This window comes from Wyeomyia smithii, chromosome 3, assembly GCF_029784165.1.
Source record: "Wyeomyia smithii strain HCP4-BCI-WySm-NY-G18 chromosome 3, ASM2978416v1, whole genome shotgun sequence".
In the NCBI taxonomy this organism is placed as follows: Eukaryota; Metazoa; Arthropoda; class Insecta; order Diptera; family Culicidae; genus Wyeomyia; species Wyeomyia smithii.
The window spans coordinates 125800508-126338944 of record NC_073696.1 but is presented as its reverse complement, the minus strand read 5'-3'; the positions used below and the strand labels follow the sequence as shown (position 1 = coordinate 126338944).

Here is a 538437-nt window from a genome sequence, read left to right as displayed (position 1 = left end):
GGCTGACGGCTTCTACTGTAGTACATAAGCGTCGTTACTTTGGTAACATATAAACATCCTGGAAGGGTATAAAAACTGAAATTTTCATCCAGGACTAGTTTAGTTCATTTTCAACCGCTCCAAGATACAGATTAAATAAATCTGTCATTTACAAACCGGTCTTTTTCTTTCTGTTCGAGTATTACCAACAAGAAATATGATTAAAAATTTTAACTATTGAAAACTAAAAAAATCAAAAATCGACGTTCGCCGCACCAAATTTGTACGAGTGAAAATCAATTAAACGTTTTTACTGCTGTGGACTGTGCATTAACTTCATGCTAGTTGTGCTCAGAGTTTCAAAGCCGAGGATCTTCCGGATGTGTCCATTAACATGGCAGTGTAAACTATTTACGAAGCATGCAACAGATGCTCGGAAGCAGAAGCAAATAATGTGCTGGTTTGATGTCTAAAATATTTACAAATTTTATCATCATATACTTACGAAAAATTTGTTCTATGCGATCATCTTCTTGCTGAAGTTGTTGGAAAACTTCCTCCATTTTTTTTCGCAGGAACTTCAATGTTCAAACGAACCGAGAATGTAACTTGACAACCAGAAGGAGAACAACGAATAGAGAACATTTGACAGCTCTATGGTTGGTCCGTTAGTTTTTTACCAATATTCGGTACAGAGTCTCTGATTCCGTAATAAAAGTTTAATTTACAGAACAGTTCAGCAGAAAGTATAGCAGGATTCAGTGAAATTATTTGCTGTAAAGTTATATCAATTTTACAAACTACTCTGTATTTTCTCAAACCTACCGATCGAAATTGTAATAATAATTACCGAACTTTTATTATCGGATTGAGTGTGTAGGATTTGTAAGACATTTAAGTTATATTTAAATTAGAGGTGGGAAAAATGGTTCACTATAGTGAGCGGATCAGAGCGGTTCCGCTCACTGAGATGAACTAGTTCTTTTTAACAGCTCACTCGCTCTTTTCGTTCCTACATAATTTTTGGTTTTTATCACTGTAGCTAATTATCAGACACCGCAAGCGAGAGGCAGGTGAAAGCTTTACACCCGATTTGCCAAGCGCAAGGTCGCACGCAAAATTACAATAGAACTCCCAGATACAAGCTGCCACCAAACGTCTGGCCTGATATGTATGACTTGCATTTCTCATCACCCAGCCACCAGCCAGCCGCAAGAGCATGCAAAAAAAAAAAAACAACTTGCAACAGTCCATACACAGGTACACGGGTTGACTAACGCCGAGTACGCACACGAATGGATGTGGAACGAAAAGAACGAAAGAACTGATTCAATGATCTGGCAATCCGCTCGCAGGCTGATCAAAAGATTCAGTTCTTTGAAAGAGCGAAATCTTTCGCTCTCAGAAGAACTGGTCCTTCCGATGGCTCTTTAGTTCAGCTCGCAGGCAATCCGCTCGCGATCTGAAGATTTCGATCTTTTGCATCATTTGCATCCCTTGCATGACTATTTGGACTTCTGTGATAATCATTCATTGCCCAATTTCTTACTTCGCTCTATCAAATTGACACCTCAGTAGCACAGTGGCAGTTTTTTTTGGGTTCATTGTTTGATTTGTTTTTCATTTGCAACATTAAGTATATATTTTTGAGCAGCTTAGGTTGAATATCAAAACAAAACTAAGTTTTACACGATTGATTGGGTGATACTGAGTATCGATACTTTCTCAATTGTCATTGTATCGATACCAGACCTCACGGTTTCAAGTATACCTTATTAATATATATAGGTATCAAGCACTGACCATTGCTGGAGTGATTTTTTACTAACCAACCAAGGTAGCAGTCATGATAGAGATTTGTTTGTCTATATAATGAAATATTTTTGTCAAGCGTTTCGATATCGCTAGTATCGATACCCATCATCTAAACTGCGAAATCGTGTGCGAGATTCGACTGTGATAATCGTGTATTTCAGGGTAGTCCAATTTGGCGTAAAAGTCGCAATAAAGAACTGATTTTCTGATCAGCTCGGGAACGGGTTGTCTGCATAGATTCAAAAGATCAGTGAACCAGTTCTTTCGCTCTTTTCGTTCCACTTTTCGTTTGCGTCACGGCGTTAGCCAGCCCGTGTGCTGTGTGTGAACTGTGGCAATTAGATTTTATTTTTTATTCCCGCGGCGGGTGGATGGTTATGCATAGGAGAGCAGGCAGCCGGCGGCAGCTATTTTCTGGGAGTTCTATTGCAGTGTCGCACGCCGCTTTGCGCTTGGGGTGTAAAACATTCATATGGCTCTCGCTTGCGGTGTCTGATCAACAAAATCGGCTTCAGCTTTTTGCTTGAAGTAAGGGGTGAGTTACCGCTCTTTAAAAAAGAGTGATAGATCACTCACTCACGTTGAAGAACCAGCTCTTTAGATCAGTTCGTGAGCGGATTGCCCACCTCTAATTTAAATGCTACATACTTTTTGCAATATTATTTATGCGTAGTGCTCAATGACATGAATGTGTTCATTATGTTGTGTCAATCTCAAATTTTTTGAGCCATTTAGGATTTATGTGGTAAGAGTAATGATGTTTATTTGCTTCGGATTTCAACATAATTTACAGCAACAATACAGATTATACATGCAAACATGATACTCATGTTTGTGATGCTTTCAAAGTTATGAATGAAACTAGTATTTCTTACTGCCGTAAGAAATAGATGTTATATGTGATTCTTCTGTAGGTCAACGAATTTTCAATCGCAGTAAAGGAGTAGAAAATATAACAACGTCGTTACGTAGCATGGCAACTTCAGCAAACAATGGGCGTTTTGTTATTTAAATTTCGTCGTGCGCATGCGCGGATCAAAATAAACAAAACTGTTTGTTAAAGTTGCTATGCTACGATGCAACTTTTCTGTGTTTTTCACTCCGTTACTGCGATTAAAAATTTGCTGACCTACAGAAAACGTCAAAATGGGCTGCGTGTACTGTCCGCAATTACCGCTCGTGGAAAGCTGGATTATATCCAGCTTTCCACGCAACATGATTGATTGGGAGCTTTCAAAACAAAACTAAGTTTTACATGATTGATTGGGTGATACTGAGTATCGATACTTTCTCAATTGTCATTGTATCGATACCAGACCTCACGGTTTCAAGTATACCTTATTAATATATATAGGTATCAAGCACTGACCATTGCTGGAGTGATTTTTTACTAACCTACCAAGGTAGCAGTCATGATAGAGATTTGTTTGTCTATATAATGAAATATTTTTGTCAAGCGTTTCGATATCGCTAGTATCGATACCCATCATCTAAACTGCGAAATCGTGTGCGAGATTCGACTGTGATAATCGTGTATTTCAGGGTAGTCCAATTTGGCGTAAAAGTCGCAATAAAGAACTGATTTTCTGATCAGCTCGGGAACGGGTTGTCTGCATAGATTCAAAAGATCAGTGAACCAGTTTTTTCGCTCTTTTCGTTCCACTTTTCGTTTGCGTCACGGCGTTAGCCAGTCCGTGTGCTGTGTGTGAACTGTGGCAATTAGATTTTATTTTTTATTCCCGCGGCGGGTGGATGGTTATGCATAGGAGAGCAGGCAGCCGGCGGCAGCTATTTTCTGGGAGTTCTATTGCAGTGTCGCACGCCGCTTTGCGCTTGGGGTGTAAAACATTCATATGGCTCTCGCTTGCGGTGTCTGATCAACAAAATCGGCTTCAGCTTTTTGCTTGAATTAAGGGGTGAGTTACCGCTCTTTAAAAAAGAGTGATAGATCACTCACTCACGTTGAAGAACCAGCTCTTTAGATCAGTTCGTGAGCGGATTGCCCACCTCTAATTTAAATGCTACATACTTTTTGCAATATTATTTATGCGTAGTGCTCAATGACATGAATGTGTTCATTATGTTGTGTCAATCTCAAATTTTTTGAGCCATTTAGGATTTATGTGGTAAGAGTAATGATGTTTATTTGCTTCGGATTTCAACATAATTTACAGCAACAATACAGATTATACATGCAAACATGATACTCATGTTTGTGATGCTTTCAAAGTTATGAATGAAACTAGTATTTCTTACTGCCGTAAGAAATAGATGTTATATGTGATTCTTCTGTAGGTCAACGAATTTTCAATCGCAGTAAAGGAGTAGAAAATATAACAACGTCGTTACGTAGCATAGCAACTTCAACAAGCAATGGGCGTTTTGTTATTTAAATTTCGTCGTGCGCATGCGCGGATCAAAATAAACAAAACTGTTTGTTAAAGTTGCTATGCTACGATGCAACTTTTCTGTGTTTTTCACTCCGTTACTGCGATTAAAAATTTGCTGACCTACAGAAAACGTCAAAATGGGCTGCGTGTACTGTCCGCAATTACCGCTCGTGGAAAGCTGGATTATATCCAGCTGGATTATAATCCAGCTTTCCACGAGCGGTAATTGCGGACAGTACACGCAGCCCATTTTGACGTTTTCTGTAGGTCAGGGAATTTTCAATCGCAGTAACGGAGCGTAGCAACTTCAACAAACATTGGGCGTTTCGTTATTTTTATTCCGTCGTGCGCATGCGCGAATAATAAACAAAACTGTTTGTTAAAGTTGCTATGCTACGTTGCGAAAATTTTATGTTTTTCACTCCGTTACTGCGATTGAAAATCACCTGGGCGAGATGGGCCGCGAGCGGCCTCAGCCGACCTGACAGGTCATATCAAAGAAAAAAAAAAGAAAATCACCCGACTTACAGAAAACGTCAAAATGGGCTGCGTGCATTGTCCGCCATTACCGCTTGTGGAAAGCTGGATAGACCCGAACAAAAATAACATCAAAAAAACTTTGAAAGTTGCTGTAATTGTACATAGTTATACCACAGATAACAGATATCCAAGCTAGAACAAAAACTCCAGAAATCGTGTGTAAGATTTCAAATTCTTACTCGTTTGGAATGCTAACGACATCTTTCTGCAACTTGCGACTTGAACCACTTTAGTGATGGCAGCGCTGGATTATAATCAAAGCTGCCAGACGTTTCTCACAAATAGTAGAGTCGCTGTTTTTGCAACGATACAACACTGTTTTTGTGAGGTTTGTGTATTTTTTTTTCATAGCAACACTAAAACAAACAAATTTATCGCAAACATAAACTGGGATTGAACAAAATTGTCGATTATGTACAAATTACGACTGCTCAAAATTTCTACATTAAAAAACGGCAACGCTTCTTATTGCAATAATATCGATAAGAGCTGGAAAACTATCGATTTTATCGAATCATTGACCACTAAGTGTTCTTAGCGCCACCATGCTGCGTATTGCGACATGCTAAAAAACCGTTGCATCTTTTTACACATGAAGCAAAATTCGCTTGGATGTCTGTTATCTGTGGTTATACCATAATTTAACTACGTTTTTCATTGTAAATACATCAATTTTACATTAAACAATAAACAGAACAATAAAAAACATTGTTTTTGTCATTTTTCCCATGAAAAAGGGGGGTTGTTACATGTAGCTTAACAGCATTTTTTCAGGCATTTTCCCCATACATTTAGAAGTCACTGACAACGTTTTTCATGGTAAACAAATTGTCGGTGGTAGATGCAACAACGAAAAACGTTGTCAAAACATGGTAATGACAAAAATCGTTTGCAAAGCTTACAGTAAAAATACCATGTTTTTTATGGTTACAATAAAAAACATTGCCCGTTTACTGTTCTCACCGCAAAATACATCGTAAATTTTTTTTCGGGGAGGTTCACAATAACATCAAAATGTATTTTTACTGAGTGTATCAACCGCAGAGCAGTTGAAGAGACATTTGTGTCTTTTGAGAGAGAAGCTGCAAGAATTGGACTTACCATCAACTTATTTCGTTGTTTAACTGCAACAATAATACATGGTGGCTGGTAGAGAGAAACTTCTATACCAACCTCCATGAGGTGCCGACCAGGATACGCGGAGATCGCGTAACCAACCCCCGGTGGAAACTATGAGAGAGCTGCAGAAGATGAATGTGGAGGAATCTGCAATAAAGGAAATGAGAAGGCCGAAAACGGGAGAACGCGAATTCTGAGTAGTAGTTCCTATTGCGGTCACGAGGGAAAATTTTTTCTAAGCCTAAAAGTCACACCTTCTATTCCCGTTCATTTTCGCATCCTCGCCAACTGCATACATTGCCCGCTTTACTAAACTTGATTTTGTGCTGTGAAGTGAAACGCAAGTGTATTCCACTTAGATATGAAATGTTTCATCTATTAGCACAGAAGTAAGTGGAATCCACTTGGCAGTAAATGTTTACTTGGGACGGCATTCCAGCCAAACTTTTTGAAGTCGGGAGCGATCAGCTATATCGTTCTTTACACCGGATCATGCTGAGAGTGTGGTCTGATGAAGAATTAGCCTCGGACTGATTGGAAGGTCTCATATGTCCGATCTACAAGAAAGGCCACCGCCTGGACTGTAGTAATTATCGGGGCATAACCCTTCTCAACACCGTTTACAAAATTCTCTCCCGAATTGTGTTCCATAGACTGAGGCCTTTGTCGGAGACCTTTGTTGGCGATTACCAATGTGGTTTTCGAGGGGGATGTTCCCTACGTTGCCCTCCCCTGATTGTTGACATTGGTGTAGAATTTTGTTTGCAATAACTCTAATAGCACAAAACGGCATCTTTAGCCCATGGAAACATCTGTGTAAAGTATCAGCCAGACCAAAAATAATTTATTGAAATGCCTGCCTTGTTGTGTGGAATTGTACAGGTTTTCAGTTGATCCACCAAGTATGCTTGCCCTGTTGTGTGAAATTGTACAGGTTTTCAGTTGATCCACTAAGGACATTGCAGCGGCAAAAGCACCAAGCAAATCTGCCTGCATCAACTAGCTTGGAGTATTGGAACCAAACTGTGATATTTCCTTACCTTGGTTCTCTTGTAACCTCACTGGAAACACGGTTCGGTGAAGATAGTGCACCTGCCTACGCGTTGCCCTTGCTGCACCCCGCTAACGTAATACGCATGTCGTTGGAAAAATTCAAGCGCAATCCCGAAGGTCTCGTAATTTTTTACGAAGTTGACAATTTTGTTGGCGAGGTGAAGTCTGGTATTAACATTGTAGCAGCATGAGAGCAGACCGTAAGAACTTGGAAGAACTGGATCTTATAGACCTGCTTGCTGAAGCCCGTTCTGTCTTCCCTGCGACTAAGAAAGCAATTGAAATTGCACTTGCTCTACCATGTACAACATGCACGATTGAACGCTAGTTCAGCACATTACGTCGGGTGAAAACCTGGCTAAGGTCAACAATGGTTGAACAGCGGTTTAGTGCTCTCTGCTTGCTAAGCGTTCATCGGCAGATCTGCCGTGGGCTGAGATATTGACGTGCGCACCAGAAGTATAAAACCGCTCAAGCGATTTGTTTTAAATCGTTCCCAAATGAACAGAAGCGCCTCATTACGCAATCTGAGTTGGCATCGCAGCAGCACTCCACAAGCATGGTACACTATTTTATGCATACCTTAACGTCACTACACTGTAAATAAAAATCACGTCGAAGTAGAGTGATTTGCTGTTGAATTCACACTACTTGCCTAACATTTCAGAGTGAATGAAAATCTTTCGAAATATGTCGAAGAACGATGAAATCAACAGCAAATCACTTAATTTTTTGTTGTTATGTTCATCATTGTTGATATGATTATGTTTGAGACACGGGCATGTTCAGTTGGATAACTACATAAAATCATAATAAATTCAGGAGTCTTCTTTTCATTTTAGATTTTTCATTTTTATTTTAGTTTTGATTTTTTATTTAATAACAAGATTATTCTAGGGTTGTCCGACTTTTTCTAGAGAACCGTTCCCCAGAAAATAGAGTGTCGAAGGATTTCTTTTCTAGAATGAACCATTCTCCAGAATACCAAATCTCAGAATATACTAGTTACCAGAATTCTAAACCCCTGAAAGTACTAGTTACCAGATAACCGTTTCCCAGAATGCACTAATGCCCAGAAAACTATTCTCCAGCATCACCGTTACCAGAATATTGTATATTGTATATTGTTAACATTCTAAATTATTTGACATTTTTAATTAACACTTGCGTACCTGACTCCTTCAGAGCCGAAAAAATTAATATTCTTTTACCTGCCACTCCGCAAGATCTAAACCGAATTTGATCGAACCTTTTCCAAAACATCACAAATTTATCATAGTTTTTGGGACAGTAGGGGACATTTGTTCCGGATTTATCGAGGGGAACCGGGGGGTAAGTACCCTTTTAGAGACACAGGCTTAATTAAAAACGGTTGCGAAACCTTGCTTCAACATATCAAGCCTGAGTCAAGTTCTTCAAAATTTTAGAAGTAAAAAATGGTATTTTGAAAAATAGAAATAAATACTAGTATTTAGTGATTGTTACATCAAGGCAACCAGTGAAAAGTTGTCCTTGACATCAGAGTGGAAAATTTGATTATTCTTTGTCTAACCTCGAATACAAATAGATGTTCTGTAGTAAAAACTCTTTAGTTCATTTAAACCTAAGGGGAGACATCTGGCTTCTTACTATTCTTACTCACTTACCTCGATGATCCCTGTTGTATTTTTCGCAAGTGATGCCATTCTCTCGGAAAAAACAATTCCTCCTGCAGCCAATAGTTTTCCCGTCTGAGGGTAACCTTAAAATCAAACGTGTCATTTATTAATGATTCATTCATTGACCCATCTGAATTGTACTCTACGCACAAGCAATATGCTTCAAAAGGTATGTTCCAAACTTAATCCAGAACGGATTCAAAAGTAGAAATAAGCTGACATTACACCTTTTACTTCCGGCATTGAGCAGCGGTATGCTGTTCTTATGCTTCACGCAAAACCGTATTATCTCCTTGCGCACTTTTAGATGTTTTGGTAATCGATATAAGTGATGATCCAAGTCGGATCTTTTACTATACCCGTATTTGTACGCTTTGTACTTTATTTTGAAATGTTCTGTTGAAAATATTTTAGATTATAACAGGTAGGGATACCATCCGTCCTGATTTAGCAGGACATGTCCTGATTTTGAGATCCTATTTGGGCGTCCTGATTTATTTTTCATATTCTAGCATTTGTCCTGATTTTTATAAGACAAGCAATTACCTTCAATCACCGAGTTCATACTGCAAGGCACAAGTCGGTAAGCTTTTAACAGAAACGTGAATGTTGCCTGAGATTAGGAATTGTTGGAGATTGACCAGTATTTTTTTTTTCATTTCTGGTTGCCATAAAAAGAAAAGGACATTTTTCTCCGATAAAATTCTTAAAGTAACATTTTATGAGGTGAAATTGTGAAATTTGAAGTGATGACCGTTTTGCGGGCTAAAGAAAATAAAGGGGCCTAATACAGTCAACGAGGTGAGCAGCGACTCACTCGCCTGACCAATTTAGATATTTTTTTTGTTCACACAACATTTTTTTGACACGGCACAATTCGCGACTACGAATTTGAAAGAGATTTTAAAGGCTGTTCGCACCTAGGCGAACTCTCATATGCATTTGTCAAAATGTGTGTGATAACAAAAGCAAAAATATTTCCCTCCTTCTTTTTCTCATGCAAAAACCAAATAAATATCAGCACCTTCGTAGTCGCGAATACGCCAATTTTTATATAACAGATAGTGAGTCTGCTGGATCTCGGACGAGTAGCTCGTCTGCGAAACTGCTCCACTAAGCTGTCACCAGCCAAGTTCCACTCGCGTTTCCTAATACAACAATTTGCTCGTCAGTGACTCTAGGCGAAGCAAATTGCTTGCCGCGTTTCCTTTAATCGGTCCAAAAATCTGCATTATTTTTGAAATATCTGGGAGAATAGACATTAAACCTGTCTATCTTGATACATGTTCAATAATGTGGATAATTCAGATGAATCTCGGTACTTGACTACACAACGCTCAGTGCGTAAATTATTTCTTAGGTTAAGCTTGAGTAAAGTGAATAGTGTAAAACATCTGACAATTTTTATTTTTTAATTTTAAACAGTTTACATTTGCTGAATTCTTTGGAACCATACAAATTCCTAAAAATTCAAAGTTGCTTGATAAAATTTGATCGTTCGAGATACATGTTAAATAAATTAACAACCGAACAGCATTTTAAAGTGCAAATCACATACCACCAGTTTAAACCAGAATAAAAATAATTTAGATCAAATTTGTGTCGAAAAAATAGATGTCCTGATTTGTACCTCTGACCAGATGGTATCCCTAATAACAGGTGACATCATAGAAAACAAAAATCAAAACAACAAAACATGTTCTTCAGCAACACTGCCAGCAAGCCTGATGATAAATTTTCACGCACTCGTGGTTTTCAATTTCAACCAATCAGTGAGTGGTCCCAAAAGTGGATGCAAATCTATACCCAGTTGTCTCCCCTTAGATTTAAACCATTGGACATATCATTTTGGCGACGAGGATCTCAAGAATCCACGAACATGGCAGAAGATAGAGTTGATCAGCAGTCGCAACCAGGATTCTCTTTCAACTTCGTAGTCGCGAATTGTGTCGTGTCAAAAAAATGTTGTGTGAACAAAAAAAAATATCTAAATTGGTCAGGCGAGTGAGTTGCTGCTCACCTCGTTGACTGTATTAGGCCCCTTAATTTTCTTTAGCCCGCAAAACGGTCATCACTTCAAATTTCACAATTTTACCTCATAAAATGTTACTTTAAGAATTTTATCGGAGAAAAATGTCCTTTTCTTTTTATGGCAACCAGAAATGAAAAAAAAAAAAAAATACTGGTCAATCTCCAACAACTCCTAATCTCAGGCAACATTCACGTTTCTGTTAAAAGCTTACCGACTTGTGCCTTGCAGTATGAACTCGGTGATTGAAGGTAATTGCTTGTCTTATAAAAATCAGGACAAATGCTAGAATATGATAAATAAATTAGGACGCCCAAATAGGATCTCAAAATCAGGACATGTCCTGCTAAATCAGGACGGATGGTATCCCTAGTGATAAACGAGCTTTCGGCTAGCAGGTCTATAAGATGCAGTTCTTCCAAGTTCTTATGGTCTGCTCTCATGCTGCTGCAATATTGATACCAAACTTCCACCTCCAACAAAATTGTCAACTTCGTAAAAAATTACGAAACTTTTGGTTTTGCGCTTGAACTCTTCGAACGACATGCGTATTACGTTAGCGGGATGCAGCAAGGACAACGCGTAGGCAGGTGCACTATCTTCACCGAACCGTGTTTCCAGTGAGGTTAGAAGAGAATCAAGGTAAGGAATTGTCACAGCTCGGTTCCAATACTCCAAGCTAGTTGATGCAGGCGGATTTGCCCGGTACTTTTGCCGCTGCAATGTCCTTGGTGGATCAACTGACAAACCTGTGCAATTCCACGCAACATAGGGCAAGCATTTAAATCAATTATTTTTGATCGGGCTGATACTTTACACAGATGTTTCTATGGGCTAAAGATGTCGTTTTGTGCTATTAGAGTTACCGAAAATAAAATTCTGCACCAATGTCAACAACTAGGGTGGGGGGGGGGTCAATGCCCCCCCTGCTCCCCTCTGGCTACGCCTATGCCTAGTATGACTGCTATACTGAAAGAAACTCTTCCGATATCCCTTGTTGGCTTCTCGAAGGAAAGGATTTATGTTACGATGATTACAAAAGCGCTCCAGTTTCCGGTGCGCACGCCAATGCAAACGTATACTCAATAGGCTCCGGAATTGTAACCGGATTCCCTTTGGCTCGTTTAATATACAGTAAAGTCTTTTTTTACACGTTTTTTTTTTTACAAGGTTTCATTCACACGATTCTTTTTTACGACGATTTTCCAAATAACACGATTTTTTTACGTCGTTTTCCCAAATAACGCGGTTTTTTTTACACGGTTTTTTTTGCACGATTTTTCGTCTTCGCGTAAAATTGTAACAGTAAGTAGCAGTAACGATAACAAACTATAATAGGCTGTTTTTACACAGTTTCATTTTTACACGGTTTTTGTCTTACAAGATTTTTTTTACGACGTTTTTCCAAATAACGCGGTTTTTTTACGACGTTTTTCCAAATAACGCGGTTTTTTTTACACGATTTTTTTTGCACGGTACGTAGAATCGTGTAAAAAAGAACTTTACTGTATACTAGTGGATGTTGCATCAACCCAGGAAAACGAACGAGCCTGTACAGAGGTAATTTCTGCAGGGGGTTGCCCCCCCCCCCATTTGAACTAGATTAACCGAATTAAAATACGAAGGGATATTTTAAATTTTTGATCATGGAGTCACAGAAATCAATTCACTACTGTGTTTTTGTGGTCGACTTGTGATGTTCCTCAAGCCAAAAACGATTACTTAAAAGTTCTCTGACTTTATGACTAGAGCCTGGTGTCGAGCGCTTACTTATTTACTCCATGAAAGAACAAATGTATTAGTTGACAATAAATTTATTCAAATGATAGAATAGTTAACAGAAAACTATTTTTTTCTATGATTAAGCACATATGTTATACATTTCAGTTATACAAAAACTCAGTTTAACAACTCTCGCCAAACATGTGAAAAGGGCCCATGTGCCATATGTAAACAAGCCACAATTTCACGTTTTTTGACGAATACAAGCTTAATCTGCCCATACAAATAAGATTTGTTGATTAAAAAAACTTCTTTTATCAACAAATCTCATTTGTAGGGATAGATTACGCTTGTATTAATCACAAAATGAGAAAATTCGGCTTGTTTTAAATGGCACATGGGCCCTTTTCACATGTTTGGCGAGAACTTTTCTATGTTGAAAAAATAAGAATGCATATTTCTCCGTTTCAGGTGAACAGTTTTCTGGAAAACGGTATATTCTGGGATATAGTTTTCTTGGCATTGGTTCATTCCGGATAATAACTTTCTGGGAATTAGTACTTTCTGGGTAGCAGTCTCTGGTGATTGGTACATTCTGGGATTTCGTTTTCTGGGGAAAAAGCTTCGGCGTTTTATTTTCTGGGGAATAGTTATGAATTAAATTTTTACGTTGTTATGAATTAAATTCTTTTTGTAACTTAATAAATTTAATCCCTATGTTTTCCAGACCACATATTTCGGTGTGCATTTTAATGTGAATGCTTCAGTATGACTGAAATGTATCATTAATACTGAATAGAGCATCTTTCAGTCACCCAGTCAAAATAATGAGGCCAGGGCACAATATAGTGCGCTCAAAAAAACGTAAAAGTTATATGGATAACAAGTACGCTTGGTTATTTGAACGAACTAAATGATTTATATCTGACAAATATGCTGCAACGTTATTCCCGATTCTTCTTTCTTTCAAAAATTAATATAGAATTTTACAAGTCGATCCATCAATATGGATCTTCTGCGTCGCCGTAGTCATATCCGTGCGAACTTAGATGAAACGATGAAATGTTCGTGTTGTTTTTGTTGCTTTATTGATATCCTTTTGAGACTTACATTTCCAAACTTTTGTTTTTAGTATATATAGTTGTGGTATTTTAGTGTTATTTATTTTATTCAGCAAATTATCTCGGGTTTATCTGCTCTTACTTCACTTGTTTATTCTGATTCATTTTTAATTATTTTATTTTAATTTTTAGCTAACATGGTTTTGCAATCATTGTGGATCTATCTTAAATTTTAGTTACCTTTCTCTGTAGTGCAGTGTTTCAGAAATATTATACATTTTCTTTTATCAATTGTCATAAATAGTATTTATGTTTTTTTTTCGTAATAACGAGATTGGCATGAAATTTCTATCGAAATAAAATTGAAAAATATGCGAGCACCATAACCGCCTGCTTGGGCTCTTTCTGATCATTATCGTTTTTTTTGCTTTGATTGATTATAGTAAATTAATCGAATGGGTTTTCTTTCCATGACAGTATTTTTTTCCAAGCATCATACTGTAAAAGTTTCATAACAAACCATCCACAGGAAATTTTTCTCTTCGTTAGCTTGTTTAGTAGGTATGCATATTTTATCTGCTAATTATCATGTTTAAGTGAAAGTACTCTAACTCGGCGAAACGTAACTACTACTGAAGGGTATCAGAATAGCTAAAGCACCGCTAGATAGACAATACATCTCAAATTTTTGCTATGATTTTACATTCCATTAAAGATTTCCTAATGGCGTCCTGTTGTACGTAATAAGAAACGAAACGGTAGAGAGGTTCATTTTATATGTCGCTTTTCAATAATTTTATTGCTACTCCGATCAATATTTAAGAAATACTTTGAAATGAGAACTTTTACGGTTACACAGTTTAGCATGATTTTCAAAAACTTTTCTCATTACAAATGCAGAGATGTGAAAACGTGTCGCTATATCCTTTTCCTTCAATAACTATATACTTGATAATTGTTTATAGAATAGTGCGACTTTAGAACTTCTAGTTGAAAACAGTTGTCTGTAAGCATGATGTAGGTTATATTCACTAGTTTAGCTTTGTCTACACTAGAGCTAATTACTTTGTACCACTAAAAATACATATATTTTAGTGCAAAATAAAAACCTTAAAGAAAAAAACAAAAGAAACTTCTATTCAAGATATTTTATTGATGCAGGATATAAATAAAGGTATTAATGCATAGATTTTATAACAACACACATGTGTGATTTAAAGACATTTTTATTGATTTATGATCGCATGTTTCAAAAACAATTTGCAAAAAAAATATCAACTGAACGTTTAAATGTATGTGAATTGGTTTGTAGAACCAAGAGCACGTGATCATCTTTCTTCAAATGTTATCCATCAACAATTGTTTTCTATTGCACTAATGAACAGGCATTAGCAGCACAAAAATAACACTAGCAATTGTATATTATAATGTACCGTTATTGAATGCTTGCGTTTTGCTCCTGGTTATTTAATTACAAACAAAAGTATAAATTGAAAACACCATTTTCTTGGTAGCCAAAATGCAGATGGGCAAAAAACACGCGAAAAATAATTATGGAAAAACAACTGTCACAATGCATGATCTTTAAGCATTGAAGAAAATAGATAAACTGCTGACGCAACGGGATCATGACAGGTCTCTGCATCGCCTGCTCTTCTCACTCTCTATTATTCTAACTTCTCACCTCTGCCATGGTCACACACAATGACGAACGGGCAACGCATTGGGTTATAAACTGACTTGAGTAAGCAACAATGGAAGAATATGATGAAAGGATGCTTTGATGTCCTGTCCACTCGAGTCCGCTGGTCGCATTTTCGTTTCGTTTTTCGCGTTCCAACCAATGTTTAAATAATGCGGGGTAACAGTGCCGCATAATTGTAATCAAGGACGACAGCCGGCGAAGTCGTATGGAGTAGATGGTTAGAGGCAGCAGTTGTAGCCGTCGGACCACCTCCGCCTGCTGGAGCTTGCGGAACCTGGGGTATCATGCTGCTTGTTGTGGCCGGATGATGAGGAGTTTGCCCCGAAGGTTTAGGGACCTTGTGCTGGAACACGCAGTGCGGTTTGCGACAACCGCCTGGTTGGTCCTCCCAAAAGCACGGAGTTGCCGAACGGGGCTTTTCAATCTTCATGTGACGCATCGTACAAGTGCGATTGTAGCACTTACCTTCTGCCCACAGCTTACAAGTTTCCTCATGGCCGAGTGCCGCTGCTTCGTGGCGGTACTCACAATTGGATCCTTTTTTACATGTTGAATAGTAAAAGAAGTAGCAATCATGCAAATTTCTTGGCAAGTCCATAAATGGCTGCTTCTGTACAGGTGTCTTCCGCGGAAGTCGTCGCCTTCTTGGTCGGAGAGCAATTTTTGCTAGCAATGCGTTTTAGGATGCGTTACTTCAGAGGTTTTCTTTGCCAATAATCGATTTCGGCCAACTAACAAACGCTATTCGTGAAAACTGCTTGCGCGAAAAGTTAAATGTACTTAAATATTCAATTTTTTCGATAAAATTGGATAATAATACAATAACACAAGTTACTTTGCCATCCACTATGTAAAATGGACCCCTGTCAAAGAGAGCATCAGCACTTTCACCTCTATGTATTCCTAGTTGTCAAATTTAATACAGTTATATCCAGAGCTGCCAGGTTTTATTGAAAGCACACCTTCTGGTGGCATACCTGCTCTAAATAGCTGTCAAATACGTACACTCTAAAGCCTGTACTACACTCTTTGACCGAGCGTCAAATATTTGCCACTTTTTGACAGATAAAAATTTGGTCAAATATAATTGTTTGTCACTCTCCAATTTTAACATGGGGCAAACACGGGCAAACAACAACCATGATGTCAAATAAATTTGTCAGAAGATCAAATATTTGACCATTAAACAAAGAGTGTACTACAGGCTTAAGAAAATATTACCAAGCAAACACGTAAAAACAACGTGATAACGAAAACCCACACACTTACCGGGAAAAACCTATACATAAGTAGAAATCACTCAAAATCCCCTTAAAGCGTACAAACTCAAAATCTGAGTAGAGAGGCTGTACCTACTTTTGAGTTATATGATCATATTTATAATTGGATAACGAAATATACCTAAATAGCATATGGAATAAAACAGATACAAAAATGACTAGTTTCAACGCATACTAGGATGTTTCAGTTCATGATTATCAACAAAAACAAGTAGTTTAACGATTAAGTTCCTCAATTTAACCCAAAATTAGTTTGTTTTACAGATCAATGGTAATGCAAAGTTAATAGTTCTCTTCAGGGAATTGTAATTATGGCGCGGTCTTGGCTGGAGGAACGAGGTCTCGATAAGACTCCTTCCTCTTGACAAAATATAAGTCCTACTTATAACAAAACTGACCAGAGGTGAAGCATTGAGCGCCTCTTCAGGGAATTGTGATTGTGACGTGGTGTTGGTAGGAGGAACGAGGTTTCGATAAGACTCCTTTCTCTTGATAAAAAAAGCCTTTCTTATAATAAAACTGATCTCAGGAATATTGATCCTCTACAGGGAATTGTAATTGGCGATATTGGCACGAGGAACGAAGTTTCGATAAGACTCCTTCCTCTTGACATAATAAGTCCCTCTTGGAATTAACCTGGACAGAGAGGAACGTTAGGTGTAGCCTCAGTTCAGGGAATTGTAATTTGGCGATATTGGTAGGATAGAAAGAGGCTCGGTATAGTAGAGCAGTAAGCTTGAACACAAAAGGGTAAATTCTCACACACAAGCACGGATATAAATGAAAAGCGTATCATTCACTTCAGTAGTGATACTGCCAATAAAATGAAGTGCGGATTACAGAAAACACCAGGGTAATATCACTGAAGTATAGTAACCCATGATTATCAGTTACCTGAATACTATTAGTTACCCAAGTTATTTGAAATAAATTTTCATTCCTTTGTCAACCTTCAAACAAGAAGCATCGTTTTAGTTTTACTCTGCAATTGGTTATGGGCCCAGCCTGTAACTGTAAGAAAGAATAAAATGTCCACCAATGCAAGAAACTCTGGAGCTCGACAAGGCGGCGGAAACGGAATCCGAAATGAAGCAGGCAGTATTCGAGTTACGACAGGATCGGTTGCTATGCCGGCCATAGAAAAGTTGAAAGGGCGTGAAAATTACTCCACTTGGGAATTTGCGATGCGGATGATTCTGATCCGTGAAGGTAGTTGGGGTGCAGTCGAACCTGCTGAAGAGAAAGTTGTAGCTGCGGATATCAAGATGCGAGCATTAGCAACGATATGTCTCAGCTTGGAGAGCTACAATTATAGTCTCGTCCAGGACGCGACGGATGCAGCAGAAGCTTGGAAAAAGCTGGCAATTGCATTTCAAGACACTGGATTAACACGAAAAATTGGTTTACTGCGGAAGTTAACCACTATCCGTTTGGTCAATTGTTCGAGTGTTGAAGAATGTGTCAACGAATTAATGAGTACCAGTCATAAGCTTGCTTCAATTGGATTCAAGATAGATGATTTGTGGTTGGTAGCATTACTGTTGATGGGACTTCCAGATCATTATGAGCCAATGGTTATGGGATTGGAGGCTTCAGGAGCTAATCTGACGTCCGATGCGGTGAAATCCAAGATTCTACAAGATGTGAAGCTGGAAAAAGGACCTCTAAGTAGCAGTAACAATGATGCGTTGTACACACGAAGTAAGAGTTTCAACAGATTAAAACCACAAGGCAGAAAGCAGTCGGAAAAGACGTGCTTCAATTGCGGGAAACCAGGTCATTTTGCTGCTAAATGTCTAAGCAAAGGTGCACTTAAAGCAAAAGCGAGTGAGTTTTGCAGCATATTTGCGATCGGTAATGTTCAAGCTGAAGCATGGTATTTTGATTCGGGAGCGACGTGCCATATGGCTAGACCGAACCAAAACTTCATTGATGAAACAACAATGCAGCACGCGGTAGGCACCGCGAACAATGGCAGCATGAAGGCTTTGCCAGAGGAACGGTTGATTTACAGATTTTGGACGGCAACATCAATGTACACAAGGTACTGAAGATTCCTGATTTAGCAACTAATCTCTTGTCAGTGAGTACGATTTGTAAAAGAGGTCATACAATGATTTTTACTGCGGACAAATGTGAGGTATTGAATGCACAAGGAGAGCTGGTTATTTCTGGTAAGGAAGAAAATGGTCTATACCGAGTGAATCAGCCAGAAAGGATCTTCCAAGCATGTGAAATGCAATTATGGCATAGAAGAATGGGTCATCTAAATGAAACAAGTTTAAAGCAGCTTAAGCACGTGTCTGATGGTATGGATTTCCAAAATGAAGAGGGCATGAGCTGCATAGCATGTCTGGAAGGAAAACAAGCTAGAAAACCATTTCCGAAGAGCGACTCCGAAACATCAGAGCTGTTGGAGTTGGTGCATTCTGATCTCTGCGGACCAGTAGAGATTCCTTCTTTGGGTGGCAATAAATATTTTGTCACGTTCGTAGATGACGCTAGTAAAAGAGTGGCAGTTTACTTTCTGAAGGCCAAAAACGAAGTGTTGGCCGCATTTAAATTGTTCCAAGCAAAGGCAGAACGGCAGACAGGTAAAAAATTAAAAATTCTGAGGACAGACAATGGCAGAGAATATGTTTGTGTCGAATTTAGAAAAAGTGCTAGAGAAAGATGGCATTCGCCATCAGAAAACTTGCCCGTACACTCCCCAGCAGAATGGCACGGCGGAGAGAATGAACCGTACACTAGTGGAAAGGCTCGGTGCTTGTTGAATGATGCTTGCATGCGGAAATCGTTCCGGGCTGAGGCGGTATCCACAGCAGCTTACTTGGTAAATCGATCACCTACACGATCCATTAAAGACAAGACGCCTGAAGAAATTTGGAGCGGAAAAAGACCCGATTTACGTCATCTTAAAGTTTTCGGTTCCAGTGTAATGGTTCATGTACCAAAAGTTAAGCGTCGAAAGTTCGATCCAAAGGCTGTAAAAGGTGTGTTCGTAGGCTATTGCGAGGACACCAAAGGATACAGGGTATATTACCCGGAAAGCAACAAGTTCGAAATTAGTCGCGACTTGGTGGTAATCAACGAAAATGAGCGAAAGTATAATCCAGAAAATGTTCAGAATGTCCTACCAGTGGAATTCATGGAACTGTTGACGGAAGAAATCAGAATGCCGACAGAATATCCAAATGACGTGATCAACTCTGATGATGAAGAATCTAGTGATAATACATCTACTGAAAATTTTGAAGATGCCTGTAGCGACCACGCGTTCCCACCGCAACAAACAAGACCAGTTGAAATAAGTCAACAAGGGTTGAGGCGCAGCGGTCGGGAGCGCACGTATCCAGGCAAGTATGATGATTTTGTGAGTTATAGTTCTTTTTCTGGCGATGTAATTTCCTCCCAGATGCCTGCTTCATCAACGATTGGAAATCTTGAGAATAATGTTCCACAGAGCTACGACGAGGCCATATGGCGAGCTGATAGTGAGCAATGGATAAAAGCAATGAAGGAAGAAATGGCATCATTATATGAAAACCAGACATGGATAACAACTGATCTACCTGAGGGCCGCAAAGCCATACAAAACAAGTGGGTTTTTGCAATCAAGCGGAAACCTGATGAAAGTCTGCAGCCGCCTGCTACGATTCTCTTGGTTCAGTTTAGCCTTTACGAATAGACTTGAATTATTGAGAACTGTAGCAGAGGGTCCAAAGCCCCTGTAAAGGAGGATGGTTGCAACAGCTCTTAACCATGGCTGTTGCGTAAAATCCAATGGTTAAAACCCCTAAGCTAAGGTGTTATGCGACCCGTGCCGATGGATGACGTGGTGGGGGGGGTTTAAGAAATACCCAACGGAGCCTGTAGAGTACCAGGGCACTCTTCACAGTAATTAGCCCTTACTGCATCACGCGGGTCACTGATGCAGCGGACTCTTCTTTACTCAGCGACTCGTGGGAATTTTATGAACGACAAAACTTCACAAAATTCGGCCACCGGCAGCCTTTCTTTGCCGGAACCCATGGACTCATCGGAGCGTAGTCCAATAAAAACAAACGCACCGGGCAGAACGGAGGAGATGGAGCATGAGGATGATGTGACAGCGAATCGCTGGACGGAGGACCCTCTGCTTCATCCTTAATCCTACTTTCTTCACAAGGGAATGACGAAAGTCAAATGGACTTAGCTCCCGGTCCACAGACAAGGCCCGATGACGAAGGGAAACCCGAATCATCGGCACCCCTTGTCAAGCGACTTTCAAATGCGCAAAGGCGGCGACTGAGCAAAAATCTTCGCTCCGGTCTCTCGTACGAAGAAGCCAGGAAGCTGGCCCTCCTTCCAACAGAGCAGCCTGCTCAATCGAACCAAGTTGCCGTCAAGCGACAGCGGTCGGACGACTTGGTGTCCCCAAACACCAGTACTAAGTGTCCACAGCCTAAAAAACTGCGGAACGGCACTGGTTTGGGGTCATCGGGTTCGAAGCCGCTCCCGAAGGCCACATATAGGGACATGGTGGGAGCTATAAGCCTTGCGGTTACTTCTGCTACCCACCCCAGCTCCCTACTCACAACGGACCAGCTTCAGGCTGTCCGGACCTCCATCCTCGATCACTTTGCGGACCAGGAAAATCCAACCACCAAGCCCAAGTTTAACGGTTGCCATCTAAAAAATGGCTTCCTGCAACTTGCCTGTGCCGACAACGACACAGTGCAATGGTTGGAAAGGGAGGTACCTTCTCTCGTACCATGGGAGGGAGCACAACTTCGTGTATACCACATGAAGGATCTGCCGAAGGCCAGACGGTATGTCGGTTACTTCGCGGACAGTGTGAACTCTCCGGACGAGAAGATTCTTCGTTCACTCCAGAATCAGAACGACCATCTCTCTACCAAAATGTGGCGAGTCTGTAACCGCAAATTGGTAAAGACCTTGGTCGAACTAGTTCTGGATATTGACGAAGAATCGGCCAAACTCGTTGAGAGTAGAAATAATGAACTGTACAACGGTTTCGGCAAAGCACGCATCCGAAAGGTAAGCAGAAGGCCGAACGTCACAGGCAGGAAAGACTCCGTCGCAATGTCAGGGAAGGTACGTGCGGGTAATTCCTCCGGGAGTACTCTGCCACCACCCAGGCAAAGCGATCCTGCGAATGGGCTAAAGGTTCGCGTGGGAAACTCCTCCGGGAGTGCCCCACAACCACCCAAACGCAACCCTGCGATTGGGAAGGTACGCGCAGGATGCTCCCCCGTGAGTGCCCTGTCACCACCCAAACAACGCAACCCCACGGCTGCTCGGACGGTTCCGCCGAAGACTCGCAAGAGTGTGAAGCATCAACCACCGAAAAGTCGCACCCCCGGAGTCAAAAACCGCCACAGTGTGCGCGACGACCTTCTGTTGCCAATCGACTGCTGCAACCGAAGCCGAACAGTGAGGAAGAGCAACTTCCATCAACCAGCCAAACCGCTGTTGGCAGCCGTGGATCAACGAATCCAAAGTTCTCGGACTTAACGGTAGGTTAATCTACTGTGACACGCAGTCCAAACCAAGGACTGCAATTCTGCTAAATAGAGAACTAAATTTTTTACCTATTACAGAATTTATCCAACGCGACGTCGTTGCCGTCACGGTTGAAGTACCGACAACCAGAGGAAAGCAGGAAATGGTTGTCGCGTCGGCCTACTTCCCGGGCGACCAAGGTGATATACCGCCAACCGAAGTTGCTGCGCTCGTGCGGTACTGCAAGGCCATCAATAAGCCGTTTCTGATCGGCTGCGATGCCAACGCTCACCACACGATCTGGGGCAGCTCGGACACCAACACCAGGGGTGAGTACCTACTTGAATACCTTACTTCTAACGATGTCAATGTATGTAATGTAGGGAATAACCCCACTTTTATCAACGCTATCAGACAGGAGGTCCTTGATCTCACTCTGTGTAGCGCCTCTATTTCTGAAAGGATTAAAAATTGGCATGTCTCCGATGAAACTAGTTTGTCGGACCACAGACACATCGTTTTTAATATAGAGGCTAACCCTCTGAAAAGAGAGCTGTTCAGAAATCCTAAGAATACAGATTGGGAATCCTTTAAGGGGCACCTGATCGATTCACGAACTTTCAGTTACAGCAACATTCGAAATTCAGTTGACCTGAATTCGGCAGCAAATGATCTACAAAACAGAATCATGGATGCTTTCGACGCTAACTGTCCACTAACACAGCGGTCAGTATGCCGTGACGTACCCTGGTGGAATGATCAACTTAGTGACCTTCGTCGGGAAACTAGGCGGTTGTTCAACAGGGCGAAAGTCACGTCTAACTGGGACGACTACAGGGCGTCCCTCACTAAGTACAACGCCGAGCTTCGCAAGGCTAAACGGAAATCCAGAGTTAGTTTCTGTGAAAGGATCCAAACTCTGCCGGAAGCTACGCGGCTCCAAAAGGCGATGTCCAAAGACCATACTAACGGTTTAGGACAGGTGAGGAAAGAGGATGGATGCCTCACTGTCACTACCAAGGAAACGCTGGAGGTTCTTATAAACACCCACTTTCCTGGATCGACAGAGACCGAAGAACTGAATAGTGATGGGTCGCGGCAGGACAATTCGAGACATATGGCGTCTCGGGAGTCCATCCTGCTGGCCCGTCGACTGTTCACGAAAGCTTCAATAGGTTGGCCTCTAAGCTCATTCGACCCTATGAAGTCTCCTGGTCCAGACGGCATACTACCCATCTTTCTACAAAAATCGGCCGCAGTTATCATGTCCGAACTCATCAACCTCTTCAAAGCCAGCTTTATCCTGGGCCATATTCCGGATAACTGGCTGAAGGTGAAGGTAGTGTTTATCCCCAAAGTTGGGAGAAAGGACAAAACCCTACCTAAAACTTTCAGACCCATAAGTCTGACTTCATCGCTTCTCAAGTTGATGGAGAAAATAATGGATAAATATATCCGTGATGAGTTTCTTAAAGACTCCCCGCTGAACAGGAACAAACATGCCTATCAAAGCGGCAAGTCAACAGAAACTGCTCTTCACAGCTTAGTGACGTTGATTGAAAAGTCCCTAAGTTATCAGGAGACGGCGCTATGTGCCTTTCTTGATATTGAAGGGGCCTTCGATAACACGTCCTTTGCATCAATCGATACGGCTCTTTCTAATAAGGGAATCGACCAAACTTCAAGGAACTGGATACACGCAATGCTCTCTAGCAGAGTGATCACAGCAACCTTGGGAGATTCGTCTGTAACAATGTCAGTGGTCAAGGGGTGCCCGCAAGGAGGAGTGCTCTCGCCCTTGTTATGGTCACTAGTTGTCGACGCACTTCTCAACAAGCTTTCACAGCTTGGTTACGAGGTCATTGGATACGCCGATGACATCGTCCTCATCGTCAGAGGTAAAGATGACGCAACTCTGTCGAGCCGAATGCAAACGGCTCTGAATACCACCATGTCATGGTGTTTACAGGAGGGTCTAAACATAAACCCCTTAAAAACAGTCCTAATTCCATTCGGCAGACGAAGGACGATCTCCATCACTTCTCCAATACTGAATGGAGTTAGACTGGGCTTCAGCAATGAAGTCAAATATCTCGGAATTATTTTGGACAAGAAACTGAACTGGTCTGCACAACTGGATCATGCCGCTAAGAAAGCGATCTCAGCGATCTTGGCCTGCAGAACTCTGTTCGGTAAGACCTGGGGAATAAAACCAGACTTGGCACTCTGGTCTTACAAGACCATTGCCCGACCAAGAATCACCTATGCTGCCCTAGTGTGGTGGCCTAAGGTGAACGAAGTGACTGCGCAAGCCAAACTCAAAAAAGTTCAAAGACTTGCATGTCTTTCGGTTACCAGCGCTATGCGAACAACTCCAACTGCAGCCATGGAAGCTATGCTTTGCCTACTACCTCTACATCTTCATGTGAAAAAGGAAGCAGAGCTTGGCGCTCTAAGGTTGCAAAGGAGGAAAACCATACTTGAAGGGGACCAAATCGGCCACCTTCGCATACTTAGGGAGTTCGAACTAACTCCGCTATTAACCACAGTCTCCGACTGGATGGACGTTAGGACGTTACGTCCGTTTCCGCTATCAAAAGCGAACTATCAACTTGGGAAAGGCTAGAAATAGTATTCCAATGGCAACAGGCACAGGGTTGTAGACAAGGCAAACAGTTTATCTATCCGAACCCTGGAACCGCCAGAAAGCTACTTAGTCTAAATCGTAGTGACCTACGGATAATCACGGGACTCCTCACCGGACACTGTCCCGCTTTTTATCATTTAAAGAAAATCGGCGTAGTGTTGAACGACACCTGCCGATTCTGCAAATCTGAACCAGAGCGTTCAGAGCATTTGCTTTGCTCTTGCGAAGCTCTTGCTTCCTCTAGGTACAACTTCTTAGGAAGTTACCTTTTAACTCCATACCAAGCATGGAGCTCCAATCCCAAGCAGGTCATTAGTTTCATCAACTATGTTGTACCTAATTGGGGTACAGGTTTACAACAAAACAGTTCTACTCCATCAATGAGTACGAACAATCCGTAACCTGTGCACAGCAATCGGGGCCCGCCACAAAAGACAATCAGCAAGAATGTCGCAGTGGCATTTCAGTACCCAGTGCTCTTCAGGCATACAGAGAGAAAAAAAATACTCAAAATCGAACTTCGCTTAGGCGAACTCAAAAAAATCAGAAGCGACGTAGTATTTTACTATAATGTAGTCTTTGATTCAACTTAAAATGTCCCGAAATACGCGACTGTAATATTTTCCAAAAGTTTTGATTGTTTTCTAGTCACAAAACTATGTCAATTTAATTGAAGAATATTAAAACTGCATTAGACTGTGCGAGAAATAATCATACAAAATGACAACGCTAGAAATATTCACGTCACTGAACTTACCAGCGAATTGCCGAGTAGTACTGCAGCGACAATACTCATAATTAGATAGCTTCATTTAACCGGGACTAAACAAATTGAAGGTGGCAGCACCGTAACTCCATCAGAGCGAATTATGGTGCGTAAAAAGCTGATAAGGTACACAGAAAAAAAAAATATGCGTATTTTTATCGCAAATCAGCCCTTCTGTGCGGGAAGGTACTTTTAGGTGAAAGTGATTTACCTACTTTTGAGTACCTGTACGGAAGTCATTATTTAGGTAAAATCGAATACCTTGAATCATCAATATCAATATCAAAAACTCTACAAATTTTTACCCAAAATCAAGTATTCGCATTTTATTAGGATATTGCGTTGTTTTCACCAATTTTTATGCGTATTATTTACCAAAACCAGTGAAAACATTCAGGTTTACGTAGATTTACTTTGTTTTTACGTGTTCACTTGGTAATATTTTTTTGTGTGTATATGTAGTGTTACCGATGTTACCTTTCTTGTTCGTTTGGCTCCAGGCCTTAGACGCGCCTATGCTTTTGCACTGGGTTGTATGTGACTTTTTTGTGGCTCCATTTCCATTTTTAACCCACCGTGATTCCAATATTCAGCTTGTTATTTTTCGGTCATATAAAAATGGCGTCTTTTCATAGGCCTGTTTGGCTCAGATTTTGACACACAGAAAAATAAAACACCCAAATATGCGTATTTTTGACGCAAATCAGCCCTTCTGTGCGTGAAGGTACTTTTAGGTGAAAGTGATTTACCTACTTTTGAGTACCTGTACGGAAGTCATGATTTAGGTAAAATCGGATACCTCGAATCAACAATATCAATTTCAAAAACTCCATACAAATTTTTACCCAAAATCAAGTATTCGCATTTTATTGAGCTGTTGCGTTGTTTTCACCAATTTTTATGCGTATTATTTACCTAAACCAGTGAAAACTTTCAGGTTTACGTAGTCAGCCTATACACCAGAGAGACGCCGAGACACTGACCGTTAAGGCAACTGTCAACATCAAAACGGGCGATCTGTATTATTTTGCATTGCCGTTATCCGTTTTGATGTTGACAGTTGCCTTAACGGTGAGTGTCTTGTCATTTCTCTAATATACAGGTTCCCTAGGTTTACGTAAATATACGTTGTTTTTACGTGTTCACTTGGTAATATTTTTTGTGTGTGCAGTTCGTTCGTCTCTCAACATTCTCTCCGCCTCTGACTGTTGCTATAAAATACTGTTGCTTTAGTACCCTATTTGATAATGGAAAATACCAAACGGCAACCCGGCCGCCAAAAAGGAATGACAGTTTGTTTTTGTTTAATTTCAAGATTGCAGCGACGTTTCGTAATTATCAATGGCATTGATGCAAAATTATTATTGATTCGAATGGTTTACTCAGCGTCTAGTTGATAGAAGATTGCATACTGAAGTGAATGTGTTCATGTCTTCAGATAATTCAAGTAGTGCTATGCATTCTGATATAATACCAGCCGCAGCTGGCAATGTTGCGGTAACCGAAACTATCACACAAGATCAAATTCCTGGCGGTAGTCGCACTACGGTAAGTTTTTGTGCCTGATAAACGTTTATTGTAGAACGCAGTTTGAGTGGCAGATAAATTAATCTGCGCGCATTGCTCAGCAAATTTTCAAAGTGTCGTCAGTTATCAGTTTTTTACCTAGAAAATAAAACTAAGATAATAATGCAAGCAAACGCTAGTGCTTTTCTTCGTAAAAATAGTTTCAGCTCGTTGATTTTAAGAAGTTTTCATCGTGCAAATTATCATGCGACAAAACAGAGCTATCCTTTAGATGGGATAAAGATCCTGGACTTAACGCGAATTGTAGCAGGGCCGTATTGTACTATGGTGCTTTCCGATTTGGGAGCAGAAGTATATAAAATTGAACGACCATTCGTTGGCGATGAGTCTCGCAAGTGGGGACCACCATTTATCAAAGACTCGAAAGATTCGGTCTACTTTATGGCCTCGAATCGCAATAAGAAAAGTGTATGTGTAGATTTGAAGAAAGGGCGGAATGTAATATATGATTTTGCAAAAAAGTGTGACGTCCTTATTGAGAATTACATCCCAGGAAAACTTGACCAGATGGGTCTTGGGTACGAAGATCTTCGGCAGATTGCTCCTAAATTAATATATTGCTCTATAACTGGCTATGGGGCGAAAGGTCCTTATAAAAATAGGCCTGGGTATGATGTTATAGCAGCTTCTATTGGAGGTTTACTTCATATTAGCGGGAACGAAGGTGGTGCCCCAGCGAAGGTAGGAGTAGCCATTACTGATATAGCTACCGGTCTTTATGCTCACGGAGCAATTTTGGCAGCGTTACTGCAGCGTCACAAAACTAAAGTTGGTCAAAAAATAGACGTTAATCTTTTATCGACGCAAGTGGCCTGTTTGATAAATGTAGCTAGTAACTATTTAAATGCAGGTAAAGAAGCTAAACGATGGGGTACTGCACATGAAAGCATTGTGCCTTATGAAGCATTTCCTACTAGTTCTGGATATATTACCATCGGATGCGGAAGCAATGCACAGTTTGTAGCCCTCTGCAATCGTCTTGATGTTCCTCACATAGCTGAAGATGATCGTTTTGCTACCAATGAGATGCGTGTCAAACATCGAAAAGAACTTATTGGTATAATCTCTGCCATAATTAAACAACGTTCGTCCGCAGAATGGATGACTATCTTTGAAGGCGTTCCTTTTCCGGTTGGGCCAATTAATAGCATGGCCGAAGTGTTCCAAGACCCACACATACAGTCCATTGGTATAGTTAAGACCTTGCCACATCCAACAGCTGGAGATATACAGGTTGTCGGACCTCCAGTTGTTTATAGTGAAGCATATAATTCAGCTCGTAGTGCTCCTCCTCTACTAGGTGAACATACCGACCACACATTGCGTGAGCTGCTAGAATACAGTACTGAACAGATTGATGATTTAAGGCAGAATGGAATAATTCAATAGTGTTTACAAAATGTCGAAACGAAGTATTTGCTATTATCAAAAAAATGTCAATGTTGTTGAATTCATATTTTATACTACAGAGAAAATCATTATGTACCCATATTTTTACTAAAGCTTGGTTTTAGAAATACAAATAAACTTGCTTTTTTTTTTAATCAGTGGTAAACTATTCTATTTTTTTATCGCGTTAGTCGACTTGTCGAGTATAATCTTAGTGTTTACGGAAGGTTTATTTTTATATTTTCAGCAAGTATTTCCGAAAACTGTGTGAAACGAAGCTGAACCTCATTACCACGGTGTCCGTTTTGTGCGGAACCTCGTACATTGTCCATCTCTTCATTCAATCACATTTTCGATTGCATAGTAAAAGTAATAGGCTTTGAATTTGTTTCTCACTGACTTTTGCACACATACATTTCTCTCTCATCCATTCATTATAGATTTTTCCGACAACCGAAAATGCTAAAATACATAAAAAAAAATATTTTTTAAATACCGTGGTACGCCCTAATTCTGCGCACTTCGTATCAAAATGTTAATGCCGTTTAGTAAAAAAGGAAACACGCAGAAAGTTGACACACAGACAAACAGACGTGCCACTCGATGACGATTTCATCGACCAGAAAAATAACGATAATTTTGAAATTTTGCTTAGTGGGCAATAATGCCGCTAGTTTCACTATAAGCAAGTGTGCACATTTGTTATCTAAGACAAAACCAGTAGGCAATAAGCTCACATGGTGGCACATGAGTGTAACGTTTTGAATAAGAACGAAGATTTTTCAGGATTTTCGTTCGAAGAGGCACGTCTGTGGTCCTAGGTTAAACATGCTAGCGTGTCCTAACCAGCATCTTCTAAATTTTGTATATATATATATATATATATATATATATATATATATATATATATATATATATATATATATATATATATATATATATATATATATATATATATATATATATATATATATATATATATATATATATATATATATATATATATATATATATATATATATATATATATTTATATATATTTCCCCTCAACAGGAACGTCCAGTACTCCGTCTACGACTTCAGAAACCACGATCTTCGCGAAAGGTGCAGTGGACCAACGGAACAGTTGATAATGAACATTTAAATCGGAAAAAGTCGAAATGTTGTTGTATTTACAAAAAACCACTCCAATTTGGTGAAAGCTCATCGGAAAGTGAGGATGAGTGTGAACATTGTTTTGGACATGTGGAGTTGAAGAAAAAGAATAAACAACATCCCGTCGACTCCGGTGAAGATTCCGTGGACTCCTGCGTTAATCGGCAATGTACGATTGAGACAGAAAACGAATTGATAAACGGTAAGCAACTTTTTGTTATGTACTTGGTTTTTATGGCCCTATTGTAGAAGGTGCGTAGACTCGACACGACCATTTATTTCAATTAAGACGAGTTCGTCGGAGCTTCTATAATATGACCTTATGTTACTGTTATATAAATATATCATTATTTTTCTGCGTAGACTCGCCTGTTCCTGTTCAGAACAAAGACGATCCAGGTGAACCAAAAGATAACGAGCTGAATGCTACATAGAAAGTTTGCAGGGATACTGGCTGCTGTTTATACATAACTTATCATATCTCATATGCTATTTGAATGATTTTTATTTCTTGAACCAAGAAATGTGTGTTTTTTTTTTCAAGAGTGATCAATTTCAAATCGAAGTATTGGCTTAGTTTAGTTGGTAATATCTCTGCCAAGTACACTGGTGGACTGAATTTGAATCGCTAACGCCATGGGTAGATATCGAGGTCAGGTCAGTTATGGAGCTAGTGAGAGCCCCTCATAACTCTGATGGTTTAGGGTGTAAAATCGCTTTGCACGAGGAAGAGAAGTCGGTGGCGTCGATCCGTTAGTCATCAGGTCGGGGTTTCTCTAGGTGTGTGGAATTGCACTATATCATCAACTTGAAAATAATTATAAATGTACAACATTGAAAAGTGGTTGCATGTGTCATCTGTGGATTGAAGGTTTAGTAATATCTGGCAAATAAAAATCAGGGACTTCCAATTTGCGAACTAACCTTTCCTTCTTGTTTAAAGTAATCCACCTGATACAACTGATTTAAATGCTTGAGTGATTTACTACTTGTGTTGAACAGTATGGAAGATACTCAGAGCCGGGATTTATGGGATGTCTCGGGCGGCACATTTTGGAGTCCTCCACAAGTTAAAGAAAAAAAAAAACATTCTGTTTCATTGTGTTTTTTCAAGTCTACTAGGGAAAGGTCTTTATCGAAGATGAATCTGATTAAAAATAGGTTGCATACGGCTATGAAGAAAGAACAGCTGTCAAATTTGGCATTTTTATGTTGCGAGTACGGTATTATGGAGGATTTGAGTATTGATATATAATTGATAAGTTTTTAAGCGGGAAACCTTGTAAAGAAATGTTATATATCTTAAGTTTTCAAAGACAATTTTCGGAATATTATTTTTCATTTCTGTATGACGTCGTACACAAATTACGTAACGCAAAAAATCTAGATTTCAGACTCCATCTCCCCCTATGTAACGATAGGTAACGTTCGATATGACCCCCCCTAAAATTACGTAACGCTGAATAGCCTAACCCCCCTCCGAAATTTTCAATTTCGGACAAACATCACAGTTACGTAACTGTCTCTGCTACTCCCTTTCCCCCCTAGGTAACAATAAGTAACGCAGACTCAACCCCCCTCCCCCTTCATGCGTTACGTAATTTATGTACAACGCCTATGCAGCAAGGTGCATGCAAAAACTTTCATCCACAGAAAAACGTCCAAGCTGAGTTCCAAACTTGTGTAAAGTTTTTTGTAGTAGCAATCCGTAACCAGACAGCGCTACCAGTGACACCAGCCTCGTACACCAGCGAAAAAAATGTACTGTAGCGATACGGTCACCAAGCAGCGCTAGTGTACAAGTAATTTATAACGCAATTCTCTTCGAAAATTTACACGGAATTTTCAATCAATGTTGTTCTTACTTGAGAATCTGTCTGTGATTCATCCTTTGTGATATCACCCGAGTATCTCCTGTATTCCCTACTCATACTATTAGCACAGAGAACAGACGAACAAACGGTCTGAAGAAAGTGTGTAAAATTTTGCATGTGTGCCATGAATTATCCTCCGAATAAAACCCCTCGTTATGCTAAATGGTGAAGTGTGATGTCGCTACCGTCGCCAAACAGCCTGTATTTTCATCAGTGTATGTACTTTTCACTCCCGTCGGTATTTACGTTCAAATATATTGGCTATATGCCGTTTGTTCCACGGCGACGGTACTCAGCATAACGAGGGGTGTAATTCAGAGAGTATATTTTTGTGCGCGCTATCTGTTTTACACACTTTTTATCGTTTGCTTGTTAGTCTGTTCTCTGTGGTTAAAAGTCTTGCAGTTATCGAACGGCGACTGTATTGCTACTTCCAACCTTTCAACACATCAACGCGAATGATAACGTCATTATTGGTGTTTGCGTGAGAAAGAGAGAAAAACCATTTTTGACTGGTGCCTTTTTTCATATGGCTGACAGTTCCTTACGACATTTTCTGAAAGTATGAGCGTCGCTGCTTACAAGGCCATTTGGGCCATTTGCGATCAGCTGTGTCGTGAGCGAAAAGCAAAACAGCTTTGACGCTTTGACTCTCAATTCTCTCAATGCTCTTCTTCCAACCGCTGGTGCTTTATTTTTATTTACAATTATTTCTCTAGACATTAGTTCTGTGCGTGTGAGTCAGTCGTGTTTATTGCAGCGCAAAAGTTGTGCAAATTTGAATTTTTTGGCTAATTAAAGGATAATAAAAACTGGCACTCGAGTTTAACGAAAAATTTCCATTCTCAAGTTCTTATTTTTGTATTCGTTCAACATTGCCGACACCGCCGAAATTTTTAACATTTTAACAACAACTTGAGCTCGTGATTATTTACGAAATAAAAAAAAAAGCAGGAAAGGACGGTGCCATTGTATTGAAAAAATGACTTCAAGTGCTAACCCCAGAGAAGCTAGTGAGGAGGTTGAGACTCGAATATCTGCTTCCAGCAGTAGCTGTGCTGAGGAAGAGGAAGACATTGAATACTGCGAGAATTCACCATGGGTCTTCATTCCGGAACCAGTATTTGCAAAAATTTTTTTTTCATTAGAACCGAGAGATATCCTCATTGCCGGACAAACATGTAAACGATGGAACAAGTTATCTCGAGACGACTATATATGGCGAAAATACTTTCGGAGAGAATTTACCGTCGATGTGAACATTGGATTGAAGCCAGGTGAGGTGCTACTTTGTAGTATACTTTCTTTTGTAGTATACTTGTTTCATCGGTGACATAATTACGCTTCGTTTTCATGTGTGCCGTTATTACGTACACTTTCGATTAAACGAATCGCACGTTTTAACTCTCAGCTTTTAACCATAGCCTAAATTCGATAACATGTATGATAGAGGTGTAAAACAGCTGCATTTGTAATGGTGATAATCGCCAATCAAAACATATGTTATGTAATTATTGTTAGTAAATATTGCTATTTGCTAGAATTGGTCTGTTAGTAATGTGACAGTTTTTAAATTTTATATTTTATTTTTAGGTGCACAGTCTTGGAGGTCGGAATACAAGCGACTGACTGACAATGTTCCGATGGTTATGACTGATGTGTTGACAAATCATTCTCATCAGGTGTTGCATGTTAGTTTCTCGCACAACGGAAAAATGTTTGCTACGTGTTCTAAAGATGGATTTGTCATTGTAAGTACACGGCTGCTTGATATCCTTACTGGTCTGTTATTGAAGGGTTGTTTTGTTTATTGTCTATCAAATCGAAGAGAATATACAAGAATACCTAGGTTTTTAGCCTAATAATTTTTTTTCATCGAAGTGAAGTTATGGAAACTGCATGGAATATATACATATTTTGAATTTTATCTCTAAAAACTCATTAATGTCGTCAAACATCCTATGCCAGTACAAAATAATCTTGCTCTATTGACAAGTTGCTTCTACCGTTGCATTTCTTTTGAGTTATTGAAGTGAAGCATCAATCAAATATATTAAGTTGCAGCCGTTCTTTTGCATTATGCGTATCTTATTTTCACAGGTTTGGAACTCTGCATATCCATCAACCATACGCGACTCGTTTGATATGCGTAAATTGAGCTGGAAATATACTCAATTTTCACAGTTTAATCAAAGCGATACATTACTGCTTGTGTCCGGTGTTCATTTCGGTTCGCCTCATAGCACTTCCGGTGAGATTGCTGTGTTCACCGTACAAAGTGAGTACATCTATAGTGTAATCCGTTCACGGGGGTTTACAAGATTGTTCTTTTTTCCGTAGACGGCTTCCGACTGAGGTGTCGCGTTACCAATCGCCCATATGATATTTTTGGAACGTGGTTTAGCGATCAGCACTTACTGTCAGGTGATTTGAATTGGTTAGCACATCTCGTGAGCACATCGATTCTTTGGTTAAACAAGGCTAACCAGGAAGTCGATTCGGAACACACTCCGATTCGTAATCAAATGTACAAATTCTATAACCGAAACGCAAGTTCGATTAGAGCAATTACCATAGCGAACTGCCCGTGGCTAAACGACGAAGCTTCCTGTAATAAAAATGAAGAAACTGGTGTTGATGGACCCAGCACTTCCGGTAGAAACAGTAACGATGGTGAGGAAGACGATAGGCGAATCGGAAATCCCTTATCCCACTATCAGATGAACCAAGATCAGGAAGCTGAAGTAGCTTATCGAGCTGGAAGAGGTTTGTAATATTTTTTATACTTTGTGAAGCGGCCATTGTTTGACATGTTTAAAGCATAAATGCATTGTAGGACATTCTTTTGTATTACGTTTAATTTTAATAGAATTTTCATTTGTTATATTTGTTGTTTTGTAGTATTTATTCCAGATATCGATTTGGATTTTCCGTACATTCCGCTCGAGAATCATGATTATGCTAGCCCCATACATTATTTGGACGAGTATCGTAGAGAGTATGAGGATAGCTATTACGAATCGTCCGATGATTGTTTGGACGATGACGATGACCCCGAGGACGATGATATGTCGGAAGTAGATGATCTGGATAACCTATGTCCAAAATATTTGATCTTTTCAACCGGATCCAAAACTTACACACCGCATCAAATTGGATTTAAACGGATAGGAAGTGTTAATTTTCCTCGTCGCTTGGATCCGGGACCTTCGCTTAAAGAACGCATAGCCCTGCGGGAAAGACAACGAGAGCTGGAGGTAATTATGCGTGAAATGTCTCAAGAAGAAATCCGCCTCCAATATATCTTGCAGAACGAAACACCACCTGTGGAACCGAATTGGGCGAATTATGAATCAGTGGCGGATCGTTTCGATCGTGTCGATAAGTTGATCGATTTGCACGGGCACATCATAGGAATGGGTTTAAGCCCGGATCATCGCTACCTGTACATAAACAGTAGACCGTGGCCGAAAAATTACGTGATACGAAACCCGCTCGAACCTCCACCGATTGCACAGGAGATTGATATTCATGTTATTGATCTGATGACATTGAAAAAGGTTGGCACCATGCTCCGAGCTCACAAAGCGTACACACCAAATACGGAGTGCTTTTTCATTTTTCTGGATGTCTGTGATAACTACGTTGCGAGGTAAGTTGAGTGTTTTTTTGCACGATTAACAGGAAGTTTATAGAACGAAAAGATCAAAGCTGCATAAAAATAGATTATGGGGCTAATAATTCCGTTTGATGCAACGCAAGAAAATAGTCGAATATTGAAATTTCTCTAGTATTCACCTGTGCTGTGTACGGTGAATCCCAATATTTTCAATATAATCTCTCTATGCTAGTTAACAACATTGTGTGTTCCATGTGGATTGGATATGCAGCTGTTTTGTTGGTTTTTGGGCCACTGCCATAGTATGCGCGATTAGCGTCGCGTCTACATTTACCTTTTCGTAGTTGAATGTACAACCCTACTTAAAGCAGTGGTGAATATAGACGCTACGCTATTGCGTTTACTGTGGCACTGACTTAAGTGTCGAACTGCTATTTCTTTTCCTCAAACTATAAGTATTCTAAGGTGGCCGACGTCTTTCTCGAAAACATTATAAACATTAATGATTAAACAAAGGAAAAGCTACGTTTTTTATAGTTCATGGGTACTTTTCTTGTCTGTGGTTGATTACGGAGAATAACGTAATAATCAACTCTACTCAAGCTAAAACTTATCTATTGCAGCATATATATATATATATATATATATATATATATATATATATATATATATATATATATATATATATATATATATATATATATATATATATATATATATATATATATATATATATATATATATATATATATATATATATATATATATATATATATATATATATATATATATATATATATATATATATATATATATATATATATATATATATATATATATATATATATATATATATATATATATATATATATATATATATATATAAATATATATATATATATATATATATATATATATATATATATATATATATATATATATATATATATATATATATATATATATATATATATATATATATATATATATATATATATATATATATATATATATATATATATATATATATATATATATATATATATATATATATATATATATATATATATATATATATATATTCTTGTTCGCTCAGTATTGGAAACAGCTACAACCATTTGGAGCCCCTACATAAACTGTTGGGCCACTAGAATCGAAGCTGTACAGTCGCGATTCTTTAAATTAGCACCAAGGTTGCTCTCCTGGAGTAAGCCAACGAACTTACCACCCTACGAGGATCGATGCCGTCTCCTTAACATGAAAACTCTGCAGTGTCGGCGGAATTCAGCTAGAGCACTGTTTGCTGCCAAGTTGTTGCATGGTGATATTGACTCTCCCAACCTTCTGGAGCAAATCAACCTGAATGTACCGGTAGTATCTTTAAGATCTAGTTACTGTTTAAAGCCCTATTTAAAGTTCCAAGCGAAGTGAAAATCTCATACAAAATGTTCATTTTTTCATTCTCGTGAAAAATGCAACCTGCAAAAATTTCACTTCGCTTAGAACTGTAAACAAAATCGATCCAGCGAAATTGAAAGTTGTGGATCTCATCTTTTTCACTGGGGTTTACTTTTTTCACGCATGCAAACGGTAGTGAAAAAAGCAGCAGCAAGCGAAAACTTGCGTGCATTTATATTCTCTCAGTTGCAGCCAATTTTCATTTCGCTCGGATATATATATATATATATATATATATATATATATATATATATATATATATATATATATATATATATATATATATATATATATATATATATATATATATATATATATATATATATATATATATATATATATATATATATTTTTTTTTTTTTTTTTTTTTTTGTTTCAGGTGAAGGGGAAATTTGCATCCAAACCCCTGAGGTGACCAACCTCAGGGAGTGTGGGGTTGGTTTGAATCAGTGACCGGACCCACTAAAACCCCTTCAGTCTCCAGCCCATAATACTCCCCGGGACCACCGCTAGGTATTGCTTCGGGGAGCGGCTTTTGTGCTCTGTGCACCCTCTTGGTTCTTTAGGTCTTTTTGCTAACTTAGCTAACTAACCTGGAGACTGGCCGTTAGCTAACACTGGCGTGTCGGTGGTCAACCTGTCGCCTGTTTTGCAATTCTAAAACTATTTGAGAGGCGGCTGTACAAACCGCCCTCCAAATGTTTGGGTCTTTACACATCCTCCGAACTAGGTTGTCCGGAGTGGTGTCTGGCCCGCTCACTACCATCATGTCGCTCCGCGCATGCACAAAACGAGGGCACACGAAGAAGACATGCTCAGCAGTCTCTTCCGCATCCGCGCACTCGGGACACATGGGGGACCCCGCATGCCCGAATCTGTGTAGATACTGCCTAAAGCAACCATGGCCTGACAGAATCTGTGTCAGATGGAAGTTCACTTCTCCATGGCGCCTCCCGACCCATCCGGATACATCCGGAATAAGTCGATGCGTCCATCTACCCTTCGCGGAATTGGACCACTCCTGCTGCCATCTGATCATCGAGAATGATCTTCTGGTACCTCGTATGCCCCTTGTGTCACGTTGATCGAAGCATTCTACGTCCTCCTTAATGGCTATGCTGATAGGCAACATGCCGGACAGGACGCAGATTGCGTCGTATGACACAGTTCGATACGCGCTCGCAACCCTCAGGCACATGAGCCTGTAGGTACTTTCCAACTTACTCCGATGTTTACTAGTACCTAGTGCTTTGGACCACACTGGCCCGCCATATCTCAGTATGGACGAAGTCACGCTAGCTAGAAGTTTCCGCTTGCTGCCGTACACTGCTGAGCTATTGGACATCATGCGAGATAATGCTGCAATAGCCATTGAAGCCTTCTTGCAGGCATATTCGACATGGCTCCCGAAGGCGAGCTTGTCATCGATCATCACCCCCAGCAGCTTCAGGGAGCGCTTAGAGGCGATGGTGCAATTCCCGACACTGATCAACGCCTGTTGCTTCGACTTGCGGTTATTGACAACTGAAATCTCCGTCTTATGATGCGCCAGCTCCAGTTTTTTGGAGCGCATCCAGTCCTCGACGACGCTTATAGAGTGCGAAGCCGTCAACTCAACCTCCTCGATCGACTCGCCGTAGACCTCAAGTGTGATGTCGTCCGCAAATCCAACGATCACAACCCCTTGGGGGAGCTTTAGTTTCAGCACTTCATCGTACATGATATTCCACAGTACCGGGCCCAGGATGGAACCTTGTGGAACCCCTGCGGTAATTGGGACACATTTTTGACCCTCGTCTGTGCTGTAAACTAGCACACGATTCTGGAAATAATTTTCCAGAATCCTGTACAAAGACACCGGAATGTCTAGTTTCCGAAGCGAGTGGGCTATGGAATCCCAGCTAACACTATTGAACGCATTTTTCACGTCCAACGTGACGATTGCGCAATAGCGAATGCCCCATCTTTTACGCTGGAGTGCTACCTCTGCTGTTTTGGTGACGGACAGAATAGCATCCACCGTAGACTTGCCTTTTCGGAAGCCGAACTGGTTACTCGACAGACCGTTTGCACATTCGGTGTACCTAACCAGTCTATTGAGAATAACCTTCTCGAGCACCTTACCCGCCGTATCGAGCAGACATATCGGTCTGTATGCCGACGGGTCACCAGGTGGTTTCCCTGTCTTCGGCAATAAGACCAGCTTCTGTCGCTTCCATCTGTCTGGGAATGTACAGTCATCCAGGCACTTCTGCATGACTTCCCGAAATAGTCTGGGGGCCTCTTTGATGGCCTTCTTCACAGCCAGATTCGGAATCCCATCCAATCCCGGTGCCTTGCTCACCTTCAGGGAGTTGGCGATCGCGATGAGTTCCTCATTCGTAACCGTTTCCGCCTCCTCTGCCTCGGCACGGCTAACGCCGTCACTCATATATTGGGTGTTCGGCAGGTTGGCCGACCACCTCTGGTCTGAGTTTGAGATACTGGAACGTCGGTGAAGTGACTCGCCAGCCGGAGGCCAAGGATTTGGCTCGTGGCGTGGAAAGAGTCCCTCTATGATCCGCTCAAGCATCGCTGGTGATTTTTCTGCGGGCGCCATCGCACCCTTAGTCTTGGCCATCACCATCCTATAGGCGTTACCCCACGGGTTAGTGTTGGCACTAGCGCACAGTCTTTCGAAGCACGCACGTTTACTAGCTTTTATTGCTCTCTTAAGCGCCGCTCTTGCGGAACTGAATTCCCCTCGACGATCTTCCCTTTCTTCGTCGGTTCGCGCACGTTGAATCCTTCTTCTCGCTTGAAGACACGCTCTGCGGAGGTCCGCTATCGCGTCGGTCCACCAGTAGACTGGTGGCCTTCCATGCCTAGGCTGGCGGTTCCTAGGCATAGTGGCGTCGCACGCCCGCGAAAGTATGACAACAAGTTGATCAGCGCTCGGGTTACGAATTCTGCTTGCCTCGTGTTCTAGTCTAATTGCTTCCGCAAATACCTCTTCGTTGAAGTGTGATATCCTCCACCCGCGAGGAGCTGGAGTGTTAATTCTACTCGCCACATGCGGTCTCGTTTTACAGTCTACGCTATAACAGACCGCCAGATGGTCGCTATGAGTGTAGCCATCGTCTACCCTCCAGTTCGTGATCAATCCTGGACTACAGAATGTCACATCGATGATCGACTCCGCGCCGTTTCTACTGAAGGTGCTCTTCAAGCCGACGTTGGCCAGATCTATGTTGAGCTTCGCCAAAGCCTCCAACAAGATCCGGCCTCTCTGGTTTGTGCGTCGACTTCCCCACTCAGTTGCCCATGCGTTGAAGTCGCCCGCCACTACCAACGGTGATAGACCGATCAGCTCCCCGGTGGCTCGGTCGATCATCCTTGCGAACTGCTCGGTAGACCAACGAGGCGGAGCATAGCAGCTGCAGTAGTACACTCCGTTCACCTTGGCAACCGCGTATCCTTCGTTTGAAGTTGACACTATCTCTTGAACCGGGAACCTGCTCGTCGTCCATATTGCCGCCATACCGGACCCGTCCGAAATCCAGTTACCGTTTCCGGAAGGAATTCGGTAGGGGTCCGAGATTATGGCGATGTCCGACAACGACTCAGTGACTGCTTGGTATAGCAGTTGCTGAGCCGCGAAGCAGTGGTTCAAATTTAGCTGTGTCACTCTCATGCCCGTGGCTTGCTAGTCGGCTTACCGGCCGTGCACCTCGGGCCTCCCATTATGTGCTTTGCGTCACGCTTCCCGGCGCACGCCAAGCACTTCGGGGGCTCTCCGCAGTCTTTGCTTTTGTGGCCTGCAGCACACCACCGCCTGCATAGGGAGCTCCTGTCAGGCCCTTTGCAGCTAAAGGACTTGTGTCCTTGCTCGAAGCATCGAAAGCAGACCTCCGGCGGCTGGTAGATGCTGAGTGGGCACATTGACCAGCCCACTTTGAGCCTCGCTACCTTTAGCGCCTGGTTTGCGTCTACTGACGAAAGCCTGACAGTGGCGGTCTGGGTTCCTACTGGGCCTTTGCGCAGTCGAACTGCCTCTGGTGCCACAACCAATATATATATATATATATATATATATATATATATATATATATATATATATATATATATATAGCTTTTTCAAACGTGGATTACGAAACAGCGAAAACCTTGCTCTATAAAATTGCGGGAACAGAGCTGCGTCGTGCTAATTTAAGGCGTAACAACTGTGTAAATTAGTAAACTTGTCGCTGAAATAAGAAGTGCGAAAAAATCGACTTTCATTCGTAAATCAGGTAAAACTGATTTATAAATATGGTCGTTGTGCTACCAGACCAAAGCAACCACCATTTCTTTCAAATCGAGTTATTAACACCAGTATAATTAATGATTTATCTTTCATGAAAAAAAAAAACGAAATCATTTGAACAGTTCATAATGATATAACCACAGACTAACAGATTTAACCCTTTGAACAATTTTTCAATAAAATCATCGTTCGGATTGCAGACCGACCATATAATCCACATAAGTCACGCCTAGTTTTCATAAATAACATCTAAAGCATAGTTTACAGTTCCAAGCAAAGTGAAAAATTTGACAAGTGAAAAAGCGTAAATTTTCGCTTGCGAAATCTGTTGTGAAAACCCGGTTGTGGAACACGCAGGTATTTCACCAGCCTGCAGTTTAGAGTTTAAGTGAAGCGAAATTCACGAGTTTACACTCCGAGCGAAGTGAAAATTGGCTGCAACTGACAGAATAGAAACGCACGCAAGTTTTCGCTTGCTGCTGCTTTTTTCACTAGCGTTTGCATGTGTGAGAAAAATACACCCAAGTGAAAAAGATGAGATCCACAACCTTCAATTTCGCTGGATCGAATTTGTTTACAGTTCCAAGCGAAGTGAAATTTTTGCAGGTTAAATTTTTCACGAGCGTGAAAAAATGAACATTTTGTATGAGATTTTCACTTCGCTTGGAACTCTAAATAGGGCTTAATCGCATATTGTGAAAGGTTCACTTCGCTTGGAACTGTAAACAATTCATGTGGATCACTTTTCTTTCTTTTAGGTTTGTGTTTAAGCATAGTTTATAGTTTCAAGCGAAGTGAAAAATTTGACGAGTGAAAAATTCACGAGTTACACTTCGAGCGAAGTGAAAATTGGCCAGAGCTGACCGAATATATACGCGATGAAAAGTCAAGTTTTTCGCTCGATACTGTTTTTTTTTTTTCACAAGCGTTTGCATGCGTGAAAAAAATAAACCCAAGTCAAAAGGATGAGATCCACAACCTTTGATTTCACTGGATCGAATTTGTTTACAGTTCCAAGTGAAGTGAAATTTTTGCAGGTTGCATTTTTCACGCGCGTGAAAAAATGAACATTTTGTATGCGATTTTCTACTTCGCTTGAAACTCTAAACAGGGCTTTACTGTTTACACGAATGCACACATTAAGCATAGTTTACAGTTCCAAGCGAAGTGAAAAATTTGACAAGTGAAAAACTGTACTTTTTCGCTGGCGAAATCTGTCGTGAAAACCCGATTGTGGAACACACAGGTATTTCACCAACCTGCAGTTTACAGGTCATGCGAAATTTACGAGTTTACCCTTCGAGCGAAGTTCAAATTTGCCGAAACTGACAAATAAGCGCGCTGCTACGTCAAGTTTTCGCTAGCTATTTTTTTCACGAGTGTGTGCAAGCGTGAAAAAAGTAAGCCCAAGTGATTTCGCTGGATCGAATTTGTTGGAACTGTACAAGCGAAGTGACATTTTCACAGGTGGCATTTTCCACGTGCGGGAAAAATTGGACATTTTATTATTATTCTTAATATTATTCGTTCATTAATTCATCTGACTGCATTCGTCTACATGAATAAAACTAAAACTATTAACTATTACAAATACACTTAAGCGACCGAGTTGAATAGTTTCAGACGGTTTTTGAAAATTTCACAGGGTTGACAAAAATTAAATACTTGGTACACTTCGTTAAATTCTTTACAAATCGCTAAAACAGGTTCATGTTTCCCGTAGTTAGTTCGTCTAAAGTTAAATCTTAAGCATAGTTTACAGTTCCAAGCGAAGTGAAAAACTTGACAAGTAAAAAAGCGTAAATTTTCGCTTGCGAAATCTGTCGTGAAAACCCGTTTGTGAAATACGCAGGTATTTTTCACCAGCCTGCAGTTTAAAGTTTAAGTGAAGCGAAATTCACAAGTTTACACTCCGAGCGAAATGAAAATTGGCTGCAACTGACAGAATATAAATGCACGCAAGTTTTCGCTTGCTGCTGCTTTTTTCACTACCGTTTGCATGCGTGAAAAAAGTAAACCCCAGTGAAAAAGATGAGATCCACAACTTTCAATTTCGCTGGATCGATTTTGTTTACAGTTCTAAGCGAAGTGAAATTTTTGCAGGTTGCATTTTTCACGAGAATGAAAAAATGAACATTTTGTATGAGATTTTCACTTCGCTTGGAACTTTAAATAGGGCTTTAAACAGTAACTAGATCTTAAAGATACTACCGGTACATTCAGGTTGATTTGCTCCAGAAGGTTGGGAGAGTCAATATCACCATGCAACAACTTGGCAGCAAACAGTGCTCTAGCTGAATTCCGCCGACACTGCAGAGTTTTCATGTTAAGGAGACGGCATCGATCCTCGTAGGGTGGTAAGTTCGTTGGCTTACTCCAGGAGAGCAACCTTGGTGCTAATTTAAAGAATCGCGACTGTATAGCTTCGATTCTAGTGGCCCAACAGTTTATGTAGGGGCTCCAAATGGTTGTAGCTGTTTCCAATACTGAGCGAACAAGAACGTAGAACAGTGATCGCAGGCAGTAGGGGTCACGGAAACTTTTGGCAGCTCTAGTGATGAATCATAAGTTTCTATTTGCTTAGCAATAATATTCGAGTAATGATCTCTGAACGAAAGCTGTGAGTCCGATAAAACTCCAAGGTCTCGCACAACCTCAACTCTGACGACCGGGCGTCCGTTGATTTCGTGATCCCACTCACGTGAAGGATATGACACAGCATTTCTGTACGCTGATGATAAGTTGATTCCACATGCACCATTTCTTGAACATTTTAATCAGTCGCTGTAGTTCAATGCAATCTTCTACTGATTCGACAATGACGAAGATTTTAAAATCATTAGCATACGCTAGCTTACAGCCAGGAGGTAGATATAGGCAGACATCGTTGAAGAAAATCGAGTACAGTAAAGGTCCAAGCTGCTTTCCTGAGGCACTCCGGAGCTGTTTGTGAAGCTGTAAGAGAAAGTCAATCCAAGTTCGATGTTCAGCTTACGGTTGATCAAGTAGGATCTCAACCTAACGAAGTGAGGGGTCACCAAAACATTCAATATTAGTTGGTAATAATTGATGGTCAACACGATCGAAGGCAGCCTTAAGATCTGTGTAGATTGTATCAATTTGATCTCCGTCCTTCATTGCCTTGATGCAAAGTGATGAGAATTCTGCGAGTTTAGTGTCAATTGATCGTCCCTTGAAGGAACCATGTTGAGCAAGTGAAATATATGAACGGACTGCAGCAAATAGAGCATCTCCAATTTAAATTTCTAAAAGCTTAGACCCAGTGCATAATGATGTTATCCCTCGGTAATTGCCAACATTACGCTTGTCCTCTTTTTTGTGAATAGGGAACATAAATGATTCACATCTCCGGGGATTTCGCCTGTGATAGTGACGCGTTGAAAATGATAGTCAGCGGAGTTGCAATAAACTCAGCACTGAGCTTTATTACAATGGATGGTATACCATCGGGCTCAGCTACAATAGACGATTTCAGTTTTCGAACTGCTGTGCGAACCTTTTCTACGGTGAACAAGAAGGTTGTTATGTCAATAACAACCCGAAGTACTGATCCCAACGCCAGGTTGACGGACTGTTCGTTAGCAGGTTCAGCACTAAACACGCCAGAGAAGTATTCTGCAAAAAGATTGCAAATTTCCTCACGAGATTCGGCTACTTTCATGCCAAGAAAAGCAGTTGATGGGAGTCCATTTGTTGTACGTTTTTCATTCATACAGCTCCAAAAGCTTTTGGGGTTGCGCTTCATGCTTCATATCATTTTCTTTCCTTTGTACACATCTATTGTAGAGATAACGATTCAAAGTCCGATAACTGCTGCTTGCGATGTTGAACTCACGCTTCTCGAAAAAACTGCGACAGTTGGTATAACTTCTCAATCTGCTCGTAGGCGTTTCAGTTCGCGAAGTTGACCATTTCACCAAAGTGGTTTCCTTCGAGGACAGAGGCATATACTGGCGGAAAAGTTGAGACAGCTGGCTAGTGTAGGCTTGTAATAGCGCTACCCAGCCTTGCGAAAGTCCCATGAGGTTGGACTTTCGCAGCTATATGATTGTAGTTAATAGTGTGAGAGCAGTTCAAATGGCAAACAAGAGCTGAATGAAACGCATCAGTCTAAGGCAGGGGCTGAATTGCCTCTGACACGACACACTCCTAGGCGATTTCAGTGTTGATAAAAATAAGGTCCAATGTGCGGTCTATATTGTTACTGATATCATTGATCTGTTTCATGTTCAGCAAAGCCATGCCATCGACAAGAGTATAACTTGACACCGAAAATCTTGATTCAGAAGGGTCAGCATCTAAAAAACCGGCAGGACAACCTGCAGGTTGTTTGTTATCTGTTCAGCGAAGCGTTACTTTGCGTGTGTAAAACAAAAAAAAATGAAAAATTGCGTTACGTGGGGAAAATTGCCAAATTCCGCGTTATGTAATAATTTAATGGTTCCTCAGGATGTATTGCAATCAGGCAATCAGGTACAAAAAAGGACGTGGTTATTTTCATACGTTTTTCTTGTTCTATTACTACACAAAGAATTAAGAATGCTTAAAAAATTTCATTATCGCAGTGACAAACCTTTTGTGTGGTTAACAAAAATAATGATCAACTGTGGTGAAAGTGTATGAAATTAAAAATTAAAATAGAGATGAAACATTGACGGTTTTTGCGGTGCATTTTATTTTATTTTATTTATTTTGTCAAGCAAATGTAGACTACAGTTATAATAATACAATGTTTACTTATATTCTAACATTATTTCCAGTAGTTAATCGTTCTTTGATTTGATTTCTGCCCATAGTGATGTCGATATTTTCGCAGTGCTGATTATAGTGACGCATCATGCGATTTATTGGGCCATTTTTTGAGTTGTTAGTTCTGTGAGAGCTTTCCAAAAATATTTCACGATTTCTTAATTGACGACTGGGTGCATAAAAATTTAAGTGCGATAATAATTTAGTCATTGATAAAGTAAGCAAAGCAAAGCCTTGGTGCTACATTCCGTATCGGAACTCGACCTTCTGTTTATTATACACAGACTTCGCAGCCAACTGTTAAGTGTACAGGACAATTGCGGGGCTAGCGCTACGATCCTACTGACACTAACAGTCTCTCCCGAGCCGAGACTCGAACCTACGACGACTGGCTTGTTAGGCCAGCATCGTACCTCGAGGCAATTCCACGATAATTACGAATGTCAGATTTCGCGCCAGATTTGAAAATTGGCACTAAATATAAGATTTTCCAAAGTTCTGGAAAAATTTCATTCTTCAGAGACATATTAAAGAGGTAAAGTAAAGGTGTAGATAGTTCTTCTGCCAAGTTTTTGAGAAAAATTGGAGCTATTCTGTCAGGTCCAGAACCTTTCGTAGCGTCTAAATTTTTAAGTGCGTTCTGAATTTCGAATTCAGATATTTGATTGACAGATAAAGAATTCGAATATTCAGGAAAATACGAGAAACATTCGCGGTCGCGGTCTGTTTCTTCAAATGTGGTGTATATTTCTTGAAAAAAAAAAAGTGGCAAAAAGACTACATATTTCATTACTAGTGTGTCCTACATTACTGTCAAGATGCATTCGCGATGGAAAGTTGTTAATTTTTAGTTTGGTTTTTACGTAATTGAAGAAGTTCTTAGGGCAAGATTTGATTTGATGTTCGATTTTACGGTTATGTTCTTCATGTGCAATTTTAATGGCTGCGTCAAGTTGACAGCAAATTTCTTGGTAATTTTGAAGATTTTCGCTATTGTTGTCTTTTTTGTATGTTTTATGTGCTTTTTGTTTTCTATTTTTTAGGTTCTTAAATTGTGGATTAAACCATACTGGATATTTGTTAGTGCTCTTTTTTAGTGGTACATTTTCTGATATAATTTGATTAATTGTTTCATAAAATTTTGGTACTTCTTCGTTTACATTTCCTTCTTTACAAATTATACTACGCCAATTTATTATGCGTAGTCTACGTTTGACTTGTTCGAAGTCAGTTTTGTGGTATTCCGGTACATCCTCGTACTCGCAGTCGCTAGGGTACGAAGCGTTATTCATTACTATTGAATATTCAATTGCTGTGTGAAATGCTTCATTTTTCCAGATGGGAGTCAATGATGTATTTACACAGAAGTCTTCAGTGCAGTTTGTGAATAATAGGTCTAAATATGCATTTTGTTTGTTTTTTACATGATTGATTTGATATAGACCGAGTTCTGAGGGTTTGCCAAAAAGATACTGCAGTGTTTCGTTTTCGCCTACGACTGGGAGTAAGATAGATTCATTTTCAATGTCTACTGTAAAGTCTGCATTACGTTGGTTGAAGTCGCCATAGACATGCAGTTTTACTTCTGGTTTCATGTTAGACATAATAGATTCTAAAGTTTTGAAAAATAATTCATATGAATGTTTATGAGCATGTTCCGGTGGAAAGTACACGGAACAGAAGATATGTTCTTCACCAGCAATAAATGCTTTGGCCCATACATGTTCAAATTCTTTATATTTGTCGTATATTATTTCTTCAGAAGTAAAGTCTGCATTAATGGCAATGAGGACTCCACCGCTTGATTTTTTTTTGACTGGTAGACAAATTCCGGTCGTGCCGGAATACATTATAATTGTTTCCAAATCTTCTTCGCTTTCGTCCCAGCTTCTTTTAGTTCCTAAAATTATTTTAAAAGATGATGACAATATGTTTTGCTGAATTTCTTTCATTTTGCTTGGGCTTTTCATGCGATTGAAATTCTGACAGTAGATAGGAATTTCAGTCGCATTCTGTTGAGGAAGCTGTTGTAAATTTGAAGAAGTTTTTGGAAAAGTATTAAGATTACAATTAAAATTTTCTTCTTCAGCAGAGGATGTCAGTCTATTTGAAGGTTCAGCATTCTGTTCAGAATGCGAAAAATGTCCAGGTGTGCTTACGTTAATACTTGCCAGATGGGGCGTCCTTACTTGTAAAAATTTTTGGTGCTTTCACGTAATTGCTGTAGACGCTTGGTTCCTTCACTTGTCAGAAAATTCTTATATGACAGCAAGTCGGCTTCGGCTTCGAGTGGTGTGAGTCCATATTCCTGATGAACTTCGATGAAAATGTTCCGTAGATGGTCGGGAGATGTGGGAAGACCTTCCGATGCTAGGAGCATTCTGATGCTGGTTGGCGTTAGCCCTTCTACACATACTGATGACGGTTGGTCGTTCATGAATACCAGGTACAAGCGCACTACTTTCATTATATGCCGTTTGTTGATTGCTGCGTTAAACGCACCATAGGAGGCCGCATTTGATTTAGCTCGAATTGCCTGTCGCGCGGTGATGATGACGATGAAGGTGTACTATTGTTGTTGATGCTACTGTTTTTTTCTGTCTGGTAATTAAAAGTCTTTTCAGTTCGGTACGGGTTAATAGTTTCACCTTATTATTCTCCGTGGTTCTGTGGTTACCGACATCGCGAACCGTCGGCTAGCTCTCCCACACGATTGAGAACCCGACATCTCGATTCCCTTTTCGAGCTGGATCTTTTTGAGCTGAAAATTTTCTCGACTCAGTACTGGGGCACGGTGTATCGTTGTGCTTATCTTACAACATGCAAAATGTGCCAAAAACAATATCGATATCGAATGCTCTCGACTAATCTAGTTGATCGAGACCGCTATTAGCCCTCCAGGTTGTTGTTGGCATTGTATTATTCAAATTTATTTTAGATTTAAAAAATGGGATTTTTGACCGAGCTCAATTGGTTCTCAACAACTGCATCCCATAAAATATATTATAAAAACGGTTTTGGGGATGATTTTGAGAAAAAATATACCAACACACACACACCGTTATGAATTACTTATCTTAAGTGGATGTGGGTTTTGGTTCATTAGAAATTATATAGTTTACTGTACAAAACCAGACGAACTAGTGCATAAAGTAATTTAAATTAAATGATGAGTTTTTCAATGCTTTCTTATCAAATCAATTTGTACTGGCTGCAAATATAATAAAATTTTGAGTCATTCGATAAAAAGTTTTCAGAATTGTGAGGGAAAAATACAGGAATAGAATGAATTTTTTAGTATAACGTAAATTTAGCAAACCCTACCTGACCCTTCCGATTAAATCAGTTTGGGTACTACTAGCTAAGCAAACCGGGATAAAATTGATTGTTGTTTTGCTAATGGTTTTTATTTGTTTTAATTATATGATTATGCATTTTCTATGTTCAACAGTGGTGCGGAAGACATGCACGCTTACCTATGGGATCGTTACTATGGCGTTTGCTTGGCTAAGTATCAACACGGAGATGTTGTCAACAGTGTTGCGTTCAACCCCCGAGATAACGAAATGTTAGTGACCACAAGTGATGATTACGAAATTAAGGTATGTATTTTAGCGGCACATTTTGGAATAAAAACTTAAGATTCAATACTGTTTCGTAGATCTGGAGATCCTTGTCGCAAGCGAAAAAGCTTGGTATTCAACCAGTTGGTAAAGCGGTTGAGTTTAGAAAAGTGAAATCAACTAGAACGACCACTGCCTAGAACGATACGTGTTGTCGGAAGTAAGTCTTCCCAAAAGCGTAATCTCTTGTTAACAGTTATGTTCACTGATGCGAGTCAACACTTTTAACCACTGTTTGTTATTGCAAATCTAGTCGACATAATGTTGAAACAGTAGAAATCGCGTTGTTTTGAAGTCAATTCTAAACGATTTAATATCATGAGTTATGTTTATTAAAGGCAGATTAGTTAGAATAAGACGTTGCCAATCCGCATAATATTTGCATGTCGTTCAATTAAACGTTTTCTTCTGGTAATAAAGCGAAAACAGAATAACAAGGTTGTACATAGTGTTTCGTTCGAATCGAGAGCTTGGAAACAGTTTGAAGTTGTTATTATTCACATAAAGAAAACAAATTTATTGCTTTAACAAATCACAGATTTAGAAGATATATTTGTAAAGACTTTTACTCTATTTTACTGTTTTAAATATAAAATCACATAAAATGTTCTTGTTAAAAGTTGCATCCGATATATCCTACTCCTCTATAGAGAAAATTAAGTGGCATTCATTCTCGTGTTTCAGTGGATCACGAAAAGGCACTCTTGGCCGGAATTTTAGTAACTGCTTTTTTCTCCTCTGCTTCCCGTTCACCGTACAGATCCAAGGTTTTTCCGTGCCACCATACTAGAACGTCGAAAAATACTCCAACTGCCGTTAAACCTGCCATAAGTAATAGAATCATCATAGTAAACAAAATCATTCGAATATTCGTCTGAACGTTTCTCCTTACCTAGTGCCGTAAAATTAATGTAATATCGAAACAGGCGCTGATCGTAAAGCTGACAGTTTCCACGTGTGCCACACTCTTCGGTCCACACGAGACATGTGCTATCTATGATCCTTCCGTAGATAATAGGTCCTGGTATGAGCGCAAACAAGCTGATCATCATCAAAATGAGGCCCTGCGTAAAGGATTTGTCTTCTTTGGCAACGCATCTGCAAAAAAAGAATAAGATCATCCAGAACGCCTCATATGTGGGCTCTGTGTGCCTTCGTTGAGAGCAAAGAACATCCAACATTACCTGTAATTAACCAATAAATTTCCTATGCGCCCGGATGCACCAAAACAGTTGATAATACTGGATATGATGGAAAATAAATAAAATCCAAAAGCACAGCCTTTCAAGCAAGCACCTGGTATGAGCTTAGCGTTAAAAAAACTCTCCTCACGTTGGGTTGTACTGCTACCGCTATCGGTGGTGAAATTCACCAGTTCGCGTCGTTGTCTCGATTGTTCGGGTTCTTCACTTGATGTAGCATTGAAATCACCATCGCCGTTTACGAATCGATCGAAATAGTCCTGTATGCTGTCATCGTAACTGTAAGAATCGTCCTCCGAAGTATCGTTTGTCGATTTAAAATCCTGGTTAGTGATGTTTTCGTGTGGTATCAATGATTTGAAATTGGGAGAATAATCATAATCCGGGTCTTCAGTCGTAGTACTGGCTGCAGTAGAAGTACTGATAGTATTTGTTACATATTGGCCGGTAGAGGACGAAAACTGTTTCATTGTTGGTGGCTCAGTGTATCGAAATGACGCGGTTGAGCTTGTCGACTCATCCCAGGGTGTTGTAATGGACGAGTAATGTTCGTTTTGGCACGTACATTGATCGTAGTATTTTCCCGTAGTATTCCACATGTCACAACCTGCGTGGCACGCCGAGAAGAAAGTAATTCCTGTTTCCTCCTGGCAGATCGGGCTGTAGGGAATTCCGTCGCAATGACAGTGACTGTTGCATGTGGTTGACAAATTTAGTCGACCCTGAACCAGAGGCATAGTGCCATCCGGGCAGGTTAGAAACAGGTAGGAAAATTGACCACACATGTAGCCGACACCGACAATCACGTTCCAGAATAGAAGCACTTTCGGTGACGGTTTTTTCTTTGAGATGACGATACCTGAGATTAAAAATCCTGCAACCATTCCAAAAAGTGTGATCGGTCCTGTGATTACCGTTGCGTTGGCAGTCGATTTATGAAACTGGACCTCAATGTACTTGCTGAGGAATGTAATGTAACCACTAGAGCCAAGGATGTAAAAAACACCGGAGATTATGTTAAACATCAGCAGTTTGTTTTTGAGAAGCCGCATCAATGCTTTAGGAAAATCTGTGCGAAAAATATTATTTTGACTTAAGTTGACCGTCAATCGAATAATTACGTTTCCTAAATCGTACCTTTCAATTGCGGGAATTCTACCAAAGGTGCAATCGCCTCCTCGGGGCTGTTCGTGGTTGAATTGTTATTGTGTGCCTCTTTAGCCCTGCTCAAAGGATTTTTCTCCTTACCGAAAGCTTCCGCATCATTCATTAGTACGACTGGCATGTTTGATTTCGGTCTATGATATATAATAACAATATGTAAATTTATTGTACAAATAAAGTTGATTAATGAACAATTTGAACTTACCGCTTAATTTCCACAGGTTTGTTTTTGGGCAATTCTTTTGGAAACAGTCCTATTAGAGCTGCAAATATTAACATTGCTGCACCCAGAATAATCCATCCGAGCCACCACGCACCCAACCAGCGGGGATCTGAGCTGTCGATGATCGGCGTTTTCGACGGATCAATGTAGATTTTCAATGTAAAATAACCTGCAATGAACAAGTAGTTGGTTAATTAACTAAATACAATGCAGTTCTGTTGCAGATATTACCCAACGCAAATCCCACGACGGGCCCAAACGTTCGTAGTGATGAGGCATATGCCAGCATTAGTGGTGTATTGGTCTTCTTGGTGTTGTCATCCAGGTATGTTTGACCAAGCGAATAGTAGAGAGTATTGCCGATTCCCAGCACAAACTGAGACATAAATATCAGTATCAGTGGAACGACGGAGATAATATCTTGACACTCTTTCGGTGTAAAGGTGCTCAGACAGAGACGATTTGTACTTTTGACTATTGTCGTGAGGTTATGGCTTTTCAAGAGCGCTTCTGCTTCCTGATCACTGATGAACTCCTTGGTGAGCTGGAGTGCGGATTCGCCTGCTCCGTAGATGAAATGAGGCGACGCTAGGATGAAGCAAGAAAGCGCACAGAACACCACACCCCATGCGATCCATCGGGGCCTGTTGCGGTGGCCACCAACGTACGATAGAATTAGCGATAGTAGAATCTGCGATATTTCGTTGCCACTAAGGATGATACCTGGAAGAAATTGATTATCAAAAATAGATTATTATTTGAGTTCGATGCTACAGATTTTTTTGCGAACATTCGCTGAGACTCTTAGGTATACGCCAAAGACAGCGTAATGAAAAAAAATTAGCTTCACTACGATTAAACGTGTCTTGAATTTCAAGCACCGTCTGTGGAGTTGGTTAATAATGAAAATAGGGCGTGTTTTTTTAAAATGAGTTGAATATTTTGAAACAATAGTGTAGTGACTAAAATTGTAAAATTGTTGAAAAGTTTTATCACTACTACGCCTACAGAAACAACGCCTCTCACGACTACAGAATGACCGTGTAATTTATTTTAGAGAATTGTGTGATTGGGTCGTATTTTCTCGAAGTCGAAGCACCCAATACCAGTTTTCGCCAACGATGAACGTTATTGAGCCATGATAACGATGGTATATATGTTTATGTCAATTGTTCGGAAAGAACGCAACCACGAACATCTGATTACAAAGAGATGTCGCGTCATGTCATGCTTTGGCTGCCAAGACAAATTTATTAAAGTCTTGCTTTTCTGATTGTTTAACTGTTATTCGCTTGACAACAACAAAATATACGGTTACGTGTGTGCACAAACTAAAATGTTTGTGAGACGGCATTCATTAAGTACGTACAATATAAATCTGGCGAGGAATGAAGCAGCTAATAGAGTTCGAAATTAAAAAAACTCTACGTGATACTCCGAAAATGTTAAAACATTGAAAAAGATGATGCACATTTAAGATTTAGTAGAGTATATTACAAAAGAGTGAGAAATGAGAATGCGATAGGGGCCATCCACATATCACGTGGACAGATTTTTAACGATGTTGACCCCCCCTCCCCCTCCGTGGACAGCTGGCAATATAAATTCTGAAAAAATTGTATGGACCGTGGACATTAGCCAACCCCCCCAAAGCTGTCCACGTGGTATGTGGATGGCCCCATAGCAATTCGATGAGTCAAAGCTCAAAGTAATCAGCAAGAGCTATAGAGTAACGGGGGTATTTTTGCCAGCTTTAGGAAGTGGTTGCGCAATTTATGAAAACAAACTCAATTTTTCAACATAAATACTCAGGGTAAGGAGGGGCAAGTGGGTCACCTAACCCAAGTCTTCAATATCTCGTAACTGAAGTTAGTTTCGGTCTACTTTTCAGATGATTGTATTGATGTTATGTATATTTTATAAAATTACGCTAAAAAATAACAATAATCAAGTGTTGGTTCACTATAACAGAATTTTTAGAAAAGGTTGTTTTTTTTTGCACAGGCAAGATGAATCATTTGGAGGGGTAAGATGGGTCACCCTCTCAAACAGCACAAAATTATGATTAAATCTCAATGAACTTTTTACCGATAGCAAGAAAAATGCCTTCTCTTCATAGATAACAAAAGTATGGGGTCATCTCGTTCATGTTATACCGCCGAAGGGGTTAAATTTTTCTTGACGATTACTTTCTGCAGCATTTTGGAGAACTTCTCTACTGTCGGCTTATTGAAACAAGGGAAGTTTTTTTTTCGGAGTGACAACACCGTTTGCGTCGAATCTAGCCTTAAAACTAAAACGTTAACAATGAAAAATCAACTGTCGATGCGAACTATATTGCCTCGTCTTTGGTGACCCACGCTGCCCTAATCATTAATTTAGTTCACTATTGTGATATTCATGATTATTTTACATTTATTTATGCTAAAAAGCATATTATTTAGTACATCAGGGGCAAAACTGCTTCTGCAATAAAGGTTTACTTCAAATTATATAGCGTATAACGAGAGAACACGTTTTTTCAAAAGTGTGAATCGCGGAAGAAACTTAACTAAAAAATATTTCATTTATTAAAAAAAGCAATAAGCAAATATGAACTATGAACACGTGATACATAGTTGAAAATACGTAACGCATCCTGCAAAATTAGTGTCATCACAAAAAAAGTTATTTCAAGCTCAAAACCGGCACCATCTTGCCCCGCCTTACCCTACTTTATTGTACCATTGCACAGTGGTCTAAACTCTAAAAATCGTGATCGTTTTAGATTTGACTGTGAAATATTGATTTTATGTACCCAGTGTCTTCAGCAAGTTTATTCCATATAACAAGGCCTTTCTCTCGGCGTTTTCGGTTTTTTGATCAATCCCCCTAGTAGTTAGATATAAAAACTATTTTTTCTAATTTTCAAAATACCAGATTGCTTTCTTCAGCAAAGTTGTAGAAAAATCTATAAAAAAGAAGAATTGCTGAACATTGTAATCTTCTATCTGTACGTCTGATATGACGAAATAGAGTTTTACGAGGAACACTCTTCAAAATTTGTTATTCGTCCATAACTTTTTCTGTAATCGTCAAAACAGTTTAAGATGTTCTAAGATTTTGTTCATTCTGCTAAACCTCGCATTTTTGTAGGATATATTGGTTTGATATTTTTATTTGTTGTGAAGATATTTCTAGTTTTTTGCTGAAAATAGCCATATTTTGAGACCATATTTCTCCGAAGATTGCAGATTATTTGCTTGCATTTATAATCCGGTATTTTCTCCGTAGGACGTAACATATATGTACTGAAGCGTTGTGGAGCCATCCTTCAAGCTGTTGCTCCTGGTAAAAAGTTGAACACAGAAAATTTTTATCGATATTGCATCGACACGGCGCGAAAATTAGTGGAGTTATATCTATGGTACTGTCTACCTGCGCCAGTACAAAAATGCGACGAAGCATTTAAACAAAATCTTGGAACATCTTGAATTGTTTCGACGATTACAGAAAAAGTTATGGAGTCATTTTGAGGGGTGTTTTTCTTTCATTCAGTACTCGGTTGGATACAACTATAAACAGTTGAACTCTTTTGAGTAATGCAGTTCTTTTGACAAAATTTCAAACGCATATAGTCTGGTTTGCTACTACACTGGGGTCGCTTTTTACGCGGTTGGTTGTACCGCATTTAAAAGATTAGATTGTATAAACCTATACTAAACTTATTTGATACCGCGTACAAATGATCTTCCAAATCGAGTAAAATAATCCGCGTTATTGTGAAGATATCTCGTTTAAAAAAACGCAAGAAAACAACCCGCGTAAAAAGCGACCGCAGTGTATCTGCAATCTTCGGAGCAATATGGTCTCAAAATATGGCTATTTTTCAGCAAAAAACTAGAAATATCTCTACAACAAATAAAAATAGCAAACCCATATATTCTACAAAAATGCGAGGTTTAGCAGAATGAACAAAATCTTAGAACATCTTAAACTGTTTCGACGATTACAGAAAAAGTTATGGACGAAAAACTAATTTTGAGGAGTGTTCCTTGTAAAACTCTATTTCGTCATATCAGACGTACAGATAGAAGATTACAATGTTCAGCAATTCTTTTTCTTATAGATTTTCCTACAACTTTGCTGAAGAAAGCAATCTGGTATTTTGAAAATTAGAAAAAATAGTTATTATATCTGACTACTAGGGAGATTGATCAAAATACCAAAAACGCCAAAAGAAAGGCCTTGTTGACGAGTTAAGTTGAGAGCTAAGTGTCTATTTTCACATACATCGTTCACAATGCAATATATTTAAAAATGCCCTAGGAATATCAAAATTTCTACGTAGTACTGAAAACATATGTTGGTCCACCAAATTTTTATTTTGGCCCACCTCCATATTTTGAACCGTTTATGGAAATATTTCGGACTTATTATATTTAAGATCGTCATCGGTATTTTTAGAGCAGAAATAATGGATTCGAGGAGGACATCTTTCGGCTGTAAGTTTTAAATGATTATTTAAACTTTTTCTAACTTGTTAGAGTATAAAAACAACAACGAATTGTTTCAAAAGCATACATATTTGCAAAGATAACTAGAACAAGATACCTAACTTCCATATGCAGGTGGGCTGAAATACCCCCATTATCCTACCACTCGTAAAAAGATTCGAAAAAGATGTGGAAAATAATAAAAAAGTTAATGAATCCAAAAACACTACTGTACTATTGGAGAATTAACCGAAGTTGGACGCGAAGGGCATTGTGGATAAATGACTAGAATGAGTTTTTTGCCTAAAGATTGTACAAATTCATGACAGTATCCCGAAACTGGTCTGCGGATATATATAAGCTGACGAAGAAACAGAAACTGTCTGCGGATCAATCAAGAAAATCGATGAAGAAAAACTGAAAAATGCATATTAAATTTGAATAAATGTGAGGGTTTGAATGATGTTTCAACAAGAGTTATGTGGGATGCTTAGGATTCTATCGGAACAGAATTACAGGACCTTATAAATAACTCGTTAACCAGCGGAGTTTGTTTTTTCCATTGTCGAAGGTTCAAAACTCAAAGAAGCCATCAACTTTTCAGACAGAAAACATTCTTTGCTTTCGGAACATTCGGTTCAGGTTCGGGTCTTAGACAAAATGTGCTTTGCTTGCTTTGTGCGAAGTTTAATTGGCAAATGAACTTGACAAATAGACGTTATACGAATACAATTAATGCTTGTTTTATTTAGAATCCGTTAATATTCTCACTTGTAGACCAGCGCCCCTAGTGCTTGTTTGGAAACTAGGATTAGTCAATCTTGGATCGATCTTAGAAAGATTTTTCTTTTCCCGGTTGCCTATTTTTTTGGATCGATTCTTCATCATTGAAAAGATCGAGTCTTTTTCAATTCGATTTTTTCGATCTCTTGAAAATTTTAATTCTTTCCAGCGTGCAGCAGTTTTTCGGCTGAAAATGCGTTAGTGAGCCAATGAACAATGCGGACTACCATTTCTAATGGCATTCGCTTGTTAAGAGAGATCTACATCACGACCCAAAAGCACTTGTTTTTTGCTGCTACTCATCCAGCTGTATTTGCAAGTAAACTAACATGATTACCTTCCATGTAAAATTTTATCAAACTCAATCATCTGTCTTAGTTATTTTTTACCACCTTCCGAAAAAAGTCCTTTTTTTTACCGCAAACATCAAATGTCAAATTCATCCGCCATTACCGCTCGTGGGAAACCAAATATCTGTTTTTTCCTCACCTGAATATATCTTATTGACCTTGTATCACATTCCACCAACAAAAGAGAAAATATGTGACGTTTTTCATTTACGGGATTTTCTTTGTTCATACTTTCGTTTCGTTTTGTGTAGTTCTGCTGTGGAGTTATTGCTCTTATTGACACTAGGGCTCCGCGAAGCGACAATTAGACGTATTTTGTCAAGAAACCTAAATATGGCGTGTGCAAAACTTGTCGTTTGGAAGTTCTGACGAGTAGAAACACCAGAAACCTTTGGAATAATTTCAACGGACACCGCTCTCAACTGAGGACGGTAAAGGAAAAATCCTGCTGGCGATTCAGAGATAGACCGCAAATGAATAATGTTGTTTCAAAACGTGAGTCTGCTACCGGTCCTAGCCATGAAAACAGATCTGAATATCAAACCATCAAAGAATCGTTCAAACGAATAATGAAATACAAAGGTTATTTCATACAGATTATACGGCTCGATAAGTGACGGTGGCTTACAACGGTTTTTTTTAGAGCATAGACGAAGGTCTGCTGAACTCGATGAAGCGTTTATATTCATGATTGCCAGAGACAATCTTCCTTCGCGAACATGGGTGATTGGGTTCGTCCACTTTTGCAAAGTGACTATTCGTCTGTACCAGCTTCCGTCAAGAAAAAAAAGTTATAGATATGATTGATGCAGACTGTAGAGGCGTTCATAGGACAGGTAGATAATCTCAGGAAAAAAGTGAACTCTTTCATATTTATAGAGTGGATATCGAAGGTGCTTCATTTGTAATTTCTATGTTATCCCGAACATTCTTATTTTATTTTCAACGTAGTGGAAACTTATGCGCCGTGGAGGATGTAATCTGATGGGATACACTTCAGACTACGCGATACAACTCACACGCAACGCAACTAACACGCAATAATAACTGCCGTTTGTTCAGGCCTTTCATCTGAACCAACCGTCGTTCACACTTCTCTAACATACATTTTGCTCATTCGAAAACTTGAACCTTGTATAGTCCGCATAGTATATGTTTGTCTTTTTACGCGCTGCTTACTTTTAAGTTAAAAATTTTAACATCGTCTAAGAAAATGATTTAGCGTTGAACCAAAACTCAATAAACAAACGTTTTTAGTCACGCGAATAGTTTAGAGGCAAAAAAATCATAAACATAATTTTAATTACCGTTGGACAAAACCTCCACAAAACTTTTTCTGGAACGCTTCGGCTGGCGGAATGATACTGGCGTTGCCTAACACAACGGCATTCGTCGAACGAACTTTATCAGTTCTTCGACGGATCAAGAGTTATTTACGACTGAAATCGGGTCAGAATCGATTATGATTTCCTCTATGAAATGATGCAGATATCATTATTCTACGAGGAAATTATCGAAAAATTCGCTCTCGTAATAGACCGTTGGGTTTCTTTGCCATATAGGATAATGTAGAGAAATAAAAGTTTTCAAAACTGTTATTAAAATACTGTTGTTTTAGTATTACAAATGTTGGTTGAAAAGGCATCCCACTCATGTTTCTTAACGGCAGATATCTGGACTGATTCCGGAAACAATAAAAAATATATAGGTATAACGGCACACTATTCAGGCGAAACTGGATTGAAATTGATGGTCCTCACCAGCCACTCACTTGATCAAGCGCATACAAAGTAGTATCTAGCAGGAATGCTACGAGACGTTTCTGTACAAAGTAAAGCACGTTTGATAATCAAACGAAATTTTATAATAAGATGTGGTTCCGTTATGCTGCTACAAAAATTGTTTTGGAGATGCAAGACATGTCATATGTGTCGACCATAGCATGTGTCGCAACTACTGTTGCTATTCAACAATCGTCTCTTCTTGAAAGTCTTCTAACAAAAATACGATCTACCGTATTTCTTACCCTGTAGGAGATTAACTTTGCATGAGAAACTGATCTTATACTGGTGAATAATGCGACGCACTTACTTAAAGAGAGCAGCGAATCGTGTGTATCTGAGGAGCATGCAAAAAACACCGCAGTGGAATATGACACTGGAATATAAAACTGATGTGAGCCTTCTCACACGAAAGGTCATTACGCTCAATAACTACACAACAAAGCTTACTGCAGTGCGTGTACTGTGTGTCTCTTAAACATATATCAAATGAGAAGAGCATCCTGCTAGAAAAGCAAATTGCGTTGTTGGCTATGCATCTCGAAGTTAAAAAAACAACCGCCCAACATATCTAACATTCGCTAGTGACATTTTGATGTGTAAGGTAATTATAGTTCCACATTTAGAATACTGCCAGTCGGTGCTTTTTCTAGCGATCAAATGTCAAGAAAAAAAAAATGAAAGTAATCCCAAATAAAGTTATGCTTGTTCTCAGTGAAGCAAAGGCTCGAATTGCGAACAATATTGTTTCTATTAACATAGCATATTTGATCGCCCGTGTGTTGCCCGCGATTGACCAGAATCAGCTGAAATTGCACGAAGAACCGTCAAAATGGTGCCTAGGAGTAGCAAGCCATTTTCAGTGTACAATTCCTGGTGATCTTTCTTTCGAACAATATTGTTTCTATTTGAAATTCAAAATTGGAATGATGTCACAGTAGGTATTGATAACATCACATTTGGAACAGATATTCATGTTAGCAGAATTCACTATACATCAAAGGATTTCAGCTGTTTAATTTTTTGCTACGATAGATTTAAGACGAATTTATTTAAATCTCCGAAAGTATTATGAATGCCTTAAAATCCGGCCAAAAAATGACTAAAACATTTAATTTTGAATTATCCATAAGTTTCCGAAAACCCGAGTTTCCGAGCTTACGCATTGAAACTTAGACATATGAATTCTGGGCTAGAATTGCAGGCTCAAGTAAAGATCAACATCCAACATCGTGTTGAATTTTTCTTTCGCTTGATGTGTACTCTTAGATTTCACTTAACAAGAATTGTAAAAAGGTTTTCAAGGCTGATTTCGCTGGATAAAAATTTAGGTTTTTCAGCTGCCTCAATTTTCACTACGCTTGAAGTCTAATTATTGTTTTTCTTTCAATTTTTATTATTCTTTTAGGCAGTAAACGTAGGGATGAAGGTAGAAAAATTAATTAACTGAAAAATAATGTCGGAAACTTCGAAAAATATAGTTCAGCAGGTCCATGCATATGATACTGAAATACAAAGGATCGGCGCAAAAAAAACAGACCTCAATACCATCGGTGTCATTACCTGATAAAAGCTTAAGTTCATAGCAAATGTTCAGAAAAAATATTTAGGTTTTGGCAATAGGCACAAAAAAGTATTCGAAAGCACAAATGTGGTTTTATGATTTCAATTAAACCAGAACGATAATAGATTCGACAAAAAATCAATTTTCGCAGTATTATATGGCGCGCCAAGTGCGGCAGATGATAACGATGTTTCTTTGTTGTCCATAATTGCATTGCAATACCAGACAATCGGTCCGTCAATGATATTGGTTCGACCGATAAAGTGTCTCCAATCTTTACTCTAGTATAACGCAAATTTACAGTTCACTCGAGGAATGATAGCAAGAGGGTCAATAGTGTTCTTACCTGTCGTTGATGATGGAATTTTGAAGCGTTTCTCGAGCGTGGTCAATGTGATCACGAAATAAATGTATGCCATAGCCTGGGTTGTTCCTAGCAGTCCGTACACCATAATGAAGGTCCTTGACGTGGCGAACCGCTGTAGCCACGTTGGATGCCAGGACGATAATCCACACAAATAGCTAGACCTCATTTTCGTTTTTATTGAATACACCGCTTTTTCTTATCACCTATATGAGCACACCTATTAGCAATCGATGATTAGCACTTTTTTCTTCGAAAGGCTGAGAAATTTCAATAAATTGTACAGAACGGCAATACCAATAAGTAACTCGCTCGATCAGTTTTATTCTATACAACCCGGTAGCTACTGTTAGAAGTCATTGCGAGGACCAATATTGCAATACACCGAAAATTTGATATCTAAAGCCTCATTTCAGATTGATTTGAAATCACAACTTCCTCATTGGGTCACCTGTCCGTTCACACATCGCACACTCGACTGGTGACTAGAATCGAGGCAAATCAGAAGACTACTGGTGTTGTCGCACTGTTGGAAAGATTATCACCCCGCGTCTACATTATCGCAACGAATGGCACCTGCTTATCTTCGGTTCCCAACGCGAGCCACCCGCTTCATTTGTACTTTTCACCCTCGGTATGTGTGCCTGTCCAACTGTTTATTGACGGAGCGATAGAGTTCGATGCATTGGCGGCCTAGCATGTGTTTTGATCTGCTATAAGTCATACCCGGTTCGGTAATTTTATTCATTAACGCGTTTCGTTGATAACCATCTCTGATACGGATAATTGGGAAACATGTGTATGGTCAGTTATTAACACGTTTCATTATAACATTAACAAAAGTTTAGAAAATAAGCAAATTGTTGGATTGATTGTCAATATTTAATAGAAGAGTTTGTTATTAAACCGGACAAGCCAATGAACTTGGACCACTTGCACCATAAAGGAAAGGTGAAACACAAAAATGTTAAGGTAAACAATAATGTTAAGGTAAACTTTATTAGCATAGAGGCAATAGCAATTTTTTAAAAAATGCCTGTTTTTGCTGAATCAGTTGTTTTTGTGTCAGATCATTGTCTTCTCAGAGCAATAAAATATATCGCGTGGTAGGGTAAAATCGGTTTATAGTTGCCTATTTCCACCGTTATTAGGTGCAATTTCAAAGTCACTATCTGATCGCGATAGATTGGTAGAGAAACAAAATAGCTTAGTCATGCCAAGTTGATATTATATATATTATTGGCCAAAAGATTTTGTTCATCATTCCATGTTTTGTTACTTTTGTTACAAGTACATATACTTGTCTGTGAATGCAGCAGTTCGAAAATGCATAATATATTCAAATAATCATAATGTGTTTTAGTTGAATTTTCGTATAAACTATTTTTCAGTTTTTATCCATAATTTGATTTTATGCCTTTCACAATGTCGCAGAATATTATGATCATTTTTCTACCGTTACTCACCTAAAAGTGCCAGCAATCAGTCTCGAGCTTAAGTTTAAATTAAGAAATTTATTCATAACTATTATAGAACAACTTTTCACCGCGATTGCAAATTTACTTGGATTTACCGTAAACGGGATGACATTGATCACTTTTCTGAATTTGTAAGGAAAAGCAAACGTATCTCTTACATTACTGATCTTGCTCATTATTGAGCGTTTTTTTATGAGTTTCAACGTAACGTTCCTTGTTTTTTTTTCGAATGTTTGTTGGTTCGAATAAATTAAAACAACAAGCTGCGGTTTTCAAAACTTGTTCCCATATTAGTATTTCATATAAATGAATGTCAATACAGGGTAAATCGCTGCTTGGTCATAATCGCCAATTCTCGTCATGTCAAAGAGAAAACATTAAAAAATTATCTTTAGTTTTATTTCCTAATCAAATAATGTGATCGTTCTGATACTTTGTTCGTAAGCAACTCATTGTATTTGGTTGATCCCCGCAAAAATACATCCTCTCTGTCGCTTCTAAACAGCACGGAGTTTTTTTTTCTTTGAGAGGTGACGAAGAAATCTGCTAACAAACACCTAAAAATAGAACTCAGGGTGTGACACCTGCTCAGCCTGTCCCGGACCTACTAAAACCCCTCATATCACCAGCCCTAATTTTCCCGGTACGACAGTTAAGGATTTCATCGAAGGGTGGCTTTTGTGCTTGATGCACCAATCAAAAAAAAAAAAACAGAGAAAAAAGCAACCTGGAGACTGGTATTTAGGTGGCACTGGTGTTTCAGGGGCTATCCACATGCCACGTGGATTTTTAACGATTTTGAACCCCTCCTTCATGGACAACTGTCGAAATAATTTCCAAAAATATTGTATGGACCGTGGACATTGCACTGACCCTCCCCCTCCCCTCAAAATTGTCCACGTCGAATGTGGATGGCCCCTAACACGCCAGTGCCAGCTAATTGCCAGTCTCCAGGTAGTCTTTTTCTTTTTTTTTTTTTGTTAGGAGGTTACCCTCCACATACGTTGCAGCTCCAGGACAATCAGAGAGTGGATGTACAAATCGCGCTCCAGGTGTCCGGGTCGTCGCACATCCTCCAGACTAGGTTGTCCGGAGTAGTATCTGGCCCGCTCACTGCTATCATGTCGCTCCTCGTACATACAAAACGTAGGCATGCGGTAAAGATATGCTCAGTAATCTCTTTCGCATCCACGCATTTGGGACACATGGGGGACCCCGCATACCCGAATCTATGCAGATATTGCCTGAAGCAACTATGGCCTAACAAGATCTGTGTCAGGCGAAAGTTCACTTCGCCATGAGCCCTTCCGACCCTAATGGATACCTCCGGAATAAGTCAGTGCGTCCATCTACGCTTCGTGAAATTGGACCATTCCCGCTGCCATCGGGACATGGTGGATGACCTTCTGGTTCCTCGTATGCCCCTTGTCACGTTGGTCGAAGCATTCTCTGTCCTCCTTAATGGCGATGCTGATAGGCATAATGCCGGACGAGACTCACATTGCGTCGTATGAGACTGTATGGTACGCACTCGCAACCCTCAGGCACATGAGCCTGTAGGTACTTCCCAATTTGCCACGGTAATTGTTAGTGCCTAGAGCTTTGGACCAAACTGGCCTATCATACCTAAGTATGGACCACGCTGGATTGTTTTCGTCTCCTGCTATACACCACTGAGCTATTGGACACCATACGAGAAAATGCTGCAATCAGCGTTGTAAAGCGAGCGAGAAGCAAAACCTTTCTCCTCCTTTCTGCTTGAGAACGAGACATATGCTACGCTTCTCAAGTCTTTTGCACACACGCTTTGGAGAAACTCTTTCTTCTTCATGCATTCCCCTGAGTAGCAGCAAGCACGCACCGACACGAACAAACTCTTCCGTATTGCTACTCAGCTATCGTAGAAAAGTACGCGAGTTCCTGCTAGTGTGTAGGAGTACTCGTCTAAAATTGCTCGACTAGGAGGAGTGCTTGAAAAACTGTGCTCGAAAACCTTACTCGGTTTTGCTGCATGCACCGACAACCGACAGTGGGGCGAAAAGAGTATTGGACTGCTTTGGTAAGATTTTAATAGCAGTCTCATGCAAAACCAGTCGAAGCAAACCGCTGCCGGAGTAGTCCGATACCCTATTATTTTTTGTCCCTCTGCAACCTTCGCGAAGCATCTTGAAACAATTGTCTTCGGCTGGTCGTTCTCGCGAGTAAGGGAGTAGGTACACGGGAGTGTGTGCGTATGATCTCGGGAGCAAATGCGAGCAAGAAAGAAAGCTAAAAAGAACGAGAAATTGCTTGAATGGAGAATTCTCCTGTGTGATAGTGGTAGCAATCCGAGAACCTCACATGAGGTGTTGCATGCGGCTTACGAGCGAGACCAAAAACACTGGCTGCATGGGCTATTGCCAGACCCTCCTACAGGCATAGTTGATGTAGCTCCCAAACGTGAGCATGTCGTCGACCTTAACCCAAGAGCTACAAAGATCGCTTTAAGGTGATGGTGCAGTCTCTAAGCACCGCCTGTCGAATTGATTTACGATTGTTCACAGCCATAACTTCCGTCCAGCTCCAGTTTCCCGAAGCGCATCCAGTCTTTGATCTTATATATACAGTGGGTGGTCGGCAACTCGACCTTTTCGATCGACTCGCCCTACGGCCCTACATGAAACTTGAGTTTCTCGGACATTACACAACAGCGGGCCCAGGATAGACCCTAGTGGAACTTCTACAGTAATTGGGACGCACTTCTGTTGTAAACACGTATTCTGGACGTAATTTTCCAGATTCTTACACAGTGACACTAGTACTTGGATGCTCCTGAGTGCAAGCGCTGTGGAGTCCCAGCCGGCGCTGTTGAACGCGTTACAGTTTACACCCTCCATGTACTTCACCAGTCTGATAAGGATAATCACCTCTGCATAACTGCCCGGAACAACTCGGGGCCCGTTTTCATCACCTGCCTGATTGCCAAGTTAGAGATTCCATCCGGTTCCGGGGCCTTGCTCACCTTTAGGAAGTTAGATCAATTTTTATATCAGCGGTCAGACCGAGCCTTGAAACGGGTTCACACACTAATAGCCTTGAATGTTTCCCTTGGCTTTTCTAAGCTTGAGCTTTAGGGAAAACTTGTCTAAACCAGAACTGAAAACATGTATGAACATCAAACTGCCGCGCAATTCGAGCTTTTAGAACAAGATACCTAAATTACATATTTTTCATACATTTTGAATACGACCGATTTCCGACGGTTAGTGCTGCCATCTGATGCCTTAAATTCTCATAAAATTGTCACTATGAGCAAAACCGATTTACCGTGCATTCCATCATCGATCGTTGAGCTGTTCAAGATTGTATATGAAAAAGGTGTAGCAGTTTGGTCAGCTCGACGCTTAAGGTAACATGCAGTTTAATGATATTGTCATTTTTTGCATTTAATGCTATTGCCATATTTTTTGCACTTCAAAGTACGAATGATAAGTGTGAAATTGACTGTCAGAGTGGGGGTTTGTATTGAGGGGTTATATTTATTTTCACATCCCATTCTACCAAAACTTAAAGTGTGATATGTCGCAAGCCAGGTTTCAGCACCATTGTGCATAAGGTCAGGTTCACCGGGGCACCCGATTTTTGCTTTATTAACCTCGGAAAGAGTGGAAAGCTTGGCTGTAGAGCGTGCTCATAACAATTATCAGGAATTTCTGATGGTATGCTCAATTTTGAATGATGCTCCGAATATTCTTGATTCTTCCGGAAAGTTTCATGTTTGAGAACTAAACATTCGTACACATTATTAACATTTTTCGCATGGCAGCACCGTACATTCATTCACATGGATACTGAAAAAATTGTTTCACCTTTCAGCAGTCATGTCTCATCATATTAACAGTGTATAAATTAGTTCGACTTTTGCTCACGCGCAGCGACAATCATGACCGATGAATTCATTCTGCAAGAGCCAGGTATCTTGTTCTAGTCATCTTTGTAGTTTCTTAACTTCATTTTTCTGTAAATTATAAGTTTATAACACGAACGAATTGTAACAGATATGACACTTTTTGCTAACGGGTGACAGCTAAAAATTAGGAATTTTCTGAGGCTTTCTCTCTCTCTGTGTCTCTCTTTCTCTCTCTATCTACAAATACAAACAATCTTTGAAATCGCATCGCTGCATGATAGAATTGCATTTTTTAAAATACGCAACAGTGAGGTTGATATTATAATTTTGGTGAGTATTCGGAACGCGGACGGCATCTTGAACTTTCCGGTTGGCGAATAAATATTAATCAATTTTCGGAAACTCGGTAGATGCGGAATGCAGCGTGAGTATGAATAACATGAATAATACGTGCCTGCCGACACCAAAATATGATTGAAGACAATTTGTTTTTACCAAAAAGCACTTTATTTGGCGTTTCCAAAGAAAAGCTTACCGCGAAATTACCGCGAGTTCTGAATATTTCCTATTTTGCCACCCGCGAATTTTCAACTTTATTGCCGTGAATTACCACTGCCTACTGGCTTGGTTATCAATCAAAATGTATATGTATATTTCTTCCAAAACATCATACCGGTGAAAAGTGTGTGTTTTGGCCAGATAAAATATTGTCATATTACGTCAAAAAACATAAACGTTCCTGAATAACCACTAGGCTCCAACGCACCTACCTCTGCGTCGTCCAGTCGAAGATTTCATTGAGATTTCAAGCTCCTTGGTGTACGAAAATAACTGTAGAGCAACAAACTGCAAACAGTTGATTGGTAAAATCCAGACCGATGTCATGGCAACTGTTTCCTGAAGCTGCCGCCGATGATGATGACGCTAGTGTTGAAAATATGATCATAAGCTCCGTTCATTGTGCCGCATGTGTTACTGTACAGATTTTTTTCGTGCTTCTAACTATATTGAATTTAGGGCTATCCAGAACGTGTTGAAACATGTTTGAACATGACCATTTGTGTCCTGCATAAAATCCATAGAACGTTCAGAACAAAACAGTCGTTCTTCGCTTTTTGCATTCCTACACACCACTTGCAGCAACAGTTGATCTCGCATGGACGGAGCTTATTCGGCTGTTTCGCAAGCGCTGACAGTCTTTGACGGATAATCGAGCCAGAGAGCCAGAGAAAAACGGCTTCAAGCAAAATGTATGGGGATGACGTTCGTGACAGGGATGTGGTAAAATCAAGAGATGCATTCGGAAAGTCGACGTGAAGTTGAAGACGTACAGTTTCGGCATCATGAAAAAGTTTCATCGGAAAACCGGTTACGGACATTTCACAAATGTTCCTTAAAGTTTTTCGTTGAGAATAAATTTAACTTCATGAGAAATAAATCGATTTTTATTTAAGTAAATCTACCTTTTTTGACAGCAGAAGAAAAAAAATTCAAAATTCTCATTTTCACCCGTTAAAACCGGTTCTGCAAATTCACTTTCGGCCACGTTCGTTAACGTTGAATAATGCAGTTTGGAAAAGGGAATAGATCAATGCATTGCTTATCAGATTAGGAAGTTACAGTAAAAGCTGCTTCAAAGTATGCTCGAAAATTGTACAACATATCATTTCAATTATGCTGTTTTAAAAATTTATTATCGCCAATATAGTGACTGAACGACATAAAAAACCATGAGAAAAGGGTACATTCCCTACTTAGGTGTACTATCATTCGCAACAACAAAAAATCGAAACCAATCGCTGTAGCAGAATACAGAAGCGTTGAACACTCTGAGGGGATTCATGTCGAGCTCGTAAACAAATACCCAGCCGTAAAAATACTCACCTCCATTGACGAGTAATGGAAGATACGCAGTTAACGGCTCGGTATTCGTATACGAGCTCGATGTGAAGACCCCTTCTCTCTCTAGGGTCCTTCACATCGAGCTCGTATACGAATACCCAGCCGTAAACTGTGTATCTTCCATTACTCGTCAATGGAGGTGAGTATTTTTACGACTGGGTATTTGTTTACGAGCTCGACATGAATACCCATTCTCTCTCTCTGAAATCTGGTTTGTGCTAGCAAATCTGTATTGCAGCAAAATCAGTGTTACAGCTGTTTATGTTAAAAAACACTGTACTTTTAGTGTTTTAGCGACTCTGTATGCCTCAGTAGGTGTAAGAGATGCATGGGAATGACGGGTGTGAGAATATTTATCGTATTGTTTAGTTCATCTGACTGCCAATGGACCCGGAATGCTGCTGACGACAACTACACGGAATGCAATACTGTGTTCCCTTTGTTCTATGATAGGGAAGTAAGTAGGATCATCCAGCAGCTATTAATGTTTGATATTATGATAATTTACATGTAAATTTTTGACCAAGGTCACGACATGTCGCGTGTACTTGAAGTATTGCTGTAAAAAGTTTACTATAGGTGAAAGTCGATTATCAGTCTGCTTAATTGTGTGAACTCTTAGATCAATGTGATATTGGACTCTCTGGCGCGATTAGGTTAGGGTCTGATCGAGGACTGACTCATATAGAAAATTTTATTCTTTTATTACGTTAAACGTAATTTTGCGCCATTTTTCTCATTTTTAAATTTGTAAATAAGTTAAGTTAATTTGTAAATAAGTGAAAAAGTTAAGTATACCGTTTTAGCTTGAAATACTCGCCACTGAGCTGGAGGTAACTTTACAGTATCAGATACAGGTGTATTGTTTCGCCGGACAGTAAAAAATCAAACTAATTAAACCTATTCTGAACGAACCGGATTTTAAAGAACATTAAGGTTAGCATTTTAAAAATCTATGCTGGAAGCGATCGTGCAAAAGATCAGTTTTTCAGTTTCCCAATTGAAATAAGCTTTTCCAAAACGCCGAGAGTGAATACAATGTTGATTTCATCGGTTTACTTTTTGTTCGAGAAAAATATTCTTCGTTTTTGTATAAATGAAAAGTAATTTTAAAATGTCAGCATGACCTAACGACAGTTTTTCCAACTTTTCTTTATAATTATTTCTTTAGTGATTTATTTTTTACATATCTTCAACGAATCTCTATTACTTTAACTCTGATCCTCTAATGTACGACTTAGGAGAGAAAGTAAAATAAATTGGAGAAATAAAGCTATTTTCAGTGTATTAAATTTTTATAGTAACTAGGTACTAGGTCAAGGTTTTCTTGGAGTTGAGAATTTTCATGACCAACACTGGAATATTCTAATATTCTACACATCACGTAAAATGTACCCAACAAACCTTGAACTTTATTTTGTTTACAATTTCGCTGAAAAGCAAACGAAACAGTCATTTGACTGAAACGCTTCAGCAGCTTCGTATCTTCTCCAACTATCACAACCACTTTTTTTTTCTCGCTTCACGTGCTTCTGAAAATGTGCCAGGAAGTAATTATACGCATTACTGAATTTCAGAATGGTCAACATGACGACCACTAAAAACTACTATCATGCTGAGTTTCGTACATTTGCTCTCTGTATACAAACGTAAAAGCATTTATTAATGAACTATTTACAAGTAGAGTACAAATAAATCTCTCCTGACTACGGTATCACGTTTTTCACTTCAAATAAATCATTTTATAAATATGTAACTATCCGCTTATTACAACACAGCATTAATTTTTTTTTTAATATTCGTTTTCACGGTTACCGTATACATATATCAAAACCCAGATTTAGAGATTTTCCGAATATCAGCGGCCACTGTTCGTGGGAGGCTAGCGAATACTAAATGGACAAGAGAAGTGATTGCGTTTAACAATAACAGTTTACTAGTGTGGTTCAATTGTGCTCGAAAATAATTAGGATTTTAACCGCATTATTGAAATAATAGATTTAATAATGTCGTTGATCCAACATTAAGGTTATTTAACATCTTGTAAACATTTACCGCAAGAATAAGTTAAAAATTTTGTTCACTGCTTGTAAAGTATGCTTGTGAACCACACTAATACTGTTATAGTACCAGTAAACGCTTCATGACGAGCAGATTGATACAAAAGGTGATGGATGAATGTGCCATTTCATTGAAGAGGATCCTATTCGGGAGTCCGTGTGCAAGTGGTATGTACGTAGATGGTTTAAATTCACGGCACGATCATCCGATTGGTTTTGAACATTCACACATAAACGTCGTTTTTGGTTTGCGGTTTGCGCACCGCGGCGTTGAAGAAAGTTGTCAGCAAACAATACACTCTGACGTATGATTTGATCGTTTGTATAGATGACGAGTGATTTTGATGCAAATTAGTGAAGAATAGTGTCGTTCCGAGCTAACGAATGGCAGCAGTGATTCCATATTTGATTACTGAGATTACTTAGATTACTAGATTACGACGTCACAGGCAAGCCAATTCGCGCAAACGCACTCGATTGCTTTGCTGAATTGTTGAACGACAAAACGCCGAACAAAGCACACAGTTTCAACCTAATGATTTGAGTTGTCACTAGAGCGAGAGGTCATAGCTGTAAATACGGAGGTGTTTTTGGGTTCAGAATTGTACAATTTATAACAGTACCTTCATGTAAAAATTAGATGAATTCTGTCCCGTCAGAAATCATGCAAATTATCAAGAGGCTAGAAATTAGCAAACAGAAATTTTAATTACACTAAAGCCGTAGATATTTCAAGACTAAAATTGAAAACCAGTGTCGGAGCAGTGGAAACAAAAAATGCATAAAAACAAGACTTCCCCGGCAATAATCGAAAAACCTGAAAAAGTGTCAAAGTTAAGAAAAAATTGAAGACAGCATGAAAATGATGGAAAAGTATTTAATAAAATTCCTAACAGCGTCAATAGCCAGAACCTTTGAGGTGAAACCTCATTGAATTCAAAAATTGCCGACTACGAGTCACCACTTCGAATTTTCAAAAGCACAAGATTCGGAAATACTCATTGCGTTCCCTATGAAAATTCTATTTCACGTTTGTTTCACCACAGCAAAAATAAAAAAGCATTTTCACAGGGAACGCATTAACTATTTCTGAGTTTTGTGCTTTGGGGTCATCCACAAATTACGTAAGTGTTTAGGGGGAGAGGGGGGGTATCCAGATTTCTTACGAATTCTTACGAAGGGGGAGAGGGGGATTCAAAAATATCTTACGTAAGATTGAAAAAATGAAAACAAAAACTGAAAAAAAAAGTTTACAAAACTAGAAAAAAAAATAAAATTAGTTGAATTATTTATCCCTGCGATCATAACAGTTGAACCACATACATAAGACATACGTAACACTGGCGTTTTTTTCTGGTACACGTTGCCCCATAGTACTCCGTACCTCGTCCTGTCCAACTGTTCGACAAATAATGAACAAAATAAATTTTCGGCTTTATCGAGCCCCAAAGAAAATCCCATAAGGAACTGTCAAAACGTTATTTACAAAATCGATGCAGCATTTTTCGAGTAGAAACGAGACAAACGCAGGTACACTCCCTTCAAAAACAATTCAAATAGAGATTTTATTCAGAGCGTGGTACCATTCGAGTAGTTCATTTTGTACCAACTATTTTGGAAGATTTCTTCCTGAGTGCTACGTATGTCTTATGTATGTGGTTGAACGTTGGGAAAGCAGTGAATTCGCTGTCGCTGGGTGATTGCGTACTTTACTTCATTTCTACTTAATTTTGAATTTTGTTTACTTTAACATAGTAAGAAGCAAAGCAAAGCCTTGGTGCTACATTCCGTATCGGAGCTCGACCTTCTGTTTATTATACACAGACTTCGAAGCCAACTGTTAAGTGTACAGGACAATTGCGGGGCTAGCGCTACGATCCTACTGACACTAACAGTCTCTCCTGAGTCGAGACTCGAACCTACGACGACTGGCTTGTTAGACCAGCATCGTACCTCGAGACCAGCTGTGAGACATAGTATTAACTGTATTAACTTGTTTTGTTTTATCCTCTACGAATATGCTATGTGTAAAAAAAATGTTTTACCTTCGAAAATATTTTTTTCCCTTAAAAGACAATCTTACGTAAGATTCGTGGGGGGGGGGAGAGGGGTAATGCAAAATCTTACTAAGCCTTATTATGGGGGGAGGGGGGGTCGAAAATTTCGAAAAAAGTCCTTACATTATTAATGGATGACACCTTTCGAAAATTCGAAGTGGTGACTCGAAGCTGGCCATTTTTGGTTTCAATGAAGTTTCACCTTAAAATAATCAAGGCGTAACGTTTAGGTTTTGTAAAAAATCGAAAACAAAAAGAAAATAATTGCAGCATTATCCAATAAGCGTGATGTGTATCCGTATAAAATATGTTCAACCGGTTAAAACAATTAAATGTGTTTGAAACAATAAAAGAATTTAGCACAGTTAGATAGAATCGACAGTTCATCATCATTTTAAACTATTTAAGTTTTGGTACTCAAGTCCCGCATGTGACGCACCGCTCGGATGTATTGCAGCAACTCATCGCACAACTGTATCGCAACGTTGTGCTCAGGTAAGCCTTTCAATATCACAACTTCCCAGGAAACCATGCGTAGCTGTACGAACGGATGGCTGGAGCTAACAATACTTTGGGTGGGTTCCTCCAACCTGCAAACTGATAAAACTTTGGCTTTTTTCGGCTCTATCGACCTCTGCGGAATGGAGCATTCGTTCGTTCACTCAGATAAGATTAGATATTATCACCCTTATCTGTGTTATGGGAGTCTTGCGAACGAAGAACAGGTTTCAGTTCCCGGTGAATTCGCGCAGTGAAAGTATCCGTCTTCCGACGATCCGATCATTTAATATGTGTAACTGTTAGTAAAAGTGTATCATAATTTGCATATTTCTTTATACTGCTTTTGTGAGGTTAATAACTGCTGCGAGATGATAAGACCAGCATCTCTAATACGTGACGACGAGGACCGGTTACCTCAGTTCCAGGCCAATGCTAACCACATTAGGAAGGGCAAGTGTGCAATGATGGTGACACTCATCGAGAAGTGTTGATGGTTAACAATCTGCTCATTCCAGATTCTATCGACTGCGGAATCAGGGCATGCAACTACTGCAACGGAGCGGGCTGTCAAAAATTGGGTACATCGACGGCCTTTCTGATTATCCTATCCCTGGGTGGCTTCGTACAGGGCGGGGTTGAATCATACTTCAGGGTGGCCGCCCACCAAGCTGCAAATGAACACGAGTTCGACCCACTGATCGTGGATTGGCTGTTGGTGTCCAGCGGAATCTCGCAAGGTCTCTTCGCCTTATTGGTGACATACTGGGGGAATCGGTTACATCGTGTCTCGTGGTTGGGCGGAACTTTTATGCTGCAAGCCGCTGGGCTGCTGCTGCTTATCATTCCGACGTTGACTCACAGGTATGTTGGTTTCGTTGTGTACATTATGATACCAGAGCTACGCGCTTATCGCGATTTCTGCGAATGTGTAACGCAATCGCAGGGTCGTTATCGTGCTATCCTCACTTTTCTGGGTTCTTGCTATCAAAGGGTTAACACATTGAGTGTGTTTTGGAAACATTGCTTAAAGTTTATTCATGGGGTTTGGGGTGAATGGTATGAATCGTTTTCATACTTTTATGACATGAGTATATTTGTCATAAAGTTTGAGTTAGCAAAACAATGTAAAATTTTTAGTTAATATTGAATCGTTTCCTGCTGTTTCTTTTATTTTACCAATTTTTAAAAGAGTTACTCCTCCGCAATGAATAGATATGATCCAAATTTTATCCGAAGAGAAAATATTCCACAGACTAAATAGCTTCCCGGTTCCTATTGACAAGAAAAAACAAGAGATTAACAACGCATTTACGCTAGAAGAACTACTTTTTGCGCTAAGCAAAGCAAACGGAATGTCCGCGGGAGATGATGAAGTGGGATACCCACTTATAAAACACCTCCCTCTGAGAGGTAAAACGACTCTGTTACTGTTGTGCAACAAAGAATGGAGGGCTGACACATTTCCTCCGGACTGGAATCATAGTATCGTAATACCAATACCAAAACAGGAAACAGGATGCATCGAGCCGTCCGGCTATCGTCCAATTTCTCTCACATCCTGCCTATGCAAAACCATGGAACGAATGGTCAACCGAAGGCTTGTCAAACATCTTGACCAAATTCAAGCACTAGATCATAGACAGCATGCTTTCAGACCGGGACGCGGAACCAACACTTATTTCGCGGCATTAAATCAAATACTGGGAGACATCAAGGAACGCAATCTACATGCTGATCTTGTAACTTTAGACATAGAGAAAGCATACAACAGGGCCTGCGCTCCGAAGGCCCTACAGTAATTAGTAGAATGGGGTTTAAGCGGCCATGTTGTCCATTTTGTGAAAAATTTTCTAAATAATAGGACCTTTCAAGTCCAGATAGGAAACCAACGCTCTGGAATCAAGAAAGAGGAGACCGATGTTCCACAGGGCTCAGTTCTTGCTGTAACAAAATTTATAATAATAATGAATTCTATTTTTCAGCAACTTCCAAAAGATATACACATCATAGTGTACGCGGACGATATCCTTCTAGTGATATCAGGTAAAAAAATTCCACCACTCAGAAGGAAGGCTCTGGCATCAGAAAATGCAATACGGAAGTGGGCGGCCTCCTGTGGCTTTTCTTTTTCAGCCAAGAAGAGTTCCTTGACACACATTTGCAGCAACAATCACATGACGCATAAATGGCCAGTCAAAATTAATTCTGATAATATCCCCATGAAACAAACAGTCAAAATACTTGGCGTCAACATCGATCGTCATTCAAATTTCAAAAACCACTTTAAAGCTGTCAAAACTGGATGCGCCACCAGACTGCGTCTGCTCAAGACTTTGTACGCAGTGGTGCTGCAATCGAGATAAGGCGACAAGGGTCGCAAAAGCGTTGATTGATTCGAAAATAGTTTACGGTATTGAGTTAACCTGTTCTGCTTCCGACGAATCAATAAAGATTGCTTCCATCCACCCCAGCTCGAGCAGTTCATGCAGAAGGAGGGTCAATGCCCTTTGAATTCTTTGTGGCAAGAACGATAGCATGTAGAACAATTAATATCCTAGAAAAAAACCTCCGCATCAACAAGAGGATTCCATCTCCTCAATGAGGCGTACCGAGTCCTTAGAACCATGACCGGTCAGGTCCTCCCACTGGTGTCCAGGATCCACTGGTATGGAGCTTGCGACTGGACTAAGAAACCCGTTTCGGTTGACAGCACCATAAAAAACACCTTCCGAGCCAGATAAAACAGACCAGAGATACCCTCCGTCGTCAAGGAACACCTTCGGACTAAATATCCAAACCATGTGATTCGTTATACGGATGGATCAAAATTGGGCGACCGGGTAGGAATCGGAATTTGTGATGATGACATATACAACTTCTACCAGATACCAAAAATGTGCTCAGTCTTCTCAGCTGAAGCTGCGGCCCTTTTTATCGCTACAACCTCCAACAACTCTGTACCCGCAGTTGTGGTTACAGACTCGGCTAGCTGTATCAGAGCTCTGCAATCCCCATCTCCAAAACATCCATGGATTCAAGCAGTTAGAAATTATATAACAGACAACGTAACGCTAATGTAGGTGCCCGGACATGCAAATGTAGAAGGAAATGAGACGGCTGATAAACTTGCTGCTCTAGATCGACGAGCGCCACTGTACGCCAGGGATGTTCCAGCACAAGACGCAAAGGCATGGATAAATAATATTACAGTAGAGGCGTGGGCAAGATCCTGGTTCTAAGAAAGAGACTTATTCGCGAGAAAAAAATTAAAAGAGATGTCACAAAATGGAAGGCCCGGCAAAGCTGGATTGAAAGGCGAAATCTGTCCAGACTGAGAACTGGACATAGCTGTTTCGCTTACGCAATGGACTCTGGGGAATTCCGGGTTCAGTATGACGTCTGCAGAGTACATGCATCTGTTGAGCATGTAATATGTTTTTGTCACAAATACCAAATACAACGACAAATGTTCAACATTGATCCCAACATCTCCAGTGCACTACAAAACGACTCTTCTAGCGAGACAGCTCTGCTTCATTTTTTAAAGGATTCTGACCTTTTTAACAAAATATGAGAAAATAAAAGATGCAAATAAGATTGTTATTTTATACACTGTACTTATTCTTCCAGAGTTGAACCAGCCTAATGGCTGAAAACCTGTTTAATAAAGACAATAAAGAAAAAGAATTACTAAGGTTGAGGTTGATACCACAAAAAATCAAAGGTTAGTGTGAAGAAAAATACGCTAACGTCGTTTAAAACTAAATAAATACTTTTTTCTCGTTTTATCTTATTCAGTGAAGAAATGGTAAAACCTATATTGTAGTTTTTGTTATTTTCGATGTGTTAACATCATAATGATCATTACTAGATAATTTATGAGGAAAAAGTAGCTTAGTAGTTTTAATCATTTGAAAGTCGGGAGTCGATTTACGATTGTCATTTTGCGCATATCAAAACATGATTATCTTCTCAGGGTTAATGCTTTTCATCGAACGCGGATATGTAACGACATTAACGAATTATTTGAGTTGAACTCAATGAGAACTAAGAAAAAGGGTACTATACCGTCGTGCGGGGCTTTTTTTGACACTTTTCCCAAGTTATCTAGCTTTGTGTAGTAAATGGAATTCAAAGATTTTCACTTATATTTAACGCGGACATCCCAAGTAACAAAACTGGTTTTGTTAAAATTTTATAGCGCTGTTTGGGCTGTATTAAGCGCAATAAACCAATATTGCTACCAGGGATGTATGCAACATACATGAATTATTTGTGTTGAATTCATCTGTTTAATCAAGAGTGTAAGCGATACTTAAAGACACAATAAAAATTTGTCTTCATATAAACCTCTCCTTTTTGCGGGGAGAGTGCAACCCCCTCTCCGCAAAAGGGGGAGGATCATGTAAAGACAAATTGTTACTGTATCTTTGAGTATCGCTTACACTTAAGGGGATTTCAAATAAGTTAATCTAACGTCGAGAAGAATCTATTTTAGTATTTAGGAATTGGAGCAAAATTGATATGTTGCTGACATTTTACATGGATCACCCACCAACCGGTTCCTAAGACTTTTTTACTAAATATAAGGCATAATTTGACTACCACTTTTAGATATTAGCCCATTACCATTAATGCTCAAAATTATTCGATATTATTCAGCTCATATACTAAAACCATGTCAAAACCGGTTTCGTAGAATCACCGTTTTGAGCTCAGTTTTTGTCCGATTTAGGATCTTTTTTTTCAAAAGATGGGTAAGAAGATGCTGATATGTCTACAAACTCTTAGAATTTTGATATTTGGTCTTAAAACAAAATTGCGTCGAAAAAACATCGAAACTTCCGATTTCTTAAAAGTTCAAAATGGCGCCATTGTTGCTTCTCAAGTTGATATATGTCCAAACTCGAGGAAATTTGGTTTTGCATCAAAATACAAAAAAAAAATACAAGAAACCAAGGCAGAAAAAAAAGTAAATTTTTGTTGCACTGAGTTATTTTGCTTCCACGTTTTCCAGCGTTTAGGAGCGCTTAAGTTAAATTTAGTTAATGATTTTGTCTATTCTGGTTTACCTATGTCATGATATTTATTGAGATTTATTGAAAATCATTTTTTATCTTACTTTTGTCCACTTTTTAACAAATTTGAAATCTGACCGTGATCTTTTGTTCTATTTTGTAGACGCTTTTGGGCCATTTGGCTTTAAATTTGAACTCATGTACTCATATTTTTTGTAAATGTTTTAAAGTGGTTCCAGTTGATTTCGGAATTATTATGGTTTCTTAAGTTAAAGGTTGAAATACATGTGATAATATGTATGAAAATTTTGCAAATTCTAATTGACTTCTATTCGTAATATATATGTAGGGAGCGAACGGCTTTGGCAGCGGCTTTCTTCGGTAGGTTTCTCCATGAGATTATTGCAAAAACCTACCAAAGAAAACCACTGCCGAAGCCGTTCGCTACCCTAAATTTTATTGCTTTGTTATTATTTTCGTTTTTGGTCTCAATTATGTTTTCAAAGTAAATTTCATTTTTTTAACCCGGTTTAAATCATTTTCTCATTTAAAAAGTTTCGAGTTGGTTTGGGGAAAATTTATAATCGATATTTCCTACCTTCAGATGCATTTCGAAAGTTTTCGTTTTTTTTTTACTTTAACGTGTTTTTACTCAAATTTATATTCAGAATTATCTTCTTTTCGACTTTTTGCGGTTTTCAGTATAAACTTTTGTATGCTTTTTGCTACCATTTAGAGACGCTTCTTTGCTTTTACAGAAGCTTCCATCCATATTAAATTATTTTTGAATCCTTTTTGTTTTTGGCCTCTTGTTTGGTAACTATATTACAGTTACAAATCAGGTTTGTCTATTTCTGTATTTTAGAAACTCTTTTCAGCAATTTTGAGAATCGATTTTTGATATCGATTCATGCGTGTCGCAGTCATAGTCGTTTATCTGTTTACCTTTTTCAATTGAACGAGATAGTTTATGCGAATTTGGATTGGAGTCTTTTTTCTAGAATTTATCTAGAACTGTTCATTAATGTGTTGCTCTGAGTATAACGATTTTAAGCAGCTCAAGCATCTAGCTTGGCCATAGCCGGGATATACTATTTCTTAAAAAGTGTCTAGCTCACAAGAAAAACTTCGTTGTGTCGGTCTCTAGTAAGATAATATTCAATGAATAAGTTTATTGCTGGTATAAGATTTGTGTTTGAAATACTTCACAGCCAGTGGAACGCTGTGATATTCGTAATGAGTTAACCTCGCGCGCAATATTGTTCGCTTTGGTCACTTACCACGGTGACACATACCTTTTCTTTCCGTCGCATTCGTGGAGATGCAGAGGTAAACTCAGTCTCCAACAACAACGATTGTTACACCTCCTTCCTTACAACATCCTTTCTCATCCTAACGATCGTAAGGACGTGGCCGGCGCCGTTATGGATTTATATAAAGCGGAAGCTACTGAACTGTTGTACACTGAAGATGGCAAACTAATCTCAAGTTGCCATACATGTGGTTCTTTGTGCAACTTCACTAGCTCGGATTCATCACTCTTTTCAGCAATTTTGATCTAAGGTTTGACATTTTTTGTTTGACTTTAAATTTCGTTTCACTGGAAATCATTTTAGAGTGGATTTCTGAGTCTATTGTGTTGTTTTTCCTCCGCTTAGAAGTGTTTTCAATCATTCGATGCATAATTGAGCCGTTGCGGAACAGAGTGGTCTATGTGCCATCGAGCAAATTGTCCAGGAGAAGCAATTTTCGAAAAATCTTTGAGTAAAATTTTGTTTAACGGATTCTTTCTAACAAAATGTTCTAATATGAGGGTTATGAAGTGGTTTAACATTGGCATACATAAAATTAACAGTTTCTTTGCGAAATCGGTGATTTTATCTCACCAATGTACATAGACCACTCTGACTTCATATATATATTCACTGGAATCCTCGAATCGTCTCGGAACAGAGTGGTCTATGTACACAAACCTGGTAAATGACAATGAAAATGACGGTAACTCGTATAAAATGGCCAGTGTCACATGTTATATGATACATATAGCATGTCACATGTAAGATATCCCGTGTAACATTACATGTAACACAACATGTTACATAATATTTTACATGTTACATTTTTCGTGTTACATTACGTGTAACATGTTACATATTACGTGTGACATGTACAGAACAAGTGACATGTTACTTATCACATGTAACATGCTACATGTTACGTGTTACATGTTAGTATTACCCCGATTTATGTACATAGACCACTCTGTTCCGAAACAAAATGGCCATTCTGTTTCGGACGAAATTTCAACACGATATAAATCAGCTTTAAAGTTCGATTTTTCGAAAATTTTTTAATCTCCCAACTTCAGCTTTTTGAGTAGATGCGGTTCATGCGAAAAACTCTTTTTCGAAAAAAATGGTCTTTAGACCACTCTGTCCCGCAACGACGTTTGCAAGTATTTGGATTTCTTTGCTGATTTGAAGAGAAGTTTTTGAATTTTGGCAACAATCTATTCGAGATCATTATTTCATTGAACAAAAATCCCTTCTGATTCTGGAACCATTTGCGGCAAAATTTAGAATCAATTTCTGCTTTGCCTTTTTCTGTTCTTTTTTTGGCTTTCCGGCCCTTTTGAGCTGAATTTTGATGCGATTTTTTTCAATTATGGCTTTTCTGGTCCAAGCTGAATTTGGCATTGTTTTTGTTATTCTTTTGCAAATATTTTTTTATGTTTAACCTATAAAAAACACAGAAACAAACATTTTTAAATTGTTTTTTTTTTTTTTGTAAGAGAATGTCCACTTGGACAAATAGAGAGGGAAGGGAGTATGGTCAATGTCCACCGGAGGGGAACAAAGGGGTCTAAAAAGACGACTTTCCTGTCCATATGGAATGTGGCGGCTCCTAATTTTCTGAAGAAATTGGCTGCCCGGGACGGGTAGGTATGCAAATACCTGAATCAAAATATTATTTATTCAAAGGGTACTAAGCAAAGCCGCATCAAAAACCCCATTTTACATTTTTACTGCTTCAGTAGGTAATTTCTCAATTGACGTAATTTATGTATGTGTTAATTTGTTGCGAACTGAAAGACAGCGTAAACGTGAAGCACCAAACAGAACGAACTTTCATCAGGAGCAAAAAAATCACACGAGCGTGTGATTGGTAGGTATTGTCGCTGATATTAGAATCAAATACTAATATCGTGCATAACGCATTAACTAACCTCAATTCAATTGAAAACCAAATGTGTAGCAATGTGGCGCCCAAATGTGAGATTCCACATTCACTAAAAATTTCAAACGTTTTGAATAAAAGAGTTAGAGCAAGATTGATTCCATATTCTTATACCATCTTGCTTAAAATACTTAGACAAAAAAATGGAGAATAGTTCTTGTAGTTGCGGTCTGCCCGATAAATCCTAACATTTGCCTCTCGCTATGAACTAAGTGCTGCTTATTAACAGCGGCGATCGTATTATTTAGCACCCCCGGCCTCTCTAATTGAAAAATTTACTCTTTACAGTTCTAATGAAACATCAACGATAGCCGCAATACAGGTGAAAAATATTTGTATATTAGAGCAATCAGCCGCCATCCAGCTCGAAAAACCATGGGCCATCACTACCTTGGTTTTGATGTTCATTGCCCAGGCATTGATCGGAATCGCCAATGTTGCATTCTACTGCTTAGGAATGAGTTATATAGACGATAATATAAGAGAGCATCAAAGCCCAAGTCATATAGGTTAGTAACATTGGTAATGAGCTTATTGTCAATCGATCTGCGGTAAAACTTTCACATTTGCAGCATGTGCGCTGGCGGCTCGTATTTGGGGTCATCAGTTCGGATTAGCGGTAGCGTTAGCCGTGGGAGCAACGACGTTGGGCTGGTGGCTTGGTTGGGTGATAATTGCTCCCATCATTTTCATTCTCGGCTTCCTAATAGCTCTTTTTCCCAAACGGCTTTTGTCCACGCTGGTTAGACAGGCGGCTGATGATATTATCGAGACGGCTACTAACAATAGCCAACAGTCACTAGCCGGCACCAAATGGCTAGCGGATATTGGATTAGCAGCCTCACTGCGACGCGTCTTCACCAACAGCATACTGATCTTCAACGTTTTGTCGCTGGTGTTTATTCAAACCGGAATTATCAATTTCAATGCACACGAGCAGAACTACCTGCAGTCCAGATTTTTCCTACCCACTTCACACGTCAATGGGTTAAATGACGAATGGACTTCGCGTTTGATTACCAATCTGCTGCGAACGCCGGTTGTTGCGCTTGCGATGGTGGTTGCCGGATTGATCATTGCCAAGGTGAATCCCAGTCCGAGGTAAGTTTGATTCGTCTGTTTGTAAAGTTATGTTTGTTACGTACTGGCTTTATGACTTTTACCCGGCAGGTGTGTGAAAGAAGTAGGAGAAGGCTGTTATAACCTCCATTTGAATGAATAATTTCTAATGGAAGAACTCTTGATCAACACATGAAAGAACGTCACTTCGTAATGTAGACAAACTTTTTTAGTAGAAATGGATGGGTGAAATAAGGTTCATTTTGGGTAAATTGACTAAAAAGTGTTGACATTTCTTAAAGAATTCTGATATTTTTGATAGATTATAGCAACGTAGAAGATTTCCGTTGCTTTCCGTAACCAATTGTTGATCTCAACCAAATAGAAGAATTATTGCGGATCGTGGTGAACGCTTCTATAGCAACTTTTGTTCTGTTGCAGTATTGGGCTATGCTTGAAACAAACTTTTTACTTGTTTGATATGTTTTAACTCTTTATACCTAGTAATTTGAAATGTGTATTTGGCCTATATAAGAGCCTGCTTCAGCAGAACCTGCTCATATTAGTTCTAGACAACGACAACAGAACCCTAGTAACAAATTTGGTTTTGTCAAAGTTTTATAGCGTTCAATACAGCCAAAACAGCGCTATAAAACTTTGATAAAACCAGTTTTGTTACTTGGGAAGTACTCCCTTAGTAGCAGCAACAGTGCAGCGGATACCAATGACAGCGGATAGCGGCTGCAGCTGTGGCAAGGCAACGAATAGCATCAATGATGGTGATCGGCCATAAATATTCGATCTTTTTCAGAGTGTGAGTCAACTTAGTCACTCAGGCGATTGTAACAATTATCGTACGATTGCCAGTCCAAGTGAGCCAATTCGGAGATTCGTTGAGATAATTTATTCTCTCTCAGAGACTCTTCACTGATAGAATTGAAGTGTCAAAACAAAAGAGAAGAATCGCGAGGCGATAGTTATCGAAAGAAGGAAATGATTGCGATCGCTTGGAAAATTATCCCCCTTTCTTTCTGAGTCGCAAGTGTTGACAGCAAAATAGATTTTTCATCGTTTAACAAAATGTTGCTTGCTATTGTTATCGTCAACTCAATGTACCTATTCTCGTCGGTTTTATTTGCGTAGAAGGATTTTTCACTTTTCACTGATGTATGTTGGTCGATGTTTTTATTCAAATAAGCAATTTTGTTTAAACAGGCAAAAACCTGCACACATTTTGGAAAAAGATGCACAAATATAAACAGATTCGAAAAAAAGTTTGCAATCTATGCAATAAGTAACAACAAATATTTGCAAACTGAAGAAAACAAAATCGCTTACGGACTCAGAAAATCTTAATTTTACAGATAAATCTGTAAATCTGGTATTCCTGTTTTTACTGCTTTTTAGTTGTTCTGCCGCTTGCAGTTTTTTCCCTCTCTGAGTTTTTGGTTTGCGATGCAATTTTACGATCATCAGGACACTTTCACTCACAAAATGCTTCAAACCTAAGATTTTCCTTTCACGGCTCGATCGGATCGGGAGACGATAATGAATTACCGATTGGAGCCGATGAGAGAATCGAAACAGCGTGTGAACAAACGACGACAAACTCGCATATAGTTAATAGGTTATGATGTTCACGGAGAACTCTTTCGGCAATTTATTTGTCACATAAGGTCTCTTCTCGAGAGACGATACAAAACATCGCGTGTTATGCATGATCAGAATCCAATAGGATTTTCTCATGATAATTATCTGATACGATGTTGACCATCCTTGCTCAGCATCGATAGTAGCAGGGCCAGCTGATGCAGTGGGGAACTTCCTTTAGTGAAATGCTGTCTCTGTGCGACAGCGGGCACTAGTAAATGCATCCAAGGAAAAATTGCCTTATTTTGACAACACACAAACTGCACAAACGTTCAGGAAATCTGGCGTTCAAAATACAGGGGCCGTCTAGTTTTGAGTGTAACAACTTTTCACTGTGTTATCTATCACAAGAAATACCTTATTCGCACTGTCAGTGATAACGCAGAGAAGTGATCGGCATCATATCGCATATTGAATTAAACAGCAAATTGTCCTTTTCAGGATGAAATAAATACCTAATTGAAAAGTTAATATTTTCTCTTGAAATAATTTACACATTCAAATGTTGGAACAGTTATAAACTTGACTTCATCTCCATGTCTCAGAACGTACTGAATTATCTTTTCCTTCAGTCATAAGCACAACACCGAAAAAATTTTTATTATCTGCATAAAAAATAAATTATTGCATTATGGAACCTTGAAAATTGTCAAGCCTAATATGACAAGCAACTATATTATTGAAAATGGCCAATCCTTGTTGAAGAGCAAATTTTGATTGCTCTGATTGGCCGTTATATGATTGCTTTCCCAAGCACGGTCGACAGAATTACAGACCTAGTAATTCGGAATGCACTTTTCGGCCTATATAAGAACCTGTTCAGCCGAAACTGCTCATATTAGTCCTAGATAGCGACTACAATACTTCTTACTTAACAGTACCAGCTGTGGGAGCGGATAGCATCAGCAGCAGCAAAGGTATTAGCAGCGATATTGGGGCTAGCTGGTGCAGCGGCACTTCCTCTAGTAAAAGCTGCTTTTGTGCAGTAGCGATCAGTATCAGTAGTAGCTACATTAGCCGGCACTTCCTCTAATGAAAAAACGCCAAACAAAGGTTTAGAAATGCTGGCTTTCAAAGTTCATGGGCCGTCAAATTTTCAGTGTGCAAACAGCCTTTAACTGTGTTATCATAAAAATGTGTTAATCTCCTCTATCGGGGTAGCAACAAAAAAAGCGATCAACATTATATCCGATATAAAATTAAACGACAACAGTCCTTATAAGAACAACAAACAAATCTAGATTTTTAGCGTTACGTAATTTGTGTACGATGCCTAAAACGCGCCTAAATCAAATGTAGCCTGTAGTCTCAAAATGAAATATGAAACTATCGTAGTCCTACGTCAACTTTGCGGTCGTGTCTTGGACACCACCCTCCAACTTTCTCAATTAGAAACAATAATTTTTTCACTAAAATAACGCTCTCGAAAAAACTGGCAACTTTTGTTCCCGGACTTCGGACCGGACTCCGGACCGCAACCGGAATGAAGCCAATCGGACCGGATCCAAATCGAGCCGGGACGAGCTAGTTCCGATTTTTTACCGGACCGGAACGCGTACCCAACGTTTTCGTTCCGATGTCGAACACTAATAAGGAGATTATACCTCCTGCGTCACAGCGCTAACAGTTGTTTTATTTTTGTTTCGTGATCAGTCATTATGCAACTTCAGATTATTGCCCCCAATTCGGTGTATGTTTCAGCGAATTTCGAACATATTCAAAATGAACGGTACAAAAGTTTGTGTTTTAAAGTTTTAATGAAAACATTGTGATTATAATTTACCCTATTTAAAAAGTCAGTCGTCATTTTAGTAAAAATGATTTAATTTTTTAAAACGTTCTATTGTTCCTATCCATCCACCCGAGCGGATCAAGAAAACGCATCCGAGCGGTACAAAACAAATAAATGTGGTAGTTTTGTGCGAGCATCGATACTGTTAAACCAAGGTACTTCTTTGTTGTGTTTGTTTATGGTTGAAAATGTGGTTTGCAAATTAATTATCTACAGCGCGTCTTCCAACAATGGAACCGAATTTTTATATCTTATTTTATATTGCACATTGTTAAGCCAAGGTACTTTCGCAAAAGTTTTGTGCGCAATCAGACTAGAAAACTTGCGCGAACTAGAAGAACATCATAAGAGATTAGAGCTAGAACTTTTACGTATAAAACTGGCAAATTTGACACTAATATAAAACGCTCCAAAATGCTGGTAAAGTATAAGGAGTAGTGTTCGACATCGGACCGGGTAGGGTCCGGTAAAAGTCCGGTCCGGTCCGGTCCGAAGTCCGATCGGACCGGAACCTTCAAAGTCCGATTATTTTCCGGACCGGACCGGAACGGAGCCATCCGGACTTCGAAACGGACCGGGTAATGCTTTCCGGACCCCGGACATTTTCGGTAAAAAAAAAAAAAATATTCAATTTGGGTCATAGAACGCAGCAAATTGTTCATTCTTTTTGATATTCTGTTTTTATTAAAAGTCAATCAATGTGGCCTTGCTCGCCTTTCTAACCTGTAATATATGCTTTAATTGATCACATGGTTCTTATAATATTAGAAAGACATTGGTTGTTACATTTTTTTTCGCTATTTGAACAACTGATAGACTCGCACAACTTGTTCTGAGTTTGTGCTTAATTGAATGCCATCGGCATACATGCTCAATCAGTTTGAGAATTGTAGAACAAGCCTTTTTTGTTACTATACACCAAATTTTGACGTAGAACTATGTCTCTCAGGAAGCTCGGCTACATAGGGATGTAAAATGAAAATCCAAAACCGGAAAAGTTAAAAATATGTCCAATTCCAAATGCTAATAAATCGGTTAGTTTTCGATGGATTTTCTCCGTTCAATAGATAAACAAATCTTCTATGATTCCTACCAAATGCATAAAATTGTAATTTTATTATTCGAACTATTGTACTATTAAAAATTGTCAAGCCTTGTCAAATCGCAAAATTCGACCTTTGATTGGTCGTTATATGATTGTTTCCCAAGCACGGTCGACAGAATTATAGACCTAGTAATTTGAAATGTGTATTTGGCCTATATAAGAGCCTGCTTCAGCCGATCCTGCTCATATTAGTTCTAGACAACGACAACAGAAGTACTCCCCTAGTAGCAGCAACAGTGCAGCGGATACCAATGACAGCGGATAGCGGCTGCAGCTGTGGCAAGGCAACGAATAGCGCAGCAGTTGCAGCGGGTCTCAGCATCAATGATGGTGATCGGCCATAAATATTCGATCTTTTTCAGCGTGTGAGTCAACTTCGTCACTCAGGCGATTGTAGCAATTATCGTACGATTGCCAGTCCGAGTGAGCCAATTCGGAGATTCGTTGAGATAATTTATTTTCTCTCAGAGACTCTTCACTGATAGAATTGAAGTGTCAAAACAAAAGAGAAGAATCGCGAGACGATAGTTATCGAAAGAAGGAAATGATTGCGATCGCTTGGAAAATTATCCCCCTTTCTTTCTGAGTCGCAAGTGTTGACAGCAAAATAGATTTTTCATCGTTTAACAAAATGTTGCTTGCTATTGTTATCGTCAACTCAATGTACCTATTCTCGTCGGTTTTATTTGCGTAGAAGGATTTTTCACTTTTCACTGATGTATGTTGGTCGATGTCTTTATTTAAATAAGCAATTTTGTTTAAACAAGCAAAAACCTGCACACATTTTGGAAAAAGATGCGCAAATATAAACAGATTCGAAAAAAAGTTTGCAATCTATGCAATAAGTAACAACAAATTTTTGCAAATTGAAGAAAACAAAATCGCTTACGGACTCAGAAAATCTTAATTTACAGATAAATCTGTAAATCTGGTATTCCTGTTTTTACTGCTTTTTAGTTGTTCTGCCGCTTGCAGTTTTTTCCCTCTCTGAGTTTTTGGTTTGCGATGCAATTTTACGATTATCAGGACACTTTCACTCACATGCTTCAAACCTAAGATTTTCCTTCCACGGCTCGATCGGATCGGGAGACGATAATGAATTACCGATTGGAGGCGATGAGAGAATCGAAACAGCGTGTGAACAAACGGCGACAAACTCGCATATAGTTAATAGGTTATGATGTTCACGGAGAACTCTTTCGGCAATTTATTTGTCACATAAGGTCTCTTCTCGAGAGTCGATACAAAACATCGCATGTATGCATGATTAGAATCCAATAGGATTTTCTCATAATAATTATCTGATACGATTTTGACCATCCTTGCTCAGCATCGATAGTAGCAGGGCCAGCTGATTCAGTGGGGAACTTCCTTTAGTGAAATGCTGTCTCTGTGCGACAGCGGGCACTAGTAAATGCATCCAAGGAAAAATTGCCTCATTTTGACAACACACAAACTGCACAAACGTTCTGGAAAGCTGGCGTTTAAAATACAGGGGCCGTCTAGTTTTGAGTGTAACAACTTTTCACTGTGTTATCTAGCACAAGAAATACCTTATTCGCACTGTCAGTGATAACGCAGAGAAGTGATCGGCATCATATCGCATATTGAATTAAACAGCAAATTGTCCTTTTCAGGATGAAATAAATACCTAATTGAAATAATTTACACATTCAAATGTTGGAACAGTTATAAACTTGACTTCATCTCCATGTCTCAGAACGTACTGAATTATCTTTTCCTTCAGTTATAAGCACAACACCGAAAAATTTTTTATTATCTGCATAAAAAATAAATTATTGCATTATGGAACCTTAAAAATTGTCAAGCCTAATATGACAAGCAACTATATTATTGAAAATGGCCAATCCTTGTTGAAGAGCAAATTTTGATTGATCTGATTGGCCGTTATATGATTGCTTTCCCAAGCACGGTCGACAGAATTACAGACCTAGTAATTCGGAATGCACTTTTCGGCCTATATAAGAACCTGTTCAGCCGAAACTGCTCATATTAGTCCTAGATAGCGACTACAATACTTCTTACTTAACAGTACCAGCTGTGGGAGCGGATAGCATCAGCAGCAGCAAAGGTATTAGCAGCGATATTGGGGCTAGCTGGTGCAGCGGCACTTCCTCTAGTAAAAGCTGCTTTTGTGCAGTAGCGATCAGTATCAGTAGTAGCTACATTAGCCGGCACTTCCTCTAATGAAAAAACGCCAAACAAAGGTTTAGAAATGCTGGCTTTCAAAGTTCATGGGCCGTCAAATTTTCAGTGTGCAAACAGCCTTTAACTGTGTTATCATAAAAATGTGTTAATCTCCTCTATCGGGGTAGCAACAAAAAAAAGCGATCAACATTATATCCGATATAAAATTAAACGACAACAGTCCTTATAAGGACAACAAACAAATCTAGATTTTTAGCGCTACGTAATTTGTGTACGATGCCTAAAACGCGCCTAAATCAAATGTAGCCTGTAGTCTCAAAATAAAATATGAAACTATCGTAGTCCTACGTCAACTTTGCGGTCGTGTCTTGGACACCACCCTCCAACTTTTTCAATTAGAAACAATAATTTTTTTTACTAAAATAACGCTCTCGAAAAAACTGGCAACTTTTGTTCCCGGACTTCGGACCGGACTCCGGACCGGAACCGGAATGAAGCCAATCGGACCGGACCCAAATCGAGCCGGAACGAGCTAGTTCCGATTTTTTACCGGACCGGAACGCGGACCCAACGTTTTCGTTCCGATGTCGAACACTAATAAGGAGATTATACCTCCTGCGTCACAGCTAATAAGGAGATTATACCTCCTACGTGCGAGCATCGATACTGTTAAGCCAAGGTACTTCTTTGTTGTGTTTGTTTATGGTTGAAAATGTGGTTTGCCAATTAATTATCTACAGCGCGTCTTCCAACAATGGAACCGAATTTTTATATCTTATTTTATATTGCATACGTGTATCGCAATTGATTATTTGTTGAAAAAAATCTTCACTAACTAAAACTTATTCACTACCACCAAAACCACCTCGAATATACAAAACAACATCGTTATTCACAGCTGCAAATCATGGGCTATATTCGATCTCGGTGTAAAGCAAAACTTTCCAATACTTTACATACGTAGTGTCTAATGATTCGCAATGATGCTGACAGGATACTATGTCAATGCTCGAGCCGTTAATTATAACGCTCATGATAATGAGCGTGATTATAATTTAGAAAGTCAACGCTTCGTCTCACTCTTCAGTAGCAATTATTAGCGGATGCTCAATGTCACACATTACAGTGAAAACTGTAAAAGCTAGTTGAGGTAAACCAGCACAAATCCGAGAAATGACTGCTCAGTGTTTGTTCTAGTCGAGTTATTATTTGTAAACTTTGCCGCTGTTTTTTAGTTTCAACACAAACATTGATCACTTGATCGTTCTCCGTCGCCTTCAATACGATAGGTGTTACATAGAAATTTTCTGCATCAATACGATCCTAGGTATTTATTATGTGGCTAGCGTTATTTTTTTAAAGATTGATCACGGTACACACTTCAAAACCTGTTTTCTCAAACCACAAAAACAGTGTGTTTTCAACTACTAAAACCACTTTAAAACATATACGCTTATTTTGAAGTCTGCGGTTGAAGGCACGAAATGGCGCTTCTCTGAAAAGTTGTTTTACAACACATCATACAATCGCCTGTTTGAGAATCACGTTACTCAGCTATACGCGCTACATTCAGCATGGATCTTACAGGCTAGCTCGGATATGATCTCGCGAGTGCGGTGCAAATCCGCGACCTTATCAAACACAAAACACAAGCTGCGTCAGTCGAGTGAAACGCGATGCGAACCGGACCGAGTCTTACCGGAGACTAAATTGCAATGATCGGTGAGGATAATACCGGCGGCGCGGTGGCTACAGCCGTTGCTGCGGCTTAGTGCTTGTGATAGAAATTTCACCAGTGATAACTTACCAGCGAGACGTTATAACGAACGATTGCATTAGCGGCGGTGACTGCGGCTGCCGCATGAATATTGGTTCTCGGCCGTGTATCGGAACAAGCGTTGTCGTTCAATTGGATCACCGATAAATTACTGCCGTAAATAGGTTTATCGCCTTGCGCCATCAGACAAGATTTTATTATTTAAGTTGCATATTGAAAGGCTTGAAAGGACTGGTCGTTGTCGTGGGCAATCTCAGGCAATTTATCACTTTCTAGAATAAGCTTACGGCGGTTGTGTCACGTGACTCGTCATTCTTCTTCGCCGAGATATTTATTATAATTGTAACGCGAAATTTTGGCGGGACAGGTTGATTCTGTGTTTCTGGTGCGCGTGTTTATTTAAATATATATACAAACTACTTTCAGTACTACTATTAACTTTGGTCTCATGATACATCGTTCATGAGCTATAATTTTTTGAGTAATTGACATTCTCCGCCATATTGGGATGCATTCTGTGAAAATATTTCGATAAGAGAGAGACAGATTTAAACTAAAGTTTACTGCATTGATAGGGTTTGTTAGCCATCGAATTTATTTCACGTTTTTTTTTTCGTAGAATATCTTTAAGGGAGGTCTATAGGTGAGTATAAGGAAAATCTAAAACATTCACCTTTAAATGCTTGTACTATTGTAAATTGTCAAGCCATGTTGAAACACAGTTTGCGACCAATTAGATTGTCCTTTTTCCGAGCCGCAAGTCGCAACACCATACAACGTATAATTTTGTTGCATGGCTGAGAGCTCGATCGGTCCAGTTCAGAAATGAAACCCATGTTTCGCTCATTCGTATTACATACGGAATAAAATCTCTTTGTGTCTTGCGAAACTGGGAATATCATTTTTAACTTGAAAAAGGTGGAATCACATGAATCTAAAATAAACGTTGCGAATATGGCGGGTGAGGTAAGAGTTCCCATTTAAGCATTTTTATATAAGCTTTAACGACTTTGGCAGTATAAGGTCGAGTTTTGTCATGCAGTAGAATCGCTTTTCCGTGCCACAGCATATATTGTGGCTGTTTTCCGTGCAGTAATCGGCTTAATTGCTTCAATGGAAGTCGATACCATTCCCCAGTAATGGTTTTCTACGGTTTTATCAGCTAATAATAAATAACACCGACCTGATCCCGCCAGATATAGAGCATTACCTTTGTAGTGTATATATTATTCCGATCCGACGACGTAAAAGCATGAATGGGTCCCCATGACTTTCTCTGCTTTGGGTTGCTGTACTTTTTTTTTTCTCTGTATGGACTCATTACTGCGACCAGAGACATTTGATCTATTGTGATATTGCCCAGGTGTTTTCAGTATTCCGCACTTCATATTTTTGGCCAGTATTACTATTGAAGTCAATGATACACTTTTTTCATTCATATCCGTGCTTGTGTGTGAGATTTTACCCTTACGTTTTGAGCTTACTGCTCTACAATACCGAGCCTCCTTTGTATTCTACCAATATCGCCAAATTATGATTCCTTGGAGTGAGACTTCACCCAACGTTCCTCTGGTCAGGTTTATTCTAAGAAAGACTTATTATGTCAAGAGGAAAGAGTCTTATCGAAACTTCGTTCCTCCTACTAACACCGCGTCACAATTACAATTCCCTGAAGAGGTACTTAGTGCTGTACCTCTGGTCACTTTTATTATAAGTAGAACTTTTTGTCAAAAGGAAGGAGTCTTATTGAACCTCGTTCCTCCAGCCAAGATCGTGCCAAATCACAATTCCCTGAAGAGAACTATTATACGTTACTCAGACCAGTTTTATTATAAGAGGGACTTATTTTTGTTAGGATGAAAGTCAGCAGGATATTACAAAATTCAGCTTGAAGGAAGGGTATGTAGTGGAGAGCCTGAGAATAAACTCATGTTAAAGTCCTTCGACAACCAAATGGCCTAATTCTACTAAGATTCGAACCCACGACCACCCACTTATCAAAGCGGACTCTGTAACGAAGCTACGAAGCTCCCCTGCTGTACTTAGCCGAAGTATCCCTTGGTGTCCGAAGAAGTCGTCTCCATTCAATTCGGTCAATGGCTGCAGCTCGCCAGCAATGTCGTACGCGGAGGCCCCGCAAGTTGTCTTCCACTTGATCGAGCCACCTCTTATGGTGTACTAAGCCCAGTTTCCTGGAGTTCATACAGTCTTCGATTTTGCGGATGCTCTGTGCGGCCGTCAACTCGACATCCTCGATCGACTCGCCGTAGACCTTCAGCGTTAAGTCGTCTGAAAAGGCGACGATCACAACTTCTAAAGAGAACTAGAGTTTCAACACCCCGTCATACATGACATTTCACAACACCGGTCCCAGAACACAACCTTGCTGAACTCCTGCGCTAATTAAGACGCACTTTTTACCCTCCTCCGTATTGTGAACAAGTACTCGCTTTTGGAAGTAATTTTCCAGAATCTTGTACAGCGTCACCGGTACATGGATGTCCCTGTGCGAGAGCGCTATAGGGTTCCAACTCGCGCTATTGAACGCATTCTTCTCGTCACGAGTATGACGATTGCGCAATAGCGTATGCCCCTTTTCTTGTGCTGGAGTGCTACCTCCGCCGTCTTGGTGACGGATAGGATAGCATCCAGCGTGGGCCTGCCCTCCCAGAAACCGAACTGATTACTTGCCAGACCGTTTACACTCTCCGTGTACTTCGCCAGACTGTTGAGGATAATGCTCTCGAGCAATTTGCTCGCAGTATCCAGCAGGCAGATAGGCCTGTATGCCAATGGGTCCCCTGACGGTATCCCAGCTTTCGGCAGTAAGACTAAACTCTGCCGCCTTCACCTCTCCGGGAAGAGGCAACCATTCAGGCACCTCTTCATGACAGGCATCTCTTCATGAATGCTCGAAACAGCTCGGGGGTCGTTTTTATCGCCAGCCTGATTGCCAGGTTAGGGATTCCATTCGGTCCCGGTGTCTTGCTCATTTTTAAGAAGTTGGCGATCACGATGAGTTCCTCATTCGTAACCCTTACCTCTCCCTCGATCTCGACACGGCTGTCGTCGCTCACGAGTTGGAGCTTCGGCAGGTTGGCCGACCATCTCTGGTCTGTGTCTGAGATACTGGAGCGTTAGACGTGAGACTCAACTGCCGGAGGCCATGAGCTGGTCTCGTGGCGTGGAAAGAGTCCCCCGATAATACGTTCGAGCATCGCTGGTAATCGCTCAGCAGGCACCAGAGCGCCTTTGGTCTTGGCCTTTACGATCCTGTAGGCGTTACCCCACGGGTTCGTATTGGCAGCCTATCGAAGCAGGCCGTCTTGCTTACCTTATTCGCACTGTTCAGCGCCGATCTTGCAGAACCGAATGTTGCGCGGCGTTCAATCCTCTGTTCGCGCACGCTACATCCTCCGCCTTGCATGGAGACACGCACTGCGGAAGTCCGCTATCGCGTCAGTCCACCAGTACACCGGTGGCTTCCCATTCGAGGTTGGCAAATCATCGGCATGGTGGCGTCGCACGCCCGCGATAGCATGGCAACTAGTTGGTAAGCAGTCGGGCGGAGCCAACTGCCTAGCACAAACTCGTCTACCACCTCGGTTGGGTTGTTGTAATGAACCATTTTTAATCGCCTGTCCCAATGCGATGAAAAAAACTCTTCGTTTACTGCCGCTAAAGCAGTTATTTACAGGCGAACAAACGACGCTCAACTAGGGTGGTCGGTATTACCTACTATTCGAAAAACCGGTATTTCGGTATTCATAAAAATAAAAACCGGTAAAACCGGTAAAAAACCGGTATTTTTATTTTTTCGGATTAATACAAACCAGGGGCGACTCGTGGTCTTTGAACCTACGTGTTCAATTACAAAATTCTGAAAATCATAGTTTGGGGAAGTAATGACAATCATGTTCGCGGAATAAACGCACGTCATTCTCTCTGCACTATTTAAAAATAAAACTGAAAAACAATTAAATATATACATAAATTTGGATTTGATGTTTTTCACCTAGCGTCCCAGGTTGCATCTATGGACGTGTCGCTGTATAATTATGTTTTTGCATTTATGAGTACCTATGCTTCACTACGATTCTGATTTCTTTTTAAGATTTGGGCCACTGCGACCATTGTTTTAATCTCTTGTGGAATACGATCCACATACACCACTGGATAAATTTAACAGTGTTTGAAAAACTTCAATGAATGGTTCCAGTGATATGATTACGAAGAACATAAGTTTTAAACTCATATTAACAAAAAAACATGCAGATTTTTATTTCAATTTTCTTTCACATCGCATATCTAGTTTTAAATTATTGAATAACTTCAAAATTCTTAGAGAAACAATATTTGAAACTGTTGAGCAGGGTAAATGAATGAAGAAGAAAATTAAATGACGATCAGACAAGAATTTACATTTTACGAATCCGAAGGAATCGAAGATAGATACTTCTCTATTGTGTTCGATGCTCTTTAGGGAGTTCGTCCAAATTCAGTTGAACCAGTTGAACCTGAGTTTCTCAGCTAGAATTATTGCTAATAAAATCCGCTGCGGTTTGGGTGACGAAGCTTTGACCATGCTGCAGCTATTCAAATTTCACTTTTTCAAAATAAGGAGCAGTAGTTTTTAGGATGAAATTCTTTATTGATTGATTATTTCATCCTATAAACGCTTTGTATCAGGAGCAATTTGTCCATAACTTGGTGTAACCTGTGGCATACGAAGACGCCAAACAAAAAATTAATTTTTAATTCAAATTTATATTTATTTATTATTTTTTCAGTTTTACTTTTCAATAGCACAAAACGAATAACGACTTACGTTTTTTCGTGGACATGATTGAGATTTCTGCCCCAAACTATGATTTTCAGAATTTTTAGTTGAGCTGGTAGGTTTAAAACCCACGAGTTGTCTCTGTATGTATGAGTGTGTAAAGAGATTAGCTGTTCTATTAGAAAATAAAAGTTCTGCTTGACTGATATGAAATTTTTTGACATATTATCAATACACACAAACTCATCGTCTAATTCCAAGCAGAACAAATAAGAAGCAACCTAAAATTGATGAATAGGTAAGAACAAATTAATTTGCAATGTTGCTTCTGTCAAAAACTTCTGACAAAGATAGACCGTCATATGATTTGTAAAGCCTACCTAAGCATTCATTAGCTTTACAATGATTTATGAATATTGTGATTTTTTGAAGTAGAATACTTCTCTCAGGAAGTTCGGCTACGTAGGGATGTGAAATGAAAATCTAAAACTGAAAAAAGTGAAAAATATGTCCAATTTCAAATGCTAATAAATCGGTTAGTTTTCGATGGATTTCCTTCGTTTTTGCAGCAGTCGATTAGAAAATCTTCTAAGATTTCTACCAAATGCATGAAATTGCAATTTTATTATTCGAACTATTGTACTATTGAAAATTCTTAAGCCTTGTCAGAACGAAAAATTCGACCTCCGATTGGTCGTTATACGATTGCTTTCTTAAGCGCGGTCGGCAGAGTTATGGACCTAGTAAATTGGGAATGCATCATTTGGCCTATATAAGAGCTTCTTCAGATAATAAACAAACATTTCATCGGATATTAAATTGATCAACTGAAATTTGAAGAACACAAATGAATATTTGAAGAGTTAATATTTTCTCGTTTTGCGCTATAATCCAAAGTTAATTATCTTCATCTACATGCATACTCTGACTATTATTACGTGTTTGCGTCGCTTAGTATTTGGCTACGGTTATGCAGAACGAAAATAACGGCGCGATGCGATTTGGCAAGAAATGTGTTGAAATGTATAGCTCTACTTCGCCTTAAAAAGAGCTCTACATTTCACCACGGTAAGGCGAATCGCATCGCGCCGTCATTCGCGTTCTGCATAACCGTAGCCTTTGTTCCGTTCCCGTTCAATGATGTCGTATTAAATGTGCATATTACAATTCGGCAGCACCTCAACTTCTCATTTGCACAAAATTTAAAAATATTCAATGAACTTCATTCAAAATATCAAACAAAAAGAAATTACAATACTGCCACTGAACGGTCAATGTTTATATACTAGAAAAAATGACTGACACGCAAGAAGCCGGGTTATCTTTCTTGTAAAAGTATTCTACTTCAACCTTGCGGTCGTGGCTTTGCATACAACCTTCCTGTGATTTTTTTTGAATTTTAAGAAAAATACCTAAAATACCGGTTTTTTCGCCTCTTCAATACCAGTATTTCGGTATTGAAAAATCACAGGAGGGTTGTGTGCAAAGCCACGACCGCAAGGTTGAAGTAGAATACTTTTACTCAGCCCTACTTATGGTTGTACATTAACCTACGGCCGGGCGAATCGGTTCGCGCCACTTTTCGCGTTTAGCCTGACAGAGGCCTCATGCGCACGGCCAACACAATAAAAAGGTGTTTTCACATTGAAAATTAGACACGGCTTCACTGGGGTAAGTGTTGGCAAATGCATCTACCGCTAATACCGCCGCTCGTCGTTTCATGTGGGGAATAATATCAACAATGAAAAATGACGCGTGTCTAAGCACACCCGAACTGTTTTGCCGTGCCGCTTCCATTTACTTTCTTATAACATCGGCCTCAGGGAAGTACCGGCTGCACCTACCGCTGAGGCTGTTACCATACTGCTACTGGTACCCAAAGCTATTAAATCTTCAAATTAAGTGTTTTATTTGTTCTCAGAAGAACAATTGTTCAATTCCATATCGGATATAATGCAATCGCATCGCTGTAATATTACCGACAGTAATATTCTTCTGAACAAAATGATCCAACTTTTCCATTAAAGGAAGTGCCGGCTGATGTACGACAAAAATCTCGCCCGATCGCTCGCGTTGGCGTTCAACCTGGCAGAGGCCTGAGACGTGGTGATCAACCACAGGACAAATGATTTGTTTAATTTGAAGGCCACAAGCGCAACCCGCTGCTATCCTCTGTTACTGCTGAGTGCCGATATCTGCTGTTACTGCTGTCAACGTTGTGGACGGTCCATCCAGTTCACCTTCCGACTAATGAATGTAGCTAGTTTTCCCAGAAACACTCTTTTATAGCCGAAGGGTGCTACGTAATAGGCCACGCCTTTCAGTTCAGGTTAACCATTTCCTTATGTTCTTTAGACGAATTATTCCACAATTCGCATTCGATTTTTGTATCCAGCGAATAAACACCGATGGTGCTCTCACACACGCAACGGTTCTAACCCGTATCTTATTGCGGTTTGTAACATCAAGCGATTTCGTTTGCTCGCTGTTGCGTGTTGCATCATGTTGCAACTTGGCAGCTGGGAGACGACGAAATTCTGTTTATGTTGATTGATTGAATCGACTTCATATTAGCTCTGCATAGTCGAACTAACTGCTTTTGTGAATGCGTTCTAACAGCGCAGTTTATTATTCAATGTCGGTTATGCTGATCGCAGCCTTTGCGCTGCCCCTACAGTGGGGTGTTTACTAAATAAAGTGAAAATTAGACAACTACAACAGAATTGGATTGCATCCCGCACAGAATGTCTGCTTGTGTTGATGCCAGAAAATTATTAACCTTCAATTATTTTTTATTTGCCTTGAAAAAAGCATGTTGCGGTTCGAAATCGGTGGCTAATTACAACCTTTGAGCTGCCCTAACATTGGGGGAATTAAGATACACGGACAACATGCACTGTGGAAGCTATTTCACATTCAGTAAATTAGACGGGTGCGACGAATTTAAATTGCTAGGATGCAACACAGAATGCTTGCTTGCGTTGACAAAAATTATTAACTTTCAATGACTTGTTTATTTGCCTTGAAAAAGGCATTTTGATTTCCGAAATTTGATTTCCTGATGGCAATTTTCATGCTGCCCCAACACGGGGGAATAATGGCTGTCTGGCGACACACGCTGAAAAAAACCGCGCTGCTTCTGAGACGTGGTGACCAACCACAGAGCTAGTGCTGCTGCTAAGGAAGGACGACTGCTGTTGTCGCTGTCTAGCACTATTATGAGTGGCTCCGGCTGAAACAGGCTCTTATATAGGCCAAATAGCATGTTTTCAATTGCAAGGTATATGATCCTGTCGACCGTGCTTGGGAAGCAAGCATATAACGACAAATCAGAGGTCGAATTTTTCGTTTTGACAAGGCTTGACTATTTTCAATAGTACAATAGTGTGAATAATAAAATTACAATTATCTTATTTTGGGAAGAATCTTAGAAGGTTTTCCAATCTATTGCTGCAAGAACGAAGGAAATCCATCGAATACTAACCGATTTATTAGCATTTAAAATTGGACATATTTTTCACTTTTAGATTTTCATTTCACATCCCTATGCAGGGCTGAAAGAGGTCAAACTGGTCAGAAAAAGTGACTTTAGTAACCAAAATTTCGAAAAAAGTGACCAAAAAGTGACTTCAAAGCTCAAAAAAGTGACCAAAAAGTGACTTAAAAACTTGAAAAAAGTGACCAGGCTTTTTCTGATTGTCTTGCATGAATCGTTCAAAAGGGAACAGTTTTTTTTTTTTTCAAAACATAATGTGAGATTTTTCAAGAAATTAAAATAAACATAATTTGCATAACAGAACATTACGCTAAAATATGAAAAATGTTGATAAACCGATAAAGCTAAGAGCGGTGATGACAATTCAACAATTCAGGAGGCCTCTCAGTATAAAAAAGCAGAGATAAAAGACACTATAGAGCATTTCCAATTTAAAACAAAGAGAATCGAATCCAACTTGAAGCATAGAGGAAAAAGCTGTTTTTGCTCTCCCAATTAAAAATTTAAAAAATATCCGCTAGAGCGCATATCATTTTATACTGTTTTCCGATGAGTTACTAATTGTTTTATGAGGAAAAATATTTTTTCCTTACTAATGAACACATTCTAGATTTTCTAATGTTTTCTAAAGACCCTAACCCTCTGAAACATTGAATAGGTAAATTACAAAGCTAACACTTGCATAAACTTGCACATACAACCGACTTTTCAAGATGCTGCCGATCGATTAGGGTGCCAATGGAATGTATAGGAACAAAATGAGCTTCGAATTTCGTTTGGCGGTAGGGCGTAGAAATTTCGTTTTCTCAAATAAAAAATTGCAATGCCAATTTTCGTTCGATCGTACTTCGGCCAGTGGTTTCACTCAAGAAATTGTCGAAACCGATTGCTTTATGCAAAATGTTCTAAAAATGCTTTAACATCGAAATCTGGTACTATCTTAAAAAATGTTTTTAAAAAAATCGATACTGTTTTTTTTTTTCATCGGTCAAAAAATAAACCTTTGATCACTACCCAATCCAATTGAGCTGAAATTTTGCATCCAAAGGTGAGAACACGAAACTTTTAGCCCTACCGCTAAACGAAACTCAAAGGACTATATTTTTTCAGACATTCCATTGGCCCCAACTAAAAAATTCCCAGAAAGTCGATTTTTAAAAAAAGCTCAGACATTTTATAAATTTTATTATTTTAATGCAAGGCATTTAGCATAAAAAAATCTATTTCGACACTCTCATGAAATTTTTTTACTTCGGAAAGTCGGTTTTCGTCTGTAATGTTTGGTTTTGAAATAATTCGACTGTGTACTTAGAAAATTATCGAGCTTGGAAAGTGAATTTATTTTAAATGGAGGATTTGTTTGCAATTAATGAGATATTCATGACAATCAGTGGCAAAACGCTGGGTAACACCCGGGCGGAAAATTTGCAAGTCAACTGCAAGGTTGCAGTAAAATTATCTTGTAGCCAGTAATTGTAATTTATTATGTTTTCAAATGAAATAATAACAGCATTTGAAGCAAAGCAAAGCCTTGGTGCTACATTCCTTATTGGAACTCGACCTTCTGTTTATTTTACATAGACATCGCAGCCAACTGTTTTAGTGTACAGGACAATTGCAGGGCTAGCGCAACGATCCTGCTGAAACTAACATTCTCACCCGAACCGGAACTCGAACCTGCGACGACTGGCTTGTTAGGCCAGCATCGTATCTCAAGACCAGCTGGAAGGGAATAACAGCATTTATTCAGTTTAATACCAATTCATGGTTTTAGCAGATTTTAACACGTTTTGGCTTAGCAACAGCAAATTGTCCATTAACATCATCAAAATCAGTAGAGTATGCACGGTCGTTTTCAATTGACAATTGGTAATTGATAACACTCGTCGACAGAAGCGGAAAAAAAATTTCTAAACTTTAACCGGAAAAATAAAAAGTTATAATTTTTAACCGGTTCACAGAGGAGTAACTCGAGTGAAACCTGGCCAAACTTATTTTCGCTCCTATTTAGCAATATTTTAGGTAATATTTGTGTAGCGAAAATAAATTTGATTTCATTTAATCATTGTTTTTCAGCTCTGTTTGGAGCATGAGGCAGAGACCCAGGTATTTTATTTTTTTCTATTTCCCATTTACGCGTAAGCTCTTAACGTCAAAATTTGTTAAAAATAGCATTTTTCAAACGGGTCGCAAATGTCAAATGTCAAAAATGGATGAGATATTAACAAGAATATGTTCGTGATGATATGAACTTTCATTCCCCCGAAGTTCATATGATAGGATTCCACGGAATTTGATATCTTTTTCAATATTGAAAACGCTTGAAAGTACATAAAAATCACTAATTTCGAGAAGTTCCTAAGAGTAGTTATAATTTTTAGTTCCGGAATTTCTATCAACCGGTTCACTGGAATTGAACATAGAAAATTCATTTACTGCAAAATATTGATCAAATGTCATTTTTTGACGCCTGGCACAAGTTGTTAATGATTCGATTCCCAAAAAAGATGCTTGAAAATTTGTCAATGTTTACAGCACACTCAGCATATGTAAATATAGTTAAAACTGAATCGAATGATTGCATTTCTTTAAGCATTTATTCATGCTGCAGAAAAAATATAGCGGCACCAAAAAGCTTCAAAAACTTTTTTCTTATTTTGGCCAGCTTTGTGTTCTAGGCACTCCTCTTGTCGTTCCTAAGACTTTTGAGGCCCCCAGTAAATGTAGAAGTGCATCAAAACGCCGCAGAGTAATTTCTCCCCGGGTTCGTCGCCTCTACGTTCGTTGCTTACGGGAAAACTGATTCAAATCTCTGAAAAAGTTATCTTTGCTAAGAGCATCAAAATTCAAAGGAATGGTTGAAAAGCTAGAATCTCATCTCCATTTTAAGCAAAACCTTTGTTTACCAGTTTAATTATTCTCCCTGATGGCAGCTATGGAGATGACACTCATGAAAAACATTCTCATTGATTTCACGCAATTGACGTTCTTTTTTCAAAAATTGAGAACGTATTGGGCAAGGCAAATTTTAGTCGAAAAAGGGGAAAATAAAAAATTGTAGAAATTTAAAATTTTATCGTGATGGCTAACTTATTATACATAATGAACCATTATTTAGTTCGATTGAGATATAAAAGTCAATAGCATAAAATTATTTCTTATATCGTCGTAGGACGTTATTTATGTGTGATATTTCATTGAAACGATTCCCTGATTTTCCTCCGAGGTGGTCCTTTTGGTTTAAAATTACAAAAATATGTTTTAAGCAAGTGTAAACAGTCAACATTTTCCGTACAGCTTGAAAATAACATTTGGAATGCGACACGACTTCAATTGAGGCGTATTTGCAGTCATTTTTTTTCGTTTTTTTCGAAGAAATAAATATTATCTACAACTTAGCCAAAACCGTTCTGGCTTTTAAAATATGTTTGATCATCCATTACCATTCACCAATTTTACAAAAGCCCTTTTCAAAAGTTAGTCGTGACTCAAAAAAAAATAATACCACAGAATGATATGTTTAGCCTATAGGACAATTGAAAAAATATTAAAATTTTCCTATGTTGCTAGTAGTTGCTCAACAGCAATATCAATATCACAGAAATACACCTCTTGTATGAGTATCCTTGTATACGAATCGGCACGGTGATCCTAACTGGATGTTTAAAAAGAACAGAGTCAATGATCCTTGCGCACTCTAATGAGATGGATGAAAAATTGAAATCATGCAGCACAAGCTACTATAGAGCTCTAATGTACAAGATTCAGTGGTGATCGATTCAGCAGTTCGAAAATAAATAAAGTTTGCGATCGCTTTCCTTAGCCACGCCTCTGAAATGCAGCAAAGTCAATGTCACAGAAACACGCTTCATACTCGAACAGAGAACAAATTTAGTTGACACGACATGAACTGTACTAAAAAGTCCTTGATTGCATAGTTGAACGCAAGATCAGTTCCCGTCGCTTATTGTTCAAATTTCGTCAAGCTTTATTTTTTTTTAAATAAGGGGGGTTGTTAGTAGTTTGGGTATTTATGATAAATATTAGTAAATAATGAGTATGTGTGTCCAATCACAAATGGTGACTTCTCAACACTGTTAGAAAATTTGTAATTTTGATTGTTAGGATTTGTTTGCTTTCGCAATTAGGACTTATCATTCGTAGGGATTTAAACCTACTTGTCAAAAAAGGGAAGTAAAATTACAGCTAACTTAATTGCTAACTTATTGGCTATAAAGAGAGCTTATCGTAGCAAAAATGTTGTACAGGACTGGACCCAAGACTGAACCTTGAGGCACACCTGCTCTGACAGGAAATCTACCAGATTTTGAATTCTGATAGACAAGTTGCAGAGTTCGATCAGCAAGATATTTTTTTTACGGTAAACTTTTATGATCGGGATAATAACCAATGATCATAACTACTTTTTTGTCGGTAAAAAATCTACAAATGAAGACGGAAGAGTACCTACAGTTGAAGGTGGAAGTACAAGTTGCAAATAGCTGATTCGATTAACTATATAGATTGACTCGTTTTGCCTTTCTCCTAGAAAGGTATAGCAATCACTTGCAAAACCGAAAGTATAAAAGTGCTCCGATGGGCCGAATGGCATATATCACTCGACTCAGCTCGACGAGCTGAGCATTTTCTGTATGTGTGTGTGTGTATGTGTGTGTGTGTGTATGTGCAGATTTTTTTTCTCACTCACTTTTCTCAGAGATGGCTGGACCGATTTTCATGAAATTAATTGCAAATGAAAGGTCTTGTTGTCTCATAAGACTCTATTGAATTTAATTGTAATCGTATTTTAGTTTAGAGGTTATGTATCAAAATGTAAAAATCACGAAACATCATTTTCTCAAAAACTACACAACCGATTTGAACAAAATTAATTTCAAATGAACGGGCTACCTTAAAAACCCTTAACTTTTGAGTTTTATGAAGATTGAACTTGTGGTTCAAAAGTTATGAAAAGAAACGTGTTCTGAAGACTGTTTAATCTCACTCATGTTTCTCAGAGATGGCTGGACCGATTTTCATGAAATCAGTGTCAAATGGAAGGTCTAGTTGCCCCATAAGACCCTATTGATTTGTTTTGCAATCGGACTATTACTTTGCCTGTTATGTTTAAAAATGTGAAATCCAGCTATGAAAAGAAACTTATTCCGAAGACTACTTGGACTCACTCACTTTTCTCAGAGATAGCTGAACCGATTTTCACTAAATTAGTGTCAAATGAGAGGTCTTGCTACCTCATAACACTCTATTGAATTTTACTATAATCGGACTGTAACTTTGTCTGTTATGTGTCGAAACGTGAAAATCACGAAACTTCATTATCTCAGAAACTACACAACCGATTCGATCAATATTTTCAATATTATTATCAGATGAGCAAGCAAAGGGTTAACTGATGAATTATGATTGAACACGTGGTTTCAAAGGTTGGCTGCCCTATACGTTCCCATTTTATTTGATTATAATCGAACTTAAGCAACCGTTATGTATTAAATTGTTAATAATACAACGGAAGACTATTATCTCAAAGACTGCATGACTTATTTGAACATAACTAGTGTCATACCAACGAGTCATCTCTCGAACTTACAAATAACAAACTTCATAACAATTTGATATGTGGCTCAAAAGTCATGGGAAGAAAAGAAATTCAAAGACTATTTAAAACTATACCTGCTTTGATCGATATATGTGGCCTCAACATAATTTAAATGTGGTATCGTACTATTTGAACGTTCCAAATTTATTGATTCCTTGCTATGTGTTAAAAGTTTGCAAATGCACGACGAATCGGCCATAGGATATGATCAAAGTCAAATAACAAATCGTTTGATATGATTAGGTTTATCGAAATGACAATATCCTCGATTTTTGGCTTCTGTACATCGCCCTAATTCTGAATATATTCATATTGGGTGGTATTCGGTCATTTTCAGCAGATTTTCTGGTATCAATCTGACACCGGAAATACACATATTGGGAGGTATTTAGTTATTTTGGTTGTTTTCCAGAAACTAAAAGTGGTCGTCTTTAAATTCAAAATGGTGTCCAGGGTCAATGTTTGGTTTCTATGCATCATCTCGATTACGGAAATATCCATGTTGAGTATTATTTGGTCATTTTCGACTGCTTCCTAAAAGTTGCCATTTAGCAATTCAAAATGGTACCTGAGGTCAATTGTTAGCTCATTGCATCATTCTAGTTCCAGAAATACTCATATTGGATGGTATTTGGTTATTTTAGGCTGTTTTTTACAAACCGGAAGTCGCCATCTTGGATTTCAAAATGGTATTTAAGATAATTTCTAGCCTCTGAGCGTCATTCTGGTTAAAGAAACACCCATATTGGGTGTAATTCGATAATTTTCGGCTGTTTCCCAGGAACCGGAAGTCGCCAACCTAGAATCCAAAATGGGATGTGTGGTCGATTTCAGCTGCTGTGTATCATTCTAGACCCGGAGATACTCATGTCAGACGGAAATCGGGCATTTTTGGCTGTTTTCCAGTAACCAGAAGTTGCCATCCTACAATTCATAGTGGTGTTCTTGCAACATTCTGGCTCCGGAGAAACTCATATTGGGTGGTATTTGGTCACTTTGGGCTGTGTTTCAGAAACCCAAAGTTGTCATTTTGAGCTTTAAAATTGCCTGTGAAATCAATTTCTGTCATCTGGGCGTAATTCTGGTTCCGAAAACATTCATATTGAATGGTATTTGGTCATTTCCGGCTGTTTGCCAGACACCGGAAGTCACCATCTTGAAATTCAAGATTGTGTCTGTGATCAATTTTACAATCCAAAATGTTGCCTGAGGTCGATTATGGAACATATTTGTTACCACTAAAACATTCACCTGACAAATTTGGTTCCATTTAGTTGGTTAGCTCTCGAGATGTGCAGAAATTTGTGTTCCATTTGTATGGCATCCCTCCCTTCCAAAAGAAGGAGGGGTGTCAAAACATTATGGACATATTTTTTACCTCATTTTACCCATCTACATGCCAAATTCGGTTTCATTTGCTTGGTTTGTTTTTGAGTTGTGCAGAAATTTATGTTTCATTTGTATGGGACCCCTCCCTTCCAGAAAAAGGAGGGGTCTCAAACTATCATATCCTTTATCGGCAGCAAAAACCCCTACATACAAATTTTCACGCCGATCGGTTCGGTAATTTTCGAGCCTATATAGATCAGACAGACAGACAGACCGGATTGCATTTTTATATGTATAGATTACAACATCAATATTTGTTAAGATGTATATTCAACATTTATTGGATTGAAGCGTTCATGTAAATCTGTTTTTACAAATAAAAGTTTGAATGAGAAAGGCTGGGTCTGACCGCTAGGTGGATTAATATAGGTTTTTTTTTATTCTAAAATGGATCATGTTTGTTAAAACTAAATCGATGTTTTACACGTTTTCATTTCATAAAAATGCACTGATTATGGTAATCGCACCCTTCTTTAATTTGTTTTAAAGCGAATTATTGTTTGTTTTTTTTTTCATTTCAGGCTAATTATAAATCGTATAATAAATAAATTACGAAACTATTGAATAAAAATATACGACATTGCGATTCATTTGAAAAGCAAAATTATGACAAGACAAAATTCAGTAGTTTAGAAACAACGTGTCATTTTTATTTAGATAAAAAAAAAACACTTAAATTAGTATTATATGAAAAACTTATGTTTCTGATAACGACTTGGATATTTTAAAAATTAGTATTGTACGTGACACATGGAGAAGCCTCAACGGTTTTGATTTCAGAGATATCATAGCATATAGTACGTTTTCACGCGAAACAGATAACTGACAAAACATTAGCATGAAAACCAAATTTTTGTACATTTCTGAAATTCATATTTGTTTATGCGAAATACTCTTAGTGAACACATTCTTGAACAGACTTGTTATTCTTCTCAATATGTGAAAAGAGCGAAGTTAAAATACAGCACGCGCTTCTTTTCGAATATGAGTGCTGCATGTAGCAATTTTTTGTACTACACTTCTTTCTTCTACTTTGTGTTGTGCTTCTGCCACTCGTAGAAAGACACTAAAAACACTGTAGTGAGCTCTGTAGTGTAGCTATAGTGCGTAATGTCGTGTGAGAAATCTAATCTTAGTTTATTATCTCTCAGGAGAGATAATTCAGATTACATCACGATGTTTTTGTAAGCTCCTCAGTTACACACAATTCGCTTCTCTCTTCAGGCAAGTGCGTGCGATTTGCTCACTAGTGTGAGAGCAGTTGTTTTCACAGTGAAAGATATTCTTTTACACGCCAGTGATTCTCCCAGGAGAAACGACAAGCATGTCCTTGAGTGCAGCCGTTCAAAGATTTTCATGAAAACATTTGCTCTACTATATTTGTTTGTTGTCAGAGATCAAATTCTGTTATTCAACTTTTGAAATCCTTCAGGTACAACAAGAAAACCTTGTAGAATGAAGTATGTAAAATGAAAAAAGTGCATCAATTGTTTTCTCAAAACGACTACACTTAGGAACACTGAGATTTTTTGAATTAAATTACATCAAAAATCGTTATTTTCAATCAAAACGTTCAAACATTGAACTTTAAACAATTAATAAGATGTAAAAATTTGTTTTTCACAATATTCCAAAATAGTTTTTGCTTCAGCTTGCGACAACTTTTGAATGCTTGCAAATGTCATCAATTTTACAGGGCTAAATTAACGAAAAAGGCTGTTTTTCGCAAATTCAATTTGAAATTGGTATTTATTATTTAAAAAGAAGTAATTTTTCTCAAAAAAGACAGATTCGCTTGGAATTACTTTAAATCGACAATTGAGAACTAAACATCGCAATATCTGAAGCAGAGCTAGAATTCGACAAATATTTCTGTTAAAATGGTGGCTCAAATAAATATCATTCGTTAGGAAAACTGTAGAGTCAGCCTTGTGTGTCACTATTTAATAGAGATGGTCGTACCCGTCGGGTTCGGGTTGAAAATTTTCGAAAGTGTCGGGTTCGGGTCGGGCTCGGGTTTGAAAATTTTTGAAGGTGTCGGGTACGGGTCGGGTTTGTTGGAAAAAAAATTTTGGGTTCGGGTTTGAAAACCCGAAACCCGGCTATATCAAGTGAGCATTTTTATAAGATAATGATGTCTAATTTCATGCAACTGTAAAAATCACTAACATTTCAATACCATTCGAGGCTCAAAGCTTCAGGGCAACCTCAAATTGATACAAAAAATGGACCCAAAAAAAATAATCTCGGTTTCGGGTCGGGTTCGGGTTTCACAAAAATAAAATTTTCGGGTTCGGGTGTGATGGAACAAAAGTCTCGGTTTCGATCGAAAAAAAATTCTCGGGTTCGAGTCGGGTACGGGTTTAAAAAAAGCCAAACCTGACCATCTCTACTATTTAGTCCTTAATTTGTTTAATCGAAAAATACATCAAATTAAAAATAGTTATAAATAGTAAAATAAATAGTAAAAATTGTTGATTCAAAAATCAAACAGTTTCTAACATGCATATATGAATTCATGATTGATTCTTTCACTAAAATAACGTTTATCGAAATCATTGGCAATATTCGTTCCCAAATTACAGACCGTACTGGACTTGGAGCCGAACCGGAACGAAACCAAACGAACTGCACCCTAAACGGACCGGAACAGAACAATAAACAATATCGTACGCTAGCCTGGAGGGCTAAATGCGGTCTCGATCAACTAGATTATTAGTTGAGAGAATTCGTTATCGATATTGTTTTTGGCACATTTTGCATGTTGTAGGATAAGTACAACGATACACCGTGCTCCAGTACTAAGTCGAGAAAATTTCCAACTTGAAAAGATCCTCGACCTTATCGGGAATCGAACCCGACATCACAACCGTGTGGAAGAGCTAGCCGACCGACATCGCTAACCACAGAACCACGAGGACCAGGCTCGTTCCGTTTTTAAATCAGACCGGACAAGACCAAATTCCAGACCCAACTTTTCGTTCCGATATCGAGTACTTTAATACTATTATCATGAATTTCTCAGGAATTGCATTCAAATCCTTTATGTTAAATTCAATGCACTCTCCCGTTTCGAAAATTTTCTCTTAGTGCCAGAAAGTCGGTTATTCCCAAAAAAAAAATTTTTTTTTTTGAGAGAGAACAGATCTTGACGTATCATGCATATCTAAGATATTTGGCATCAAAAAATTTCATTCAGAAAGCAGGGCTGATGAGGGCTGGTCAAGTTGGTAAAAAAGTGACTTTAGTGACTATTTTTCGGAAAAAAGTAACTTAAAAAAAAAGACCAGCTTAAAAAAAGTGACCAAGTCACTAAAAAGTGACCAACTCGCAGCCCTGCCTATGTAGCCGAACTTCCTGAGAGAAGTATTCTACTTCAAAAAATATCGGTTTTCCCGGTTTTTGTTTTACCGGTAAACCACCCTACGCTCAACCCTTGACTTCAAAACATATTTTGAATCATGCCCAAAATATACAATTACTAGGTAGCTTGGCGGATAACTCTCAATACCGAAGCAAGCTGTTTCTGTTTGCGGTATGGATCCTCATCGAGCAATTCCTCCAATCCAGCTTTCCACGAGCGGTAATGGCGGACAGTGCACGCAGCCCATTTTGACATATTCTGTAGGTCGGCTAATTTTCAATCGCAGTAACGGAGTGAAAAACATAAAATTTTTGCAACGTAGCATAGCAACTTTAATAAACAGTTTTGTTTATTATGATCCGCGCATGCGCACGACGAAATTAAAATAACAAAACGCCCATTGTTTGTTGAAGTTGCTACGCTACGTTACGATGTTGTGAAATTTTCTACTCCGTTACTGCGATTGAAAATTCCCTGACCTACAGAAAACGTCAAAAAGGGCTGCGTGCACTGTCCGCCATTACCGCTCGTGGAAAGCTGGATTGAGCGTTTTGGAAAATTTTTGAGCTTCCTTCACGCGGATATTCGTCAGCATCGAAATTACTGTCTTTAAAGCGAGGGAACTAACCACGGCACGAAGTGTTGTTTGCGTTCTCTCTCTCTCCCTCTCTCTCTCTTATTTTGAAACGACATCATGTTTCTATGTTTGTCATCATTGTTTTTTGTTTTGCGAAGTTGTGAATAGTTCAAAAATGTTCGGAAAATAATTAAAAAGAAATAGATTTGAAAAAATTGATGAGTGTAAATGACTTTTCAGCCACTTTGGTAAAAGTTTCAGTTTTTTAAAGAACACTAAGTGATCTTTTGACACGATCGTTACATTCTCTACAAAAACATTTACCCATCTTCAGCTTTTATGTAGATATTTTGTTTTCAGGTACTTTTCAAGAATAAGCAAATCAGTTTCTAAATACGCCCTTTGAAAATCTATAAAAAGACCAATCAGAAATAGCTCCTCCTCCACATTTTTTTCTCCATACTCTGGTAAACATCAATGTATTTTTTTTTTTTCAATTACATATTATCGTGAGATACGATCATTGAATAGAAATGCTAGAAGGCCAAACAATTTTGCAGATTTAGAGCTAGTCGAGCTCAAGTTAGGCATATTTTGACAGAATTAAAGCTTCATAAGCTGTTATACATCAAAATTATTTGTTGGGAAAAGCTTACACACATTATTGTGTTATTTTTAATCATCAATCAAAGTGTCAAGTAATTCAGAAAATAATAAAATTTCAGATAAAAAAATCATATAATTGTAAAACAACATTCATTTGGAATTGCCTTTTTTTTCAATATTAATATTAATGGTTGAAATGGCTCCTCACCAAACACAAAACAAAAATGTAACAGAAGTTGTTAGTTTGTTATGGCCAAAACTTTCAGGTTGTGTTCTCAAGTCATTGTTAAAAAACAGCTTTTGATAGACACGAAAAATTAATGCGACTTGTTTCAGAACAACGCCATTTCAGGATTTGTTTTTACATCTCACTCAAATTCAATTTTGTTAACAAAAATATATATAATAATACAAAGTTGTATCAAAATATATATCTCCTATTGATAGATTTTTTTTTAGTTATGCTCTTCTGATCGGGTTTACATTATCTAGACGCACTGTAATGGCGTTGATGAAGGAATTTTTATCGGAATAAACAATAGTTTTAGACCATGTTTTTTTGACGTTGACTAACGTCTATATCGAAGTTAGGCCCCTGAATTTGAAAATCTAGTAATTCAACCAGGGAAAACCAGAGAAAAGTGGTCAGGTTTTGAGCGCTTATTTTGCAGTCATCTATAATCAGGTTTTCGAGGTTTTGGCATCAAACGATCAGAAATTCTTTTACGGTTAAATTTATGTAACAAAAACAAACTATTGTTTGAGATACACTATTGAAAAATTGGTAATTAATATGGATTGTCTAAATCATACCGCGCAGCCAATCACTACCTCTCTTCCCAAGCACAGTCGACACTAACGGATACAATCGATCTGACTTTGTTGTTATTGTTGTTGTCACTTTCTGTTTCCGATGTTTATGCTGCTGCTAGCGGAAAAAACCTTGCAAATATGCATCTTTTTGTTGGTGTTAATTTTACGACAGCGGCCAGCGCCCCATCATTCTGATTCCAAAACCGCACCAGTGACATGCGGACGCTAGGTGATAGCAGCTGAAAGGAGGAAATACAAAAGAGTACCGCTCATCTTGTGCCGGTTTCACCCGTAATGCTGGTGGCTTTAGTAGTAAATGGCTACTGCAAAACACTTAAATGGCTGGAATTCTGGACGAACTAACCAGGAAACTATAATCGGCAACTGGCACCTTTTGGTGCCTCGAAATTTTGGTACAGAAGCGGCTAATTGAATTTTCTGTTTTACCAAATGCTGCTGCTAGCGGAAAAAACCTTGCAAAAATGCATGTTTGTGTTGGTGTTAATATTACGACAGCGGCCGGCGCAGCTTTCAAGAAACATTTGTCTCTACCATTCCATCATCTATGAAGCCCCTCCTTCTTTCTAATTATCTGACGAAGCCTTGGTATAAAACGTATCGTTCGAACATTTCACCCCATCAGTTTCATTATCAAACCGTACCGGATACATACGGACGCTCGGTGTTAGCAGCTAAAAAGAGGAAAAACAAAATAGTACCGGTCATCTCGTGCCGGTTTCACCTGTTATGCTGGTGGCTGTTAGTAATAAATAGCTACTGCAAAATACTAAAATGGCTGGAATTCTGGACGGACTACCAGTAAACGAGAATAATCGGCAACTGGTACCTTTTGGTGCCTCGCAGTTTTATAATAGAAGCGGTTAGTTGAATTTTCTGTTTTACAAAATGCTGCTGCTAGCGGAAAAAACCTTGCAAAAATGCATGTTTGTGTTGATGTTAATTTCACGACAGCGCTAGGTGTTAGCAGCTGAAAGGAGGAAAGACAAAATAGTACCGGTCATCTCTTGCCGGTTTCACCCGTTATGCTGGTGGCTGTTAGTGATAAATGGCTACTGCAAAATACTAAAATGGCTGGAATTCTGGACGGACTAACCAGTAAACGAGAATAATCGGCAACTGGTACCTTTTGGTGCCTCGAAATTTTGTTACAGAAGTTTTGTAAAATAAGCGTTGCAATTCCCTCTACTATTTGCTTCAATGGAATATAAGAATACGGTAGTCAACGTCATGCGGTCGTGTCTTGAATACCACCCTCCTACTATTTTTTTTCTCTCGGAGATCTACTATTGGCTCGTAGACGATAATTCATTATTTTCACTTGTTAGTATCTTGTAAAATCTTCTGTATTCACCTTGCATTCTGACATTGTTGTCAGCTTTATTTCTAACCATTTTTTTTTTCATTATATTGACGTTCTATCAGCTCTGATCGCAGAGTTGTTATCTACGCTAGTTGAATTGAATAACGAAAAATCCGACTCTGGAAGTAAGAAACCACATTTCCATATTTTACAAGTGTTAATTAGAAGCACACCGATAAAAGCCAACGGCGTCACGCAGATGCCCGAACAAATACTATTTTAGTTGTGGGTACTAGGTACCTCGTTTTTTGTTGAAATGTTATATCTCAAACGACTGCGATTATAGACTGTATGCTAGTAAATTGCAGAACAAAAATGATCCGCTCTGATTTGCGCTTATGAATGGCGGCTGATTGTCGCACTCAATGCATCTCAATTGACTGATTGACCTTTATCTCTTGCTGTTCAATCCGTACAGGAAGATTGCCAGCTGGAATATCTTTGCGGGATTAGTAGCTGTAGGCCTCTTTGTCGGTAAGTTTAATTGATTCACAATGTTCACAATGCGCAAACGTAATCTTCTGCAATCAAATAAATTTGCAGCATTCATATTTCTGTCGTGCGAGAACGAACGAATTGCGGGCGCCTATCGTGGAAGGCTGACCAAGCCGTTTTGTGCATCCAACTGCGTTTGCGGGGAAAATGTTCCCTTTTCACCCGTCTGCCCACAGGAGAGTGTGTTCACCTACTTTTCTCCGTGCCACGCCGGGTGTCAGAATAGGACCGAAATCAACAGCGTCGTCATGTACACGGATTGCTCCTGTGGAATCGATACGGAGCTACTGTTGCCGGAGGGTGGAATGGCTACGGAAGGGGCCTGTGGAATGGCAGATTGTCAGAAATATTGGATTATTTTTCAGGTGCTAACCGTAGTAGTCGCGATTCTTTTGGGATCGACTTTAATAGGTAAATTGATAATTTCGATTCGAGCGGTTCTACCTCAGGATAAAGCTCTGGGGCTTTCGGTAGAACTGACGTTGGTAGGATTAATCGCATATCTACCGGGAACGGCTGCCTATCAAGCAATTGCTAGTGAGTATAGTTTGATCAAATATCTCAACAAATTTTACAAACATATTTTTGTCGTAGTCAGCGCCTGCCAGTTGTGGGCTTCCGATCAACGAAAATGTTTTATTCACGAGACACCTTTTTTTGGAACCACTCTCAACATTCTAACAGCAGCCTTGATTGCAATCGGTGTCATTTTCGATATACTAGTATTTTATTTTGTTCGAGATCTACTTTTGTACGGCGATGATCCAGAAGATGCATATAGGTTGGTCTATTTCTTGGCAAATTTTTTAATTCAATAAAATAATTCACTTTTCAGACCAATCGAAATGAGACTCATCACACAACAAGCACGCATGAGTTCCCGGCAAACTACCTCACCGGACAATGAAATTCAACCGTTCTCCGTTCATCAGGAGGAGCAAGAACGGCTGCAGCAGCAACGTGACTTAGATCCGTCTGTCCAATCCAACAGTCTACTGCAAGCGTCGACTATTGTTGCTCAAGATGTACCGCTGATTCAGTCGATTCAACGCACCCAGGACGGCTATCCTCTTACAGCGCGGTCGATTTCACCGATTGCGGGGCCATCATCAGCTACGTACGCTCAGGTCATTCGACAATTGCCAACCCGAGAGTCATCAAGTGATTTGGATGAGCGACTGGATTTTCGATCGGCCAGCAGCTTACCACCAGATAGGACGGATGCTACCAATGGTGACGATGACGATGACTCCGACCACGAAGATAATAGGGTAGGCAAAGCGAACGGACCGTTGTCGCCTTTGAGGGATGACACGGGAATGAATCCCGCGTCTTTTGTAGCGGATGCAGGGGCCACGAGGGATTTAGGCTCTGTGCAGTCTAGCTTGGTTAGCAGCCCCGGTGGTATAGGATACACGAGGACGAAGAGTCGAGATGGGCGACCCATGAGTCCCGAAACGGATTTTTGAACTTCGAACAAAACGAAAAAAGCTAATGTAGTATTAATAATGTAAGACGAACGCTGCATTTATTAGCGTTAATCGTAATGTTGATTAGAGGATATGCGTTAAGAGTATTTCATAAAAATGATTTATTCCTTGATTTATAATTCGTCCAATGAATAAAAATAATTGTTAAGTTCCAAAACGCTAGTTTTTACTTATTTACATGCAAATATTCTTCAAGCTTTCAGCCGCAGGAATTTACTGGGGAATAGATAACTGGGAAGCAAACAGAACACTAAATGAAATTCATATTGCCAAATCAATCTGAAAATATCGGAAATATGAAAATATTCAAATGCAACATTAACGAATTGTAACTCTAATACAATAGAATGGCTACGCTCCTACGTTATTGAAAAGAGACCCATTCTTCGAGTCGTGATTTTGCAATATCCTCACGATGAATGTTTCTGGCCGTCCGGTCTTCTGGAATTGAAAACGAATTTTTTGTTATTGGTTGCTATTTACGTTTCGGTCAAATTTAGCAATTAAGTCAGCGCACACATCGCGAACAGTTTTGCTAATTATTAAAAAAGAATAAATCTAAAACTGAAAGCGATTCACTGTACGCAAACGGGACAAACATTTTTCGTGCCGTTTAACTTTTTAATAAAAATTATGTGAAGAAAAATGAATTTTTCAGATTATTCAGTCAGTTCTTGAAAATAAGCAAACCTTTTCAAAATCCTGGCGAATATTTCTAAACTAAATAATGTGATGTGATAACAGTGAGCTATACATTTTTTCTGTTTTCTGTGGACAAAATCCTGTAAAAAACTGTTTGAAAGTCAGCCCATTGCACGGTCCTATTCGCCCGAGGTTAGGCAAATCATTCTTTCATCGTTCTGAACAGATAATATGAACGCCTGAATGAGCATTTTGTCGGAGCTGCTCTGCCAATGTTTTTGTTGTTGTTGTAAAATATATCGCTATTTGTTCTAAATGTTTATATCACCCCACCATCCATTTCTCTGATTCTTCATCCTCATTAATCAAGAAATTTTAAGCTGAAAACGATCAGGGAAAATTAATTACCGCTACAAAAAAAAATCCTTTTCCTTCTTCTTCCACAAATAATACATTTATTATCTCTTATAGTGAATATTATAACGGCTAATGATTATGCATCTACAAAAAAATATGCATGTCTATGGGAGTTGTTTAAAAAAAATTGGAGCCGATTCACAAACGAATTTACAATTCTTTTAGATGAGTTTATCATTGGAAAAACGCAGAGAAAAGGTTTGCTGCAATTAAGATAGCTGCAAAAAATTGAATTCAATTGATTGACTCAACTCGAGTGTGAAAGCGCTGACGGAAAGTGAACATGTTTCCCTTTCAACTGATGGCATAGTGGAAGCGTGTAAAATTCTGATATCAGAGGATTTTGTTTGGAAACAGTTAGAGTAGATTTTGCATCGTAATGATGAAAAATTACCAAAACATCTTCATTCTATAAGTTACATCTTTGGAAGGTTTATGAACTATACAAAGAGAACTTTGCTGAGAAATTAGACGCGAGTAAGGACAAAATTTTAGTTTATACAAAAAAAGTTAATTCCATCAGGTAAAGTTACTTTCTATCTGTCAATTCAAGAGATTTTTTTGCAGAGTTCTCTTAAATTAGCTATTAAGCCGTAAAAATCTTACTTTTTCGGCAACAAATGAGCCGATTCCAACTGATTTTATTCAACTTTAACAAATTTCTCATCTTCATTTTTTATATAATAAAATACACAAGTTGTTCTTTCAAACGATACCAGAAGATATTTTTTTTTCATTTGCCCCATTCAGAGAAATCTACATTTTATAAGGACGCATTTTGGATATTAAAACGTTAATAGCTTTCTTCAGCAGAAAGCTACCTTAAAATTTTAGCTACCAACATAACTTTACTAAGAAATTTGAATTAAAAGACATTGTAACAAAAAACTAATATTTTGAAAGCCACCCTAAGCAAAGTAACTCCAATTCAAGAACTAAAAAAACCTAAATTAATCCACCTAGCGGTCAGACCCAGCCTTTCTCATGCAAACTTATTATTTATGAAAATAGATTTACAAGAACGCTTCAATCCAATAAATGTATATTCACTCTTAAAAAATATTGATGTTGTAATCTATACATATAAAAATGCAATCCGGTCTGTCTGTCTGTCTGATCCATGTTGGCTCGAAAATTACCGAACCGATCGGCGTGAAAATTTGAAATTTTTGGTGCCGATAAAGGTTCCCATGATAGTTTGAGACCCCTCCCTTTTCTGGAAGGGAGGGGTCCCATACAAATGAAACATAAATTTCTGCACAACTCAAGAACAAACCAAGCAAATGAAACCGAATTTGGCATGTAGATGTTTTAAGGGGTAAAAAATATGTCCATAATGTTTTGACACCCCTCCTTCTTTTAGAAGGGAGAGATGCCATACAAATGAAACACAAATTTCTGCACATCTTGAGAGCTAACCAACTAAATGGAACCAAATTTGGCAGGTGAATGTTTTAGTGGCAACATTTTGGATTGTAAGATAGCAACTTCCGGTTTCGTGAAATCAGCCTAAAATGGACGATTCCCATTAAATATAAGTATCTCCGGAACCAGAAAGATGCACAGAAGCTAAAAATTGATCACAGACACAATCTTGAATTTCAAGATGGTGACTTCCGGTGTCTGGCAAACAGCCGGAAATGACCAAATACCATTCAATATGAATGTTTTCGGAACCAGAATTACGCCCAGATGACAGAAATTGATTTCACAGACAATTTCAAAGTTCAAAATGACGACTTTTGGTTTCTGAAAAACAGCCCAAAGTGACCAAATACCACCCAATATGAGTATCTCCGGAGCCAGAATGTTGCAAGAACACCACTATGAATTGTAGGATGGCAACTTCTGGTTTCTGGAAAACAGCCAAAAATGGCCGATTTCCGTCTGACATGAGTATCTCCGGATCTAGAATGATACACAGCAGCTGAAATCGACCACACATCCCATTTTGGATTCTAGGTTGGCGACTTCCGGTACCTGGGAAACAGCCGAAAATGATCGAATAACACCCAATATGGGTGTTTCTTTAACTAAAATGACGCTCAGAGGCTAGAAATTATCTCAAATACCATTTTGAAATCCAAGATGGCGACTTCCGGTTTGTGAAAAACAGCCTTAAATAACCAAATACCATCCAATATGAGTATATCTGGAATTACAATTGACCTCAGGCACCATTTTGAATTGCTAAATGGCAACTTTTAGGAAACAGTCGAAAATGACCGAATAATACTCAATGTGAATATTTCTGTAATCGAGATGATGCATAGAAACCAAACATTGACCCTGGACACCATTTTGAATTTAAAGATGACCACTTTTAGTTTATGGAAAACAACCAAAATAACTAAATACCTCCCAATATGGGTATTTCCGGTGTCAGATTGATGCCAGAAAATCTGCTAAAAATGACCGAATACCACCCAATATGAATATATTCAGACTTAAGGCGATGTACAGAAGCCAGAAGTCGAAGATATTGTCATTTCGATAAACCCAATCATTTCAAACGATTTGTTATTTGACTTTGATCTTATCCTATGGCCGATTCGTCGTGCATTTGCAGACTTTTAACACATCGCAAGGAATCAATTAAATTGGAACGTTCAAATAGTGCGATACCACATTTAAATTATGTTGAGGCCTCATATATCGATCAAAGCAGGTATAGTTTTAAATAGTCTTTGAATTTCTTCGCTTTCCATAACTTTTAGCCACATATCAAATTGTTATGAAGTTTGATATTTGTAAGTTCGAGAGATGACTCGTTCGTCTGACACTAGTTATGTTCAAATAAGTCATGTAATCTTTAAGATTATAGTCTTCCGTTGTATTATTAACAATTTAATACATAACGGTTGCTTAAGTTCGATTATAATTAAATGAAATGGGAACGTATAGGGCAGCCAAACTTTGAAACCACGTGTTCAATCATAACTCATCAGTTACTCCTTAACTAGCTCGTTCATTTCACATCGATATTGTTCAAATCGGTTGTGTAGTTTCTGAGATAATGAAGTTTCGTGATTTTCACATTTCGATACATTACAGACGAAGTTACAGTCCGATTACAGTAAAATTCAATAGGATGTTATGAGGCAGCTATACATTTCATTTGACACTAATTTTGTGGAAATCGGGTCAGCCATCTTTGAGAAAAGTGAGTGAATCCAAGTAGTCTTCGGAATATGTTCCTTTTCATAGCCTGATTTCACATTTTTAAACATAACAGGCAAAGTAATAGTCCGATTGCAAAATAAATCAATAGGGTCTCATGAGGCAACTAGACCTTCCATTTGACACTGATTTTATGAAAATCGGTCCAGCCATCTCTGAGAAAAGTGAGTGAGAATAAAAATCTGCTCATACACACACACACACACACATACACACACACACACACACACACACACACATACATAAAATGCTCAGCTCGTCGAGCTGAGTCGAGTGATACATGCCATTCGGCCCTTTGGAGCACTTTTATACTTTCGGTTTTGCAAGTGATTGCTATACCTTCTGGGAGAAAGGCGAAAAGTAGTCTTCTACAAAGTTGCTTTAAATAATTTGATTTACGAATTTCACCAACATATTATAGCATTTTTCTTCAAACAGAAATTTTAGTTGTTTAATTTCGCTGATTATAGGACCACCCTAAATCGCAAACTCCATTTCCGTCTAAATTGTCGTTCTGTACGCCTAAATTATACGTTCTGCACAATCTGTGCACTGGATGGATCAGCGTCCTGTAGAGCGCAAAGGTCGTGCGGATCTGTAGGCTGCGGAAGCTAAATTGGCTACGCAATCCATAGTAAACTCTCTTTGCTGCTGCAATCCGTCTCTTCACTTCGCGGCTTTAAGAATAACTATGTCAATGCCTAAGAAAAGAGAAATACCGGGAGGCAAGAGCTGCCGAAAAGAGGTTTCACCGCCGTAAGAAACGTGAGCACTAAGATCGCGTCCTCGTGGAGGCGGAGAATTGCTTCACCAGGCACGACATGAGGAGCTTCTATAAAACCAGTGCTGGGCACCGCTAATCGAAAATTTAGCGACGCTAATCGCTAAGCCGCTAACCGGAAAATTTAGCTCGATAATCGCCCAACGCTAAACGCTAAACCCACATTAGCGGAACTTTCGCTAATCGCTAACTTTTTAATATGTAAATAGTCATATCACTATATTTATTGCTCGTGTTTTGTAAGATTTGGACCACTTTGATCTTTTTTGGTTGAACAAACGAAAACAATTACTTTTTAAAGCTAAGTATTTACAATAAGAGGTTCACGAAACGGTATTCATATTAGATTTTGTAAAAACAAGAATAACGAAAGTTATTTAGCTTGCATTGAAAATAGATACTCTTAGGAATGTTTTCATAAAAATTCAATTATTATCTGAATCGAAAAAGTAGAACCAAAGTTGTCATAATTTCAAGCGCATTGCAATTTACCAAAGTTCTTGGTGTGCCGAAAATTTAATCTAGACCTTGTGCTTGTTCTTCAAAATGCTCCTGTGCACAGTGTTTTATTTTGCTGATTTCGTGCGAAAAATTAATAGCGTCTTCTAATTCGATTTTAGTGATATACTTTATTCGGAAAAGTTTCTATGTTTTTTATTGTGCTTCTTTTAAAATGTACGATTTAGTGATTAATTCACCTAGAAGTGACATGGAAAATTTATTTTTTCAGGACAGTGAGATAGACAGCTAGTGTCTTCAGAAAAGTTGTGGCAAATGGTTTCACTAGCAACTTTGTCGAAGGTGTCGGATTTCTATCTCTTATGTTAAAAAAGATATAAAAAGTTTTATATGCAAAGTTCACCCAAATCATAATTTTAAATATAACTTTTTTCCTGGATTTTCTACATATTTTATACCTTCTGCAAAATTATTAACCAAACAGAAATACACCATTTTGCTGAATATTTGATCTAGCTATGTTTCAAAATAAAAAGGTTACTCAACCTTTAACGGGTTTTCAAGGGTTAGTTTAACTTCAAATTACTCAGCCGTACGCAAAAATACGCAGATAACTTTATGATTTTCTGAAGGCATGTCTATTCTACTTCCAAAAGAATATAAAATCATTTGTCAAATAGAGTCTTTTCGATTGTTTCAATGAAAAAAATCTTTTGCATGAAAATTCTGACTTTATCAAATAACTTTTTTATTTCTAAATATAGCGTTGTACAATATTCAGCAAAAATATAAATCCAATGGAATCGCGAAATTTTCTAGAAGGTCATAAAAATATAGAAAATCATGGGAAAGAGTTATAACAAAAAATATGAATTTTTGGTCAAAGTTCAACGCATGACATCATCTAAAGTGAATCAAAAATCGTATTTTTTCAGTTTATTCTTCGTTTTCTTCTCCACTGTCTTTCTAGAATTGAACGAGAAGAGTTTTAGCATCTTCTGAAAACTCTTTCGTGTTAAGTTTTGGCCAACCTCGAGCTTCCGTCACCATTGGATCCGAAGAAACCAGCAACCAGTGCATGAGATCCTCATTCGCACTCTTTCTAGATATTTTTCGGGTGTGGTATTCTCGATATCTGTTAATTAAAAAATAAATCACCGAATGGATTAAGAACTTGAGTGAATGTTTACCGTTTCCACTCTTTATTTTTTGCCTCTTGTGCTTCCTCCGACAGCTGTCCAATAGGGACCAACAAGTGTTCGATAACCGCCGATCCGTGCATAGGTATGCACGCTCGACGGTAGATAGTACCAAGGTCGTGGTTGGCCAAAACTTAATACGAAAGAGTTGTCAGAAGATGCTAAATTTTTTCTCGTTCAATTCGAACAAGACAGTGGAGAAGAAAACGAAGAATAAACTGAAAAAATACGTTGACCTTTGACCAAAAATTCATATTTTTTGTTATAACTCTTTCCCATGATTTTCTATATTTTTATGACCTTCTAGAAAATTACGCGATTTCATTGGATTTATATTTTTGCTGAATATTTTAAAACGCTATATTTAGAAATAAAAAAGTTTTTTGATAAAGTCAGAATTTTCATGCAAAAGATTTTTTTCATTGAAACAATCGAAAAGACTCTATTTGACAAATGATTTTATATTCTTTTGGAAGTAGAATAGACATGCTTTCAGAAAATCATAAAGTTATCTGCGTATTTTTGCGTACGGCTGAGTAATTTGAAGTTGAACTAACCCTTGGAAAACCGTTAAAGGTTGAGTAACTTTTTTATTTTTAACCGTAGCTAGTCAAATATTCAGCAAAAAGGTGTATTTCTGTTTGGTTAATAATTTTGCAGAAGGTATAAAATATGTAGAAAATCCAGAAAAAAAGTTATATTTAAAATTATGATTTGGGTGAACTTTGCATATAAAACTTTTTATATCTTTTTTAACATAAGAGATAGAAATCCGACACCTTCGACAAAGTTGCTAGTGAAACCATTTGCCACAACTTCTCTGAAGACACTAGCTGTCTATCTCACTGTCCTGAAAAAATAAATTTTCCATATCACTTCTAGGTGAATTAATCACTAAATCGTACATTTTAAAAGAAGCACAATAAAAAATATAAAAACTTTTTCCAATAAAGTATATCACTAAAATCAAATTTGAAGACGCTATTAATTTTTCGCACGAAATCAGCAAAATAAACCCTGTGCTGTGGCTTGTACGGAACTCCATTCTAGGGTAAAAAACTGACAAAAGTAACTTTCGCAGTAAAGTATGTTCATCTTTCGAATCAATTTACGTACGCCATCAGCAATTCACAGTTTTTCTAAATATTTCTAAATTTAGCGAATTAGCGATTAGCGTTTTGAAGGCCAAAATTTTAGCGACGCTAAAATTTTCGCTAACCAGCTCAATTTTAGCGTCGCTAATTAGCGAATTAGTGAATTAGCGGAATGGTGCCCACCACTGTATAAAACGATAAACGGAATCAGGAACCGGACCGTGTCAGTACCTGCCATGTGTAACATGGAGGGAAACCTGATAACCGATAAATTGCAGGTGCCCGAGCGTTGGAAGGAACATTTTGGAGTGGTGGTGAACGGTGAAAAAGGTAGGAGAGCGGCTGTGTAGTGCAATTCACCGAATCATCGTAAGGGTATGGCCTGAGCCCTATCTACAAGAAGGGTAATAGACTGGACTGTAGTAATTATCGAAGCATAACCCTTCTCAATTCCGCTTATAAAATTCTCTCCCGTTTCCTGTTCCAGCGACTAAGGCCGGTGCAGAAGGCCTTTGTTGGAGAATACCGATGCGGTTTTCGAGTAGACGATCTACAACAGATCAGATGTTTACCTCGAGACAGATCCTCGACAAGTTTCGAGAGCACAACTTGCAGACACATCATCTGTTTATTGACTTTAACACGGCGTACGATACAGTAAAACGCAACGAGCTGTGGCAAATAATGCTTGAACATGGTTTTCCAACAAAACTAATTAAACTGTTACATACGTTCAACATAGCTTTGGAAAGTGCAATACAAAGGGCAGGTGTGCAGAGGAGCGGCACCATCATCATTGAGTCCCACATGCTTCTAGGCTTCGCGGGCGACATTGATATAATTGGTGTTAACCGTAAAGCAGTTGAGGAGGCCTTACGACTCTCAAAAGAGAAGCTGCGAGAATTGAACTAACCATAAACACTGCCTAACCGAAGTACATGGTAGCTGGCAGAGAGCGTGGTAGTTCTGCGGGTGTTGGTGCTGCGGTGGAGATGGATGGGGATACTTTCGAAGGTGTCGACGAATTTGTTTACCTTGGTACTCTCGTGACATGTGACAACGAGGTGAACCACGAGATGCAGAGACGGATTGCGACAGTGAATAGGGCTTATTATGGATTGCGTAGCCAGCTTAGGTACCGTAACCTACAGATCCGTACGAAATTTGCGCTCTATAGGACTCCGATCCTCCCGGTGGCGCTCTATGGACACGAACGTGAACGTGGAAGGAGGTCGATCGACGAGCGTTTGCGGTCTTCGAGCTTAAAATCTGTGTCCCTTGTTATAGGTAGAGCATATGATTCCTTCCAATCACTCCGTAGGTAGTTTCTCCTCGGACCATATCCTCAGGATAATTCCGACGGAATACCGGCCGTGCTTTTGTGCCGCTGCATTTATATTCTAGCCGTTCCATTTTGCACCATTTAAAAAAAATCTTTGATACAAGAGAAGTTCCCCGAGGTCTGAAAGCATTCCTATATGTTCCCGGTCCTTAAAAGTGGTGATTATCGTAATGTCAAAAATTACCGTGGAATAACCAATTTATCTGCTGCGTCTAAGCTTTTCGAGATCATTGTAGGTTCTGTTGTATTGAATTGGCCACGCCTCTACATTTCTTCGGACAAGCGTGATTTTGTTCCTGGACGATCTGTGACAACGAACCTGTTGGAATTCACGTTGAAATGCATCACCCGTCTTGGTGCTTCATCTCGGTTCGTTGAGTAAATTAAGCTGGGATCTGGTGTATTCTGTGTGTTCACGAACAAGTCTGGTGTACCAGACTCAGGTAGTAACCTGGGACCACTTCTCTTCATTATATTCTTCAACGATGTCGCTGAAGCACTTAGGATTGTTTGCAGACTAGTTTACGCCGATGAGTTGAAAATATATTTAACGTTTCGCAACATCGAGGATTGTCATCGTTCGCAATCACTTTTAAATACATTTGTGACGTGGTGTAAACTAAACTCTCTGATTCTAAGTACTGCAAAATGTGAAGTGATAACATTTCGTCGCACTCAAACGCCAGTAATTTTTAACTATATCGCCGGCGGGGAAGCGCTGCGTAGAGTCGATTACGTGAATGAACACCGCGCTGCAGTAATTTCAAAAACAAGTAGGCAGTTGGGATTCATTGCAAAAATTGTGCGTGACTTTAAGGATCCTCACTGTAATGCACTGTATTGTACATTAGTACGCCCCCTACTTGAAAACGTTAGTGCTATCTGGTCTCCGCACCAGCATTCATGGAACCGACGCCTTGAGCGTTTACAGAGACGATTCACTCGACGGGCCCTGAAAGATTTTCCTTGGCGTGATCCTACCTACCACACACTTTAGAACGCCGCCGTATGTTACAGCAGGCTGTATGTGTTGTCAAGATTTTAAATTCCGAACTGGATTCCCCGAAGCTGCTGTCCATGATGAATTTTCGTGCATCTCAACGCATGCTGAGGATGATGAGGCTCTCTTCTATGCTTGTAAAGCCAATACCATTGTACTGGGACACCGTGGTGCTTATTACGGGAGTCACTTCACGGTGAAACCAGAGTGAAGTGAATGAAGTCCTATTACGGGACTCACGTAAGTGAGAAAAACGTCGCAAGGTGACATCTGCCGTGAAATCTGGGTTATTATGAGTGTCATATGAGTGAAGTGGAAACGGAAAAAGCGACGTTTCGCGTGGAATTATTTCACGACCGTTTTGAACGGTGAAATGATTTCACGAAGATAGGGAAGTTTAAAAATCGATTGATTTGTAATCCAGTGATGATATATATGGGATTTGCTTTCCAGCAACAAGGCTAATCTTTTTTTTTTTCCTTGAAAAAAATCGACTTTCTGGGACTTACAAATTTTTGAGCTGTAACCGGTGGAACGTAAGGGAAAAATTTACCTTCGAATTTCGTTTAGTGGTAGGGCTCAAAAGTTTCCTCTTGTCGAAAAATGTTCTCATACAAATTTTCAGCTCAATCGACTTTCCGGGACTTAAAAATTTTGAGCTGGAAAACTCGCTCATTTCACTTGTTCTATTCTCTATTTCACTTCACTGTAATCTCACTTCACGGAGGTGATTTTTGTCACCTCACTTGAGGTGATTTAGGGGATAGGTCTCAAAAAGTGAAGTGAGCGTGAAAGTGAAATATATTTCACCGTGAAGTGACTCCCGTAATAAGCACCAGTTATATGATAAAAAAGCGATGGTGTTATTTTTTCACTCCCATGTACTTTTCGTGTTCCTTATGGGTCCTTCAACAACTATGTAACTTTTCAGATCGATCGGTGAAACTATATTGTTACGCCCGATTTTTAAAGTTTTCATACGATTTTATATGGGAAAATCTACTTTTTCAAAACTTATTCTCATTCCGTCCCGAACACTAGACGAAACGGACGCATTAAGTGATTGTCTCGCTATAAAGTCGCTACTGTGTGAAGAAGAAAAGAAGCATTGCTTACCCGGTCGTGTTTCAAAGAGTGCGAAGTGCGGTGTAAAGACAAACTGATAATCCGAAGGTCATCCTGCTATTGTGCTATAGCTGTGCCGCTGCGAAGCTGCCCGTTCCAGCACCGAAAGGCTCGGTGATTGTGCTATTGAAGACAACAAAAAAGAGGTACGTGATTCTTTGCCACTGTACTGTTGCGCTAGTTTGAGCGCAATGGATGTGGATCCCTTAGCCCCCGATCCCCCGTCTCCAAACCCACCCGACCCTGTCCCTCCTGTTCACCCCCCCCCCCTCTGTCCCTGCTTTAGTCAATCCTCGTCCCAGGCTCTACCCAGACGGATCAACGGGTCCACTGGTTCTCTACATGAGGCCCAAACCAAGAGGAAAATCACTGAACACGTTACAAATCGCGAAAGATCTGACGTCACGATACAAGGCCGTGACCAAAATCGCAAAAGTCAGACCAAACAAGCTCCGTGTCGTGGTCAATGATCTGGATCAGGCCAACGATATAGCTCGCTCTGAGCTCTTTACACGCGAGTATCGCGTGTATGTACCTGCACGAGACGTGGAGATCGACGGTGTAATAACCGATTCGAGTCTGACTGTTGAGTGTATTCTGGGAAGCGGCGTCGGCTGCTTCAAAAAATCCACTACCGAGGCGAAAGTATTGGATGTTAAGCAATTACGGTCCATGTCGCTCGTCTCCGGTAAAAAAGTATACACTCCGACAGACTCGTTTCGCGTTACGTTTGCCGGATCTGCACTCCCTAGCCACGTTTCTATCAACCAGGTTCGTCTGCCTGTGCGTTTGTATGTGCCCCGTGTTATGAATTGCACCAATTGCAATCAGTTAGGCCATACAGCTGCCTACTGCTGCAATAAGGCACGATGTGGCAAGTGTGGGGAGACTCATGCGGAAGATTCTTGCAGTGTAAACGCTGAAAAGTGTATTCACTGCGGGGAAAATCTGCATGAGCTTTCCGCATGCCCGGTGTACATGCAACGCAGAGATAAAATTAAACGGTCTCTTAAGGAGCGCTCAAAGCGTTCTTACGCTGAGATTCTTAAGAAGACCGTGAACACTTCTACCATAACATCGAACCCCTTTGTTCTGTTGTCTTCAGATGAAACCGACTCTGACGAACCACTAGAGGGAACTTCTTTTGCCTGTCTTGGGGAGACTAGAAAGAGGAAAAATCTTTCCTCTCCTAAGCTTCCCAGGAAAGGACCTAAGGTTTCTCAAGATGGAATGAATAATACGAACAAATCTAAAAGTGCTGCGGAAAAGCCGAAGCAAACACCCCCTGGGCTTGCAAATTTAAAGTCCCAGAAGGAGTTCCCAGCACTTCCTGGAACATCTAAAACCCCAGTTGTTCCATTTGCACACCCAGATAATCAAATAAACTCTGGATTGGTGAATTTTTCTAACATCGTGGACTGGATTTTTGAAAACTTCGAAATACCTGATCCAATTAAAAATTTCCTCACAGTACTTCTCCCAACAGTTAGATCATTTTTGAAGCAGTTGACTGCCCAATGGCCCCTCCTTGCAGCGATTGTATCCTTCGATGCCTAATTCAACTGCGTATATGAAGGATTCTATCTCTGTCTTACAGTGGAATTGTAGAAGTATTTTACCAAAAATTGATTCGTTCAAAGTTTTGATAAATAAAAACAAATGCGATGCATTTTCCCTTTGTGAAACTTGGCTTACTTCAAATATTGATCTTAACTTCCATGATTTTAATATTATTCGCCATGATCGAGACACCCCATATGGAGGAGTACTTCTAGGGATTAAAAAGTGCTATTCTTTCTATCGTATTAACCTCCCCTCGATTCCAGGCATCGAAGTTGTCGCATGTCAAATGACAATACAAGGTAAAGAGCTTTGTATTGCCTCAATATATATTCCTCCCAGAGCACAGGTTGGGCAACGGCTGCTCTTTGATTTAATAGAACTTCTTTCCTCGCCACGTTTGATTTTGGGAGACTTCAACTCTCATGGTGTGGCTTGGGGTTCCCCTTACAATGATAACCGCTCCTCTTTGATCTATAACCTTTGCGATGACTTCGACATGACTATTTTGAACAACGGTGAAATGACACGTATCCCGAAACCTCCAGCGCGCCTAAGCGCTTTGGATCTATCCTTATGTTCGACGTCGCTACGGTTGGTTTGCACATGGAAGGTAATCCTCGATCCTCACGGTAGCGACCATTTGCCTATTCTTATTTCAATTACTAACGGTCCAACTCGCATGCGACCAATTGATATTCCGTATGACCTCACACGGAATGTCGATTGGAAGTTATACGAGGAAATGATTTCAAAAACGGTCGATGCGATTCAACATCATCCACCGCTTGAAGAATACAACCTCCTCGCGGGCTTGATTCTCGACGCCGCGTTGCAAGCCCAAACGAAGAAATACCCTGGCGTAACGATAAAAGAACCGCCTCCCACTCCGTGGTGGGACAAAGAGTGCTCCGATGCCTACACGCAAAGATCCGACGCGTATCTGACCTTCCGGGATACAGACGATGCCGACGACTTTAAACGTTATTCGGAGCTTGATACCAAGTTTAAAAGCTTGACTAAGGCAAAGAAACGCGGATATTGGCGTCGGTTCGTAAACGAGACGTCGAGGGAGACATCAATGAGCACTCTTTGGAACACAGCCCGAAGAATGCGGAATCGCGTAACGGTCAACGAAAGCGAGGAGTCTTCAAGTAGCTGGATATTTGATTTTGCCAGGAAAGTATGTCCGGACTCTGTTCCTGCGCAAAACCTTGTTCGCGATACGTCTCCGGGCCACGACGCGATAGAATCACCTTTTACGATGGCAGAATTTTCAGTTGCCCTCCTGTCCTGTAACAATAACGCGCCTGGGTTAGATAGAATCAAATTCAACTTGTTGAAGAATCTACCCGGCAATGCCAAGAGGCGCTTGTTGAACTTGTTCAATAAGTTTCTGGTGCAAAACATTGTACCGCAGGATTGGAGGCAAGTGAAGGTGATCGCCATCCAAAAACCAGGAAAACCAGCTTCTGAACACAACTCTTATAGGCCGATTGCAATGCTATCCTGTATCCAGAAATTGATGGAAAAAATGATACTCCGTCGCTTAGACCACTGGGTCGAATCAAATGGTCTGCTATCAGATACTCAGTTTGGCTTCCGCCGTGCCAAAGGGACGAATGATTGTCTTGCGTTGCTTTCAACAGATATTCAGCTGGCGTATGCCCGCAAAGAACAAATGGCGTCTGCGTTCTTGGACATTAAGGGGGCTTTTGATTCCGTTTCTATTGACATTCTTTCGGGTAAACTTCACCGACAAGGATTTTCTCCAATTTTAAACAATTTTTTGCACAATTTGTTGTCCGAAAAGCACATGCATTTTACGCATGGTGATTTGGCAACTTTTTGAATTAGCTACATGGGTCTTCCCCAGGGCTCATGTTTAAGCCCCCTTCTTTACAATTTTTATGTAAATGACATCGACGAATGTCTGGCAAATTCATGCACGATAAGACAACTTGCCGACGACAGCGTGGTCTCTGTTACAGGAGCCAAAGCTGCCGATTTGCAAGGACCATTGCAAGATACCTTGGACAATTTGTCTGCTTGGGCTTTACAGCTAGGTATCGAATTCTCTCCGGAGAAGACTGAGATAGTAGTTTTTTCTAGGAAGCATGAACCTGCTCAGCTCCAAGCACAATTAATGGGTAAAACGATCTCTCAGGTTTTGGTGCATAAGTATCTTGGTGTCTGGTTCGACTCTAAGGGCACCTGGGGTTGCCATGTTAGGTATCTGATGAAGAAAAGTCAGCAAAGAGTAAATTTTCTTCGTACAATAACCGGATCATGGTGGGGAGCCCACCCAGGAGACCTTATAAGGCTTTACCAAACAACGATATTGTCTGTAATTGAGTACGGGTGTTTCTGCTTCCGCTCCGCAGCAAACACACATTTGAACAAACTGGAGCGAATACAATATCGTTGTTTGCGTATCGCCTTAGGGTGCATGCAATCGACCCATACGATGAGTTTGGAGGTCTTAGCCAGAGTTCTACCGTTGAAAAACCGCTTCTGGAGCCTGTCTTCTCGTATTCTTATCAAATGTGAGGTCTTGAACCGTCCTGTGATTGAAAATTTTGAAAGGTTAATCGAACTCAATTCTCAAACCCGTTTTATGACATTGTATTTCAATCACATGTCCCAAAATATTAACCCTTCTTTGAATATTCCAAATCGTGTCAACTTATCAAATACTTCTGATTCTACTGTGTTTTTCGATATATCCATGATAGTAGAAACTCGTGGAATCCCGGATCATTTACGCGTGCAGCAGATCCCTAAAAAAATTTCCAATAAATATCGAAACATCAACTGCAACAATATGTTCTACACTGACGGATCACTTCTCGATGGGTCCACTGGCTTCGGTGTCTTCAATAACAATTTAACCGTCTCCCATAAGCTCGATAATCCTGCTTCTGTTTACGTCGCAGAATTAGCTGCTATTCAGTACACCCTAGGGATTATCGAAAAAATGCCCACGGACCATTATTTCATCTTTACGGACAGTCTCAGTTCTATTGAGGCTCTTCGATCGATGAAAGATGTTAAGCACTCTCCGTATTTCCAGGGGAAAATACGGGAACATCTGAGTGCTTTATCCGAAAAATCGTTTCAGATTACCTTAGCGTGGGTCCCTTCTCACTGCTCGATACCGGGCAATGAGAAAGCGGACTCTTTGGCTAAGGTGGGCGCATCAAACGGTGAAATTTATGAAAGACCAATTGCTTTTAATGAATTTTTCGCATTTGTACGTCAGAATACGATCATCAGTTGGCAAAATTCTTGGACCAGAGGGGAACTGGGAAGGTGGTTACATTCCATTATACCCAAGGTATCGACGAATCCGTGGTTCAAGGGGTTGGATGTAGGTCGAGATTTCATTTGCGTGATGTCTCGGCAGCAACTAGACCCCGCACAATACCCTCAGAACCCGAGGATTACAAGCCCCTGTCCCAGCTCATGACATCGTGGCTTAGCAGAACAAATCCATACATGCTGCATATTCATTCGATGATCATCAGACGACCATTCAACTACAAAACACTGATTGAATAATACATGCTAGTTTTAAGATAGACTTAATTTCAGCTCGTAGTCGGCAGCGAGGATAAAAAATTTGCTTATAGATTTTAAGTCATCCGATATAATTGGCGCCGTTAAACATTGAATTGTATTTGTGCCGTGTCAAATAAATGATTTGTGAAGAAAAAAAAAACTTATTCTCTAGAGATGTCCAGTTGGCCCCTTAAAATATATCAATACATGATATTTGTAGGAAATTTTCCTGAAAAAAAAAACTTCTTTGAAGACCGTAAAGCGCTGCGGTGCTTGTAGAAAAAGTTATTCACCCCAAACTGATTGAATGTCTGACGAACGGCTCACCATTGAATTTTTCTAGCAATACTGCGGCACTGTCGCTATTCACATAATAGTCCTATGTAAAAGTTGCGAGTGTGTAAATTTTGCGAAAATGGGTCCATTTTGGCATGTTTTTCAAGAATAGCCATTAAGAAAGTGAGGTTTGATTCCCACAACCTCGATTTTAATGGCTTTTAGAGCATGCCAAAATGGACCCATTTCCGCAAAATCAAGAAAACATAGGACTTTTACATAGGACTGTTATGCGAATAGCGGCAGTGCAGCATGCTGCTATTGCAAATTCAACCATGTGATAAGAAATGATATCACGTAAAATTTATCTTGGAGGCTTCTCCGAAGATACTATGAGCAAAAATCACACTTTCAAGCTCAATTCCACTCGAAATTTTTTCTCATCCTTAAGCAAGTTTGCAATAGCAGCATGCTGTAGCAGTGTTGCTGGAAAAATTCAATGGTGAGCTGTTCATCAGACATTCAATCAGTTTGGGATGAATAACTTTTTCTACAAGCATCGTTTTTCCCAGGAAAATATCCTATAAATATCATGCCAACTGGACATCTCTAGAGAATAAGTTTTGAAAAAGTGGATTTTCCCATGCAAAATCGTATTTAAACTTTAAGATCGGGCGCAATAATATAGTTCCTCCGTTCGATCTGAAAAGTGACACAGTTGTTCTAGGACCCATAAAGAACACGAAAAGTGCAAGGGAGCTAACATTTATTTTTTGTCCCACCCTATTGTACAAGCTTTGGTTATTATGAACCTGCTGCGTTTAGTGTGAGAACCTTCACGAGATCTATTTGTGTTTGGTGAGCCTAGTCATGTTTTTACACATAGAATAGCTAATTGTAGAAACTTTATTTGCTTTTCTTCACTTTCATTAAGACTTCACGTCGGATGATACAAATAAATAAAACAAAATCAAATAACTTTGAAAATTAATCCATACAGCCGCTCGTTCCCGGCTTGGGAAATTTCGGCCGGTAAGCCGTCCTTCCCAGTGGTCCTTTGGTTTCCAGCTGCAAGCTTTCTTCACCTCGTCCAAGGTGACGGATCCCCAGCTTGTCCATCGATTTCTGTCCTGTTTCCCTTAACGATTTTCCTACTTTCCTCACCGTTTAAAACCACTTCGAAGTTTTGTTTTTAACGCCTGGTCTCCTGTGACTAACCGGTAATCAGGTGTCATTACACATGGTAGGAATTGGCATGGCCCAGTTCCAGATTCTGTTGATCGCTCTATAGAAACGTGTCGTTCCTAGTGACGCAATCATGCTCGACTTTTAAATAAAGTAATAATTGCTCTACTCGGTGGAAGGCCAAAACGGATAGGATTCCAATGCGCTCATCCTTGCTGTGGTCATAATTTGTGTGCAAGGTTCAACTGACAGTTGCAAAGCTTCAGAGAGAGGTATGTTTTGTGGATAACTAAGTGATTTGCGCTAGAGAGAAGCTCGTCTCAACTAGACAGTTCAAAGAGAATGAGACTTGTACTAATTTCACAGTAGAATGGTGCAGTCATTAGGAGAAACAAACATGAGTATTCCGAGAACAACATGGGAATCGTTAATGCTAGACTAGGAAGATTTGAAAACTATCACAGTGACATATCTTAGCCATTATTTCAAAAAGTTAGCAATCAGTACTGGAGATTTATCATTTCGGCAAACTGAGCGATGCCTTGCAAAATATCATGAATAAATCATTATAGAACACTGTTGTGTTATGTCAAATAAATTCTTTACAAAATAACGTAGAGTGAATCGAATGTCAATTCATCTGTGAGAAGAAGTCTTACACAAGGTCAAATTGAAGACCTGGGGGATCCGGGGCAGATATTTTTGAAGACATGGGTTCTTTTCTAAGAACATTCATGGGTAAAACAATGCAAGTAGTTGTTTTTGATAGCGTTTGATGTCATACGTTACAGTAATAGAAGATCTTAAAGTTTAAAACTACGTGGAGCATTGTCATCTGCATTTTAATTTGGAAAAATCTCTAACCAAGTCTTCAAAACTAATACGAGGTGTACTCAAACAAGCTTACTTATGTACATGCAATACTAAATAATGAAACAAACAGTGGCGTAACGTCTAAAATTACACTGGTAAACACAAGTTTAGCGCTAGAGCTCAAACTAGAAAAAAAAGAAAGATTATAGCTTTTTAACCATTTCTGTGAATTTTGGTACTCCTAATGAAGATAACTCTTTCAGAGAGTTGAAATAATTTTCCTAGAGTCCCAGTCCGGGCCTTTTCTTACATCTAAAACGAAACCAGATGTTTATGCTATTCAATTGAAACTTACCTGCATTTATATTACACACTTGTGTTGATACACCAGTCTGTATGGTCTCTACAATAAATTTTACTACTGATTGAAGCGGTCGCATGAATCTAAAATTGAATATGGAAACAAATAAAAAGTGAAGGCATTTTGATAAACAAGCTCGCTCACCTTCTCATATCCACTGTAATAGTTGCCCTGATAGATGGGTGAACAACTCGGCGTTCTAGTTTCTTAAATCCTCTTTAGAAACCACAAAGTTGATCCTCATACCTAAGTGTAAAACCTTTTCCAGCATCAGATTGATTGAACACATTGGTCGACAAGTTACAAAAGAAACTGGGAAGATAGAAACTGAATGATGATAGTGATATATTTGGCTATTGCCAAAAAACCTGTCTAGACATCGATGAATATATTAAATAAAATGTCAATCGTTTCAAAGCTATTTTTAAAACTTTTATCATAAACAAAACAACATTTATGACTCACCGTCTCTTGGCTTTAGTAAACTGGTTAAATTTGTTGTGGGCGAAATAAAAATTCATGACTATGATTTTACAAGTCAATAACATTTCAGTTCTACAAGCTGTTAGTCCGCATAACGCAACTCACGGTCAGGGAAAAATGCCTTTTTCTATCAAGCTCGTGCGATATTTGAATATTTGATATACGAACTAATTACTTATTCCATAATGAGAAGTGAAGAATATATAAGATTTAGGGTTTAATTAGAGAACTAATAGCGGGAATCAGCATTTTTAGATGTACTAATACTAGTAGAACAATCTAAGTGTTATTGACTAGGGTAATCTAATTTGAGTTTCCAGGAGATTTCGGCATTGACATAATGGAATATATATTCAATATTTCATAGTGACTATATTATTAACATCTTTTCTGGTTTGTATCTCACTTATAAGATTAATTTCGCTCAGTTTAGCATTTAGTTAGCTTTATCATTATTGATTATTTTCTCACATTGTACAGCTCTATTGATCTAGCGCATTCTTCTCTCAATCATCGCATCAACTAGTTTTCGGTGTTTTTTTCCGAAAACAGCTTATCACTTCGTTTACTGTCGTATTTCTGTTTTATGACGTATTTTTCAGCTAACCAATATACAAAATAATAAATAGTGACTAAATAATTGCGTTTCAGCTAGGAAAAATTGAACAAAGATCCTATAAATGAATTAAACAAGGTTTTTTCCTTAAGTCTATCAACAGTTCCTCTTACCAGCTATGCACATCACGTTCATACCTAGATTAACCCAAGCACTCATAATACACATTCGTTTTTTTTTTCTTATTCGCGGTATTATTACACCGCTCTGTATGCTCAACTCGGCTCAACAGATCAAATTCAAGCAACCTACTTAGCTTCTCTCCCTGATTACGTATCTTCCCATTGCGGGAGACAGACGCGTCCGTAGCAGGATCATCCTGGCACTCAGTTCATGTTTCATCGAGTCGCAAACCTGAACTGGGGCAGTGGTCCTTTCTGACGAGTCTAACGGCCGCGCCTTTATTGGCATCTATTTGAAATATCACTCCGGCGGGCTCATCGTCACACTCAAAAAGGCAAATATTTACAGTTTGTTCTTCGAAATATGTAATCTGATAAAACGCGTTTATTCGGATTATAGCACTTGTTAGGTTGTCTGGTTAAGTTGATACGCAGGCATTCGAAGCCCGCCCGGAGTACTGATCACCTGTGATTTTTTTTTATTCTTGTCTTTTACACACATCTAAAGTCATTCCCGTACCGGCACGTTTAACGGCCTTAGCTATAAAATATGTACAATTAGAATCACATTTCGGGTTTGGTTTTTGCCCTAACTATAAGCAATCATCATTCAGAGCTTGAGCACGCATACACACGCTTGCACGCACGCACGCACGCACACGTGCACTAAAGTGTTAATCAATGAAGCGATGTTGAGTAAAACAATAAAATAAAACGACTATCTGACCGGTTTTGTCACAACGTAAAATAGATGTGAAACTAAACGTTGTTCACTTATTACGGTTTGAACCATTTTTGGGGCACATTATTATTAATAGTTACGCGTTTGTTAGCAATCGAATGTTTTATTATACCAAAAAGTGTAGCATACATACATGCCGTAAGAGAGGAGAAGAGAATGTAGAACGAATTGAGGCAAACATCTATTACTGTTTTGTTAGTTTTGAAAGGGTGTTCCTCGTTTGGGTTGAAAAATGTACGAGTTTATCTCCAATAACTGCCTACAAGTATATTTCATGAAATATACAATTTGGTTCGCACTTGTTAGTATTGTAATTGAAACGAAAATAACTGTTACTGGATCGAGCAGACCAGCCGCCATCCTGACAGCAAATGGGTCTCTATTTGTTCCAGATTTTTCAAAACGAAATTGGAGGAGGAGGAGTACAGAATTATTTGCAATTATTTGTTTTCTCTTAGCTAAGCGTGCATGTCTGTATTTGATATAATTTTGCCCCTTAATCCGAAACAAAAACGTGCGTAAACTGTGTGTTGCGTAATTATTTTCTGTCTGTTTTGGCTTCGTCGCTTAACACTGTGTGTATTGAAAAACAAAAAAATAGTTCTTCTGTTTTGCTCTCTAAAATTTCTAGCTTATTAGGAATTTGTTTGAGATTGGATGAAGCTTTGTACCTCAACGTAGTAAATTCTAGCAACTAACCTCTCAATTTTGATACTGTAAATTTCTGCTCTGGATACGGGCGTTAGCATGCTAGTACAATTGTGAGCGCTATTTAGTCAGGCGCATCGTCTTTATCTTCCGAGTACTTCTGGGCGTCAAGAGCGACTGCAGAGATCGGGATGCTGCTGCTGCCACCACAGGTGCCGTAGTCGTTATTGTTTGGTCTTGCGACATTGTCCAGCCCGTCCATGGCGGCGCCCCATTCCGAAATTCGCTGTGTGTCGCTCCCTGGCCGCAGTAGCAATGAGTAATAGTTATCGTTACCTCTCCTAGTACTATCGAAGTAAGCAGCTAGTGGCGAGTAGTGCAACAACGTGCGGAACATCTAGGAAACAGAACCATTCGAGTTTGAGTTGGCCGATGAAGGAACCTTGGAGGCCGGTGTGGGTGCCGTGCCTGCCGCTGTGGCAACAGTCGCTGCTGCCGTGGTTGAACTGTTGGCACCACCGCCACCACTGCCAACACTGCCTCCACCGGTTGTTGTGAGCTGCGAAAGTGTTTCCTGCGAAGCATTCGCCTTCAGGATATTGTTCTCGTACTCAAGCTGGTTGATGCGGTCCATCAGTTCGGAAATCTTTTCTTTTAGCACTTCGACCTCCTCACGGACAGCGAACATTAGGTGCGACTTGACAAGATCCTGCAAAGAAAAAAATGTGAAAAATGGGAAAATTAACAATTGTTCAACAAATTTGAATAGAGCGGGTTTACTCTAGCATTTCATGTAAGCGAATAAATGAGTGATCGAAAATCTGCAAAGTTGTTTAAACTACGGACGATATACCTGAAATCAGAGCGGATGTTGGCGATGCTATATACGAGTTTACATGAAATCCTTTCATAGACGGATTTTCAAAAATTGGCGCCTCCATCTCAGATGAATAAATGGAGTCACCGGGTTATTTGTACAAATTTTGAAAAAAAAAATTTAATTTCGTTCATGGAAAAACCCGAGTCGCTACTAAAGCGTTCAATAAACGATTGATGATTGATCTCGATAGAAATTAGAACAACAAACCGCACCGAGAAGAAAGGGAACGGACAGATGCGGTGTGCTAAGCTTGGCCCTGCTGCTGTGTTTGTGCGATGGTCCAGAAATAGATGCGAATAGCCGGTGTCTGTGGAAAGTTTTATTTGTAAAATCGGTCGTCAAACAGAGCTGCGCTCGCTTCGCTATCGTTTAAAAGGGCAAAAGATTTCGCAACGCAAACAGATGCAGGGTTGTTACAGACACCTTAATTTTGAATCCGCAAAATCCGCGCCACGGGTTTTTGGATCCGCGCCGTGAAAACTAAATCCGCGCCGAAAAAAAAAACTAATAAAAACTTATGATTCAACATGGTAAAATTAATACCATCTTTAAAATGTCATGCTGATATGTATAACTTGTTTGTATTTAGCTTCAAACGCAGCACAGTTGACTTACTGCGGCCATGTTTAGGAATGATGCTAACCAAAAATGTTGTTTGGAAATTCTTATAAACAGCACTGATTTTTTCTCTCGCAATTTTCTCTCGTTGAAAAGAGTATGATTATGACGAGAGAAATTCTTGTGAGACATAAGTTAGACCTAAAAAGTGAGAATTGATTGACGAGATTTGGAAAGTGATGGATAAACATTTAAACCCGTATATTGTCGGACCATTTCCTTGCGAGAACAGTGAAATTGAAACTATGAAAAATATTTCTCCTTCAAAAATTTTTCCTCCTTTAACTGTTTATCGACTTTAGCGAGTACCTTCATGGAAACCTGCGCCCTTTTTATCTAAAAATCGTTGACAATCTTCCTTCTGCTTTTACTCTTTGTCAACCTGCTCTTGAATGCCAATGGAATGTATGGAAAAAAATTAAACATCGATCGTTTTAAATTATAGCTTAGAAGTTTTGTCTTCTCATGCAAAATTTGTTCTCAAGCTAACATCGATCGGGAAGAAAAGCCTTAAAGTGACCAATAAAAAAATTCACATGGAACTGTTAAAATTATTTTTTTATGGTAAATGTGTTGGAAATTCATAAAACGTTGAGATCTGTCATCTTAAAACTTTTTTTTTTGAAAAGTTTCGATCTTGGGACCAATTGAACGTTTAAGGAATTCTTTAAAATCCTTAAAATAAATTCAACCTACACTCTGAATTAGCAATTTGAAAAAAATATTATTTGAAACAATCGGTGTAAAACGCGACTTTTCCTGGAAATCCGCATGATGAACCACGGAAATTCCGAAATTCGCATTAAAAAAAACGAGGAAAACCAAACCTAAAACTGCATAAAAAGCAATTCTAATACATTTCTAAACGAAAGCTTGACAGTTTTTCAAGAATTCGATAAATTTGAGCTCCTTTTTTAAAACAGTATACAACACATCCTAACGAAATCGTCTTGAAAATTCTAAGGTATATCAAAAAATTGTATTGCCAAAATAGTTTTTCAATGACATCAATTTTAGATCGTTATAATTTGGAAAAAAAAAAGAATAATAATTAAAAAATAAATAATATTCTATTTTAATCCAATGTATATATTTTCCAAATCTAGGAATTAGTTTGCTACAACTCGTTCATTGGCAACATTAGTAGAAGACATGCATGGATGATTTTCCGGTGATTTGAAATTCCCGTCTTTTTCCCGCTTTTCCCGGTAGAGTGGCCACCCTGATTATCAATGTACGTAAAGATTTGTGTGAACAAAGCTTCAAACGACGATTTGATGCAACTGCTAAGTAGGCGTCTCAAGGTACGATGATGGCCTACCAAGCCAGTTGTTGTAGCCTCGAGTCTCGGCACGGGAAAGACTGTTAGTATCAGTAGGATCGTAACGCTAGCCCCGCAATCGTCCTGTACACTTAACCGTCGGCTGCAAAGTCTGTGTATAATAAACAGAAGATCAAGTTCCCAATCGGATTGTAGCACCAAGGCTTTGCTTTGCTTTGCGTTGGTAGCTTTGTTTACTTTTGTACCTAAACAAACAGTTTGAAATTAAGAAAAAATATAACATCAAGAATATTGGATATTTGCATTTTGAACAAATTTGAGATTTCAAATAGAGAAGTTTTTGTTACAAAAACTTTTTTTTCTTAAGAGTGACCATTAGGGTGGGACAAAAAATAAATGTTAGCTCTCATGCACTTTTCGTGTTCCTTATGGGTCCCATAACAACTGTGTAACTTTTTAGATCGATCGGTGAAACGCCCGATTTTTAAAGTTTCCATACGATTGTGTATGGGAAAATCAAATTTTTCAATACTTATTCTCTGGAGATGTCAAGTTGGCTAGTAAAAAAATATCAATACATGATATTAGTAAGAAATTTTTCTGGGAAAAACGGACGGCTCACCATTGAAATTTTCCAGCAACACTGCTACAGCATGCTGCTATTGCAAACTTGCTTAAGTATGAGAAATAATTTCGCGTGGAATTAATTTTCAAAGCGTGATTTTTGCTCATAGTATCTTCGAGAAAGCCTCCAAGATAAATTTAACCCTTTATAAGGCAGTGGCAACTATATTGCCACCAACAAAATTTATTTTTTTTCGCTGCACTTAGAATATTGTTTTCAAATTTGACTTAACCAGAGACTTCTACAAGTGTCTTAGAACACTTCAGTTTTTTTCTAGGACTGCTAGAAGCGTACAATATTGATTTTGGGATCATTTTTATGTCAACAAACCGCGATTCTAGACCGTCTTCAGGAAATTCATTTTTAATTTGGAGAAAATCCAACAAATTGGTAAGTTTTCCACCAGGAACTTTCTATTCAGGACCTTCTGTGTTAGACTATGCAGTTTTGTCGTTAAAATACATGGTGTATTGGACGACAAATTTTAATTTTTTTCCTAAAATTTTTTTCTGGATACCACTTGAAAAACCCGTTACTTTGATCTTTTCCATGCAAAATAAATGAAGTCCTACTGTTACATTCTAATAACTATAATTTTTCATTTTTTATGATTACAAAAAATCAAGTTTACAATGCAGATGTAAAAAAAATGCTTCCATCGTTTTTGGGGTTAACGGGTAGTGGCACCAATTTTTTCAATTGATTCAATAGTTGATTTCTTGTTGTTCCTTCTGTAAGGAATACGTTTTATTGATGTTTTTGTAGATTCCTTGCGTAGTTTTTACGGCCTTATAATGGGTTAAGCGATATCATTTCTCATCACATGGTTGAATTTGGAACAGCAGCATGCTGCAGCAGTATTGCTAGTAAAATTCAATGGTGAGCCCTTCGCCAGATATTCTATCAGTCTGGGGTGAATATCTTATTTCACAAGCAATGTAGCGCCTTGCGGTCTTCAGAAGAGTTTTTTCAAGGAAAATTTCCTATAATTATCATGTATTTATATATTTTTAAGAGCCAACTGGACATCTCTATAAAAAAGTTTTGAAAAAGTGGTTTTTCCCATATAAAATCGTATGGAAGCTTTAAAAATCGGGCGTTTCATCGATCGATCTGAAAAGTTACACAGTTGTTATAGGACCCATAAGGAAAACGAAAAGTGCATGGGAGCGAGAAAAAAACACCATCTCTTTTTTCCCATATAACCGTGTCCCAGTCTAGTGACCATGTGGAAATGTTCAGAAGAGTTTCAATGAATAATCAATGAATTTCAGACGGTTTTCTATACGCCAGCCCTTGACAACTTTTCTCTAATTCTTGTCATTACTGACGTCAATGAGACACATGTGATTTCAGAACTTGTTAACAAGTAATATATACGGTTATGGGTATTTCCGAAATCAGGATGACCTGAAATCGACCCTAAGCGTCGTTTTGAAATCCAAGGTGGCAACTTCCGGTTCATGAAAATCAGCCAAAAATGGCCAAATACCACCCAATATGAGTATTTTCGGAGCCGGGATGACATTCATAGGCCACAGTTGCCATTTGAATCTATTCAGGACCACCACATAACATCCAAAGAGTTATGTTATTAGTGAAGCACCAGTAGAATCTTTTCGGGAAGGACCATTTTGGGGGCCGTAAGGATGTTTTATTGTCGAGCACATAACGGTTACGATAAAATTTTGTTTTTGTAGTATCTCAATTATTTATTTTTCTCAATATTTTTAAATAAAAATTAAGACATTTTTCTCAAAGTCATTCTTTGACAACTTTCTTTCTTCTTATTCAGATATATCAATTTACAAAAAAAACTTCAGTCCTCTTTGAATGTAAGTCTAGATAATTTAAAAAAAATTGTATTAAAAACTAGGATGCCAACCAAAATGGTAATTTTAAGAAACCATATACAAAATTTTCACCTGCCTGAAAAAAAAAACACCTAGTGAAAAATCGGAGGGGTTGGCTGCATGAAATTTCGGTTTTCGAAAAAATTTTGGTGTCAGATAGCTTATAAATGCATGAAACGTCGAGATCTGGTATTATCTGAAAATAATCATGATTTTCATGATTTTTCGGATTTCTCAAGGTCTAACTTCGTTTTGCGCCACCCCATTTTGAATCCAACTGACCTGAAATTTCACACAGGGTGTTTTTCGGGCAGGTAAACATTTTGTATAGGGTTTTTTTTTCCTAAATTTTTTGATTACTTTTTTCAAATAAAAGTGATTGGCACCCTACTACACACCCACCATATTTCATAGAACTCTGAAAGGGTGTTGCCAGCCCATCAGTCGATATCCTGATTTTTAGGTAACTGAACGCAAGGTTGCAAGGCTTTCCGCAAAATCCGCGCCATAGAGTAGTAAAAACGCGTCAAATCCGCAAAAAACGCAAAATCCGCAAAAAACGCGAAATCCGCGCCGACTGTAACAACCCTGCAGATGGTTATACAGCCCGATCGACACATGTTCTTGGCGTTTGTCAGTTTTATGGAAACCGATTCTAACCTTCATCGTGCGTGCTCTGAGCTGACTCCGAAAACAGGTTGAGGGTTTTTGTTTATTTTTTTCGCTTCCAGCCGTTCGATATCTGTCATAAAACACATATGCATTTGACGCACGATGTTTTACGTTTCTCACACTGTAGCTTTAATAAAAAATTGTTTTTCGACAAAATGGAAATGAGCATGGTTTTCCGCTCCATTCAACACAAGGTTTGAAAACTGTCGACAGATCGACGGATGTGAGATGTACCGGAAGTCGAAGACCTGTACAGATATTCTTGATATGTTGTTAGTGTGCAGTGATCGGGAAAGAAGTTTCTAGATGCTACTCGCATGCTGTGCCGCGAATCAGTGCACTTGACAGTCGGATTCAGGGTCGTTCGCTGCAGTGCACAGTTTGAAGTTGGTGCATTGCGAGAAACAGCAGTAGTCAGTGGTTGTCGTAGCGGTATATTTATTGGCTGTTTGTGCATTCGAACGAGAGCAGCAAACCGTCTGGTAAAGCTTGGTAAATAGACAGAATCGAATGCAACAAAATTATGTTACCCTATGTTTTCTACACACCGGTCATTTCGTCACCTGTTAATGAACAGGTTCAGAGCTCTATGTTACCGGAGAAGAGTGGATAATTTTTCACTTTCCTACAACGATTGACACGTAATCGGTTAGCACTGCGTCAATTATGGCTGAATTATACGGGGCCCTTCATCACCTTTTGGGTTTAAAGTCTATATTTTTGTCTCTACAGTAGCTTCCTACTGGCGGCACCCGGCGGAGTACAATACAAACAAATAATTATTCATTTTGTGACGACAACAAAAGAAAGAACGCGCCCGATTCTTTATTATTCCACGCGTCGCCATGACATCGGATCGCCACTAGACCTTTGGAAAAGTAATGCATGCGTGAGTCAGCCAGTAGCGGGATTGGCGAAGAAAAAAAAAACAAAAGGAACGCGCTCATATTGCCGTGTGTACATTTCAACAAAGCAAATGTGAGTAGTTAACTGTCCGCAATTAAAATCGACATTTTTCCAATCGCTTCCTCGCACTCCGCACCTTCTGTTTTCCGATGGGAAAGTGACTATATGTTGTTCTCTGTCCCAGCACGGATAACTGACGATTGTGTTTAATTCTATAGGAAGGGCCGGAGTTTGTTGGTCACCCTAACTCAGTCGCACTTTTTATGACGCATTCTATACTCCTTTCGCGCATTACAACGTTTCTGGTTGGTTTCTAATAGGAAGTGTTAGTATGGAACATACGAGCCGATTTTGCGATCATGTGTGCAAACACTATCGGTTTGCGGTTCGGATGAGGAATCGTAATCTCGCGTGAGTTCATGATGAATTACGCCTCGTGCCGCAGATTCGGACTGACTGATGTCATAAATCATACCGTGGTAACAAAGCCTCCCGCGCGCCGCCCCAGCCGCGCCACATGAAAATTCCTGCATCGTAATGAGATCATTTCACATTATTTTGATACAATCTGCTTCGCTTGTGTGATACATATTTATCTTCTGCATATACATGAAACCGGCGAACAGAGTTTCGATGTTTGCACAATTGGTTCGACGCAATTTTCCTACCACCGCGAAGCGAACCCAAAACCGGCTCGAACCGGACCAGCGATGAACGTTGTTCGTTTTTTTCGCAAGGATGTCGATGTGTGGTGCAAAGCGCGATGGCATTGAGTTGGAGACGAAAATTCGTTATCAGTTTAGCGACCCGAGATTATTTACTGATTGTTTTTTTTCTGTTATTGGGGAGTGGTTTTAAATTCGAATTGCCGAGTCACATATCGCACGTTAGGGATGCAATTGACGCTAAAAATAGATTGCGCTAGGGGACGGTTACCTCAAATAAACTTTGCTGATACTTTGTAGCATTTGATCGTTTATTAGTTTTGAAAGCAACTTCTAATAGTTAAAAACACAGTGTCTGTTAATAAAAGAATTCAAATGTTTCATTCAACTTAAATTTAATCTGGGGACTTGTATTTTCAAGATTTTCCAATTGGATGAATTAATAAAAATCATAAATTGAGCTGATTGGATCTGTGCGGCATGATTGTGATGTTAGTTTTATAATATCATGATTGTCCATACATTGATTTTCGTTCTGGATTTAAAAAGACTGAAGGAGAATGACTTCTATTATTATCAGATATGTTTGAATAGAATTCAAAATCAATATAGGCTGACCATATCCACGTCCCAAACAAAAAGTTTAGAATATGATAGATTTCTTCAATTTAAAAGCAACTGAGGTATCTTTCTCAAACACTGCATAAATTTATTTACTAACTTAAAATATATTTAAATTTTCTAGCTGAACATAAGCTCAATTACATATGAGTTAGTATTTAATTAGTTACGGGTTGCTTAATTTGCATAGCTGTGCACCACTTTCTAACCTTCGCCTTCACCTGTTCTATGACTAATCGGTCGATTATGTGCGTTCAATCTAATGACCAACGTCATATTTACCGTTGCAGGTGTGCGCAAAAAATTACAACGCTGCCGTCATCGATGTGCGGAAAAAGGCGCAGGCAAGAAAAAACGCGGAAAACATGACACCGGTTGATCGTTTTAAGGTCTTGCTCGGACAAAGTCGGCCGGCAACGTCATTAGTTTGCTTGTCTCACCTCCGCTACCCTTCCAGGATCAATTGGTATGCGCTTACGCATGTGAAATTCATAATGACCACGGCTAGAATAACAAATGACTGACCACGTTGTGTCTTTGTGTGCAAACGCGCGCGCGACTGTGGTCCGACTTTAGAGAGCCGCCATTTCGTACCATGTCTGCGCGGTGGTGCGCGCTGAGTCGTACGACAAAAAAAAAATCAAACCATAGAGTGTAGTCATTGTGGCACCCCCTCTCAAATGGTACAATGCAGTTTTGGTTCGTTTTAATTTGATGTATATCATTGAGAAGAGTCTATTTTTAGACTTTCTGCTCATCGATGGCGAGTTCTCTAACCGAACAAGAAAAGATGAGGGTAGAGCCAATTGAATTTATGAATTGACAAGTTTAATATAGTTTTTTAAATATAAATTTGCGTTTGAGTGATTTTTTTCAAGTGACGCAGTCAACTCAAATTTTTCTTTCATGTTACAATTCGCTTGGTTATGAATGTATATGTTTTTTTACTGCAAAAAAAATTAGTTTTTTTCTTTTAGATGTGAAAAGCTTAAATTTTGTAAGTGCGATAAAAAAATCAAAAACCGTTTCGCCAAATTCAAGAGGAACTTTATGCTTATCTAGAGCCGATTTTTTTTAAAGCGGGAGAAAATTTCTGCGAGACGAAAATTCTTTCTATCTTTGATGAATGACCTTCAACTTACTCTAGCATTCTGCACCATAACGTAGCAGGTGTTTGTCTTATCCTGGCCCTTCTGTTTGATTTCGTACAGCAAATTTTCCGGCTGGATGTGCCGCTGTGGATGCTGCTGTTGCTGTAGGGCAATAGTTTCCATCGCGAACGTTATTCTGCTTTCCCTGTGCTTGTAAACTTTTATAACGTAATAAGCACGAACAGATACACCGAATTTTAACCGCCTGGAAACGATGCCTTATCACTCTTTTACCGATTGTATCCGGTTTGCCCCAAAATATTGTTTTTCACTTCACTAGAGCTTTACCACCTTTGTTGAGTCAGCTTTTTTGCTGGACAAGTCAATTGAATACGACAAGATTATAGCGATAACAGCAGTTATTGTTTTTCAACTCTGCTATCTAATCACTCACTTTCAATCAAATTTTCGAACACTTCTCAAGGGCCTTTGAAGCACTGACACGAGCTTTACTCTAGCTTATTCAGTAGGGAAAATTTGAATTTATTTCCACTCACTATCTACTCTAGATACAGTTGCAAACGTTTGTTTTGTACTTTCTGTTATTATCTATCACAATAACATTAAAATTTAATAAGTCTCTTGCTGGCTCAGGTTTGAAAGAACACCCGTGAAGTCGTATTGTAATGGCTACTTGCTATGAACTGTTTGACTCCTGAGCGGCGACTGAGTGTCTGCTCCCAATGGGATAAAGTTTTATTTAAAATGTCGAGAACCGAGAGCGGCTCTCCAATATTACTACTGCTGCAGCGGCTAGCAGTCAGTACGGGTACACATACGAGCGACTACCAGCGATTCGAGATTGAGAACGATTTCTGTCTACAACAGGCGACCATTTGTGCCAAAGCATTCACGTATGACACTCGTGATCGTCTTGGTTATCATGATGTTAGTTTTTTTTCTCTGGTCGCAAATAAAATATACACAGCTAACACAACAGAGATAACGAATGATTGTCGCGTGAGCTTGCGTCTGTCTAGAGCGAGAGAGAGAGAGAGAGAGAGAGAGAGAGAGAGAGAGAGAGAGAGAGAGAGAGAGCGAGGATGAGAGTTAGCTAGTAGCTCTCGCAGTTTAGCCGACGATCAGCTGTGCTGTGCTGCGAGCGGTAAACTGCCGAACCGAGTGTTGATAACGTCACCATTCGACAGTTCCCAGTGGAAACCTAGTAGTAATTCAATTTGTGCAGTGTGCCCGAAAGATTTCCAGTCCACTTTGAACGGTTGCCGCTGGACACGCGTCGATGCAAAAAACATAACGTTTCCTCATGGGGTTGAACAAATAGCCCACAGGTATATCGCCTTATAAGGAGCGAGCGATCATGCGACTCCATTAAAATGGAAGCGCTAGGGACGCGTGGTAATCAACTAGTTTTATAAGTTATTTTTGACGTAGAACTAAGTTCTCAGGAAACTCGGCTCCATAGGGATGGTAAAATGAAAATCTAGAACCGGAAAAAGTGAAAAATATGTCCAATTTCAAATGGAATTAAAATCGGTTGGTTTTCGAAGCATTTCTTTCGTTCTTGCAAAACGATTGGAAATGCTTCTAAGATTCCTCCCAAATGCAAAAAATTGTTATTTTATTATTTGAACAATTGTGGTATTAGAAATTGTCAAGCCTTGTGTGTATTATTAATGACTGGTATTAGTTATACGGAAACGTCGGGCAATTTATACAGGTTGTCGTATAATATCTTCAAAAAGACGGAGAAAGCCAGATTAAGCCTATCCGTATTTTTTTTATTCAATAGTGAACACTTTGAAAATATAAAAAAAAACGGATGACTGTGACTGTGATTCGGAGAAAGCCAGATTAAGCCTATCCGTATTTTTTTTATTCAATAGTGAACACTTTGAAAATATAAAAAAAAAACGGATGACTGTGACCCGGAAATCATAGTAAGCGTCATAGGGGAACATACGACGGCATCTGAACTGAAAGGCATTGAGGGTGATTAAGACAAATCCAGAACTCTCAAATCCGGATGTAGCCAAAAATATTTTGCTAATTCATTCACAAAGAATATCAACCCACCCGATTGCCCCCAATTCCGTCCAATCGAAAAATATTGGGTAATAATTCACAGGAAAATGAAAGAGACTGATAGGTGATGTAGGATGCAGAACAGATGCCGAGAAATGATGGCGATAATTCCTAAGAAAGCTCGCGATTTTATCCGACGATTGCGAAATAATTTCCTTATATTTTTTTTTCTGAAAGTCCTTTATTTTGACTACTTAACATATTTTCTAAGTCATACTAACCTCGAGATGAAATGATTTCATTCCGAATTCTCAATGAGGCGAGCTTTATTCATACTTTTCCCCTTTCAAAACGTAGGGCTTTGAGTAAACTTCCACGATCAAACCGGTCAGCTGAGTTAGTAATCAGTGCCATCATGTTTACGCAATGTAAATTGCGGAAGTGACCTGATAGCAGCACCGGTAAACAGCCTACCCAAACAGCAGAAGTCTATATCAGAACAGAAACCATCCAGGGCTTAAGCTGTGCCGTGGTACAAAGTCCTTAAGTCGTCTCGCTAACACAAATTGCGCTTTTCGCAACGGGCTGGGCCACTGTCTGTGTTTATGCAATTGCGAAACCACAGAACGTTAGTTTATTCACCTTTCCGCGTAACAGAGATCGACCGGAATGTGCCTCAATAACGTCGCCATGCTGTGTTCTGAAATTTTTGAATTGTGTAAATTTGGCCGCTCCAAGCCGCTGTTTACACAGACTTTCGGGCGAGAGTAATAATAACGAAACGAAAAAGAAATGGGTTCTAGAGAATGCGTAAGGCAAGGTCAAAGTTTTTTTCTTTTGACTAGAGTGAAATACTAAAGTAAAATAACGATTCAGTTTCTGTTTCCCATTTTTATAATTCAATAAAATTTTCATGACATAAACAACAAATCTGTACGGTTTGACTACCGATGAATGTAGTGTGTCACGTGGAGCGTATTGTAGCTTATCGCGAGTTGGTAATTGCCGTCTGTCAAAAACGTGGTCAAAGTTAGAGTGTTTGATATAGGTGAAAAAAAAATTAAGCAGAGAAATTCAAAGTTCCATGTGAGGTTGCAACGTGAGGCACTGATTTTTGCGGGCCCGCTCTGCAAACGGTGCCCGGTTCACTAGCGCAACGTAACCCGAGATTGCAGACATTGTTTACCAGCGTTAAATGTTTACCATTTGGAGTGATAATCATTTCATACCGCCCGGTACATGATACGAACGTGGAATGGTGCTGGAATTTTCTGCTTCGTACTCTGGGCCACAAATAAATCATAACGTTTACAGTGCGATTGTAAATATGTCGTGAATTAAGGTTCAGAATCATTGCATATACTTATCTTAATGTTATATCCAAACTCTACAGGAGAGAGAGGTCGATGTAATACGTACCTGTGATAAAAGAAAAAAAGGGAACATTAATAATGTAAATAATAAAAATAATATCTAGTTTTCAATTTTACGCAGATTTACCGGAAATTAAAAAACCAAATAAACGAAACTTCTATCATTCTTACAAACCGTACCAACTCTGTGATGCAGATATTCTTCCTACATTCAGATAGTTTATAGAGTTCATAACAATTGATGTAATCAACAGCATTTGTTCAAAAAGAATTAAACTGAGAAAAATTGAGCGGAAATGGTTTTTGATCTTGAACATTTGAGTTTTGTCGAATGGTTATTTCAAAACGTACAAGAATACGAGGTGGAGCTTGACAACCGCACATTTCGTAGTTGCTCCTCCGTGATGGATCTGAGCTAATGAAGCTGCACACATGGCAACTTAGGATTAGTTTACCATCTTCAATGTACAACAATTCAGTAGCTTCCGCTTTGTATAGATCCATAACGGCGCCGGCCACGTCCTTACGGACGTTAGGGCGAGGAAGGAGGTTGTAAGGAAGAAGTTGTAGCAGTCATTGTTGCCGGAGGCCGAGTTTACCTCTGCATCTCCACGACTACGACAGAAATAAAGGGTTACGTCACCGTGGTAAGTGACGGAATCGAACGATGTTGCGCGCGAAGTAAACTCATTACGAGAGCGGACGATGAGTATCTTGTTTATTATTAACGACTGGTATGAATTGTACGGATAAGATTGATCTGGCTTTCTCAGTCTTTTTGAAGATATTATACGACAATCTGTTTAAATTGCCCGACGTTTCGGCCGTTTTTAGTGGCCTTTTTCATGAGTATCTTTTTTGTCAAACACCGTGCGAGCGGAGCGCGCGTAAACCATCCACTGCTCGAAGCCTGCAGGTGTTTAAGTATTTGTTAATTACCGAGTACTCTAAAAAACAAACGCATTTCGGTAGACACGGGTCGGTAAAAGGTATTCATTGCGCAGTCATTAGATCGATAGTTTTTGCGAAAATTTTTCGGAAATAAAATTATTATTCTGAAAAGAGACTCCAAATGAAGTTTTTTTTATACTTTTTATCGTGTTGGGGATAGTTGTTTTCATTAAAAATTTATTATTCAATTCAACACTCACTGTTCAACACAGATTTTGCCCAAGAGCTCAAACTGGAAAAATATGAATTATTCTTGCTTTTTAATAATTACTGGGAATTTTGATGCCCTCAGCCAATTTAAAAGTGCGTCAAAAGACCGCAAAGTAATTGCTCGCCGGGTTCGTCGCCTCTACGATTGCTTACGGGAAAGCTTTAAGTCTCTGAAAACTTTACAAACTTTCGAGCTGGCTAAGGGCACCAAATTTCACAGGAACAATGGGTAAAAAGCTAGAATCTTTTATTTATTTTCAATTTGACTCTCAAGTCTTCAGACTATTAAATGAAGTTTTCCCATAAACAAACATAGAAATGACGAAACCGGCGAACAATTACGCGGCCTTTTGATACACTTTTGACTAAGGTAGGAGCACCAAAATTCATAGGACCAGTTAAAAAGCTCTAGCCTTTTCAATTTTTTTCAATTTGAGCTTCAGGGCAATTTTTGTCGCTTTCATCGACCAGTGTTGTAATCATCATACAATGACAACGTGTAACGATCATACAAGATTGATGTCGCAGTTAGGAAACCTAAGATGGGTTGCAAGCCATAGCTTGTTTTTCGACTAAGTTTTTCAAGACTTACAAAATTACAAGTAAGCGTTTTTTTAGCGCAGGTAAAGAGAGTAAGATGGATGCTATATGAGATTCGTTCGTCAAAGCCTCGGATCGATTTCCCTTTTTTCAGCTAACGTTTTTATTTGGATACAGTTTAGCAAAGATAAAAATATAAGCGGTGTTCACATATCGTGCAGTGGATAATTAACAAACAGGTTGACGCCGACAAAAAGTCTCGTTGGAACATTTGAAAAAATGAACGAAAACAACACTTTTATAAACTGATAGTAACCAGTCGTACACAGAACATTGCTGTCACGCCCCGTGCAGTTGATTACGGTTTGTTTGTTTCGGACTCTCGCATCGCCTTTCTGTGTGAACGAATGCAAACACTCTTGTACTCTTATCAGTGTTCTGGCCCGAGCTTGTCTTTGTTATTACGTGCAGCTACAAATCCTCCGTTGATAGCTCAAATGGCTTTCAGTGAACAATTATGAACCGGTTGCTTGTCAGATTTTCATACGAACGCGCGACCGCTGATAATGATGACCTCCATCGGGACTGTTGTCACCGGTTCTGACTGAGACAAAAAAACAAGATTATGTAGCTGACAATCGATTGATGGTTCCAAGCGAGCTGTTGGGTGATATATAAAAAAAACCTGAAGAAAACACCGTTGCTGAAGTAGACTATTTCGATTTAGAACCATAAGCGCCTTCTAGCCGAAGTTACTGTAAAGTGACATACTAACCGGTCGTCCCTGACTCGCTGTGGAATGTTACAAACGTTAAACCAACAAGTTACGACAGCAGATCGTTACCGGAGTATGTCTGCGAAGATTCTTATCACCAATTCACTGCTGTTAATGCATTCGTTTCACAATCTCACTGATGTAGGTCGGTTTTAAATATGTCTTGTCATTGTCTGATGAAGTCAATTGGAATCATATTCTAAGTAAACGAAGACATTGAGATTACTATTATTCTGTTAACACCAGCATCACGGAACAGAATAATATTCAATAACAATCAATTTTGGGAGACACTCTAGCGCCACAAAATATTTATTCAGCACAATTAACATTCAAAACAGGTTCCGTAATCGTATCAGTTGCAGTAGGCACGTGATCCGTGAAATCCGGACACTGAAATGGCTAGCGAGAAACGAATCTAGTTTGTCACATACGGTTTTCGATGTTCTTAGCCGTAATGCTCTTACTTGGTTGCCCTGCAGCAAATATTATCTGTAGTGCGTTCTTGTATACAAGTAGATAATATTTTATTGTATTGTTGTTGTGCATAATGAATCCGCCCGTCTAGCTGTAATCGCTGTGGGCTGTAAATCTTTCTTTGTGCATTTTATAGACAGGCTAAAACTGGAATTGATTCGTGTTTCAATTCCTCAAGTTTCTAGCATTCTAATTATTGTTCCTTGAGAAGTCGATTTTTCACTCGAAACGAGCACGGAAATTATACGAAGTGTAATCAATTGGGTCGAGTATGTAGGTTTGTTAAATTAATTCACCGCAATCTCTTAAATAAATAAAATCCTGACAATGGAATCGACTTGCATCGATCAACACCTAACTTACGGTACACAGTATTTGGGCATCACAATTAGTAAACACATCCTTCAAAATAATAGAAAATAAGAGAAAGTAGTTCGTAGGATGATGTTGTGTAGGTCCACGTTAGTGAAAAGAGTTCGAGCCTATAGCAAGCAAGTTGGTGAGTGGTTTAGAAAAAAAAGTTTCGTTTAGCGGGGGGTCAAACAACCGCTCTGTCATGTTGTTTTCCACTCAGTTCTATACTGCCCGCTGACGTCAAGGGCATTCACTTTGGCAATAGCTCCAACAACTTTCTTAACTCTCTCCAAGGCGAAACCCAAGACGATGACACAACTCTAGCCGGGATGGGTTCAATAACACCTGGTTCGCACCGCGCCAAAATGAAAAGCAATTCTTCCAACTGGACAGGTTGTGTTGAAAATGATACAAAAACGGCAAAACTAAGCAACTGCCTATAAGCTGATAAACTATGCTGCTAGACAGAGTGCAACAGAGAAAATGCCGCCTTACATGTTGGCTTAGGTTTCCATAATTGGATTGACCCACATATCGTTTAAGGCAATTTTTTGCGCTTGTGCAAACAATATTCTCTGCGAAAAAAAACATAGGAAAAATAAAAATAAACCCTCGCATTATTTACACTCACTGACAGACTGAACCAGAGAAAGTGAAAATTCAGCGGGTTTACGCGTCAATAGAGGGGCGCATGGAATGCAAGTGAATCGAAAGCAAAAGTTGTCAAGCGAGTCGTGAGGAGTGAACATATGACCATAAAAAGGGTTCGTACAAATGTGGATGGTAAAAATCGCAAAGCAGATGGTTGATGTATGGTTGCCACGAAGAAATTCCAGCAAAACTTCTAGCAGTGGAAAAGAGTAGAAAGTACACTGAGGTCATTAAAAAAAAACATTATAGTTTTTTAATTATTATATTTTTTAAGGTCTTATAAATACAAGGAATTTGACGAAACGTTTCACGTTGGCACAAAAAATACACTGAATAAATACCAATAAGCAATCTAATTGATTGCAAGCAAAACTCTAAACTAAACGAGCGGTGGAACGAATGCTTGTGCATTGCTGATTGATTGATTGACGGTAGATCGATAAACGGAATGCTGAGCTATGAAGCCGTGCTGGCGATTAATTTTTTCAACGTTTTTATACAGGCTCTACTGGCTGCTGCTGGTGCACGTTTGATACGGTAGATGTAAAAAAATATTTGAAACCCAGTTATCTCGCGGGGTATATTTTTGTGGTCATAGACCTCAGTTTAATTCGATTTATTTTCGTCAATTGAGCTTTACAAAATACGTAAAAAACATTATTGGGTGTCTTGGAATAATCTGTTGTAATAATGAGCGCTTGAGCTTGACCGACCGTACATTTTGTAGTTGCTCCTCCGTGATGGATCTGAACTAGTGAAGTTTCACAAAGAACCACGGTAAGATGGTTAATTTTGGGTTATTTTCCATCTTCATTGTACAACAATTCAGTTGCTTTGTACAGCTCGATAACGGCGCCGGCTACGTAGGTTACTTTGTCACCCTAGAAAGTGACAGATTTTTATACTTTTACCTTTCCCTCTGCACGCTTAAATAAAGACTCTACTGCTCTTCTTTACCGAGCCTCGTTGGTTATCCTGCCAAGTATCGGCAATTATGATTGCCTGAAAAGGTATTCATTAGGGTGAGGAATCGTTGTATGGAAAAAAACGAAACTTTATAGCAGAAAGCCAGAACCAAGTTTTTTTTTGTTTTTTTGGAGCCCCAAACAATCCTAAATTTATCGGAAGTCGATTGGTTTTGTCTCCACTTGGCGCATTTCATTTTAAATTTATATAGAGATTTGTATGGAAAAGCCAACGTTTTTGCAATTTCCATTCTAAAGAGCTCAAAGTGGTTCAAACAATAGGTTTCATGACTTCAAATGGTAGGTTTTTTAATGCCTAACAACTTGGCCGAAGACATCAAAGAGCTAGGGTGTCCCAAAAAAATACTGGAGCTGTTCAAAGTTGAGTAGGTCGAAATGTATGTTGCAAATCATTTTTTCTGCCAACACTGCCAGTGTACCGGCGTTAGTCAGACTTCCATCAGAAGTAACCTCTGAAACACGTTGTAGATTCTACCTATGCCTAGAATATTTACCTGAATTTGTTTGTTTGATCCAGCTGAGTGTATAAAATCGTTACGACAGGTTATTTCTGATGGGAATCCTACTGGCGCCGGTACATTGGTAATGTTGGCAGAAAACAAGATTTTCTGCACCTAAATCGACATACTCAACTTTGAACAGCTATAGTTCTTCTTAGGGACATCATAGCTCTTCAGTGTTTTCTGCAAAGTTGTTAGGCATCTAAATTACTATACTTTTACATAATGCAGTGCATTATTAGATCAATATTGAGCTCTCTAGAAAGGTAAATGCAAAAAAGTAGGTTTTCCCATATAAATTTTCATACAAATTTGAAATACAATGCGCCAAGCGGAGACAAAACCAATCGACTTCCGGTAAGTTTAGGGTTGTTTGGGGCCCCATAAGGAACCAAAAAAACTTGGTTCTGGAAAATCGATCACTTTTCCCCACCCTAGTATTCATATAACTTTGCATGACTTTTCTTCTCTAGAACTTAGCGTGATGAAGAGTGCCTGAGAATGAACCCATACGTAAAAATCCCTTTGACACCGAACGGTCTGATTCTGCTAAGATTCGAACTCATGACCAATCAGTAAGCAAAGTGGACTGTGTAATTTGTAGCAATAATGCGAGAAAAACATTTTTTTTGTAGATAGGGTTTAAGACATATTAACCGTACGTGCTGGACGGGGTATCCGGGTACCTTTTTAGGTTTCATAAGTCGAAAGTTTATAGTTCACTGCAATCAAAAGTAGTAAAACTTAGTGGCATCTCATAGCTCATTAAGAGGCAAATTTTGATAACATTAGTTTTATATAGTAACAAGAAGAAGGGGTATCAATGGGGAGAGTTATTTTTTTTTTACCTGACGGGGTACCCGGATTCCCACAAATTGTAATTCTTGTAACTTTGACAATTTGGAATTTCATAAATATTTCAACAGAATCTTACAACTATTGGTTCAAACTTTATAAGATTATGTTACTTCCATAGGCCATTCTTGTGGTTTTGGGTGTTATAGTGATATGCTTTGAAAAGTTGACTTCCGCTTTCTGGAAAATAGCTAAAATTGACCAAAAACAACCTTATATGAGTAGTTTCAGAATCGGGACGACGTTTGGAGACTTGAAAACGACCCCAGAGGCCATAAAAGCAAAGCCTTGGTGCTGAATTTCGATTCGGAACTTGACCTTCTATTCATACATAGACTTCGCAGCCGACTGTTTAGTGTACAGGACAATTGCGGGGCTAGCGCTACGATCCTACTAACAGTCTCTCCCGTGTCGAGACTTGAACCTACGACGACTGGCTTGATAGGCCAGCATCGTACCACGAGACCATTTGGGAGACCCCAGAGCCCATATTGGATTCCAAAATGGCGACTTCCGATGTTTGGAAGAGAACCAATGATGGTCGAATGCTATCAGATGTGGTTATTTCCGGAATCGGGATGATGCCCTGTTGCCGGAAATCAACTCCAGACGTCATCTTGAAATTCGAGTTAGTGACTTCCGGTTTCCGGAATATGTATAGCTAAAATTGAACAAAAACTACCTCATTCGCAATCGGGATGATATCCAAAAACCGTAAAACGGCCCCCGACGCCATTTTGGATTCCCAAATGGCGACTTCCGGTATCTGGAAGGGAGCCAAAATTGACCGAATACCATCGAATACGTGTATATTCGGAATCGGGATGATGCCCAGTGATCGGAGATTAGCTCCAGACGCCATTTTGAAATTTGAGATGAGAGCTTCCAGGTTCCGGAAAATAGCTAAAATTGACCAAAACCACCTCATATGAGTAGTTTTAGAACCGGGACGATGTCCGGAGACCTGAAAACTACCCCAGATGCCATTCTGGATTCCAAAATGGCGACTTCTGGTTTCTGGTGCTGTTACCCAGAGGCCTCAAAACGACACCAGACGGACCCGAAGTCACTACCTTGAATTTCAAAATGGCTGAAAATTGTTCCCGGTCCCGCAAATATCCATCTTAGGTGGTGTTCGGCCATTTTCTTTTTTTTTTTTCAGAAACCGGAAGTCACCACTTTGTTAAAGTCTCTGGACTTTGGATTCCGAAACCGCTCATATGAGGTATACCATAGGTCAATTTAAACTGTTCGTCAAAAACCGGAAGTCGCCATCTTGAATTACAAAATAGCGTCTAGAGTTGGTTCCAGAAATACCCATATTCGATGGTATTTGGCCAATTTTAATTCATTTCCAGAAACCAGAAGATGATGATTGATATTCAAAATGACCAATAAGGTCGTTCGCAGGTCTTTGGACAGCATCACGATTCCGGAAGTATCAAGTGTAATTATACCAATAATGTTTTCAAATGTTCATAAAAATCCTCAGTTTCGGAACATTTCTCCAAAAAACCGGATTTTAAAAATATGAGAAAATACTTTCGGGACCGCACACTGGTTTCAAAGTAGACAAGTTGCTGAATCTTCTAGTACCAAAACTATTAAAATCGGATGAAAATTGTCAAAGTTACAAGAGTTTCAATTTGTGGGTACCCGGGTACTCCAGTCGGATGTTTTTTTTGTCGAGCACATAAGGGGCCATCCACATTCCACGTAGACAGATTTTTAATGATTTTGATACCCCCCTTCCGTGGAAAATTGCCCATATAAATAATTCTAAAAAAATTGTATGGACCGTGGACATTACACGAAGATTTTTTATATGGTTTCGCACGATCCAACTTTTACGTGTTGGTATAATTTGATGTATTTGCTCAAGGGTCTTGTTGTGTAACTCGGGTTCAGCGTTTATTAGAAAACAAAAAAAAGTACTCAGAGTTTGTTAGTATTATCATTAACTGTTAATTGTATCAGAGGTGAAAATGAAATATTATTTATACAACCATTATTGCTGATAACGAATTTCGATGAACATTTATACAAGAAGTTACGGCCAAGAAACTGCAGACCAGAACAAAATGGGTGCTTTGCTTGTTTGGAATGCGCTGATGCGAAATCACTAGAATCACTCGATCTACTGTTGTTATTTTTAGTAGACTGACTTAAATTCAATAAAAAATGCGCAAAATATAAAATCTTCTCTGAGAATAGATACTAACGACGAAGTTATGAAGATCGGAAATGTTTCCATTCTTTGTCTCTGATAAAAAAATTGTTTCAGAATTTTGTGCTGGCAGTCACTATTGAAATTACAAATGCGACTGTGTTTGTGCAATAATTGAAATAATGGTTTGAAGTGAAAAAGCGATTATTGTTTATTTACTGTGCATAGTATGATCACATCTGTGATTCCGTTTTATCCGGTACGAAATTAGTCTACTGGCGTCAATACGAACATAGGTTATAATCATCCATACGTCAAAGAGCAATTTGCAACACTTTCCACACGCCACGCAGCCGCAGAAGGAAGAGGTGCGAGATATAAAACTATGTATGCGCAAACTGCGATTTAAAATTATCCACAGTCATAGGGGCAATTTGGTTATTACTCAACTCGACGCCAAATCTCACTCCAACGTGTTGTCGGATTCGGTATCGAAATGAGCTTAAAATTTGATAATCATTTCCGTCGACCATACTCATTAAATCGCCTTCCTTACCTAGAGTACACGATAATTTCGTTAATCAAAATTGAAACGATTCTCTCTCTCGAGTTTTACTATTATGGGCAATGAAACCGCAACCGATCAAGCGAAAGCGGTGGATAGAAAACCTTCGAATTTTAGGTCACGAAAGAGCAGCTCTAGATTCAACAGGAGAGAAACAAAAGAGCATACATCAATACAAAGTGGCCAAAAATAGAGATTAGAGACGGCATGATCTGAATACTCTGACTGGGTGAACGAACTTTAGCACAACTTTACCATTTACAGCTTGAAGAAACATTCATAAAAATTTAGAATGTTCGATAAGATCGATTTTGAATTCATTAGTGAAGATCTAGTTAGTCGGACTTAAGTATTGCGATGTTATATTCAATTGTTTGTCTGAATCGAATCACGTCCTAAGAACCATTGAAGCATTCAATCAAATCCAGTGACGATTACTATTATAAAAATTGTAATAAAAGTCACCTTTCTGCTCTACAGATGGTGATTGCCGGAGGAGTGGACTGTTTATCGCCAGTCACTGACATTTTCGTTACAGTTGGATGACGTTGTCGGGCGATCAAGTTCTTAAAACAGACACCTGAATGCATCTATCCACTGAAACCACACCGCATTCGTAAATGGGTTTACCGGCATATGCGGGGAAAAAGACACCAATCCCGATATTAAACCTTACTTAACACACTGTTTACTCTCTGTTACTTGAAGCGGATCTACACGAAAACCGGTTACTGTTGAGAAGAACACAGAGCGGGGTAATTCGATGTAGTCAATACAATCTCCCGTTCAGAGATAACAAATCTGATTTTTTTTTTGATACAGTGTCTCGTATCTATTGCATAACATTCTTGGGCTTTCCTTACACTAGCTTACATCAAAGGAAACCTAGTCAAACTGTACATACGATACGTTTTCCCGGCACTCAATTGTCACTAGTGAGTTGAAGTAACTTCACCCGCTATTCTACATTCTCCTCTTTAGTCACGTGATCCGATTAACACAGAATAGGCAGAGAAACGTGTCAACAGCTACTATAAATGAGCTCGTGGCTGTGAACCGTAGCGTAAATAGGAAAGAAAGCCATTCTTACAATAAAAAATCTGGTGGTTTAAAAACTATAAAACCGTTCAAGTCTCTTGCATACAACGGCAACCGAACGCTCGAGTTTACATGCCACATTACGTAACAGCTTAGAAAAGAGACGTGTCAGTTTGTAGCGATTGGCCACTAAGAATAGAACTAAAGCTGGGACTTATTGCATCACAGGTAGACGACGTGACGAGTAACAATTACATCGGGCAACGCAACGGTGGGATTTTCATTCGCCAAGAATTCATCGTTGCTTTGTTCTCGTAAAAATCTGTATACCATCAGGTGATAAAAATAGCGTCCATTAAAGTGGCGTTTATGGAGAACTTACTAAGGGAAACCAGAACACACCGTTCTCAAGTAATTCGCAAATGCATTTCGTTGATTGGTATTCACTGGAACGGTGTTCTCGCCGAACCGAAAACCGGTTAAGTGAATAATTATTCGAATTAAATTTATCAGCTGCAAAAACCTCTACAACCGCAGTACTGAATGAAGTCTTAAATCGGTGTTTTCAGCACAAAGCAACATCATAGAGGATTCAAATTATCTTTCAGTGCCTGAAACCTGACTAATGACATACCACAAGGAAGCAGCAGCGGCGGCGGCGAAAAGTAATTAAAAGAACGCCAATCAAACCGCACAGTTTGCGCGGCTTTGAGAAGCAGAATGGTGCCGCGTGCCTGCAACACCTTTTAATGGTGTGCTATATCGACTGTGGGTACTTTTCAGCAGGTGCGCTGCGCAGCAGCAGCAATCATAACACCCAGTATTGTCCGCCATTATTATGTTGAAACGCAACATTACTGTAACTGTTGGTTTGAAAAGCGTAAGCAAAGCTAGTATCTAGTTTCAACAGTTTTCTCGAACATAATACATCCAAGTTCTAAGGCGGCTGGTCTGCAATAGCCCCGAAGCTTAGTAGTGTGTACTGGAGCACTTTACTTCATCAATGCAGCCGCCCTGCATCGGCTGAAAAGTGGTAGCCGCAGATTTTTCGAGTCGAGAACATGTGAGCGCAAAACCTGAAGCCATGTGTAAACACTCTGAGCTGACGAAATCTGAAAGACGGCTAGATGACTGACAGGTAAGTAGATTGCCGGAGTGGCCCTGCAGCACTCAAGATGACGATGGTGAAATGTAGCATAAGTAAACAGGTGCTCTATATAGCCATATAGAGAAAAGTTTCCTGGTTCAAAGCGTGCCAGGCGTCATTATGTTCTGCTTCTCGACTGGCCCGTACCTGCGATATATTAGGAGAAACAGCAGCTGTTTTGCGTTAAGTATCACAAGGCAGATTTACAGTTTCTGCCTTTGTCGGCGATGAAAAGCTACGATTTCGTTTCAAAATACGGACCAATTAACCATGGTGAAAAAACCAATTCATATATACTGATCCATCTTATTTCGAAAACAAAGCAAACACCCGTGACTTTGTGTTACTCTGTTTGTAAACTAAGAGACCTTTAGGCAATAGTAATCGATTATTGTGGGGCCATAATTGCAAATACGAATGCGAAATTTTCTACTTTTTTAATTACTTCAAAATGGAAATCTACCTACAATTTATTTAAAATACGTGCACCATAAGGGGTCTTACTGAAAGTAAACATCATACTAGCAGTAAAAATAACTTCAGGAAGTCACGAAGAATTTTTTATTAGTTGTACTGTATGCTATGAGAGAGGACATACAAACCAGACTCGTTACATATTCCGTATAATTGAGCAAACCGAAACACAGTGGCGCAAATATCTGTCCATCAGTGGAGAGTAATTTAATGTTCAAGTTGCGCGTTTATTACGCGGTCTTGGTGGTATAAGTGCGCACCCTTTAGTGGCAGTGATTTATATTGCGAAGAAATATGCTTTATATTACCTTTTTTTATAAATCTTATTTTTCTAAAAATCTGAAAAAATGTCAAGTTTAAGTTCTTGAGAACTATAGGGAAAAAACGATTTGAAGCGCACCTCGTCACGGGCTTATAAGCTAAGTTTGAAACTTTGTACGCGATTATCTTGGAGTGGAGTGTTTCGAAATATTAATTTATGTGTGTATGATTGCCGAAATCAAAACAACCGGTTTTCTTCATATTTTTAATGCGCGTTATTAACATCGTCGGACCTTGAAGTTTAACATTGCCGAAAAAAACAATACAATTTTCAGCCTTCAAAAACTCGGGAAAAAACATTTGCAATAGAAACGAAATACACTAAAGTCGCTTTTTACGCGGGGGATACGTGCCGCGTAAAAAAAACGCGTAAAAAACCGCGTAAATTCCGGAATCCGCGTAAAAAAAACCCGCGTAAATTCCGAAATCAGCGTAAAAAAAACCTGCGTAAATTCTGCAATCCGAGTGAAGAGAAACCGAAATCCGCGCAAAAAAATACCGCGTAAATTCCGGAATCCGCGTGGAAAAAAACCGCGTGAATTCCGGAATCCGCGTAAAAAAAACCGCGTAAAAAGCGACCTTAGTGTACTTATAAAAAAGATCGTTCACAGACTAATAACGAATGATATTTAAAAAGTTTCGATGATTTGAGTTGACCATTGACTTCAGTTGAGCCTCCGTCATGAACACCACAAGAAAAATAAGTAAGACCCAGATTCTTCACATTGGAATCTTAGGCGTCTTCGGTAACGAATTCTCATTCAAGAATTCTAGTCCCATTATCGAGGACGCTCCCGATTCCAATGTTGGAAACCCTATAGAATCCCTGCGAATCTTATTTGTTCGTTCGGGCGTTTCCAATTTTGAAAATCCTTCAAAATAAAAGCTTTCGAATACGACGGATTCTCATTTTCTCATTCAAGATTCCCATAGACAGAGCAGTCTTGTGGATTCCTTATCGAGGACGCCCATGATTCCAATGTGAGTAATCCTAGGGAATCTATGTGAAACTAATTTCAACTTTATTCTAACCGGGACGTCAGTCTATATATTCTGTCCTCGTTAGTGTTAAACGTCGAAATTTATAATTCGGATCGCAGGATCAAAGAAGTTCCGTTTGCATTCTACGAAGAGGAAGTAACTTCGGCTTGTTCTGGATCAAATTGTTCAGTCGCAGTGTTCAGTTTATTTTACTGATATTATTTGTTAATTTTTGGTCGTTTTGAATATCATTTCAGGTTCCGCTCAAGTAAAAATATTATGGAGTCTAGCTTTGCTGAAATGGAATCTTTCTCAATGAGAAATGTTTATTTGTTAACCATCAATTACAGGAGTGTTTGGTCAATATTACTTTCTAGACATAGGTTTTGCATACTTTTAGAATTGAATTTACAAGTCACAGGACTAAATCAGAGAGTGGAACACTTTGAGAAAGAGATAACTAAGTTGAAATCTATGTCAGATCCTCCGTTTTCTCAGAAACGTAAATTCGACTTAGCTTTTGCAAAGTGGTACATACTGTTGCTCTGCAGACAAAAATTGTTGGATGTCAGGGACTGCTTTCCACAGATAAAAACTAAAAAATATGCTCAAAATGTCTAACGGGACCACAACTGAGTCAAAACTTAATCTTAGTTTTGTTATATTGTTGCAATCCACTTATGTTAATTTTGCAGAGGTTTGCTTCTATATCACCTATATAAAGTTAATAATCTATAATGTAGTTCTAAAACTCTGTAACACAGTTTTACGATAAAATTTTGAAATCACACCGTGTAGAACCGCAACAACTAAAATTTTTCATAAAACATATATTCTCTTTCCAGTACAAGTTTACAGATGCGTGTATGCGAATACGAAAGATTTTTCGAACAGATTCCGTCACCGAGGATTCTATGTGTGTTCGAATCTTAGTCAACTTCGAATCTTAGGCTTAACCTACATGGAGAATGGACATCCACGTAGAAGGACTTCATGTGTCAAATCCAGATGGGATAGACAACGTCATCGAGTAACAAATAGGTGAGTTCATATAATGGAAAATGATTAAACCCTCTAGTGCCCAAGTTATTTTTCAGACGGACTTCGGCAAAATCACCTTGAGTCTTTATTAACATTGTTGAAGTATTTATTGAAGCTTTTTAGAGGTTTAACTAAAGCGTGCCTAAAGGCGACACTGGGCACTAGAGGGTTAAGATTATAAATCACTGAGGCTGCCTTAGTGAGGCATAAAGGATATTTCATTGCAATCACTTAGTAGTTGAGATTCTTGTTTACATGCTATGAGCAATCATAATATGAAAATATTTCTCACGAAACCAACAAGAAATCCAACCATAAAAATTAATTGAAGAATACAATAAATTAAATAAAAACTTACCATAGCTTGCTCGATCTTGTTGTCAATCGCCACCGCACTTGTCCCCGATGCACTGAAAGAGAGAAAGAAATATATTATTGAATTGTGTTTTGCATGAAGAATAACAAAACAGCTTTTGTGATAAGTTCGCTTAGGGCTACAATATTTTTGTCTATTTCATTCAATGACAATAAATTTACAATGGGCCGGAAAAAGGATGGATTTTGAGTTCATATACGCAAAAGATTTGTACTGTATTTGATTCTCTCATTTGCTAGTGTTTGGCCAAACAAAAAAGTTCAGATATGCAGTTCCAACGGAAAACTACGGATTTAGAATCGTTTTGTCAAAGAACATGCAAATCATTCGTCACACTGCTGATTATTTGCAAAATTTGAACCTCACATTAAGCACAAAAAAACTGAAATCAAAAACACCATCAATAACGTAAACCGATTATCGGTGTGCAGGATTGATTTGCGTCACACAGAGGAGGGCAGCGGTTTTCAGCAAGTCGAAAGACATCTCGACTAAACGACACAAACGGGGTGGGCTCTTCTTATCAGGCACGTTACAGCTTTCGAGTTTATTTAATCTGACTTAATGGCTCTGTTTACCAGTTTTGTTGCACTATCAACAGATAGAAAAAGGTGATCACGGAAAACGGAAAATTAATAAATCCGGTTCGGTGGAGATTAAAAACCACTCAGACAGATATCTAACGATCCTGCGATCCTAGGTCGAGTTAAAGATAAGGTTCATTTTTTTGTCATTAAGTACCCTGAAACCAAGCGAAAGATACGAAACTTTTTGACTTAATTTCTTTCTGGTCGAACAAAATTTAATGTAGACTCTTTACGGTTTTTTGAAGTTTACATGAGCATGTGAAACTGATTTTTTTGTATCTGATATTTGGAGTTTTCTGTGGAAAAATCCTGATTTTCAGGCACTTAATTACCCTCGCCACGATCTTAGAAAACATTTCGTGTTTTCTTATTTATTGCCCTGCAATTTAGCGTCCCGAAGTGCAGAATACACACAACTATTTCGCTTACTATCGTCTCTTTGCAACGCTCACCACAATCACAAACGGCAGCCTGAACCAACCGAGACCAAGGCATGACGGCGCATGTTTTTGCATAGCAGAAACATTCGGGGCTACGAATACTGTTGTGTGGTGTTAATCAACACATTCACCACTCAACTACCACTACAACGTTTGTGTCTATGCTGCAAAACATGGGACACGAATAATACGTGAAAAGAGTTGATTTTGTTGTGACGGGAAACAGCTGACTTTGTATTGTTACACATCTGTGCTCGGAAGGTGAACGGTGAAGATTGGAGAGGAGCGAATAGTAAAACAGCGCAGAAAAGTGGGAGCACTGTGTAGGCTGGGTAGCGTAAATAGAGGTGACGTTAAGTGGCGGGTTCATAGCGGAAGATCGGTGAACGGTTTCTTCCGTCGTCGTCGAATTTTTGATATAGCAGAATATGAATATGTATGCATAATGAGGAGTTTTGTTTTGTTGTAAATCTCCCAGCTGGTATCGTGGTACTATACTGGTTTAATTGTCGTGTATTCGAATCCCGGCTCTAGAGAGAGACTCACTAGGATCGTAGCGTAATTTGCACTTTATAATAATAGTTGGTTAAAAAAACGCAATCAAGTTCTAATGCGCGAAATAGAAAAGGGGCCATCCACATACCACGTGGACAGCTTGGGGGGGGGGGTTGGCTAATGTCCACGGTGTTTTTTAGAATTTATATGGACAGTTGTCCACGAAGGGGGAGGGGGGGGGTTCAAAATCGTTAAAAATCTGTCCACGTGGTATGTGGATGGCCCCAAATAACTTTCTTTTCTACTACAAATTGTTCAAAAATTACATTTCACATTCCTACGTCAAAGAAATAACAGTTACCCCACTACAGAAGCAATCGTGGAAAGGCAGGATTACGGACATAAATTACCGGCCGGCACCAGCAGCCAGACAAAAACCAGTCGAAACGGAAATAATGTAAGCAAAAACACTGTCTGCAGGTCTACGCCCGCATTGAATTTTGTTTTTGTGAAAGTGTAAACATCCAACATTTGCACTGCTTCGAATGACCGAAATTTGTGGAATAAAAAACTTTAGTGCTTTTCTGGTGTAGTAAATGGCTGAGTCGTGCGGTGCGAGGCCAAGAAAAAAAGCACACAATAAGGAGCCCCCTTTTACTCAGTTTTAGCTGACTTGCCTGTTTGTGCAATCACTCCGCACTCATTCGGCCATTCCGAGGTGCTGTTTAAAGTCTTTCTTCGATGGCTGTATATATTTATTCAAGATAATTTAAACACCTCGACTGTTAATCAGTTGTTTCAACAAACCATCGGAGCCCGTTCGTACTTGACTGGAGGGGTTGGCTGGTACGTCGGACAGCTAGGCATGATTGGATGATGATCTCATTTTTGATACATAACATGTTTTTTTTCAGGACGCCGGTCAAGAACGAAATCTGATTAGCTTATCAAAAGGTAATGATATTGTTTTATTTTTGCTTATCTGCAGCCGTCAAATGATGGCAGGCGCGCGATGTGAGTGATGCTGAAGGTTTAGATGGTCTAATAAGTTTTGATGCAATGAAATCATCAAGGCTGAGTTCCATGGAAACATTATTGTTAAAAAAATTACAACTTGATAATTTCGTTCCGTGAATTCGCTAGGTGTAGCTGCAGCTTTTTCTAACAAAAGCATGGAGACGTTTTATCACTTGGCCTTTTTTCAGAGATCAGCTCAAAGAGCTTTTTATGACATATATTAAAAATCAGCTACTTTATTGAGGAACAAAACAAATCCTAAACAACATCTTTGGAAACGATTTGCTGTGTAAAAAAAAGTTTAGTTGATATCCTACAGATTCACTGGGGTCATTTCCAGGGTCTCTAACGCAGAACGCGAAATGGCTCTTTTATGATGCCGAATATTTAAACAATTAAAATAAAATTAAAATTCCTTAGAACCATGCTGATCAACTTGATGCGAAAAAATCTTGAATTTAAGTTATAAGAACACCGTAGTATTCTTTTGTTCAATTTAAAGATTAACAAGATCCTAATATTTATATGGTTTGGCAATTGTTTCGCTTGTATATTTTAAGTGATGTAGTCAAGACGTCTTACAATACCTCTTCAAAAGTATTGACTTTTAAGATCTAAGCTCCAGGATTATTTGGGATACTTGACTATTCCATGGTGAGATGATATATCGCTGAGATTCATGGATTTTGGTGAAGCCTGTAGATCATCAAGATCCTAATTTTGATCCCAGAAATCGAGTAAAATTTGAGTTAGATTTTTACCAATGATAAATATAACTTAACTCATTCATGGCTGAATTATACTAGTCGACAAAAACGAAAAAAAAATTGCCCTAAAAAGATTATAGCTTTTTAATCCTTCCTGTGAATTTGGATACCCCTAATGAATGCAAAAGTGCGTCAAAAGGCCGCAGAGTAATTACTCGCCGGGTTCGTTGCTTCTAAGTTTGTTTACGAGAAAACTCATTTGAGTCTCTGAAAAAGTTATCTTTGTTATGGGCCCCAAGATTTACAGGCATTGTTGAGAATCATTATCTATAATTTCGTCGAAGACACTATACCAATCAAATCAACCATTTAGGTTTTTATTTTTTATTTTGCCATGTTCAGACAACTATCTAGTTGTATAGTTTTTGTAGGAAAAATCAGATCTCCAAAATGTGGGTTGACATATTTAATTTCTAATTATATTTTTGTGTTGAAAAAAAAAGTGGAAGAGGTTGTTTATACGAAACGACCGCAAGGTTAACGTAGAATTACGACAGCTTGTCTCATGTCAATATTTTTTTGGAAATACACTCGATTAGGGTTAATCATTTTAATGGTGTGAAGCGATATACTTTTCCGTATTTGTTTCGTATATTATTTTTGCTTTAAAAATAAACGGAATCCGTTGGAAACTAGCTGAGTTCAGAACTTTTGAAAGTGGGCAATATTCGTGACGCTATCGATGCTTTCGGTTTTACAGTTTGTACCCCTATATATGTTGCCGTAAGACATAATTCTACGTCGAAAACGCACTAATTGATGTGCTTAAGTCGACTCTGTTGAAAGAAACATAAAAAAATCGTATAATCAATTCATAAATGTTTGATATTAGTTGTATTTACCAGACAATTAAACTGTGCAGTAACAGTTAATAATTTCAGCCTTGTTAAATGTTCAAAATAAACAAAGCAGAAAGAATTTTGATTTTCCGAAGGTATCGTCGGAATCCATGGTCAAGTATATGAATATGAAGATTGTTTGTATTTCATGATACTGTAAGAAGACGTAGTTTAACCAGAGAAAGGCCGGAATCCTCAATCGGCAAAGATGCCCCTTCTGTAAATTGTTATGAACCATGAGTATGATCGAGATGCTGTAAGAAGTGACTGGTTTGTAATTATGAAAACTTAGTAAATTGACATTTACGGATTTGTTTCGCATATACCGCTTGTGATGCACAGTGTTAATGAATCGTAATATACATCACACTGCTGCGCAATTGTAGCAGCATCAAATTGCAATCAAAGTTGCAATTTAGTAATAACCATTCATTATGCTCTTCCAAATATATTTAGCAGCCTTGAGAAAGACTGGTTGCTGTAATTGCAAATTTCGTTCAATTATCGCATAAATGCTTCATGGTCCAGATAGCGCGCAATATCCGCTCTGCCATAGATTTTTTGCACGTTGTGGATTGGGATAACTGGAAAAATTATTTCCAGTTATGCCATTCTCTAACGTACGTAAAAAAGAGGATGGGCTACGCTGCTCACAGTTTGTCGATATATAAGCGAAATTTGAGCGCGAAAGCGCATTATTTTATCGTCAACTGTGTACCTGGCAACAAATGTATCATTATTGAGATGGCACCAGAGGCAAGCGACAAAGGAGCCAGGAAATTCGTCGCAGGTCAAACCTCGTAAGGAGAAACATTTTCGGTTGCTTCCCGGTTGGCGGATTACAACAAACGTTCTACTATTGCCGCAAGGTTCAGACCGCCGTACGTTTGCTGCTCCAAGTAAATTGTTACATTCCTCTTGTCAACCAATTGTTGCCTTATGAAGGCAACAATATAACATGTATCGTGTGTTGCACGGCTTGAAGGAAGAAGATGTTTCCGTTCTCGTAACAACCGTCTTCTTTAAGACGTTACATATTTGTTAATCAAGTGTTATGAATTTTCTAAAACGGACTCAGCGCCGTGAGCAGAACTGGCTGAACTTTTCTGTTTGGAATCGGATTTGTTTCGCATATACCGCTTGTGATGCACGGTGTTAATGAATCGTAATATACATCACACTGCCGGGCAATTGCAGCAGCATCAAACTGTAATCAAAGTTGTAATTTAGTAATAACCATTCATTATGCTCTTCCAAATATATTTAGCAGCCTTGAGAAAGACTGGTTGCTGTAGTTGCAAATTTCGTTCAATTATCGCATAAATGCTTCATGGTCCAGATAGCGCGCAATATCCGCTCAGACATAGATTTTTTGCACGTTGTGGATTGGGATAACTGAAAAAATAGATATGACTAAAGTCGCATGGAAGCAGATCGTGCATGTTTTATGCTGCCGACGGTAGACATGAGTATGAAGGTGGAAATTGTGATGTCGATCTATAACCGTTTTGTTGTAAGACGCAATAGCGTAAGTGCTGCATTTCTGTTATCTGCTGCCATCCAGCAGTCCGTGTGGTATCGGCACAATCATGGAATGAATTATACATAAAACACAAAGCGCGCATTCTTAGTCAACTAGATATATTCTGTCGACCTTGTTAGGGAAAGAAGCATTGTGCGACCAATCAGAGGTCGACATTTGCGTTTCGACAAGGCTTGACAATTTTCAATAGTACAACAGTTCGAACAATCAGATTACAACTTTCTCCATTTTAACGGGTGCTTGGTTGGTTTTCCAATCGCTTACTGCAAAAATGACGAAAATCGGTTGGAAACTGACTGAGCTTTAAACGGTTGAAAATGGACAATTTTTGTGACGCTCTCGATGTTTTTGGTTTTTGAAATTGGATCCCTGTAATGAAACTGGCCCCCTGTGTATGTTGCCGTAAGACGTAATTCTACGTCAAAAAACATTATTTTGCCTTCAACGTTTACATTTATTTATATATTATTGTCTATTCATCAACAGACAAGCAGATGTCCCAACGGTGTACCTTAAAGCTATCAATAAAAAATATCTTCAGAGAGTCAATATATATAACAAAACGGTAATACAACAATATTACATTTGAACTAGTCAGATTAAAAAAAAATAAACGATATAACCGACGAAGAAACGTTCGAGATAAATTCCAGTCGAATATAGAACGTCAAGATTGTTCTGAATCGCCGATACTGTGGAGAATGCGAAGATGACAGACTTGATCGCCTTGGAATATTGTTTTATTTCGTTGAAGCCTTAGTGCATCAAGCTCCGCCTCTTTCTTTACATGTAGATGTAGAGGTAGTAAGCAGAGCATGGCCTCCAAGGCTGCCGTTGGTGTAGTGCGCATGGAAGAGTCAGGCCAGTCGCTGAACTTTGTTAAGGCTTACTTGGGCTGTGACACGACTTATCAAAGCAACCTTAGACAGAGTGATGTGTTACGTGTGCGTGTCGGGGAAACTCTCGAATCCCTTCGAAGCGCGCAGAAGGTTGAGACAAAGAGATGGATTATCCTGCACTTTCTCAACATTGCGCTTGAGGCTGTAGTCCGACGAGCGGGCATCGAAACGAGAGGCATGATTTTCAGCAAAGGTAGTCAACTGATTGGCTTCGCAGACAACCTGGACATTATTACAAAAAAAACTGGGACGGCGGGGGCATTCTACGCCAGACTAAAAGTTGAAGCTAGAAGAGTTGAACTAGAAATAAATGCGTCGGAGACCAAGTATATGAAAGGAAGATGCTCGAAAGAAATCAACATTCGTCTCACACGGACGGTGATCATGGACGGCGACGAATTCGAAGTGATAGAGGAGTTCGTATGCTTGGGATCTCTGGTAATCGCCGACAATAACACAAGTAAGGAGGTCCAACGACGTATTTAAGCTGGAAATTGAGCCTACTTTGACGATGTACAAAACCCTAATCATACCCGTAGTTCTCTATGGACTCGGAACCATGACGCTGCTCACGGAGGACATACGCGCACTGGCCGAAGTACAAACCGTGAAGCGGAGAGTGGCGTAAGCGTATGAATCACGAGCTGCAGGCACTACTTGGAGAGATTCCAATTGTGCACCTGACGAAGGTTGGGAGGGGGTCGCGAGGATGCCGGACGACAGTGCGGTAAAATCGTTTCTCTTCAAGGACCCCACCGGGACCAGGAATAGAGGGTCCCAACGGGCTAGATGGCTTGACCATGTTGAAGCGGATCTGCGAGTATCGAGACCTCCAGGAAATTGGCGACGAGTAGCCCAGGACCGAGTATAATGGAGGAAAATTCTTGATACAGCACGAGCCACTACGGCTCTAGGCTGCAGAAGTACGAAAGTTGGGCTGTCACTTCATTTACCTTTGGCCACCACACGAGAGCGGCGTAGGTAATTCTTGGTCGTGCAATAGTTATGTAGGATCAAAAAGCCAATTGTGGTTTCAACGCTCAGGTTTTACTGAATAGTGTGCTGCAGGCCCAAATTGCCGTTGTAGCTTTTTTTGACTACGTAGTCAATTTGAGCCGTCCAATTCAGCTTACTATCCAGAATAATCCCCAGATATTTCACTTCTTTAAAGAAGTTCAGTAAGAACTCATTCAGTGAAGGAGGAGACACGGCGTGTTTCCTCCTTTTGGTAAAGGGGACAATAACTGTTTTAGCAGGATTTATGTTCAGCCCTCCTGAGTGCACCAACTCAGGGTAGTGTCTAGTGTCGTCTGAAGGCGGCTCGACATCGTTGCGTCGCATTTTCCGCAAGTTATGAGGACAATATCATCGGTATAACCAACGACCTTATAGCCAAGCTGGGTTAGCTTTTTTAATAACGCATCGATATCGGTATCTTTTAAACGATACATCTAAATATGTAAAGTCTAGAGACAGAGAAAATTTATCAAGTGATGACTTGAGAGAGTTACCTGAATTTTCAATTGTATACTAAAATCGTTAATTTATATATTTATTTACTACGTCTTCAGACCAAGCTGTACAGACTGACTTATCCCTAACTAGTTTAAATACCTAACACTTATTTTAAAACGATGTCTAGTTACATTGAAATCAAACACATTTATATTATTTAGTAGGGCAAAACATCTTTCCAGTGGGTGATTTTGTCCGAATACAGTCCGGTGCGTAGTAGTCCGGAATAAAGAGCGTTGGCGAGATCGACGCGCTGGCGCATTGAAGTTCACCTGTTGCAGTAGGTCCGGGCAGTCAATATGGTTGCGTACCACGTCGAAGGCAAACATTCGTTGTAAGTATGCCCGTCTTTGATGCAAGGGTTCCAGTTTTATTAAACGGCATCGCTGGTCATACGGCGGTAATCTTTGTGGGTCGTTCCAAGGTAGTCGTCGTAGTGCGAAACGGAGAAAACATCGCTGTATTCTCTCTATGCGAACAATTTGGGTTTCGTGGTAAAGAGCCCAAATTTGAACAGCGTACTCGAGGACACTTCGAACAATAGAACAGTAAAGCGTTTTGAGTGCGTATACATCGCTGAAATCGCGTGTGTGTCGGCGGATGAAACCGAGCAAAGCGAAAGCCTTACTCGTAGTCGCTGCGATGTGCTCGTTAAAACTGAGCTTGCTGTTCATGATCACTCCTAAGTCCTTCATTGAAAAAACTCGTTCGAGACTCGAACCATTCGCTTTATACTCGTAACGCCACTGCGTCCGCATTCTAGCAAAGCTGATTACCTTGCACTTCGTCCCGTTAATCGCCATCCCGTTCAGTTTACACCAGCTTGTTGCGATGTCGATGTCCTGCTGCAGAGCGGCACAATCGATCAAAGAACTGATTACTCGGTATATCTTCAAATCATCGGCGTACATCAGATGATGAGAGTCAAGGCGGTTGGTCAAGTCGTTTACAAATGAAATGAAAATTAAAGGACCAAGGTGGCTACCTTGCGGCACACCAGATGGTGTCGGATACCGGCCTGACTTTACGGATTTATATTTCACGAAAGCGGATCTGTCCCGTAGGTAGAAGCGCAACCACAAGATAAGCCAGTTAGGGAAGCCCAGCTTCTCAAGCTTTTTCAACGTCAGCTCGTGGGGTACCTTATCGAAGGCTTTGGCAAAGTCTACGTAGATACTGTCCACTTGACAGCGTTTGTCCAAACTAGCGTTAAGAAAACTTGCGTATGCCATGAGGTTCGTAGCAGTAAATATGACAAAAAAGTATAAAAAATAACTGTAATCTCTTTAAATTTAAGTTGCCAATTGAGTTGCCTAAAACTCTTCTAAACATTTTAAACGGAAGAAAAGAAACAAATATTCTAATAGGTTAATTTTTCATGTTCATGAAACATTCGCTACGTGAAACAAAGTATGATATAAAACAGTTTTTGAGAATAATTTGCCGACATTCTTGCGGTAGTAAGTCATACAATTTCTGCTGATTTGTATTAAACGTGAGCAACACACAACCAATGTTCATATACTTTATTAGGTTTCGCTTATTGAAAACGATTGAAGCAATAAAAATCACCGCTCTTTGTCACTTTGAGCTGTAGAATGGTACTAGGTATCAGTCCAAAAGTGGAAACAATCTTGAAATGCTGTGTGTCTAATAATAACTCTCTTTTCTCCACACGCGAATGTTTTCAGTTTGTCTGCTATAGAGACATTATAAACAGTGCCTGCTTGTTGGCTGGGAAAGTTTCATCAAAATGAGACCAACTGTTCGACTAATCTTTACACGTGTTGCTCTGTTTAGGTTGCCTTTTTCGTTTCTCGCGTTTTTTGTTCTTGTCAAAATTGTGATGTGCATGAATGTTTATTCAAATGGGAGCGAATTACTTTAAACTTTATTCCTATAATTGGAAAGAAAAAATTTCACAGCAGAAAGAATGTTTACCAAATTCAAACTAATACTAAACAACACTCAAAATACGGCGTTTAAGGTTAGCAAAACTAATTCACAAATTATATGTAAATAATATATATCACGATGGTATGACAAAAACATTTGGAAATGATAACCGAATGTCAGAGTTTAGTTTGCTTCTAACTTGTTGAAAGATTTACTGATGGTATTATTAGGTTTTTCAACTTGTTAAGTTCTTGCCTTTCGGATTTATTGACTGCTTCTTCGATGTACTCTATGAAATTTAAACCCTATTATTTTATTTTTTTAAATGAAGAAAAGGTTCATATAAAATTGTATCATTAGGAAAATCAGCTGACTTTTCCTGCTTGACAACATTTTCCATAGATCTAGAATAATTATAAATAGAACTAGTTTGACGAAAATCAAGTTGGAGCGTTACATATCGCCGGAAGGAATGTAACCTAACTTTTTTAATTGCGAAAAATGCGTAGCGATATTTCGGTGACACTCGCAGAATGATTGGCGCTCCCGCTTGGCGCCAGCTGAAATACTTTCGAAAATGCTTTTCTCTGCGATCATGTTTCGCCGAATAGCTCATTTCTCAAGCAGAGCGCGATATTATGACAGAAGCAGAGGCAGTAGCACTTTTTCGGCCCACTTGGCGACGGCATGAATCTTCCGCATTAATACATTTCTTCCGTCCGTCTATCCAGCCAGTGGCCGTCCATGACACCGTCAGGTGAAAAGGAATCACATCGCCAGCCGCCGAGCATCGCGGTTGTTTGTCATGTGTTTTAGCAACATAGCAACGGCATTAAATGGCGAATGGAATTCATATTTCAGACCAGGTCGCGAAGATTCGGAGTATCATTTTGTTGTTTGCAAGCGTTGCAATGTTGTTCTTAGTGATAACAAAAATCGTAATTTTATTCTCCAAGGATTTATCTCTACAATCGAAATGAACACATCATTGTGTTTTTTATGTGTGCGTTTTTTTCGATTTTTTTTCTGATAAGTCTCGTGCCATAGTCACTTTGGACGTGCCGCAGCCAAACACGCAAACAAACGTTATTATTTTTTCCTTTTTAATTGCTTTTTTGTGCGAGATGATTCGACGGTGTCACCGGTTGGATTAATAGCTTTGTTTTTAGTACTTCACATTCTGAAACACGCAACAAGACAAAACAAAATGGAAGATGTGTACCTCTTGGATATAGTCACAAAGAGAATGTTGACTATCATTATGTACAATACAAAACAGAAATACTGTTGTGATAACAGTTTCATACAGACGTAGTACCAAAAAGTAATTTCCGAAAAGTACGCATTTTACTCTTATCCGAGGCGGTCAGGTCAATATTTCCCATGGCGCGCCGTAAATATATAGCTATATATCTACAACAACATATCGCACACGAAAGGTCGCATGCAGAGCGGGTTCATGCAAGTTGTTAAAGTATTACTATTTTATGGGCACAGAATATGACACACGTGACGTGATAGGGGGCCAACCGGCTGCCACCCTTAACCAGAGTCCCTGTCAATGTGAAACGACAATAAAATATTCAAATCCAAGGTTAGACTTAAGTAACGATCAAGGTGACCAGGCTTCACGGGATTCGCTGCATCATTTATGCCGTGTTACCAACAAAAGTGTTCCTTCAACAAAACTGATGAGTCTGCAGCAACTCGAACTTGGAATGCACTCACTCGAATGTTGATAGTGTCATGTTATAAGGCCGAAACAGTTTCTGTAGTTTTTTGCAGTGTATGTGTGCGTTTGACTGTGGGTGAAAATGACGCTGGCATTTGGTAACTTGGTGGTATTGAATTTGTATAGACTGTTGAGAACCGGTTCCAGAAGCAATTTATTGTGCTGTGGGTGCGAAATGATCAAAGATTAAGTGACAGTAATCGCGGCGGAGTATGGAGGCACGCTATTGCGTTCAACTGTGACTGGATTTACGGTGTGGGTGGAATGAAATTGTAGGTCGACAAGTACATGTTTGCTTCCAGAAACCTCTATGAGTTGATTCAATAGTTTGGTTTGAGCGACACCGGAAGGGTTATAAGCCCTTTGACATTGAATTATCGAACTTCACTAAAATTCGAACCCATGAGCACATTTTGTAATCTTGCGGGTTCCAAAGCAAAAAAAAAACAATAAAAAATTGAAACAGATTTCAAAATTAACACTTTAGGCTTAGCCATGTAATGCTGAAATCCACTAGTCTGATTGAGCGATAAACAAAAATAAAAATACAAAAAAAAAACACATCCTTTCACTCCACGCTCTTTCGGACCCTCAAACCACGGCAGGTTATCATGAATAGAGATAAGCTAGAGTGCGACGTGCTGACCTGAAAAGCCATCGTCCATCGATCGAATCAGCGGGTTTTCCGTTTGATCCACTTTTTTGATCGCTTTGTTGCGACGGTGCACACACCGTCCGTTACATAAAACTAAAACATGTCTGAACAGCGAGGGAGCGAGACTCGGTCAGCGAGCCACGGCAAAATTTCCCGCGCATTGTGCCCGCAGTGCGCTGCATCTATAGCCTAAATGCCTAAACGATCATTACAACTAATTTCATTTGCAAAAATTTTTCAAGCGAAAAATTTGAAGCAACTGCGATCCCGACCGGCTGTACACCGATGCCTGCCTCGCTACAGTACTGAAACATTATGCAACGGATGCAATGTGGGCCTAGGTGTGCAAAAATAAACAAGAGTTGATTAGGCAAAAGTTGGTGAAACATGCGTGTACATTTTTTTCCGAATGGAGGTTATGCTTCAGTGAATTTGTGAGATGTTGAGTCAAGCTAAAGCTGTGACAGCTTCCCAGTGCTTTGAGGCGGTTTCTGCCCCATTTAGCTATTCGATTAGTGAAGCGTGGAATCGATTGGTAGACTACCTGGTTCTAAGTTAATTTCCGCCCCTCAAATCAGATTTTCTAATCTAATTAATAATGCACTCGATTCCGCAATGGTTTGGTGGTATTCAAATTTATTCGCCGCATATCGTACGATCATAGCGGTTATCAATGCGATTGATTCGCGTGCATTGATGCATAGCCAATTATTTGGACTGGATCGCAGTAGAAGCTATAATGAATCTTTGCGATTTCCATTAGATAGGTTCGCTTCATTATCGTGTTTAAGTGGCATTTGGAAAATCTAGCCCGTGCTCATCAATAGGATAGTGCAGACGCAGGCAGAGATGTGAAGCAAAATATGTCGAACGGAACAAGTCTTTATTTTTGTAATATATTGCTGCAAGAAATACAAACAAAAAAAAATTCACTGCGATTCAGATCATTTTAACTGTATTTATCATTGTATGACGTAGGGTTAACAGTGTTATAAGAGAGCTTTTAGTTACAAATTTACATTGTCGATTTTGACTAGTGTATACCTTTTTCCTTAAGAGTGCCCATTGTGGTTTGTTCTGAAGAGTTTTAGGCAACTAAATTGTCTATCTGGAAACTATGTTTTCCTTATTTTTAAAATCATTTTTTTTTCGTTTTGAAAATTATATCTTGTTCAGTGCAGGATCTTAAATTCAATTTTTTCAATATTTTCAAATAAAAGTTCAGATGAATCTTTAAAATTTATCCTTTGGTGACCATTCTCTATCTATCGTCATTATTAAGATATATTGATTCATAAGAAAGAGGTTCAAATACTTCAAACCTTTTTCAAATGTAAGTCTAGACAAATTTTCAAAAAAAAAGTTTGCAAAGTTGCTTGGTTTGGTAAGGTCTACACACCCACAAAGTTTTATTGAGTTCTGCTAGGGTGCGAGCACAAGGAAAATTTGATGACACCCCGTTAAGCATACATACGCGAAGCATACGGACGCAAGGTATAGTACGCTAGGCATAATGGATGGCAGGCATACGGACACTAGGCATAAGGACGCGAGGCCGAATGGACGCAAGGCCGAATAAACACAAGGCGAAGGTGTACAGGACAATTGCGGGGCTAGCGCTACGATCCTACTAACACTAACAGTCTCTCCCGAGCCGAGACTCGAACCTACGACGACTGGCTTGTTAGGCCAGCATCGTACCTCGAGACCAGCTGCGACTTGAACTACATACGTAGAGTAAAAAATATCTGAGTTAAATATACAATTCATTGAATGACGCTTTTTGTCAATCATCAAGGGTGCAACATATTCTTCAATAGATACTGCTGCGGAATGGATGTTGCAAATCCGGAACAGATAGTCACGATAATTGGATCTCATGCGATCATACAATATCGTATTCGGCCTCGCGTCCATTCGGCCTTGCGTCCATTCGACCTCGCGTCCATTCGACCTCACGTCTATTCGACCTCGCGTCTATTCGACCTCGCGTCCGTTATGCCTCATGGCAGTATGCCTCGTATCCATTATGCCTCACATCTATTATGCCTCGCGTCTGTATGCCTAGTATACTATGCCTAACATCCATGTGCCTAGCGTCTATATGCCTCGTGTCCCGTCCCCGGAAAATTTTACCCAACCCATGCAAATTTTAGACGAAATCTCCGTGTCAAAAAAAGACCTGACCATTTTTGATACCCATACCCAGAGCCGAATTTACGATTGTGGGGGCCCGGGGCCCAGTTTTAAGTGGGGGACCAAAAAAAAAACAAAACCGTTTTTTTTATCGTACGAGTTAAAAACATTTTTTTGTTATTAAAAAGTTACCAAAAATTTGTTAGAATTTTTTCTTACGAGTTTTTTTTTTCAGAGGAACTTATTAATTAAATATTCAACGTTCAATTCCTTCAGTATATCGTACTCGCAACTTAACAATGCTAATTTTGTGATCCTTTCATTCTTCATAGTCGTACGCACTGGCGTAGCGTGAGAGGGGGGGGGCGGTCCGCCCCGGGTGCCACCCTTTAGAAGGTTACACCCATGAAGAAAATTTCCATACGTGTCCTCCTTCCAAAAGGTCACATTCGTGAGATTAATTATCAATTAGGTAGAGGTCGAGGTGAAACCCTCGAAAATTATATAAATTTGCTCCTGAGAGTATAATTTCAACCAATTTTTCAAAAATGAGTAGATTTAGTGCAATTGAAAACGAGCGTGGATAACAAGATGATTTCACTGCAGCCTGGCGGACCCAGGGGAACTGGGGTGAGACCCAAATTTACCGCCCCGTGTGTCACTCGACCACGGTACACCACTGGTCGTACGTAACCTATTTTAAATCAGTTTAATCTTCGAAACCTAACTTCGAACCTACTTTTTTGCATTTACCTTTCTAGAGAGCTCAATAATGATCTAATAATGCACTTTATTATGTAAAAGTATAGTATTTTAGATGCCTAACAACTTTGCAGAAGGCACTGAAGAGCTAGGATGTCCCTAAGAAGAGCTATAGCTGTTCAAAGTTGAGTATGTCGATTTAAATGGAGAAAATCTTGTTTTCTGCCAACATCACCAATGTACCGGCGCCAGTCGAATTCCCATCAGAAATAACCTGTCGTAACGAGTTTATACAGTCAGCTAGATCAAACAAACAAATTTAGGTCAATATTCTAGGCGTAGGTAGAATCTACAACGTGTTTCAGAGGTTACTTCTGATGGAAATCTGACTGACGCCGGTACACTGGGCAGTGTTGGCAGGAAAAATGATTTGCAACATAAATTTCGACATATTCAACTTTGAACAGCTCTAGTATTTTTTTGAAACACCCTAGCTCTTTAGTGTCTTCGGCCAAGTTGTTGGGCATCAAGAAACCTACCATTTGAAGTCATGAAACCTATGGTTTGAGCCATTTTGAGCTCTTTAGAATGGAAAATGCAAAAACGTTGGTTTTTCCATACAAATCTCCATATAATTTTGAAATGCAATGCGACAAGCGGAGACAAAACCAATCGACTTCCGATAAATTTAGGATTGTTTGGGGCCCCAAATAGAACAAAAAAAACATGGTTCTGGCTTTCTGCTATCAAGTTTCGTTTTTTCCATATAACGATTCCCCACCCTAATGTATACCTTCAAGACTTCAGTTTCAATAACATTTTCACTGCAAATCATCAAATTGCCTACTAATAGATGTTTCAAACTTTTTCTTCGAGACATCACTTTTAATATCATTCTAACAGCAAATCATCAAATTGTCTACTAAAAGCTGTTACAAACTTTTCAGAAATGCTTTACTTTCGAGAACTTAAAATAGTCTAGGTTTATGAAAGCAAAAGTTAGTTTACCTGCTGGAACGGGATGATTCTGTCAATTTTTTTTTTGATATTGGGATAAAGGATACCACAGCAGACAGTAAGTGTCTACTAAGGTGCCAACCAAAATAGCCATTTTGAGAAACCCTATACAAAATGTTCACCTGCCCGAAAATAACACCCTGTGCAAAATTTCAGCTCAATCGGATCTAAAATGGGATGGCGCAAAGTGATTGAATTTTGGCTTTTAAAAATCCATAAAAAGTAAAAGGGCATTTAACTTGCTTTTTTCAAGTCACTAATAAATCGAATCTCTCTAAGTTAAATATAGGGTGATTGGTTCCTTGTATGGAATATTTCAGAGGCTGATAGAGGGCCACATTTGATGAAAAAAAAAACTATTTTACGCATATGCCCTAATGATAATCTACAACTTTTGAATTTCTTGAATACTCTTTCTTAAAGTCTAACTTCAAGTGTACACCACTTAGAATAAGTCGATTGATTTCAGTTCTACTAAGTACGGTCTTCCTTCCAGTTGGTCCCGAGGTACGATGCTGGCCTAACAAGCGAGTCGTCGTAGGTTCGAGTCTCGGCTTGGGAGAGACTGTTAGTGTCAGTAGGATCGTAGCGCTAGCCCCGCAATTGTCCTGTACATCAAACAGTTGGCTGCGAAGTCTGTGTATAATAAACAGAAGGTCAAGTTCTGAATCGGAATGTAGCACCAAGGCTTTGCTTTGCTTTTTAAGTACAGTCTTAACATATCTGAATAACATATAAGAATAACAGTTAGGAAGCAAAAATGTTTAGGAGCCCTCCACAAAAAACATGGTTAACATTTTTGTATTATTACCTCAAATTGAACATCTCAACCCACTTTAAAGTTCGTTTTCGACACCAACTCTCGATCTGCTTTCGTTAGGGTGGCAACGTAAAGGGTCATGTCAAATTTGTAGAACCGATCAGCTTGTTCCAAACCAGTTGTAAATTATTTTAATGTTCATTAGGTATCTGAAACTCAATTTTAATTAAGATGGTTCATTTATTTTTTACCAGGGTGGTTTCGAAAAATCACATCTTCGAGCGCTTTGAGGCACCCCTAAATCATGTCCGATTGAGCTGAAATTTTGCACGTTTCATTTTTTTGAGCCAATGAACAAAATGTACAAATGTACGTATTTCAATTTATTTCACTAACTTCCGTCAACTTGTACTTAAAAATGATCAAAATTGAAATTGGGCAGAATGCACTATGGAGAGCTTGCAGGAGATTGCTTGACAACTTAGGGCACGTTCCTTTGATTTTGATTTTACTTCCGAGACTTCAAGCGCTTCTCACTTCGCGTGCTGATTTCTGCTAGTGGCATATTAGCCTTCTGCTTTGGAGGATATTGACCTTTGTTGTGGTGCCTCTTGGTCCCGGGCTTGTTTAGTGGCAATGGTAATTTTAACCAGAAATACAAACATGCATTATATAGATCCTACAATCATTGGTACTTGCGTGCATATAACCGCCAATCGGACGGCGGTAACCAATCAGGTGAGTTTTTATAGCAATAGTGTCTGGAAATATGATCATGAAAAATCATACGCTAGGGTAGGCCAACCCGTCTTTGATGAAAACTAAATTTCTAGTGGTTGAGCGAAAGAGATTTTTTACAAAATTACATAAAGCTAAAAAAAATGCAACTTATTGTTTTTTTTTTCAAATGTTAAATTCTTGTGCTTGATAAAATTACCGTATACGTAAATAATACACTTAAAAACTGACTAAAGATATTATGAATTGTGTACAGACAAAAAATTGATCAAAGAAAACACAACAGACGATCCACTACAGACTGGCCTTGAAGTATGGTAACCAGGGTTGATATTTGTTGACACTCTTGAGTGAAAGTGAATAAAGCATCCATAAACGTTATTTTTTTACAATCCTTTCAGAGTTCTCCCTTCCCGCTTTTTGCATGGAAGTGAACTGTCAACACACCTCATTATATTTCATGCGATGGAAGCAAGACAACAAAATCAGTTTATCAGTTAACGAAGATTGTCAAGGCATCGGTCAGTGTCAGTGAAAAAGTGTTTCGGTGAGGTTCATTTTGGTTGAGTGGACTGTTTGTTTTTCTTTTTCGCTTTGAAGTGAAGATCATTTGGTTGGATTTGTCATCAAATTTTATTCCGTAACCGTGAACGATGCGCGCGATCTATTTCTTCTAAGTATAACAGCACGTTACTAGGACGAAAATCTAGTGTATCTGAAAGAGTGTTGCGATCATTGGAAGTGAAAATTGAAAATGAATGGCTGTAATTTTCGAAGAATTTTGCTGGGGAAAATGACTTTTATCAGCACTGATGGTAACCCATTCAAAGTCACCTATTGTTGAGCATCAACGTGGTTGCTAGTCGAGTTTGTCTTAGCTACGATTTTTCAAAACATCTTTACACAGCTGCACAAGCAATCATTAATCAAAAGTTCGAAACCAACATCTAAAAAGTGAAAATTCAAATAGAGTAGATGACTGCTTCGGCGGATCGCATATACAATCGGTCATTTCGCTCACAAAATGTATGTATATTTCCTTACGTTACAAAAGTACGAGCCTGCGCAATTGTTGCGTTTTTACAATTCGCACAAGTGTTGATCTGATTTCGCACAAACATTGTGCGAAATGCGAAGCACAATGTTTATCAATCAACACAGTATACGAGTTCGAAGTCCATTGCACAGTTTTCCCAAATCTTTCATCAATACATGTACTAGTACTGGTAAACATTTTGTTATCTTGAAGATTTTTGTCGACCAAAGCACGAGAAAAACATGGATAGGTTATACGATTATACGAAAGATGCGTGATTGCGTTTCGTTCCAGGTGTTAAACCCAAACCAAAGTTTTGCTAATTTCGCAAAATATTGATGTGGTTTCGTACCATCCAACAGGATGTTGCCTTTCAACTTCAGTTCATCTAGATTTTTATCAACAACATTGATTTTAATAATAACTCGTTTTTCAACAATATATTATATATCTTTTTTTTACCAAACGTTTATAAGCCCCAAATTACCTCAAAAAATGTATGTTGAAAAGTAATATTTGAGCGAAAAAGGAAAAAAAATGAAGTACAAAGGAAAATGAACCCTCGCACATTAAGGTCTTTTTTACACTTTTTTTACGCGGGTTGCTTTTCTTAATTACTCAAAAACGGTACAATATATCGACCATTTCAATCACGTTTTTCGTTTTAGGCCAAAGGTAATCATATATCCGTTTTCGAAAAAATTCACAATTTTTGGTAAAAATACTGAAAATTTAAAATGTTAAATTTTGGTCTCTAAATTGACCACTATCATATTCAAACGAGGTTCAAACATTTTAAGACGGTTTTCTTCGTTATATTTGCAACTCAAAAAATTCTTTTTTTACGCGATCCCATACAAATTTGGAACGCATCGCTCGTGTAAAAAAAGACCTTACTGTATAGTAGTCAGTCGGAACAATACTTAGTGTACAACACCGAAACTAGCAGTACGCGTGGTGTCACTGTTAGTTGTTACAATGACACCGAACCGCTACTACTCAGTTTTTCGTATCTCATCCGGAGACAATTGTAATTAGGTGCAATTAAAACTTCTTGGCATCTCTCATGCGTCGTTTTCGCGGAAACGTGTCGAAGATGTACTACCGTTTAGTTTTTATTTTCTGTTCAGTGCCGCTTCGTGCATATGATATAAGTGCAGACATCCGTAACAGGGACGCGTGACGGTCGCGATCGCGAATAAAGCAGTCTCCCTAGGAATTTGGCCCTGAGCATGGCTGTTTCCCCACTCAAGTTTGCTTTACTTATACGACAAAGATTGGCTATACCTAAAACGATTGCACTATCTAATAACCCTAGTGTCTAGCAGGAAGTGTCGATATTTGACGTATGACCATATTTTCAGAGTTGTTTTATAAAGGTATTAACATGTAAAATCTAAAATGATTGCCATACCAAGTTTTCTCCAAAAAAAATTGATAGGAGAAAGGCGAAAAACAGTTTTTAAAACCCTGCACACGTTCCTGCAACATTATCAAGGTTGAACAAATTAAGTGTTATGAACAAAAAAAAAACCTCGCTAACTGCAGGTGATTTTATTCTGGAGCATCCAGCCCTGCTATAATTGCATTGTGTCATAAATTATCCACTGACTGGACCTATCCCAGCGTAAAGTCCCTGTGTATTGTTGCTTGGCGAATCGACCCTCTTCCCACCACCGTCTTGGTGTCTCGTTACGATGGACGGGTTGTGCTGTACCATACATAGAATGCGAGCGATTGAGCAGTAAAAACACCATTTGCGCAAACTCGTGCAGCGCCATTTATTATTCGCTTTCGTTCCAGACATTAGAACAGCAAATCAAAAAAAAAAAAAACTGCAGTACGTAGTGTTGGTTGTGTTGAAGCAGCTACCTTCTATGCTTGTAGCGACTATGTAGAATAATAACAAATGTTTTGTTTTCACTTTCCATGTCGACGGTCGCGAGACGAAGCGTGTTGTTTGCTCTCCCCAAGGCTCCTTTTTTTCCTCCGAAACCTGCACTCTTGGGCGACACAAGTACAGGGTTTTCATTTTTTCGGAGAATCTCTCCGGTATCATTCAAGTTTGACTACATATGAGCTCGAGGGTATGAAATTTTCGCAAGATGGCTGCTTATAGCAATGATTTGACTTACTTTGGGTAAAAATGGTCGATGTACTTCATAACAACTTCCCGTAAAATGTCCTGTTTGCCGGACAAGGAGTACTGGTGTACAGACATCATGTCGGTTTTCATGATACAGCTGAAGATAGCCGTACGATGAGTGCTTTTTAATAGGACAACTAACGATGTGGCCCCGTCTATGCAGATTTAACTGGTGCACTTGACACTTTCTGGCTTCACTAGCTGATTTTATGATACGTGAAATACCTCAGCGTTTCTCCTTATTCATAAAGCCGTTTTGAACTCGTTAATCTTGTAACTCACTTTGAATGGTAAATTGACAAAAACTCAAAAGAAAAAAAAATGCTTCACATTCACTTGGCAGGTTTCACTTTTTCCACCACGGTTTGCAATTTTTCTTCGAGCACAGCTTGCGGTTGTTCAGTTTTCTTCTTTACGTAATGTTCAACCCGATCGACGGGAGATCATTATCTATTCTTTAATTTAGATTGCTAGGTAAAAAAGTTAAAAGGAAAAACAACGTGGACAGGTTCTCCGTTAGTGACCTGTTTTTTGTATTTAGTTTCACATATTTTCCATGTAACTTAAGCCCTTCAACGCTCAAGGACTGAACGGACTGCCAAGTGAGCAGCACTACAGTTGTTTCGAATTGATGGTGTCGATTTCAAAATGGCTGGTGCTGACGGCCGTCTGTCTCAGGCAGTTCTGAAGAAATGCTTCACTCGGTGGCCATTACCATTTTTCACTACCCTAAGGCCACTCACGATGTTAGTGTAAAAATGCCAACGGAGCAAACTATTTTGCGAATATGTGACTGGCTGGTGATATAAACCCAAGAAAAAAAGCTCTTATCACCCGAAACGTCGCCGAAGTACCTTCGATTACGGCTGGTCTAAGCTTGCGAAAATTGCTGTCCCTTGTTTCGTTCGAATCTGTGTTGCTGTTAGAAATGGGCACGACTACGACGACCACGACGACGACGTGTTTCAAATTCAAAAGTCCACACTCTACTAGCGCGCATACAGAGAAATATAGACACACACGGTGCTGCTCTTACTACTGGTTGGTGTTGCAGTTATTTCGTCTGGTCCGGTTGGCACTACCAGACAAGTACCACCGACCGACGAGCAACGGTCTCTCGTCCTCGGTTTATGCTCTCACCATCTTCGGCAACATAACGTCAGCAGCACAGCACTGTCCGCATTCGCGCGAATGCTCAACGAAAGAGGAAAATTCATTAATATTTTTGTGGTTGGTTTCTCTCTCTCTCGTCCCGCTTTCGGCCAGCAACATCGACCAGTACAGCCAACTTCGTAAAAATAAAACTCATTCCAACTCTCTTCGTTATTTTTGTTTGCCACTCTCGCGCGATTCTCACCACTCCAACATGCAGAGGGGGATTGATTTCAGGCTGTATGCCACATAAACATGCACGGCTATTCCTCTATGCTACAGAAACGAATTGCAACACACCAGCAGAATCAAAACAAAAACAGACTAGCACCACCAAACCATGGCTTGCGAACCACCGTTTCAGAAGCATGTACGAGCTGAGCACTTAGAGCCACTCGGAGAGATCGGAGAGCGAGTTGCCCAATTCACATCCAAAAAAAAAAAAATGCTAGTGCGTAAATGCAAAAATTGGAAAACGCGAATGCATGTTCAAGGGATTGGAATCCTTGCGAAGTTAAGAAAGTTTAACTTCCCTATGAATTATGTTGCAGTGAGCATTAAAATATGAATGCTCCTTAGATAAATTGGAATTTTTGTATGGTGTATTCCATGAAAATGCACAGTCATGCTTCGTGGTCGGCCATGTTGGTAATTTTTAACACCTCAAAGAGTTAACGCTATACAGACCCGTCAGCACAAGGTAAAATGTTTTCGAATTTTCCTAGAAGGCGATCCGGTTAGCATTTGAACGACTACATATGGCAAGACACTCGCACCTCTTGCTGTGCGGTTGACCTACATTTTAGAAAGTGGCTACGACTGGTGAACCACCAAGCGTCGTCGGAGATTTTACGCACGATGGACGAAATTGGCATTTCTGGTGTAGGTACACATTTTGTGGCTGTGGTTGTCCGATTGACGGTGTACTGATTTCCGTCATGACGAATCCGTCAGTGTATGGTCTGAATTTGAGATTTCCCAGGGCCAGCTAGCCAGCCAGCATACAGTCCCAGAACACCACTGCTAGCGTATGAAATCACAAAGCGAACAACTTCGCTAAGAAATGTCTAAGAAATAACAAAAAAAATTGCAAAGAGTAAAAGTTTATACTAAACTTCCCAAAAATAAACTACGGCACAGCACAATTCATTGTCATTATAAAGTGACACGGAACAGCCCTGGTAAATCACATTTTTTCTCTGGTTCTCAAATCATCACATATTTTCAATATGCTTTGCGAGTCTATATAATTCATTATGGTGAAATTAGACTACCGTTTTAGCAAAAACAGCTAGTATACTTGGAAAATATCTGAACAAGCCTTGGCTGATGCTGTATACACGTTTCGCATACATTTTTTTCACAACAAAGAAGTAACCTGAGAAGTTGATCATTAACACTGGATATGATGGTTCACAAATGTTATATGTTGGTGTTAAATTTGGCTCGAAAAAAAAATGTGCGTTTCAATAAAATTATGTGGTGTTGCGCCAGCATAATTTTGTTGAAACGTTTAATTTTTTTCCGGGGCCGGTAGCGTATAAACGGCAGTCAATAGAAAATAAACAACGGAAAAGAGAGGCTGTGGATGGAGGAAATGTTTGCTCTGATCTGGCACTTGCGTGTGAAATGATGATGCATCGGCAAATATGATGTTATTATCGCAGGTTGTATGCTTTCAAGTTTACTGGTGGAAGCCAACGAACTGTTCAGAAGTGGCTAGACTAGGATCTCAAGCAGTATCAGCATTAGGTCTAGGTGGTACGACAAAAAACTAGCATTGAAATTGAACGTTGGAATTGCAAGTGCGTGAAAATTTCCTCTGTAACAACAATTGCTCTACAAGGCAGCAAACACACGACATGTCGGTGTTCATTTCGATCTCCCAAAACGCTAACCTTTATCGCAAAAAAATCAACGTTTTTCTCAAGCACTTCAAATTTATACTCGTATAACCTTTTTGCTGTCACTTGTGTAATCTTATCACTTCCAATCATTTTGGACGTTTTTATTACCACTTGCAGCGAGTAACAACCTGGTTTATCCATTGTTAACCTCTCCACGTGACGTCTATCGACGCTGGAAAGTGCAATGTCAAGCAAAAATGACGAAAAAACAGTCAGCTTATGGTTTTTCGTAATTTGTTCGTCACAGTTTATCACTTTTCTCATTTCTCACGTTATTCCTAATAACTTGGTAGCAAACTGTTGAATTATCACGAAACTATCCGAAAATAAACAGCCCCAGGGGAGTGTTTTTTTCTCGCTTGATTGAACAACAGACAATAACTTTTGTAGGTCTGAGTTGGACAGCCGGATCGTATAAGTGAAAAGACTCTGCTCTTATATGTCAAGATAAAAAACGAAATCTGATTTTTTTCCTAATGTGTCACTCGCGTATCACTAGGATTTTGTTTATGCCGAAACTATCCAATTATAATTGAAGTATTTTGTTAGTAAAGCAATGCAGGGCTCTTACACGACAAATAACGAAACAGGAGGAAGCGAATAATTTGAATGATTTTGTTGATATATTTTAACACATTGCGTTTTTAATGATTCGTCTTTTTTTTTAATTTATATTATACCTACTAACTTACCCGGCAAACTTCGTCCCGCCCATTTTTGTGTTTAATTAAATAATTTCGAATATTCCAAATCTATTGATTGCTTGCGATGTGTTTACAGTCTGCAAATGCACGACGAATCAGCCATAGGATATGATCAAAGTTGAAAGACAAATCATCAAACGATGATGAACGATTGATTGGTTTTATCAGAATGACAACTTCCTCGACTTTTGACTTTTGTACATCGCCTTTATTTTGAATATATTCATATTGGGTGATATTCGGTCATTTTCAACTGATTTTCTGGCATCAATCTGACACCGGAAACACCCATATTGGGTGGTATTTATTTTCCAGAAACTGAAAGTGGTCATCTTTAAATTCAAAATGGTGTTCACGGTCAATGTTTGGTTTCTATGTATCATATCGATTGCGGAAATATCCATATTGAGTATTATTTAGTCATTTCCGACTGTTTCCCAGAAGTTGCCATCTTACAATTCAAAATGGTGGCTGAGGTCAATTGTTAGCTTATTGCATCATTCGGTTCCAGAGATACTCATATTGGATGGTATTTGGTTATTTTAGGCTGTTTTTCACAAACCGGAAATCACCATCTTGGAATTCAAAATGGTATTTAGAGACAGTTTCTGGCCTTGAGCGTCGTCGATTCCGGAAATACCCATATTTTGTGGTATTTGGTCACTTACGCTGTTTTTCAGAAAACCTCCAAAAACAGAACCTTTACCTCCAAAAACATTCACATGCCAAATTCGGTTCCATTTACTTAGTTAGTTTTAGAGATGTGCGGAAATTTGTGTTTCATTTGTATGGCACCCCTCCCTTCCAGAAGAACGAGGGGTATCGAAACATTATTGACATATTTGTTACCACTAAAACAATTCACCTGCCAAATTTGGTTCCATTTAGTTGATTAGTTCTTGAAATGTGCAGGAATTTGTGCAACATTTGTATGATACCCCTCCTTGCCAGAAGAGAAAAGGGCTTCGAACCATTATGGACATATTTGTTACTCCTTAAAACATCCTCGTGCCAAATTTGGTTCCATTTACTTGGTTAGTTTTATAGATGTGCAGAAATTTGTGCTTCATTCATATTGGACCCCTCCCTTCCAGAAGAGGAAGAGGTCTTGAACTATCTTATTCACTTTTTTCGGCCCCTAAAACTGCTATATACAAAATTTCACGCTGATCGGTTCAGTAGTTTCCAAGGTTATATGAATCAGACATACAGACAGAGCTGCAATTTTATATGTTTAGAGTAGCTGAACCGGTGAATTCGTCCCGCCTATTTTTTCTTTATTCAAATAATTTTAAACCTTCTAGACATACATCCAATAATTGACTCTTTGACTAACAGTGTGCAAATGCATGACGAATCGGATATTGGATACATTCAGCTCCAAAAGATAAATTATTTGAATGGTTCAAACGTTTGGTTTTAACGGAATGAGAACATCCTCGCCATTTTAGCTGTTTTTTAGAAACAGGAACTCGCCATCTTAGATTTCAAAATGGCCTGTGGAGTGAATTTCTGGTATCATTATGATTACGGAAATTCTAGACACCGAGAGTCGCCATCTTAGAATTCAAAATTATGTCTGAGGTCAATTTTTGCCTTTGGTGCATCATAACGATTTCAAAACTACCCATTAGACTAGGAAACGGTTATATGGGAAAAAAGCGACGGTGTTATTTTTTCGCTCCTATGCATTTTTCGTGTTCCTTATGGGTCCTAGAACAACTGTGTAACTTTTCAGATCCATCGGTGGAACTATCTTTTTGTGCCCGATTTTTAAAGTTTCCATACGATTTATATGGGAGAGTCAACTTTTTCAAAATTTATTCTCTAGAGCTTTAAAGTTGGCTCCTGAAAATATATCGATACATGATATTTGTAGGAAATTTTCCTGAGAAAAACATTTCTGAAGACCGTAAGCCGCTACGATGCTTGTAGAAAAGGTTTTTTCTAGCAATACTGCTGCAGCATGCTGCTGTTGCAAATTCAACCATGTGATAAGTAATGATATCGCGTAAAATTTATCTTAGAGTATCTTCTCCGAAGATACTATAAGCAAAAACCACACTTTCAAGATTAATTCCACGCGAAATTATTTCTCATCATTAAGCAAGTTTGCAATAGTAATATGCTGTAGCAGTGTTGCTGGAAAAATTCAATGGTGGGCCGTTTGTCAGACATTCAATCAGTTTGGGGTAAATAACTTTTTCTACAAGCAACGTAGCGCCTTACGGTCTTCAGAAGTTTTTCCCAGAAAAATTTCCTACAAATATCATGTATCGATATATTTTTAGAAGCCAACTGGAAAACTCTAGAGAACAAGTTTTGAAAAAGTGGATTTTCCCATATAAAATTGTATGGAAACTTTGAAAATCGGGCACAAAAATATAGTTCAACCGATCGATCTAAAAATTTACACAGCTGTTATAGGACCCACAAGGACCACGAAAAGTGCATGGGAGCTAGAATTTATTTTTTGTCCCACCCTACTACCCATATTGTGAGGAGTTTGGTCACTTTCGGCTTTCGGTTTTCCAGATTCCGGAAGTCGCCATCTTGGGTTTCAAAATGACGTGTGGAGTCAACTTTTGGCTTCTGGATGTTATTGGGCCTTTTTTGGTTGATTTCCAGAAACCCTTTTTTGGTTGATTTCCAGAAACCAGAAGATTCAACCATGGATCTAAAAATGGCGTAGATTTTTGGCTCTTGTGCATCATCCTTATCAATTTGGGCTGTTTTCCGGGAAATTGATAGAAATATCTGTTTCATTTGCATGAGAGACCTCCCTCCTACTTCCAAAATTTGGAGGAGTGTCAAACCACCATAGAAACATTTCTTGCACCCAAAAGTTACCACATGTCAAATTTGGCTCCATTTGCTTGATTAGTTCCCGAGTTATGCATACATCTGTGTTTCGTTTATATGGGAGCCCTCCCCTCCAGAGGAGGAAGGGGTGCCGAACCACCATGAAGATGTTTTTTTGCCTCCAAAAACATTCACATGTCAAATTTAGTTCCATTTGCTTGATTAGTTCCTGATTTATGCAGACGTTTGTGTTTCATATGTATGGGAGCCCTCCTGTACTGAAGAGGGCCGGGTATCGAACAACCATGTGAACATTTCTTACTCCCGACAACCTCTAAATGCCAAAACTGGTTCCATTTACTTGATAAGTTCTCGACTTGTGCAAAAACTTGTGTTTTATTTGTACGGGACCCCTCCCTTCCAGGCGAGCGATGGGTCTCGAACAATACTAGTCACCTTCCTCGACCCCTAAAACCCCTACATGAAAAGTTTCACGCAGATCGGTACAGTAGTTTCAAGCCTTCGTGGATCAGAAGACCGCCAACCCCGGCAGATTTAGCATCCTCTGAGCTAGTTGTCTTAAGGCCAGGAGCCGCGTCCAGAGAGCAAGCATCGCAGCAGACCGAGAGGCGCGCCAAAGGGTTGATCGTTGAGGGACTTTTCCCAACACATAATCCAAGGACTTGGCCGACTACACCTTACGACGAAGAAGATTGGAGTGACGCCAATGGGCCGGGCCGGAAGTCTCCAATGAAGAGCTCCTGAATTTGGCGAACAAGCTGAAGACGAAAAAGCGCCTGGTCCAGATGGAGTCCCAGGTGTAGCTTTGAAAGCAGCGATCCAAGCATTTCCGGACATGTTCAGAACGGTGATGCAGAAATGTCTGAAAGAAGATAACTTTCCGGTCAAATGAAAAGAATAGAAGTTAGTGCTGTTTCCGAAACCGAATCCAGCATCGTACAGGTCGATTTGTCTGCTGGATACAGCTGGGAAGATCTTGGAGAGGCTTATCCTCAACAGGCTGACGCAGTATACGGAAGGCAACCGAGACCTGTCGATAATGCAATTTGAATAGCCGAAAAAATGACCAAACAGAAGCGGAGAGGTATTGTGTCGTAGTTACAATCGACGTCGAGAATGCCTTTAACAGTGCCAGCTGGGAGGCCATCATCGAGTCGCTACACAGAATGCGAGTATCAGATTATCTGTGTAAGATTTTAGGTAGCTACTTCTAGAACTGGGTCCTGCAATACAATACTGCCGATGGACAGAAGACCTCGAACATCACAGCTGAAGCTCCGAAGGTTTGGTCCAACACTTCGGGACAGAATGTATAATGGAGTGCTGACATTGATACTGCCAAGAGGTAGTGATTGTTGGTTTTGCAGATGATATTGTGTTATCGGTGAGAGGCGAGTCTTTGAGAGAGGTGAAAATGCGATCGGAATAATCGAAAACTGGATACAGGAAGTGAAGCTGGAGATTGCACATCACAAATCGGCGACGAAGTCATACTTTTGAAGCGCACGCTCAAGTATCTAGGAGTGATGATCGACGACCGATTGAACTCTAATAGTCGAGTCGACTATGTCTGTGAGAAGGCGGCAAAGGCCGTCAACGCGGTAGCCAGGATCATGCCAAATAGCTACCGTCCTAGCAGCAGTAAGCGGCGTCTACTAGCCAGTGTATCATCTTCCATACTGCAATATGGAGGTCCAACCTGGTTTGGGGCATTAAAAACTAAGAGGAATCAGACGGAACTGTGCAGTGTGCTCAGGCGCATGGCCATTCGAGTCGTGAGTGCGTAATGATGCTAATTGATATTACCCTGACGGAGGACAGCGAATGTTTCCACCTAAGAGACACCAAAGGAGTTCGAAAGATGCTACTACCAGAGTCAGTAACCAAATGGCAACGAGATTGGTATTCGATGGTTAAGGGCCGTTGGACGCACCGACTCATTCCGAATCACTCGATCTGGATCAACAGAAACCTTGTGCGAGGTAAACTTTTACCTGACACAGTTTCTGTCCGGTCACGCTTACTTCCGGCACTACCTGCATCGGTTCGGGCATGCTACGACTCCTTTTTGAGCTCCGGAAAATGTAGTGTTCCAATGCCAAAGATTCGAGGCGATAAGAGCGGAAATCTCAACGTTAAACGCTGAGAATATAGTAGCATAAATGTGTGAAGACGAGTATACTTGGAATGCCGTCAACACCCAAGTAACAATTTAAGTCGTATTGCATTCTTTTAGCGGTTTTCATGAATTTCGCAAAATTGCTGTTAAAACTAAAAAAATAATCAGAACCTCCTGATAACCGCTATAAGTTTGCTTTACAGCCAGGTGGCCCACTCTTGCCAAGCTTATTGAAGCAATTACAAGAATAGCAATAAAACTGCTTTAAAACCACATGGAAAGAGTACCGCATGCTATAAGCAGCTGGCATTACCTCTTTAAGAGCGCAATAAGTTTGGTTGCATTATTGCGCTCTGCTACTTGCCAAAATAAGTCCAAATTAACTTTTCATTGCTTGACAGCAACCGTAATAAGTTGGTTTGTTGTGCCGTTCCTGCACACACACCAGAACATCACGCCACTTTTTTTAATAAGGAAATCTCTCGTCGCGGGAGAAATGTTTCACCTGTGTTGGTTATCATCGTGCAATCGATTTTATTTGATGGTGATATTGTAGAAAGATAAGGAATAAGGAGGGGTTTTTGGTAGGTTTTGTAGCTCTCAAGCATATGCGCATGAAATTTTGTCGGGCATTTTGAGATCATAGGCGCTTAAAATTTATGCGCCATCAAAACAGTACGGGCTTACAAAAATGATCTCATTGTTAGCAAAAATGAATTGGATTGTTTCAGCTCAGTTTTTCGGAAAAAAAACTAGCCGTGTTCTTCAATACAGAGATAGATCAAAATCAACTTTGGATATTCAATTTATTTGTTAGTCAGACGACGATTCGATTTTTGTTTCAAGATTTTAAAAAGTTTCAAAAACATCAATATGGCGCGGTTGGTAATTAGTTGGCATTAATCGTAGCCGCAATAAGCCTAGTTCATTGATATATATGTTGTAAGGTGCGGCAAAGGTTGGATGCCTGTATTATTAGAGAAAAATATGGTAAATCCCTGGGGCCTAGACAACTTTTTTTTTATGAAAAATCTGACATCACACCGACGATAATGAGGAATCAACAAACTTTGATATAAATAGAGAGGTGCACGAAAAATGCAACGATACATACTTAGTTTAATTGAATATTGAATATATTTCGAAATATATCAATAGTGTCTTGCCCCTACCTTATTTTTAAGGACGCATAATTTACCGACATAGGAAATTATTTTCAACCAAAACAAGACAAACTGGCGATAAAATTAAAAAAAACTACCGAAAAGTAAGAAGTTTGCTGTGTTACTTTATTAGATTTTTGGAGTTCTACGTCATCAATGTTCACAAATGCGCTGCAAGATGCTCTAAAGCATTTTACACACATCTTACGGAGACTGCGACAGAATTCTGCATCACACTAAACCAACTCAGCCGCTTTTGTCTCACCTGTATGTATATCATTGCCTGCATATATTTGTTTATAAGTTTGACAGGTTAAAACTGGGCATTTGAATGACCGCAATAAAACTGGTTTCTATGTTATATGACAGCAAGCTGGAGTGGTTTTATGGGGCAATAGATAGTAATAATAAAACCAATAATAAAGCAAAATCGCATTGACTCTTGCCGGTTTTCTTGGAACTTTTATTAGAGTTTTATTGACAGTTATCAGTGTTCATTACGACTTGCTATTTTTGGCAACGGGTTTAACCACCATAAAACCGTTGGTAATATTCATCGCTGTGATAAAACCGTTAGAAAACCAAGTAGCTATAGAATTGTTACTTGGGCAGTGCAGAATCACAAATCATGATAGAGCTGCAGACAATCTGGAGAGATTGTCAGCAAGCTAGTGGTGTAAGCTAGAGATGTGAGCAAACCAGAAGTGCAAAGACACAGCCGAAGTAGTCGCTTAATAGTGGTCCCGGTGGAATCGTGGGGGGTAACACAAAGGTACACTCAGGTTAACTTCGAAACAACAACAAACTACAGACCATGCTTTTGGACTTTTGAAGCTTCACCTCCTTACTGTGAAAAAAGGAGGCAGACAGACAGACAGACAGGGACGCAACGTTTACCCAACATATGATATACTATCTATTATTATTATTATTAGTGCCATTTCTGAAGAAACTCCTGTTTGGAAAAGTAATGGTGATCTCGAATAATGCACAGTGTATATCTTCGTACAGAATAGCAACAAACATTTTTTACAAACGGATATCATCTGTTCAGTGAGTAAAAAGTTCTCCAATTATCGAAAAAACCAAACCAGTAATTGCCAAAGGTAACTTCAGTTTACTTTTGGTGCCCTTAGCCAGCTCAGAAGTGCGTAAAGTCATCAGAGAGTTGAATTCAAATTTCCCGTAAGCAAACGTAGAAGCGACAAACTTGCCGAGCAATTACTCTGAGACCTTTTGACGCACTTCCGAGCTGGCTAGGGGCGCTATAGTTCACAGAAATGATTAAAAAAATAAACTCATTCATATTCTTTTTTCAGTTTGAGCCTAGAAGTAGAACCTGTGTTCACCAGTGTTAGAGAAAAGATCGATCTTCAATTCGAAACACAGTTGGACAAAACGTATTTCTGGTTAATGAGCAATGGCAGTTTGAATGTAATTTTTCAAGGTAAAAATTGTTTTCTGTCCGCGGAGAATGAGTTAATAATAATTCTGATGAAGAGATACTAAAAAGCATTCATGAAATTAGCTGAGGGCGATGACTTCACAGTCGATTGTTACAGTTACTGCACAAGATAACTGCAAGCTAGATGCTATGACCAAAGTAAGAAGGCTCTAGCTAGGAATCGAACATACGAACATACGATTCAAAGTCAAAGTAAAAATAAATGATTTTTTATGCCGCTTAAATTTGCCTTGATCATGAAACTCAATCAAAATTGTACCTTATTTGTTATCACAGATGAGTGTAATCAACATTAAAGTCATTAAACATCACGCTGAAATCAATATTTTATGTGTTTTTCTAGTCGTGCGCCGTAACACTAGTATTTTCAGGAGCTTACAATTCAGTGCCCATGGAGGGGGTTCCCTATCGTAAATATGCATTAGAAAACAACAACACAAAACACGGAACTTTGCCGATGTAGACGATGATGATGTCACCGTTTATATTTTCGAACGAATGCTTTTCTTCCAGCCGTTTTTCGTTTATCGTCCCATATGGTCCCTCGTGGTCTATCACAGATGCTAATTGATGGCAATAACATTGTGCCTCACCGGGTTTTTAATGGATTACAGTATGACTTACGACAGACGGACAAAATTGATGCGGCAAAATTTGTCAATTGTTTACATTGTAGCGTCATGCGTCCAGAATGACCACAACGTTTGTGGTCAGCAAGTCCCTGTCAATTTAATCCCATCAACAGTGGGGCGGTTTCCTCAGCACTATTGGTTTTGAACTTACAATGCAAGAAGAGTGATTTATGGATGAAAAGCAATGAACCTATTTCATTACTACTTGCTTGCGTTGGCGTAGGGATTCACTGATGTGACCATGTTACGACGACGCTTACCTGTAACGAATAAAAATATATAAAATATTAGTTACCAGTCTTGGATACTATACATAATAATATGATAACTGTTGCTAATCACCTTTTTAAAGGATTTTTCAAAAGAATTTAAAAGGATATCAAATAAAAGTTGATGGTGATTTGGAAATACAATATTTTTTGTCAAAGTGATTTTGTGTGTCAAGAAGTCAGTTCAAGTTCTCCTGTTGCTTAAATTTGATCAATTATGAAACGAAAAATTGAAAAAACAATTTGCCATAATCGTTAAATGCATCGGACGTTCCGCCCTGGAAAAGTACGATGGATAACGAGGCTAAGACCCTAAATTGGAGTCAATTTTGGAACCCAAACTACTTTACGACTGCCAAAAACGTAAACAAGCACTAAATCAGCCTTTTCGATGGTTCGCAATGGCTGCACACGACGCCAGCTGTGTTCACGTTTGACGTCACCAGTGTGGAAAACGCGTGCCGGCGGCGCGTGTTGTGCACGATAGCTGCTGCTGCTACAACCACTTACGATCGGTTGCAATCCGACCCGATCCAATCATTCGTCCATACGCAATTGGAAGCGTCTGATCAGGCGATTTAAATTACACACACCGACCGAAACGGCAACACTGTGCAGTGAATTAGATCCAGGCCTTAGACGCGCCTATGCTTTTGCACTGGGTTGTATGTGACTTTTGACGTTGACTAACGTCTATATCGAAGTTAGGCCCCTGAATTTGAAAATCTAGTAATTCAACCAGGGAAAACAAGAGAAAAGTGGTCAGGTTTTGAGCGCTTATTTTGCAGTCATGTATAATCAGGTTTTCGAGGTTTTGGCATCAATCGATCAGAAATTCTTTTACGGTTAAATTTATGTGACAAAAACAAACTATTGTTTGAGATACACTATTGAAAAATTGGTAATTAATATCGATTGTCTAAATCATACCGCGCAGCCAATCACTACCTCTCTTCCCAAGCACAGTCGACACTAACGGATACAATCGATCTGACTTTGTTGTTATTGTTGTTGTCACTTTCTGTTTCCGATGTTTATGCTGCTGCTAGCGGAAAAAACCTTGCAAATATGCATCTTTTTGTTGGTGTTAATTTTACGACAGCGGCCGGCGCCCCATCATTCTGATTCCAAAACCGCACCAGTGACATGCGGACGCTAGGTGATAGCAGCTGAAAGGAGGAAATACAAAATAGTACCGGTCATCTCGTGCCGGTTTCACCCGTAATGCTGGTGGCTTTAGTAGTAAATGGCTACTGCAAAACACTTAAATGGCTGGAATTCTGGACGGACTAACCAGGAAACTATAATCGGCAACTGGCACCTTTTGGTGCCTCGAAATTTTGGTACAGAAGCGGCTAATTGAATTTTCTGTTTTACCAAATGCTGCTGCTAGCGGAAAAAACCTTGCAAAAATGCATGTTTGTGTTGGTGTTAATATTACGACAGCGGCCGGCGCAGCTTTCAAGAAACATTTGTCTCTACCATTCCATCATCTATGTAGCCCCTCCCTTTTTATAATTATCTGACGAAGCCTTGGTATAAAACGTATCGTTCGAACATTTCACCCCATCAGTTTCATTATTAAACCGTACCGGGTACATACGGACGCTCGGTGTTAGCAGCTAAAAGGAGGAAAAACAAAATAGTACCGGTCATCTCGTGCCGGTTTGACCCGTGATGCTGGTGGCTACTGCAAAATACTAAAATGGCTGGAATTCTGGACGGAGACCAGTAAACTAGAAATCGGCAACTGGCACCTTTTGGTGCCTCGCAGTTTTATAATAGAAGCGGTTAGTTGAATTTTATGTTTTACAATTGCTGTTGCTAGCGGAAAAAACCTTGCAAAAATGCATGTTTATGTTGATGGTAATTTCACGACAGCGCTAGGTGTTAGCAGCTGAAAGGAGGAAAGACAAAATAGTACCGGTCATCTCGTGCCGGTTTCACCCGTTATGCTGGTGGCTTTTAGTAGATTAACCAGAAAACAACAATGTAATCGGCAACTGGCACCTTTTGGTGCCTCGAAATTTTGTTACAGAAGCGGCAAATTGAATTTTCTGTTTTACCAAATGCTGCTGCTAGCGGAAAAAACCTTGCAAAAATGCATGTTTGTGTTGGTGTTAATATTACGACAGCGGCCGGCGCAGCTTTCAAGAAACATTTGTCTCTACCATTCCATCATCTATGTAGCCCCTCCCTCTTTCTAATTATCTGACGAAGCCTTGGTATAAAACGTATCGTTCGAACATTTCACCCCATCAGTTTCGTTATTAAACCGTACCGGATACATACGGACGCTCGGTGTTAGCAGCTAGAAGGAGGAAAAACAAAATAGTACCGGTCATCTCGTGCCGGTTTGACCCGTGATGCTGGTGGCTACTGCAAAATACTAAAATGGCTGGAATTCTGGACGGAAACCAGTAAACAAGAAATCGGCAACTGGCACCTTTTGGTGCCTCGCAGTTTTATAATAGAAGCGGTTAGTTGAATTTTATGTTTTACAATTGCTGTTGCTAGCGGAAAAAAACCTTGCAAAAATGCATGTTAATGTTGATGTTAATTTCACGACAGCGCTAGGTGTTAGCAGCTGAAAGGAGAAAAGACAAAATAGTACCGGTCATCTCGTGCCGGTTTCACCCGTTATGCTGGTGGCTGTTAGTAATAAATGGCTACTGCAAAATACTAAAATGGCTGGAATTCTGGACGAGAATAATCGGAAACTGGTACCTTTTTGAGCCTCGAAATTTTGTTACAGAAGTTTTGTAAAAGAAGCGTTGCAATTCCCTCTACTATTTGCTTCAATGGAATATTTTTTTTTTTTAAGAATACGGTAGTCAACGTCATGCGGTCGTGTCTTGAATACCACCCTCCTACTTTTTTTTGTGGCTCTATTTCCATTTCGAACCCACTGTGGTTCCAATATTTTGCTTGTTATTTTTCGGTCATAGAAAAATGGCGTCTTTTCATAGGCCTGATTAGATCAGTTTACGGAAGATGGGCGGGCGCGAGCACTTAACTGAAGTGTTTTTTCGGTTTAACACGTTTTCGTCGAACTTTGGATTGTGGTACTTGGTAGCCTGTGAAGCAGACGATAATAATAACAATGCTATAGGCAGCTGAACAGGGTTCTGCTGGTTTTCAAATAAGATTTCTTTACTCTGTACCATTGCGATAAAACTCACGACCGGTTTCGACCGCAAATGTTTTTCCGCTTTATGGGCATGTGAATAGCGAGAATTTTAAATAAAAATAATATTGCACGCTCAGGCCGGGTATGTGTTGCGGATCGATCAATTGTTTGAAGAACAGTTGGGGTAGCTTTAAATTACAGTCCAATGAATTGCTAGTCGAGAAAACTCGATGGCTTTATACAAATTTTGGATAGTTTCCCAAGCCAAAATTCATTATATCTCTAGAGTTCAGCTATAACATTATTTTTTTGAAACAATTTGTTGATAAACTGTTTTAAATCTGTTAACTAATAAATTATAGCATTGTGTAACAGTTGCATGCGCTTAGTTAGTTTATCGTTGGTCGACAAGAAGCAATTTATTGAGATCATAGGTGAGCGCATATAACTTCTATCAGTACAGCGACCGACTGAAGCTGTAGGAAATCAAGCGGTAAAATTGATACAAATTACTTTGCCAACATGTCGACTGCAGCGAAAGCACCTCAGAGAAGCACATTTCATGTTTTCTCTCCGTTAGTTTTGTGGGTACCGTACACTACCGGTCAGCGCCTGTGGGCTATGATTCGAACTGGATGTGACAGGCTAATGAGCTGAAAGTTACTTCATTAAACTGAGAAACGAATTAACGTGCTTTAATGGCAGCTCTTCCGAATCAAATGTAGTTACCGGCGACGGTGAGTTTGATGTACAAATTACATGCCTTGAGTAGAGTTGTTTATATGAAAGCATGGTAAGAGATACTAAGTCCGTTAACAAAGAAGCGCTTCATCCATAAAAGAAAAAACAAATCAGTTCCTAAAATCTGAAGATTTGCGAGTTTATCACTTAAAATTTCGTTTATTGTTTAGAAATGAACGTGTAAATAAAATATGTTATGTTGGAAGTGGGGCGTTGGATTAAAATGGTATCTTTGGCAAAGTTGTAGACAGTAGAATTGTATTTCAACTTTGTTTTGCGCTACCTTAAGAGCTATTTATGATAACGATATCAAGAAGCAGACGTCTACACTTTTCACACTTATTAATGTTCGAAATAAAAATTAAATTTACCCATACTGTCATCCAGTTTCGAGTAAAATTATACTCATCATTCATAACGAGGCCCGATGTCGCTATGTCGATGTCGTTCTCAAAGTAGCACATCGACCATCAAACATTGAAAAGAAGCGCACCAATTCCTGTAATCTGCAAGCTTGCGTATTTTGAATTACCAATTTCATTTGATAGGAGCCAAAAATAAATATTATTGGAAGTACGTACACAGGTCCGGACACAGGTTATCATCGTGGCAACCGGATCAAACGTGATCGAACCGGCTTTGATTGAGAATGGTTATCTCAACAACTGCCGGCCGCGAAGTGATTTATCGCACCTAAGTGTCAAAGTAAGTGTCGTAGTTGAGTGCGAAAATAGGCAGTTGAGCCGTATATACACAATGCACGTGTAGGAAGTGTTTGCCGATTACACGGGGTAGTGAATATTTATCGCTAAATATAAATTGTTTTTATCAGGTGGAATGCAACGAAGAATGACGCATGACGAGACTGTACTAACTGTCACCGACCTTATCGATCGTTTATTGTCTTCATTCATTTACTGTTTTTTACGCCAGTATTCTCCTAAATAAATACTATTTGTTTATCATACTCTGGAATCGACCAATTACAATTACTGATTACAATTAGTACATTGGCGAAGTTGGCACCCGAAAGAAGGAAAAATATTCAAAACACGTGTGCGCTAATTAATTGCACATTTCTCGACAAGCGTTGGTAAATATCCACAACGAGATTTCCGTCGCGTAACATAACATGGAGTGACTTTATTCATCTAAGCTTTTTTAATAAGCAATAATTTGAGAACATTTTCAGTTATAGTTTTATTTAAATATGAAAATTTATGAAGCTGGACCTAAGGAAAAAGTTTTCAATTTTATTATTTTGCTTAATTTTTATGAGTATTTTCTCTTAAAATTTATAGACACAATTTAAGCATTCTTTAAAAACGCATGCCCTGAAGGCGACATCATTTGTGAAAAATTACATTCAATGTTTTTGTTATGGTTCTGTTATTGTTTTTCAGTTTTTTTCAAATAGGTACATCAAATTCTCTGCAACTTTTCGTTTAATGTTATTTTGACATATAAGTCGAATTAGTATACATCAAAAATACATTGAGCTTTTACTAAATGGATTGTTCTAAACATTAAACAAAATTTACTTGTTAAATTTACAGCACAGCGGTAACAATTTTTTTATTACTCCAAACTACGGTGTATATGAAAGCTGATGAATGATGCCAAGCTTGAAATTCAGCAAGTGTTAGTGATTTAAAAAGAACAAATTTGCATCCTTTCTTTCTATTTCAAAAAATGAATGAGTAAACCTATTTATTTTTGCTGTTGATTGAAGTCTTTCAAACGGAAGCTAGAATGTGGAATTGCAACTGAAATTTTTTTCGCTCGTTTTGAATTAAAATCACAAAAGTTTTTTAATCAAGAGATATTATCACAGATAATTCAACATTGAAAATATTTGTGTTTGTATTGCAGATATCTTGTGCATTTTCTATCAATAAAAAAGTCATAATAGCAGCTCTAAAAGAATGAGACCGAAAAAAACGACCGACGTTAGATTAGGAGATCAATTATACCTTTTAAACTGTTAATCCCTCAATTGAGCCTATAATTACCGGCCAATGCGAAAAGGCCATTCGCGTTTCCAACGCGCATGGATTCGCCTTGGGTGTCTTATTGAAAACCAGGCCACCCACGCCACACATGAATGATATGCAGTTATCAGAAATGCTTGCTTGTTTCTCAACCCCTTCCCACCCCATAGGTTCGAAAATCATCCAACTTTGTTATTATAGATGACCTAGATTTTAATTTTCCTTCTGTAGCCAGCACACAAGCGTCACCACCGCTACGCTAATAACTGTTGCTCGCTATTGCCCTACGCGATTTCACAGAGTAATTTCCACAAATTATGATTGGCGAGTGCGTTACCAGTGTGCTTATTTTGCGATTGTTAAAGGGTGTTTTCGTTGAAGGTTACGAAATAGGCGAAACTGTGTGATAGTAGGCCAACGTTTCGTACGCTTGTACAAATTGCAACCAACTTTTTCGTTGCGGCGTATTTTAGCCGTTTTGCCCATTGTGCGGTGGGTTCTGATCACGTGTTGTCCAACAGTAAACACGCAGTCATAATGAAAAGAGTCAATTTTGCCACAAAATCGACATGGCGTGGATAATACAAAAGCTCATTCATTAGCAGCAGCAGCGGTCTCACTGTAGTTTTTTTTTTTACAAGTGCCACTGATGATTGTCGCAAATACTATATGTTTATGTAAATTATAGGTTTTAGTGCGATAAATCAAAGTTGACGTTCGCCGATGGAGTGATGTGTGGTTAGACGTTCTCTCTCGTACAAATAACGAGAACCAATTGAAGGCGAAGCGCCTTCTGCACTTTAGATGCAAGATAATTATCAAGTGTATGCAGTTGTTCAATGCAATGAAGCATTTTTGTATGTGTTTGATTCTGAACAAACCTCAATTTTGATCTGTATTCCAAGAAAAAAAGTATTTTACTCTCATTTCGTTGCTGTTTTCTACAGTGAAAAAATATAATGTTATGGAAATGCTGTTTTTTTGGACCATTATAAATAGTTTTGCGAGCGAATTCTGCAAAAAAACGCAGAAACTCGAAAACCATAGAAAAAATAAACTATTGTCTCCCCATGTTGGGGGCGGCGTGCAACAGCGTCTGGCCCGGACCGGACGGTTGAATCATAAAATGCTATATTCCGCCAGCTACACCTAAGATGGCTAAGAGTCATCCGGTGGAGGCTCGTGAATGATACAGTTTAATCAACACCTACGCATCGACAAACGACAAATCCGATGGCGTCAAAGACGTGTTCTATGTAAAGCATAAGTGAATCAATGACGAGTGCCCAAAACACGATGTAAAAGTCGTTACAGATATGCAAACGCGCAGGTTGAGAGGGAGGAAATCTTCCATCTGGTCATTAGAAGGCAGAGCCTTCACTCGTCAACCATTGACGGTCCTCACTTTTCGGATGTTACTGATGTTAGGTCTTTTCGGGGCCCAAACATTAACTTTGACCATTACCTCGGCGTTTGTAAGATCCGAACACGGTAGTCAAACGTGCTGAAATCTCGCACAGAGAGGACAATGCGTTTCAACATACAGCGGTAGAAAGTTGGTGGGCGTGACAGAAGAACACACCAGAGCGCTGGATAAACGGGTTGCAAAACAGCAGGAAGATCGAGTGGAAGATATGAATGAGCTGTGAACTAGCATTTACGGGGCCTGTGGAGTAGCATTTATGGTGTCCAACTACTGCGAGAAAGGTGGTAGGTACGACGCGTGGAAGACAGCTTAGCAACTGGTTTGATGCTGAGTGCCAGAATGCGACGGACGACAAGAACCGTGCCAGGAGCCACAGAACTTTTAAAAGTGGGAAGCGAGCGGCTGTACTAAGCGACCCGCCAGATCATACTGAGGATTTATGTAGATGAAGAAATGCCGAACGACTGGTTGGAAGGCCTCATATGACCAATCTTTAGGAACCTTTCCCTGATGAAATATAACATTAATTTCCCTGATATTGTCCAGCAACGGTATGATCATCACGAAATCTCACATGCTTTTTGGTTTTGCGGACGACATTGATATCATCGGTATCGACCGCAGGGCCGTGAAGGAGGCCTCCAAGCCTTTTAAGAGAGAAGCGGCGAGGTTGTAGCTAACTTTTCAGAAACAAAGTACATGGTAGCTGGTAGGGAGTGTGGGAGTTCCGGTATTGTTGATGCTGAAGTGGAGATTGATGAGGAACGATTTGAAGCGGTTGATGAACTCGTTTATCTTGGTACGCTTGTGATATGTCATAACAATATGAGCCACGAAGTGAAACGGCGAGTTGCAACTGTGAACAGGGCCTTCTACGGAATACGTAACAAGCTAAGGTCCCGGAGTTTGCAATCTTGCACAAAACTAGCGCTGACGTGAAGCATGGACACAGAAGGAAGCTGATCGACGAGTGCTCGGAGTGTTTGAGCATAAAGTTCTGCGGTCGATGCTTGGCGGTGAATTGGAAGATGGAGTGTGGCCGGACGCATGAATCACGAGTTGTGATAGGTATACAAACATGCAGATATAGTGAAGGTAATACAGCGGTATAGGTAATATACCTCAATCAAGAGCCACAATACGCCACTTTACTTGCGCTTCACTTAACTTCCGAAAAAAAAATACGAAAATTCACTATTTTTCGACTTTCCAGAGCAAGATCCCCCCATAATACTCCATGCCCGGAACAATGCTCGAGGGAAATTTTATACTCAAATTATTGACAATGAACTTATTCTTAAACGTTTGAAGAACATACGGAGACGCCAATACAAAAAATGTCATGATCCTGTTTGAAATTTATTTTTAAAGATTTAAAATAGATAATCAAAAATAGATTCACTCTCCTGCGAAGATGATGACCGCATTTTTCTCACGAATGAACAGAAAGCCTAAAACACAGTTTGAGAGTTAACATTGCTTGAAAGCAAACTTAAAAAAATACTTAAATACTTTCAGAAATGGAAGATATCTCCTAATGCACCAAAAACACAATTATTCATTTTTTCTCATAAGCCAAGAGCTATATCTCAAACCCACCATAATCACGTTGTTGTAGTCTGATAATTGAATACTAGGGCGCCAATCATCGTATGGAAAAAAGTGACCAGAAAATTTCAAAAAAAAACCTATACAAAATGTTTACCTGCTCGAAAAAACACCCTGTGCAAAATTTCAGCTCAATCGGACTTAAAATGGGGTGGCGCAAAGCGATTGCAGTTTGGCTTTTTTGAAAACCGAAAAATCACCCAAGGGGAGGGGGGGGTACGTGAAATTTCGGTTTTCGAAATTTTTTTCTTGATGCCAAATGACTTAAAAACGCATGAAACGTCGAGAATTGGTGTCATCTGAAAAAATTTTTTTTTGCGAAAATTTACTCTCTGGGACTTAGTCGTTTTTTTAATTGTGGTAGGCGGAGTTCGAAATGTTTAGAATTTATCTTTTGAAATTGATCACTAGTCTCTCGAAATAGCTTGTATAATGATATACACTATAACTAGCATCGAATACATCATGTTTCATTAGAGTGGTTCATTCATTCGACATAGAGTGGTTCATAATATTGTGTAAAAATGAGTATAAAATGGAAAAAATCACTTTTCACTGAGTACCAATAGAAAAATTCCTGAAAATATAATATTTGTTATATCATTGTCGTTAGGGTGGCAATGTTGAATTGCAAAAATTATAAGTAAAATGGCAAAATATTACAAAACAAATTTACAAAATGTATCAAACTACTCTTTGCAAAAAAAAAAATTATCTCAACCAAAATTAAGATTGTGTCTCGTGGAAAATGTTGAATGCCTTCATGTCATTTGCAAAATCACACACGGGTGGTACATGGAATTTTAATATTTGAAAAATGTTTTCGATTCCAAGTGTCTTTAACTTTTAAATGAAACGGTGAAAACTGATGGAATATGTTATATTACTTTGTTTGAAAAATCTACTCTCTAAGACACTTGCACTCGTCTTTGGAATGTTGTACCAGACAATTTATTCGTTTTATTTACCACGATAATGTCCTTTGCCAACACTTGATTGAACACACAGTGCTCTGGCTTTTAGAATCGGACAAAAGACTGTATCGATGTTATTCAGTGATAATGAGAGTATAGGGATCTCCATCAGATAGGCAACACAATTGACTCGTTCTTTCTGGGTTTGCGCCGTTTTGACAGTTCGACCATACATTTTTTGTCAAGTTTACATCATCAGAACGTGAACGTGCCGGGGTGCGGTGTGACATCTTCGGCAAAGTTATAGATTTGTTTTATTTTTCAAAAAAATAAACACTCTAAAAACAAATTACTGACATAAAATAAATAAAAGAAAGTTATAAATTAACTATCGAAAACAGCCCATTTAAAACAACTGATTTTTTTTATAAAAACTACAAAAGTTTTCCTGAACAACGAAACCGGCCATGGAGAAATCAGAAAAAAAAGTTATATTTTTTATTTTTTTTTCACAGGGTACACTTTTTTGGAGGAACGAAGTTATTATTTACAACTTTGCCAGTTACACTATGCCAATCAAATAAACCGTTTTGACTGTAGAAATATTCTTGATTCCTCATAGAGTGCTCTATTGGAAATTAAAAATATGTCTACAGTCGAACGGCATAGTGTCTTCGGCAAAGTTGTAGATAATATTTTGTCCTTCCAAAAAAAATTTGCCTTTTAAAAGAAATAGGGTATCGAACGTCTTCGTCAGTGGTTTTCTTCGGCAGTTTTTCTGCAGCAATCTTATGCAAAAGGGGGCCGAAGAAAACCACTGACGAAGATGTTCGATACCCTAATTGAAAATAAATTATTTTTTTTTCAAAAAAATTTTTTTTTTTTCAAGAAATGATAACTTATTTTTCTTGATTTCTATATGATCGGACTGGTTTCATTGTTTTGGTAATCTTTCGTAGGTTTTATTAAAAAAATCAAGTTTTTAAAAAATGACACCTTTTGAATAATTAATTTTTAATCTTCTTCTAACTTTTGAACGAATAATTTTTTGAGTGTAATTTTTTTGGTAAGACCGAATTATTATCCACAGCTTTGTCGAAAACTTCACAATAATCAAACGAACCGAAGTGCTTTTTTTATTTTATACTCATTTTTCACAATATTATGAACCACCCAAATGAAACATAATGTATTCGATGCTAGTTATAGTGTATATCATTGTACAAGCTATTTCGAGAGACTAGTGATCAATTTCAAAAGATAAAACCTAAACATTTTAAACTCTGCCTCCCACAATTGAAAAAACGACTAAGTCCCAGAGAGTAAATTTTTGAAAAATTTTTTTTTTCAGATGACACCAATTCTCGACGTTTCATGCGTTTTTAAGTCATTTGGCATCAAAATAAAAATTTCGAAAACCGAAATTTCACGTACCCCCCCCCCCCCCTTGGGTGATTTTTCGGTTTTCAAGAAAGCCAAACTTCAATCGCTTTGCGCCACCCCATTTTAAGTCTGATTGAGCTGAAATTTTGCACAGGGTGTTTTTTCGAGCATGTGAACATTTTGTATAGGGTTTTTTTTTTGAAATTCGAGATGACCATTTTGCCTGGCACCCTATTGAATACTCAGGGCAAATTTATGATAAGAATCATATTTTCAAGGAGCGCATTGAGTAAATCCAATTAAAGTGCAATGATTACATAAAAGGTTTATGTAAATCCTCTTATCAACAGGAATTCTCTACTTTGTCTCAAGAATAAACTGGTAATTTACAAATATTTAGACTAGCAATGTTATATGCAGTCGCCATCTAGACGAGTTGTTGTGCAACCACGAAGAAGACTTTAGAAAATGATGATGACTCGTTGTACCTGGTTTAGAACAAAAGTTCTAGATAGGCTGTAGGTTCAAGTGCTTTTCATTTCATTTTTTTCGTTTGAGAAGTAGGTTTACAATTTTCCTACGATTATATTTACTTCCCTGTGAAAGCATTTACAATCTATTAAAATAATTATATTCAAAATATTTAATATAATAAACCATTACGAAACGACAGAGATCGACGTGGAGTTAGTTTTTTTTGGTCGACAGATAACAATGGACAACACTTTGAGTAATTCCAGTGTAGTAACATTTCGACAATGATATTATCAATAAATAGTGTTCGACATCGGAACAAATACGTTGGGTCCGCGTTTCGGTCCGGTCCGGTCCGGTAAAAAATCGGAACTAGGTCGTTCCGGTCCGATTGGCTTCGTTCCGGTTCCGGTCCGAAGTCCGGGAACAAAAGTTGCCAGTTTTTTCGAAAGCGTTATTTTAGTGAAAAAATTATCATAAATACTTTTATGTATGTTGGAAAGTGTTTGACTAAATCAGAACAATACAATCTAAATTTTGCAATTTTTTTTCTATTTTTTATTATATTTTTTTCTAATTGAAAAATTTGGAGTGTAGTAACAAAAAAACTGGTTCTACAATTTTCCTAGTTTTGGAACATTTATTTGAGCCAATATTTCAGTAAAAGTAGAAAAAATTATAAACATGAAAAATCAATGGATATATAAATTTGACATCACTCGACACTTACTAAAAAAAATACCAACTGCGCGAAAAACTGTAAATACCAGAACCCACGGTTAAAACGACTAGAGTTCTCGATTCCGATACTATGAAAAGGATCGATACATTTGCGACCGATACAGTACTCCTTTTTATCAGAGATTACACAAGACTCTCAAGAGAGCAAACAACACATATTCCGATACTTCAAAGACCTTTGTGTGGTGGGGGTAGCGAAATGAAATGAGATCGAAAGCTTTGAAAACTATGCCACTATACAATGAAATCAACGTTCCACTGATAGCAGAGATTACAAATGCCGAACTGAAGACTGCCGTACTGATATCAGAAAAACGTAGATCGTCAAGCATCGGTAGTCTGCCGAGTGCCGATAGAGTTCTATCGAAAAAAAAATCGATGCTATCTACCGGTAACTCTAAAGACTGGAACGCGCAAAAATTGGTCGCCTTCAAATTGGTGTATTTCTGTTAAAAATGCATTAAAAAAACCATGAAATGAATTTTGAAAGTTGGTGTATACAATGGTTGCTAAAATGAGTTTTCACCGGTGGCTCTCTTGTTTTCAAAATGGCGTCCAAGCAAGAGGAACAGCGTGTCAAAATTTTGCTCGCGCAGCAAGAGAATCCGACGTTCTCGCACCTCAAATTGGCAAAATTGCTGGATGTGGCCAAATCAACCGTAACATATATTTTAAAAGTGTTTGGGGAGCGTCTGTCGACCGCCAGGGAGCCAGGAAGCGGCGGCAATCGTAATTCAGACGTGGCAGTGACGATGAAGAAGGTGGCAGCGAATTATATGCGGAATCCTAACCTTTCCATCAGGTACTTCACTGGCAAGCTCATTATCTCCCATGCTTATGTGCAGCGGGCCAAGAAACGAGCCGGGTTGTCGACGCTGGCACACTGTGACCGACGGTGAAGGTGGCGAACCCAGATTTCGAACAAAACACCTCGGCAAAGTGGTGGTCCGTAAAACTGTAATCTGCTTACAAAGTTCGACCGTGGGTGACGAAACTTATGTGAAGGTTGATTTCCAGCAGCTTCCGGGACAGGAACTTTATACCGTACCAGGAAAAGGGAAGGTGGCCTACATTTTCAAAACCATCAAACTATCGAAGTTCTCGAAAAAATACCTCTTCTGGCAGGCCATATGCACGTGTGGTCTAAAAAGCGGCATTCCCATCACTACGAAATCGTCAATCAAGAAATCTACGTCCAGGAGTGCCTGGAAAACCGGCTGCTACCATTCTTAGAGCAACGTAACAGGCATGTGCTGTTCTGATCGGACTTGGCAAGCTGCCACTATGAGAAAAAAGGCGATCGTGTGGTACGATGCGAACAACGTGGTTGTGGTACCTTAAGATCACAACCCTCCTAACAGCCCAGATTTTCGCCCTATCGAGCAGTATTGAGACTTGGTCAAACGGAATATGAAAAAAACTTATAAATCCATCGAAAACAAGCAGCAGAATAAATCTATCTGGCGTTTGGCGACGAATAAGGTCGATAAGACCACTGTACAAAATTTAATGAAAGGGGTTAAGCGGAAGGCACGGCAGTTTGGATTTGGTAAACCAAAATAATAAACGAACAGTTTTTCCTTTAAATATGTGAGTTAAACTACCAAAATAAAAATAGGAAGATTTTTGTATTACCAATTTTGACTGAAAGAAACGATTTTTTTTGTCGACCAATTTCTGCGCGTTCAAGTCTTTATTTCTCAATGTTCAATTCTCAAACTGACTGAGCATGAATGCCGATGACATTCAATTAAGCACAAACTCAGAACAAGTTGTGCGAGTCTATCAGTTATTCACGTCTATACAGTTATTTTTGTGTAATGTCCACGGTCCCTACAAAAAAAGAATTTATATGGGCATTTGTCTACGGGGGGGGTCAAAATCGTTACAAATCTATCCCGTGGTATGTGAATGGCCCCTAAAATGAACCTGAAACAATACCACGTAACGATAACAATGGTATCAAATTAGTCCTTTCTATATTGTCGAGGCAATAACTGAGCCTCAAGCAGGCATGGGGAAACCACAGCACTCGAAAGCGCATGTGGCCCATCTGCTAACAAACACACCACGCAGGGCATTTCGTATTACCCTTCGTCGCGAGCTCAAGACAAAACACTGGAGAGCCATTCGTAAACACGCCAACCGAGGGTTTTTAACTTCGGCACATGAGGCAACCGAGAGCTTGCAGTTTCGAGGAACACACAAGTATTAGTCGCCACAAAGAGATTGACAATGGAATAGTAATGGATAGTTGGATGTTAGCCATCGCATACAATCACCTGTAATATTTCTTTCATATGTTCTATTGCAAAAATGAAGCGTGTGAGAAAACACGTGTAGGCATGCGGGCTCCCGAGGGCTCACGAAGTTAAGAACATTCGGGCCTGTGTTTGCCGAATCTTTCGAAGGGCTGTTTTATCTAGAACACTGCGGGTTTTTCGTTTTGTATACGCACTGAAGGGCAATCTAAATAGCCTCCGTGGCATCACTTGAAACACACACGCGGTGGTGTGGTGGGTTTAGACATGCCTGGCCTCAAGAGATCCTTAAGTAAACGGAAAAAATATTTTGAACGACAGAAATACGCACAATTGTTTATAACTCAGCCATGAAACGTTAACAGAAACTAGAAAAAGATAAAAAAAATCAATTGGGGGGAAGTAGGTGAAGACGGACACTGCGGGTAAGATGGACACTTTTAATATTTCACAAACTAGAATGTATTATGATAGTTGATTGTTGCGAATACCTTATAGTGTGTTAATGCTTTTGAGTTGCATTATCGGTTTTCAGCTAGCAAACTGTCAAGTTTGTAAGTAAAACAAAGAATATTTTCGTGAACGCGCTATTTAATGTAATTTTCATTCCACGGAAAATAGTGGCAAACTCGTTAAACTTATGTGTTTTCATTTGTTCCCAATAGTAAAGTGATTAATTAGTCTTTCCTCGGTTTTCTAGTAAAAATCCAGCAGATTTTCGATGTTCAGATAAAGAGCTACGATCGTTTGAAAAATTTACAGCCAGGTCGGGCAAGACGGACACACTAAGGTAGGGAAAGATGGACACACGGATTTTTCAAGAATTTTCACATGTAGCATCAGTTGTGTACTACAGATGTTCACGAAGTACACCCGCGAGAGAAACCAGCAGATATTAATCACTTAGCAGTTAGAACAGGCCATATAGGCGGAGAATTTTTGCCTTCATCCTAACCCACCCTCTCAAACTGTTCACGTGATGTACGTGACTCTAATAACGTAGAGTAGTGTATGGCCATCACTTAACGCATAAATCAAAAGAATACTTAACGTACTACATCTTTTTTGTGAGTGTCCACCTTTACCATCGTAGTGTCCATCTTACCCACCCCAAACGTCCGTCTTTCCCAACCATGTCAAAAAACAGCAATTTGTAGTCATATTTTTGAAGACCCACAAAACACATAAAACTTGGAGGAAGTTCACTAATACCAAAAATGATTATGAAAACAATTGACCTTAAGTTTCAATTTGTATGACTACTGCGATCTAAATAGCAATACCTAAGTAATTATTTAGATTGAATCTTAGGGTGTCCGTCTTTAGTAGGCACAAATCCCCACATGTGAGGGGAACGTGCCGTTATAAGCCATGGCTTTTTAGCCGACCTACCTGATACCTGAATAAATTCGATTTTTTGAAATAGATTTTTGTTGAAAATTCTGAAATTAAGAACGCTGATTCAAAAAACACAAAACAAGCTTGTTATTCAGCTCAAAAAGGCAAAAAATTGTTTCTAAGTAGCAATAAAATTGTATTGAAGCCTGATAGAAACTAACAACATCAATTTAAAATCAATTTCAAAACTAAATCTAGAAAAGTGTGTGAACACCAGAAAATGCGTAATAATTAGGTTGAAAAATGCAAAAATTTATTCTCGAACAAATAAAATTGCCAGCAACGGCTATCATTGCAGTTTCAGGCAAGGCGAAAAACTATCTCGATTCGGGGTAAAAAAAATGTGCTCTAATTATTTTAAAAGCTCTGAAAAATAACTAGAATGTTTTCTCTCATTCACTAAAAATGACCATGAAAAAGTTATCAGGAAACAAGAAATAAAAATATTAAAAATTTTTAATGTCAATTCAATAAAAAAATTTAAAGCCTATTCAATTTAAAAATTGAGTTTTCAAAGAAAAAATCAGAAAAAGTAACCCTAGAAAAGATTCTAAATTCATTTAAAAAAAATCCACAATCACATTTAAAATTCAATTTATAATTAGTGGATAATGAATTTTTGTATTTTATTTTAAAATAAGCACTTTGAATAAAGCCAAAATCCGTAACAAAGCTTAAAAACAATTGATAAAATTTCTCAAAGCTTGAAATGATAGAAAATGGTTTCAAAGATTTGTCGTTTCCGAAGGTTTAAAAAAGCAGAAATCAGCTCTACAAAACGACGAAAATCTAAACCAGAGAGTGCAGAAAGTTACAAATATCGCTTTAGTTGAACAGGTTTATTAAACCAGTAGTTAATTTACGTAAGTCTAAAATGACAGAAAATTGTTCCAAAGAACGGTTCAAAATAAATTCAAAATTTATGTAAAAATATTTTGAAACATGAAGCACAAATTGATTCTAAATTATATTTTGATTTTAGCTGAGTGAAATAATGAAAATTTTGAGAGAATGACATTTTCTGCACGTTACACGTTTTGAAAATTAAAAACAAAATTCTCTAACAAATTTATTTTGTCAATGAATAAACGTGGTTGGCCTTATATATTTATGCGTTTTAAAACTGGGAAGAACATCAATTCTAACCGGGAAAAATCGAGAATTTGAAATTGGAAATCTGTTGGCCACCCTGGTTCTTGAGTTTCGAAGTGATAGCAGGAGCAAAATTGAAATAGCAAAAAAAAATTTAACAATCATTTTTTTTTAAATTTTATAAGAACCATGTGAATAATTAAAGTATATATTACAGGTTGAAAAGACGAGCAAGGCCATATGGGTTGAATTTTAATAAAAGCAGTGAAGAAAATCAAAAAGAATGAACAACTTGCTGCGTTCTATGACCTAAATTGAATACATTTTTTTTCGCCGAAACTGCCGGGGTCCGGAAAGCATTACCCGGTCCGTTCCGAAGTCCGGATGGCTTCGTTCCGGTCCGGTCCGGAAAATAATCAGACTTTGCAGGTTCCGGTCCGATCGGACTTCGGACCGGACCGGACCGGACATTTACCGGACCCTACCCGGTCCGATGTCGAACACTATCAATAAACAATTTGGATGATAAAAATTGTAAAAGTTGTAAAAGGGTATTGGTACTAAAATGAGAACATTTTTGGAGCTATTGAAGTTATCGAAATCCCAAGTCACGGTCAGCGAAGGAGAAAAATCACCTCTAGCGATTAATGAATACATATAAAACAAGCCTAGGATGCGTCGACATCGTCGTCAGTATGCGAAAAACAAAGTTTCGGTGCTGGTGCACTCTTTTTGCTTTCCTCTTTACGATATATTTCTATTCATTAGTGTACACCACAATACGTGGTTCTCAATGTGCACAACTCGGTATATGAAGTTATTCGTCTCTGTTACAGAGAGCGATCAAAACTTGTTATATCCTTATTCTTTGACTCATGAATATGATTTTTTGTCAGAAAAAGAAAGAAAATGACAGTGTATGCTCTCCTACTCTCGCTTAAACTCAACCGCTGCCGAAGTAGTTCCTTCCCCCACACATTTGCTCTCACCGCACCACACCTCTGCTGCTGTTCAGGCGACATGGTATTCTCCTGTTGCTATCCTTTCTTCCCGTAACTACCGGCCTATGGAGAGACAAACGCATCGATCGCATCGCTTCTCAGAGCTGATGTAGTCTAGTCTTGTGTTTGTTTTCTCCCAGAAACCTATGCACCCTATCATCATTTCATTATGGGTTGAGAGGATTCGAGTTTAGTCGCGGCCTGTACACTTCGTGAAGTGCACACATGATGAATAAACGACGATTGCATCATATTCGTTTCGTTTCCATCACTGGTCACGGTAGCGCTGAACCTGACTTTTTACGCAAAAGTCGCCGTGTACGGGATGCTGATTCTCCCGGTGGAACAAACACCTGTAGCCAGGTTATAGAATTCAATTTGACTGCAACTCTAATTTATACTACTACTTGCTAGTATTTTATTTTCCAACGTCTATGTTTAAACTGACTCACCTATTTAGCATTTGATGTATATTTTTCTGTAAATTGGCTTTCAAATCTTTCGAACTATATTTCTTCTGGTGCTGTTGCTGCGAAGATTTCTCGGAAGTCGCCACTTCACTCAAATCGCACAATCCCATCTTCGTGGTTCACAAATAAACAAAATAAACGAACAGTCAATCGAATCGACGTCCTTCCGTCTGTCTGTTTTCTAGCAGAGTTTTATCACCTGTCAGAAAACAGAAACCTTGCGGCGTCCACAGGGCGGTATTGGTAGAACACTGAACTAATCACGAGATGAAAATTCTGAGAAATGACTGAATCCTTTTCTCTCGTGCATTCTTACCACTAACTACCGGGTACGCTAAACTGGGCAGATCTGCACCGTAAACACCGTCAGCTGATGTGCACAAACGGTACCGAAATATGGTGCATTTGCATCCGAAATTCGTCTCCAACCCAAAAGGTAACGATAGCGGCTTGAGCTGGCATGTAACGATGATGACGCGAATAGATGAGTAGGATGTGGCATGCAATTGCACTCGACACGCCGACCGTGTTAGTGAATCGAGGAATCGTTCCGATTCGATAGTGCGCGGTTGCTTTGAGGAACGCGAATCACAACGAATAGCACAGAAGGTAGCAGTGATGACTGAAGGGATTCATCCGCAGTGCATTTTGGCGGCGGTACCAAAGCGCCTGAAATAAACCACCGAGCGATCGGTGCTTTTTTGAAAAATCACTTACTTATATGCACAGTAAGAACCGGTATATCTTCGAGGCATTCTCAATTAATAGAATAATTTGTTCACAGCAGATATTATTTATAGGTCTTTGTGAATAATTGCAGAAAGTAGTTATTTTAAACATTCCATTGGGTCACTTTAAGTGGAGACGCCATTTCCAGAGATGCCTACTTCTGTTTGTTTTAACGTGTTATTCACAACTCACTATACGAAAATAATACCTTGATTTATAGCCAAAAAAGATTCTGCCAAAAAAAATTTTGGAACATCCTCTTTAGATCTATCGGCACAGTACAACAGAATGATTCGTTCAAGTCTCAATTGGTTGCAGTAGAAAACAATTTCTCCCAAAACGACCGTAACAGGTACACAAACTATTTGCATACAATAATTTCCCGTGCCAAAGGAAGTCATCATATCTGGCAGGATACCAACATTACCCAACCGAGCGAACGTTCCCAGCCAAATCGTCTCTTCTAAACACGTTTGACCAAATCTTAAGCTAAAAAGATACCTGGTACGGTAATTAACTTATTTCCTACTACAGTGCACTTGTGGTTTTATAAATGCATCAATTCGGAGGGAGGGGATAGATTTTCAATTGTTCAAGGCTGCAACTATCGAACGGAACGAAGCGAACTGCACCGACACTGATAAAACTAAACACAATCGATAGGAAGGTCCGTATTGCACTGAAGTGAACTATTCGTTCAACGTGACATGCAGAAAGCCAATTGCACTCTGGACCTTTGCCCTAGCCTCCTATCGTCATCATTTATTGCTGCGTTTGTATTGTCGTAATAGTACGTACATCACTGGTAAAGAATTTCCACTTTCATAGACAATTCAATATGGAAACAAGAATTTCATAGATGGTTTCATATAGTTGTGTGCAATGTGCAACTGAAAGAATTAATTCACTGATAACAAATTGAAACAAAATAGCACTCATGTAACGACATCAGTTTGGTTTATTTATTAATGGACGTTGTCTTCGAAGTGGGTGACGGTCAGTACATCGTAGTGTTAGTTAATGCATAACATCTTGTTTTAATACATTCAAAAGGTCTACGATGAGCTTCTCGGGCTTATGTTGCATCGTATGCATGCGGGTGCACGCTGCAGAGTACAAGTCGATCCGATGTGCACGTCATACAGATATGGGACACAGGCTAATAAACTAATCAGCAGTCGATCGTATACTGCAGTACTAAGGAAAATGAACACGCTGTGTTCGTAATATAAAAAAGAGCAGAGAAGGATATTCTCTTTTATATTTTTTGTGAGTACGCTACGATTGGTTGGCGAAAAACTTTTATTCAAAATAGTAGAACAAAAGGTTTAAAACTTAAATAGGGGCCATCCACATTCCCCGTGGACAGGTTTTTGATGATTTTGACCCCCCTCCTCCTCCGAGGATTACCCATATAAATTCTAAACATTTTGTATGGACCGTGGACATTTGACCCCTTCCCCCTCGCAAAGATGTCTACATGGAACGTGGATTGCCTCTAATCTACTCACTGGTATTTTAGTAACTGAGAGTAAAACAGTTTGATAAATCTCGTAAAATGCTAAGACCGTTTATTAAAAATTCTAGTATTTGATTGATTAGCTTGTTACATGTCATACATCTCGCGTAGTTTTCCAGAGGACCCAAGTAACATTAAGAGGCTCTCTTTATCTACTTTTTCTCTATTTTTTACATGCCTGAAGGGAATTGGGACTAAGGGAGTCACTGCGACCATCATATTGATTATCTTTTGTGGCAGGCTCTGATTGCGGTACACAGATTACGAGGTACCCGTACTCATAAATGGAGTAGCGTTGGTTGGTAGTAATGCTGTGCCCCAATTTGGTATCGCATAGTCAAATAGACTAACGACCTTTCTGGGATTAGAGTTCCATATTTGATTTGGAGTTAAAAAGTAACGTCCGAAGAAGTAGTGCCTTGCAAATACAAGGGCTTCACAATGACGACGGACGATTCAACTGCAAGGTTGCAGAAGCACATCCGACAATTCCGATGATCTTCAGTTAAGGTGGTAAAGAGCAGAACAGTGTCCGGTAATAGCTCCCGTGTAGAGACGTAGCTCACCAGGCTTGAGACCGAGGAGCCTCTTGGTTGTAGCAGGGTTTGGAGAGATAAACTGTTTAGCTTTTCTGTAACCATGTGTATTGTTCCATCGGTTTGCTATTTCTAGTGTTCCTCATGTTAGATTCGCGCTTGATGGCGGATTTGGAGGTGCTCAGAAATGGCTCAGGTCCAAAGAATTACTGTGCTGATCCTTGTCTTGCGAAGTAGTCAACGTTTACATTGCCCTCGATACCACAGTATCCAGGTACCCGGTACAGTAGAACCTCATTCTGCCGGGATAGCTCTCGTAGTGCTGCGCTGCCACCTAAACTAATTTAGACGCGCATATGATGGACCTTAGTGCCAAAGCGCAGCTTGGCTGTCCGAGAAGATGGTGATTTTCGCGTGCCTGTAATGACGTTTAAGACATATATTGGCGCTGACGAGTATGGTATATACTTCTGCTTGAAAAACGGTGGGCAATATACCCATTGGAATAGTTTTCTTCACACCGGACCCGTAGACTCCGGAGCCAGTGTTGGATCCTTTTTTAGACCCAACTGTATAGAAACAGATGATACCTGAAGGAACTGTAGGAGCATTTCTACTCCACCTGTGGCGGTTGGTTTCGATCACCTTATATGGAACTTCAATATTGGTCTGAACCGCAATGCAGTCTGTAACTGCGGTGACTAGAGGTGTAAGTTCAAACTCCCTTAGAATGCGAAGATGACCATCCTGATCGCCTTCGAATATTGTTTTATTTCGTTGAAGCCATAGTGCATCAAACTCCGCTTTTTTCTTTACATGTAGATGTAGAGGTAGTAAGCAGAGCATGGCCTCTAAGGCTGCCCTTTGATGTAGTGCGAATGTCGCTGGTGACGGAGAGAGGCTAGTCACTGAATTTTGTTAAGCTTTGTTTGGACTGTCACTTCATTCAACTTTGACCACCACACGAGAGCGGCGTAGGTAATTCTTGGTCGTGTAATAGTTATATAAGACCAAGGAGCCAATTGTGGTTTCAACCCCCACGTTTTACTGAATAGTGTGCTGCAGTCCAAATTGCCATTGTAACTTTTTTGACTACTACTACTAATTTAAGCCGTCCAATTCAGCTTACTGTCCAGAATAATCCCCAGGTATTTCACTTCTTCACAGAAGTTCAGTAAGAACCCATTCAGTGAAGGAGGAGACAGGGCTTGTTTCCCCCGTTTGGTGAAGGGGACAATAACTGTTTCAACGGGATTTATGTTCAGTCCCTCCTGAGTGCACCAACTCAGTGCAGTATCTAGTACCGTTTGAAGGCGCTCGACATTGTTGCGTCACATTTTCCGCGAATTATTAGGACAATATTATCGACATACCCAACGATCTCATAGCTAAACTGGGTTAGCATGTTCAATAACGCATCGTTCCCCAGGGACCCAAGGAAAGGGGGAGAGAACTCCCCCTTGTGGGCAGCCTTTCGGCGCTGTAACCGTGATCGAAGCATCTCCCAATGTAACTGTGATTTCTCTGTTCGAGAGCATATTCTAAATCCAGCTCATTGTAGTGTTGTCAACTCTTCTACTCAGAAGAGCTGTAATGATTGAAGCATAGTATGTATTGTCGAAAGCACCTTCAATGTCAAGAAATGCGCATAGCGCCGTCTCATGATACTTCAGCGACTATTCAATGAGAGTAAGTGTGCCATGAAGAGCAGAGTTTCCTTCGATTTACCAGATTGGTAAGCGTGCTGATCTTTATGTAGTGGTGAGTTTTTGAAGAACTCATTGCGTATATAGCTATCTGCATTTTTCTCCATCAACTTAAGGAGTGTAGATGAGGCTTGGAGGCCTGAAGGTTTAAGGTAATGTTTTGTTTTTTTCCTACCTTCGGTATAAAGATCACCTCGACTTTCCACCAGCTATCTGATAAGCTTGCACTGAACAGATTTATCACTTCGGGCATTATGACACCATCTGATTTTTGTAAAAATATGGGTAGAATGCCATCTGGTTCAGGAGACTTCATTGGTTCAAAGGAGCATAATGCACAATTGATTGCAGCCTCCGTGTACAGCCTTCGAGAGAGCAGAATCGAGTGGTTTGGCGCTGTACGCCTTGCACTCGGACGCTGCTGCTCCGGTGTCTGCTGTTCGTTTATGCAAGTTGACTCAAGGATGTGCGTGTTTCTTAGAACATGCAGTGATTCCCTAGGTGTGACGGTAAGACTGCGGTTCTCTCTTTTCGACTGCCCTAGACCATTGGTGTGGTTTACTGACATCGCTTTCTGGAGTCGTGAGGCTTCAGACAACGAGCAATTCCATAGAAAATTCACAGTTTTAATATTTTTTTAAATTGTCATTTTTGATTTGGCTAAAACAGATGTCATTTGCGCTATTGTTATTTTTTTTTAATCATGACTCATTTTTGAGAATCTATGTTAAAATTCTATGTCAAAAAGGTTTTGATGATAACAAATATTTTTAGAGTCAAAACGGTTTGTTTGGTCGGTATTATGTCTGCGGGAAAGTTGAAGATAATGATTTTGTTTTTAATTATTTATCCATAAAACAGCTCGTTTTGTTAAAAATTCATTTTTTCATGTAAAATCAATAAGATTAGCTAAACATTGATGGTTGCCCAATCGTGGAGAAATGAGAAACAAAAGAGGTAAAATTTTCAAAAAAATATGGAAAAATTGGTCTAACGACTTCAGCAAAGTTGTATATAGTAATTTCATCTTTCCACAAAAATATACACTATGAAATAGAAAGATTTTTTTATCTCGGGAAACTCATTTATTAGAAATCTTCTTTTTACAAAAACTACAAACTGTCAGCTAATCAAAAATGAGCTTTGAGATATGAAGTTCTTGTAGAAAAAACTTAGATTCATAGAAGAGTTTTTTAGATGTTTATTTATAATTATATTTACGCGTTTTTTTTTTTTTTTTCAAAATAAACAAAATAAACTAAAGACTTACAATTTGAAATTTTCGTGGGAATGAGAAAGAAATTTTTGACGCCAAATTTCAAACACATTTTTCTCAAAACTATCGATTTTATGTTGCGCCTCTCTTGAATTCAACTGTCGAAATAGAAATCGAGAAAACGCGTGATCAGCGCTCTACTCATACAGTACTCGGTGCGGTACTTTTGTCGGTGCCAGCATGTTTTCCTTCAAGACATCAGTTTTAATAATATTCTAACAGGAGATCTTTACCTTCGAGACATCAAAATAGTTTATGCTAATGAAAGCAAACATCAGTTGACCTATTGAGACGGAGAGATTCTGTCAAATTTGTTTTGCCACCAATATACAGGATATCACAGCAGGTAGTTGGTATCTGCTCATGTAGTCTGTGCTAGGTGTACTCGTGGAAATTCGACCTTGAAACTTTTCATCAATTTCCACTGCTGAACAATGAAATAATAACGTTAACTGAGGTATCACAAAATAGTCCATCATTTTATCAATCCAACATATTGATATTCATATATTGACATATTGATTGTTATAATCTATCATGTGATAACATAAGTATTACCGTTGTTATATTAGCGAAAAAGTACAATTAATAAAAATTGTAATCTTACATTTTAACGTAAATTTCAGCATTGTTTCATTGGAATGTAAAAACAATTTAAACAAATATCGCCTTAAACTGAGAATGTTTCAAATCTGTTTCAATGACCAGAAGAAGTAACTTCAGAATCGTGCAAACCTTCTAGTAAATTGTTTTGCAACCATGAGAAACCTATAAAAAAATACCTCGTCAAAAGTTGATCATGATAAAAACATGTTTATTTTACAAGCAACTGAATAAAACTTTCTTCGATAGGCGGTCACAAAATTTTGTTTTAGGGGTCCTATGTATTTTAGAAGAAGCTGCAAGGTTACAGCATTCGCTTTGCCAAGCGGAAGGTCGTGGGGTCGAATCTTAGTAGAATCAGGCCATTCGATGTCAAAAGGGACTAAACCGTGGGTTTATTCTCAGGCTCCCCAAACACTAACTCTTCCTTTACGCCGAATTATATGACAACTTGATGTGACTAACTTTTAACAAAAAAAAATCTCATATGAATAATACAGGCCAGAAGGACGAACAAGAAATCTTTTCCAGGGAATTCATGAGTGACGATATTTGGCAGGAGGAACTAGGCAAAAACAAGTCTCTTCTCCTGGCAATTATAAGTGGCGAAATTTGGAAGGAACGAGATTCAGTATAGCAGTATAGTAGTAAGCGTGTAAAAGGAAGGGTAAAACAATATTACACACAAGTACGGATAAATAATATGCATGCCACTTCTCAATAGCGGTATTGCTAATTATAGAAGTGCGGGATATAGCAGACACCCGGACATATCTAACAATAGATCAACGATTCTGACCGCAGTGAGGAAGTCCATACACGAAAATAAATAAGTGTTCGAACCTTCAGTTCTGGCGGCATAAAAATCCTATGAAGCTTTGTGATAGATACATTAAAAAGAAGTTAAATTATTAAAATTTGGTTTTAATCAAAATTTATTTTGATGAAACATTTCTCATGGCGTCTATTTTTTTTGGAAAGCATTATTAGTTTCCTACAGTTTATTCTAAGACAGCTTTCCTGTGCCACCAAAGGTTTCTGAGTCGAATAAAATGCCAACATATTAACGCGCTTTTTCATCAATATCTTTTAACACATTTGATCGTAAACATTATACTTTTTTTAAAATGAAGCATATTTAGTCGTGTAGATGCGGCTGCAATAACTTCTACAAAATATAGACGCACTATGATTGCTACTAGCTGACAATTGCAGTTTAAAATGTGTCACAGTTTGCTGCCGTACAAGCTGCAAAAAAACACATCCTAACATTGAAATTAGCTCCTCAAGGTTACGGCCCTCTTCGTGCCCGTCGTTAATCTTGCCTAAGCGCTCGGTATTAAAATTGGGCTCGAGCCAACAATCCATCACACCGGGTGAAAATGCTGTTCTCTCAATTCGTCATCCTGCGATAAATTTACCGCCTGAACCCTCTATCCCGTTGGTAATCGCTCTGACACAGCGTATCCCGCCATCGCGAGCTGTGTAAAACACGTCTTTGGAGATGCATTTCGTCAGCCAGCTGCAAGGCCTTTCAGTGAATCGTAGCGTTATTCGCTACATTGCAATTGAAACGGTTTGGATGCAATTGGTTTTTTAAAATACCGTGTGTGGGTGCAATAATTTGGTGATTTTGTTATAAATGTACTGAAACCATGCTGCTGTTTTGACCCCGTGAAATCTTCCGCAAATTTCGTCGCATTTTGCTGCGTCGCTCAAATCCCATTACCATCACGAGGCGCCGCCGAAACTTTAATGCACTTCAGCAAATATTTGTTCGACCAGTTGATGCCGCTTCAGCAATATTTGTTTCCTCGTAAGTATAACAAAACATACCACGGGAAGTGGTGACACTTTTTACTGCACGTTATACGATGCCGACTGAAGGAGGGTGCAGAATAAGCAGCGTGAGTGCATTCACACTGGCCGTCGTATATCGTTTGCGATTCGATGAAAGATTTATTTTGATCGAATCAAACCACGCTGCCGATGATGGTTGTACACACGCAAGCGCTGCACCATTGATGTGACATATTTCCGAGAGCAGATCAACACTAGAAAAAAAAACATAGCAGTTCTTCTTTTGAGAATGTACAGCAAAATAAGAAATACTGCCAAAGCAGCGTTTTAAAGATGGACCTTGTGTCGATGAAAATTTTTCTTGAAAAACATGTCTAAGCAATGCGGCTCGTGCTGCTAGTTCCGCACCAGCTGTCAACGACAGTGGGTTAGTAAAATAAAAGAACTGTCAATCATTCTGGTCGACTGCCTGTTCAACTTCTTTAGCTACAGTAACTAGTTGTGTTCCATGTGTTTTTCCATGAACTAGAGAATCGGTACTCGGATAGCGCGACTGTGTTGCAATCCAGACTACGTCATAATGTTATTAGTAACTTCGTCTACGATGCATTGTGTAACAGTGGCAAAAGACGGAATGGTTGGCATCATATAACGGTGACTCTGGTGTGTCATAATAATCCAGCCCGTAGTTTTATTTCGTTCGATGAAAGAGATAATTGTTTATTTACGCTATGATTTTCACTGATTTATTTTATTTTTATCGTGTTTGACTTTTGCTTCAGTCACCTCAGCTGGTATTCAAAGTAGCTAAGTGCACAAAACAATTTTAAGTGGTTCCGTTCTCTCTAATAGTATTGTTTCGATTCTTACTGAACCGGAATTCAATATATATTCAAGATCGAGCGGCAGCATACATGTCAGAGTTTGTTAAAAAAACACTTTATCGTACGAATTCTCTGATTGTCAGCCAAGTTGTTTGATTTATTCCATAAGCATGAGAGTAACTATTGACGCTATAAACTTAACTAACGCCAAACAAACAATTGCCTCGCTTCACAAAGCACGAAAAACTGATCGGAATCACTAATGACGATCACCTTGTTTGGGGTGCGAATTGTAGAATTTCGCGCACTTTGGCGAGTATAGGATCTGCATACCAACTAACAAGCCAGCGCTACTTTAGGCAGGATATATCGGTTTATTGCACCATAACAAGTGCGGAACCAACAATCTGGGTTTTACAGATCAGTTATGTCATACTAGCTAAGACATGCACAGCCATACCCGAACGACGGAATGTAGTTAACTTACTGTTTTGTAAAGCTTGATATTCTTACCCACTGTTGTGCTTTGCTCGTTAATATTTATATTTATTAGCCAAAAATAGCTCGATTTGTTTTGATGACAAGTTTAGCAAATCAAAATGGTTCAGAGTATTATACTTTTATATTAGGGTTACTTTTTTTTACTTATTGTCGACTGCATGAGTTTCCTGCGTACAGAGAAGAAGACTATAAAAAGCAACGGAAAAGATGAGTGTGGAAGAAACGATAAAAATAAATTTTGATTAACCGTTAGCAACTTTATGGGAACGAATAGTTGAGTTACTGAGATCCGAAACGTTGTCGTTTCGTTGGGACAATTTTCAAATGATTGACGAACAACAAGTGGCCACACTTTGGCTTGTGTAGACCTCAGGCCGACCACGTGTCCGGTCGTGAGGCACTTTGTTGCTTTGCAAATGGGCCAACGGGGAAGAAACGAATCGTCTTACCTGAAACGAGAGAAAAAGATAATAAAACGTCAAATAATGTAGGAAAAATTTGCATTTGCAATGTGCGATTCGTAAATGTGAAATGCTTTAGCTGAATAATTCAGACTGCTGAAGAAGGTGCCGGTTTATGTTCAAGAGCAGTAGTGGAAAACGCAGAGCATGCCTGACTCGGAATAGAATCTGCGCTGAATATTGTTTTTGGTATACATGAGATTTAACGTTTCCATTTTGGATTTAGTAAAATTGCAGTTTATTCACAACCGGTAATTTTTAGATTTTACTTTTTAGGGATATTCAAATATCGAAAAATTTATTATTGAAATATTTTTTTTTTGTAAAAAACACTGACAAACAAAACTTAGTAATATGTATATAAAATTCTTTCATACATCTTTCGTTTTTAAGAATCGGAAATAAATCGATAAACTTATTCTGCATTGTAATTATCTAATTTGTCTACTCAATTTTAACAGCATTAATAGGTTGATTGTGCAAAGCATTACAGCTCTGAAACTTTTTGTTGTACAGGAAAACTGTGGCTTCACAGAAAAAAATATTCACAATGAAACAATTTTTTTTTCACCCAAAACAAACTTCAAATAAACACTAAATTTTCATTTACAAAAAAAAGAGTTGTATTTTTTAAGAAACTTGAAGTTATGACGCAACTTCTGATAAAAAGTCAAGGATGGAGTAATAGAAAATGAAATTTTTAGGAAAGGTCATGTTCTTAAAAATACATTTCGTTATTTTTCAAATTATTTGTAATCTAATGATTTTGAACAATCATAATAGCAGAGTAGGCAGTGTGACTTTGCACTCGTATCCAAGTGAGTTTTAAAACTTGCTTGCACATTTATTTTCGGTTTGCACGTGAACCCTACTAACAGTGCATTACACTTGAGTTGGATTTGAGTTTGAATCCTGCATAACAACAATTGCATATAAATCGAATTGCGATAAAATTCGCGCCGCGTCTGCTGCAACAGTTTGTTGCATTGTCCTTTGAAAGCATAAATTCAATCTTAAAACAAAACTCATCGCGTTACATCATCACCTGCATCGTTGGATACATCGTGCACTGCATGCATTGCACGCATTTAAACTCAATCGATCAGAGTGTGCGGTGCAAAAAAACTCAAACTATCGAGAGGAAGCAGATTCAAGTTGGATTCAAATTTGAAAAAGTGTTACTCAGTTCAACTTTGCACGAGTTCATGCCATCACTGCATAATAGTCATTTCAAATCGAAAAGCATAAATGCATTTGTTTTCAAGTTATTTTGAATTTAATTTGAGATAATTAGAAAACACTAAACCAGGCACTTCTCAAAGTATAGCCTTTTTCACTGTCTTCTCCGAATACTTTTTCTGTTGCTGTATGTTTGCGATAGCTACTCGCGCTAGCAGACGGGTAATCACTTTGAGAACATATTGGCAACAGAACATCACAAAGGAAATGCAAAATGTGCTTCGTGCGTCGATTCGGCATTATTTAGAGGATGTCGTCAGAATAGCGAATGCAGATGAAAGAAAAAGACGTTCGTATCAGCACTACAGAAACAGCACGTTTCGGGAACCCCCAAATTTGATTATGACGAATGTCGCGTGGCGGCTGTTACAGAAGGCTGTAGGAAGAATAAGCAAATGCTTGGCACCTTACCGACAGCCTTCGTGCAAAGAAAAACAAACTCGGCAATAGAGCGGCTGTATACTGAAATATGTGTGTATCGCATACCGGGTGTTAGATACAACCATCGTCAACATTTTTTTTTTCTGTATGGACTTCCTCACTGTAACCAGAATCGTAGATCTGTTGTGAGATATGCCCGGGTGTCTGCTGTATCCCGCACTTCTATTATTAGCAATACCGCTATTGAGAAGTGGCATGCTTATTATTATTGTTTATCAGTGCTTGTGTGTGATGTGATACTCTTCCTTATACCCGCTTACTGTTCTACTATACCGATGCTCGTTCCTCTTGCCAAATATCACCAATTATAATTCCCTGGAGAAGTTTCGTAGTGCGTCCTTCTGGCCAGTTTTATTAATAAGAGGGACTTATGTATTGTTGAGAAAAAGTCACGCAAAGGTGTTATAGATTTCAGCGTAAAGGAAGGGTAAGTGGTGGGTGGGGAGCCTGAGAATGAACCCATACTTCAAGTCCAGTTTTGACATCGAATGGCCTGATTCTACTAAGATTCGAACCCACGACCATTCGCTTGACAAAGCTCCCCCATCGTCAGCATGCCGAAGCAAAGAAACGAGCAAAGAAAACATTAATGAAGGGCACAAGTAAGCACTTAAGAGCCAGTTTGCAAGAGGCGCAACCACCTTTCTAAGGGACATTGTTTTGATGTACTCCGATTGGGCAGAAATTTTTAGCGTTTGTTTGTCCATTCAAGGTAGGAAGTTTTGCAAAATTCCATTTTTTTCATTGAGTGGGGTAAAACGGCCCTTAAAAATGATATGTCCAAAAACGTTCAGATACTAAAAAGTGCAATATATCCTAAATGATTTGATGGATTTTTTTAAAAATTTTGGTTATTATTCTTCACTAAGAGTACCTTAAAACGCATGGTAACAATATATGGCAAAGAGGTAGCATGACGAACAATAATGCATTTTTCTTTTAAAAATTGTCAATTTTCAGGGTCATCCTTCTCTTCTCAACATCGCTAGAAAACATATCTGAATATGGCGTTTTGTAGAGCAACGCAAGAGCTTTAATTTCATATATAAGCCAAATGCGCCAAAAATGGGGTTAAACGGCCCTAGAAGGTTTTTTTCCAAAAGCCTTCAAAATCACTGAAATCACAAAATTTCTTGCTAGACTTGATATATTTTGCTGAAAATTTGGATAATAAAGTTACGCCACTTGCGGTAACATGTTCCTTGAAGATTTTTTTTAGAAAAATGCCGTCGAAATCACTAAAACTGCAAGAACTCGGGTTGATAGATTCGCTGACAATACAGATTATTACTCTAGTTGACTAAGAAATTAAGGGCAAAGTGACAAAAGTGACAAATAAGTTTACATGACGAAAAAAAATTCTTGGAAAAAACAGTTCTTTTTAGTCTGTTTCTGGATGCATCTAGATTTGATATCAAATAAAAGCTCTTTAGTTGTTTTATAAAATGCTACATTGGGGTGCTAGACCTTTTCTTGAAGAGAAAATAGTACCCCGAAAATCGCCCAGTATTTTCCAAGAAAAATATTTTTTTTCGTCGTGTAAATTTATTTGTCACTTTTGTTTGTTTTGCTTTTTCTTATGTTCTTATTGAACTAGAGTATTCTGTTTAGTCGAGCTCCGTAGCCGCAAGGTTACAAAGTCCGCTTTGACGAATGGTGATAGGTTCGAATCTTAGTAGAACCAAACCATTCGTTCACAAAAAAGGACTTTACGTATGGGTTTTTTCTCAGGCTCTTCCACACAAAATCTTCTCTCCAGATTTAATAACCTCTCGTCTAAAGCTTCGATAACATCATAGACTATAGCACGTTATATGCTTTTAGAGTGATAGCTTGCAGGAGGATATGATAGAATCGATAAGGAAGAAAGTAGGTTACTAAATCTGAATGAGAAGACAAAAAGTACTATAACTTCCCTCCAGACTTAATAACCACTGATCTAAAGCTTCGATAATATCATAGACTATAGCACGGTCGCAGTGGGGTCCACACAAAAAAAAAACTAGAGTAATAATCTAAATTTTCAGCAAATCTATCAAGTCTAACCCGAGTTCTTGCAGTTTTGGTGATTTTGACTGCATTTTTCGACAAAAAATGCTTCAAGGAACGTTTTACCCTAAGTGGCGTATCTTTTGCTGAAGTAGGTAGTTCTAGTAGGGTAGAGTGATTATCCAAATTTTCAGCAAAATCTATTAAGCCTAGCAAGAAATATTTTGATTTTAGTGGTTTTGACGGTTTTTGGAAAAAAACCTCTAGGGCCGTTTTACCCCATTTGTCGCATTTGGCTTATACATGGAATTAAAGCTCTTGAGTTGCTCTACAAAACGCTATATTGAGATATTTTTTCTAGCGATGCGTTTGAAGTACTCTTAGTGTAGAATAATAACACAATTTTTTAGAAAAAATCAATATTCTTCTTATTCTTGGAAATCCGGTTTTCTGGGGATAAGTTCCGACACTGAGGGAATTTATGAATATTTGAACAGAACTTCACAATGGCTGGTTCAAAGTTCAAAAAATTACTTCCACAGGCCGTTTTTATAGTTTTGGGTGTTTTAGTGATATGCCCCGAAAATGAACATTCTGGAATAGTATCCACTGGGGTTTCTAGAGGCCATAGAAACAGTTAAATGAAACAAGGTCAAATACCATCCAATATGATTATTTTAACAACCGGCTTGATGTCTAGAGACCCAAAAACGACCCCAGACGTTATTTTAGATTTTGAAATGGCGACTTCCGGCTTCCGAAAAACAACCATAAATCGAATTGATGCTGCGATCAGAAATCAACTCCATACGCTATTTTTAAATTCAAAATGGTGACTTCCTGTTTGCGGAAGACAGTAAAAATCGATCGAATACCACCCTATGAGTACTTTCGGAATCGGGATTTTGTCCAGAAACCTGAAAACGATCCCAGACGCCATTTTGAATTCCAAGATGGCGACTTCTGGTTTCAAGAAAATAACCTAAAATGGCCGAATACCACCCAATATGTGCATTTCGGAGATCGGGATGATGCACGATTCAGACGCGATTTTTGAATTCGAGATGGTGACTTCCGATATCTGGAAAACAAAAAAAATAATCAAATACCTCATATGAGTACTTTCAGCATCGGAATGAAGCCAAGAGACCTGAAAACGACTCCAGATGAACCGAATTGACGTCTGAAGTCGTTTTCCGGTCTCAGGGCATCATTTTAGTTCCAGAAATACACATATTGGAGGGTTCTCGACCATTTTATGTTGTTCCCTAGAAACCAGCAGTAGTCATCGTGGAATCCAAAATGGCATCTGGGGTAACTTTATGGTCTCAAGGCATCATCCCGATTCCGGAAATACGCATATTGCCTTGTATTCGGCCAAATTTTGTTGTTTTCCTGAAACCGAAGTCGCCATTTGGAAATCAAAATGGTGACTAGAGTCGTTTTCCAGTTTCTGGGCATAATCTCGATTACGGAATTACACATATGGGGGTATTCGATCATTCTAGGTTGTTTTTTAGAAATCGGAAGCCGCCATCTTGGAATTCAAAATAGCGTCTGGAAATCATCCCAATGGCGAAGTTACCTATATTGAATGGTATTCGACCTTGTTTTTTTATTGTTTCTATGGCCACTAGAATAGATGAACTGTAGTTCCCAAAATCGAGAAAATTAGATCAAAACAGTTCGAAACACAACTTTCCTCATAACTTCGCATCATTTAAACGGAATCTTATATGTTTACGTGTGTGATCAACTGACGTTATGATACTGCATATTCATACAGTGTTGCCAGTTTATTTTGCTCGTATGTTTCGAAAAGGCCGATGCGTACTTCTGCCTTGTGCGTACCTTTGCCCCACAGTACTCCATTGGAAACTAAACGGCAACGTCACAGTCACGAAACATTTTCTGTCGGCTGTCTTCATTTTGCCTATAGAGAAACGCTCTCGAATGTCATTAAACAACTGTCATCGCTTGGTGCATTCCTTCCCTTGCACTAAACTATACATTAAATCAAAAGCGACTTAAATAATTACCATTTTTTTAACATGACAATAATCCCAAAATTTCGATAAAAATTCCTGAATGGAAAGATGTAAGAAGAATTTTTACTTAAAAAGTGAGTTTCAAAGATTTTTTTTCTAACATTTTTTTAGAATAAATGAATTTGAATGATACAATATGATCAAATCACAAAGCTCTTGAAAACTAACTTTCCACATGTATACGTTTTTGAGATATTTCAATTTTAAGTTTGAAAAAAAATATTTTCTCATGAAAATGTGCTTTTTGTGAGTTACCTGTGGCTCTCCAGCAACAAACATAGATTTATAAATATAAACGATCGACATGAGCGCACTCATTCTCTCAGGTAAAGAGATTGAATCAATAATTGAATATTAAAAAAATTGAATTTGAGATACTACACTGAATATTAAAGGGATTAAAAAACTGTCATCTCAGATTTCTTTCGAATAAAGCTGGAAAATTTAGTTGCCTAAAATTCTTTCTAAAAATTTTAAGATGAGCACTTTTAAGGAAAAAAGTTATCCTAAGAAAAATTTGTTCATGTCTATGAAACATTTTCAACGTGAAACAGTGTTGGAATCGAACAAGTTTTGGTTTGATAATACCCGCTATATTTGGAGTTTTATTCAAATTTATTTGAATATCTATCTAAAAACCTGTTTCAAAAAGATCTAAGATCTTGAAAACTTTAGGATAAAATCTGACAAGACCGTTTTTTTAATTCGTTTTTGAAATCATTTTTTTTCGGAGTAGGATCTCAAATTCAATTTTTTCACTATTTTGAAATGAAATTTCGGAAAATTCCGTAAAAGTCTTTCATTGATAACTTTTCTCTATCTCTTGTCATTCATTTAGAGTCGAATTACTAGAACGAAAACTATTGCGGTCATCTATTTACTATTATGAAAACATTCTTTATATTCAATGATTTCACATACACATTCTCAAACATTCTTTTAAATACCTATTACAATGAGCATGGGAAGTTAGTTGAAATATATTTGTTAAAAGATAAACTTGCACTGTCGAAGAATTCTTTCAGCAAAACTCCAATTCACCGCGGTCGTATTTCCTAAAAAGTGTGGAGAATAAAGTATCTTCTCGTCGTGATCGCGAAATAATTACGAATTCCCTGTCGAAGTCCGCGAGTTTGAAAGCGAACAAAATTTGTGCTCGAAGTTCACGAGTCGGCGTGGACATCATTACTCAGATGTATCGATTTATAGAAAAAACTTCAGCCCTTTTCAAATGTTGGTCCAGCTAAATTTAAAAAAAAAAGTATGCAAAGTCGCTTGGTCGAGCGAAATTGGTCAAAAGTTTATAAAGAAAAAGAAAAAACTTTAAAACCAGAACGGTTTGTTTGTTTGATATGATGTCTTCGAAAAATTAGACAGTAATTTTGTCTGTATACACCGGAGAACAAAAAAAAATTATAGATAAAACCCTCAAAAATATTATTGCTAATTAAATATCGCAAAATAAGAACATTTTTTTACGAGTACTAAACAAAAATAGCTTAACGTTGATAGTTGTTTGAACTTGGAGAAACTAAAAAATTAAATATGAAATTTCAAAATAAAAACAAAAAAAAAATTAAGTTTATTTTTAATTTTGACATTTGTGTATTTGTTACAGGTCTGGTCTTTGTAAAAAAATGAGATTTTTGAGCTAATTTATAAAAATAGTTTTTGTGGTTCTTTCTATTTTTTTTTTTGCTTGTCGATATATATTTGTTTACTAAGAGGACAAAATTACTGTCTCAAACTTTGCAGGGTGGCCAGCAGATTTCCAATTTCAAATTCCCGGTTTTTTCACGGTTTTCCCGGTTAGAAATTGGTGTTTCTCCCGGTATTAAAACGCATAAAAATAAAAGTTCAACCACGTTCATTCATTGACAAAATAAATTTGTGAGAGAATTTCGATTTTAATATGTATTATTATTTCATTTAAAACTCTCTAAAGGGCTAACTACTTCGGCCAACATCTATTTGCTGTTGATTTTTCGAATTTTCATGGCTGAGGAATGCAACTGCAAATCATTTCCTATCATTTCAAGCCTTGAGAAATTTCATCATTTGTTTTTAAGCTTTATGACGGATTTTAGCCTTATTCAAAGTGCTTATTTAAAAATAAAATATAAAATTTTTAACTAAATTCCCCATTTCTGACATCATTTTCTCTTTTAAAACTTAATTTTAAATTGAATTGACTTTAAAATTTTTTATTGAATTGACTTTAAAAATTATTTAATATTTTTTTTTCTTGTTTTCTGATAACTTTTTCATAGTCATTTTTAGTGTATGAGAGAAAACATTCTAGTTATCTTTCAGAGTTTTCAAAATAATTAGAGCACATTTTTTTGACCCCGAATCGAGATAGTTTTTCGTCTTGCCTGAAACTGCAATGATAGCCGTTTCTGGCAATTTTAAATTTGTTTGAGAATAAATTTTTGCACACACTTTTCTAGATTCAGTTTTGAAATTGATTTTACATTGATGTTGTTAGTTTTTTTCAGGCTTCAATTCAATTTACTGCTACTTAGAAACAATTTCTGCCTTATTGAGCTAAATAAGAAGCTTGTTTCGTGTTTTCTGAATCCGCGTTCTAAGTTTTTCAACAAAAATCTATTTAAAAAATTTAATTTATTACTTTTATATTATAACAGAATTTTTTTATGTTTTTGATGCATTTCTGACTTTAAATTAAGATCTGATTGCTGACTTTATAAATATTCAGAAATATTTGAACATATTTATTATCTTTTTCTAATCTCTGTAAACGTGTCATGGCATTTGTGAGCTGAATTATGAACAATTGTGTGTTTTTCCTTCGCTCAAAATATTTTTTCCGTTTTCTTAAGGATCTCTTGGGGCTCAGTCATTGCCTCGACAATAGAGAAAGGACTATTTTGATACCATTGTTATCCTTGCGTGGTATTTTTCCAGAATTATTTTAAGCGAATAATTTTCGCTATGGCCCTTATAGTTTTGACTTTTTTATTTGAAAAATAAGTCTTTCTGATTTTGGAGGAGTATGCAAGCAATTTGAGAAAAAAACAAAGACAGGCTCTGCATTTTCAAGCCTCTACAATACTATTTCATAAATTTTGAGTTGAATTTTAAATTATTTTCGTTGCCTCTCTCTCAGGGTCTTTGAAAACGTAAATTTATTAAAATCGATTTTTGAAATTTCTGGCCTCAAGACATTTTCTCAAGCGATTTAAGCTTAACCCATGCTCCGTGGTGAAAAATCCATTTTGCCTCAAACAATGAACCTTAAACTCTGATTACTAATCAACTATATGCAAAATTAACATAAACTGTATTGCATATTAAACATCAATCTATTCTCTAACAATGCTGAGTAGTATCGTCGTGCAAATTTTCAAGTATTATTGTTGGACTCAAATCAAAGTTCGAATGTCAGGTGATGCCATACGGCATCACCCGCCGGGAATGGGTTAGGTTACGATTTTTTTTTATATTTTGCTTATTTTCTGTCGGTCTATTTCCGCCACTATTGTGTCAATCCTCGACACCCGGCGAGGCGACTCCAACTAGAATCTTAACTAACGGCCCGAATCCAGATATTTTTCGCCTCAGAAAATCTCTGGAGGATTGAATCTAGATCAGTTTTGGTTGAGTATGAGTGGATAACGTCACCACACAACCATCGACACCTATGACGTTGGTGGTTGGTAGAGGCGTTACTTGTTTTGGGTTTTAGATATTTTTTATCATAGTTTAGTTTTTGACTGTTTCAAGTTAATGTTAATGTTTTTGCCTTATTGGAATCATTCTTGACTTCTCTGGCCTTAAAAATATTTTCAGTATTTGTACCCCAGATTCAAATCTTGTTTCTTTTTAAAGAATATTTTTACGTCAATTATGAATAATTCGGTACACAACTTTGAAACATACTAAGACATAAATGACATTAGACGTTGATCCTGTAAAGTAATGATTGTTTTGATGTTTGATCGCCACTTACTGTTGAAGCCTTAATCAGTGCGAATGAGAAGGTAGACAAATTAGAGAAAACAAACGCAGCGAACTGTTAGTGTACAGAACAATTGCGGGGCTAGCGCTAGAATCCTATTAACTCTAACGGTCGTCTCTCTTAGCCGAGATTCTAACATATGACGACTGGCTTGTTACTCTAGCATCTTACCCCGAGACCAACTAAATGGTTCCTTGAGTCTTCCAGTGTTTGTGAGATGGCAGAAATTGTATAGCGTGGTGAACTTATAAAACAGATCCTAAGCATATAGTAAATGAAAAATAATGTTTTAAAAAACATGACAAATTTCCGGGTTTAGTATTGAAATTCCCGGATTTTTCCCGGTTCATTTTTGAATTCCCGGCTTTTTCCCGGTTTGCCAGGTTTTCCCGGTTCGCTGGCCACCCTGACTTTGCCAAAGACATCACACCAATCAAAAAAAAAAAAAAAATTTTTTTTCTAATTACAACTTTTTCTCTTGAGGATGATTGGTGATGAAATTTCGACAAAATTGTGTTTTTACTTTAATACGACTGGCTCAATTGAAATTACTTCCAACGTACATGAATAACACCGTTTCTGGAAGTTTCATAACAGTTTCAATTGAGCATTTAAAATAAATCCAAAACCATAAAAAATCCATTCCATAACCGTATAAAAACGAAGACTCACCCTATAAAGTTCTTGACAAAGCAATATACAGCAACCAGAGAGTGATCATTCAGGAAGATTTCCGGCTTAATTACTGGCAACGAAGACGACATTGGTTCCAGTGAGCGCCCGACTGCAGAGGAATTGTTGGGTCCACTAGGGGAAGATGGGCTGTTGTTCGAAACTGCCGCTATCTGCGAAACTTGGGAGGTTGCTGCGTAGTTACTGGTCGACGCAGCTGTAGCGGTTGCGTTCATGTTAGGCAGGAGACCAGACCTCCAACTCAGTACGCTGCCACACTCATCTTCTTCCTGGAGCGACGTTCACCCCGGGATCACTGTACCGTATACATACGCGCCTTTTCTAGCAACACAGCCGTCGAATTAGCATTTTCCCAATATCCACCACACGAAACTAGCCTAACTAACGAGTGATTCACATGTTTCCAATGGCCACTATAGGATTAAATTTTACCCCCACACACTGTTTACCCGGCTTCCAAGTTTCGTTTTCACTTAACCAAAATTTGATCTTACCAGTCCTGTCCCGGGCACCCTAAACCGCGAAACGAGTTATTTATACTTTTCGAAATAGATGTAAATTGGCCGATTGACATAAACCGCATTGGCTTCGGAACTGGCTGATTCGGTCACTACTGCTTCTTCATTGGGAACCGACGAGATGGACCTGGGGCGATTCCGCACGCTACTGATCGCCGCCACTGACTTTCGCTGCTGCTGGTGATTTTTGCACCTTAAATCACTCATATACAATCTTTTGACACTCTCGCTAATGGAGAGCTCTGTTTGTATTCACAACGCGGTAATACGGTAACACGGTCCCACCAGTAGTACGCTACGGCAAGGAACACTACGGGCTACTCGGCAACGGCAGAAACGGAAAACAGGAAAAAGATGCCAATTGATACTTTTCGCTTGAATCGGTATTCTAACGAAGGTTCGGTTTCCGCTAATTTCGTGGTGTATCTGACGTGTTCACTTGGTAGTCCAATGAACCAGCCAGCAATGTTAGGCAGTGTATGTTCGGGTTTTGATTTGGATGTCTTTTCCGTTGAATATGTTTTTTTTTATGTTTGCTTTTTGACCACTAAACTCGCAAAAGATTTAAATTATGGTTGAAATTTGAACGTTGCTTTCCGTTCAATGGCTATTTGATGCTTATTCTCAACTGTCAAATAACATTGTCGCACGCTTTCCAGACGACACAAAAAATGATACACCTATAAGAATCACTCGGATAATACTCACACACACATATACAGTGCTCGAAGGGATTATCCCTGATACAAACAGAATCGCGAAGAATATATTTTTTCTTTAGTGCCACATATCGAGTCACCGAATGAAAATATTCATTTGGATGCTTGCACATTGAATAACAGCTTTCAGTTCAAAACGTATATCTGCAGCAAAATCCAATTTAAATCAAAGTGACTCAATAAAATAGAAGTTGCAAAAATGGTCCCTGCTTTCTATGAAAAATCCTCAAACTGACTTTGGAATGTTTTGATGCCGACAAATATTTTCTATTTTTATGCTATCTTTTAAAAAATCTATAGATTTAGAACTGGAAAGTCATAAAATGTAAGGTAAATTTTTTTTATAATACTAAACTGATTATCAAAAATTGCTTCTCAGTTAATGTTTCATGAAAACTAACAGTTTTTGAATTCTGATTTAAAAAATACCCACCTTTTGAAATATTAGTTTATCTTTGAAAGGGAACGAATTGCAAAAATGAATTATTTTATGTTATACAAAATCTTTTTTCAGTGGACTGAAAAACTGAAGTTCCTCAATTTTTAAAAAGGGTGTATCTAGTTTTTTGCTTTTTTTGTAAAAAATTGTTTCAAAATTTCAGTTTTTCAATAGGAGTCATTCATCAACTCCCTATTTGGTTCATTTTGAGTTCACTTATAGTGAAACGGTATTGTGGTCTTTTGCATGCAAATGTGAGGTTAGATTTATTTTTACTTCACGATTTTGAGCGTAAAAACCTCAGTGCAAACAATCGACTAAAGTTTTACGTATGTAGTCTTTTTAATTCAAGAGAAAATTAGCCTAAAAATTTGGGCCTACGCGACCACACCCCATTTCACCTTAAGGAAAAATGTCACTATGTTTAAAAAAATCGACTTTTTTTCTAACTGATTTGAAGTATCAGATAGAAAAAAGGGCTCCTGGAATAGTTTATTATATTTTATGTTACTGTAGGGCACTCCATTCGTTTTATTCTCACCAGTTCTGTATAAAACTCTATTTCCTATTTTTTCTAATTGGAGTGCAGGAAAACTTTCTCATCATTTATCAAATTGACTCAAATTTTTTCAAAGCATTGTAGTTACATGTTTAGAGCGCGTACGTAGGATTTTTCAATAACTTTAAATGTCAATTTTAATTTTAGGAAAAAAAATTGTTTACATGAAGCTTTCAAAACCTTCATGTACAAGTGTAGAATACACCGTTACCAACAGTGTGGGTGTGTAAAAATTACTACCCTTAGCAACCTTGTGCTATTTTTTTAATTTATCTGTACTAACATTTGAAAAGTACTGACATTTAAAAACGTGATATAACGTCAAACATGAAAGAGTTTTTGTTTAAAGTTTTTTTTCCCCAAGAGTGTCTACTTTAGTTTGTTCAAAAGAATTTTAGGCAAATAAATTGTCTTCATAAAAGACATACTTTGAAACAAAAAAAAACTGAGATGACCGATTTTTTGCAAATCACTTTTATTTATAGATTGAATTTTAAGTTGAAACAATTTCCTAGAAGTCATTCCATGACAACTTTTCTTCTCTTGTCATTATTCAGATTTATCGATTTGTATAGAAAAAAATTTCAGCCCTCTTCAAATGTTAGTACAGATAAATTTCCAACAAAAATAATATGCAAAGTTGTTTAGGGTAGTAAGTTCTACACACCCACAAAGATTCACTAAATTCTCTACTTGAAAGTATTCAAAAGCCAACAAACCGGATTTTGAGTATTGTATATTTTTATTATTAAAAAACCTGAAAAATCTCTTATCGATAGCCCCACCTTTATAGCGTCCGCCAAAGCTGCTGATTTTTTTGAAATCAATGGTTTGGGTTTTTTTTCGCAGCCAAAAACATTAATCGTTACCGCGGTAGAATTCATGGTAACATATCCATTGTTGAAGAAACCAAAATGGCTGAGACCCAAAGTATTTTTGCTCAGTACCAGGCAGCTAGCGATCCGCCATATTGGTAAATTTTCGATTGAAAAGTTCACGGAAAGTCCCTGACCTAAAACGCGATAAAAATTCTCTCTGTCATATCATATCATTCCACAAACTCAAAACATCAAAACGCAAACGACGCAGACAAAACTGATAAAATAGCTTTTCACCACGCACCAGCGCGCATCCATCCAATACAGCAACGAGAAAACTCAGCCTTCTGAAATGAAAAGTTTCAAACATTCTTCTCAATACAGAAAAAAAAATAAAAGAATAAGCACAAAAAAATCACGCTCCACTCATCCAACCATTTTACTACCAAAGACAATCATTCGAAGTGAAACCATTCTTATCGCATTCCAGGGACACACGGAAAAACTCATTTCTCTGCACTTTCATCGCAAGCAACAACCATGCGCCTCCATCGTCACAACCATCGAACGGAAAGCTTTTGTTGACCATGGTGATTGACGACGCCATATTTGTGCGACGGGGAGCACCCTTTCGTGATCATGGTTTTTTCCCCACAGAATGGAGGAGTCCGAATAACATAAAAACTCAAAAGTAAATGCTTGTTTTATATAGTGAAAATGAAATAATTTAACAAAGGATAAGATTTTCTCGGCCGAGAAAGAGCAGTTTTGGTAAGGACTTCATTGGAAACTGGAATAGGTGTGGAAGAACAAAAAAATTGGATGTACCAACTAAAAGACTAAAAAATCAGTCGTATACGAATCGTTTCGTTATTGCACAGACCTGCTTCAAGATGGCACTTATTTGAATGTCTTGAAAATTTGACAATCACAATCGATATAATTTTTTAGCATTTCCTCGTACAACACCAAGTTATTCTTTCACATTTTCATAGAGCGTTTTTTTCTATTGCACAACTTCTGGCAGTTCTAAGTACTGCACAAAGTAATAAATTTATTTCACAGCAAACAAGAGGATATTCACTAATCACTAGTTTCAAATGAAATTTTTACTGCTAGAATTGCTAAGGATCGATGGAGTTGGCAACGCTCGATTCACTGAACACGGTCTGGGTTCCGTTAGAAAATGCTGTTGTTGTTTTGGCTTTCCCTACAGTAAAAATGGCACTTCCAGGGTTTGGGAAATTTTTGTTTTCTGCAGCACAACACTGGACAATTTCGTCTTCGTTTCGACACTTGACACAAATGGGATATCAGTGGAGTGACACGGGCTATACGGTTATCCGTTCGTGTGCCTGCCTGCCTGACCGCGCACACACGCACAGGGTCGCGAGAGTTTGCATAGCTTGCTCTCGCCTTGAGGGTGTTGAATTGTAAGGCAAACGTACCGAGAGCGATTGTTCCGGTCTACCCGCGGGACAACCAACGGAAGAGATTGAGAGAGGGAACGACTGCAGCACGATTTTCCGCTGAGAGAGTCAACGGAGAATGGTGACGCGTGATTTTTGAAGTTTTCAAATAAAAGCGTAGCAAACAGGAGTATTGGGGGTTAGACGAAATACGCTATGATTTTTTGTAAAGCATTTCCTTTGAGTTTTTGAAAGCGTACAACGATTAACTGAAAAAAAAAAACGTTTACACCAACTCGAGAACCGCCAAAATCATAAAACATACAACAATCTCCCCATAACCTACGTTACCGTAATCCGAAAAGACGATAGTTATAGTAGCAAATCGTTGGAAAGCATAGAATTCAGCTAACATGAGAGAGAGAGAGAACAAGCCCCCGATTTCCCTCTCAACGCCAAAGCGAGTTTACACGCCTTGGAATCGAAACTATCGATTACTACAGCCAGCAATATGGTCGATCATGCGCAGCAGAGGTCACTTCTTCGAACGACAACACGCGTGGACATAAGGAAAAGATTGTGTACGTAGCGCGATTATAATTTCGCAGAATAACGAGAGAGAGCGCGCACCAAGCGAAAAATGTGTACGTAAGAAAATTGGAAAACGGACCGCACTGTTCGTTCCTAGGAGGCATAATAAAAATGCTGGAACGTAATGATAAGCTCGTTATTTGAAGAATCCTTCGCTGTTTACAAGTTTAGCTAAAAATAGTCACTATGGCGAGGGGCATGATATTGCTAGAGTATTTTTTCGAGAATGCCTGGATATAGATTTGAAATTTATTTTCCAAGCTAAGAAAATTTATAAAATAAATTTCCTTCCCACATTAGTCAAACGAACCATGACTACATTGTCACTTTTATAAACAATATGAGAAAGGCTTTATATATAATTGAAAAGGCTTCACCTGAACGTTCAGGCAGGCTTCTCCTGCTTGCATAAATAGAGCTTTAAAAAATACGAATAAGGGCGAAGTGCTGCTGCCATTAAGCTATAGGCTATTATTGCTTCCGTTTACTACCATTATATACAATAATCGATCCGTCAACCGTAAAACGATCATTATGCTGTGTGGCATAAAATATGCATCAATAATTTTGGCGTACGAAGGTGTGGTTTGCATTTATGTGCATTCGCACTGAATGTGAAAGGGTTCGATGGTCTGACACCGTACAAGTTTTCGAAATTATAGAAAAATGATTTTTAACATGCATGTTGTCACCTAGAAGTATTTGATTTAGGTTTCCCTGTTCTAACAGTAGGTTTGTGAACCGTATGGAACCGTTAGATGTGCTGTCATGTTGGCGTTGCGTAGAATGTAGCAAAGGTTATCGACCTTGTAACTACGGTAACGAATTACGTCGCGTAAAATATGTATCGAAGGTTGATGTGAAGTATAATTGATAGAAGTGAAGGTCGTTGACCGATGTCTTCCGTATTGAAAACGACGGAATGTTGCAAGTTCTACTTGTCATGGAACAACTTTTTTCTATTGGAGTTTGGTATTAGATTTGTTATACAATCAATGTTATTATAAAAGAGCTATTGATTCGCATGAGATAAAGGGTGTAGTTTAGTAAAACGCACGTGGTGGATGAAATGATTGGCAAAAATATAACACGTATTTTCAATACCATGCCACAATGATCGTCAATTTTTTCATGTTCATGAACTGTTTTCGTAGAATCACCGTCCTGAGGGCAGTTTTTGTCCGATTTAAGATCTGTTTATTTAAAAATGGGCAAAAAATGCTATTGCCATCTTAGAATTTTGATATTTGGTTTTAAAATAGTAGGAGGGTGGTATCCTAGACACGACCGCATAGTTGGCGTAGGACTACAATAATTTTATATTTTTATTTAGAAGCTAAGTTTGATTTGAGCTCGTTTTACTTTTGTAGTTTGCTTGATTTATTTTAACCAATTTAAGCTCAACATCTTCCAAAAGGAAAGTATTTTGGTTCGGGTGGTAATATCAAGTATCTAGGTCGTCAGCCCAAATTCATCAAGCGACACTTCAAACGACTTGGGACTAAAACCAGTTCTTTGGTGGCCATTTTCTCTGTTAAGGTCGTCTTTGACCACTTAAAAAGTCAAAAAAGTCATGAAAAAAGAACCGTTCATTTTTGGCATGGTTCGATTTTGGCAACAGAAAAAATTCTGGCTGATGTCACATACATTTTTTTCCTGCAGTTACAAGCTCGTGGAAAAAATATCGATAACGAAGTACAGTTTTAGTAGAAAATGAATATTCATAGAAAATTTGAAACTGACATAGAATTTTATGAACATGTTAACATTCAATTCAGGTCAATTTGAACATTTTATCAGTATACAGAATGATTCAGAAAATCAGTTTCAAGATACCAAAGAACAACGAAGATTTCATATCTGAAAGTCATATGTCCGTTATCTTCGAAAATAAACTGGGCTAGAGTGATGCACAACATTAGCCTTAGCAATTAATGTTTGCACAGCGTTGTTCAATTACAAGTAAGGATATGGAAAATAATATTTTCTTGCAAATGCTAATTCAAAAAAAAAAAATTCAATTGAAAAATACAAATACTAATGTCGGAACTCTGATATCAAGATGAAATGAATTTGGTTTTCCTCTATACCGCCACCGCGGGATGCAACTAGTATTATCATATTGGACTAAATTCATTTAGCTAGTAAAATATAATCATCAGTACAGCTCGTTTAACTACCTATTCAAAGATCTGTACGGAGCATTTTGGTTTTTTATTGTCTATTTAAATAAATCTGAAAAAAGCAGAGTGTAGAGTTCAAAAATAAACAACGAATTTTGTTGTCCCCTGCGGCGCAGAGTATGATGCGGCACCCGAAAAATCATATTGAATTCTGATGTTTGTTGCTATACGAAACAAGAGGTAGAAGAAGACAATTCAAACGGCAATTCGATTGTGTTCCACGCCTCATTGTGCGTCAACAGCGGCAATGTAGTGTTCACTTGGCTTGATTGCACAAAAATGAATTTAGAGTTTTTCTGCACTGATAGACGACGAGTAACCAGCGTTCTGTTCATACATTGCTCGGTGCAGTGCTGTTGCCTGTGCCATCATATTCTCCTTCAAGACATCAGTTTTATTAACATTAACATATATATTAACAGCAGAACGTAATACTGTCTGATAGTGGAGGTGGTTACTAACTTTCCGAAAAAGCTTCACCTTCAAGACATCAAAATATTCTAGGCTCATGGTAGCTAACATTAGCTGACCTATTGGGACGGGGAGATTCTGTCAATTTTTTTTGCCACTGCTATACAAGATATCTCAGCAGGCAGTTGGTGTCTATTCATGAAGTCTGTGCCAGGCGTGCTCGCATATGACTGGTACATTGTTGGTGAAAATTCGACCTTGAAACTTTTATTCAATTTTCACTGTTTAACAATGAAGTGATAATGAAAATTGAAGAATCACAAAATTGTCCATCATTTTATCAATCCAACGACATATTGACTATTGTGATCCATCATGTGGTTACATCAGTATAACCGTTTGATATCTTTCATTCCGACGTTACATCTTGGTTTTAGTTTTCGCGGAATGTATCTCGATATAGTGCGGTTAGACGTAGTCCTACGTCAATAAAATGGCATCCAAAAAACATAGGTAATTTTCAATTTTTCAAAAAATTCAAAATGGCGCCATTGTTGTATGGTGAAATGGATCCAAACTCAGGAAAATTTGTTTTTGCATTAAAATATATGAAAAATCATACATAGAAGCCAAAGCAAAAGAAACAGTGTATTTTTGCTACACTGTGTATTCAATACTTTTTTTCACAAGAACTTTTTTCAAAAATTAGTTGTGATTTAAAATAAAAAAAAATACTAATAGTCCAAGATAGCACCTTTAGCTCATAAATAGATCTGTGCACAGTTTCAGCTAAATCAAAAATAATAAGCAAAGCCTTGGTGCTACATTCCGATTCGGAACTCGACCTTCTGTTTCTTATACACAGACTTCGCAGCCAGCTGTTTAGTGTACAAGACAATTGCGGGGCTAGCGCTACGATCCTACTGGCACTAACAGTACCTCCCGAACCGAGACTCGAACCCACGACAACTGGCTTGTTAGACCAGCATCGTACCTCGAGACCAACTGGGAGGCATAATTAGAAAAAAATATTGAAATTTTACTATTAAAATTGTTTCGAATTTAAAATTTAGCAATGATTTTAAATAAAACAATTAAAATTTTAAATTGGAATGCTCGCTCATTGAAGGCCAATGAGAATGAGCTTTTTAATTTTTTAACAGTAAATAATGTGCATATTGCAATTATTACTGAAACATTTTTGAAACCTAACATAAAATTAAAATATGATCCCAATTACGTGGTTCATAGATATGATAGGATTCAGGGTTCCGGCGGTGGAGTTGCAATTGTTATTCATCGCCGAATCAAACATCGTGCTCTTCCCCATCTTGAGACGAAAGTTATTGAAACTTTGGGAATAGAAGTTCAAACTGAACTTGGGATTTTATTTATTGCCGCAGCATATTTACCATTTCAATGCACACGCGAGCTCAAAAATTATTTTAAAGGTGATTTACAAAAACTCACCAGAAATCGTTCGAAATTTTTCATAATCGGCGATTTTAACGCTAAACATCGTTCATGGAATAATTTTCAAAGTAATTCCAATGGCAAAATTTTATTCAATGATTGTTCTTCAGGATACTATTCTATTTTGTCTCCGAATAGTCCTACATGCTTTTCTTTTGTAAGAAACCCTTCAACAATTGATTTGGTGCTTACAGATCAAAGTCATGTATGTAGTGATTTGATCACACATGCTGACTTTGATTCTGACCATCTTCCAATAACTTTCTCTTTATCACATGAATCAGTTTTAAGCCCTATGAGTTCTGTTTTTAATTATAACAAGGCTAATTGGGAAAGATACAAAACTCATATTGAGAGAAATTTCAATAATGAGCTTGATTTGCAAAACGAAGTGAATATTGATTCCGCTTTGGAAGCATTAAAATGTGCAATTGTTGATGCCAGGAATTATTCTGTTCCAAAGGCTCAAGTGAAATTTGATTCACCAATAATTGACGAAAATCTTCAACTTCTAATTCGTTTGAAAAATGTCCGCAGACGTCAATATCAACGTTCTCGTGACCCTGTTTTTAAAACTATTTATAAAGATTTACAGAAAGAGATTAAACATAGATTTACTCTTCTGAGAAATCAAAATTTTGAGACTAAAGTTGAAAAATTGAAACCATATTCAAAACCTTTTTGGAAGCTGTCGAAGATTCTTAAGAAACCTTCAAAGCCTATTCCAGTTTTAAAAGATGGTGAACGTTTTCTTGTATCCAATGAACAAAAGGCTCAAAGACTTGCTCAGCAGTTTGAGAGTGTTCATAACTCAAATTTGAATTTTGTGAGTCCAATTGAAAATGAAGTCACACGTCAATTTGATTTAATTTCTTCCCAGAATTTTTTACCTGCAGAAATAATTGAAACTAACTTGAATGAGATTAAATCAATTATTAAAAATTTCAAAAATATGAAAGCACCTGGTGACGATGGAATCTTTAATATACTAATCAAACATCTCCCTGAGAGCACAATGGATTTTTTAGTGAAAATTTTCAATTGCTGCTTCAAAATTGCATATTTTCCCAAATTATGGAAAAATGCAAAAATTACTCCCATTTTAAAACCGGATAAGAACCCAGCTGAAGTTTCAAGTTATCGACCAATCAGTTTGCTTTCTTCAATAAGTAAACTGTTTGAGAGAATTATTCTTAACAGAATGATGTCACACATCAACGAAAATTCAATTTTTGCAAATGAACAGTTTGGATTTCGCCATGGGCATTCCACAACTCATCAATTGCTCAGAGTTACTAATATGATACGAGCTAACAAATCTGAAGGTTATTCCACTGGAGCTGCTCTTTTAGAAATAGAAAAAGCATTCGACAGTGTTTGGCATAAAGGTTTGATTGCGAAATTGCAAACTTTTAATTTTCCAATTTTCCTAATCAAAATTTTAAAAAATTATCTTACTGATCGAACTCTGCAGGTTGTCTATCAGAATTCAAAATCTGATAGATTTCCTGTCAGAGCAGGTGTACCTCAAGGTTCAGTCTTGGGTCCAGTCCTGTACAACATATTCACTTCAGATCTTCCTGATTTGCCTCCAGGATGCACAAAGTCATTGTTCTGCGATGACACAAGCATTTCCGTAAAAGGAAAAAGTCTTCGTGTCATATGCAGTCGATTGCAGAAAAGTTTAGATATTTTTTCTTCCTACTTGCAGAAGTGGAAAATCTCTCCCAATGCTTCTAAAACTCAAATGATAATTTTTCCGCATAAGCCTAGGGCTTCTTTCCTCAAGCCAAACAATAATCACGTTGTCAAGATGAATGGGGTTATTTTAAGTTGGTCCGACAAGGTTAAGTACTTGGGACTAATTTATGATAAAAAAACTTATTTTCAAAGAGCACATTGAGAGTATACAAGCCAAGTGCATCAAATATACGAGATGTTTATATCCTCTCATTAACAGGAATTCTAAAATTTGTTTAAAGAACAAACTTTTGATTTACAAACAAATTTTTAGACCAGCAATGCTTTATGCTGTACCGATCTGGTCAAGTTGCTGTTCAACAAGGAAGAAAACGCTCCAAAGGATTCAGAATAAAATTCTGAAAATGATTTTGAAGCGTCCTCCTTGGTTTGGTACACTCGAATTACATAGACTTACTGGTGTTGAACCATTAGAAGCTATATCAAATAAAATTATTAACAATTTTCGACAAAAATCGTTGCAATCCTCAATTGCTACGATAAGCTCTCTTTATAGCCAATAAGTTAGCAATTAAGTTAGTTGTAAGTTTACTTCCCCTTTTCTGACAAGTAGGTTTAAATCCCTACGAATGATAAGTCCTAATTGCAAAAGCAAACAAATCCTAACAATTAAAATTACAAATTTCTAACAGTGTTGAGAAGTCACCATTTGTGATTGGACACACATACTCATTATTTACTAATATGTATCATAAATACTTAAGCTACTAACAAATCCCCCCTTTAAAAAAAAAAAAAGAAAAAAATATTGAAATTAAAGCATTTTTTGAAATTGTTTACTCACCAAGCTTTCTCTTTGTTTGTAAGATTTGGACCACTGCGACCATTATTTTGATCTTTTGTGGTAAGCTCTCTCTTCTGGAAACCCAGATTATCCAAAAACTGCTCAAAATGTAGACTTTCGTCAAAGTGTTTATCAAGCAATCGTTTATTAGAGTAGAGTTTGGCACAAACAAATCCAATTATGTGTATTTTTAACCCTATTGTACCATGCCGGAGATAGGAAGATTGCGGATTCAAGTCCCGTCGGGATGCGGTATATTTTTCCAAATTTGTATCATATTTCCAGTTCGCTTATTTTTCGCTCCCCTGCTGCACACATTGTCTGCCTTAATGAACTAATATATTCTTCGTAAAAAAACGGCTTTGGCACGTCAGAAGCGCCAAAAATGTAGTAATCAGTAGATAAAGTGAATTTTAGTGTGGTGTGGTCACTAACTTTTTTCAGTGATTTAAATGAGTTTTCTCGCAAACAAACGTTGAAGCGACGAACCCGGCGAGCAATTACTATGCGAACTCTCACATAAGTTGACGCGTATTGGTAATGGCTAGAGGCACCAAAATTCATAGCACTGGTTTAATAGCTATAATCTTTCATATTTTTCCGGTTTGAGCTTTTGGAGTGCACTTTTTTGCAGTGCCTACTTTGAACATGGTAAAACATTAAATTGACAATACTATTGTACAACATTGGATCGATTGGATGTTGAAATCAAAGCGAAAACAGCCACATATGGTAAAAAGTGCTCTTTCACCAAGACAACGCTTCCGCTCATGCTGCTCGCAAAACGAACGTTAAATTAAAGAAATTGCGCTACGAATTGGTCCTTATCGCCGTATTTATCAGATTTAGCACCAAGTGACTATTTCCTGATTTCCTAGTTAAGAATATGGCTCCCTGGCACACGATTCCGCTCGAATAAAGAGAAAGAGTTGAAAAAAAGACGACTATTTTTGAGGACTTGACGCGCAGTACTTCAAAACTAGTATCAAAATATCGATGTACCGATACAATAAGTCCATAGACTTCGACATTCTATTAGTATACCTAAGACTTTTCAGCCCTTGTAGTGAACTTTCATTCCGGTAAGTGAAGAAATCTGAACATATAAAAATGCAGTTCTGTCTGTCTGATTCATATAGACTCGAAAACTACTGAACCGATCGGCGTGAAATTTTGTATATAGGGGTTCTAGGGACCGGGGAAGGTTACTTACATAGTTCAAACCTATTCTGGAAGGGAGGGATCCCATACATGAAACACAAATTTCGCACAACTTGAGAACCAATCGAGCAAATACAACCACAGAAGCTAAAAATCGACCACAGATACCATTTTTAATTCTAAGATGGCGACTTCCGGTGTCTGACATTCAAAAATGACCAAATACCATCCAATATAAATATTTCCGGAACCATACTGACGCCCAGAGGCCAGAAATTTACTTCACATGCCATTTTGAAGTCCAAGATGACGACTCTCGGTTTCTGGGAAACTTTCTAAAGTGACCAAATACCACCCAGTAAGGATATTTCAGTAATCGTGATGATGCACAGAAGCCTAAAATCGAGCCTAGAGACCATTCTGAAGCTACCTTGTGGGGTGACCTGGTCTTTCTAATACGAACTTCAAATGGAATAGCTGAGCATATATACTGCAATTCTCAGAGAAAAAGGTCCCAACTTCTTACAACTAAAGTCGTATTTTTTTTTACTTTTAATAATTTTTATGTTTAGTATAAATTTGTTTGTGGTAGTACAAAATTTATGCACATTTGTAAGTGCAAACACGCATCACCTAAGACTGGCAACTAAAATTTGCCATCGCCATTCATCAAGCCCCTCGACAGATCATGCAGCAGAAAAGTCAGCTCAACACCTACGTTTCGAGTACAAATAAGCAAACGTGCAAAAAAGGCGGAAGCAAAAGAGCTAAGGCAGTAGGGAGAATTCGCTTGCAGATGAGCATCAGTGCCCAAATTTTCTTGCCACCTGTCTGCTATTCGCACTGGACGCACTTCCGTCTGATCACTACGACGAATAACAGAGTTCGAGAGTGCCACGTCCGTGTTTGATCGCAGAATAGTTTTGCTAGTATGGTCGAATCAGGACCAGAATATCCATTTTAAAAGTCATTCACCAGTAGTAAAGAGTTGTGCCTACACTTTGAAAATAGAGAGTGATTAACACGATCAGCAAATCACAAGAAGGTAAAAGAGATTCGTTAAAGGCACGAGCCACAGGTAATAATCCAAACACGCGCCATAATTGTTTGCTTATAAATAGAAATTTCCTCCTAGTTCGGCAAGTCGAAGCACGACCGGACAATAGCAGCAGCTAGTCAAGCTTAAGTAATCAAAAGCCTTCCGCGTGAGGTGAGCAAATACGAATCCTCATACCCGACAGGCACTCACGATACTGTCATTTCAGGGCTTTTGTTTCCTGCGCGATTTTGGACTTTATTTAGTGTGCTGGAAAGAAATCATCGCGTGGCTTCGGTGAAGGCTTTGTCGGTGAAGTAGCAATCGGGGCGGTGGAAGGTTGCTTAGCAAACCCTTTGGCACATTGGTGATGATAGCAAGACGGACACGTGGAGAGCGGAAGCCCTCCTGTTGGCACACGGTGCGGCAATAAACGGACGGCCATACGGTGCTAACCGACCGGGTGAGATACCTCCTGAGTCGGTGCAACCAGACAGCGCAGGAGAGCGTTGACGGAGTTCATCGCTATTCATCGGTGCTCAAGGGGACACGCTATCGACTCAACGGCAGCAGTGATTGGTTAGGTTTGAGGCAGAGGAACCGCTGGCATGCGACACACACTAGCGCCCCGACCTGGAATTAGCGACGGCTTACCTCGAAAGGCGGATGCGACGCAGATTGCCTGTAAGCGGAATCAACGGAAATAGCTGGCACCACAAGACAGTGGCGTTGCTCAGCATCAAGGCAGGCGTTCGTGGAAAGTCGGGAGCACGAATGAAAATAGAGACAGGAATGCACCCAGTGTACACTTGTTGATCTTATCAATTGATATAATGGGCCGATGGCGGCGTAATAAACTCTTGTGATGCTAACTTGTTAGTTTGGGCTTTTTCTCATTTTCTTGAGTACCTTACGCAGTATCTGTGTGTAGAGCAGAGCTGTCGAGATTATACGCAACATTGGCGCCCAACTAAAAAACCACACAATATTTTCTACCGTTTAGCAACTTTGGTTTGTTTTTTTTTTTTGGAAATTTGGTTTTGTGCTTGGTTGCCCAGGAAAAGGGACAATCTAATTTTAACTAATACGCATAGATTTCGACATGGATCACACACACCTTACTGATGAGGAAGTGACCTACGAATTAGGTTTACGACATGTAGTTAATTTAGACCACTACCCATAGAGTAAAGGTGCTCCGCCTTATAGCAATAATGCGCAAGAGGAGACCCTGAGAAATAATAAACCCACCGATTCCATACACGTTACGAGTTATCACACGAACTTAGAAATTTGTCAAACGCAAGTCAATCTTTTACATAATGAAGCGGAGTTAGCCGTCCGCAACGGCAATAATGCAGTTCTAACTAGAGTTCGCACGCGGCTTACTCACTATCGAGACAGATTAAAATTGATTTTTCCGCCGGCCGAGTTGCAAGAAGCACACGCGAGACCCAATTTGGAAGACGTACGGATCCAGATTGGCGAGCAGGTTCATCAACAGACCCTCGTCATCTCCAAGAATACGATAAAAGAGACAGGACGGGCGCGAGACCAAGAGAAGGCCCACCAAGAGAATCTGAAACGAGAAGCAGTCAAGTGAGTGCGGAACAAGTTAGAGACGAATACAACCGTTTGCGGAATGATCTACTGAATCGGCTACTTCGCCCAGAGAGACCGGCAGCTGACCGATCGGAGGAAAGAAGAATGCTCAAAGCAGTACACAACTGGCCGTTTAAGTTTCGTGGAGAGAAAGATACCACTTCACTTAATGTTTTCTTGGATCGTGTAGAAACATTTGCAAAATCCGAGGGCATGAACGATGCAACATTATTGTGTTCCATTAAACACCTGCTTCAAGAAGATGCTCTGGATTGGTATGCGCGCGCAACGGCTCAGCAGCGTTTGCAAACGTGGGCTGCGTTCAAGCGAGAGATTCGCAAAGAGTTTTTGCCCAGCGAATATTCGCAAATCCTACGGGTCGAAGCCAGTTTCAGATTTCAGGGAGTCAATGAATCATTTGCGAAATATTATCGCGACATTTCCGCCTTATTTCGTTTCGTAGAACCACCCATACCAGAAGAGGATAAATTATTTATGGTGAAGAAGAACATGAATGAAAGCTATGCGGCCATAGTAACTGCAGCAAGGGCACAGTCGCTAGAACAGTTGGTGGAGATTTGTACCGGATACGACGAGACAAAGATGCTCATGAGTAGACAGCGCAGGATTCCTATTCCACATAGCGCACTGTTAGAGCCAAATTTCGCTACGCCAGCATCCAGTAGTAAACCATTGTTGTTGCCACAACAGCAACCACATCGTCTCCATAGGGTGCACGCAGTAGAAGCCGAGGAAAATACACAGCGTGACTACGAAACAGGACAACAGACTCAGCAAACATATGAAGCTTCGGAAGAGTCGCACGAAAACAGCTGGCAGTACCGAATCGAAGAGCTCGTGGAACAAGTGAACGCACTCAAGCTGAACATGGAAAGAAACAGGTTGCACACCGCACCACAACCAAATCAAACAGCAAATCCTGCAAAAAGGGCTAGACAATCGGGCGGAGGACATCAGCATTCGAGACCGCTAGACCGAGAAATTCGACAATTGTTACCACAACCAGAGCGACCGCGAAACCAGCAAAAGCAGTTCCTCCAAGGTGGCAGACACAACATTTAACACAAAACCCAACAGAAGAGTTACAACGCAACTTTCAACGACGTGGTCAATTGGAGCAAAACAGAGTAGACCAAATGGAAAACCAGTATCGACAACGGTACGAATCTTCAAACTATCAGCGGCCGGTAATGCTGTGCTGGAACTGTGACGAGGAAGGTCACAGGTTTATGGACTGTCCAAAGCCTCAAGCCATTTTGTTTTGCTATCGTTGTGGACGCAAAGGGTACTCATTACGCAGTTGCTCCACTTGCCGTACAGAAGCGGTAAACTACTCAGCGGGGAACGAGCAATAGAGGGAAGCTGCTCTCCGCAAGTTCTTAACTACCCCTCGACAACACACGAGTTCAAGACTCTCAGTTCGATCATAAGGAATCCCGATAAAGACAACCGTCCGCATGCCGTGATATCGGTGCTAGGTAAAGAAATAATCGCCTTGCTGGACAGTGGTGCAAACTGCTCATTGCTGGGTGGAAAAAACACAGAATTAGCAGAAGAATTTAGTTTGGGAAAAAGCCTTGTCTCCGGTGGCATCAGAACAGCAGACGGCACGAAGCATAACATCACTAACTTTGTCTACTTACCAATTGTCTACAATAACAGAAGCGAAGTTCTTTCAGTGTTACTAGTACCATCAATTCCTGACTGTACCATCCTAGGAATGAATTTCTGGGACAAGTTTGGAGTGCAAGCTGTATGTTACTCTATTGCGACAGAGCCGGATGTAGAATTCATAGAAGGTGAAAAAATCAAGCAGTTGACGCAAAAACAAAAGCAACGTCTGGAACAAACGATTCGACTATTTCCGAAGGCGCAGGAAGGAAAGCTGGGGCGCACAAAAATGTACGAGCATCGCATTGAATGAGGAATGCCTCACCACGCAAGCAACGTCATTATCCAATGTCACCGTACGTCCTGCAGGAGGTAAATAGAGAGATCGACAGGATGATCGCCCTCGATGTCATTGAGGAGGCACAGTTTTCACCATGGAACAACCCATTAGTCGTGGTCAAAAAGAAAACCGGCCAATACAGAGTTTGCCTAGACGCACGTCACCTTAACTCCATCATGGTTAACGAAGGTTATCCAATTCCGCAGATCGCGTCAATTACCAACAATCTCCGAAGCACCAAATACATATCGTCAGTCGACCTCAAGGACGCATTTTGGCAGCTACCTCTCCATCCAGGTTCTAGACCTCTTACAGCCTTCACTATTCCTTCAAGAGGCCACTTTCAATTTAAAGTGGTACCTTTTGGATTGTGCACAGCCAGCCAAGCACTAGCGAGACTGATGACGCACCTCTTCGCTGATTTAGAACCGTTGGTGTTTCATTACTTAGACGACATAATAATTTGTACCAAGACGTTTGAGGAGCACATAGCTTTGCTCGAAGAAGTGGCACGCCGGTTACGGCACGCGAACCTCACGATCTCGTCGGAAAAGTCAATGTTCTGCAGAGAAAGTATGAAATACCTCGGATACATAATCGATGAGCAGGGTTGGCGTGTAGATAGCGAAAAGATCGAAGCGATTGTTCAATTTCCAACACCGTCCACACGTAAAGAAGTGCAACGCTTTTTGGGCATCTGCAACTGGTATCGACGATTCATCGCAGGATTTTCACAGCTAGCCGCCCCATTGACAGATTTAACACGAGTCAAAACAAAATTTCGTTGGAGCTCCACAGCCGAGGAAGCTTTTTTAAAGCTCAAATCAGCTTCAGTCTCAGCACCAGTACTCGCAATGCCGGACTACAGCAAACCCTTCGCAATAGCGTGCGACGCTAGCGACACTGCTATCGGAGCTGTGTTAACGCAACAAACTGACGGAGAAGAGCACCCCATTAGTTACTTCTCGCAAAAACTGTCGGCATCAGAAAGGAAATATTCAGTGACGGAACGGGAATGTTTGGCGGTGATAAGGGCGATTGAGAAATTCAGAGGCTACGTAGAGGGAGTAAAGTTCGTCGTACACTGCGATCATGCAGCATTAAACTATCTGAAATCAATGAAAAATCCCACGGCGCTGATGAGTCGATGGCTTTTGAGGCTAAATGCATTCGACTTCGAGATTCACTACAGGAAGGGATCGATCAACGTGGTTCCAGATGCTCTTTCAAGAACTGTGGCCGAAACAGTATTCGCAATAGAAAAGATTGAAGACTCGTGGTACAAAAATCTTGTCGAAAGAGTAAAAAGTGAGGGTGACCGATTCCCAGATTTTCGCATCGCAAATAACACGTTGTTCAAGAACTGTCGCTGTAAGGATGAAGTTGGAGCAATAGGTCACAAATGGAAGCAAGTTTTTCCGGCGGAGGAAAGACTGCAATTGATTCGCAGATATCACGACGAACCAGCAGCCGCACATCTAGGCTTCCACAAAACTTGGCACAAGCTGCAGGCACACTACTATTGGCCACGAATGCAACAAGAAATTAGTGCGTACGTCAAAAACTGTGCAGTTTGCAAAGCGTGTAAAGCACCAGGGATAAGAATGATGCCGCAGATGGGAAACCTGAAACCAGCGAAGATGCCATGGGATACCATGGACTTCGTTGGGCCTCTCACCCGCTCCAAACAAGGTAACACAGTCCTACTAGTGGCAGTTGATTGGGTTAGCAAGTACGTGGTCGCAAAACCAATGCGATCTGCAGACTCGCAAAAGATGGTGGAATTTCTGGAAGAGGAAATCTGTTTGAAGTTCTCGCGTCCGCGAATTGTTTTATCCGACAATGGGAAGCAGTTTGAATCGTTACTCTTCAAATCATGGCTTTCACGACACCAGATTGCACATATGAAAACAGCGTTTTATTGTCCTCAAGTCAACAACGCAGAGCGCGTCAACCGTGTTGTAATAACTTGTATTCGCTCGTTGCTAGACGGTAATCACAGAGAATGGGACGAAAATATACCGGCCATCCTCGCAGCAATCAACACAGCTAGGCACGAGTCAACTGGAGTGAGCCCTCATGAAGCGAATTTTGGACGGAATCTGCTACTCCACACGGATCTCTACAAACAGCAAGGACTGAACATCCCAGACGACCCCAAGGTAGCACAGAATCTAAGGCTATCAACAATACACCGAATACAGCAGCTGATTATTCAGCGTATCAGGAACAGTTATGAACAATCGAAACGAAGGTACGACTTTCGCAAAAGAGTGGTAGCTTTCAAAGTGGGAGATGTAGTTTGGCGCAGATCGTTCGTGTTATCATCAAAAGCGAATCAGATTACTAGCAAGCTGGAGCCGAAGTTTGTACCAGCAATCGTGAAAGAGATACTAGGCACAAACTTGTACGAGTTAGAGGACATATTAGATGGGAAGAAAGGTAAATTCCATGCGAAGGATATTAAGGCCGATTAGGCAAACCAGATACAGCTATGTCAGCAGGCTAGGCACTGCGAACCACGTGAAGACCACAATAAAATACCGTTTGCCGATCGGGAAAAATCGAGCTATTGGCCAAATGTCGGATGAGCAAAAACTAGATAAACTACCTCTCCACTTTGGCCGAAATCACAATGCTTATCGCGTACAGACAAGCAAAACTGCACAAAGAGACAAATGTATCTTTAGAATTGCAGGCCTTCCTGATAGTGGAAAAGCAGAGGCGTCAAGTTCAACGATAGAACCGGGGTGATCGGGCGATTGACCATTATCGTGAAGGGGAGGTAACGAGAGAGGATCGAGCCGACGAGACAACCACCAAACCGTAAAAGGTGCGACACATGAAAAGACCAACACAAGTAGTTAATATGAAGAGCCATTAGGTGTCCAGTAAGTTCGAATGCGTGGCCAGAAGTTAACAGCTGTGGGTCGTCATGAAATTATCTTTCTAAAGTAACGCGAATCAGGGCGCGGTAAATCCCTTCAACTTGGGCTCATGACGATTAGGTTGCGGAAATGCTTCCTTTCGCAGTTTCAATGCACAAACCAATACAAACCAAATAAGTCCTTGATAATATTGTTAAAATATAATTTCTCTTTTAGTGTGCGATTTCGCCTATTATAGCTTTACAACAGGCCTAAATCCAATATGAATGTTCTCCGTAGAAGTCAGAAGTCGGACAAGGGCTTTAATTAGAGACGAATTGAGTGGTCGAAGTTTTTGTCAGAAGTGGCTGGCGCAATTGACATTAGATGATGGAATTTAGACATTAGATGATTTGGCAAGCAAAGGCGACTTGCGTGAAAATAATGTTCAGCTTAGCAGAAAAGATTATTAGTTGAGGTTTGCTCAACGGTTTGAATTGACCGATTCGTCTTTGATTATTGTCCTAAGGAGTGATTTTCTCTTGAATTTTTCATAAATCGTTTGATCATCGATTTATGAAAAATTCTTCCGCTACGGTAGAGTTGTGTTATGTTTAGTATAAATTTGTTTGTGGTAGTACAAAATTTATGCACATTTGTAAGTGCAAACACGCATCACCTAAGACTGGCAACTAAAATTTGCCATCGCCATTCATCAAGCCCCTCGACAGATCATGCAGCAGAAAAGTCAATTCAACACCTACGTTTCGAGTACAAATAAGCAAACGTGCAAAAAAGGCGGAAGCAAAAGAGCTAAGGCAGTAGGGAGAATTCGCTTGCAGATGAGCATCAGTGCCCAAATTTTCTTGCCACCACATCATCATTCGTGTCTGCTATTTGCACTGGACGCACTTCCGTCTGATCATTACGACGAATAACAGAGTTCGAGAGTGCCACGTCCATGTTTGATCGCAGAATAGTTTTGCTAGTATGGTCGAATCAGGACCAGAATATCCATTTTAAAAGTCATTCACCAGTAGTAAAGAGTTCTGATTATAAATAACTGAAAAATAAGCGCTCAAAACCTGACCACTTTTCCCTGGATGAATTACTAGATTTTCAAATTCAGGTGCCTAACTTCGATATAGACGTTAGTCAACGTCAAAACAAAACAAAAAGTAATTAAAATTGAGTTACCCAATAATGTACCTTGTTTTGATTTTTTTTTCTCATAAATAGAACTTTTATGTTTGAGTTTTAATCGCTTTTTTTAAAACATTACAATTTTAAAGGAATGTTACGTAATTGACAATTCAGAATTTTTGACGTGGGACTACGTCTTTGTTTTCTATACTGGGGTACATTTGGGAATAAAAATGGCAAATGTTACCGTTTTTCAGAGACTTAAATGAGATTCCTCGTAAACATAACGTTAAAGCGACGAACCCGGCGAGAATTTTTTATACAGCCTTCTGTCTTTATCTATTTGGTAACCTGCTGTTCGAACCTAGTAAAAACTGATGTCTATGAAGGAAACATGCTGGTGAAGGCAACAATACCGCACAGTACAGGTGTAGCAGAGCGCCGCTGGTCTATAATTGCAGCGGTACACGATTTCTATGATAACCTAAGTATTCTTGAATTTAATAGATTTGGTTTTTGAAAGAATAGAATTATTTCTGATTCAGACGCATTAGGAGAAATTTCTGGTGCTTATTCAGCAACAACGACACGTTAGTGCCGTGTCAAATAAATATTGTTTGAACAAAAAAAAAAAAAAAAAAAAAACACTGCAGTCATAATATCACGAATAAATGTAAACAAAATTGTTTCTGGTTTTGTTAAATATATTTCCAAGGAGCGATTTAAGGAAAGGCTGAGAGTTTATTCTCGTAAGTCATTGAACAAACGAATTGATTTTGTCTGTGGACTCTGTAAACTTTGTAACTAAAAATCCTTCTTATTACAGTCCCACGTCACCATTTCATCCAACCCCTAGGGCTGTATCCTTGTTCTTCCTTTTCATGAGAAAACAAAGTTAACTTATAAGTTTTGGGTACAAGTATCAAAAACTTTGCATGATGAGTGATAAGAAAAGATGTTAGGTAAGGTAAACGATAAATTAATCATTAATCCTCTTGATTTTAGCTTTGTCTGCACGTCTGCACGCAGAGTAAGAAAAGGAATATAATAGTGCAGAAGGGGTAGCATTATTCTACTCCAGTGCAATAAGAACATTAGTGTATTAGAAGAGTAGTTCATACAAGAATAATTCATGCAGACAAAATGACGCTGGTTATTAGATATGTATTATGTATTATGTTTTATGCGGTTTCGGCAATTTTACCAATGTTTTTGGTCATACGAAAAATATTCTATCAGAGGAGAGGTCGTGTTTAACTGTTCGCCTATTCGGTTAGAAGGACTGTGAAATATTTTAAAGTGACAATCGCTACCAAAACCGCGACGTTTTCGGACCAACAACATAATATCATTCCTCCACTGCGATCCATTCAATCAATATGATTACTATGAAGTAGTTACAGCCAACATTCGTCAAGGTTCCAACCATGCTAAAAATAAGCTTCACAATCTATCTTCGCTAACAATAAAAAAAATTCAATGGCACTGTCCAGACATGCGAGAAAAAAAATTATGCCAGACTATTCACAACCTCGAAAACCGAAAGTCAAATGTCGGCTCAGTCTGGCCGCAGTCTAACATGGCACTTGAAAGTCAGCAAATCGTTTCATGCCAATTTGGATGCTATTATGAAACTATACTCAGGTTATCCAGCGTTCGATGCTCTCAGGTCCATGTAAGGCTGACTGATCCGCCTGGAGGTTTGGGCACGTTTTTTTTTTTCAAACAAGCCAGCTCAAAACGTGACGCTCACGAGCTTGTAAAATCTTGCAACGGCGAGCGAAAAAAATTGTATCCGGGCTTTAACTCAGCGCTGACTTGCAAAAAAGCCAGCCTCATTGTGCGTGAAGCGTTCGGTGACTGGCTCTCCTCAGTTCAATTTTCTGACTGAACACATGTGTGCGACTTTATTGCCAATTCATCATTGAGTGGATACACAACCTACTTTCACAACACCTCAACGAATTGTTTGGACTTACGCACCATCATTCGCACTGGTTTGCGATTTTTTTTTAATGCGTTCCGAAAATAAACTTTCGAACACTGCGGTGGTGAGCTTGTGGATGCTTCAGATTTGAACCGATGATATAAGTGCGTGCCCTCTAAACGGCAAAAACAAACTTTACGCACCAAAACGGTTTTAGATACAAATAATGAACATGAACGGAGAAGACAAATCCAAATCAAAACTGTTGTGAAAATGATCAATAACCACGAACTTAAGATCAGATAAGATTGTGATACCGAAACTCACCTTTAAATTTACATATAGCACTGAACCACTTTTTTCGAATAAATAACTTATTTCCTCTATATGCGAAACGAACACCACCTGTTCTATTGCCCGCGTTACACTTCTCACTATTGCTTTTCACTCGGCATTTCTTTCTCATATTAGTTTATTCATGGCCAAAATCATAAAGGCTACGAAGAGTAACCACGGGCAAAGGATATAAATGCAGAACAGATCCGTCATGATGCTCGATGCCTTAGCACTGTACTGCGATGTGCTGAAACTATGAAATATTATTCGGTTTGTAGTTTGACGACTTCTATGGGTCCATCAAGGTGTTACATTGAATAATTGATTAGGGGCCGTTCATTAATAGTCGTATTCGAATAAGCGTAATCATCACTTGTCACGAAGTTCCTTTTTAATAGAACTATGTAATGAATTTTACTGTTTCGGAATATCACAAAAACTGAACTCTTAATTTTATAAAGATTTGTGCAGTTCAATAATTTGCGGAAATTCAATCAAAATGTAAATATTAAAAAAATAGGCGAGTATCATTTTACAGTTAGAAATTCCTTCAATTATTTTTATCAAATTGCTGCGAATATTACATGAAATGCTAACTTGGTTTCACTAAGAAATCAATTAGGCTATCCCTTTTAGTGAATTTTCAACATAACATGCAAATATTTACAAGTGTCAGGAGATTGACAATATACATTTGTTATAGCATCGCATGTTTTCCAAGCTTAGTAAATAAACAGCAACGACGTTCCAAAAATCAAACCGGATATGCAAAGCAGATGTCAGTGCTATCAGTTGTGGTTCGATCTATATGATGATACAAAAGCGCACAATCGCATCGCATACTTTCGTAATAATGATACGTTTCGATCGAGTAGACAGAGCGCGGCGGAACCAAACCTCCTGGCCCGATCCAATTATCATGTTTGCTCGAACGACCAACCCGTGTCAATAATCTACATCCACGGTCGCCATGCACAGCCCAATATTCGAATAAAGCATAAACTTTCACCTCATTAGGACGTTTTAGGATTTTGATAAAATCAAGCTCCATCCGTCAGAGTGAACGATTTATCTGTAAAATTCACTATCAGCCATTTATTATAGCGTTCATTTTCAACAAGTTTCTAGATAATTGTATATTAATAAAGTATTTTTCTGCTTAATTTACGCCCAAATCACATCATACATCAAACTAAAATCTTGATTTCAACTTGGTTTAAAGACGGCAATTTGCACTCATCATAAATCGCACGATGTTAACATTCGGCTATAAGGCGGCCAGCAAATTATGTTTTTCTGAAAAGACCTCGTAAATCTGCATCCAAAAAACCAATTAAACAATTTTTGCATTTAACTCGAAAAATCAACACAGCTCAACCGAGTTATGCCGTAATAAACTGATAGCTTGGGCAACTCGACGCTTCCTATCGTAAATCCGAGATCGGGCTACATTTGTGAAAAAATAATATGCACTCCCGGTTTTCGCAAATCACTTCAACTTCACCAGACAGCAGCGCAGAAGTTTGATGGAAACACTGGCAAAAGGGGGAGTGATTGCTGCGCTCCGCCCGGGGGGAATTAATCACAGCTGATTTTATGATTGCAAGACACGGATCCGCGTGGGATCCGGATTGACCGCAGTTATATGCCGGTGAAGCGGCAGAGGAAAGTCAACAAAAACTGACTTTCAATTCAGCGCATTGCACTACCATCGCCTCACTTCCACACCCTGTTACCATTTTTCCGATTGAACCGTCAGTCACATAAGTCTGTGCTGTATTTTATCCGTAAGGTTTTTATTATTATTGTTTGTTTCATATGTGTTGCTCTTCGGTAGAAACTTGTTTACCGGTTATAATCGTTTTTTTCCCGCTCAATAAGATAAAAAAAAATGATGTCAGTCTTTTGGTTACACTCTGGACCCTGACAGTTTAATTATAAAACGATATCGCAAAACAGGAACTCAATGCTAATAGAACAAAAGTATCGCATTATTATTTGCAATTTTATAATCAAAACTAAAGCATGTGCTTTGTTTTGGTGACACGAGATGATGAATTATCAGCTTTAAATTAAAATCATGATAACAATTTTCGGAATAACAAATCTGTCGAAGATTGCACGTTTTGATTGAGAAATCGATTTGAAACAGCGGCTGGGAGAAAAGAGTAATTATAATATTATCGCATAATGGTCAATGCACGAGAGTTGCTCCTTCAATTATAATTATTAAGGATATCTGTTGAATAATTTTACGCGGAGTCGAACTGGTCTTCTCTCATTTTTTAAAAAGTTTAACACAGTTTTTGTCATGATTGTGTTATAGGTTACTTATCGAAGTTGAAAAAGCATGCCTGATCGCTAGATATATATCATGCTATACTTTCTTGCAAAATTGATAAAATATTTACTCAGATTTAATAAAGTTACACCTCGTCAAGAAGTGCAACCAATTTCAAATTTTTATACCGTTTACTGTTACTTTTTCATAAAGTCACAATTTATTGAGTCCGCTCTCCTAAATACTCTTGTACTCCTATCGTAAAGTTCATCGATTTTTGACAACTTCAGTAAAAACCACATTTCGATCAAACAAATAATGATCCTTGGATTTATCTCAAGGTCGTAAAACCACTACAGCAAGTCATGTCGAGGCAGTGCACTCCATGCTGCTCCAAGGTTGAACAAATGACTTAATATCTTATTCATCGCCTTCGTGTTTACCCTCGACCCAGACGACTGAATAAACTGGTCATTATTTGCTACCCGTTTGTCACAAGTGTCGGATTTTCCTCCTTATTAATCAATGTAACACCTTGTTCAGCGACCCTCGAATTAGTTTTAAAACAAATCACCTTTATAGCTGGTGCGGAGTATTAGCGGCCCCTCTGTTCGGGTAAGTGGGTGTAAATTGCAATGCAACTGCACCTAGGCTGTACACACCTCCCGTGCCTCGCAATTACCATGTAGTTGCTGTGTAACAAATTCTGTAGATTTACCTAAACTAATGTAGACTTGTTTTTCTAGTTATTGCATTGGTGCCGCATTGACTAACATTCCGAGTGTTTGCGCGGCCAAATATACTCAAAAACACGCGCTCTAGTTGGTGGCCAATGTTACCGCTGCTTTTCGCATCACGATAACCAGTACTGTGTGACCCAGTCTGTTCTAATCACTGCCAATGCCTGCGAGGTTTTCTACCAGTTAGAAAACAAGGTTTTTTTTCGCACTTTCACATAGGTAAAATATCACTGATACAATAACGTTGATTTAAACTGAACAATTTAGGTTAAAACCGGCTCGATTGTCTCTTGATTTCCCTTCGTCAAAAGCAGCAAAATATAAAGCACAATACACTTTCACTAAAAACAGCTGATACACGCTAAGTAAGCACCTTTGCCTTCTTCAGCCGGTAGGTTCACTACTAATCAATTAAGTTATCTTTCGCTAATACCTTGGGTTTAATGTGATTGATTGGTTACTGACAGAACAATGGCACTTATTCGAATGTTTTCATTCACTTACATTCGTTCGTTTAAACATCACTTGAACTTCTTATCGTTTCGCTTGTTTACGCCAAACTTAAACGACGCATTCGAACTAGACGGAACATTTTTTTTTATGCGAGGAGGTAAAATATTGCTGGAATTCAAACGAAGAATATCGTTGAGAGTGCCGTTCCACGGGAGCAATGTTATTAGCGATGGCGATGGCTTCCCGATGGCGTGATACACCGACTTCTATTTTGCAAGAGCACCACCCCGAACCACAAACTCGAACGGACAGATTGTTTTTAAAGTAAAAGTTTTAAGCAAACCCACAAATACCTGCGCCCGGTATGTCAGTGTAGTGTTACGAGCAGGGCTGGTAGCGAGGATTGTTTCACCGACTGGCGGTGACGGAACGAACGCGAGCGAATGAATGAAAAGCACAGCACAGCAACAGCTGGCGTGGTTAGGGTGGTTCCCGGGATGAATTGCGATTATCGATTGCTAGCAGCAGAAACAATGAGCCCGAATCATTGGAGATTAAAAGTTTACTAGATCAGGGCTAAATGGTCTGCCTATTTTACGTAAAAGAAGATGGTGTTTATTTTTATTTATACAAAACCAAAAAAATCATCGGACCTCCACAAGTATTATCGCAAAAATTAAGCAGAAAAATGCATACCTCGTAACAAAAGCAGCACACAACACAACAGACAAAAAGGTTGAGCTGAGCTGACCGTTCGTACACTAAGACAGCTCTTTTCGAAAAAAGTACTCACACACTTCAAGGCGCGCGTTCGTCACGCTGTTTCTGTTCAATGCTGACACTGCGGACACATGAAATGTTTTTTGTGGTGATGCAAATTATTGTACACTATACATGCAAACATATGATAGTTTAGATAGCAACAAAACATATTTGAAAGAATTTTTGTTTTAAATACTGGAATATTTAATGCTTTAGCGTCTCATTTTTTCGGACTTTCATTTTTTAGTGAATCTCTTTAGAAGAACTAGAATTTTATGTTCTCAATTTATTGAGATTTTGTCGACAGATTTTTGGGATTCATTTGAAAACCATATCGTAAAATCTACCCTTTCTGACCGAAATGTAACTTCGACAATATAGTAGTATTATAAAGTATTTTATGGTGTTTTGCTACATAACAACAGATTTTTTTTGTTAGGGAATTAGAATTGCGTTATCCATTGATGTGAACTTTTGTAACAACAGGTTTATTATCCTTTTTAATAATTTGCAGCGTTTACTTTATGTTTATAATTACTAAAACATAACTTAATAGTTGCATGTGTACCAAAATTTTAAAAAGTATACAAAGAGCTAATTGCGTTTCTGTGTGGAAGAGCTAATTGCGTTTCTGCATATCAGTAATTCACACACTAAAAACAATACGAATTAGGATCATAACAATTTGATAACCAAATGGAACCTTGCCGATGTAATGCGAAGTACAATAAGATCACATTAACACATTGTTCTTACCATCTCATCGGCTTTGCCTTTTTCGAGACACAATTTTCAAATATTCATTTCGGAGTAGATCTCACATGGAAGTTGCACTCGAACATTCTTATGCCAAACAGCAAAGTGATCGCACTGCCACATTTGGCTTAAGTTTTCATTATCCAGGAGGATCTCGTAGGCTATGTATAATTTTAAATACCTTTGTATCATCCGCATAAAATAGTCGACGTCGAGTAACAGAAGAGAACCGTCGTTTATGAAGCGTAGTAACAAAAGAGAACCGTCGTTTATTAGCGAAGAGTAGCGGGCACAAGTTACTTCCTTGAGGAACTTCTGACACGTTTGAAAAACACCTCGAAACAGCTGAACGTAACTATTTTCACGTATACACTTCGACTAGTCAAGTAAGATTTGAACCAGCGTACGGATTTTGATTGGACACCGAGTCGTTCCAGTTTACTAAGTAGTATTTTAAACTCTGCTTTTAGATCCAGGTAAATGGAATCGGTTTGTACGCTAGAATCCATACTTTGCAAACAGCAAGAAACAAGCTACACTAAGGTCGCTTTTTACGCGGTTTTTACGCGGATTCCGGAATTTACGCTGTTTTTTTACGGGGATTCCGCAATATACGCAGATTCCGGAATTTACGCGGTATTTTTTTACGCGGATTTCGGTTTCTCTTCACTCGGATTGCAGAATTTACGCGGGTTTTTTAAGCGGATTCCGGAATTTACACGGTTTTTTTACGCGGATTGGGGAAAAGATATAAAAATTTCTATCGGTCAGGGAATATACACTGCTGCAAAGACAAATTGAAAAGCATCGCGATCGAAGTGATAAAGACTTCTCCACATCGCTTCTAAACCGCCCAAGAGCGATGGCTTTTTAGTTACAAGGTTACGTGGTCCACTTTGACAAGCGCGTAGTCTTAGGTTAGAATCTTGACAGAAGTGAGTCATTTGTCGATTTACGTAAGTTGATTTTTAGGCTCTCTATGATTCCGATATAATATCAATGGCTCTTTTCGATATTGTGTTGTGAAATGAGCGGCAAGAGCATCTTATAATGGAACAGAAACAAAAAATCTCTTTCCTCATAAGCCAAGCCTTATGCTTAAAGGCCAAGAAAACTCAAGAAATTTTTCTTTGGTAGCTCGACACTTTTTTGCTCTCTCTAATGGGAAGCTGTGTTACAAATCGAACAGAAATTTCTACAAAACTCGAAAACTAACTCACGTCCATAGGGGTGTCAGGCGAAAATTGTATAAAATATTGTAAAGACTAATTGAAAGCTGTATGTTTAAACTTTTATTACACAATAGCAGGTGTGTTTTTCGCAGACATTTCTGTCATTACATGTACATTACTCGAACAGTGATTCTCTTAATTTGAAACTAAACAGGTAGTTTCCAAAGAGGGGTGAGTGTGCTTCGTGTATTCCCTTTTTTAATGAACGTCTTAGCTCGCCTCTCTAAGGGCGGGCAGTTAACTTTCACTGGCATTTCGACGGTTGATCCGTCGGCCTTGCAACGTGAGAGGGATCTGGAAAGTAGCCGTACTGATTGCTCTACAGATGCCCTCCTCGTCGCATATCACTCGACTTTGTTTTCCGGTATGGTGTTCGGCACACTGTCAATATTTCGGATCCCTCTGCACCCGCACATTGTGAATACATGGACGACTCCACGTGCCTAAACCTGTGCATCTCCGGCATGAGCCGATGTATCCATCTACCTTCGGTAGACATGGATGGCCGCTGCCACCCAATTCAACCAAAGTTAACTTTCTGGTGTTACGTATACCTCTTGTGTTACGTTGATGATGCACTTTACATCCTATTTGACGATGATGCTGATAGGCATCATGCCAGCCAGGAAGCATCATTTCCACTTGTCCGGCAAAAGGCAGTCATCTAAGCATTATTGCATGATCGCCATGGGCAACCTGGGGGCTACCTCTATGGCCGTCTTCATGGCAAGGTTCGTGATGCTTTCAGTGAGTTTGCGATCTAAATGAGCTCATCGTCCGTTAACCTTGCTGCCTCCTCGACCTCTACGTGGCTGCCGTTACTTTCTGTTTGGGGTGACTCAATAGCCGAAGGCCAGGGATTTGGCTCGTGGCGTGCGAAATCCCTCAATGATCCACTCTAACATCGCTGGTGATTGCTCTGCCGGGTCTGACGCTCCTCTGGTTCTGGCCGTTACAATCTTGTAGGCGTCAACTCGCGGGTTGGTTTTGGCACTGTCGCATAGTCTATCGAAACATGGTCTTCATTGCGCTCTAGATCGTTACCTTAGCGGATTTGAATGCTACACATCGGTACGCGGGCGGTGCATCCTCCGTCTCGCACGTAAGCACGCACTGCGGAGGTCGGCTATCGCTTTGGTCCACCAGTACGCCAGCGCCCCTCCATTTCCACCAAGACCTAGGCATGGTGGTATCGCAAGCCCGCGATAGCGTAGAAATAAATTGATCAGTACTCGGGGGGACTCGCCCTCCAGCGAGATCTCAACTTATTACTTCCCTAATACATCGGTTCAAAATTCGATGTTTTCCTGCCGCGAATGGTTGAAGTATTGGTCCTACCCGTCGCTTGCCGCCTCGTGTCCGCGTTATAGCTAACCAACTGGTGGTCGCTTTTAATGTGGCCGGTGTCTACCCTCCAGTTCGTGATTAATCCCGGGCTACCTAACGTCTGCACTATTTCTGCCTTAGGTGCTTTTAGCACCGACATTGGCCAGATCTAAGTTGAGCTTCGCCAAAGCTTCCAACAAGAACTGGCCCCTCTGGTTAATGTGGCGACTTTCCCACTCGACATCCCGAACGTTGAAGTCACCCGCCACCACCAGGCTTAGGCTTGTAAGTTCCACGGTTACATAATCGGCCCTCTGGGCGAAACTTTCTGTAGACCAACGCCGCGGAGCATAGCAACTGCAGTAGAATACTCCGTCCACCTTAGCATTCACGTAGCCTGCATTCGTAGTCGACAATCTTCTGAACCAGGAACCAGTCCGTTTTCCATATGGCCGCAAGCTGGACTTAGCCGCTACCCAGTTACCGTTTCCGGGAGGGATTTGGTAGGACTCGATGGCAATGTTCGACAACGACTCAGTGCTTTGTGGCCTGCACCATCACAACATCGACATAAACTAGACCTAACGGACCCTTTAAACGACTATTATTTATGTAAACTCTCGAAGCACCTTAAGCAAACGTCAGGTTGTTGAAGGATGACCAGTGGATATAGTGACCAACCGACTTTTAGCTTGACTTTCTTCATTTCCTATAATAAGCCACCCGAAGCCGGGAGGCCATGGCTAGGATGGCAACTATGCATCGCCCCGACCGGGGCAGCCCCATACAAAAGCTCAGACAAAACCTAAATTTTTTTTTTTCCGGAATTAGGTTCAAAATCGATATTTTGCAGAAACTAGAATGCCTACAGACCAAGAATCAAGCATAGGTTATAAAGTATTCGCATGTTTTAGTACATCGTGGGGTAGGAGAAGTTGGGATTTAACATTTGATAAACCAAAAAAAAAAAATATATCGATCATCTTTACCAACCTACAAAATGCAGGAGCTCCCAAATAATAATGATATTATGCATGAAATCTCTTCAATATGGGGTAAATTAAAGGACAAAAACTTAGATAGCTGAGTATATCCTACTATTCCACGATTGAGCACAACGTTTCACACCGATAAAAAAACCCAATTTTTCACTAATTTCAAACATATCAAAAAGTGATTTACCAGCGAGTACCCTCTCTATATTCTTCTCAAATTTAAAGATGTCAGTCTCAGATATTCAAAAAACCCAACTTTAGCTGCCGCTTTCTGCCGCTTCAAAAGTTATTTGATTTTTGGTACAGCATGTTTTAAGTATAAATCATGCGTTTCGCGGCAGTTTTCTATGACGACATCACATTTTAACAAATTCGTGAAGCACACAACCAAAAGTCCAACAGAATTGAAACCATGCAAGATGTATTAAACGGTATGTTGGTTATATCTGACCCCTTTTTTGGTCAGTTTAAGAACAAACTTCGATTCAACTGATACCCGCAAAACAAAAAAAGCGGTCTTGAAACTCCTTTACGTTGAAAATGATATGGAAGACGATGAATAAATGTTTCTGTAATCTATCCAAATTCAATCATTTTTGTTATATATCATTAATAATGATCAATACGTTTAGAATGTGTATGTGTATGCGTGTGAAATAAGTGACCTAAACCTTTTTATGCATGACCCAAACAATTAAACGATCCTAACAACTGATATAAGAACACAAAATTGCTTAGACTTGAACTTGAGTAGCAAAAAGAATTTCACTTTCAAAATTGAGCGATCTAGATCAAACAGTAATACAGGCATGTTGTACATGAATATTCTAGGAATCCTGCCAAAAAATTCACCTGAAAATGCTTAACCTTCTTGTCTTGACATTCTAGATAAAAAAAGTCCTGTGAATCAAAACTTGTTGTGCAAAATGGTAAATCGTATATAGTTGATCAACTTCGCGTGACACTTGTGACCTCTATAACATGAAACTAAAAAGTTATTAGCTTTATTTTTCTAAACAAAGTGATTTAGATAAGTATAAACTGATCTAGACTAAACATTGAAGATAGATCACAATCATTCGAACAACTTTGATGAAGACACCAATATTCTATGATTTGAATTTGAGGAGTTATGGGGTTTTGTTTTGTGAATAATAAAATAAGTTCTATCTCGTTAACAGTCAATCCTACGATTTTGATGTTTTCGACAACTTTATTTCAATTGATGATATGAACAACTTTTCTAAATAAACAAACTGGCTAGCACCATTTATTAAGAAGATAGATGTCAGCACCATCTGTAGGAAGAAAATTGAAGCTACTTGAATACATTTTTCATAAAGATATTTTTATGCTGTACAACATTGCAAAAGACATAAACACTATGGAACCAACCATTTAGAAGTTATGAGGTTTTGTCGCACCAACAGACCAATCTGCCCCACTGTGCGTTGTAAGTCAGGAAAGGGCATCTGATCCTAAACAATATCTCACGCTCAGCTTTGAGGCTAACAGCGGTCTCGATCAACTATAATAGTTGAGAGAATTCGTTATCGATATTGTTTTTCGGCACATTTTGCATGTGTAGGATAAGTACAACGATACACTGTGCCCCAGTGCTGAGTCGAGAAAATTTACAGCTCGAAAAGATCCTCGACTCCATCGGGAATCGAACCCGATATCACAACCGTGTGGAAGAGCTAGCCGACTGACATCGCTAACCACAGAGCCACGGGGACCACACAACCATCTGATCCTACTCCTACCTAATTCCCACCGGGCAAAAAACACGGAATGTACCGAAAGGTCTGCCAGGTTTCACGGGGAATCCGTTGTTACCTCACCGTTTCAAACCGTTGCCACACGACTTTACTAGGAGAGCTCGGCGTGGGTGCCACCTTAACATGACTTGATCATTACTTTACATTCCGATCATGAACCAAATAGGCATGAATAATCGTCCAAAACTTCTGCGTGAACAGGATAAATCTGACACAATTCAAATATCCGATAAAAACACCGCGTGTTTCAAAACAAATCTGATTGAAATAGAACGAACCAGATGCTACCGGTGAGCGTTCTGCCAAAGTTCACAACATCCACTGCGCAAAAACAGCCACTATATTGCCGTTGACAGCCTGGATCGAATTTTCATTACGATTCAGCTGACACGGGACTGAGCGTGGGGGTGAAATTACGTATTTACCTTTCGGTAGTTTATAAATTCGAAAGCACTGATGGGGATGCTAGAAGGAACGGGAACGAAATTAGGAGCACGGCCACCGCCGTGGAAGCGCAAAGTGATTCACGCAAAGTTTCGGCGCCCGACCAAATCGCACCGGGAGTGTTGTTTATATTTTTTATCGTTTATTTTCAAGTTGAACGAAATACCTCGATCCAAAGTAACCTTGTGTATGCATCGTGATCCAATAGAGACCGATCACGAGTATGCACAGGTGTATCGGTCCAACACGCTGGCGGCATCCTGACGACGTCTCGCGCGCAAACAAATCGATTCAGGAGTTTTGCTCACTTGTGCTGTTGGAAATTGTGTCGTCGGGTCCCAGGGCCAATGAACGATCGGAAGCGACAGGGAAATAATCCGGCACTCATCAGCATGTAATTTGATTTGATTAATTAGTTTGTTTTTTGAAATATGAAACGAAAGACACTGCCAAGACCAGCTCGGTGTTTTTTCGATCGCGCACGCTTCGAATCAAACTGCACGGTCAACAAACGGCGTTCGAAGCGGTTATTTTCCGTTGCCAATGTTGTGCTTCACGACATCTATGAAAATGCTTTGGAACCAGGAAGTTTGGAAAACAGAACATGTCTTCCAACGAAACAAATGACGAAATGAGTCATTCTGGCGCTCGTTTCATCGTTCATATTTTTTGTGAAAATTTATTTCAAATTTTCCTCAGTCGCTGGCCACAACTAATAAAAAAGCATCACCTCAGCGGAAGCCCGTTGTCGTGCTCAAAAACGCAGAACCAAATGGCAAGATTTTTATTTGCTTTGCCGTCGCTGTTTGTTTTAATTTTCGCACTGAACGGCTCTTCCCTCGTCGCCTGATCTACATGAATCATTCATATGCGTGTATATGGTTCAGTAAATGGTAACCGATTAACGGGAGCGTGGGGCGACCGGCGGAACGGACCAAGGTAGGATGGGTGGAAAAGATAAACGACTATGATTTAATGTTGATTCATACCACCTAATATGTTTTCAATCATTTTTTCGGTTCGTTGAATGTGCGGAAAGAAACTGAGCCACTTTTACGATGTCCAGGCGTATATACGTGCTATCTGGCGAGACAATTTTGTTATGGTCAGACATTATTGCAACTCGATGTAAGATAGTTACATAAATAAATACTGTTGGAATCGAGTCGCCGCTTTTGATTTGACTTTTTGCACATGACGGAGGTCGACGGTGTTAGACGAAATGTTGTAAACATAGAATAAGATAAAAAGAAGAATAAGAAAAGGTTTTTAGAAATCAACGATAGATTCGTATACACAAAAATAATATTGGTATAATAATGATGAAACGGGATCAAAACATTTTGCATCCCGTTGGTTATAAATTAATATGTTATGTAGTTATATTTATGAATTATTTAGTTATATTTGTGAAAGCTTTTTTTCGACTGTGATGAGATTTTAACCGTTAGGTACTAGAAAAAAAAAACAAAAAAAAACACTCTGTGGTATTGAAATTCTTGTAAATTTTATAGTTTTATTCCAATTTAGATCATTTTGGTTGACCATAACAGTTCATCTGAGCACTAAAGAAGACTTCTTATCGGAGTGGAAACACGTATCTACGTGATGTAGTATAAAAAGTTATAGAAATAAAAAGTGAAAAAGAATTTGAAGTGTGGTAAATTAGAATATACACAATTTACCACACTTCAAAAGCCTAAAAAACATTGAATTAATATCAGCATTAACAATGTTGTTTAATGAGTTCGCTGGTTTACGAAGATAAGTATGCGGTATACACTTGAAATAATCCTACGAACATGGATGATGCACCGTACAACAAAAATATAGGTTCATTTTATGTTTTTTCCGGTGATTTGGAAAAAATCCTATGGGGCCTCTGTAGTTATCCTCACAAAGTGGGTGTTATAAAGAAAAATCATTTTAGGATTTCAAGGCGATTTTCAATAGCCACCGATACATTAATTTATTTACATTATTTTTTTTCTCATTTTTCGCTTGATGTAATTTTAATCGAATAAGTTAGTTCTAACTGATAATTCATCTCAAACCTTGTTTCGCAACATTTCGGTTTAAAAAGTTACTCTTGTTGAAAAAAATATGTTGTGTCGAATTTAAATTTAAAATTCATTTTTGACGTATACTTACGTCTTACGGCAATATATATTGGGGTACAAACTGAAAAACCAAAAGCATAAAGAGCGCCACGGAAATTCTCCATCTTCGAATGCTTGAAACTCCAACGGGTTTCCTTCATTCTTACAGCAATCAATTGGAAAATAGCTATGCGTTCACGTGCAGAGCAGCATCTAAGTTTAGCGCAGGCTGAGCGGGCGACTTATTTGATCGCAGCGTTCCACGGACTAGCCGGCGGACTACAGCACTGCATAGCATTGCTGAACACGTCTGGAAATTTTAAACGGAAACGTGTGTTATTATCGTTATGTCTTGTTGCGTTATGTCTTGTTGCGTTATGTCTTATTTTACCCCTTACATGCCCGACGGGGTACCCGGTTACCCACAAATTGAAATTGTTGTAACTTTGAAAATTTTCATCCGATTTCGATAATTTTAGCACCAAAAGATCCACTAGCTCCTCACCATGAAATCTGTTAGCGGTAGCCCGAATAAATAATGATTCATCCGGTTTTTCGTCGGGGATATGTTCTGAAACTGAAGAATTTTATGAATATTTGAACAAAATCTTAGGTTCAAAGTTCATAAAATTACTTCCACAGGCCATTTTTATCAGATTCCAAGGCGGGGCTTCTAGTGACCATAGAAACAATTGAATAATACAACATCGCTAACCATTCAATATGGGTATTTTCAAAACCGGAATGATGTCTCGAGATCGGAAAACGACTCCCGACGCCATTTTGGATTCCAAAATGGTGATTTCCGGTATCTGGTAAAGAATTCAAATTGACCGAATACTATCGAATATGGGTTTGATACACGGAGACCGGAGACCAAAACCAGGCGCGTTTTAAAGTTTAAAACGGTGACTTCCGGTTTCCGGGAAACAGCTAAAATTGACCAAAAACCTCCTCATTTGAGTAGTTTCGAGATAAAACCGATGTTCAAAGACCCAAAAACGACCACGCCGGATTACGCCCAAAGACCAGAAAGCAACTCCAGGCGCCATTTTGAAATTTAATATGATGACTCCCGGTTTACGGAAAACAGTCAAAATTGACCTAATGCCATCTCATATGAGTAGTCTAGGAATCGGGATGTTATCAAGAGATCGAAAAACGACCACAGAAGTCATTTTTATTTAAAAAATGGCAATTTCCGGTTTCCAAACGCCATTTTGAAATTCAAGATGGTGACTTCCGGTTTCCGGAAAACAGCCAAAATTGACCAAATCCACAAAATATGAATACTTTCGGAATAGGGTTACTGTCCAGAGACCTCAAAACGACACCAGACGAACCGGAAGGCATCACCTTGAATTCAAAAATGGCGTGTGAAATTTATTTCCGGTCTCTGGGCCCCATGTTGATATTCCCTAAGGTCGTTTTTAGGTTTCTGGATATCTAACCGGTTCTGAAAATACCTATATGAGGTATCATTGTCTAGAAACAACCTCTTTAATTTTTTTAACAATAATTCAGACAAAAATGCCTTCTTCTTAAGGCGTTTGGAGCTGAAAAAATGCTCATGTTTTGCGTTTATTTTTCCAATTTGACAGTTATGTAGGTTTGTTTCTAATTTTGACCTGATTCGATAGTTTTATTGCTAAACCGATCGAATTGATCTTCTGTGATTGAATACATTTCGACTAATAGTTGATACAAACAGCATTTATGATATTTTAAATTTGTTTTAAGGAACGTAAGTTTTGTTGCAATCTCGTCATTTTTCAAAATTCTGTTGTTCAATTTCTTCAAAATAAAAAAATATTATTATTTATTTTCCCAAGAACATGAAAGACATTAAACAATTTTATATCTTTAACTATTTGCTCAATTTTTAAATTTCTATGTTCTTAATTTTGTTATTTATCATTGAACTCACATATTTGTTTACAAACTGTATGGTTAATTTTCCAACTCCGCTAGCGAATGACGGATTTCCTTAGTAGGCCAGAGCTACAGGTCTAAAGCCCTGAAAAGGAGGATGGTTGTGATGATTATGACCGTGGTCAACACGCAAAAAAAAGCGGACAAAGTTGCATCGGGTCAGTATCGAGGAGGCAGCCCCTCTAGCATGATGACGGTAGTACAACCCCGGTTAGGTGGCAGACTGAAACTCAAACCAATCACGAAAGGCAAAAATAGAGTGAACGAATTAATTTCACGGCAACAGACCCGGCAAACAAAATAAGGACAATGACTGGAAAGTCGGATGGCGTAAGTTTGGCAGCAATTCAAGAAGTACGCTGGCCGAGAACTGGAGAATGTTAATTCCGAGCGGTGGATCCCATCGCCAACACTTAATTTAAGTACCACATCTACTACAGCGGCGGCGACAGAGCAGAACGTGGAATTGGTTTTATAGTGATCGGGAAGCAGAAGTGAGTTGTTCGGTGGAAACCGATAAGCGACTGAATCTGTGTGTTTAAAATGAAGGGCAAATTCTTCTTGCAGCCTAATCAGCATCTATGTTCTATGAGAGCCTGCATAAGGCCTACGCAGTGTCCAAAACACACAAACTAGAGTGCGCTAACTACAGAGAGATCACCCTCTTGAGCTCCGTGTACAAAATACTGTCGCGTATCCCGTTTAACAGACCGAGACCGCTCGAGGAGTCCTTCGTCGTCGAATACCAGGCTGGTTTTTGTGAGAGCCGATCAACGATGGATCAGATGTTTACCCTTCGGACAATCCTGGATAAATTCCAAGAGTACAACTTGCAGACTCACCACCTGTTCATTGATTTCAAGGCAGCGTACGATTCGGTAAAAAGAAATGTGTTGTAACAGATAATGCTCTAACATGGTTTCCCGGTAACCCCGCCTGTTACGGTTCTCTTGGTTCAGTTTAGCCTTTACGAATAGACTTGAATTATTGAGAACTGTAGCAGAGGGTCCAAAGCCCCTGTAAAGGAGGATGGTTGCGACAGCTCTTAACCATGTTAAGCGGTGTTTGACCAATAAATGGTTAATGGGTTCAATGATGGCAATTTCGGTCACGGGTTTCTTTAAAACACGTTTTATTATGTCAAAGCCAACGTTTCAAGGATATATTTCCTCGTCCTCAAGGCAACTACGATTAACAGTTTACAATTTACATAAATTAGTCACACGAATTAAGTTATTACATACACAACTTACAAACAAAACAAACAAGTTCTCGTCAAAATATGGTGCATTGGTGTAAAATTGCTTTAGGTTAACTGCACTACACTATGGATATAAAATATACAAAATATTAATTGGTTTGTGACTTTTCAAAATTTAAAAAAAAACGCAAACGGATGAGCTACACTTACACAGTATCTTCCAACACACATCACACACGATTAAAGCCGTCGGGAAATGTTGCGTCAAAACGGGGAGAAATAATGTTGCAAGACAGAGATAGAGAGTGCTAGAGACTGTAGTAGTCTGCATCAACATGTGAGAGATCGCAGCGTGCCGGAGTAAGCGATGCTTAAGTTGTTCGTGTCCGTTCTATAATTTATTGCGGATCTGTCACATGCGATGTAACACATTTCTAACACCTGTAATGCTTGAATCCTGTCATCCGAAGTTAAAATTCTAGTGTTGGCTATATTGAAACTGTGATTCTCTTCTATCGCATGCTTCATCAACGCCGTCTTTTTAAACTCATCTTCCCTTCCCTCCCTCTCAGTGCTAGAATCTCTATACTGTTCGTAGCGTTTCATGAGAGAGCGGTGCGCGGCAAGACGGTTCTTCAGTTGCTGTGTAGTCATACCAATGTATGAGCTATCGCAGTCTGCACACGGGATACGGTATATAACGTTTTTTTTTGAAAGATGCGAAGAAGAGTCTTTGAGTTTCGTGAAAAGTAGTCTGTTGGTTTTGACGCATTTGAAACTCAGACTGATATTTTCATGGTTCTTTTTAATGCTGCGTGCAAGTGCGGGTGTGAGGCCGTCAACATGGTGCAAAGATCGATATACTTTTGGTTCCGAGTTTACTTCCTCAACAACGTTATTCGTGCTTTGGTTGATAAATCTGTTGATTAACCGATTTATCAGTGAGCTCGGATAGTTGTTGGTAAGCAAGTGCTCGCGTACTATCTGCTTATTTTCCGTGAGCGATTTGTTCGTCGATAATCGAAACACTCTCCCAATAAAACCAGTTGCCGTATTCAATTTCTGTGCCAGCGGGTGCATCGAGAGAAAATTAAGAATTCTCCCGGAAGCGACAGGTTTCTTATACCACTCGGTCACGATTTTTTGTTCGTTGGTTCTAATAAGAACCATATCTAAATACGGTAAACGGTTGTTATTTTTTACCTCATATGTGAATTGAATATGTGAGTCGAACCCGTTGAGAGCGTTCCTCACATATTCAATCTTGTCAGCTGGGAGAGCGGTGAACAAATCGTCGACGTATTTTTTAATACATGGAATGTGTTCATCGATCTTCGCAAGCACATCATCAAGTAATGTAGTCATTACAAGATCAGCTAAAGCAGGTGACAAAGGATTCCCCATGGCTGTCCCCTCTTTTTGCCGGTAATAGGCCCCACGGAAGGTGAAATAACTGGACGAGATGTTAAACTCAATGAGCTTGATAAAAACATTTTGATCTTTGATCGTCGTATTTTTCTCGATCAAGTTCCAGTTATTTCTCACCGCTTGTACCACCAAGTCTCTCGGTATGCAAGTGAACAGGCTTACCACATCAAACGATACCAATACATAGTTGGGGGGAAGTGTGACGTTGTTAATAAACGTACAGAACTCATATGAGTTGCGTACGTTATATTTCTCGTGGTCTATCGAATGATGCAGAATGCTAGCAAGGTATTTTGAGAGATCATATGTTGGGCAGTTTATGCATGACAGTATGACCCTCAGTGGATTGCCGTCTTTATGAATCTTAGGTAGTCCATAAATTTTAGGGCAAGTCGCGTTGTATGTAGTTAGCCGATTCTTGGTGGGTTGATCAATCATTTTTTGGTCGAATAGTGATTTCACCAGCGTGTTATTTTTCGTTTGAATTTTGCTTGTCCAATCCGCGTCGATCCTTTCGTATGTGTCGGTGTCGTCAATAAGGGCTCTCATTTTTGACTCATAATCTTCTCTCAGTTATAATGAAGAGAGAAGATTATGAGTCAAAAATGTGAGCCCTTATTGACGACACCGACACATACGAAAGGATCGACGCGGATTGGACAAGCAAAATTCAAACGAAAAATAACACGCTGGTGAAATCACTATTCGACCAAAAAATGATTGATCAACCCACCAAGAATCGGCTAACTACATACAACGCGACTTGCCCTAAAATTTATGGACTACCTAAGATTCATAAAGACGGCAATCCACTGAGGGTCATACTGTCATGCATAAACTGCCCAACATATGATCTCTCAAAATACCTTGCTAGCATTCTGCATCATTCGATAGACCACGAGAAATATAACGTACGCAACTCATATGAGTTCTGTACGTTTATTAACAACGTCACACTTCCCCCCAACTATGTATTGGTATCGTTTGATGTGGTAAGCCTGTTCACTTGCATACCGAGAGACTTGGTGGTACAAGCGGTGAGAAATAACTGGAACTTGATCGAGAAAAATACGACGATCAAAGATCAAAATGTTTTTATCAAGCTCATTGAGTTTAACATCTCGTCCAGTTATTTCACCTTCCGTGGGGCCTATTACCGGCAAAAAGAGGGTACAGCCATGGGGAATCCTTTGTCACCTGCTTTAGCTGATCTTGTAATTACTACATTACTTGATGATGTGCTTGCGAAGATCGATGTACACATTCCATGTATTAAAAAATACGTCGACGATTTGTTCACCGCTCTCCCAGCTGACAAGATTGAATATGTGAGGAACGCTCTCAACGGGTTCGACTCACATATTCAATTCACATATGAGGTAGAAAATAACAACCGTTTACCGTATTTAGATATGGTTCTTATTAGAACCAACGAACAAAAAATCGTGACCGAGTGGTATAAGAAGCCTGTCGCTTCCGGGAGAATTCTTAATTTTCTCTCGATGCACCCGCTGGCACAGAAATTGAATACGGCAACTGGTTTTATTGGGAGAGTGTTTCGATTATCGACGAACAAATCGCTCACGGAAAATAAGCAGATAGTACGCGAGCACTTGCTTACCAACAACTATCCGAGCTCACTGATAAATCGGTTAATCAACAGATTTATCAACCAAAGCACGAATAACGTTGTTGAGGAAGTAAACTCGGATCCAAAAGTATATCGATCTTTGCACCATGTTGACGGCCTCACACCCGCACTTGCACGCAGCATTAAAAAGAACCATGAAAATATCAGTCTGAGTTTCAAATGCGTCAAAACCAACAGACTACTTTTCACGAAACTCAAAGACTCTTCTTCGCATCTTTCAAAAAGAAACGTTATATACCGTATCCCGTGTGCAGACTGCGATAGCTCATACATTGGTATGACTACACAGCAACTGAAGAACCGTCTTGCCGCGCACCGCTCTCTCATGAAACGCTACGAACAGTATAGAGATTCTAGCACTGAGAGGGAGGGAAGGGAAGATGAGTTTAAAAAGACGGCGTTGATGAAGCATGCGATAGAAGAGAATCACAGTTTCAATATAGCCAACACTAGAATTTTAACTTCGGATGACAGGATTCAAGCATTACAGGTGTTAGAAATGTGTTACATCGCATGTGACAGATCCGCAATAAATTATAGAACGGACACGAAAACTTAAGCATCGCTTACTCCGGCACGCTGCGATCTCTCACATGTTGATGCAGACTACTACAGTCTCTAGCACTCTCTATCTCTGTCTTGCAACATTATTTCTCCCCGTTTTGACGCAACATTTCCCGACGGCTTTAATCGTGTGTGATGTGTGTTGGAAGATACTGTGTAAGTGTAGCTCATCCGTTTGCGTTTTTTTTAAATTTTGAGAAGTCACAAACCAATTAATATTTTGTATATTTTATATCCATAGTGTAGTGCAGTTAACCTAAAGCAATTTTACACCAATGCACCATATTTTGACGAGAACTTGTTTGTTTTGTTTGTAAGTTGTGTATGTAATAACTTAATTCGTGCGACTAATTTATGTAAATTGTAAACTGTTAATCGTAGTTGCCCTGAGGACGAGGAAATATATCCTTGAAACGTTGGCTTTGACATAATAAAACGTGTTTTAAAGAAACCCGTGACCGAAATTGCCATCATTGAATCTCTTAACCATGGCTGTTGCGTAAAATCCAATGGTTAAAACCCCTAAGCTAAGGTGTTATGCGACCCGTGCCGATGGATGACGTGGTGGGGGGGGGGGGGGTTTAAGAAATACCCAGCCTCTAACGGAGCCTGTGGAGTACCAGGGCACCCTCCACAGTAATTAGCCCTTACTGCATCACGCGGGTCACTGATGCAGCGGACTCTTCTTTACCCAGCGACTCGTGGGAATTTTATGAACGACAAAACTTCACAAAATTCGGCCACCGGCAGCCTTTCTTTGCCGGAACCCATGGACTCATCGGAGCGTAGTCCAATAAAAACAAACGCACCGGGCAGAACGGAGGAGATGGAGCATGAGGATGATTTCAACCTCGACAGCGAATCGCTGGACGGAGGACCCTCTGCTTCATCCTTAATCCTACTTTCTCCACAAGGGAATGACGAAAGTCAAATGGACTTAGTTCCCGGTCCACAGACAAGGCCCGATGACGAAGGGAAACCCGAATCATCGGCACCCCTTGTCAAGCGACTTTCAAATGCGCAAAGGCGGCGACTGAGCAATCTCCGCTCCGGTCTCTCGTACGAAGAAGCCAGGAAGCTGGCCCTCCTTCCAACAGAGCAGCCTGCTCAGTCGAACCAAGTCGCCGTCAAGCGACAGCGGTCGGACGACTTGGTGTCCCCAAATACCAGTACTAAGTGTCCACAGCCTAAAAAACTGCGGAACGGCACTGGTTTGGGGTCATCGGGTTCGAAACCGCTCTCGAAGGCCACATATAGGGACATGGTGGGAGCTATAAGCCTTGCGGTTACTTTTGCTACCCACCCCAGCTCCCTACTCACAACGGACCAGCTTCAAACTGTCCGGACCTCCATCCTCGATCACATTGCGGACCAGGAAAATCCAACCACCAAGCCCAAGTTTAACGGTTGCCATCTAAAAAATGGCTTCCTGCAACTTGCCTGTGCCGACAACGACACAGTGCAGTGGTTGGAAAGGGAGGTACCTTCTCTCGTACCATGGGAGGGAGCACAACTTCGTGTATACCACATGAAGGATCTGCCGAAGGCCAGACGGTATGTCGGTTACTTCGCGGACAGTGCGAACTCTCCGGACGAGAAGATTCTTCGTTCACTCCAGAATCAGAACGACCATGTCTCTACCAAAATGTGGCGAGTCTGTAACCGCAAATTGGTAAAGACCTTGGTCGAACTAGTTCTGGATATTGACGAAGAATCGGCCAAACTCGTTGAGAAAAGAAATAATGAACTGCACTACGGTTTCGGCAAAGCACGCATCCGAAAGGTAAGCGGAAGGCCGAACGTCACAGGCAGGAAAGACTCCGTCGCAACGTCAGGGAAGGTACGTGCGGGTAACTTCTCCGGGAGTACTCTGCCACCACCCAGGCAAAGCGATCCTGCGAATGGGCCGAAGGTTCGCGTGGGAAACTCCTCCGGGAGTGCCCCACAACCACCCAAACGCAACCCTGCGGTTGGGAAGGTACGCGCAGGATGCTCCCCCGTGAGTGCCCTGTCACCACCCAAACAACGCAACCCCGCGGCTGCTCGGACGGTTCCGCCGAAGACTCGCAAGAGTGTGAAGCATCAACCACCGAACAGTCGCACCCCCCGGAGTCAAAAACCGCCACAGTGTGCGCGACGACCTTCTGTTGCCAATCGACTGCTGCAACCGAAGCCGAACAGTGGGGAAGAGCAACTTCCATCAACCAGCCAAACCGCTGTTGGCAGCCGTCAGACAATACCAGGATCATCTTCCGATCAGGACAAAGACGGGAACTTCACTGCAAAGTGAGCAGCCTTCGCTGCGTGCAAGCGAATCTCCATCACGCAAAAGGCGCCTCGGGTGTTCTTTGCAGGAGATTCGCCAAAGAGCAGCTAGCGACTGCATTCATCGAGGAGCCGTGGATCAACGAATCCAAAGTTCTCGGACTTAACGCTCCTAACGGTAGGTTAATCTACTGTGACACGCAGTCCAAACCAAGGACTGCAGTTCTGCTAAATAGAGAACTAAAATTTTTACCTATTACAGAATTTATCCAACGCGACGTCGTTGCCGTCACGGTTGAAGTACCGACAACCAGAGGAAAGCAGGAAATGGTTGTCGCGTCGGCCTACTTCCCGGGCGACCAAGGTGATATACCGCCACCCGAAGTTGCTGCGCTCGTGCGGTACTGCAAGGCCATCAACAAGCCGTTTCTGATCGGCTGCGATGCCTACGCTCACCACACGATCTGGGGCAGCTCGGACACCAACACCAGGGGTGAGTACCTACTTGAATACCTTCCTTCTAACGATGTCAATGTATGTAATGTAGGGAATAACCCCACTTTTATCAACGCTATCAGACAGGAGGTCCTTGATCCAGTCCAGTGACCAGTGAGTTAGGATTATATCAAGTAAACGCAATACGAAATGAACTAAACTGTTTTTTAGATCTCTTGTTCACAAACTGCACTGAAGATTTTAGCGTAGATAAAGCCGTTGATCCTCTATGGAAAAATGAGAAATTTCATACAGCCATTGAGTATTCATTGAACATAGATAGCACTAGATCACGTCCCAATGATAGTGAGTTTGAGTATGTGTATGACTTTAAAAAAGCTAATATAACAGAAATCGACCGTAAACTCAGTGTAGTCGACTGGCAATCACTTTTGCGAGGCAAAGAGGATATTGAAAAAGCCGCGAATACGTTTCTCTCTCTATTATACGAAATTATAAATGATACAGTTCCTAGGACGAAAAAACGCACTAACTTTTGTTTCAAAGATCCCGTATGGTACACGCAACAGATCAAAAACTTGAAAAACAAAAAACAGAAAGCCCATAAAATGTACAAACACCATAAATGTGAGACCAATCTGGAACGATACAAGAACATATGCAGCGAACTAGATGCAGAAATCTCATTAGCTTATGAGAATTATAACTCTAGGGTAGAAAGTAATATCAAATCTGATCCAAAGCAGTTTTACCGTTTTGCAAAGGAAAAAATGAAAACTAATAATTTTCCATCACGCATGCATTTTGAAGGTAACGAAAGTACCGAGTCTCAGCTTATTTGCAACCAATTTGCGAAATTTTTCCAGACCGTTTACAAAAACCCGGATGAAAATAGAGATTTCAACTACTTCACGCATTTACCTGAATGTACCAATAGTGTATCAGTTCAAAATATAACTGTTCAAGAAATATTAACATCATTAGAATCCCTAGATGCAACTAAGGGTGCTGGGCCAGATGGAATTCCACCATCTATGCTAAAAACATTTGCTTCTTCTTTTGTAAAACCACTGTTTTGGCTTTTCAATCTTTCAATCAAAACAGGTGAATTTCCTTCCATGTGGAAAAAATCATTTCTCATCCCGATCTTTAAGTCTGGTAAACGCTCTGATATAAAAAATTATCGCGGCATAGCAATCATCTCTTGTATTCCGAAACTATTTGAATCAATCGTTAATAAACGAATTTTCGAACAGGTGAAAAATAGTATTACAATCAACCAACATGGTTTTTTCAAAGGAAGGTCCACAGCTACTAATCTATTAGAATTCGTTTATTTCACACTCGCTGCAATGGATAGAGGTAACTACGTTGAAACATTATATACCGATTATAGTAAAGCTTTCGATAGAGTCGATATAACATTACTGATTTTCAAACTAAAACGCATTGGACTAGATAACCAACTCGTGAAATGAATTGAATCTTATTTGACGAACAGAACACAATTTGTCCGTTTCAAAGGCCATCTCTCTGATCCAGTGAAGGTAACATCTGGAGTTCCGCAAGGATCACATTTAGGACCCTTACTATTCATTTTGTTCGTTAATGATGTAACCCTTTTACTTAACCAGATCAAAATTTTAATCTATGCCGACGATATGAATTGTATATGGAGATTAAAAACCAGTCTGACCTCGAATTGTTTCAGTTGCAGATCAATACCTTCTATACTTGGTGTCTGAAAAGCTTACTTGATATAAATATTAAGAAATGTAATGTCATATCATATACAAGAAAACTTTCAATGCAAACTATGAACTATTACATAGGCCAACAACTTGTAGAGAGATGTACCAAAATGAGAGACTTAGGAGTGATCCTCGATTCGAAACTCACTTTCGTGAATCATTATAACACAATAATCAACAAAGCCAACAGTATGCTTGGTTTTATTAAACGTTTCAGTTATCATTTCAAGGACCCATACACAATAAAAACTCTTTTTGTGAGCTATGTTCGATCAATATTAGAGTACTGCAGTATAGTTTGGTCCCCATATCAAGAAGTTCATATCAATCGTATTGAATCAGTTCAAAAACAATTTCTGGTTTTTGCATTAAGAAAACTCAATTGGGCATCATATCCTCTCCCTTCTTACGAATCTCGCTGCATGCTTATTAATATCGAAACTCTGAAGAAACGACGAGAAACAACCATGATTACCTTTGTAAACGATATGATCTCACAACGTGTTAATTCACCAAATCTGCTGGAAACTCTTAACTTTTATGCTCCTTCTCGTCCTTTAAGAACGCGCAATATTTTTACTAACAATAATTACCGGTCACTGTACGCCAAACATGGACCAATTAACAGCATCATGAACGCATACAACAAATACTGCGAGATTATAGACGTTACAATGTCCCGGAACGCATTAAAAAGCGCATTACGTGCTAGAACTCGATAGCTTAAGATTAACGTATACATTAGAATTGTAGTCTACATTGATTGACGAAATAAATTTAAATTTTAAATTTCTCACTCTGTGTAGCGCCTCTATTTCTGAAAGGATTAAAAATTGGCATGTCTCCTATGAAACTAGTTTGTCGGACCACAGACACATCGTTTTTAATATAGAGGCTAACCCTCTGAAAAGAGAGCTGTTCAGAAATCCTAAGAATACAGATTGGGAATCCTTTAAGGAACACCTGATCGATTCACGAACTTTCAGTTACAGCAACATTCGAAATTCAGTTGACCTGGATTCGGCAGCAAATGATCTACAAAACAGAATCATGGATGCTTTCGACGCCAACTGTCCACTAACACAGCGGTCAGTATGCCGTGACGTACCCTGGTGGAATGATCAACTTAGTGACCTTCGTCGGGAAACTAGGCGGTTGTTCAACAGGGCAAAAGTCACGTCTAACTGGGACGACTACAGGGCGTCCCTCACTAAGTACAACGCCGAGCTACGCAAGGTTAAACGGAAATCCAGAGTTAGTTTCTGTGAAAGAATCCAAACTCTGCCGGAAGCTACGCGGCTCCCAAAGGCGATGTCCAAAGACCATACTAACGGTTTAGGACAAGTGAGGAAAGAGGATGGATGCCTCACTGTCACTACCAAGGAAACTCTGGAGGTTCTTATGAACACCCACTTCCCACCGAAGAACCGAATAGTGATGGGTCGCGACAGGACAATTCGAGACATATGGCGTCTCGGGAGTCCATCCTGCTGGCCCGTCGACTGTTCACGGAAGCTTCAATAGGCTGGGCTCTAAGCTCATTCGACCCTATGGAGTCTCCAGGTCCAGACGGCATACTACCCATCTTTCTACAAAAATCGGCCGCAGTTATCATGTCCGAACTCATCAACCTCTTCAGAGCCAGCTTTATCCTGGGCCATATTCCGGATAACTGGTTGAAGGTGAAGGTAGTGTTTATCCCCAAAGTTGGAAGAAAGGACAAAACCCTACCTAAAACTTTCAGGCCCATAAGTCTGACTTCATCACTTCTCAAGCTGATGGAGAAAATGATGGATAAATATATCCGTGATGAGTTTCTTAAAGACTACCCGCTGAACAGGAACCAACATGCCTATCAATGCGGCAAGTCAACAGAAACTGCTCTTCACAGCTTAGTGACGTAGATTGAAAAGTCCCTGAGTTATCATGAGACGGCGCTATGTGCCTTTCTTGATATTGAAGGGGCCTTCGATAACACGTCCTTTGCATCAATTGATACGGCTCTTTCTCATAAGGGAAGCGATCACACTTCAAGGAGCTGGATACACGCAATGCTCTCTAGCAGAGTGATCACAGCAACCTTGGGAGATTCGTCTGTAACAATGTCAGTGATCAAGGGATGCCCGCAAGGAGGAGTTCTCTCGCCCTTGTTATGGTCACTAGTTGTCGACGCACTTCTCAACAAGCTTTCACAGCTTGGTTACGAGGTCATTGGATACGCCGATGACATCGTCCTCATCGTCAGAGGTAAAGATGACGCAACTCTGTCGAGCCGAATGCAAACGGCTCTGAATACCACCATGTCATGGTGTTTACAGGAGGGTCTAAACATAAACCCCTTAAAAACAGTCCTAATTCCATTCGGCAGACGAAGACCGATCTCCATCACTCCTCCAATACTGAATGGAGTTCGACTGGGCTACAGCAATGAAGTCAAATATCTCGGAATTATTCTGGACAAGAAACTGAACTGGTCTGCACAACTGGATCATGCCGCTAAAAAAGCGATCTCAGCGATCTGGGCCTGCAGAACTCTGTTCGGTAAGACCTGGGGACTGAAACCAGACTTGGCACTCTGGTCTTACAAGACCATTGCCCGACCAAGAATCACATATGCTGCCCTAGTGTGGTGGCCTAAGGTGAACGAAGTGACTGCGCAAGCCAAACTCAAAAAAGTTCAAAGACTTGCATGTCTTTCGGTTACCAGCGCTATGCGAACAACTCCAACTGCAGCTATGGAAGCTTTGCTTTGCCTACTACCTCTACATCTTCATGTGAAAAAGGAAGCAGAGCTTGGCGCTCTAAGGTTGCAAAGGAGGAAAACTATACTTGAAGGGGACCAAATCGGCCACCTTCGCATACTTAGGGAGTTCAAACTAACTCCGCTATTAACCACAGTCTCCGACTGGATGGACGTTAGGACCAACATGGATATTCCATAGAGTGATTGAAACAAACCGCTCTATGTGGAACAATGGAGGGCCTAATCTTCCACCTGGCATCGTCAGTTTTTATACGGACGGCTCGAAAATGGGATCCCTTACGGGATCTGGTATATACGGACCCGGAATCAGGGAAACGTTTTCCCTGGGAAAATGGCCCACCGTTTTTCAAGCAGAGGTATATGCCATATATATCTGCGCGAAAATATGTCTGCAACGCAACTACAGACATGCGAAAATCGGTATATTCTCGGACAGTCAAGCAGCACTACTAGCACTTAAGTCCGTCAAATGCGCTTCCAAACTTGTTTGGGAATGCATTGAAACTCTACGGGAACTTTCCCGACAGAATTCAGTTTTTCAGTTTTGGGTGCCCGGACACTGCGGAGTCGAGGGTAATGAACACGCTGACTACCTAGCAAGACAGGGATCAGCTCAGCGGTTTATTGGCCCCGAGCCGTTTCTGGGTACGTCCATTTCCGCTATCAAAAGCGAACTACTAACTTGGGAAGGGCTAGAAATAGTATCCCAATGGCAACAGGCACAGGGTTGTAGACAAGCTAAACAGTTTATCTATCCGAACCCTGGAACCGCCAGAAAGCTACTTAGTCTAAATCGTAGTGACCTACGGATAATCACGGGACTCCTCACCGGACACTGTCCCGTTTTTTATCATTTAAAGAAAATCGGCGTAGTGTTGAACGACACCTGCCGATTCTGCAAATCTGAACCAGAGAGTTCAGAGCATTTGCTTTGCCCTTGCGAAGCACTTGCTTCCTCTAGGTACAACTTCTTAGGAAGTTACCTTTTAACTCCATACCAAGTATGGAGCTCCAATCCCAAGCAGGTCATTAGTTTCATCAACTATGTTGTACCTAATTGGGGTACAGGTTTACAACAAAACAGTTCTACTCCATCAATGAGTACGAGCAATCCGTAGCCTGTGCACAGCAATCGGGGCCCGCCACAAAAGACAATCAGCAAGAATGTCGCAGTGGCAATTCAGTACCCAGTGCCCTTCAGGCATACAGAGTAAAACAAAAATGGTTTCCCGGTGAAACTGATTAGGCTGATACGGGCAACGCTGGATGGTTCGAAATCAAGTGTTCGGATTGTAGACGAAGTGTCAACTTCTGGCGTGCAGAGGAACAGCACTATCATCACGCGGTCGCAAATGCTCTCTGGCTTTGCGGACGATAGGAATCGATCGCAAGGCAATGGAGGAGGCATTTGTGCCTTGCGGGTAGAGACAGAGGCAGGTCTAGTGGTATTGGTGCTGAGGAAGTAATTGATGGGGAAGTGTTTACAGTAAAGTGAAAAGACGGACTTGCAAACGTCGACAAAATTCGCTTTGCATAAAACGCTGATTCTTCCGGTAGGACGTTTTGAAGGGGGACCAGAAAGCTTTCGGAGTTTTCGAGCGAAAAGTGCTGCGTACAATTCGCGGTGGGAAACACGATAATGGTGTGTGGCGGGTACAAAGACCACGCCCACTAGAAATTATTCTCTCAACAGCCAGCTTCAACTCCAAGATGGCGACTTCCGGTTTTTTGGAATACAGCCTAAAAAGAGAAAATATAATCCAACATAATTTTTTTTCACAGCCAGGATGATGCAAAGAGACCGAAAATCGACCCAAGGAGCTATTTTGAAAACCAAGACCACGTTGGGGACGTTTAACTAGTCTTCTATAATTGTACTGTTGTTTTGGATGTACGCGCTTTGATTACCCGCAATTTTTCAAGCAATTTCTGGGGATTCTCGCAAATCTTTAGAAAGTTTTTTATAGTTTTTTTTGAAATTAAGGGGCTTTTTTAATTGCAATTATATCATACACAATACGTTGCGCTAGTGAAAAAATCTTCGGCAAAGGGATCCCAACTTAATAAAGGAATTCCCGATTTTTTCTCGCATTTTTCCCGATGGAATTTAATTCCCGGGTTCGATAGAGCGGACCAATGCTCATGTTTTGCCGGTGAATTAAAGATTCTAGTAACTGTAGATTTTGTAGATATTGTTTTGTGAACTTTTCCACAGAAAATTTAACAGATTCTCTTATCCGTTTGCAATTTAAACTCAGACACTCACTATTAAAAAAAATCTAAGTATAGAGCATCGCTGTTTACAACGTATAATATAACCATTGCCTTTAGTAGATTTGTTAGAAATAATAATGTTTTATTTATTGCACAAAACGTTGTTTGCCCGATTCACTAAGACATCATCGACATAAACATATTCTGACAAGGACAAGTTGCCTTTATATTTGTGCCGTGTCAAATAAATTGTAGATGAAGAAAAAAAAGCTACCTTTATAGTGAAATAACCATTAGGTTACCTCAAGTCGTTTGAACAATAAAATCCAGACAAAAACACATTTTTTTCGATAAGTAACGGCGGCCTTGTCTTTCGAATGACTAAATTGTGTTGAGATAAAGTCATCCAATAAACGAGCAACTGGTTTCGGAATTTAAACGTTTCCACAAAGGTACGGATCGTAAATTCTTAATTTAGCCAGACAAACTGCATGCCGACAGGATGCATTTACGGCAGATTCTTGCTCTATTACGGAGCTTGGCCGCTAGCAATAAAACCGCTTTGGCGGAGCGCCAAAACGTTGTACGCCTCTGAACAGCCATGAACCCCCACCATTTACTGGTGAGGTTGAGGGTCACTGAAATTTTGAATAATAATCATAAAATTAACCCGGCAATTTGACAACATTCTGTCAGGAAGCCTACATAAAAAAAATTGACAAATAACGCTACAGTATGACGCTTTCATCGATCGGCATACACAATAAAACCATTTTTTTCTGCAGAATGGAAGCTTCCGTGATCTGATTCTCACTAAAAAAAAGTGTGACCTCAATACTCGAGTCTCGTGTCAGCGGATTGACCGTGTTTTTCGCTGCCCGACAACTGGGTTGGTGAGGATGCTGGTAGCTGTTGAATTCGGTCACCCAAATGAAGAAAAGATCACCGAAGACGAACTGCCAGCGATATTCGAACGATCGCAGCTGAGTTACATATGCTGGTTTCGTTTTCGAGAAAATATTTCGCCGCCGCATGTCGCGTTTCACAACAGAAAGGACAATTTGAAACGGCAGTGGGGTGAATAACACCACATCGCAGTACCGGGTTGGTTTATTATTATTAACGATGATCACATCCGTCAAACAACGTGGGTATTTTTTTTTATAGCTCAACGCTAATTGTCTTTGTCAGAAGCGGTTAGACGACGAATAGTCTGGTACACAATTTGACAACTGTAAAAGAGTAGCTCGAGCAAAATTTTCCCTAATTGAAAAAAAGGTTGCTGAAATAGCAATGATTAATTTAAATCGATGTATTTTTGAATATGTTACATACCTCGAAATTAACTACCAATACTTTTAATTATTGGACGAAAGCAGCTAACATATCGTACGATGTTAATTTTTTGCTGCATCATGCCACGATCATTACAAATGATCGAAGGCAATCAACTCATTGTGTTGTTCGATGAAAATAAAAAACAGTGGAACGTAAAAAGGATTAGATATTAGACTAGTATGGCATCACCATATGTCGCTAATTAATGTGACCATGTATTACAAAATGACGGGAATTTGGAAGCAACATCACCGGCTCTATTTCTGTTAGTTGATAAAAATACAATTTCAAAAATTACAAAAACAAAACAATTGCATCAAATAATGAACAAAAGAAACGGTGCCATTCCTCTGTATCTCAAATTTCTACGTTCCCTGCCTCGTCGCAAATTTCTCATAATCAGTTTTTCCCATCACCTCGCATGTCGCGAATAGGAAAAAAACAAAACGTCGGGCTAAATGTTGGATGATGATGTTGACTGCCTCGATTCGCTATAAAACCCATCAACCGTAACAAAAACAAAAATAACTTTAGCGGAATAAAATTGTTATAATTCAATTAGCGCTTCGTTGCATGCCGCCAGTCGAGATTCGGGTAACTGCGACACGCCGCGCAAAACAACACCGGGCATGATAACAGCTCGAAAATCCAATGGCACTGAATTAGAAAGCATCGAAAAACTCGCGCGCAAACACTCGCAGACTGCATGTCGCCTGTGGAGCGTGAGTTGACGTCAACAGCTGAGTCTCGCGAACCACTTCGAAGCGGTTGGTTTGCGACTTTTTTTTTGTTTTCGTGTTGAGCTCTTTGCTACATAAAGGGCAAAAGCTGCTCGAAGAAGAAGAAAAAAAAAGAAAACGAAACAAAGCCGTTGTTTAGCTTATATATTAAAATATACATATGAGAGAGAACAGAGACGAAGCATTAAAGTGATATGAGGGGCTACTATTGGCCAAGATGGCGTGCTGAAGTGATAAGCTATACTGTCAATAGGGAGGTTACACTATACGATTATAACCAGCTCGAGCCAACTCGTCGTTTACTTCCTACCTCTTTATTTATTACCACAACATGATGTTTGTTCGGAATGAAAATGGAAAATGAACAAAACCCAAACTTCTAACTGATATTGATGAATGAAATTTCAGGGTAGGGAAATGAACTGGTACGCTACAGTATTCACACGACAATAGCAAGATTTTTGTGATTACCTCTGTGGAATGAAACTCTATGCGACAGTAGCCGCTACCGAAGTTTCATACGATCTGCTTTATCTCTTGCTTTTTGTCACGAATTCAATATGAACAACAATTCTCTCGCTCACTTTTTTTTATATTGTTGTCATTGTATAGACAATCTCTGGCTCGTGTGTTATTGACTGTAGCTGTCTGTGGTATTTATTGCATTTATTACGAATTGAAGTGGAATCAATTCACTTAGCGTCAATTTTTATCTGGGCATGAGGACTTTAATTGAACTTGTATTTTATTGTCCTGTTTTTGATTAAATATGCTAAATTTGGATGAGACTTTCGCTACAGCGAACTATTTTCGAATGAAAAAGTTTAGAAGTTGGGATTCAAATTTTCTGGTGTACACGATTGATGATAGTTTTCGGCAGTACATACATAGTAATTATTGATTTTCCATCTTATTACTGTGCTAAACTGTCGCATGATTGCCAATTATTGTCATTCGCACAATGCGACAGTCGAGATATCGAAGCGGCTGGAGATCGGCACAAAAGAGAATCGTTAACCATCCGTGTTGGCTGTAAGTCACACGATTCTCTCAAATAGAGAATCGTACAGTTGAACGCTGCTGTCGCTGTCTGCAAGAGAGGCAACAGTATTTTTCGATACGGTGTCATGCAAAAATGTCAACTGTTCGACACACTGAATGAAATAACAAATCCTGTAATACTCTTGATATGCCAGAAAGATAAAAAGTACAGAATTATATCAAATTCTGTTATCATACACTTGAATGTTCAAAAGTGTGTTTTTTTAAAGCATATTAATAACAAAATTTGTTATTCAATTAACAAAATATTGTATATTCTATCTAATTCTGATTTTATTCTGCCAAAAACCTAACCATAAGTAAATAAATTGTAATAATCACAGCGATTTAAAATATTTCTCCAGTCGGCCTCTCAACGAACAATAAAGTTTTCTTTGCAGAACCAACTACTCAACGAAGCACTAAAAAATGATTGTTAACAAAATATTCTCGGGGTCATGCTCTATACTTACTGCTTTCTCGAAATAAAAGTGTTGTTTCCCACTGCAGTTCAGAAAACTTGGTGGAAAACTTGGTTTCGATATTTATATTTTAGTGAAATTCGTCATAATAAGCTTAAAAAATGAGTTCTCATCTGGTACACAGACAAGCAAATTTCGTGGAAAGGAATCAGTTAACTGTAACTAAGAGCTTCGTTCGCATCGGCAGTAATATACTGCACTCGTGCATTAGCATTGTGTTCATTAATCATCACTGGCAAAAATCACTGTCGACTGTTTTTGCCTCGACTGTTTTAGCTGTCATTAGCAACGGAAAACAACCACACATTAGCGCGTGGTTTAAACCAAGAATTGACGGTAACATTACCGATATCTGCTGCTACACCTAGTGCAAGTTGAACTACCTCCTCCTCTGTGATGGTTTTTGCAACAACAGCCAAAAAGTCGCCACTTTTGCTGACGTGGGACATGTTGGGATTTTCTCACATTTTTTTACATACCTGGAACGAAAAAATGAAAAAAAGAATGGAAAAGGAAAAGAAAAAAAAATTATTAGATATATTTTATTTCAGCATGTAGATCGTAATTGTTGCATCATTGGAATAAACTAAAAAATGAGGTAAATAACGCAAAAGTATCAAACGGGAAGACGAGTATTTTTCTTTGATTCGAAACAAAATCTACTAGCATTTGGGGAAGGGGTACGTGTATTAAGAGGATATTAATAGCATTTTTATTTTTTTTTTAACGGAAATCAACATCAAATTGCTAAGACAAGAACACATATTGCAGCGCGAAATTCTGCAGCAAACATAACATTCTTTGTTATAGTTGGTTGATAGTACAAAGTTGTAGTCAACAAACAGCTGTTGAATATTATCCAACAATGGATGAATAGAGTACTACAAGGAAGGGTTACTCGGTCATACCGTCCCAACTAAAACACAACCTAAGTTGATATTTTAGGCGCCCATAATCGTTTATCTGAATTGTTCTCCCATATAATGTATATATTTAGGTCAACTTCTTAATTAAGGCCTAGAGTAGATAGAGTTTTATTAGGATTTGATATATTTCTGAAAAACAAATCAATGTCTTGGTGCGACATTGTGTTTGAGACCATGATCTTCTGTTTATTTGACATAGACTTCAAAATCGGCTGTTAGTGCACAGGAAAATTTCTAACAGTCTCCCCTAACCAAGATGCGAATTTACGACAACCGGGTTGTGGGATTTCGTACCTCGAGATCAATTAACCATGTTATTTGGATGACGGCAAAGTGCACTGATGATTATTTTTTTATATTTCAAAAGGTGTAAAACTAGAAGGTGCTTACATCAAATTAGATGAAAAGGATAAATGATTTGGATGAAAAATATACGTGTTTTTCTACGACAAGTAAATACTCTGTGAAAGCATTTTACATTTTTGTGAAAGGAGGTAGACTTTCTAGTTTTGCATTAATTGTTTAATTTAATTTTCGATAACGGGGCTCTGCATGCCATATTGGGTCCTTTGTGAAATCTCCATAACGGTTCCAAACATCGACTACATAACAGCTATGAAGTGATTATTTATGTTAAATTGGCAATACTAGGTCAATGGCATTTCTAAAGTGATAATTTATATTATCGTGAAAACTTAGACCGAAGAGACTCGTTTTTTCTGCACAGAACAGGATAAACAGAAAAAGTATTTTTAGAAGACACTGAAAACAGGCTGTACTTTTGGAATATCTGCTGAGTATATGGTTTCGACTAGAACTAGTTTTTTTTTGTTGGCAAATGGTTGGACACGTGCAAGGATGGTTAAAATCGTATCAGAAAATTATCATGAGAGAATCCTATTGGATTCTGATCACGCATAATACGCGATGTTTTGTATCGTCTCTCGAGAAGAGAACTTGTGTGACAAATAAACTGCCGAAAGAATACTCCGTGAACTTTATAACCTGTTAACTGTATGCGAGTTTATCGTCGCTTGTTCATTCGCTTCTCGATGCTCTCATCGGTTTCAATCGGTAATTCATTATCGTCTCCCGATCCGATCGAGACGTGGAACTAAAATCTTTGGGTTGAATCACCTTGTGAGTGAGAGTGTCTCGATAATCGTAAAATTGTATCGCAAACCAAAAACTCAGAGAGGGAAAAAAACTGCAAGCGTTAGACCAACTAAAAGGCAGCACAAAACAGGGATACAAGATTTACAGAATTGTCTGTGAAATGCAGATTTTCAGAGTCCGTGGCCGATTTTGTTTTTTTCAAATGGCAAATATTTGTTGTTACTTTGTGCATAGCTTGCAAACTTTTTTCGAATCTATTTATATTTGCGGATTTTTTTACAAAATTTGGGCAGGTTTTTGATTGTTTAAAAAAAAAACTTTGATATCGGCCAACATACATCAGCGAACAAACCTTCAATGCAAATCAAACCGACGAACGAAGGAACATTGAGTTGACAATGACAACAGCAAGCAACATTTTGTCAAACGATGAAAAACCAAATTTACTGTCAACACTTGCGACTCAGAAAGAAAGGGGGATAATTGTTCAAGCGATCGCAATCGCTTTTCTTTTCCGATAATTATCGTCTCGCGATTCTTCCCCTTTGTTTTGACACGTGGTTTCTATCAGCGAAGAGTGAATCATCGGTTTGTAGAGCTATTGGAAATTCCATCTCTGAGAGAGAATGAATTATCTCAGCGAATCTCCGAATTGGTTCACTCGGACTGGCATATCGTACGACAAATGTTAGAACCGAGTGAGAGACGAAGTTGACTCGCACGCTGAAAAAGATCGAATGTTTATCGCCGATTTTATCGCCGATCACCATCATTGGACACTTGAGATCCCATTGTGGTCATTCACCTCTGTCCAGCAACTCCTATCCCAACCTCCACGTGGTGCCGACCGGGATACGAGTAACCTTAGCGGAGATTGGGTAACCAACCCCTGGTGGAAACTATGGTCGTATACTGACTGGGAAGGAGGCGTACGCGGCTGTATTCCCATATTAGGGGCGGGGCACACTGTTTCCAAAGCTGCAAAATCGTGCTCGAAATTAGTTTGACCCAAAAAAACAGATTTTAGAGCCATAGTGTCTTCAGGAAAGTTGATCCATTGATTATTCTCCATTTTATAGAAGTTGAAATTTTGTGATTAATCCACTTAACAATGAGAAGCGAATTTTACTTTTTTCATTTTTGCATATAAAAATTCACTTTGTTCGGCAGAGTTGTTGCACATTTTATACGAAACAACTTTGTCAAAGGTACCATACGTCTATCTGCCTTTTGAGATGGACTTTTGTGGAGTTTTCTACAGATTGCCACTAAAAGTCATTTTTGCCAATATAACATTTAGTAGTGATTTTCTACAATTTTTGTTCTACATTGTTGTTTGCTTTCACAAAATAAACAATTTCATCGAAGAAAGTTTATTTTTATCTCTCATATTTATTATTTATTGACGATTTTCATTGAAACAATGCACTAATTTAATAACAAATATCTTTAAAATCTGCAAATATCTGCAGACTAAACCATTTCTATATTTAAGTATAAATGAAACATAATTTAATCCAGATATAGGCATTTGTCTCTCGCTGTCTCCTGTGCTATTTGTAAATAAATAAGTGCATTATTTCATTAAAAATCTTTAATAACTAAACAATACTAAACAATATTGTAGAACATTGAAAAATTTTAGAAAATCACTATGAAAAATTATCTTGAAAAAATTATTTTAAGGGGCATTCTAGAGAAAACTTTACAATAGTTCATTTAAACTAGCAGATACAAGTATAGTATCTTCGACAAAGTTGATTCTTACAAAATGTGCTAAAACTTCACTCAGAAAAGTGGATTTTTATATGCAAAAATGAGAAAAGTAAAACTCATTTCTTACTTCTACGTAGATTAATCACAAATTTCTAAATTCTACAAAATGGAGAATAATTAATAGAACAACTTTACTAAATACACTGCGACTCCAAAACCATTATTTTTTTAGTTAAGAGTGATTAGTGTAAATTAGCGCATTATTCTAGTAAAAATCGTCAACAACTAAAAATATATGTGAGATAAAAATAAACTTTCTTCGGAGATATTGTTTGTTTCATTGTAGCAAACAATTTTATAGAACATTCAAAAATTGTAGAAAATCACTATAAAAAGTTCAATAGCAAAAAAAGATTTTAAGTAGTAATCTATAGAAAACTCCACGAAAATCCATCTAAATAGATAGATAGAAGTATGATGTCTTCCACAAAGTTGTTTCTTTTAAAATTTACTACAATTTTACAGAACAACGTGGATTTTTATATTCCAAAATGAGAAAAATAAAATTAGTTTCTCACTGTTGAGTGGATTAATCATGGAATTGCAACTTCTCTAATCTGGAGAATAATTAATGGAACAACTTTGCTGAAGACGTTACAGCTCTGAAATCAATTTTTGGGTCAAATTAATTTCGATCACGTTTTTGCAGGTTTGGAAACAGTGTGCGGCGTACAACAGCGTCTGACCCGGAGCGGGCGGTTGAATTATGGAATGCTGTATCCCGCCAGCGACACCTTATATGGCAGCCCCATCAGCAGGATGTAGGTATCGCGACCCTGCACGCAAAAGTTGGATGGTGCGAAACCAGTACAAAATTGTGCGTTTTTAGCGCAATTGTTGATGTATTTCGAAACCAGTACAATGATTGCGTGTTGGGCATAACGCAATGAATGCTCTAGCGTTTCTCCAATGTATTTGGAAGCTCCAAACTACTACACCTAAACAGTTTCAACTGGTATCAAGCAGCATTGCAAAGCGAGCGAGAAGCAAAACCATTTTCCTCCTTTCTGCTTGAGGACGAGACATATGCTACGCTTTTCAAGTCTTTTGCACACACGCTTTCGAGATACTTTTTCTTCTTCATGCATTCCTCTGAATAGCAGCAAGCACGCACCGACAGTATGAGTGAGACTAACAACACTGGTATCAAGTATGTTCAGCACGGGTGTCTCGCTCATTTCGTGAAGCAAATAATAATCCATGAGTAGCAGTCACTAATACACTCGACGTGAGAAATAAAGTGTCGGTATATGATACATATTCTGATTGCATTCTATGTCAATGTATTCGCAGTACAACCGTTGCGTTATGCGTTTCACACATTTATTGTGCGATTTCTGTGCAACATTTGTGCGAATCGGGAAGACACAACGATTGTACAAGACTTCAACTTTTGCGTGTGGAAAGGTAGCATACCGAAACCTTTTTGCAACCACGAACAACGAAATTAGAAAAACGGAACGGATCAATCGGCAAAGACCTAGGCTACGAACACGATTGGAAATTGGGTACTAGGAACGTCCGATCTTTTAATGAACCGGCGCGAGCTGGCTTGCTTGCTCGAGAGCTACAGCGGCAGGGAGTCGAAATCGCAGCAAATCAGGAGGTTCGGTGGTCGAATTCCGGAGAAAGGGAATTCCGTGCAGTAGACCAAAGTCAAAGATGAGTTCTATGACAAGCTTGAGCGAATCTACGACGAGTGCACAAAACACGACGTAAGAGTCGTCATCGGAGACGCAAACGCACAGGTTGGGAGGGAGGAATTCTTCCGTTCGGCCATTGGAAGGCATAGCCTCCACTCGTCAACCAATGAAAACGGTCTGAGGCAGATAAACTTTGCCGCGGCCAGGGGAATGGCCATATGTAGCTCTTATTTTCCACTTTTGAATATTCGGAAACACACCTGGAGGCATCCAAATGGAGATGCCTGCTCCCAGATCGATCACGTACTGATTGACGGTCGGCACTTTTCGGATGTTACTGATGTTAGGTCTTTTCGGGGACCAAACATTGACTCTGACCATTATCTCGTCGTTTGTAAGATCCGCGCACGGTTATCGAACGTGCTGAAATCTCGCACAATGAGGACGACGCGTTTCAACACTCAGCGATTAAAAACTGATGGCATGGCAGCAGAGTACGCCAGAGGTCATAAATGGGCTGTGGAGCAGTATCCATGGCGCTATCGAAACGACTGCGAGAGAGGTGATAGGTACCACGCGTGGAAGACAGCGTAAAGGCTGGTTCGATGCCGAATGCCAGAGAGCGACAGATGAGAAGAACCGTGTCAGGAGCCGAATGCTCACTGCGGCTTCGCGTCAGAACAGAGAGAGATACAGGGGGCAAGAGCTGCCGAAAATAGAACCCACCGTCAGAAGAAGTGCGAGTACGAGGAGCAGGTGCTCGGAAGCGCAGGGGACAGCTATGCTCAAAACGACATGCGGAGATTCTATAGAACTGTCAACAGAGTCAGAAGCAGGAATTTCCCTGTGCCGGTCATGTGTCATGACAAGGACGGCAGCCTGCTTACTGATAAACCGACGGTTGCAGCCAGGTTGAAGAAGCATTTTCAGGCGAACGGTGAGGAACCGGATGAGCAGAACAGGAACAGGATGACGATTATGAGTAACGAACAACCTGTGGAGCCACCAACACAGGATGAGGTGAAAAAGGCGATTAGTGAGCTGAAAAACGGCGAGGCCGCTGGGAAGGACGGTATCCAGGCCGAACTACTAAAAGCAGGAGACGAGCGGCTGTACTATGCGGGGGGGTCATCGACTGGATTGTTGCAACTATCGGGGCATTACGTTGCTCGACTCCGCATATAAAGTGATCTCCCGTATCCTGTTCTTCAGATTGAGACCGTTAACGGAATCCTTCGTTGGCGAGTACTGGCTGGTTTTCGACAGGGGCGTCCCACGACGAATCAAATCTTCTCCCTGCGACCCCGGGAGAACAACTTACCGAATCACCATCTGTTTGTGGATTTCGAGGCGGCATACGACTCAGTGAAAAGAAACGGGCTGTGGTAGATCATGCTGGAATACGGTTTCCCGACGAAACCGCTGAGTCGTATGATGCTGGAGGGATCGAAGTCATGCGTGCGGATAGCTGGCGAGACATCAGCCGCGTTCGTAACGTTGGATAGACTGAAGCAGGTGGATGCGCTCTCTAACTTACTATTCAACATCGCCCTTGAAGGTGCAGTAGGAGAACAAACGTGGAAAGAAACGGTACGATCATCACGTAATCTCACATGCTTCTTGGTTTTGCGGACGACATCGATATCATCGGTATCAACCGTAGAGTCGTGGAGGAGGCCTTCGTACCTTTTAAGAGGGAAGCAGCGCGATTGGGATTTGTCATTAACTCTGCCAAAACGAAGTACATGGTAGCTGGCAGGGAGCGTGGGAGTTCCCGTGGTGTTGGTGAGATAGATGGAGAACGATTTGAAGTGGTTGACGAATTCGTTTATCTTGGTACGCTTGTGACATGTGACAACGTTATGAGCCGTGTAGCCGTGAACAAACGACGACTTGCAGCTGCGATCAGCGCTTTCTACGGACTACTTAACCAGCTAAGGTCCCGTAGTTTGCAAACTCGCTCAAAACTAGCGCTGTGTAGGACACTGATACTCCCGGACATGAAGCATGGACGCTAAAGGAAGCTGATCGACGAGTTTTTTCGAGGTAGGATGTTTGTCTAACAAGCGGGTAGTCGTATATTCGAATCCCGGTCTAAGAGAGACTGTCAGTTAGGTTTTAATGTAGAATTGTTGAATAAAATTACAAAGTTTCTATAGTATTTACACTCACAATTTTCATTTGATTGTCGAGTTGACGCAGACTCCATCTATAATGTCTTTACGATCCTATAAATATTCATAATCTGTGCTCGAAGATAGTTTGGAGAGATTCTAACCTATGTACATATATATTTGACTACAATCTGCTTTCAAAAACAGTGCAATCGCCGCAAGAAAAGTCAAGTGACTCAAAAACCAACTTGGCGCTCTGTTTGTATATACATATCTAAGTGATTTTTAAATGTCGTTGAAGGACAACGAACGAACCGAAAATCAGAACTTAGATTTGATCTAATCTACTTTTGTGACGGGATAGCTACAGACTACAAAAATGTGATTACTCTATCAGTTTTGTTCTTTTAATCATTAATATAGTACAGCTATAAACTTAATGTTAGTAACGGCATGGGACTTTGGAAACAAACGCTAACAGTTTATCGGTAACCTGTAAACAGGGAAACTCTGGTTAGAACTGGTTAGAACTTAAGCTTAAAAAAACCCTTATCATCTGTTCTCTGAAGCAGAACAAAGTGATAATTGAATAAAAAAAAACCAAAACCAAATTCTCAGAGCAACAATTCTGCTTAGATAAATAAAATCAAAAACAAAACGACAAACTGCTTGAATATCATCGAAAAACGCTGGAAAATCACAAAATAAACAAAATAGAAAAGCTTCGGGTTCCAACCTTGAGTGCTCGCCTCCGGCCGCTGGCAGGAACGACGGGGACGGAGCCCGGCTGACTCGGGTACTGCACGGTATGCTAACGGAGTGGCCAATCGCACTCAAGTGCTTTGGCGGCGATTCGTAGTGGAACATCTGTGAGGCCGGACTAGACCGTCCCGAACCCGGATGTGACTGGTAGCCGTGGTAGTGATGTGGCAGTTCCGATTCTATGTGGATGTTGACCATACTGCCGGTATTGCTGAGGTTACCCGTGGAACCCCGTAGCAAACCACCGGCACCCAGTTCCTCGCGGATCAAATCTTGAACACATTTGTGCGGGTATTGTACAGTGCAGGTGGCGATACTGTGGCTGCCGCTGTTATTATTTACGAAGTTACAGGCAGTCCTACAGAAAGGATCCGTCTGCTGCTCTGTTGACGGTGAGAAAGGATTTGACGCCGAAACGTGGGGGTTTCCGATTGACGAAGGCCGCATCAAGTTTCGAATGGATTTGCCAAGAGCAATATCGGTATATATGTTGTTTTTGGAACTAACACTACTGGTACTACAACTACTGTTTTGGAGTTTAGTCCGATCGACTGGATTGTTTTGTTGTAGCTCCTGCTGGAGGTAACCGGTTGACGAATCGGGTGGCAAATATGGGACGCTGCGGCCGTAGTCGGGGAGGTCCAGTCCAGCCCCGTCACCCATTACAGGCCATATCCGATTGTAGCTGGACAATAGAAAGGGGTTAAAAATTGAACAATCAATTTCAACGGAATCGCACTGAGTTCAATCGGTTGGCTAAAGCTATTTCGAACATTGGGTTAACGAAAAACAACAGAAAGTAGAAAACATATGTCGAACGTTAACAGAATGAAACGAAGCCAATTTGCCTTCTCCGCCCTCTCACCTGGACACGACACGTGTTTCGTTTTTTTTTTGTTTTTTTTTGCGCTCTGTTCCCTCAACCATTATCTCACTTTATAGCTTGAAAGTCATATTTTACTTGTAAGTAACTTTCACCGGCCGTGAATTGCGTATGGTTATTTCCTTGTATAAATCCTAATTGCGCGTTAAATGTAACGTTTACTGAATTATTACTCCTCTTCATTTGGCAGTAGTGTTACAATCTGTCTAAGATTCTTCACTGAAACTTAGCATCGATTTGTTCAAGGTTACAATGGTAAAGCATTGAGAAAAGCTACAATACATTGGTTAAACCGAATAATGGTTTTCACTTATCGCAACTAGATTTTTGCCTCTGGTTTAGACTAACAAGCAACAACGTGTGTATGTTACAGCAAAGCGAACGATACTTGGACGAACAGAACGAAACAGAAAATTTAGTAAAAATTAAAAAAACGGCAACCGAATAACAATTAAATTCGAAGGATAAGAAGGTGGAGTGTAAGCCTTGTTGAGCTCCGTATCAGTAGTGGCATCCGCAGCACAAGTAGCAGGCAGGAGGAGCAGTGATATGATCATGAGTTTGAATTAACGATTGAGTGTGTGGTTGATGTTTGAGTTATGTTATGCTTGTTTGATTATTGTTTAGAGCATGCTGTATGGTATATTTTCACAACGTATGTACTGCACAAATGTGGCTTCCATTGGAATGGCCGAACGAGCAAGGTTATTGCAAAAAAAATATTAGCAAGTTTGTATTTTTTTCGTCTCCTGATGATAAACCACAAAAGAGCTGTCCACTGAACTGATGAAAAATCACTTAATAAGTTCGTCACGGATTTTTTCCAATGTATTTATAAACCAATTGTGTATGGAATGTCTAGAAAGGTACTTTATGGCTAATTGTTCAGAGTGCATTTAAAAAACATTCAGTTTCGTAGGTGAAACCTCGTGAAAGAATCCATTCATGAACCCAATTTGGTTTCTTAACCAATAAAACGCAATATGCCTATCAGAAAACATTCCACTTCCCAATCAAGCGGAAGATAAAGGAAACGAGATTTGTTATTCACCGTTGGCCCTGAGCGCATACACAAATGTTTGCACGCACTTTTAAGTCGGTCTTTGCGTGCAATCAATACTGTGAGATCATTACTTATTTTTGTTATTGTTGGAAATCCATATCTCAGCTGTGTGACGGATCTCTTCATAGGCCGTGGTTGAGATCACATGCTTGGCATTTGTTTACACAATTACACACATTACCCCATCGTTCGATCCTGTTCGCGCGCGTGCGGTCTTTTTTTTCTAGGGTAAACAGCAGAATTTAGGCTGATTTTTGTTTTGAAATCAGCAAACCATGGACGATTGAGCAGAATCATTTCAAATCGCCTGGAAATACGCGAAAATTTAATCAACCATTTTTGATTTGAATGAAACTTTGCACACGTATTTGGCTTAGCAAACTGAGCATTTTTCACAGGTGCAGAGATTTTTCACACCCATGAGTTACATTCTAAAAGGGCGTATGCCTTTTGGCAGAGGTTTTATTCGAAGCATTGTAGCCCAGAAACCGTTGGTTGTATAGAAAAACTGTCTGAGAATGAGTTGTAGGGAATTAAAAATGCACCATAAAAAAATGTACACCGTACAAAAAAAAATTTTTTTTGACCAAAAAAAATTAAAAATAAACATTCAATTTCAATTTAAAAAAAAAAGAGTTGAATTTTTTTTAAAGAAACTTGACGTTAATACGCAACTTTTAAAAAAAAGTCCAGGATGGAGAAATGAAAAATAAATTTTTTATGGTAGATTATTTTTTTTATGAAAATTCTAATTCAAACATTTTTCAAAAAATTTGTATTCTGATGATTTTAAAAGATGCAGAGAGTCATTTTAAATCAAAAAGCTCTTGGTAGTAAACATTCTAAAGGCATTGGTTTTCGAGTTTTTTCTAATTTAAGCTCGAAAAATTATAATTATTTGAGAAAATACACGTTTTTCTTAATTTGTCCATGGTTCTCCAGCAAAAACCATACGTTCATTGGAATGCTTGATCAAAAATATACAATTCATTCTTTGACAACAAAACGATTGGGCGAACGGTTCTCAAGAAAAGAGTTAAATGTTTTAAGTGATATAAATATATGTAAGAATCAAATATTTATTTTCGAGTTTTATTATCTTAAGAACATATTTTTTCATGACATAGATACTTTACAGAACTAGCTTCACCTTATATTTCATATACATCATAAGTAAATGATTTGTCATCTTTTGGAAACAGCTTCGTTTGTATCTTATTTTCTGAAATCGAAACACAAGAGTAATACTTTTGTGTGGCAGCTGTTATTATAGATTTTTGAAAATATTGCTCCATTCTGTTACTCCTTATTCATATTCTTCATATTATACCCAACTAAATGACATTTTTGATGAATTTTTATTACTTTTCTGATTAGACCAATCATACAATTCTTTTGCGCTTGTAATGGGATGTTCATGTTCTTTAGCTAAACTTGCATTTCCTGCCATTCGTTTTAATATGCCACCAATAACATCGCATGGGCCTTTAACATGAGAAGTCGCAAAAAAATGCCATTCTGCATCGACGTTATATTTTGTTTTGCACTTGCAAAGTTTTTTCTATTTTTATATTGTGAGGCAGCTCCATCAGACATTAATATCGCTTTTTTCAACTCTATTGTTGTTTTTAAAAAACTCATTAATTTGGCAATGAACACCTGAACCGCAACAGTATCATGATGGAGTACTTCCGATATTATGATGAAGCTGGTATTCTTAAGTGTTCCAGATTCTGAATAGTAAACAACGAAGGGATGAATGGTGGCTTGACTATCATTCAAATAACTAAACGAATCACAAATTGATAAAGACGTATTAAAATGAGCTTGACTGTTCAATGTTTTTAATTTTGCAATAACGTTTTCGTTTAATTTGCGTAAGCTTGATGAGCAGCGATGACCAGGAAAGGGTCTACAGCATTTGGGCCTGGTGTATTCCCTTTTCACTTTATTCATCTTCACAAAATGCAAACTGTTACTAACACATCTGGAGTAGTGCAATCGTTTTTATATACGAAAACAGAGATTATAAGTAACCCAGTAGTTATTGGTTGCGTACTTTAAAAATAGTTAGTATTAGTAAACAAGTAGGTAGTGTTGCACGACAAACATATTTTTTTATAAAACATTCGGCAAGGGGGAACGTGTAGGTAGGCTAAGTGTTAACGCTTGAGTTATTTATCCAATCGTTTTGTTGTCAAAGAATGAATTGTATATTTTTAATCAAGCATTCCAATAAACGTAAGGTTTTTGCTGGAGAACCATGGACAAATTAAGAAAAACGTGTATTTTCCGAAATATAATTAATTTGACGAGCTTAAATTTAAAATAACTCGAAAACCAATGCGTTTAGAATGTTTACTACCAAAGGCTTTTTGATTCGAAATGACTCTCTGCATCTTTTAAAATCATCAGAATACAAATATTTTGAAAAATGTTTGAATTAGAATTTTCATAAAAAAATTAATCTACCATAAAAAAAATATTTTTCATTTCTCCATCCTGGACTTTTTTTTAAAAGTTGCGTATTAACGTCAAGTTTCTTTAAAAAAAATAAGAAAAAATTCAACTCTTTTTTTTTTAAATTGAAATTTAATGTTTATTTTTAATTTTTTTTGGTCAAAAAAAAATTTTTTTTGTACAGTGTATATTTTTTTTATGGTGCATTTTTAATTCCCTACAACTGTTCAATGTTTTTTCATTCTCAGACAGTTTTTCTATACAACCTACGGTTTCTGGGCTACAATGCTTCGAATAAAACCTATGCCAAAAGGCATACGTCATTTTAGAATGTAACTCATGGGTGTAAAAAATCGCTCCATCTGTGGAAAATGCTCAGTTTGCTAAGCCAAATACGTGTGCAAAGTTTCATTCAAATAAAAAATGGTCGATATTCGACCATCGGTGATTTGGTGCGATCTTGCTCGATCGCAATGTTTTGAATGATTCAGCTTTTTTCATTTGTAAGTTGTTTGTAGTTTACTTGTTGACAGAAAAAATGGACTTCGGAGGATAAAATATTTGTTATTACGGTAAGTTTTCTTAAAGGCCACAAAACAAAATTATGCGTGCATAAAATGCGTGCATGTGAAGATATATAGTTTGTGCAAATCGAATTTAAAATTATTCAGAATGAAGTGCATACATAGAATTTTTCCATTATTTGAACATCGTGCAGTTCAGAATCAAAATGTAATTGTATAGGTCATTTACTTTCTGCAAAACTGTGGTACTTTGAGTAACAATATCAGGAATACAATCGAAAACTTTTATTTCTACCGATCGAAAGTGACGTAGGAGTTATAGAACTTATTGTTTTCGTTCATAGTTCACAGTAAATTTACTTATGAACGACAAAGGATGGGGCCAAATAATGTCCACCGTGTCCCAGAGCGAGTTAGATAAAGCATTCAGGCTTCAAAATTACTACTTCATCGTAACCGTTCGAAGATATAATTTTTGTCACCTATATGATCTATAACCCAGTATTTCCCGAGCTATTCGTATTCGAACATACGAGGTTTTCTAGATAGTATCGTTCTTCGAGAATAAGATATTCAGGTGTTCGGGGAAGCACTATGAGGAGCAGTCGACGAAAACAGGATGTAATCTAAGATGACGGTCAAGTTATAGATCTGCCAACTATGGACACTGTGTGAAGCTTTAATTTTCGTGGAGAACAGTTTACAACAAACTAAATGTTTTTCTGCGACGGATCCTCGATTAGTTTTGAAAGGTAAACTAACGGACACATACTCTTTTCAACTTCAAGGCAGTGTCCGATTTAGTTAAGCGCAACGAGACGTGGGTAATTCACAATATGCGCCAGGATAGGACAGTTGTGACGTTGGACGGGTTAACTTTTCTACATTGCCCCGAGTAAGGCCAACGAAGAAGGCTCAGCGGTGAAGATGTACAGGGTGTTCAATAAGATCGAGTACAACTTCTCATCGTTGTGTACCATGTGCATTCTGTGTATTAAGATTGTTGTCAGTTCTAGCCTCTTATTTCCTAGACAAGTAGCGTACCTCGAGACCAATTGGGACGCTATAGACTGTTCCGAAAATTTTAAATACATCTTCTTTCTAGAATAAAACAAAAAATACAGGATTTGTCGGGTCATTTTGTTCTGAAATATAGATAATAAGTGTTTTCTTTCCAGTTTCAATTCAAGTTGGGATTATTTTTCGTAGGATACGCGAGTTCTCTAACTTTTCTCTTAACACTACTCATAAGCTTTTGCACAGTGTGTTCTTCGACCATTTTTACCACTTTAAGCCAATATTTTTGAAATTTTTCAACATTGTCCGCTAGTTTAACATATTTCCTCAGTTTTACCGTGGTCAAAGCCCAAAAGTTTCAATAGGGCGAATTTCAGGGCAGTTTGGAGGATTCATCTCCTTTGGGACACATGTGACATTATTTGTTTTATACCACCCTAGTGCATCCTTAGAGTAATGGCAGGAAGCAAGATCGGGCCAAAAGATTGGAGGATTGTTATGCTGCTTAACCATGGATAACAACCTTTTCTGCAAACACTCTTTCACGTAATTTTTACCATTCATTGTGTCATTCGTAATGAATGAACGAGATATTTTCCCACATTCACGAATGGCCTGCCAAACCATTACCTTCTTGCCGAATTTTTCGGTGTAAATGGCTTTCAATGGTCCAGGGACATCCTTTCCCTTCGGTGATGTATAAAATTGCGATCCTGGCAGAATCTTATAGTCCAGTTATATGTAGGTTTCGTCATCCATGATAACACACCCCATTTTTTTGGTCAGAAGTTTGTCATAAAGCTTCCGAGCTCTCGGTTTCACAGATTCAGCTTGTTTTGGATTTCGTTTTGGCTGCTTCTGCTTCCGACGGGTCTGCAGACCCATTCTTCCCTTGGCACGCATAACGTTACTCGCCGAGGTTCCAAGCTTTCTCGCCACATCTCGTACTGATACTGAAGGATGTCGCTTGTAGTATTCCTTAACCTTTTTGTCCATTGTGGGATCAACAGGCCCGGGTTTTCTACCACGTCTTGGGGCATTAGTAAATATGCACTCTTCACAATACTTCCGCAATGCGGTTTGAACTGCTCCGACATTTATACCTTCTTCTCTGGCAAATTTTCTTATAGAAAGACCACTCACGGTGCCCCATTTGTGCACAATTCGCTTTCTTTGTTCGGGAGAAAGGCCACGCATTTTCAAAATTTCGCACTAAATGTTAGAAAAAATGACAGCATCTGTTTCTTTTGGATGTAAACAACAGGACGCAGCCAACGTTTGGTTGAATACTGCACGTTATTTGGAATGACGGTTGATCGTAAGTGTATTTATAATTATCGGAACGGTCTATAATATTGTAACACATTGAATTACAAATGAGTAAAATCAGTTGGGTTATTCCATCTCAAGTGTGCATTGTCATGTTAACGACCTTTTCAAATTTGATTTACTCATCGGGAAAGCGTTCATATAAGGTCACTATGCAAAATTCCCAACTTTGTTGTCGATTGGACTAGTGTTGCCAGATATGCTTTTCTACATTTGAAAAGTTACACTGCATTTTTTGGCGAATGAGTATATTTTGATTTCGAGTTTAATTATTTCATCGTTTACCCGAGAAAATTTTACAAGAAAATAATTTTCGGCCCAAAGTATTATTAACAAAACTCGAATTACAGCATTTTAAAGAAATAAAGCCAAATATGATTCTAATGTAATTTCTATTCTTATTTCACTAATATCTCTGTTTTGATTATGAACGCATTTTTTGTTAAAAATCTCTTTTTTGTGTAAGTGTTGTTGGATAGATTATTTTTGTATTTGAAAACTAAATTTTCTTTCCATGATAAATGTAACCATTTCTATTTCAAATTTGATTATTTCCTCGTGTTTCCCTGAAAATTTTTAAAAATTTTTAAAATTGGTTCATTGTTGAGAAGCTTGGCTATAGAAGTGGCTTGCTGAATCAGAATCTTCTGACGACCCTCCAGTGTATCCAAATCCAACAATTGACACTGATTCTCGTAGTGAGGAAGATTATTGGGTTGAACACGTTATATTTTGTCTTTCCAGTACAGCAAATCAGCGTTTCAGAGCGAGCGAGAAGCAAAACATTTCTGCTTGAGAACGAGACATATGCTACGCTTCTCAAGTCTATTGCACACACGCTTTAGAGGTACTCTTTATTTTTCATGCATCCCCTGAGTAGCAACAAGCGCGCACCGACACACAAAAACTCTTTTGTATTGCTACTTAAAAGAAAACTGCCGACACCCGCATAACTGTCCCATACTGATTTTGGTCACTTTTGAGTTATCATCGGGAATCGACTTAATTGCTATCATATTTTCTGGAAAAAAATTAAAATTGATCCTTTTGAATGGAAAAACATGGAAAAATACCAAGTTGTTCTGTCCCATATTGAAAGTACCCGCATTACAGTCCCACTGCATAGTGGTACAAACTGCAAACATATAATTTTGCTCCAGGATTATTTTAGACATATAGAAGTATGTCATTTAATTAACTAGACTAATGTTGTTTTTCTGTAGTAGAATCTACGTTGCCAATGATACTGTCGGTTGCTGGTTGAATTTATATGTGATGGGACAAAATATGCGAGTACTTTTGAAATGTACCCGCATATTTTGTCCCGTTTTGTCTTTTTTTTTTCAAGTTATATAACGTAAAACCAATTCCATCACATGCTTTTTGTTCTCAACGATAAACTAGTGGTGCCATGGAACTGTTATGATTATTGGTTCTGGATGTAATTGCTGGAAATCCGAAAATCCACGGATAATATTAAATCGCCGTTTCCTCAACATGTTGTTTTTCATTATGGGACAGTTATCCGAGTACCGGTAGAAAAGAACTGTAAAAGATTACGCGAGTTCCTGCTTGCTTGCATAGGAGTGCTCGACTAGGAGGAGTGCTTGAAAAACTATGCTCGAAAACGAAAATGCTTTCTCCCCGTTTTTGCTTCATGCACCGACAGCCAATAGTGGGGCAACGTGTAGGGTATCGGACTGCTTTGGTAAGTGTCAACAATCAGCAGTCTAATGCAAAACCAGCCGAAGCAAACCGCTGCCGAAGTAGTCCGATACCCTATTATTTTTTTGTCCCTCTACAACCATCGCGACGCGAAGCATCATGAGACAATTGTCTTCGGCTGGTCGTTCTCGCGAGTTGGGGAGTAGGTACACACGAGTACACACGAGGAGAGTAGACAGGCAGCGTCGCCAAAACTATTTCGTTAAAATCCGTAGATTCTACGAACTAGACTAACAACACTGCAGGAAATGAGGATTCCAGATGATGGCATTTTTCAGGATTGGTCGAACTAATGCGCAGCGCAGTATAATGCCTTTAAACAGTGTGGATCTGTCAAATCTTGAACAATTTTTGTTGTAAAACCTAGTTTTTTTAAAGCTTTGAAGGTGATAGCGCTATATTGTTGGGCAATCGAAAGAAATGGGGAATGTTATAACCACACCCAACAGTGTTTGCATACAGTGACAGTCCTGGACAGGCTTCACAACAAGGTCGGCATATACCAATACGCACCCGACACCGAGCAGCTTGGCGATGTCGTTGGAGTACAAGGAAAACAGCAAAGGACCTAGATTACTACCTTGAGGGACTCCGGAACTGTTACTATGCACGTGAAACTGTGGAATCCAGTTTTACGAACAAAGTGTGCCTGAAAGATACGAGCTTAGCCACGAAGGCTTTCTCTCAGAAACACCGACTTTAGTGAGCTTATGCAAAAGTATTGGATGATCTACTGTGTTAAAAGCGCCTTAATATCTGTATACACAGCGCCAGTTTGTGATCCAGCTTCTATCTGTAAAATACAGGTTCTTTTCAATTCGATCAAGTTAGTTGACACAGAACGACCCGGCATAAGCCCATGCTGATCGACTGAAATATAGTTTCTGGTGCTGTTCAGAATTACACTGCGGACGATAATTTCAGAAAGCTTACAGTGAGGGGCAAAATAGAGTGCCCACTTTTTTTTTTCATTTCTTTCATTTTTCTGGTTCAAATTGAACGAAAACACATCGTAATCATTCCTAAAATCTCTCTCATAATGTTCTTTTTTAATATTTTTAATTTTGTTCTGACAAAAAAAAAAGTTTTTCTTATAGAACAAAACAGTTATTATTCCCAAAAAAAAAAAAAACAGTGACAAAATAAAGTGCCCACTCTGAAAATCGATAAAATTTCGATAAGTTTCCATCGTGAGACCCCTTGATTTTGTTTTTTTTGAGTATTTTGACGTTTCACAAACAACTGGCTTGGCTCTAAAGCAGTTGTAATCGTGTCTGCCTTCGAAAAAGTTGTAAAATATGGAGAACGTAGTAATTTCCCGTACGATCCCGTTGTGCATCCGGAAACTGGTTGTTGGCGATGTCAATAACGGCCAATCGCACCGGGAAGTGGCCAAGCACTACAAAATCAGCAAGGCAGCGGTCGGAAAAATCTTGAAGAAGATGAAAACGTTCGGATCGGTGGTGGATCGCCCAGGAAGAAAACGAAAACGCAAGACAGATGCCAGAACGGACAAGAAAATCATTCGTGAGGTAAAGAAAAACTCAAAAGTTACGATTCGGCAGATACAGGAAAAGCTCCAACTATCGGTTTCGCGTCGTACTGTCCGTCACCGCATCCAAGCGCAGGGGTTCCGAAGCAAGATGGCAGTGAGAAGGCCTTTCATCAGCAAGGCGAATAAGGCTAAGCGTCTCAAGTTCGCCAAGGAGCACGCCAATTAGCCGCTGCAATACTGGAAAAATGTGTTGTGGACCGACGAATCCAAATTCGAGCTGTTCAATCGGAAGAAGCGGGACCGTGTGTGGCGCAAATCGGCTGAGGAGTTCCAAGACCGCCATATTCAAGGAACTGTCAAGCACGGAGGAGGCAACGTGATGGTGTGGGGGTGCTTTTCTTGGGGTGGGGTGGGCAGTTTGGTGAAAATAGACGGAATCATGACAGCTGAGTCGTATTGCAATATCCTGCGGGAAAATCTCGAGGTATCTCTCATCAAGACGGGCCTCGAGGAGCGTTTCGTTTTCCAGCAGGATAACGATCCGAAGCATACGGCCAAACTGACGAAGTCATTTTTTCGTTCCTGTCGCATCCCATCCCCGAAACCCATCGAAAATCTGTGGGCCACCCTTGATGCTAGGATCGATAAAACTGGTGTAACTAATAAAAAAACTATTTTGAAGCCCTGGAACGCGCGTGGGAAGAACTCGACCCACAACACTTGAAAAACCTTGTAGAAAGTATGCCGAAGCGCTTACAGGAGGTGTTGAAGGCTAAAGGAGGCCATACACACTATTGAATTGTTGTTGTTTGCCTTCAGTTTGGCTTATTTGAAACTATATTTATCTGGGCACTTTATTTTGTCCCTGTTTATTTAAGTAATCCAAACTGTTTTTTTTTTTCTATTAGAAAAACTTTTTTTGTTACCAGAGCAATATTAACTAAACTTGAAAAGAACATAATAAATAAGATTTTAAAAATGATTACGATGTGGTTTCGTTTAATTTTAACCAGAAAAATGAACGAAAAGAAAAAATAATCAAGTGGGCACTTTATTTTGCCCCTCACTGTAGATCCGGCAAAGACAAATAATTTCTCTATAGTTCCGCACGTCTCTTTTCTCACCCTTTTGAATACAGCATGCATGGATGATTGTTTTCACAGTGCTCGAAATTTCCGTTGCTCAAACGATTCGGTTAAAAGATATCCATGCAAGTGGCAACATTTTCGGTCGAAATTGATATCTTTTCTGAATTCCCTGACCAATTACCCCAGAATTGCCTCATCTAGGGCGTCCATAATCGAAACACAGTTATTGGCAACATAAGAATAGAAATTGGAAGCAAATCAGGGTAAACTTGACCTTATTTCTCAAAAATTTTGTAACTCGAGTTTTGCTCATAATACCTATGAGTGATAAGAGTTTTTCAAGGAAAATTTTTTCAGAAACACAATGGAATCGGTAAATTTGAAATCAGATTATACGGTCAGGTTTTTAATGCGTTACTGTGTTAAATCAAAAAAATTTACGCGGATTCTCGAATTAACACGGGTTGGGAATCAAAAACGTCTAAGTGTTTATTGAATAAAAGATTTGGTAAAAAACCCTCCGCCCTCCGAAGGATCCGGGATGACAGACAACTTGAAATACTGGTGGTAGAGCGTCTCGGGTTTTTATTTCCAAAGCCGTTTTTGGTGGTTTACTTTACGTGGATTATTTATATACCGCGGTTTTTCACGCGGATTTTCAAATTACGCGGATTTGCTAATTAACGCGGATTTTCCAATTACCGCGGTTGTTTTTTTACGAGGTATGTATCTACCGCTTTTTTTTTATTAAACAACAACACTGCCGCTAAAGGTTGATTTTTTAATTCTTTGATAAAAATGCATTTTTTGGAAGGTGCTCTGAAACGAAATATCCGGATGTAAATAAAAATTGGAAAAGAAGAATGCTTATTCAGAGAAAATAACTTTCTTTCTTAAAATGCTGTAACTCGAGGTTGCTCTTAGTAATAATTTTTTTTTGGTAAAATTCTAATTCTAAAAAATTCTAAGAAACACGATGAAATTGTTAAATTTGAATTATACTATATTTGCCGAAAAATGCAATTCAATTTCTCAAGTGCAGAAAGAACATATTCCGCAACACTGCCGCTTCAAATTTATATTTTTTCATTCTTTGAATAATTTGCTTCAAAAATAATGTATCAGTTCATTTTTATAAATTATTATTCGTAGCTTTAAGTAGTTTGATGAAAAATCGCACTTCAATCTAAAGTGGGGACGGTCCCACTGAGTGAGAGGTGGTCCAATCGGCCCCAAAGATGGGATTTTTCCAATGTGCTTCTAGTGATAGGGGAGAACCGTACAAGACGCACCAGTTGGGTAAGATGGCCCATGCAATTAATTCCCCAAAATAGTTACACATGTGGCTTTTTATGACGAAATTCTTCGCTTTTCTCATGAAAACCCAGCTTCTCTACAGTTCTCATATGAAAAGTGTGCCATTATGACTAAAATACTCAAAAAACTGTGCAATTGGCTGTGGCTCTATCCAACATGTAATTATTCATGAATTTTATTTAAGCTTTTATGATTAACTTACTAGTAAATAATACAAAAAACTATGGTTCCCCTAACCTTTACACTTCTGGAGTTTATAATACTAAGAGTATTTCAAATTATTTCACTAACATTCGTCAACTTTTACTTAAAAACAATCAAAATTAAGATTGGGGCAGAATGCACTATGAAGAGCTTGCAGGAGATTGCTTGACAACTTAGAGCATGTTCGATTATTTTTGATTTTACTTTCGAGACTTCAAGTGCTTCTCACTTCGCATGCTGATTTCTGCTAGTGGCATATTAGCCACCTGCTTTGGAGCATACTGGCCTTTGTTGTGGTGCGTTTTTGGCACGGGCTTGTTTGGCGGCAATGGTAATTTTTACCAAAAAAGATATTGAAATTGAGTATTCTATAATAAACTTCGTCATAAACATACAATAAATAGATCCTGCAATCATCCTACACGTTCAATGTCGCTTTGAAATGATTTGAAGCGCTGTAAATCGCGAAAATGCTTAACTAGTGCGTTTTGTACAATCCTCCCCTACTCGTAAAACTTGTTATTACGAAAAAAAACTAGCGCGCGATTTTCGTGAGCAGTTACCTTTTCGAGTCTTTTATTTTCAAATATTCCGATAAGAAAAAAAAACAAATTTGTAGCTTGTGTGATTCAAATGAAACGATATTGCAAAATATAGCAGATTCAACAACACTTGTTATGATCAAATTATTAGAACAAACTTTGATTATTTGAATATATGAATATATGAAGAAAAAAAAAGTGTTGTTGAACCCTTCCTTTCACATGCCTTCTGCTCTCTTATAGCGAGCTTATTTAATTTCCCTGGAGAAGTTTCGTTAAATCTTTTTCTGGCCAGTTTTATTATAAGGACTTATTTTTTTCAAAGGAAGCCACTCCAAGGGGTACTAGAGTTCAGCGTAAAGGAAGGGTGAATTTGAAGGGAGTTTGAGAATAAACCCATGCTTAAAGTTCTATTGACATCGAATGGGTTGATTCTACTAAGATTCGAACCCACGACCATCCGCTTCGTAAAGCGGACTCTGTAACCTTGCTGCTACGCAGCTCTTTCAAACGGTGTGATGTACAGTATGAAGCTCAGTACAGTATGAAGTCTGCCAAAAGTTGCCGACTTTTAGCTGGACCTGACACCGGTCTATTATTCCAAGACATCACTGAAGTGGATGGAGTGGACCGTCATCAAGCTTCAAGCGATAGAAAGTTTTTGGATCAACCTCAAACGGCGGATCAAAGTTAAAACGGAGAAGTATCAACCAAGTTCAGGAATCCTGTCATATTCTTCAACGACAGGGAATTGATCTCCGATGAAATGGTGCCGGTTAGGTATTCAGGAAGAAAGCCCGGTCAAGCTGCAGATCCGCCAATTGTGGACACTGTGAAGAGAGCTTGTTAACTAAATGTTTTCCTGCGACGGATCTTCGATTAGTTTTGGGAGGTAAGCTGTTTTTGAACTCCAAGGCAGTGTCCGATTTAGTTAAGCGCAACGAATATTAACGTATATTCGGACCCAGTTTTGACGTTGGACGGGTTGAAATGAGGTGACGGGGTTTTAGGTCTTTTAGGGCTATCTATTATTATATCTAAACACAATTTATAAGAACCTCTCATGTTTCGTGTTATGCTCCCAATTAGGTTTTGACTGGAATGATTACAAAATTATTTTAAGAGTCCTCGTTTTTGAGACCAAATGACATTTCTGACAAAAAAAAAATTCATTTCTGCGATGCTTAGGTCTGTTGAAATTTTAAGCAATCAAAATAGGAATTAAGAGTAGATAATATACTACGTACTCTTCATAATGATCAAAACTTATGCATCTTATTCCACTAGATTCTATCTATAGTTATGATCCTTCAAGATGTGAATATGTAGTTTCAATTGTACGAGTTGAAATTCACAAGATTTAAAAAAGAAACTCATAACTAGATTACCATCCAGCGACACTTTCCATGTAGGGTAGGGTAGTTACAAAAAACAGAACCAATCATACGTTATCTGTCGATGTATGAGGGAGTTTGATTCATCGAGCAAAAAATTAAGCCTTCACATTATTGATCTAAAGTTGCATCATAAAACATTCAAACGTTCACTTCCCAGAACCTCGTTGAACTTGGACGATCCACTGGTAAAGCCCGCCAATTACGTCTCCAACCGCCCGTCATCAGATGGAATCTTTCTGCTGCAGTCACAATTGAATTCGCCCTTTTTCCGAGACAGTTCTACGAGCAATCGTGACGCAATCGGTGCCCCGGTTTTTCACACGGACTGTGCTGCACTCCAATCGCAACATAAGGTATTCATGGAAGTCGCGGCTTGCATATTATGCAGTTACCGGTCTACTGCCGCCGGCCGGGGAAAACCAAAAGTGAACAGAGGTGGGGGTACAATTAAGAAAGGCTATTATCCGATTCCCAATAACTATAACGGAGGCCATCGACGATATTTTTGCGAGAGTGGAACGGAAACTACCGGACTAGTTGACAGGTTAGCGTGTTTAGCTGGTGAAATTGCATGAAAAATTAACATAAATGACCATGCTGAATGTGTAGCGAATCTGTGTCATACGTGAAATATTCAAAACAAGAATCGATTCAGACCATATGCGGCACTGTTGTCTGGAAATAGGCCAACTCGGTTCATGCTGTTGAAAATTCTGCTAGGTTCTTTATGTTTAACATTCACATAACAGCCTTCCATCACTCACGAAGCTTAGGTAATGCAATGAATGCAGTTGAAATTTGGCTGTTCGCGTAAGCGACTCCAAGGCTTATCGCAATGACAATCCTGTGGTTGGTGGTAGATCGTCGTCACTTGAATCCTCACGTTCTTTGCTATTGCATTACTATGTTAGTATGAAAAATTATGATCGCACCATAGCAATGAAACCACTCTGGCTTTGCTGCATTACAATCGCTAAGAAGTGCGCTTAAATTTATTGCGGCAATTAGATTTTATGACCCGCGGCACACGATTATGCGGCCAAAGACACACACACACTGGGGCCACCCTTCACCGCCAAGAATTCATGCTACGCGGGCTCAGATTGAATCGTGTCAGTCGGTCCTGGTCTCCGTCGACAATAACTGTTTGGATAACGAAATTACCCACTTCAATCGTACTGCAATGCCGGTTTTGCTTGGGAGGAAATCCTAACGTAACAGCGTTCGATATGTGCGCTTTTATGTTACGTTACCAGCTGCTGGTTACCGCGGCGCACACTTATTTATGCTCACATAAAAAGCTATGATCAACATAATTACCGGTTGAATCGAATGGCAAAAATTTGGATTACGAGCTGCAGTTTCCGCAGCAGGCGCAGGCCAAGCAGCATAGTGTAACCACCACCAGCTGTCAATTGCCATTTTTGCTACCTGCTAATAAGCCCGCCAAATGAGTGACTGCTAACGAGAGTGTATGACAGCCTCTCACTTATCGTGTAGCGTTGGATGTGTGTCGACACATATATAATTGGATCTATTTTATCACTTTGAATTTTACTCTGATCGTGACAAAGTTCGAGTGAAGAAAAACATTACAATGTTTAGCCATGGGCAATTCTCAGAACATCTGGCACACAGCTCTGGGGTAAAATATTATTTTTATATTCTAGGTTGATTCGTAGAAAATCAAAAAGTTGTTTGAAGACTGAAAATAAAAAAATCTGAGGGGTTCTTAAATTAACAACTTTTATTTTCGTTGAATGACAAATGGATCGAGCAAATACATTTGCGACGACACATTATACTAATTACAATCTATGCGAAAACATTTCTTAGGACGGTAAACAAGATGTACAATTTTTCTAAATACATTTTGATACCAATCTATTTATTGCATGAATCAGCAAATCAGCAAGCTGATGTAGTGCTAGAAACAATGTTTTGATCATTCGTGTGAAAATCCTAATCTGCAAGTTTCCTTTGCAAATCTCACCTCCTCTGTCTTGATTCATATGAAGTGGCATATTGACATCACATTGCCATATTACCTCGCGTCTAAATCTAGCTAAATCTAGCGCAAATGCAATATCATATGACATAAGAGTTACGAGAATACCCGAAAAAAATAACATCAAAAAAATCTTGAAAGTTGCTGTAATTGTACATAGTTTTACCATGATTTAACTATGTTTTTCATTGTATATACATCAATTTTACATTGAATATCATTGTCCAGAACAATAAAAAACATTGTTTTTGCCATTTTCACCATGAAAACCTTGGATTGTTATGTATCTTAACAGCATTTTTCCAGGCACTTTTCCCATACATTTAGAAGTCACTAACATTATTTTCCATGGTAAAATTATTGTCAGTGGCGGATTCAACAACAAAAAACGTTGTTAAAACATAGTAATAACAAAAAACGTGTACAAGCTTACAATAAAAATACCATGTTTTTTCATAGTTACAATAAAAAAACATCGTGCATTTCCTGTCCTCACCGCAAAATACATCGTAAATTATTTTCTAAATTTTTTTCTAAGATTTTTTTTAGCTGACTCATAGATGACATTGGTTGCTAAGAAAACGAATTTGGAGATGAGAAAACTCTACGAAAAATGCATTTATGTAACAAAATATATGCTTTTGAACAATAATAGTCAGTAAATCTGTCCATTGCAGTGAAAAAAAACTCAGTATAGCACGATTGCAAAAATACTTTTTCTGTATCAATATCAGTTTATTAGTTGATTTAAAATAATGTACTGTTAATTACTACAGAAAAATAAGGCTGGTTTTTCAAATTATTTTACCATTCAAATTAATGTTGATATTTAATTCCATTTTTTTTGAAACCCATTTTGCATGCTACTAATGCATTCACTACACGTAATCAGGAATTCTCAAAATTTTTAGCGATTAAGTGCTAGAAACAATGTTTCGGTGTTTCGTGCAAGAATATACTAGTCTTGCACGTAAATCCCCCCCTTCTTTCTATATGAGTCACACCAAGTGATGAATTTGGTATTCGATTGCATCACCTTGCGTGTTTGAGCAGAATTTGGTGCAACATACCTAGCTTCTAATTGCACGTCAGCATGTGGAACACAAAAGATTTCGTACCAGAATTTGCAGCGAAACCTACCGACAATAATTATTGTTTGAAGTAGAAATTGGAAATCCGAAAGATAACAGAACACCGTTTTCGGATCATGCCAGTCATCCAAAAGTAGTAGAAACGCACCGTATCTGAATCATCATGTATATTTCTGACGTGATTGCGAACAAATATTTGGTTAGCTTTTCACAGCTGTACTGTGGTAGCTGTAGCCGCTATTTGTATAAGCTTGCATCATTTCATGACACAAGGTCTATACTTTAGTGTTATACCACACGAAAATTGATTGGTGCGATCATCCGATCCGAATCAGGTGACAAAATACCCCCTGCCTGATGAAATTCGATATAGTAACGAAACATATACGCGGTTATTGTTCGAATAACATATAGTATCAAGTTTTTAGTTAGAAGCTAAGCAAATTTTTATATTAATTAATATTGATTTGATTGTCATTCTGTCAGTTATTGCTAGATTGAGCTCTGTCGAATGTGACAGAATATCCGAATACTCGACCCAAGTCGTTGAAATCTAATTTTAAATAGCTCCATAAAATGCAACTAATTTTCCTTTTGCTTTGCTCACAGCTCACAGTAGATTCCAAAACAACCTTTCAGCATAACCTCTGGTTATAAAGCATTGGAGAACGTTGTGCAGTGAATGCATTTTGCAGAGTGGTCGGAGGCATTCGGCGATCTTGGAACAGATTCGTTTTTTTTAGGAGCTTTACGAGAAGTCATTAATCATTTTCGCACAAAAAGATTTTATGTGCGAAGAGTGTGTCAAGGGCAGCAATGCAAACATGTGACGGTACCATACTGAGATTAATGATGCAAACTATTAATTTACTATTTCTGCAAATATTCGCTGAAGAAATAAAACGATTACTTCGCTAAGAAAAAAAAAACCCACAAAGTATAGATTACAATGCAGTGTAGGTACCATTAACTGATAAAAGGGTATTGCTCAGTTGATACTTAAAAGAGCGAAAAGCTCACCGAGTAATAACTGTAAACATAATTATAAAGTCAATCGATATATGCGGAAATAATTTTACCGTTCAACTTCATCGGCACAAAGCCCAATAAAATATACAGCATCGCATGTGTCTCAGCAAAAAAAAAAAAAATGTCGACACAATTGTTACATTAACATTCACATTCATTAACAATTCCCCCAAACACTCGCTGAGAACAGGTCTGCGTTTTTTACCAAAGGCGAGCAAACGGAGGATTTTAATTATAGCATCACAGTGTTGTCGCCAATTTGTCTACTCAATTTGGATATCGTCGTCGATCAGCGTCGTGTGAGGCAGAGCAATGAAAAACACACGCGGCGATCGCCGCCTTATGTTACCGCCTTGCTCGTATTATGACTGCAAATTGGCGGAATTGCAAGGCAGAAAATGCTGCACGATTGCTGAATATTGCACAATAATTTCTGAAATTACCGTTTCGAAACAAAAAAAGTGCTACGATTACGGGTGGCAACCATCAAGTTTGGTTGAACAGAAACTATACACGAAGTGCCATCTGTATGTCGAATCGAGTGAATAGTCTGTGGTTTAGTCGACTTGTTTGCTCCTCTGATGGTTCTTGTAAGCAATATTGAACACAAGCCGCAAAGATGTATGTCGACTTAGTTAGGGTAGTTGGATACATAATAACTCTACACAGGTCGATATTTACCGAGAGCTGTTGGAGCAGAGTTATAATAAATAGTTACGATTAAGTAACAAGTGAGACACCCATAAACAAGGATTTTTACACGATAATAATAAAAAGCCAAAGCACAGTTTGGGATTTTGGGGTTTTAGAGCCATAGTTTCTTCTACGAAGTTAATTCTTATAGCTAAAGCAGGTATTAGACGAAGCAAGTATTTGCTATTTTTGGTACGGATTTTATTTTGTAAATATAGCAAATATTTGCTTCGTGTAATGTCCGCTTAATCCTTTATTTATTATGTGCAAATGAAAATTAGGGTGGTCCTAAAATCCGCGAAATAAAAAATGAACTGGTCTACAAATTTATCGAAGAATATGTACAGAAATTTTAGAAATTGATTAAATAAAGGCGTAAATCTGTTTGTGTGCAAAATTTCCTCGAAAATTTAATAAAAATGAACTATTTCAAATGAATTTTATGCTGTTTTAAAAAATAGTATATTTCCATTATTTTTTCACAATGAAGTACAATATTTATTCTTCCAAATGGTGCCAAAAGACATTTTTTATGTTTATCCCAAACGGAGATATCAATATTTGAAAAAGGCATATTTTCAAAATAGAAACATTAATGACTCTTCCCCTGTTTTATATATCGACAATGTTTGTACGTCGAAAGTTGCGTCTTCTTAAGCTCTCAAGTTCATCTGAAGCGAACTTTGTTATTAAATTTAAACTGAAAAAATAGAGCAAATGAACTATTTCTTTGGGTCCCACCCTGACCCAGTATCGTAAAATTGCTCTAAAATGGTCAATTTAATAGTTACAAACAATTTTTTTCTATAAAGTTGCCTAAAATCTACAACGTTGCCGAAGAATGTATACAATTGTTTCTGCAAATAGAGAAGTTATTTTTTTTATTTTGCCGATTTTAGGACCATCTTAATTTTTATTTGCACATAAAAAAAGGACTCACTATAAGAAACAATTTCTTAAAAGAGACTATGGCTCTAAAACCACAAAATCGCATCGAAAAGCTCATGACCTCCTAAATTGTCTTATTTTATGCAATAAACGTATGACTTAAATTTTGCCATATTTGAGCTACCAAGGTGGCGAAAAGGTTTTCAAAATCAACTTCCCTGATTTTTCTTTATATTCCCTGCAATATAACGTTAATTTTCTGATATTTTTCAGCACTCAGTACAGAAAAGTGCAACGTAAATGAACGCAACTCTGAAATCCCAGCGAAAAAAGTATTCAATCAGATATGAAACCGAACCGTAGAGGTCCCAATTCAACCTTTTATGATACAAAAATCAGTTTTTGCGCTAAGGAGTCGTTAAAAAAAGAATCGCATCTCGGTTGAAATTTTTTCCCTGAATATTTTCCAGTTTTCCTTGATACTCCCTGATTTCCCTGATCAAAAAATGAATTTCCTGACATTCCCAGATTTTCCAGGTTTTCGCTACTCTGAACACAATCATGCACCAGCTTTGAAATTGTGCTGTTTTTGTGAATATACATACAGTTCAACGAAATTACATAAAAAAAACAGAGATAAAGATTCACAGGCGTAACACTTTGAGCATAATTTTATCATTCAGACAATACAAATACTTTCCCAGGGTGGCAACTCAGTTTCCAAAAATAAAATCCCTGATATTCCCTGATTTTCCCTGAAATTTCAAATTTTTCTCCCTGACTGTTCAAATTTATTTTAAACTGATTTAAGTTACGACTATCATAGGTTTTTTCACCTAAATCTCAAAAGTCAAAACTAAAAAGGATCAGACTTAAACTGGTTCCTGCTAAAATTCCCACCAGTAATTGATACAGTTTAGCTTCGCTTTTGCTAACTTGAATCTTGAACAAAAATATTTTTTTGTTGAGAAACACGTCCAGTTTGACAAAATTGAAAATGAAAATTACACTGGTCGACAAAAGTGAAAAAAAGTTGTGCTTAAGCTCAAATAAGTACTCTATAAATATTATAGCTTCTTAACCTATTCATTTTGGTGCCCCTGGTAAACGCAGAAGTTCGCCGTGTTCGTCGTTTTTCCGTTCACTTACGGGAAAATTTTATTGAAGTCTCTGAAGACTTGAGGCATTTCCGAAACGTCTAGGGGCACCAAAATTCCCAGGAACAGTGTTATCAATTAACTATTTTGAGACACACCTGCTTTGACAAGAAAATCAATCAGATCTGGAATTCTGGTTAGATCAAGTTAAATAATTGTTTTAAATTCTTGTCTGCAAAAGTAGAAAATTAGAAATTAACAATTTCGCAATCAAACCTTTATGCTAAACACTCTCGAATGCTTTTTATATGTATAGAAGAGCAGCTGCACTCGAATAACCTTCAGATTTTTTAGCTCGTATTATAAAAAAATGATTGCTTGACAACTTTAAACCTCAGCTGGTTTCTTATCCGGCTTTAAAATTTTAGTGTTTTCAGCATTTTTCAATAATTTGCCAAAATATTCATTTTGAAACAATTCCTGAGAATTTCTCAAGAACTTTATTCAAAATGTTTAAAATCCCATCGTGACGAGGTGCTTTATACTTTTGAAAATTTTAATGATAGATTTAATCTCATTTAAGTTAGTTTCAATTAATTCTGCTGGTAAAAATTCCGGGAAAGAAATTTGATAACATTAACTCACTACTCACTCACTATATTCCGAGTTATGAACACACTCAAACTACTGAGCCAGTCTTTGAGTTTTTTGTTAATTGGTTGCAAGGAAGTAATCACCATTTTTAATTACTGGAATATGACAATGGCGATAGTGAAGCTTGCTCAGGCGATGTTAGAAGGTACGTTAATAGTTTGGAAGCAATTGCGAGAAACCGAAGAAAACAATCTCGTCTAACCACTGGTTTTTATAAAAAAAAGCGTAGTAATTAGCATAAAATTCGCGCACTACTTGATGACATGTTAGTACCTATTTGGATACATTTCAAAAAATTTAATCACTATTTATTGACATCTTGGTCACTACAGTTGCATTGTCTAACCGTTATGAGCCCTGTGCAAGGTATCATCAGTGCTACAATGCTCTAATCCATTCTCGCGGGAATTTAAATAAAATTTAAACTTTAATTGCAGTTTAACAAATATACACGAAATTTTTAACGATGGAACTATTTAAAACGGTTGGGGAACAAACCGACCTTTAATTTACAACAGAGTTTATGCAAATTGTGCATGTTGCTGAGTATGAAGAGTTTGAAGGTCATTTATCGAGGAAAACTCTGTCAGTCCGCGGTGATGAGGTTAAATAAAGCCTTTGCTAAAATGGATGCGTTCTTCTAGAAAATTACTTTCCAGGAAAATTCTCCTACCTGGAACAAATTATTATTGAGTGTTGTTGTAGGGTTGTTGGTGACCGTCCACATCAAATGCATTGAAATAAATCCAATTCAGAACTAAATTCGTAAAAAATCCCATGCCTTTAAAATTTTCCCTGATGACTTTTTAAATTCCCTGATATTCCCTGATCGAAAAATAAATCCCTGATATTCCCTGATTCTCCCGGTTTTTCCCGGTAGTCGCCACCCTTTTCCGGTAAAATTCATTTATTGGTTGCAACGCCAGTGTTAGGGTGCCAACCAGAACGGACTTTTTGAAAAATTCTATACAAAATGTTTACTTGACTCAAGTTAAATCGGACCTAAAATCGGGTGGCGCCAAGTGATTGAAGTTTGGCTTTTGGAAATCCGAAAATTCAGTTCGAATTTTTTGTCTTGATGCCAGATCGCCAGATCGTCGAGATCTGGTGTCATCTAGAAAAACTTTGGGTTTTTTTCGGATTTCTAAGGCCAAATTTCAATCGCTTTGCGCCATTCCATTTTATGTCCGATTGAGCTGAAATTTCGCACAGGGTGTTTTTTCGGGCAAGTGAATATTTTGTTTAGGTTTTTTTCAATTTTCAGGTTACTTTTTTCCCATACAAGTGATTGGTACCCTAGCCAGCGTATGTCGTATTCTTGTGCCCAAGTTTTCATGCAAGTCTCTATTTTAAAGTGTCTTACCAGCATACATTTAATTTAATTGTGATGCGATAGTAAAATTTAACCTCTTCAAGACTACGAACGAAAATTTTCAAAAAATAATTTTATGATGCGTGGTTTTAAGGCTTTTCCTCGCTGTTTTTTTAAGGCAACATATAGAGCAATTCCACAAAAACGGGAAACCAGTTTAAACGACCATTTTTTATTTGACTGGAATTTTGCATAGATGTTTCTATAGGCAAGAGATGCCATTTTGTGCTGTTTGTTTAATTTTTTGGAACACGACTCATTTTTGAGAAGCTATTAAAAATGCTACTTTGGGTAGGTATTGATGATTACAAATATTTTTAGGGTTAAAACTGTTTGTTTAATCGGTATGACGTCTCGGGCAAGTTGTAAATAATATTTTTTTTTATTTCCAAAAAAATATACACTCAAAAATTTTTTTTTGTGAAAAATGTCAAAATGAAAATAAAAATTAATTATCTAAAAAAGCTCATTTTTAAAAACCGATTTTTTTGCATAAAAACTACAAAAGATTACCTAAACAATGCAACCGGTTCGATCATGAAGAAATCAGGAAATAAAAGTTATTTCGAAATGCATTTTTTTTTTGGAAGAAAAAATTGTTATCTACAATGTTGTCAATCAAACAAACCGTTTTGGCTGTAGGAATATTTTTAATAAATATTTTTACAGTCAAAACGGTTTGTTTAATTGGCATAGTGTCTTTGACAAAGTTGTAGATATTAATTTTGTCCTTTCATAAAAAATATGCCCCATGAAAAAAAAAAACAAAATTTTTTTAAAAAAAATTATAACATTTTTTCTCTTGGTTTCTCCATGATTGAACCGGTTGCATTGTTAAGAGGGGACCATACTCTGGAAAGTCGAAAAATAATAAATTTTCGTATTTTTTTCTCGGATGCTTAGAGTAGAGTGATGTGTCCGGATATTGTGGCTGTTGATTAAGGTATATTTGAAGATATATTTTGCGCGTTCTGGATACAAATATAGTGAGGATTACGCTGTAAGCAGCGTTTCTCTCGAAACCATGTTTTTTCAACTGGTGGTAAATTTTTCTCAGCATCTACTAAACCGATTTTGCTGAATTTTTTTTTAACATGTAAAAATGGGTTATCTAACTTGTTACGTAGCCGTTTTTTGATATCTGAGTTTTTTAATGTTTTATGATTTTTTTATAGTGATTTTTCATGAAAAAAAAAACAATTTTTTTACTAAAATGGCCGCCATTTTGGCAATTTTTGGAATTTTCAAAAACGGCTACGTAACAAGATAGATAATATGTTTCTATATACTGAAAAAAAATTTCAGCCCGATCGGTCTACTAGAAGCTGAGAAAAACTTACCACCAGTTAGGTACTAATTTAGAGAGAGCATCCACGTTCCCAGCTGCCAACAGTGTAATACTCACTATATTTACATTCACGACATGGAAAATACATCTTCAAATATACCTTAATCAATAGCGAAAATAGCCAAACACTTCACTTTACTCTAGACAGCCAAAAAAAATATAAAAATTCATGATTTTTCGACCTTCTTAAGGTAATCTTTTCCCCTCTTAAGGTAATCTTTTGAAGTTTTTATATAAAAAAAATTAGATTTTCAACAAATGAGTTTTATTTTAGATAATAAATTTTTAATTTTATTTAAACTTTTTTCACATTAAAAATATTTTTTTTTAGATTGTATATTTTTTTCGGAAAATTATTATCTACAACTTTGTCGAAGACGTCATACCGATCAAACAAACAGTTTCAGCCCCAAAGATATGTGTAATCATCAATATCTTCCCAAGATAGCATTTTTCAATAGCCTCTCAAAAATAAGACGTGTTCCAAAAAATTTAACAAATAGCAAAAAATGGCATTTTTTGCCTATAGAAACATCTATGCATTTTTGTGGAACTGCTCTATATTGTAGATAAGTTTATCAGTAAATGTCGCAGAATGTAAATATGTTAACAAAAACAAACGACTGAACAAAAAATATTAAGTTAGGCGATTTCTATTAGTTGTCAAACGAAGATGTATGTAATACATTGCACATTTATTGGGCTCATATGTTCTCATTTATGTTTAATTATTTTTTCAACTCTCTCTATGACGTAATTGTGTGCAACGCACGTCTTGTCCGTGTGATTTCGGAGGGCTCTTACGCATGGGTTTAATTCTCAGGCTCCCTCTCATTCCCCTATTTGACTCTTCCCTCACGCTAAATTCCAGAAAAACATACATACAGTTGAATGACTACTTCTCCAGACCGATACTTGGCAGGAGTAACTAACGAGGCTCGATAAAATCTATATATAGGCGTGTAAATGGAAGGGTAAAAGTATAAAAATCCGTCACTGACCACGGTGACCAAAGTACCTTCTTTTCCGTTATAGTCATTAGGGATGCAGTGTTATGAGCGGATTTGCACAGCAACGATTGTAACAATTCCTTCTTTTTTCTCCTCTAACCGACTGTAAAAACGTAGCCGGCGCCGTTATCGAACTATGTAGACTAGAAGTCAGGCCTCTGCCATGCTGAATGCCAATGCGAGCGATCGGGCGAGATTCTTGCCGTAAATAAATAAACAGTCGTAAGTAGAGCTGTTCATTAACCTACGGCAAAAATCTTGCCCGATCGCTCGCGTTGGCGTTCAGCCTGGCAGAGGCCTTACTGGATTGTTTACATTGAAGATATTAAATGAATTCCAAATTAGCCATCTTACGGTGGTTTCTTGTGCAGCTTCACTAACTCAGATCCATCACGGAGGAGCAACTACAAAATGTGGAAAGCGCACTTTGCTTGGTCGTCAAGGGATTAATTTTAATTCCAATAGCGAACGTGAACTGAGTTGTCTGAATTGTTTGGAATTTCTCAATAACTTTTTTTTGAACCCGCCCCCTTCCCCCATTTCTAAAGGCTCATATAACATTTTGCTTGAAGACGACGTCCGAGTAAATCGGAAAAAAATACTTTGGTTTCTTGGAGAAAATTGCCATTTTATGAGCAATTTCTACCGTTGCCAATTTTTGACAGACATTTAATTTTTATAATTATTTCTTAATTTTATAATGAAAAAAATCTTCTCAATTAACTAATATCATGAAATGACATCTCCATCAAAGCCAATCAATCTTATCTAAGCGAAATAAACAAGTGTTTTATTGACTCATATCAAACAGTTTATTTAATTTAGCGCAAAGGAATAAAAACATTGTAACGTTTACAGCAGCGCCAACTATGTGTCGAAAGACATTTTTTTGCCAGTTTGAATAATGTATTATTTCGATGAAATTAGGCTGCATTAGTTGAGGTTATGTGACGCGTCGATGTGTTATGATTTCAGGTAAATTGTCATTTCTCTAGTGATTCAATTATATGCAAAATTGTGTCTAAAATAACTACATCAAATAACATGTACACTCTGCTGGATGAACAAAACTTCCGTGGAGCAAAAGATGTTTACTTCGAAGTGTTTTTTTTTTGTTATGCCCGAAGCTAGCCGAAGTATGTTTCTACTGTCAGGCTGAAGGCTAAGGCCGATTTCGACCCATCTCGCCCTCGCAGTGTGAGTAACTGACGAGGTTATAAGTTACGCGCGTAATCTTTTTGTTAACAATTTCAATTGAACCCTTCCCTCAAGCAGAGATCATAATAAGCGTCATCAATGATCTTTTGCTAAGCCTTCGTACAATGTAAATTGAATGTCAAGAGATTCGAATTTATGAGCTTAATACAATTATTACGTTAGATCGCGTTAGACGAGTGCAGTATCGAAATTTCATTCTCTCTAGGGTGACCACAAAAATGATCGTTCGAAATTTCGATGCAAAAAATCACAAAGCAGTTATTTAAACAATTGATTTATTTAGACAGCTCCAGGAATAAACTCTTAAGCTTAATTTAATCAAATTCTTCAATGGGCCTGAGGTACAAAAGACACCGAAAACAAATCAACTAAACATCACGACGTCCAAGCGTGATTAGTTCGGCAATGTTTGGCCGACGATTTTCGAGTCTACCCTAGGAAACCCATTTCGCAGACTGCTACTGATATGAACGAATAAACAATTCACACTACCGACGAGGCAGCAAATGTCACTGGGAACGGACACAAGTGAGTCGTAAATTAGTCGCATACACATGCTCTGCTCGGTTGGTCGACCGTGTATAGAGGCACAAAGCAAAGAATTGTAATCATCGACGACGTTGCATGTATGTATTTCACAATCACTACATTCTCATACTACTCGAATCAAAGTAACAAAAATAGTAGCATGGTGAAAATACAATAATTATTTAAATGTTTCAATAAAAACCAATGATCGTCATAAGTCGAACATCGCCATACAAATTCCGCGCAGATGGTCACCTTCGGTCACTGTAATCATTTTAAATGGTTAAAAAATATTAATTCCGGGTCCGTCACACCATCAAGTGGCAACGGTTTCTGACACGCATAGGATAAAAATAGTCACCGAATTAATTTTAATAACGTATTAAAATTAAATACATACTTTAAAGGCGGAAAACCGATAACGTCCAACGGTGCGGAACTTCTCCGCGCTCTCTTGTCACACACTCGTGACGACGGAACGAACGACCGAATACAACCGTGGGCAGTTTGTAAACAATCAATGCGCATATTAACCTGTGATGGTATTCAACTCTGAGACACTCACTCAATTAGGTTAGACGCGAGTGCCTGTGTAGAACTGTTATCATTTTTCGTGGCGGGTTTTGTCGATACTACTTATACTAACTAGTGAATGGGTAATAGTTTCTCTTCATCCAGGGTGGAACTCACCGCGAAGTTGACACACGAGAAAAGTGAGACAATGAGCTTGGAATAGCCGAAAAAACCGCAGCACATGTGCACAATCCAGCGAATAATTGAAAAAGTTTAGTATGTTGGAAAATTTCAATTTTGGTACGAATATACTTCGCTTTTCGACTAAGCTTAAACTGCATCGCCAACAACAGGATTAGCTGAGAATGCACACTTGGCGGAAGATTTGATCTGGTTATTTTTGAATTACCGACGACGACGACGTTTATTGAATCAGTGCGCTAACAACGTGCACACTATTTTTAGAGTAATCACGGCTCTTGTTATCAATTTAGCGGCTCGTGAGAAATGCTACAACTAGCAGGGGAGCAAGTTATCAGTTTGTGGAGAATGTGGAAAGGAGAAAATTCACAACAACAGCGAACGTGAGACTTAGTATTCCCGTGTTGTGCTAGGTGCTCTGTTCTATACTGATGATTTACGCCTGAGCATGTTAGAATTTTTCTAAACAAACTGTATACAAAATTAAATTTTTCTGTTGTTTGACATCTAACTATTTGAAAATGTATATAACGTAAAATTATTGAACATTGAATATCGTTTTTCGTCAAGATTCAATGTGATGACACGAGAATCGCGTGAGAATCGCACGCACTATTTAATCTAGTAAACATATTCGGAGCAAACTTTGTAGCCTGCTAATGTCAACAAGATCATATCAGATTGAAATAAATATTAGTTTGCGGCACGTACCAGTGGTGTTTAAATATTAAACTTTGGCATTAGCATAGACTTCAGAACTTAATAAATATGTTTATTTAAATTGTTGAAGTCAGCTCTTCTTACACAACCAAAGGATTTTGAAACTATAAAACTTTGAATAAAGAAAATGCCAAAATGCATACACCTTTTGAGAAAATTACTTTTGAGACTAAATATTTTTTCTACTTCTGAAAAATTCTCAGTTTCACTAAGTCAATTACGTGTGTGAAATTTCATTGAATTCAAAATAATCGACGTCGATCGATCGATGCTCTATAACATCATGAAGTGATATCTCAGTATTCCCATTGTATCACATTGGATTCGTGAGCGTCCTTGAAAAGGATTCCTGAAAAAAGAATCCTCAGGAATGCCCTGTATATGGCTCTAGGATTCTTGAATAAGAATCGTGAGTGGGAATCCTCCGGATCGTGTTTGCGATTCCTTCCACGATTCCATCACCGTTAATCGGTATCTTGGGATTCTTACTCAAGATTCTCAGCGTGTTAGTAAGGGTTGTGTCGTGTCAAATAAATGCTATTTGAGTAAAAAAAATAATCATGAAGTGATAGAGATGCCTAATCGGATTCAATGCCAAATAATAATGGTCATTTGTGGAAAGTTGAACTTTTCTCATTTTATTCAAAGAAAATGGCGACTGAAGCGTATCGAGAGTTGCAAAACTAATGACATTGCTGTTTTAACTGAAACAACGAGCCGTGATTAGTTTTGTAGCTTTGAAGACGGTAATTTCGATGTTCACGACCGCGTGAAGACAGGCCAAAAACCTTCGGAGAATTGGAGAGATTGCTCGATGAGAATCCATACCCAACGCAGGAACAGCTTGCATCAGTATTAGGTGTTTTCGTCAAGGTATTTCCAAGCGAAATAAAGTTGCGTTTAAAAAAAAAAACAACGAAAGCCTAGTTGCGCACCTAGTAATTAATGTTTTTTTAAGAATATCTAGAAATTAAAAATGATCTACAAATTCATCCAAACTAGGCAAATAAAATATTTTTTTTTGAATCACACGATATTTATTATAAACATTTAGGAATTATTTTATTATTCTAGAAAAACCTTTGCGTAACTTTTTAATTTTGGTAATTCATAGTTTTTAGTATTAATTTGAACTTTTTTTGTAAGATTCATCTCTATCTCAGTTTAAATTAAAAACAGCTGCCTTTTGGAAATGAGTTTTTATATTCAACTAGCTGACCCGGCAAACTTCGTCTCGCCTATTTTAGTGCTCAATTTAATAATTTTAAACATTTCAAATTCATTGATTCCTTGCGATTTGTTTATATCATTTGAAATGATTGGTTTTATCGGAATGACAACATCCTCGACTTTTGGCTTTTGTACATCACCTCTATTCCGGAAATGTATTGAATGCATTTCAGTTATATTCGTTTTTTTTAGAAACTGAAAGTGGTCATCTTCAAATTCAAAATGGTGTCCAGGGTCAATGCTTGGCGTCTATACATCATTTCGATTACGGAAATATCCATATGTAGTACTGCCCCTGTTTACATAGTTGACGTAACAACCAACACCATCATTGCGAGAAAAACGCGTTTTTGTTATTTTAACCCAAATCATTATATTGAGTTACAATTTCAACAAAATAGTCTGTCAATTTTATGAAGATTGATGTTTGAAAAGAGGCCCCACGGATTATACGAGTCAGCCCGTGGTAATTGATCCAGAAAAACCGCTACGCCAGTTTATGCGAATAAACATGTATTTTTCTCGCAGATTGTTCGCATGGCTTGGCGTAAAAACTTGACTACTTTCTACTCTGCCTCGCAGTTCATTCAGTTCTATCAATCGTGTTTCGGTTAAACGTCAGCTATTGTCCATCGGCAGTTTCAATTAGATAAACACGCACAAACACACATACAAACACACACACACACTAACACATGCATGAAGACTTACATTTACGCTAAGGTGGGTAATGGTTACATGGAAAAATGCAAACTTGACAGCACAGAGCCAGGACAAAGTTTTTCTTTGATTCAATTTAGGCTTTCAGACAATGCTAAACCTGCTGGATATGGATTACTTGTGCCTCTGATTGGTGCATTACATATGCATGTACATAAATTTGTATGAAAATTAGTATAGGAAAACTTTTCGCATGTTTCTTTCTAGAGAGCTATCGATCAATCCACTTCCGGTAGTGTCAGGATTGTTTGGGGCCCCAAATAGAACCTCAAAAACGTTCTGGCAAATCGATAAAGTTTACCCACCGTAATATACACACACGTTTTAATTATTTCATCTGATGCAAATATTCACTAATAGGGGGAAAGGACACGGTGACTTTACACCTTCCTGAGGCTGAGTGTTTTGTGAAAATATTAATATACAATACAATTATTCAATCCCACTTTCCCCTTTACCCCTTTCCATGGAATATTTGTCGAATTAAACGACTTAACTTAGACAAACAGACAGTAGTTAGACAGTCGAATAAAACGACTTAACATAAACAATTGCACCTTGTATGGAGTGACGCCAGTTTTTGCAACCGATTGGCAGTTACGCCAAAACGTTTTTCCAATATTTCTCAAAAGTTTCAAAACAAAATGGTTTTCTTTTTGTTTGTAGTGTATGTATCTTAGGGAAAGGAAGCTGAATCAACGTAAAGGTGCAATTTGGTCATTTGGGTCTTACGTTAACTATGTAAACAGGGGCAGAGTAGTATTCGGTTATTTTCGGCTGTTTCCCAGAAGTTGCCATTTAACAATTCAAACTGGTGTCTGAGGTCAATTTTTAGCTACTTGCACCATTCTGGATCCGGTGATACACATATTGGGTGGTATTTGGTCACTTCAGGCTATTTTTCAGAAACCGTAAGTCGCCATCTTGGATTTTAAAATGGAATTAGGAGACAATTTCTGGCCTCTGAGCGTCGTTCTGGTTGAAGAAACACTCATATTGGGTGGTATTTGGTCGATTTCGGCTGTTTTCCAGACACCGGAAGTCGCCATCTTATAATTCAAAATGTTGTCTGAGGTCGATTTGTGGCTACAGTCCATCATAACAATCCTGGAGATACCCATATTGGGTGGTATTTGGTCATTTGCCGCTGTTTCTCAGAAACCGGAAGTCGCCATCTTGAATTTCAAATTGGCATTAGGAGACAATTTTCGGCCTCTGAGCGTCAATCTGGTTGAAGAAACACTCATATTGGGTGGTATTTTGTCATTCTCGGCTGTTTTCTAGACACCGGAAGTCGCCATCTTACAATTCAAAATGTTGTCTGAGGTCGATTTGTGGCTTCAGTGCATCATAAAAATCCCGGAAATACCCATATTGGGTGGCATTTGGTCATTTGCCGCTGTTTTTCAGAAACCGGAAGTCGCCATCTTGGATTTCAAAATGGCATTAGGGGACAGTTATTGGCCTCTGAGCGTCATTCTGGTTGAAGAAACACTCATGTTGGGTGAAATTTGGTCATTTTCGGCTGTTTTCCAGACACCGGAAGTCGCCCTCTTACAATTCAAAATGTTGTCTGAGGTCGATTTGTGGCTTCAGTGCGTCATAACAATTACGGAAATACCCATATTGGGTGGTATTTGATCATTTGCCGCTGTTTTTCAAAAACCGGAAGTCGCCATCTTGGATTTCAAATTGGCATTAGAGGACAGTTTTTGGCCTCTGAGTGTCATTCTGGTTAAAAAAACACTCATATTGGATGGTATTTGGTCATTTTCGGCTGTTTTCCAGACACCGGAAGTCGCCATCTTACAATTCAAAATGTTGTCTGAGGTCGATTTGTGGCTTCAGTGCGTCATAACAATTCCGGAAATACCCATATTGGATATCTCAGAAACCGGAAGTCGCCATCTTGGATTTAAAAATGGCATTTAGAGACATGCCAGAAGAAGGAAGTGTATCGAAACATTATGGACATGTTTGTTACATCTACAAACATTCACTTGCCAAATTTGGTTATATTTGCTTGATTGGTTCTCGAGCTGTGCGAAATTTGAGTATCATTTGTATGGGACCCCTCCCTAATAGAAGAGGTAGGGGTGTCAAACCATTATGGATATATTTGTTACCCTTAAAAACATCCACCTACCAAATTTGGTTCTATTTACTTGATTAGTTCTCTAGATGTGCAGAAATTTGTGTTTCATTTGTATGGAACCCCTCCCTTCCAGAAGAGGGAGGGGTTTCGAACCAATATGGACATATTTGTTACTCCTAAAAACATCCACATACCAAATTTGATTGTATTTGGTTGATTGGTTCTCGAGCTGTGCGAAATTCGTGTTTCATTTGTATGGGACCCCTCCCTTGTTGAAGAGGGAGGGGTGTCAAATCATTATCGATATATTTGTTACCCCTAAAAACATCCACCTACCCAATTTGGTTCTATTTACTTGGTTAGTTATCTAAATATGCAGAAATTTGAGTTTCATTTGTATGGAACCCCTCCCTTCAAGAAGGGAGAGGGGTGTCGAACTAATATGGACATATTTGTCACTCCTACATATTTGTCACATCCACATGCCAAATTTGGTTTCATTTGCTTGGTTAGTTATTGAGATGTGCAGAAATTTGTGTTTCATTTGTATGGGGGCCCTCCCTTCCAGAAGAGGGAGGGGTCTCAAACTATCATGAAAACCTTTCTCGGCCCCTAAAACCCCTACATAAAAATTTTCACGTCGATCGGTTCGGTAGTTTCCGAGCCTATATGGATCAGATAGACAGACAGACAGACCGACAGACAGACAGACAGACAGACAGACAGACAGACAGACAGACCGGACTGCATTTTTATAGGTATAGAAGATGGTACCATTACTAATGGGCAAAATATTTTATTTTTATATGAAAAATATAAAATAGAGTGAACAAGGGCAATATGGAATGACTTACTCAAGATTCATGGTTTGTTCAGAGGTCGACTAGTAGTCAAAAAAAAAAAAGACTCTGTTTCATAATGGTACGGTTTCAATTCGTTTGGATGTTTCGATATTTGGTTTAAGTTTTTTTTTCAAGGGAACAACCGCTTGAATTAGTTCGATCAAAAACTTCGCGTATTTTACCACTACAGGTCGGACTCGATTTTAATTTTATACAGTCTCCGATTTTTTTTTTCACTATATATAATCAAATCCTTCATATAACCCAATAAGATTTTTTTTTAATTTATTTTGCATAAATGTGTTGTTTTCGAATAAATAATATGAATTTTATTTTTTATGTGGTTGGTAAACGGCTAGGCAGTGCGTACCAGCAGTAAACCCGTACTAGTTGTCATAAAATAGAGCGTGGTCCAAAGCAGAATGACCAGCAACTCCTATTCATACCTCCACGTGGTACCGACTGGGATACGAGACCCAAGGGAATGTCTGTTCTCCATGTTGGGGTCGGCTCAAACAGCGTCTGATCCAGAGCGGACGGCTGAATTGTGAAATGCGGTGTATCGCCAGCTACATCCAAGACGGTAGCCCTGTCACGAGACGACGGTGGTTGGAAGCTCGGTCCATGGAACTGTAGATCACTGAATGCCCCGGGTGGCGACCGGATTCTGCTGGATAAGCTAGAACCCCGCCACTTCGACATCGTTGCGCTCCAGGCGCTGTGCCGAAAAAAAAGAGAAGGTACTGATGAAATGTGGCCGCAGGGCATAGTACTACCAGAGCGGCGGCACAACCGATGAGCTGGGTACTGGCTTCATAGTGCTGGGCAGGACGAAGGGTCGTGTGATCAAGTGGCAGGCGATCAGGTTGTGTTTGTTGAGAATTAAAGGCCGATTCTACAACTACACTATCCTTCTTGCACACTGCCCTCACGAAGACCCGATGTAGAGAAAGAAGCGTTCTAAGCACCGCTGGAGGAACTTTACGATAGCTGCTCACGTCATCGGGGACATGAACGCTCAGATCGGTAGGAAAGACATAAACAAGCTGGTGATCGGCCCGCACTGCCTGCGCACCGTGACATCTCGCGGACTGGCAGTCCGAAGTACTTTCTTTCCCCGAAAGGACATCCACAAAACCACCTGGAGATCACCTGACCAACGTACAACACAACTTACCCTGTTCTCATCAACGGCCGGTTCTTCTCAGACATTACAAACGTACGCACCAATCGCTCGAAGCGATACTACCCACGGCGAAGGAACTTGGCACATAGCCTCTCGAGGACGGCTGGTGCAGCATTCGCACAGCAACGGCGAAGATAGGAGTAGAAGCACCAAGTGGCAGAAACGAGTGGTATGACGAGGAGTGCGGGGCAGCGGTGAAGGAGGAGAACCGAACCTTGGCAATATACCTGGGCAAGTCAACGAGAGAGAACAAGGCCAGTTATAAATGGGTACGGAAGGACATAACCACGATTCTCAGACGAAAGAAGCATTAGCAAGAGGATCCTGACAATGAGGAGCTGGTGCAGTACCGTGTCAGTGATACGCGGAAGTTCTATGAGAAGGTAAACCAGTCTCATGTGCAACGACGCGGATAGGAACCTTCTTGCGGATGCCAGCGAGGTGGGCGACAGGTGGAAGGAGTACTTCGATGGACACCTGAATAGCGGTGCAGTGAACAGAAGCGGAGCAGGACTGATCTCGGAGCACCAGCAGCAGATGACCGAGTACCAGAGATCGGGAAGCTGAAGAACAACAAAGCCGCAGGCAAAAACGAACTGCCGAGCGAGCTCTTTAAACATGGGAGAAAGGCGCTGGGTAGAGCACTGCAATGGGTCATATCCAGCATTTGGGAGGAGGGAAAACTACCAGATGAGTGGATGGAGGGAGTCGTCTTCCCCATCTACAAGAAGGGCGACAAGCTGGCGTGCCGCAACTACCACGCTATCTCGCTTATTAATGCCACCATCCTGTTACATCGTCTATCACCTTCAAGATATTTTCAATCCGACAGATCCTACAGAAATGCTGCGAGTACAACGTACCTATGATACAATCGACCGAGAACAGTTATGGCATATCATGCACGACAACAGATTTCCGGATAAACTGACTCCACTCATTAAGGCCACCATGGCGCAAGTGATGTGCTACGTGCGTGTTTCGGGGATACTCTCGAGGGTTAAGACAAGGTGTTAGAACTCCTGTTTGCTGTTTAACATCACCTTTGAGGGCGTGATCCGGAGGGCGGGCATCGACACGAGGGAGACGATTTTCACAAGGTCTGTTCAGCTTCTGGGCTTCGCGGATGACTTTGACATCATAAAACGTAACTTTGCGACGGCGGCGGAGGAAACTTACGCCGACTAAAAACCGAAGCCAGGCTAATCGGACTGCGAATAAATGCCTCAAAAACGGAATACATGCGAGCGAGAGGCTCCAAGGAAAACAACATCAGCCTCTCAACTCAAGTCTGTGTAGACGGCGATGAGCTTGGGGTAGCCGACGAGTTCGTGTATTTGGGGTCCAGAGACGCATCCAGGCTGGAAATCGTGCCTACATTTTAATTCGGAAGACCCTTCGAACGAGCCAAGTGCGACGACGTACGAAGTTGACGCCGTATAAAACCCTGATAAGGCTCATAGTCCTCTACGGAAACGAGACAACAACGCTTCTCGCGGAGGACCTTAACGCTCTTGGAGTTTTCGAACGAAAGTTGCTGTGGACTATCTGGAGTACAGACGGACGACGGAGAATGGCGACGGCACATGAACCACGAACTCCATGCGCTGCTTGGAGTGAACCCCATTGCACACCTGGCGAAAGTCAATAGGTTGTGGTGTTTTTTCGTGAAGCCATCTGCATTGGTAACGAAAAGTATCAATTTTTGCTGATATTTTCAGCATATAAAATGTTCCAGAAAGAAAAACAGTCGAAACTACCTGTTGATTTGAAAAATTAACTTCGACATAGTTATGCTAATAACAGTCGAAGTTCGTAGAAAGTGCGTTTATCACAACGAAAAATGTATTCACACATCTGTAAATTTGAAAGGATTTCGAAAATATCATTATTGCGTGATTGTCACTATAAAGTTTACAGTGAGAATCTGTGGAAGACGATTGCCTATGTACCAAAATATCTGCTTGTATATTATTTGTTTTAAGTTACATACTACATAAGAAAAAATACTGAATTCAAGCCTGGCTTTCATTTAAATTGAAACAACCAAAGAACAGCGGGCAATAGTAAACAAATTTTCACCATGTGCGATACATATTATTCGACAGTACTGTCAGCAATACTTCACCATCAGTCGATCCTCAAATGATCGAAAAAACAAATCAGCACTTGAAAACAATGCCATGTACGCGATTTCTAGACGCCACAGTATCTCATTCGACGTCGTAGTTCGACTGATCTGTTGCGATCTGCCTACGGCTGCTTGCTACAATTTTACAACAGGCAGTCCCAGAAATGCATTAGCTTTGTAAACAGTGACACTCACACGCGCAGCGAGTTCGTATCGTTTGAAACTACGGAGCCGTCGCCCCCTTCCCAATTGTATTTTACCCCGATATCGTGACACACATACCCGCCGAACGATTGATGGTCATTTTTACGCGGCATCCCAACACATTTGGGCGGTATCCCGCCGATTGTGATCCTCCGGCCGCCAGGGTTCATCTTGATGGACATCGGGCATTAGCCGTGTCTGACCTTGGTTTCTTTTTCAGCAATCCGTTTCCTTTAGCACTGAGTTTTATTATTTTTGCAACTTCCGCTTCAATACACTGCCCGTGACCGTCAACAAAATCAAACAAACGTGGCCCGGTAAAATTCGCGACGTTTTTTTCTATGCCGGTATGCAGGAATAGGTGGTCTGTTTATGTTTACCCAGATGTCTGTTTGGTAACTCTATAACCGTGACACTACGAGCCGCTCGGACACAGTCGCGCGGGCGACACGCGTCTATTTGATCACCCTATTGGGATTCACGAGAACACTCGATCACGAAACGCGTCCCGTCTCTGAGAAGTAAACGATTAGTGAACGACTTACTGCCAAATCCTCTGACGTTACGACGCACAACTTAAGTAAGACCTTATCACGCGTTAGGTCAGCCACGGGTACTCGCATTACAGAGACGACCGTTCAGAAGGGAAGAACTGTACTATACTGCGACGGGGTCGCCACGTCTTAGCAGCAAGTGCACGTTCGGGAGCAATCCAAGAATAAATCAAATCAATTTAAACTTGCGGGAAAATATAATCAACAGTGACTGTCGATGAGCATGCATCAGTCTGAGCTCACCCACACGAATGAAACGGCAATCAGGAGATGAGGAGAGTTGGGGTAGTTTTACAGCAGTCAGATAGTGTACTAATAACTAAACAGACACCGTGAGTGGCATCGGTCAGAATAGAACCAGTGGAAGTGTGAGACCCACCGCTTTGTGTACTACACAATGTGCTACCATTCTGGTCAGTAGTTAACACAGGCACCGAGAGGCAGACGGAGATGAACTATCGTCGGCGTCATGCCATAACAATAAACCCTACAGGGTGTTGGGGCACTTTTTTGACTAGTTCAAACCTTAATCAACGACTTCATTGGAATTTTGATATGTGACGCTGGCGAGCGAGAGTTCATTTGGTATGTTATTTGCGAACTAATGATTCATTGAGATAACGTCGAGGATTGTTGTTGGAATATGAATTGTAGGCATTAACGAAATTAGTATACGATTACTGTGTTTTCGCGAGAAGCAATGTAATATTCTAAGTTGAGTAATAATAAAAATGTTGAAGAAAATAAATGAGACAAGTGTTGAATTATTATTCAATACGTAGATTCAATCGTATTTATTTATGTATTTATTTATTTATTATTCAATCGTAGAGTAACGTAATCTATGTTGTGTTTTTTTTGCCTTCCTTGTGAGTGCAATAAATGAACGCTAGGATGATCACCATACTTGTTATTATGATGGCAAAGCGGAACCTTTCAATTAAGGCGGACAAAGATAAACTTCTACGAAGTGTTTTCCTTCCTTCGTGGTCTTAATCTAAAATGCAGCGTGCTCGATAATACAGAAGCAGCCGGCAACTTGATAAAGTATATCAGAGAAAAGATTGAAACGTGTATGTAATTATTTATTTCTAGCATCAAATGGATAGGTCTGTGCCATGGATGTGACTACTTTTTATGCCTAGATCTGAGGATTTTATTGTGTGAAATTTATGTGCGGTAAATTTGAAGCAATACTATAATTTTAACTCGCCGGATGCAACGAATTGAGTAGCACTTAAATGTGTATATGTCATGATGGTGATAGAGCTATTTAAATTTAAAACCGACATGATAGTGTTGTTGAATTGTTCATTTTACGACTTGAATAGGACGACCGAAAAAACTTATCATGTTTTTTGTTTCAGTAATACCAGAAACAAAGTGAACTTAAATGACAAAAAATAACTTCTTTCTCGCGGATGGGACCATTTGATACCATTTCATAGAGACTTACATTTATCATTTAGATACCGTTGGTACCAATTGTGTTTATGGTTAATAAGAAATGGGAGTTTGAATGTAATTTCTGGGGTAAAAATTGATTTCTTATTGCAGGACGTAAGCTAATGAGTTGTTGCGTTCGATTATTTAGCCCTGTGCATTTGCGTTATCAATGTACAGGTTCCAGCTGAAGGGTTTTGAAGATATTTTGTGGGAAAGGTGTAGAAAAGGTGTAGGAAGGGTGTAGGTGTACACTATAACCATGATGATAAAAAATTCTTAGCATAAACTGATTTTTGCTCGTGTGGTATGCACGAAAAACTACGAACTTGTTTGTTGTTCTCGTGGGATACCAGGAAATCTAACTGCATATTATGGGCACCTTGAGGAAAACGTATCCAAAACCGTATACCTAGTGTTTAAGTACACTGATCAATATAGCTTTTGCCCTAGAGCTCAAACTGGACTAAAATAAAAGATTATAACTTTTTAACCATTTTTGTGAATTTTGGTGCCTCTAACCAGCTCGAAGAAGCGACGAACTTGGCGAGAAATTGCTGTGTGGCATTTGGACGGTCAATTATTTAGAACTTTTGTTATATATCTCCCTATTGGTATAGGACTGGTTATTAACCAGTCACCCACTATTGATCGAGTGAGGACCGGTTGCTTCGACACGCTCTCAGTCAGGTAAAATGTGCTTAATAAAGCCAACCTTCTGAGGATTAGCAGACCAAATTTCACTAGGTTGTAAGCAACCCTTGTTGAGAAATTTGATTCTGTTTGATTGTTTAATTATATCCCGACCTCCACGCGGTGCCAGCTAGGATACGAGCAACCAAGGGAAGATCGGGTAACCAATTCCGGTGAGGACTTGGTCGTGTGCTGACGGGGAAGAAGAGCTATTTTGAGTTTTCGAGCGTCTGTCCTCATCGTTATGAGCGGCTCAAAACGGCGTCTGTACTCCAGGTTAGGTGCGGCCGATCGCCGTCCACGTGCCAACTTGGGACAGTGTTATGCACGATGGCCCTCCGGCGAGACAGGTGCGCAAGCCTTACCATCAGCCTTTGTAAACACTAACAAGTAATGAAAAGGAACGAAGAAATTCGAACTGGAACAATTGGCACAAACCCACGCGACAAAAACGAACTAACGATTGGAAACTCGGAATGTGGAACTGCCGATCTCTCAATTTCCAAGGGAGTACACACGAGTGCTCTCCGAAGAATTGAAATTCCGCAGATCGACGTCGTAGCACTGCAGGAGGTGTACTGGAAGGGCTCAATGGTACGTACTTTCCGGAATGGTCAAGGCATCTACCAGAACTGCGACAACACAAGTGAGCTGGGGAGAGCTTTAATAGTGATGGGTGAGATGCGGAAACGGGTGATTGGGTGCTTTTAGCTCAACCTCCTATACAAGTAAACCTGGAGGTCACCGAATCAGACAGAAACACAGATCAACCACGTTCTGATTGATTGTCGGCACCTCTCAGACAGCCTCGACGTCGGATTTTATAGGAACACCAACGTCGACTACGACCAGTAGTCAGTAGTCAGTGCCACTCGTCAGAATGTAGAAAGACACAGACAGAAGCAGATGCAGTGAACCGAAATCTTACGGGAGGAAAAGCGCTGCCTGGAGGAGGAGGAGTACGCAGAGTTGGAACAGCTGTATCATTTTCGAAAAACGCGAAAGTTCTACCAGAAACTCAACGCATCTCGCAGAGGCTTTGTACCGCGAGCCGAAATGTGCCGAGATAAAGATGGTAGTATTCTGACGGACGATCGCGAGGTGACCGAAAGGTGGCGGCTGAGAAAACGATCCAATTGGTGTGGCAAACGTAGAAGACGTACCGCCCCAACCATAGGCGAAATTAAGGATGTCATCAAGCGGCTGAGAACAATAAATCGGCTCAGAAGGATGGCCTCGGAGCGGAGCCTGAAAAAGCTGGCCACCTGTTTGCACCGGCTGATTGCAAGGATTTGGGATGCAGAACAGCTGCCAGAAAAGTGTGGGAACTATCGTGTGATCACCGTCCTGAATGCTACCTGCAAAGTAATTTCACAAATCCTCTTCCGTCGACTCTCACCGCTAGTCAACAGATTTGTGGGAAGCTCTCAGACAGGCTTCGTGGAAGACCGTCTATGACGGACCGAATCTTTACCATACGGCAGACCCCTCACGCACCACCTTTTTATCAACTTCAAAGCCGCGTATGACACTATCGACCGAAAAGAGCTATGAAAGGTCATGAACGAAAACGGCTTTCCGGGGAAGTTGATTAGACTGATAAAGGCTACGGTGAATGGGACGCAGTGTTGTGTAATTCTGGGTGGATTGTCGAATTCCGGGTGGACTCTTGAGTCCACTTGAATCCCGTAGGGAACTTCGGTAGGGTGATGGTCTCTTCTGCCTGCTTATTAACACTGCGCTACAGGGTGCAATGAATCGAGCGGACATCAACACGCGGGGTACGTTTCTCAACAAATCCAGTCAATTCGTTTGCTTTGCTGCTGACATGGTCATTGTTGGCAGAACAATTGCGACGGTGGCGATTGGGTTGCAACTAAATACGTCTTAAACGAAATATATGCTAGCCTGTGGAACCGAAGCCGACCGACAACCAGGCATGGGGAAACCAAAGCACTCCAAAGCGTATGTGGCCCATCTGCTAATAAACACACCACGCAGGGCATTTCATATTACCCTTCGTCGCGAGCTCAAGATAAAACACTGGAGAGCCATTCGTAAACACGCCAACCGTGGATTTTTAACTTCGGCACATGATGCAACCGAGGGCTTGTAGTTTCGGGGAACACACAAGCATTAGTCGCCACGAATAGATTGGCAATGGAATAATAATGGATAGTTGGATGTTAGCCATCGCATACAACCACCTGGAATATTTTTTTTCATATGTATTTTTGAAAAAATGAAGCGTTTCAGAAAACACGTGTAGGCATGCGGGCTCCCGAGGGCTCACGAAGTTGAGAACACTCGGGTTTGTGTTTGATGAATCTTTCGAAGGGCTGTTTTATCTAGAACACTGCGGGTTTTTCGTTTTGTATACGCACTGAAGGGCAATCCAAATACCCTCCGTGGCATCGCTTGAAACACACACGCGGGTGGTGTGGTGGGCTTAGACATGCCTGCCGACAACACCTAGGGAGCAGCATTACGATCGACGGCGATGGGTGCGAGGTAGTCGTCGAGTTTGTCTATCTTAGCTCACTGGTAACTGAGAACAATGATTGGTAGTTTGGTCGTGAGATCCCAAGGCGGAATTCGTGCCTACTATGGGCTCCACAAGCAATTGTGGTCGAACAGACTAAGCCCCCGTTCGAAGCGTAACCTGTACAAAACGCTCATAAGACCGGTTGTTCTATACGGGCATGAAACGTGGAAAATGCTCGAGGAGAATCTGCAAGTGCTCAGAGTTTTCGAAAGACGGGTACTAAGGACGATCTTCAGTGGTGTGCTGAAGAACGGAATGTGGAGGCGGAGGATGAACCCAGTAGGAGCCCAGCATTCAAAAGGTGGCTAAGGCTGGACGGATATGCTGGGCAGGGCATGTTGCAAGAAGGCGGTGTTTGAAACCCTGCGAAGATGGTGTTTGCCTCAAATCCGGTGGGAAGAAGACGACCAGGGGCGCAGCTAGTAAGATGGGTAGTAGAGATGGTCGGGTTTGGCTTTTTTCAAACCCGTACCCGACCCGTACCCGAGTTTTTTTTCAGTTGAAACCCGAACCCGAGACTTTTTTTCTCGATTGAACCCGAACCCGACCCGAACCCGAAACTGTGAAACCCGTACCCGAACCGAACCCGAGATGTTTTTTTGAGGGTCGATTTTTTGTACCAATTTGAGGCTGCCCTGAAGCTTTGAGCCTCAAATGGTATTGAAATGTTGGTGATTTTTACAGTTGCATGAAGTTAGACATCATTATCTGATAAAAATGCTTATTTGATATAGTCGGGTTTCGGGTTTTCATACCAAAACCCGACATTTTCAAACCCGACCCGAGCCCGGAAAATTTTTTCCCACCAAACTCGAACCCGACCCGTACCCGACACCTTCAAAAATTTTCAAACCCGAACCCGACCTGAACCCGGAAATTTTTTTTCCACCAAAGCCGAACCCGACCCGTACCCGACACCTTCAAAAAATTTCAAACCCGAACCCGACGGGTACGGGTCGGGTTCGGGTTTGAAAACCCGAAACCCGACCATCTCTAATGGGTAGACCAAGTGGAGCGAGATCTGGCGGGAACTACACGGTGTCAAGAAGATTGGAGAGCGGCAGCCAATAACCGAGTAAATTTGAGAAACTTTGTTTACCAGGCCATGCTGAAGCCAGGTCAAGCTGAAACTTTTCACTGATGTTCTAATGGATTAAAGGTATCATTTTGTGCTATTGATATTTTTTCATTCACGACTAATTTTTGACAAGGTTTGTGTGACAATGGCTTATACCAAGATTACAAATATTTTTATAGTTAGAACGACTTGTTATTTTTCTTTCCGAAAAATATATACCGTGAAAAAAATTGGGAAAGTTATATATTTTTGAAAATAAAAAAAAAAACATTTTTCCAGATTTTGCTATAGTGTATGATTTTTCTGAATGGATAAAATTATTATTTACAACTTTGTCGCAGACACTATATCAAGCAATCAATCCATTGAGACGCTAGAAACATTTCTATTAATTCTCTGATAAATTCGATAGTCCCAAAGTTTGATTTATGTCCACACAAAAGTCGGGACATCAAGTTTCGTGTCTAAAAATAATAAAAAATATTTCGACTGGCTTGTTAGGCCAGCATCGAACCTCGAGACTAGCTGGGAGATTAATATAAAAATATACACTGGATGAAAATTTGAAGAAATAAATTATTACATTTTCAGTTTTTTTCTCCAAGTTCGAACAAACATCAATGTTTAGCTAAAAATGTGTAGATTTTGTAAAAAAAATCAGATTTTTGAAGGTGAGTTTTACATTAAATTTATAACTTTTTTTAAACTTTTTCTTTCAAAAAGATTATTTTCAGTGTATATTTTTTCTGGGACAACAAAAAATATCTATAAATTTGCTGAAGACATCAGATAAATCAAATAAACTATTTAAGCTCAAATAAAAATTATTCTTTTAGAATATTGTCAATTTTTCATCCTTATTTTGGTTTCAAAATGATTTTTTTCAGTGTAGAAACAAAAATTCATTTTTTAAAGATTCGAAAATGCAAGTTAGATAATTTTCAATAAGTCATTGTTATTATTCAGCCACTTGTCATTATTCAGATATATCGATTTATAAAAATGCAGCCTCCTTTTTTAAAATGTTAGTACAGATAAACTTTCAACAAAAAAATATGGCCTATACGCTCACAAAGTTTCATTGAATTTTGAGAAGGTGCTGTCAGACCCTCAGTCGAATTGGCGCAAAAACCTCCATTTACAGGGAGGCAAACTGAGTTGATGTCTGTTCACTCACATTAGGAGCGGTATACAACAGCGTTGGATTCGGAACTGCTGATTGATTGGCCGTTTTCGGAAAAAAATCAAAAAAAAATTTTTTTACGCGGGCCTATACAAATTTGGAGCGCATTCCCCGCTTAAAGGATTTTTAGAGGATTTATGAGGAATACCGGATCAAATGTATATTTTGTGATAGACCCTTCATAAGGAATCAACTCGATTTAAAACATCTCTAGACTTCAGTCTAAAATTTAAACAAAGTGAGCCATTAAGTCAAAGAAAATAAAAAAACTAATTTAAGTATTTTAGTAGATTTAACTTAATTATTCTTTTTATGTGAAAAAAACGTAACCTTTACTGTTTTCTAAACAGTCGATTACTTAAGTGTATTTTACACACCACAGATCAAAGATTAATACGCCAATACCTACGTGCTATTGACCATCAGCGCTGTGGATCAAAGTCCGCGCCACGATCATCGCCACCTGCTACTCAGCGTTCATCAGCCATCATCAAACGAAACCCATTCATCGCTGTGTTAAATTTTGCTCGGTTGAATCGCAACATAACAGCCAAATAGTCTCTTCCGCTGCAACACACACTCGTACGCACACACCACGCACCTTCCGCTCTCGGTCAAGCTGATGCTCGATATTTTTAACTGCCATCTCGGGACTGACCTCCCTATTTTTAGTAACGGCGGCGCAGTCAAATCGCCCAAGCCTCCGTCGTCGAACACTACAAATCAGATGACCGTGATTTCGTACGTTGGCGCCGGAACAACAAATTCTGAGAACATTTTGCAAACATTCGCCTTCACTCTGACATTTCGCATACCCGCCAAGTTCAGAGCATAACAACGTTTTCAATCATCCCGCAACACAACCGGGGACAACTGTCACTTCATTCGCACGGGAACGGCTGCCGCTGCCTACGTGCGCTTACGCGAGAATCGCCCCATCGCTTGTTATCTTTGGGGCTTCCGTCGGCAGCGACGACGGATGAATCCCCTCAACAATACAACAATTACTAATCTGCGGGGGAAGGCAGTGTTCGAATTTGCGTGTGTGACAGGTGTCGCCGAGCTCCGTACACAAGGTCTATTCGTACTGTTTGACATGTTTGTGTCTCTTGTCCCAAACTGGTAAAATTCAGACCTACCCAGTATTAACTTACAAAGTTTTCCAAATAGTATGATCAAGTTCCACTCAGAAATGAAATTTCGCAATGGTGCGATTTTCTCGAAAAGGCGGAACAACCGGAGCAAAAATAATTTAAGAAAATTTAATTAACTAATTGACTCGTATGAACTCGCTCAATTTTTTATGTGTCTCCTCTGTTTCTCGGCGAATGTCCACTCAACACGTAATGCAAAGCGAACGTATATTATTCGGTATAAGCTGAACAATGTCTGATAGTCTGGCGAATAACTCTTTCAGATTGGTTCATAAATTAGTCACGCCAACGATATTGAGCGGGTAGCTTTTTTGGATATATATTTAGGATTTGTTCTTCTTCTTTACCCGAAAAAATCTAAGGATTAAGTCGACCAGTCTGGTGATTACAAATTCGTTGACTTTCTCGGTTGAAAAATAATTTTTTTTACACTATTGTAAGTATTGTCAAAATGTAAAGAACAGTCACATGTTCAACTAATTCAAATGATCAATAATCAGTTCAATTTGAAATAAAACAATAGCTGTGCTCGTTTTACTGTCTTTCGATTCTGTTATTCCGCTCGGGTATGTATGTACTGTGTGATGACGTGACACCTCGCTGGCTTTTTGGAAAACTGTCACGTTTCGCGTGCTGGTTGAACTAATTGAGATTAATTTACTTCAATTGATAGCTGCCTAATTTAATAAGATGCTCATGATAGCCGAAAAACGTAACCATTATGAATTAGAATGTTTCCATTTGTATTCAAGGTTTGCGAAGCATTCACATGTAGATTGTACTATGAACGTTAGCTAATACATTTTGTAGGAGTAAATCAACGTAGTTTAAGTACAAACAGCGAGAAATCTGATAAAGTTCTATGGTCACAATGTTCACAGTGTTCATAGTTTCAAAAAATTATCATACAAAACGATGAATATATTTTACTTGAAAGTTACATCTCTTGTATTTTCATGTATTTTCGAGCTGTCGCCATTAAATTAATTCCATGAGATTTTCTTTCTGGGCATACTATTCGTAAATTTATTTACCCAAATCAACAGTTGCAAAGTGTAGTCAATGGTCAATCCGAGAATGTTGTTGTTGCTGCTGTTTGTTGCATGACATACAATGTAGAAGGTCAATTGAAATGAACTTCTCGACTTTCGTCTAGCGGTATGTAATAAATTTTTATCTTCTCCTAAAAAGTCCCCATCAAGCTCAATCGTGCAGCCTCCTTTCCAGTATGAAGTATAGTGATAACATTACATTCCCACAGACAGAAAGCCTTCTGTTGCGTAATCTGAAATAATTTATATTCTCGCCATTCCTTCGGCGAACTAAAGTGCTGATACTAGACACCTTATTTCCCGCGGAGGAAACAACGACGGCAACGAAATGAGTAGGGAACAAAAAAGAGTAGTGATAGTTTCCTGTCTTGGTAACTATAGGTGACAGAAACAAAGCACAGAATTGAATATCTACAGAATGAAGGTAGAAAAATCAGGAAGAGATGAAGGGATAAGGATAGAAAAATCGGAAATCGTGATGCTCTATGACATGGAGTTTCAAAAATATAATTTGATTTCGACAATTTTTGAACATGAGGACTTTTATCGAGAAGACGGAGCTTTTGAATCCTATTGATAAACGAAAATCTCAGGTCAAAATTTCTCGCTAATAAATAGTAATGCAAAACCCTAATATAAAAAATCGAAGATCAAAGGCTCCGGGGTGATGAGGGATTTGAATCCGTCCCTTGCCCACGTCACTGCAATGTTCATTGACAATATTTTACCAGTCCGAAGTTCTGTGCAGTCACGAAAGAAGGACCAACAAATAATTGACAGAGAAAGTAATCCTGATGGTCAACGGTAAATTCCTAGCTTGCATAAAAAAATTGAAAAAAAGAAACACCACTAGAAACTTCAAGAATTAATTGTAAGCTTTCTGCAGTTTTTAGTATTTTTAATAAATCATTGACGTAGAATTACGTGGTCTTACGGCAACATTCTGGGATAGTCCCTTTATTCTTGCAGCAATCGATGGTAAAATTAACTAAGCGTTCATCAGTGATTTTATGATACTAACTATTCTACTATTGAAAAAATATAGAGCCAGGTTTCGAACCCTGATTTCGACCTACAACAATATCGCACGCTTAGCCTTGGGGCTAATAGCGGTCTCGATCAACTAGATTAGAGAATTCGTTATCGATATTGTTTTTGGCACATTTTGCATGTGTAGGATAAGTACAACGATACACCGTGCCCCAGTGCTGAATCGAGAAAATTTCCAGCTCGAAAAGATCCTCGACTCGATCGGGAGTCGAAACCGATATCACAACCGTGTGGGAAAGTTAGCCAACCGACATCGCTAACCACAGAGTCACGGGGACCGACCAATCAGGGCCGAAAACAACGCCAAATACTAGCCAATCTATTTTAAAGATCATGATACTTTGCGGTTTCTGGAAAACGGCCTGAAAGCCGAAAACCACCCAATATGGATATTTTCAACCATCTTAAATGGACCACAGATGCGATTGGGTATTTTCGGAGTCAAAAATACCCGGAGTCCGAAAAAAAACTCCAGGCGCCATTTTGAAGTTCAAGACCAGTGTTCCAATACATTGAAATAAGATAGGCAGTCGTAATTCTACGTTAACATTGCGGTTGTGTCTCATACACAACCTTTTCAACTTTTTTTTTCCTCTTGTTATCCATATTCTACCTTCCTGGTTTTTTATTCTGTTGTTCGTGCTCTTCATAACTCTGCCTTTCATGTTTCAACCTTATTAAACTGCTGCCTCTGTGTCCAATCATAGAGTTCTATGTTTTGTGGTTCTTTTTTTTATAGCAATCTCGGTGGTTTCATCGAAGTTTTGCTGTACGTTTTGTTTCATTTTTTTATATTTCGAATTTTTGAGCGTTTCGTTTGGTAGAGCAATTAGTTTCTGGTTTATTGTAATTGCTTTTTAATGTTAATATACTTCTTTCTCAATGTGTTGTTCATTTCTGTTAATTTTTCAAACTCCTTATTGGGGATTTTTTTTTGCGGTTTCTCAGCCTTTTCATCAGTTTTTATGAAGATTGTGCTGTTTATTTTCGTATTATTGATCAATATATTTCCCTAATTTTATCATTAATTACCTTCGTTTTTTTCTATGATATATAGTATCTTACAAGTGTTTTTTTTTCTTTTTTGTATCTAGATTATGTTTTTTTTGCAATTTTCGTTTTTAATGCAATTTTCATCTCTTTACTTTTTTTTCATTTTATCAATTTTTCCATCTAGTGCACAGTGCACAATGGTCCAGAAACCGAACTTAGAGGAAAATTTGGATCTAGAGCTCGATAGCAAAATTTTAGAGAAAAACTTTCTTCCACAAAGTTGTTACATACAAACAAAAAAGCGTCTATTAAGGAATTATCAAAAATGTGGGTAACTCAAATCTTCAATGAAATCAAGTTTCTAACTATTTTATCTTTCTCGATAAAAGAAAAAGTTGTTTTACAATGTTGTCGATCCGTTATTTTCAAAAACTTTGCCGAAAAAAGTTTTTCTCTATCTTTGAAAATAACTGATTTAAATTTGAAAAAAAAAATTTTTTTGCTTTAACTTTTCTACTTAAATTGTCACATTAAAACTGTTTTCTAGGGTTTATAAGGGAAACAATTTGCAATTCTGACATCGTGAATATCTCAATTCTACTCATTCGTTCTTTTTGGGACAAACATGAAAAATATCTTTTGGTCTCGATTTGAAGCGCACATTTGAATCTACATATGGTGTAATTTTTGAGAATAGGTTATTTTTTAGATTTGAGTAAATTCAATTTGGAAACATAACAAAAATTGAAATAATACTATATATTTTACATGTAAAAGTGCACAGTTCGATTGTTTTGGATTTTTTCTCAGAACTAGACATAATTACCTTTAATTTGATTCAAAAAGATCAAAAATCGATCAACTGGTTCAAAGTTATGAATTTTTGAAAATAACGTACAATAAATAAAACCGTGTTTATGTTCACCCTATTAAAAAAAAACTAAAGGAATGGATCTTCGACGAAAATAATCGAACCCAGATTCTTTCGTTGGGTCATTTGGGCGACCTGCTCCGAAATAGGGTGACCATAAAAAACGGATTTTTTTCGATGTATTTTATTTTCAAAAATTCATAACGTTGAACCAGTTGATCGATTCTTGATCTTTTCGGATCAAATAACAGGTAGTATTTCCTTTTTAGTTTTTTTTAATTTTAAGAAAAAATACAAAAAAAAATCTGTGTGCTTTTCTGTGCAAATCATGTTTTTAAACATTTTTAAAATTTTCTCTATATATATATATATATATATATATATATATATATATATATATATATATATATATATATATATATATATATATATATATATATATATATATATATATATATATAGTGGTCCCCGTGGTTCTGTGGTTAGCGATGTCGGTCGGCTAGCTCTCCCACACGGTTGTGATATCGGGTTCGATTCCAGGTCGAGGATCTTTTCGAGCTGGAAATTTTCTCGACTCAGCACTAGGGCACGGTGTATCGTTGAACTTATCCTACACATGCAAAATGTGCCAAAAACAATACCGATAACGAATTCTCTCAACTAATCTAGTTGATCGAGACCGCATAAGCCCCCCAGGCTTGCGTGCGATATTGTCCATATATATATATATATATATATATATATATATATATATATATATATATATATATATATATATATATATATATATATATATAGAGCCAAATGTACCCTTCAAATTGCAAACAAAAGATTTTTTGTTTGTTTGCCCCGAAAGAAGCGGCAAACAAATGAAGAAGGTATATTTTTTATGAGAAACATTAAAAACTTTGAGTAGAATTGCGATATTAACCATGTCAGCATTGCTTCTTCTAAAAAGTTTTGTGTTCAGAGGGTTCCAAATATCAGCTAAGCAGTGCTGCCTTCTAAATGATACAGTTTTTAGAAATTTGAAAAAAAATTCATTTTAAAGATTAGTCTAATATGTACGTTACAACTCTAGAACATGAGGAGTCAAAAGATAAATGTCTTCGGCATTTTTTTGTGCTAAAATTATCTACAATTTTGCTGAAGACACCATTTTTCTAAAGTGCAAGACTGAAAAGTTAAATTTTGTAGCTCTTCCGAGTTGAAACTTGTTGTCATCCTTTGAGGCTTTTTCTAGCAAAATATGGTCTTGTTAACTGTTCCGTACTAATTTTAAGCGAATTACTTTTAAATTACTGTTCTAATTCCCTAATCCCTCCCAGCTGGTCTCGAGGTACGATGCTGGCCTAACAAGCCAGTCGTCGTAGGTTCAAGTCTCGGCTCGGAAGAGACTGTTAGTGTCAGTAGGATCGTAGCGCTAGCCCCGCAATTGTCCTGTACACTTAACAGTTGGCTGCGAAGTCTGTGTATTATAAACAGAAGGTTGAGTTCCGATACGGAATGTAGCACCAAGGCTTTGCTTCACTGTTCTAATTTCAGAGTAATTAAAAGTAGCGATTGGCTGCGAAGTTTGTGTGCAACATTCTTAGTGAAGTAGTCAAATTCTAGAACAAATGTTATTACATTGCAATGATTCACAGTTACAGTAAAAGAATATAAGTGCCTGAGTAGTTTTTGTTTTTGTACAACTGCACACATACACGTCTTTAAAAGAAAATGGTCTTTTGACCTGTGGCTAAAATGTGTTTTTTTAATCTACTTAAATTTTGATTTCGTTACATACAAGTTACATTGGAACCAGCAAAACAAGTAAATTGTATTATGAATATAAATATCGAAACAGAAAATTAGAGCTCCTACTCCAACTACATTTTCTGCCTCGAAGTGGTTTTTAATTGCGTAACCATAATCCGTTTTAGGCGTAGTCCACGACTCTCCTCTGTCTACAGAAGGATAGTCTATCGCACGAAATCGATTCTGTTCCTTGCTTTGTTGTAGTGTTTACTCACGTTAATACAAATGGTATATGGATACTTTCGTGTTCTCCCCCGGTGCCAAAAGTTGGAGCGCATGAATATAGGTCTAACCGAGTAATAAACGAAAAAGTATCCGAACCAAGGTCGCGCCGTCACTGCCTGCCTATCGTATTCAGCCATTGTTTAGAAAACTGTTTAGCGCTGGCTTGATGGCTGTGGGTAACTGCAATAATGAATAACCTTTTGGTAAACCGAAGCAGACTCGTCACCCCCGTCCGTTGGATCAACGAATCACAACAGTGCCTTGCAAGATTGTATATTTATATCTACTACGCAGTGACGTGGGTGGCGGCGACGAATTGGCGTAGATTCATTTTCATTCTGAAAATTTTACTCATGTGATCGGCGTCTGCATACATTGTCTCCGCGGGCGAAAAGGAAAACGAGACTGCCTCTGTAGAAAAGAAAGGGATCTGAACGTTCGCCAGTCGCCCCCCGGTACACACTCGACAGGAGCGAAATCGTTGCTTGGAGACAGAAGCGTAAGTTTTCCGCGGTCTGTCAAGCTCCACCCTGTGATATAATGGCCGGAGTGTTTGCAAACGTCTGGAGCAGCAAATTCAAAGGAAGATAATAGCGACTAAACGGTTTTTGAATTGGACGGAAAATACTTGAGCTTAGAGTTACTCTTTCACTGAGCAACGATGTTTTCGCTTTTAGCGAGCGGCGGCTTACATACTGTTGTTCTTGTTGTTGTCGGGTTGTCCCCCGAGGGGTGGTAAACCTTTTTTTTTTCACCGTGACGAGTGTGCGTAACGAGTAAGTCCTATTTCGATCGCTACTAGTTGTGTAGGATTGCCCACTATATAGGTCAGCTGGATGCTGTTTCCGGCTTCCTAGTGGAGGAAGTTACTGCGCATGCATTCACCCCGTTGCATAAAATGGGAAAGTGTATATCTGGCAATGTTCTGTTTGACCCCTATGCACTGAACTGTAATGGCAGTAATTGTGTGAGCAAACAGGGCACTAAAACAGAATGGGGATTTGTGGTAAAGTTTATGCTAGTGACTTAGCGCAGCTTATGTGCCTATGCATACTTCGTTTTGATTTGACAGGTAAACATCCTGAAACGTGGGCAGCAGAGAAAATGACTTTCGCAGCAAGTGGTTGGACCGACACTGACCGCCACAACGCTGGATTTCGCCCACTCTTTTTTGTTCATGAGGTGTTATACCTTCAAGTTAATTTAGGTTGGATTGAATACCGATATACGATATTTTGTACATAACTTTCGACATATTTGATTAGGTTGTTACTCATGAAGATGTTGGTTTTAAGTTCTCGAAGCAGCAGGCAGTGTTTGTGACTTTTTAAATGCAAAAATCAACGAGTGCTGAAGCATGTAGCTTAAGCTTAGAAAAAGTAAACCATTGAACCCGCAATCTCTCTGTTTCATCCAGTTATAGCAGAAGATATAAATCTTTGAAACGCCATATCATAATCATTCTGTTGCACTAATTGCACAGCCAAAGTCAAATTACATACATTGCCTACCTTTTTGAAAAAATTTTGAAGCAGAACTACAGAAAGTTCTGCTACAGTGGGGTGTGAAATGAAAATCTATGTTTCCGCACAAATGCAGAAAATTGTAATTTGATTATTCGAACTATTTTACTATTGAAAGTTGTTAAGCTTTGTTGAAACGCAGATTTCGACCTTTAATTGATAGTTTATTATTTGTTTTCCCAAGCACGGTCGACAGAATACCTATTTTAACAATGAATGTAGTCTTTGGGCTATATAAGTGCTTGCTTTTGTTCAAACCAATCAGTTTACTAATGGATGGCCACTAGGACGCTACTAACCAAGCAGCAGCGGATATCAACGGTAACGCCAGTGGATAGCAGCGAGCACCAGCGGCGGCAGTTGAAGCGAGTATTGCAGCGGTAGTGAGAGCAGCGTCAGCGAGAGGTAAAGCGACATCACTTCCTCTAGTAAAAGGCTGCGAACTTGCTCAAAAACACATTTTTCTGAAAAAATTCAAGATGGCGGCTAATTTTCTGACGTAGACTACGTCTTGGTTTTCTATACTAGAGTACATTTTGTAAAATTAAAAATGAAACTGGCAAATGTTGCGTCAGATATAACCCTTTTTCAAGAATTTTCACTGCAAAATTTAGTGATTTCTTGGTTCACCTGTTCTTTTGTACCCCCTTTGTATTTTGTAGTATTTCTACTTCAAATAAAAGCGCTATCATTCCCCTTAAAAACGACGTGCTGGTTGTATAGGGTTCAATAACAAATTCAAAAGAAATAAATCAATAAAAAGATCAAGAATTGCTCAAAATTCAGTTTTTCTAACCGTTTAACCGTTTTGTGCCCGAGGGGTCCGTCAATGTGAGCTAACCAAAGTGGTTTTCTCATTTTCCTTACTTTCAATCATTTAGACTCAAAAATATCCTTTTTTCAAAGATCTCATGTCACCAGTGGACGGTTTCAGTGAGAATTGCTCCAATGCAAGTAATGTAACAAACAACCTGCGGTCGTGGCTTTGCATACAGCCCTTTTTCTTCATATTTTTTCGACAGGCGATGTCTCTTGATTTGTTCAATTTATTTTAATAATTTGTTTTTTGTATATTTAACAAAATCAATCGCCTTTCTCAATTTTTGAAATCAATCTTTTATGTGCTTTTTCTAATTCAGGGTGGCCAGCAAATTTCCAATTTTAATAATTTCTTGTTTTTCTTGGTTTCCTGGTTAACAATGTTTTTTTTTTGGAATGTTTTTCCCGGTTCAAAATGCCAAGATAAATAAGTTCAAGAACGCCTATTTCCTGAAGAATATTTTTGTTTTGTAGAATTGCTAGAAAAAAAGGAACGTTTTTACACGACACATAAGCAGCCCTCGAGTAGTTTTAAAACATTTTATAGTTCTTCGCGTGCAGATTGATTTTTGATTCTCGTCCCATTTCATCGGATTTTCGGGCGTTCCTCCAGGCAGCAAATTATGATCTCTGATGTTCTTCTCATTCTTGAACAATGTCACCTCGTTTCAAGGAGTGGACTGTAAATTGATGTTTATTCTACTGATGATCGCTATCGGTTGGATGTGTTTTGGGGTACGTTCGTTGATTGGTTACAACTAAATTGGTTTTTCATCAATGTTGGCAACTAACTAAATGTCGTATTATGACCTTTCATCCAAAAAAAAATCCAACAGTTTTCCAGTTCACAAACGCTGAGCTTGCCCTTAGGAGAGGAGATTTGATCAAGTTAACCAACTTGGTGTCACCCTTGACAATAAGCTTGCGTTGAATGAGCATCATTCAGCCGCTATCTCGAAAGCTACACGTCAACAGGAATTTATCACTAAAATTGCTCGAGATTCAAAAATCCCCAGCTTTTGGAAAATCAACATTACTCTTTGATATATTCTAAAATGGACAATGTTACTTTGATTTGGTGCCCTTTGCGGCTAGTGTGCAGTTTGTGCGTCAAACGTGTACAGATAAGATTCAATTTATGTTGAATTTATGAATTTATGTTGAAACGAAACCCTAACAATAACTCGCTCTTATTATTGGACCACGCAACTTTTAATCAGGGTATTTTCAGTTGAAGTTATAGAATAAAAATCTGATAACATGGTCGGCGCCATGATAACGAACGCAATTAATTTGATTCACGTAAGGTATAGAGCTACAGGAAGATCGAACATCTGAATAGGAGAGTTGTGATAGTTTGGCCGATCCATCAAAAAAACTGTGGAGTCACTACAGTGGTGATATAACGAATGTTTAAAGTTGATTTTTAACTTGGCACTCTAGTGATATATAATGAAAATCGAAAGTAAAGTGAAAAAACCAACAGTAAAGTTTTTTGGCACAATTTTGTTTGGACCAATTTTGTAGACTTCGAGACAGGTATTTCTTTTAACCAGATAATTATCGAAAGTTGCTTGTATTCATATTGTATGCTACAAATATTGTTGAAATCCTGACTGACCTAAACTGACTTAAATGACCTTCAATTATTTCAAATCTCAGCTAAATCAACGAATAATCACCATCCAAACAGCAATCCGTTTAGCACTGTTTAAGTATAATACCCTATGCAGCAGAAATCGGGTATTTGTTTGGTGATGAATAAATATTTTCTGAAATATCAAACAATGCATGCACGTCACAGGTGCTAGGTTTTATTTTGCATGAGAAATATCTTCAAAAAGATCAAAACTGGCGAATCTTGTCTCGTAACCCACTGCAGATTGTTTACCAACCCACGATAATGGAACCGGCAAACAGAAAACATGCTTTCCGCTGGTTTACATACCCCTGTTGTGTCCAATCGCGTTCTAGGTATTTGCTAATCAATACGCAAAATCGTCCGCCGTGTACTTATTGCCACAGGGGAAGAATGCCGAATGATGTTTTTTCAAGTCCGCGAAAAAATAAATCGAAAATCGCGCAAAAAGTAACCGACTTACCATGGTGCCGAGGCATACATCGAGTTCCGGCGGTAGATGTAGACACTTTGGGATCGACGCGGCAGCATCTTGGTATCATAATTCCACTTGCCGTACATGACTTCAACTGTCATAGGCGAACGGGAAAAGCGGTCGATTGATCTCACTGACGGTATTAGTGGTTCACTGCCCCAGTACAGCAAAAATCCACAGGATCAACTTTTGTCAGTGCTAAGACTACTTCTGGTCAAACTCACCGACTTGCACTCTAAACGGACCGAAATCACAGCAGAACACTCGGACGCGTCACGTAGATGCAAAATTCGAACCGAGACTAACATGTCATATTTCACAATAACGATCTCTGCTTCGGTTTTCGCTAACAGATAGCGTCAGCCCCGCGACGTCAAAAACAACCTGGGCGTAGCGAGTAAAGAGGAAATATCAGGCTAACTCTAACGAGATCCACTTGTTGTAGTCTGCGACTCTCGATTATTATGATGGACGATGTGGAAAAAATTTGGCGGTGAAAAGCAGATCGGCCAGCGCATATCGATTAGGTGTGCGTACGCAGGAATTTTCTACTTCCTTCCCTTGTCTATTCACACACACACACGGACGGCAAGCCACGGACGGCCAGATGGACCGATTCGGACGTTTGCGGGGGTTGTTTGTTTGTTTGTTTTGCAAAGCGCGAATGTATGTAAAATCAAAAAGGAGATCGAAAATCAAAGCAATTGCAGTCGCGGAATCTCACCGCAGCAGCAAGCCGCTCTGGATCTTGTCCGGTGGTGTTAGATTACTCTTTTGCAATGAATACAGCTATCACTATTAAGCGGGTGCAGTCATGATGCTAAACGCTGTGGGCAGCGGCAGTAGCACATGCTGTTTCATTTCTCGTAACTTTGTTTTATAGTACTGAGAAAAGTTTACTTGAAGATGAAAAATGTTTCGTGAATAATTAGCTTTTTATATATTTCAATGTGTTTAATATTAATAGCAAATTAGAGAAAATATAATAAAACCCTGCAATAGTGGAGTTCTAATACATTTACAAACTATTTCCCCAAGAGTAGAATATAAACTTTGAAAGCAGGATCACTTTTATTATGACAATTTTTCGACTTAGCCCATTGTGTTCCCCTGGCTACAAGTAAAGAAGTAGTCTCAGACGCGAGACACAAGCGAGTGGAAAAGGTGTGAAAAATGATCCTGCGGTTAGCTGTTGCTCGTGGAGCGGTACACCAATTCGCTAAATACCGATTTGGTAACAATAAATGCATTCTGCTTGACACTATCGCTGTTAAACGGTGAACACTTAGAAAAAAGTATGTTTTTGTTTGCCGTGTTAATTGTCACTAGTCACTTGTGATTTAACAAGTGTCTTGTTACCAAGTTGATTGAGTTGTTACATTTTGTTTTCAATGTAGTTACTTGTAACTGAGAATGAGATTGAATATACTAAAACATAATTTCTTTTTGGAATAAAAATTTGTACTCCGAATTCCATAAAACAACTTTTTTTTTGGTTGAAGAACCAGTCTTTGTTTTTTTTTCATTCATGTTTCCAAAACCTGAAACTTCAGCTAGAACGAAGATACTAATGAATAAATTACTTTAATAATAAATAAATTACTTGAAATAGGAGATTGGAATAAAATATGTTTCTTAAACATCAAATTTTAGTGATTTTTCAAATTTGAGCTTTTCTCAATAATGAACATATCACGATGATGTTAACCCGTAAAGACCCGGGACGGAACTTTTTTTTAGAAAATGGTCGTTCTCAGCGATGCTGCGGCCGATTTGAGTAAACTCGGAATATTATTCAAGGGGAATAGTTGCTCTAAGTTTTAGTAAGGGTGCCACTCCTCTGAACCCCTCCCAGTTTATGTGAGACCCAAATATGTCTGTGCCTTTTTTTATTTTTTCCTACTGATTGAACAAACGCATGGATTTATCATACGTATCAAATGTCCTTTGCATCAAATCATGTCGAGTAGATGAAATACGATTAACAAAAGTAAATTTTGAAGTTACCAAATTATTTCAGTGCAAAATCACATAACTACGTATTTTCATAGAAAGTCAAAAAAGATGTTCTACTGAGGGAGATTGTAGCTGTGTCCTTCAAGTTTTCTACTCTACATTTTTAGAATTAGGTCTTCTAAGTCCAAATATGTTAAAAGATTCATTCTAGCATATACAGATTTTGAGAAAAACAAGTTTGAATTCACTAAAGTACGAATTTTCATGGAAATTCGATTTTCTCAGTCTCTCACAGTAGGTTTCTATTTTGTTTTTCCATTTTTCAACTTTGCATTTTTAGAAAAAGGTCTCCTGAATTCAAATATGGCGAAAGATTTATTCTAGCATGAACAGATTTTGAGAAAAACAAGTTTGAATTCACTAAAGTACGAATTTTCATGGAAATTCGATTTTCTCAGTCTCTCACAGTAGGTCTCTATTTTGTTTTTCCATTTTTCAACTTTACATTTTTAGAAAAAGGTCTCCTGAATTCAAATATGGCGAAAGATTTATTCTAGCATGAACAGATTTTGAGAAAAACAAGTTTGAATTCACTAAAGTACGAATTTTCATGGAAATTCGATTTTCTCAGTCTCTCACAGTAGGTTTCTATTTAGTTTTTCCATTTTTCAACTTTGCATTTCTAGAAAAAGGTCTCCTGAATTCAAATATGGCGAAAGATTTATTCTAGCATGAACAGATTTTGAGAAAAACAAGTTTGAATTCACTAAAGTACGAATTTTCATGGAAATTTGATTTCCTCAGTCTCTCACAGTAGATTTTTGTTTTATTTTTCCATTTTTTAACTTTGTATTTTTATAAAAGGTCTCCTGAATCCAAATATGGCGAAAGATTTATTCTAGCATGAACTGATTTTGAGAAAAACGAGTTTGAACTCACTAAGGTACTAAGGTACTCACTAAGGTACACTAAGGTACACACTAACACAAACGTTTTGCGGTGCCAGTGCTCACATCGATTTTTTTTATCTTCGTTGGTTTGGTTAGTTATTCGTAGTTCCGACCGTAGTCTCCGTATAAATTGTCCAAGAAAACTAAAAAAAAACTCTATCGTCCGCTTTATTTACTCTAAAGACTAATCACAAGCCACGTGACTCTTTTTTTTTGTTTTAAAACTTGAAAGGCTTTAATTTTTTTTTCAGTTCGTATATTTTTAAACCAACCCGAGATTCCGTATGGTTTATAAATATACGAATTCTGCTCTATGCTATAAACCAAAACTTTGATACCGAGTTGCTGGTATCTAGTTAGATACAGATATAATTACTTGTCTAAGACGTACATACTTTGAAAATATTAACCATGTTTCACTCAAAATCTGTTCATGCTAGAATAAATCTTTCGCCATATTTGGATTCAGGAGACCTTTTTCTAAAAATGCAAAGTTGAAAAATGGAAAAACAAAATAGAAACCTACTGTGAGAGACTGAGAAAATCGAATTTCCATGAAAATTCGTACTTTAGTGAATTCAAACTTGTTTTTTTCAAAATCTGTTCATGCTAGAATAAATCTTTCGCCATATTTGAATTCAGGAGACCTTTTTCTAAAAATGTAAAGTTGAAAAATGGAAAAACAAAATAGAGACCTACTGTGAGAGACTGAGAAAATCGAATTTCCATGAAAATTCGTACTTTAGTGAATTCAAACTTGTTTTTCTCAAAATCTGTTCATGCTAGAATAAATCTTTCGCCATATTTGAATTCAGGAGACCTTTTTCTAAAAATGTAAAGTTGAAAAATGGAAAAACAAAATAGAAACCTACTGTGAGAGACTGAGAAAATCGAATTTCCATGAAAATTCGTACTTTAGTGAATTCAAACTTGTTTTTCTCAAAATCTGTTCATGCTAGAATAAATCTTTCGCCATATTTGAATTCAGGAGACCTTTTTCTAGAAATGCAAAGTTGAAAAATGGAAAAACAAAATAGAGACCTACTGTGAGAGACTGAGAAAATCGAATTTCCATGAAAATTCGTACTTTAGTGAATTCAAACTTGTTTTTCTCAAAATCTGTTCATGTTAGAATAAATCTTTCGCCATATTTGAATTCAGGAGACCTTTTTCTAGAAATGCAAAGTTGAAAAATGGAAAAACAAAATAGAAACCTACTGTGAGAGACTGAGAAAATCGAATTTCCATGAAAATTCGTACTTTAGTGAATTCAAACTTGTTTTTCTCAAAATCTGTATATGCTAGAATGAATCTTTTAACATATTTGGACTTAGAAGACCTAATTCTAAAAATGTAGAGTAGAAAACTTGAAGGACACAGCTACAATCTCCCTCAGTAGAACATCTTTTTTGACTTTCTATGAAAATACGTAGTTATGTGATTTTGAACTGAAATAATTTGGTAACTTCAAAATTTACTTTTGTTAATCGTATTTCATCTACTCGACATGATTTGATGCAAAGGACATTTGATACGTATGATAAATCCATGCGTTTGTTCAATCAGTAGGAAAAAATAAAAAAAGGCACAGACATATTTGGGTCTCACATAAACTGGGAGGGGTTCAGAGGGGTGGCACCCTTACTAAAACTTAGAGCAACTATTCCCCTTGAATAATATTCCGAGTTTACTCAAATCGGCCGCAGCATCGCTGAGAACGACCATTTTCTAAAAAAAAGTTCCGTCCCGGGTCTTTACGGGTTAAACGGTAGTAGAGAAGATTCCGAATCTCAAAGCTGACAACCGTTTTCGAGATATTTTTAATTGAGCAAATACATATCGAGTGATGACCGGTTGCCTCGACGCGCACTCCCAGTCAGGTATAATGTTCTTAATAAAGCTAATTACCTCCCGAGGATTAGTAGATCGAATTTTACTAGGTTGTAAGCAACTCTTGTTGAGAATTTGATACTTTTCATGCTTAATGCACCACAGCTGCATAGCAAATGTTCCGAGGTTTCGCTTTTCATGCTACAAAAGCATGAAAAAATTCATTCTGAACTCGACCAATGTTTTTAGATGATACTTACTCGAACAGTGCTCGGTTATTAGTCCTGTGCAGATACAGAGCGCCCACTTATTGAGCTTTAATAGCTTTTTTGTAATTTTTGGTTTTGGAGTTATTACCCTTTTTGACTGGTGACATCCTCTGATAGCCATCCAGTTAGCTGTCACCCGTTGTTTCTTCGACACAGCCACCGCAGAGAGAAAACGCACGATTTTTGACGTGCGTTTGAAGGCACATAAAGCCTTTAGCGCCACTTGACTACCAAGAAAAATGCAAACATTCGCATGTTTATAATTTCTCTTCAAGCACGTTAACACATTCGATTATAGCGTAAATCTCTGCTTGGAATACGGTTGGTCATTCACCCATAGCCATTGATATCCGAACTCCAGGACCGAAGATTCCCGCACCAGTTTTTGAAGCGATTTTTGAGCCATTTGTGAAGAATACCGCTAACCCTTGACGAACCATGTAAACTCCGCTCTCCCAATCGGAATGTTATGTTACATGCACCTTGTAGGGAATATCGCAGTTATCCATAGGTTCCATCCAGTCTCCGTTCATACTCATCACTGGCCCTCTTGTGAAGTGATGCATTCCCAGGTGACTAAGAAGGTCGCCTGGTAGGACATTTTTAAGACGTTTGAGCCGCAGAGCATTTTTTTCCGCCTCTAGTTGCACAAATTTATGCAAAGGCAGCAAGTGAATGATTGCATCCAATGATTTCGATGGGGTGCTGCGCATTGCTCCAGTTATAGCAATACACGCAAGTCTCCGAAGCTTTGCTAACTTTGTTCTCGTAATAGCCTGTTTAGTTTTGGGTCACCAAACTAAAATGTATGTTATTTTCGGGAGAATAATAGAGGTAGATCCATCCAAACATTTTTGGTTTTAGTCCCCACTTCCTACCAAACTTTCGCAGGGTTTATGTTTAAACCCTCTTTTATGCACCAGCAATGGGTTATGTTTAAGGCGTGTTGCATACTTCCCGCGACTAAGTTGTCAACCCTTCCCCTTACCATAACGACATGTCATCTGCGAAACCTATAACTTCGAAACCTTTATCTACTAAACTTCTGAGAAGATCATCCACAACTAAAGACCATACCAGTGGCAAAAGCAATCCGCCTTGAGGGCATCCTTTCGAGGCTCTTACAGTTACGAATGAGCCCCCCAGCTCCAGAAAGATTCCTCTTTGTGCAACCATAGTGTGAATCCAGTTGACTATGCATGTGTTTAACATCCTCTTATTCATCGCGTTTGATATGAAAGAGTAGGTCGTGTTACCAGAGCTGGTAGCGACTGAGTGACTCAAAAACAGGAACTTTAGAGACCAAATGACTGAAAAAAGAGACCAAAAAGTAACCGAAAAGAGACCAAAAAGTGACCATAAAGAAAATTTATAAGGATGAAATTCAGACTAAGAATCAAAATAATCTATTGCTTTGTGAAGAAGGCTTGTAAACTTTAGGATAAAAATGATTACATTAAAAAGGCAATACAAACGTATAACAGGATGACCACTCAAAATCAAGTTTTGATTTCTCGCTTTTTCCTGGTTTTCCCAACAAATTTTTCTAAAATTTCCTCGTTGTTTTTTTTTTGAAAATAAGGAAAAGACAATGCTAGAAAACTATGAAAACTATATTCAGCTGTTCGTCGACTCTGACAAGTTTCTACATAGAGTCCAGCACAATTTTCGCTCTTTTTATCTCCAAATCGTTCGCAAACTTCGCCTTATGGCGCTTTCTTGTTTCTTCCACTTTTTTGTTGTTGTTAACTAGCCGTTAAGCTTCCAATGCTTCTGTTATGGGAAAATTCTTACCCTCGAATTTCAAGTTTTAAAGTAGGCAATGTGTGTGATTTTTTCGAGGATGCGAATAATGAACACGGGCTGAGGATGTGATTTAGACTTAGAAAAAATTTCCCTCGTCCAAACGGGACACGAACCCGCAATTTCCGATGTCGCATTTCGTTTAGCGGTAGGATTCAAAAGCTTTGTCTTTTCGAAAAAAAATCTCCTTGCAAAATTTGACCTCAATCAGATTTTGGGAAGAAGACATCGAACAGTGGTCCTACTTTTACCTACTTGTTTAACCGATGAAAAAATAATGTCTTAGAAATGCATTAACCGTCGAGATCTTTTGTTATCTCGAGAATTTTTTTTTCGAAAAACTTCGTTCGTTATAACATACAAAATTTTTGAGCTGAGGCCAATAGAATGTATATAAAGTTTTCAAGGTCCTTAAATTAAGTTAAATCGACACTTCAAAGAAATGATTAACAAAAAATATTGTTCTAAATAATCCAAGTAAAACACGAAGTCGCTCAAAAACATGGTCAAAATTTCATAAAAAGCAAACAAATCATTACGGTTTTTCAAGAATTCGATAAAGATGAGAAGGGTTTCGCGCCAACTCGACTGAGGGGTTGGTAGTAGCTTTTCAGAATTCAATGGGTCTTTGCGGGTTTGTAGGCCTTAGTACCCTAAGTAATTTTGCATATATTTTTTTTAAATTTATATGTATTTACATTTGAAAAGGGTTTAAGTTTTTTTTAATAAATCGATATATCTGTATAAAAAACCGAGATAGAGGAAAGTTGCGAAGGGATGCCTTTCAAAAAAGTTTAAAATATTGAGATACTTTGAGATTCTATACTAATTTGAGATTCTATACTAAAAAACCAGAAGTGATATTCAAAAAATCAATTTTCTCAGATTTTATCTAAATAAGTTTTTTTCAGATAGACAATTTAGTTGCCCAAAGTTCTTCTGAAGAAAAACTTTTTTTCTCTAAAAGGACCCCTTCTTTCAGAATAATTTTGCAACAAGATGAAACAAGAGCTATCATTTCGGTCGTTGGTGATGAACTACTATTATTATCTTTCTAAAGTGAATATCAATAAGCGCATCTTTCAACTGTCAAAACCAAGACCTTGGAGTTACTATGCGCAAGCTGTACTTTTGTTTCATGCCCGCTCTTCTTCAATTTAGTGCAAGCACTTTTACAAGAAGATTGAATTTGTTGGACAAAGTTTTGTTTCATAAATTTTTATCGCAATACTGATTGTAAATTATACATTTTGTGTTGATAAAGTGTAATAATTTTGAAGAAGACACAGTACACAGTCTTTATTTCGGCAAGAATTTATATCTTATTAGTTTGTTTCTTTCATTTTCGCCCACCCGCCCAGAATCAGGAGGCAACAAATACCCGTACACCCACCGAGATTATTGTGGCACTAAGTAAAATAGACTCTCACATGTGTCGTTATGCAAGAGCAGGGCCTCTCCGATATAATTTTTTGGCCTCAGTTTTGGCACAGACAAACAGACGAGCCACTCGATGACGATTTTTGTCCAGAAAAATAACGATTGTTTTGAAGTTTTGTTTATTAGGCAGTAATGCTACTGATGTTGCTAAAAACAAGCGTACACACTTATTAGCAAAAACAAAAGCCGTTTTTACGAAAATTAGTTGCATGGCTGTTTGTCTGTGGCTTTAGTATATGATGCACAATTGGGTAAGTCAACTTAACCCAATCGAAAATTTGAAGTAACAGTGGCATGAACGAACATTTAACACTTCAAAATTTAGTGCTTAAACCTAACAAACAACAACAATATCTCGCACGCTAGCCTGTGGGGCTAATGCGGTCTTGATCAACTTGGTGTTATTAGTTGAGAGATTTCGTTATCGATATTGTTTTTGGCACATTTTGCATGTGTAGGATAAGTACAACGATACACCGTGCCCCAGTGCTTAGTCGAGCTCGAAAAGATCCTCGACCTGATCGGGAATCGGGCCCGGCATCAGTGCTTAAACCTACTCCACCTTGAAAGGTAAGTTGAAATGAGTCGTAGTTAAAAAAAATCGAAATGATTGACGAGTTTCGAAACTGCAAGGTAAACCTTTTTTCGATGACCAGTTAATAACCAGCTCAGTTAAAGTTTAGACAAATATTTTAAAAAGTGCTTAGTTTCCCCAATCCCCGTCGATGCTTACAGCTGTTAAGAAACAGCAAAACATGCTTATCCGGCTAATTAAGTTAGATTTCGCAGGTCTAGCTACTAAACCGCTGTCTGTTTGGTTGAAACCAACAACCAGGTTTTGCATTACAGAGAGGATCAAGCCAATTGGCTCACAGATTTTCAAGTTGATGTTTTTTTTTCAGAAATGGTTCAACAAATGAAGTTGGAGAGAGTGGCCACCCTGTAAATTATAGCTTTGGTCGCATGATTACTACTGCATTTCCAAATTGTTTGAATGTTAATTTTCCGGATTTGCATCATAAAAGGCTTCCAGCTGGTCTCGAGGTATGTTGCTGGTCTGAAAAGCCAGTCGTCGTAGGTTTGAATCCAGTTCGGAAGAGAGACATTTAGTGTCGTAGTGCTAACCGCGCAATTGTATTGTACAATATAACGGTGGGCTGCGAAATCTGTGTCAAATAAAAACACAAGTTAAATTTCGAAACGGAATGTTCCTGGGATTTGCTTCCGCATCACATAAAAGCAACGTACATCTAGCACACTTGCAACTACTTTTTTGGTCGTTTCGAAAAAATAGCTTGGGATGAGCGAGCCTTTCATTTTCAGGATGTTTTCTTGAATTATGTCGGGCGTCCTTATTTGTGATGTCATTTCCTGTAGCACAACAGATACTCCTTTTTAACCTCGTCTGATATTTTGAACGAGAAATCAAAAAAGAGACTTTAAGGTGAAAGAGAGACCATTTTAGAAGAAAAAAGAGACTTTAGAGACCTTTCGTTGAAAAAAGAGACTTTTCAGAGACTAGCTTTAAAATAGAGACCAAGTCTCTAAAAAGAGACCTGCTACCAGCCCTGTGTTACCGAACGCACCTTCAATATTCAGAGAAGAGCATAGTGCAATTACTTTTGCTGACAAAGATCTTCCAATTTTATCCACCAACGTATGAATAGCTGTAACTGTTGAGCTACCGTTACCGTGCTTAATTCTGCGCAGTTCCTAATTCTGCGCAATTTTTGTTATGCTTATGTTTTATTGTATTTTTTGTAACTGTGAGCATAATATTTTATTTTTCTTAAAAAGAATTATTGATTCTGTGTCAGTGGTCACAATAATATCAAGAATACATGCGAATAAAAGAAAAAAAAATCTGAATTGTCAATACGATCAACGTCGCAAACACCTTTGTTCGTAGTAACGAAAAGACAACGGCAGGAAATAGTTTTATTCATTTCCTCTTAAAACGAGTGCAACGATTTAAACAAACATCGTAGTTGGTAATAAAAGTTAGTATTAGTCATGATTTAGGTAAAATGAAATATTAGCTTACGCTAAGTAGCACATAGTACTGAAAAAGTGCAAAAAAATAATGCGCAGATTTACGCACCAAATTTGTTTTTTGTGTTCCTAACTATGCACAGTTTCACAGTTCACATTGAATTCTGGCAAAATTAGGCGGAAGCACATGCAATATGATAAGAACAAAATGCTTGCGAATGTGGACAAGGTAAGAAGAGGCTTTGCCATACGCCGAGCCGCAAGGAAATATGGGATTCTCGAAAGCACACTTCGTGCAAAGTTTTCAGCTGGTGTTTAGTTGCACTCTGCGACGCGTTCCGGGAGGCCAAAAGCGTTCACAACGCAAGAGAAAGGCCGGATTGTCGATTGGATTATTCAGATAGCGAGAGCTGGATTTCGGGTGGATTGTCAGAAGTTAAAGACATCTGTGGCACATTACCTTAAATCGATTGGGCGACCTAGTTTCGTTGGAACCCGTCTGCCGGCAGAAATCGTCAATAGTACTACGGATGGTTGGTCTATTGAGAAAAATGTATCGGTGGCATGAGATTTTTTATATGAATATTTAAAAAATGTTCTCCACCCATGGCTACTGCGATACAAGGTAGCTCTTCCCATTTTACTTTTCATAGATGGCCATAAATCGCACGTTTCTCTTCAGACCACTGAGTTTTGCAAGGTGAAAAGTAGCCCGTGAAAAGAAAAAGCAGTTAGTACAAGAGAAGCGCCAAAAACAAACATTAACGAAGGCTTCAAATGATGGAAAAACTTCTACAGAAAATGTTTAAATTACTTTCCTTTTAAATAAACGATTTTGTTAAAACAATCAATGTTATTTTTTGGCTGCGCAGAATTAGGAACAAAACTGCGCATAATTAGGAACATGCTCAAGCAAGTGCGCAGAATTAGGCACCAAACATAAATGCAAAATTTTCTTCTCATACTGTTGTTTTTGGCTGTACATGTGTCTAACTTTTTTTTCTGTATTTTCGAAAGTCATACAAACTGTGGGACCTATTATTTGTTTAAATGCATGTAAAAAATCTGCGAACTAGGGTTGAACTTTTGAAATTGTCTTAACTGCGCAGAATATGGCACCTTCACGGTACCTGTTGGGTGTGTAAATCGAAACTTAGTAAATGTATGTTGCATTTAGTTTTTTTTAGTTATTTTCCATTGCCTTCAAAAGGATCGAAGACAAGTTTATTGGTCTTTATGATTTGGGGTTGTTCCTATCTCTATTGCTTGTTTTTGGTACAAAAATAACCCGCATTGTCCTCCATGTCGACGGAATATAGGTGACTTTTAGACTTGCCTTGAAATTCTTCCTTTCCTTAGGGTTGCCTCACTTTTTTGAAGCAACGCAGGAAATACACCGTCAACACCTGCAGACTTGAAACTCTGGAAAGATCTCACAGCGTTTTCCACTCTGGTTAACGTGGAAATTTCGTCAAATACGGTTGAAATTGAACCATCTTCTCTTTCAGATTCTGACAAAATTTCCAAACGTCTCCTACATAACCATCTACCGAAACAGCCCGAGAAATAGGTTACCATTATCAGATTTAACGTGTCAGCGGGAGTCTTAGTTAACGATCCGTTCTGACACATCATGTTGTCAAGGTCAATTGAATGATTCTTAATAAAGGTTTTTTGAAGTCTAGCAACCGTTGATGTGTTGTCTTTACTTAAACACGTTTGAATCCATGTTTTCCTCTTGGATTTTCTTTTTTATTTATTGTACTCAGTAAATGCTTTCCTATACTGAGCCCAATCTGAAGTACGTTTCGCTTTATTGAACATTTTCCGAGATGTTTTCTTTCGCCGCGCCAGCTTCGCGTTTCATCACCGCACATCCCTGTTGGAGGACGAAATTTTGAGCGGACCCCCATCCCCCCACCTCCTCTGCTAAATGAGCAGTTGACAGTGGTCCAATAAGGCAAAAATGGAACTTAATTCCATTGCGCCTTCCACCTTCATCCTAGCTTATAAAAGTCTTCGGAACAATTGTTTGTATGAACGAATCACAAATTGTCAAAAAATATGAAAAGTTTACTAAACTAAAAATCGAAAAAATAACTTTTTCGTGTTAAGAGAGAGAAGAACAGTTTTTTCAGCATAGTTGTAGAAGATTTAAAAAAATGAAACTTTGTTGAACAAATGAAAATCCAATTTTTGTAGGTACAAAATTATACAGTACATAGTTTTTTGTACTTAACTTTTGTTAGTTGCATTTTACACGAAAGTATTGTTTGGAAGAATTGTTGGGGCACACAAAACACACATTTTTGCCGAAGATCATATATCTCCAAGACTTTTCTTTACAAAGCTATATCATATTTAAGCTTGTTTTTTCGATAACTTCAAGAACGTATAGTTTAAAAAGGGGCAAGTGGAATTATGATGTCAATGCTTTTCCTTGAAGTTAAGCTGAAGTACTATAAGCTCTTTTAAGTTCCATTTGCCCCAATCCGCCCATATTAGAGTACGGCGAGAGCACATGTTACAGTAGCTTTTCATATATCAAAAATACTAACTTTTTTGTGTTAAGAGATAGACGAATGGTTTATTCGGCAAAGAACGTGCCAAAATATGAAGGTTTGCTGAACAAGTAAATTTCTCTCTTCATTGGGTACAGAGTTACAGAGTATATTCTATGAAAGTTACTAACTTTTGAGTAAGTTTTTTGTACTTAACTTTTGTTAGTTACATTTTACAAGAAAACGTTAATCTAACTTTGTAAGGAAAAGTCCTAGAGTTGTGTGGTCTACAACAAAAACATGTGTTTTGTATGCCCAAATGCTTCTTTGGAACAACGTTTTCTTGTAAAATGTAACTAACAAAAGTTAAGTACAAAAAACTTGATTTTATTGATTTTTAAGTTTTAATAAAACAGACCGGAGTAAGCACTTGTTCTGATTTGAGATAGTATTGTTTAAGAAGCATTACACTGAATGTTGCTTTACAGAGTGAGTGATTAACTAATTAAGTATATTGTTGAGATTAAGTATCAACGGCGATACAAATGGTGACAGCGGTGGGATTTCTGTTTTTAGGACCTGATCTGGGAGCCACCACTTTGGCACCACTAGGTCCTGCTCCTGAGTCACTGGGCGGAATGCTAGTTAGTGTGAACAGTAGGTTCGGACTTCTTGTCAATCGGTTTGGAAGTCTGACGTGGTCGTTGGTTCTTCTTGCTTTAATTAGTTTGCGATTAGGCCGCAAAGGTGACGCTGCCAAAATTGGGATTTTTCCATAGTGACATTTGATGATTGATTCCCCTAACTTTAAGCAAAATTTGTGATGGTCTTGTCCATGTACACTTGTACACTTCGTATGGAATGACCCATATTGTAATTTAAAACATTGTCAATACTACTCTCGCGTCAGGCGGGGGGCCTAGCGTAGTTGGTATCATCTCCGCCAACCACGCTGGTGGCCTGGGTTCGAATCCCTACGCCGACATAGGTGTCGATGGTTGTGGTGTAACGTGATCCAACCCAATTGGTCTAGATTTAAACCTAGCCGACACCGAAAGATTATCTGAGGTGAACAATCTCTGGGGTCACGCCAAGTTAAGCCGTTGGCGCCAGTCTGTTAATCAACGGGTAGGTTAGGGTGCTGGGTGGAGTCGCCTCTCCGGGCGTCGGTGATTGGCACAACAACAGTGGCGCAACTAGACCAACGGAAAATAAGTGAAAATAAAAAAACTCTTGCGTTATGCACTTCACACATTTTTTGTGCGAAGTCATGTGCGTTTTGAGAGGACGCATTGGTCGATTAAGGTTTAAACCTTTGCGTGTAGCAAGATCAATCAGTTCTACGATGGAGGGCCAATGGCCAGCAACAAAAATCCGGGCCAACAAAGCGAAAGAGGTGCCGCCGCCAAGCGTACGAAATTGAAAGCTACCGGCACGAGCAAAATTAGCGCCAGCACCAGGCCGAGAGGTTCGACACGGTGGTCACAATTCTGAAGGGGGAGGGCGTGAAACGTTACAATCGAGCATCCAGATCGAAGTACATGGAGAAGCAGCTGCAAGAAATCCCGGGAAAATGCCGATAGCTGCGCTGTATATAAAAAAACGAAAATTGATGTGAAGCCACCATAACTCAATAACTTAGATCCAGATCAATAGATGTGCCAAAAAGTGGACCGTAAGGCGGTAAGATTGAAAATGAAGGGTTACTCTTCGTGACGGAAACGGTGGAGATGCTGATATAAAAAATAACCATGCGTCCCCATTTCATAAGAGCCTATGAAGGTATCGCTTTCTGAACTTACACTGGAGAATTAAGGGTTACTTTTGTGAAAATACCCAAATTTACAATATATCGAGCAAATTTTATTAGTGATTGCCTTTTTCCATAACACAACTGAACCTTCATTTAGGCGATTGAAAGTATTTACATAAGTTTGCTATTGGCAATAGTTCTTAAAAACGGCAAAGCAATATGATTAGACTAATCGAATGCTAGTTAAGTACACTGATAATATTAGGCTACGAAAAATTTTAGCATACAATGCATACAACATCCACTGAGGTATCAGCTGACATTACATGTATTCACTAGATAAACAAATAATTTTAAATAAGTCATTAGGTGTCATTTATAAATTACGAAAGGACTTTTTAAGGAATTTTAGACCCTCCACCATCGCACCATTGTAAGATTTTCCATTCCTTCTCTACCTCCCTCAAATATTATGTAAGATTTTTGTCTGTAATACTTTTTAATATTTAAAGTTTAATGAATACAATGTTATATGAATAAATTTACAATGGAAACTACAGATAAAAAGAATTTTCATCCAATGTGATTAGTGGAAGCCTCCAGGGTACGTAACTGTAACAAACCAGTCGTATACACTAAGGTCGCTTTTTACGCAGTTTTTTTTACGCGGCTTTTTTTTGCGGATTCCGGAATTTACGCGGTATTTCTTTTCACCCGTATTTCGGTTTCTCTTCACTCGGATCGCAGAAATAACACAGGTTATTTTTACGCGGGTTCCGGAATTTACGCGGTTTTTTTCACGCGGGTTCCGAAATTTACGCGTTTTTTTACGCGGATTCCGGAATTTACGCGGTTTTTTTACGCGGCACATATCCCCCGCGTAAAAAGCGACTTTAGTGTATTCGAATCCCGGCCAGGCTTTGTTTTGCTCATCTTCATCTTAAAGAGAAAACAGTTTTCTTCCCTCTTAACAACTGCGAGCTTACATTCAATGTACATCACACCATCTGCTGTAGAAAGAGCGCAGAGTAATAGTTTCTCTGACGAAAAAACGCTCCTAATTTGACAGAGCAAAAATCCAGTGAAACTCTTGTAAATTGCTCATCCGCGCACGCAAGAAAAATGAAATAAATTGCTCGGCGACCAACTGAGCACTGCGTTACCGTTCTCATCGCTCTGGGGTGCGGCAAAAACAGTATGAAATCGAACTTTCTGCAGAAAGGTGAGTTGTGAATCTTCCTATAATATTAAATTCGAAAACGGTTAGGATGTGGCTTCAATGTGAACCTAAATGTTTTGATATTTGGCCAACTTCTCTTCTAGTAAGGGAGAAGCTAACGAAAACTGCTCCCTCTTAAACTGAGAGAGCAAATAAATGTTTATCCCTAGCACGTGATGATAAAGAGTAAAAAGGAACTCTGCGACTGAAATACTCTACGCCTAAATGTGGATAATTACTCACTCTGTGCGAGAGAAAGTCTAGTTCTCCAAAGGGTTTGACAGGTAGAAAAGGAAATTTGGGAAAAAATCAAGAGAACGGAAGAAGCCTGATCCCGGCTCGGGAGAGACTGTCAGTATCAAAAGCATCGCAGCGCTAGTGTCGTAGTTGCTCTGGATACTAAAAGTTGGCTACAAAGTATGTGACCAATAAACTGAAAAGTCAAGTTTTGACAGCGAAATGTTAATTGAATATTGGAATATTACACTTTCGATGAACTATAGTTATTTTTTAAGATTCACAAATATTCAAAAAATAGTTATATTTTAGGTCATATTTTGAGTTTTTTTTATGATATAACGAATCATAAGTTTAAACATAAAAAGAGGTGATATTAAAAAAATGCTTTAAAGCTTGACCTGAAAATCATCTCTGACATTTCTATATCCTGGATTTTTCACCAAAATGTAAGTTGAAATTTTAAGTTTAACACAAATTATATGGAGACATTCTTTTTGTGCGTGATTGGAAATTTTCATTTTCATTTTTGGGTGATTTTGTGATTTCCAATATTTGGTGTTTTTTTTTCTCGGTGTGTATTTTTTCATAAAGATATAAGGCATCTAGTTTTTTCATACAATCATAGCTGTCTGAGCTACTGTGTTTAAAAAAAAAATTCAGTTCAGTAAAATACGAGTTCGAAAATTCTTTCAACTCAAATTTTTTTATCTGATTGTATGACCATCCGGGTTGAAAACATCGATTTATTGGAATAAAACTATGAAATGTATTCATATGTTACACTAATCAAAAATTTGCAACAACTTATGGTTTTAACACCTTAAACCAGACTGTTTAACACGCAGGTATACTGGGCCACATTGACAAATGCTCAACATCGCTTGGCGTGCAATCGTGCCGCCCGGTATATTAATTGAATACCTGCATGAACAGATCCAACCCTAACAGTCGAAGCGGAACGGACACGATGAGAAGGGGGGGAAGGTGATGGTAATCAAATTAGTACTGCCATCAGGATTGCATTTCATAGCGCCGTGCCTAGCTAGCTAGTCTGCCAAAGTGTCGCCGTTGAGCGCAACGACGTCATACGTCGTCTGTGTCGCGTGAGGCATTGAGTTATGTACAATTCACGAACAGATGGCGCTATCAATCGGTTACTGTTTGGTATGTGTAGGTGCGCTAAGTGTACGAGACAGCACAGTGTGAGCGAGGTACTAGTGTTCGGGAAATTATTAATGACTATTTTTCTGTCAACCCTTACGTTCGTCTCTTTCGTGCTGAAACTAAAGTTACAAAATAGATGCAATAGGAGAGTGAGAGGAAGCCAATCGTGCTCCTGTTGAATCATGAATGAAAATTGTTTACGACAAATAACAACGTGTGTTGTGCGATAGTAATAGCAACACACTCGAAGTCATTACACTCTCGATGCGCAATGCGATTAGAACGTTGACATTGAACTTGATTAGGCAGTAGTGTGGTGATGGCGAGCGTACGACGACTGAGGCAAACCGATGCTTGGAGCACTGCTTTGGACAGGTCGGTGAAAAACTTAACTTGCACAAGTTGCCTGGCTATGGGTGGAAAAAGTTATGACGGTTAGAAAAGTTAGGCTACCGTTTAAAAGTTTAAACCGGTGGAAAAAGTTCAGTAGCGAAACATGGGACACCGATGAAGTTTTGCATAACTTGCAGAAAGTATTTTAAATGGCATTGTTGTCGTCCTTAAGTTAAGAAGGTTATAGGCCGTCGGGACAGTTGTAATATTTGAAGGGAAGAAGCTTATAAAAAAACGAATAAGGTTCTTCGGATTTGATTTGTTTAATCAACGAACGAATAATATAAATAAAGAGATCACATTATAAATAGAGTTTTTCTTAGATATAGATGAATTGTCTATGATCGTTAGCTGACGGACAACGGCATCCAAGCGTGTAAATATTGCATAAAAACCCCTGCATGAGCTAGTAAATTTTACATGCTTGGGTAACTAGAACGCTTCTACGCAGAGAATAATCTACACCGTAACAAGAAAGGTCGTAAAATCCTTGTATGTTACCATTATCCATCATTTGATTAGACATTCATTGAAGAACTTGATAGGTTATAACCTACCATTTATTTTGTGCCTTTTAAAACGTGTTGACATAGGTATGAATATAGTGAAGAAGTCTCTTGATTCTGTAAAATAGATTTCGCGGTAAATATTCTAAGATCGAAAAAAAAATCGAGTCAAAGAAAAGACAACTACTCAACGCTTGTTCGTTTTCCTATTTATGTTCGGCTGTCTGTACATATGACAAGGATCTCACGAACGTCACTATCGTCGTTCAAAAGTGAAACAACGTAGCACGGGAATAACGCCCGGTATCTAGATACAGAATGTAATCATTGGGATCACACTTTACACTTTTTGCCAGCACCGGTGCCGTACGAGGCGACAGCAACATCGGCACCCATGTTATAGTCTGCGTTCCAAGCCAAAGTGGAACCATGTGTGCGGCGTGAAAAATCGATGCAGTGATGTAATTTCGGCTACCGGTGGACTGACCCGGTGGGGTTGCATAAGATGATATATCTAGATGTGTATATGAATAGAAGTAAGAAAGTTTCAATGCGCAGGAAGTCACACAATTGAACGCCAATTGAAGGTGCAACGCTGAGTGATTTAAGATTGGTTGAATACTTAGAGTTCCGAAACTCTATGTTATAAGAAAATCATTCTAGAACCAATCTTTGTTGAACTATTTAGGCATTTGCCATTTTAGACAATTTTAGTAAGTCAATGTCAAATATTGCGTTACCCTTCGACGAGCTTTAGGACAATGACTATAAATCTTTATTAAAAAAATTCTTATTGATTCCAACTGATGTTTCTTTAGTAGCCTCAACTATCTTTTCAATCTTTGACTGATAAACTGCTTGCGGAAGACAGAATATTAGAAAAAAAATGCTGTGTACAGTGAACTGATATTATCCATTTTATCTTGGTACAAGCAAACAAAAAATTCTAGTAGGTAGACGAAACTTCATAGTTCTTGGTATAAGAGATAACTAATCGTTGAACTCGAAGAAACCAATAAATTTTTATCAAATATTGAATTGATGTTTTTCATCAATCTGATCATTAGGTGAGCGTTTTAATTTTTTTTAATAGAATAAAAAAACTGACCACAAGAGAGTTAAGCTGTGCGTTTTCCAAAGGCGAAGATTAATGTTAAGACTAGAAATAAAATTTTGCACAATTGTGAACTGAGAATGGTGATGGAGAATGGTAAAATGGTCCGTCCATAAAGGGTGTCATGGTAAAATATTAGCCAACTTCATTTTGCCGTTATATTTTTATCGTGTATAAAAACAACTAGAACACCCCTCATTTGAAAGATGTGTGTGTGGCGTCGAAGTAAGTAAAGCAACGCATCAAAATTTTGCTCACGTATCACGAAAATCTAAACTTATCGCACGCCAAGCTGGCAAAATAGTTGAATGTGAACAAATCAACCGTCACCAATGTAAGAAAAGTGTTTGGAGAGCGTTTGTCGACTGCTAGGAAGATAGGATTGGGGGAAAATCGAAATCCGAAGGCCACAAAAACAAGTGGCCAGAAGTTTTAAGCGGAATCCCAACCTTTCCGCCCGGGATGCCGCAAACCAAGATGATCTAAATCGTGACGATAAGCAAAACAAGTTGGTCAGACAACAATCCTGAAAGCTGACGCTGACGAAGTTTGGTTGCGTAGAACAGGATGATGAAACTTACGTCAAGGCAGACTTCAAACAGCTTCCTGGACAAGAATATTACATGGCAACTGAAAAAGGAATGCTGGCGGTTGGACAAGAATATTATACGGCAGCTGGAAGAGGAAAGGTGGCAGACTTTTTCAAACACATTATGCTGTCGAAGTTTTCAAAGAAATAACTCGTGTGGCAGGCCATCTGTTCCTGTGGTTTGAAGAGCAACATTTTCATCGCGAAAGGTTGTGCAGGAGTGTCAAAAAAAACGTCACAGTTGTTCCGGTTTGCTTTGGCCGGCTTTGGCATCTTGCCATTACGTCCAGATGGTGCAAAAAGACATGAACCCTCCTAACACAACAGAGTTCCGCTCTATACAAAAAAACTGAAAAATACGGCTTTTTTAGTCTTAACGGTGGATCAAAAGGCTACTATGTTTTGTGTCCGACGTTTCGGCATTTGGACCTGACCTTCCTCATGGGATCTACAAATTTATTAAAACATGTTATATAAATAGAACAATTTTTTCCAAAAACTCTAACATGGTCTTTTCTTAAAAAACTCACATAAAGTTGGACCGTTTTTGTTCAGCGTACAAAGCTTTACGAAAGGTTGTTATAACTGTCTATGGGTTCTCCTTCAAAGTACCTACCTATGAAACGTTAGAGTTAGTGCTTTGGAACTATCTACAAACTTTTACCACATCAAAAAGCACAATATGTTGGTGGTTCCAAAGCGTTAACTTTAAAGCTTTGTACGCCGAACGAAAACGGTACAACTTTATGTGTGTTTTTGAGAAAAAACCATGTTGGAGTTTTTGGAAAAAAAAAGTTCTATTTATATAAAATGTTTTTATAAATTTGTAGATCCCTTGAGGAAGGTCAGGTCCAAATGCCGAAACGTCCGACACAAAACCCCGGTTCAAAGACCGAAACGTCGGACATAAAATATAGAAGCGTTTCGATCCACCGTTAAGACTGAAGTGCCGTATTTCCCCTTAGAATTTCATGTTACAGTCGTCTTTGAATTCGAAAAAAGCACTGGGCTCTCGTTAAACGGAACCTCAAGAAGATACGAAAGGCAGTTGTTAACGAGATGCAAGGCTAACTGGCGTTCTGTGGCGAACAAAGTAACCAATAAGGCTGTACAAAACTTGATGGAAGGAGTCAAGAGAAAGGTTCGACAATTCGCATTCGCTAGAAAGGAAGCATGAGTCAATATTTTTCTTCTATTCTGTAGGAATTAAAATTGAAGAAGAAACATAATTTGATGTTTTAATAATAGGTTAATAGGACCGACAAAAACATAAATTGATGTCTCATTAATAGAAATGACCAATTTACGCACCAATTTTGTTTGACCAATTTTTGACTGTAACACCCTTCATTATTGGAAGCCAACCTGTAAAGTTAAATTCAATCTCAAGTATTCGAAAGACACCTACGAGATATTTCATTAGTTTTAAAATAACGATGACTGACGGAATTTCAAAACTCAATTAAAAACTTCCTATCAGCTCGCACGTTCGATCTTCCTCTCATTTACAACGCCATGTACTTTTCAATTACTAAAGATGTGTTCCACGATTATTTATTTTACTTACTCGTCACCCAACACCGCCCGCCTCGCGTTTTGGTACTCCCAAAGTAAAACGAGGTGTGAAAGAAGAGCACATTGTTACTGAAAGTGGAGAAAATGCAACTCCAATCGTTCCGATGGGTATGCGTGTGTGTGGTTTTTCTTTTACGCTAGATGTTGCAGACAGTTCACCGCTAGCAGCAGGTGTGGTCAGTTTCAGCAAATGAGATAACGTGGTTTGCGGATAGTTTTCCGCAGCCAACAAAATTACTACCCTACTAGTACTACGCTTATTTTGCTGGTAACATACTGAGTCTTTGTGCACTACCAATATTAAATTTGGTTAAACTCTAGCTTTAGATTTGCAGCTCTCATCATAACAACCTGACCTTAACTACTATCAGTCGCGGAAGCTAAAGATAAAGCCAGAAGCCAACTCAGCGCAGTGTTAGTAAGACTTGCGATAAAAATAAAACAATGTTAGATGCAGCAACAAGCGCTGGCACAGAGCGCAAATGAAAATGCGTTGGAGGAGTGACGGCGTTATGACGAACGCGTGTTAAGAAACGAAACGTCGACGTCGGAAGTACGCGGGAGCGATAAGGCCTACTCTGTTGCGAATTGCGCGTTGCGCACTGCTTTTACGATACGGTGCGATGTTTTGTCGTGTCAAGGCCCCACAACTCAAATATGTACGGTCCCATATTATTGAGGTTTTTGGTAAATACGCAGCAATGAAATTTGGAAATTCGTCGTTTTCTGGTGAAAAGTTTGAAGAATTTGAAACAAAACATTAGTTCTACAAAACCTAATTGGGATGGTAATAAGATTTGACGTGGTAAGAGTCAGGATTACACTAGTCAACACAGGTTCACTCCAAAAGCTCAAACCGAAAAAAAAATGAAAGATTATAGCTATTCAACCATTCCGGTGAATTTGGGTGTCCCCAGCCATTCAGTTTCAGTTTTCTGGATTGTTTCTCAACTTCAACAAATATAATCGTTAGGACAGAAGACCAGCATTTTCAAAATAATAATAATTGATAAAAACTTTCCTGTATTTTATCGAAGCTCTCTGATGTATGTAGGCTACAGTCACGTGTAATAATTATCGATTAAACTTCAAATTTTGCGAATGACAATTCCGCACAATCTATTAGGATATGGCCAGAGAAAGCAGTGTCCTTGAAGGTATGAATTTACCGTCTCGCCTGGTACGGTTTGTTTGTCTTTCCCTTGTCATAGGAACTAATTGAAGGCTTAAACGCAAACAATATACATTCCTTCGAAAATGTTGGAAAACTAAAGAGTAAAGCTTGTTTGCGTTCAAAAACTTTTTCTTTCGTGAATATAGTTGACTTGTTTGTTTGCTTGGCCCGATAGTTGTTTATGGCGAAGCAAACTTGTTTCATTAGAAAGCGTGAGTTTGAACTTTCCACTACTGGCAACTGGTGGCTAACATGAGGTAGTCAGGAGGCTTTTGTTATCTGGCTAGAAGTTTGAATAGTGAACTGAATTAATCAATGTTTATATTGGTTACTCCCAGAGTTCAAATCACCTTGAACTTCACCTGAGTCACGACAGTAAGTTCCGTTGGAATAAAACTCAAATTTGGTTCGATACGGTCGGAGAAGAGCTTTAGTGCTAAAATTCCGTATATATGGAATGGTCCGTAAACATGATTTTCAATATGGCTCTTATGAAAAAGTTCTAATGAATTTAAAACTAGCTTTATAATCGATACGTTTTGTTTCAGGATAATAAAAATAACGATACATGAAAATTTAAAAAGTATTGAGAGAGAAGCAGGTAGAAAGAGAGAGAGAGAGAGAGTAACCTAAATCAATGATTATCGTGTAGCAAAACGGGAATAGAAAATTGGTGGTTTGTCGCGCTCACTTCACTCACTCTCAATACGGGTTGCGTTGTAGCAGAGATATGAGTGCGGGAGAATCTTGAAAAGTGAGAATAGGAGAGAACAACGTAAAAAATGAAGTGTTTTCCTGCTACCACTAGCGATACCGTTTACCGTGCATCGCACGAGCTGTTTAAATGTACCGTTGCCTAGTTCAGTCAATGGTCCATTCGAGAACAACATTCAAATTGAGGTCCCTTAAGCTGGAAGTACAAAGTCAGCAGAACAAAGAGTTAATAGCATGAAAATTTAGTGCTCATTCGATGCTCATTTAATGCCATATCGCCGAATTTAATGCTCCATCATTTCTTTGAAAATGCTCTTGTTTGCTAGCTTAAGAAAATAGCTAGCAGACAATATTCGAAAATAGCATTTTTAGTCACAAAACTGTTCTATAACGGTCAAAAACATTTAATGCTCTTGAAAAAACCTGATTTTCATGATAATTTTATTGATTTTTTCTAAATTTTTCAAAAATATGATAATACATGAATGGCGTCAATTTATTCAAACATTTTCTTCTAAAAACAATCAAAATCCTTTTGATACGATTAGATACCAATTAAATGCTTCCATATGCGAGCAGTTTCAATAACTTAGGTGCATTTTTCATTAAATATATTTTTTTCAAAAATATTGTTCTGCTAGCTTAAGAAAAAAGTTAGCTGAACATTGCCCAGAAACAGCATTTTCAAGCAATAAAGTGTTGTAGGACGGTCATAATAATTTAATGCTCATTAAATGCTCTTGAAAAAACCTGATTTTCATGATAATTTTTTTGATTTTGTATAATTTTTTTTTAAAAATATGATAATACATGAATAGCTTCAATTTTTTCAAACATTTTCAAACATTCTAAGCTAGCAGAACAATATTTAAAAAAAAAATTAATTTAATGAAAAATGCCTACCTAAGTTATTGGAACTGCTCGCATATGGTAGCATTTAAAATGATAATTATTTTTGAAAAATTTAGAAAAAATCAATAAAATTATCATGAAAATCAGGTTTTTTCAAGAGCATTTAGTGAGCATTAAATTATTATGACCAAATATAAGCTACGCGACTGCAAAAAGTGATGTCCAACGATCACACGAAGGGTCTTGGGCAATTAAAAAGCGGAGACGGAAGTATGACTGTCACTACAGAAGAAACATTCTCTTTCTTGGCTCAACAGTAACTACCGGGTCGAACGATGAGGAGCAACAAAGCCTTGGATGAAGACGCATGACGCCACGTGACTCCGCAGTGCTTGCTCGTTGACTGTTCACGGAGATTTCTATCAACTGAGCACTAAGCTCTTTTGAGCCTATGAAGTCACCGGGACCGGATGGCATTTCATCAATCTTCTTGCAAAAGTTGGGCGAAGTCGTCATGTCCGAACTCATCAACTTTTTCGAGCCAGCTTTACTCTGGGGCACATCCCGGTCAGCTAGCGGAACGTTCAGGTAGTGTTTATACTAAAGCCGGACTAAAAAGACAATACATTGCCAAAGGCTTTCAGACCTATAAGTCTTACGTCAAAGCTTCTCAAGTTGATGGAGAAAATTACGGATAAGTACATCCGCAGCGAGTTTCTGAAGGATTTGCCCTTGCCTAAGCATCAATATGCCTATCAGCAGGACAAATCGATAGAAACCACTTTGCATTGCCTAGTGTCGAGAATCGATAAGACACTAAAATATAAAGAAACAGCGGTCTGGGCTTTTCTTGATATTGAGGGAGCTTCCGATAACACGTTCTTTGCATCAATTCACAGGGTTCTACAAAATGTAGGAGTCGATAATACTAGAATGAGGTGGATTCAAGAATGCTTTCGAGCAGGCAGATCAAAGCTGCATTGGAAGATACGTCTGTCACATTTGAGGCAGTAAAATGGTGTTCTCAGGGAGGAGTTCTCTCTCCACGGCTATGGTCACTGGTAGTAGACGCTCTTCTCACTAAGTTTTCGCAGCTAGGCTATGAAGTCATTGGTTATGCCGGTGACGTAGTCCTTATTGTTAGGGAAAAATGTGATGCAACTCCTTCTAGTCGAATACAAACGGCTCATAACATCACCTCCCAGTGCTGCTTAGAAGAAGGGCTAAACATTAACTTCACTAAAACAGTCATTATACCCTTTACCAAGCGAAGGGTGCATTCAATCACTCCTCCACTATTGAATGGGGTAAGACTGAGTTTCAGCAATGAGACCAAATAACTTGGAATGATTCTGGATAAAAAGCTGAATTGGACTGCTCAACTAGATTACGCTATCAAGAAGCCGACTTCAGCGATCTGGGCTTGCAGTACACTGTTTGGCAAGACCAGGCCTAAGGTAAATGAAACGACAGCTCGGGCAAAACTTAACAAAGCTCAACGACTGGCCTGCTTTCAGTTACCAGTGCCCTGCGCACAACGCCTACTACAGCCATGGATGTCACGCTCTGCTTACTGCCTCTACATCTGCATGGGAAGAAGCGGACAGAGCTTGGTGCACTGAAGCTACGAAGAAACACAACGATGCTCGAAGGTGACCTACTGGGTTGGCTAAGCATCCTGAAGGAGTTCAAGCTAACACCTTCAGTAACAACAGTCTCAAACTGGTTGGAATCAAAACCCAATTTGGACGTCCCATATAGAGTGATTGACACAGATCGTCCGATGTGGAACAATGCACAATGGTCCAGAAACCGAATTTAGGGGGAAATTTGGGTCTAGAGTTCTATAGCAACATTTTAGAGAAAAACTTTCTTCTACAAAGTTGTTACATATGATAAAGCGCTCATTGAAAAATTATCAAAAATTAGGGTGACCAACATTTTCGATGCAATCAAGTATCTAACTTTTTTATCTTTGTAGATAGAAGAAAAATTTGTTCTACAATGTTATAGCTCCATTAATTTTAAGTAACTTTGTAAAAAAAGTTTTTCTCTATCTTTGAAAACAACCGATTTATATTGAAAAAACATATTTTACGCTCTAACTTTTTTATTTCAAGTTTCATCTCAAAACTGTCTTTGCACGACTTTTAGAGCTTTTTAAGAGAAACAGTTTGCAATGCTGACATCGTAAATATCTCAATTTTACTCAAAGTTATTATTATTTCTCATCAAAAAATATGCGTTTTTCATTTGTATGTCATTCATTTTGGGGCAAACATAAAAAATATCTCTTGGTCTCATTTTGAAGGGCATACTTGACTCTATAAATGGAGGAACTTTTAGAAATATGTTATTTTTAAAATTTGAGTAAATTCAATTTAAAAACAAAACGAAAATTTCAATAATTTTATACATTATGCATATAAAAGCACCCAGATTTATTTTTTGGTATCTTTTCTTAAAACTAGACGTAATTACCTTTAATTTGACCCAAAAAGATCAAAAATCGATCAACTGGTTCAAAAGTTATGAATTTTTTTAAATAACATACATCGAATATAGCCGTTTTTTATGGTCACCCTATTTCGGAGTTGGTCCCCTAACAACCCAACGAAACAATACGGGTTTGATTATTTTCAACATAGATGCATCCCTGCGATTTTGAGCACAATTCAAGTACTTTGCGTGACCAACTTCGAAATAGGGTGACCATAAAAAACGGCTATATTCGATGTATTTTATTTAAAAAAATTCATAACTTTTGAACCAGTTGATCGATTTTTGATTACGATTAAAAAAATTTGATTTCGACAATTTCATGAGCTCTGTGCATTTTTTCAGTAATCCAAAAAGGCAAAAAGCGGAATCTAATTCTATAGCTAATTTTAGTCAAATGGTCGTCTTCAGAACAATTGTTTGTATGAACTAAGTGGGTCAATCGCATTGTTTGATATTTTAATTATAAAAAAACCAACTTTTTTGTGTAAGGATATAGAGGATTGGTTTATTTGGCAAAGTTGTCGAAGATTTGAAAATATAAAAAATTTCTATCCTTAGTGGGTACAAAGTTTCAAAGTATATCATATGGACGTCACTCAAAGTTTTGCTTTTTGTGCTTAACTTTTGTTAGTTCCATTGTACAAGAAAACGTTTTTTGGAGGAATTGTTGGGACACACAAAATACATATTTTTGCCAAAGACCACACATCTCCAGGACTTTGTCTTACGAAATTATAACTTATACGGTAAAAAAGTGCAAGTGGAATTTTGGTATCATTACGTTTTCCTTCAACTCTCTCTTCTCCATGGTTACTCTAGAGCACCATAGGTTTGGATGCAAAAAGTCTTTAGAAATATTCACCAATCCTACTCAAAATGCATAAATGTGTTCTTGAACAATCAGTATACATATTGTTCAAGAATATATTCATGCATTTTAGGTAGCATTTCGAAAGACTTTGCGCATCTGCTCTAGAGTGACCATGGCAGAGATAGAGGGTTAAGTTAAGTTCAAGTACTACAAACTGTAATATGCTTGCTTTGCACCATCTCTCTTTCATTCTTTCATCGGCCTTACTGTCGTGAACCATAATAACCTGACATCCCGCTCGGATTCGTGCTGAAGGATGTCGGAAGATTAAAGGCTTTCATTTGGACAGCTTGGATGAACCAACATTCATAACGAGATGAAAAATAACAGCCCGTATGGAGTTGCATGTGTGCAGTCGTCAGTTGCTGTCGGACTGTTTACCGAAGGTGTGGGGAGCAGAGAGAGCTCTGCAATACAATGAGAGCCGGATCAGTTGAAAATTTGCTGTCATTGTCTTGCAGTCATTTCTTAACGTTTGCATAATCTTTGAGTTTTTAACATAATTTCACTGTACCATAGAAAATCAGAGACGAATATAATGAGGAACGTGGCATCGAACAAGTTGCAATTTTAAATTATAAAAAAAATAAATTAAATAGAAAACCCTTTCGCCGTCTTCGACGCCTGGTAAGTTAAATTAAAAAAAAAAAACAGCTATTTTTACTTGCCCTTTGGTGTACGCAAAAGTTGTTATATACCTAATGTTGCTCTGTAGCCATGTGAGCTGTCGGGAGACCGTACGTTTAGGTCGCCGCATAAAATCTAATATCAAAGTTATTCTTGCTTTCATGCTCTTTGGTATGTAGACTACATATAAGTCATTATTCCTCCCTTTTGAAACAATTAGACAATCGAAATACATTTTTTGAACTATGTTGTAATAGAATTTAAAAAAAAAAGTTGCCACTGTTCTTAATTTATCTCGATACTACACTTCTAAAGAACCAAAAATTGCCACTAGACAGTTATGTTTGGAACGGTAACAATCAAACACAACTTTCACCCCAGAAGATAGGTTGAAAAGCGTGGAAGGAATTGTACCCGGCCCTTGTAGATGGACGGTCGTGTGGTAGGTTGAATAATGTTACTGGCAGGTTTGTATTTTTTCGACGCAAGAAAGCTGCTGGTAGGTATAGCCAATTTTATGATGGACTAGAAGAAAGTAAGAAATATCTGAACATAAAGAAAGTTTTACATGCTAGCAGACTAATAGTAGTGCGCAAGCTCGCGGGGATAATATTTCGTTCGTTCGCATACAATGTTGCAGTCTCACTAAGGTTGGGACAGCACTGCTGCACCTATTATTAATGTCCTCTCTAACGGAGCAGAAAACGGTTTAAATTAACAGATGTCGTTAAGCGCTCTACAAATTGTTTAGTGTTTACAGTATCCCGTTTTTTTTTCTTTAATTTGTGTAGGAAACGAAAAATTAGATAAAATATCTTTCGGACAAACTTGAAAGCCAACATATAAAGTGATCTGAGCTGTGCGAGTGTAGTAAATGACAGAGATTTGTGTCGGTTAGCATGAAATAGTGCATGATTAGAATTGGAATAGCGTGATTTTTTTTTTGCTCCGTGGGATGCAGAATGGATCGGGAAGTGCATCGCTAGAACAGAAGATTTGTTTCCCAATATATACAGGCAAACAATAGAACAAGGGAAAATTCAAGGTGAAAAATATGCAAGCAATGCTCGATGGGAACACAGTCCGAAGGCACTTACCTTTCACCATCCTCGCCACTTTTTTCGCCATCTTCAGCGCCGGCAGCTGCTACGGCTGCCGCCGTCACTCCGGCGACGGCCGACAGAAGATTCGACTCCGTTAGATGATCACTAGCTGCAGTGGCCGCTGCAGCAGCAGCTGCTGCAGCAATCGATGCATGCTGACTGCTGATATTGCTGCTGCTGTTGGTGGTTGTGGTGGTGGCCGTTACAGATGCGACTGACAGTGAAGGAGAACTTACAGGCGGTACAGCAGGAGCGTTGACCGATGTGGGTGTTGAACTGTTATCACCATTTCCACCCGTGGCGGTGGCTGTTACTGGCGATGACGTAGTCGATGAAGAGGAAGCTACCATCGGTTCGGATGTTGAGCTTGAGGATACAGTGCCTACAGGTTCTGTCACTTGTTGCTGTTGTTGAGCAGTGACGTTTGCGCCTGTGGCCACATTCGTGGTAGCCGGTGCAATTGCTCCAGAACTAGCCATGGAAGGAGACGGCGATAGGATTGTCGCTTCCGAAGCAACTTGCTCACCGATGCTGGCCACGACTGGAGAATTGGTTTGAGAGGATTGGGGTTGGAATTGTTGAGGAGATGGGAAGCTCGTTTGTTGTTGATGATGTTGGGGATTGCTGATGACGATGTTCATTTCTTGTGATGTAGCCGACGATGATCCAACCGGCGGAAGAACAACGTTTGCTGTCGCGGAAGCTGAGCTTTTGGTTTGCTGGGGTTGCATTTGAATGTTAGTTGGCAGGGTGGCACCGTGTTGATGGTGGTGTTGCTGTTGCTGCTGCTGCTGCTGTGGGGGATGTTGTTGCTGCGTTATGTCGGTAATATTGGACATCGTGTGCGGATAGTATGGAGTTTGCCCTTGTGGTTGTGCACTTGTCTGAACCTGTTGTGGTGGTTGACTGGCTCCTGCAGCCGTTCCACTTCCGGCGAGTGCATTCTGCAGTTGTGACTGGGGCATACTGTGAGGGACAACGGCCGGTGTAACATGACTAGCTGGTTGAGATTGAGAAATCGTTCCACCACCACCTACACCCCCACCAGTATTTCCGATGGTTGATTGAGCCAGGTTTAGGCTTTGACCGGGAGATTCATTGTTCAGCGTACCAATGATAGGGTTAGTCGGCACACTGGCAGCAAGATGAGTATGATAGTCCGAATTATCACCATCCGCTGTGGGAGCTGTCGATGGAGCATAGCTGTCGTTTAGCACTACACCACTGTCCTGATTTCGCATTGTGGACGCCTCGACATTAGCCGACGTTTCTCCTTCTCCACCCTCTTTCGGAGAAGCTTGAAGTGTTGTGTGATCGAGATAGTCCATACAAACCCAACGACCACGCTTGAAAGGTTCAGTGCTTTCAATTTTCACCACTTTAAATCGTTCGTTTCTATGGTGCAACTCTTTGCCATCATCTTTTCCATGGCCCATTATGTTGATCCCAGCGTCTGTAACGCTTACATGCATTGCATCTGCCAGAGCTTCCGCTCCGTGAGCACGATCGTTTGGTGCAACGATAGCTAACCCGTACTGAGAGCTTGTCGGAATGACTGGAACGCTACCAATAGCGTTCGAGGCAAAAAACACATCTTCTTTACTGAAGGTGTCCTCTGAGAATGAAGGAGTTTCGTTTTCGAAATCCGTTATCCGACTATTATCATCCGTGTGGGACTCGTCAAGATCATCGGCAGAATCGTCACCGTTGTCAGCACTAGTTCGTGCTCCAACAGTGACGGATGTGATCATGAATGAGGACGTCTTGCCTGCAGCCGCAGCGGCAGCGGCAGCAGCAGCAGCCCCGCCTGCGCCACCCTTGCGTGGGAGGCTCCCCATGGAGGCAGAAGACGAGTTCGTCAACAACGACGGCGGAACCGTACTGCTGGAAGAGTTTTCACTTCCACTTCCGCCAGCCGATCCTGGATTTCCTCCACCCGCACCACCAAGTCGTAAACTTTCGCTCGTTGTGCGGTGTATGACATTCGCGTGCTTACCACCGCCAGTGGTTTTCCCCGCAACGGACCCCGCCGTTGAACCGCTCCCACCGCCTGTCGTCATTTCCAGCGATGATTTGTTGTGAAGCAATAGGCCACCACCGCCACCAACTCCGGCCGTTTTATGATGTGACGGTGGTAAACTGTTTCCAACCGAATTTTCGGCCATACCTTTTTTCTTGCTTCTCGGAATTTTCCGGCTTTTTTGGGAAACGGAGAACAGAAATTAGCCTCACTCGCGGACACGCCTGCGACGCAAACTTGGTTTTTTCTTCTTAAATACAACCGAACACTGGTGCGATTCTTCGCGCACTATGCACTTTGCTTCCTGTGGAAGAAAGAGAGAAAAAGGGAATGTTAATTTTAAGGAAATATAGGGAGATTTTTTGCGATTTTCTTTCAAGTTAGCAGCACTGGTATAAAATGCCGTTCAAGCGTCATTTGTCAAAGTGCTATTTCATCATGGAAAGGTTTACAGATGAACAACGATGCAGAAATTTATTATCAAAATCCGTGCTGTGTGAAAAACGTGCTTAACAGCTACTACCATTTTATGGTCGTTATAATCGTTTCAGTGAAACCACATTTAAAGGTATGCTCTCCAAATTTACTTTTTTGCACATCAAAACATCGTTCCTCCTGTTAAATATCACCAATTATAATTTCCTGGATAAGTTTCGTTTATTATAAGAGAGAACTATTTCGTTTGGAGGAAGCACGCCAAGGTATTATAATAAAATAAACCCAACCTTAAGACCTTTGTGACAACGAATGGCCCGATTCTACTAAGATTTGGACTCTGTAAACTTGCGGCTACGCAGCGCCCTTGAAGAGCTCTTGGAGTAAGCATTTACATTTCTTGGTTGTAAAGCGACCCTTTTTCATTCATCACATGCAAGATTTATGGCAAAAAAAGTTTAATGCCTGAAAATTTATTTGCTCCGATCTTTGACCACAAAAGAATTAAATTGCATCCGAGACATTTCTGTTTTTTAGTAAAACTTTACATTCAGGTGTATTTCGGATGTACGAAGGTCAATGTCCTAATCAAGTTATGAATTTTCTACATGATTCTTTCGCATGTGCCGAGATCGATAGAGTAGTTTCAGACGCTGTAACTGAAATGATGAAGAATCACTAGTGGTATTTAGCCCAGAATCCAATTTCGCTTTTCTAGACTCAGATGTCCCGCTTGACATTAAACGAAAAATGATCAGGCGATTAAAAGAAAAGGATCCTTCAGTAGCTTATTTTTTAATCTTGATCAGTTACTAGTATGTGATTTATCCTATCTCGTTTCATATAAAACCGGTGCTTTTTTTCGCGTTTTGAACTAAATAAGGAATAAGGTGACCCAGCCGAAGAGAAAAATAATGAGGAATAGCAAACTTCTGGCAAAAATTACTCGATGTAAACGACGCCACAGAGCATGATGTTATATTTATGGAAGATTATAACCGTGTTTCAATACATACTGGAGACGAACTTCAGTTTATATTGCATGTTGTTGATTCATACCGAAAAAAAATCCATCTCATTCAAAATCCGCACTTTTTACAAATACCAAAAGTTATAGATTGTTTTAAAATTAAATTAGCATAATAACTAGTCCTCTGCACCACCACGCCGCGCCGTCGCCGCCGACACTTTTACTCATGCCGCCGCCGGAAATGTTTACTGCGCCGATAGTGGTTCCCCTGAGCGTTCATTTACAAATGTTCCCTAAGTGTAAATTATTTTAATTTGTGGAAATTTGATACAATATTTGACATTGTATTCAAGTTCTGCAGACGATGTGTGCAGCAGGGGAAGCGAAAAATAAGCGAACTGGGAATATGATACAGATTTGGAAAAATATACCGTAACCAGACGGGACTTGAACCCGCAATTTTCTGTCTCCGGCATGTTGTTCAGACATATTAAACTACTGGGACGGTGGTACTCTTGCTCATTCCTAACTACGCACACATTGTATATTTAGACTTAAGTCTTTTTATGCAAACGTATGAGCAGTCCGAAAATGCTCAGAAAATTTAGAAAAAATGACTAGTGGATTTCCATCAATTTTTTGGTGAAGTCTTTCGTTTTCTTTGAAATACTAAGTTTTTTGGAGATCAATATGCGAGAATTCACTGAAAACTTTGCGCAAAATATTTTATCATATTGCGCTGAAACAGAGTTTTTTTGTAGATAGTTTTTTTTCAACATCAGTCTTGAACTTTTCACCAAAATTCACAATGAACTTCATACCAATCAAAATTATCAACAAGAACATTTTCAAATACGACTATATTTTTTGCTGCTTTCTCGTTACTTTGTTGCTTAAACGCCAAGGCATCTAAAAGTACACTTTCAGCTATTTTCCACTACCATGGTGATATTTGCGGAGTTTTCGGTCAGAATGGGTCGCTTTCGACCCGTCATATTAGGGCGCGATTTTCATGGAAATGACATCACATAGTTCATGTGATTTTGTTGCAACAACTACCTACGGACTGGTTGGAAGGACTCATATGCCCTATCTACAAAAAGTGACATAGACTCGACTGTAGTAATTATCGGAGCATAACCCTCCTCAATTCCGCTTGCAAAATTCTCTTCCGTATCCTGTTCCAGCGACTGATGCCGTTGCAGGAAGCCTTTGTTGGAGCATACCAATGCGGTTTTCGGGTGGGACGATCTACAACACACCAGATATAATGCTTGAACATGGTTTTCAAACCAAACTAATTAAACTGTTACGTGCGACGCTCGACGGTTCCATAACATGCGGCAGGACTGCGGGCAAATTTTCGGACGCGTTTGTGACGTTAGATGGTCTAAAGCAAGGTGACGGGCTCTCGAACTTGCTGTTCAACATAGATTTAGAAGGTGCAATACGAAGGGCAGGTGTACAGAGGAGTGGCACCATCATCACGAAGTCTCACATGCTTCTAGGCTTCGCGGACGACATTGATATAATTGACGTTATCCGTAGAGCAGTTGAGGAGGCGTTTACGTCTCTCGAAAGGGAAGCAGCGAAAATTGAGCGGGTGTTGGTGCTGCGGTGGAGATGGATCAGGATATTTTCGAAGTGGTCGACGAATTTGTTAATCTTAATACTCTCGTGACGTGTAACAACGAGGTTAGTCGCGAGGTGATGAGACGGATTGCGGCAGCAAATATGCTTAATACACATTGCGTTGCCAGCTTAGGTCCCGTAGCCTACAGATCCGTACGAAATTTGCGCTCTATAGGACTCTTATCGTGTGCATACTCGAAGGTTTTGGAGTCTATGGTGACCAATTACCTCTTCTTTCGGGCGAAGAATTACATTAGTACCTCCCAGCATGGCTTCTTTCCAGGCAGATCGGTATCTACCAATTTACTGGAATTTTCGTCACTTTACTTGCGCACATTAGATCAACGCCTTCAAATTGATGCGGTGTACACTAACCTACAGGCAGCATTTGATCGTGTCGACCATCGTATTTTGTTAGAGAAGCTGAGATGTTTAGGTGCTTCGGATCGGTTTGTAGCATGGTTTTGCACGTATCTTTGCGAGAGACGAATGACGGTAAAACTCGGAACATCGCAGTCAGAATGGTTTTGCAATAAGCCAGGTGTCCCGCAGAGAAGCCCATTAGGACCATTGTTATTTTTCTTGTTCGTCAACAACGTAACATTTCTGTTGACTTGTGGCTGCCCACTTTATGCCGATGATCTTAAAATTTACCTTGTCATTGAAACGATTGAGGACTGCATTACACTGCAGAGCTCGCTAAATATTTCCGCCGATTGGCGTCGCAGGAACTGGCTCAGCTTCAATCGTATAGCATAATCAATATTGTTTCAGCATTCTATTGATGGGGAAATTCCTCCGTTTTTTGAATTTTTAAATCAATTTACGACACACCAGCATTGCTGAAAAAGGACGGTTTTGAATACTGGTAGAGCGTCGCTCATTTCAAGATGGCTTGACAAAGTTTTTTTTTTAATTCTTTTAGCACCAATATTTAGTGGTTAATTTGTGGTTTCGAAATCCAATTTGTGGTAATTTGTGGTTGAGTAATTTCTGAGAAATTTCAGAAAACTGAGTCAAGCCATCTCTGAAAATGATTTCGCTTCAAATGAATCGGACAACGATGATATATACATCAATCGAAAGCTCCTAATTTGTGGTTCACGAAAATGTAGTCTTTGCAGGCATACTTCATAATAAAATAATTAAAAAACTATTATTTAAATTTTTGAACATTGTTTACCTCTTGTTTTTTTTTTTTTATTCTCGCTTATTTTCCGTCGGTCTAGTTCCGCCACTGTTGTGGCCAATCACCGACGCCCAGGGAGGCGACTCCACACCCAGGACCCTAACTCACGACCCGTTTATTAACGGACCGGCGCCAACGGCTTTACTTCCTCATGCGATGGAAGGCGTGATCCCAGAGATTTTTCGCCTCAGAAAATCTCCCGGTGTCGGCTAGGATTGAATCTAGACCAGTTGGGTTGGTTGTGAGTGGATCACGCCATCTCACAACCATCGACACCTATGTCGGCGGTGGGATTCGAACCCAGGCGTCGAGCGTGGTTGGCGGAGACGTTACCAACCACACTAGGCCCCCGCTGCGATTTACCTCTTGTTGTCAACACCGACCGTACGCGGCGCTGGTAGACCATCAAGATGATTTTTTCTCAGAAAGCTTTCGTGTAGCGATGAGTATGGTGAAACTAGAGATACTTAGAGGGAGAGATATGCGGTGAGCCAAACGAACCGTCAAAATTGGAGCCAAACGAACAAGAAAGGTAACACCACATTGAGAGGTATTGCAATCAGGTACAAAAAAGAACGTGTTCATTTCTATACGATTTTTTTTTTCCATTGCCAATGAATGAGTGATTTTTACCCGGAGTTCAACAAACCTGATGTATAGGTAACAAAACAAGTGAAGGTGTATAAAATTAAACATAAGCATAAAATATATCACCTTAACAGTTTTTGCGAAGCACTTCACTATTCTTAGGGACTTTCACCGTCACCACCGATTATACAAGTCGAATGTTAGTCAACATTGCGCTTTGAGAAGAGATCTGACACCTCTGACACATGAAACCCAGTTGCCGAATTGGCAATTTTTTTCACCGCGAATCTCTTTCTCTGAGTATTTCTAGGTGAAACAGTATGTAAACAGCAGGGATACTATATGTGCAGATTTGCTGCGAAATGCAAATGTTGATCAATTAGCAGATATTTGTAGTTGACAAGCCTCCGTGTGTTTTACGTTAATTTCCTCAAAATAAGTGAAGTTTTACGTAGACATGCGAGCGTAATTTTCTCGATCTTCGGTCGAATCATTTCCGGAAATGTAGTTTTGCTGTTTACCGATTGTTTGAAAAAAAAAACCTAAATTAATACACCTAGGGGTGTGATCTGGTCTTTCTCATACAAAATCTATTATATGTTAAAATCTATTATCTATTGCACCTTTTAACTCTTGGAATAAATTACAGCCTGATAATAATAAAGAACAATTTTTTGTTTCGATAAATATAATAATATTTTGGTAACCAACTACGCAACTGTATTCGACTGTTGGGTATTTTAGAAACCGGAATGATGCCTGAAGATCGGGAATGGGCCTTAGAACTGTAGGGAACGGTTGAAACGCATGGTAAATGCCCAAAGGTATTAGTCCTGACTAGAATTAAAATTCGATATTCTCTCGTCTCAGGAATATGCTACTACAACTACCCCCTGAATAATAAAACAAAAAAGCTTTCAACGGCAGCGACAACTGTATGTCGTATACAGTAAGGTCGCTTTTTACGCGGTTTTTTTTACGCGGGTTGCTTTCCTCCATTACTCAAAAACGGTACAAGATATCGACCTCATTTCAATCACGTTTTCCGTTTTAGGCCACGAGTGATCATATATCAGTTTAAAAAAAAATCACAATTTTTGAGCATGAGCATGAGCATGAGCATGATTGACCGCCCGCGGTTGCTACTCCGTTATTGCCAGATCAGCTGTAATTACACAGAGAACCAACAGATGATGTTTGGGACTAACATGCATCCTCAATGTGTAAAAACTGATGACCTCAATCTTTATATTGGGCAATACCAGCGCCGGCCGCATCCGAATGCAGGTCAATGAAGGATTGTGTATGGGAATCTTTTGACGTGATTTTCGCTTTGTTGGAAGCCGAGAACACCTCTGCACTTCCACGAAAAATCACTGGGATGTTGGAGATAAGGGGAGGGGTTTGCAGTAGGGTTCGTTTTGGTAAACGGCGCGCTGAGATTGAGCACCTATGAGTCCGTTATATCGGCCACGAAAGTCGTAATGCGATCCTAACTTATTCTGTTTGCTAATGCACCGCAAAAATAAAGCGCGCGCGAGGTTACGGGACATATTACCAATTTTGAACAAACTCAAATATTCCGACATCTCCGCGCGAGGTCATTATACTACTTCCGAGAGATATCATTTATTTATTCCAGCCGGCTACACAATCTTACAAAAATTCTATCCACGCTGACGCCTCGCCACTTATATTACATCCACGTAAGGTGACCCTGTTACGCGTTGTTGATCTATCCTTAGATAATACGACCTCTTGGAAAGTATCGACTGTAAAACTCTATACGATCGCACGGATACACACACTCAACAAATATAAATTGCTCTGATCTTAACGTATTTTTCAGTAATCTGACCTGTAGTTTAATTGGTTCTGTTTCATTAATTTACTGAATGTTATCTGAAAAGTTACGAATGATTAAGGAAAAAAAACAAGTGTAGTCATGAATGCAAAATAAACTAGATTAAGAAAAAAAATGGACGGGACAAAATTAGCTAGCGTACGATCTAACAAATTTTCCTCACCGTACCGAAGCTATCAAGCTCGACGAATTCATTGTATTATCGTAAATACTAAGCGCGCCATAGACACGAATAACGGCCGAAGTTTATAGAAATCCGTTTATTTCGCGTAGATTGGTGAGTAGAAAATCTGACGAACAATTTTTTCATGTAGACAATTTGTTAGTTTGTCGGGGCCCGAAATATTACTATCAATCACAATCAACATTATCAATTACATTACGGAAACCGGCGCAAGGACAGGGATACTAATAACGTATCGGAAGTGACGTCGTTTTCTTTGGCGCAAAAAAAAAAAAATTCCTATAAAATTGAAAACTTGGCATCATGCATGCATTCAAAGCCCGATAGTTAGATAAAATGCGTATGAGCATAAAAATACAATACAACTTTCGTAATCTATTTGCAAAATGCCAAAGCAATAATTATTTATTTTATCGTTCCGGATGTGTTTCGTGACGAAAATTTTGCATAATTATTAAAAACTAACCGGGGAGTAAAAATTTCAAAAGCTAGAGAATTCACAAAACACGAACAGTATTGCTCAGGCACAATAAAATTTTGCCCATTCCCTATAGTGGGTTTCTAAGAGATCTTATTAAAAATAAGCTTCACGTCAATAAAACATTCAAATGAACATTTAAAACTATTCGTCATCTCACACACGAGTCCCAACGCAGTAATAACTAGTGGCGTAGTGAACATAAACACCACTACCAAAACACGGTCATAGCAATCAACCTATGCATCAGTGTTATGTCGGCTGACAGTTTTTTTCGTCAGCCGTTGCAGCAAATTGAAAAATGCAGAAAATGCAAAAGAAAGGCATAAGATACTTAGCTGGTTTTGTCTGTCTCGCTCTCCCTCCTTTATCACTCGTTTGGTCATGTTGCGTGTATATATGCAAGCTATAGCGTTTTTCACCCGCCTTTCCGCCAAACACACTTGTGCTTCTTTTTCACACCTATAGTTCCAAACCGCACACAAATAGGCCCTAAGTTTGATTGTTTGTTTGATAAAATTAAACCATATAATCCACTTAGACGAGGTCCGTCCATCACGTTCGCACACAGCACACATCAAAAAAAAAAAAAAAAAATCACAATTTTTGGTGTAAATACTCAAAATTTGAAATATTGAATTTTGGTCTCTAGATTGGCCACTATCATATACAAACGAGGTTATAACGTTTTAGGACGGTTTTCTTTGTTATATTTGCAACTTAAAAAAGTAGTTTTGCACGCGAACCCATACAAATTTGGAATGCATACCCCACGTTCTAGATAACCCACTAGCACTAACATCGGCAGGTGCCAGTACTATGCTCATCCAACGCCGCGTACGGTCGGTGTTGACAAGAGGTAAACAATGTTCAGGAATTTAAATAATAGTTTTTTAATTATTTTATTATGAACTATGCCTACAAAAACTACATTTTCGTGAACCACAAATTAAGAGCTTTCGATTGATGTATATATCATCGTTGTCCGATTCATTTGAAGCGAAATCATTTTCAGAGATGGCTTGACTCAGTTTTCTGAAAATTTCTCAGAAATTACTCAACCACAAATTACCACAAATTGGATTTCGAAACCACAAATTAACCACTAAATATTGGTGCTAAAAGAATTAAAAAAAAAAAATACTTTGTCAAGCCATCTTGAAATGAGCGTAGAGCGTCTCGGGTTTTTAGTCCTTTCTTGGTGGTTTACTTTACGCAGATTCTTTAAATAACGCGGTTTCATGTGGATTTTTTTTATTAACCCGTTTTTTTTATGCAGATTCAAAAATTATCGCGATTTTTTTTACCTGGTACATATCTTCCGAGTAAAAAACTTGACTAACTCTAATTCATGCTACGTAAGTCTAGCTAGAATGTTAGCATGAACTGTTCTTGAGATTCGATTTACTGTTTATTTTCTGTTTTTATTTTTCGTTTCTAGTTATGCAACCCAAATCGAAGATATCGAGAATAACAATAATAATAAAACATCAAGATAATGAATTGTAATTTTACAAGTATTATTCAAAATAAGGTTTACATTCATGATATAAATATTTGAAAAAATTAAAACGGCTAAATATGATGCGAAATTCCGCAGCGTGATTAACACTAGGGTAATATGCCAAAAGTCTAATACTAACTGACAAAATATGTGATTAATTAGCATACAGCAGAAAGTTACAATTTTCTTATGGTAACTGTTTCATTGATTTTGCATGTTTCATTCTAAATCATCACTACCGTTAATTACTAGAGATCACAAGGCCAAGGCTAGTTTATAATTAGGATAGTAAAGGCTGTTTTTGAGATCATAATATTTACATCGTCTTGTTATATAAAAAAATCAAGGAGGGAATTTGTTCGCGTATAAGTTTTTGGGCTCAGATATACATGGCTATGCACAAGTACTGTTGTTAAATTAAAAAAAAAAAAAAAAAACATTAATTTAGCAGTTGACAATACAGTAACAAATGGGGTCAGCATCTTTTCGATCAAGTATTCAAATATTTTGCACGTAAGATATACAAAATATCGCCTGTACTATATAGTCTTGTATGGCACTAAGAGGCCCTGCAGTAATATAGAAAAAAAAATCTTATTTTTGCTAATTATACCATATTTACTTGTCAGTGCATAAACATTTTTAATAAAAGTACAAAACTTTTTGAAAACATCATCACTGCACACAACTCAACTTCAACCAACAGCACAAAGAAACCTGTGTACAAATAATCGATGACAAATACTTACTTCACTTTACTCCCACCAGCTGACTAACGCAGAAATCACTGACGAAACAATAAAACCTGACTCTTTCTTCAAGAATTCGTATTTTATTTGTAAGTTCCACACTCCAAGAGTAATCATTCGTTTTAACTGAAATAACAGCAAAGAGAAAAGAACACTAGCAGAAAAATCGCCTCCGGAAGCTGCAGCTCCGTTCTTGCGAGTAGCAGGAAAAAACGAAAAAAAAATCGAAACAGTCGGCACTCGCCGTTCTTTCCCCTGGATTTGTTGTTGTTTTTTGTTGTTATCGCACCGCCAGACACTGCACGCACACAGCCGCACACCTTGAGCTGTCAAATATTTTCGCTCTTTCTCTTATGACCCTCTCTCACTGATTTGTTCACTGCGGCGACGTTTTTTTCTTACTTTTCCACTTTCTGCCTCAGCCAACTTGCTTCGTTGCTTTACCTGATTTGTGGGGTTCTTTTTCTTATGCACTTTTCAGTGGAATTTTCTTTCGCATATTCAACGCACATAGGTACCTCCTTGCTTTTTCGACAGCAAAAGGAAGTCAAAATCGGGCTTGCTTTCCACCTTCTTCACTATTTGTTTCCCACACACTCTCTACAAAACACTGACACGAGGTAGATTGCGGTGCAACAAAATATTCGCACGCAATTAGCAATATTCGCCGAAACATGCGATGGAAACGCAATCAGATTGGCGAAAAGTTGCAGGAACAGATCACGTTATCAACAGTTATCGAATACAATTGCTAATCAGCAAAGATTCATAAAATAATCCAGCAACAAAACAGATTTCGAATATTCATCCATTCACTTCGACACTCTAGTCGTTTTGTCTCTTGATTCGCGACTCACCCTTTTACGTATGGCCCTCTTTTTGCGTAAAAAAATCCTATCGGCAATTGGGATAATTCCGAATGAGGTATAACCATGGACACGTGAATCTATTCTTCTTTGTCCGGGTGCTTGATGCTATGTTGGACAATCTGACGGCTGATGGATTTACAAAAATCCAATCGACATAGCTGACCACGAAGGGAAAAAAGAAAACTCGTTCGTTTGCCAATTTCAATTTCCCTTTTCACTAGCGGCCAGAGAGATTTCAAAACTAAATTCTGCACCACCGAACGGACCGTTTTTTACCGAACCGAATAATGGTGTTATCACTGCTGGTAGTGGATGTTTTGCACACAAATTAAGCCTATAATTACGAATGCTGCGAATTTTTTCAATACCACGGCAGCCATATTCGATTTTTGCTCTAACCCGACGTCTATGCGATGATTTTCTACCATCCGTCGTTGGGCTAGCTGTCAAGTCACGGAAGATGACAATGAACAAGACCGAACGATTGGATGGGTAATGAAATGTAAGAGTGAGTACGGACCACTAAATTCCTCAGTCGTTTAATATTTAATCAGTGGTAAATCAAAAGTTGGTATTGCTTGATAACTGTGGACAATAAATTTAATTGTGCATTTCCGAGTCGTTGGCGCAAGAGACCATTTAGCGCAAGGTAAAACGTTTATACCTACCTTTGGTGTTTGGTGTTTTGAAATGAGAACGAATACTGCTCTCTCGCTTGCATATTAGCATTTTTGTAACGCACGCTTCACTCATTCATACTCTAATGTGCGATGTTGCTGAAAGTGATGCCAGCGCATGAATAAAATTCGTTAAAATGACATTTGACGGATACCTTGGAATATAGGTGTGCATAAATTCCGTAACGAGAAATACAATGGAAGAAATATTATGGGTATTCATGTCGAGCTCGTAAACAAATACCTAGCCGTAAAAATACTCACCTTCATTGACGAGTAATGGAAGATACACAGTTTACGGCTGGGTATTCGTATACGAGCTCGATGTGAAGACCCCTATTATTTAAATGAATTCACTGAAATAAATTGACGTCATATTTTCCAGAATCAAAAACATTGATACCATCGGCGGGATATCTGTCAAAAAGAAGACGTCCAAGCTGAATTCTCAGCTTGTGTTAAGTTGTATAGTACTAGCAAACTTTACCAGATAGCGCTATCAGCGTGGTCATCTTTTAACGATCAGCGATTAAGAACGTATTTCTGTTTGTGAAATTGGGTTGTTTATCTATACCAGTTTTTTCTAACAACTGAAAGAGCTGCACTTTCTAAGCAAAACCCATATATCAACTGTCATTCAAACGATTTAGAGCGATTTGTATCCTTCATTTGAAAATCAAAGGACAACTATAAAACATTTGAAAAAATCACATTTTGCTCAGAAAATTACATTCTCTTAGCTGATACATAAAAATCAGAAAAAAATCGTTAATATACATAAAGATACATAAAAATCAGAAAAAAATCGTTAATAGCTAAACAACCTAATTGTTTGCACCATTCATTGACGGCTGAGACAGAATTCTAGACCATTTTACGAACTGACAGGTGCCACGGAACCTGCTGATGTTTATGTTGCATCTACGTGCGTTGTGTCAGCGTTAATTAGGGTACCTTAATGACAAGGTATTCTAGACTGACCAGTGCATCAGTAGTGGCGAGGCTGTGACGTGTCAGCTTTGCAAGTTGTATGCATGAACTAGAATTCACACGTGAAATAATTTTCGAATCTGATCATCAGCTGTATTGATGAGATCTAACGTATTGAAAGCTTTATTGCGTGTGTCAAGTTGTACGTCCGTGTTGTCAGCACCATCAGCAGCTGGCTGCGCTAGCATATACATATGTTCAAATTGATGATTTTGTTAAATTTTATGGCAACAAAACAATAAAAATGTGGTAACCATTAGCAATACTCAGAGGGAGAGACATGCGAAGAGAATGTTGTGAGCCAAACGTACATGTCAAAATCCGAGCCAAACGAACAAGAAAGATAACACATTGAGAGGTATTGATATCAGGTACAATAGAGAATATTTTTATTTTCACACGTTTTTCTTGTTCCAAAGTTGCTTTATCGCAGTGATTTTTAACTGGTGGTTCACAAACCTTTTGTATGGACAACAAAATAATGATCAATTATGGTCAAAGTATATAAAATTTAACCTAATTATAAAATTTAACACCTTCACGGTTTTCGTGATGCACTTTATTATTCCCCAGGACTTCCACCGTCAAAATCAGCTATACGAGTCGAATGAAAAAGTCAGTCAACATTGCGCTTTGAGAAGAGATCTGGCACCCCTGACATGTGAAACCTGTTGAGAGTAACGATTTCCTACTCCTCACCCATAAGATGTCATGTTCCTACCCCTCAGTACGAAGCTGTAAAAACAAGCAAGTCGGCAACACGTTTTTTCTTTTCCTGTAACTACAAACACGTTTTTCTTTTATATTAAATACATTAACTTTGTGATCGGTAGTTCCGGTTGTTTTTCGTTTCCGATTGTGATGACCTGACCTCTAGTTATTATTAGGTTATGGCCCCAGTGTTCGCAAATTAATCGGATCGAAACGTATAGTTAAATATGGAAAAAGAAGCAGAGTTTACCCGTGTGCCACAGTTTGATGGTTCTAACTATCCTCAGTGGAAATTCCGAATGCAGGTTACACTCGAAGAGTTTGAGTTAACGGAATGCATTGATAATGATGCTGCGGATGTTGATGAGCTCGTGGTGAAGCCGGAAGATAACAATGCTACACGAGATGCTAAATTGAAGGCAACCGAAAAGCGGTCGAAGAAGGATCGACGCTGTAAGTCTTTGCTGATTTCCCGAATTCATGATAGCATGTTAGAGTACATTCAAGACCAACAAACTCCGAGAGAAATTTGGTTGGCATTGCAACGCGTTTTTGAACGAAAGAGTGTTGCTAGTCGCTTGCATATGCAAAAGAAACTTTTAGCGTTGCGATACGAACGCGGACAGTTAGCGGATCATTTTCTCACGTTCGAGAGAATTGTCAGACAGTATCAATCAACTGGAGTCAAATTAGAAGATATTGATGTGGTTTGTTACTTGCTTCTGACGATGGATACACACTATGATACTGTGGTTACTGCATTGGAAACTATGCCAGAAGAAAAGATGAATTTAGAGTTCGTTAAAGTGCGTTTACTTGATGAAGAGATAAAACGAAAGGGTTTGCACACAGAACAAGCCCCTTCGAAACTGGAAGCTGCCGCATTCAGTGGTTCGAGTAAAAGAAAATTTACTCAATTAAAGAAAAAAAAAATGGAAATGCTTCGGATGTCATAGAGAGGGTCACAAAATAGCAGATTGCCCTGAGAAGAAAAATAAGAAAAAGGAGTCCACAACAAGTGCACACTTTGGGAATAGTGAAAAAGGTGTATGTTTCATGGGAAGCACATCGAGTGAATTTTCCGAGACACGGGAAGTTCGTTGGATTATCGATTCGGGATCATCGGAACATCTGACAAATGTACGACGTCTATTCAAGGAGCTGATTCCGATGGAGAAACCGATGATCATATCTGTGGCGAAAGCAGGGCAATCCATTACTGCTGAGGCACGTGGTGAGATCGAACTTTTCACGGTGGTTGATGGTAAGACTATTCCAATAAAACTTACAAATGTTTTATACATTCCTGAAGCGCGGGTTAATTTGTTGTCGGTACGAAAAATAGAAATGTCTGGATTCCAAATCGTTTTTGCAAATGGTGTTGTTAGCGTTGAACGAAATTCGATATCCGTCGCGGTCGGTGCCAGACGTGGTAAACTCTATGAGCTGGATTTTTACCTACAAAAGCCAACTAGTGCGTCATTGTACTCATGCGGAAAAGTTCCCAAAAAGTGGGAATTGTGGCATCGTCGGTATGGCCACTTGAGTGCTAAAAACTTAGAATTTCTTGTTCAAAACAATATGATCGACGGGATTAATAATAAAATGGATAAAAATTCCGAGAGTGATATTGTGTGTGAGTCTTGCATCGCCGGTAAGCAAACTCGCAAACCCTTTCCTGTACGCGAAGGTAAACGATCGACAAGGGTTCTCGAACTGATTCATTCAGACGTTTGTGGTCCTGTGACACCAATAGGCATTGAAGGAGAAAAATATTTCCTGACGTTAATAGACGATTGGAGTCGTTTCACGGTCGTATGCTTGATGCAATCGAAAGATCAGGCAACATATTTCTTCAAAGAATACGAAGCAATTGTGAGCGCAAAGTTTGGACAAAAGATATCTCGCTTCCGGTGTGATAACGGGGGCGAGTATAAAAACCGCGAATTTTTGAATTTCTGTAAGGCAAAGGGGATACAGATCGAGTGGACGGTTCCGTATACCCCAGAACAGAATGGCGTCAGTGAGAGCATGAATAGAACGCTAGTTGAAAAAGCACGTTCTATGTTGAACGATTGTGGAATAAGTAAAAAGTTTTGGGGTTCGGCGATTCAGACAGCGGCGTTTCTGTCTAATCGCAGTCCATCTAGTGGAATTGGTGAACGAAAAACGCCATTTGAGATGTGGGATGGACGGAAGCCTAATGTCGAGAAGATGCGCACCTTTGGTGTAAACGTGTATGTGCACATCCCAGTAGAGCATCGCAAGAAATTGGATGCAAAATCCTGGAAAGGAATTTTCCTGGGATATTCAAATAATGGGTATCGTGTGTGGGACACAAGACGACACAATATAGTAGTTGCTCGTGATATAGTATTTGTTGAAAACGAAACTCACTCGATTTCGCAGATTGAGAATAAGCAAAGTAGTGGTGTACGTTGTACACCTGAATTAGCGGAGGTTATTGACAACAGTTCCGATAGTGAGAATGATGAATCAGTTGATGAACAGGTAATTCCCAATGAAAGTGCTGAGGAAGATGGTTATGACAGCTGCATTGACAATTCGCTTCAGGAAGAAACTACAGATAGCTTTGAAAACGACAGACGTCGGTCGATGCGTGAACGAACGGCCCCTGCGTGGCATGAAAATTACGAGATGGACTATACAGGATTCGCTCTGAATGTAGCAGGTTTTGTAGAAAATCTTCCTTGTTCATTAGCAGGAATGAAAAGGCGACCAGTTTGGGATAAGTGAAATGACGCGGTTCATGAAGAAATGGACTCACTTATTCGGAACAATACGTGGACGCTAGTGAAACTTCCGGAAGGACGTGTTCCCATAACGTGTAAGTGGCTTTTTAAAATAAAAAGGAACCAAAATGGCAAAGAAGCTCGCTATAAAGCAAGGCTGGTAGCGCGGCGGGTTCAGTCAAAAACCTGGATTTGACTATACCGAAACGTATTTCCCGGTGGCGAGACTTGAAACTGTTCGAGTTGTACTTGCCGTTGCCAAAGAGGAAAAGATGGTAGTACACCAGTTAGATGTAAAAACCGCGTTTCTCAATGGAAAACTAACCGAGGAAATTTTCATGACCCAGCCTGAAGGTTTTAATCAAGGAACAGGTCTTGTATGCCGACTCAACCGCTCATTATATGGCCTCAAACAGGCTTCTAGAGCTTGGAATGAGAGATTCCATGAGTTTGTAGTAAAACTTGGATTCAAGAGGAGTTCAGCTGACCAATGTCTCTACATAAGCGGTGTTGGCGAAGAGCAGGTAATTCTGGTGCTGTATGTCGACGATATGCTTGTAGCTAGTCGCAAGTTGAAGGCAGTTGAAAAGGTAAAACGATGTTTTGAGAAGGAGTTCGAGATGAGTGACGTAGGTGAAGTTACACATTTCCTTGGCATGAAGATCGAAAGAATTGTGGATGAACGGATTCTCAAGATCAGTCAGCGTATGTTTCTGGAGAACCTACTTCATAGGTTCAACATGTTCGAGTGTAAACCAGTTTCAACCCCCATGGAGTGCCACTTGCGATTGAAGAAAGGGGAAGAGTCCGAACGCACAGCTAAACCGTATCGGGAACTCATTGGTTGCCTCACATATGTTACACTAACGTCGCGACCAGATTTATGTGCAGCAGTGAATGTTTTGAGTCAGGTCCAAAGCTGCCCCACTGACCAGCACTGGAGCTATGCGAAACGAATTCTACGCTACATCAAAGGCACATTAGATCTTGAGTTGATTTTTCGAGGAGGTACTACAAAATCAGTACTGGATGCGTTTGCCGATGCAGACTGGGCAAATGATGCTATAGACAGGCGATCATTGACCGGATATATCTTTCGAGTGTATGGATGTACAGTTAGTTGGCTTACTCGAAAACAATCGACCGTGTCTCTGTCGTCAACAGAGGCCGAACTGGTGGCTCGAAATTTATTCGAAATTTTTTCGAATTATTTATTCGAAATTTATAAACATAAAAATTCAGTCCTGTCTGGAAATTACTGAACCGATCGACGTGAAAATTTGTATGTAAGGGTTTTTGGGACCAAGAAAGGTTACTGTAACGGTTTTAAACCCCTCCCTTCTCTGGTCCCATACAAATGAAACAGAAATTTCTTCATAACTCAAGAACCAATTAAGCAAAGGAAACCAAATTTGGCATATGGATGTTTTGGAAGCAAAAAATATTTCTGTGGTAGATTTACACCCTTCCCTCTTCTGAAAGGGAGGGGACCGTACAAATGTAACACGGGGTTCTGCAACACGAGATCCGTTAATCAAGCAAATGGAACCAAATTTGACGTGGGGATGTTTTTGGAAGCAACAAATTTATTCATGGAGGCTTGATCCCCCTCCCTTTTCTGGAAGGGAGGGCTCCCGTACAAACGAAACTAAAAATTTTGCACATACTTAGATTTTATTGCCGAGAACTCAACAGCTGATAAATTCAGCGGAATGTCCTACAAGTTTTCGGCAGAATTTTCAAGAACCCCGGCAAACAAAATGTTAATACATGCTTGTTTAGGTTGGTCGATAAATTTGCTGAATGTTCGTCGAAATATATTGCTGACATTTGTTAAAAACTTCGCCGAGCTCGATCAGCTGTTGGGAAGTTCGCCGAGAGAAATTAAGTGTGCACAACTTAAGAACTAATCAAGTAAATGAAATCAAATTTGGCATGTAAAGGTTTTTGGAGTAATAATTATTTATATGGAGGTTCGAAATTCTTTCCTCTTCTGGAATACGGGGCTCATATACAAATCAAACACTAATTGCTACATAACTCGGGAAGTAATGAAGTAATGGAACCAAATTTGACATGTAGAAGTTATTGAGAGCACAAACTGTTTTTATAATGGTTTGACACCTCTCCATAGTTTAAGGAGAAGAAGGAGTCTCCTATGCAAATGAAACAGATATTTTAAACAATTTTCCGAAAAACAATTCAAAATGATCGGGGTGATGTAAAGCAGCCAAATATTAATTACAGACGCAGTTTTTGATTCCAAGATAAAAACTTCTGGTTTTTGAAAAACAGCTGAAAGTGGCCCAATACCACCCAATAATGCCCAAATCCACCCAGAATAATGCCCAAATCCAAGACGACGGCGACTTCCAGTGTCCATCCAATATGAATATTCCCGAAACCAGAATGACGCCCAGACACCAACAATTGACTTCGCATGCCAATTAAAGATCCGGTTTCTGGGAAACAGCCGAAAGTGACATAATACCACCCAATATAGGTATTTCCGTAATCATGATAATGCACAGAAGCCAACAATTGACCCCAGATACCATTTTGAATCCTAAGATGGCAACTTTCGGTTTCCGAAAGGATCGAATAAGTATTTTCGTAATCGGGATGATGCATAAAAGCCAAGAATCGATTCTGGTCACCATTTTGAATTCTAAAATGGCATCTTCCGGTTTCTGGTAAACAGCTCAAAATAACTGAGTAACACTCAATATCATCTACACATCTCATAAAAAACCAACCATTTCAAATGATTTGTCTTTCGAGTTGAACGTATCCAATAACTGATTCGTCATGCATTTGCTGACTATAAACAAATCGCAAGGTTAATCTTTATATGCATGTAGATTCAATAAAAAATGTTCGAAACCATTAAACTCAAGAAAAAAGTGAGCGGGCTGAAGTTTGCCGAGTCAGCTAGTGTTTATATGAAAGTATTGCATCTTTAGCAATTCATTATAAATATTGTAAATGGATAGAATCTTGCTTCATAAATAATAAAGCAGTTTCAATGATCTAAACATTCTAAACATTCATTCTTCGTAAATAAGTGTGATTATGATTTTAGCAAAATATATGCTAGGCAAGTCTAGGGTCAAAACACTATAGATATATCGCGAAATACTTCCAATCTAAGACAAGACGCAACAGCTGGTCACCGTTACATGCAACAAGAAGCGACCAGGATGCTGATTGGCTGAATCCGATAACGCAATCGTCACGTAGAAAATAAAACGAGGTTACTTTTCACTGTAACGCAGTGTTGCTGGAGAGTCATAATTTAGCTATTATAGTTGTTCATAAATGATGATGCAAAAGTATGCAAGGTACATGATATTACCGAGTAATGTATTTCACTGTTCTAACTTTAAAAATGCATTGATTAATCATTTTTTACTATTTCGGTTGGAGGCCGGAGGTACCAAGAAACTTAGGAAGGAAAAATTTGATAGTAGAAGTATGCTTTATTGAACATAAAATAATAAATAAAAAATGAGTATTGTTCGCCTATTATATTGCATTTAAAATTTGTTTTTGTTTTCATTGACCTGCAAAAGTTGTTAAAAGTAATCATTTTGGCATCAACGGCGTGGAACGTTCAAAAAAATTTCAACGGGGATGACGGCCGTTACGAAAAAAAAAAGAAGCCAGCTCTCGATATTACAAAGTATTTATCATTGCATTTTAAGACACTCGTCTACCTATATCACAACTCCTTGTCGGAGTCTGTCGGAGTGATATGAATATGACAGATCAACGATAAATATCAAAATATATCTACCAATATCGTATAATATTATCGAAATATTTCTCTTGAAAATAAAATTGTCTAGCCCCTAGAGCCAAGCTCCATAGATGAGTTTTGCATTGAAAATATTACAAGCATGATTCGAAACAAACAAACGCTCAAAAATCATATGATACATCCAGGCCTTAGACGCATTGGGTTTGTATGTGACTTCATTGTCATAACGAACTCACCATGGTCCCATAAGGTCACATGTTATATTTGGGTCATGAAAAGATGGCGTCTTTTCATAGGCCTGGATACATCTCAACATAATTTTGTAATTTCCTATGTAACACGAAATTTATCAATCAATCTCTGGCTCTCAGAGTTGTTAAAAAAAAATTCAACAGTGTTGCCATATGTATCATATTCTTGTCAGAAAAAAGTGTATATTAGAGAAATGACAAGGCTCTCACCTTTAAGGTCACACCAAAACGAATAACGGGAATGCAAGATCATACAGCTCGCCCGTTTTGATGTTGACAGTTGCCTTAACGGTGAGTGCCTTGTCATTTCTCTAATATACACTTTTCTCTAGTATCTTTAGCCCCATGTGCAGCTCAAAATGAGTACTACTCCTGCATTTTCGACTTTACTCAGACCTTTTATTAGTTATTTACTGCCTTTACCCCTTAGTAATCTAACTGACTTGTAAAATTTCAATCGACATTTTTTTTTTCAAATGATGTCTGATGTACTGTTATTGTATTTTTAATTTTCGTTTCCCAAACACGAGAGTCCTTAACTCGTCTATCGTAAGCGAACGAACAAGCATGCATGTTCTATTGCGCATGATCCTGTATGTAGGGTGTGTGAAGTTATTCCGAATATAATAAAACCGACAAAGAGTAACTGTCAAAGTTTGTCTCATGTATAAAGAATGAAGTATGGCAAACAACCTACAAACTGTGATAGATTGTCAATCTAACAACAATTGCGGATACCACGTTCATGTTTTACCTCAAACTAACAAACACTTCGAACATATTTTGCTTGAACTCGTTGTTCACCTTTACTCAAAAGACTGCGCTGCCAAAATTGTCGCTAGATTCCAGGCAGAGTTCGCAGTCTTTTTGATACGATGGTTTTGATTGTATGCAGCGCACACACGACGACCGTTTTTTTTGACTGGACACTTTAAAAGATCGTTTTTTTATGGTGATCGAGCTGGGTTCCAGTGTTGTCTCATAACATAAGACTATATTAAATTTTATTGCAATCGGACTGTAACTTTGTCTGTTGTGTGAGAAAATGTGAAAATTATGAAAATCGATTATCTCAGAAACTACACGACCGATTTGAACAAAATTGGTATCGAATGCACGAGCACACAACTCTTGACTATTGTATTTTGTAATGATGAAACGTGAACTTTTGAACCAAAGTTATGAAAAGAAATGGGCTCCGAAGACTTTTTAGGCTCACTTACTTTTCTCAGAGAAGACTGGAACGATTTCAACGCTCTTAAAGTTGAATGAAAGGTCTCGTTGTCCGATATGTTCTTATTAAATGCTATTGTAATCGGATTTTTACCTCAACCATCATGTATCAAATTGTAAAAATAACGAAAGTCTATTATCTTAAAGATTATATGACTTGTTTGAACAAAGCTAGTGTCATACAAACGGGGTATCTCACAAACTCACAAGAAATTTATTTAATACTAGCTGACCTGGCAAACATCGTCCCACCATTTTTTTCATTATTTAAAAAATTATTAACAATTGATTCCACATGCATTGAAAGATTGACCTTGAAATTTATTTATAGTCTGCAAATGCATGACGAGTCGGGTGGTGAATACGTTTAAACTCAAAAGACAGTTGAAATGATTGGTTTTATCGGAATGAGAACATCTTCGCCTTTTGGCTGCTGTAAATCACCTCGATTCTGGAAATATCTATACTGGGTAGTATTTTGGAATTTTCAGTTGTTTTCCAAAAACAGGAGGTCGTCATCTTGGATTTCAAAATGGCACTTGGAGTCAATTTTTTGTTTCTTGGCATTATTCTGGTATTCAGTCACTGTTGGCTGTTTTTCAGACACCGAAAGTCATCATCTTAGAATTCAAAATGGCGTTCAAATGGGATCGATTTTTAGCTGCTATGCATCATCCCGATTACGGAAATACTCAAATTAGGTGGTAATCGATCATTTTCGGTTGTTTTCCAGATGCCGGAAGTCGCCGTTTTCGAATTGAAAATGGTGCTTGCGGTCTATTTTTGGCTTCTGTACATCATCCCGATTTCGGAAATACCCATATTGGATGGTATTTAGTCATTTTAGGCTGTTTTTAAGAAACTGGATGACACCATCTGGGATTTCTGAATGGCATGGGGAGAGTCTGGGGTCGAATTTTCGTTTCTGTGCATCATCCCGATCATTTTAGGCTGTTTCTAGAAAAATGGTTGAAATATTTGAAATATCTCTCTTGCAGAAAAGGAATGGTTCTTGAGACATCTTAATCATGTTTCTTGTCCCCTGAGCTCCTGCATACAATATTTTACGCCGATCGGTTCAGTAGTTTCCAAGTCTATGTGGATCAGACATCCAGACAGACAGACAGATCTGCATTTTTATATGTTTAGAAGATTTATTATCTGGTTCAAAACTTAAGCATAGTTTACAGTTCCAAGCGAAGTGAAAAATTTGACAAGTGAAAAAGCGTAAATTTTCGCTAGCGAAATCTGTCGTGAAAACCCGTTTGTGGAACACGCACGTAGTTCTCCAACCAGCAGTTTACAGTTTAAGTGAAGCGAAATTCACGAGTTTACACTCCGAGCGAAATGAAAATTGGCTGCAATTGACAGAATATAAACGCACGCAAGTTTTCGCTTGCTGCTGCTTTTTTCACTACCGTTTGCATGCGTGAAAAAAGTAAACCCCAGTGAAAAAGATGAGATCCACAACCTTTGATTTCGCTGGTTGAATTTGTTTACAGTTCCAAGCGAAGTGAAATTTTTGCAGGTTGCATTTTTCACGAGAGTGAAAAAATGAACATTTTGTATGAGATTTTCACTTCGCTTGGAACTCTAAATAGGGCTTTATGGAAAGAAATTTAACGAAGTTAACTGCTGTGAATAAAATATGTGGCCTCAACATTTTCATATGATGATGTACTAGTAACTAGTCGAACACTTTTGGCGTTGCTCAGGATTAAGGTGTTCGGAATAAAAAATCAATTAATTCAATGCACTGCCTTTTTAGCAACACTCACTTCACAAATATTATGTCATGCTTCGCATATTATACTCCAGTTATTACTTCGTGTGCTTCCTTGGAAATTGAGAGATCGGTAGTACCACATCCCGGGTGTCTAATCGTTATGTCTTTGACATAGAAAGCGCGACAAGCATCTCAGAGCTGTTTATAAACCCACGGAAAGGTGAATCAAATCGCGACGCTATTCGCGCTTACTATGTCATCGGCCTAACGATTGGAAACTCGGAACATGGAATTGCCGATCTCTCAATTTACAAGGGAGCACACGAGTGCTCTCCGAACTATTAAAATCTCGCAGGTTCAATGTCGTAGCATTGCAGGAAGTATGCTGGAAGAGCTTAGTGGTACGTACGTTTCGGGATGGTCATGCCATCTACCAGAGTAGCACACATGATCTGGGGGCTGATTGGGTGGTGGCCAATCAGCTCTCGAATGTGCAGGTTGAGAATCAGGAGCCGGTTCTTCAACATCAGAATCATAAACGAGCACAGGGCTCACCTCGAAAGTACCGAAGACTGCAAAGGTGAATTCTACACGCAATTGGAGCGTAAGTACGACCACTGCTCATAATATGATATCAAGATTGTTATCGGGGATTTCAACGCTCAGGTCGACCAGGAGGAGGAATACATACCGGTGATTGGACGAAATGGGCCTAAGACTTATCGAATTGGCCGCTTTCAAGAACGTGGCCGTGCGTAGTAATTGCTCCCAGCACAACCTTTTACACAAGTACACCTGGAGGTCACCAAATCAGACAGAAAGACAGATTGATCACGTTCTGATTGATCGTCGGTACTTCTCAGACATCAACGACATCGACTCGGACCGCTACTGACGGCTAGGATGCGATGGCTAAGACGGCTACTGATGGCTAAGATGCGCAAGAGGACCAGCTGGAGGAAGCTCCTCTCGAGGACTGTTGGAACACGATCAAAACAACCATCAACAGTGTAGCGTAGAACATCATCGGGCATTTGGGACGAACCCAACGAAAAGTGTGGTTCGACGACGAATGTAGGAGGGTGATGGATAAGAATAACGCGGCGCGGGCGGCTAACATGCGTGCCACCCGACAGTATGTAGCAAGACACAGACAAAATAAGATGCAGCGAACCCAAATCTTCCGGGAGCAAAAGCACCGCCTGGAGGAGGAGGAGTATGCAGAGCTGAGAGCTGATTCTGACGGACGATCATGAGGTGACCGAAAGCATTTCAATGAACACCTTTATGGCGCCCAGGCAGAGGACACTGAAGGCGGAGGAAGCGATCCCGTCGGTGCGACAAACATAGAAGACGTGCCAGCTCCAACGATATGCGAAGTTAGGGATGCTATCAAACAGCTGAAAAAAAAACAATATATCGGCTGGGAAGGATGTCCTCGGAGCGGAGCTTATAAAGATGGGCCCGGGAAGGCTAGCCACCTGTTGGTGGTCACCTGATGGTGTTAACTGCCCAATCCATCAGAGCCTGACAAAGTAATTTTCAATTGACAATTATCAGGTTATAGCGACGCTTTGACCCGTCGCTTTCAATTGAAAAGCTTTTGTATCATTCTCAAGCTCTTGATGAGTCACATGAAAACTACTCGGAAGCTCTTGCTTTGATTTTGACAACTGAAGGGCTAGAAACTGATACAAATGCGTTTCAATTGAAAGAAAAGATTATCACCGTCACTCTCACATGACGATTCTCGATCGAAAATGACAATGAGCGCTAACGGAGACAGAGGGCTTCCATACAGTACTTCACGCAAATATATGGACGAGGGAGAAAATAAAACCATGACGATATGAAACGGAGAACACCAAAATCAGTTTCACAATCCGAAGTGGTTACGCAGCGCCAGTGATCAACAGCGAAAAAAAATCCGAAATATTGATCGGAATTTGCGTGACGTATTTATTGGATGCCATTGCAGTTTTAACTGCGGCTTGTGGTATTAGAAAACTATCATCAAACGACGCGATGCGGTGCTAGTTTCAATTGAGACGCTGAAGGAAATGAAAGAGTCTCTCTCTCCGTCACTCTCTCCGTCAATTGAAATAGTCATCAGTTTCATTTGAAACGATCCGATGAACAATAGACGAAAAGGATAGAAAGAAGTGATTCGATGACAGCAGCCGGAAGGAATCAAGTGAAAATGAAACTGTTGGTATCGAAATGACAGCGCGGAATAATCAGTTTTATTGTTTTGTTTCGAAAATGTTAAGCCCTGCTATCTATAAGAAAGGCGACAAATCGGACTGTGGGAACTATCGTGCGATCACCGTTTTGAATGCTGTCATTTTAGATGAGTTTGTCTATCTTGGTACACTGGTAACTGAAGACAATGGTACTAGTCGTGAGATCCGGAGACGTATTATCGAAGTCGTGCCTACTATGGGCTCCACAAGCAATTGCGGTCGAATAGATTACGCCCTCGTGCGAAGTGTAACCTGTACAAAACAGTTATAAGACCGGTTGTTCTCTACGGGCATGAAATGAGGACAATGCTCAAGGAAGACCTGCAAGTGCTCGGAATTTTCGAACGACAGGTACTAAGGACGATGTTTGGTGGCATGCAGGAGAACGGACTATGAAAGCGGAGGATGAACCTCGCGCAACTCTACGGCGACCCCAGTATTCAGAAGGTTGCTGAAGCAGGACGGATACGCTGGGCAATTACTCTGCGAAGATGGTGATTGTCTCGAATTCGGTAGAAAGAAGACGATCAGGAGCGCAGCAGGCTAGATGGGTAGACCAAGTGAAGCAGAATCTGGCGGGGAGTTCACGGGGGAGATTGTAGACCGGCAGCCAGTAACCCAGTGAATTGAAGAAACTTTGTGAATCAGGCCATACCATTATGACGAAATACCAAATAAATAAAATAAAAATAAGACCAATGTTCTTGGATAACGAAGAGTGGAAATTACTATATTGCATTGTATTTGGCAATTTTAGCATGTTTTTTATAAACCGGAAGAAGCAACATCGAATTCAAAATGAAGTTTGAAGTTGATTCCCGGCCTCATCCCGGTTGCACATTGGGTAATATTATATTTGTCCCTTCTAGACTTTTTTCAGAAACCGAAAGCGTCTGAAGGTGGTTTTCGACCTCCGAGCTCTGGAAATCCAGCAGAAATTATCAAATCATTGAATTAGATGTATTTTTTTGTTCTGTTTCAACAATTAATAAAGTTCGAATAAGAAAGACTGGGTCTCACCGCTCGGTGGATTAATTCGTGTTTTTCAATAGTGGACCCCTATACGTTAAAATACGTTAAAAAACGTGACGATTGAGCTAGGTTCCGTTATACAAACGTCCGTTAGTCTGTGAAGTAAGCGTTGTCGTGATTTTATTCTAGTTTGTAGACTATTTTTAGATTGCATAAGTTCTCATTTTTACGAAATTCGTTGTTAGTATCTTTGTCTGTTCTCTACAGTTATCTCTCTGTCTCGCTTTTCCAGATTAGTCCATTGATTCTGAATTACGGAAACTTGAAAAATTCAACGTAAGAAAGCTTGATGATTGTAAATGAAAAAAAAATTCTAATAAAAATTGTGAATTATGTTCCACAAACAATCTAAATTTATTCATTACTGTAATTAACGAAAACATGTTTTGCATACACGTATTCATGTCATAATATGCTAATTTGCCACATATCCTGCGATTGGAAGCTTCCAGATCAGGCTGCATTCGTGCTATTTTAAACGCTTGCTGCAAAAGGTTTCTGTATATGTTAGATTGCTGAAGCCTTTTCTATTCTTTGGGACTTTGTGGGCCAACAAATTGAGATGATATGTGAAAATTGAATGATAAAAGTTTATTGAACAAATGAAAAACGCTTACGGCTTGTACTCTCATTCATGCTTGTAAAATTTACATGTTTAATTTCCATAAATTATAACGACAATGGAAATTGTTGAGGGTGATGGGTTTTCGATGTGCAATGTAGAATCATTCAAATATGATTGAGAAATTCACCATCGCGGGCAATATTTTATGTTTAGGAAAATTTATGGACTGCCAATCACACGGTCTAAGTACACAAATGATATTCTATTATTTAATTATCTAGCCATAGCAGCGGTTCTCAACCTTTATTTGTCCGCGTACCCCTTGGCAATATTTTTCATATCGATTATACCCCCTAGCTTGGAATGTTCTCGCAGAGTGGGTGAGAGTAGTGGTAGATCATATTGTGGAAGTCTAGTTAAGGTTTCAACTGTTGAACTTTGGTCAAACAATAATTGCTACAGTCTTGTTTTAAGAGCAAGATTGAACAAAAAAGTATTATAAAGGAAAATTTTCTTTGTCCGCCATTACTGATTTTTCTTCCGCGTACCCTCTGAAGGCTTTCAAGTACCCTCAGGGGTACGCGTACCCCAGGTTGAGAACCGCTGAGCTATAGGGTCACCATTGTACAATTCGAATTTTACGAGATTTGTTATAAAACGGATTGACGAATAATTTGTCATTTTGCTACAAAATTAATTGAGCTCTTTTTCGGAACGTATTATCATCCAATGTCCAAAGGGCCAATCCAAATATAATATGTTTACTTTTATAGTAAACAAAAAAAGTTTCTAGTACAGATAAAAACATAAACATCAAGCAACCAAGGGTCTATTGTAGTATCTAAAACGTTGTCAGCAAACAAACGAGGCATAAATGTTTTGCTAACACTTGTGACGACGTTGTTCAAAACTATCAATCTCTCAACGTTCCACAATTATATTGGCTTTCAATGGCAAATTATCGCCTTATCGGCTGCATGTGACACGAACTCAGGGCGGGTATATATGTATTATCATGATCATGTATCCGCCGAAAATTGGCTCCACTTTTGAGAAATCATTTCACGAAAGCGGAGAAATTATTTCAATAAATGAATTTATCCTGGTTCAGAGCGAAACATGCAAAAAATAATTGGATCTATTGTTTTGTGGTAAGAATACCGTTTGTTTTCACTGAATAAATAGATTATCGTGCTGAAAGCTCGGGGCCCATTGAAGCTTTTTTATTGCAGACAATTCGCGGTTATTTTTTTATCTAGGAGGAATAATTCGATATCATTTACGATAATCGGCTAGGATGAGTGGATGGATAATAAAAAGGCTATTAACTGTTTGATCGCTTCGTTTTGCTGACACCTGCATTCATATTATTTGATTTACAAATTAAGCGTTGGTGGGTTAACAAGCAGATAGATTATTGTCTCGCCGCAAGCGAGAATTGGAATTGCCGGAAATGGCCATGAATGATAAACAGAGCAACTCTTCATTGGTTGATCCAAACCGACTGAATGACAACAATATAATATAGTTTATGTATTCTAGGATCTTGAAACGTCGTTTGGCTGAAATTTTTCCTCAACGGAAATCCTTCGCACTGTTATTGTTTAGCACCATAACACGTTTTTACGATTATCAGTTCATTAGATAAAATTCGATATCACCACGCTTCTCCTCGCAACCACGCGCTGCTCGAATATACAGGGTATAAAATAAGTACGCATACAATCCATTCCGCTAATTCGCTAATCTAATTGGCGATTATTAGCGACGCTAATTTTCAGTTGGTGATTTAGCCATTTCGCTAGTTTATAAGCTGTTTAGCGAACTGTTAGCGTCGCCTACGATGGTTTTGGCCTACGAAACGCTAATCGCTAATCCGCTAAATTTATAGAGAAGCGGCAAAAAAACTATTTGCAAAAACTGTGAGTTGCGTACATAAATTGCTTCGAATGATGAACCTGCTTCATTGTGAATGTTACTCAAGTGCTTTAGGTGATCTAGTGCTAGAGATCCGACGGCCAAATTGGAAAACTAAACGGATAAGTAGAAGTGTATTTGCATGCTTTCGATTCCTCCGTTTTTTTATTGATTTAATTTGTGTCAGCGCCGTTCATCGCATCTATATCACATAAACGCTACGGCTGCTGGTTGAAACATTCATCGTTATATTTTTGCATTGTTCGTTGCCTTTAGCATTTGCCGTTGCTGCTGGACTAGTCCGGCCGGCGGTTGTTTGTTTGTTTACCATGGACTGTGCAAAGAGTGGTAATGTAGTTCGTGTTAGCGACGATCCCGTAGTTTGCGTGAGCAAGTGCAATTCTCGATTTCATCGGGTTTGTACACCGCTCACTAAAATAGCGGCGAAAGTCGTTAACGATAATGAAAATATTGTTTTCAAATGTGCTTCATGTTTATCGGCCCAAGAAACCGGCGGGAAAGATGATGCTATGAGTAGTGAGCTGACGGAGATCAAAAGTGTATCGTCATCTTTGTCTCAGTCGCTCACAAATACTCAAAGCGTAATCGAAACCCAGATAAACAGCGCGATTGTTAACGGTATCGATTTTTTTTTAAGGGGGGGATTTGTTAGTAGCTTAAGTATTTATGATAAATATTAGTAAATAATGAGTATGTGTGTCCAATCACAAATGATGACTCCTCAACACTGTTAGATATTTGAAATTTTAATTGTTAGGATTTGTTTGCTTTCGCAATTAGGACTTATCATTCGTAGGGATTTAAACCTACTTGTCAGAAAAGGGGAAGTAAACTTACAACTAACTTAATTGCTAACTTATTGGCTATAAAGAGAGCTTATCGTAGCAATTGAGGATTGCAACGATTTTTGTCGAAAATTGTTAATAATTTTATTTGACATAGCTTCTAATGGTTCAACACCAGTAAGTCTATGTAATTCGAGTGTACCAAACCAAGGAGGACGCTTCAAAATCATTTTCAGAATTTTATTCTGAATCCTTTGAAGCGTTTTCTTCCTTGTTGAACAGCAACTTGACCAGATCGGTACAGCATAAAGCATTGCTGGTCTAAAAATTTGTTTGTAAATCAAAAGTTTGTTCTTTAAACAAAGTTCAGAATTCCTGTTAATGAGAGGATATAAACATCTCGTATATTTGATGCACTTGGCTTGTATACTCTCAATGTGCTCTTTGAAAATAAGTTTTTTATCATGAATTAGTCCCAAGTACTTAACCTTGTCAGACCAACGTAAAATAACCCCATTCATCTTAACAACGTGATTATTGTTTGGCTTGAGGAAAGAAGCCCTAGGCTTATGCGGAAAAATTATCATTTGAGTTTTAGAAGCATTGGGAGAGATTTTCCACTTTTGCAAGTAGGAAGAAAAAATATCTAAACTTTTTTGCAATCGACTGCATATGACACGAAGACTTTTTCCTTTTACGGAAATGCTTGTGTCATCGCAGAACAATGACTTTGTGCATCCTGGAGGCAAATCAGGAAGATCTGAAGTGAATATGTTGTACAGGACTGGACCCAAGACTGAACCTTGAGGTACACTTGCTCTGACAGGGAATCTATCAGATTTTGAATTCTGATAGACAACCTGCAGAGTTCGATCAGTAAGATAATTTTTTAAAATTTTGATTAGGAAAATTGGAAAATTAAAAGTTTGCAATTTCGCAATCAAACCTTTATGCCAAACACTGTCGAATGCTTTTTCTATGTCTAAAAGAGCAGCTCCAGTGGAATAACCTTCAGATTTGTTAGCTCGTATCATATTAGTAACTCTGAGCAATTGATGAGTTGTGGAATGCCCATGGCGAAATCCAAACTGTTCTTTTGCAAAAATTGAATTAAAGGTAAAAAATTCTGGGAAGAAATTAAATCAAATTGACGTGTGACTTCATTTTCAATTGGACTCACAAAATTCAAATTTGAGATATGAACACTCTCAAACTGCTGAGCAAGTCTTTGAGCCTTTTGTTCATTGGATACAAGAAAACGTTCACCATCTTTTAAAACTGGAATAGGCTTTGAAGGTTTTTTAAGAATCTTCGACAGCTTCCAAAAAGGTTTTGAATATGGTTTCAATTTTTCAACTTTAGTCTCAAAATTTTGATTTCTCAGAAGAGTAAATCTATGTTTAATCTCTTTCTGTAAATCTTTATAAATAGTTTTTAAAACAGGGTCACGAGAACGTTGATATTGACGTCTGCGGACATTTTTCAAACGAATTAGAAGTTGAAGATTTTCGTCAATTATTGGTGAATCAAATTGCACTTGAGCCTTTGGAACAGAATAATTCCTGGCATCAACAATTGCACATCAAGCTCATTATTGAAATTTCTCTCAATATGAGTTTTGTATCTTTCCCAATAAGCCTTGTTATAATTAAAAACAGAGCTCATAGGGTTTAAAACTGATTCATGTGATATATAAAAAGTTATTGGAAGATGGTCAGAATCAAAGTCAGCATGTGTGATCAAATCACTACATACATGACTTTGATCTGTTAGCACCAAATCAATTGTTGAAGGGTTTCTTACAGAAGAAAAGCATGTAGGACTATTCGAAGACAAAATAGAATAGTATCCTGAAGAACAATCATTGAATAAAATTTTGCCATTGGAATTACTTTGAGAATTATTCCATGAACGATGTTTAGCGTTAAAATCGCCGATTATAAAAAATTTCGAACGATTTCTGGTGAGTTTTTGTAAATCACCTTTAAAATAATTTTTGTGCTCGCGTGTGCATTGAAATGGTAAATATGCAGCGGCAATAAATAAAATCCCAAGTTCAGTTCGAACTTCAATTCCCAAAGTTTCAATAACTTTCGTCTCAAGATGGGGAAGAGCACGATGTTTGATTTGGCGATGAATAACCATTGCAACTCCACCGCCGGAACCCTGAATCCTATCATATCTATAAACCACGTACTTGGGATCATATTTTAATTTTATGTTAGGTTTCAAAAATGTTTCAGTAATAATTGCAATATGCACATTATTTACTGTTAAAAAATTAAATAGCTCATTCTCATTGGCCTTCAATGAGCGAGCATTCCAATTTAATATTTTAATTGTTTTATTTAAAATCATTGCTAAATTTTAGATTAGAAACAATTTCAATAGTAAAATTTGTGCCTATTTGAATGGCTTCAAACATTGATTTTGCCTGTAACATGGCGTTCATAAGATCGAACATTGCCTGTTGCAAGAAAGAAAGTTTACCTGCCGTAATAGGCCCCAGGCAGTTGACATTAGAAAAAATATTTTCGGCAGCAATATTAGCTGGAGTAATAGGTGTACAATTATTTTCTAGCGTGTTTTGCTTACCCATATTAACGGTCATTTTCGAACTACCAACACTAGGCGGTAGAATGTTCGAACTACCTGTAACCTGTGCATAAGTTAAACGGGTATGCAAAGGAGTAGGTAAACTATGCGTCACTGGTACGCTTGGAGAATTTTGTTTTGAAGTTGGTTTTAATTGAGAAATTGAATTTTGTTTACCTTGCCTTGCCTTAACAATTGCTAAACGGACTGAGCACTGATAAAAATTTGACATATGGTTGCCGTTACAATTCGCACAGCAAAAATTTTAACTCTCTTTCACAGGACATGTGTCCTTTTTGTGAGAAGAGTCTCCACAATTAAGACATTTTTGGTCCATGTTACAGAATTTGGAACCATGGCCATAACGTTGGCAAGTACGGCATTGGGTGATATGCTTTTCACCTCCGCCATACTTCCTAACAATTTCCCACTTTACACGCACATTATACAAAGCATGTGTTTTTTCAAAAAATTTTAAGTTGTTAACCTCATTGCGGTTAAAATGAATTAAATAATTAACAAGGGAAATTCCAGTTCTCTGACTGTTATCGCCTCGTGATTTTTATTTCATTAGAATTACTTGGGTAATGTTAAAGTAAGTTTGATCTCATCAACGGTTTGATCGTTGGTGAGACCTTTCAATACGACCTTGAACGGCTTGGCGCTCTTTGTGTCATATGTAAAAAATTTATACATCTTGTCAGTTAAATACTGAATAAGACGATTACGACGCTTTATAGAGTCGGCTAATAAGCGGCATTCGCCTCTACGACCAATTTGATAGGTAACTTCAACGTCAAAAACAAACGTTGAAAGTTCCTTTTTGAAAATATTGAATTCAGAAGAAATAGTTACCACAATAGGTGGAACTTTTTCCTTTTTTAAAGAATTGACATTTTGTATAGTTTCATTACTCATAACTTCCATTTCACCAGCTTCTTGCTCAGGCAAAATATCAAAAGGATTGTCACTACAGCCACTCGAAGTGTCAGAAAGAGATGCCTCTCTTTTCCTCCCCGCAGCGATGCGAGGTTTCTTTTTCCGTCCAGCCATTTCAGGTGATGCGAAAAAAGTTAAAACAAATGTTCAATTCAGTCTTGAGAAAGACGCATGGGAAATAACTTTCAGGTAGTCTTTAAAAGACACACTGACAAAACACAAACTTTGAAGCTTTAGGCAGTCAAAGACCAGTCCACAAGCAACCGAAAAAACGTCTGATCTGTAGGACAGTTCAAGACGCACTGATAACGGTATCGATAGTATTCGCGACTACGAAGGTGCTGATATTTGTTTGGGTTTTGCATGAGAAAAAGAAGGAGGAAAATATTTTTGCTTTTGTCATCACACACATTTTGACAATTGCATATGAAAGTTCGCCTAGGTGCGAAGAGCCTTTAAAATCTCTTTCAACTTCGTAGTCGCGAATTTTAAAATCGATCAACAACTCTCTTCGTGAGAGTATGGCAAGCATTGAAACCAATGTTGCCAGAAAGCTGGATGATTTTAAAATAAATGTAATTGGTAAAATTGATCGGGATAAACATGCTGCAATGAGCAGAAAGAGGTCTAGAACTGAGAGAACGATTCACTCTGAGTCGGACTCTATTCCCAACAAGAAAAAAATAATTTCAAATAAGCGGGACGAACCAATTGAAGACGTAGTTAAGCAAAATGACGAGGTTTTTATTTCTGAAAATGCTTTGACATACGCGAACGTTTTAGCGGGGTCAAGTGGGAATGCAAATAAATTGAAGCGAGTGGAAAACCGTAAGACCCGGCCGGTTATTGTGATTGAACCAGTCGAGTCTTCTCAATCTAGTGAAGATACTAGATTTTTTTTTGAAAAATAATTTGGATCCTAAAATACACAAAATTAGAAACTTTAGAAACGGGAAAGCAGGTTCGATAATTGCTGAGTGTGCAACAGGGGATAACATTGAAGTTGTGAAAAAGGACATTGAAAGCAATTTAGGTGAAAAATATAATGCTGTTATTCCTACAAACGCTAAGCCTAAGTTAAAAGCTGTGGGAATGAGTGATCAATACTCCCCTGAAGTCTTCATTGATTTGTTAAAAAGTCAAAATGAAGACTTCGGTATCAATGAAGTCAAAGTTATTGCTCAATTTGTAAATTCAAGCTTCAAATATAAAAAGTATAATACTATTATTGCAGTTGATAAGGACACTTTTAACCACTTGATGACTGCTGGTAAAGTAAACATTGGGTGGGATAGGTGTTCGGTTCAAGAGGCCGTCAATGTTTTACGTTGCTTTAAATGTGGAGAATGTGGAACGTATGTTTCAGTAAAATACCGTTTAACTGTCGCAGCTGCCTAGAATTTCTCTCTTTCCGAGAAAAGGACAAGCCTATTTCTTGAGCCTAGAATGGGGTTAAATTGTCGTTCAAGGTTATGAAGAATTTTTTTTTGACACATCAAAACACAAATTATACTTCGGCTCTACTTTATTATATAAGCATTCTTTAAAGCATGTATTTTACTTACAAACAAAATCACTTTTGTTGTATTTTGTTTCTACAAAATCCTTAAGTATGAATATCGTTTTGTTAACTAACCCCTTGTTGTTAATAATCGTGTGCTAATGAAATTTATGGAAAAAATTACCTTCGATTTTTTTAGCAGAATGGCTCAAAAGTTTCGCCGTCCCGAAAGTTTGAGTAAAATTTCAACTTAATCGGATTTGGGAAGTCGTGCCTCAAAGCGATAAAAGTTTCACTCTTTTGACCGATGAAAAAAAGCACAGGTAGTAGTTTGTGAAATGTTCGATACCATTGTTTTTCTTCATTGGTAACAAAATGAATTTTTTACCGCTTTGAGGCACGATTCACCAAATCCAATTGAGTTGAAACTTTGCATGGGGACTTCTTTCAAGAAGCCGAAAGTCGATTTCCATTAGCACTTAAATGCAATTATTTCCTCTTTTAAGCAATAAAAACAATCATATGACAATCTACGAAATAATAAATTAGCAATTGGCAAAAGTTCCGCTAATTTGAGTTTAGCGTTTAGCGATTATCGAGCTAAATTCTCCAGTTAGCGAATCAGCGATTAGCGTAGCTAAATTTTCAGTTAGCGGTGCCCGCCACTGTAAATTATCTAATAAAGGTTCGACGATTACGTTCAGTGTAACGACGTTTGACTTACGTTCCCAAGCAGATAAACTCTATACATAACCTGTAAAAATACAGCGACGCCAGTGACATCCCAACAAACAATTTTGTTGGATAACGGCTTGTTAAGCTATAGTTCAGCCGAATTCCACTGAAAAGTAGCTTATTAAGCTGTAAATCAGCAAAAATGTTTGTTGGGATTACTTATCTAGGGACTAAATAATCTTATGACCAAAGGGATCACTTTTAACCATCGCACTACACAATCTTTTGCTTATTATTCAGTCTTAAGAACCCGTGAGTTGAAACAAATATTTACTTCGCTCCAGTGCTTTCCCACAACAAATTCGCTTCGATAAGCCACGATCATGGAGGGATAATTGTTTACCTTTGGTTCCGTTGAAACAATCGGAAACCAGTAAACCACAACTCGCTATCATTATTAGTCTCTTGTACAACATATGAAGGTACGATATGCCGGAGAAAACATTTTCAATTACATCCGGCACAGTTTTCCCGGGATATGGTGATGATGTGGATAACCGTGACTTTAAACATGGTTATTGTCATTACTTTGGGTAGACGCTGTTAGAATCAATAATCTGGCAAACAATAAGCCCAACATGGGCTCACTCACTCCCCACCGATGGGAATGAGCTTTGGAAGTTGATACACAGTTTCAAGTCCCACATGCCCAGAAGCATATTTTTTGTTTGGTTCGAATTGTTCGCAACAAATGTACGGCATTTGTACTTTTCAAATGTTACCGTTTCCACCACTGTTGATATGCTGCATTTTAATATTTTTCCAGCTTGCATTGCAACATGAATATGGTCCTTGTGCAATCCCGGAGGCGCGATAAACTTTTCGAAACAATCGATTCCAATTGCGGAAACGATGAGCAGCTGTTGAATGATGCAGTTGTTTTTACTTCGGTAACTGGGGATGTTAGTATTGCTGACAGTAAAATATTGATATTCTTCCTAAGTAATGTGTCAGTTTTATGTACAGCTGTCATGTTTGGTATAACAATAATGAACCAGAGATATAATATAAAAATGTGTATATATTATTATAACAAACAATTGGTCATCGAAAAGGGATTTAGCAATTTAGACTTGATCATAAAGGATAGATGCGACGTACAAAATAAAACTATGTTAGTGCTATAACCGTAATTCGAAGTATCAAATTCGATTCATCACACTAAATCTGATCAAATTACTTTCAATTAACAACTCATACAGCACAGTTCAGTAGCTTATAATTTCCCCCCCACATTCAACCCGATACCAGGGTTAATGTTCGCTCAAATGCTGCCCATCAAGCGATATCAATCATTGCCACGGATATTGGATTATATAGATAATATCCGTTTGGGATCAGAGGCGTACTTTCGCGCGGAAATGCTTCCCACAAGATTTATCTTCACTGATTTCCTTCGTTCCGCAGACGGGGCCGATCGCATTGTGCTGGGCGTCGGTTTTCGGAATTTCACTATACCTAACCCAAGATGAAAATGGCTGGAAAATTAGTTTTCCCCTGCCGCATACAGCATGTTTTGAATTTGGCAAGGCGATTCGTCAAGTTTTATCAATAATTTTCAATTACAGCAATAATCGTACCAAGGAGAGAAAAAAACTGACCAGGGTTTCTCTGGGAAATATATATCTTTTGCACATAAATGATGAATTAAAGGGGGCTGCTTTTTCATTGAAACGTTATATGACCACAGCCAGCCAGTTGTTGGCGTGTAGAAAAGGGGTTGCTGTGCGGAGATTAATCTTGACTGTTATTCATCATTGAGTTTGTAGTTGGGTTCAACAATGGAAAAAGTGACTTTCGTTTCCGTTGGCTTTATGTCGAACAGAAAAAATAGAGTTTTAGAGCTTCGTTTTCCTTGCAAAAGTTACAATTCACTGCAGTGCCTCTGGCAGCACCTGATTTCGCGTGTGAAAGGGATTTTTTTCTCCTTTCCATGTAACTGCAGGAATTTAATAATACTAACAACGGTACATTTTTGATGCGATGCAGTTTGCTCAAGGTAATAGTAATAATAGATTTGGGACGCTTCTGTGCCCTTATAACGAGGTAGGATGTTTCTCGTTCTGTGCAATAATAGGCTCTGTTATGATTCTTGCTTGCGACTGGCATTCTGTTCAGTTATTTGCAACTTTTATAATGAATTGCAAACAAATATAGTAGCTCAAACTTCTGTATGATATTTGTGTTGGCCAGTTTTTGAATGAAAGAGTAAAGACACTGAACAATTGACAGCGGTAGCTGCGAAAAAGTGTGAATGAACTAATCTTTTTTTCAAGTTTTATTGGAAGTATGACAGTAACTTTTCCAAGATGTTTGAAGCTCTGTTTTTTAACCGGGTTTTATTTTTTGCTTTTTAAAATATTTTAAAGCCACTCGATATTTTTCTTAAATGTCTGAGTGTTAGCGTCTGTCACGTTTAAATAATTTACCCATTATTAATACTTAATTTTAATAAAGTTTGTTTTGCATGCCTGGATTTTCACTATTAACGCTTCATTGTTTGGGGATTTTCATAAATATTTTAAAAACTCTCCCCATTTCTCATCAAATTTTTTTGTACCCCAATTTATTTCTTTTTATTATTATCAATAACCTTAAGATGGGTGATGATGATGATGATGAAAAATAATTCAGTTATTTCTGAAACTTTGTTTGTTCGCATTTTTATAAATTTTAAATAAATTTTAATATTTTTAGTTTGCTTGCAGTGGTCGTTTTCTGAATCATTTTTTGATTTTACTTCTAATTCTATAATTTCATTGTCATTTTTGCCTAGCAGACCGGTCCTTTTCAAACTTTCAAACAATGTTATATCAGTAAGCTTTTGGTATACCTATTCATTTCATTCAACTTTAATACCATAACCGTATACTATAATATACGGTATACGGATATAATTGGAATAGTGGCACGAAGCTAGATCTGGCCAGAAGATCGCATATTCCTTACTTACTCCGGAACATCAAACTTGTGCTGGGCAGTAGAGATGGTCGGGTTTCGGGTTTTCAAATCCGAAACCCGAACCCGATCCGTACCCGACGGGTTCTAGTCGGGTTCGGGTTTGAAAATTTTTAAAAGTGTCGAGTACGGGTCGGGTTCGGGTTTGAAAATTTCGGGTTCAGGTCGGGTTTGGGTATGAAAACCCGAGACCCGACTACAAAATCTACGAAATCTCGGGTTCGGGTTCCACAGTTTCGGGTTCGGGTCGGGTTCGGGTTTCATAGAAATAAAATTTTCGGGTTCGGGTCGGGGTCGGGTTTGAATGAATAACAAAATTTCGGGTTCGGGTCGGCCTCGGGTTTCGACCGAAAAAAAAAATCGGGTTCGGGTCGGGTACGGATTTGAAAAACATCAAACCCGACCATCTCTACTGGGCAGTGAAGAACAGTAGCTCAGAAAGCTACCGGAAGTCCGCCTTGAGGTATGTCCTATTATCCAATGAGGCTTCTTCAGCATCTGGGTGTACAGTCTCCGATCCCGTGACACCTTATATTGCTGTTCGTTACGATTTAGAGCCTTCTGCACTTTGTACGTATGCAATCTCTCCCGGTCCTTGGCTCTCTGAACTATAGACTTGCACAGATTCAACTATTTGGCCACATCTTAGACCGAAGCACTCTGACTCAGCGTAAACGCTTTTACAACATACTTGAAATCCTGATTTTGACCGTATTCCTCCCTCCTTTCGAAGATCAGAGTTTCGTAGTATCGTTTAATCACACGACTCATCGTTGACTGCACGATTTCGAGTTGTTTTCCGATGCCTCGATGAGAGCGTTGATGATTTTCCAGGGGCTTGCGTAAAATTAATTTGCAACGTTGCTTTGCGGATAACGACATTTTTTTCAATTTTCGAAAAACTTACAGAAATAAAATACAGTGTGAACAAAACACTCCAAACTACATCTATCCAAATTTTCAAGACAGAAAACTCAATGAGTAGTTTCAGTTTTTCCCGTGAAGCAATCAGACCGATGTCATGGCAACTGTTTCCTGAAGCCGCCGCCGATGATGATGGCGCTTGTGTTGTAAATATGATCATAAGGTCCGTTCATTGTGCCGCATGTGTTACTGTACAGATTTTTTTCGTGCTTCTAACTATATTGAATGTAGGGCTATCCAGAACGTGTTGAAACATGTTTGAACATGACCATTTATGTCCTGCATAAAATCCATAGAACATTCAAAACAAAACAGTCGTTCTCCGCTTTTTGCATTCCTACACACCACTTGCAGCAACAGTTGATCTCACATTGACGGAGATTATTCGGCTGTTTCGCAAGCACAGCCTTTTGACGTATAATCGAGCCAGAAAGCCAGAGAAAAACGGCTTCAAGCAAAATCTATGGGGATAACGTTCGTGACAGGGATGTGGAAGCAATTCGATGTGGACTGGGCATGTTGTAAGGATGTCGGACGACAGTCCGGTGAAGACGGTTTGGGCAGGGTTGCTGAAGAGAAGTGATTTCACAGGGTTGTAGTCCGGCAGACTTACGACGTGACCGGCCCATCTCAATCTATTGATTTTTTTCTGTGTGGACTAATCATTGCGACCAGGGATTAGATCTATTGTGATATTGCCCAGGTGTTTTCTGTACTCCGCACTTCATACTATTGGCAGTATCACTATTGAAGTAAGTGATACGCTTATCATTCATATCCGTGCTTGTGTGTAAGTTCTATCTTTCCGTTTCAAGCTTACTGCTCTGCTATACTGAGCCTCTGTCTATCCTAACAATATCGCCTAACTACAATTCCCTGGAGAGAACTTTTATATGGTAGGGTAGGGAACATATTCTAAGCAGCTTTAGGAACCGCCTGTGTATTGAGACGAAATACTCGAAATATGTTGGATGAAATTCAAACAGAAGTATATTAATCTGTTCTCTATCTTTTTTTCTGTTAAAACTTGTATTCAGATTATAAAACTAAGTTAGCAAACTTTAACAATAATCAATTAAAGTTACCAATCGAGGGACACTATTCCAATCACCCCGAATTTATTTCAAGCAGTTTCCATATGTTTTGCAGCCATTTTATTTCAGCACCCGAAGTGGCTCCTGAATGGCTGCAATATAGCTCGATTTATTTCAATTGGTGATTGTTCACAGATTGCTTTGTGATTAATTCAGTAGTTTAAGGCCTGTTTTCTTCGACTGATTAAAAAAGGCGCTACTGCTTAAGCCGTTCCTTACCCTACTCACACCAGTTTTATTATAATAGGAACCTATTTTTGTGGGAAGGAGAGTCAACAGGGGTGCTGCAGAATTCAGATTGAAGAAAGGGTACGTGGTGGAGAGCCTGAGAATGAACCCATGCTAAAGTCCTTTGACAACCAAATGGCCCGATTCTACTAAGATTCGAACCCACAACCACCCGCTTACCAAAGTGGACGCGTAACCTTGCGGCTACGAAGCTCCTATTGACTTTCGCCAGGTGTGCAATGAGGTTCTTTCCTAGCAGCGTGGTTCATGCGCCATCTCCGTCGTCCATTCTCCTCAGTCCAAGAATGCCATTGCAAAGTTACGTGTTATGATGTTAAAGTCACCCGCGAATCCCAGAAGCTGAACAAACCTTCGTGTCGGTGCCCGCCTTCTGGATCACACCCTCATAGGCGTTGTTAAACAGCAAACAGGAAAGTCAATCACGTTGTCTTAACGCGATTCAAGGGACTCGAGAATATCCCCGAAACACGCACGTAGCACATCACTTGCGCCATGGTGGCCTAAATCAGTCGAGTCAGTTTATTTGGAAGTCCGTTGTCGTTCATGATTTGCCGCCGTGTAGTCGATGAAGATGTGATGTGTGAGCACGTTGTACTCGCGACATTTCTGTAAAGGCCCAAATAAACACACGGCGTAGTGACGCCTTCCCCATGCAAAATGGAGGGCGGAATAGCGATCACGCCTTTTATTTTATATGGAGAAGGAGTCATTGCGCCGTGTGTGTATTTGGGCCTTAAGATCTCTTGGATTGAGAAGATCTGGTCCGTGGCATGGGCTCCTATGAAACGCGCTTGGTATTGGGCCACGAACCTCCTTGTTGAACGTGATAGACAACGGAACAGGATCTGTAAGATTATTTTGTAGGCGGCATTGATAAGCGAGATACCGCGGTAGTTGCGGCACTCCAGCTTGCTGCCCTTTTTGTAGATGGGGCAGATGACTCCCGTCCACTCATCTGGCAGTTTTTCCTCCTCTCAAATCCCGGACCCATTGCAGCGCTCTAGCCTCTCTCCCATGTTAAAAGAACTCGCTCGGCAGTCCGTTTTTACCTGCGGCTTTGTTGTTCTTCAGCTGATGTGGTCTCGGTGGCTCTGTGGTTAATGATGTCGATCGGCTAAGTCTCCCTCACGGTAGTGATATCGGGTTCGATCCCCGATCAGGTCGAAGATCTTTTTGAGCTGGAATGTGCGATATTATTGTTGTTTGTTTGTTCTTCAGCTTCCCGATCTCACAAAGAACTTCATGGTACTCGGACATCTGCTACTGGTGCTCCTAGTCCAGTTTCTGCTCCGCTTCTGTTTACTGTATCGCCATTCAGGTGTCCATCGAAGTACTCCTTTGCTGGCATCCGTGAGTAGGCTCCCATCGCACATGTCGGCTTGCAGCACATAGCCTCTGCGAGACTGGTTTAATTTCTTATAAAACTTCCGCGTATCACTGGCACGGTACAGCTACTACAGCTCCTGATGTCGATCCTCTTGCTGGTGCTTCTTTCGTCTGAGAATCGTGGTCATGTCGTTCCGTGCCCGTTTGTAATTGGCCTTGTTCTCTCTCGTTGACCTGCCCAGGTCCGGTTGCGGGCCGATCACCGGCTTGTATATGTCTTTCCTGGTAATAAGCTCATACAAGAAAAAATCTCGGGACATGACGAAGTTCAAGAAGACTTTTCAATAGCGTCCAGGAAGTACAAAATTCGATGAAAGGCATCAAATCTAAGGTACGATAGGTGGCGTGATCCACTCACAACCAACCCAACTGGTCTAGATTCAATCCTAGCCGACACCGGGAGATTTTCTGAGGCGAAAAATCTCTGGGATCACGCCTTCCATCGCATGAGGAAGTAAAGCCGTTGGCGCCGGTCCGTTAATAAAACGGGTCGTGAGTTAGGGACCTGGGTGTGGAGTCGCCTCCCTGGGCGTCGGTAATTGACCACAACAGTGGCGGAAATAGACCGACGGAAAATAAGCGAGAATAAAAAAAAAAAAGTTCTACAGAAATTAGCAATCTGATTAATCTAATCGACGCACTGTTATGCAAACATGACAAGCTATACAAAAACGTTCCGTTAAATATGTTTTTCAATCTTCATGAACTAATTACATTTTTTGACTTACATTTAAAGTTTTAGTAAAGTAGGCTGTGTAGGGCAACTTCTCCATTATTCATCTCAGCCCATATATACATCTCATACAACATGAAAACACAATTGAAAACAGGAAAAACGCATATTTTCCAACTAATCCAATGTGCTAATCCATGGAATAGATTCTTACTAGTCCACTTTAGATTTCTTATTAAGTAGAATCCTGGAAAACTCAGCTAAAAGCTCTAAATTCGATATTATAGTCGGGCATTTCCACTCAAAAACTTATTTAACTCAATCATCTACCGTGGAATGGGATGAAATTGATCAGTGGGGTGAAATTGATCACCTGAAAATTCGTGATAAAAAAAAACTAATCAAAAGATATTGCTCTTACAGTTCGATCTCATCGTTCGTTGAGTGCGGTTCGATTTTATCTTGTCTCTACGAGCGAACATTCTCTTCGATTTGATTAGATCAATACAAAAGGCCCAGTGCCCTATTGTTCTCTAATATCAGGTCATTGCACCTAATAGGCTCAGCGTTCGTGGTTTCCACTTTTTAAGTGGTTTCTAGCCAAATTGCAAGGATCCAATGATCCTAATCCAGCAGTGTTTTTCAAAGTGAACTGTGCTATTACAGTTAAAATTGTTTTTGGTGCGTGGGGGGTTTACAGTCAGCGGTCCGTTGAGCTTGCTCCGGACCGTCAGTGAAAAAATTAGGTAGTCGCTGAACTTCATTGGAATTGGGTCTTAACTGACAGCAAAAAGTGAGGTTTTCACGAAACAGCTGTTGGTGAATAGTGGAAACAGAGTTTGGTACCACATGCTCTAATTCATGCAATCCGCACAAATTGCTTCGGAAGCATCAAGCAACGTCCACCATCTTTGAACAAAGCTTTTGTCTGTAAAAGCTCAGCTTTATAAGCCCAATTCGTAGTGAGAACTATCGATTCGCTGGTGAGTGACTCATCGCGTATTTATATTCTCTCAGCCGATAAGGTGAGTAGCATTCTCCTCATTAATTATCACTAAACTACCAACCTACAAGCTACTCAACCTTTTCCCTCATTACGTGGTCGGCCTTCGCCGATCATGGCTTCCGGGTCGCAAAACTTCCACGACCCCGGTGGGGGAATTGAAACTATGATCGACAACTCGTTTACGGGTCGAACCATTCCTAGTTGGATGGACCCAAATAACATGAACGGAGCTCTCACAGTTCTTCGTCTTGAACCCGAGAGCGGCTCGCTGCCACAGAATCCATTTTTGATAAGAGCTTCGGTTGAACAAGCTATCAGTGGCAAAATTGTTGGTGCATTTGTAGAGAATCGTGGGGCATCTTACGCTCTCAAGGTTCGAAACACATGCCAAATCGAACGTCTCCTCGAACTTAGGTCTCTCTTAGATGGAAAGAAAATCAAAATCAGCCGCCATCCTAATCTTAACCGAGTAAGATGCGTTGTTAACTGTCGCGAAGTCTCTGATCTTACAGAAAACGAACTTGCGGAATATCTTAAACCCTATGGTGTCCAAGAAGTTAGAAAGATAACTCGAAAAAGTAGCAACGGAATCGAACCTACTAACACAATGATTTTAACGATTGAAGGGACAGTCGTTCCGGAATATATTGAATTTGGTTGGGTTCGGTGTAAAACCAGGCCCTATTATCCCTCACCAATGGTTTGTTACAAATGTTGGTCGTTCGGCCACACCCGTCTTCGCTGCCAACAGGCTGACTCCATATGTGGAAATTGCTCTGAAAAACATACTATAAGTCCTGAAAATACGAGCCTCGCCCCAGCCTTCTGTTCTCGATGCAAATCGGCGTCCCATTCGTTGTCGAGTAAGAAATGTCCTTGCTATGTCAAAGAAAATGAAATACAACACCTCAGAATAGATTCTGGCATCTCTTACCTGGCAGCAAGAAAGCTCTACGGAAGCCGTTACTCCTCTCGTTCTTTCGCTAGTGTCACAAACTTTGGTAAAGATGAAGAAATCCGCGGCCTTATCTCTGAACTGGAAAAATGCGAAATGAGATGGCTGACAAAGACCTTCGAATCAGACAACTCGAATCTGCCTCTATCCGAACAAGGCTGGGTACCGTCCAAAAGCACGGTACCATTGAAGACCTTGTAGCGGAAGTCAGATCGCTAAAAGACGCCTCTGCAGTCAAGGATAAGGAAATTGCAATCCTGCGAAAAATTCTCTCGAGCAATACTGAAACTTCTAAACAAACAAACACCCAAGATCAACCCCTTAGTCTTTCCAACAGTAACTCAACGGCTCCAAAACAGCAAAGAAAGTCAAAAAAATCCGAAACTCCAATCCACGATACCCCCAATACTCGAAGCCAAAAGCCTGACAGAACATCAAAGAACGATGTTCCGCAGAATTCCTCAAATCCTGAACAATACAAAAATAAAAGAAACGCTGACACCGACACCAAGCCAAACAAAATGAAAATATCCCGCCCGTTGAGTGGATCTTTTTCTCCCGACATCTTCTCCGATACATCAGAAGACAATTCAAAAACAGGTAGCCAAAACAACGAAAATGAGCCCATGGAAGATATATCTGATTAATCTTTGGTCGATTCATCCTCACGTGGAAGATTTTTATTACATTTCTGTGTCACAACATCAAAATCCCTCCCCATCTTTTTCAATTGATATAACACCTTTCAAACCCCCCTGTTCTTCAAACGTAGAAGCTTCCACTTCTTCCCACCCCGTCGAAATAACAGAGAACAACCAACACTTTTACGCAGGTCCATTACCCTTTCTGCCCGCTGAGAGGTCTTCGCCAAGCCTGTCCACGGGTGGAGCTCTGGTGGGCTCTGCAACAAGCCAATCATCGATTATGAACTCTGAAGACCCATCAACCTTATACTTATCTCCAAATAGACATGACATTGCAGGCAATAGACACTTAATTTCGACAAACCACTCGAAGACTCTTTCCGATGACTCCCTTAGCAACATATTTATTGGCGACAAAATTTTTGCTTTGCAATGGAATATAAACGGTTTGACCAACCAATGGAACGATTTGCAGTTCCTAACGGCCAACAACCCTACTGTACTTGCTATACAGGAAACACATCTTAAATCTTTTTTTTTTTTTTTCGTGCTTCGTTCAGTTTTGGACAACTGCTTTTCGATTTTTCGCTATCTAATTTACATTTTATCAGAGTGTCAAAATTATTATTTCGTAATTTTTACATGCGCAAAGTGAAGTGTACCAGCCAAAGTATTCGAGCGTTGTTAAGTACCGTGGAATCACTTGTTTGCTGCTGCCAACGAATAAAATTTATTCTGTGGATTCTACTGCTGAGTTCTGCAAGTTACCATTGTTTTGTTTTGGTAGTGAGGCACTTCTTTCGTTAAGTATAACCACTGCTTGCCGCTACGATTGAACAAAACAGAATGGAGAAGAAACAGTGTGGGGAATGTAAACAAGCCGTCAACGATATTGAACCGATCCGATGTGGCTTCTGTGAGAACTGTTACCACATAAACCAACAATGCTGTGGCTTTAACAGTAGAGGGTGTAAGGATCTTTTCGCACTCGGCAAAATCATGTTCATTTGCCCGATATGCAGAGAGTTGCTGAACGGCCGTTCTATTCGTTCTTACATAGCAGATTTACAGGTGCCACTATCAGAGCAACCCACACAGTCGTCACAACTCACTGAGCTGCCCGCTCAGGTTCAAAAACTATTCGAGGTTGTTGACGGTTTAAGCAAAAAAATCGACAACTTTTCTCGTATAGCAGTGAATGATAACCCTGCTCTAGGCACCCCATCTACCTCGTTTACCACACCTGTGTGGCCCAATAAAAATTTGAAGCGTCGCCGAACAGAGCGGGTTCCAATTTTGATTCAACCTGATCGTGGTGAAAACAACATCGATTTAAGCGATCTCTCAGTGCCATCCATCGCTTTTACTGCAGCACAAAAACGCTTCTGGTTGTATCTGTCTGGTTTAAGCCCACAACTTACAGAAAACGACATACAAAAAATCATCTCTCGCTGTTTAAATACAACTGAGCCTGCTGTTGTTGTTAGGCTCGTTCGGAAGGGAACGGAAACGACCAGCTATTCATATGTGTCCTATAAAATTGGTTTGGATCCGGACCTGAAAAACGTCGCCCTAAACCCTGCTTCGTGGCCTACTGGATTGCTGTTTCGTGAATTTGTTGACATGCCAAAAAACTAACTTGTGACGCCGAGTACGCTGCAACTCACATGCAACTGCCTGCTACTGATTTTTTGCCATCTACTGTGGGTGGTGGGAACCTTCGGGTTTCCACCAGAGGCGAGTATTTTGATGTTTTTTCCCGGCAACCCGTACTCTGTAGTAATGCATTTCAGCACACCGGTCAATATTCGAATGCTGTATGGCTATTTTACCAGAATGTCCGCGGTCTACGTACTAAAATCGACGAGTTTTATCTGGCAACCAACGACTGTAATTTCGACGTGATCGTGTTGACTGAAACTGGACTGGATGACCGCATCACCTCGCAGCAACTGTTCGGCGACTCGTTTAATGTTTTCCGGTGTGACAGAAGCGTTCATAACAGTAGCAAACGTTCTTTTGGTGGAGTTTTGATCGCCGTTAATAAACGGTACCCGAGCGCATTGTTTAATACTTCACACGGCAACCATCTGAAGCAGATATGCGTGAGTACCACTATTTGTGGTTTGAAAATATTCCTCTATGCTGTATATATCCCTCCTGACAAAAGCAACGATCTAGCCATAATTGACAACCATATTGCCTCGGTCACTGAGCTGTGCAGTAAGAGATCGGCTAATGATACCATTCTCGTTTGTGGTGATTTTAATCAACCTCGCATCGTTTGGTCACAGGACAAAGCAATTCATACCAGTTCGTCTCAATCTTCTGCTGCTAGTGCTGCACTGATCGATGGCATGGACTTTTTAAATCTAAGCCAAGTGGACCAGCAGTTGAATCACCTCGACCGCATGCTCGATCTTATCTTTTGTCCTATCGAGCAAACACGTGTGGTCGATACTTGTGTTGCCCCACTTGTTCCCGTTGATCTGCATCATCCCCCGCTTGTTATATCATTGCCATCTGAGTCAAGAATGACAACACCGGTTTCGGCAGCGGACAGTATGAGAACTTTGAATTACCGTAAAATTAATTTCACGGCTCTTACTGAGTTTTTACAAAGTTTCGACTGGATGACTCTGTACGAAATCAATGACGCTGACAATCTAGCCAACTCGTTCAGTGAAACTTTATGCCAATGGTTGAGACGAAATTTGCCACTAGTGAATAAGCCTGCTTCCTCTCCATGGGCTACTCCGCGACTACATGCACTAAAGCGTGTACGTAATGCTTGGCAGCGTAAATATCGAATAACTAAAACAGTTGAGACTAAATGTAATTATAAACGATCCAGCACCGATTTTCGTCGAATGAACGCCTGTTTGTACAAAAGCTACGTAATGCGGGTACAAACAGACCTCCGCCGGAACCCTAAACAGTTTTGGAATTTTGTAAATTCGAAGCGAAAATGTTCACTAATACCTTCTAATGTACACCTCGATGGCACTGAAGCAGCATGTTCCCCGGAGTCGTGTGAGTTGTTCGCTGAATTTTTCGCTTCTGTTTTCGCCGACAGCACTGCTTCCGAGTTGGATGCTGAAATTGCTTCTGCGGATGTACCGCTTGACCTAGTTGACCTAAGCACATTCGAAATCACTGCCGATATGATAGTGACTGCTGCGAAACGACTTAAAACTTCGTTTTCTGTGGGGCCGGATGGTATCCCTGCAGTGGTTTATACCCGCTGTGCGGCCGTTTTAGCTGAACCTTTATGTCGCATATTCAATCGATCATTTGAACAAGGAAGATTCCCGATGATTTGGAAGCAGTCTTACATGTTTCCTGTGTTTAAAAGTGGTGATCGACGAAACATAAGAAATTACCGGGGCATTACCAGTCTTTCCGCTTCGTCCAAATTGTTTGAAATTGTAGTGAGCTCAAGAATCCTCTCGTGTATGAAAAACTACATTTCCTGCGATCAACACGGGTTTATGCCTGGACGTTCTGTCGCCACAAACCTTTTGGATTTTACTTCGACTTGTATATCGCATATGGAGCAGAAGGCACAGGTTGACGTAATCTATACGGATTTAAAAGCAGCTTTTGATCGGATTGATCACCGAATACTTTTACGGAAGCTCTCTCGACTTGGTGTGTCGCAACAATTCATTGACTGGCTACGATTCTACTTATGTGGTCGAATACTACGAGTAAAGCTAAGTTCCTGTTTATCCTCAGAATTTACTAACACTTCTGGAGTACCACAAGGCAGTAATATGGGGCCGCTTCTTTTTCTTCTTTATTTTAACGACGTGGCATTGCTATTAGGAGCTGGGTGCAAGCTGGTTTACGCCGATGACTTAAAATTGTATTTGGCTGTGCGGTCCGTAGATGATTGTCGTGAATTACAGAGACTGCTGGATGTTTTTATTAATTGGTGTCGCAGAAATTGACTCATAGTTAGTATTGCAAAATGCCAGGTCAAGACATTCCATCGCACTGCGAAACCTATTCAGTTCGATTATGTGATTGATGGACACGTACTCAAAAGAGTTGATCACGTGAATGACCTCGGTGTCTTACTTGACGCTAAGCTAAGTTTTAACTTGAACCGCTCATCTATTATTTCCAAGGCAACTCGACAGCTCGGTTTTATTAGTAAAATAGGACGTGAATTTAAGGATCCGTACTGTTTAAAGGCTTTATACTGCTCACTTGTTAGACCATTGTTGGAAAATGCGTGTTTGATTTGGTCTCCTTATCAACTTGCTTGGACTTTAAGGATCGAACGAGTACAAAAAAGGTTTATCCGGTTGGCTTTGAAAAATCTTCCCTGGCGTGATCCTGCTAATCTCCCTCCGTATTCCGAGAGGTGTCGCCTTATTAATCTTGATACGCTTGAGCGACGCAGGAAAATTCAACAAGCCGTGTTCGTGGCCAAGGTTTTAAATGGCGAAGTCGACTCCCCGAGAATCCTCTCTTTGCTGAACTTTCGTGCACCGCAACGGTCACTTCGATCTGCTGGTTTACTTCAACCCAATGTACATCGCACTTTGTTCGGATATAATGAACCTGTCACTGCATGTGTTCGAGCTTTCGCTCCAGTAGAGGAGATCTTCGAGTTCGGCGAACCGTCACATAAATTTCTTCAGAAAGTGTACATGTCGAATATTTTATAATTGACCATATTGTTTAATAATAGGATTAATGTTTTATGTAATGACTAAGTTGGACCCAATGTATTATTCATTTAATTCTATGTTAGATATGAACTGTTTGTCGTTTTGTTATTGACTCATTGTAACGTAAAATTTCATGTATATTTATCAAAAGATGATGGGGTTTTTATGCCTACATGAGGACGGCCTCAAATAGGCTTTTCCCCATCCACTAACTTTCATGGAGACCTATAAGGTCAGATGGAAATAGAATAATAAATAAAAGAAATCAGGACCCAACAACTTGGGCTGGCAGCTGATATAAATGGTTGCACAAATTTGGTCAAAACTGCTACCAATCAGTGGCATTGGCCATTCATAATGACGAACCACATGACGTTATCACGATAGACAGCACACTGTTGGCTGTTGCAGCTAGACTTAAAGGCTCTTTTACTGTTACCGTTGTAAGTATCTACCTGCCCAATAGAGGTATCAATAATCTTCAAAGGCAACTAACCGATCTGATTAAACAGCTTCCCAAACCTTACGTGATTCTCGGTGACTTTAGCGCACACCATAGTATTTGGGGTTCTAACAGGGACAATGGGAGAGGAATGATAATTAAAGAGTTCGTTGAGGACAACGGTTGCGTCATTCTTAATGATGGATCCAATACTTTTCTCAGGGGGTCGATAAGGTCCGCCATTGACCTATCGATTTCATCCGCTGAAATTATATCAAAAATCACCTGGCAACCTAACAATGACACTTACGGTAGTGACCATTTTCCCATAATCTTGAAACTCAAAAGTCCCCCTCCCACAATAACGCGCCGTCAACGATGGAGGTATGAAAATGCTGATTGGGATAATTTTGCAATCAGCATTGACAATGTCATCACACCAAGCGAAGTCTTATCTCTTGAAAAGTTAACGGCAATAATATTGCAAGCTGCCAACGAACACATACCCCGTACCTCGAAAATACCAGGTAAAAAAGCTGTTCATTGGTGGAGCCCTCAGGTAGAAAAAGCTATTCGAAACAGAAGGAAAAAGTTACGCAAACTCAAGAAAACCCTTTCCAATCATCCACTTTTGACTGAGAGAGTAACAGCATTCAAAAATGCTCGTAATGAGTGTAGATCTGTAACTAAAAATGCCAAAATCACAAGCTGGGAACATTTTCTCGATGGCATCGACACAAGTGTTCCAATTTCTGACATTTGGCGTCGTATTAACTCGCTAGCTGGTAAAAGGCGACAGAAAGGGATGTCCCTTACTAGAGAAGATGGAACTTTCACTAGTTCGCCAGTTGAAGTTGCCGATATCTTAGCGAATTATTTCGAAGATTTATCCTCTGACGATAATTTTTCCCTTAACTTTTTAAGGAAAAAAGCTTCCACAGAAGCTCTTATAATTGATTTCAATGAGAATGATAACAATGATAGAGATTACAACAAACAATTTTCAATGATGGAACTTCTATACGCGCTAAGCAGCGTGAAAGGGAAATCCGCTGGGCCAGATAACATTGGTTACCCGATGTTACGCAATCTATCACTGAAAGGCAAGGTTGCTTTGCTACAAACTATTAACGAAATATGGTCCAATGAGGTGTACCCCGCTGAATGGCGCCGTAGCATAATTGTCCCCTTACCTAAACCGGGGAAATCTTCCAACATCGCCTCCGACTATCGTCCTATCAGCCTGACCAGTTGCATGGCTAAAATAGCAGAGAAAATGATCAACAGGCGACTTGTATCCTTCTTGGAAAGTAACGAGCTTCTTGATCACCGCCAGTTTGCTTTCCGTCGGGGAAAGGGTACTGGTACATATTTCACAGCTCTTGGCAGTATTATTGATCAAGCATTACAAGACGGAGATCACGTCGACATTGCTGCTCTAGACTTGAGCAAAGCATATAACAGGGTTTGGAAACATCGGGTTCTCGAAAAACTCTATAACCAAGGGCTGAGGGGAAACATGGGAAAGTTTATCCAGGGGTTTCTAGGAGATAGAACTTTCGAAGTTGCTGTGGGAGGGTCACTGTCTCCTACCAAAATCGAAAAGAATGGTGTGCCTCAGGGTGCTGTACTAGCTGTCACACTCTTTCTTGTTGCCATCAACGATGTTTTCGACATTCTCCCTGCTGGAATTTACCCGTTGGTTTATGCCGATGACATTGTCCTTGTGGTAACAGGAAAAAGTACCTACAGAATTCGGGAAAAACTTCAGACCAGCATTAAAGCTATCGACAAATGGGCCTCAAGCGTCGGATTCCAATTAAGCCTTGAAAAATGCTGCTTTAGTCATATTTGCCTGAAAAGCCACCATCCGTGGAGGCGAACTATCACCATTAGAGATACCGAACTTACCTACCGCAAAAATATTAAAATCTTGGGAATCACTTTGGACAGAAAGTTCAACTTCGAACCGTACTTTAAAATACTTAAAAAAGAGGTCAAAACTAGATCTAAACTAATTAAAGTTATTAGTAGAAGACACCAGCATGGCAACCGCCGAACGGTAGGCAATAGTCACCTCGAAGTTACTATACGGAATAGAACTTACCAGTAGAAACTTTGATTCATTAAATAATATGCTAGGGCCCTCATATCATGGAATGATCAGGCACTGTTCAGGCCTCCTCCCTTCTACGCCTGCTGCGAGTGTCTGTATCGAAGCAGCAGCTCTACCATTCCACGCCACGATAGCAGTCGCTATTGTTCGATCGGCAGTGGGATTTTTGGGCAAAACCACCGGCCATTCTGATCCCGCAGCAGTCAGTGTCCAACCAGTAATCCAAAGATACCCCAATATTTCTACCCCAACTACATTACAAGTATACCGTGTTTGGGACAGAGAGTGGCATTCCCAGGTCCCAACCGTCGATTGGTCCGTCAAAAAAGCATACAACGTTGGTGAGCCCCCCGAGAAAGCCAAAGCAATCTTCAATCATCTTCTCCAGACTAAATACCAACATTATAAGGTTATTTTCACCGATGGATCTAAGAACGAAGACAGGGTTGGAATTGGGATAACCACAAACAGCTGCGATTACTTTTATCGTCTACCCAAAACGTATTCAGTGTTCTCAGCCGAAGCAGCAGCAATTCACACGGCAATTGCCATTACTGACGAATGCAATGAAAACCCACGTGTTGTTTTCACTGACTCAGCAAGTGTTTTGTCTGCAATTGAAAGTGGTAAATCTACACATCCATGGGTACAAGCAATTGAAGATTGCCTTGGCGATACTGTGCTCTGTTGGGTCCCTGGCCATGTAGGGATTACAGGAAACGAAGAAGCCGACCAATTAGCTTGCCTAGGCCGACGAGGTAGGCTTCTCACCCGTGAAGTGCCAGGAGCTGACATTATTAAAGGGGTAAAAACCGACATTGCTATAAGCGTAACGACGGAGTGGAGACAAAATCGCAGCTTATTCCTTGGAAAAGTGAAGGGCGACTTTGTGAGATGGGAGGATAGATCAAGTAGAAGGAATAAATTATTCTATCGCGCTTGCGAACAGGGCACACTTTGCTCACGCACGGTTCGCTGTTCGAAGGAAAAGGCAGGCCTATCTGCGAAATCTGCTCTGTTATTCTAACGGTTGAGCACGTGTTGACAGACTGTCCTAAATACCAAATGGTAAGAGAAACTTATCTACAAGGATCCTCTATCCGGGATATTCTATCAAATGATAGAACAAGGGAGGAGCAAATATTTTACTTCCTCAAAGACGGAGACCTACTAGACCAAATTTAGAACTAATCGCTTTCCCCACCAGTGTGGTAGGGGTCTTTTTACTCATACTTCCAGGTATAAACAAGTCAAGAAAAACCACAGAAAACAGTACGGAATCATCTGCTGGCTCCGATCAACGTTTCTCACCGAAACAAAATTAGTCAGTTACGAACAATATTATTTAGATATAAGATTAGAATCAGCTCTAGTATATATCAGTTCTAGTATATAGTAGATTCTTAAAATTGTAAGATCTCTTTTTAGGAGTGATGAATGGCCAAAGGGTTAAAATCACTCCCTAAGAAACAAATATTAATAATAATAATAATATTGCTCTTACAACACTAGGCAATGCACAATGGTCGGAAAATTGAAATTTCCGGCCAAAATTCATTTTTTTGTGCCAAATTATTGGTTTTCCACTGCAGATGATTATGACATATAAAAAAAGTTTTGTACTGACAAGGGGCTGTCTATAAACCACGTAAACTGAGGCAAATGTCTTGTGTTTTCGAATAAACGTAAATAACTCGTTAGTGGAACGAGTTAACCGATTACTGTTTTCAGCAAAGATGCACATAATAGTGAAACGCTTCTTATGGCTTTGAGAGTTAGTTCGCGATTTGTCCGCAGAGATGGCGCACGAATCTAACTTTTGATAGGATCATCCAAGAGATATGGTTTCTTCAGCAAAGTTGTAAATCTATTCAATTCAAACAAAACTACTGAAGACGAAACGATTTAGCAAATCTAGATTGTAGAGCCAAATGTTGATACAGTTTTCTATGGTATTGTTTGTAAAAAAACTGTTTTAAAACGGTGCTTGATCAATTCAATGCAATCATTTATAACATTTTCTGTTCTAGGTTGTATGAACAAACTCACTAAATCGATATTATTAACTTCCTCGTATGACCTCGTATGATCCTTGCTATGACATATGTTGATAAGTCAACATAAAACTCCAAAAAATTAAGTAAAAAATTAAAAATTTTAAATTATATTTTTCTACAAAAACGTAAATTTTACTCAAATTATTAACATATGTTTTAAACAACGTATTTTCTAATAAACCAATTATTCTAATAATTTCACGTTTTTTTAGTGTGTTTTGATCCAAATTGCTATAATATACAAAAAACTTTGTTGATAAATCACCCAACAATTAAAAAATTGCAAAAAAATGGAAATTTTTTAATCATCTTTTTCTACTAAAACGCAAATTTTCCGCAAACTTTTAATACATATTCTTGAAGGGCACAAGTAGGGCTCTCAGACACACTATCAGGTGCTGTGCTTACATGTGCTTACATTTAATGTTTTTGATGGTCAAAATTAGGAAAATTACGCATATTTTCAATGTGGCCTGCGACTGACTCTGTAGGGTTGAAATCCATTACCCATCCTGTTTTAGGAAACTAATTTAATAAGCTTTCAATCATTTGTGAACATATCATGATAGCTTTAGAAGGTTTTTGTATTTTCCAAAATATTCAGAAAAACTATTTTCCTCCGTTTCTGAAATAGGTAACTTTGAAGCCATTTTTCAACATGAACCGTTTTTTGTGTCAAGATTTCATTCAAAAATTATGAAAACATAGATAAAATACTACAAAATCATGTGCTCAAAACATCCTGAATATGAAATTCGCATTTTGGTAATTTTGGCCACTCTTTCATATAGGGACCGTCTTATGTGCAATGTTAACGTGTCCTTAAACGCAACTTTTGCATGATTCACATACACACGTACCTGTCAAAGTTAACCCTTGCATGCCCAGTGCAATTTTTGATATTTTCGAAAAAAATTTCTAACTCAGTCAAAACTCAATCAAATTTGATCAAACAAGTTTCCAAATAACAAAAAAAAGTATTAAATTTCCTTAAAGTAATCTTAGTTGAGGGTAAATTACGTTAAATTTGAAGAAGTGAGTAAAGTTTGATAAAAGCTCAAAAAATGTAATTTCAAATACTGATGAATTCGCAGGAAACCACAAAGATTTTAATTCCAGAGCTAGTTTTTGAGCTTCGACGACGACGATCAAATAAGAGCAAATTTAGCAACAAGCAGCTCGTGAACTAAAATGAATAAATTTTAACTTGAAATATCGTTATTTTCGTTTCCAAACTAACTGTACATGATATTTTACAGCACAGAAATCATCATTTATCTTTAGCATATCGAAAAAAAGCACATTGCCAAAAGAATGTATAGATTTCAATGGTGATCAATTTTACCCCAATTTACCTCATAGTACCTTATAGAATTATCGAAGCACATACCAGTACTTGTTCTAAAATAATACTATTTCTGGAAAAATGTACATGAAGCTAGTTGATTGGAAATTGTTATAAAAATTGATCAATTTCACCCCGTTCCATGGTACCTCAGAAAACAAATCCCGCGCATTGTTCTATACGGCTACAACGGGACTCGTTCAGCAGCCAACCAAAGTTTTTTTCATCACTAGCGGACCACTTTTTATTTTAATCACTGAACAAAATTACTCACTACACTAGAAATGCTTTAATCTTTGAAATGTTCACTTCAAATTTCCAAAAACAAGCTTGAATTAGCAGAAATATAGGAGATGAATTTCTACACTTCCTAAATTTCAACTGTATATGTATTTTCATCTGTTTTCACTGCGTTGAAGCAAATCAAAAGTTGCTAAATCAGTTTCTGTTAATACGAAAAAATCATACTGAAAATGTTAAATTATTCCGACATAATTGACATAAATCGACAGCACTGCAGTGGTTATCTAGGTTACCAATTTTGCACGTAAACAACTACAGCGGACATACTAGGTAACCTACTACGACGGGCTGCGGCTACGTTCATTCATGATAGGGTAAACAGGTATAATACACCCTCCCTAAGGAACATCGTCAATATTGTAGCTATGTTTGTCACAAACAACAAATCTTTCATGCAGTTGGATACACTATTTAGTTGGTAATGCACTGCTAATATTTCGTTATGTAATTACTGTTAAATAAAAACACCATAATTTTATAAAAAAATATGAAATATGGTTTGTTTAAAAAATTCAGGATAAATCTAGCTAAGTTTACTGAATATACAATGCTCAGCGACCCCATAAGAGCACGTAAGCGTATTTTGTTTGTTTGTTCAATGATTTCGTGAGAATTTGGTGTTTAATCCATGAATGTGAAATGACGCTTAATGACGAAAATGTACAAGAACTGAAGGTGTGATTTATACTTAGAAACAACTTCCCTCGTTCGGAGATTGCGGGTTCGAGTCCCGTCTGGAAGAGGGAAGTTTCTAAGTCTAAATCACACCTTCAGTCCTTATTCATTATTCGCATCCTCGAAAGAACTACATACATTGCCTACTTCACTGAATATTTTTCAACGATTTCGTTTTCGTATTTCAAAGGTATACAGCTACTTTCCGATTCACTTTGCATAAAAACAAAAATAATAAAATCACAAATAAACTGCACGCAAAAACATTAAAACTCATCACCAAGACTCTAGTAGCCATGAGACATTGAAATTTGTGATGATTATAACCAAAAAAGTTGTTTCGATTGGAGTTTTATACTTTTTTAAATAATGTGAGCTGTAATAATATGAAAATAAAAATGAATGAGATTATAAGCGAAACCTATTTTATGTTTCAAAACATTAGAGACCACTAGTTATCTTTAAAATGAAGATGGGAGTACAAATAAAAACTTCAATCTCGATCCTCGATTGTTTATTACTTCATTCGTTACGGACGCAAAGTCTGATTAAGTAACGAAAAATTCATGTATACAGTTTTGATTGTGGTTTGGAAAAAATACCAATGCCCTTTTTTGTAGAGAAAGCAAAGCAATAAAAAACAAGATTTCAAATATCACATAATTATCACATTTTGATATCAATGAATTTCTGAAGCATTCACAACAGTACTCGAAACCGACGACGATGCGGACGATGGATCCTTGCCTATCTGCACTGATTACATCTATCGTTTGTAGTGTGAACGATTTTCGCGACTGCTCTCCAACCGCGCTTTGATCTGCGGGAAAATTGCTCGCTGCACTTCGGGAGCACTTCGATTCGCGTTTATTCCGGATTTTCCTTCCCCGTGCGCCCTGTAATGTGCAAATTGGATCAACGTGAAAAAATAAAATTGAATTACCGATAGCAACGCGCTAAAAGCTTTTATCGTTGGCGCAAGTATGGCTAAAAGCATTTCTAGTTTTTCCTTGCTGTGAAGCACCTTTTATCCCTTCCATGGGGGCGAAGTATGGTTTAAAGATGTAATTTTCGTAACAAAATTTTGTTTGTTAGCCCTGCAGCGATGAAAAGTGTAAATCTTCTCCACTCGCTTCTGGCTGGATGCAAGTTCAGATGAAAGTGCATCAAATGTAATATGAAATACAATAACTATACACAATAGTAGTTGAAAAATGTAATAATTTTTAAATTGATCATAGAGAAGCAGTATTTTAAATGGTTTCACTACCTGTCATCATAAATGGTGAGTCGGCAACATGGAAGGAGTATCAAATATAGATTCGGTATGAAAGAAGAGTCACCGGACGGCTACTTTCTAGCATAGTTGTGACAACACTAACGAATTGAGAAGAGGGCTTCAAAATGCTGAAGCAAATGGGTTACAAAGGAATACGCACAGCAGCTGGAGGTTCGACGAACACAGAACATTTGAAACTCATTCTTCCGAAGGAAGAAGCTCGTAAAAAAAAGACCTAGATCGTGTAGCGATGGAAGAGCTATAACAAACTGACGAAACTCGAAATTTCTACGAGGAGCCGAACAGTTCCCGTAAGGCTACGTGTCGCATGTCGATATGTGTAGGAGCTCGGATGGCAACTTCCTTACGAATGAGTGTAGGGTAATCGAAAGGTGGAAGCCGGTATAGCAATCGAGGTTGCAAACGATGCCAGGATATCAGCTCCAGATCTCCTAGAGATAAAGGGGGAGATAACTCGGCTGAACAGCAACAACGCTGCAGGTATGGATCAACTTTCCAGTGAGCTTTTGAAATAAGGAGGAGAAGCACCTAAGGATTCCTACATTTAGATTCTTGAAGATTCCTACATTAAGATTCCATATGCGATTCGCACAGATTCTGTCCGTATCGCAGAAATGATTCCTCGCACGATTCATTTGGACTCTTGAGGAATCAATCAGAAGGTTTTCCAAATGCGATTCGTACAGATTCTGTTCGTATCGCAGAAACGATTCCTCTCACGATTCCGTCACCGATTTATAGGTATCCTGGGAAATTCCTACTCAGGATTCTCTGCGTGTTAGTTAGGGTAGAGCAGTGCATAGGGTCATTGTCAAGATTTGTGAAAAAAAGTGAGTACCGGAGGAGCGGACAACCATTCTCTTGATGACCGCCTATAAGATACTCTGCAAACATTTTCAGTTAGTGAGCTATTACCTGGCGTTTCTGAACCTGGACTCATTGGTAACCGCCGATAAGAAGAGATTCGCATTATGGCAGGAAATCGCGCTTGCTTTGGTCTCCGGAGGCCGCTCCGATCGCGTAAAATTCACCGCCGTACCACGTTGACGACCTGTGACACTTACGTAAACTTCTAAGTTGGCGAACTGCACCGGAGGCGACTCCTGCCTACAGCAAAGGGCATAGGAATCAAGCACATTTTTCGAGATATATATTAAAATATATACCTAACCAGATGTGTTTGATATGCGATTACAGGCAGCTCATATCATTTTGTTGTTATAATAGACATATTAAAATACCGTGATTTTCAATTCAGAATAGCCTGATAAACGCAATTGTAACATCTTTAGCAAATTACATTCGAGGGTACAGTGAATAAATTGTCTTCAGTGCGAACAGCGCAGTCTGATTTGGTTAGGAGCTGACACCCGTGATGGATTTTTGGCTCTTACGGGTAGTTATTCTCCGAAGGCGAAAAACGCGGAATCTTCATGTCGCATGATGTGCTGAATGTTATGCATGCTGATCACGTTTGAGGATGGAAACTCAAATTGCTAAGCCATCAGAAAACGTGTCAGTTTGTACATGGTAGATTGTTCCAGGGTGGAAAAATTTCTTCTTAGAGAATTTAGTCTAGGACTCTAGTGGAAATGTATGCATGCGCCTATCCACCATGTCACCTGGTGCAACAGTTAAGCTCATGTACGACGATGAATGTGCCAACTGGTAAATTCAACGTGCTTTTCACCACAAGAAGAACATTTTCCGCTTGCCAAGCTCTAAGTTATGGCGATGTCATCCTTTTATGCACACCAGTGTCCCCGTGTGGCCCATGTGTGGGCTGTGGATGTGTTGTGGTTTAATTAAAAGGGCACTGCAGGACGGTGGCAGCTGCAACAAATTACAAAGATCAAATCAAACTAACTTGTAAACTAACACGATGCTGCTTAGTGGAAGCGAAAGTTTAATTTGATCTTCGTTTGCATACGGTTGATACGTGAGGCTGTCAAGGCAGACATCGACGCGAACTGCTGCTGGTAGCTTTGAGACTACAAGGAATACTTTTCCTTTAATTTTCTGCTTCAACTGTGCTGCAAAGTCATTCAACTTTAATTGCCTTTTCAGTGCCACTGGGGCTGAGTTTATATTTCTAATCATGTCGAAATGTGGAGTCGTTTCCGTGTACCAGCGCCGTTGTCTAGGTTTATACAATCACCAAGTGAAGACCCTGTGTATTACTTATGCTTTATTTAAACCATATATAATTTATTTATTCACATATTTTCCGCAAGTGCTTTTCTGTCGCGTGTATAAGACAATGTTATTTTTTTTCAAGACGAAGGTTATAATATCAATAATCACTTTTCACTGTCTGCAATATGGTTCACAAGCATTTGGAAGAATACTTTGAAGAACCTTAGAAGAGTGCTTGTTTTGATTCAGATTTGTTCTCGATTTGTTAGGCTCAGTCGGAGCCATTCCAGAAGTATTTCTTTCATTGCATAATTGCTTTGCGGAGATTACCGAAGGCCACGTAATTTTGTGAATTGCTTGGACTGAATGGTTAAGCAGAGATGAAAAAATGGGCGGAATAAGTTTTTGTGTCTAATTTTTTTCAAACTTCAGTTTAAAGTTAATTTCTATTTCAAGCAGTAAATGTGGGGCTAAAGAAAGAAAAATACACTAATTGGGAAAAAAGTTAACTAGAAATTATCGAAAAATATAGTCCAGTAGGTAAATGCATACGTGCGAAAAGTGTGCAAGTGATACGAAAAGGCTACTTAGCGAGGCTGAAGGCCTAAACACAATTGATGCGTTGCGGCTACGTTTGCGGCAATTTGACAGTTAGGCCATATATTTTCTGTCAAATTAACGTAAACGCAACGCAAATGTATCCATTGTGCTTGGGCCTTGAGTTATACATCTTGCGGTGGTGTTATCGGAAACGCATCTGACCGAAGATTAGAAGTTGTGGGTTCGCGTCTCACCTGCTGGACTACATTTTTCGATAATTTCTAATTAACTATTTCCCCAGTTAGTTCATTCATTTTTCAATCGTCAGCCCCACATTAACTAATGGAAATAGAGATAATAATAGCTTGACTTGCATTATAGTCCTTAAAAATAAGAAAGTTGAAAGTTAATTTAGGACTTAAAAGTTTCTATGCTATTTCATTTTAGAATTATTATTAGAAAATTTTTCGTTTTTTTTCATTCAAATTTTTTGAATCAGTCGTAAGTATGAAAATTCAGAAGTGTTCTTCTCGGAGATCGCAATTAAATCTTCTCATCAAACTTGCCGGTTACTGTATGATAATCGCATGATTACTTGATCCAGGTAGCATCTAGGTGTACAACCAGGGAGCTGCGTAGCCGCAAGATAAGAGTCCACTTTGCGGATGGTCATGGGTTCTAATCTTAGTAGAATCAGGCCATTTGATGTCAAAAAAGGACTTAAACATTGGTTTATTATTATTATTTATTTACATTCATCACACATATTTATCTACATGAACACTTACGTATTAAAAATGGTTAGAAGGTAAAATTTGTTACACGATCATGAAACACTCTAACACTAACATTGAGCTTGAGCTTGAGCTTGATTGATCACCACCGGTTGCCACTTCGTTACTGACCAGGATCGATTGGAGTTGTAAATCGAATTTAGTGATTACTGCTTGGGATTTAGCTTTTCGATGTGCATCTCCAATAACCCCTGCATGCTGATCAGTACCGACGCCTGCCGGTCCAGAACGTAGATCAAAGGAAGGAAGGAAAGGGGTGTTAATTCGATACTTGTTGTTACTAGAGGCCGGATATACTCCTGCACACTCCACAAGCACCACGGGTATAGGAATTTTGTGTTAGTTGTCTGTCGCGTTTCTTCTCTACATAGGATAAAATTCATGGCGGTATTTATGGGCACTCGTCCACTAAGATATTTTTCGCAAAACTATCTTTGTGTATCTAAGACGTTTTGTTTCATTGATTAAGGATTTTAGGAGTACGACGGGAATAACGAGTTTTGTACTAATAGAGGAACTGACCGACGCTTCCAATTTTGAACGTGCACGCACTTTCCCGAGGTTAGTGGTGCGATCTTCGATATATGAACTCACGAAAGCGCGCCAGGTGCCAACATGTTTGAAACCTTATCATATTTGCAGTGACGGGATACAAGCGAATCGTGGAGGTTAAGTAATTTCGGTTACCTTACGTATCGTACGACTCTACGCGTTTCTGCTCATGAACACCTTAATTTACCCATTCACGAATCAATGAGTAGCTTTATTTCGTAAGACGTTAAACTTTTTTCGGAAACTGTAAGCCGACCGCAATTTTAGAGGATATAACATCCACAACGCGTTTTTTCTCTTGTAATGTAATTTTTTGAGAGTTGGTGCTAAATAGAAAACAACTCGGACGGAATCTCTAAGACCTCCCGAACATCTCACTGTTACACCGTGCGATCATTGAAAGGAAAAGCCGTCGTACTCGAAGAGGCATACTGTGCACAACCACGAGAGTGCGCGCGAAATCCCCGACAGACCGCCTATTGCGAAAACAAGCTCGACGCGTTCACTACTTTAATGAACAAGCTATGTCCCTCATCTAATCTGTAAAATGGCAAAGTTGCATGAATTCGAAGCCTGTGAAACTTGTACAAATGGAACATATGCTAGTTCCAAACTTAATCACAAAATGCCGAACTAATCACGATAAAGATAATGTCGTTGAGGTCGTCACGTCGCCATACATGATTTCAGCGCAACTGAATAACGTTTTTGTATAGTAATATTTATCAAAAGCTAGAGGATTTGTAAGAAAAAAAATAAAAATAAATAAATTAACGGCATGCCAAATATTACCGATGCCGGAAGTTTTGGTGATGTCATTTTTAAGTATCACATATCATACGCAGAGAAATGGCAGGTCAGTTTAAGCTAACTTTGTGACACGATAAGTTTCATTTGCATTCTGTTTTTAAATCGAACGATCGAATTCGTATGATCTCTGTTTCTACACCAATATTAAAAGATGTGAAAACATTTTAAAATTAACAAACCGATGTTGTACATTGGGACGTATCTTGTCAATGGGCTTCTTTCGTATAATGCCCGAGTATCCGCCAGTAGAAAAAAATAAAAAATTCGATATTTTTCCTTAACCACTAAGATTTTTAAACTCAACTTTGTAAAAATTTCAAAAGCTAGAGAATTCACAAAACACGAACAGTGTCGCGCAGGCACAATAAAATTTTGCCCATTCCCTATACAGCGAAAATGGGTTCCTAAAAGATCTTATTAAATATAAGCTTCACGTCAATAAAACATTAAAAATGAACAGATAAAACTATTCGTCGTCCCACACACGAGTCCCATCGCAGTAATAACTAGTAGCGTAGCGAACATGAACACCACTACCAAAACACCATCATAGCAACCAACCTGTGCATCAGTTCCATGGCGACTGACAGTTTTTTCGTCAGCCGTCGCAGCAAATTAAAAAATGCAAAGAACGCAAAAGAAAGGCATAGGATACTTAGCTGGTTTTGTCTGTCTCGCTCTCTCTCCTTTATCACTCGCTTGATTATGTTGCCTGTATCTATGTAAACTATAGCGTTTTTTACCCGCTTTTCCGCAAAACACACTTGTGCTATCTTTTTTACACCTATAGTCTCAAACCGCACACATAAATAGGCCCTAAGTTTGATTGTTTGTTTGATGAAATTCAACCATATAATCAACTTAGACGAGGTCCCTCCATCACATTCGTACACGGCACACATAGTTCTACTATAACGTACTATTTTTGCTTTTGCTTTTTGTGAATAACACTGATAATTTGAAAAATAAAACTACAGCAAACAGGAACCGCGTACTGATTGTTGACCGTGCTGCCAACCTCCTCATTAAACACTCTAACACTAACATTGAAGTCAAACAAATGATAACATGAATTAAACAGAAAACACATATGTCTTATTGGTTCGTGCTGTGCATAGTCAATCCGATGTTGTTGGAGTCGCAGGAAGCTTCGCTGTCTCAGTGGTCGAGGAATAATGTTTAAATTCATCTGAGCAAGAATCCATGGTGCACTCACGTCTCCTGGAAGGACCTTGGCCAGAAAGATGGTCCCCAGGATTTTTCGCCTCTTTTGCAGCGTATCCATACCCAGCAAGCGGCAACGGCTTTCGTAAGATGGAAGATCGCTAGTGTTTTGCCAGGGTAAAAATCGTAGGGCGTACCTTGCGAACTTTGCTTGAATTCTCTCGATTCTGCTGATCCAGACGTTGTGGGTCCAGACTATAGCTGCTGTTTCAAGTATGGATCGCACTAAACTAAAGTACAGTGAGCGTAAACAATAGGGATCATGGAATTCAAAGGCTAATCGGAAAATAAATCCCAAATTTCTGCTGGCTTTACTGATATTGTAGGCGTAGTGTTCACGAAAGCTCATCTCGGAATCCAACAAGACACCGAGATCCTACACGACCTTAGCTCTTTCCAACCCCTCAGTTCCAATGCGATAGTCACAGTGGACAAGTATTCTTTTCCTAGTGAACGATATAACCATACACTTCTTCACGGTTATGGTTAGAAAGTTTTGCTCACACCAGTCTGCGAAGATATCGATGATCTGCTGCAGCTTTCGGCAATCGTCAAGTGTCTTCACCAGCCAATAAATTTTGATGTCGGCGTAGACTAACCTGCAACCTTGAGGAACAGCATGACAGACGTCGTTGAAGAATAATGAGAATAGTAATGGCCCCAGGTTGCTTCCTTGGGGGACACCGAAGTAATTGCTGAACGGCGCTGACTCGGAAGTTCCTAGTTTGACTCTCAGTTGTCGATTAGTCAAATACGATTCTATCCATTCAGTGACATTCGTTGCCACGCCTACACGGTCCAGTTTTGCTAAGAGAATCCGATGGTTAACTTTGTCGAATGCTGATTTTAGGTCTGTGTAGACTGTATCGATCTGAGATCCCTGTTCCATAGGTTTATTCTCAGGCTCCCCCACAACTTACCCTTCCTTTACGCTGAATTTTATAATCCCGTAGTGTGACTTTCTCTTAACAAAATAAGTCCTCTTTTAACAAAACTGGCCAAACGAACACCCGACGGAACTTCTCCAGCGAAAAAAAAGTAGGAGGGTGGTATTCAAGACACGACCGCATGACGTTGGACTACGGTATTCTTATATTCCATTAAAACAAATAATAGAGAGAATTGCAACTCTAGTATTTGCTGCAATTTTATCTAACAGTGCATTTCTGGATGCTGAGACGTTAAAACGTTATAAATAATAATATATACTAAAAGAATGGATATTTTTTATTTAATCGCTGTCATTTCATACATATTCGAATCAACCCTTTGTTTGCTGCACTACCAAGACAATCATTTAATTGAGCGAATTGGTAAAATTTTCCTATCTAAGCAAAAAGCAAACTTAACGAAACTATCTGAAATTGGAGCCCAGAACGATTCAACCGAAAATTTTAAATTTGAAAATTGTTTGACATTTAATCGATAAAACTCATGCTAGGTTAGTTCCAGCCCAGCATATAACTTCATGTATTTGAAAAAAAAAAAACGTTTGGCTCAATAACTCAATATAGCAAGAGCTCAATCACACGTTTTTCGGTAGTTGTTATCAAGGTTTGGGCGAGTGACAGGAAAATATCTTGACTTCTTCAGTTGTGATTTAGAGCATTTCTAATTGTTTTGTTATTTTTCACGATAGCGACAAGTTTGTTTCTTTCTCTGTGTGCGAGAAACAAAATCAAAACCGCGCACCGAGAAACAAAAACGAAAATTTAATGAATGCTCATTGAGAAAACTTGCAACTCTTTTTACCAATAACTTATGATACTCAAAAGAACCCGTTTTGATCTAAATCAAATTTCTAGTAAATAAATGTTGATCATTCATAGGTAGTAATTTTTCCTCGATGAATAAAGACTGGCTGAAGAAGTTAAAATCGCTGCTGTAAAATCAAATTCACAACTGTGTTCGTTAAGACGTTTTAATATTTTCAATGACAATAATAATCTTCGATAAACACCCGCTATAGTTATTCACACACATGCTTTAACTATCTAAACACGCGTTAAAACTATTCATACACACGCTGTAGCTATAGATATCCATACACACGCTATTCCTTTCCATACATCCGATACAACTATCTATACACACGCATAAGCTATCCAACCATGTGCTATTACTATCCATACATACGCTATAACTAATCATTACACACGCAGCAGCTATCCACACACAAGCTATAACTATCCGTACACACGCTGAAGATATACACGCAATAGCCATAATATGCTACACATGCTAGTGTCTTACACACGCTATAGCTAGCCATACACACGCAACAGCGCCATCCCTATCATCGCAAATGTCATAGCAATACAGATGCACATACGCTATATGTGCACACTGCACACACACCCAACGTTTTCACCCAACGATATCTGAATTGGATTACCGCTGGTGGGGTCCAACTCAGATCGAAGGAGCACCGAACTGAATGAAGAAATGCAGCTTCCCACTACCTCCGCCGCTGCTGCCTGATACCACCGCTCCGGTTCTGCTGCAGCTCAGTTTGGCCGCTGGAATCAGCCACCGCTGCTGATTATACAAGACCGGCCTGGTGGCCTTTCACTTGTTAACTGATGACTGCTATGAGACGACACAGGCTATTATATAGCCCAAAGCAAAAATCCATCCGCGAGCAAACAAGAAGCGAGCTTGTGATTGGTTGAATGTGCACGACTTTTAACACAACTTTTAACTAGTTTAGTATCGAAAACATATTTAAATTATTATATGACAATCTTGCGCAATATTTCCCCTATCAATCAAGCCATTGGTGTTTAGAATCTGTTCAGTGGTAATGATAAAAGAAGCATTTTAAAACGGTGTTGAAACGCCTGTTGCAGCTACCGAAAGCGAGCTCGTTATTGGTTGAAAGCTGTGAGACTGTTTACAAAGTCAGATCAGTTGTATCCGTTAGTGTCGACTGTGCTTGTGAAGAGAGGTGGTGATTGGTTGCTCGGTATGATTTAGACAATCGATGTGATTTATCAATTTTTCAATAGTGTATCTCGAACAATAGGTTATTTTTGTTACATAAATTCAACCGTAAAAGAATTTCTGATCGGTTGATGCCAAAACCTCGAAATTCTGAAAAGAAATGACTGATATATAAGCGCTCAAAACCTGACCACTTTTCCCTGGTTTTCACCGGTTGAATTACTAGATTTTCAAATTCAGGTGCCTAACTTCGATATAGACGTTAGTCCAACGTCAATAACAAGCATGCCACTTCTCAAAAGCGGTATTGCTAATAATAGAAGTGCGGGATACAGTAGACACCCAGGCATATCTCACAATATATCAACAATTCTGGTCGCAGTGAGCAAGTCCATACAGGAAAAAAAGCTGAACATTGTTTTCCTTGGAGTCTCTTCCCTTTGTATATTTGGTTTTGACGTATTGATCAGCAGTTCAATAACATTAGCTTCCTCTTTTGGATTGATGTAGGTTTCCTCCACCGTCGCAAAGTTTCGTGCTATGATGTCGAAGCTATCAGCGCAGCCTTGAAGGCTGAACTCGCCTCGTGAAAATCTCGTGTTGATGCCCGCTCTTCGTATAACACCTCCCGGACGAACACATACGATTCGCATAGATTCTCTAGGATTCCTCACATTGGATTCGTGAGCGTCTTTGAAAAGGATTCCTGAAAAAAGAATCCTCAGGAATGCCCTGTATATGGCTCTAGGTTTCTTGAATAACAATCGTGAGTGGGAATCTTCCGGATCGTGTTTGCGATTCCTTTCACGATTCCGTCACTGTGTTAATCGGTATCCTGGGGATTCTTACTCAGGATTTCCTGCGTGTTAGTAAGGGCTTCGAGGGCGATGTTGAACAGTAGTCAGGAAAGTCCATCACCTTGTCTTAATCCTCGGCATGACTCGAAGGAACCCGAGAGTATCCCCGAAACACGTACGTATGGTAGTTTTGATCAACCGCGTCAGTTTATCCGGGAAAATATCCTTGTTCTCGTGTATGATCTGCCATAGCTGTTCTCGACCAACTGTATCACAGGCTGCCTTGAAGTCGATAAAAATGTACTGCGTGGACACGTTGTAAAAAGCAAAGCAAAGCCTTGGTGCTACATTCCGATTCGGAACTGGACCTTCTGTTTTACTTATACACAGACTTCGCAGCCGACTGTTTAGTGTACAGGACAATTGTGGGGCTAGCACTACGATCCTACTGACACTAACAGTCTCTCCCGAGCCGAGACTCAAACCTACAACAATTGGCTTGTTAGGCCAGCATCGTACCTCGAGACCATCTGGGAGACACGTTGTACCCACGACATTTTTGCAAAATGTGTCGGATAGAAAATATCTGGTCCGTGGTTGCGCGGGCTCCCATGAAACCCGCCTTGTACTGCCTGTTTGTAGAGCTCACCAGGTAGGCCGTCTTTGCCGGTGGCTTTGTTGTTCTTCAGCCTCTCAATCTTCCGCTGAATTTCGTGAAGTAAGGGGGCTAATACCCGGTCATTTACTGCTGGCATTCCCAGGTACGTTCCAGTTCCGCTTCTGTTTGTTGCATCGCCATTCAGATGTTCATCGAAGTGCTGTTTCCACCTGTCGATCACCTCGCAATCGTTCGTGATGAGACTACCTTCCACACCCTTGCAAAAGTCGGCTCGCGGCACATAGTTTTAATGGGATTGGTTTATATTTCGTAGAACTTTCGCGCATCATTAGCAGTAAATAGCTCGTCTAGCTCTTCATGCCGTTCCTTGGCCGTCTATACTTGATCAGGTTGTCTCTCGTTTTTACCCTCATGTAATTTACCCAGGTCCCATCATACCAGTGGTTTCTGCTACTTGGCACCTCTGTTCCTAGTACCGTCGTCGCGGATTCTCTGATGGCCGTGCTGGATCATAATCCAGCCATCCTCGAGACAAGCTGCCCCGAACTGCTCTACCGTGGGTAGTGCCGCTTCAAGTAGTTGCGCGAAGATGGTAGCTTGCGGATTCCATAGCTGCTTGATGTTGAGCCGCGGGGATCGGCTTTGAAGCGACTGATAGATAGTCGACAGTTTTGAGCGCATACAAATCGCCATTAAGTAGTAGTCCGAGTCGATGTCCGCACCTCGGCAGGTGCGTATGTTGGTAATGTCCGAGAATAAGCTTCCTTCGATGTTCACATGGTCAATTTGGTTTGTTGTTTGTTGGTCAGATGATTTTCATGCGGCTTTGTGGATGTCCTTGCGGGGGAGAATGTACTTCGGACTACCAATCCTCTGCAGTGAAGCTGCAAAATTCACGCATCTTTGGCCTCGGTGTGCAGGCTTTCATGTTGGGTCTTCCCTTCCGATTTGAGCGCTCATATCCCTCATGACGATCATGATGTCGTGTTGCGAGCAGCTGTCGTAGACGTCCTCCAGCTGTGTGTAGAAAGCTTCCTTATCAACATCGAGTCTTTCTTCATGCGGGCTGTGCACATAGATGAAGGGGTAATTGCTGACCTGACCTTTTATTCTCAATACACACACCCTGTCGCTGATCGCCTGCCACTTGATCACAAGACTTTGCATCCTGCCCAACACAATAAAGCCGACACCCCGCTCATTTGTTGTGCCGCCGTTCTGATAGTACTGGGCCCTGCAGCCACATATCTTCTGTACTTTTCTCTTTTCCGGCAAAGTTCCTGCAGCGCTACGATATCGAAGTGACGGGGTTCCAGCAAATCCAGTAGGATCTTGTCGCCACCCGGGATGCTCAGCGATCTACAGTTCCACGCTCCGAGCTTCCAATCGGTGTTCTTTATTCGTCACCTAAGTCGTTGCCGATTGTTCCGATCCGTTTCTTCTCTTTGAATATTCGTAGTAAAGTGTTTTTTGTCATCTCACCCTACTAGAATGGCTAGTCTTTTGACGGGGCTGCCGTCTTGGGTGTAGCTGACGAGACATCGCATTTCTTACTTCAGTCGCTCCTCTGGAGTACAGATGCTGTTTAGGGCGCTCCTCCTGGAGAACAGGCGGGCCGGGTTTTTGGGGTAATACCCTTATGGCGGCGTCGACTCGCCTTTTAGGAGTCATTAGGGGAGATTGTGTAGAGCCCACTACGCATCTCCCGGCCCCCAATAACTCCTGCTGCTAATTGAGGGGTGTCGGGATGTGTTTAACTTCAACCCTGTAAGGTAGTTAATACATTGCGGATCTGGCAACCCTGTATATTCTGCAGTATTATTTGGTTTTACAGCTCCGCTGCGCAACCGTAAGAAGGGCCGATTAGACTGTACGCTAGGGTGGGACAAAAAATAAATATTAGCTCCCATGCACTTTTCGTTATGGGTCCCATAACAACTGTGTAACTTTTCAGATCGTTCGGTGAGACGCCCGATTTGCGCCCGATTTTTAAAGTTTCCATACGATTTTATATGGGAAAATTCACTTTTACAAAACTCATTCTCTAAAAATTCCCAGTTGGGTCCTAAAAATATATCGATACATGATATTTGTAGGAAATTTTCTTGGAAAAAACTCTTCTGAAGACCGTAAGGCGCTACGATGCTTGTAGAAACAGCTATTCACCCCAAACTGATTGAATGTCTGACGGACGGCTCACAATTGAAATTTTCCAGCAACACAGCTACAGCGTGCTGCCATTGCAGACTTGCTTAAGCATGAGAAATAATTTCGCGTGGAATTAATTTTCAAAGTGTGATTTTTGCTCATAGTATCTTCGGGAAAGCCTCCAAGATAAATTTAAGCGATATCATTTCTCATCACATGGTTGAATTTGCAACAGCAGCATGCTGCAGCAGTATTGCTAGTAAAATTAAATGGTGAGCCGTCCGTCAGACATTCAATCAGTTTGGGGTGAATAGCTGTTTCTACAAGCATCGTAGCGCCTTACGGTCTTCAGAAGAGTTTTTCCCCGGAAAATTTCCTACAAATATCATGTATCGATATATTTTTAGGACCCAACTGGGAATTTATAGAGAATAAGTTTTGAAAAAGTGAATTTTCCCATATAAAATCGTATGGAAACTTTAAAAATCGGGCGCAAATCGGGCGTTTCACCGATCGATCTGAAAAGTTACACAGTTGTTATAGGATCCATAAGGAACACGAAAAGAGCATAAAATAACACCATCGCTTTTTCCCATATAACCGTGTCCCAGTCTACTGTACGCGTGAGTAGTCGACGTGAACAATCAGCTAGAATAAAGCGGTGAAAACTTAGAAGTGCATGCTATCACATCGAATAGAATCCGAAATCCTACAGGGGGTACATATTCCTTATATTCGCACCTAACCTCCATATTTAGGCCGTTTCGCTATCCACAACCTGCGACCTGTTCGATTCATTGCAGCTAGGGTGTGCATATAGGAACTCATATTGAAGATGTGTGAAGCGTGTTGATCCCTGTAAAATCACTACGACATCCACATTGAACCACGTAAGATTTACTACGACTCGCAGCTACGGAGCTACAATGTATTGAATAATGCCATTGCCAAAATACAAATGCTGTTTTAGAAAATTACTTTTGAGTTTCAGAAAATTTTTCACTCGCGGAAAATATCTACTCAGTTTGCTGAGTCAAATAAAAAATGCTCGATATTTTTGTTTCGTTTTTTTTACAAATTCTTAAAAGAAATCATACTATATGCTTGAAGTAGAAATCATACTTTGTTATTGCGGATAAATGGAGTGAATTTCCATCTGGCGTTATGTGTTTCCGAGTATATGACTCCGTGATTGGATAGCGCACGGATTTAATTCTGATAAGCCAAATTTGGTTGAAGCTCAACACTTAAGAGAGTCTTGAGACATGATTCTCCTGTTGCTATCCTTTCTTTCCCTAACGATGGGCTTATGGAGAGACAAACACCGCTTCTAAGGGCTGATGTAGTCTAATCATGGGTCTGTTTTCTCCTAGAAACCAATGCACCAAATCAACATTTCATTATGGGTTGAAAGGATTCAGGTTTAGTCGCAATCTCTTACCCATCACTAGTTGTGCAGACTGAGATTAAAGGACGATTGCTTCATAGTCGTCTTATTTCCAAAACAGTGACAGACCATCGCAGAAAGTAATAGCACACTTAAAACTTACTCTCATTTGCAAAACCTTTTTTTTGTCGTGTATTCAGCTGGCTGCATCCTGCGCTTCACTCTAAAGCGTTCAACCTAGTGCGAGAATAGAACATTCTATTTGTTAATCGATAAATAGGAAGTTTCTTCGTGCCATTATACGCGAACGGTGTTCTGTTCGGATGCTATCGTTGAGAAAATTGGCATAAGAAGCGCATGTAGGTGTGCAAGTGATGTTGCAATAAAAAAGTAAGGCAATCCACAAAGTGGGCATAAAAAAGAACTGGGTAACCAGAAACCGAACACCATAATCAGGAACACCGAATCAAAACAAGATACCTGCTCATGATGTATTGAAAATTTTGGGAACTTCGCCTTTCTGAGAAATTGTTTCGTTTACACTTTTTTACATACTAGACTGTGATCGTTGATTTGTGTATGTGACAGTGTTGCTAGGCACCTTTATTGAGAACGTTTAATGCGAAAATACGACCTTTTCTCGACGAGCAAACCAAAACATTTGTGTTTTGTTATTCATCCGGTTTCGGATAACAACATGTTCAATGGCTTAATCTCAAGCTTCTTGACAGCTAACTGTGTTTTCAAGCTGTTTCTGAATTTCTCACAGAACAAGCTGAATCTTGTCACCTTTATCCAGTAACAGACCGGTTCACATTTGCATAACTTAAATTTGCTGTCTGGCACAGCTGCGAACTGGAAGCGACTACCGAAAGGCAAAAACTACTACGTAAAGTTTCACTTTCCGAAAATTTCCATGCAAATTTGTTTATACCTATACAGAGAAAAGTGAGAAAGGTCAGACGCATCCACCATAGGGCAGGGCTAAAAGTTGCATGAGCAAAAAAGAGGATGCTTTCAAGTACCTTGCATCTAACCTTCGACTTTAGTTTTCTTGACACTAACAGCTAATTTTCTCATTCTCTGATTCTTTGCACTATCGGTTCAGTAGTGGAAATGGGCGCTTAGCCGTAGACTACTGCGGCTGGGTGACCACATAAACGAAAGAAAAATCTTCTCGTAGTTTGCTCGCCGGAATATTTTACGACTGTACTTGGATATGATAATTACCTTTCTGACATGATGGCGCTAAGGCGTGTGTCGAAGGCGTGTGACTTGAGCTCGCCGATTCCGTTCCCGGTGGCTTTGTGGTTCAATGTTTCTGTCCCTTATCACGGCGTGGCGTCTCAACCATCCGGCGCAGTTTTCCTCCCATTAGCATATCGGAGCACAAACGTGATGTGGTTCCGTAACGGGTAGGGAATTGAACGCGCGTGTTTTTCTCCAGCAATGACCCGACGGCTGCGATTTCATTTGAGAGCTACGACAAGCATAAATGATACGATTATGGATACTAGTGTACGGGAAGGTTTCCTCGAATAGCCTTCTGTCGAATTCATACTTTGCTAATTTGCATAATACTAGACGCTTCACAAACTGCTGAATATGAGCTGTGAACCTGAACATTACGCGGAATTGCATGGCGCATCGTATTCGTTGATTGGAGAAGGCCGGGTGATTTCGTAAAAAATCATGTCAGACGTGTGGACGAAACTTTCATTCGAGAGTTCCGGAAAGCTCGAATTTCTCGTTTGGTAATTCTACTTCATTAGATGAATAGGGTAAAAGCACCAGTTTTGGCCATAGTATGTTATTAATGAAAGATATTTGGCCTTCTTCCTTCGAAAAATATGTAATTGAATCAGTTCAACGGGGAAATCGGATGAAATCGCCTATATTCTGCACTAACATTGAGCTTAAATAATAAAATTATGTTATTTTGTTTACATATTTTCCAACCAAAAAACTTATCTAGGCTCTTATTTTGGCCATAGGATTTCTAAATTGGCCACTTGGGGCTCCTATTTTAGCCAATTCGCGAAAAAGTTGATTTTACATGAATGTTTTTTCATAATTTGACTTTACCATGTAGATGTATTTCATCAGCAGAAAATCTTCGTTATTTGACTAACTAAACTAATATACATTGTATAACAACACTCTATTGCTCGCTTGTTCGGTCCTCATTGGAATTCCGTTTCACTGTCTGGATTCCTCACTACAATAATGCAATCCACCGCATTGAAAGCATCCAGCGCCGATTCGTACGTTACGCTCTAAAAATGCTTCCCTGGCGGCATTCCATGCGTAACACCCGATACGAGGATCGCTGCCAGCTTCCCCAGCTCGATACTCTTCAGCTTCGCCCAGAAACAGCGCGCGCCATGGTAGTCTCGGATGTTTTGACCTCACGGATTGATTGCCCGGCCATTCTTCGCCTAATCAACCTAAACGCGCCATCCAAAACCCTGCGGAGGTCATCTGCGTTGCAACTGCCTTTTCGTCGCACCAACTACAGTGCGAACAGTGCCATCATTGGTATTCAACGTGCCTTCTACCGTGTGTCATGTGCTTTGGACTTTCATTTATCGCATTATATCAAATAGCGGTGCTGTAGTAATACAATCTTTCTTATCTAAAAGCAGTTTTGTGTTTTCACGAAACTTATGCGATATCGTATGACAGCCCGAAAAACTCCGTACTTTTCATTTTTTGCATCAATGTTTATACGTTACCATGAATTATGGAAATGCATTGATATGTGGCCAAGAATGGAACATTTGTCGTTTTTGGAAGCTTTCGTTATTTTTGATATTGCAGAGAAAAATCATACCATAATGCCTATTTTTTATCCATGTGCTGCAGTAAGTTGTGCCTGATGCTGGTAACAAAATTTGTCATAGAAATAGACAAACTTAAACAAGGTTATGCTCTATCAAAAATAGCTTGAAAATTACCGAAACGTTAGAGTGTACAGTAAACCTGGGAGAGTATAATTAGTTCCTTTATTAAAAGTAAAATACGCATATTTGTTAGCTACAGTGAGTGATATATTTGTCGAAAAATATCTGTAGTTTCAATAGGAGACTTCGAAATAGGAGTAATTTAAGATACTTCTTCACAATTATCAATTTAATTCTATCATGGCCAAAACTGGTGCTATGGCCAAAACCGGTGCTTCTACCCTATATAAAATTTATTTGGCCGGATACGCGGAGATTTTGAGAATCGGAAATTGATATTTTTGCTTTATTTTGCGCTGTTAACATTCAGATGAAAAATGTGATAGTTACTAATAGTTATCTGCAAAGTTTGGAAAGATTATTGTAAAAACCGATGCAGAAAAATCAAAACATGAGCTCAAAACTTAAAAGATTTTGAATCAACAACATCTCCGGTGGTCGTACAAAGTTGTATGAAATCGAAAAATAATTCGCAAATTTGTGGGAATTCATGCATTGATATGTTGTGTCTTGTTATAATATATGAGTTGTTGATGTTTTAGTGGTTTGCTATACGAAAACAAAAGATATGAGAATGGCTTTGAATTCGATTAGTGATTCTACATTTATGAGGTAATATTTTTGAGCGCACAAATTGATAATTTTATTAGTTTGATTTATTACATGATCATTTTGCGTAATAATCAAAAAATGAAAGTAAAAGTTAAAGTTAAATTATATTCAAAAAAAGAATTGGAATATCTTATTTTTTTTTGGGAAGTCTTGAAACGAGTGAAGTAAAAATTTCTGCATAACAAGTTTCTTTTGGTTTTGGTACCAGGAAAACAATTAATGTGCATTGTCGATGTAACGATGTTACTTTAAATGTTATTTCGGTACCTACTTTACTTACTTTTGCTTTTATGGCGACAAATCTTTGAGATTCTATGCCGAATCCAGAATACGCCTCCACAAAACTCGGCCTTGGGCTGCTCCTTTCCACGCTACACCCGCGGCTCTGGCATTCTCGTTGACAGCACACATCCAGCACGTGCGAAGTCTGTCTCGAAGTCATCGGCATCTATCCGGTTCATTGCTAAATATTATCTTTGCCAGTCGCTCATCCGAATTCCGTGCTACGTGGCCAGCCCACTGTAACCTGCCGTGTTTCATCATCTTGACAATATAAGTGTGTTCGTATACTTCGTACAGCTCGTGATTCGTGCACCTGCGTCACACTCTGTTTTCTAGTTTGCCTCCGAGTATTGATCGCAGGATTCTATGCTCGAAGAATCCAAGCGCTCGTCAATCGGCTTCCTTCCACGTCCACGATTCATGTCCGTAAAGCGCCACCGGGACGATCAAAGTCCTGTAGATCGCAAAATTCGTACGGATCTGTATGCTGCCGGATCCAAGCTGGCTACGCAATCCGTAATAAGCCCTATTCGCTGCCGCAATCTTTCTCTTCACCTCGCCGCTCATCTCGTTGTCACATGGCACGAGAGTAGCAAGATAAACAAATTCGCCGACCACTTCGAAAGTATTCCCATCCATCTCCACCGCAGTACCAACACTCGCAGAACTACCATGATATCTGCCAGCCACCATGTACTTCGTTTCGGCAGTGTTTATGGTGAGTTGAGAGCCCCAAAGGCCTCTCTGACAGCTTTACGGTTAACACCAATGATATCAAGATCGTCCGCGGATTCCAGAAACATGTGAGACTTCATGATGATGGCGCCGCTCCTCTGCACACCTGCTTTTCGTATTGCACCTTCTAAAGCTTTGTTGAACAGCACGTTCGAGAGCCCGTCACCTTGCTTCAGGTCATCTAACGGCACAAATGCGTCCGAAAATTCGCTCGCTGTTCTGACGCTTGTTATGAAACCGTCAAGAGTCGCACGTAACAGTTTAATTAGTTTTATTGGATAACCATGTTCAAGCATTATTTGTCACAGCTCGTTGCGTTTCACTGTATCGTACGCCGCCTTAAAGTCTGAAAAAACAGATGATGTGTCTGCAAGTTGTGTTCTTGAAACTTGTCGAGGATCTGTCTCAAGGTGAACATTTGGTCCGTTGTAGATCGTCCCGCTCGAAAACCGCATTGGTATTTTCCAACAAAGGCTTCCTGCAACGGCCTCAGTCGCTGAAACAGGATACGGGAGAGAATTTCATAAGCGGAATTGAGGAGTGTTATGCCTCGACTTTTCGGTGCCTATCTTATATTAATAGTTTGTGTTGAAAGTGTCTGGATAATTTACAAGCTTTAGTGTAACTTTCAGCTGGTGGACTGGGCAGAGCGTACCAGCAGTACAGCTCGTACTAGTCGACATAAAATAGATCTTAGACGAGCAATCAAGGGAAGATCGGTGAACCGGTGGAAGCTTGGTCGTATGCTGACACGAAACAGGGTGCTGATCTCCTTGGAAGGCAGTTTATCTGAGCATTTGCTCCCCATGCAAGGGCGGCTCAAATAGCAACTGATCTGGAGCGTGCGGCTGAACTATGAAAATCGATGTCTTGCCAGTTACATTCTAGGTATAGCAGCTCTAGTACGACAGCAAGCTAAAACAAATATACAATTAACAATCCAGAGAACAATGCGAACCGGAACAATCGGTATAGAACCTAGGCAAGCAACACAAGAGATGCGTTCTCCAACAACCGGAGACCACATCAACTACAGTGGCGGTGACAGAGCGGAACAGGGTATCGGTTCCGTGCTTATAGGGATCCAAATGATGCGTGGCATTAAGTGGAGGACCATTTACGACCGTCAATGCGTATTAAGGTGAAACCTCATTGAATCCAAAAATGGCCGACTTTGAGTCACCACTTCGAATTTTCAAAAGCACAAGACTCGGGAATACTTATTGCGCTCCCTATGAAAATTCTATTGTATGTTTGCTTCACCACAGCGATCACAATGACAACGGTTTGATGCTAATGAGCTTTGTTATGGCTATAGGAATGACCATCTGTAATACACTTGAACATTTGGAAGCACACCTGAAGACACCCCCATAGAGAGGCGTGGTCCCACATTGAACACATGCTGATCGACGGCCTCCACTTCTCAGACGTCATCGATGTGCGGTCTTTTTGGGGTTCAAACGTCGATTCAGATAACTATCACGGGGTAGGCGCAAATTGCACCCGGCTGTCCAATGTACTTGAATAGAGATCGAACATCAGCGGGCTGAACATCCAGCGACTATCTACGGAAGAAGTTGAATCAGAGCACACTCGGAAAGCTAATGGACGGATCGATGAACCAGTTCAAGTGGACCTGAACGAACAAAGAAACCACACCGCCAGAGGTTGTTTATTGTTGCTCTTGAATCATCTGACACATTGGTGGTCTTAATGATATGATAAACTACTTTTTTTTAATCAGTAATATATTTGACACGGCACGATACATTGTGTATAAACTACTTATTATTACTTAATGTTTACACACATTTAAGTACACTTCGAAAACATCTAGGCTTGTCGTCTACGAAGAATTTGCCTGAACGTTATTACGAGATGTTGAAGTCGACTAAATCTGCTACAACGTTGAAGCTAGCAGGATATGTCGGTAGCTGCTGCGGATCTCGTAATGGAAGAAAACGTAGGGCGTACCGTACAAATTTCCGTTGCACAGATTCAACTGTAGCAATCCAGTTAGCGTTATAGTAAATTGCAATTTATGCTATCGACTATTTATTTAAAACTGGTACCGGAAAGTCAATTTTCTTAGCGACGTTTTCCAGAAGCGATTCCATCTCTAAGTCTGCTATTGTTGGTGAGAGCGGGTTTCCCATGGCTGTTCCGAAAGTATCCGAAGGTATCTTTGAGCGTTACGATTTGTTACATAGGGAAAAAATCTCTAGAGAGACTCTTCAAAAATGAATATTTTCATTAAGCAAATTCTTCTACAGCGTTACGTAATTTTTATTGGGGAGTTGATGTTGGCGTTACGTTTCGTTACATATGTGGGGGGGGGGGTCAAAGGTAGGGTTTTTTTGCGTTGCGTAGTTTATGGATGTCGCCTAATTGATAATTTCCAGCTGGTAGGGAAAACACATCGTCGAAGCGACAAGTCAAATAGGTATGGTAGTGGGAACCGTGCTCTCCCAGATAGTCTAGATGCTGGCCTAACAAGCCAGTCGTAGTAGGTTCGAGTCTCGGCTCGGGAGAGACTGTTAGGGTCAGATCGTGGCGCTAGCCCCGCAATTGTCTTGTACACTAAACAGTTGGCTGTGAAGTCTGTGTATGTATAAATAAACAGAAGGTCAAGTTTCAAATCGGAATGTAGCACCAAGGCTTTGCTTTAATAGGAACCGTGCATGGTGAGCGGTAACAAGTCAGTGACCCGTCAGACGCCGAAGAAATATCTGGAAGTTGTAAAAACGTGAAGGCTACGATTGTGTCCTTGCAGAGATGGAGAACTGATTTACAAGGCATTACACGAGGAGCTTCTATACAGCGATATACAAAATCAAGAACCGGATCGTGTCAGAGCTATCGAGAAGATGATGGCCGTACATCAGACAAAAGGCTAAAGCCGAACGATTTGGACTGGGCACAAACGCTTCGAAAACTAAGTACATGAGAGGTTGAGGTTCCAGAGTAGACGATATCAACCTCCTACCAAGAATTCAGATTAGCAGTGATGAAATCGAGGGGGTAGGTTTTGGGTGACTACTGACAACGACTCCAGCATTCGTCGATGCGCTATGGCAGGCAATCGTGCTTTCTTTGGGCTCCGAAGTATGCTCCGCTCGAACAAAATTCGCCACTACATGAAGTTGACCATCTACAAAACACTAGTAGTTTACGGCCACGAAACATGGACAATACTTGTGAAAGAACAACGCGTCGTTAGGATTTTCGAACGAACGGTGCTGTGTACCATCCGCGGTGGAGTGCAGATGGAAGATAGATCATGACGGAGGCAGATGAACCACGAGTTGCATCAGTATTAGACTAAGGTCAGCTGGGCATATCGTATGGATGTCTGATGACAGCCTGGTGAAAATGCTTCTCGATAACAACCCGACTGTAACGAGGCGAGCAGCGAGAAAGGCGGCTCGATCAAGTGCAGGACAACCTGCGGGGCCTCTGCAGACGACATGGCTGGCGAACTGCAGCCTTGGAGAGAATTGAATTGGAATGAGTTCTTCGAACAGCTGTCCCTCGACCTGGAGCTGACTGGTAAGGTAAGTACCATATGCCTACCAAATGTAAGGACAGGGAGGGCAACCTGATTACTGATAAGTCGCAGGTGGTTAGGCGTTGAAAACAACACTTCGAAGTGGTATTGGACGGTAAAGAAGATAGAATAGTTGTCGAGGGGAACAGGAGCAAAATTGGGGATCTTGGACCAGCTGTGGATCTGCCAACTTTGTACAAGGATCCGCTCGAAATTTGCGCTCTACCTAACGCCATGAATGAACATGAATCGTGGACGGGGAGAGAAGCCTAATAGTGAGCGATCTTCGACCGCAGAACTCTGCGATTGTCAAGCTGATAAAACATATCAGGTTACAATGAGCTGATCATGTAGCACGTATTGTGCATGAGTAACCGGCAAAGATAATATTCAGCAGAGCAGGATGGAGGTAGATGACTTCGAGGAATACCCCGCACGCGATGGATGTGTGTTGTCGACGAGCATACCCGAGCAGCGGGTGTAAGAAGCGACTGGGGAGAAGCAACCCAACACCGAGTGTCATGGAGTCGTATTCGTCATAGGATATCTATAATCTGTCACCATAAAAGTGAAGTAAGTTATTGTAACGAAACTAAAGGAATGCAAATGTTGACCTTTAAAATCTATGTAACGGCGGAGAAATATCGCAAGTTTTAGAAATATGTTTGCAGAGAAAATACAATTAACCCCATACTGCGCTACAGAAGACATAAATATAAATTTCCTGGTAAATAGTTCTCAAAGTTACTTAAAGAATCTAGATCTATTTTCCATCTTGCTGTCTGCCGGAACATCTACATGAAAACTTGCAGAATGTGGAAAAACGTAGCATTCATGCCTCCAAGCCGACAATTATATTAACATAATACTGCAATTAAGTTCGAGCAAGATCTATCTATTTCACTTAATTTTTGGAAGAACAATGATACTATTGAAATTCTATAGCTGCCGTTTACTCAGTGTCAGTAGAGCAAATGATGACACATCGGCAATCAGAGCACTAGTGATTCATATAATCGAATAAGCCAGCCGGATGGCATGACGTGAATATGGGTTCCCATATGTCAACTATTCGGGTTTGCAGGCTTTTTACCCTGCTCTGCTATGCTATCAGCAGTCATTTCATGGTGAAGGACGTCTGCTCAAGATGGAGCAATTCGATATTGATGTTTGTTCCATACGGATATCACTGTCAGGATCGATTTAGAAACAAGTTGGGGCGGTGTGGGTACTTGCTGGATCACACCGAAAGAGGGGGGTAGAAAAATGTGGCGAATTTATGTGTCAACATAAATCTCAGCCATCGCTTCACGAGCTAGTTTTTTATGCGGATGCTAGCAGCGTAATGTGATGAAATTGGTAATGCTATAAATCATTACTGTTTCAGTGAATATCATGCAAAGAGACTATTTTCTCAGGTTCAAGAAGAAGGATAAAACTGATAGATTTTCTTATAGCTTATCATTTATATAATCTACGATCGACATTCGTTTGTTGCTAGTCAAGTCACAAACACCGCACTGCTTTTGTTTACAGTAAGATAAGGGTAAAAATCCAAGGAGCTTTTACGTTATCATTGAGTTATATAACCCAAATTGAAAGTTCCTGATTGAAAAATCAATCAGCGATTCAGTGATAGTCGGTTTTTACTCATGCCACCACATATTGCAAAAAAAAAAATGAAAACAGGAAAATCCCTTCCAACTCTAGCAGGTATTTAAGATAGGATGTTTTGTACTCTGATAGAAAGCGAGTAGATTGTATGCCGGCGATGAAAATTTTTGCTAGCGACACAAACAAATACCTGGTGCTATAATTTTCCCTAACGAGTTCACAAGTTTTTGCCGCAAAAGAGATCTCATTTCAGCACCGCGAGAAAGGGCGCCTTGGGCGTAGTTTTACCACGAACACAAAAGAAAGTGTTCTCATTCCATTCCCTAGGGTTCTGGTGTATCGTTTGATGTTTATTAGCAAGCTATTAGCAGAGAAAGTTAGATAGGAAATTTTGAAATAATAATAAGCAAAATTTTAATCGCACATTTTCTATTTCAATGGATCTTTGCATACGTATTTGGCTCAGCAAACAGAGTTTTTTACACCAGAGTAGAAATTTTCAGTCACTTTTTTTTCTTGAAAGTTGAGTTTTAAAGCATTTTCAATATGTTCGCAAGATTTTGCAAATTTAAATTTATTCTGAATCATTCCTGAAAATACATCTTTTTCTGAAGTTACTTGTGGTTCTAGAGCAGTAGAGTATTACGGTATTGAGGAGTTACCGTCTGCTAGAACAATCGCATAACTATATACTCAATAAAGCGTTCAAGCAAAATATTCTAGAGGGTATAACATTGTGATATTATAAAAACTCATTGCTGAAATCAATGCTTTATACCGTGCTTCTGTCTCATGTGGGTGAAAATGGTGCTTTCCGCTTTCATTGAAGTGGAAATGGAAACATCCCTTGACGTTTATTTTTTAATAACGGAAATTTCAAAAAATTAGGGCAGAAGACACCATAAAAAAATGTTGCACTGTGATTAAAAGCTTGTAAATGTTTTATACCTAATTCCATATGTAGTTTACTCCATCATAAATGTACATTCAGCTCTTCATCATAGGTAACTAAGACCTATAATAAAATTCTTTTCAAATTCAACTTTAGAATCCTACGCTTGTCTAGAAAATTTATCTAAACAAAACAATTTTTCTACAAATCGCACATTTCCACACACTTAATTTATCTCGGCAAACTTCCCAACAGCTGATCGAACTCGGCGAAACTGTCAGCAATACATTTCGACGAACATTCAGCAAATATATCGATCTACCGTAAACCACATTTCGTTTACCGAAGTTCTTGATAATTCTACCGAAAATTTGTCGGATTTCGCTGAATTTATCAGCTGTTGAGATCTCGGCAATAAAATCTAAGCGTGCAAGAAAGATGAAAATAATAACAATTGAAAAAAGTTTCAGTACGTTGGATCTGAACATATTGTCCAGTAACTCTTATCCCTACCTCCACGTCATACCGGTTTGAATATGAGCAAACAAGGAAAGGCCAGTGAACCGGTGGCAATTTGTTCGTATGATGACACGGAAGGGGGACTGATCCGGAACTGAAGAGTGAATTATGAAATGCGGGGTCTCGCCTGCTACACACAAAACAGCAGCCCTTTCGCGAGCCCAGGCATCGCGGCTCTAGTAAGGCAACATGCTAGAATAAATAGGGTAACGGACAAATAAATCGCCCATTTTATTCATGACTAACCAGCTAAACGCTATACATTATGGTGTGTTACTTCGACGATGTGCAGAATTTACTGTATAGTGCACCATAAACATTGTGTTGCACATTCGGGTTGCATTACAGCCAAAGTAACTTATTTAGTCTAGTTAAATAGAAATTTCCTAATGGGTGTCCGAATCCCTAAATTCGACCACGAAAATCCTAATTTCGTCCACCTAAGGATCCATTTTTCGCCCACCTCTGAAATATAACGAAAACAGCTATTAAATGAAACAACACATTGGGTGGGCTCGTCAACTTGGATACCACATCGCTATTCAGTCGCTTCATCTTCTCCAACGATCGCTTCGAGTTGGGGGCCGACGTCAGATCCGGCCAGAACACCGCGTCTTCGCCCTTATGGTATTTCTTGAAGAACGACACAATTTCCGGTAGGCAATTCGTTCTATAAATTTCTCCGTTCACGGCTAGTCGGGAGCAAAAAAAGAGCGGCCCCTTCTCGCTGATTTTCAGCCACAGCAACAACTTCTTGGGGAACTTGTTGTGTGAAATGAACTTCACCTCGGAACTCACTTCCTTTATTTATTTATTCATTTATTTATTTGTTCAGTCAACAGGTAGACCCAATGACTAAAACTAAAATTAACAAGTAGGGACTAATTTAAACAGACAACACTCTCAAAAAGTTATTTCTAATTGAATTACACTTTCTGACATATTTGAATCGAAACATTCAAAACAGTTGTCGAATACGCGACACATACAATTCATCGGTTCGTGCATTCCATAATTCGTGCTGGATCTGCCTGTGCTCAGAAACGTATGGGACCGAAGAGCACGTCTACGGGTGTTCATGTCCAAATGACCGGGAAGCTCGGGGTAATCTATGTTGGATGTTAGTGAGTCGCTGATGAAGCAAGCTTTAGCGACATCTCTTCTGACGTCGCTTAAGACGTAGCTGTTAAAGGCTAGCTGTCGCTTACGCCCAAAGGATATCATTCGATTTGTCTTGCACCAAGCCGCCTGAATCACATTTTGGAGAAGGAGGGCATCACATCGGTTGGTTAGTAAAGTTTCAGAACATTACCGTAAGATTTATTCTGGCATTTCAGGACGTTGTTGACATTTTTCATGTACAACAGGAACAATAATGGTCCAAAATGAGTACATTGTGGAACGCCGGATTTCATGATCCATTTTGTCGAATGCAGCAGAAAGATGTCTATAAATCGCATCCACCTGCGACCATTCTTCCATATGTCGTACGATTAAAGAGGTGAAAGATACAAGGTTAGTGGTAGTGGAGCGTTTCGAAGTCATGCTGGTCTGACGAACCATACTGCGAGCATTTCTGTGTCAAAAAGCTCAGAACAATCAACTCGAAAAGCTTTGACGAAGCACACAAGGCGGCAATTCCTCGATAGTTGGAAACGGTACGCTCGCCGCTCGCATTTCCAGAGCGGGTGACATCGGGATAGAAAAAGCCTTCTGGATTTAGCTGCCATGTAATACTACGAAGGTTGAAGTCGCCGATAACGATAATGCTGTCCGTTGTATTCGTCTGATAAACGAATAATTAAGTGAGTTAATATGTTTCTCTATGCCAGTGACACGGTTGGAAGGGAGATATAAAACGCTGATGAAGGTGTTCACCTGGTTAAATACGAATACGTTGATTCGACATCATATTCGCACTTAACCAGGTTTCCGTGAAGGCGTAAATTTTATAGCAGGTATCGGAGCACGCAAGCTTGTAGTCGGTTAGAGAGCACTTAATTCCTCCAACATTCTGGTAATACAGCAACGAGTGGGACAAGACTGAGCGAGTCCACAGGTAACGCGAAGTGTTAGATCCCATGGAATAATTCCTCTATTCCAACTCCAATTGTGAAACATAACTGGAAGCCGAAGATATGTTATGTGGCGGATTGAGAAAAGAAATATTAAGCGGATACTCGCTGTGGTTGGAAATTAGGAAGACTTCCTCTTTACACCTGACTACAGGATCGGAACGACTTGACCATTTTATTTAGCTGCTGCCGCCGCGTCATTGCCTGCAGCTCCGAGACCAGTGGACAGGACTGCTGCTTCCTGACATGTATGTCCATACTCGCCAGGTACTTTTTCACGGCTTTGCCGGTTGCGCCGACCTCCCGGCGAAGCGCACGCCACTTTTCTCTCGGTCTTCCTCTTCAGCATCATTTGGAGCTTCTTGTCGCTTCTCGTCGGGTTTTCTTTCCATGCTCTGATTGTTGTCCAATAGTGCCAAGATGTTGTAGATGCCGGAACGGGCGTATCCGTCGTCCACAAACCGCCTCACGATGCCCGTTTTAGATGCGGCTTGGTATCATTTCTTGAACGTGCACAATTCTGACTGAACGGAGTAGCTTAATTGTTTTCGTCATCATGGTTTCGGTTAGAGTTCGACTGATAGAGCCGTCAAACTTTTCTACTTACTAATGGGTTACTTTACGGAGTAGCTTCATTGTTTTCGTCATCATGGTTTCGGTTAGAGTTCGACTGATAGAGCCGTCGAACTTTTCTACTTACTAATGGGTTACTTTAATTGATGCAGGATGAGTTGTTTCGTAAGTAAGGTAAACCCATAAAAACCGTCAATTTTAGGTCATTTTTGTAATGCAAACGTTAGAGCTACCAAAAAGACACTCCAGAGTCGTAAGAAACGTGAGTACTGCGATCGTGTCCTCGCGGAGAACCGCTTTACTAGGCGCGACCTCAGGAGCTTCCGTAGTGCGATTACCGGAATCAGTAACTGGACCGTGCCAGTTCCGCCGTGAGTAATGACAGGGTGGAAAACCTGCAGTGTTGAAAACAACACTTCAAAGTGATGTTGAACGGTGTTATCGAAGAAACCCTCCTCAATTCCTCATATGAAATCCTGTTCCGTATTTTGTTCCATACACAGAAACCGTTGTAGGAGGCCTTTGTTGGTGAATAGCAAAGCGGGTTTCGAGCGGGACGATCTACAACGTACCAGATGTGCACCTTGAGAAACATCCTCGACATTTTTTGAGAATACACCTTGCAGACACATTATCTAAATTTAGGCGGGGGCCTAGCGTGGTTGGTAACGTCTCCGCCAACCACGTTCGACGCCGAATCCCAACGCCGACATAGGTGTCGATGGTTGTGAGGTGGCGTGATCCACCAACCCAACTGGTCTAGATTCAATCCTAGGCGACATCGGGAGATTTTTTGAGGCGAAAAATCTCTGGGATCACGCCTTCCATCGCATGAGGAAGTGAAGCCGTTGTCACCGGTCCGTTAATCAACGGGTCGTAAGTAGGGGTTTCTGGGCGGAGTCGCCTCTCCGGACGTCGGTGATTGTCACAACAACAGTGGCGGGACTAGACCGACGGAAAATAAGCGAGAATAGAAAGAAATATCTATTTCTAGATTTCATGGCGGCGTACGATTAAATGAAACGCATCGAGCTGTGGCACATTATACTTGAATATAGTTTCCCAACAAAACAGATTAAGCTGATACGTGCGACTGTTGACGGTTGCACATCATGCGTCAGGATAGCGGGATGATTTCCAAACGCGTTTGTGACGTTTGATGGTCTGAAGCTTGTGTCTATCTGTCTTCTCGAACCCGCAATTCGACGTAGCCTTGGAAGGTGCTGCATGAAAGGAAGCAGAGGAGCGTACCATTATTACGAAGTTTCACATGCCTCTAGACTTTGCGAACGACATCGCTATCATCGGTGTAAACGGTAGAGCTGTGGAGAAGGCCTATGTGGCTCTCTGAAGGAAAACTGCGACTTACCATATTGGACTTAACAAAAACACTGCCAAAACGAAGTTCATGGTGGCTGACAGAGAGCGTGGTAGTCCTATGGATGTTGGTGCCGTGGTTGTGATTATCATGGTACACTATTATTGAGTCTTAGTGAGGCTTGTGAAGCCAGCTTAGGTCCCTTAGCCTACAGATCTGCACGAATTTTATACTCTGCTGGACGCTGATCTTTCCGGTGCAGCTCTACGGACTTGAATCGTGAACATGGAAGAAGGCAGATCGGCGAGAGCTTGAGGTCTTCGAGCGTGGAATCTTGCGACGAAGTATACAAACGCGCTGATATTGTCAAGCTGTTGACACACGGCAGGTTACAGTGCTAGAAAAAAGCAAGGACATCCAGCTTTATTTGCTCATGACTAGTTTTGTTTCTCACACACATTTTCCAGTGATGATGGGACAATTTTTCATTAAATTCTGCTCGAGCGTCTTGATAGAATATTTACACTACACATTACACTCTTTATCCACTTTCACTATTTAATTCTATTACTTTTCACTTATCTTAGTGATAAGTGAAAAGTGATAGACTAAAATAGTGAAAGTGGATAAAAAAGTGTAATGTGTATGGATGGGACAGTTTTGTACAATTTTAAAGTAAACTGAAAGATTAGATTTAGCTATTAAGTTGAACAACAATCGAAATTTGAGTACATAACCTAAGTGTGAATTTCTTCAAAACAGTTCAGCGTAAATAAGTTGCATTATTTTTTTTTAATTTATGCAAAAGATAACTCGACCACTAGGGAGGGTCAGGTTAAAGAAATAATACCAGAATGATACCTTTCGAAGGATGTCGAGAGAGGATAGCAGAGAAATTGAAAACAGCATTAGAAGCATACACACTTAGTATTTCGCGCTTGAATTTCGAATTACTTTATCATTGCCCAACTGAGAACAAGCAGCAAACAAAACTGCTCTTCTAAGTTACTGTTTGAGTTTGTGATTAGAATGATCAAACCGTAATATCACCTCTTTTGAGAGTCTTAAGCCAAAACCATATGTTTGTGTAATGAAGAACCCTTCCGGATACTTCGTATAAACTCTTTCCAGCAGCATGCGGTCAATGTGAACAGTCGTGAAAAGGGATCGGAGTAAGTGGAACTAAAAGGGATCCATAGTTGTAGTGGTTAGAGCTCCGGTTTGGTTTTTCCCCAAACTCGTAACGCTTTTCGAGTTTCCTGCTCATCCACTTACTTTCTCTCGTAACCACCGGATATATCAAAACAACTAAAACAGAGCGTCTGTGTGCAAATTGAATTTCCTCATCAATCTCATCTTCTTTACATTTCTCCTGGGTTCTTTCACAGCAGGATTCACTTACTCACATATCCGAATTCACTAGTCTCTGGTGTAAAGATAAGCTATCGACGAGCAGGCGAATGGTTAGCATCTTTATGTAAATTTTTGCTCTACACAAGCAGACAGCAGGAATCTACTCTGCCTCGGCACGAGAAGATAATCCACAGTGACAATGGTTGGTGATCTCAAGAGGACCATTGCGGTTTCTGGCATTCTTCCGAGGCCGGGCAACAAAACGTAAGAGGGAAATAGTTTTCTTTTACCCGTTTCCAGTGGATTTGTCGCAGCGGGAAAAGTTATTTTTCTCGTTTGTGCAGCAGGGACACAAACGGAACGTGAATTGTGGAGTGGAATGCTAACGAAAACGGCATTCGTGACCAACGATTTGATTTATTTATAAGCATCATCTATCCGTGCTGCTTGAGCCCCAGTAGAGAATCATTTTTGCAATTGGCTTATAGTTAATTTACTTGGTTAACCCAGCGTGAGTGGGGTTGGGTATATTATATGCGATATGGTTTTAAATGCAAATTATTTTAAATGAATTATAATTACCTACTCGATAATGCCATTAAAAATTGAACGTCAGTGATACGAATATCTCCTATCTGCTGCACAGATGTAACAATTCCTTTGCGTGTAACAATTTCTCATCTTATTTACGCTCGTTTTAAAGAAAAATTCAAAACTTGTCGGGTATAACTTACCCGACCTCACTCACGTCGGGTAAAAGAGGATGTAACGATGCTTCCGTTCAATCAGTTAATGTATATTTTATGTCAAAATAATTGACATCAAAATACATTTCTCCAATACCAATTCCGCGAAATTTTTTGGCATATTTCTTTACTGAAACACGCAATTCAAAATGACATTTACTCAACTTTGCCTAGTTTTTTACCGCTCATTAGAGTGCTTCTTTGTTTTCAACTGTACAAAGATGGTCGTTCATTTGTAATGCTGATGGAGGCCACATCAAGAAGCTCTCAAAAACAGTCGTTGAACAAATTGAGAACAGCAGAGTTTGAGATAGTAAACTCAACTCATACCGTCTCTTGGAACAAATGCCAAATGTTCCAGCCAGTGTTCAGGATGCGAGAGTAAAAAGACGAAAATACCCTCCGGAAAAGGTTCAAAAAAGGAAATATTTCTCAGGCGCGGGGTAATTTTCCGTTTTAATTAGATTGGAATTAAAATTAGGTTCCGCCGATTTACTGCGACCAAAACAAGAGAAGCGGTCCTGATTTATCGTGCTCGCTCGCACCGCACGTGTTTCTTCTGTGGTGAAAATGATTACCTTAAACGGGCAACTTATTTTCCTGTCGTCTTCGCACGTTTCAACGAAACAGAACGTAGAAGCGGTACATAAAATAGTTACATGTAGTGCTAGTGTTTTTATGGAACGCATAACATGTACCATGGTGCGAGAATTAATTGGATTATGTTGCTCGACAAATGGCTGGCTGGATAAGTTTCCGAGATAAAGCACATCCGTACGGTCGCTTAAATGGGTTGAACGGCTAATAACGACTTCGCATACATGTGCTGCTATGAGTTAAGAGAAAACTGGAAAGATACTGGCAAGTTCCGTATAATTTCTTTCAGAAAACTAAATATGCTAGCAAAATGTAGTTTGAACTTTTATGCATGCTAGGTTTTGACATTTAACGGATGTTGTCTACGCTTATGAACAATCTAATTATGGGTGTGGGTGTTTTTGTTAAAGATTCTAGCTTCGCTATGCCCTTTTCGCAACTATCCAAATATTTCAATAGTATTTGAATATCTCTGTTAATATTGTTTATTACGTTTAATGAGTTTCAAAATTTACTTAAGCCTTCTTCAATTCGGCTCTACCTTTGATTACTTTTGATGAAGCGTATGCATTTAATTTAGATTTATGGAGCCGCTTGGTTATTGGTACATCTTTCTCCATAAAACATTCATTTGAAACATCACAAAATTGAATCAAATAATGTTGGAATTTAAATACTATTTATTTATCATTTTTACGATACACTACAGTATATCTAAGTACTGGTCGCAGTAGTACAATGTCTTCAACAAAGAAAAAAATCGCTAAAATTGTACAATTCAAACAAAAATCGATTTTTTTCAAACATTCAAACATGATTTTTGATTTCAATTTTTACGTAAGATTGCTTAACTCTCTAGTGTCGCCTTTAGACGGTCTTCCGTTGAATCTCTAAAAAGCTTCAATAAGAAAGCTTCATAGTGATTTTTTCGAAGTCCGTCTAAAAACTAATTTGGGCACTAGAGGGTTAAGGAAGTGTTTCATAGTTTACGCTTCAGAAATGAAATGAATTTCGTTTTCAATACCATTGTCTAAAGTTTCTACGAGAGCGGACATAAGTCAGATTTTTCTTGGAACGTCAAACAAAACTCGTTCCATTACAATACACATCTGAAATGTAGTTTAACTGGTTTGAGAGTTTACTCCAATGTTCGAATAACATTTTTTTTTATCTATGTCATGATTAGTGACTATTATTTTTGGTACGGACACCCACTAGCTATCGAACAGTGGGAGACCCACTCGAGCGTTGAGGTGCATGGGTTAAAAGTTTGGAGCAGAGGTCGACCGAAACCGGATGCCGCCCTGGAAGTACGAAGATATTTACTGGGACAATATTTGCTTTTATCCTTTCCACGCTAGCAAAAGATTCATGCTCAGCTCCTTGGCGCCATGTGTGTTAGCCGTGAATATACGTAGCACGTGAATATGGTTTTACCAATGTTTTCGCTGTTCTTGTCATGTTTCGTACATCGGTGCCGGTGAGGCCATCTGCCAGTAAAACAATGGGGCGAGTAGTGGTAGCGCAAAAAAAAATGTCAGGCAACATTCAACTTCTGTTTTCTTTTCCGGAGTGACATTGTATTTTATCTTGATGGCAGTCTCATTTTTTGTCAAATAATATTTCTGACATAATGATTGCATAGATCATAGACCATACTTCAATAATCAGTATGAACCAGCGCCCCTTGGAAAGCAAACGAAGAACAATTTCATCATCACTGAATCACCATTGAATATATGAAATATTACAAACGCATAATTTATATCCACAAATAATTATGTAGGAATTGTACTGCCGCTCATGGCAAGTCCGTCCCAATTGCATTTTTATCAATTTTGGGTTTGTTTATGGAATCAATTCCTTTTTATATCTACTTTCGATAAAACAAATATTTTTGAATACTTCGTTCTGAGGAACTATGAAAAAAATAGCAAGTCGGTTTGTCCCATAGCAAAAGTGATCGCAAGTCGGTCCCATTGAAAAAAATCTTAGCAATTCAACCCCACAGTCAATAATGATTATGAAAAATATGATATTTACCACAACTTATGGTCTTCAGGTTTAGAACTGGATGTACCAAGTGATATTCAATAGGAGGTTTGATTGAATTATACGCGTTCTACATCGTGTGGCTCTAACTGATAGTACAATGTTCTCTTCAAGACAAAGTTTCCACCAGTAATTTCTTTTAGCTGTTTGTTGACAGTGATCGCTTTAGGTGTGTCACTGTATTGTTAGTTAAAGCAATCTTTAGTAAATACTACTTTTCGTATTTTATCCGTATTTTATGTAAAGACGTGGGTAAGAATTGTTCAATTATTGTCGTGAATTTCGTTTTGAAGAATTTGTCAGTCATATCAAATACTTCGGTACGCTACTTAGCTGTTTTTTAATGAAGCAAACATTTTCCTAAGCTATAGGTGTTCTTTCATATTTGCTTCCACTGCTACGTGGTAGCTGTCCGCCGTTAGAACGTGTGACTGCTTTCAGGGAAATTTAGAACAAGTTCCTACACCTAAACTGATTCTGAATTTATCAGTAGTAGGTATCAAATGTAAAAACAATATCTAATTTTATTTTGAGCGGCGCAGTTGGTACATTGTGCTTCTCACAAAAACATGTTTAATGAAGCACGAGAGAAGGTCGTTTATAAATTGACCAGCGATGGATTCATTCCAAACGCACGCTCTAGCACCACCATCGATTTGCAGTAGTTTGTTTTTCATCACCGGTCGTAGCTGGCTATGGGACTGACTTGCTATCATTCTGGCTACGTACCGTAAAAGTAATCGCAAGTGAGTCCCAGCTTATGATTTTCAACGAATTTTAATCACATTTCGGTGTTAATGCAAGTTTTATGATGCAAAAGTGTTAGATTGTCATTTCAGTACTCAATTCTGTTGATGGTCTTGATTGAAAAAGCATTTGAGTGCAAAATTTCACCTAAAGTGTTACGATTTTTAATTGCTGTTTTCTCATCAGCACCAAAACGCAAATGGGACGGACTTGCTATGAGCGGCAGTGTAATGGTTTAGTGGTCATTCCAATTCTCTACATCAGGCCTTATTTCCTGCCTTATTCTACATTTTCTTCAACATAAACTTAAATATTTAGTTGTCGGGTAAACATATACCTTCAATAAATTGGGATGGTAGAAAACGTCTTAACCATGGCTGTTCGTAAAATCTAAAAATCTAATGATTAAACTAAGCTAAGCTAAGGCGTAATGCGACCCGCGCCGAGAGACGAATGGTTGAGGTGGGCTTAACTAATTTCTAGCTGCTAACGGAGCCTGTGGAATACCTGGCGCTCTACACAGTTCATTAGGCCTTCCGGGGGGCGGGGGGGGGGTAGACCCCAAGAACTGTCTTTCCGATCCGGAGACGCAGGTCATCTCGTGCTGCTGTCAAACGGCTCTTCCAATCGCAAAACTGCTAAGCTAAGGCCGCAAGCTTATTTCGTCAACCAGAATGACCGCTCAGGTCAGGTCTGAAACAGCGTCACCGGACACTAATTCTAAGGGCCCGAGCACCAAAAAGCCCCAGCACTTAGCATGCTCGGAGCCCTCTGCACCGCAAAAAACGTCAGGGATAACTTGAAGGGAGATGCTGGAGACCACAAGCATGTCTATCATATAGATCGACTGACCAGTTTTCCTTCTTACCCCTGAAAAGTTAAAACTGTTCGTGACGCCTTTCTGGACTGCATTGCGGACCAGAAATCATCCACCATCAGGCCAAAGTTTAGGAGCTGCCGTCTGGCCTTTTGACATACAAAAACTTCGAATCGCCACCCTAACGTAGTAGTACTGATTTACGAGCTACCGAGGGAAGATCGCTGAGCCTGTGACAACTTACTCACCTTACCAATCAGACGAAGGGCTGTGTAGCCTTTGTTGTATCTAAGAGCCGACACCACTCGATCCATGGCTGCTCGTCGCTATCCTTTCAGGCTGCGGGAATCTCCTTCTACTTGGTTGTTCCGCTGTGCATATTGTGAGCCACGGTGCCGCGTTCCTATTGGGTCGTTATCCAGAACCATTTTGACTGGGCTTTTGTCTAACATCTTCACGACATGCTTAGCCCACCCTAGTCTACCGATTCTAGCCGTATAAACTATGGTGGGTTTTTCCAGCAACTGATACATCTCGTGGTTCATTCGTAGTCTCCATGTCCCATCTTCTATCTGCGCCCCACCGTAGATCGTACGCAGCACCTTCCGTTAGAAAACCCCAAGGGAACGTTGGTTCTCGGCGCAGCGGCGAATTTTATTCGATCGAAGCGTTTTCAGCAGTCCAAAGTAAGTGCGATAATAATGCGTCTTTAAATCTCTCTGCTAGTGTCTTTGTCGGCGGTCACTAGTGAGCTTCAATGCACGAACTCATCTACCACCTTGGTTTCGTCACCGTCTATTGGAATTCGTGGTGGGAGGCTAACAGAGTTTTCACTTGAGCCTATACTTTATTTATTGTCTGATCCGATTGGCCTCTGCTTTAAATCTGCTGTACGTTTCCGTCAGCGTCTCAAAGTTGCGTGCCATAATGTTAATGTCATCGGCGAAGCCAAGTAATTGGCCGGACTTCCTGAAGATCGTACCACTCGTGTCTGTCCCCGCTCTTCTCATAACACCTTCCATGGCAATGTTAAAAAGCAGACAAAGCAACCTTTTTCGAGATTCGACTCGAGAGCGTCTCCGAAACTCGCACTGTACTTATCTTTCTATCCATTGTCGCTCGGATCAATCGCGTAATTGTGTCCGGGAACTCGTATTCGTGCATAATTTGTATAGCTGATCTCGTTCGATTGTGTCGTATGCCGCTCTGAAGTCGATGGACAGGTGATGCGAGGTTACGTTGTACTCACGGTGTTTCTGGAGTGCCTGCCGCATTACAAAGATCTGGTCCTTGGTGGGCTCGCATGAATCCCGCCCAAGGATGGAAAAACTCTTATCGCATAACAATCATTCGGGTATCACTTCTGAATGTGCTATTTATAAGCTTTCAATCCTAGCAAACCATCGCTATTAAAAGTTACACATTCTCAAGTTGCAAGAGACAACTTAGAGCAAAGAAATATATGGTAGCTTTCTTTGATGATTTTGTTTCAGTATTGCCTGCTTTAGGCGGAGCGAGCAACATATAGCGAGTGTTTCACGAAAGAATCGTAAACGATTGCACTCAAGCGATCGCAATGATTCTTTCAAATGTTGGTTACCTGTAGGCGGAATTCGGCTACTCCACGTCGTGCTTTCACCGTGGTATACCATGATGATTCTTGGTAATTTCAAGTATCAAATGCTAATGCCCCATGCTTCAATTTCCGTAAGCATTGATGATACCTATTTGCTCCGGCAAGCAAACAATTGAACGTAATCTAACGTTCATTTGGATTCATAATTTTGTATCACTAGCGATAATATCTCAAAGCTTCTCGCAATAATGTTGAATGCAAGTGAACTTGGATACAATAAATACTATCGTGTTTGAATCATTCAGTCTTCTTCTATGGTATTCGGAACTCTTAGAAGCGAAAAACAATCAGCAGCGTTTCTATGGAAAACTTGTACGCGAGTGGAAATAGTTGTACGACAACTGATAAATCAAAGAACACATTTGCATGAAATATTGCTAGTGAGTGAACTTTTCCATGCTTGATCCCGCCTGATATAGGTGATAGGTGGTGGCATAAAAGCTGAGAGAGTACTTTGTATGCAGCGCTTAGCTGCGTGATTGCACGATAGTTGCTACAATCCAGCTTGTCGTCTTTTTTGTAGATGGGACGTATGCTGACAGGGAAGGGGAGGCTGTCCTCCTTGGAGGACATCTTGTCAGAGCGTATGTTCCCATGTCAGGGGCGGCTCATACAACGTTTGATCCGGAGCAGACGACTAAACTATGAAATGTGTGTCTTGCTAGCTATATCCAACACACCAGCCCCGTCGTGAGACTAGACATTCGCAGCTCTAGTAAGGTTGTATGCTGAAAAATTGAACACTACAAATACTCAAGAAGCATATACGAGCCGGAAGTTCGGTACATGGAACTGTAGATTGCTGAACGTCCTGGGTGGCGATCTCGCTGGATCAGCTAAAACCCTGCCACTTAGACATCGTTGCGCTCCAGAAGCTTTGCCGGAAAGGAGAGAAGGTACGGAAGATTTGTGAGGAAGCGATGCGTTAACTTTGCAGCTTCCCGAGGACTGGTAGTTCAAAGTACCTTCACAAAACCTCTTGGAGATCATCTGACCAATACCAAATTGATCTTGAATATCGACTCGAACCACAGTTACGGTATTCTTACGCTTGAAACTGTTAACAGTGTATCAACCAAGCCCCGTGGTTCACCATCCAGCAGCTCCGGGACTCTCAGGTTACGGAGGAATACGCGTCACAGCGGTACTACCCACGGCGAAGAGGATTGGCGCATCGCCTCTCGAGGGCGGCTGGGGCAGGAATCGCATAGCTATTAGGGAGACCGCAAAGGCGACTCTAAGAGTGAAGGCACCAATCGACCAAATGACTGGTGTGACGGGGAATGAATAAGAAAAACCGGACCGGGACGATATACCTGGGCAAGTCAGTTAAGGGGAACAAGGCTTAGCACAGACGGGCTCTGAACGATATGATAACGATTCTCAGATGAAAGAACAATAAACATGAGTAGCTCAAGCAGCTGTACCGTGCCAGCGATTTTTTTTGTGTGGGTTTTTGTATGAAACCTACTGGTTTTGATCTTTTGTGGAATTGTCCGGACGTATTTGCTGTTCACATATTTTGTTTTCATTTACCCTTTTGCTACTTATTAAAAATAACCTGTTCCGTGTTATAAAGCTTTTCGTCTTCTCCTTTAGACTAAGTTACGTCCTTATCGACCTTATAATATCCTCCTGCGAGCTATCACTCTAACAGCATGTAACGTACTATAGTCTATGATATTATCGAAGCTTTAGACCAGTGGTTATTAAGTCTGGAGGGAAGTTTTATGTGGAAGAGCCTGAGCACAAACACATAACTTAAAGTCCTTTTGCCAACGAATGGCTTGGTTCTACTAAGATTGGAACCTATCACCACTCGCTTGTAAAAGCGGACTCTGTAACCTTGCAGCTACGAAGTTCTACCGTGCCAGCGATACGCGGAAATTCTATGAGAAGGTTAATCGGTTTCGCAGAGGGTTTGTGCCGCAAGCCAACATGTGCAATGATGCGTATGGGAACCGTCTCACAGAAGCCAGCGAAGTGATCGACAGGAAGCAACAGTACTTTGATGGACGCCTAAATGCGACACAGCGAACAGAAGCGGAACAAGAACTGACCTCGATGCACCAGTAGCAGATGACCGAGTACCAGCCCCCGATATTCAGGCAGTGCGTTGTGATATCGGGAAACTAAAGAGCAACAAAGTCGCTAGATAAACGGACTTAGGCTCTTCAGGTATGGCAGACAAACCAGGATTTGGGAGAAAGAAAACGAGCCGGACGTGCCAGACGGCAACAAGCTGGAGTGCAACAACTACCGCGGAATGTCTATCTATGCCGCCTACAAGAAATTCTCGCAGGTCCTGTCCCACCGTCTATCTTCTTTAACCAGATGGATCGTGGGCCAGTACCAAGCGAGTTTCATACGAGCTCGCTCCACCACAGACCAGATCTTTTCATTTCGCCAGATCTTGCCGATATTTCGCGTATATAACGTGCCCATAAATTACAAATTTATTGATTTCATGGCGGTCTTTTATTCAGTTGATTAGGAACAGCTATGGCATATCGTGCACGACAACTGGTTCCCGCATAAACTGACGCGTTTGACCTAGGCCAGCATGGTGCAAGCGATGTTCTACGTGCATGTTTCAGGAGTACTTTCGAGTCTCTTTGAATCGCGCAGAGGGTCGATACAAGATGAAGGACTTTCCTGTTTGCCTTTTAAAACCATTTTTCACAAGTTCGGTTCAGTTTCAGTTCGGTTCAGATATCATAACACGTAACTTTGTACCGGCGGAGGAGACCTGCACCCAACTGAGGCATCACCCACATCTAAACAGTTCAACAGTTATACTTGAAGTTTTGAACGGTGAAGCTGGTGAATACGGTAACCGATTAAGCTTTCATATGATTGCGCCAATAGTACATGGAGTTGATAAGTGATAAGGGTTTGATGATATTTTTTCGAGGCCAAAATCGATTTCTCTTCGCGGGGAGAGGTTTATTGCGCTGAAAAAAAAATCTTGTGAGTGATAGGCTCCAAGGGGAATAACATCAGCCTCCCAACTCAAGTCTCTGTAGACGGCAATGAACTTGCGATGGTCGACGAGTTCGTGCATTTGTAGTCACTAGTGACCACCGCTATTAACACCGCAAAGAGATTCAGAAAAGCATCTAGGCTGGAAAGCGTGCCTACTTTTTTAGTTCGGACGACACTTCAATCGAATCGGGTGCGACGACGCATAAAGTTGACGCTGTACAAAACCTTGGTATGACTAGTAGTCTTCTACGGAACCGAGACAACAATGTTGCTCCAGGAAGATTTGAACGCCATTGGAGTTTTCGAACGGAAGGTGCTGTGAACTATCTACAGTGGAGTACAGGCGAACAAATTTCAATAGGCTGCGATGAGCCGGTCACGTCGTGAGGATGCCGGAGAACGAACCTCTGAAATCGCTTCTATTCAACAACCCTACCGGCACAGGCGGGGGCCTAGCGTGGTTGGTAACGTCTCCGTCAACCACGCTCGACGCCTGGGTTCGAATCCCAACGCAGACATAGGTGTCGATGGTTGTGGGGTGGCGTGATCCACTCACAACCAACTTAACTGGTTTAGATTCAATCCTATCCGACATCGGGAGATTTTCTGAGGCGAAAATCTCTGGGATCACGCCTGCCATCGAAGGAGGAAGCAAAGCCGTTGGTGCCGGTCCGTTAATCAAATGGCCGTGAGTTAGAGTCGCCTCCCGGGCGTCGGTGAGTGGCACAACAACAGTGGCGGAACTAGACCAACGGAAAATAAGCGAGAATAAAAAAAACCCTACTGGCACCACAAATAGAGAGGGGCAGCGTGCACGATGGCTCGACCCGATCGAAGGAGCCTTGCGAGTGATTAGACGCCTAGGAAAACAGGCGAAACACAGCCCACAGCCGAGCAATATGGTGATAACTTCTTGACACAGCACGAGCCACCACAGCTCTCTGATGATTGGTATGGTAATGGTTGACTGCAATTTCTGTTTCCAAACAGAAACGCTAGTGAAATTTAGCCAGAATTAATGAAGCGAGCACAGGCGGAAGATGCAACCTACAGTAACAAATCTTCAGCCATTTGCTCTTATTAAATTATTTTAACAGTTCTATTACAGTTACAATAATTACCTTCAGTGATCTGACTATCAAGAAAGATGCAAAAAACAGCTGATCATCAGCAATATTTACAGATGTTTACAAACCTGTAAGAAATTCAAGATAAATTGCAATGAAAATCTGTTCGAAAAGTGTTTATGTTTAACCCTGGAAAGATAACCTTATTTTTGGCGTTTGAATGATGCATGAATTTCAAATCATTTTAAATGCTAGTTTTTGTTTTAAATTTAATGATGAGTGATTATCATGGGGTTTACATATCAATAGGTACATAACAAATACTAGAATTTAGTTTTTTGAAAAAAAAAAAAATGAGAACGGATTCGCACCATTTGAAAAAGAAGAGTGCAATGTCACTAAAATTGAGGAGTCATATTGATGCAGACTTTCTTTCTAGGGTTAATAATGGTTTATTAACTATAAATTTAAACCTTTTTTGACATTTGGATTTTTTTTTCATTATTCTGATAGCTTTTCATTATTGGGTTTTGATCAGGTTTTCGGTTGTTATATTATTGCTGTTCCTAATTTGGTCATTTTTTATATTTCCATAGTGCTCTGCTTGGTTTTCAACCTTCAAATATTGATATTTACTGATTCCTCGAGCACTGTTAATAAATTTTTAAATGTACAACCAATATTACCACTTTCCACAACATTGTCTTGTACATACAATTTAATTAGATTCTGCTTCGTTATTTTCCAGCTCTTTTGTCAAAAGCTTTTTTTTCTCTCTTCTCCTCGAGCACTCAAATGTCTAATAACTTAGCCAGATCACTGTCAAAACAATCACGACGAAATTGCCTCCAGAGGCAGCTCTCAACAGTGAATTAATCAGTGGTTTATGTTGGATGTACATTTGTGACTGCTGACAGTACAAAAAACCACGGATTTATTTTCAGTGCCAATCTTCGATCGGAATAAAATTGCCATCGTCGGTACAGATAATCTCGGCAAAAATTTGAATGGAATTTTGATTACAACAGCACTGCTGGAAGTTCCACTTCGCGCTCTTTTCGTTCCGCCAGTTGCACAAACAAACAAACGAACTCAGGTAAATCCTAACGAACCGGGAGTCAATAAATTTTTTTCACTAGGTGACAACGGCAAACCTTTCATTCCTTTCTTTTGCTTTCCACACGGTTCAGCAAATGACAACGGCCAGAAGGGGCCTTTTGGGCGCTTATACGGATTTCCGCGAATGAAATTTGATTTGTGCTCGTGTGCTCTAATAACGCTGAAGCATCCACGTTTTGTTTAGTGGCTTACGATAAATTGGAAAATTTCGCAAAATTTGAAAAAAAAATTGTTAGAGCTGATAATGACGAAAATCCTCAAAAGTTGTTCAGGTAATCAACACAATAAACATCAAAAATAAGTTCAATAATAGATTTATTCTTCCTGATAGGTGCATTCCCATTGTTCCTTTGCTTTTTATAACCGAGACAGTGCTTCCGGCCAGATTGTCACCAGTATTCCGACCTATGATCAAAACAAAGAGACAGCGAGATAGATCACTTTGTGGACATACTCCGGTTTGGAATGAAAAAATAAATCAATTCTCGTAATCGGCATGACTAATATAGCGATGGCTTAGAGCTCTCGAAGCCAAATAGAGAGCGATGTCATTGTGGCGTATGACTATTTGATTTTTTTCTAAGTCCTTAGCGATGACGGAAACAGAAGGTAAACTGAAATAAATTCAATATCAACTGAGATTTAATACCAACTGTCGATATTATATAGCCTCGCAAATTATAAGTGTGGAACGTTTCCATGGCAAATGACCTATTGTCGAGTATCGATCACTGGTGACTTGAATGAATCTTTGCACTTATAGCCGAAATAACTTGTCGATTAAAATTTTGTGTTTTTCAGATCATTTGCCTGGAAATGCTCTGTAGCGGAAAATTGCAGAGCAAACTGAGGAATCTTAATAATAATTAAAAATAAATCTATTCCAAATTTTTTAGGAGACAAACATGGCGCACTATAGTATAAAAATTTACTACATTGTACAGCGATAAATTGTAATAGTGTACATTTTATTAGTTACCCGATCAGAAGAGCATAACTAAAAAATTACAAAATTCTATCAGCGTGAGATACAAATAACATATTTTGATACAATTTTGTATTTTTTATAATTTTGATAACAAAATTGAATCTGAAAGAGTTATTATAACTAAACGTGAAATGAAGTAGATCTGAAACAAGTGTAACTAATTTTTCGTTTTTATCAAAACCTGTTTTTTCTAACAATGTTCGTTATTATATTGTTCTATATACTATCTTATTTTGTTAGAAAACTGATATAATAGTAACAAATTTCGATATGTGTTTGATACTAGTAGAATCATTTCTGTTATAATTTCTGTTATTTTAACAGCTAACGGGACCAAATTGAAAACACAGCCTGTAAGGTTTTTCCCGTAACATACTAACAACTTCTGTTACATTTTTGTTTTTTCTTTCTGATCGGGTAATTACTGCACTTAAACATGTTTATGTCTTCTATATGTGTTATTTACACTTGACAGCAGAAGCGCAGTATGATAGCGCAACAAGCATTATAATTGAATTGTGTGAATGAAATGCGGTTTAATTCAAATGAATTTATGCCTGTCATTGATGGTGCGAATGAGAATTGATGAGAGCATCTATAAGTATAAATTTACCTTTGCTCGAGTGCCGGTCATTAAAATATATTTTCAGGTAATCGAATTCAAAACTGGTCACGTAAAGCTGAATAATGGAAATGTTCGAATTTATGAGGTTGATTTTCATAATGGAGTTTGCTATGCGTGATAAACAATGAACATATAATAAAAATAAATTTAATTGGTTTTATAATAGGAAGCAAGAATGGTGAAAATCCTATCAGAGAATTATCATAAGAGAATCCTATTGGATTCTGATCACGCATAATACGCAATGTTTTGTATCGTCTCTCGAGAAGAAAACCAATGTGATAAATAAATTGCCGAAAGAATACTTCGTGATCATCATAGCCTGTTAACTGTATGCGAGATTATCGTCGCTCGTTAATACGATGTTTCGATTGTCTCATTTGCTCCAATCGGTAATGAATTATTGTCTCCCGATCCGATCGAGCCGTGGAACGAAAATCTTTGGTTTGAATCACCTTGTGAGTGGAAGTTTCCCGATAATCGTAAAATTGTATCGCGGAACCAAAAACTCAGAGAGGGAAAAACTGCAAGCGTTGGACCAACTAAAAGGCAGCACAAAACAGGGATAGCAGATTTACAGAATTGTCTGTGAAATGCAGATTTTCAGAGTCCGTGGCCGATTTTGTTTTTTCAAATGGCAAATATTTGTTGTTGCTTTTTGAATAGCTTGCAAACTTTTTTTCGAATCTATTTATATTTGCGGATTTTTTTTCCAAAATGTGTGCAGGTTTTTGCTTGTTTAAAAAAAAACTTCTATATCGACCAACATACATCAGTGAACAAACCTTCGATGCAAATAAAACCGACGAACAAAGATACATTGAGTTGACAATGACAACAGCAAGCAACATTTTGATAAACGATGAAAAACCTATTTCACTGTCAACACTTGCGACTCAGAAAGAAAGGGGGATAATTGTTCAAGCGATCGCAATCACTTCTCTTTTCCAATAATTATCGTCTCGCGATTCTTCTTTTGTTTTGACACTTGGATTCTATCAGCGAAGAGTGAATCATCGGTTTATAGAGCTATTGGAAATAATAAAATTATCATCGGTTTGTAGAGCTATTGGAAATTATTATTAAATTATCTCAGCGAATCTTCGAACTGGTTCACTCGGACTGGCATATCGTACGATAAATGTTAGAACCGACTGAGAGACGAAGTTGACTCACACGCTGAAAAAGATCGAATGTTTATCGCCGATCACCATCATTGATAGGAAGACATATTAGTACAGATAATCGAATGCATACGAATTGGTTACAAAAAGAAGACCTTGCAAGCGTATTTAGTTTAGAGAACTATTTTTTTTTCTTTCTAAAAGAAAAATAATATCAATTCAAAAAATAAGGATTCATTTTTTTTTAACTTATGGTGAAACGATGTTGAAGGCACAAATGGCCGATTTCGAGCCACCACTTCGAATTTTCAAAGGCCCAATATTCGGTAATAGTTTATGTGTCACCTGTGAAAACGCTTTTTTAGGTTTGCTGCGGTGAAGCAAACATGAAATAGCATTTTCACATGAAACGCATTAACTATTTTATAGTCTTGTGCTTTTGAAAACTCGAAGTAGTGGCTTGAAGTCGACCATTTGTGCCTTTGAAACCGTTTTACCTTTTTTCCTGTAGGAGCCTATGACCACTGCTACCATTAGTTAGATATATTGTGGTAACCGTTTTACCTTGAAGGTATAACGTATTTTTTGATAATAAATCCACAACGGATGAAAAACAAAATTATTTTTTTTAAGTGCAAATCGGAAACTCTTAATTTATTAATTTAGTAAATGCATCCGTTTTCAAGTTTTGTTGAATTTAAGTTAAAAAAATTGGACAATTAACACTAAATTATACATTAAATCAAGAAAGGATTGAATTTTATTCTCAAATTTAGGTTTTGTTGAAACTGAACGGAGAAATGTAAAACAAATTTTAACTCACAACTTAAGTTTCCAATTTTTGAAACTGTAACCTAAAAACAGGAACCATAGGAATGAGAAACATACAAAATAAATGAAACAGAAAAAAAAACAAGACAAAACAACAGAAACAACATATGTAAATAACAAGAAGAAGAGAACGGGAAACGAACGAAGAGAGCAGAGAACCTTACTTACCAATCAGACGAAGGCCTGTGTGCTCTTTGCTGTATCAAGAGCCGCCCTCCTATTTTTTCGCTATCCAGAACCGTTTTGACTGGGCTTTCGTCCGACATCCTAACGATATGCTTAGCCTTTCAAATTTCAGTCGTATGGACTATAATGGGTTTCTCGAGAAACTGATGCAATTCGTGGTCTTCCACGAAAATCGTACGCAGCACATTCCGTTCGAAAACCCCAATGGGGAAGTCATGACGAGCAAGATCCATTCTTCGTGACCATAGAGGACTACCGGTCTAATAAGTGTTTTGTAGATGGACATTCTTGTGGAGCGGCGAATTTGGTTCGACCGAAGCGCGATTTCCGGCCATAATGCTCTGATAGTGTCATTGTCGGCGGTCACTAGCTAGTCCAAATACACGAGCACATCTACCACCTCGGTTTCGTCACCATCAATTATAATCCATGGTGGCTAACAGAGTCTTCCTCGAGCCTCTATTTCTCATGTATTTTGTCTTCGACGTGTTTATGAACTGTCCGACCCGATTGGCCACTGACCTGAGTCTGCTGTGTGTTCCCATCAACGTCTCAAAGTTGCGTGTCATGATGTCAGTGAAGATCATACCATTCATGTCTATTCCCGGTCTTCTAATAACAGCTTTCATAGTAATGTTAAAAAGCAGACATGAGAGCCCATCACCTAGCCGCAACCTTCTTAGAGATTCGAAAGGACTCGAGAGCGTCCATAATCGCTTCGACCAATCGCGTAATTTTCTCGTACGATAGTCGGTTTTGTGAACAGTGGTCGGGTGAAGAAGGTGTTTCAGAATACCATCCCACATGAGGCTGCAAAGTTTACGCCCCGCTTTCCGTTGTCGTTTCAAGGGCTATTCCCACTGCTTCCGTTCCGGGGCCGGGCCGGATCCGGGCCGTGTCCGTGTCCCGTCCGGGACCTTAATGCATTCACACTGCGCCGTGTACGAACCGTGCCTGCGCTGCGCTCTGGCTGAGAAAACACAACACTTTTTTAACACAACACTTTTCCCGAACTATAATTCAACGTTTGACTGTGACGGCAATATGCATGAATGCAAATGCAAAGCAAAACCGAAAATATGTTACTACTACATACACGCATCTACCCGAATGCCTTCCGTGCACTCTCCCGGCAACACAAAGTATCGTCGGCAACGATAGTTTTTTTCTCGCACGGCGGCAGCACGACGGCAACTTAGCGCTGCTCCGGTCTGGGCACGTCGCGTCGGTGTGAATGCGTTCGTAAGAACGCATGCAATCAATCTCAAACGAGCCCGGGTGACACATGGATCAGCCACGGCCCGGTCCCGGCCCGGTCCCGGATCGGAAGCAGTGGGAATAGCCCTTAATACGGCGTGAAAGCTGTTCGGCCTCTCGACTTACCAAAGCATTCATGTCGCCGATGGCAATTTTCAAATTACTTTTAAGGCAGCCGTCATACAGTTGTTCCAGCCAGTGCGATAAAATTTCATACTCAATCGAAAATATACAATAAGAATGAACATCATAATCACTCTGTTTCAAATGAAACACTTTTTGTGCCGTGTCAAATAAATTATAGATGAACAAAAAAAAAAATGAAACACTTTCCAATCGTCTTATATTGGTAAACATTTCATCTGAGTAGCTGCAGTTAATTTTTTTTTGAGTAGCTGCACGTATTCATTTGCAAACGAGTAACTATGGCGCGTGGCGAAATATAATAAACAATAATCACTGTCAAAAGTAGGAATGATGACAAAGTTTATTTGTTTGTTTGTTTATTTGTTCATCGTCTTCGATCATATCGTACAGACTGGTTTGTCTTATGCTATGTTTTTAATTCTATTTTAAAAACTATTTTTGGTTAAGTTAAAGTCAAATAAATCACTGACGTCATTGAAGCCTCTTAGGCAGGAGCTGAGCGGATTGTTATAACCATAGCTTGTCCTGTGCCCGGGTATGGAGATCATTGTCCAGTATCGCAACCGGCGCTGAGGAACATTTATTTGAATTAGCAGGAGAAGGTCTGAGCAGTCAATATTGTTCGTTAGGACGTCGAAAACAAACAATCGTTGAAGTTTTATTCGTCTTGTTGACAGCAACTCCAGGTCAATCAAACGACATCGTTGCGAGTAGTCGGGCAGAAGTACAGGGTCATTCCACGGTAGGTGACGAAGAGCAAAACGTAAAAAACATTTTTGAACTCGCTCAATGCGAATAACTTGAGAGGTATGGTATGGGGCCCATATGGGAGCAGCGTACTCCAGAACACTGCGTACTAAAGCACAGTATAGTGCCTTAAGCGCGTACACGTCAGTAAACTGTGAAGCATTGCGGCGAGTGAATCCGAGGTTCGAAAAAGCTTTAGCGGTAATGGCGGAAATGTGTTGGTTGAAGCGGAGCTTAGAATCGATAATGACGCCCAAGTCACGGATAGACTGCACACGGTCCAGTGGAGTTGTGTCGATGTTGTACTGATGACTAATCAAATTATGACAGCGACTGAAAGTGATCACCTTGCATTTGTTGATGTTCACACGCATCCCGTTCTCTTTGCACCAACGTGAAAGTATATCGATGTCTTTTTGCAAGCAAATACAATCCAACATGGACTTAATTATTCGGAAAATTTTCAGGTCATCGGCGAAAAGCAGCTTTGCAGAAGAAATTCGTTGACACAAGTTGTTAATGAAAAGCACGAAAATCAGCGGTCCCAGTACACTACCCTGTGGAACTCCAGACGGGATGTTGAACTTTCTAGAGCGTGTGGAGTTCACCTGGACGAATGCGCTTCTACCGGTCAAGTACGACATTAACCAGTCGGATATCCATTGGGGGAAGCCCATATGCCGTGTTTTCAGTACTAGTAAATTTGTTTGTGAATTTGAAACGCATGGCAGGAACAGAACCAGGCACTGCAAAATTGAAATAAGAAAGCTTCGCGATATATGGTTTTTTGTTATTCAAGCGTTCGAGGTGAACTGGAGGTTATGCGGTTATGAAGTAGGGTATGTGATGGGTTTATCTCTAGTAGAACCTATTCAAGCTCATCGACTTGCAAAACTTACTTATTCTCTACAGCATGTTGCATACTGCAGAATATGAACGATGTAAGTTTTGTTAACTCCCCGTTTAGAATAGTTTCTGTTAATGGTTTAACCGTCCTCTACCATATTTGCGTGATGAAAATATGACAAAAATTGAACAGAAGGGGTTTCCTATCCACTGTTTGTGATTTCTAAATATTTCTTTTGTAGAGAATTTTAAAATAATACAGATTCTCAAATTTTGTTGGAACTTTCTTTTACATATACATTAAGGGTAAATGGTGCTGGCGGTCTGATTAGTTTGTGGGTAGGTGATTTATTTTAGGATTACCTATAACTAGTGAAAAATCAATAAATTAATTAAAATAAACTTGATTAGTGATCAGCCAGGGTACACTCCCTTGTTTCCTGGTACTCGCTTGTTCTGCTGGTACACTCCCTTGTTTCCTTCATCTCAGAAGCCTTTGGCATTTGGTCGATTCATTCCGAGTGCAGCTCCCAGAGGATCAAAAACCTGGCGCAATCCATCCCACTCGAAGCAAGATAGTAGAAGATGATGATTCGCCACAAGCTTAATGGATGAGTCCACCATCAATTGCCTTGCGATGGGCACCGACACTTTCGAAATACTCCGAGGTCTCTCAACGGGTGTTGTTGACTGGTCACCCAATTAGTCATGTTGACTGGCCACCTCAGGGTGCCGGGTCCGGCAGTGCCGAATCTTATTATTGATGCCATATTTCGCTTGGATATGAGTGCACTTGCGCTTATCTTCTATGCGGCAATAACACCGGTCACCGTCTCGATGCACAAACTTAGCAGCAATTTCGGAAAGAATCGATTCTGGAGCTAATTCACTCAAACTTTTCCCACTCACGAGAATCAATTTCAACACAAATGACTTACTCAATTGAAATTCTGCTTTTTTCAATCTACAGAAAATTCAATTGTTGCTGAGATTAATCGATGTCTCGAAAGAATGTGTGGTCACTCAAATGAGTGAGTGTATGAAGATATGTTGCTCTGTCATTAATGAATCAATTTGGCCTGTCAAATCAAGGCTTCTATCCGTAAACATCATGTTGAAAGAGAGGTTGCTAGGATTTACCGATTCGCTTATATTTATCATTTTCAAATGAGTGACTTGAAATTTTACTGCACTGGTTTCCAGCTGTGCGTAGAACGCTTCCTTCTCGTCGTCAGGTCTCGTCTCGTGTGGGCATTGCACATTGATAATGCTGTAGTTAGAAGAACGGCCCTCAACCCTCAGTTAACACATTCTAGAATCAACCTGGTAACACCCGATCACGCGTTAACGCATCCTACCCAGTTCTACAAAACCGGTTCCCAGCTCGTTGCTAGTACCACAGCTCTAATAAAAAGTAGCATCCAGATGCCCGCTTCTTCACAGTGAAGCAGAGAGCAGAGAAACAGTAAGCAAAAAAACAGTACCCGAATAGAGGACATATAGAGAACGAAAATTCAGTAAACTGAGAGATAGGGGAAATAATAACTAAAAACGAAATAAAATACTAAAGTGTGCTGACAAAACGGAAACAAAAAGAGCACAAAAAATAAAAATTGAAAAAAATCTTCCAACACCAAAAATAGAAACCGATTTAAAATAAACACTTCATAGGTAACACATAAAAACCGAGAAATAAAAGCACAAACATAAGCATGGGCTTGAAATGGTGAGTTAACAACCTGCAAGAAGAATCAAACTTAGCTCCGACCCTCACAAGTTCCTATTTCACACCTCCACGAATCATTTGATTACAAAAGACTGCCAGTTGAATCATGGACACAACTGGTTGGTGTATCCTGAGCAATGTTGTCATTCGACAAAAGCTAAGTGACAAGGTGCGACGCGATCATTGGAGCGTATACCATGCTTCGGCGGCAGAGAAAATGCTTCGCCAACCCGAGTGTCTGTTCACCAAGATGCTGCTCAAAACAGCGTCTGGTCTCCATGTTAGGAGCAACTGACCCTGGTGTCAACGTAGGATTATAAACAGAGCTGACATGATGGTGAGCTACATTCACGTAACTTCAAAGTCGTAGCGCTGCAGGTATTTTGTTGGACAGGACAGAAGGTTTGGAAAAGCGGGGGTACCGAGCGGCTACTTTCTACCAGAGTGGTGGCACCACCAACGAGCTGGGAACCGATTTCATAGTACTAGGCAAGATGCGCCAACGCAGCCGATCAACGCAAGGAGGTGTAAGTTGGAAATAAACGGCCGGTTCTTCATTATCAATGTGCATTGCCCGCCCGGGGGCGAGACCCAACGACGAGAAGGAAGTGTTCTACGCATAGCTGGAGCAGGTCTACGTTAGCTGCCCGCGACGGAACGTGAAGGTCGTCATTGGGGACATGAATGCTCAGGTAGGACGGAAGGCAATGTACAGACCGGTTATCGAGCCAGATAGTCTGCACGCCGTGTCTAATGATAACGGCCATCGGGGTGTGAACTTTGCAGTCTCCTGTGGTATGGAAGTCCGAAAAACCTTCTTCCCCCGCAAAGATATCTACAAAACCATCTGGAGATCACCCGACCAACAAGGAGAGAACCAAATCGACCACGTCGTAATCGATGGCAGGTTCTTGTCTGAGATCATCAACGTTCACACCTGCCGCGAATACAGATTTAGACCACTACCTAGTAGCTGTGTACATGCGCTCAATACTCTCGACGGTATATAACACCCGCTGAAACCGAACGTCGCGACCTAATATTGAGCAACTGCGCGACGCCGGGGTAGCACAAAAATACGCGTAGCAGCTGGAGGCAGTATTACCCACGGAAGATGGCTGGAGGAGCATACTATATTGCTGTAGCGTTCCAAATCATAGAAATGACTGGTCTGACGGCGAATGCAAATAAATAGTCGAGGACAAGAACGCAGCATACATGAAAATGCTGCTACACCGTACGACAGTGAACGTGGAACGATACCAACGGGCACGGAACAGCCAAAACTCGGTCCTCCGAAAAAAGCGCCAGCAAGTGGACCGACATCGCATAGCGGTGGAAGAGCTTAATCAAGCTAACGACACTCGAAAGTTCTACGAGATGCTGAACAGCTCCCGCAAAGGCTACGTGCCGTAAGCCGATAAGTGCAGGAGCCTGGACGGCATCCTCCTTACGCACGAGTGATCGAAAGGTGGAAGTAGCACTTCGATGAGCACCTGAACGGCGATGCAGTAGAGTGCGTGGACGGTATGGCAACTGATCTTGGTGCACGAGCAGAGGACAACAGGATTCCAGCCCCCGAAGTCCTGGAGGTGGAGGAAGAGATTGGCCGGCCGAGAAACAATAAAGCTGCTGGTGTGGACCAACTTCCCAGCTGTTGAAATACGGTGGAGAAACACATAGAGTAAGAACGAGTACCGAGTGGATGGAAGGTATGGGGAGTCCCATCTACAAAAAAGGGCGACGAGCTAGAGCGCTGCAATTACCGGACAATCATTCTGCTGAATGCTGCCTATAAGGCACTCTCCCAAATACTCTGTCGTTGACTATCACCATTTGCGAAGCAATTCGTGGGGCTTTACCTGGTGGTATTCATGAGTGTCCGGGCCACCACGGGTTATGTAGAAATGCCGCACAACATCTATCCATCGATTTCAAATCGACATACGACACAATGCCTAATGTTTAATATTGCTTTGAAAGGTGTCATAAGAAGAGCGGGAATTAACTTGAGTGGCAATTCCAAAAGTCGGCTCAACTGTTAGGCTAAGTCGACTATATCGACATTGTGGCTTAGACCTTTAACAGTTGGCTGCAAAATCTGTGGATAATAAACAGAAGGTCGAGTTCCGAATCGGAATGTAGCACCAAGCCTTTGCTTTGGCTCAGACCTTTGAGAAGATGGCGGATAGGTACATCGGGCCATAGACCAATGGCCGACCGAATTCGTGTACCTTGGCTAACCGGTAACTGCCGACAAAGATATTAGCAAAGAAATTCATCGGCGCACAATGGCAGGAAATCGCGCGTACTTTGGTCTCCAGAAGACGCTCCGATCGAGTAGAGTTCTCCGCCGCACGAAGTTGGTCATCTACAGGACACTGATCAGACCGGTAGTCCTCTACGGCCATGGAACATGGACAATGCTTGTGGTGGACCAACGCTCCCTTGCGGTTTTCAAGTGAAAGGTGTTGCGTACCATCTTCGGTGGAATGCAGATGGAGAACGGAGCGTGGAGAAGGCGAATAAACCACGAACTGCAGGAGTTGTTTGGGGAGCCATCTATCTTCACACTGCTAAGATTGGCAGGTTGCGGTGGGCTGGGCATGACGTTAGGATTTTGGACAACAGCCCGGTAAAGATGGTCCTTGAAACCAATCCGTCAGGGACGAGACGGAGAGGTGCACAACCGGCAAGGTGGATCGATCAAGTGGAAAACGACCTACGGACCCTACGCAGACCGTAGAGCTGGCGAACTGCAGCCTTGGACCGAGTGGAATAGAGACGACCGAGAGAAATTGAGACGACTGAGTGGATCGGAGCGAAGGACCCACCACAGCTTGGGACTGTTTGATAAGGTAAGAAACATAAGTATGAACATAGGTCTTGCAAATCAATTTTGTGAACACATAAATAACAAAATGAAATGCAGAACCCGTATGAAAACAAATAGTACTGACCCATAGAAAAAAATCTTCATATAAAATTTTACTATTTTATTTGCTGCCATTATTGTTTAGGTATTTTTGATAGTTTTTATGAATAATAGAGCTTTTAACAAATAAAGCGTGAGATATTTGATGCTTTTTGAGATATTTAATTTATATTCTTTTCCTTTTTACTTACAAAGAATTAAATTTTTCTACAGTGTTTTCTTTAGTCGTGATTAAAAAGAAAATATAATAATATAAAATGATACCTTAACCTCAAGAAACATTTGTGCGAAGTTTTAGTCCAAAATTACAATTAAAAAAATATTAAAATTGCCATATTTTGCTTGAAATTGCTCATGGAGTGAATTCACAGTTATGTACTGTATGTTTTTAATATGACAAGTTGTTTAATTCGCAAATATATTTATTTTATGACAGTTTTTATTTCGAGTTTAACCACTAATTGATTGATTAATTGTTCAAGCGTTAACAAAAATAACATGCCGTTTATAATCACACTTCCTTAGAAGTTTATTAACGCGTTCGACAGTAAAACTGTTTTATCGAGACTTACACACCTACAGCCAGCTGGTGTACCCGGTTATAATTAGGCCATTAATACCTATCTCCAGTGTAAATGTTGGTGTGACGCAAAAGCCATCGAAATGCTTTCCGAATGGCTGAACTGCAATCAAGGGGATGGCAATCAGCGCAGTAATTAAAACTTTAGCTCTCAAATAATTCCGAAAACTACTCCGCAAAACTGTACTTTCAGTTTTACGTGAACGAAATAGCACCATTTTGTCTCTGTCTCGCTACGTGCCGCTGACAGTCCAGCACCATTAGGTGAAATTGCCGTAACAAGGCTAAGTTTTGATGAGGTTGCTTTAGTGCGTTCCAGCGAATCCAAGATTCTGCACAGACTGATGATAGATGATACCGTGGGAAAGAGCTTCTCAACAATCTGTCGCTGAGTCATTCTGAGATTAGCGTCAAAATTCTACTTCTCAATCATAGTATGTCTTTTACCATTATATTAATTATTTTTTTCAAATTTTCGGTTAGAATAGTCAAATTTTCGGAATCTGTATCTAAACTTATAACAAAATAGTAAAAATGTGCATATCGTACAGTATTTGTTGTTCGCTGATAAAATTGCTTCATTGTCATCAACTTTGACCCGAGAACATCATCAACTTTGACCCGAGAACACACCTTCATCAACACCTTGAATGTGGTAGTTCTCTCAAAATGCTGAGTAGTTATACAGCCTTTCCTATTCGAGAATATCAATTAATTTTAATTACCCTGACGATATGATTCTTATCATGATACATGTCATACGGATTGATCGTTGATCGTTTTCGCACGCACATCCGTTACGTTAACGAAGGAAGTAACAAAGTAACAACAACGAATGTAACTTTGGAAATAGTTTCATTTGGCATGCCCTTTCCAAGCAACCTTCTGTACGTGCTAAATACTTTGTGGGGTTATGATGACAAAAGCGAAAAACACAGGGCTGGGTTTTGTGAATTTTAGTTCGAAAGTGTAGTTGTAGTGTAACCTGCTTCTGGATGTTTGAATTGCAAGTATGACAGTTGACTAGGCACCCGACTAAACTGTAACATAGCCCTGAAGCAATTCGAGGTCGTATCAATTTGCAATTCGATCACAATCCAGGACGCAAATGAAAAACTAAAAAAAAAAAATATAAAAAATATCCGATAGGTACAGATTCGATTGCTATTCTGTATGTGTGCGTTTAGTGCAGCAGTGGCCATTGTATTGAAATAGGCTCTTTTCCACCATGCCATCGCTCGACAAAACCACATTCAATTTATCTGTGTGATGGAAACTGAATAAATATTTATATTCATATATTTATGATGGTTTTTGTTGAATTAAATAACTGTTGCTGTGTGTTGATAGGTAAATTTGAACATTACACGTTGATATATGAGGTGCTTTTATTTGTAACTGATTTTAATTAATGTTGCTGTAAAAAACGAAAATTTGTTTGGATTGGAGTATAGTGATGAGTTTGTCAAGTGGGTGATAGGAATTCAGTTTAAATTAATTGTAAAAGATAGCAACAACAAGCATAAGTGATAAAAACCATATTTCGTAGGGCAGGTTAGTAGTATTATTGTTATGTTGCCAGTTAAACATAAAACGTTTACAACATAAAATCTAACACATCCCATGCATAATCTAAGGAGCAAAGATTACAAATTGCCTGTTATATGGAACCAGTTACCCATATGGTTACGCAGTGCCGTGTACTCATTTACAGTCATTTTAATACCTCTGTTTAAGGTACACAAGGCAAATACAAAAAGCGTTGAAATATGGAAGCGTAACGTCTACCTTTGTACTGTGGTAGCACGAGAGTGTGTTAAATATGTGTGAATGCGGCATGTTGTGTTGATTCTGTTCACTAAATTATACGGAGCATAGCTAATGTCCGTGTAATTTGCAATAAATTAATCGTAACAATTTTGTTTTACTGCTACCGGTTCTGTTGATTGTGGAAATGCTTGAATGTAACCGTCAGAAAGTAATTGAATAAATAGTTTTGAAACAAATTGGCATTGCTGGTACAACGAGAAGTTGATGAAGTCAAATCGATTGAGTTCATTTTCGCTTTCATACAGTGAATGCTGTTCAGTAGAAGTTTATAGTGGGTAGCAGTAATTTTGTTTCTTTTCGTTTGTGTTTCATGATTTGTTTGTTTCGTTGAGCTGTAGGGATGGGAAAACTATCAGTAACTACTGATAGTTATCAGTAAGAAAAAATATCATTAACCATCAGTAAAGTTTTTCTCTTACTGATATTGTCTGAAATTTTTCATAGGAGAGGTAGGTACTTCATCGGGGTTCAATCTCCAAACTAATGAATTGAAGCGTCAACGCCAATCTCTTTCAGCAAAGGTGATTCAGTATTGAGTAGAGCTAGATATGAGAATCTATCCTACGTGCTGACCTTAATAAGCCCCGTTTTTAATCGTCGTATTACTGAAAAGCTTCTTTCCGCAGGTTGAGAAGAAGTATGAAATGGACCTATGTAGAATACAACCTATCTGTGAAAAAATCTGAGTGGGTGCTAGAAAGATTCGTGTGTGAGATGGGAGCGCTTTTTACGGCATTCGAAAGGTCTTGTGTCCAAAAGCGAAATATTAAAATATTTGCCGATTGACTAATTTTTATCAAAATGAACATTGCAGATTGGATTGGATTTCTCTAATGTAAACCTAAGTCACCGAACATATGCAATACCGTCAACGCTGAATAAAGCAACGCTAACAACAAATGTAGCGTTGATAATTATCTTAAAACTTAAATGCAAATTACTGATATTTACTGATAGTAATCAGTAACGAGTTAGAAATTACTGATAGTTATCAGTAAGAATTTTTAGTGATAGTTCCCATCACTATTGAGCTGAATAAAAATATTCATTTCTTCTGATATTCTGCAAATGCATATGATTCGAAATGAAGTAAATTATAGTTGCTGGTGTATTAAATCTAGACCTTTTGTATGGTAATTTTACGTAACTGCAAACGATATTGAATTCAAGTATTCAGTAGCTGTCTAACAAGCATTTTGCGATTCATCTACGATACGTCTGCATATTATGGTTATTTGGTTGGCAAATGGCTGGACACGTGTAAGTTGAAACCCTAATGTGGCCATTCACCTCTGTCCAGCAACTCCTATCCCAACCTCCACGTGGTGCCGACCGGAATACGAGTAACGTTAGCGGAGATCGGGTAACAAACCCCCGGTGGAAACTATGGTCGTATGCTGACTGGGAAGGTGGTCGTACGCGGCTGTATCCCCATAGGGGCGGCGTACAACAGCGTCTGACCCGGAGCGGGCGGCTGAATTATGGAATGCTGTATCCTCGCCAGCTACACCTAAGATGGCAGCCCCATCAGCAGGATGTAGGTATCGCGACCCTGGTAAGGTAGCATACCGAGACCTTTCTTCAACCACGAACAACGAATATAGGAATACGGAACGGATCAATCGGCAATGACCTAGGCTACGATCACGGAAAAAGATTAAGGTAAACGATAAGAAATTGGGTACTTAGAACGTCCGATCTCTCAATGAACCGGCGCGGGCTGGCTTGCTTGCTCGAGAACTACAGCGGCAGGGAGCCGAAATCGCAGCGATTCAGGAGGTTTGGTGGCCAAATTCCGGAGAAAGGGAATTCCGTGCAGTAGACCCTATTGCACGCACTTTTTTCAAGTACCACATCTACTACAGTGGCGGCAAAGCAGCGGAACGGGGCGTCGGTTTCGTAGTGCTGGGAAATCAGAAAACAAGAGTCATCCGGTGGAGGCCCGCAGATGACCGTGTATGCGTGTTGAGGATTAAGGACAAATTCTTCAACTACAGTTTAATCAACACCTACGCACCGACAAACGACAAATCCGATGAAGTCAAAGATGAGTTTTATGACAAGCTTGAGCGAATCTATGACGAGTGCCCAAAACACGACGTAAAAGTCGTCATCGGAGACGCAAACGCACAGGTTGGGAGAGAGGAATTCTTCCGTCCGGTCATTGGAAGGCATAGCCTCCACTTGTCAACCAATGAAAACGGCCTGAGGCTGATAAACTTTGCCGCGGCCAGAGTAATGGCCATATGTAGCTTCTATTTTCCACGTTTGAATATTCGGAAACACACCTGGAGGCATCCAAATGGAGAAGCCTGCTCTCAGATCGATCACGTACTGATTGACGGTCGGCACTTTTCGGATGTTACTAATGTTAGGTCTTTTCGGGGACCAAACATTAACTCTGACCATTATCTCGTTGTTTCTAAGATCCGCGCACGGTTGTGGAGCGGGCTGAAACCTCGCACAGAGAGGACGACGCGTTTTAACACTCAGCGGTTGAAAGCTGATGGCATGGCAGCAGAATACGCCAGAAAACTGGATCAACGGATCGCAGAACAGCATGAGGAAGGAGTGAAAGACATAAATGGACTGTGGAGCAGTATCCACGGCGCCATCGAAACGACTGCGAGAGAGGTGGTAGGTACGACGCATGGAAGACAGCTTAATGGCTGGTTCGATGCAGAGTGCCAGAGAGCTACAGAACCGTGCCAGGAGCCGCATGCTCACTGTGGCTACGCGTCAGAACAGAGAGAGGTACAGGGTGGTAAGAGCTGCCGAAAATAGAACCCACCGTCGGAAGAAGCGCAAGGCCGCTGGGAAGGACGGTATCCCGACCGAATTTCTAAAAGCGGGAAGCGAGCGGCTGCACTATGTGATCCACCAGATAATACTAAGGATCTGGGCGGATGAACAAATGCCGAACGACTGGTTGGAAGCCCTCATATGCCCTATCTATAAGAAGGGCCATCGATTGGATTGTGGCAACTATTGAGGCATAACGTTGCTCAACTCCGCATATAAAGTGCTCTCCCGTATCCTGTTCTTCAGATTGAGACTGTTAACGGAATCCTTTGTTGGCGAATACCAGGCTGGTTTTCGTCAGGGGCGTTCCACGACGGATCAAAGTTTCACCCTGTGACAGATCCTCGATAAGTTCCAGGAGTAAAAATTACCGACTCACCATCTGTTTGTGGACTTCAGGGCGGCATACGACTCAGGGAAAAGAAACGAGCTGTGGCAGATCATGCTGGAACACGGTCCCTACGAAACTAATTAAGCTGAATCGTATGACACTGGACGGATCAAAATCGTGCGTGCGAATAGCTGGCGAGACATCAGCCGCGTTTGTAACATTGGATGGACTGAAGCAGGGGGATGCGCTCTACAACTTACTGTTTAACATCGCTCTTGAGGGTGCAGTACGAAGAGCAAATGTGAAAAGAAACGGTACGATCATCATGAAATATCACATGCTTCTTGGCTTTGCGGACGACATTGATATCATCGGTATCAACCGTAAGGCCGTGGAAGAGGCCTTCGTACCTTTTAAGAGAGAAGCAGCGAGATTGGGACTAGTCATTAACTCTGCCAAAACGAAGTACATGGCACAGAGCGTGGGAGTCCCCGTGGTGTTGGTGTTGAGGTGGAGATAGATGGGGAACGATTTGAAGTGGTTGACGAGTTCGTTTATCTTGATACGCTTGTGACATTTGACAGCAATATGAGCCGTGAAGTGAAACGACGAGTTGCAGCTGCGAACAGGGCTTTCTACGGACTGCGTAACCAGCTAAGGTCCCGTAGTTTGCAAACTCGCACAAAACTGTATAGGACGCTGATACTCCCGGTGGCCCTCAACGAACATGAAGCATGGACGCTGAAGGAAGCTGATCGACGAGTGCTCGTAGTTTTTGAGCGTAAAGTTCTGCGATCGATACTTGGCGGTAAACTAGAAGATGGAGTGTGGCGCAGACGCATGAACCACGAGTTGTACTAGATATACAAACATGCTGATATAGTGAAGGTAATACAGCGGGGCAGGCTTCTGTGGGCTGGACATGTAGCCAGGATGCCTGACGAGAGAGCCGCCAAAACTATCTTCAGTAGAGAACCAGGAAGAGGCCGTCGACTCCGTGGTAGGCCTCGCACGCGGTGAATGTGCGCGGTGGAAGAAGATGCACGATCTGCTGGTGTATGAGGAGACTGGAGAGCGGCTGCCTAAGACAGAAGAAGCTGGACATCTCTAATTCGTTTGGCCTTAGACCGGTTAACGGTCCGTTAGCCAACAAAGTAAAGTATTATGGTTATTTCAAGCAACTTTTAGCTATACTTTTCACTCTGCCACCGCCGCAGATGTTCTGCCGACAGTCTGTCATCAGCAAAGCAAACGAATTGACTGGATTTGTTGAAAATCATACTTCGCGTCTCGATGTCCGCTCGATTCATCACACCCTGTAGCGCAAAGTTGAATAGCAGGCAGGAGAGACCATCACCCTGCCGAAGACTCCTATGGGATTTAAACGCACCCGACAATCTATCCGAAATCCGCACACAGCACTGCGTCCACTGCTATCCACCATAGCCTTCATCAGTCTAATCAGCTTCCCCGCAAAGCTGTTTTCGTCCACGACCTTCCATAGCTCTTTTCAGTTTATACTCGAATTTGAAGTCGATGTGGCTTGCGGCTTTGAAGTATGTAAAGATGCGTGAGGGTTCTCTGTTCACGCCATTTCTGGAGGATCTGCCGTATGGTCCGTCGTAAACCGTTCTCGATAGCTTCCCACAAATCTGTTGGCTAGCGGTCAGAATCGGTGGTTTAGAAAAGCACTTTGTATACGGCATTCAGGACGGTGAACGCACGATAGTTCACAAAGTTCAATTTGTCACCTTTCTTCGAGATACCCTTCTACTCCTCCGGTAGCTATTCTGTAACATTAATTCTTGCAATCAGCCGGTGCAAACAGGTAGTCAGCTTTTCCGGGCCCATCTTTTCAAGCTCCGCTCCGAAGCCATCCCTCCCAACTGATTTAGTGTTTTTCAGCTGCTTGATGGCATCCTTAACTTCGCCTTTCATTGAGGTTTTTACGTTTTCTACTTTTGTCACACCGACTGTATCGCATTCTCCACCGCCATGGTCTTCTGCCTTGGCGCCATTCAGGTGTTCGTCGAAGTGCTGCTTCCACCTTTCGGTCACCTCACGATCGTTCGTCAGAATACTACCATCTTTATTATGGCACATTTCAGCTCGCGGCACAAAACCTCTGCAGGATGCGGTGAGTTTCTGGTAGAAATTTCGCGTTGCCTGAAAATGATGCAGCTGTTTCAGCTCTGCATACACCTCCGCTTCCAAAGGCGCTTTTTCACTTGGAAGATTTGGGTTCGCTGCATCTTTTTTTGTCTATGTCTGCGTTAGTTAGCCACCCGCGCAGCGTTCTCCTCATCCATCACCCTCCTACATTCGTCGTCGAACCACTTGTTTTGTTGGATTCGTCCCACGTCATCGGATGTTTTATGCTAAGCTGTTGATGGCTGTTTTGATGATGTTCCAAAAGTTCTCAAGAAGAGCTTCCTCCATCTGGCTCTCTTCCGCCAGCGCAGCTTCGTGCATATGCTTCAGTCGCACCAGATCTAACCGAGGCGGGTAGAATACAGATACGATACAGAATGTTGTTAACAATTGAGAGATTTAGGTGCATCTTAACCACCACCAGATAGTTGTCCGGGTCGACGTTAGCACTCCTGAAGGGTTTGACGTCGCTGATGTTTGAGTAGTGCCGACAATCAATCAGAACGTAATCGATCTGTGCTTCTGTTTGATTTGCTGACCTCCAGGTGTACTTGTGTAGGAGGTTGTGCTGGAAGCAGTTACTACGTACGGCCATGTTCTTGGAGGTGGCAAATTCGATAAATCTTAGGTTCACTGGTTTTCCTTCAGGCGGACCTGAGTGTTGAAATCCCCGATGACAATCTTGACATCATGTTCTGGGCAGTAGTCTCTGATTCACGATTCACGTATGATACTGATGTTGAAGAACCGGCACTTGATTCTAAACCTGCACATTCAAGAGCTGATTGGCCACCACCCAATCACCCGTTTCCACATCACGCCCATCACTATGAAAACTGTCTCCAGCTCGTGTGTGTTGCTGCAGCTCTAGTAGATGGCATGACCATCCCGGAACGTACGTACCATTGAGCTCTTCCAACACACTTCCTGAAGTACTACGACATCCAACCTGCGAGATTTCAATACTCAGGAAAGCACTCGTGTGCTTACTTGGATATTGAGAGATCGGCAGCTCCACATCCCAGGTTTCCAATCGTTAGTCCGTTTCATCGCGTAGGTCTGTGCCGATTGTTTATTTTTTTGTTTCTCGTTCATTACTTGTAAGTGTTTTACGGTGGCAGCTTGTAAAACCTGTGCTTGGTGCTGTCTCGCCGGAAGGCCATCGTGCACAACACTGTTTAGAGTCCCACGTTGAGCATATTACAATTTTGCTCAATGCTCGTATGTTTGCTTTAAACACTCTTTAAATGTTCTATTTTTGTTCAGTACCGCAAATAACTCTATTCAGATGACTTCAGGTATTGGCAACAACTCTAACTCTAGTCTAGAATAATCGGCGGCTATCTACTACATCAAAATTACCTCTCACGTAATATAATCGAACTATTTGTGCACTGGAATTGTTTTCGCTCGGCAGCAGTTATTCCACGCTTCACTCACTTTTATAACAGTTAAGTCTGGAGGCATTCTTCTTTACAGGGCGCGTCAAAATTATAACAACAAAAATGCAAAGCCGGTTTGCGGGTCGATATTTTTATTGCCCAGAAAAAAATCCCACAAAGAAGACCGTACAAGGCTGGTGCAAGTCTAACTTTCCCTCTGTCATCACCAATCGATTTGGGGGATGTTAGAAGCAAATGCCTGCTTACGAAAACACACAAGTTTGAACGAGTTGAAGAAGTCTTTGTTCAAAGCTTGGAAGAAAATTCCTCCAAATGACATTCGATCCGCCGTCTAGTCTTATCTCAAGGGTCTCCGAGCTATCATCAGAGCTGAAAGAAGACACATTGAATGAGTTGTTGTTTTTTTATTGTTTTTACTCAATAAATTTCTTTCATTCCAAAAATAATTTTTTTACTTGCCAAAACATGCTTAACGGTCCTTTGTTTCTTTTAACAATAATTATGGCATACCCTGTATATATTCGGCTGTTGATGGTGCTGGTTGCTATGAACGACTAGCTGAATTCGTCGTTCCCATCGATTGCTGGCCACACCAAATACTTGTTGGGTAATTTGTCGATATCCTTCTTCCGAAAGTTCCTCGGAACACCCAGGAGGGACTGGCCGACAAAAAACTCCAGGCCGTGGTTCTACTTGGTGTTCGTTTTAATGTACGTCTCGTCATCCTTTACAACGCATTTCAGCTGCACCAACTACTAGCGGAACAGCATCCCGGCGGCGTGGGATGTGGTTAACGTATTATGTTTATTGGTTCAGTTAGGCACCTTTCTTATTTTGACGGCATTAAGTCCGGCTCGCATCGTGGTCTATGGAACGAATCAGATGGAAGAATTGACATTCTTGACCATCGAACGGTTCGAATTGCGCTTGAAGTAATCTCTATCCTTCCTTGTCTTCAAGCTGTCGGTCATCTACTCTTTTCTTCCGCTGCCGGGTCGACTGAGTCTCCTTGAATGATTTTACCACTCATGGACATGGTCGGATGGTCGATTCTCAACTGTTTCGAGGTTTTACTGTGGGACTGGCAAACTTTGCACTCTGACCTATTTTCACCCAAAATTTCACCAATTTTTACCCATGTAATAACAGGCTATACACAAAAAAGTGTTGCATTTTTGGATATAATCCTTATGTTACTGTCAGCGAATTACGATGTCACTGTGTTATGTTACTGTCATGCAGAATCAAATCGGAATCAATCATATTATATTATGCACGATGTGAGAGGGTCAATCGATCCACCACAAGCATCATTTAAGCACATCATGCAGATTCCGATCAATGTTTCGAATGATATTTTTGTTGTTTTTGCTGTTGAACACTGGTGCCCCGAATCCCTTCAAGGATTTAAAACTGGTACTAACGTTGGTAAAAAACTCTTCTGCAGGAAACTAGTTACGAAAAAAAAAAACAAACAAAATAATTGTTCGAGGAGTAAATGTAGTAATGAGGATAGAAAAAAAAATTAACTGAAAATATGATATTAGAAACTACGAAAAATAGAGTTCAACAAGTTGGAGAAGTTGTAGGTTCGGGTCCCCGCCCCTCCTTAAAAATAGCATGACTTTGCTTAGAATAAAAAAAAAATAAAAAAGAAAAAAAACACCTTCTGCAGGAAAGTACGAACAAAATATAAACAATACACTTTTCCCAATATTTTCTTTTATTTTTAAACACATCAAAAGCGACGTCATACAGTACTAACCTACCCCCGTGCTTTCAAGTGGGTTTCATGTGACACATGAAGTGCTCGAACTTGAAACAATTGACTACCATCAGGTTATAATGACACTGTCGGATGCATGAAACTATGAATGGCAGGAGAATGGTGTCTCTAAAATAAATCACAAGCTGATTCCTGGTTATTCTTGTTCTGGGATCATACAGGCAAGAACTTCTGGTGCTGAACGTTCAAAAGCTGACAACATTCTTGGACCAAAGGCCGATATTCTATCTGTGGTAATGTTTCAGTTTTTGTTCTACGTTATATGAATTTCATTAAAATTGGGCTCAAGAAAAACGTTACTTTTACCCCTGTATTGCATACTAAATGTAATTATCTTTGAATAATGAATGCCCCTGTATTGCATACTATATGTAATTATCTTTGAACAATGAATTTTAAGATCTGGTTTCATTTTAAAATCATATTTGAACAAACGAAAAGTAACCATTGCATAACTGATTTCTTTAAAATATTTTGTCTTTTCTTTAAAATTAAATCATATTATCACAGCACCAGAATAATCACAAATGTTTTCAATAACCTGAGGAACAGGCTTTTCGAGCAATGGTATATAGTATAATAATAGTATAATAGTATAAAATATACCTGAGCGGAAATAACTAAAAACAGCCACCATCGATTGTAGTAGCTCATTTAAAATTACTTTGCACATGTATTTTACAGCATCAAAGGTGGTACAAAAAAGAATATAGAGAAACATGATAAGGATGCATTCATGCAGAACACCATAAATCTACACTCAACATCATGGCACATGTGGATGTAGCAGACTCAATGGAACGCGAATGCACATGGTACTAAATCAGTTCTGCGATGTACCGTCGTCGCCTTTATCTGTGCTGCCGTGGCTGAATATAGTGTATTGTTCAAAAATATGTTTCACTCTCCACAGTACAAAAATTATCTGTTTTATTCGTTTCTCTCATGCCTGATAGTATTTAAGCTTAGGGCGTGGGTTGCTCGTTTTCACTGTTGATGAGGTTTTTAGACATGAGATTGATTTTCTCTGACATTCGATTTTATTTTCCAATCGTTCGCCAATTTCGGTCGGTTAAGCCCTTGAGGGACGCCATCGTTATTTGTAATGAATCCAGCTGGAAAAACTGATTGTCTTTTCCTACGTCAATCATGTCCATTGGCAGGCACCTGGACCGGCTTCACTTATTGAACGGATTAAATTATATATCGACCGTGATGACGTGATGTCGGATTGCAAAACCGAATATATGATGATCCAGGTTTGTAACGAGTTTTGATCGCTGCTGGATTCTAGGGAGGATGAAAAATGAACCTGTCAGTAAGCGTTTTTCCCCCTGGGGACTAGTTAGGAAGTAGATATGTTTTCACACTTTACCCGCGGTATGCTGTGGCGTTTTTTTATTTATGTTGGATGGTTTTCAAAAGGTGGCGAGCATCATGTACGAAATAATTCAAGAGTTGCTTATGTTATTCTTGTCAGAATCATGGTTAACCGACGAGAATCATTAAATTGCATGTTATTAATGTGAGAAAAAAATGAACCTGATTTGGGAAACTTTCCATTGGTAACTAGCGTGAATATAATGGTTTATTGCTTGGATTTTCGGCTCATCAGTCTTTAAGCTGAACTAAACGAAGTACTGCCTCTTTTCCTTCAACGTTTCGACAATATATTTTGTCTTTATCAAGAAGTCTACAAAAAACAAACAAGAGATGTGTTTTCCCTATTTTAAAACCTTTTCCGAATGTCTGGTACTTACTAAAGCTTTCTTTTTGTTTTCATTTGTAACTTATATAATACATAATTAACTGCGGTCTGTTTGCGTTTATCACATAAAATGGAACTATTTTAAATAATTTTTGTCATTGAATAATCTAGAAAAACTTGTACTCGAAAAAACATTATTTATGGTTACAATTGTTAATCTTCTACTAGTGTGTTGTCGAAAGCTTATCTAGATCAAATTGTCTGAGTGCGCATGATTGTCAGTTTCATGACGTCTATGAATTTTATGTTGTTTATTATTGTTTTTTACTGTGTTAAACACACCTGCATAAATAGAACTTAACCCGTCTGTATCACTTTTCTTGTTAACTGTATTGTTGTTCGTTGCTATGTGGCATATTTCCAGAATCGGTAGTGCTGTTGTGTTTTTGTGTTGGTCGAGTATTTTAACATTGTTAAGATCAAATGTGTGTTGGGTTCTAATACAGTGGTGCAAGAGTGCTGTCTTTTCACTTAGTGTTGCGAATTGTGGATCTTCTATGTCGGTGCCTGTGTCAACAAGTTTTTGCAGTGCATTCAAGTTCGATCTGTGTCGTCCGCTAATTCGTGTTTTTAACTTATTTGTAGTCATGCCAATATATTGTGAACTGCAGTCGTTGCATGAAATACTATAAATAACATTGGTGTGGTCGTCTTTTGCTATTTTATCTTTTGTTTGTGTATAATATTGTTTGGCCATGTTTGTCTTTCGTGTGGCTAACTTAACTGTTTTGTAATCGTTTTTCAGGAACTTCTGATCTTATCGGTGAGATACTGAATGTATGCTATTGACCGGTAAGTGTATTCCAGGTGTTCACTCGGCGATTGGTTGGAACTATGTTGCTCGGTACTCCTACAGTTTCTCTGGTTGATCAGGCGATGTCGCAGTGTCTTAGGGTAGTCGTTCAGCTTCAAATGTTGATCCATTATGTTGACTTTTGCAGACTCCGATAGGCCGGTGGACAACCTGTTCACTCTACTAATAAAATTGATGGCCATGTTTATTTTTTGGTGAGGTGGATGCGCCGAAAAATAGTTTAGAAAACGGCCACTTGCAATCGGTTTTTGGTAACATTCCGTCGATATATGTTGATCATCGTGTCTGACAAGTAGCATGTCAAGGAAAGGTAACCGGTTGTTTTCCTCTGTTTCACAGGTAAACTGGATGTTAGGGTTGTAGCTATTAAAAATCTTGAGCACGTAGTCAAGCTGATCGAGTGGAATGGCAGTGACTAAATCGTCGACATATTTTTTGATGAACGGCACTTTGATTTTAAGCTGTTTGAGTACGCAATCAAGCAATACCTCTGTGACAAGCTCCGCAACAATTGGCGATAAAGGGTTGCCCATAGCTGTTCCGAAGACCTGTTGGTGGTACCGTCCATCATTTTTGAAGAAACTAGCGTCGATGCAAAATTCAACCAGCTCCAGAAACAGGTCCAGAAAGACTGATGAGCCGAAAATCCAAGCAATAATAGATACACGTCACAGTCGATAGCATTCACATTATAATGGTTTAGTAACGATTAAGTGCAGTGCAAAGGCGCATGTCTGTTGGTAAAACGTTTTGCATTGGGCAGTGCAGGCTCGATTTCAATCTTATTGTTCGGTGATTGAATGTTAATAGGTAAAGTAAAGCATCGTGCGAAAAATCGCCCCAAAGTGCTTTATTTAGTGAAACTTTTAACGTGCTAAATAACCTGGCCGGAGGGTACTCTCCTTCGCGAATTCGAGGATTATAACGCACAAAAATTTCGCGCGCCGTGGGGGTCTTCCAGTCTGTTATCTTAGGCAAGTATTTGACTCAGGCGTGTTTCGATTGCGTTTTGCCTCTCGACACTGTTCTAAATTTTAGCATCGATAAGGAGCCCTCCAATATTGCAATGCAACTGCAACCGGGACGCACTGTGGAAAGCAGTATGGAAGCCCTCGGTTTCTGTGCCCCAGTCGCGCCTATTACAGCCAGCGCTCATCACAGTCGTCTCGGTCCTGACGGCAGATGTGGATTGGGGGTCTTCCAACCAGCTTCAGCAGGCAAGTATAGTTACGATTCGTCCCAGTAGATACCTGATACCGCTTCTCATTCTAGCTGCACTCCCGGCACTTCGAGCTGCACATCGAGAATACAACCAACAAGCTGCTTTCTAGCCGCCATCAGGAGGTCAATGTGTACTACCAGAATATCGGCAGTATGAACAGCATTGTCGATGATTTCCGTGTTGCCGTCTAGGATCTTTGCTATGATATTATAGTTCTAAGGGAGGCTTGGCTGGATTTGCGCAAGCTTTCCGGTCAGGAAATAATTGCGAGATTTTCCGTTGCTATAGAGTGCCGATAAGAGTCGCAAATCGACTGGTGTGAGCGTTTTCGTGGTTGTCAATACTGAGTTCGAAGCCAAAACATCAGAGGGTGCCGTCTCTTTGAGCCATAAACAAGTTTGGAGAGCCATCAAATTGGGCGATCGTAAGTTGTTTCTTTGCGCTCTGTATATATCTCCGGATGGGGTACATGAGCGTGAATTGATTGTTGCTAATTGTCAATCAGTTTTCTCAGCAACAGACGAAGTTATGGTGTTCGCTGTTTCACTGTTCCCCGGATTTCATGGAGAGAATATCGAGACGGGTTTTTCTTACCGAACTTGGATCATTCGAGTATCTTCAGCTCAGTTATACTCACTCAAATCAACCATATTACCAACCAGAACAAACGCATTTTAGACCTCTGCTTCGTGAGCGCCCAGGACACGACCCCATATTTGCACGAGTCCCCTTCTCCATTAGTAAAAATAGTCTCCCACCACCCACCTTTTAAAACACGATCTTGACACTGCATCCACTACTGATCTTTCGACTTCCGCAATGCCGACCACCAGAGTATCGCTGAGTTTTTCTCTGAGCTCGACAAGAATTCTGTTTGAGACTCCGTCAATGCCGAAGACGTCGCTCAAACTCTCTCCAACGTATTGGCCTATGCCATCGACCAATACGTCTCAAAAAAGAGCCAGCACCCTGCGCCCCGACAGTCGTGGTAAACGAGAGAACTTCGGCAGTTAACATCTGAGAAGAGAGCTGTCTTGAAACAAATTAACTAAGCACCGTATTTTTTTTAAGGTGGCGGGGAAATCTGCGAACAGACACCTGAGAAGAGAACTCAGGGTGTGGGGATGAGAGTAGGGGAGAGATGCTGGGGTAGTTACACTCCCCCAGACACCTACTGGTCCCTGTCCCACTAAAACCCCTCCAGTCTCCAGCCCTGGTCTTCCCGGAACGACGGTTAAGTATTATGTCGGGAAGTGGCTTTTGTGCGTGATGCACCCTCTTTACTCGTACAACCTCCTAGCTAACTACCTGGAGACTGGTAGCTAGCTACCACTGGCGTGTTGGTGGTTGTCCCGCCATACACGTTGCAGCTCCAGGACAATCTCGGAGGCGGCCGCACAGGCCGCGTTTCAGATGTCTGGGTCGTCGCACATCCTCCGGACTAGATTGTCCGGAGTAGTGCCAGGCCCGCTCACAGCCATCATGTCGTTCCTCGCTCTTACGAAACGGGGGCATACGAAGAAGACATGCTCTGCAGTCTCCTACTTCTCCACGCACTCGGGACACATAGGGGACCCCACGTGTCCGAACCTGTGCAGATATTGCCTGAAGCAACCATGGCCTGACAGGATGTGTTTAAGGGGGAAGTTCACTTTACCATGTCGCCTTCCGACCCAGCCGGATATCTCCGGTATAATTCGGTGCGTCAACCTGTCCTTTGTGGAGTTAGACCATTCCCGCTGCCAGCGGAGCATCGAGAATGACCTTCTGGTACCTCGTATGCCCCTTGTGTCATGTTGGTCAAAACACTCTCTGTCCTCCTTGATGGCGATTCTGATAGGCATCATGCCGGATAAGACACAGATTGCATCGCATGACACCGTACGATACGCACTCACAACTCTCGGGCACATGAGCCTGTAGGTACTTTCCAGTTTACCACGGTAACTGTTAGTACCTAGCGCTTTGGACCACACTGGCCCACCATACCTAAGTATGGACGAAACCAGGCTGGCAAGAAGTATTCGCTTACTGCTATAAACTGCTAAGCTATTGGACATCATACAAGATAGTGCTGCAATAGCCGATGAGGCCCTCTTACAGGCATAGTCGACGTGACTCCCGAACGTGAGCTTGTCGTCCACCATAACCCCCAAGAGCTTCAGAGATCGCTTTGAGGTGATGATGCAGTCTCCGACTCTGACCACCGCCTGTTGCTCCAATTTACGGTTGTTCACAAACGCGACCTCCGTCTTATTGTGATGTAACACCTCGCGAATTTCTCAATGTTTCGTCACGTTGGCATCAGAATTCAGTAAAACTCAAGAAGAAGGTAATCTAGAATAATAGCCTGCTACCGAGTCATGCAGTTTACACGTGAAACAAAACAATTTTAACATAAACTGGAGCATTAGCTTGCCAAAGAGTTTGCTTGAAACTCACCTTTCAATAACATAGCATTCCAGAGCATTCCTCTTATGAATCGTTGGCGAAACCGATAAATGACAAAACATCATTAATATGAATCGTTCAAAATAATAACCAAGCGTCCTAGTTATAAGTCGTCGAACGACCGGTGACTTACGAAATGTAAATATCCAAACGATCATGCCACACCATGTATACCTTTCCAATTTAACTATAATCAAAACAGAAGCCGGAGGCACAGCGTCACCCACGGTTATCTTTAGGTGCTCACGGTTGCGCGCGGTACCGAGAGCTTGCACGCTCTCGGACACCCACAGTAGCGCGTGAACAAATATCGTACGCTCTCGCACGTGCACGATGCACGTGCTCCATAACGCTCGCGGCATATAATCATATGTTCTAAAATTTAACTCGAAAATTAAACAGGGTACTAAATACTATAGGTTAGAATAGATCCGCTAGATAGGCGCTAACTCAAGATCGGAGGGGAAGAGTCTCTCCGCTCTGAGTTACACAGGGTCGTATTTAAGGAAAAAATGTATGTTTAATAAATCAATCACTTCCATCATTTCCTTCATCTTCTACATCTTATGGAGTGGTTCCGTGTACGTACAGTGCACGTACAGGACTTCGTACGTTTCATTTCCGAATAATCACAAGTCTTGGTAGAGAATGCCTCTACATTATGATGCGCGAGCTCCAATTTCCTGGAGCGCATCCAGTCTTCGACCTTGCGTATACAGTGCGCGTCCGTCAACTCTACCTCCTCGATCGACTCGCCGTAAGCCTCCAGACTTATGTCGTCTGCAAAGCCGACGGAAAAAACCCCTACAGGGAACTTGAGTTTCAACACTCCGTCATATATGACATTCCACAACACAGGACCCAGGATAGAACCTTGCGGAACTCCTGCGGTAATTGGGACGCACTTCTGATCCTCCTCCGTATCGTAAACAAGTACTCGATTCTGGAAATAACTAAGCACCGTATACTGTCTTAAAACGTCATTATGCGAGAATCAACCATACAGCTAAAAGAGTTGCGAAACGTTGCTTTCTCCGATATCAACGAGATTTACAGAGGAAGCTTAAGTCTCTGGTAGTTTTGGAGGTTCGTCAATCAACAACGATATGAAGGTGGGTTACCCTTCTCTATAACATTTAACGGTAAGGAGGCAACCACCCCGCAGGACATCTCCGAGAAATTTGCTAGTGTTTTCAGTAATACTCTACGGTCCGGTCAAACTTGGAACACCTTTCATTTAGACGCGACGATGATTTCTAGAGCCTGCTTCAAACTCAAATCGTGCCTTAAGCCGGGTCCTGAGGGGATTTCGTCGATGTTTCTTAAAACGCAGATTGATAACTTGGTATCTCCGTTTTTGCAGTACACAGGAAAGGAAATTAACACACAAACATTCTGGCTTGTCATCTGGGAGCATTCGCTCGGACACTGTAAAGCTTTTATAAGCACTGACCAACATGGATTCACAGCTGGTCGCTCCACCGCCACTAATTTGCTTTGTCTCACTTCGTTCGTCAGTGACAATATGGTGAAACGTGCTCAGACAGATGTCATTTACACCGACTTGACAGCCGCTTTCGATGAACTTAATCATAGCATAGCCGTCACAAAACTTGGCAATCTTGGAAACAACGGGAACCCTTTACTATGGTTTCAATCGTACCTTCCCGGTCGCCATCTAACCGTTGCTATTAGGGATTGCCAATCCTATTATTTATTTTGACGCTACTTTGGACCGCTTATCTTCCTGCTCTATTTCAATGACGTGAGCCTAACTATTAAAGGACCACGGATGTCTTACACGGATGACCTTAAACTCTATCTTCAACTTCACACAATTGAAGACTGTCACTTCCTTCAACGTCAGCAAGATATTTTGCCAATTGGTGCCATCAGAACCGTATGGACGTCAATCCCACTAAATGCTCGATTACATCATTTTCGCGGACAAAACAGACTATACAACTTTTTTGTATGCCTGAAGGGCATTGAGCAAAGAAATGCCACTACGACAGGAATGATTGTCTTTTGTGGCTGGCCCCGATGGCTTAACACAGATTACAGAATGCTCGAAATCATTGATGGAGTTGAGCTAGTTGGTTGTGAGCCTGTGCCCCTATTCGGAACAACATGGTTGATGAAACCAGTGACCGTTTTGTTGTTAGCGCTCCATACCTGGTATAGAGTTGAGAGGTAACTTCTGAAGAAGTTGAACCTCGATGCAGCAAAAGCTCCGCAAAAGCAGAGCAAATGCGCTGAGCTCTAAGGTTCAGCGTTGCAGAAGCGGCATTTGTCGGTTGCCGATTTTCTTTAAATGATATAGAGTGGTACAGTGTCCGGTGAGGAGTCCCGTGATGATGCGTAGTTCATTACGAGTTAAACTAGGTAGCCTTTTGGTATCCGCAAGATTAGGGTACATAAACTATTTAACTTGTCTACAACCCTGCGCACGTTGCCAATGAGATGCTTTTTCTAGCTTTTCCCATGTTCTTTGTTCGCCTTAAATGGGGGATGTGGAGGTACCCAGAAACAGCGCAGATCCTTGCCTAGCTAGGCTGTCGGCATGTTGATTTCCCCCGATTCCACAATGTCCGGGTACCCAAAGTTGCGTACAACTCTGCCTGAGAAACTGTTGGCCTTTCTCAAAGAGATAGTGGACTTTATACCTAGTCCGTTGATCCCTGATCTAATCTGAGACCCGATTCTTGGCCACCCGTGTAGAATCGGAAGATGCTCGATGGAAGACTCGGCCCTCCATTGTTTCACACCGAACGATCTGTGTCAATCAACCTATATGGAACGTTCTTGTTGGGTTTTGCTTCCATTCAGTCTGAGACTGTTGTTACTAAAGGTGTTAGCTTGAACTCCTTCACCCGTTAGGTCACCTTCGAGCATCGTTGTGTTTCTTCGCAGCCACAATGCACCAAGCTAGTAGAGGCAGTAAGCAGAGTATGTCTTCGATAGCTGAAGTCGGCGTTGTATGCAGGGCACAAGTAACTGAAAGACAGGCTATTCGTTGAACTTTTTAAAGTTTTGCCTAAGTTGTCGTTTCATTTACCTTAGGTTACCATGCTAGGGCTGTGTAGGTTATACGTGGCCGAACAATGGTGATGTAAGACCAGAGGGATAATTGGGGTTTTAACCCTCAGGTTTTGCCGAACAGTGTACTGCAAGCCCAGATCGCTGAAGTTGCTTTCTTGATAGCGTAATCTAGTTGAGCAGTCCAATTTAGTTTTTTATCCAGAATGACTCCAAGACATTTGGTCTTATTGCTGAAACTCAGTATTACCCTATTCAATAGTGGAGGAGTAATTGAATGTATCCTTCGCTTGGTAAAGGGTATAATGACTGTTTTAGTGGGGTTAATGTTCAGCCCTTATTCTAAGCGCCACTAGGAGGTGGCGTTAAGAGCCGTTTGTATTCGACTAGAAAGAATTACATCACATTTTCCCCTAACAATAAGGAATACGTTATCGGCATAACCAATGACTTTAAAGGCTAGCTGCGATAGTTTAGTGAGAAGAGCGTCTACCACCAGTGACCATAGCAGTGAAAAGAGAATTCCTCTCTGAGGACACCCTTTTACTGCCTCAACTGTGACAGACGTATCTGCTTGAATCCATCTCATTGTAGTGTTATCGACGCCTTTATTTTGTAGAGCCGTGTGAATTGATGCAATGTCGTGTTATCGAAAGCTCCGTCAATATCAAGAAAAAGGTAGACTGTTGTTTCTTAATATTTCAGTGTCTTCTCGATCTTCGTCTCTAGGCAATGCTAAGCGGTTTCTGTAGATTTGCCCTGTTGATAGGCATATTGATGCTTATGCAAGGGTAAATCCTTCAGAAACTCGCTGCGGATGTAGTTATCCGTATTTTTCTTAATCTACTTACAAAGCGTTGACGTCACACTTATAGGTCTGAAAGCCTTTGGCAATGTTTTGTCTTTTTGGCCTGGCTTTGATATAAACACCACCCTAACGTTCCGCCAGCTGACCGGGATGTGCCTCAGAGTAAACGTGGCTCGTAAAAGGTTGATGAGTTCAGTTATGATGAATCCGTCCGATTTTTGCAGGAAGATTGGTAGAATGCTATCCGGTCCCGCTGATTCCATAGGCTCAAAAGAGCTGAATGTCCTCACAGAATCCGACGCTGAATCTTCTTTTGGCTTTGCGTAGACTATACATTACAAATACGCTTTGCCAGAAACTGAAATCAAGCACGTAAACCAAACTTGGGAGTGATTTTGGATTCCCAGCTCACTTTCATGACTCACTTTTCGTTTACTGTCAACAAAGCCTCAAGAGTTCTGGGATTCATCTTCCGGACAGTCAAAGAATTTTACGGATTTACGGATATTTACTGCCTCAAATTGTTGTACTGCGCATCATCTCGCTTTATTTTAGAGTTCTGCTCGGTTGTTTGGACCCCTCTTTACAACAATGGCGTGGAAAGAATAGGGTCAGTTCGACGTCGCTTTTTGAGATTTGTTTTTCGTAAACTGCCATGGACGGATCGCTTCCGTCTACCAAGCTATGAAAGTCGCTGCTTATTAGTACGTTTGGAGCTTCTGTTTGTCCCTAGAGACACGACCAGGGCATTTTAGGTGACCCATCGGCATACAGACCAATCTGTCTGCTGGACACAGCGGGCAAGGTGCTTGAGAGGGTAATCCTCAATAGACTGGTGAAATACACAGAGAGGAGTGGTGATTGTGGGCTTCGCCGATAATATAACTCTTGAGGTCTATGGCGAGTCAATTAGAGAGGTGGAGTTAAAGGCCGCGCTATCCATACGCGAAGGGGAAGATTGGATTCACTCCAGAAAACTGGAGCGCACCATAAGACAGGGGTTATCGTTGTAAATAATAGGAAGCCGGAACAGGAGGCATCGATCAGAGCTGGTGCATGCACTATTGCCTCAAAAACGTTCCTTGAAGCTTCTGGGGGTTATGATCAATGACAAGCTTACGTTCAGGAGCCACGTCGATTATACCTGCAAGAAAGCTTCCATGGCTGTAGCGGCATTATCCCGCATGATGGAAAACAACTCAGCGGTCCGTAGAAGCAGGCGCAAAGTCCTTGCTAGCGTGACTACGTCCATACTCAGGTATGAAGGGCCAGTATGGTGCAAGGTTTTGGGTACCTCGTGCCATCATGGCAAACTCGAGAGTACGTACAAGCTAATGTGCCTAAGGGTCGCGTGCGCATACCGAACAGTTTCGTACGAGACGGTTTGTGTCTTGGCTGGCATGATGCCCATCAGCATCATCGTCAGAGAGGATGTAGAGTGTTTCGACCAACGCGATACAAAGGGTATACGCAACACCGTACGGTCATCTTCAATGACTAGGTGGCAACGGAAGTGGTCCAACACTATTAAAGGTAGATGGACACACCGACTCATTCCAGAATTAGCATGCTGGATTAATAGGTGCCATGGAAAATTAACCTTCCATCTGACACAGATCCTGTCAGGCCATGGCTGCTTTAGGCAGTACCTGCATAGGTTCGGGTATGCCGAATCCTCTACGTGCCTCGCATGTACGGGAGTAGAAGAAAACGCGGAGCATGTGTTCTTCACATGTCCGCGTTTCGAGCGGATAAGACACGAAATGCTGGCAATAAGTGGGACGGATACCACGCCAGAGAATATTGTGCGAAGGATGTGCGAGAATAGGGAAATCTGGAGTGCGGTCATCAAGGCTGCATCACAGATCGTAAATGTTTTGCAAGGCACCAATCGACGAGAAACCATCGACATGCCCCAGTCAATAACTCAATAGCTAACTAGCTTACTAGCTGAATAGGTTGCTTTGCTACCCAGAGAGGTAAGTGCAAAAAGCACGACTGACCATCTCTCTGAAGTATTGCCCAACGACGGTCCTGGGGAGACCAAGGGCTTTAGCTGTCCAGCTTAAGGTTGCTCAGCATGGGTAAAAGCAGGGCATTGTTTACCACAGACCACTTACAAGACCTCATAGACTGCCCCACTCTCTTTGAACCAGTGATACAAACGTTTAACCTCGTGCCCTGTGGAACAGTTCGATCACCTGCTCAACGAACTAACTACAGCATTTTTGGCGCAATAGTTGGCCTCCAAAGACTAATCAACAGCAGAGTATCCGCTCTATTCGATGGTGGCGAACCAGCCTGTGGCTGAAAGCCATCTTAATAAAGTAATAAAAAAAGCTCTATTCGATTTTAATCTATCGAATGTTTCTTCGTCGGTGATATCTTTTTGATAGATCTAAGGGCATCTTCAGCGGTGGTCTATTTTTGAAACAACTTTATACTAGATTTACACCAGCGAAACCTGAATAAAACCAGCTAAAATAGACCAACTTTTCGTTCACCGCCATACTGCCAGATATGCTTCAAGCTGTCATTGTCATTTGTCCTGCAGCTCATCTAACCCGCAAAGTCGAAAAAATACGAAAAACGAAACAGAACTCTCCCCAGCGATCATTTAGTTTGTTCGAGTTGCTCGAAACGAAATGCGCAATGTCATCCCAGCATTTTGAAAGTTTTCAGTTCAGTGTCTTTGCGGAACATTTTTCTGGCCTCTCAAGGTCTCCTCTAGTTCCACCATAATTTAGGCGATTAACAAATAGCCAACATATTTGTCATCCTGGTGGCTGATGGTTGCAAACCAAGTAGTTGAACCTACGGTTATGGTCTTTCAGAATTCCCCCTTTTGCTGGTCGGTTTCCTTGAAGCCAAAAACGACAAACCTGTTCATATTCTTCTTCTGAAAAGCCACAAAAATGAATTGTGAACTGTCATAAAAAATCTTTGTTTTGTTTATTCCCCAACACTAGCAAAACGCTTATATGGAAATAGCTAAAAATGAGGTATTCGATAAAAATATGACATTTTACCCACCTATTGGCAGCGTACAAAGGGTTTTAGAACGATCTATTTCTTGTTCCAAAAAGTGAAAACAATAGACCAAAACGTAGGGACCGTATGCGTATAATGGACCCTGTGCGTATAGTGGACCCCTCTGGTATATTTTTGCATTTGTTTCTTGTCATTATCATATTTATGCCATTATTAATATTTTTCACGAATAACTATAACATGCTATAGTTAAGGATGATATGAATTTTCCAAATTTCTGCAAGAAAATAGAAAAACTAACTAATTTTCATTTAGCACAGCATAACACAGCCTTTTGTAAGCCATTTTGTAAGCAGAGACAAGTTATATTCTATTGTTTTCCAAGCGAATTATGTGTTACAAATATGATCTTCAACATGTTAATACCAAGCACTTATACTAAATTTGACTTTGAAAACCTTTAAAACGAAGAAAAAAATTAAATAATACTTATTCACTGAGGGTCCATCAAAGGCATAATTCAGGTTACTATGTTGCGTATTTGACAACCCTTCTTTTCTGTTCATTTATAAACAAAATCTGTCGTTCGCGTGTGCGTTGAAGTGAATATTGGTGAGCAAAATGGGGAAAACCAATAAGTGTGAGTGTAATTACACGAAATTAGATGTGCAACAGTATTTTTTAGCTATTCAGAATCACGTACCGATAAAAGGGGCATATAGGCTGCATGAGCTCCCACGTTCAATCGTAAAGTACCGCCTTGAAACTTGGACTGGAAAATCAAGGACTAAGCTAAAACCTTGGGTGCTACATTCCGCTATCGGAACTCGATCTTCTGTTTAGTATACACAAGCTTCACGGCCAACTGTTAATGTACACAACAATTGCGGGGTTAGCGCAACAATTCCACTGACACTAACAGTCTAAACCGAGCCGGGATTCCAACATACGACGACAGGCTCGTTAAATCAGTATCGTGGCCCAGCGCGCCCCAATGCTGTTTGAAATTCAAACAAACAAAACCGTTGTCTATGAATTCAATCATTTTGGCCTCCAAAACCATTTTCTGCTTTAGCTCTTTTGGCTATTTTTTAGGCTAAACCATCGAAATCCTTCCAAAAAAACCTTTAATAATGTGTGAAAGTATTTAAAATTGGGGTTCTTCGAATGTATATTTGGGATGAAGACTAATGAACCTTGGTAATAATGAAAGAAAACAACATTTCATGACCAAATATTATAATATGCATATTATGGACCCGGGTCCATTATACGCATAGTGAACCCGGGTCCATAATAGGAAAAAGGGTCCATTATGCGCACATTAAGATCGGTAATAGTTATTGATATTTGGCAATAAAAATGGAACTTGACCAGAGTTTTTCATTCGATTAGGTAAAAGACTTCATATTTTAACCAAATATAAGAATACTGCTTCGGTAATATAACGAACTCGAGCCGTTTATATCTAAATTATGCAATACATCTGCCAAGGGTTCCATTACTAGCATATGAACCCTATACCAGTTTAAAATTTTTAATTTAGATCTGTGATAAAACAAAATTTACACCACCGGTGCAGCAGTGAATTTGAGTTTGTTCCAAAAAAATAGAACAAAACAACGATTTGGACCACCGCTGAAGATGCCCTAAGTAGTTCAAATGTCATATTGTTGTATTCCCGTTTCCTTATATGTATTGACTCTCTAAATATATTTTTATTGTTAGCTTTAAGTTACACCATTGGGGCACCTGCTTGCCTGTTGGTGAATTGACCAAATAAATAAAGAATAAATGAATCATTCAAAATAACTAATCCAAATGAATGTAAAATTGCGCTTACGGAAACTATGTTATGTATGTTAATTTTTTGTCAAGGGATTAGAATTACATTGTTCATCGATGCGAACTTTTGTAAATAACATTCTATAAGATTCGAGAAGAGCGCTGTCCATAATAATGCAAGTAGACGATTTTCTGTCTGTGATTTATCATGATCAGCTACCGAATACTCTCTTCCGGTCGTTCAAAATCAATTAAACCGATATTTGAAACTGTTGTGTATTTAATTATCAATTTGCTTTATGATAGGAACCCATAGCATCTGGTTTGGTGCTAACACAATTTCATTCAATCAAAAATTTGAATTATATGTGTCTAAAACAGTAATTTCAATCTGGAGTGCACTACAATATTCAATCTGCTGATTCCATTTGCTCTCCTTAAAAACAATAATACTGTGCTCGCTATTCATATGATTCTTTCAGTCCATGCAGTATTCAAAACCGGAAAATGTTGCAGAACACTTGTAATATTCTGCACCAGCACACCAGCAAGGAAAGTGCCGACTAACTCCACATTGAATCCGTTCTATTCACTTTAGGAAGCATCCCCAAGCGTTACTCGTATACTGTTCCTTCCAGCAATAGGAAATTGAAAATTCAACATAGATTATGGAAAGCAAGCATCAGTTGGAGCACGTTCCTGGTACGGAAATTTAGGAACTTTTCCCTTTGCAACGTGTTCTACTGTAAACTGTTTGCAGAGAAAAAAATCCCAATAGAAGTTTGGTAGCCACTCGTCCCGGTCACATCGACAACAAAGCTGGTTGCTGTCGCAGTCGTTGTTGAGTTGAGCTTGGTACGTAGGTATTTCTACAGTAGTCAGAAAAACTTGTTATCAGACTGCTGCAATCAGTATGTGCTTCCTAATAATCAAAAGCTTAAGGGTTTGAATGCCTTCTACCAGAATTAATATTCAATGAAGTCTTTTCCTATTATTTTCGCACACATTGTCTTACACTATCAGATTGTTATTTTAAAAGAGTTGAACACCTCGAAACAGCATGTGTTTGCTTTGCTGGTGTAAATGCTCAAATATTATTGTTAACATACGGATACGCTGGCACCGGTAGTATGAGATTACACAAATTTGCCAAAGTATGTTTTGGTTTACGTGTACTATATGGGAAAACCACCTGAAAGCTCTCACCAAACGCATGGAAAAAAATCACTGTTTGAGCCTGCACAGCGTTGAAAGTTAGTACAGTTTTAATCCTTTGCTTTTTATTTGTTCCGCCGTATACTAAAGTTGCTTTTTACGCGGGGATGTGTGACGCGTAATTTCCGAAATTCGCGTTAAGAAAAATTTCACTAGTTAAAAGTTTCCAATCATGTCTGCTAAATACTTTTGAAAAAGACTCAATAAAAGTATTTTTGCCACCTACAAATCAAGACGCAAAGCAGGAAAAAAAGATGGGTTAAATCAGTAAATTTATGGTAAAAACAACTTCTCTAGGGAATCCGCGTAAAAAAACGCGCAAAAAATATCTTTAGTGTATATTCTGCATATCGATTTGTGAAGCGCATTAGTTTTTCAGTCTCGTTAGCATTGCTTCGGCCGCCATCGCCATCGTCGCGGTTGTCTGGTTGTTGGCCAAAGGAAGCTGACCAAGAAACAAACGTGAAAGGATTTGCATAAGCGGGAAGCACTTCCTGGTCGTATGTATGTAGCCGTGTATCGTTCGCTACTAGATTCCGGCTCTGCCATTTCGGGTACGACATTAATTTTGCTGCCTTGTTTGCGAGTATATTTAGCACGATCTTATAATCCGATTGAGGATTCAAAGCCAGCGAATCTGAGTTCAAATGATTTATTTTAAAATTTTGCAATTTTACGAGTATCTTCTTGTTCACAACAAAGTTTTAATGAAACTGGAGTGGTTAGAAGCCTCAATGCATGTGGATTACTTCTCTTGGAATACGATTTATTTGTTTTTTTTTTTCGGTTCGATTACATAAATCATTGACAGCGAAACGTTTATCGATACGACCTCGAGGTATAGTGTGTAGTCATAACTTCTCAATTGTGTTATCATAGCAAAAACATGCGAAAGAGCAAAGTTCGGCCTTTCTTCTCCTTTACATTTTATAGCAGTGATTTCGGCAAGGTTTCACAGTATGAAAAGCAGTATATTTTTACCGGAAGAAATTGCCCTGTCATAAAATCAAATTATGGATCCCGCAACACCTGAATGAATTTTACTGTTGTATCCACCGTAAAAGCTGGACCTGTTGTCTACTGCTGCGTTTCGAGAAAATAACAGATCTCAATTTACTGTTGGCCTTGCATCCAATACCCTCAGCTTAGCTATTTGTACGAGTTTTTTACGATCGGAACTGCGAAACGAATAATTTTGTTTTGATGTCACTCAGGGAATTCGTCTGGATTTATGTGGTGATCGGGTAATGAATCATGAGTGAATCTATCTAGAAACGAATTCTTCATGTACTTGTTTATTCTCAGGGATGTCTACGTTTTTACGGAAACATCGTGGAAAAGTTTACTATATGAACAAATTAATCTTGATTATTACTTGACAGAAGGTTACTACGTAGTTCGAGTGATATTGAAAAGATTAAGAGTAAGGGAGGCGGAATAAGACGCATTCATATATGAGACATATGAAGGTTAGGCATAGTATGCTATATAAATTGTTCGGGATGCAACCAAACTGTACTTACCACCATTTTTCCGCAAATTTTCAGGTTCACCTGAACCAATTACTTATTCCTTCGCTTCGGGCATACTTCGTGGATACAATCGTCGTCAGAATCTTGTAACTTAACAGTCAAATGATTTTCGTGGAGTTGAATGTTGGTAGATTTTAATTTGTCTAGGCCTCGTTGAGCCAGATCGCACCAAGTAAATTTCATTTTTAATTTTCACACGAAGTAGTGAGTTTATAGCCAGGGGCCCTTGCAGCACAGCTATCGTCAGCCCGTGTGAATTGTCTGCTTAGTAAAATTTTACACTTCAAGTGCTTTTTCAGCAGTATTTTTGCTGAAACTAGTGTGTTCGGTGTGAGTGGACGCTGTAGACTGTAGAGGCACTCGAATATGCAACAATTTCATTGGATTCAGTTAGATAAGTACAAATTTTTGTTTCGATTTTGTTATGTGTTGATATTCGAGCTTAGCCCAGTAAAAAATATTCTACACCCTATCTTACGCCGTTACGCGTTTGTGGATTACAATATTGGTTTTTTCCGGCTGTTTTTTTCGATCTCCTTCATACATCATGGGTGCGTTTGCTTATGAAGATGAGTGATCATTCCCGTACATACATTGGCAGACGTGTATATACCATATTACGAAGTGGTAGGGTAGGATACACGGTATTTGCTGATGCTAATGTTGCTTTTATGTACGTTATGCCAGCAGTTACATATTTTCAATTAAATTTTATTCATAAAATGTGTCCTGAAACGTCTCGTAAAATGGTCTATAGCCGTGTGGGGGTCGTGTCTGTTTCGCTCGATCTGTGAAACATCGTATCTTGGTGCTCTGATTTTTCCACTTTTTGTCGATGACGTTCGTGGTTGTGGTAGATGCGTGAACGTGTGGGTAATCTGTCTGGATGACTTTATGCGGTGAATGGTTGTAGAAAGGAGCGATTCGTCTGTGCAAGCGCTGCAATGTTGTTGTAATAACTTGTTTCAATTCATGTTTTCAGCCGCAGAAAGGAGCACAACAACAACTATCGATATGGCTTGAATTAGTCACATAAAAGTTCATTAGATTTTCTGGGATCGCAATATGACGAACACGCAATATGACGAACACATATATTTTTGGAATCTAATTTAATATTTTTTACGTCTTCTGCGCTAAAAATTTAAAAATTTCAGCTACCCCCTAAATTAAGGCATATTAATAAGGGGAGGAAAAGAAACTAATAAGGATTCCCCGAGTAGCTGCGAGCGAAACGGGAGGAGCTCAGCACGTAGAGGCGACGCCCGGTGCGGTGTCTGCCTGGTTCCGTGTACTGGAAATTTTGTCATCTGCCATAATCAGCGGGTCCCGGTTCAAGTTCAACTAAAATGTGGCTTTTCATTCTGTGCCGAACACGCATCAGTATCGGACGTGTGATCGGTGATCGCTCCGATAGAATATAAAACAAAAGACGTGTGAACAAGTGTTGGCATTGTTTGCCTGGTCGAGTGAAATAAATCCGGGCTCAAGGTCGCGCCTTTGTGCAACTGTTTCGCATCGTGACTACCAGCTGGTGCGTAAGCCGATTTGGCTGCTGGCTGAATTGTGCTACAGCAGTGGACGAGACACAAAAGAGGAAAAAGAAGAAGCCATCAGTTGACAGTGAGTTGTATCGCTGTGTGGAGTGATCTCACACCTGGCTCGCTGCTGGTGGCTGTTTGGTGCTGCTGTATGGTGCTGCTGGCTGTAACGGCTGCAACTTCGAACGATCGGACAACCAACCTTACTGGAAGGGAGAAGTAAAAAGGTACGTGCTCTTGTCGGCGCTAGTGCGCTAGACTTAGCGGGATGGATGTAGATCCCTCGCCTCCCGCGCCACCATCCCCGAACCCCTCTGACCCTGACCCTTCTGTTACTCCCTCCCCTGTTCATTCTTCAGTCCCCTCCGCCCCAGGCTTTACCCAGACGGAGCCCAGGGCAGCTATACTGTCTATTTTCGGCCAAAGGCGGGACCGAATTCGAAACAGTTGAACCTCTTGCAGATTTCTAAAGACCTGACGAAGGAGTACAAGGGCGTGACCGAAATTTCCAAGGTCCGGCCTAACAAGCTCCGTGTCGTGGTCAGTAACCTGAAAGATGCCAACGATATAGCTTGCTCTGAGCTCTTCACACGCGAGTATCGCGTTTACATACCCGCACGAGACGTGGAGATCGACGGTGTCATAACCGATTCGAGTCTGTCCGTCGAGTGTATACTGGCAAGTGCCAAAGGGTGCTTTAAAAACAAAACCTGTCCCGATGTAAAGGTGCTCGACTGCAAGCAATTGCGGTCAGCATCGATCATCGGTGGCAAAACAGTATACACCCCGTCAGACTCGTTTCGAGTTACGTTCGCCGGGTCAGCGCTACCAAGCTACGTCTCGATCCACTGGGTTCGTCTCCCTGTGCGATTATATGTGCCTCGCGTCATGAACTGCCTGAATTGTAAGCAGTTAGGCCACACCGCCGCCTACTGCTGCAATAAGGCACGTTGTGGCAAGTGTGGGGAGAATCATGCGGATGATTCCTGCAGTAAAAATGCTGAAAATGCATTCACTGTGGGGAGAGTCAGAATGAGCTCTCGACATGTGCGGTGTACATGCAGCGCAGGGATAAAATAAAGAGGTCTCTCGAAGAGCGTTCGAAGCGTTCTTACGCTGAGATGCTGAAGAAGACCGTTACCACTTCTCCCATTACATCAAACCCTTATGATCTGTTGTCCTCTGATGAAACCGATTCTGACGATTCACCAGCGGGAACATCTTACGTCAATCCTGGGGCGTCTATAAAGAGGAAAAATATTTCCTCTCCTAAACTTCCCAGAAAAGGTCCTAAGATTTCTCAAAGTGAAATGAAAGTTACAAGCAAACCAAACAGTGCTGCGGAAAAACCGAAGCAAACTCCTCCTGGACTTGCAAATTCAAAGTCCCAGAAGGAGTTCCCAGCACTGCCAGGAACATCTAAAACCCCAGTTGTTCCTTTTGCACATCCAGTTGATGAAACAAACTCTGGATTAGTGAAATTTTCTGACATTGTGGACTGGACTTTTGAAACTTTCAATGTACCCGATCCAATTAAAATTTTTCTTACAGCATTTCTCCCAACAGTTGGATCATTATTGAAGCAGTTGACTGCCCAATGGCCCCTCCTTGCAGCGATTGTATCCTTCGATGTCTAATTCAACTGCGTATATGAAGGATTCTATCTCTGTCTTACGGTGGAATTGTAGAAGTATTTTACCAAAAATTGATTCGTTTAAAGTTTTGAAAAATATAAACAAATGCGATGCATTTTCCCTTTGTGAAACTTGGCTTACTTCAAATATTGATCTCAACTTCCATGATTTTAATATTATTCGCCTTGATCGAGACACCCCATATGGAGGAGTACTTTTGGGGATCAAAAAGTGCTATTCTTTCTATCGTATTAACCTCCCCTCGATTCCAGGCATCGAAGTTGTCGCATGTCAAATGACAATACAAGGTAAAGAGCTTTGTATTGCCTCAATATATATTCCTTCCAGAGCACAGGTTGGGCAACGGCTGCTCTTTGATTTAATAGAACTTCTTCCCTCGCCACGTTTGATTTTGGGAGACTTCAACTCTCATGGCGTGGCTTGGGGTTCCCCTTACAATGATAACCGCTCCTCTTTAATCTATAACCTTTGCGATGACTTCGACATGACTATTTTAAACAACGGCGAAATGACACGTATCCCGAAACCTCCAGCGCGCCCAAGCGCTTTGGATCTATCCTTATGTTCGACGTCGCTACGGTTGGATTGCACATGGAAGGTAATCCTCGATCCTCACGGTAGCGACAATTTGCCTATTCTTATTTCAATTAATAACGGGTCAACTTGCATGCGACCAGTTGACATTCCGTATGACCTCACACGGAATGTCGATTGGAAGCTATACGAGGAAATGATTTCAAAAGCGGTCGATTCGATTCAACATCATCCACCACTTGAAGAATACAACCTCCTCGCGGGCTTGATTCTCGACGCCGCGTTGCAAGCCCAAACGAAGAAATATCCCGGCGTAACGATTAAAGAACGGCCTCCCACTCCGTGGTGGGACCAAGAGTGCTCCGATGTCTACACGCAAAGATCCGACGCGTTTTTGGCCTACCAGAAGGGAGGTATACCTGGCGACTATTTACGGTATTCGGAGCTTGATACCAAGCTTAAAAGCTTGGTTAAAGCAAAGAAACGCGGATATTGGCGTCGGTTCGTGAACGAGACGTCGAGGGAGACATCGATGAGCACTCTTTGGAACACAGCCCGAAGAATGCGGAATCGGGTAACGGTCAACGAAAGCGAGGAGTCTTCAAGTAGGTGGATATTTGATTTTGCCAGGAAAGCATGTCCGGACTCTGTTCCTGAGCAAAATATTGTTCGTGATGCGTCTTCGGGCCACGACGCGATAGAATCACCTTTTACGATGGCAGAATTTTCAGTTGCCCTCCTGTCCTGTAACAATAACGCGCCTGGGTTAGATAGAATCAAATTCAACTTGTTGAAGAATCTACCCGGCAACGCCAAGAGGCGCTTGTTGAACTTGTTCAATAAGTTCCTGGAGCAAAACATTGTACCGCAGGATTGGAGGCAAGTGAAGGTGATCGCCATCCAAAAACCAGGGAAACCAGCTTCTGATCACAACTCTTATAGGTCGATTGCAATGCTATCCTGTATCCGGAAATTGATGGAAAAAATGATACTCCGTCGTTTAGACCATTGGGTCGAATCAAATGGCCTACTATCGGATACTCAATTTGGCTTCCGCCGTGCCAAAGGGACGAATGATTGTCTTGCGCTGCTTTCAACAGATATTCAGCTGGCGTATGCTCGCAAAGAAAAAATGGCGTCTGCGTTCTTGGACATTAAGGGGGCATTTGATTCCGTTTCTATTGACATTCTTTCGGGCAAACTTCACCGACAAGGATTTTCTCCAATTTTAAACAATTTTTTGCACAATTTGTTGTCCGAAAAGCACATGCATTTTACGCACGGCGATTTGGCAACTTTTCGCATTAGCTACATGGGTCTTCCCCAGGGCTCAAGTTTAAGCCCCCTTCTTTAAAACTTTTATGTAAATGACATCGACGACAGTGTAATCTCTGTTACAGGAGCCAAAGCTGCCGATTTGCAAGGACCATTGCAAGATACCTTGGACAATTTGTCTGCTTGGGCTTTACAGCTAGGTATCGAATTCTCTCCGGAGAAGACTGAGATAGTAGTTTTTTCTAGGAAGCATGAACTTGCTCAGCTTCAAACACAATTAATGGGTAAAACGATTTCTCAGGTTTTGGTACACAAATATCTTGGTATCTGGTTCGACTCTAAAGGCACCTGGGGTTGTCACGTGAGGTATCTGATGAAAAAATGTCAACAAAGAGTGAATTTTCTTCGTACAATAACCGGACAATGGTGGGGAGCCCATCCAGGAGACCTAATAAGGCTTTACCAAACAACGATATTGTCTGTTATTGAGTACGGCTGTTTCTGCTTCCGCTCCGCAGCAAACACACATCTGATCAAACTGGAGCGAATACAATATCGTTGTTTGCGTATCGCCTTAGGTTGCATGCAATCGACCCATACGATGAGTTTGGAGGTCTTAGCTGGAGTACTACCATTGAAAAACCGCTTTTGGAGCCTGTCTTCTCGTATTCTTATCAAATGTGAGGTCTTGAACCGTCCCGTGATTGAAAATTTTGAAAGGTTAATCGAACTTAATTCTCAAACCCATTTTATGACATTGTATTTCCATCACATGTCCCAAAATATTAACCCTTCTTCGAATATTCCAAATCGTGTCGACTTATCAAATACTTCTGATTCTACTGTGTTTTTCGATACATCCATGATAGAAGAAACTCGTGGAATCCCGGATCATTTACGCATGCAGCAGATCCCCAAAATTTTTTCCAATAAATATCGAAACATCAACTGCAACAATATGTTCTACACTGACGGATCACTTTTTGATGGGTCCACTGGCTTCGGTATTTTCAATAACAATTTAACCGTCTCCCATAAGCTCGATAATCCTGCTTCTGTTTACGTCGCAGAATTGGCTGCAATTAAGTACACCCTAGGGATTATCGAAAAAATGCCCACGGACCATTATTTCATCTTTACGGACAGTCTCAGTTCCATTGAGGCTCTCCGATCGATGAAAGATGTTAAGCACTCTCCGTATTTCCTGGGGAAAATACGGGAACATCTGAGTGCTTTATCCGAAAAATCGTATCAGATTACCTTAGCGTTGGTCCCTTCTCACTGCTCGATACCGGGCAATGAGAAAGCGGACTCTTTGGCTAAGGTGGGCGCAACAAACGGTGATATTTATGAAAGACCAATTGCTTTTAATGAATTTCTCGCACTTGTACGTCAGAATACGATCATTAGTTGGCAAAATGCTTGGACCAGAGGGGAATTGGGAAGGTGGTTACATTCCATAATCCCCAAAGTATCGACGAACCCGTGGTTCAAGGGGTTGGCTGTAGGTCGGGATTTCATTTGCGTGATGTCCCGGCTTATGTCCAATCACTATAGATTTGACGCGCATCTCCGTCGTGTTGGGCTCGGGGAAAGTGGTATCTGTGCCTGTGGTGAGGGTTATCACGACATAGAGCATGTGGTTTGGTCATGCCCTGTACACCGTGACGCCAGGTCTAAATTAATAGCTTCCCTGCAGGCCGAAAGTAGGCAGCCGGCTGTTCCTGTTCGTGATGTCTTGGCGAGCCGTGACCTATCCTACATGTCCCTTATATACGTTTTCCTGAAATCCATCCACGCCCCAGTTTAATCCTATTCCCTTCCGCCTACATCCAACCAAACGACAAGAACACGTTAAGACCCCGGATCCGGAAACAGCAACTAGACCCGCACGATACTCTCAGGTCCCGAGGGAGACAACCCAATATGCCAGTCCGTAATATCTTGGTCCAGCAGCGGAACATATTCAATATGCTGCTTACCTATGGCGATGGAAAACCCTCAAACAACAAATCAGTGCTTTTAATGCAAAACATTCTAGCTTTAAGTTAGATTTAGTTTCAGCTCGTAGTCGGCAGCGAGGATAAAAAATTTGCTTTTAGTTATTAAGATACTTTAGAAAGTAAGCTACCAGATATAATTGGCGCCGTTAAACATTAAATTGTATTTGTGCCGTGTCAAATAAATTATAGATGAAGAAAAAAATAAATAAAATGTGGCTTTTACTCCCACAGAGGGTGATAGGCCCGTAGAACGGCGCTGATGGTGGAAATTTTTTTCCATGGAGTCGTGTTGCTTGATAGTGCAGCACCAAGTGGGAGGTAAACTCCTTCTAAAGCTAAATATCACCACGAGACCGATAGCGAACAAGTACCGTGAGGGAAAGTTGAAAAGCACTCTGAATAGAGAGTCAAAAAGTACGTGAAACTGCCTAGGGCTCAAGCCCGTTGAACTCGCTTATCCGAGGTGGAGATATTCACCTGTGGCCGGGCAGGGTTCGCCCGGTTCGCCTCGGGGCACTTATCTCCTGCCGCACGAAGACATTGCGATCCATTACGAATTGCGATACTGTTGCGTTCCGTTCCGGTTTCGCGGGATGCAAATCAGGTCCGACAGGTTGCCCCCTGGTGCTTTGGTTGTTGGTTCCACCGTAGCGACGTTCAGTTCTGAAGGCCTACGTCGTCGCGAGCCGAAACCTACTGCACGTGGTGTGCAGTCGGACGCGTGATGGACCCCACGCGTGGTAATCAACCGAGATCTTGTTCACATGCCCTAATTGTTCCTATTGTATTTCATAATTCATTTTTTCAACCTTATTTTATAAGTACATGATCATATCTATATTGTTACATTAATCTTAACAAATCTTGGTCATATCACTTATTAAAGTGAATCCTGATGAAAATCCCACCCTACTAGCAAAAACTTTCCTCCGGGGTCTTTGTAGGGATGCAGAGGTATACTCGGTCTCTAACAAACCAAAAAACACATTCTAACATTTCTTCCTTATTGTAGGTTTCGTGCGGCATCGGGGCAACTCGAAATTCGTAGTTATCATCTTTGGAGCATGTTTTTGACTTGAATTTTTAGGACACACCAGTTTAACTCAGGTTTTTTGTGCATTTTGGAACAAGTCTCCGTGAAATAAAACTTAACCGAATTTGGCAGCGCCTGACATCAAAATTTCAAAACGGAAAAATTATGAAGATGAGTTGTTGCGGTGTTGCACGAAACCACCGATATCCCCAGGACGTGGCCGGCGCCGATATTGATCTGTAAAAAAGTGGATCATTAAATGATGTGAGCAAAAATTACCACTCTAAGTCATTATTTTTATTGTTTATTTGGTATTCCGTCATAATGACAAGACCTGATTTACAAAGTTTCTCCAATTCACTCGGTTCTTGGCTGCCGCTCTCCAATCCCTGCGACACCGTGTTCTCTCTGCACTAAAAATATATTTTAGTTTATTCCACGAAAACGTATGTTTTATATACGAAACCTTTTGTTGTTTGCTGCAACGAAATCAATGCGTAATAAATATGAAGGTACTTTCGTCAGAACTGTCAAAATTGTTACAGATTTCTATTCGTATACGTAACGAAAGGTTTTAAAAATAAACACAATCGATCGTACAAACAAAGGCTGCATAATGTAAATAGTACGAAAAATTAGTAAGCTTTCGCAATAATGTATACATGATATGAAATCAAAAATACAAAAGAGCTTGAGCTTGATTGTTCACCACCGGTTTGCCACAACGCGATTCTAGTTCTATCGATTGCGAGAGAGCGACGACGCGCGCGTTCCAACTTAACCCCAGAGACGTACAAATGCTCCAGAAAGTTATTTCAATACGAAACCCTGAGCGAAGGGTATATGTATCGCGGCTGTTGTTCCAGAAGCGTATGAATGTTCTCTGCCTCATCATGGGTAAGCAACGGACTCCGATCAGGTGGAGGAGTGGAACTCACGACCAGCTGCTTATCAAAGCGGACTCTGTAGCCATGTGGCTACCAGCTGTTTACACGAAAGCAAAAATAACAGAACACATTCAAGTAATTACTCGTTGTTATCCACGTTCATACGAAAGTATATTCGTGAATTGTACAAATTATGGGTAAGTTGCAATTCTATTAGATAAATTGCAATATGAATGTTTTATAATATCAACAAAAGTGCTGTACAATCTACGAAATCCATGTTTACGAAATGTGCGTGAGTGGAATAACGAAAAAATATTTTCAGTGTGCCAGATATTGCTCCACCTGCTCTACCCATCTTGCCCGCTGTGCCCCTGGTCGTCTTCTTCCTCCCGGATTCGAGGCAAACACCATCTTCGCAGGGTAGTTGTCCGGCATTCTTGCAGCATGCTCAGTGTATCCGTCCAGCTTAAGTTACCTTCTGAATACTGGGTTTACCGCAGAGTTGCGCGAGCTCATGGTTCATTCTTTGCCTCCATATTCCGTTCTCCTGCACGCCGCTGAAGATCGTCCTTAGTACCCGTCGTTCGAAAACTCCGAAAACTCGCAGGTCCTTCTCGAGCGTTGTCCATGTTCCATGCCCGTAGAGAACAACCGGTCTTATGAGCGTTTTGTACAGGTTACACTTCGTACGAGGGCTCAGTCTGTTCGACCGCAATTGCTTGTGGAGTAGGCACGACTTCCGCTGATAATACGCCTCCGGATCTCTCGGCTGGTATCATTGTCCTCAGTAATCAGTGAGCCAAGATAGACAAACTCATCGACTACCTCGAACTCATCGCCGTCGATCGTAATGCTACTGCCCAGGCGTTGTCGGTCGGCTTCGTTTCCACGGCTAGTATATACTTCGTTTTAGACGTATTTATCTGCAACCCAATCCTCGCTGTTTCCCGTTTTAGTCTGGTATACTGTTCTGCCACCGCCGCAGTTGTTCTGCCGACAATGTACATATTATCAGCATAGCAAACGAATTGATTGGATTTGTTGAAAATCATACCCCGCGTGTTGATGTCCGCTCAATCTATTACACCCTGTAGCGCGATGTTGAATAGCAGGCAGGAGAGACCATCACCCTGTCGAAGCCCCCTGCGGGATTCAAATGGACCCGACAATCCACCCGAAATCCGCACACAGCACTGCGTCCCATCCACCGTGGCCTTCATCAGTCTAATCAGCTTCCCAGGAGAGCCGTTTTCGTCTATGACCTTTAATGGCTCTTTCCGGTCGATAGTGTCATACGCGGCTTTAAAGTCGATGAATAGGTATAGGTATCACGGTATTTCCGGAGGATCTGCCGTATGGTAAACATTTGGTCCGTCGTAGACCGTCCTTCCACGAAACCCGCCAGATAACTTTCAACAAATCTGTTGGCTAGGGGTGAGAGGCGGCGGA

General features: G+C 39.5%; 6 protein-coding genes and 1 long non-coding RNA gene across 18 annotated transcripts; 4 read left to right on the top strand and 3 right to left on the bottom strand.

Annotated features, from left to right (window-relative positions):
* The first annotated feature begins 26554 nt into the window (after positions 1–26554).
* Positions 26555–29960, top strand: LOC129732831 (E3 ubiquitin-protein ligase PPP1R11). The gene is made up of 3 exons (XM_055694122.1): positions 26555–26817; positions 29299–29602; positions 29764–29960. Exons 1-3 carry the CDS (start codon positions 26698–26700, stop codon positions 29832–29834), a joined length of 495 nt encoding a protein of 164 aa, XP_055550097.1. The 5' UTR covers positions 26555–26697; the 3' UTR covers positions 29835–29960.
* On the top strand, positions 26827–28400 carry LOC129732830 (succinate--hydroxymethylglutarate CoA-transferase). The gene has a single exon (XM_055694120.1). The coding sequence runs from the start codon at positions 26959–26961 to the stop codon at positions 28243–28245; it is 1287 nt and encodes a 428-aa protein (XP_055550095.1). The 5' UTR covers positions 26827–26958; the 3' UTR covers positions 28246–28400.
* A 941-nt stretch (positions 29961–30901) lies between the features above and the next one.
* Positions 30902–49634, top strand: LOC129732829 (F-box/WD repeat-containing protein 5). Of its 3 annotated transcripts, XM_055694118.1 has the most exons (8): positions 30912–32551; positions 32868–33025; positions 33375–33552; positions 33615–34040; positions 34176–34531; positions 34586–34926; positions 48858–49008; positions 49068–49634. In XM_055694118.1, the coding sequence occupies exons 1-8, from the start codon at positions 32257–32259 to the stop codon at positions 49167–49169; spliced, it is 2007 nt and encodes a 668-aa protein (XP_055550093.1). In that variant the 5' UTR covers positions 30912–32256; the 3' UTR covers positions 49170–49634. The 3 variants fall into 3 exon arrangements, with proteins under 3 accessions (XP_055550092.1, XP_055550093.1, XP_055550094.1); XM_055694117.1 differs by having other exon boundaries at positions 30902–32551; positions 34176–34926; XM_055694119.1 differs by lacking the exon at positions 30912–32551 and adding an exon at positions 32587–32790 and having other exon boundaries at positions 34176–34926.
* Positions 49517–90571, bottom strand: LOC129732827 (solute carrier organic anion transporter family member 74D). 9 transcript variants are annotated; one of them, XM_055694110.1, is made up of 8 exons: positions 90438–90571; positions 60918–61195; positions 51850–52341; positions 51601–51787; positions 51369–51529; positions 50214–51300; positions 49922–50127; positions 49517–49851 (listed from the first exon to the last, which is right to left on the bottom strand). In XM_055694110.1, exons 2-8 carry the CDS (start codon positions 61102–61104, stop codon positions 49718–49720), a joined length of 2454 nt encoding a protein of 817 aa, XP_055550085.1. In that variant the 5' UTR covers positions 61105–61195; positions 90438–90571; the 3' UTR covers positions 49517–49717. The 9 variants fall into 9 exon arrangements, with proteins under 9 accessions (XP_055550085.1, XP_055550088.1, XP_055550086.1 ...); XM_055694113.1 differs by having other exon boundaries at positions 60918–61155; positions 90438–90570; XM_055694111.1 differs by having other exon boundaries at positions 90377–90561.
* Positions 72885–114780, top strand: LOC129732826 (solute carrier organic anion transporter family member 74D). The gene is made up of 8 exons (XM_055694106.1): positions 72885–73272; positions 73338–73683; positions 81366–81586; positions 81650–82178; positions 113071–113126; positions 113196–113684; positions 113742–113928; positions 113983–114780. Exons 1-8 carry the CDS (start codon positions 73191–73193, stop codon positions 114614–114616), a joined length of 2544 nt encoding a protein of 847 aa, XP_055550081.1. The 5' UTR covers positions 72885–73190; the 3' UTR covers positions 114617–114780.
* LOC129732832 (uncharacterized) lies at positions 114715–115385 on the bottom strand. Its single transcript, XR_008729360.1, has 2 exons — positions 115328–115385; positions 114715–115078 (listed from the first exon to the last, which is right to left on the bottom strand). It is a non-coding gene; the product is annotated as an uncharacterized LOC129732832 (long non-coding RNA).
* A 19082-nt stretch (positions 115386–134467) lies between these two features.
* Positions 134468–399097, bottom strand: LOC129732776 (protein bunched, class 2/F/G isoform-like). Of its 2 annotated transcripts, XM_055694004.1 has the most exons (6): positions 398681–399097; positions 397824–397949; positions 386205–388534; positions 300129–300839; positions 163264–163315; positions 134468–136952 (listed from the first exon to the last, which is right to left on the bottom strand). In XM_055694004.1, the coding sequence occupies exons 3-6, from the start codon at positions 388373–388375 to the stop codon at positions 136641–136643; spliced, it is 3246 nt and encodes a 1081-aa protein (XP_055549979.1). In that variant the 5' UTR covers positions 388376–388534; positions 397824–397949; positions 398681–399097; the 3' UTR covers positions 134468–136640. The 2 variants fall into 2 exon arrangements, with proteins under 2 accessions (XP_055549979.1, XP_055549980.1); XM_055694005.1 differs by lacking the exon at positions 300129–300839 and having other exon boundaries at positions 397824–399096.
* Positions 399098–538437: the final 139340 nt, after the last annotated feature.

Excerpts from the sequence above, each read along its gene's own strand:
- LOC129732830 (XM_055694120.1), top strand. The coding sequence starts at position 26,959 with ATGCAAGCAAACGCTAGTGCTTTTCTTCGTAAAAATAGTTTCAGCTCG.
- LOC129732827 (XM_055694110.1), bottom strand. The coding sequence starts at position 61,104 with ATGAGGTCTAGCTATTTGTGTGGATTATCGTCCTGGCATCCAACGTGG. Across the intron at positions 51,301-51,368 it reads AGAATTCCCGCAATTGAAAG|ATTTTCCTAAAGCATTGATG; the intron begins GTACGATTTAGG and ends TTTTTCGCACAG. Across the intron at positions 49,852-49,921 it reads CATTAATTTTACGGCACTAG|GTTTAACGGCAGTTGGAGTA; the intron begins GTAAGGAGAAAC and ends TACTTATGGCAG.
- LOC129732826 (XM_055694106.1), top strand. The coding sequence starts at position 73,191 with ATGATAAGACCAGCATCTCTAATACGTGACGACGAGGACCGGTTACCT. Across the intron at positions 73,684-81,365 it reads ATTCCGACGTTGACTCACAG|TTCTAATGAAACATCAACGA; the intron begins GTATGTTGGTTT and ends TACTCTTTACAG. Across the intron at positions 113,685-113,741 it reads TGCCTATCAAGCAATTGCTA|TCAGCGCCTGCCAGTTGTGG; the intron begins GTGAGTATAGTT and ends TTTTTGTCGTAG.
- LOC129732831 (XM_055694122.1), top strand. The coding sequence starts at position 26,698 with ATGTCTTCAGATAATTCAAGTAGTGCTATGCATTCTGATATAATACCA. Across the intron at positions 26,818-29,298 it reads CTGGCGGTAGTCGCACTACG|GAACGTCCAGTACTCCGTCT; the intron begins GTAAGTTTTTGT and ends TCCCCTCAACAG. Across the intron at positions 29,603-29,763 it reads AGAAAACGAATTGATAAACG|ACTCGCCTGTTCCTGTTCAG; the intron begins GTAAGCAACTTT and ends TTTTCTGCGTAG.
- LOC129732829 (XM_055694117.1), top strand. The coding sequence starts at position 32,257 with ATGACTTCAAGTGCTAACCCCAGAGAAGCTAGTGAGGAGGTTGAGACT. Across the intron at positions 33,553-33,614 it reads TGCTGTGTTCACCGTACAAA|ACGGCTTCCGACTGAGGTGT; the intron begins GTGAGTACATCT and ends TTTTTTCCGTAG. Across the intron at positions 34,927-48,857 it reads TGTGATAACTACGTTGCGAG|TGGTGCGGAAGACATGCACG; the intron begins GTAAGTTGAGTG and ends TATGTTCAACAG.
- LOC129732776 (XM_055694004.1), bottom strand. The coding sequence starts at position 388,375 with ATGGCCGAAAATTCGGTTGGAAACAGTTTACCACCGTCACATCATAAA. Across the intron at positions 163,316-300,128 it reads GCCGGAGGCGAGCACTCAAG|TGCATCGGGGACAAGTGCGG; the intron begins GTTGGAACCCGA and ends TCTCTCTTTCAG. Across the intron at positions 136,953-163,263 it reads ACAAGATCGAGCAAGCTATG|GATCTTGTCAAGTCGCACCT; the intron begins GTAAGTTTTTAT and ends TTTTCTTTGCAG.